Raw genomic sequence first — 573,827 nt, 5'->3', positions numbered from 1 at the left:
CAGTCAAAAATGGGGATTTTATTGATTTATTTATTCTAGTTAAGTGGTTTTGAGGATTTTGAAAATCTTCAGCCTATATCAATAGCGGAGATAGGAGGTCAAGTGAAATTACAAATTGGATGAAAAGCTCAGAGAGACAGTCACTTTGTATTGAAGCAGGACAGTCTGGTCCAGGCAGAGCACACAGGAGCAACAGTCTTTCTGTAGTTATTTATAAAACCTTCAGTGTTTCAGCTTGAAAATCCTACAGCCTGAAGCTGAAGAGATTTAAATGTATTTCCACCATTAGTGTTATTTTGTTAATCTGTACCATAATATCTAAGATTATTATATCGCACTCCTTTTGCTTCTTCCAGGTACAAACAAATATTTTAATAAAAAAAAAATAAAATCAAAGAATGGAGAAAAATATTTCAAAATTGCAGGTGAATAGATAGACTGTTCTACTTGTATTTAAAAGCAAAAATTAAGTTTCCTATCTCTACCTGTCCAGATGCCACTGTCTCCTTGAGGATAACAATATCCCAGTTCACCGATTAGGCCATCACCTTGTCCACAAGGTCATCCAAGACAGTAAGAAAAAAACCTGTTGCTTACTTGATCAGCCACACAACTCCAGTATTGGTATGTAAATAGTCATGGTGAACAATTCACTAGCAAGCCACAGTTTGCCAAAAACATGAATTAAACTGCTCACAGAAAAGTTACGATCAAGCTCCATTTGACCCCAGAGTAAATATTTTCCACTTATTGATTCATCTGCCTCTACCGGAAAAGATTACATCATATTTTAAAGGATTTAATGACACCATTTTTTCCCTAGTATAAATCTTATACTCATCTGTAAGCTGTCTGTATTTACTGTGGAACCTCAGGGATTCCACATCATCTAGGATAAGACAGGCGAGTTTCCCTCTATCCAGGTAAAACAGCCACTGTAATCATAGAAATTGCCCCAGTTCACATTTGGTGGTTTGGAAGGACAAGCCCTGCTGGACGCTTGGTACTCCTGACCTTGGCTTGCTTTCAACTCAGTGGACTTCTTAAACAGGCATGAACAGGAGTCCTCAAACACCTCATTAACCAATATTAAGGGATTCTCTTTGACCACGTTCTCAAAAATTCCTCAAAGGATGGACAGCTTTTCAGACGCTAAACAATCAGAAATCACTCTTTGATACTGAGACCTCAGTTCCCACTCTAGATGCATTCTGATGTCAAGATGTTCACATTCTTTCTGTAGATGTTTTCTTCATTCTTTATCTTTTCCCATTCTTTTCACTAGGCTCTTATGAAAGCCTCTTTTCACTTATCTCTTCAGCTGTTTTTTAATATGTTCCACAATCAACCTGTTGATGTTCTTACTTCCCTCATACTGCTTAACTAACTTTCAGAACAACTCCACCACCTCCTCTGTCCAACATCACTCTTCTTGCAGTACCCTCTTCAGGGTGGGAGGCAAAGATCCACCCAGTGTTCCAGATAGCTGGATGGGTCAGACATTTGTGTTGTCCCACAACCCCATATGCACTATGTTGACCATAAACATTTAAGACCAGCACTGCACTCTATCCAGTGGGTAACTTCACAGACGGTGTGTCTGTTCACCTGACAAATCACTGACTTCCATCAGAAAGAGCATTGCGGAAGAAAACTCACTGTTAATGCTTGTTGCATCTTAATATTTCTAATGTACTCATTTCCTAATTTCCTTCATAATACTTCGAATTGTGTGGATTTTCTATGTAAAGGCAGGACAAGGTTTTTCAGTAATGTAGACAAACTCAAGTTTTGCCTTGCCACAGACAAGGAAAAAGATGACTTAGACAGTCTTCATCCTCAGGAGTAGCAACCTCCAGCTTAGCAGGAGAGGTAGACTGCATGCCGAGAACGAGGATAGGTGGCTGTGGAGGCTCAATGGGAAGTTTCAGGAAGCCAGGAAACATTGTTGTGGGTTGGAAGGGACTCTCTCTCCCCTGACTAACACCTTTTCACATCTCATTGGAGGGACTGAAACCCAAGGTAGAGGTTGAGGGAAACAAAACCCCGGTTCACAGATCAGGCCACCACCTTGTCCACAAAGTCTAGGTCATCCAGCACAATAATTAAAACTGTCACTTACTTGATCAGACACACAATTCCAACACTGAGTGTTGGAGAGGGTGCATGGCAGGGTGCTCACGACCCCGTCAAGAGGCTGTGACTTGCCAGGAGTGTGAAATGAGTGCAACGCCTTTGCCCACTCCCCTCTGGAGAGGAAGAGAGAGGTTTCACTCTCTAGCTGTGAGAGAGGGGTGTTGTGAACTGTGGAGGACACTGGGAGGACAGTGGTAGGATAGTGGAGGGGCCAGGTATATAGCAGGGCTGGAGAGAGGCGTACAAAAATGAAGCACAATGACCCCATCTATAGCCATCCCGTTGTTCCAAGCAACTGTGTGCACAGTCAGCTCACGCTTTGAAAGCTATCTTGCCCCTCAAATTTTAACTTCTTGTGAGCCTTTCCATGAGAATAACATGGCAGTTATGACGTGTGTGTAACATCTGCTATTACATGTATGAAATATTAGTCACCTAGTCTGTAATATCATGGTAACATAGCAGGAAGATCTGAGTCCACAGCATTAAATTCTGTGCTAATCCTTGGCCTCCTACAGACAGCAAATTAGAAATAATCAAGCATTATGATGAAAAAGGCTGTAGGTCAGAGACTTCTTTCTGCAGGCAGCTTGGGCAGAGAGACAGAACAATTAGCACAAAATAAGCCCACAAGCTTTCAAACTTTTGGACAGCCACAGACTTCAAGAGAAAATGAGTATTTTTTCTTTTATTTCTTAATTTTTGGCAGTGAGACCACGACTTTTGCTCCACAGTACCAAGACTCTTCCAAGAAACGAGCAGCTTTAGTGGGCCTTTCCACAGGATGGAGGCACCTTGTCACATACAATAGTACCTTTTTTCTCTTCCTGGCCCAGCTGTTGGTGATCTTACAGTAGTAAAAACTAAGGTGCTTAATCCCATTTGAGAAGTGCTCAACACGTCTAATTGAGCAAAGCCAGATAGAGTAACAGTGATAATAAGCTAAAGTCTGTTTTATTACACTCATGTGCAGGCTTGATAAAAGACCAATCTACAACCTAACCAAAGGTTAAAAATTACTTGAGATCACTTTGCATGATAAGCTGAGGAATATTGCAACCTCAGTTGCATTGTATGACCTTGATCACTGTTATGTCTGTCAGTGGTTATACATCTCTATCTATGGAGAGGAATCAGGCTCTTTACTGCAGAATGGGAAAATTTTGGTTACTAAAGGTTTCATCTGCAAGAAGAGGTTGTTCTGTTCTGGGCATACAGTTAATCTCTTTCAGTGTAACACAGTATCTTAGTTCAATATAGCACATTCTTCCCTTTGAAATGATGTAGCTTCTACACTTAGAATTTTCTGGCTGAAAATTGAGAAGTGTACAAACTGTAAATAGTTCATACTGGTTTAATGAATGTATAATTACAGGCTCCCATAAAACAGGTTTATGAAATGTGAACCGTTCCTGACTAGTAATGTCAAAGTTGTTGCAATAGCTTATTTCCATTAGTTGCAACATCCTCTAATCTTAATAAGAACACAACGACTTAAATATTTAACAAAACCAGAGCATGAAAGCATGAAAGAAACTGATTTAAGAATATTGATACTTAATGGGCAACAGCAATTTTGCTTTAACTTTATTCTGTAGCAATCTAGATACACCATTCACAAAACCACACTGCATGCAAGTAAGGAAGATGTATTTACTACAGGGCAAGTGGATGATGTTATTAGTCAAGCAAAGACAAAGACGAGGTAAAAAACAAAAAATAAAAGTAAGGTTGGGGAAAGTAGATAGGACTGTAAGCTGAAGGAGAATGCAGAGCCTGTATTGCCCTTGGGGTTTTGTTTCTTTTTGTCTTAGATTGTAAATTTTTCAACATGGGGAGTGTTTTTCTGCCCTGTGTAAAGATCTAACTCCAGGACTTCTCAGGCATTAAAGCCAGTTTCATTCTCCTATCCCAGGGAGACAGGAGAGGTGTTAGCATAAAGAGCCTTGGGGCAGAGTCCTGGGAGCTCAAACATGCTACACCTTCTGGCAGGCACAGCACTGGGGGATGGTGTCAGAAACTCTTCTGCTTCGACCCTTTCTGGCTTGCAGCAGGAATTTAATATGACAGCAGTGCTCATTACGGTGTTACAGACGTGGTAGAGTGAAAACATGCCACAAAAGCATGTCTGTTTTGCATCCAGATCAACCTCTTGCCATAAGCAACTGCCAAGTTTTCCCATGCGTGTTCTCACAGTGCCTGTGTTTGTCCAGCTCAGTGGAGAGTCAGTCCTTGTTGCTACAAGCATGCAAACAATAATCAATAACAATGTGGACTCTGATTTTCAAATGCTTAGAATAGCACTGCTTTTGGGAAAAACCTCAGCCAACATGTAAAAATAAGATCCAGTGCTAAGGGTCAGCTTTGCTGACTTTAAGAGTGTTGTTGAATCTTGTAGTTGACCTTTCCAAACCTAATTAAAGATTTACTCTAGCACAGAGATACATTCTGCTGTGTCGCACTTCTCCAGATGGGCAGACTTTGACTTGTATAAGGTGAGCTATTTTGGGGGAGCACAGCGTGCCCTGCAGGACTCAGGCACTATGTGCATACAAACAGCAGGCACAGTTGCCCAGTCATACCAGTGGCAGATGCTAACTTGTGCCAGCTTTACATTTGCATAAGCAACTGAAAGAGATACCCTTGCAAATATACATCTCTATTCCACTTAAAACACTCTGAAAAGCCCAAATTCAAAGGCACATTATGATTATGAAGCAAAACCCCGCCAAAGTTCATGTGCAACTATAAATCTGCCTTTACATGATCATACATCTGAACTGCTGTTTCCACAAAGCCCCTGCCAAAATCTCAGCATAGGAATGCCCTACAACTTGCTGAAGCTAGTGGGAATTGAAGTGGTTTTGCACTATACTAAACTGAAGGAGGAAAGTGTGTGACATGTTCTTCAAAGCTGCATAAAAAGAAAGTTTAAGTTTAAATAAGAGACCATATCGTGGTACAAAGTTAGCATTTGGTCTAAACAAGCTGTAACTCAGCTTTTAAAAAATGCAATTTCCTCAGTTTCTCTGAGGAAAACCAGCAAAATGGGAAACATGCTGCCTTTGCTGTTTCCTAGTCAAAGTGCCTAGACAGCAGCAGAGATGGGGAAGTGAAATTGCTTGGGGTAGATAGATCATACATTACAAATATTATAGAGCATGGTTGAAATACGCGAGTTCACAGTCATTCACTTAGACTCCTGTTTATTGCATGGTGTACCTGAGTCTAATTTGAGGATTTAGGCAGGCTCTGTGTGGTAGCAGGCCTCATCCTAGTGCTTTTTATGGGGATGCATTTCATTCCAGTTGCATAACTGTCAACAGCTGCAGTCATAACAAATGTATGTGACAGTTGTTAAATGAATGTGTCTGTCATGCTGCAATGTAACCGGCATTGAAAAGGTGGAAAGCACAGTAAATGTGAAGCAGCAAGTAACCATGCAATGCTTCAGTCTGTGTATATATCTTTCCTATGTGAGGTGAAAATGTTTTTCACTTCAAGCCAGTATATATACGCTGACAGGAATTCAGTTTAAACAGGAGATGCCATTGTTAAGAGGCCACAGATGCGAACACAGGCTTGCACCATGTTGTGATCTAGCTTGTTGGAATTTGTGACCTTCAGCTCCAGAAACTTGGGCTTGGTAAGATAAGAAGAACAGCTCTCCTAGCTTACCCACAGATAGGGGACTGATAAACACCAAGTAGTGTGGCATGCCTTTCTGCAGAGCACAGGGCTATGCATACATATGATACAATCACAGTGCAGCTTCTTACGCTGGTAGTTTTCGTAAACCATCATCAACCGAGGCAGACCTCCCACACCAGGGAAGGTGTCACAGGAATCAGCAACATAGCTTTGGCAAGCAACACAAAACACCACCAACAGCTTTCTAAGAGAGCCAGAAAAGCAGACACCACTTTGATTTATAAGTCACCACAACTGTGTGGAACACCACCAAGGTGCATGTGTGAGTATATCCATAACTATATTCCAGTAATCTTCCAGACCATTACAGAACGAGCTTTGCCTTGCATAACCCCCTGGGCTTTGAAGCATTTTCAGTATCTGCACATATAATGACCTTAGAAGACTAAAATAATCAATACTCTTTATTTATGTTTTTCTCATACACTGAAGCAATTAATAAAGGTTTGCAAAGCTTTTGTGGGCATATTGTTACAGACGTCAAGACCTGCTACTGCTGATGCAGCAGTGCAACTTGTGGGAGGGGAGGTAAATACCCCTGTAATGGCGTTTCCTTGGCGGTGGTGAATATACATAGAGTAATCAAAATTGTAAGTGAGCACAATACCAAATGATACTGAAACAAGCACATGCTAGTACCATTGCAGCACACAGTACTAACAGTAGTAGCTTTATGCATTGTACTGCATTGCTTTTTAGCATTTATAGATCCTTCTGTACAGAAGTAAGGAAGTGGCAACTACTTAGCCTTTCTGCTCATGCAGGGTAAATAGAGGTCATGCTGCCTTCGCATATGAATTTCAGGACTCCTCCCTCTGCCCCATGGAACCCCTGCACCCTGGGGTCTACAGTGGCATATAGGACCCAGGAGGCAAGTTGATGACAGAAGCTGACCTGTGACACAGAGCTGTCTTATGCAGAGGCTGTGGATGCCTGGAAGTGCTCTAAGGCAGCTTGGCTTATATTAACTTTGAGTTGCATTGAATCTTCTTTTTCTTTCCCAGAAAGAACATCTTCCATCATAATGTGAAGTTTTCAGGCTGGATCCATCAAGCCCAACGAGAGCTTGACCATACAGTCCCTCACATGGCCTTTGAATCTCACTCATCCCATGTCATGCTAGCTCTACTCTGAGACTCAACAACACCATAGTAGCTTTTGATTTAGCATCATGGCAGAGTAACGTATCTGTCATCACTAATCTTCCCAAACAGTAATCAAAGTCTGAAGTACTCCTCAAGGTTATCTCATTAGCTATAATCTTGCTCTGAAGAGAGTAGTAAGCTGTATCACATGCCATATAATAAGTTGTTCGTGGTATGTTACAGAGTGCTTATGGACTGAAGCTCATAGCAACTTCTAGTTGCATCAACTCTTTTTCTTTCCAAGAAAGAACATCTTTGCTTTGGATGAAAGAAATACTTATTAGCAGAGTGAATGGTAACACTGTGTAGTTCTCTTCACATAAAAAATTAACACTGTATCAGACACTGATTCACAGCAGAAGGCATAAAAATAAATACCCTTATTACCACTGATTGCACACACTCTGGTGTACACACTGGCAATGCATTTACACACAAGGCAAACCCCTGCTGGCAAGTACTTCACAAGGGACAGTACAAATCCGGGGAAAATGCCAGAGGAGAAACATATTTTTGACGAATTGGACAGCAAAACTGCACGCTGAGCTCTGGAGTGAATAAAACATTCAGTTGCACCTTCCCTTAGCTCTAGGTAACTTCTCTACTTGCAGTGGAAAAGGAATAGGAACAACCACCTGACCCAACCTCCACTAAAGCAGCTGCCTCCACTCACAGGCAGAATTTTACCTCATGTTACACTGATGCAGTGGCAGTGAAGTCCACATGGACTGACTATCTAGATTTGCTATTTAGACCTCTGTGATTCACCATCATTTGAACTGCAGGTAGCCCAGTGATGCCTTAGTTAGAGATATGACAAGGCTTCTAGGCAAAGGAATAATGCAAACAGCAGTAACACCTGCTGGACCAAAGTAGCATTTGGTTCTGGCTGTGCAAATTACATATATTTAATATTTTAGCCCCACCTCATAACTGTATTGGCTTGCTAACGATGTGCAGGTTGCATGTGTGTACAGTGGTTTCCATCGTCCAGCTCCTACTGCGCAGCTTTACTGCATCCCAAATCTGTGTGAGGACAAGGCTGTGTTGACACTCGGGGCAGCAGAAGAGCTGTATCTTGCCCTGACTGGTCCCTGACTGAGAGACCAGATCAGTGAATGGGATGTACCTGTTAGTGCATCTGCCTTGAACAAACTGTATCCATAAGTGCTGTATCCATGAAATAGATGCATTGCTCTCTGATCAGATGGGTTGGCTCTTTTTCTTTCATTCAAGTCATTGGTTTTTTTACATGAAAGAAATCAGGATTTCTGGAATTGACTTAAAATAGCAGAAGTCCAACCCAATATGAATTTTCCAATGATAATCACATCATTAATGAATGAGCACTTCTATACCACTTTGGAAAACAGCCACCATTAGGAAGTCTGCTTTCTTCAGAAGGAAGACTATTCACTAGCAAAGTAAAGGTCAAAGGCAATTGTTTTGTCTAAATGACCATTACTATTTCTTTTGACAAGCACTGTAACAATTTCTGGCATGGTCCTTGAACTGAATGAAAACCTAGCTTAAATAGACTTATCATTGAATGTTTGGAGTGTAATTTTCTATCCTGACTTTTATTTTAGATCAGTATTGGAAATGAAAAAATAATGCTGTCTTGTTTCTTACTGAAACGTACCAGCCAGTATCTCAGAGCTTCACAGTTCCTTTCTTTTCCTGTTACTGTCTGGAGAGAGCTTTGGAAGAGCTGCAGAGTCTTTTTCAGCTCCCTCTAACAAAGAAATTCCTTTAGCTTAGTACAACAGTGCAAAGTAATCAGCAAGTGTTCCCAATGGAAGATAATTTGAAACTGTCTCAGACCATCTGTACTAGAGACCTTACTGGCAGCAACAGGAGTTCCATTAATTATATGTATTTAAAACACACAACTGAAGAAGTAGCAATCCCTTCTAAAGCCCTACCTGGCATTTCTCTGATACTAACATTACCTGCTTCTTAATTAAAAACCCCATAGTGGTAAGCTTTGTATGAGCTTTTTAGCTACGTTCTCCCCATGGAAATTTACTGAAATGCAATGGACCATCTCCCCATTCAACCTGGGGAACCGGAGCAGATCAGACTATCTCCTACATCCAAACTAACTTGAAGCCCAGCAGCATTTATGCAGAGCAGCTCCAGGCTTCCCCCATACATCACTGCAATAAGCAAAAAAGGATGTAGGAGATCATGGAGAAACAGACTGTTTTGAGCCTTTGACTCTTCTGTGCATGAGATCAAGTGATGGTGGTGATGAGCAGCTTTGTTGCAAAGAAAATCTGCAGAAAATTCTATAATAACAATAAAAATAACAACAACAATAGTATCTGTTATAGTCCAAACAACCTGACATTCTGCAGGTTGATCATAAAACTGTCAGCTGCAGTTTTCCCAGAGTTTTTCCATTTCTCCTTAGCTGTTTATATATGAATGCTTTGCTATAAAATCTATGGGAGGAATTTTCAGTGACTTGTACATTAGATGAAACCTGGAGCAGGCTCATCAACAATGTGTCTTGTGAGACCTGTCCTTTGGGATATGATAAGCTTTTTGACTCCTATTTCTTGATATGAGTTGGGAGGAGGCAGTAGGAAGGAAGTCCCTTTCTCTGCTGTAGGAAGAGCTGTAAAGCAACCAACTACTTTGCCATTTGCTTCCCACCCCCCTCTTCCTGCTCAGCATCCCCCATCCCTGCAAAGGTCTGCCTAACAACAATAAACAGAAACTCCTTCACAGAAAACCCTGTGAAATTCTATGAAGCAGGCCAAAGTCTTACAGGAGAGAAAAAAACAAGGACAGAATAAAAGGCAGATGGGAGTGCAGTTAACTGAGAAGAATATGGTTGCTATATGGGAAGGCAGCCTTGATAAATTTTTGATCTAATATACCTGCACTTTCAATAGAATACAAAGTTAGGGTGTGAACTCTAAGGCAATATGTTCATATGGGAACATATTTTACTTAGGCAGTTCCCAAAGGCTAAATATGCTGACCCCTGATAATCTTTTGCAGTTGCTTCTGCACTTCTGGTGTTATTGCCTGTAAAAAGAGTCTGTAATAATGTACTTGGTAGCTTTATTTTAAATTAAGAAAACAATAAATCATATCAGGGTTTCTGAATTCACATGCATTAAGGAAGGAATGACTTCTGGGAGAGGATTATTTTCTATTGCTTACCCTGCACATGCAAGTCTGGCCAGTTTCAATAATGAGCGTGGAGCTGAAAAACTGTTTGTTGCCTAATCTCATACTTCTGTGTTCTTACACAGCCCATGCTTCATGTTACCGTGGGGACATCTGAGACCCCTAGCTTCTACTCTTCTCTGAGATTTCCTGGTTGCGGACAAAACTTTGGAAAGATGAATCCTCAGTTCCATATGAGTCTACAATTTATCATTCAGTCTTATGATTTTGGAATACTACTTTCCCATCTATTTCTTTGCCTCGTTATTCATAATAGGGGGGGGGAAAGGAGGAACTGGAGGGAAGTACAGACTGAACTTCTACTTTATTTCTATGTGAGCCATGCAAGGGGAAATTCTGGTATCTTAGACTCCCTCCTCATTGCCCTCATGCACAGAAAGGCCAGGCTCTGTTTGGCTCCTAAGGCAGAACCAATCATGGTAACAATTTACTGAAAAAACATGATGAAATAGGATCCTGAAAGCTGACAGTCCCTGGTGTTCAGAATTCATTAAAATGTATTTTAGTTCCTGCAACATAGACTGTTCTCCCTTCCTCAAGAATACAAAACTAAGAGGAGGCTGCTTCCCGCCAGCCAGAGGAGAAGGTACTTTCTGCCTTTGGACCTTAGTTCCAGGCACCAGCATATTCCAGATTCTGGTTTTTGGCCCTTGTTACATGGACTCTTTATTGCTTGAGTTGATCTACTGGCTGGATTAAATTCTTGTTTTTAAATCTGAGAGCAAAACGGACAAAGAGAAATCCAAGCAGAAATTGAGCAAAACATGACACGGAGGTGAAATCTTGTTTTCCACATATAGGGCCAAATGTGAAGTCAGTGGAGTAGCTTTGAATGTACAGCGGTGGAGCTGAAGGCAGGATTTGGCCTTTGAAGCCGTGGATTGCTAGATTTGGAAGAGAATTCTGGTTGCTCCATTGCAGCTTGGCTCTGACAAAATATGACTTCTGGACATGGTCCCAACAAGACAGGAATTATTTCAAACAATAATTGTTTTGTTTGCATAGCATAAGATTTCACTCAGTTCTAAACACATCTTTTAAATTAAATTTCCCTTGAAAAACAATGATTTAAGGAACAGAGTGGTTAGTTAAACTGAGGGTATTCCTGGTGAAAACTAGATCTTGGGGTGGGGTCTATTGGAAGCCCAAACCACTGCTTTAGTTTTTGCCATGAACACAAGAATAGGATGTTCGGTCTCAAGCAGAGAGTAAGTCTGCCTCATGGTTTCCTCTGCCTTTCCTGTAACAAGACAAAAAATTCACAGAGGGCAATGGCACAGGGTTTGTGTTTTTTTCTCTCTCGCTCCCCGCTTAGTGAGGACAGGCAAACCGTGGCTTTCAAAACACTTCATCTGTGGACCACACGCAGCCTGAGGTTAACGCTATTACTGCTCCTTTGTCAGGCCTTTTTTGTCTGCTCTGCCAAATGAATTGCTTGTTTCTTTATTAAATAGATTTTTTTTTTCCAGTAGCTGTCTCCCTTAACCTCAAAATAACCCCCTTCCCTAGGAAAAAAATATCAGCTGTGTACTCTTGTCCCCTTGGTGAAATGACAGAGACAACGTTTTGCCAAAGGATGTTATGGAGTGTTCTCTGAACCTCTTAGAGAAAAAGAAGAGCAAACATAAACATATTTTTCCTCTCACTTTGGGGCTGAAGAGAAAGTATATGGTACTCAAGTCAAACTCTGGTTACTCCAGTTTCTTTAACTAATTTCAAAGACAACTGACCCTTCAGCAAGTACAAATGAACTTAAAAGAAGGCTTTTTAACCAATTATTAATTTCCTCTTAAATTAATATGTATCTATGAGAGACAAGAAACTCTATCTAGAAAGCCTTTCTGCTTTCTGGGATTTTTAAAGGAATGAGCAGGATGATTATCTAAAAGAAAGATTTCTGCCTATATGTTCGGAGTGGCTACCACTTAATGTACCTTCAGTCATTGCCAGCACTTCAAAAACTTCAGAAGTTTCCCTAAAATATCATCAGGACTATCATAATCGTCCCTCATTCAGTTTTCAGTTCACAGCTCTTATAGTAATACTGACTCTCCTCATTTTCCTAGGGCTATGAAAAGAAGTTCAGGATCCAGGAATCCAACTTTCTCCTTTTATTCTCTATACAGTATGCTTTCTTCCGGTGCAGTCTTTTTTACCCTTCCCTTTGTCTTCTTCTTTTCTCTCACCCGCTTTATTTCCAAATTGCATCTAACCCTATAACCCTTCACTTGTTCACCCACTTGTTCCCTATTTGATTTCATCTTCACTTTCTGCTATTTGCCCTCATGGTTAGCTAGTGCCTAATGTTCTGCCTCCACACAGAATCATAAAATCACAGAATGGTTAGGGTTGGAAAGGACCTTAAGATTACCCAGTCCCAACCCCCCTGCCATGGGCAGGGATGCCTCATCCTAGACCATGTTGCCCAAGGTTTTGTTCAACCTGGCCTTGAACATCAACTAGCGTCCCTGTCTGTGCTTTGCCATCTGCTTAGGGAATCCCATTTGCTGTTACACTGGGAAGAGAGTACCCTCCAGAATGGTGTGGTATGGCTCGGTGTGAACACCAGGGCTGCTGGACCCCAGGTATTGCCCATTCTCTGTCTCTATGCTTATTAGCTCTACCCAGAAGGACTGGACTAACAAATACACTGTCATGATCTAGTCAGATTAAGATCTGATGTCTTCTTTCATTGACTGGCAGGTGACAGCTAAATCTTTCCTTTCAGACTCACTCAAAGATGTGGGAAATACTTTCATTTCTTCCATCTGGGATTTATACTATATGAAAAAGATAAATTCCTATTTTTCAGAGGCTATGGAAGCATGATGGTTTCCCAAGAAAGGCTGTTTCTGCAGTGCTTTCTCCAGATTTCTTCTTGTTCCCTTTAGGCACTGGAAACTGCTCTAAGGTCTGCCTGGAGGTCTCTCCTCTCCAGGCTGAACAAGCCCAACTCTTTCAGCCTGTCTTCACAGGAGAGATGCTCCGGTTCTGTGATCATCTTCATGGCTTCCTCTGGACTTACTCTAACAGGTCCACATTCTTCCTATGCTGGGGCCCCAGAGCTGAATGCAACTCAGAATTCAAAGTATACATCAGTATGCATACTGACTCAAAGTATACATCATTCCAGATGAGATCTGTGTTTAAACAGTAAACCTCAATATAATGCATATACAATAAAGCTGTTAGAAAATGCCATTTATGTTTTGCATTGGTATGTGGCAGTGCACTATTTTAAAATCAATTTTCCAGAGAAAAAATGAACATGAAAATGTGGTTTCATACTGTTAGAGTTTCCCAAGAGAGTGGACAAATCAGCTGGCTATCACACTGGGAGGGTGACCCTACCTCAAGTAGCATCCAGCAGAAGAGTATCTAACAGAATTGTCCCTTCTCTCCATTGATGGAATACATATTGATGAAGGAAACGCACCTTACACAGTGGCATCCAGAAAGCGCCTTTTTCTTCCTCCCTCCCCGTCTCTCCCCCCCCACCCCCCGAACAAAGGGAAAAAACAATAAAGCAAACTGCCAAGAAGAAAATAATCCATGTATGTCACTGTAAGACAAACACGTGGCAAATCAGACTCTGGAAAGCAAAAAGAAAGGCTGCTGGCTATGTTAAGACAGTGCTAAACCAAACATGTGGGGAAGGAAAATCACAGGGAAGGAAAATGTAGTGACATCTGCACCAAAATATGGACTGATCTGAACGTGTGCAAATAATTAATGTAATAATATGCAATATTAAGTTTCTGTGTGAGGAAAGCTTATATTTATAGATGTTATATCTAGAGATATAAAACAGAAGAGTTGTACGGAATAGTTTCTTCTTTTTGATTAGGAGCTATGCAGAGGACCACCACAAGAACAAGAGAAAAAGGCAAAAAGGAGCTTTTTTTATCACACTAAACTGGAAATCACAGTATATTTCTGACAAGAACCCGGCTGGTGTAAACATCTTATTGGAGATACTGCAGAAATACCACTTTGATCACCTCAGCAGAGCTGTTCATAGTACAGGAAGTCAGAAAAGAAAGTATGGATCTGAGGGCCAGACACCCATTTCTTGAAGGAGGAAGGAAGCAGAGGAGTTGTGAGCCTGCCATTAGCACATCCTGCTGCAAGCTGCACACTGTGGATCACATGGATGGCTTGTAGCTGCTCAGTCCCCAGCAGGAGCACAGCTGAACTCGGTTGGACTCGTGAGCCACCAAACCGACAGGAAGAAGTGGCATCTTCTCTTCTGAAAAGGAGGCCTGGGAAAGCACCAGGCAGAGAGAATATACCAGAAAGCTTGTTGTGAAAAGCAACAGGGAAACAAAATATTGATCTGTCCTGGTCCTGTGTAGCTGTCTGTGTAACTGTCTGGAACTGGCTAACCGGTTGGATGAAAGGAACTGCTCTCCCTGAGGAGGTACAAGCAGAGGAGCTGTACTAACTGCCTGATTTCCTTGATACTGCATACAGATGATTTCTGTTCAGCAGAGTGAATTGAACCCAGTGAAGTGAACCACAGAACCCAAACTATCATCCCTACGTATGATCAAGTACCTGCTATGAAATCACAAATGTGTCACTGAAAAGGGCAGGGAGTGCTTCTGAGGGGAAGTTTCCTAACAGGTCTGAAGTATGTACTGTCCACAGAAGAAACTGGCAGGCACTATCTCCAAGTGTCTCACTAGGCTCATCACAAACATCCTCTTATCGGCAGCTAACGAGGGGGCAAGATATGAAATAAAAACAATATGCTATTCTTTTTGGCAGTCACTGACACAATGCAACAAATACTTGAGTCAATAAAATCAGATGGCAAGGAGTCATCACCAAATGTGGCAAAACCAAAATTCACATGAGTTATTCTACATAAAAGTAGAAGGCAAACAAAAAGTCATTATGAATAGCAGATTCAGATACCTTGGAAGCATGTATGACCAGCCAAGGAAATTGTTCCAAAGAAACAGGGGAAAAACTGGGAACAGCATGTTCAGCTATCTTCCCTTACAAAAACTAGAGTTAAAATAAGAACATGACATCTCGGAATGTCTAACACAAGGTTTACTTTTCCCACAGGGCCTCGTGAATGTGAATTACAAGAAGTTAATGTTGTTGAAAGGAAGAAAATTGGATAATCTGAAATGTGGTACTGGCAAATATCCTTTTGTGCCTTCTGGTTAGAAAAAACAAAGACTGGTAATGTTAGCAGAACTGCTAGAAAAAGGTAGACTCTGTTTCCAGACCTGAACAGCCATGGACATATTCTTCAATCGTATCAGATACAGCAATGGGAGTAACTACAAAAAGCTTATCATGGGAGGGTGGGAGGGGACAACCTGTAGAGAAGTGAAAGCACTTCATTTGAAAAAGGTTATTTCAGAAACCTTTGTGCAGCTGACAGAACATAAAGTCTGAGGCATACAAAAGGAAAAACAATCCCTTATGAAAATATATTTGAATGTGAGCATAGAGAATAAAATGAATTTCCAGTTATTAGAAAGGAAGGTATTGTATTATCACAATATTCTATCACCACACTCATCTCCAGTTGACACGTAAGCAAGGGTCACGCCACAGAGAGAGCTACATTGGAGTCAGGGCTGTTAAATTTACATTAGGTGTGTTAAATTAATTTTTATAACTTTAGAAAGATTTTTTTTCCCTTCAGTAGCAAACAAAGTTTGCTTAACAATATGTTACCTTCCATTTATATGGATGGTCTTGAGGGTCTAAGCGATGAGCTTAGTAGTATTTTGTGTAACAGTCATTCTGTAGTTTGGTAACTGCTGGCAATCTTGAAATGCATAAATCTGTGTAAGTGAACTGAATATATGTAAGTGTATATATTCTTACTGGGTGAAAGTTCTTGGCAACCATCAAGTAAAGGGAAATGTACTGAGTCTAAAAAGTGACGAGGCCAGCATTTTTCAACTTCTCACTTCTTAGAGATCTTTTCCAAAGGACTAGGGACATCTTTCCCAAGCAATGGAATGTAGCTTAAAATGCAGTGTTGCAATAAGCATCTATCTAGTCTGGGAAAACAGGTTATGTATTTAGACATCTCAGCAAAACCTGTATTAATTAACTCATGTAAAAATATTGTTTAGCCTCCTCCATGAATAATGAGAGGAACAAATGTAAAATGTTATAGCCTATGAATAGCTAACATATTTTCTAAAGCTCTGACTATAAGGGGAGCTGAATTTTACCTTAAAACATATTAAAACAGGTAGTGATGCATTAAAACATGTTTTTCTTTCTGTCTCCAAGTAGAGTCATATTAGCTGGCTTTGGTTCACCAGTGCTGAGTTCTAATTATTGTGACAATACTACAACACAGATACCCAAATACAGACACTTCTGTATTCCATGGAGTTTTTAATCGGAAAGACAAAACGGATAAACCAGGATACAACAAAGTCTGTGTTTCTCCATCCTCCCTTTCTTTGGCTGGATGGTGGTCTGCAATCATCTCAAACCTCCATCTCCTACTGATGCTAATACAGTGGTGACAGACTAACTGTACTGGCAGGATATAAACCTCAAAGGGCTTTCAGTTTGCACCTTGCAGAACTGGCTTTGTCACTAAGAAAAGATGAATTTACTGGAAGGCAAAATCCTGCATTAAATAAAAACCAATGCTTGTGATTAAGAAATCTTGATACAACTTTTGCAGTGCAGAAGTATAATCAGTCTATCAAACACATCTGGAAGGTGCTTCTGTTTATTCAGAAGGAGACACTGGAATGTGAATGCAGGCTAGGTTGGGCCATTCTAAACTTGAAGAATGTAGGTCAAGCACATTTCAGATCTGTTATGACATCTTTTTTCCAGAAACAAGATGAGAACATTTAAAAAACAAAAGCCAAACAAAACCCTTGGGACAACTATTGATGTTAAACTATGGTTGAATTCAACTCAAAGACCAAAGTCCATCATTTACAGTAAACGATCTTTTATTTATGTAGTTCAGTGTTGATCAGTATTCCACTTCTGATGTCTTTATCAGCAGTTTCTTATTTTCCTTAATCCTTTCCCTTCTGCACTGCTTATCACTAGAAGAAATTATCTTCTAAAAAAATTGTTTCCTGTGAATGTAACAAATTTTGGAAGCAGAGAAATGGTGGACGATCCTTATTGCTGGTGCTGTGATAATGTCTAGAAACAGAGGCTCTTTTGGTAGAAACTCGTAATGGCATTTCCATAGGTAACTGCTATTATTCATGAGTTTATCTCAGTGCTTCCTTGAGCAGGACTCTACTTTCTGACCCCTCCTGCAGTCAGGCACACTCTCAGCAGATGTGAAATTACAGTTTTTTTCTTTCCCAGAGCACAGATGGCAATTTGTTTTCCTCCGAGACCTCATTTCTGAAGTTACTAGGCAGATGGGAATGGACCATTTAGATATTTTTCGATAATTGTATTACAGTTATATCATTCTAGCCTGTTTTTTGCTCTTAGTGGATATGCCAAGGAATTAGGAAGCTAAAGTCCCCTACAGACCCGTGAGACAGAGAGAGATCTCACTGATCCTTCCATTCACAGTTCATGGCGCTGCTTCTCAGGTCTCTCATTCCAGACTCATCAAGCTTGGACGATCCCTTCAGTATTACCTCTCTCAGAGTAGAAGTCCTAAGAATGACAAGACTTGCTCTTGTCCAACACCTAAGAGTGGTGTGAGTGACAACAGCCACGGAGAGATGCTGGCTCCCCAGAACATTTATTTGCAGATTTGTGAGGCCCAAGTCACCAGGGCGTTGGGCAGATTCAAGGAACCAGTTTCTCCTAGCACACTAACCAATAACACTGAGTCTTCTGGACCACAGTTATGTACCCCCAGATTTCTGTAGGCTCCAGAATCAGAGGAACTATAAGTGTGCATGCCTGATTCCTCAGTTTTCCTGTTGAAAGCATGACTTCCTTGTTGTGCAGAAATGGATAATGAGGTGTAATTTTAGTTTACTGCAAATGTTGTATGCTGATTGCTTTTGTCCTGTATTTTCCTTTTCCCCAGATGGTAAACATTGCAGTAATAAGGATACCAATAGAGTGGATATTAGCGTTGTTTGCAAAGTGTTTAAGTTCTGAAAAGTATACCTGGGACATTCGGAAGTAAAAGAGGGTGCAGTTTATTTTAAAAGGCAGATATCCAGTTCCAGGTGGTTGGAGGGCAAGATCAGAGCGCTCATTAATAATGTGGGTGGTCTGGACTGAGAGCTGAACCCTGTGCAAGGGAGTGGACTGCACTGTGGGAGAAAGAACGGTTGAATTTATTACTTTTTCACTTAATTCTGTTAAGTTATTAATGGATTATCCATATAGGCGGAGTTGTTGGTAGAGCTGGCAATACTTAAGTTTTAATTTACTAAAGATATTTAAGAAGACCTTGGGAGGAAAAAAAAAGGAGGAAATTAATTTTCAAATGAAAAGTGGCTGTGGGGTGAGTGTTCAGCTCTAAAACAATTCTGAATTTTGGAACATTTGGATCCAAATCTCTTGGGCCATGGAAAGCTCTATCTCTTCTTGAAATCTTTATTTTATATCCCCAACGGTCTCCCTGTGTTTGTTTTATTTATAGACAATATGGGCTTTTTCAGGAGGGACAGGGTAGGTGCCTTCCTCTGGTTATGAAGTAACAGGACCCTCACCATAAAGCGGGTTTTGGAAGTGCTACAGTGCTGTAAATTAGCAAAACCAACTTTCTGGCCAGTAGGTATGGGTTCCAATTCATTACTCATAAGCAAAATACCCCATAATCATATTACTGGTTTTACAAGCAAAGCTTTTTCAACCACATATTTATCTGGTACACGTTTTTCTGTCAAAGAGAGGAAATGGGTTTTTTGTTTAAATAAATAAATAAATGCATTTCCGCACTGCATGTAACATTTACACCTGAATTTCTGATATACTGAAGATGGGAGCAGGTGCTCTGCGGCACTGCTGGGAAACACTGGACCAAAGCCTCTGTCAAGATCACTGAAAAAAAGACCTATTATTGGTGGCACCAGTGCCAGGTATGACAGCAGAGAGTTTGTCCCATTATACTTTCGAGGTCACTAAACCAAGGTCACTAAAGACAGCAAACAGGGAAAATGGAGAAAAAAATATTCCAAAGCAGCTCAACTGGAGCAAATGAGTAAGAGAGCAACTTTTTTTACTGTCCATTTTGCATGTAATATATCCTTTCAAAGTCAGCAATCATTGGTCTAACAGCTTTAGTCCACTTGAGACAAGTTTAAGGTTGCAACTTGGTTTCAAAAAGCAGAAATTAACACTTCTAAATTGCTAAAACCCAGTATGTTCAAGTGTGTTCTCTTTACCTCTGGTTATGAGCTATTCCTAAAAACTATAGAGGGACCAGAGAGGATGTGGAGTCTCCATCCCTGGAGTTACCAAACCCACAGGCATGGACCTGGGCAACCTGCTCTGTTTTCGCCTGCTTTGAGTAGGGGGTTGGAGAAGAACACCTCCAGATGTGACTGCCAGCCTGTGCAATTCTGTGTGCCTGGGGCTGTATCCCATCCTGTTTGAAACAATATTTGGAGAACATTGCTTCCTGGGACTCTTGAGTGGTTTAGAATTGCACCCAGACAAGAATTTAACTCTGCTATGCTTTTGTTGTGGGTTAACTCCAGCACGTAGCTGAGCCCTACACAGCCCCTCGCTCACCCCTACTCAGGCAGGACGGGGGAGAATGGCAAAGGAAAAAAGTGAGAAAACACAGGTTGAGATAAAGACAATTTAATAGAGAAAGAAAAAGCTGCATGTGCAAGCAAAGCAGAGTAAGGAATGAATTCAGCACTTTCCACTGGGAGGACAGCAAGGCTACCATACATGTTAACAGCTACTTGGGTATACAAACACCTTATCCCCAGAGTCCTCCCTTCTTCCTCCTTTCACTCAGGTTTTATTGCTGTTCACAATGTCACGTGTCCCAGCTGTGCCCCCTCCCAACTGGCACCCAAGTGTAGTGGGCAGCATGAGAAACAGAAAGCTTAAATACTATGCAGGCACTGCTCAGCAGTAGCTAAACCATGGGCCTGTTATCAACACTTCTGTGGCCACAAATCCAAAGCATAGCACCATACAAGCTACCACAAAAAAAAAAATTACATGTATCCCAGCCAAAACCAGTATACCAGTTCTTTTTATTACCACAATGCTTATCTTCTTCAGCTATCTCCTGTGGTCACTTTATGTTCAGTCAGCAAAGCCCGTATTTTATACTTATTCCAGCATTTTTACTTCATTTAAAGAACAATTCCAACGACCTAGTTCCATATTTTATTAAAAAAAAAAAAATTCTTTCTGTGCATCGGATGTATTTAGCAACTCTGCAGTTGTAAAAGTCTTTGCCAAAAGAAACCCCGTGGCCAACTGGCGTCACACTTAACAGCTCCAGCAAGAGGAGCTCTTAGCTACTGGCTCATTTCCATTCTCCTTTGCATCCCTATAAATCAGGAGGCAGTTATTTAACATGTAAAGGGTACAAGCAGGAACGGAAACTGGGTTTAGGCTTCCCTACTTTGCCTGGTATCAGACTGTGTGCTACGGATAGCCATGAGACACTGCAGGTCCCACATCCTCGTTGTCTGCAGCTTTCTAAAGCCATTATAGATCACAAATTCACAGGGGTCACGTGAAAGGAAAAGATCTTTGTTGCACATATTTTTCACTCACTATGCTAATGAGAACAATGATTAAATGATTAAAAAAAAAGAAAATAATGATTAATGCTTAAAAAAAAATATAAGTAGAAGGCGCTCAGTGGAGAACAGAGAAAAAGGTGATTGGGACCAACTTGGCAACAAACAGAAGGGGAAACTCAGACATTAATGCAAGAGACTATTAGTGACTGCATGGAGCAGTGGAATGCTGTTGGATGGCTGAAGGCAACCAAAACACCCTGAAGAGAGAAATCCAGTGATTTCCAGCCTCCTCCTGTGGTTTACTGCCTGAAGTATAATGTCCCAAATACATTAGATATTACAGACTCATTCATCACAAATACACTTTAATGGAACAAAGGGCAGGGGCAAAATTAATGCTGGGGAAAAGGAATGGCCTAAGTGTGTGTGGAAGGGGAGATGATTATTTCTGTTTTAGCTTAAATTGAAAGATTGCTCTGTATTTGTGTATGCAAAGCTTTTCACTAATAGCTACTGGAAAACCACAAAAGTAAGCAAAGAGTACAGAATTCCTGGATTTATGAGCATACAGATTATGGTTATCATAAAGCTCAACTGAAAAATCCCAGATATACTAGATAAACTTTAGGAGATGGTTTTAAACTAACAAAACAAACCAAACAAAAAAAGATGCTAAAAGACACAGTTCATCCCTGTTGTGAGAATGCTGCAATACTTAGCCACAAAAAGGGGACTTAAGCACACAGAAGGAGCTTTATTCCAACCTATTTCATTTTGCTTTGCCAATTTAATTCAGATTTTTAATGTACTTTTTGAAAATTTTGAGAAAATTAGATGTAGGAGAGCTAGCAAGAGACTCACTTGCAATTGGGACTTTATGAGATGTCAGAAAAATAAATGTGGTAAAGACTTTGGAGATCACTAGGATCTCCAGTTGACTCACTGAAGAAACTGTAAGCAAACACTATGGGAACCAGTAAGTCCCATTAGAGGCTATATGCACGCTTCTAACTTGCTCTGCACACAAAAGCAGCTCAGAAAAAAAAAAAAATCCATATTTATGAAATCTGAATTCATTTCAGAATATTTTAATAACAATAATAGCTTGATTAAGATCTAAGTGAAAATATGAAGCTCTAAAATGGGTTATTTTAATAGTACATAATTTTCCCTTTTGAAGCTTTGCCTAGAGAGGAGTTAATCCTCATGGACTAAAGAACACAATACACATAGGAAAGATCTTTTGAATGGTTATTCATTTCTGTAATGTTAATGACACACATGCAATTGTGCAGGCCCTACCCACACAATTAAGATGGCAAAATCAAGCTCTCTTAAATCCAGGTATTGCCAAAACTCAGACTGCCTCTACAATTGCTGTTCAGCCCCCTTCCATGCAAGTTCTGTGATAATACCATTGGTTTTATGGGTAAAAGCTACTCTTTTTTTACAAGGGAGTCTGCCTTTAAGTACAGAATTGACTGTTCAGAGAGGTCAATAGCTATAAGAAATACAGTCTTCACCATTCAGCTAGTGACCTACTTATTACCCACCATCCAAAGCCTACAGAGAATCGAGTTTCTGCATGTGAAGGGAAGCTGCGGGAAAGAAAATGATGAGATCATGCCATTGAAGAAGGAACAGTAATGCACACAAGAGGACTAAATTAGGGATGCTCACAACCACCTCAAGAGTTGCATTTTCAAGCACTTCAGCATTTCCTAAGTATATTTCATCTAATGATCTGATTTCTGAATGTTATTTCCTGGTTTTTCTTTATGTCTGAAGACCCAATAATAAGCCACCATCAAGAACAGGGCTGAATGCTGATATGCACTACTGCCATATAATTGAACAATTATAATTAATAACAGAAGATTTATAATAAGGGTTATTCTTTCTCCAACATATATCCTGTGTCAAAATGATGAAGTAGAAGAAACTGCCAAGGATATCTAGCCCGAATTTCTCTACTCATGCCCCCTGAGAAGATGTGTGTTCCCACAGACCCAAGCTGACTAAACACTGTTGTTTAGGTCTGGCCTGGAAGCATGACTTCCCAAAGGTTAAGCAGAACCAAAGTTTCACAGCCACTGAAAAGAAAGATTTGCTCTCCCCTCCATCCCCATTGTTCCTCCTCCATCCTCCTCATTACAGAAGACAGACTCCTCTGGCCCCAAGGTGCTCCCTCTGCTTGAATTTCAGCAGCTTCCCATACGCAGAGGAAGACCCACAGCTTTCCCAGATAGGTCAAAAGACATTTTTACAGTGGGAAGCGTTCAGCAACCCAAATGCAGGGTTGCTACATGATAGTTCTAGAATGTCTGGCCCAGATGGCAGTGTCACAAAAGCACTGTTCATTCATATCTGTGATGGGAGTTCATATTTCCATACATTTATGTCTTTGGATTTCAGGCAACGACTTGTGAGAGACATGATATTATCTCAGCACTGCTGTCACATAAGCTCATATTTATAGGGATTTATTTCTTGGCCATCTCAGAAGGAAATGATCTAATTACAGGCTAATATAGTAGGATCATTATTATGTTAGCTGCCCAAGCCTTCTCATTATAAGACCCCTTTTTGCATTGCCTGTAATTTTGCAGTTTTAACTCTTTGACCCAATTTCTTTCATCCCATGAGACTTCTTCAGTCTTTTTTTAAAGTAAAATTTTCTGCCAAATCCCATACTAATTCCCAAGAATGCAGCTGAAAAGAGAGATGCTGTTTTCCTAAAGCCAAATCTTCCACATGAAAACTCTAGCCTACATGTAGCTTTGAGCAGCTTTCTAGAAGACTAGAAATCTGGATTGCAGGGGGACTTACAGGATTCTCCTTTGAAAGATCAAATAAAACTTAGTGATGCAGCAAAAGTCTAGAAAAACCACAGCTTGCACACATTCAGTAGAGACTTGCCAGAACTTCATAATGCAGCTCTTCAGAGACGCTGTCTACAACGAGTACACTAGTCTTTATAAGGCTTTTCTGTGGCAAGAAGGGTTATAACCCAATACCACTAACAATGGCTCCTTCAGATTAAGTTGCAGGTCTGTGCAACAGATTTAAAGTTTCTAGCATGCTGATAAATCCTGTTATTGTCAGGACAATTACACAGTTGAATTTTCCTTGTTTGCATCTTTCATAAGCTTAAGAATTTTGGCATAAAATTCTCCTTCCAAAAAAAAAAAAAAAGACAAAACAACAGTATAAAACCCATGCAAAGTGAGTATTATTATCCCCATCATATAGATTTGCATCTGAGATATGTGAAGTTTACAGCCAAATGTATCCATTGGCTTTTGGGTATCCAGCCAAAAAAAATTTGATTTTTAAAAAATTTAATTTTTATGATGACATGGCTTGACACAGCTGCAGCTGTGTGTTCCCAGAATCCTGCAAAGCTGTTTCAGGCCTCAGGATCAGGCACTCAAAGAATAGGGAATGTGCAAGATGAAGACTACCTGCGAAGAACATGGAAACAAAAATGATCTCTCACAGTCCATATCTAAACTCGCATTACGTAGGGGAGTACAGCTAGCATGTGAAAGGGACTTCCTGACTTGAGAGCTGTCTTACAGTAATACCCTTTTAACACAGTTTACCCACCAAGATTAAACTTCATATGATATAAATAGGCATATTTATTTCCCCAAAAGTATTTGGCTATTTCAAAATCAGCTTAGTCTTTCTGTGGGTTTTCTCTCGTTTGTTTATATGACCAAAATTGTAGAAAATTATTAGCATATTTTATCTTGAAAAAGCTTCACCACTGTTTGCACAGTAATTATGGCAAGTATTTGTATAACAAAGACGTTATATAAATACAAAGATAATAATACTTTTATTCTAAGATTAAACCTTTCATCATGGTGTATTATACAACAATTAGTACTTTCTATTTCAAGAGAACTGATGTCTAGCTAACAGTAATAAAAGTATTACACTATGAACTCAAGTACTGGAAAAAGTTGATGACAACTGGATGTAATGGTAGTCACACATTATTAAAAAATAAGCAGGGAAAATAAAATGCATTATATTTTCTTTAGAACTGTTGAGCCATTCTAGCAAACAGAGAATCACTTGCAATTAAGATAAACACAGCATCCTTTTTGCACTGTTGTGTTTACAGCTCTTTCAAACAGCACATACGTTTTGTGCTTTTATCAAGTGTGCTTAGGCCCTTTTCTCCTAATGAACAATTGTATGCATGGTAGTTGAGAAACAAAACAAGACTAAGTTAAATACACTCTGGCTGCCTTAACTCAGAATTTCCTTGTATTTATGGATTTATATTAAATCCCTAAGGTTATTTTAAAATTGTTTTCAGTGTTATTTTATCATTAATCTTATTATCATCCAAAAAAACCTGGCTGCAAATGATAGCTTTGAGGATTGGCAAACACATTTGTACAGCTTGGAACAATTTATTGAAAACATAAGAGAACATGCTGTCTTGAAATGCTGTTGTTCAGAAATGTTCATTTCTTGAATTTCCATTCTATTTATGGACTCCGAAGACAGGAAAAATACAATTTAAAGTATACCTACAGGTTGCGTACCTTTTTTTGGACCACTTTATTTTAACCTCAAGAGAAGGGATCTTCATTGTCTAGCCATAACTTTGCAATGGAATCCTCAGGGGTGGCACACAGCTGCACACCAGCCAAGGTAACATGCCTTTTCAAAATACTTGATATTTTCTCCAGGGGAGGAACTTGCAGCCAGTCATGTTGTAAACTAGCAAACATTGGTTTAACAATGAGAAGAATTTTAGTTTCAGTTCAACAGAACAATCCTTTTTAGCCAAATGTATTCCTGTGGGCATTTCAGGTATAATGAAGATTTATGGCAATGCGTTTCTTTATCCCCCCCTTCCCTCCCATTATATTTGCCATCTCTATAATACTTCAGTCATTTGCACATTCACATAACTCCCCAAGATGAAATATAATTATTTTTGCTATTTTACAGCTGGTGAAAATGAGCTACAGCCAGAGTTACACAGAGCACACCTAGAAGAGCAGAAGATGAAACTCCCAAATGGTGAGTCCCAGTTCAAAGAAGATGAAATTTTCTCTTTCCCATCTGTAATTTAAGCTCCAGGGGCCAGATCAAGACACTAACAATTATTAGTCACTGACAGTTATTAACATGTGAGTCCACACATACTCCCCACAGCACACTGAATGTTCATTACACCTCTTCAGGGCATGCATTGGGTGTCCTGCTTGGGGGATGGTCTAGGACTTTCCCCAGTCACCAGCTAAAGCAGCAAACCAAACTGCTCTGCCTGTTCTAGATGTTTAAAAACTTATCTTTGCATTCCAGAAAATTGTTTATTTCAGATGCCATTTTTAACTGATACCTGATTTTCAGCACTTTGTATCGCCCTTTATGAAGTTTTTTAGAGACTTAAGTGGTTTTTCTTCTGTAGTTGTACATCTTCCTACTTCTGCTGACTATGCAAGTATCAAATAGAGTTTGTTCCCCTCTTTCTGCTTTCCTGGTCTGCCACTGATCAAGTACTTTGTCACCTGCTTTTCCTAAGAACACAAAAGCCCAGAGCTTTTTATCACAAATGGTTTCTTATGCTTTCATTAACTTGGGAAGAGGAAGAATGGAATGGAATATCCTTTCATATGAAAATATGAAATACTTTCAATATGAATATTTTCAATATGAAAAGCTTTTAACAGAATTTCATCCCTCAGAGCATCTTCCAGAGGGACAAAAGAAACCTGTTGATTACTTGGAGTATTGTGCATAGTTCTGGTGTCCTCAACATAAAAAGGACATGGATCTGTTGGAATAAGTCCAGAGGAGGGCCACGAGGATGGTCAGGGGACTGGAGCACCTCCCATATGAAGACAGGCTGAGAAAGTTGGGGCTGTTCAGCCTGGAGAAGAGAAGGCTGCGTGGAGACCTCATAGCAGCCTTCCAGTATCGGAAGGGGGCCTATAGGGATGCTGGGGAGGAGCTCTTAATTAGGGACTGTAGTGACAGGACAAGGGGTAACAGGTTAAAACTTAAAACAGGGGAAGTTTAGATTGGATATAAGGAAGAAGTTTTTTACTGTGAGGGTGGTGAGGCACTGGAACAGATTGCCCAAAGAAGTGGTAAATGTCCCATCCATGGCAGTGTTCAAGTTCAGGTTGGACAGAGCCCTGGGTGACATAGTTTAGTGTGAGGTGTCCCTGCCCATGGCAGGGGAGTTGGAACTAGACGCTCTTAAGATCCTTTCCAACCCGAACTATTCTGTGATTCTATGGCTTTGAACGGCAAAAATCTACTAGGTCAAGATTTTAAAAAAAATGTAATCTCAATTTCTGTAAATCCATCTACCTGGTTGGATACAAAGTTCTGCCTGCATTATCTGTCTGCACGTAGGTTTCACACAGACACAAATGCAGATCCTTCCTCCATACTGGAGAGAACAAGCTGGCTCCCTCACAGATCGGCTAGAATCCCATACTTCTAGCTTACTTCCCCATGTGGTCACCTGTTTCAAACTCACAAAGGCTGGACCCAGAAGCCCAGCAGTCCAACTTGACTCTCCTACATTATTATTATTTTTAATCCAATTTTGAACGAGAAGAGTGACATATGTGCTTAGGCACTCAGAATAGCTTCCTTTTAAAATTAAATATAGCTGTCTTTTAAAAAATTGAACTTTGGAAACGCACTAGATAGAAAGATTCCCCTGACCACAAGTATGCATAACTTAAAATCACAGCCAGACTTCAAAGATGCTGCTGCCTTTACACCCACACGAGGCTTACTTTTTTGCAATTCTTTTCTAAATAACTAATTGCCTGCTAAGCATTAAATAAGCAATTTACACCTTCCCCTTTATTCTTTATGGGGTAGTTGACCTAATGCTGAGAGCACAACTACCAGCTTAACTGACAGGAACACATTGGTCAGGTCACTCCATCCCAGTTTCCCATGGCTATGAGGCAGGTATAATGACTTCTCTCCTGTTTCACTGTGCTGTAAAGGTTACTTGAGTAACTTCTACCATGTTCTACTTTAGGTCTAATTCAGCATCTCCTGCCAAGTAACTAGTCCTTACTTAGATTGATGATGGAGAGCTTAGCAATGTTTTTGTCAGTGCACTGACTCCAGAAAGCTGAGACTTTTGTACAGAAACTGCATGACCACTAGCAAAAATTCAGCAGCTCGACTTGCACACTGGCTTATGCATCACTTGTTTCCCCAGCAAGACACCAGTGCCCGTATATTTGTTTCCGTGAGGGCCCTAAAATGAAAATCAGCTTTTGGGAGTTGTATCTGTACTCTGCTGAAGTCTCCTTTCTTCCCATCCTGAGCAGCACGCCTCTTTCCAGAGCTGCTGCCAAGGGAGGTAGCCATGCTGTCCCAGCCACCTCCAGTCACCACACTCTGAAACGATGCAGAGTTAAATGTTACAGGTGCCACAGCTTAGCACACAGGCTGAGCCAGACAGGTTTATCAAAGACAATACTGGGTTTGTATTTCCAGCACTTCTCCCCCAGTCTCTCCCACTGAACTTCACACCAAAAAAAAAAAAAGAAGAATCCAAAAACTTATTATGGAAACCTAAGGCCACCTTCCGCCATTTGTGAAGTTATTCATCTAAAGACAGCAAGATAACAAGATCATAAAAACCTGAATGTTTACTGACGCTCTCAGTAGATCACGCTTATCTTCAGGTAATCCAAGAGCATTTTCTTATACATCTACTAGTAACATTTAAAGCGCAGTGGTCAGGTTTTCACAAACTGTAAGATGTTACATCAGGATCAGTGGCCTATTTTTATTTAGACAGAATGTGCTTTGCAGCCTACTTTTGTTTGGCAATATATCGTGACACAAAACCAACTGATCCCAATTACTACCAGGTAAGTAGAGAGTTTACTTTCTAAACACCTCATTAGGTCAGCACTATTTACTGACATACAATTACATTGGTACTGACACTAAAAATAGTTCACCTAGATTCTTCTTTAAGGTCAAGCCTGAAACCTTATGGTAGCTGTTGCAGTTTTTATGAGCTTTAGACCGTCCTGGAAAGCCACTGGCTCAGCCCTCCTTCCCCCAGCTGTGGGGGAAGCTTGGGGAATCTGACCTCTTCTATCAGCAGTCTAAATAAGGCAAAGTGAGTAATTTCACTCTCTTCACATTCGCAATTACTGTTTTACTGCTACAGTATGTTAAAACTCCTGTACAAAGCCTACCTGTCAGTATAAATGTTCAAAATAAATGGAACCAATTATGTCCTGTTGACCAAATGTTGGTTTAATCTCCATGAAACCTACCTCAAGTTATTTTAAAACAGACATATTTTGTAAGTTATATAAATCTACTTTATTTTCTTAGGACATTATGGTTTTATTTTTAATTTTTCCTGAATTCTGTAAATACAGGAGTGTACAATTATCATGGGCAACTTTCCCAAAGTGTTATGCAAGGTGATTTGGGATTCCGCTCCAGGAGATTCATCCATCTATCAGATTATCTCTCTACCTACCTACCTACCTACCTACCTACCATTTCAACAGTTAATTCCCTCCTTCCCCTATCTGATCTGTGCCAGCTCCTCTTTCTTTTTTCCCTGGGAGCCTGTGCTAACTCAATCCCCACCCCAAATCTGCAATATAAGGATCCATTACTGTTAGCTTTACTCCTCTCATGGTTACAGTTGTCTTGCTTGGATTTTATACTTTGCATGTATTTTATGCATATAAACTTCATGCACAGACTGAGATGTTCAACATATTTGTCGGTGACACGGTCAGTGGGAGTGAGCGCGCCCTCAGCAAGTTTGCCGATGACGCCAAGCTGTGTGGTTCGGTTGATACGCTGGAGGGAAGGAATGCCATCCAGAGGGACCTTGACATGCTTGTGAGGTGGGCTGATGCCAACCTGATGAAGTTTAACCATAACAAGTGCAAGGTCCTACACCTGGGTGAGAGCAATCCCAGGCACAGCTACAGGCTGGGCAGAGAAGAGATTCAGAGCAGCCCTGCGGAGGAGGACTTGGGGGTGCTGGTCAATGAGAAAATGAACATGAGCTGGCTTCAGTGTGCACTCGCAGCCCAGAAAGCCAACCGTATCCTGGGTTGCATCAAAAGCAGCGTGACCAGCAGGTCAAAGGAGGTGATCCTGCCCCTCTCCTCTGCTCTTGTGAGACCTCACCTGGAGTATTGTGTGCACTTCTGGTGTCCTAAACATAACAAGGACATGGAACTGCTGAAACAAGTCCAGAGGAGGGCCATGAGGATGGTCAGAGGACTGGAGCACCTCCCGTACGAAGATAGGCTGAGAAAGTTGGGGCTGTTCAGCCTGGAGAAGAGAAGGCTGCATGGAGACCTCATAGCAGCCTTCCAGTATCTGAAAGGGGCCTATAGGGATGCTGGGAAGGGACTCTTCATTAGGAACTGCAGTGATAGGACAAGGGGTAACAGGTTAAAACTTAAACAGGGGAAGTTTAGACTTGATATAGGAAAGAAGTTCTTTACTGTGAGGGTGGTGAGGCACTGGAACAGGTTGCCCAAGGAAGTTCTGAATGCTCCATCCCTGGCAGTGTTCAAGGCCAGGTTGAGCAGAGCCTTGGGTGACATGGTTTAGTGTGAGGTGTCCATGCCCATGGCAGGGGGGTTGGAACTTGATGATCTTAAAGTTCTTTCCAACCCTAACTATTCTGATTCTATGTTTATTCTCACCTTTTCCCACAATAGTCCAACAAAGGAAATGACAAGTCCAGAAGGGTATTATACTCAGCACACAGTTTCTAAAAATGCTGTTAAAAGCTTGAATGGGGGCAAGGGAACACATGTAGAATAAAACCCCTCTATGCTGAAGGGCATACCAGTCTTCCTGGTATATCCTAGCAAAGGACTGAGCACCAAAACCAAAATGGCTAAGCTTTCCTGGTCTGAATGCTGTAAAACATGTCAATTCAACCACGGGCAAGCAATCCAAGCACTTCCACTACCTAGACAGCCAACAGTCAGGCAGACTAAAGTGTCCAAGGAATGGAAGCACCTTAAATAGACTAAAATGCTGAAGTATTTTTGCTGAATAACAAGTACCGCCTGGAGGACACTGTCCTTACTAGCAGTTCTGGCTTGGTTTTGGTTACCGTATAAAGAATCCCCCAGGGCTCAGTATGGTTTCAGGAACTCGCATGCTATTCAAACGTGCAGTCTCTTTCCCTGAAGCCACGTCACCAAGCACTAAGAGATGAGCAGCCCAAAAATAATATTTTGAAAAGAGCACTGCCAATCCACCCTTTATGTGAACAATTTTCTCACTGGCTCGCCTTGAGGAATTAAAAGTTGATACAAAAGCCCTCCAGGCAATCTGTCTCTGCTCGTAGTGTTAGCTTATATCTTCACTAATTTTAATCTGCTATGATGACCTCTATCCGGTACCAGGCAGAGTTTTGGTTTAAATTAGTGCATTTAGCTCTCTTACTCCTGGGCTATCGCTTTTTTCTAAATCTGTAGTTTTCTTCTTGGACCCATTCCTCTTTCATTTGTTGCTTCCGTAAGGCATAATACAGAGAAATGCTGCTTCTCGCTCACAGAAAAAAGCCCTAGCAAAACAAACCCCAAAGCCACAATTTGTCCTCCCTCTTCTCATGCCTGCTGGCCACCTGACCATGAGGCCATTTTCCATTCATCTGCTGACAACCATGAAAAGGGTAGCAGGCAGCACTTGTGCTCCTACTCCAGAGACAAACCTTGCACTAGGTGTGGGGACCCTTCTGCACCAGCTACTGCACACTTGTGGAGGAAAGCTGGGAGGCTGAAAGCACTAGCTGAGGCTGTCCATTTCGCAAAACGAGAAGCAAAACTGTCATCGCCTCTATGCTTTTAACAGAACCCTGAGAAACATGTTAAATGTTAGAGCTGGTTGGGTAGATGAATGTACCTCAGATCAAAGATCAAGGGTGCAGCTTCAGGCAGATGTACTGGCACAATTATGTGGAGGAAGGAGCATGTGTTAGCTACAAATAGATTAGCTAAAATAACCCTCAGCTCCAGTGGTGGTAAGTGGGAAGAGGACTGCTGAACTCGCAGCGCTGGCAGAGATACAACTGCTTTGACACCAAATACAAAGCAAGACAATCAGGTAATGTTAGAGAGACAAGTTCTCATCTTTAAACTGCAGAATTCTCTTACTCTAAAAACATTCAGAAAACCCCTAATCCTCCACCATTTGGAGGATTAAGACCTAAGCAACCCAAGTTGCCAAGCTTTCCCAGGGCACCTCAGACTGCCCTCACGCAGCTTTTTAATGCTATGTGAGCATCACAAACTCATGTCCTTTCAAAACAATATGATTGGCAGTGCAAGTCTGGTATATTCTTAATCTTAAAAAAAATCCCAAATAAACAAATTAGTGAAATACAGTAAGAGGAGGAAGGAGAAAGAGCTTTATTACATGTGAACACGGATCAAAACATTTTTCTATGCCTACAGGGGTTTCAGAAAGAAGTACAACAAAACGTAACTTTCAATGAGATGTAATTGATGAATGATTTATGGGCTATTTGTGTAGAAGCACTAAGCATGATAAAGTCTCATCTTGATAAATCAGCTCAAATTCCACTAGTGCCATTAATAAATCAAAAGCAGGTCAGCTCCATTCTTAATGTTATTACTGTGGTGCCTTCTGTCTGCTAATGCAAGTTTTAACATCTTCTTCACACATTAGTATGAGACAAAGATACATATACCTCTTTAGTGAATTAATTAGGAGGATTTTGCATCCTTCACTTCACAGGCAGGACATCTCCCCATTCTCTCCCTCACACTCTTTTAGCTATCTGAAGGGAGTATCTATAATACACTGAAGCAAAAGTACAGAACACTATCATAAATCTGAGCCAAATTAACATGCCAGCCCTTCTAGAAATGGAGAACTTCCCTTTCCCTTTCTGCAATCCCGTCTTCTCAACCTTTTCCATTCACTCCCTAGATGCACAGGTCACCGCCTCCCTTGTGCTGACACCAGCACTTATCCAATTGCACAGGAGGTTAATGCAATTTGCTGTCCCAGAAGAACTTAAAAACCCCTCAACAAAAAACAATAAAAAACCCCAAAGCCCACACCACACTGTTTTGTACGCAAGCCAGAATATCTGTGGGAACGTTCAGCAGAATACAAAGGCATTTAAGCAGTCATGAACACCAAAGCCAGCTCAAGGTAAGAGGAGAGGAGAGGACAGGATGGTATCTCCCTTCTGATAGCTGCCAGTTGCTTATTTGGCTCATCCACTTATGAAACTTTATCTTAAGATTCTATGACACATTTGTGGGCTTAAGAATCATTAAAAATACCAATTAGTCTGATTTCTAACTTCACTGAGGCTAATTAGTTCCTACACACAAATAATTCTCCACATGCCTTCACTGTGCAGGTCATTGCCCATCTGCAAAAAAGAACTGGACACCGTATTACATTTTATATATATTACACACCTTAAAGATGTTAAGGTTCTACTCATAATACCAAGCACCTTTAAGATGATACAAGAATTGTGGGTTTTTTAATATAATGATTTCATAAGCTTATGTCCTCTGAAACAGAACTGGGTTCTGGTCAGTGTATAAACTCCACTCCTTACAGCTTACTTCCAAAGATATTAGACAGAGAGAGAGAGACTACAGATAAAGACTGAGGAGAAATAGCTTCTACAGACTCTTTAGAGACTATTCAGAAGAGAAGGGGGACGGAAGAACATACCAAAAGATACACTGTGGAATTTAGGAATCTCAATACAAGCACTGGCATGTCAGTCTGAGTGGCTTTTTCCGTTTTAAACAAAAACCCAATAGTAGTTTAAAAAAAACAAAACCAATTTCTAGAAGGCTACTATTTAGTATTAATTTTGCCAAGAACATGATTTTATGCACAGAAACTGAAGATCTAAAAACTCTGCATAAAGTTGCATTGGGCAGACACTGGTACACACATGCTCCCCACGCTGCAGAGTTTACAAAAAGCTCATGAGGCACTCCCCTAAAAATGAAAGGACTTTCTATGTAAATTGCATATTTCAGTCCCAAATTTAAAAGTGCTTATTAAACTGAACATTCACTAACTTCCTATCTCTGCATTAATCAAATATTAACTAGACTCAGGAATGAGATGATGTAGTATGAAGCTTTATTCCCACATGTTTAATCTTCCCAGAGATTTCACAAATGGTTGAGGCATGACCAAGATTTGCAGGTGTTTATAGGCTTAGGTTTTTACTTGTCAGTCACTGTTGCAGCCTCCGAGCACCTTGCAAGAGCTAAAAACACCACCATCAATCACCCCTCCTTCCTTCCTTCCAGTAGGTAGGCGTAAATTACCTGACTTGGATGACTGGGCTGGAGGGGAGGAAAAGAGAAGCAGGGCAACAGAGGAAACTCACTGGAGGAGTTAACACTTCATGCCAAACACTCAGAGCCTGTGGTCGTTCTTGTATCTCTTTTGACACACAGCTCCAAAGCCAAGGTCTTTCTTGCACACAAATTTGGGCTCCTACATGCAAATCTTCTACATTTTCTGCACAGGCCTGTGGCCACAGTGAAGCACACCTGCTGCAGAAAGCCATACAAGCAAAAGGATAACCATTTTGGAATGCAAGAGCTAATCCCACAGAGGGCTTGGAAAAACAGGACAGCCAATATATGGGAAGAGGACCTCATTAGCATATGGGACATCAGTGTGATGATCTTACAATGACCTGCATTGCTCAGCAGGCAATCTACAACAGGTTTGGACCAGATGGGACTTTTCAGGGTGTGATCTTGGTTCTTGCTATTGGAAATATTCATGCCTGGCTGTCTTAAGTGCACGGATCACTGTGGAGAATAGGGTGAGATACAAACTCATAACCAGAAGCAGATGGAAACATTTATTATTGTGGCTCTTCTGCACTCACAGAGCTGTGGGGGGTCTGAAGGGTCTGAATGCCAGAGCCTGACAACATCCCTCTGTGATGGGGGATGCTACAGAGAGGCAAGCTATCTCAAGCACACTCCTCTTTCCCAGCAAGAAATTGAGCTTAGCTTTTGTCCACTGCTGTTACACCAGGAGTTCCCAGTTAAACACCAATATTTAAACAGTTTGTCATGTATTAAGTCTTACTTAAGAAAACACTGTTATTTCTCATCAAAATTTACTCCATATTTTGCCACACAAAACCCTGCACCACTTCATCTTGTGACTGTATGTATATGTGAGCTGGGCATTTTAGTAATTATCTCTTGCAGCCTTCCTCCCTCATTTACTGCTCCTCCCCAAGAGATTCAAAACAGGAAAGACCTTATTTTATATCTGAACATAGCATAAAATGCTCACCAACTGCTTTCAAAGAAATCACAAGATTATCATATAGGCTACTCATTCTACAGTGGCTGTGGAAATCACTTAACACTTCTTTACTCAATTATAAAGAGTGTTAATCTCTTTCACCCTTGCAAAGACTTCTGTTATTATTGAATGGAAGCTATCAGTAAAAACAATGCAATGGGAAAATACCAGGCTCAGTAGGAGTTGGCGACCAGCAGACATAACTGTGGAGTGACTCCCACAGTGGGTTCTGGCCAAGATATGCCAGTTATGTGTTCTTATTTTATCTTCACTGTAAACTGGGTTTTCGACGAACACCTACCCCCCCATACAAGGTTATTGAACTAATGAAGTGTGCAAGGTATTCTGCAACTGAAAAAAGTGGCAAGGGAGGTTTTTCTTACTGTTCTTTCAAGCTAATCAGCAAGGGCTAATCTTATTTTGTATCATTAGACCAGTGCTTATCCTGGGAAAAAGGAACTCAAGTGCTTTATACATAGAAAGGCACTCCTCCCATCACAGGTGCCTAGGCAGTGACCCCACTTCAGGGAGAGGTGATGACCTGAAGAAGGAAGTGCACCACATCAGCAGCTGAGCTGGAAGCCCAGCACCCACATGGCCCTCACTCTGAGCCTTGCCTCCACTCCCCCCCTCCTTAAGCCACTCACATAGCAGCAGTGTTGGCTTGGTCAGCTTGCTCACATCAGCAGAAGTAATAAATCCTTGTTTAGTTTATAGCTGCATTTTTTAAATCCAGCCTGATGTTTGACTCATCAGAAACTGTAATCGCTATAACCGTCCCAAGTGAACAGAATCACACCTGAGACCGATCTAGCCTCACTTTTTCAGTTGCTATATGAGAGATGGATTGAAATGAACTAGTTTAGCTCCCTAACATCTGCTCAGCAAATGCTCACATAAATCAGGATGCAGAATATAGTATATTTGCCACACCCTGAGTAGCAATAGTCATGCAAGATTAAGAGAAGAATGAAATCCTGGACTTGAAGTCCATGGCAAGACTCCCGTTACTTTTAGGAATGGCAATATTTTAATGTAGACTGTTACCAGATGGTAGATTTTAGGACCAACTGGAAAATGCAATTAAAAGTAAAAAAGAATTAAATAACATGCTAGCTGCATTCAGATTATCAAAATACACAAATTCTGCGTTATCTCCAACCAAAAAGCATGACTGCCCTTTTAAAAGTACCCATTTTTATTCAGAAGAAACCTGAAGTTCTTCTAACTAGTGAACATTTTCCCCCAAGCAAGGAGATTTTCCATACCAATTTGACTTTTAAATGTATAAAGATGCAATTTTTTTATAAGTCACATTGTGTATTTTAAATACAGCATCTTACCCATGCTTAGATCATTCTCCCCACATGTTAAATAGAATCTTTTCTAACTGGGGGTTGTTTCTGAGCTAATATTGCAGCCTCCTAAATCAAATTCAAACCAAACATCAGCTAATACAATAAGCATAAAGGTGCTTCTACAAGTTCATGTGTGGCTGTTGCTTCTCCCCCCACCCTTAAGTCCTTACAAATAATGTAATAAAGATATTGCCTCCAGACAGTTATTCTTAAATTCATCCAAGATTGAGATGAATTACTTTAACTCACGCTTCTCAGTGCAATTGTTTCAGATTACCTGTATGTTTAGGAAAATTAACTTACACTGATCACATTATTAAAATTTTTCTATAATCCTAAGGTAGAATAAAAGCACCTTTTCCTCCTTCATGCTCCAGAACTGCCGTTAACAGTTTGCTGAGCTGTTATGAACAAACACATTCGGACTCCTGGGCAGCACAGTGAGATGTTTTACCCAGGACACAAATCTGAGATACTCTTCCCAAAGTTATTCTAAAACATTTTTATGGGTCTGCTTATATTTTCTCATTGGCCCCATCTAATTTTCTCACAGAGTGAGTATAGGGATTGTTATTTTTAAACTGCTAGCCACAAACTCCATTTGACATATTAAAGACAAGTTAGTCTTTCTCATTCATGCTGCATCACCCCTGAGGACTCCAGAATTTCAGATTCTGTGAACTATCTCATGTCCAGCTTAACTGTCTCAGCTCTCAAAAGATTATTAATAAAAATGCTATTTTAGCCACTGCTGATACGAATTTTGCCTTTATACAGAGAAGCAGGAATCACCTTGATTATACTATTGACTTTCCTGAGACCTTTAAGATACTTGCAACACCAGCAGTCAGCCATTTAACCCAACAGTTTGGGCACCAACCACTGAAAGAGGAATGTTAATCAACTTTCACACCAAAAGCCATCACTTAGCTATTCAATGCAAAGGAGAGACTGGAGTCTTGCTGCAGCTCCAAACTGTGGAAAAATGTTAGCTTATCATTTCCTGCAAACTCATCCTTTACACTCTTTTCCCCCAAACTGTTTATATCAGAGGTTCAGCCATACACTGCTTTTGAGAAAAGCCAGGAGTCCCAATCCCAGCCCAGTATTCCACAGCACAGTATTCTAAGACAATACTGAAGAATTTGATGGGAATGTGAACTACAGTAGTAGTGTCATTAGTGCTCTCTACTGGATGAGCACATAATTACTCCAAAATTAATACAACACATTAGGGATGTCAGTAACAAAATTGTTTAAAACCACTTGTATTTAAATGATAATACTTTGATTATATTTATAAAAGCTTATGCTACCCAAAGCAAGTTGAAACCTTGTGTCAAGATGCAACAAAGAAGTCCTTGAAAACAAAACACAGCTGAAGCCACAACTGATACCTGAAGTAGGCCAATTAGAGAAAAAACAGGCAAGATTGTACAAGAATACTTGAGTCAAGGTAGTTTTAATATGAAATATTCCTTCCCATTCTTCACATACTATAATCCATATGCACAGATTAATTTATAGCCAACAACTGTGAAATTCAATTTCAAATACTCTTCTGCCCTCAAAAGTAGTAATGCATTCGGAAGTCGCAAAACAATTTTCTTCACAGCTTTTACTACCCTGCGATTAAAGGGCAAGCTTCTACTTGGCAGACGCACCAAGTCATTACTTAGTTCACTGCGACTACAAGGTGAAGAAGACTAAGTAAACATTTATGTTACCCTCCACCATCAACACCAGTGCCTATGGCTCCATCTGAATGAAAAGAGCCATAATTTGCCATTTCCTCAAGCTAGCAGTGAATCATTAAGCCTTACCACCAACAGAAAGGTTGTGCTGCCATGTACTTCAGCATTATTCAGAGCCAAAATTATCTAATCTGGCACTGAAGTGTTGACGGTTCAAGCACCTGCAACCACAAGCCTTTGCTTAAAAATGTGTAGTGATTGGCCTTTGTGGGAACATCTTAATAATGCAATTCCCTACAAGTACCTGAAGCACAGCTACCACTATGCTACTTCCTTCTACCACTGGGCATGCACACTTCTTTAGAAGTTCTTAAACTGTGTCTTAAACACAAAACTTTACTGTAACTGCTACTTGTCTGAATTTCTACATACAAAACAGAGGCTTTACCGAGTCACATCAGGCTATACAGATGCAATAGCTCATTTTGATTTTTTAACTGCATTTTAATTTTTTTTATATTTTTTTATTATGTTATCCCACGTTTGATGAGATTTAAGAATTAAGTTTATCACAGCAGCATTTAAAAGCTAACCAAGAAACACGCGGTATTACATACAGCCCAGGGCCAAAAAGCATGCAGCATACAAGGTGATCTGTGTCCTGTATGAGAGTCAACTGGCAGCTGCAAGAGACTTGAGGAGTGGGAAGGAGGGATGTAAACAGGGAAAACACCACAACAGTGATGAAGCCACAGCAAGCAACATTTCATAAGTACCATGAGAATTTATTCCACTGAATTTGTTTAGGGAAGAATAAGATAAAGAGTTGCCAGATAGACAGGGCAGAACAGGTAAAAACCACTACTAAACACAGAGCTGCTGAGAAATTTTCCCTGCTTTAGTGATCCTGCAGTTTTTCTTACCCAGCGAGTCACTAGCTTCATTCCTGTTTTTCAAGTAGGAAGGAAATAAAGAGAGTAATCTTGCTGGGTCCTAGTGATCTGAAGGAGAACATCTATCCTAATGAAAATCTGGAGGTTAAGGAGACTTCAGGGATGAGGCTATCTACAACCTAAGATACCTATTCACATCAGATGGGACAAATTCTTACAATACGTAAGAGTGTGCATCATCCTATAAGAAAGCAGGGAGAATACTCAGGCAGAAGAATTACTTGGAAAAAAATGAATCTCCTTTGAAAATAGCTATTAAGTTAAAAACACAAACCCCCAAATATTCACTTTTGCCCCAAAATATTTGCTTGAATACACTGTAGACAGATAGGAGGCTGGGCATAAGTGCAGCTGAAATACTAATGAAAACAACTAGGTCACAGTTACCTTGACCAAATGACTGCTGTATTTTTTCCCAAATGGGTTTTAATTATACATACATGACATGTGAAGTTGGTAAGGTTTTGCTTAACCATCTTCTCTTTGGTCTCAAAAATAAGAGTAGGAAATCCACAGCTTTTGCATACCCACATACTCTGAAGCTCTTGCTCGCATTTCTTTCCAGCTTTTCCCTTCCCTTTTTTAAAATCCTCTGGTTGTTTTCCTTTCATCAAATCCTCTTCAAAGCTGAGCATTCATGTCCATTCCCAGAAGTAAGATGGGGAATGTGAAAGAGCTGCTGTCGGTCATTCTGGTCTCATCTACTTGGCATTTCCTTAGTACCAAGATTAAGTTAGATGGAGATGAGCTGACTCCCTGATTAAAAGCAGCCCTGTCAAATAAGCAGTTAGAAGCTTGCTTATAGTTGAAGTTTCTCCCAGCTTGTGGCTTATGCTACATATTCACAACCGGAGAAGAAATACTGACCACAATACACAAACTCCGTATTAGATGTGCTTCCAGGAAAATGAGAAGTTTCAGGAAGATTCTCTACTCCTCCATACCTGTGATGAAAGGAAATGTTCTTCATCTGTGACTATACTTAAGCCTGTGGTCTATGAACAAAGGGTGCATTTCAGGTCTACTGCACTAATAACATTTTAGTCTTTCCATAGATGCCTTCCACCCTAACACACCCTGTGAAAGCATGGGAGCAGCAGCACTACTGTAGGCTGCCATGCAAGACCACACCAACACCACCTAGGATTCTGTTCCAGGAACTGATTGTTCTTCGGCAGAAGTGTTAGTAACTGCTTTTAAGAAAGTAACTACTTGAGGCCTGTTTGTTTTCTATTCCACATCCTCAGATTCATATTGCTCACTATCTTCACACAGCTTCATTCACATCAATCCCCAAATGCAAAATACAGCAGGCAAACCCAAATGATGAAATCATCCACCTAGTTGCGTGTTTATACTGCAGCCAATTCCCTTTCCCAGTAAATTCCACATAGCTGCTGCTTTCATGGTCTCATCATTAAGAAACACCTTTTGCAGCCCTGGGTTTTTAATGTCCAGCAGAGAACAAGCAGCTCCCACTGGAGCCATACAATTTATTTTTTTTCCCCTTTAAATTATTGTTAGGTCCTTTATTATGTTAAAGATTGATCTCTCCTTTACCTTGGCCGTTAGCAGGTTTATTACTTAAAGCAAAGCAAAACTGAAATGGCTCAGGTCAAGAATAATTCTTCAGTTAGCCTGAATAGCTCTTGGATGACGAGAAGGTTCCCACGATTTCATCCTCACAGGCAGTACCAAATTTAATCCCGAGACCACATAAAGGCAGCTGTTTCTAATGCCAGAGGGAGGTTGTGGGCAACCAACTAGAAGAGACTCAACTTCAAACTACACATTCTAAGGGCAACCCAAACCTTTCCCTTCCCTCTCACACAGTTCACCACCCAGGAGTAATTTATCCATTATTACCTGGCCTGTTCATTGTTTGAGTTTCCTAGGTATTCTTGAAGTCAAGAAAAAAAAATAATAAAAAAATCAACCAAACTAAAAAGCCTCCTTTCAAACTTGTAGTCTGTGGAACCTTGAGGAAAAATACACAAGAATTGAAAACAGCATTGAAGAACCTTGTCTTTATTTACAGGAGGCCTGAATGTTTCTCTGCTGTAACCTTCATTTCACTGGTAACGGCTGCATTTTTACCAATGATGATGTTCTTCATTAATTCAAGAAACTGGAGGTCAAAAATGATGAAGATTTAAGTAACACCAATTGAGAAGACAACTCAATTGAATCGTTGCCTTATCACTGCAACTGAAATACAGATGAAATCCAGCTGCTGCCCAATACTCCGTTCTCCAGATCTAGTTGGCCCATTAGGAGCTCTCTGCTCCAATTTATTTTGCATGTTTTTGTGCGAGATCCTTCAAGCTGAGATTTACAATTTACAATCCCCATAACAACCCCACTGCTGTTATATTTTAGTAGAACTTCTATCTTTCAACTGAAGCAAAACAAAAAAAAACAACTTAAAGTACTTTCAGACATCTTCTGAGGCATTAAAATATATATATTTTGACTTCTTTATGTAGCCCAACATGTGTATAGTAAACCACTCATTTATCCCATCCATTTTTAAAAGCTAAGATGAAAGACTATTAAACATTTAAGCCACTTTACAACAAGATTTAAGAACAAGCACACTGCAAAAAAATATTTGAATTGTAGCTCAGTAGTAACACTAAGAGATACAGCAAGAAAATGAAATGGCTTTCTTTTAAGGAGTCGGCAACTAAATATTGTAACTCTTTAGAGAACACTTGGAAAAGGGCAAGTCATTTGAAAAAATGGTACTAACCTCTAAAGCCAAGTACTAACACATTCCTGCATTTGGTAATGGACATGCCCTCCTCTCAGAACTGGAATGGCTTTGTGCCTCTGCAAACCAGTTAAGGCTGACACCTCTTTCTTGTCATTTACTGCGTGCTGCAGAAAAACAAATGGTGAAACAGTTCATAGCCCTTGCATCAAATTTTGTAAGAACTCAGAATAAACACAGATCTACAACATAGTCATGCAATATAAAGTAATGACAACATTCTATATTCACTGAGTAAAAGAAACCACTATTATAAACAGGTCAATTTTGACACCTGTTCCCATCAAGGTAAAACTCTTTTCAAAACCACAACCAAGAGAAATGGTCTCTAAAGCGAATTGCCTGCACTTCAGTGGATGTGCAAGTCAATCCATCTGGGTGCAAGAAAAAAGTATATCTTATACCATTAATAAATAAATTTGTAAGTAATTTAAAAATAGTGTTTATTTCATCTTTATCTCATACTTTTTCAATTTCTTGTGTATGTACATATTAGAACAGTAGTACAATGTATTATAAATGAATAAATATATTGTCTGCACACTTCAGGTTTTTTGACTGATGGGGTGTGCAATCAAAAAAAGTTTGGAGACCACTGGCCTTGAGAATGCTGTATGATACTACAGCTGCTAAACCAAACACAATTGCTAACACCATCCTGTTGCTGACTTATTTTTTTACTGTCAATCTGAAACAGCAGCACGTTTCATGTTTTCAATATACCTATTAAGATTTTTTCTACTCAAGTATGCTGATACAACAAATTTTAGAGAGAAGAGGCCTGGACAATAAAGCCTTGTTGACAGAGTATCCTTTGCTGGAGTTACACTGAAGTTACAACTCTATCAGATACATATGAAATTATCACTAAAACATACACAACTTCTAAATCAGATTACAGCTACCCTTTCGTTTTTGCAGTTCAGTAGTCTTGCTTCAGTCCTGCACCAGCACTTCTCCTTTACCACCCCCCACACCATCCCCATGTGAAATCATGCAGCCTCTCTTGCTGCTTGCCACCTGGTCTCTGTCAGTGCTGCAAGGGATCCTTGAGCTACACACTCTGGGCCTTAGGATGTTGCTGGGGGGTTGGGGACTATGCCTCACTTGAGCTAGCACCTCAACACTTCAGACTCCTCTCGTGGTCCTTGCTGCAGGCATAAATGCTGGGGAGACACCAGCAGGTGGCTGCCTCTGGCCACCCAGAGATGCAGATGAAGGTCTCAAATGGCCACCAGCAAGTATCCCAGCATTGCAGTGCATATGGTAGCATGCTGTTTACCAAGGCTGCAGTGAAGGTTGTGCATTTTTACATGTCTATTCCAGCACTTTTACAATAGATTCCTAAAAATATTGCCTGCACTGGAAAAAACAAGCAACAAAAAATGTGTACCCTGAATCTACATACCTTCCTCAAATCCAGCAGACTTAGAAAAAAATACTTCTGTTTTAAATAAAAAAGCAGCATATCATATTGAAAACCATCCATCTCTGCTTCAGTTTGGCTAGTTTTGTTTACACTTGACCTGACACCTGCGTGATTTAAGAGCATGTTACTCATAGCTATGTATTCAGATTAAGGTAGACCTATGATGACTGGCTGTAGGGAACATGAAAGTTTTTAAGATTATGTAATCTGATCTCTTGTTTAGATCATAGATCATTTGCTCACATGTTAAAAAAGTCCAATAGCTTACATCTGATTACAGCCTAAGGATACCAAATGCTACAACCCACTGTATATCCCATAGTAGGCTGGTAACCAGGTAATTGTCTGTGTTAGGAATGGGACACATTTCCTTGGATCGCAAGTCTTTCTAGCTTTCACTTTCTATCATTTCATAATTTTCATGCCTTGCTCCTGTAAATCAGAGACCAACACCACCCAAAACTGAGCAGTCAATCTTTGCTGTCATATTTAGCATTCCCTTCATTTACACTTTAATCTTGGAGCCTTAAAAAGAAAACCAGCAATGTGGCATGATGGGAGGCCCAAAAGAAAACTCTAGGAAAGGACCTCTGGTTTATCAAGTCTAGTTGCCTATTATTCAGACACTTTGCATTTAATTTCTTTCATAGATACACTTGGCTCTTCCTTCAAAGCAGGTCTCTGCCTGGAAGGCTGTTCCCGAATTAGTTCTAGTAATCAGGAATTTGGTTTCTAATCTAAATCTTATTTACAGAAACTTATACCCACTTGCTTTTGTTCTAACACTCCTTGAGCCCGGAGTACTTCTGCCCTTTCCCTTGACATTCATATAAGAAAAAAAAGTAAGATTCTGACTCCATGCTACAGATTTAAAAAAAAGGGAAGCTTACCCATTAAAACATCCAGAGCATACAGCAGATAAAATATTAAACTTTCCAGAGTAAAGAACAAGGGAGAGGAGGAAAGAATGGAAAAGGAGCTAGCCAGGTGATGTGAATTGTTCAGTTATCCAAAGAAGCCTTTTCTCTCCTCTTCACTGAGCTCGTAGATACTGTAATCACTTGTTATGGTGAAGAAATTCACAGCAGTCCACTGTAATGTTCCACGTGAAAAAAACTGTACAAAGTGAACTGTACCAAAGAAAGTTAATACCACTTCACTGACCATTAAAACAAAAGCCAAAACAAAATCTGTCATGTTAAAAGGAAATCAAATTTTAAAAAGACGTATCATCCTCAAGTTTGGTACACCAGCACATCCTTCGTGAAACAAGAAAAAGGCCTAAGCTTCAGAAACAATATTATATATTTTGTTATCTTTCTACCTAGTCAACTTAGATAGAAAACAAAGAATGGAGCTTAAAAAAGGTCAATAAACGAATTATCCAGCATTCATTCACAGGCAACAAAAATCAAAGTACCATATGTACACTGATCTCGTATTATGTCCAGAAGATAGAACCATGCAACATCATTACTGTAAACCATGAAAAAAGGTGTACATTTTAGAGCGGGAGACTTTTCCACCTGCATTAGTTTTATTGAAACCTCCCAAGTTAGGCCTGAATCAGCCTGCAATAGTTGTCAGGTTAGCAAGGAGATTTGTCAATAGGTATTCTGAATAGAATAGTCTATTCGTAAACCTCAAAGTAACGGCATCTACAGAAGTCAACAAGGAGAAAGGAAGAAGTTACTTTCAGTTTCAGACATACAATCACTTTATACCTAAGGAGATCCAACCCTATTGGCATTACTCTTATAAAACTTCCATATTTAACACTCAATTTAGAACAGGCAAAGAAGGGTGTAGAAAACCTATAATCTCATGAACTAAATATAGTACAATAGGTATACAAAACTCATACTGCACATTTTTAGATAGGCTACATAATTTGTATTTTTTACTGTGAGAACATAAAACCAAAGCTGAACTTCACCAAATTATGATTTCACAGAGTAAAAACATTTGCTCCTGCTTCTCCTCACTAGTGTTTCAAAATGAACAGTAAATTAACACAGAGAGACAAAATACTCCCATTATAATGCAAACAGTAGACAGCTTTTTAGTGTGCCCCATAATCTGGGAGAGAAAAGCCAAATTAACCTGTTATACAAAACATTCTGAAACCAGAGCTAACTGGCAGAGAAGCCTGAAAGGAAATAAAAACCCCTCTTAGACTGATAATTACAGAATTTCAAAGGAAAGTGAGTTTTCAAGAAAATCTCATCCAAGCACAACAAAATGAGAACGTTCCCCACACCAGTCTCATAACATACAACATTTCCACAGCTGCATCCCCAGATTCAGAGACCTACAACTGAGATAGCAATGAAAAGTGTAGGTCAAAGCCAAGGTACTGCAGTCAAAACAAAGCTTGGAAACCTGGAAAAATGAATTTGAGCTGCTCTAGCTTTCTTGAGCAGTGATATCTGACCCCATAGCAGAGCAAACAGCATAGTTTTAGTGATAATATAAAAATAGCTTGCAAGCTAAGTTATCTTTCAGACTAACCCCATATATTTAGTATGAGTAAGGTTTGAGTTTCTACTTATTTTATGCCTTTAAAAGCCGTTTTCTAAGAAATGTATTTTTTACAGTTAAGCTAACACCTGCCAGGTTTGCATGCTTTTTAAGGATGCCCTTTGTCACCTAGTAGAATATAAAAAAAAACACAATAAAATTGCAGGATTTTGTAAAAATACTTTAAAGAAATTTACACTTCACTATAAGATTATTCAAGTTAAGAATTAATCACCAGATTCAACAGTGTAACTCCTTCTGTTACCCTCACTGTACATCAAAACTTAAGTTGCTATTTCTGCCAAGACTTCCGAGAGTGGATCCTCAACCTCTGCTGGCTTAACAAGAAAGCCAACACTGCTCCATGGACATCATTTTTGTCTTCTGTAGACAGTTAAAACCTGAACCCACCAGAAATTTCTCACTACAAGCAAAATCAGAAGGGAAAACTCCAGAGAACTTATAGAGGCAGAGATCCTCAGCAAGGATCAATACAGGTAGCCTCTCTGTGATTTCACAAACATAGGTCAGAATTTATGACCACCTTTTTCATGGCAACACAGTCCACTAAAGTTGTGGATCACTAGGTATGTGTTTGGTTTTTTTTTTAATCAAAAAAATAAGAGACAGCATACTCCATTTCTGACTACCAGATTTGTACTGCTAGAAACATAAGAGCTACTATAAGCGTAATGATTTCTAATACTGACAAAAAATCCCAAAAAACCAACTAACTCATTTTTCCCCTTTTCTGCAGCCTCAGAAAGTTTTAGTTACAGTACTGCAAGGCACATACAGAATCTTTTCCTTTCCAATACACAGCAGATATATCCCCTGAAATAATTTTTAAATCCTCAAAACAATTAGAAATGCTACAAAGTTAACAATTTCTATTTAAAAACATTGTTCCTACAGAACATGCACTTTTTTGGAAAACAACTTAGCAAATATTTATAAATTATTGTTTCTTCTTGACATTTACACTGGAAATATATTGAATAATTTTTAACCTGAAAAGTACTGCATTATGTCACATGTAAGTTATTGCCTTCATTATAAATTGCATCATCTCTGGAAATCCATAAAGATACTGGATTTGAAAACAGGTGGAGGTGATAGACTATGTATGCAGTTTAGCCCATCTGAAAGGATTTCCATGTAAAGCAATCCCATCACAGTAAAAAGACAAACGTTCTTCATTCAGTGGATGAGGAAAACAGAAACTGATGGGAGCGCATGCATTCAGTTCAATGCAGTATCATTAGCAACTACTTAAAAATCTCCATTTTCTGTCTTTAGGTCAAGTGTATCTTTCTATAAAAGCAACTGAATTTTAAAGAGGTAGTTTTTTCTGTTATGCGCTTATTTATTTCAGATAGAACATAACCAAAAAGCCCCCAACATCTGCTTTTGAAACACAGATCAAGTCTCAGTACAATATCCAACAAAGTTCACTATTTCAGTTGTCCTCAGCAGTACAGAGCTGCTTTGGAACCAGTGTATTCCAGGGTGTCTTCATAGTCAAAAGACTAATCTACCAACAGTACTGAACCCACCCCCTCCTCCTCCACCTGTAGGTCCACAACTTCCTGGGGGGTCATTGTCATCAAATCCATTGGGTCGGAAAGAGCATGAGGCTGAGGCAGCTTGAAGTGCCTGTGTTCTAGCATTAAGCTCTTGCTCCTGAAATGAAAGAATAAAAGGAGAATTAAAAAAAACAAAAACAAAAACAAACAACCCAACAACCTCAAGTCCTTGAAGCAGCTTATTTCTAGTAAATTTTGAAAGAGTTTTTTGAAACATCACTAACTTCTGGACTCATAAGTCTGACTGGCTTTTTTGAACATCAGGTTGAACATCCGCAGCCAATCCAAGATGTACAAATTTGCTGAAAACTAAGTATACCTGCTTCATAATTAAATCCATTTAAGTTTATGCTACAATTGTATTTTTTAGCAACATGGGATGTTACTAAAGAATTAAGACTGATGACCAAAAGCTAACAAAACAGCTTTGATACATGTTTTACATGAATTTTCATCCTATCAATTTTAAGATGCCCTCGTTCTTGGTTGCCAAATAGAAAGGTAAGACAATTAAATGTTAATTATCTAAAAGATTTCATTACATTGTACCAACCGCACAGACTAGCAACATACTCAGAAAAAGGCAAGAAGATGGAAAGCTATTTAGTTTCCATTCAACGCAGTTTTTTAAACTTTCAAGTGTTATTGCTATGCTCTTATTTAACACTAGTAATTCTAAGGAACTCTCATAAAAAACAGGGTCAGCTGCTGGAAAAAGAACCTGCACAAACAAACAGCAGGACCAATAAATGAATAGCAAAGTACCTGCACAAACAGCAGGACCACGAAAAGGCTCTTGGCAGCTGTTTTTTCAGCTGAATGTGCCTGTGGCTTCTTAGACATCTAAGATAGAGATGAGCACAGGCTTTTCCCTCATTGGAGAGATCATATACTACTTTGTCTCTGGCCAACCAGCTTCATAAACCTTGCAGCAATTTCTTAAGCATCCCTTTCTCAAACTGGTCAAGAGCTTCAAATACTGAAGGGAGGTGTTGGGCTCTGGAATACTGACAAGAAAAAACACAGCAGACCTGCAAGAGCTTTATTTCTTTAGGAAACAAAATGGAAGCATTCATGTGCTAAGACTCAATACCAATAGCCTCCTTCACATGACACTTCATCACTACATAACTCCCTAAAGGCAAAGGGAGGAAATTTTAACAGGGTTTTAGTAATTACATGGGTCACCTTGAATTGTTCCTTTTCTTCTCCACCTCCTGGTGAAAGCAACGAACAGAGCCAAGAACCTGGAAGACTGTATTATACTACCATGAAAGCACTAAACTTAGTCTTGCCCATGTACTTTCACAGGTGCTAAAAATAGTACCTGTGGGTTTAAATTACTCTGTCCTCTTAGAAAAACAGCGTAAGTTTGAAACTATTTTAAACTACTAATGACTGAAAGGCATGCTGGTTTCCAAAATTACATAACAAGATATTTGGAGGACACTGTCTACACTGACATGCTGGCCATACTCCTGAAAGACTATCTTATGTTATCTCCAGCAATATGTGGATTCTTACATATCTGCTAACTGTAAGACACATAAAAAACTTTGAGTAAATTTACTAGGAATAAAAAGGGAAGAACTCACTTGTAATACCAGAAATCAACAGAAAGTGTCCATTAAAATCTCAGGCCTCGTATAAATAGCCTGTTTCATTAAAAACCTACAATGCAAAATTGCTTAATATAGAATAGAATTTCTTCTCAAAACCAAATAGTGGGAGACTAGCTACACTGTCCCTGGGCTGGTTTGGCTTTTTTGGTAAACTGTTTCTGAAAAGTGGTTAGATGAAGCACAGTACCAAACCAAAAATGGAGTTTTCCTTACTCTCTCCTCTTCCTTAATCCCTGCTCCACTTTCACCCCTCCAGATAATTGTTTTCGGGCAACTTTATACCTTAAATCCCAGTAGCTGAGTTTTACCTAAAAAACTGTACTAGATGTATATAAGCATCAACAACAGGTTTGTGATTATGCTATATTAAAAAAAGGTCTTAAATTTGTAAACAAAAAAGACCACTAGATTCCTACAGCTAAGGTTTGCTTGTTTGCGTTGGTGGTTTGTTTTTTTTTGCCAGATTTAGCTAGAAACATGACTGAATTTGCCTTACCACTGTTACTGAATAGCATGAGGTTCTGGTATAGCTATGCAGCCAAACTACTTTATGTATGTCTTTATTTCATACCTTTGAAAATACTGCTAACAGCCGTTCAACTGTTTCACTCTCACTAGGCTTCCTTGCAGAGGGGACAAGGCAAGAAGCACTACTACAAACAGCAAAGGCACAGTGCCTTGCACATGACTTACATGCAAGGGATGACTCATTTCTGGAGAAATGCACCACATTTGGTATAGAGTGTAACTGAGCTGCAAGCACAGCTTTTGTCAACCACCTAGAAATACTGCTCAGAAGCAGACATAATGCACTGAGAAAATAAACCTCAGTACTGATCTTAGCTTCATTCTACTGTGTATGCAACATTTTCTCTGCTGGATGGAGGGCACCTATATATGCACACGGACAAGAGAAATACGGAGCAGTAATCAAATTATCAATTATTAATATTAATACTCTGTCAGAAACTTTAAAACCCATACACTATTTGTATCTTCAATGCTAAAGGTAAAATTATTTAGCTGTTTAAGAGGTTTCATGCTTTATTCCCATTCAGGAGCTCATGAGCACATTTCTTTCTTCTCTCAAGGCAAATACTGAATTAGTAGTAACCTATATTAAAATTTTCTAATATAGCATCCAGCACTAGCATTTTTCCCAAGAAATATCCTTATTTCTTAAAAACAATTATGAATGTTTTCAGAATGACTGTATTTTTCCCAACATATACTAAATTAGGTAAGTAAAACTCAATAGTAAATACAGTTCTCTGGACTAAGAATATCATAGAGCATCAGAGCATCCCTCCCCACCTCCCCGCTTTTCCACCTGCCCCAGAATGGGGTTTTTAATTTGTTTTAACTGGAGCAGAAGCTACCCACATTGCAGGTTTTGTTACTTAAAATAACAATATTTACCACAAGGCAAACTGGTATACAATAGTAAAACAAAAGCAATAAGCTAGAGATTTTTTGAAGGTTTCTTTGAAAAAGGGTTTCTCAGGGCAGAAAAGTACATGCTTAACTGGTTTAGAACTCTTCAGAACAATGAAGTGCAACTTCTCAAAAATACAATCACACTACTAGTGTTAATTTGAGAAAAATAACGAAACACTTATCAGCCTCACTTAAAGTGAAAAAATAATAGGATTTCAACAACTTTGACATTAGTAGAGCAATACAAAGAAAGCCAATACTGAAGTATTCAAAACAGAAAGATGGGTAAAAGATCATAAACTGAAAAAATAAACAAAAATTCCCCCAGATACACCCCAAACAAGCAGTATATACTTGGGTTTGGGTGTTTTGTTTTGGGGTTTTTTTGAGTTGGCTTTTTTTTTTGGGGGGGGGGGTGTGTTCCATTTTGAGACTTTTATTTTTTAATTGCGAAGTAAAGGTTTTCAAGAGACTATTAACTTTCATGCTTTATAAAACTTCAGCTATGTGTTCAGTAGAGAAAGCTTTGGTCTGGAAGATTATCAAAAAGCAGTTTTTCTGTGTATGCACCAAATGATTTGAACTTCTATAAAATCACTGATTCTGATTTTTTTAAGATTTGATTAAGATTTTTCTGATTTATTTTTCCTTCATTAACTTCATATTCCAGAAATCCCGTCAAAATGGTCTTGAAAATGTTAATTCAGAGAACTCTATTTATTAATAACTTCAATATTTAACAAATTAATTTATTGATATCCTGATGGTGTTGCTTGTTCCTAAAGCATCACTCAAATCCAAAGAGATGGCTAAAGCATTTCTTTACATTTGAAAATAGCCTCCATTAGACATACTCAGGTAATCACCTATCCTGTTGATATCAGTGCAGTATGTCGTTACAGACACTGGATTCAACCAGTAAATACACAAAAAAGAACAGTTACTAGGATTTATATTCTATGTGGATGACACTGTTCTACCTTTAAATGCTCAGCTTTATATAAAAAAGGTCAAATATCACTGTAGCAGTTGTACTACTTTTCTTCAGGCTGTTCTTAAAATGTTTTTTTCTCCCCCCAATTACTCAATTACCTAGATACTGCCATAACTATACTCGAAAAAATAATCTGGCTTTGAGATTTAAATTTCAATTAAAGCATTTATGCATCAATGGAAGTCACAGCAATTCTGACTGAAAGCATGACATTACTTTGGAGGCAAGTGCATAGGCAAACCCCCTTCTTGCTTTCCCAGGTGCCTCTGTACAACAAGCATGAGGTCCTGGCTACGGAAGGTCAGTCAATGAATGAGTCCATCTACACCAGAGATGTTCAGAAAAGCTTAAGCCCCACACCACAACCACCTCCATGAGAAAGAAAAATTACTTTAAACATGTAGGCAACTGCCTTCTGAGGGGAACAGAGAGCCCACTATGCTAGACAGACCCTCCTCTTAGGGAAGCCTACTGCTGCCCTGGGTCCCGTGTTAAGGACATCACTAGGAAACTTCCTACCCTGGTATAGCCCTCAGATCATTAGCTGTTATTGCTCTTCCATGTGGGTAGCAATGAAGCTGTAACATGTGGTCCAAAGAGACTTCAGGGCCTTCGGACAATTGGTAAAGGAAACTGGAACACAGGTTATTTTTCACTCTCCCCTTCCATCTGTTGGCACCAACATTAAAAGAAAAGATGGACCCTGTCACAAAACGACACGGGTTAATGGTTTTGCACTTAAAGAGGTAAATCTAGACTAGACAGAAGAAATTTTTACAGCAAGGGAGGTGAAACACTGGAACAGGTTGCCCATATTGGTGACAGATGCCCCATCCCTGGGAGCATTCAAGAGGATGGGCTCTGAGCAACCTGATCTAGGAAAGGTATGCCTTCTCAGTACAGTGGAGTTAGACTAAATGATTTTTAAAGGTCCCTTCCAACCAAACTGCTCTATGATTCTATGATCTGCAAATGGTACTTAAAGAAGCCATGTTTATGCTACACTATAGTCAAGAAGAGGTGGCATATAAACAAAGATGGTTAGGATACAGACACTTTAACCACAGTCTGAGAACAGCAGCAGAGTTGCAATATAAACTCTTGGTTCTCTTGTTTATGTTTGTAAATACCTGCAGCTATTAACAGATTTTCCATAGTGAGATTTAGCTGTTTTCTATTTGAATTTACCTAGTAATTGGAGTAAGATTACAACTCTTACAGTAACAGCTTATCCCAGCAAAAAGCACACAGTAAACCACACATTTACTGTTACACCACCCAAACATACTAATGATGCTCAAAGTAAAGCAAGTACAATAAATTACAAGAGCAGCTAAAGTAAAGCCAATGAAAATTAGAACCATTTGAAGTCTCTCTTGAATAGAATGACAAGTAGTTGAACAACCCATGAGAGCACCTCCACTAAAAATTTAAACCAAAATGAGTTTAAGTCATGTTCCTTGATGCTTCCCATCTAATGGTGACCACTGTACTGTGAAAACTAGCTAGCTGTATCAAGATGGAAGCAAGGTTGGTGGTTTATGTTATTATACCAGAATATTTAAAAGCTGACCTTTTTTTTCAGGCTGTGTCTTGTGAGTTTTAAGGAAACTACTCTTCATACACAATTTCCACCTTACCTGCAAGTACAGTTTGTTATCTTTTGTAATTGCATCCATGAGGTCCTTCTGTAGTGGCGGGTCTCCATTTACCCAGAGTCCATTTGCTGAATAGGTGTTGAAGCCACAGGTGCTGCTCTGTTTCTTGTAAAACAGAACATAAGCAGTGTCCTTTGGAAATCTACTGGTAATTTTCTGGACTGACTGAAATGAGGTAAATGTCACTCTGCTATCATTAAACAGAAACCATTCTCTTGGCATCTCCATGTCCAGCTCGTTTTCTACAACAGTGCAAGGACTCTCCTCTGTCAATAACTTATCCTGAGGAGAAACTAAAGAAAGAGCTGTAGACTGGTGGCAGAGTGCTGAAGGCCCTGACCCAGTAACATTTCTAGCATATGAATAATAATGTCCACTTTCAGAGGATACACCAGAATGTACTACCACAGAGCTTAATGCATAGGGCTCCAATTGAGGGCAGGCCACTTCATCAGCACCTGAGGGCTTCAGTTTTTTCGCAAGATTTTCTCCAATATCAGAAATCTCAACACCAGCAGACCAGCTTCCCAGATCTACAGCTAGAGAGGACGTTGTTCTTTTGACTGGTAGTTCCAAAACAAGTGGCAGAGAAACACTGTCCAAGATTTTGCGCCTTATATGACACTTTGGATCATATGAAAATCTCAAAAGAGTGAGAATGAGGTATTCAGGTTCCTCAATGATTTGCATAGTTTTCTCAGCATTCTGCAGAGAGGCACACTTTTCACAATAATACTTATTGTCTCCACTGAGGATCTCAGGTGCCAGAAAATAATTCAGTAAGTCTGTAACTGACAGGGTGTTTTTACCTACTAGCCTCTGAGACATATCCCTATTATCTTGAACTTCGTCGAGTTTAGCATTTGTGGTATTCTCAGAGTTCGGCTCAGCAGAAAAATCTTTTATGGGTCCTTCATTCACTACCGCATTACATCCACTGTTCACTTCCAAATTACTGAGAGGTGTTTCTCCAGCAGGATTATTTACTGAAGTGTTAGTCTGCACCATGCAATCATCTTCAGCTTCAGAACTTTCCATACATTTTGGGCCAACACTCTCCAAGGAACTTGGAGGACAGAAAGCCAGAGAAAGATCTGTGAAAGCTTCTTCTTTTTGAGACATACTTTTGCAGTTCAAACAGCATATAGTAGTCCTCAACTTTCCTCCAAACATCTTCTCTATCAGGGTTCTTTCTTCACTTTCTGTACAAGGTGCAAATACTTGTGCTTTATGGTCAGCTTCTTGTGCCTGTGACTCTTCATTCATTATATTTTCAGAAGCCTTTAGCGAAGACAGTGCTTTCAAAGTTCTCTCTTCTTCGTGAAGCCTGAAGACAAAGAAAAATAAATCCAAGTAACTGTGCTGTTTTCCAAATAAATATTGCTGCACCATTTCAGACCTTTTTTCCAGTTATGATAAAAAATATAGACTGTGAAGTGGCTAGGAGTGGCTAGGAGCAACCTGAACCATACAGGTCAGTACTACCCAAAAGAGTATGACAGAAGCACAAATGCATTTAATTTGGGCTTCATTATATGTAACAGAACACAATGGGTATACTGAGAACTAGCAAGTATAAAAAAAACCCAAAAAACTTCACAAACAACATTTTTATTTACCATTACATTATCTTAATAAATCAGTTCTCCAGTTGACCGGTTCTGTATGTGGGATTTTATAAGAGAATAAGCAGCTATGTATCTAGTGCCAGACTATTTTCAAAGAAAAGGTCAGGATTTTCTAGCCAAGAAAGTTAACAACCTACAGCAAGAAAAAAAACAAACCAAAAAAGAAACCCAAGATAGGGGAGCAAGGGGGGAGAGAAGGAAATATTTTTTTTTTAGCCACATCTCAGCAAAAACAAAACAGGGCTACCAATAAAATTAGGTATTTTTATCCATGCCACAGTTAATTTGCTTGTTTATTAAACTGGTTATAAATGAATGTACATCTCTTCATTACTTATCTGACCTGTATGAAATACAGCTGTCTCTTCCAACATGAAACTCCAAATGCATGATTACACTGCTTTCAGCGGCCACATTAATTTTACAACAGGACTATGATATTAACGTAACACTCAAGTTTGTACTTCTAAGAATGGAACATTACTACCACTATAACCTGCTTTAAATTATGTGGGTACAAGATGTTATCCATACTTTACCACAGATTAAACCCATGAAAAACCATTTCAGACCACACAGAAAACCAGAGAGCCAAAATTCCCCATCCCCACTTAGGCAGGGGAACTGTTACATGACTGCTCCCCAGAATTCAACATTATGTGGTAGGAGTGTAGATTCTTTCCCATCAATGGCATGATAACTATACCTGTCTAGCAGGAATCTGAGATATTCTGAGCAATCTTGCTGGGATCGAGGGGTAAACCATGGTGGTCTGGAAGCCTCAAAGAAAATTCTAGGAGCATATGCCTCCCTCTGTTGGCGTAAGAGAGGAACAGACAAGGTTACGCAAGAACTATTTAAAATATTGATAGTACTACTTTGATACCAACCAGTGAACTTCAGAGTACATTGCTCTAGAGAAATCATATAAAACATAGTACATGAACATTTAAACCACTTAATCATAGGAAGAGACACCCTTTAATTTTGTAGTAATCACTTCTAGTGATTACAACATTTGTGAGGGTCTATAGTGTAATCACTATTACTACACTAGTGATTACTACAATCTAGTGATTATATTTGGAGGGACTCATTCCCCTACAAATATATCGTATTTGTCTTTCCAGTATAGTCAAGAGGACTCCCATGGAATCATGTTTGTTCTTAAATTTTGGTATACAGATCTGGTCTTAAACATACAAGCAATGGATCCTGCAGGCAAATATTAAATGTGTGGCGAGTGTAAACCAGATGTTAAGTGTAATAGCAGTTACTGTTCTTGCTCACAAGCTTTAAAAAAAAAATGTATTTTCTTTCTTCAAAACATCACCAGTATTTCAAAAGTACCAATTCAGGGTGATCCAGCCTCATCCGCTCCACAATAAGTTTATTGTAAACAAGTCAAAGAGCACAAAGTGTCTTATGTCTTCCTAGCACTAGCAAAATATTCTGAACTTTAGAATGAGCTTTAGTTCACTTTAGAATTTGAACTACACTAAAATTTGTTCTAAAAATCACTGCAGAAAGTCACAATTTATCCTAGAAAGTTGCATAAAGTCAGCTTGCACATCAAGTCAGTTCTTGGATTTTTTTCATTTGGCTTCTCAAAGAAAGCCTGTTACTGCCCACTTATAACAATGACAAAATACCAAGAAGTTCCACTTATGAAATAGAGATTTCCCCAAGATCAACCACATCACCTGAACATTTGAAGGAACTCATTCCCCTACAAATGTATTTGTATTTCCAATATAGTCAAGAGGACTCCCATAGCATTCATGTTTGTTCCTAGATTTTGGTATGCAGATCTGGGCTTAAAAAACAGCAGATGAAGTGAACTGACATACCTGGGTATGGGCCAAAAATGCAAAAAGATGCTGTAATTTTCTCATTAGTGAATTACACCCATTTAGATTCAGAGATAAAACATGTCTTCTGAAACTGAAAAAGAGAGACAGACATGAGTCTCCTTGGTAGATTTCTAGTAACAATGTGGCTACCATTGCAGCTCAGATTATTATTTCATTTTGGGAAAAAAGCAAACATGTAATACTTCAATACCTGGATGCAAAACTACTGTACAACAGGAACTAACACTGCAAAACCCCCATTTCTTTAAACATTTAAATGTGCAAGAGTAAGCTGTAGACAGACAGGTTTTTGGTTTTTTTTCCTCAACAGCTTCCAAATTATAAGAAAAAGCATCACCATAAACTTCAGCAACACCCAGTGAAGCAGGGAAAGTGAGGAAAAGGGACTTGACAGTGGACAGAACGATCAGGATTTTTAAGGGCTAAAACTGCAGTTTCACAGAGTTGGACTTTAGCAAAGCAATCAGTGAGTGCAAAGAAACCCACTCAGTTATACCAAGCTGAGACACCCCAGGGCATGGGTAAAGCAAGACTGCCACAACTGTGGTAGTTAATCTGCAATTAAATGAGTTGCTGAAAGGAACCGTTAAAAAAGACTTACTCTGTAGCCATAAAAAGTGCCTGAATAACACTGTTCATGTAGCAAGTATTTCCTAGATTAATTAGGCCTGTCTTCCCAGTTTCGGATTTTCCAGAAAGTCTAGATAAACAAGATGGCAAAGAACTGGATTGTGAAGTCCAGGCACTCTGATTGAGAATCAACTTAATCTTCTCTTCAGTGGGTTTGGGCATATCCTACAAGAGAAACATTTAACACACTTAACAGAAAAAACTGTATTTGTTTTTACAATAGGTCCTGTGATTCAGCAGTCTATCCTCACTTGCTTCCAATGCTTCACATGCTCACTCAGGGTCTTGCTATCCCGAACAGTGTAGTAGATACATCCCCTCTGTTCCCCACAACCTCCACAGGCACCTAAGTCAAAGCTGTCTGGATTTACTCAACTCTAAAATTGTAGGAATAAGCGGCTAGTTGTCACATTTGACCTGCATATTCACAGAACCCTTGAATTACACACTTTAATAGACCCCTAAAGTATTCTCTGTTCTGCTTGAAGTATGTTCCTGCTGTCGAATCAAAACATAAGAATGAAAGAATAAAGTCTAGAATACTTGGAATTGACTTGATAGATGCTTTTTAAGCATAAAAATATTTAACTGCAATCCTATTGCTATAAACATCAGGCAGCAACACCAGAGTTGGGGTGGTGGGTTTGGGTTTTTTTTTTCCTCAATTTTTTTTTTCACTTGTTTTGGAAATATTTTTCATTTTATTTTTTATCTTTAGAGCATTACGAGCTTAAATATTTATCTAAAAAAGCACCAAATTTTGCTTTGAAACATCACAGGCAATCTTCCTTTACCCAGAGACATGCAATACCAACTGCAGTATTAAGATGTAGTACTTAGCAATGCTGTTTTAGGCTAGCCAAAAATTAACACTATGCCAAGTACTTCTCAGAACCTACTTCTCTTCAGTGCTATCAGTGCTCTGAATTTATATTTGAAGAGTTAGAGTTTCTAGCTTGGGGTGAAACAATGACTAGAGTAAGCCTCACAAAAGCATATTAATAGCTACATGAGGCTTAAAAAATTAGACTGTACTTTTAATAAAGGATCTCATTTCAGGCTTTTTTAAAGGCTGCTATAATTGTATGATGGACAGTTGGAACAACTTTTCTAACATATTCCCAATACAGCTAAAATTGACCTTAGATTAGGTGGTTAGCTCTTCTCTCCTAATGGAAGTTCTAAAGAATTCAGATCTATGGAAGTAGAGCTTTCATGTTTGGGAAAGCAGAACAGAAACATTCCACCCTCTTAATATTCCTAATATACCTTAATAGCTTCCAGAATAGGTTCATAGAGCTCTGGAAATCCTGAATAATGATACATCATACAGTGTATCAACTCCGTCAACTGCATCAAAAAGGCTGTACTGGAAGGTAAGCCATCTCTTTTGAAGGAGTGAACCAAACTAACCACATGTGGGACAATCTGAATGGGAAAAACAAACAAGAAATGGTATCAATTACTTTTTTTTAACCCCTATAGACAGCTTTACTGTTTTACACATGCCAAATGACAGGGGATCTTTTGTTCTTAAAAAAATAGTGGTTGAGAAACAATGACTTAAAAACCATACATTATTCTTACGACAATTTTCAAATATCACCATTAATTATTCAATGCTCTCTCTAGTTCACATAAAGTTTTATAACCTTATAAATTTTGACAGTGCATGTTAAAATCTGAAATGGTCAAGTGTCCAAAGTACTCATCTTCAAAAGGATATTGACAGCAAATGTTTTGCTTTTGTGCCACCACTAACAGTCCAATATCCTGTTCTAATTTCACAGATAATGGTTTTTAAAAACAAACCCTTCAGTCTAACAGAATCTAATGCCTTGAATCTGAAACCAGTTAATACAGTCACACTACTTGAGCTTACAAAACAGAAGCTGGGTCACAGCTCCACCTAGTGAGGAAGCTAGGCTCAGTAAACCAAGACAGTCATTTACTTAGGAGCTAAAAAAATAAAATAATTAGCTTACTCTGAGGACTAATTCAGACTCATTAGTACTTTAAATTGTGTATAAATTAGAAATGTTTACTCCACCTCCTTTCCCTTCTTCAGTGCAGCTCTGTACTTTTAAATACACGAGACACATCTTTATATTATGCTTAAACATCATGTAGGAAGTTATTTCAATGCAGTCCCAAAGAATAGGGACTTCTTACCATGAACCAAAATATTTTAGACATCTGTGGCAGTTTTCAAGTGATCAAAATGGATTAATTTTTAAAGAAGTAGACAGAATAATTTCCCATCACAAATTAGCTTACAAGTTGTCTGGCAGTAAAGACACGAAACACAGAACATTAATTGTAAAAACATCATAATTTTAGGAAAGCATACCAACTACAAAACTCCAAAAGACCAAAGTAAAAGAGGCCACATGCAAAAGAGTCATCTGACACTTTTTCAAATATCAGTTGTTCTCTAAGTGTAAGGACTATTTCTACATCAGGGAGAAACAAATCCCACTCCTTTGGTAAACGAGATATCCACTGTTTAAAAAAAGCCACCAAAATTGTTTGCTGTATTACAGCATCAACAGTGAAAGCTGCAATTAAAAAATGTTGCTCTTTCACTTTATAAATGTGAGTACACAACAATGAGAAAGTAACTCTTGAGCTCCAAGAATGAGATTTGTGTAAAGCAGGTCCAAGATACAATAATTTGGCACAAAACAGGAAGAAGAATGGAAAAAGTACAGGTCCTCAACTCTCTCAAATTGAAAGCCAAAATCTTACCTACAGCATGCTACATAATACTGGACACTTCAAATACATATAGAAATATCACTTCTGGTTTGAGGTTGAATTAATGTTATATATATCAGATTTTAGAATTCCATAGTACACCTCGTAAGTTCTACATCATAAGTGCATGACAGAGTGTTTTTCCTCTATAAAAAAAAACAAGTAATTTATGCTAACAACACTCAAGCATAGGGAAGAGGAATGTTAACTGAGATGCAATGCAAAGTAAATTGATTCATATTTATTAAATGTGCATTTAACAATTTTTTTATAATAAATGGTCTGAATGTAAAAGTGAACAAGTAGTTTAAGAGCAGAAAAATATTATTGGATACTAAATGACAGGAGTAGCTCAAAAACTGACAGTAAAGAAAATGGTCACAAAGATCTGAAAACAGTTACGCAGTACTGCATGTAGCCTATGGTATAAATTTTTGTTGTTAAAGCCAACACCTATTTCTAGAATAAGTCTTTCTCACATTTTACATTTTTCTCACGAATGTTTTTTTCCCTGAGGAACACAGAAAAGCAAAACAGTAAATGTGTAAAATGTTTATGTTTTGAGCATATTCAAGGCTACTTGGCTCTTTCCTTTACAACTTAAATTCCTGTGCTAGGCCAAGGTTATGGCAATGGAGGAGAAACTTCAGATTTCTATAATTAAAAGCAGTGTAACAGGCATAATGCAATTACTCTGACACTAATCATAGGGCTGTGATCCCTTCAGGCCTTGATGACAGCTTGGAGAAACAGTGTGCTAGACTGTTACTAGGGTTAAGTCTGAAAGACTGACATTTCACTTAAACATTAAGTTAAACACCAAGTATGAGAATAGGGAATAAACAACACATCTTGCTGTACTGACAGTCATCGTCATACCCTATTATCACTTCAACTGGTGAACTGTGTTTTGATGAGTGGCCATTAAACAGTACCTGTCAGTTTGCCCATACATACACTGAAATAGAGATAGCATAGCTTTCTTGAAGTAAAGTACTTCTTGGTGTCAGGCACCTGTCCAGGGTGACCAGGTTATACACAGCAGATAACTGGTTATCTGTTTTACCCAAAGAGTTATGCTTGAAACTCTACTTGCTACCCAACTTTATCAGCAGACTTCACACAACATAAATGGATTTCCAGAAGTATACGGTCGAAGATAAGAAGGCTGCGCCCAGATACTACTGCCAGAAACATGCACATACCAAGAAGAACAATGCTCATTTCCAGTTACAGATCAAGTGGCTGAACCCGGAAATTAAAACTAGTAGTGGTCTGTGAGACACAGAAATACAGTTCTGCAACCTTGAAACAGAGGAAATCCAAGCACATCAATTCTGTTACTCTGGACACCTGCTTTAGAAATTGTATGTGAATAACATTTCAAATAACTGAAAACCATTTATTTACTAACTTACCAAATGAAAAGCTTCTGGAGAATGTTGAAAACTAAGTAACATATGGGAAAGGACAGCAAGAGCACCAGGCCTCACTAGAGGAAACCAAAGTCGATTAAACACCTAATAAAAAAAAACAAAACAAAAACCAAAACCAAAACACATACTTACTTCAGCAAGTCTAGAAAATTAATTTCAGTAAAAATGTAAACAGATCTCCAAATTCACAATAATTTGAAACGGTCAGAATCACTGCATGCAACTGGAAGCTATAGATAAATTTACATTCTCTTTGCAGAATAAGACAGTATCTATTGCAATACAAAAGATGCTACTCAATTACAAGGCTGTTAGGAATTCCTTTCTTTCTCCTTTATTTTTGAATGTTCTTTTCCAACATACCAACTCAATCTTAAGCAGAGTGACATCAATGAGAATTGTAAATTTCTGGACTGCAGCCAGTCCTTTTAGCAGTGCAATCACCCATGTTTCCACATGTTGAGCTAGAGGCCAGGACAACCAGTCAATCATTCTGAAAGATTAAAGAAAAATAAAAAGATAACACATAAAAGCCAATATGTAACTATTTTTAATCTCAACAAAGTTTTTATCTCTTACCCAGATAGTTATACACTTAGAGACTCAGAAACAATGGAAGAATGATTCTGATTAAAATTTGATTAATTTTGATTATATCTGAAGTAATCTAACTCTGTAACAAATACTGATCTATTTAATACATTAAAACTAAATACACACTCCCCCTAAAAATACAGAAGCATATAAAATTAAGTATAATGCCCATTATTGTTATTTGTTATTTAAGAATATGAACATTGATTTTACAGACATTAAGCTAACATTTTTACTTTGAGGCAAAAACTTAGTAGTGAAGGTGAGAAAGTGAACCTCCCCTCCTATACCTTTTACCCCAAACTAGACCCAAACTATTAAGTTTAAAATCTTAAAACTAAGTTTTTTTCAGCTTTGAACTACGTTTCTTGAAGCCAACTCAAATACTCTGTTAAAAAGATAAAATCTATTAATTTTAACTACATTGAAGCAGGTGTTATAAGGATTTTATAATAACCATCAGCAGCCTGTGGTCTGTATGTGCCCTGAAAGGAAGAATTTCACTACAGCAAAGGAAAAAGGACTTCCTTGCAGAAAGCTCTTATGTTAATTAGACAAGGCCCTGAGCAATGTCTGACTTGCAAACTGGCACCGCTATGAGCAGGACTGAGCCAGATGACTTCCAAAACCTTCACTCAACCTATAGAAACAGGAAGTTAGAAGTATATTTCTTAACATATTTTCTGAAAAAGCTCCTCAAAGATACATTATTTTAAGGGGCTAAATTCTAGCATGCAACCAGTTACAGTCTAGTAAACAGCCACTATCACTAATAGGCATAGCTGGTGATTATCACTCTGAAGCAAAACTATCAGCCCTTATGTTCTTCCCAGAAATTAAAAGAGCTCCAAACAAACTGAAATAAGGCTTTCAATCCTCAGATTCCAAATTCAACGACAGTCTTTAGCAACACCATACATGCATTCCGAGCATGCTGTATTACCATAAACAACCTAAATTCACAGAGTTTATAATTTGGATCTCAAAAATGTATAGCACACATTCTAAAATTTATGTATCTCAGAATTATGTACTATCTGCACATACAGCATTCAAAGCTCTTTCTAAAATAAGGAGTCTTTAGGACAGCCAAGCACAGATCTTACACAGTTTATCTCATATTACTAGGAAAACAAAACAAAACCTAGAACTTGGGAGAAAACATGGCAGGATCATAATCATTGTCCTGAATTTCCACAAGGCTCTCATTTCCTCAACACGTTACATTCAAACATGTTTATTCTGAGCACCCTTTCCATATACTTTCTAAAATGGGGACCAAAAACTAGGCAAAAATCGCTTTTGCCTGCAAAGAATTAACCTAAAACCAGGCCCCAACCCTTGTAGTCCTCTTGTCTTCACCTCCCAACAACTTGCAGGCTTGATATTTTTCAACAGTGGCACTAACATCTGCACATAAATTTGGTTTTCTTAATTAATTTTCTATACAAATGAAGAGTATTCTGTAGAGCCCTACATGAGAATCACTGTTATAAGCCATCTGATCACCACCTCTATACTCTAGCACCTTCAATCACGTTGTCTGACAAACACCAAATGAAAAAGCATGCTTTTTGGCGGAAGCTAGGGCTCCCCATGCTCCATTCCTTTGGTTTGGTTACATGATGGACAATCCTGTGTCATCTCTCATCAGTATAACTAACTACTACTAAACTATTCAACCTTGTTACTAATAGGACAAGAGCTATACTTTCAGTATGATTAACCCTGTGAAGAGACGCGTAACTTCTTGTGTAACTGATACAAACAGAATTCCCATCCTTAAAATCTGATTCTGCTCTTAAAAGCAAAATCAATGCTCTTTAGAGCAGAAACAAAAGGCAAAAGAAACAGAAGTGAATCTGCAAACATGCTTCACACTATCCTAAATAGCATCAAATCTAAGATCTAGTAGGTGAAGATTAGATGCTTTGCTTATTAAATCCTCTCTGCGTTGCATTTACTTGGCTCCTGCCCTGTTGCAATCAATGACTGCATTTTTAATGCAAAGGCAGATCTTAATATGGGATATGATGATCATAAACAAAACCACAAGGGATCTCTTTTGTGTTTACCAGATTAAGAGAACCTTAAAGGCCTCAAGGGGACCTTTTGCTGCCCTAAATTGAGCAGGTCTGCTATCCATCTATGTGCCTAACAAGGATATTTCCAATAACTCTTGATATTAAAAATAAGTATCTCTGCAATTTCAGACAGTAGCTTCTTTCACAACAGTATCATCTTAGCCACACCAAAGAATTTGGCAGCTCAGGTACAAATTCCTCACATTAGAAAGAGAACAAAACAATAGCAGAAGATCCCCAGACTACCTGGCACGCACCCACTCCCAACCTCTCCCCCCAGCATAGCATTTTTACAATATTTTACATTTTTACCAACAGAACAAAGGGCCTGGTCACGTCAGGAGTTTTTCTTAGGAACATTTTCAGTTTCTCAAAGACACTTGGTTTAAAGTGAAAACAACATATTAACTATAGGCAATCAACTTCCTCCAAGACCTCTGAAGCAGACTTTTGATACAGCCATATATCCCAGAAAAGATTTAACACTGATGCTTCAGATAAGGTTTCATGAGATAGCCGAGCCAATTAAGAGCAGCTCAGTGATGCCAAAAAGCAAGAACTTTTTCTTATACAAACCCATGCCTAATGCAACCTCAACTGAACAATTTATTAGTCTTCTAATTACAGATTATTTACTAGCTTATGTTTTACTTTAGAAAGACTCTGAAGTGCCATGGAAACAAGCAGTAAGAGCTCTAACTGACAGCCACCAAAGGTCTTTTGATTCTCATCAGGAGACCCTCTTGTGCCCAGAGTTCTGTATCTCCTGGGAATGATGCAAGCCTTATGACAACATAGTCATTTGGTGCTCCAGACTTTCCAACTGCATTATCCTTTTTACAATTACTCCTCTGAGACAGAGGAGAGTAATTGCTGCAAAGGGTTGCCAGAGGTACATGACATAAGAGTACCTACAAAAATAACAAGAGGTGCCAGAAAAGTTCCATGGAACAGAACTAGAGGCTCTTAAAATCAAGTATTACTTCAAAGAATGAATAAACCAAGTAAGATTTCACTGTCCTTTCGAAAACAAGAGGAAAAAAAGCACCACGGGACTAGTATTCAGAAAGATCAGTTATTTGATAATAACAGCTCCTATTATACCCAAAGCTCAGCACTGCATTACTTCCCTAAGCAGAGGCATACAGAGAAGCCATTCTAAAGCTACCATTATACAATCACATTATGTTGAAACGGGTAATACCACATAAACGTTAAAACTGCACTAACATGAAAATTAATCACAAGCACACTACTGGCAGATTATTAGCATGTACAAATCCTTCTGAACTTCACAGCTTTGCATTTCAGGCTGGGTACAAAGCTTTGTTAAAGTCTGTTCAGTTGAGCAGATTCTTTTCAAAGCCCTAAATGATATGTCCCCCATATTACAGTGTTAATGATGCTGCTTCTCATTAATGATGTTTTCAACTGTAAGCACATTTTCTGTGTGAAAACTCAGTATTTCACGAAGATAGGTGTTACATTATATAAATGTGTATTACACTCATTCAAATGGATGTAATTAACAAATAATTTTAGTTGAGACTTGTTATTTTTTAAACAATACAAATTTCTAACAGATTCCTGTTTAATTGCTTCACTCACTTTTCTACTCTTCAATGCTCAAGAACAGCTTCTTCCATAGGCTTTTAAATAAACAGTTCGAAGATCTTCAAGGTCTTCATCTTTCTCCCACTGTTATTCTTTTGCATCACTAGTGTTCATATATCTGAAGATACTAACCAAGACTGCAACCTGAATCACAGCCTGTTAATAGTGCTACTAATCTCAGTGTTCAGTCATGTTTAGTCATGTTTGGATTAGTAACAAGAAGCGTAATATGCAATTGTTTCTACATTATTCCTATTTTTTATTAACAGAACATCCACAAAAACTGTGGAGGCTGGAATGAAGATGGAAGTAAGACTTCTAAGTGAATCCCACTAAAAAGTAATGGAGATATGTAAAAAAATCCTCAAAAATAAGCAAATCCTCAAAAACAAGATATGAAAAAAATCCTCAAAAATAAGCAGTAAAACTCATTTCTGTCTCCTCTCTTCAGAAGAGAGAAGATGGGTAATAATCATGTAAGAGCATCACTGCTTCTAGAAAAAGCATAAAAGTTGATCTTCTGAAAAGAAGGCTTTATTTCTCAGATTGACTGTAAACCCTGTCAAGTTTCCTGTTTATCCATCTCCCATAAGGTAGGGGATCTAAACGTAAGGTGATATCTGAAAGGAACAGGCCTGGCTTCCTCTTTGTTTCTATACAGCCCTCTTCTTCATCCACCCTAGCATAGCACAAGAAAGAAGCCACATGAGCAATGCAGCAACAAACTTAACCAGAAACCATACCAGTAACATTCATAACATCATAAATATACATTACCTTAACATGCTAAACAGCATAACTTTGAATACCTTTTTTTTCTTAACCTAAATGACAAACAACTTCAACAAAGGCAAGAATAATGAAAAAAAAGACTTTTCTTCCCTTTACAATGAAATACAGTACCTGCACAGAGCTTGAGTCATACTTGCATCTTTCACATTTGGATCTGTAGTAAGGCTCCTGATGAGTACAGTAATCATCTGTAATGGTATGTGCTGCACAAGACTTGCCAGTGCAACAGAAGGTTCAAATGAAGTATCTGTAAGAGTTGAACATAATGTAAGAAACTAAAAAGAAAACCTCACAGAAAAAACATGCTTTATCTTCCACCCTACAACTTCACTATAGTTGCAAAGTTTTAAGTGGATTCTATTATCACAAACTAAAACAAAATTTGAGAGTTTCAATGGATTAACGACAATAAACAGAGCAAACAAATCCCTTTTGTTTTTATGCACGCAAGAAAGTGAGTCTGCTAACTTCCTCCTCCACCTCAACAGAGCTGAGAAGTAGGTTGTTTTCTTTTTTCTCTAAAAAGAAGTACCATACAATTATTTATCATTCTTCATGTTAAGCCTAGGGATCCAATACACCTGATATTTCCCATATCCTATCTCAGCAACTGCTTGCTAACCATACCAGTTACAGTGAAATACAGGATTAGGATGTGAAGTTTCCCAGATGCCTCAGCATCAAAGGTACTTTCCAGTGTGAGCTTATACAGTACTTCAGAGATTTCTGAGGTCAGAAAGGACCTACGTACAATCGCACCTACATTATGAAAGCAGTGAATCCTTTCCACAATACCGAAGTTCTATGTATTTTTTTTTATACACACCCCAGTTCCATAGACTACACAGTTCCAAGATGCAAAGTACCCCTTGGGAAGGAGCAAGAAGGAAGAGTAGCTTCTGACACTAAAAGTTTTAGTTTTTCCTAACAGGACACCCCAAACGTTGCTCCTGTTTATCATTTACAGGATTGTAACAAGATATGGGCTTGTCTTTCTGTTTATATAGTAACAAAACTATCCTACTCTGCAGCTAAATAAATCACCATCTCTCCTCTAGCTTTTCTTGGGGCTCTGCTTCTGTCACGGGCAAAAGTTGCACTTTACTACCTGGGCAAGGAACCAACGGGTCCTAGGCGATGCCTGCAAAGCTACCCGGTGCTAGCGGCTGGGCTCTTCCCTTTGGCAAACCTACTGCTCTCCTCAGGCGCCCACGTAACTCTGCGCCCCTCCCGCCCCCCTTATCCCCCAGGGCCCCATCAGGCGGCGCTCACCGGCGGCAGAGATGATGGCGAAGAGCTCCTGCAGGGAGGGCAGCAGCGTGTCGGGCTCGGCCTTCCAGACACTGCGCAGGAGCCCGCTGACCTGTGTCACATGCGAGACGTAGAGGCGCAGCTCGGCCTCCCGGGTGCCTTGGCTCTGGAAATGGGCGATGCTGCGCACCAGCTGCTGGCAGAAGGCGAGCGAGAGCTTCCTGCCGCGGGGTAGGCACTGCGGAAAGTCGCCCAACAGCTGGCAGAGGCGGGCGCAGAGCGGCGGTGCCGGCCGCTCGCATACCAGGCGCAGCGCCTCCACCTGCAGCAGCTCGAAGAGCTCCAGCACCGAGGGGCAACTCATGATGAGACGCAGACCCGCCTGGATGTAGTCGAGGATGGCGGGGTCGCGGTTGCTCAGCTCGCCGTAGCCGCGCTGCAGGAGGCTGAGGACGAGCCCACGGTTGAAGAAGGCCTCGAACTCGTCACGGTGGTAGCGGCCATAGGCCTCCAGCACCTGCCGCCCCACCTGCCGCTGGAAGGGGTCGGGGCCCTGCAGCACCAGCCGGGTGCTGAGGGCGAACATAGCGCGGCACTGCGCCTGGCTCAGCGGCGTCTCCGCCGACTCCACCACCCGCCGCACAATTACCCGCTTTAGCGGCAGCGGGTGAGACGAGCTCACCAGCCCCTCCAGGATCTTGTCCATGGCGGGTGCTCCGGGCACATCGGCCGACCGGCTGCGGGCCGGCCCAGGCCTCAGCGGAGGCCGCCGCCGCCTCCCCGCTGCCCTTCCTCCGCCCCGCCGCGCTATGTCGCCCAGACGGCGGCGGCCGCCGCTCCCGCACCCTCTTGCCCCGTCTCGCCGGCCCTTCACCCGGGCGGCGGTGACGGCAGCCCCAGCCCCGCTCCCCCGCCCCCAGCTGAGGCAGCACTGCGGCCTCAACGGCGACCGCTCAACACTTCCCCGCTGACCCGGAAGCTGAACAGCACAAACAGGAAGCCGGTCTGCCAGCCCGAGCCTGCATTGTGCACGCCTCAACCGGCCACTGCACGCCCGCCTCCTTGCTGGGGCGCCGGCCAATGGGGAGTGAGGACGGGGCGAGGCGGGCATAGCGGGTGGTCCGCAGAGGTGAGGGGGTGGTGAACCCAGCGGGAGTGGAAAGTGCTTTCGGACAGTCAAACACCAGTGTATGCTGCTCGGCTTTTAGTTTCTCCACAGCACATGTAATGTCCCGCCAGCCTCTTCGCCGTTTAGTCGCAGTCGTCGGATTACCCCGTGGGGCCATGTGCAGGCCTATACTGCCTTCAGTCGGCGTGCAGAGGCCCTTTTCTCTTGTGACTGGCGTTGGTTGGTTTATCTATCACGCATTCTGGCCTGTAAGTCTACTTGTAACCAGCAACGGTTACTTAGCCTTTGCTCTTTAACAGCTGTGAGAATGTACCCGTCTTTATTTAAGGAACATTGCCTGCTTATCCCTTGTTTTGCTCTAGATAGCTTTAGTTTCCAGTACTCAAATTGTATCAGTATACCATGGTTTTTCATACCAGAATTTATTTCTAGCGATAGGGAATTGTGCAATTTCCAAGGACCGAGAACTAGGTAACAAGAAAGGTCACAAAATTGGCAGTATGCAAACCAGAAACCAAACTCTACTTCCGCAGACAAAATTCTTAAGGCCAGGTCATCAGTCCCACAAGTGGGGTGTGCTGGCAAAGCCCTCCCTGTGATGCTCTTATTTCTCAATACAAACAACTTCATGGTATGTGGTTGACTAATACCTGTAATTGAGAATAATTCATCCCTGGTAATATCTGATGTCTAACGAGTGCAGAAGCAAATGTGAAAGAGCTGGAATAGTCACCTGAAAAGCTGGAGATGTACAGATGACTTGCAGGCACATGAAGAAGCAGGAAATGCAGATAGCATTCATAGCTCTAGACTAGCAACATCACGGGTCTTGTGACCTGGGAGATAAAGGTTTGAGCAGGTTTTCATTGCTCTGTCCTTCCTTTACCTAGCATTATGGATGGTAGGGGAGACAGTGCCAGCTGCTTGGGATGAGAGAACAGTCTTCCTAACCGTCGGGGGATATTCTGTCTAGCAGCTTGGACACAGCTATTCTGCATACATAAGGCAATTTCTCAAAAAAGGATCAAAAAGGTCTGAAAATCTACAGTCATGGGAAAAACTAAAATTAATATTTGAAGCTCTATAGTTGGGGGGAGGGTTAGCGACCTCTAGCATAAGAATTTGGAAATGATATTCTTATTTGCATCCACATGACCAAGTATGCAAATTCCTTATTTAATGAGCTTATGTCAAGTAATAGATCCAGCAATGAAAACTGACTGGTTAAGAGTTATGGTGATTGGCTGAGTCATTGTGTATGCTTATGACTTCAGAGCTAAGAATAACCTGAACTGTGGGGATGATCCTAATTACAACCTTACTATTAGATATGCAATTATTAATATATACTTACGTGCTAAATTCTGGAACACAGGCTATTCCTCTGTTTTCATTAAAATCTAATTCCTATATACAGATACATTACTAAGCTGTGACAAAACGAAAAATAAGTGAATTCTTCAGAGAATAAAATATAAAATATTTTCTTTGAAAAAGTAAGGGAAAAAAGCCCAGTTGTGTTTCATCAAAAACAAAGATTACTGGCAAATCTGAACAATAATTACTCTTCCTGTGAAACAGCATAAATAGCATCAGAAGGTTAACCACGGTGGCATCTCACTAATGACTCAGGAATCTTGAAGACAGTAAGGCAGAAAGGAGACTTTTTACTAAGATTGTTGGATTAAAGATATCCAGTCAGCGTACATGCATTTTATACTTCGTGACTAACTGCTTTCTAGCAGAACATTTTTTAGGTAAGGGGACCATCCTGCAGACCCATCCTAAGGGCTGGTGAGGCTTTAGATAAACATCTGCTCATTCCTTATGCCACTCACATGAGCAAGTCTAACATGCTGGACTTCCTGCTGATGTACAGAGATATCCACTTTGCATGTACAGTGAATTCAGCCTCCCTGAGAGGTAGCATCCCCATGTATCTGCAGTAGGTTCAGGGCATCTGACATTGAGTGTCCTGTGGCTTGGCTGTGTGGTTGGATGACTGCTAAATGTAATGCAAGCCAGGCAACAGGAGCCCAGGGAACATGTAAAGCAGGCCTCCCTTTTCAGTCACAGTTTGCTGTTAGATCGGTTTCGGCGTAACATGAAACTGCTCTGTGAGTCAGGAGCTTCTGAGCGCTAATCATGGCTCTGGTATCAACTCCGTCGGTGGCTGCAAGCAGCTTGCTTAACTACAGGATCAGTATCTGTCATGCATAAATAGTAGTAGCTAGGTACTTGAGAGCACTGCAAAGTTCAATTATTAAGTATATAATATATATATAATAATCAAGTATTAATTTAGTTTTCAAAGTGTTGTTTAAAAATGTCTTAATGTTGAGTCATCATATTCTAGTTGTACACTGCCACGTGACCCAAAGGTTTATTCATCCAATAAACAAGACATCAAAAAGCCGAATTAGCACAGCATGTGGTCCCAGTGAAACCTGGGATGCAATTATTTGTTTATATTCACAATGCAGTTATCACAATGCAACTATTTATTTTTGAAGAAAGAAGCCTTTATTTGAAAGAGCTGTTTTGTCTCCTGTGGATACAATCTTTAATGATTCGGTTTTGCATATGTAAGATATATATATTTGTGGTTTCAAGGAGCAACATCTGCCTGAATGTGACTTTATTTCTAATTCTGCATTGGTTTTCCTCTGTTGTAACAGGAAGATATTGCAGAGATTGCATTCAGTATTGAAAAGACCTGTGTAGTAATTGCTGTGAAAACAAGGGGCATCTGTAGCTTTAGCCAAACAGCTATTAACTGTGGTTAGGGGCAGTGGTGGTGGGAGATCTAGGTACTTGTCAGCGTTTGTGTGGCAATAATATGTCAGGGTATTAGGTTGAGACACTAAAAAGTTTAAGGAGATTCGGGCCTCTTTTGGGATTAAAAGACATACAGTGTGGACTGTGGGGCCAGAAAGTGCGTATTTTGAAAGGCAGACTTGTCCATGTGAGATAAATTGATAGACCCACATCTGCCACTGGAAATTTCCAAGAATAAGAAGTGTCTCTGTAGTTCAGCATGGCTCAGATTTCTTTTGGCTGAAATACTGTCTTTAGACTTAGGCTTCTTTACTAGGTACATCTGTCTTCTTTACTAAGTGCTCAGCACTCAGTACTTAGTACTAAGTCTCAGTAAGGGGCTCAGCTGGTCTGCTATGGTGAGTGTATTTTGTGTTTCATCCTTTTACTCAGAAGGATAACTGGCTAATTCTTGTGCATTGCCTTTTTCTCAGATCTCTATTACATGAGTAAACAAAATTGCTTGTTACCAAATATGCCATTTTCACTGCTGCCTATCTCATTGCACACCCTAATGAAAGTGAATGTACTAGGCATAGTGAAACAATGGTGGTTAGATTGGTATTTGGACAATTGGAAACTTAGCTGTGTATTACACTATCCTTGATTGTTTTTTGCTTACGTCTTCGTGAAATTCAAAATTACATCAGTGAAGTTCTTACAGAGATCAGGAAGGTTTAAGGTACCTTGACATTCACAGCAACTACCCAGAGGCTATGTATATGCCAACAACTTACGCTTTCATCAGCGCTGCCTCCGTACAATTCTAAACATCCATTGGACTGACTATGTGTCTAATGTCACTGTCCTCGAACAGGCAGGGGTCACCAGCATCGAGGCCACATTGCTGAAATTGCAGCTGCGCTGGGCAGAGCATGTCTCTAGAATGAAGGATCACCGCCTCCCCAAGATCGTGTTTTACGGTGAACTTGCCACCGGTAGCCGCAAGAGAGGTGCCCCAAAGAAGAGATATAAGGCCTCCCTGAAACAATACCTTAGCCTTGGCCATATTGACTACCATCAGTGGTCCACCTTGGCCTCCAATCGGGAGACTTGGAGGCACACCATACATAATGCTGCTGACTCCTTTGAGAGCTCACGAAGAACTAGTCTCGAGGAGAAAAGACAACACAGGAAGAATCGCGTCCCACCTGTTCCACCCAAGGAGACCTTCTGCTGTGCTTTTTGTAGCCGGATTTGCCTATCCCACATTGGCCTTCTTAGTCATCAGCGCGCTTGTAGTAAGCGTGGGTAAATGCCCTTCCCAAATCTTCGTTCGTGAAGTCAAGCCATGATGACATTTCACTGGCAAGATGTGCATAACTTTTCAAAGCCCTGACAATCTGAAAAGCAAAATTTTGGGAGCTCCATATCTTTTCCTTCTCTTGCATTGCACAAAATGTTCACCGTAAATGCCCCAGATTTCAAATCAACATAAACTGCATTATGTTTAGGATGCATAAGGCTAGATATTTAAATACGGAGAATCAAACTAAGTTATGCCAAACCCCTTTGAATTTGTGAAATTCTCTATCTGTTTTGCTTGTGCAAGTGCGTATTTTGCATGCATACATTTGCAATACAAATGCAGCTTGAGTGTGTTCGTATGAAAATGTGGCATTATGTAGGAATTCATATGCAATGATACATACTATTTTCAGGAAAAAAATTTTAATGGTGATTGTCTCTTTCAAATATAGACTGCTTTTAAAACAAGACAAACTGTACCTATATGAAGAGCTTCCTTTGATAAATGATACGTTTGATTAAATTTAGGTACCTGCTGAGGAAATAGTCTGTTTATAGAAATAGAGTTATATATCTGTCCAGCTATCTGACAGAAAATGCTAAAAGTAGATTGCCTGCAAGGTCATCTGTAACTCAGAATTAGAGTATGGACTGTGGAAGTCAGCTGTAAGGCTGTCACAGAGAACAATGCATACTTCATTGAATCTGCCCCAAAAGATGTGTCAAATATCACACCTTTTTCTAGAAAGAAAAGATTCAGTAGGTGAAGAAAATATTAAGCATTGTACTTCACTGCGTATTATGCACATCTGACTTAACAGGTTTTTCACTATGTGATGTTTCTGGAATTTTGGTGAAATGTTTGCAAGTTGAACAAGCATCCAAACAGATATATATTCTAATTTGTAAAATTATGACAGTACACTTCATTTGAAAAAGTAGCAGGGTTAGCTTAAGTTAGACTGCTTTCTTTTATAAGTTTTTAATGAGACACTAGGCAAAACCAGTACCGAAATCCTTACAGGCATTGGCTGACACTTACAATGCCTGCTGCTTAATGAAGGAGTAAATTGTATCATAAATCTCCTATTTTTATTGCCATTTCTTCATATGAGGAGTGCAAATCATCTTTCAGACTTACAGGTTCCTGCTGCCTCCTTCTTCATATATTATCCATGTGTATTGTAAAGGATACTGTAGAATGTAATTTGTCTAAGACAAAATATCAAAGAAGTTAATGCTATCAGATCTTCTGGGTATATACTTTATGGATGACATTTGAAGGAATAACTGAGGACCAAATGAGCCTTACCATTAAAAGAAGAATTAAAAAACACATGGAGAATATAGAGGGGGGGAAAAAAGTGGCATGTTAAATTTCACAACAAAAAGTTTGTCTCTCAAAGATATGACCATGGCTTGATTGGTGTGTGTACCTTAAAAGAGGTGCATGGGGGGGGATTTCCCAGTACTGAAAGATTTATACATCCTGTGAGGTATTAAACATGTCTGTATACGTTTTCTAGTTGTTCTCTTACATTTACAACATTTTTTTCACTAACCCAGCATTTTGGCTTGTATGAAATCCTTTGCTGTGAGCTAAGAAAATAAAATGTTCCAGTATGTGACTGATAATGTGGCACAAAAGAAGCCTTGGTTTTTTGAGTTAACTGCTGTAATGCTCAACTGGTCATCATTGCCTGAGACTGCGGCTCAACTGAAATGTTCATACTCCTCCTAAGGGAAGTAATCCACTGTGCCTTGCATCTTGTGTCTTGTTTTGCCTTGTGTTTGCTACAGCATGTAAGATCTATGAACCATTTTTAAATTCTGATGTCTTAGTGTTTTTCTTTTCTTAGGTTTTGGTTTTGTTTGTTGGTTTGGTTGTTTTTTGGTGGTTTTTTTTTGTTTGTTTTTTTTTGGGGGGGGTTGGGGGGGAGAGGTGCAGTGGTGTTTTATAGCATAGATAGAGTCTAAATTTTCTCTTACTTCTGTAGTGGTCTCATTACCTGCTCAGACTTCATATATTTTATGAATGATATAATTGGCTTTGTTCTGATTATTTTGACAAAATTTAACATTGGTTTCCTCAGGATCTGAGAATTTTGTCCTAGGTCATAACCGTAATTCTTCTTTCTCCACTTAAGCCATCAAAAATCCAAAGATGGATTTGTCTGTTGTAAATCAGTCACAAACTTCACTTAGCATCTCGTTTTTGGTCTCTCTATAAAAATGTACTGCTGGGACCCCAAGGCAAAGTTCAGATGTCTACACTTTCACCATTATCTCCTTCTTACTCTTGATTCTTTTCTGGCAGCTAGTTGCTTACAGTTGTGAAACAAGTCATTGCTTATTTATGTTTATTCTTGAAAGAGTGTCCAGGCTCCTAAGTCCTAACTCAGTATTTCCTTGGTTATGCTCCCAGTCCTCTGAATTATTCAGTAAACACTCTGTGTCAGAAATGTCTGACAGAGGGCCCTTTCATCCTTAGTCATAATTCTGACTGCGTGTAACCTACATTGCATTGTGGAGATACCCAGTTTAGGTTCAACTTGAGCAGGTGTGTCTGCACCCTGCCTCAAATAATAAGCAATGCAGCCTTTTAATTCATAGGGGCACAGCTGCTGCTTCTGGCACTGGAGGTGACTGCCACTTGTTTTAAGTATCTCTGTTATATGCTTTAATGCTTTGTGGGGTTGATTGGTTCTTCATTACCCAAAGAAAGTCAGCTTCATCATGTCAAATTGGCTTTCAAAGCATACCTGGAGTGTCAAAGCATTACATCTCTGAAATTTCTACCTCCTGTCAAAACCAAGTGAAATCAACCATTTTATTCTGATGCTTATGATGAGCAAGAGGGAGACAGACACATGAATGTGAGTCCATACACCTTTTTTCCTTGCAACATTAAGAAAAGGTTTCTGACTTGACTTCAAGGAGTCCTGAAACACCCAGTAGTGAAGTACTGTGGAACAAGGAGCAGAGTAGCTTTGGACAATATCAATAGACAGTAACTAAAATGTATTTTATGCGAGCATGTTTAATGAAACAGAAGTCAGATGCACACCCACCATCACAGATCCTCCAAAATGAGGGACAGCATAAAAAATAAGGGGAGACCTTATAGCGGCCTTCCATTACATAAAGGGGGCCTATAAGAAATCTGGAGAGGGACTTTTTGCAAGGGCATATAGTGATGGGACAACAAGGAATGGTTTTAAACTGACAAAGGAGAGATTTAGTTTAGATATTAGGAAGAAGTTCTTCCTTGTGAGGGTGGTGAGGCGCTGGCACAGGTTGCCCAGAGAAGCTGTGGCTGCCCCATCCCTGGCAGTGTTCAAAGCCAGGTTAGGTGGGGCTTTGGGCAACTTTGTCTAGAGGAAGCCGCCCCTGCCCATGGCAGGGGGTTGGAACTAGGTGATCTTTAAGGTCCCTTACAACCCAAACCATTCCATGATATGATTCTGTGAATGCATTGTTAGTCTTCTACAGATCCTCAGAGATTTCACACTTAAGTGAGCAAATCACAAGGAGTAATATAGCCCTAAGACACAGTGTAGTCACACTGGTAATCAGAATCTACAATTAGTTCCTATCTTCTACCAGAAATGTCAGTGCTGTTTAATGATTTTTGGAAGAGTTTGCTCAGCTACTGTTTCATTGACCTATTAGATTGTGGGGTTTGGGTCTTTTTTGAATTCAGCTCCAATATTTGAATCCCTGGAAGAATTCTTAGCAACGAAGTAATATATCTAATTCAGATTATTTTGGTATAGAATCTGTGATAATATTCCGAAATAAGCCTGTTTATCTATATTTTGACACTTTTTGTGGTGTTCCATATACTAATTCAAATGCATAACAACCAAAGGAATTGTAGCAGTTTGGTTTTTTTTATTTGAATAGCTGAATTCTCTAGTATAAATTTAGTTCACTCAGGAAATTTTCCGTAGCTCAGGCTTGCTTAAGATCCATGAAGAATTGTGTGGTATAGAAAAACAACGTAGGGTCAGATGTGTACTCTGAAATGTGAAATTGTGTAAACACATTTTTATTTGCATTCCATTTTAAATTTCAGCACAGATGGAGCCTGTGATAATTCAATAGTGGTGGTATTTTGTCTTAAACCAGGATCTGACATGTTCTTCACTTACAGTAGCTGCTGAGGAGAGCTTAGGTTAATGTGTAAAATAATTGGTTCTCTGAACAGTTGGGCACAGTCTCAATCAGTTCCTGTTTCTGTATCAGATTTCTTGTAATCAGAGGGAAGCGTAGTCTTTTTCTGATGCTCTGTATGCACTGAAATTAGTTGGAAAGAAAGTGTTTGGAACAGTGCAGCATAGAAGCAAATGTTCAATTTTATAAATAACGTATGATTAGACAAATACACTAAGCTTGTAGAGCTTATATATGTTGAATCATGTGTCAGGGTGTACTGTGGACTTTTCTGACGTTATTTCAGTGATCTCATTCTTCTGGGAAAGGACCTATTTAAAGTAAAACTTCATTTCACGCAAGGCATAAATACATGTAGAAAAATAGTTACTTTTCTTTACCAAAGGCAAAATTATCTACTACTTATTATCTACAATATGAAAAAAAAAAAAGAAAATGCATTACTTATGGCTGAAAACACTGAAAAAACATGAGGCCCCACCTTTTTGAAAATCATATGGTATTATACTGACAGCTTGATACAGAACTTACCCAAATAAGAAGGTGGATACTTTTTTCACTGTAGTTGTTGCATGTTTTTCAGTATCTTCATTTTTGTAGAATGATTTAAAGGCAACAAATCACAGAAGGTTTATAGTGCCACAAACTACTGTAGGAAATTTTGGATAACAGAGAGGAAAATTATTTCTTTATTAAGTGGCTATAAGTTGCTTTTGTCGTGTTAATGCTTTTTAGCTTAATGTAAATCAGACACCAAAGATATACATGGAGTGTTCTTTCTGACAAAAAGAATTGCCATTTCAGTTTTTCAACAAAGATATGGCTTAGGTCTGTCCCCTCAGGAGGGCTCGAAAGTACTTGATACTCTTGTCATCCCCTTAGGCCAGTCACCTTCCAGTCTGGCCACTCACCAGGCAGAACTTCAGTTTGACATCAGGATTTTTGTCTCCTGTTGTTTGTTGCACTGTATCTTATAATTGTAAGAGTAACAGCTTCCTAGCTCCTGCTCACTTTCTGAGTTTGCTTCAAGTATTCACCTGCTGTGCATCTGTATTTATGCTAATACTGGAGAAGTATCTTCCTCTCAGAGTAGGTCAAGGCTTGGAAAACCTCTGCCTCTGAGGGCAATGTTTGATTGCACAGAGCACTCAAATTCTTATTTCCTATCAATATTAGACAGCTCCCCTTCAAAACTGAACCATGACCAATGAACATCCTCATGCCCTGCAACCCATCGTGGTAAGAGGATGGTTTAGGCAGCTGACATACTTGCGTTCAAGCAGTGCTGTTAAACCATCCATTCTGGCCTGAATGTGCTCTCTTGGGTACTTGCGAGTCCTGCTTTCTACCAATACTCCACAAATACCAATGCTTTTGAAGCTAAAAGGTCTTTAATACTTGATCATTTAAAGTTTGTCATTCCTACTGTCTCTAGAGCTCTTGCAAAAGATTGTGGCTTACACTTGCTTGTGAAATAGACATGTCTGGTAGAAGGTCTAAATGTTTCACCAAAGTCCACAAAATGATTTTACGGTACCTGGAACTCTACTAAGAGTTCCAATGCCTGACATTCGCTGGTAAAGCAATTTGATTTTGTTTATATTATAATTTATCTGTATTTTAATAGTGGATCAGGAGGACAAGAAATGACACCCTGTGCTTTCAAAGTGCTTTATGAATATCAGCCTTACTAAAAGCCAATAGGATGCATGTTCTAAAATGACTTAGGTGCTTTTGAAATCCTCCTCTGAAAACACCTAACATTTTTCCTGGTGAAGCTCCATCTCACATATCCTCATAAACACCTGCAGAACCACCTCATTCTCTTTTCATGACTCTGCCAAACTCTGTCTTGATGTGATGCATGCAGAAGAGATCCAGTTTGCTTTCTGTGATCATTCTTTTTTTTACTGCCCTTGATTGTCTTGTTATTACCTCCATGCTCCATCTATTTGTTATCTCTTCCCTCTTGGCTCATATTTGCATTGGCAGTGTTCAAGAACTGGATGATTCTTTCCATTTTGTGCTTTTACAGCATGTGCTAGGGCATGGCTTGCTTCACAGTGAATGTTTCCAGCAGTGATAAAATAATAATGCATTAACTTTGCACAGCAGGGAAAAAGTAAGTGATATTGCATGAACATAGGTTCTTCTGGCAACGTGTAAATAGGGAACCCTACCCACAGAGGGACTTGCCACTGCCATGCTAAGAAGAGCCTCAGAATGGGCTGGAGATTACCAAAGTCTTGTTCATGGTTTTGCTTTAGTGTGCAGGCTCATCTCCTGACAGTAAGATTGCAGAGGACATGCCATGAAAAGATGTTTCATTACAGGAATTATGTAGCATTGGAAATAAGTATAAATAGGGGTGCCTAAATAAAAAGAGTTGGGATTCATCTGGAAAGAATGAAATGGAACTGATTTTTGCTTAATTTGGATAGTTAAAATAGGAAAAAGATAACCATTATAGTGACAGTGACACACTTGCTAGCACAATAGAAATAATCAGGATTCCAGTTTAATGAGATGTTATAGAACGTGAGAATATTTTGAAGTGCTAATGAGAAAGAAGTGTTATGAGTGGTAGAAAATGGTAATTGGTAGATAGTAGCGCATTTAAGGAATACTGACAGTTTCATATGAAAAAGCATTGTAAGAATGTTGATTAGCTTAACTGGGACAGGAAAGATTTACAGAAAGAAGGGATTCAAAAGAAGAGCAGCCTTACTCCTGTCCTTGCAAAGCATTGCTTAGTATTAATTAAACAGAAACAGGATTAAACTTAGGTTGTGCGTAGTAGTACAGCTCCTTTTATGTGCAGTATTAATTCATTTCATGTCCATGTGGTCAACAAAATACCTTCTGAATGGCATTGACTAACACAAGTGAGTGATAGATGAGTGCAATATCACAAAACATTTGGAATAATTACTAGTTGTAGACCACTTTACATTGTACCTAAGAGATTGCATGGATAAAGTGTTCATATCCCAGCTGTTGGTTTACATTGTCCTCTCTGCGTGCTAGGCGGTGTGGGGCAGGAGCTCAGGGAATGTACATTCAATTCTCATTTTGTGTAGCCACTAGCATAATATTTAAGCCTCTTTTTCACATGAAACTCAGAATTATGTAATATTATGTTTGTGGCATGGCTTTGTGCATCATATTTATCTCGATAATGAGACAGTCCTGCTGGCATGATCTTTCAGTAACACATGTGGATCTTATTCTGGGCTGATTGAGTGTGATCTGGGTCTCAAGCTGTCAGTTACAAGCCACCCTCTGCTCTTGAGTGGCTGCTGTGCCTTTCCCAGTTTCAGCAGGATTAAATTAATGTGTTTATTAAGTGAGCTCTACAATCCCAGTTCTGGATCTAGAGCAATAGCAATAACCTGCTTTCTCAATAGGACCCCTCAAAAGCATACCGATAACCATGAAATCATCTTTACCTTTTGGGGAAGACAGTAAGAATCCAGCCATCCTGGCTTTGAATGGGAAATGACAGGTGACATTTTGTTTTTCACTAGACCTTACTTATTATACTGAGGATACTTTTAAGGAATACATTTAACATAATATTAAATTTGATGTATTCAGAACCATCTAATGCCATTGTCCAAATACCTTATCTTGCTTGTCAGTAACATAATCTCGTAACACTGAAATAAATTACCAGATTCATCCTAATTATTATTCTCTGATTTGTCAGCTGAAGTTAGACCACATTTAATGGTAATACAATGTAAAATTGGACATGCTTGGAATATATAACATATTTCTGAAGGGTATGATGATAATCAGATTTGTCTAGACATGTAAAACACTTTTTTGGTGCTGTGAATTGTTCCATTTAATTTCATGAGTCTTTGAGATTCGTGGTAATTTAACTGAGATGTAGTGTGGAAATTAGAAATTGTAATATTCACAAAGTTTTTAGCAGAAAAGCCACTGCCATCTTGAAATAATAAGGCCACATCACCATGTGCTGTAAATAATATTAGTGTGTTATTTCCAGTATTTAATGTATTCACTAAGGTTTTACTTAATGCAGGCAGTTGTCTGTCTGAGGAGGAATAAATTTAGACATGAACCAATATAGTGTATCAACTTGTTACTAAATGGCATTCTTTTCTCTCCTGATAGCCATGCAGCTGTGAGCTTTTTCAGTTCATTACACTTCTCTTGTTCCGATGCAGCACATTCCGGCTGCAGCGGGAATTGGCACTTAACACACAATCCCTCTTCCAGTGTGGTTGAGGACTAGCGGAGCAGGTCAGGATATCCATGATTTTTCCATCATGGGTCTGCTCAGTAGGAAAACAATGTTGGCAAAAACAGCACTGATAAACTGGTCACATGTTTCAAAGTTGCAGAATGAGAAGTACCACAATGCTAGTTTTTAAGCTGGTCAGTGGTGATGCAGGTCCTGAGGTCAGATGTTTGCCTGTTTCCGCCACTTCAAAGATGTGGAAAACCTGCTGGTTTTCATAGCTGTCTCTTCAGTTCCCCTTGCTTTTCCCCAAACTCTGCTTTACAAGCAGCTGGCAGAAACAGGCCTCTGCAGATGAATGTGTTCATCTGAAGCACTGATGACATTTAATTTGTCAGTTTGAATTTGGAGTGAAGATTCTCCACACCTCATTTCTCCAAGTGGAAAGAGAAGTGTGCCTTTCTGTCTTTCTTCTCCCTACCCTTCCAGTCCCTTATGCCCCCCTGCAGACTGTTCATAGACAATATAACAAAACTTGGGCAAGCATAGGAGACCTGGGTGTGCTCTGAGCACAGCTGTGTGAAGCTGAGGGCAGCCTGTTTCCACTGTCCCGTCTCCATCATCAGTTTGTCTGTTTCCATTGTCAGCCTCCACAGGAGCAGTGGCCAACTGAGAAAGATGGGCTGTTTCATGGAAAGGACAGCCCCTGTCCCACCAATGCATCTGTGCTGGCCTCCCTCGCAGTTGCCCTGCTCTTGGCTGGGGTGGTGGGACAGGCCCTGGCTGCCAGACCTTGTCCTGATGGGCCCTGTGTGGGTAGCTGCAACTGCCCCCAGCTGCCATTCATAAAGGAGGAGCTAGCTCTTGCTGTACTCAAAAAGAGCGACCTGGAGAATAAAGGCTTGGGAATCATGGTGACATTAAAAAAAAAATATGAATTGTGGGATAAATGACTCTCTCAGACTCTGTGGACAGTCTCCAAGTACTGAAAGACAGTTTGTTCTCTGCAAGTATGGAGAAGAGAGGGGGTGTTCCCTCTGCATCTGGGGTTTCTGAGCATAGGGTCTAACTACCTCTGCTCGATGAAGATGGCAGAAGACCTGGCATAGCCAAAGCTAAGGCACACAACATGTCTTCCCCCTTCTGTCCCTGTGTGCATGCATAGGTTTCAAGATCATTGTGTTGGGTGAAAAATAGCCTGAATAGAAACTTGCACTTGTGAACTGTCTTCCTTTAGCAGTACCTTGGTTTGTTCACCTGCCTGACTGCTTGCTTGTGGGATGCTGCTAAAAATGGTAGTCCCGTCTCTTCTTATGAATATTTCAGCACAGAAGGTTTGAAGATCCAGGCGTTTTTATTGTGAAGTTAACAGCTGCCAGCTTGAATGTACAGTGCCAGAATAGCAGTTCTCCACATCAGACACCATATGTGAGCCTTATTCTGAGAGTGAGGTTAGAGGAGAGTGCAAATAGCTTTCCCTCAGTTGACAGGAAAACTTTGGAGCTTGAGGTAGCTCTCTAGGGAACTGACCATTATTTCATGGGGAATACTGGTAGGCATCATCATTATTGTCAAAATCACTTTCAAGTTGTTGCTACTCTCTTGAGATAAGTCTGAAATGTTAACTTAGCAGACCACTGAAAAAGTTTTCCTCGTTTCCGTAGGAGGTCCTGAGCTAAAGTATTCTTACTTGCTGGAAGCAGAATCACCTCTGCAGTATAAAAAGAAATTAGGCTCCTTTTCTTTCAGTTATATTGTTATAACACCTTATTCTGGTGTTCATATGGAAATATATTAGTAATGGAAAGTCCAATTATAAAATCTCTTGAGTTGGTGCATGAATAGAGCTGTCAAACAAGACAAAGTGCTAGTAAAATCTTAAACAACTTGGGGAATATTACCAGAACACCACCAAATGAAGAGTAAGTCATACATAACAAAAATACAATCATGCAATAAAAATAATATAACTAAAGTGTGACTTAATTAAAGCCCTTTCCCTTGATGTCATTTGATTATGCTGTGATTCCTCTAGGGGTAAAATTCATCCCTGGAGTGACTTCAAGAGAGCACTAACAGGTGGATTTTTGCCTTTGATAGGGCTACTCAGAAGTTTACATCACACTGCTTCTGAAGAAGTTCTAAACACCTTCATTTGTCAATTGTGTAAACCTGAGCTGGAATTTTTCAGTTTTCTTAACACCTGGCTCCTGCATGTCTGTGCTGCTTCTGCTCCTGTCCTTGAATGTCTTGTAATGATACCAGCACTCCTACAGAAACAGAGAAGTTTGCTTAAATCCTGGCAGTAGAGGCCTCCTAGTACTTGGGGTATACTCACATCAGCACTTGGGGCTGTACCACACAACAGGAGCTCATTTGGATACGCTGAGTACATCCACATCAGCACAAGCATTATGTTAGTACAGATAATTTGAAGAAAATCTCCTGCCAGTTGTCCTTGCACAGTGTGCTTGGGCCCATGGCACAGAAAGCAGTACTGTGGGACCTTTGCAGGGTCAGGACCATTCCATTGGCAGATCAGAGCATTACATTAATGAGCTACTAGCGCTTAAGAGTGCTTGGTGAGTACAGTTGAGATAAAACTGATGGGAGGTTGATCAGAAATCAATAAGCTATTTTTTATTTAACTATAACCTTTGTCTGCTACTAATCAGCTTGCCAACTATTTCATAACTATGAAAATGAGCATTTTCAGTGCTGCCCCAGGGTGTATTAGCTACAGTCAGGGGTCTGCCTGTGCAGATTACTTTTTTAGTAGGTGTGTTTTCTGCCTTCTCACCAAAATAAACCATCACTTGCACTCATTGAATTCATTTTATGTTTGTTTTAATTATTTGGTAATTTATTTTGTATGACTGCAGGTGTGTGAATGGAATAGCTGTCTGAGTTCATTAGTCAAACAATGAGTAGGCTACTTGGAGCTATCTCCTCTAGCTTGTAAATGGCTTTCTAGCACTAAAGCTTTATTTCTATTAGTTTTATTAGTCCCCTTCACAATTTCCAGTTCTGTTACGCCATGCTGAAGTCTTTTTTTTTGATAGAGTGTATCTTCAGCTCCATAGAAATTGCCTTGTGGCGTTAAGGCTTGGTTTTATCACATTAGTACCTCTGTAAATGCATGGTGCCCCATACAGCAAGCAGTGGGACCTACCTACACAGCACATCCTGTAATCTCTCTTGTTTTTATTCTGATCACACAGCACAACATGTAAAAACATACTATTTTATTTGTCTCCTTTATTGCATATGTGTACTGAACAGATGGATGTTTCAGTGACTCTTCCACTATAACTGCAAAGTCCATTCCCTGTTCACTTTGCTGGATGATTGCTCCATTTAGCACATTCTTGAACTCGATTCTTCACTTCCAGGCTAATTATTTTATAAGGTTCAATGGCTAATGTAAGCCATTATGTCAAACTGTCAATACCTAGAACCTATCTTTTTTTTTGCTCACAGAAACAGCAAACCAAACATTTCATGGGGCAAAATCAACAACAACAACAACAAACCAACACAAAACAACCCCCCCAAAACAAACAACAAAACCAACCAAACAAACAAAAACAAAAACCTAAACCTCAAGGCCCCCAGAAAGAATGTTGAAGCCATCTCTCATGTCATTCATATTAATATATTGACCAGGAGACACAGATCAGAGATCAGTGAAGTAGCACACTGTGTGTTCCATGTCTTTCTGAGTTTTCCTCCACTCTTTCACATAATTATCTAAGAGCTTCTTTGCCACGGCAACACCTGAGAAGGTCTATACTTACCCATTTTTAGCTATAATCTCAGTTAAATGAAATACTGCTTCAGCAATGTTTTCTTTTAAAAATAGCCATTCCCTTTTGCTGCCATTCCATATTCACCCTTAGGCTATATAAGCTTTATGCAGAAAATAATTTAGCATCTCTCAAGCTGTGATTTTTATCCTCATTTTCTGATAGAGGCATTAACTTCTTTCCAGGGACTAAAGACCGATAAAGATATCCTTATCTGCTCTTTGCTAAAACATTCAGACTGAATTATGTAGATCTCAGTATTAGCAATGAAAACATGTTTCCCTGCCAACCAGTTGTCTAAAGTAACAAAAGTGGGTTTGTGTTGTACCCATTTTTTGCCTCAGTCACTCTTAAAGGGAGCCGAAAGAGTATGTAGACTCAAGGAAGGCACAAATTGCCACAAGGGAAATTCCAGATAGACTAGGAAAAACAAAGGAGGTTTGACAGTCATTGAATCAGGCTGCCTGGGAATGTTATGGAATCTCCATTCTTAGACCAGTTCCATCACTGGACTGGTAACTTGGTCTTCTTTTGAAGCTGGATCTGACTTTGAAATTGGTGATGCTTAGTGCAGTGGACCGAATGACCTCCAGAGGTCCCTTCTAACATACATCATTCAAATCCTTTGGTTATAAAACATTTGATGAGATGAGAAAGGAAAAAATGGGAGCGTAAAGGGGAAAAGGCAGTGCTAGTTTTGCTGCCCTCTGTAATCATTTTGCTTATGTTTTTATTCTGTCTTGGAGTATTACAGAAAGTTTAAGAAAATGATGCTATGTCCAGGTGACTAAGATGATTACAGTAATACAACGGCAGCATGTTTAAAAAAACAAGTTTTTGTTTAAGTATTTGCTCTTCTTAGCATGCATTTGCTTGAATCTTGTTGAATTTAGCACCATTAAGAGCTAGATCTGTAGCAAAAAAAAAAAAATAATCTTGAGATATAGCAGGAATATACATAAAGATAGACCTTTAAGAGTCTACCTTCCACAGAAAGATATCTTTACATCAAATGTACTAATTACAAAATCTGCTTTTGGCATGGTTGAATCTTTTCTGTGGAAGCAAAACTAGATGGGATTTTCAGTATCATTGGTAGCCGGCTTAACCCTGATGACTTGTATCCATTCCTATTGATTTTTACATCTATCCATCTATCAGTTGTTTTGTAACTGAATCTGCAAATACTTTCTGGCTTGAAACTCAACATTTGGGGATGGAATAGTAGTTTCACTGGAAAGTTGCAGCCCAGAGCAGAAGAAAAAATCAGAAAGTACTGTGGTGATTATGTGAATTCCTCATGTTTGATTGTCTTGTTTGCTTGTCAGTCTTTGAAAACAGTGCTTAAAATCCTTGGGCAAGGATGGTAGGATGGTGGTCAGTGATCTAAAAATAGCAATGAGAACATGCGCAGATTTAGCAGGGACACTGGTGATTCATGACTTATCTGATTCTTCCACTTCAAAAATTATTTTCTTGCATTTCTGCATGGCATCATCTTACATCTTCTCTCCAAGATCTGCTGCATTAAAAATCAGTAGAGCATAAAGTTGTTCCATTTTCCACAAAATAGGAATACATTTTTTTCTGGATTTTGTATTTTTTGGGGGGTCTCTGAGATCTGTGGCTTAGATTGCACATTTGTTATATTTCATTTTCTATAATATGCTGAACTAATGGAGGCTATGTGAAAAGACCTGTAGTAGTAAAAATTGAAATTCTTTATGTTCCAATCAGTATTTTTCCTCAGAAATGCTGTGCAAATATAACAGCACATTAACAGCTTTTCGCATGCACACAAAGAGTATAATTGTCATTTGGTGATCAGTGTAGGAAAACTTGCTGAAGTGACATTTCAGTGTAAATTTATGATTTATTAAAACATTTGAAATGCTTTGCTAAATCACTTCCCTCTTTCCTTTCCCTTGTGCCTTCACTATCTTATTCATGTATAATTCCTTTCTTCCTAATATGAAAACTCTCTATGCCATACAGACTGTGAAAGCATTGCCGTTAATGCGGTTACTACTTCTCTGATCCTGAATGAGGGATGAAGGCATTGAAAGCAATGGGAGATGACTACTGGGAAATAATTTTAATGTACTTAATTGAACACAGCCAGAAAACAGTTACTAAACTGAAACTCCAGTGTATTATTTGCAGCAGATACTTATGTTTATGGCTCGGTGTCAATGTTTATGGTTCAGTGGTTAAACCAGGAAATACCATCATCTCTGCAGAGACAGTTACTCTGTCTTTTCATTCCCCATGGTGATGCCCTGTTTCCATTATCAGCAGAAGAGCTTCTGAGAGGAATGCGTAAGCTCATTGTGATCACTCTGCTGTTATCTTCCTGTGGGATGTGAAGAATGCTCCAGGGCAGTCCTTGCCAGCCAGTACTTCTGGCTGGACTGGGCTGGACTGGACACATGCTCAAGGAAGGACCCTGCATGTCATGCAGGAACATTTGTTTCCCTGATTTTATGCAGGAATTGAGGCTCCACTTTTGTTTGAGTAAGGGTATTGGTGGCCAACTCATGGCAACTCACAAAGAAGTCAAGAGCTGTTCTAATTATTGAGTGTGCTCTCAGCAAGTTTGCCGATGACACCAACCTGTATGGTTCGGTTGATACACTGGAGGGAAGGAATGCCATCCAGAGGGACCTTGACAGGCTTGTGAGGTGGGCTGATGCCGACGTTATAATGTTTAACCATGCCAAGTGGAAGGTCCTACACCTGGGTCAGAGCAATCCCAGGCACATCTACAGGCTGGGCAAAGAAGAGATTCAGAGCAGCCCTGCGGATAAAGACTTTGGGGTGCTGGTCGAGAAGAAAATGAACATGAGCTGGCTTCAGTGTGCGCTCTCAGCCCAGAAAGCCAAACATATCCTGGGCTGCATCAAAAGGAGCGTGACCAGCAGGTCGAAGGAGGTGATCCTGCACTTTTGTTCTGCTCTCGTGAGACCTCGCTTGGAGTATTGTGTACAGTTCTGGTGTCCTCAACATAAAAAGGACATGGAACTGGTGGAACAAGTCCAGAGGAGGGCCACGAGGATGATCAGGGGACTGGAGCACCTCCCATATGAAGACAGGCTGAGAAAGCTGGGGCTGTTCAGCCTGGAGAAGAAAAGGCTGCATCGAGACCTCATAGCAGCCTTCCAGTATCTGAAGGGGGCTTATAACGATGCTGAGGAGGGAATCTTCATTATTGAATGTAGTGATAGGACAAGGGATAACGGGTTAAAACATAAAAAGGGGAAGTTAATATTGCATATAGGGAGGAAGTTCTTTACTGTAAGGGTGGTGAGGCACTGGAACAGTTCGCCCAGGGAAGCTGTGAATGTTCCATCCATGGCAGTGTTCTAGGCCAGGTTGGACAGAGCCTTGGGTAAGATGGTTTAATGTGAGGTGTCCGTGCCCATGGCAGGGGGGTTGGAACTTGATGATCTTAAGGTCCTTCCCAACCCTAACTATTCTATGATTCTACGATTCTGTGTTTTCAAAGTTGCATGGTTGGCTTCTGGTCATCCTAAGACCAGATATTGAGATCTGTAGTCAACACTTAACCTTGAGTTTAAATGTAATGGCAAATATTTTCTCTCACCTGACTAGCCAACTGACAGGCGAATAAGACGATTAGAGCCTAGGGGTGGGAAGATTGACTGTAGCCCTGTAACTTCTTTCAGTTTTCTGCAGTATTTAGTTAAGAGAATTTTGGAGGCTAAGAAGCTGTTAAATGAGGAGCTGCTATGCTACTCTCCTTTCAGAGTTCCCTGTTGCTGAAGTGGCCTCCTTACTCCCTTGCTGCTGAGGATCAGTTTAGGAAGGCCCTGCAGTCCTCTACTGTAATTATTAGGTTATTCAGCGAAGTTCTTACACAGTTGTTTTACAAGCTACTAAAATGCAGACTCTTATAGCCCTGGAGCCCTAGTTCCCATCTTTGCATTTACAGGAGTGCCTGTGTTTAATTAACATCTATGGCTGATACACAAAAAAATAATACAGTAAATAAGCAAACTTTCATCCTGAGTCTGTGCGGAGAAGTAGCCTGTATACCTCATTAGCAAAGTCTCAGCTGCATATATCGCTGCTTGATAGCAAGTGACAGAGATGTAAAGTTTCTAAGAAGTGACACCCCTGTACTACTGAGCAGCCTATGCTGCCATGGACAGGAACCAGGAATGCAGGACTCCCAGCGCCTTAAAGGCACTGTTCTTTAGAAATTATTTAGTTTAACAATGTATATAAGATTTCTGTCCTTGGATTAGGGGGTATGTGCGCTTACCTGTTACAGCTCTAGAGTCTGACATTAAGAAAACTTGCTTTTTATCACTGAAGTTCAGCAGATGTCATTCTGGTAACACTTGAGGAGTGAATTTGCTCCTGAAGTAGGAACTATTTTTGTGATTTTTAAAGAACAAAGCTAGAAATTATGTACCATTGGCAAAGCAGACATATTTTTATGGTGGGAAAATCGCATGTTTCTATGCTTCTTGTTGGTAACAACCCAAAGATACTGGTTTTGTATATTTGATATAAAAAATGAATTTATGTTAGCATATCCTTGCAAGTCAGTGCTGAATAAAATCCAAAGGGAATGTGTACATTTTTATGAATACATGGATCAGTTGGTATTGTATCTCCCTTTAAAAGGAAATCAGATCAAACACTGCTGTCATCATCTGTTTCTAAGAATGCAAATGGCCTATTATTTGAATCTCCGTAGGAAAATATGCAGTGCACCTGTTTCTCCCCATTCAGTCAGCTTTCCATGAAATGTAGCTTGGCCTTCAAAGGCCAGATACCATGGTGCATAAGAAGAAGATAACCTAGCTAAAGTTACATAGTCCTGACCAAAGGGTTTGTAATTTGTGTGACAGGAGAGAAGGGGAGGTAGAGGAGGAGAAATAGTTTTAATTGATAAACTAACAAATCTAATACAAATCTTTTTGAGACAATAAGCTAGGTTCCTATTGAAATCAGCTGGAGATGGAGATGCACATGTTTCAGAGACTCTTGTGGATAACTTCCATGTTGAGCCTGTCTTGAGGGCCTCCTTTATGCTACAGAGGACCAGGGTGCTGATGTATTTAACTTTCAGTCTGGTTCATACTAACTTGGGCCCTGAGGTGGTGCCTTATGCCAGTGAGGTTCCTAAGGAACAGAACACAAGGTATGAATGGAAACTTGTACAGAAAGAAAATTCTTTTCTTTTTCTTAACATAGCCTTCTGGATTCTTTTTCTTAAAAAGTAGTAAGTGAAACCGTTACTTATCAAACCTAGATACAACGTGCCTAAGTAGAACTGGAAAATACCTTGGTCACAGTGACCTCTCCTCCAACAAGAAAATCCTGACTCTACATCAAAAGCCTCTAAAGCCATTACTACCTGGCCCATTGCAAGGTTGTGGACTGAGACAGGGAGTACTTTTAGTTTGTTTGTAGTAAACATCAGGCAGTTTGATAAGTAATAATCCTGGAGCTTGATAATGAATAATCCCTGATAATTGATAATCCTGTAGCAATTTGATATTACCACATGTTGTTGATAGAGGGCTGAGTGGCAAATCACATACAGATGGAACAAATAATCTGTGATGCATTTTTTTATCACCATATTCATTTTTGTGTGATGTGGTTAGGTTTTAGTATATGAAGGCTCATTTTTACAACCTTTTGGGTTTTTTTAATTTTGTGCCAAGTTATTTTTTCCTCCTCTATCATGATCAAACATTGTGTTAGTATCATATAAACACTACAACTGATAGTAATTTGGATGATTTTATTACAAATGTTACTGTGTAGTTTCCTTTGTTCCTTCTATTTGTATGTCTGATGAAAGTCTGTAGTGGAAGAGTGATTTACTAAATGAATCTAAGGATTATATGATGCTTATTAATCAATGTCCCATGTTTCTATTTTACCAGCAAAATGTGAAGTACAGAAATTCAGTATAAGAAATATAACGAAATTTCCTTTAATCATATGGAACATAGCTATACTAAACATAATAGGTGGTAGAATAAATGGATGAAATAAACTGAGTTTATCTGCCAGCAGGCACAAGTCAGTTAATCAAGAAAGTACATGTACCAGATTTCTGTTACTGCTATCCAGAAATGAAAACCCAGATGGAGAAAAAAACAAACAACAAACCCAACCAAGACATATCTAGTAAGAAAATGCTTCTTTTTATAGACATTTTATTTCCCCTTTCACAAATCTCTGTAATCCTTTTCAGTGGTGTGTGTAGGTGTTTACAAATACTCTGAAGGAGCACCTCCTGGAAGAGCTTCCGGCAGCTGGGAATTGGCTTCAGTGCACACAGCAATGTTATCAGTGCTGTAGGTTTAACCACAGCACTTCATGCTTTCAGAAAGCAATATTCAAACAACTTGTCAGGATAAACTTTGTATTATGCATTAGCTGTTAGGAAAGCTGGTACTGGAGCAAGAACGCAGTCTCCATACAAATACCACTTTCTCCCTTTCCTGGCTTTCTCAGAAGGGTGGAAACAGATATTTGCAGTTTTCCCCAAAGATTTCAAGTGACTGCAGCAAATACTCATTTTTCTTCTTGTCCTTCTTACATTTTTGAGTGTAGTGAAGACAAGGACTCTAAAAGTTAAAATTTTATGAGGTAGTGTAAACATTCAAGTATTACGGGATCAAATTTATTTTTGGACTCTACCAGTAGTTCTTTGTCCATGACCCATACAGACCAGCTTATCTGCAGTTGCCTATAGTCACATTTTCCTGCTTCCAGTTCACACAACTAAAACTCTGCTGAGTACTTCCCTGGCAACCCTCCTTCACATAACCAGCTGCTGCAGTGCTGACCACTTTTATGTGACAACTGTAGGATTACAGCACAGGAGATACAGTTGTGTGCCTACGGCCTACTACAATGAGGTAAAGTTGTCAGTGTTCACTTAGGAAATGTTGATGGATACATATAATCCTTGTGAATACAAAGAATATCTCTGAAGACACAACTCAAGTGTCACTCATGAATATAGTGACCTCCTGAGGAGGTGGGAAGGTAGCTTCAGATGGTACTAGCTGTCCCTTTCATTGTAACTGGCACCCTCTACTATGTTAAAGGAAAGGCTGGAATAGGTATGCATAATGGCCATAATGTGGGAGGATGCAGGAAGAAACACTGCAGATTCCATACAGGACCCAGAATGACATCATTTTTGTTCTGCAGACACTATAAGTACAGCATGGACATGTTGTGAAAGAGACTTTGCTTGCAGGCTGCTGAGGCAGAATTGCTGGATTGAGGGCTGGTAGTGGGAGAAATAGCTGGAATAATATGAAACCCTAAAGTGTAGTAACAGGATGTATTTCCTAATGTAAAAATTTTATGATGGCAGTTTCTCGGAGCAGGATGAAATCCCAGCTGAATTGCAATTGGCATTTTGTTATAGCAGCCCATCCTGAATTTCTCATAAACTAAGACAGGGTTGTTTTGGTTGAGGGTGAACAGTCCCCCGAAGGGAAGAATCGCACTAACGCACTTCTAGCTCTAAATCAGAGACAATTGCCTGTTGTCCTTCTTTAAGTGGAATTTTATTCTAATAGCAGTCAATCCTTCTGACTTCCAATTTTTTCCCTCCAGATAATTTTAAAGAAGCATGTGTACTCAAAGCTAATAAAAAATTTTACTGAAACAGTTTTTATAAAGAAGCACATTTCTATCTGGTATTTCTTCTCCCCTCCCCATTATATCTTTTACTTTGAAGAAACTTGCTTTTAAAGAGAGGAGAAATCTTTTGGAAAACATTTAAATGTCTTATCAAACAGCTGCAGAATGAAGTGTTTTGGGTTTTACTGGTATTTAAAATGTCTTTACATAAATTAATGTAATGGAAACATTTATAATTTATTTGCATGTTTTGATTGTGAGCTTGCATTACAAAAATTATGATTAATTGAAAAAATCACAATAAGCTGCCTTTTTCTTCCAGCTTGGAATTTAAATATTTTGTTTTCCAGTCACCACTATGTACCCTTCCTTTAGAAAGAGAAAATGTGGAAATGGGAGGGCATGACTGCTAAACTGTTTGGGATACCTCTTTAAATTTATTTCTTTTCCCATAGTTTCCATCACTTGTGATTACATTTGGGTTTGTTGCGATTTAGAGCAAAGGCCGTTCTTGATCATGGCAGCTCACTATATTACACCAACAGCAGCAAAATGTTGACTATCACAAAATCAGACCAAAGCCCACAGTACTTACCCGTGGTTTTGTCTGCCTGCTGCTCTGTGCACTCCCACCAGCCTGGCCCTTGGAGATTACTATAATTTTGCCAGTCCTTCCACATTCAGACTGAGTCATTTGCAGCCGCCCCAGTGGGTTTACCACCGGGAGTTTTCTGGGGGCTCTGCACTCTCTCATGCAAACAAGCACACAGCAAAAGTTTGTGCGTGACCTAGAAAAACTACCTCAAAGCTGCGCAGGCAAATACGTAAAGCAGAAGCTGGAGCTGAGACTAATTCATCTGGTGCGGTGACTCCAAACGTCAATTAGCTGGGAATAAATTTTAATCCCTGCTTGAACCAGGCAGGATTTAATTTGGTATCAAGAGGTGACAGGCTGTATCGTTCATTTGCCACACTTTCTGTTCTGGGAAGAGGCTTATTATATTAAGGCCTAATCTTTTTGGATTTTGCACAGACCCAGTCAACCTTGTTTCTGGGAATACAAGTGAAGCTGCCTAGGACAAAGGGTGCTCAATGTTATTTCTTCATTTTTGTTGGGTGCCACCCTTGTCAGTAGCATCTATCTGCACCCTAGCTTGTGTATTGTTTTGAGGTAGTCAGCCTTCCACCACTGGAGTGCATGCTGCAGTCTGAGAAGCACAGTCTCAGTAAAGGATGGAGGCTGCCACAGTTTATCCTTAAAGGGCTGGATGCTGCTAGTCAAAGCAACAAATATGCACCAATAAAAGGCATATTAAAGCAAATTTTAACTTAAGTCATATGTTAATTAAATATACATAGAGAAGCAAATTATTCTAGAAGCATCTGATAGGACTTCTCCTCAGTCTGAGCAAGAGGCCTTACTGGCCTGTCAGTCCTGGTTTCAATGCTGTCCAGATCACTTTTAGACTCTCTTTTTCTGCAGAATAGTAGTAGGGGAATAGTAGTTACTGTGCAATTGAATGTAATGTCTTGGGTTGTGAAGGGCAGAAAAATATTAACCACAGTTGGCAGAACAGCTGGGACTTGAACAATTAGCCTTTGGTCACATAGATAAAACTCTTTCCCTCCAAGCTGTAAGCCATTTTGAGGGGGATTAGTTCCTCATTCGCATTTTGCTTTGCAAAAATTGTGTGAAAGTTGCAAGATTATATATAGTGACAAAACAGCCTGTAGCAGTGATCAGAATTACGTTACCTGTGATTAATAAAAAATGACAACACTGCCTGAATGTGGCCTATTTCAGCATGAGGAATCCAGAAATTGCAAACACAAAGTCTAATCTCCATCCCTCTGATATTTATGGTGAAGGAGTCATCACTTTAGCTAATGTAAGAACAGGCTACTTGGAGAACTAGCGTACAAGCTACACGTTAATCTTCTGCTGTACTTTAGCCGCTAGATGTTTGAAATGCTGTAAAATCCAACAGTTCATGGCCTCACTGCATAGCTATGTAAGACAGCGGTGGGGAAAATCCCAAGCACTTCAGCTGCAGAGGCAACAGGCCCGCCACCTACAGTCCCCTCAGGGTACCTGTGCTAGGCTGCTCACACTTGACAAAATCTCTGTGAAATAACAAATAGTATTTGTTTCGAGACTTTGTGGGAGATGTTTTCTTTTCCTTTGAGTATTGTCGAATATAGCAGGGCCAGAGGAGGCAACTGTGAATACAATTTGTGGGGTATGGGCCCAAGCTAAGTGACCTGGAGGAGCTTTTGCATTATCCCCTGCACACAGAGAGAGTTATACGAGGTGTACTAGGGTAAAAGTAAAATCTTGCGTGCGTGGCTCTGGATGGTTTCTGGGAGTGTACAGTAGTCTGCAGATCATATGGGATGATCTGGATGGTCTTCTGGAAGTTGGAGTAATTGAAAATTTGCCCTCATTTTATTCGAGGCTTAATTTTTAAACTCCAAAATGGCCTATGCTCTGTAGGGCAAAAAAATAAAAGCAACTATTAGCCATACAAATTCCTGTATCATTTTGTTTTTCTGTTTTTATCCTCTCCAACAAGTACAGCATGGCATCATGTATCTTAGTTGGCTTCTTCTGAAATCAGGCACCTTCAGCGACTCGATGCCCCTTTCTCACAGCACTGAGGAAGTGATTCATTACCGACTGGGAGAGAGGACACTGTGCAATGGGTATCTGTTATAACTTGATTTCTTTGTGCTGGTTTATTTGCAATTTTTCTAAATAAGAAACATTCCTGTGGAGTGGGAGTGGTGTCAGTTTTGTGATCAGATGCAGCCTGCAGCAAAATAAGCATGGAAACGGTAAGGAAGACCTTATGTTTACTCTCTGAAGCTTTTAGTTCAGTGTAAGGTAAAGGTCATTCTGGAGAACCATGTCAAGATTTCTAGTGAGGGTGGCAGACATCTAACATAACCAGAGAACCAGGAGGTTTAAAAAGGAGTTAAAACTACAAGGGGGGGAAAAATTCTAGAAGTATTTTTAGAAATCTGAGTTTAATATTTGAACATAAGGACAATCTGAACTGGGCAGTACACACACTGCAGAAAGCTTAGAGTGTAAAATTATCTGTCCTGTTACTGTTTAGCAATGCAGCAGGACAAACCCAGCCTTCTCCCCTCCCTTGTGTTTTGCAACCTCCTTGGTAAAGTGAGATGATACTTAGCAGACACTTACATACTAGATTAAAAGAAAAATAGAATAACATATAGCTGAAAGAGCAAGCCTTAACAGATACAAGTGATAATACCAATTTCTGAATCATTTCCTGAAACCTCATTTTCCTTTGAGGTGTCTCATTCCTACTGAAATTGGAAGAACTCAAATGAAAGTTATTACGGAGGTCACTGTAATCGGGAAGTGTAAATTCAAAAAGAGCCCTTTAAACATTGAAAGGAGACTGTAAAAAGTGCTTTTCATCACATATCCTCCCAACGCTCCTCATTGCCCAATTCAGAATGATGTGCATTTTCTTCTTTGGTAGTCAAGGTTTTAGAGTTTGTGTACTGTCTGGTACACAAAGTATGAGGGCAAGCGAAGCTCTGATTCTGAAGCTGTTGGCTTCTTATCTGGTAGGCAGATATGCAGGATCAAAAATCTTCTGTGTTTGGAGCACTAAATGGATGAGAACTGGAGATACAGCATCATTTTCTTCTACTGGACAGAAGATTTGGTGGAAAGTTGCCCTTGATCTTCAGCCTACATCAAATCAGTAGTTCAAGAGTCTCTTGTTCTAATTATATCAAAAGAGCACCACCATGACATGCTAGTTGCTACTCTTTCTCACTATGCAAAGGTAAAAGGTAAAATGACAAAGCAGGGTGCCCTTTGGGGGGGCAGTGGCTTGTCTGGGAGCGTTGGCTGAACTGTGACTGATGTTTACTTCTTTTTTAAATGCAGAAGTAAGCATGATCTGCCTCACTAGCTGGTGTAAAGGCCTTCCACGAGAAAAGTGGATAAAGAACATGTAAGAATTCGGCTTGGCACTTCCAGAGGATGCCTCTGACGTTTGAAACTGGATAATGCAGTTCAGAAAGGGCGTTTACAAGCTGATCATGATACAGCTCTCATCAGCTTGGGTCAGGCCTGCATTTCCCACCTTGTAGATGTTTATTTATTTATAATCTGACAACTTTGAAAAGCCTATAATGGTATGGTAGTATTTCTGAATAAGCAGATAATGACAAATTTTACTATTGTTTTTACTTCATATTTAAGATGAGCTCCTAAAAATCAAACTTGCTTTTAGGGTCTGCTGGAAAAACCAGGCTTGTGTCAGGCAGTCATTTCCCAATGCAATGGGCACTTTGCACCCTGGCTGCTGGGGTTTACCCTTCTCTCCCCAGCAGGAAACTAAACTATTTCAAGTGTTAGTGAAAAATTTTTTCCAGAAGAGCCAAAGCAACTGAGCTTCCCCAGCAAGCTGCTAGGTCAACTTTGGGCGCTCTGTCCTCCATTGGTACCTCTTATTGCTCTCAGGTGCCAGGGCTTTTGCACCTATGCCTCTTCACAACTCACCGGTTCCAACTGATCCTGCCAGTGTTTTGAGGGTGGTGTTACTTAACTTTTAAATTAGGATGGGGGAGGGAGGTGAGAAGGGTGAAAAGGCAATCAATTTAAGATTGCTTTCTTGAAATGAAGCTGTAAAAGTATTAACATTTGCATGCCAGTTCCGACATCTGGGCACAAGTGGCTCCAGGAACTTTTTGCCTGTATAGGAGATGACTTCTCCATGGCTTAGGACAGGTAGTGTGGCTTCACTGCCACTTCTAGGACTCTAGGAGTGTGTCTGGGTGCAGGATGGAACAGCTAAGACTATCAGGGCATGCCTGTCCTTGTCCTGGTGATGCTCTTACTTGCAACTTGATGCTGGAACAGTCTTAAGATAGCTCTAAAAGATGACTGACAAATGTGTGACATTTCTGGCTTAAGAAGAAATAATAAAACATTAGAAAACTACATATGCAGGCACTGAAAATGTGGACCATAGTGCCTGAATGTGTCATTAGGCAAATGGTATCAGTGTGTATGATTTCCATGCTTTTGTTTCCGTTTCAGATTTATAAGCATTGTAGTCAGTTATTCACCAAAGTTAATAAAAGGTGCTGGTAGCAGGCTTCAAGACTCAATTCTTGTATTCAAAGAAGATATTCAGCAGAGGTAGTGACAATGTTCACTTTCCCTTCATAAGTGCCTTTATGCTTAGTCGCCATCTCTTAGATGTTAAAGGGCAGTTCAGTCATGATGTTTGTTGAATCCTTGCCCTTTCTACTTAAATTGCCTACAGGGAAGGTGACTAATTCTGGCTTCCTGGGATGTAAGCAGGAAGGACTGTTTTTTAAGCACCTTTTTTTTTTTCCTCCAAAAATCTTATGATTTATAAAAATGTTTCTCATTTTACTGAAAACTTTCTCTACTACAGTAATTTCCTTATGCTGAAGCATAGATTGTCATGACCAAATACTCTTTGCTGTTTTTACAGAGGTGTTTTTATTAGGAATAGCTCCTAAGTGGGCCATGAGACTGTCTGCCTGGCACAGAGACAAGAAATGCTTACTTCCAACCTTGCACCCAGCATCCTCAATCACATAATGATGAAGAGTAGAGCTCCATCCCTCCAACATGCTGACTCATGTACCTCTGCTCAGCACATAAGTCAGGGGCATTTACGTCCTCCGTGAAGCATAAAAATACCTTATTTTATAGCTCACAGGCAACAATATTTCTCCTCCTGCAACTGGTCATGCACCTAGAACATTATCACATTCTTAGCAGTTAATTTTAGGAAGGAGAATAAATAGTGGGCTGCCAAGATTATCTGTATATTTAGCATCTTGATATACTTAGGTGTGTTCTTAATTGTTCATTCTTTGGCAATGGTAGATAAATGGCTTTTTTTTTTTTTCTTTGTGAAGTAACAAGACGTTCATTTGAGCAGCTTATTGCTCCTAAGAAAGTGACTGTAGAGAAAAATCACTCAATTCACAGAATCATAGAATGGTTTAGGTTAGAAGGGACCTTAAAAATCATGCATTGCCAAACCCCCTGCCATGGGCAGGGACACCTTCCACTAGACCAGGTTTCTCAAAGCCCTGTCCAACCTGCCTTGAACACTACCAGGGATGGTGAATATACAGCTTCTCTGGGCAACCTGTGCCAGATCACAGAAGGCTAGTCTGTTTCTGGCTGGCTTCCACTTTCTGTGGTGGGTTTATATGTTTTGCACAGTTAATCTGGGGCCAAGCAACCATTAAGCAGAAGGGATCTTCTTTATAGTAATTAATTTCTGCAATAGTCTTGTGCAAAGCACATTGTAGCAGGAGATATATACCAAACAGCAGGTTCCTATCCTGCAAACTGTAGGATTTTAGAGAACACACAAAAAAAAAAAAAAGATAAGAACACAGAATGTTGAGGGCTTGTATTAGCTGAAATCTTATGTGGGATCTTAGGTAAATAGAGCCCATTTCATTCACTGTAGTCTGTTTGGAGAAAAACTCAGGAAAGATCCAGGTCACCATTGCTCAACGTTTTTTACTAATAGTGCAAAGAGGATATTAGAAGATACCATTTAGATATAATAGCTTTTTTTATTTGCCGTGCACTGATTTAGCATTAATAAAAACAGATGTACTTCTTGTTTTCTGAAAGTAGCAGGAGCTGTGGTGTTTTCTTGTGTTCCTCTTTGGTGTTGCTTTCCTTCTATTTTCACATCCATAGCTCAATACAGATTTCACTGCCTCTCAGTGTTGAACCTTGAGCCAGCCTAAACAAAAGGAAGCGCGTTACCACAGTGAATATGAGGCAGAAACCACCTTTCCACTGAGGGAAATTTCAGGAAAACCAGCAAATCAAAGAGGGCACTGAGGCAGCAGTTCTGGGAGTATGGTCACCTTCTCCACAAGGACCTCTATGTTGTCTCATAGACCATCTGTCTAGCCTGGACCTGCCATGTTAATGTGGATCTGTGGCTTCCAGGGTGGAGCTAGGCTGCACTCCATCAGCTGGAAATATGGGTAGGCGTGCTGGGATTGGCCTAAATACCTATAGAAAGACTTATCCCAGATCCTCCTTATTCTGTTAGAGAGCTCCACTAGGGCTGTCAATAAGGAAATGGTCTCTCACCCCAACCCAGACACCACAGAGAACACCTGAAACCATAGACTGTCCCATTTTATGACTACCTGCTGCTCACAGTCTGATCATCTGGCAGGATCCCACCCAGCTTCTCTCCCTGAAGCCCCTCTAGCATTGCTGCAAGAGTTGCCTGGAGGACCAGGCTTACTCCCTGCAGGAAGAGGGACCACTAGACCACTCTTCACCTAGAGCTATCTTTAAACAGCCAGTGCTCAGCCTCTTATGCCGGATGAACCTTTTCCTTCTTTTTATCTACATTGTAGTATAACATGGATTATTAAAAAAAAAAAAAAAAAAAGCAAAAAAGCTTTATTTTGCTGCTTTGTGGCAATTTAATCTCCTCTTAACATATTTCTCACACCAGTAGTTCGTGATCAAGGGGTTGAAACCTTGTGTTTTGTTTTCAATATTCTGTGAGCAAAGGAGTAAGTATGACTGGTATTGAAATAGAGAGGAATCTGCTTTCTAAGATCGAAATAGTTTATCATCCTCTGCCCTTCTCAGTATGTTCTCATCTTTTGTCAGTTCTTTTATTAAGGGCTGCTGTGCATAACTGGTTGTTTGTTTACGGGCAGAAATGTAACTGTCAGGATGGTTAAGGGGTTCTGGTCTTATATACATTTTTGACCTATATTTAATACTGCCTCGTATTTCTTTTCTTACGTATCTAATTGCCATTCCCAGTTTGCACTGTCATTAATTCCCCATGCCATTTAACTGATGCTGTTATGAACTCATCGCAGCAGTGATTTAGAAGCTCTCCTACCTACCAGAAGTTTTGTGAATGAAATCAGAGATTTGTCCCCATCTGCAAGGCTTGGGGATTGCCCTGTTCTCAGTTGCATGAGAGAATTAGATTTTGACAAGCATCCAGAATAAAAGTGCCCCAGAAACTGCTGGCAGAAACAACAGTTAGCCTTTCAAAACTAGGGGAATAATATTTTTGGTGCTAGTCAGAAGACCTTATAAGAGGAGAGCTGGATGAGTTTTGGCCTCTGACTTGTCAGGTTTTGTCCTTCAGTTAACACCTCCACAGAAGGGCATTTCTCCAGAGCAAACTTGCTGATAGGGAGGAAAAAAGAAATTGCAGTATAAAGGAAGAAGAAAGGCTTAAAATGGAGAAAAACATCATCTTTTCCCTCTGAAACTTCCACCAAATCCTTTGATCTGTTTTTGGAGTTTTGATCTCTGTTGAGGAAGATGAAGCAGTATCCCTTACAAATGTTTGCAGAGGTGTCTGTGGTTTGGTTTGTTAATACCAGACAGCCAGATTCATTATCTGGTTTTGCTCCATCAAAATACTAGACCTGGAGAAAAGGGGAAAGACTAGCAGTCATTATGCTAATGAAGTTGATTAATGTGTGAAACCAAAGCTTAAAATCAAATGCATCCTGTCATTTTGGCCAAGCTGCCATAAAAAATCCTTTTCCTACTCTATGGCATGATGCTAAAAAATACTGTCAATTGCTTAGATTTCAGCTCAGGATTATGTTTTCATTCCTATTTGTGTGGTAGCTGTTAAACAATGTTATGAGATTTTACAAGGACCAAATCCTCCACGTGAGTGGCCCCACTGAGATGGATTTCAGCTCAGTAACACACAGGTAAATGCAGATTAGCTCCTTCAAAGGCAATGGAATAAGTCCAGATTATGGTGGTGTAACGAGGTCACTAACATTATTATGACTATTTTCAGGGGGTGGGAGAAGAAAAGGGCACGGGTGGGAGACAAGTTTAAGACATTTGCTTAAACTCTTCTGAGAGAGTCTGAAAGAAACTGTGTTCAGGTTATCAGAATGTGACAGTTCAGGAGGAATTAAAAAGTGACTGTGAAGGTTTTGAACCAAGAGTCAATGAATCAAAATTTCCAGACACCCCAACAGGGTGTTTGGTGAAGAGTGAAGCATCTCAGTACTATACACAGGTCTGTCGTCAGAGCAGTAATAGCATAATTGCACAGGGAAACAGGGTGACTGCTGTGAGCAAATGCACAAGTTGTATAGGAGAAACGGTATCCTTCCTAGGTGGGAAATGGTGACTTTAAAGTACTGTTCTTTTACTTTGCATTTTAAGTTATCTTACAACCAGTCTAGCATTTAGATCACAATATACTTGCTTGAGAAACCACTGCCTGGGAAAATAGCCAAGAGCTAAGAAATTAGTGAAGGGAGAAAACAGGTTTTGTAAATATTGAGCTTCAGAGAACGTATGCTCTAGCCTGATATTTTTACAGTTTTCTTGGGACCGATATTCACATCCTTAAAGCGATACACTTTTATGCTAACACCAGTTACCTCTTTTTGATGGGAAGTGAAAGTGTTTGCATCCCTGGTTCCTTTCACTTTATTTCCTCCTGTGCTCACTTCTCTCCCCATCCCAGTAACAGTTTATACCAACTGTTTTACAGCAGCCAGACTACTGAATTCAAGTTAAAAGTGACACTATTTATATAAATGGTGTCACATAAATAGTCCTTCTATTTTGTCGCTGCCTGCACCTTGAAAAAGAAAATGTAGGTTGGGTGGTTTGCAGTATTGTTTATTACTAAGCTATTCTCTAATTGTGGGGAAAACTGTATGGTTTGCTTTGCAATGAACAGAACTGTAGTCCACTAAATACCATTGAATTAAAACATTCTTGAAGGTTTTAGTTCAGCACCTTATTAGACTGCCAAGATGAATAGTTGTACACATGTTTTAAATAACAACATGTGCCGTTACAAGAGTAGAGCTTGGGCAGAAAAAATCCCCTTCTACTATATTGCGTAAAAATGACTCAGAAGGGTGTAGTGTCTTGTGAAGATGCAGCGCTCTTATTTCATGGAGCTTACACGGATGGCTGCAGAAGAATTCCATTTTGGATAGCAAGCATGTTTTTAGGAAGGAAGTTATAGGATAAAGTTTAGGGCTGCTAAGTAAGAATGTTTGTGTTGTTTGGTATCCTTTAATAAAAGAGTGGAAATAAACTGGAATAACATGGCTGATCTAATTTGAACTTACTGCCCGGAGATATTCATAGACCTTTCCTGTAATGTAAATCAAATCATGCTATAAATCAGGGACAACAAAAGGTAAATAAAAGGAGCCTAGGTGTCACAGTAGTGATTTGTGAAGTGTGTGAGCTCAAAGTTGCTTCTTAGAGAGAAATATCTGAAATAGTACCTCAACTGAAATAACTGAAAGTCTTTCTAAATCTGCGTAGCATTAAATTTTTTGCTTTCCCAAATTGTGGGGTTTATGCACCAAATTTGAACACATCCCAAAAGCTGAGCCAATTAAATATTCCTGGGGTATTAGGAAATGGAGATCATTTACAGCTAAAGGAAGGCATATACAAAATGCCTGAGACTTCAGAATGTAAAGGGAAGGGGATAACTCTTGCAGACTTACCGGAACTGGCAAATTACTCTGCCACTGGACCTGAGAAATTGTGCTAGTGTGACCAGAGTAAAGGTTTTAGAAACTGAAAATAATAAAACCTACTTCTTCATTGGTCTCAAAAAGTTGAACTCGTTAGATGCTTAGACACGGCAGAAAGTTGTCTTTTCTTACAAGATAAATTGCTTTGCAGCAGAAAACCTCACACAATGTGATTTCATACTCCTGTTTCTATAAAACATGTGATTGGTTTTATGACCATTTTACTTTAGTGCTTTCATACAGATTCTTGTAATACATTTTCAGCATTATTTTTACCAGTAGGGTAATAAAAAATAGTAAGAGTTATATGGTTGCTGAAATGATTTATATGTCATTATATTGCATATTTTACCCCTCAAAATCATTATTTATTTATTACCTTAGATGGAAGGCAGATGAAACTATAAATAGAAACAAAAAATTGAATGGCTTTATCACTTTTCAAAAAGCCCTGTACATGAAAATGACCAATCAAGGACACTTACAGAAATGCAGTATAATTATTGTAAAGAAATAATTACAAGAATTATTATAATAATAATAATTACATTTTTATATAACTACCAACAACAATTACATAAGAAAATGAATACAGACAACTCAGAAGCAGGTTTTTTTTCTGTAACTGGCAATGTTCAAAGCCAGGTTGGATGGGAGTTTGAGCACCGTGTTCTAGTGCAAGGTGTCCCTGCCCGTGGCAGAGGGGTTGGAACTAGATGAGCTCTAAGATGCCTTCCAGCTCAAACCATTCTATGATTCTGTGGTCATTTTTAATGTCCACAGAATGCAGGACTCATTTCAAGTATAAAACTGAAGCAGTTCTGCTCATAGACAATGCCAGGGAAGTCCTCCTGATGTGCAGCACAGCCCTATCCCACTTTTCCCTGCTTTCAGTACAGCTATATTGCTGTAGGTAAGCTACAGTACCTTTATGCCTACTGTAGGCTACCTGTGGTGAGGTTCTTTTCTATACAAGTTGATGCATTTTTCAGTGTCTGCCCTTTGCAGGAGCCCAAGAGGGATGGAGCAGGCCGGAATCTGGATTGTAATTTCAGACACTTTAATAAGAAATGGATGCATAAAATTCCTGCTACAATATATAGCAGGGATCCCAGATTTGATTGGACAGATATTTTGACAGCTGTGGCAGATTACAATTAAAACCTGGTTCTTTTACATAGGAACAGTTTCAGGAGCCAGAGACAAGGAATGAGCTTTGCCTGTGTGTGAACCCTTGCTGTGTGGTTAGGCAGGCGCTTTCCCCAGGGCTCCTCTGCTGCTTGCAGTGGATTCTGACACCCTGCACTGACTACACACTTCCAAGGAACTGCCTGGTTTTGCAAGTACTGTTAGAAACAAACCCTCTACTGAACTCCCACTTAAGGTTTTCTTCTGATCATTTGTCATATGCACCAAACTGATGGTGAGAAAACCCCAACGCTGGGGTGTGTAGGCTGGCTAGGTATGTCCAGTGGTGTTATTTTAGTGAACACAGCTCTGGAGAAGGAGCCTCTGTACTCAGCCTCTCCCCTAACCTAAGCAATCTCTGTGGCCAGCAAAGTTAGATCTGCCCATGATACAAATATGTTTAGGTTGTAGCACAGTGTCTGTAACTAAGAAGTGTTGCTATGAAAGGTACATTCCATTGCATTATAAAAAATATCACTTTCCTTCTTCTTTCCTATACCCCACAGTAAAAGCCAACTACCATGAATTTGTAACAGAATTCAAAAACTTCTTGCTAACCAGAATCATGGCTTACTGTGTAGGAATGAGAGCAGAGAGGAGTTGCAAACCACTGTTTTCACTTTTTTGGCCAACTCACCATGCATATTCGACATGCTATCAGTCACATTTGACATGATAATCTTCTTCAAATAAATCTTTCTTTCCTACAAAGGAAGGGTTTGAGTATCATCAGACATTTGGTTTTTTCTGTCCTTCACAGAAGACATTTACAAGTTCACAGCTTCAGGTAATGGCATAAGAGTCTACAGGAAGAGCCTAGCAGATATTAAGATGTGTGCCCTTTTGCCTTCAACCACTTTTCTTACATTAAACTGAAAACCGGATTACTATTGTGTGGTATTTTAATTTAATATTTTGCAATATGCTGTGCATTTTCCAGTCTCTGTAATATGCCTTGTACCTTGCAGAGCCCAGAAAATTAGCTGTTTCATTCTCAGGTAATCACTTTTGTGGTAGAGGTGGATCTAAATAAAAACTTCTATCTGAATCACAGACAATTATGCTTTCTTCTTGCATACTGGTCAAATTTGATTGCATTTAAACTTAGTTGCTAATGATTGTTGTCAGAATGGGCAAAACAAACCCTATGGCTCCTGACTTGCTAGAAAACAGCATTCAGCCCAGCTGTGCTGCACTGGCTGGAGGAACTGTGCTCTATTACAGTAGTTGAACTCTAGTGAGGGGAAAGCCACTTGCCGTAGAGAAGCATAGAAACCCCCCTGCAAGGTGGTCATCATCACTTGTTGGTCCTTTGCACCTCAAAAGCTCATGCCTGAAAGTATAGTTTTTTCTTTTCTTATAATGTGAGCCCGGTGGAAAAAAAACATCCAATTTTTAGGCAAGTGTGCCAGCTGTGCAGGTGTCTGGCACTAACATGCATGTCAGAATGTGTTAAACAGTTTGCTTGCTCAAAACATAAAGAAAATCCCCTAAGGAAAGCACCTTAGTTTTTCCCTGTCATTTAAATTATCATTGAGCTCAGTCCTATCATCTTTTCTTCCTTGCTGAGGAGAAACTCATGTTTAGTTCCCACATAACCTGATGGGCATTTGATCTGTTTAATCAGTCTGAGTAACAAAGGTAGGATTTGGTCCAGTAACTTTAAAGGACTCCTATAATCCGTAACCAATTTTGGAAACCAATTCCATGTAGATCTCAGAATAGACCAACAAGTATGGTGTTTGTTTGGGGTTTTTTTCTCAGCTTTTGGATACCAGTGGGTTTTCTTTCTTCACAAAAGTAACAGAGCATCTGAAGTAAAATTCTGTGAAGAAGCAGAGCTGTTCTTCATAGCTCCAGTACAACTATTGCATTAGCAAACTTTCCAATTAACCTATGATCTACAGCTTTATGATGGAGTGATCACTCAAAGATGTTGCAACTGTCCCAGAGGAATCTAAAGTGTCTGGAGTGCTAGATACATTTATCACAGAGCCTACTTTCTGCCATGCCAGATACTGTCTTGAGTTCATTCTCCATCTGCATTAATGGCTGGTTTAACTAAAATGCATGCTCAGGCTGAGTGGTCTCTAGAAAATCTGACAATAAATGAAGACAGCCTCTAGGATGTGGGGTGCAAATGCACACTACATAGACTTTAGTTTAGAAGTAGCTCAGGCAGAAATCGATATACAAATGAGGCAGAAGGTTAGTGCCAGACAAGATGAATAATCCTGTTCACCTGCCTGGCCCCCAAACACAAAATCACTTGGCTGCCAATCTTGCATTTGTTTTTAAAAGATTTTTATGCATCATTAAGCAATCCTCATGTGTGAGCTACCAGCTTTAGACAGACTTTCTCTGAAGAAAAACAGATTGCTGATCTCCACTTAACCATTTTTATATTCCAGAAACTGCAGCAAACGTGGGTACCCCCCCCCCCCCATGTTTGTATCTGAAATCCTAGATTGCTTTTAAAGAAAGCACATAGTGAATAATGTACAGTACAAGAAAATGGGATGCTCCTGTTTGGCGCTGTTGGGCCAGGGAGGGAGCAGAGGTAGTGCGCTGTAGCTGTCTTCTATCTGGCACTGCTGTTGATGGCCAGCAGTGTGATGGCGAAGTACCCACCAGTGCCTCGGGTGGAGCTGAAGCAGCATTGTGTGCTCAGGAATAAGCACATGCATTGCTGCTGTGCATCTCAGCTCATTCTCCATCCACCAAATGATGGCAGGGACATGTTTATTTTCAAAAGCAAACAATCCAGCTTCTCAGTTTTAACTGAGAAGCAACCTAATGCCCTCGAGTGAAACAAATTAAACGCTTCTAGGTCGGGTACTCTCTGACACTGGATAGCAAAAAAGTAGTAATATACATCTTAAATAAAGAAACATGCTGGGGTTTATTTTTGTGGCATTTTGTTTGGTTGGTTGGTTGGTTGTTTTTTCTAAAATCCTTACCATTTTAACAGTATATCAGTCTGGGATGTTCTGATGTCAAAGTTTTGTTAAATATTTACCCCTGTCTAAAACATCTGAATAAAACCAGAAACATTAAAAAAATTCAGGATCAAATTACTATTTTTGGTTTTTTTGGTGGTCGTGAAGCAGGCACTGTCAGCCATCACTGTGTCAAAACCTTCTCTTTCTCTAGTATTTGGTAGTCAGTCCTTAAAACACCTCATCTGATCAGGAAAATTCTTCCAGTATTTAGAATCTAATACTGTAAAGGTATCATGAAGATCATGAAGATAAAAAACATCTTAACTGGAAATTGCCTTTTATATATTTTTTTTTAATTAGGGATCGGATTATATCAGCTTCTCAATAAGAAATTTAATACTATTCTCAGACCAGTAAGTTACATACTGAGTAACATTTATAAATAATTTTATTTGGTTCCCTTTTTGAAATTAAATTCTACTGTTCTCAAGTACAAGGCACGTACATTTTTGGTGAGTCTAGCCTTATGCAGTGTTTCTGGATTTAAGAACCAAGAAATTGCAGAATACTATGAGCCCAGTTATCCCTGATGCAATTCAACTGGAGTAATGAGAAATGCATTGGAGATTAACTTGAAGCTAGTTTTCATACTCCATATTTCTGCACCAAAAAATAACCTATCTGGATATTTTTAAATTATTGAAGTTACTACAGAACATCTGCTAAAGATTATATATATTGTTTTGTTATTATATAATTTTTACAAATATTGCAAATACTGTTGCTTTCTTATTAAAACATACAGCATGCAAGGAAGTCATATCATATCCTCTGTGAGTCTGCATTGGATGAATTTTGGACTTTGAAAAAACAATTTAGTTGAGGGAGTCCACAATGCTAAAGACATTAGCTTTGAAGACTTTAAGCTAAAATAGCAACATGGTGATGCACTCTTAATTCCCACCAAAAAGACTGTCAAAGTTAAATCACTTTTTGCCTTCTTGAAATTCAGCATCTTTTTGTCAAAGAAGTTACCAGGAGAAACTAAGCAAGTGCCTTGGAATAAACTGAATAAAGTCCATCAGGTTTTCTCAAGACAAAATCATTTTTCTATTTCAGTGTAGAGTTTAAAAGCAGCTGAGAGGTAAAATTTTTTGAGTTCAATGTCAAAGCTGATATTACAGAGAACAGAGGGACTCCTGTTAAAGAGTGAAATCAGTTTGCCTTTTCTGTTTTAAATTGGATGACATAGCAGAAACTACTATAAAGGAAAAGTGAAATGAACATGGACATCTTAGGAGTATGGGCAGGGTACTGAGACCACTGTAGTTCTGATTAGCATCTGTTCCATTAATTCTCATCTAAGAATTCATCATTTAGTTTTAAAGCAACACCTCTTCTGGCTAAATGCCTAGATCTACAAACAGGACAAAGCTCACAAGGAAGCTAATAGATTACGTAAATGCAGAGTATACTTGTTGAGTACAGCTGTCCTCTATTAATTAATTTCACTGTTCTTGACTGATAAATTCTGTGCTCCTCTCTGGATGTCCCTGTGGGGCATGGAGGGAGGAAAGAAGGTAGGATCCAAGGTGAGACAACAATGACTTCTCTAAGCACTGAAACTATTGAAGTCTGGTTTTCAATCATACTTGGTGGATTTTAGCATAGATTTTAGAAGGTGTAAATTTAATGAAATGTTTTCCTGCTTGTAGTATTACTCAAAAGTGTCTCTGCCTCTGTCCCCCAACATAGATTCTCCAGTGTCTAATGTGTGAGCACATGTTGGTGCCTTTCCTGCAGTCCAGGCTCTCTGTGGAGTTTCCTCCCTACATAACTGTCTGTATTAACAGAACTTATAGAAACCAAATTATTTTGGGGATTCCTCGATCGTATTAGATTAAGTGTGGCCAGGATATGAAAATACTATTGAGGAAATGGAAATACACCCACAAGTACACACACACAGCTTGAACTTGAAGGCCAGTTTCCACATAAGCCAATGTAACATGCAAAAAATGTAAATAAAAGATAAGTTTCAGCCTATGGGTTGGGTACAAGGGAGGGTACAAGGAGGCAAGAAAGAGTAATGTCCATAGTTCATGCACCATAGCATGTCTGCACAGACTAAAGCCAAAACCTGGTATGTGTTTGTGATACAAACTTCAACAGCAAGACTGCGACACATTATGCACATTGAGAAATCCTGATTGCACAGGTGAGTAAATTAGGGGCCTAGTTAATATAGAAAAGTTAGAACAGTTCTTCCCTTTGGTTCAGGTGCTTATTCCCCAAAACCCTACATGCAGCAGGGGATCTAGAGCTTAATGGAACCAGGGCCCAACAAAGAGGAATCAGGATGTGACTGGGGCATGGGCACCATGGGAGGCACATCCAGTCCTCGAGTTAAACACAGTTTAGCAGCATATTTTCCCTGTAAAAATGGGACAGTCACTAAACGAACAACATATATCACAGTAGGGTATGAAACCTGTTGCAGGGTTTTCTTTCATATAATGTAAAAAGAAAGTTGCCTGTCTATTGTAAGTTGAACTTTAGCTACTGTTAGCTTATTGAAAATTCTCTTTGTCCTGGTTTTAAAAGAGCCCTTCAACTTCTTTTTATATATTTTAAAGCAATACTTTTTTTGGAGCTGGTTATTTTATAGTCTGAGTTAATGATGATTCATTCAGTTTGCATTTCTAGAGCGTTTTGCGCTGAAATTATCACCAAGGTAATTAAATGCTTGTTATCAGGCAATAATAAAACATAATAACCTCTAGCAACTAGGTAGGCCTTAGAACATAAGGTTGGGATCAGCTACAAAAAGAAAAGGTTGAATTCAAAGAGTTACAGATTTTCTTGAAATACATTCCTGCCTCTGCTCTATTTTAATAATTACATTTTGGCTAGAACTTATTTTTCATTACAGCAATATTGTCCATATGTTTAGCTTGAGTTCCTTTACTATAAATCTAATATCTTATTTAATATTCCAGCTTTTCCTGTACTTTGGTTGTTTTAGTGTATATTGTATTGAATGCTTTAGAGAGGGTTCTGTGACTGTTACAATAGATCTGCTTTGAAAGATCAATGATTCTTTTATGATTCTGAAGAAAGCATAATGCTCCATGTTTATGCTTTGCTAAATAATACTATTGATTTAAATAGTGAATTTTGTTAACAAACAGTATATACAATATATACAAATAATTTCAAAGCATTGTACTTACATAAAATTTAATTCTAAATAATTGTGTTAACTATATACATGATATATATTTATACATGCTATGTATAATATATACTGTATACAACAAATAGTATTCTATAGCATAGTATAACATACTGAAGGATCTATGTTTTATATATAATATGCTCTTAAATGTATATGGCTTCTGCATATATATATACTATGTAACTAAATATACAGTTAAAGTTTAGTATATATTTTTGTATGTTTATTGATTTGAATTGGAATAGAATTTTTCTTGTTATAGGAAGCACAGGATCCAAGCATGTTTTGTTAGATGCTTCTAATTTTTAGTAAAAGTACGGTAAATTTAGTAAAAGGGAAAAATTGAAAGTATGTTGGAAAGCAATAATATATTTCCTTCAGAGCAACCAGGTGGCATGTAGTGATAGGACAAGGAGGGGATGGCTTTAAAATGAAAGAGCGTAAATTTAGATTAGATATTAGGAAAAAATTCTTTACTCTGAGGGTGGTGAGACGCTGGCACAGGTTACACAGATAAGTTGTGGCTGCCCCATCCCTGGAAGTGGTCAAGGCCAGGTTGAATAGGGCTTGGAGCAGCCTGGGAGAAGGGCAAGTCTGGAGGGTGGGAAGGTACTGAGTTCAGATGCCTTGCTTAGCTCCCTCAGGATGCCAGCAGCAAACGAAGGGGTACTTTAGACTAATCTAGACTACTGAGTTTTTTCCCCTTGAAACGTGTATTTTCTCCCAGTCAGCAGTGCTACCTGCACGAGGGCCCTAGCTGCAGGAGACTGCCTCTCACACTGCCCTGCCTGAAGCATATGCTGGCAGCAAGACTGCTTCTGCCTTTGCCTCTGCCCCTGCCTGTGCAGATGGACTGCTCCATTCTGGAAAGACCCTGTTCCTGGGGCCTGCAGCACTGCAGTGCAATTGCTGGTGGTTCCAGGAGAAACCCCCTTGACAGCCCATCTCAAGCATGAACTCCAACAACTATTACTCTTGAAAGTCAGCATGACTCCTATAATTTATTCAACCCAAAATGTATTCATCCATCCATTATTTATTTGCGTTTGTTTTACTACTATCATTACAATTTCATAAACAGCAGCATAGAGAGATGGGAAGTTAAAGGCAGAGGTAGCTGCTGGATGACGGCCCTGGGCTTGCTTCTCCTTTCTGCTGACTGTCTCCAAGTTTTGTGTAAAGGCATAGCACAGAACAAGCAAAAATCCTCTCTTCCTCTAATCCTTCACTAGGTTGGTAGAAATCTTTTGTTTCGCCTAAATTCCTCTCTGCAGTCATCTATACTCTGTTAATGTGATGAGGACACTGGAAAGTACTGAAGTGGTGGGGAATCCTGTTGTGGGCAGAAGCTGAGAGAAAAGTTAAGGGGTGTCAATGCCATAGGCTCACTGCCTCCCCTCCTTGGTGTCTGCTGGGGTACACGTTTCTGTGAGCAGGAGAAATGAACTGATTTAAGGTATACTTACACAATGAATAGATGTAGATTTAGCATTCCCAGAAGTAATCTGGTGTGGGGATTACAAGGGAAATGGGAGATTGTGTTGAAAGGAGTAGGAAGCAAATTATGTTCAGATCACCATCTCTCCAGTATCCTTCCTTAACAGGCTGAACTAACTGGGCTGTGGAGAGGCTTCAGTGATCCATTTCTCGTGATTTGGCTGTGGCAGCTGACTCTCCCTATGTGCTCCTCACTAATCAGCTGCACGGTAATAAGTGTTGACTTAATCTGCCTTCTTGATTACACTGTGGAAAGAGGAGTTCAAACATCAGGCATGTTAAGGCACAAGATTGAAGGCCACTGGGTTTCCCATTAGGGAACTTGAGCCATTCTGCAGCACAGGGCTTTTTGCAATGTGTTATTGGCTTTATAAAAGCCATAGCAGCTTTGTTCTGAGTACTGCCCTCTAGACTTCCTTCTTTCAAACAGTATACAGCTCTATTGTAAATCAATGTCCAAAACCATTACAGCAAAACTACTTTAATCTGGAGGGACCATTTTGTTGAAAAGGGACGTTTCTTTAAGAGGAAGAAAAAGGTATAAAGAATTTCCTAAGGAATCATTTTGAGCCTTTTCAATCAGCCAGATAATTCACTTCACAGTACAGAAACACAGATTTGTTATTCAGTTTTTCAAGAGAAAAAAGTAAGGAGAAGAAAAAGATTGCTACTTTATTCCTATATGGAAGGAAAAATGAATTGCCATGGAATTAGATCGTGGCATGTAAAGCTTTTATGTAAATCAGGAGGTTAAGAGGTTAAGAAGTAAAAAAGCCTGTAGCCCTGTGAAACATGAGAAGTGAACTGTTTCAGATTATGTATGTTCTGGATTTTTAAAAGGACAATTTATCTATAGCTTTGTTTTAAACAGTGGGGGATTTTGAAACACATGAATCCAGCAAAATGAACTCAAGGTCTTCAAGATTAAAATTTAATCAGGGAAAAGAAAGCCCTGAATAATTTATGGAAATGTCATGGATATTTGAACATTTTGTTACATGATATAAGGTACATAGGGTTGTTTCTTACAACACAAGAAGGTTAGGTTCTCTTTTGATTTTTTCCTGAGCATAAGCACAGGTGAGAAGAATAGCTGTGAGGTGGAGGAGCAGAAGTTAGCATCTCCTGTTCTCTCCAATGACTGTAGAAAGTGTGTTCTGCTAATTGTTTTTGCTAGGCATGAATGAACAGACAGGTTCTAGGTCCAGCAGACTTGGGGCATGGTCTGTGTATTTAAATGTGTAAGCCACCAAGAAAGGGAGTTTTAAGACCCTATTCTCTTACTTTGACATCCTTACTAATATATTTCCTTGAATATTTTAAGTCCCTGGCTGGCTCTGGCTGCAATAATCAGCTTATTTCCCTGATATTTGCAAACAAAAATACTAATAGTCTCTTAAGCTGAGGTTAAAGTTATGGCCATGGATGTACTATTAGATAACAAGACTAGTAAGTAGCAAGTTTCCTTATTTGTGTACTTGGAGGATGCAGAGGAAATGTACACATTTTCCATTTGGTTTAGAAATGCTATCCAAAAATAATGTTGTCTCTTTTGCTATTATACATTTATTGGAACTCTATGGTATTTCTTAAGCACCTGCATCACATAATTCTGCTTCAAAACAGGGTAAATTTGGGTCAGTTTCACTCCCATGTACATCATAACACTGAATGTAGAGTGACTTAAAATATTCATGGTATTGGGCTGTATGATATCTTAATGCAAGCCTTGCACTTACATTTGATTTAGCTGTTATCTTGCCCTTGGGGAAATCTCTTGTGCCCAAGAATGCACACCCTCAGTAACAAATAGGATCACAAAATCTCAAAAAAATTGAACAGTAGTAATATTTTTAGAAGGAGGAAATATCTGTCAGGTTGCTATTAGCAAGAATATTGACTTTTTTGCACCTAATTAAAATTGTTATTAAGCACATGGACTCAAAACTTTTAAGGGAAAAATGAACAGGATGTTTATTACATAGTGTGATCCACTGTTCAAACCTTCTATAAATTGCAAGTGTATGATGTGTCCTTAACAATATCTCAAGGCACCTGATCCCCTGTGGTTTAGATCCCTGTCCAAAGTTCTCTGATCGGATCCTGTGTGGAAAGACTCAAGCAGGTAAGGGAGCATGGGCCATTTCATAATTCTTCATTAATCTCAGAAGGTAAATAGCAGTTTCAGTGATCTAGGAAAAATAATCAAAAAATAAACTCTAGGGAAATAAGTGTTTCTAACAGATGTGCAGTTAAAAATGAGGGGAACTTTGTCCAAAATGCAGGTTCAATAAAAACTCCAAGCCACGTGACTTGAAAGCAATTCAAAGGTGGAAGAATAATCCTTTGATCAAGGCACTGACCTGAGAGTAAGCACAGGTTCACATCTTAGTTCCACTGCTGACTTCCTGCATGACGTGTGCTGTCTCTGTGCTGTGCTTTATTTTCTGTGTACTGAGACTGACAGCATTAAACTGCATGCCATTGGCTTAGGGCTATCTTTGTCTTCTGCAGAGAAGTGCCTAGTTCAGTGAAGCTCAACCCTGTAGCATTGTGGCCCCATGGCAATGCTGCACAGGTTGGTAGAAACACATCCCAAAAAAAACAGTTCTGAATTCAGAATGTCTTTGCAATTCTGAGCTATGGTTTTGCTGCACAAAGCTGCTTAGAAGTTTTTCAAAGACTTTTCCACCGAAAAGAGCTTACTAAAGTGAATTAAAACATTTCGGGAGACTGTATCAACCTCATCATGTGCTTTAAGGTGCATCATGAAAACATTTTGCTGTGCAAGGGTCAAAAGGATTTCTTTAAAATTTACCACTTCCTCTTTCACAAACTTAAAAAAAGTTTGATCCTTATCAGTTCAAAGTATTTTATAATACGTTGGCTCATGAAAAATAGGGAGATTTTTGTCATTTTGCCTGGATTTGTGATTAAAGCAAGTGTAAAAATCTTTGCATTTCCTCTCCGACACATGGCCTACTTTTCAACCCATGTTACTGCACAGTGTCCACTGAGATCATCATTTTAATAAAAATGCCTTCAAAGCATTAATTCCACTGTTACTAATTCAAAAAACCTCTCAGAAGTTCAGTATTCATAAAAGAAAAATCTTATTTGGCTCACCAATATATAAATGTAATCCTTCTAATACGGCAGCACGAATAATAAGGAGCCAAAAGCTACAGATCTAATTACTGAGCATCACTGGCTCAGGAGTCACAAAAACCTTGACTCTGAATAAACAACCCAGATTTCTATTATTAAAGTATAACAACTACTTCTTGTAGCAAACAAACCCTGTATCTTCTTATGATAAAGAAATGCATCCTTATGAAAAGATTAAACCATCTGATTATGTAACAGCATATTTGTGGCCTAAAAATGTCCAACCAGAACCAGTCCTGCTATCATTAATCTTTACACTAAATTCTAATCAGGATATGGTAATGCGAAAAGGAGAAGAGAGCTGTCCCTCAATGAGACAGGGCTTGCTGATGTTCCTCCAGGGAAAGGATATTTCAGATATCTTATGCCCAGCTCCACTGTCTGTCTGAGAAAAACATGTGTAGAGCTGTGTTATCAAAAATGCTCATCAGCTGGCTCATTTCAGTAGAGTCAGCAGACTCAGCTCTTTAGAGGGAATAGAGCTAGGCCCCTGACAAGAGCTCTCTGAAGTCCTTCCCTCCTCTGCTCTTTATGGACCAAATCACCCCATCTTATGGCAGAATGAAAAAAAGAAACTGTTACAGGAAGAAAATCTCTAGATCACGCCTTTGCACTGTTTTTTGTTGTTTTCCAAATTGTAGCATGCAGGAAAGGAGCTGGACTTGTTAACAAATGGCTGAAGTTCTGTTTTCACTCAAAACCAGTGGTGGAGACTGGGGAGCAGCATGACAGCACAGGCTAAAAGGGGAGCATGTTGAAGGCTTTGCATCACCTTGGGGATCCTTATTCATAACTAGTCTTGGAGCTCTGTAAGAAATGGGGTTTCTAGCCTCCAAGGAGCACCACAGGATAGGTGAATGGGGTTTGATCTTACTAGCTTTTCTGGCCCTCTCTGTTTCTAGGCAGCTTCCTTTTTCCAAAAGCATTACTGGACTTTTACAAAGCCTACCACTGATCAATGGGAAGACAGTAAGATACTTGTGGGAATAGCTTACCTTGAAGTGGTGCATAGAGTAATAGCTTTCCATGCCTGCACACTGTTAATTCACATTTGTTTGAGAGGCGAAAGCAGATTCTGTGTAAATCCTTACATTTCTGTCACGTGAATTCCAATGAATACCATTTAACTATTTTTCAGGGAGAAAGTTGATTTCCTAATTATGGAGATATCTGTCACTGAGAAATTAAAAAGAAAGGAAATGAACCTACTAAAAAGCAGAACAGTCATTTCCAGGCTCTATTTAGATTGGGAGTTTACAAGCATCAGGTCCATATAGGCACAGAAGAAATACTGGTCGTAAGAAAAACACAGTTGTGTTCCAGCACCCTGTAATAAGAAGACTGTAGACATCAGCTGATTTAAGTGGATAAGAGAATAGTGAAATAGCTATAGATGTGGCAGGGCTAGATTTCAAATGAGTGAGGCTATGCATCAGGACAACAGGAGATAAAACATCAGGAGTGAATAAGTTAATTTATCTTAAATTAAGGCTTGATTGAATGAATCCACTAATAGTTGCACAAAGCAATAAAAATATAATCTGGGGGGAAAAACGTATAAAGAGCACTCAGCCTTTGTGATAACATTGTCATCTTTTACGATAACAATATGAGGCAAGAATTGATTTGGTCTTTGTCACATCAAATCAAGGGGCTAAGATCACTTTTACTTCAATGGTGCTGAATTCAGCCCAATATGAACAACAGACAATTTCTATGATGGGATATTCAAAGCGCCCTAATCCTGAAGGCATGTCTGAATAACCTACCATTACAGCAGAGGAGACTTAAAAAAAGAAATAGGCAATAAGATACTAATAACTCAAATACAGACATTATATTGTATTCATAATGGGAAAAATTAAATCCTTCCAGATTAAATTTGAGGAACTAGTGACTAGTGAGGAACTTTAGGAGACATAGTGGAGAAATATAGTACCCTGGTGAGGAGCTGAGTGCTTGTAAGAAGAAGCCATGTCTCACAAGCTTCTTGGAATTATCTAAATATTAAGTTTAGGGTGATTGAATTGATGTAATCCACCTGGATTTCCAGTAGATGTTGAGTTAGGAATGAAGTCTCTTAATGAAACCTAGCAACAGTGGCATAAGGGGAAAGATTGCATGGATAAAAATGTTGTTAAATGGCCATTATCAGAGGATAGTAGTAAGTGAATAATTTGGCAGCGGAGACACCTCATCTGCAGCATCAATGCCAGCATCTAGGTTATGCAATATATTCGTAAATAATCTGGGAAAGATGATGAGCAGTGAGATGAAAAACTGTGCTGATAACAGTAACTGATGCAAGACAGTAACAAAGTCCAGTTAAGAAATATTGGCAAAAGATCCCATGATCTTAATAATAACACAGTGGAAACTGAAATTTAATGTAACTCAACTGTGAAAGGGATAAAAACCCTCAAGATTACATGAACTCTGCATTTCCTAGGGACAGTAGAGAATGAGATACTGGGTTTGTAAAAGACAGTTTTATGGAAATTTCTGGTCAATGCCCAACTGCAGTCAAAAAAAGTTAATCTAGCATTAGAAACTGTGAGGAAAAGAGCAGAGAACACAACAGAGAACTATTGCTCACCTTTGAATACCACATGCTGTTCAGGGCCCTGCATTCCAAAGGTTGTAGGAGAAATGGAAAGGTTCAGAAAATGGCAACAGGCACATCAAAGCTATTGGAACAATTCCAGTTGAAGGCAGGATTAAATAGATGTGAATCCTTCAGACTGGAAAAAGAGATGCCTGAGGGATGTAAACCAATGAGTGACATGACAGAGTGAATAGTGATTGACTGTTCAGTTGCTTCCACTACAAGAACAAAAAGACATCAAATACAACCAACAGAAGACAAATGAGATGGTTTCCATGCAATTGATAGTAGACCTCAGGAACTTTCTGCCACAGGATGTTGTGAATGATTTAGTGGCATTTGGGTGAAGATGGCATGAACTTCTGTAAGGGAAATCTGTGGAGGGATGCTCACTGCCCTGAAACCAAGTGTGGTTCAGGAATCACCTGAGCTGCAAAAGGTTGAAGTGTGGGAAAGACTCAGGAGAGGACCACTTATGTTCATCCTGTTCCTCATGTATCCGCATTTGACCCTTGGTGGAAACAAAATACTAGGTTAACTGGATCTTTTGTCCATGGCTTGCTTATGTTTTTCTATAACATTATATCAGCAACATGGCAAAGCAATTTCTAGTTGCAGGCCATGTTATGTTTGGAGGCTCAAAGCAAACCTACACTGAAAACAATATCATTCTCAAAGTCTTTGTGAAGCTCCTCTGGCTAAAATACATACCCAGAGCAGTTCACAGAGAAATCTTAGTCTAGCAAACAAAGCAAATAAACTCTGGCATCCCATCTTGTGCCCTGGAGAGTTGTCTGACAGATGGATGTTGAATTAAAATGCTTAGCTGCAATTTGCTAAACATACAAAGTTTCTGCATACTTTGACCCCACATGAGTGTAATAGGTAATACTTTAGAGACCCTGCTGGAATTTGTAAATCCTCCTATGTCTGTGGCAACAGGACGGTATATCCCAAGTTTAGGTTTGTAGCAATACCAGGCATGCAATAAAATTGTAACACTTAACATTTAGGTCTAGATTGTAGGTTACTTTGAAGCTGCTTTATACAGCACTGGCAATGTAATGGGGTAGTTAAAGTGAGTGCAAGCTACCCTTTTACATCCATTTAAGTCTCTTTTATGCTGCCAGAGCAATGAAAAACGGTCTTGGAATAGTGAGCAGCAGGCTGCTCCAGTTTAAATCTGCCATTTTTTGAGAGAGGTACTCCCTGCCTGTTTCATTTCAAGCAGGAAAAAAGTACAAGGGAAATGGCGAGAGAATAAACTTGTCGCTGATGTGGCCCATAAAAACATGCCGCACAGCTATTTCCTTGATTTTAGGTGACAAAGAAGAGCAAGCTGAAACAAATGACACAGAAAAATGTTCTTTAGATTTGAGCTGTTTCAACAATAATTTGTTGTCCATCAGACTCACAAGGCTTAACTAATGCTTTGTGAACTATCTCAACTACCATATCTTTTTTCTTCAAGTATCTTTTCCAGTTCATTAGTCTGTAACTAAAACGTCTCTTGGGTAACCCACCAATTCTAGAAGCCCTAATAAACTGACTAACCAGTAATCTCTTCCCCTTGCCACGCCACTTTCACTTCTGTAATTCAAGAGAATTATACTGTCAGTATATATATACATTCCTGACAGCATAATTTTTCTATAAAAAGAGTTAATCCCCACCAACTCTGTATTTGACCTCATCCTTCCTGATATAAATTTTAAAATTAATGTGTTACTATATGTATCAGATGAATTCTTCATTTAAAGTCAGGGCTCCCCTTTTAATGACTCCACCAAGCCAATGCCATAGAGGTAACCACTAGAGTTCCTTTTTACAGGTTTTTGGCTGGTTTTAATTTTTAGGTACATGTTGTCAAAAGATATCCATTAGCTGAGAAATATAAAACATCTTTTATACAATGACATAGGTGTGCAGTACCATTTCTGTGGGCTTGTGGGAAAGCAAATAACAAGTACTAACCTGTAACTGCAGTAGACTATCAACATAAAAATCAAGCCTTGCGTTAGCACCTCTTCATCCTAGCATGGTGTTCAACAATAGGCAAAGCTTTTAGCCTGCAGGGACTAAGGGGGAAGTAATTCTAATATATAAGACATGGGCACTTTCATTATCATTAGGAAGCATGCTGGATTATTCATGAAAGTCCCACTCACAGAGATAAGCAGGCATTTGCCATTTATTCCTTAGTGTAATTTCACTTAACATATCACTTTTTATGTTAACCTTGTGGAATGTATTTTGATCTTAATTGGGGTTTTTATTAACACATTACTAAAACTGTATCCATTTGTAACTTCCCATCTAACACCGGCTTGCAGAGCCATCCATCAGGGGCAATATATATACCTGTGTTATTGGAAACTCTGCAAGATTACCTAAACAAGGAGTCTGGATTTAGCTGGAAGTGTGTTGGAAGGACAGGCTCTGTGGGGCCACTCCACTTCAGCAGAGGGTAGGCAGACTGTGTCAACCCTGCTTGCAAACATTGCTCCAGACAAAAGTGTTTTATAGGAAATGAAGTGTTACTGTCAGATGCAGTTCAGTTCCTTTCCAGGCTCTTTTTTTTTCCACAGCACTTCTCTCCTTTCTTCTTTGGGAGTCCTTGGGAAATCAAAATGCAGAGCTGTGTGCTGCGTGTGGTCATTGCTTCTCTGTACTGTGCCACTGATATCCTGCACATGCAGGGGAGGATGAGCAAGGTGAGGCACTACATTAGCAAGGCAAAAGGTGGCAAAGCATAGCCTGCTTGTGCTACAATTTCATCTCCAAAGAAAAGGTTGAACAAACTGGTCTTCTATGTGATTTTGACTAGGCATGGTCAAGTTACAGAATCATAGAGCCATAGAATGGTTTGGGTTGGAAGGACCTTAAATCTTATTTAGTTCACACTCCGCTGCCATGAGCAGGGACACCTTTCACTAGACCAGGTTGCTCAAAGCCCCATCCAGCCTGGCCTTGAACAATTCCAGGGAAGGGACAGCCACAATTTCTCTGGGAAATCTGTTCCAGCATCTCACCACTCTCACAGTAAAGAACTTCCTTTTATCTAGCATAACATACTGGTATGTTTATAGCTGAAGAGCAAATAAATGGATTACTTCATAGCAAACTTACCTTGTTTATTTGGATGGAACAGAGATGTTAGAGGAAAATGATTTGCCTAATGTTTATGTCAAAGAGACAAAAATATATTTGCATATGGCTACCTCTTCAAATGATGGTCAGCAAGGTAGTGGTAAAATGAACTGTTGCCCATACTTGAAATCTGTTTTTCTGTGGTAAGGCCCGAAGAACTGGGTAATTTCTACTTGCCAAATTAGAGTAAGGTTCTCTCTGTTGACTTGCATTTTTACTGGACTATACAACTGCATGTAGTTATATGTCTGGTTTTTTTTCCATATTCGTAATATGTAACAATAGCTCAAATCAAACAAAATGCACCAAAGTTTACACTGTTTAAGTGATAATAATCGACCAAAAATGGTCTGTTTAGCACTGGTCTGCTTAGTGCCTTTAATTGGGTATATTCTTCAAGATTGTTTTATTTCTTAATTACAGTTTTGTTTCTTAATTACATAAAAGTAACTTCATTTCTAAAAAAATTAGATAGAATTCCCTTAGAAATTGCTCTAACAAAACATTTATTCCTACTAAAAAGTTATGTGTTTTTTACTTCTATTACACAATTCTTTGTTAAACTCTACAGCGTGTATAAAATGAATACCCCGGAGAAGTTTTTAATAGTTTATTATTCAGTGGACCTTTTCCATAAAATGCTTTGGTTTGTACACACTTCCTCTCACCTCTCCTCTTCTTGATTGTTCTGCCTACTCCAATATCTCTTCACCATTCTAATAAATGACAGTCATGTCAAAAAGCCAGATAAATCAATGAAATCATCGATTTAGAGAAGAATGAAAAATGGTGCTGTAGAAATACGCCTAAACAAGAGGCAGTGAAGGTTTGACTCAGTTATTGTGAAGAGAAGAGCAGCTTTTTGGAGGTAGGTCTTAATCTGTTAACCAGAATGATCTCTGTATAATGGCCTTATTTTCTTATGTTCCTATTCCTCCTTGTGCTGGCTCCTATGCTGAAACTGTTATTGTGGCAATAACAGACATTTATGCTGTTTACGTTATCATCCTAATGTGTGACATGATTAGCTTGCTTACAACATGACAATATTACAATATTGTTTATGGCAACTGCTGTCTGGGAAAGCGTAGAGAAGGGAGGGACACACCATACTGCATTACAGCTCACACTGGAGCTGAACAAGCTGCTGTGTTCCTCCTTCATGGGGAACAAAGATCAGTTCCTTTCTATCTCAGCTTGCATCTCTCTGAGCTTCTTTTTGGATTTTGTTTAAAGATCCAGTGAGAAGAAAATAAGAACAGGTCAAGTGGCCTATATAATCATTGCATTTCATCTTAACATGGTAAATTCTGCATGCTTGAATGTGAAGCAATAAGTATACTCAGGCTGAAGATTTTGATAGAATCACATTACACAGTGATGCAGCGAAACCAGGGCAGCTTCCATGTTATTTCAGGTTTCTGAAAGGAATTACAGACATTTCTTGCAGCCATCATGCTATCGTTTTATATGGGCCAAAATTGGGCCATAACCAAAGGTAGCATTTCTGCTCAGTTATGGGTATTTTAAATCCCTGCCAATATTTCTGAATATCCACAAATAAATACATATTTCAGTCCAGCCACCAGGTGCAGGAGATGACATTTGGGGTTTGGGTTTGTTTTTTTTTCTAAACACACCATCCTCGTTAAAAAAAAGGAAAAAGTAAAATAAGAATTGTCTTCCTTTACAAACCGATCTTGCTTTAACACTGCATATCAGAGGTTTCAGACTATTACTTTGTCTGCATATGGTTTGTTTTTCTTCCATTTTTAGGTGTTTTGCTTGATCAGTAAATAAAGGAACTTCAGAAATGTTCTTTTTTTGTTGAAATGTACTCATAAAGATTTGATTGCCTGCGTGTAGCGCACCACAGAATGCAATAGATATTTTTCATCTGCATACTACCTGATGTCACAGACTGGAAAATGGCATAAACAAAATGTCAGGTGAGAAAAATGCTGGATTCCATGTACCCAATCAGCCAATACAGGTTTATATTAAAGAAACATTTTGGCATATTTCCTGACATTTTAACCATTATATTATTACACTGTTCCCTTTGTTAAGAACGCTGTAGAGGCATGTGGATTTAGACTTGTTTACCACTCTTCTATACACCATTTCTCTGGAAATCCTAAAGTAAGGGGAATAAATGCTTCACTGCTGATCAGAGTAGATTACATCTGTGCTGAAAAGCATAAACTTGGTATCTAAATCAACACTAGTCCATTTGATAGTATTTCATGTTAGGATAGCTCTTTGTTTTTTCTAACAAACATATTTACAGAAATAGTAGTTGGAGATTTAAAGCATCCCATTACATTTTACATGAAGTACAGTAACTATCACAGCACAGTAACTATCAGCCTATAGTCTGAGGGAGAAATTCCTTGATAAAACCATGGTCATTGTTTTAATCTTCCATCTCCTTTATTTATAACAAGTTTTGTCACAAGTAAGACATCCTGCACCAGAATACATCTGGCAAGAAAGTGAAGATGCTGTTGCCAGTAGCTGTTGAGGTAGTAAATGTCATGCTAAATGAAGGACTGCAACACCTTGAAGAGCATCAGATTTTATTGTGCTTCTCAGTCCTTGCTCAAATTTTGGCTGGGTTATCTCTGCAGTCATATCACTTTCCCATATTTTGAGATGATTGTCTTAATGTCAGTTATACAAAGAAAAGTTTCAATGTACAAGAAAAATAAGCATCTGAACAGTGAATGGCAAGCAGCCCTGACATGCTTCTATCTTCTGTCACAAAATCTGTTGTCATACTTCAGCTCCCCTTGCTTTCCAAGATTTAATATGAAAATGAGTATGAAAAGAAATCAATTTCTGCAGGTGTAATCAAGAGAGATGACATTCAGCAGTTTCTTCAGAAAGTAAAGTGCTAGTGGAAGCACTCGATAGACTCAAGCTCTTGCAGACTCATTACTAATAGCAATTTCACAGACTGCCTATTCTACACTGCCATCCTATTCTCCCCTCTGTGAAATGCTTGTTCATTCTCGATGTTTCAACCCCTGCCCTCATTAAGGAGAGGAAAATGAATTGCTAACTTAGAAGTAGTGCTGTGATATTAACATTACCCAGTATATATGTTTCCCCTCTAGCCAGTTTCATGTGCAGGCTAATTTTGTTCTTCAAGCCACAAGGGACATATGTTCACCCTGTCTTTTGCAGGCAAGTTGGAGCTCATTCTGCGTGCCCTCTGAGCAGGGCACAGGTGAGCCAGCTCTGACCCGAGGACTCTGTTTAATCTATAGCCATTATTTCTTACATCCAATAAATGTTTGGGAAAAACTCCTCTGTGGGGATTATTTCCACCTGAAGGAGAATTTGTTTCCAAAAATGTTACATACAAACCCAGAATTCCATAGTTCACACATGATTTTATTTACCATTGTTTCTTCTCTTTTTTTATTTTTTCTTCATTTAAAGTAAATTGCAAACAACCTCCTCATGCAGACCACTATTTGCACATGAAAGACAGGAAAAGTAAAACATATGTATTTTCTGGAATGAGATTTTCAAGAAGTCTTAAAGAAAATAAGTATTTGCCGCACTATACATTGCAGTAGGAATGCAACATTTCTCACAAGAACTTGAATTTCTTCTCACAGAAGGCAAAGCTTGCTAGACAGTGACCCTGTGGAAGCCAGCATTTGCTTCCCTCTTCTCATCTCACTTTGTGTTGTCCACAAAATGTTATGATGTTGATTTGAAGGATTACTGTCTCTCCACAAAACAGCCCCTGGGCTTTTCTCCTCCCTTGTCCCCAACATCCTAGCAACATCAGACCCTCTAATGGTGGCTGCTCATACGAGCTCTGAGTGACACTAGGGAAAAGACAAGGTAGCCACAACACCTCACATTACACAGTCTGAGGTGGAGAAGCCATGCAGTGTGGCTGCAGCGTTTGCCTCTGACTTGCTGTACACCTCCATCCTTCCCTTTCAGCTCATTTCTCACTCCCTCCCCAACCCACATCAGAATTAAGCTACTTGGGTCACGTTTCCTGAGGTTCTGCTGTTTAATTTTAACAAGGAACATTAAAGGTGCAAGATAAATACTACCTGTGATTGGTTGGCAGGCAGTTACATGTTCATCTCTTACAGAGTAGCTGAATCCTGTTCTTAGATGCTGCAGCTTCAGAACAGTTCATCTGGATCCAAAAGAATTTATTTGCATGTGTCACAGGGGAAAAAAAGTGAACAGACTCTGATCCAATGTCTGAAATACAGATAACTTAATACTTCTGTAAGAAGCTGTATTTTCTATTTCTTTTCTTGCTTGACTTACAAGTTTATCTTACTTTGTTCCTAAAAATAACAGAGGGGAAGTGGTTACAGGGTTTACATATTAGCACCATCTACACTTCTTAAAATATTTTTCCAGGAGCATGTATGTTTATAACTCTAAAGTTAATTTCTACTTAGCAATTAATGTTAGTTAACTAATAAAAGAGACAAAAAAATTAAAGGATGAATGGAAACATTATATTATAATGGATTTATACTTTGTGAAAGTAAGATTCCTTTTAATAAGTAGTCTTTACAAAAATAGTGGTGGTCACATAGATTAATTAACCTTGAAATAGCTGAAATAGTATGTACTCTTTATACATTTATCTATAGGCAGTTAACCAAGCAAATGAACACTCTGGAGTTACTGTTACATACCTACCAAATACATATTTTTTTGAAGACGAACAAGAAAATGTGTTTCTCTCTTACAAGATGTGCTGTATCTCTATAGCTATCTGCTCTATGTGGTTCTGCTCCAGAACACAGAAACCTTTGCTTTTTGTGATAGCAGCAAGATATTAGAACATTTGCAGACAAACACATAAAGCATAGAGCTCAATATTCTTACTGTCGAGCTGCAGAAAGAGGTCCTAAAGCTTCATGATCTTAAGGTCCCTTCCAACCCTAACCATTCTACGATTCTGGGATTCATGAGAGTAAATTCAGGGGAATATTTGCATGAATGAAGATTACCCAAATCAAAGTCAGGAAGGAGCAGGGGACAGTTCTTGAAACTAATCTACTGCTAAGCACAGAAGCTGAGGGTTGTTAATTCTTGATAAAAATGGACTTGACTTCTCATATGACCTGACACATGACTTAAATTATTTTAAATATGTTTCTCTTAAAATGAATAATAATACTTTGCTCTCCTGTGGAGTCTGTTGGTGGAGGATTTTAAATTATGCTTAATGCCTCAATTAATTAAAGTTCTAGATATGGAGAGTGAAGCAGGCAATAGTCTGAGAAAGACTCAAAGAAAATACGGTTCCTTCCTAAGCTTTGTGAGCCTTTTTAGGCCAACAATTTCATATAATTTTACTTTCTCCCAAGCTCTTTGAGCAATCTACTGCCATATGACACACAAAGGAAAGGGTTTCCCATGATGTTTCCCCAAAATAATTCATTTTTCTTGGTCAAAACAAGGTTTTATACCCTGAATGGCACACAGGTGCTGAAAGGCCAGCTATAGCTAGGGCCCAAAGCTAACAGTACCTGGTGAAATCTCTGGGGGAGATTATAACTATTTTACAAGTGGGTCAGATCCACGCAAATTTAGCAAAACTCTCAAAACTATGTAAGAGGTCAGTGACAAAGCTGGAACTAAATCTGACCATCCTCACTATCAATCACCTCATATTAATTATTTCCATTTATTTGATTTAATTTATAATGCAAGGCAGATACTCTTTCTGAACACAACGGAAGAAACAGACCTTGGCCAGCAGAATGTACAGCCAACTTGAAGCAGTGAACATAATTAGCTCTTAGCTAGTCAATTCATGTTACATACAAGTTTCTACAGGACAGACAGGGTCAAAATCCAAAATATATCAAAGATCAGCAGATGAAAAGTGAGGGACATAATCAGCTAGGAATATATCAAGCTCTCCAAAATATTCTTTGTATTGCTGTTTTAAATTGCAGTACAGAGAAAAGAATACACCATTAAGTGGTGATGATTTTAGATTAAGCATTTACTTTAAGACAGGCTACAATATCATACACAGACAAGAGACTGCTATTTTTGAATGGCATCAAATTGAGAATTGAAGCACAGTGGGTAGGAAAATGCTGCAAAGGATTTTGAAAATGATTGCTCATCTGTGTAGTAAAATATATCCTTTTTAAAGTCCTGCTGTGACCAGTATAAAATGATCAGGGGTGAGAGCCTGCATGGGGTCTGCCGTTGTGTAGGAAACAGAAGGAAAATCATTGTCCAGCAAAAGCCTGGGTACATTACAGGTAAATGAATAAGCCCAGACAAAATACTGATAGGAAGTTATCCTACAAGTAAAACTTCTCTGAAATCAAGGCAGCTGTGTTTTAAAGCATTAGTTGATTAGAACAGGACTAGCAAATTTCCAAGCAAGGGGTGTCTTAAGCTGTATTTTTCTCTCTTAAATTAGAGAAAAAGTGTGACAGCAGGAGCTCAGCAAGAGCAAGAAGAGGCTTCCCCTTCAAGAGGTAAGATGTTGCTAATTAGCTGACTGGGAACATCTTACCTCTGTGGCAGGTAGACAGGAGCTCCCTGCCTCTGGTATTCATATGGGGCTGGCAGCCAGCCCCTCCTACAGATGTCTCCTCTGAGGTGCTATACCTGCAACGGCCCACTATGTGCTATTCAAACCTGCTCACTTCCTGCCTTGAGCACTGGCAGTATCTTGTGAGTCCTTGATATTGCCAGTTGGTATTTAATGTGGTTAATCTACTTTTGTCATTTATGATGTTCCCTTTGAAGCATGTATGGACTTGCAGAAAGAACGCCCTCAGTTATCAGATCCACCTGTCACACAGGCCTGGACTCCCGTTCAGTGAAGAGGGAATGGCAAGTAAATGGAGTAAAATGCACTTCTCAAGATTATGTTTCTGTTTGCATTCACACCTTATACCTGAAGATTCTTTCCAAGCTCTAGAAACCTACTTTTATATGGAAGAGAATACTTTTTTCTTTACTTTTGAAGTGTTTTCATACAAGTGTGGTATCTTGTTGAGCTACTCTTGCTATGAATTTGCAGACTATGCATTAGAGGATATATGTATGCAGCTGTTAAAGGAAATAGATTTTAAATGAGAATGGAATCACATAATCATTTTATGAAGAAACCAATGATAAGGTATCCTATCATCTTGCTACTTCAATCTGGCAAGCATTTGTGAATTTTCAGGTTTTTAGATGTTGGTCATCTTTAACCAGCTGCCATGAATGGAGCTAAAATCTATTTCAAAGGAGAGTGTGAACCTCTGGGTGAAATGCTCCACCAGAAGCACTGAAAAGCTGTAAGGGCTTGGTTTCCTGTTGCACCAAACCTTTTAATTTTCACCATGCAAAGTAAAAAACAAATAAATGCCATCATAATTTGAGAGAAAGTTATCTTCAATAAAATACTAAACAAGTAATTACACCAGTGGAGGGCAATGCAAATATGAACACAGCTGCTCTGTGCCATTTTTGTCCCTTTGGAAAATGAGAGAATTGGGAACAGCTGGCCATTGCTAGGGATATTCTTTTTGTAGGCATTGCTGGCCCAGAGGACAGCTTTCTCTCTGAATGGTGAGACAAAGGGAATATGGGATTAAATTTAGGACAAACACAGATTTTCCTGAGTTTTTGGCAGAGTTTTAAAGGAAGAAGGTAATTAAAATTCTTTTTGTAAGAAGGGAATGGTTATAGTTTTAATTCCTGAGAATAAAGCTAGAAGTCTGAACTCTAGTTTGTAGGGGTGGTTGTGGTGGAACAAAAAGTGCCATGATACTTCACTTAAAGCCATAGGAGTGGGTTTGAGGTTTGGCTTTGGGAGCTAAGGAGGAAGTTGAGAAATTTTCTTGATAGATTTTTTTTTTTTCCTCTGATGGACATCAGCTCAATGCTTTAAAATAGGTCTGTTCTGGCATTGTACAAACCTTCCTTGAAATTCAGCCTATGTTAGGAACGTGAGGAAAGCAATGGCAAAATCTTGTCAGCACGTAAAGAATCATGTATTGCTTCTATTTCAGCTTGTCTGATGACTTTATTGTTTCAGACAGTAAACTAACTGCTGGCTTGGCCTTTCACCTTCTGTCCCACACAAGTATTGCTGAAAGATATTGAAGTGTTTTTGCCTTCTGAGATAAAACAGAGCAGTGTGATTTTTTTTGCCAGAGGTTAAGCATTCAACATCCAGTAACAGGGCGCTTAGCCTGAAAAATGGCATACAATACTAGTAGACCTAATAAAAACTATGGTTTCTGTCCCATAAATAGGTAGTAAAAAGGTCCGTAAAGTCTACAGAGTTTGTACTAATGGAACTGGACTAATAATTTAATCTGTGATCTTGATTCTTTAAAGCCTTGCTTACTGCATAGTCATTTATGTTAGTGCAAAATGACCACAAAATGAAACTAAAACTCCCTTTTTTTTTCTTTTCCTTTTGGCTGCAGCCCCCACAGTCTTTAGTACAAGATCTGCATGTGTCTGTCTGGCCTGGCAAATATGAACCAGCATAGGCCTGGGCACATAACTGCATTATCGTCAAAGTGGCTGGAACACATGATGCAGTGCATAAGCTTTAAAAGAGACTACCTGACACAGAGGCAATAACGTCATTCCAGTACCATGCTTTGAACAGTAGAGTAGAATTACATTATTCAGCATTGTGTGTCATATAAATATGATATTTCCAAGGTCATATTAGTGATAAAATAATGTTTGAGGCCTTTGGAACTCTGTTGTTCTTTGGTTTGATACAAAATTTTGCACAGCAATAAATAACAAAAAAAGAGAGCAGTAAGGGTGTAATAGTGCTTTGTCTGGGATTTCTATGACTGACTTCTTCCTGACAGTGGGGCAAGAAGTGAAAATATTGTTCAGGTTGGCTTTGATGATAAATATTTGCATGATATATCCAATGTACAGAAAAACAATTGTGTTGGGTCAGTTTGTTACCATCATTCCCTACTGGTACAACAAACATAATAAATATTGCTAAAGTGTAAAGGAAGCAAATCTGTCTTTCAGCAGGAGGTGTGATATACTCAGCACACGACTTAATTTTGGTTTGGGTTTTTTTTATGATCTGCACTACCACTTCATCTCATTTAGTACACAGTATGACACTATCTCTGCAGTGATTTTCTCCAGTGGTTCTGTATTGTTTTCCTTCACTGTCTTTTGATGGAAGGTATGTGATCATTTCAGATAACTGAAGAAGTGTTTGACATTGCTTTCTTTGGTATTTGATAGTATGATTTTTATCTCAATTTTAGTTTCAACTCCACTATATTAGCTATACAACTCTTCTTCTGGTGAGTGTTGAAAGTTAAAGTTGTTTTCTGTTAGCAGTGGAGCTACACTTGATTATCCACACAGAACAACCTGTAAAGACCTTATTTTTTTTTCAGTAACGCATGATTTTCATTCCCTTGCATGAACCAAGTTCACCATCCTCTTGCTTCTTTAGCAGTAATTCTGTAGCTGCATTGTACTATGTATACTGGGTATAAATCATTATTAGATTAGCAGGGTAATTTTTTGCACACATGCATCATCTGTGTAAGTAAGTAACAAGGTCTGAGGTACCAAAAGCCAAACTGTAGTTCACGGTCAGTGATTCTGTTTGTTAAGAGCCTGCCATAGTTCACAGATTTCATCTTGTGTAGTTATCTACAGTGACACTTATGCAGGAAGCTGGATCAGTCAAGTTCAGTCTTCTTTACTTAGATGTATTTTTGTTGATTTTCATTTGGTGCTTTAGTTTTTGGTTCAGTGTCAGAAGCATCCTTTGGCTTCAGGCAGGGTTGCTGGTTCCACCATGAGGAGGACAGTACCTTTAAGAGGTGGAAGCCATCAGACACTGATATGGGAATGGTTTATTGCTTTCATTAGAATTTAGTTTTTGATTGTCTATTACTTTGCAGTTAAAAAGTATGCATAAAATTAGTATTCTTTGCTGTATTGTGGTTAACATGTAGAAGCAATGCAATTATACTATGCAGTCATTCATCCTAGCTGTCCAGAGAACAAGCAGCCTTGGATTTTTACTCTAGCTTTGCCTTCAAAGATGTTTCAATGCTCAGGAATATAGAATGCTTTGGATCCTCTTCAGTCCTCCTTGGATACTGAGACTAAATTTAACTGCTCTGGCTGATACAGCCCTGCTTCCTAACAAGGTTAGCATGACAGACACATTTTGCATTTGGTGTACATTAATTTCTCTCTCTTGGTAAACTGTTACACAGAACACTGATTGAAGATAACACAAAAAGATCTTGAAAACAAACCGTTTCTATCCATCAAACGATACTCTGAACAAAGGCCTATAGCAATAAAGATTTGCATTTCCTCTTGCTTAGACCTTTGCCTTTCCTTGAAAGTTTAGTAAATTCTTGTCAATCCTGTTATTTCCTCCTGTGCAATGGGAGACTTTGATAGCTTCCTAGAGCTTCTCCAGCAGAGACAGTTTACTCCGGCTGCTGACAGGCCATTAAATCCTACTATTTTTTCTCATCCTGAAGTTCTTTAATGATTTGGTGTTCTCTTTGATCCCAGGCCTTGGTCTGGAAACAGTAAACCTTGCTAGCCAGATCCAGTCTGGCGAGCAGAGCAAGGATATTCTCCAGTAGCTCCATGTGCTGTTCCCTTGGGAAGTCTTAAGTCTGTCTCAGATCAATTTCTTGTTTGCTCCTTCCCTCACTTACTTTCTTTGTGAGTAAGATTCTTGATTTGACTCAGTGAAACAGAATCATATCAGACCAGGAAACTTAGTTGTACCTAATATTTATAAGGTGAAATATAAGAGATCATACATGTAGGAGTTGCAGCGATAGCAGAAAGGAAGATTTTGAAGAATGAAGCACATTGATTTGGAAAATACTGAGAAATACCATTAAGTAAGTAACAGGAAAAAAAAAAAAACCTTCATTTAAATTTTTCTCCTACTGGTACAGTTATCTGCTAAAGACTGAGCTTCAAATGCTACTTTCTGTATACCAGGATGATATGAATAATCAGTCAAGCTCTTTGTCAGGTTGGTGTCTCTTCTTCTAATGGCTCAAGTCTGCATTGATTTTTTGAGAATGCTTTTATAGCTTGTCTTAAGCTTTCTGATACATTTATTATGAAGCACAGGTATATGTACACTAAAATTCTCAAGCTTGAGTGGATGTAGTTAGACACCCTAAATCCACATCTAGGCACTTATGGAAATGTGATTTTCAGAGATAGGGACCACTGAAACACATTTGAAATCATTTTGAGCTCAGTACTTTTGAACATCAGAAGACATTTTTTCTGCTTAAGTGTAATTTCAAGCTCTGAAAATTTTGACTGTATGATGAAAGAGAAATTTAGGCTATATATCCATTTCAAATCATTTCAGAGGGGATGAAAGTCTGATTATCTTCCTCCCCCCCATATTGACACATGGCAGGTTTCTGAACAGGCACTGTCCACTAACATCTTGTATCTTAACATCAGAGTAATCTAAAAATCAGCCTTTTTCCTTCTTGGGCTCTGCAGTATGACTAACTGTACAACAAGGCTTGCCCAAGAAATACCATACGTCAAGCCTATACTTTTGATAACTGTTCCTTGCATGTTCAGTGCTTTGTGTATTTAAGGTTTCATTACTGAAATAAATAAGCAGGCGTTCTTATTACAATTCCTTCCAAATCTAACAGGACAGCAATCTGACAGACTGTCCTCAGGTCTGAACACATCTAAGAGATTTAGATTGCTTTCATTTGAAAAGTAACCACAAACTCACTCAGTACTCAATTCTTAAGGGAGCACAGAGAAAGAAGCAGCCTATGCTACTCAATTAAGTAGTTAAGTTTTCAAGTTCCCTGCTCACGAGCCAGAATTCCATCAGTGGTGCTCTGAGCCTACTGGTACTGATTCCTATGCTGTCAGGATCTTTTCTGCTGTGGTATACTGTGGAACATTACAAACTGAACAAGAAGGAAGATGATGAAGAAATTCCTGTTGTGAGAAGCAAAATACTGTTTGTGGGAGATACTCAAAAGACTAATCTCTGAATTTAAAAGGCAGTTTCACTTTGTTACAACGGTTTGTTCAGTATATGCCTAAAACTGCAAACATGAATGCATGAGTAGCTTTACATATTTTATTTTTTTTTTTTTAACATCAAGCTAGGTTTTTGCATTTGGACATGGCCAAATTTCTCTCTGTGCGTCCTCAGAGTTTTCCTTTAAATTTTTATGTAGCTTATAATGCAAGTATTTGGTTAGCTCCCCTCTGCTCACAAGTTTTTCTCTCTGTATAACTTCAAGCTCTTGAAACTAAGTCAGTCTTGCTTTGCACATATCATTGTCGGCCTTTGTCCTGGTACCGTGTAGATGACTGCAGCTACTACAACGTAGAAAACCCTAAAATCCAACCCTATAACAAATGATACTTAGTAAATTAAGTTAGCTATCTAATCTGCATTAACTTCAGTTGGTTTGTGTATGATGGCATAGGAATTACTTATGCAGCTCAAATCCCAGACGGTGTCCTGCTATAATGTGCAAGTAGTCTCAATAGGATTAACTGAAGTTTGAAATACCAGAATTCATCCAACTACATTTAAAAAAGGAAAGTTTATATAGAGATTATTATCAAGTGAGTAAGATGCTTTAAAAATTACATTTCTTAACTCCTCTGCTGCTTGACACACCAAACCAGTTTTCAGATGACAGCCCATGTGACGTACTAGCTGAGCTTTGTGCAAGCCAACGAGGTCAGTTTGGCCATCAGGGTCACCTGAGGGGTTTTTCCTGAGGAATCACAGAACAGTTTGGGTTGGAAAGGACCTTCAGTGTCGGACTGACCACGTAAAGCCCAGCATCGTCTAGATGCAGTCATTTATTCTGGAGGAGCAACGCACAAAAAGTGAGCCCTCACCTTGCCTCAAGGGCGGCTATTGGTGCCCCTCCAAAGAGGGAACGAGGGAGCTGTGCGCCCTGCGGACCAAGGGCCGGGTTTACGGAGCCATTAGCGGTTTGTGGATCGGCGGCGCCGGTCGGAGGCTGGGTGAAGCCCTCCCACCTCCAACGCTGGCAGGAAGAGAGTTCCCTCACCGCTCACTCCCAAACTTTTGAAGCTCACAGGAAACCAGCCCAGCGGCTTCCAGAAGCCATTCGTTTGCCCCTAGGGAGCCCATAGCTGCAGCTCTAAGACGGGGAATAACCAACGTTTTCCCCTGGCTCCGTACTGTGTTCACCTGGGTGACCGTGACTTGGGGAGCACCTCCAGCCCTGGGAGGAGGTGCCCGTGAGAAGCTCGTTAGTTCAGTAGAGTGCTGGCGCCGGTTCCCCGGGAGGGAACCCCGCCTCGTACAGCCGTCACCTCGGGCTGGCGGGCTCCCGCCACAGCCTCTCGGCCCCTAGCGCTCGAACGGGCGGCCGCGGCGGCCGGGCTCCCTCTGGGCGGCAGGAGGTGAATGGCAAGCAGCGGCTTCTCCCTCCCACACGCCAGTGTCGGTCTCGCCTCCTCCAGCAGCAGCAGTAGCGGGTCACCTCTGCGCGGCTAAGCCGAGCCGAGCCGAGCCGAGCCGAGCTTGCCTGCCTGCTTGCCTGCCTGCCTGCCTGCCGGCCGCAGGGCTCAGAGAGAGGCCGGGGCGGCTGCTTGCTCCTTTCCCCGCCGCGGGCTCAGGGGCGCTACCTGCGGGACCGCCGCCGGGCTGCGGGCACACTGGGAGGAGACTCGCCCGAGGGCGGCGCCGGGAGCAGGCGCGCCCGTGTCCGCGGAGAGCAGCAGCCGCCGCTCGCCCTCCCTGAGGCGGCAGGGAGCGGGGCGGGCAGCCCTTCTCTCGCCGTTGCGCTGCTGGAGGCTCCAGACTATAAATAGCAGGCTCGGCAGGCACCTAGAGGCACACGCACGCACCGGAGGAAAGTGCGCGGCGGTCGCCCCGCCGGACGGGGCGCACAGTCGCCAGCAGGTAACTGTCGCTCAGAGTAGGCGGGATGCGGGGCTCGTTCCGCCGGCAAGGGGTTTATTTTCTTGTTTCCCCGCTGGCTCCGGCGCGTCGGGAGAGGTTAAAAGCCGGGGATCGGTTCCGGCGAAGTCCATCCGTTGTACTCTCAAATCAAGTTTCTTAGCGTTGTAGCCTGCGAGGTGTGCGCAGCCCTTGGCAGAAGGCGAAGGCGCTGTCGTCCAGGGCTGCAGCCCTGAGAGCGCCGACCCGGCCGGGGGCGCGCTGACAGCGGCTGCCGCTCTCCTGTCTCCTGGGTCGGGCCCCGCGCCCCCTCACGGCCGGGGTTGAGGGAAGGGAGGCGGCTCGGCCGCACCGGGGAGCCCCGCACGGCCCGCCGCCCCTCTGCGGTATCACCGCGGGTGTGGGGGGACCGGCGCTGACGGGGTAACTTCCAGCTCGGCCTCGAGGGGCACGTCTGCTACTTTCACTTGGCGACAGCGGCGTTGCCTGCCGGAGAGCCCCTGTGCTGCCGTGCCTCCTCTGAAGGGGCGTTGTGGGGGGCTTGAGAATCCTCTTTGCCACAGCTGTCACGTTTGAAAGTTGGAGGTACTTGGCTGATGATGAGGGTAGTAGGCTCTATAGCTGCCGCTGAGGGGTTAATTTGGTGGAGTAATAGGGCTATAGGATCCCCATATTGGAAATAATAGCGTCTGCTGAAATGGGATGATAACCACAAGGAAGGTATTACATATAAACAAGTTGAGTAGAGTTGAGTAGATACTTGGAATTGTCTCAGCCTGAGAAAGGGGTATAGGGGTGATATTTAATTTCTGAACTGTGATGAAGTGGAGCTCTATTTTCTTTTCCCCAAAACGACATACAGATTTTGGAAGCATGGATAGCAGAGCTGGTGCTATCTGCTTGCCTTGTCTCCAAAGCTAGCCCAGTGTCTTGTTTGAAATAGAAATAATAGGATGAAGTCTCTGCAGAACAATGTTTTCATCTGATGTGGAATTATGTTTCCATTTCTCTTCCTTACCAGAAATAAATTTACTTGTTTATTTGCCCATTAATAATGTGTTAAAATAGATACTAAAATCAGGCTACATATATGCCATTTAAATCTGGCTTTGAATCTCAACAACAAGACTAATTTTCAGTCTTCATTAGTTTACAGGCACTCTCTATTTATATTTAAAAGATATCTACATAGCAAGAATGATGGGGAAAAATGTTTCTCAGTCTGTATCAAAGCAGGAATTTATGTAAATAAGTAGCTACTAATGAAACGTCTTATATTCACAAAAATATTTATTTACAAGTGTGATAGCAGTGTTCCAGTAATTTGATATTTTTTAATGTTATTTTCATGTTGCTTGATTAAGTTTGAATTGGCTTTAAAGCCCTGTGGTATCTTAGTTTTCTTGTCCTGTGAACCTGTATATTGGATGAGGTTTGTGCATGTAAGTCCTCATTACTGTAACTATCCATGCAGGACTGAACGATGTTTACTTCACACATTCTGATAATTCCACTAAAACTAAGGTGCAAGTCACAAGATTAATATGAGCAGAAATTAGTCCTGTGAGATTTTTACATCCCTGATGACATTAGTGGGAACATGTGGCAGTGTTACTTACTTCAGAGCCCTATTTTTGCTTTTTTCCCCTCTGCTTTTTAACAGTTTTTATAGTGCTTAAAATAAAATTAAATCTTTCTTTAAAACAAAGTTTTTCTTTTACTGTCTCTCTTGGACTACTTAAAGTTTCAAGTTCCAGTTCTCCATGGGTTCCTCCAACCTTACAAGTGCTGCTGATCTCTCATTTGCTCTGGTTTCTCTGGAGGGAACTGTGAGACTGCCTTGGTTCTTTCTGATTAAAGAATTCTGTCTTCCTCAGGCTAGGGTATATCAGTTTGAGCAGGTATATCCACATGCCTCCTACAGATCTTCCTTTATGACTGTCTCCTTATCTGCTGATCTGACCTGAAGATTTCGCAACATTAGGTAAAGGTTTTGTGAATCAAAATGCATGGTTTATGCTGTGCTTAGTACCTGGATGCTTACTGTACTGCAAAAAGACAAAAAATCAAAACCAACCCCCCAAAAAAGCAGCTATAGAAGGTCTGCCTGGAGCACTGAAGTCAGCCGTGGAGCATACTGCTGCTAGTTGACAGTCAAAGAGTGGAGGCTGCAAGAGAGTCTGCAGATGAAGTAATTGTTCGAATAGGCCTAGGCCTAAATTCACTATGAATTTTGAGGAAAAGTAGTTAGATTGATATGTCTGCTGAATTGTTTAGCTTGTTGCAGATATTACTTCGGCAGTGAAATATGGAAACGATACATTTTTGATTTATGCAACAGATTATCAGGAGAAGGTAAGATAGTTTGCTAAGAGAGACAAACTAAAAGGTGGACAATTACTCTCAACACTGATGTTTCTTTAAAACTTCTGATAACTTGAACTAGCATTCTTAACTACTTCAGCAGTTGGCTGTGTTTCTCTCCCCAGTTTATATTTTCATAACCTTTCCTGTATATCAAATGCTCTGACTGACGGAAAGTTTTTAGAAAGGGCTAGTTTTGTTTGGCTTAGTAAGTCTTTTGTATTGCATTAATATTTTATTGTAACCATTGATGAAAGGTGAATGATAGTTATCACACTTTTGAATAAGAATTCCTTCTTCTAAAGTAATCTGGACTGATGTAAACCAAATTCTATGAAGTACTTTTCCTTGGCTTTTTAGAATAACTTACAAATCTAACTTCCTGTGTCAAAACTTGGTATGGATGGAAGGCTGAAATATCTTTTAGGGAGGGGTGGCTCTCCTGGCCTCACCAACCCTTTAGTCTCACCTACTCTTTACCCTGGGTTTAGGAGCCCTCCCCACGCTACCTGATTTCTCCTATGGATCAGTCAGTCTTGCTACAATTTTGTCCCAGGTTCTCCATCTCCTTCTTTAGGAGCAATAGTTGGTTTTGCTCCTGCAGTCCTTAAGGTTTACTTATTTATTTATTTATTTTTAGGAATGCCTAATTCTCCCTTAATTCTGCCAGATAAGGATCTGGTCAGGTATCCACATAGGAGAGCTGGGTGAGCTAGCTGAACTGTTACAGAAAACCTGAGGCAAACCTTGAAAGGCCATCTGAATTGCACAAGGTTTGAGTACCGTGCTGGACTCAGCTCATAGATGTCTTCACAATGATAAAGGATTTTAATTAAAAAGACAGAATCTTGATACAAAATCTACACTGGCAATTTTAAAATGGAGTTGAGGTTTGTGAATTTCAGTTTCCTGCTGTTTGGAAGACTATGTTAACTGCTTGCCAGCTGAATACTAAGAAGAGAGAAAACCTCTAAGCTAGTGATGGAGGGATTCTTTAGTTTATTTTCCCCATGAACTGAAAAGGTAGATTAAGTTAATTTGTCCAGGTCAGTAACAGATCATTTCAGAGAAGAGTTTTTTTTTCTCATTTTTTTGCATTTCTTCTGTCAGAATCTCAAACAGCAAATCCGATTTCTATAATGCTTTCTGCTATGAAAATTGCTGTTAGGAGACAGGATACTTTGTCTTCCAAGTCTTGTATCCCGTTTTGTCAAGGTATACTGAGAAAACATACTGAAAAGTAGTGGGTATCTTGCACCATACATGGTACATATATTAATTTGTCTTTTAAGAAGGAGTGAATAGAATAAATTGCATGTGCTTACTCTAGCTTTTACAAGTTTACAATGATACAGTTTGCTTATATATTTCAGAAATGGGTTTTAAATTGTTTGATGTACCTTTAGTGGGACTAAGAACATAGGATTACTTCTGCTTCTAAGGTGCTTTAGGTCCAACTTCTATAGAACTTAACACCCTTCTGAATCCAGAAGAGATTGGGCAAGACAGGTCTTCTGCTTATGGTAGTTTCAACTCTGTAGCTGCACAGGAGGTTTGATATTGCTTTCCATAGGTCAGGATGCTAATAGGCTTTTTTGCCTCAGACTGACAGACTCAGCTTCTTCTAGTTTGTCAGTGAATTTGCCCCATAGGTTCCTTGACATTGTTTTTAATGTTAAAGAAGGCTATATTTAATGAAAATACAGAAGACAACACAAGCTAAAGGTGCTTACTTGACATAATATAGTGTCAAAGTTGTTCAATGTGATGCTGTTGATCAAGTTAATTTCTTTGGCAGGCTGAGTTTGTGCTCTGTTACTCTGTGCCATGACATGAAAAAAATAAAATCCATCTGTGTGTTTTTGGTGGATGCTTTTTATTTTGTTGTATATTCTGTTTCTGTGAAATTTCACCCTGTGCTGTGACCTCAGTGGGAATTTACCCCAAGTATAGTAGTATAGTCAAGCTGGGCTAAGTCTGTCTGGGGATCATTTTCCTTTAATCTTACCAGGTATGTATAGCTAAACTGCTTTCATTTGTATCAGTTTCTTTAATTCTGTTAGCTGTACACTTGTCAGTAGGAGTTTCTTGCTTGCTGTGAAAACACTAATTTGGAAAATAGAGTGAAATTCCTTAATAGGCACTGAAAAGACTCGTTTTTCTTATTGTAGTTGTAAGAGGTAGATGTGTAATAGACAATTAAGAGGGAGAGTGTCTTGTGGGAAATAAGCTTTTATTGTATTTTGACAGTTTTTCATGTACTATCCGTTTTTTTTGTATTGTTTACTTAGAAGCTATGACCTTAGTATATTATAGCAATGCAGTCTTACTAAGATGTAGTGAACCTAGGGTGCATATTTCTGTTACAAAAATGACTCAAACCCATGAAAATGGGTGTGAAAGTCTAGGCACTAAATGTGACTTGGTATTTTGTGTATTTACTGCTGTGAGAATGGAGCATTAGGCAGAACACATCAATGCTTTGGTATCATACAGTTTCTGTTACAGCACTAACATCACTGCTGTGCTTGGATTTTGTTTCCTTTGTGCATGTGTAAGTGGCTAAAAAACTCAGGTGTCAGTAGAAAGGATTTTTATATATTACTTTCTCTGCTATAATGACATAATTCTGGAATAGTTCCCTTTCATGGGTTATTGCAGTTTATACTGTAAATGAGAACAGTATTTGACGTTCAGAATAACGTCAGTTCACTATTTTTATAGTTTTAAAATGTACTTTCAATTGATGAGATCTTTTTCAAATTAATCTAAAAGTTGGGAATGTGCATTAAAAGTGCCTTTTTGCTTTAACCAAGTAAGTGTGTGTGTTGGGTAGTTAATTTATTATTTTTTTCCCCTTCAAGAGGCAGCTATAGAGCTACACTCTATCTCAGATTTCTGTTACTGTCTGTTATGCCACACGATTCATGCGGCTTTTGTAGAACAGCCACATGACGTAAGCCTCTCTGTTAGCTGGAAGTGGTAAAGATGGCAATGTTGCCTCTGTGGGGCAAGCTGATCATAAAGCAAACTTTCCTGGTATCCTGCACAGCAGCTCTTTCCAGAGGAGCAGCATGATCAGGGGGTGATCCAGTGATTAAACCTAGGAATAAAGATTGAGGATATAAGCGATGAAGAAACACCTGATTTAAACAACACTGAAATAAGCATTCTCAGTTTAGACCTGCTGTTGAGAAATACTCTAATTTGATCTGTAGTTTCTATACAAACAGAGATGATTAAGATGCATTACCTAAGTTTTCACTTAGTGAATGTACATTTAAGTTTCCCAAATGAATCGCATTTGCTGATTGTTTAGCCACCGAGATAAAAATATAGATATTCTTAATTGTATCTCTATGATTTTTTTTTCAGCTTTTGGTTATCTGTCAGTGTCAAATAGCTTTAGGTTTTGGTATTTTGTTTCAACTGGCTAATGTAGCCTTTTCCTTCTAGGAACTGACAGTTTCCAAGTAAAATAAATGAAAGCAGTGGCTGCTGTTTTTGTGGAAGGTTTTGTGGTTTTGAATACCTGAGGTGCTGATAGTTGGAAGCTTAGGATGTATGAGTATAGCCTACACTAGATGGCACTGCAAAATATGGAGAAGCCTTGAGACATTTGGAATTCTTAACAAACCCGGTAGAAGCTGCCACACTTAGGACTTAGTTCATAGATGAGCATATATTTACGGCAGGTACTCCTGTTAAATATCAGGTCACTTATTTTTCATGTTGTAATTTCGTCTTGAATTTACCTTGTTTAGGCAGTTACTGCAAGATAGCTGGCATACTGTAAGTTTACAGTTTATTCTTGCTTAGCTGGCTTGTGTTTGTAGTTATTTATTGGTTAGGAAAACCACAGGTATTTTTGAAAATGTTATTTGAGATGGATGTTTCAAAACTGTAAGATAAAAGCTATCAACTGATAAAACAACGATGGGCGAGACTTCATTTTAATATTTTATAGTTGTATTATGGCCATTCATCATTTACTTAGGATGACTTTGTACATATATGTCAGTATTTTTAAAACAAATTAAACTGTACAAAATCTCCCGGGCAAATTACTGACATCAAATTGCATGTACTGTTACAGTTTACTGTCTTTCCTTTACAGAAAGTGCCTGTGTGTGTGAAGTGATATATATAAAAGCAGTTGCTGTGATGTTAGTCTGTTAAAGAATGGTGCCGTCTATAAGCCTCAAAAAGACCAAATGCATCTTAATGTTATTCAAGCATTGCAATGGGGCTTGCTTGTTTGTGAGCAAAGTACATCCCTTGTTAGTGAACCTTGGAGTGCTTTGCAAGTTTTCTTTCAGCAGTGTCTGATTATACAAAATTCTTGATCACGATGGCAAAAATAACATTTACAAGAAACCTCTAAATCAGTTTCTGTACCATGAATATGTGCTACCCTAGAGGTAGACTACCCTACTAAAGCAGAAAAAGCAAGAGGGATTAGAGGACCCAGCCTATGAAGGTTGTGTGCATAGTTGTTGTACTGCTTTGTTACATATTTGCAAGTGAAATTAGAAAGCAGTTTGATGTAACACCATGAAAGCTTTATGTTTTTATAAATTGGATTTTCTTTCTCTGACAAAATGAAAAACCTGGTCAGAATAGCTTCTTTGGAACTGAGTATTGGAAAAAGCAAAACTGTCCACATTCTGGAATTATTAAATATACTCAGGCAGTCAAAATATGCATGTGAGTATATGTAGTACTTTGCAGTAAAATTGATGAGTAATCAATCTGGTGGTAGATTAGGAAGATTGTGCATGCTTAAGATGTAAGTCATGACATGCTGGATATGTTTGAGGAGAGAATATTGTACAACATCAACTTCTGATGGTGACTCCTTTTAAGTAGAAAAGTACTATAAAATAGTAGGAGCATTCAGTGAGGAAATAACACATCTCCTTCCTTGCTTTTCTGCTACTACTATAATGTTTTTCACAGAAGCGTTAGGTACCATTAATACCTGTAATATCATTATTTTTAAGATAATGTAAAAGATATACCAGCAGAAAATGTAACTGTTCTAGTAAACCTGTGCTTGGAGAGGTACTATATGTGTACATACGGGTCTTTGAGGTACACAGCAAGTAGTGTCCCTCTACATTTATATTGTCTTCTGAAAATACAGTTTCAACTTGTATCATTTATAGATTGCAGCAAAGGAAACCTTGTGTAAATTCTCCTTAGCAGCTCAGAATCTTAGTTGTTGCTTGAACTCCAAGTGTAAATTGAGATAACCATGTACTCATTCAGATCTTTTTGGTTCAGCATTCACAGGTAATTTTCATAAGAAAATTATTGTATGTTTTGTTTTGATTAGTGTTCTTAATTGAATGGCAAACTGTGGTAACCTTGCACAAAAAAAAACAACAACAACCCTCCAAACATGTTAAACACCAGTTTATTAAAAATAAATTTGTCAATGCCTAAATTAATATGAATAGGAGTTGTCCTATAATTTGCAGCTGAAGACTGATCTAATGGTGTGTAGGAATCTAACAGAGCTGATCGCTGACAAAAGCAAACTGTGAGAAGTCACTGACTGACTCACAGGGTGAAAGGAATACAAGATTAACTGTCAGTCTATGTTAGACCTGTATAAAAAGTATTCCAGAAATAAACTGTCTGATCTGGTGTCCAATGCTCTCACCTCCAACCGTGATCATGGGGAAACTGAAATGCCTTTGTCCAGTTTGGGATTGTGTTTTATCAAGGGTGTGGAGGCTTGATCTGTGCAAGTGGGATGGTAAGTATCAAGTCCTTTATTTCCCCCCCCCCCCCCCCAAAGTTGATCACCCAGTTTCCTGATATTTTTGTTCTGGTATTTGGCTATCATTTGAGGTCTATCAGCTTGTTCTCTAAAACTACTCTCGAGAATGGGTCTTATGGTTGTCTAGGTGTTCGGGGTGCTACTGAGTATATCATGCCTATGGCACGGTGTGTGATCAAAAATACATCAGGCTACCAAAGTAACCCTCTAAATTTCCTGTTCTTGGTAGTATGAGATTGCAAGGAGGGTTAGAAACTTTTGTTCAGTTTACTTTTTTGGGCATGTAGGAGAAAATTCTTCTATTTCAGTTACCATGAACGGTCCAGTTGCAGGTACAGCTTTTTTGGCTGTTACGTGGGCATGGATGAATAAGGTGATGAGTCCCAGAAAAAGCAAAGCAAACAGAGTCTCTGGAGCTCCTGGGATCAAATCATTTCTGAGCAGAGCAGTGGGGACAATGGGAAACTAACCCATTTGGAGTAGTCCATTTATTTTTCTAGTACAGGAAAACCTTGCGGTCTTCTTTCAGGTGGTAGCATTTGTTGGCTCTCCTATTTCAATAAATCCATGTTCTACTTAAGAAAAACGCTACAACTGTTTCCATGTTGCTATGAGAATATACATTTATAATAATTATTTAAAATACCTAATTCGGCACTTGCTCAACTTGTTGAACAGCTTGCTAATGACATGTCCTAGAGTTATCTATGAATATTTATTAAGATTTATAGCAACACAAGAATAAAGTACTCTTTTTTGAAAGAAAAATGATGTTTTTTATTTTCAGCGCACTGAAACTACCTTAACAATCAATGTTGGCATGTTACAATGGAATGACATGCTTGGGCATTTTGCCTGAAGCAGTGATCTCAGGGTTGTGGCTACCTCTGTTAGTAGATACAAAAATAATGAAAAGCTTTGTCCTCATGAACTGTTCCAGCTGGGAAAAACTAAACCAAAACAGAGCAGGGAACCTCAGGGGAGTTGTATAAACGCCAGGGCTATTAGAAGTTTTCTACTAGATGGAAAATGAAGGGATGTGCCATGAACAGTCCCAGTGTTGCAGCTTTCCTGAATCTTTAACAATGAAGTTAAATCTTTGTGTGCTTGGCCACTTTCCATCTTACTGCAAAGGTTGTTTTGTCCTTGTTTATGTTTAGAGAACTGTGTATATGAGGAGGTGATGAGCTGGCTGCCTCCTTAAATGTTTACATGTGAGACTGACTCCCTTTATGAGGCAGGAGTGCATCAGGGTGCATTTGGGTCATGGAGACCACCAGAATTTTCAGTGTCTTTAATTTGGGTTTGTGAGCATCTTGAAACATTCTTGGATCTGTTTTACTGTTTGTATTGGCTGGAATAATGTGCCCTGTTCTTTGTCTTTTGTATTGTTCATACAATGCAAGGAACAGAAATCAGACTTTCCAATCTATTTCCTGTTTTCCTTCTTGTTTTGCCTGCCTGGCATGATGTTCTGGTTAGGCAAGGCCTCTAATCCTTTCTTTCTAGACACCTTTTGGTAAGCTTCACATCTGGACACCCTATGGTAAATTTTTAACATCCAAAGGGACCTTCTTATACTTGAGATAAGTGAGCAAATGTGAACCTCATGGACTTCAAAAACACCAAGTTCAAGGTCCTGCACCTGAGTCAAGGCAATCACCAATGTCAGTGCAGACTGTATGGTCAGCTGAGTGAGAGCAATCCTGCTGAGGAAACTTGGAGATACTGGTGGATGAAAAATTAGAAATGGGCTGGGAATGTGCACATGCAGCCCAGGAAGCAGATTGTATTCTGGTTCACATGAAAAGACGCATGGCCAGTGGGTCAAGGGAGGTGATTCTTTCCCTCTACTAAGCTTCTGTGAGACCCCACCTGGGGTACTGAATCCAGCTCTGGAGTCCTTAGTACAGGAAATACATGGATCTGTTAGAGTGGGTTCAGAAGAGTACCACAAATATTATCAAAGGGCTGGAGCCTCTCCTCTAAAGAAAGGGTGAGAGAGCTGGGGTTAAGCATGGAGAAAGCTCAAGGGAGACCTTATTGAGGCCTTTTAGTACTTATAAGAAGGGGGCTTATTACAAATGAGAGGGACTTTTTAGCAGGATACGTAGTAACAGGGCATAGTGGCTTTAATCAGAAAGACAGTAGATTCAGATTGGACATAAGGAAGTAATTACTTAAAATGAGGGTGGTGAGGCAGGTGAACAGGTTGCCCAAAGAAGTGATGTGACTGCCCCATTCCTGGTAGTGTTCAAGGCTAGGTTGGATGGGGCTTTGAGCAACCTGGTCTAGTGGAAGGTGTCCCTTTCCATGGCAGGGGAGTTGAACTAGATGAACTTTAAGGTCCCTCTAAACCCATTTAGTAGGTTGGTGAGTAGAATTTGACTTTTAAACTGTCCTGTAGTGTTAGTCTTGGTGGTTATTTAGGAGTTTAGGAGTTATTTAGCTTTGTTTTAATTTGTTCATAATAATGAGTTTATTTGTTCCAATTCTTGATGAAGATGTAATTTAAGTTCTATATGTAGAACTACTGTTGGTCAAGCAGACCTTGTACTGAAGTAAATCGTGTTCTTACGTACTGTTCAGCAGTCAGGTGTGGTTTTTTGTTTTTTTTTTTTTGAAAGGTGTATATAGATATTTTTTGAAATATAATGAGAAGTGTTTGGTACACTTGTGTTTGTTAGTGAAGAAAACTTGTAAAGTCTCTATGCAATTCCGGTTTTTGCTTTTTCTTCATACATGGTTATCTTTCAGCTTGTTCTATTTCTGCCAAATAGTGTTGTTTCCATTCTAGCCCAGTGAAGGATATTCACAGCTTTCAGACCTAGTTTTTATCATACCCAGACTCCTAACAGAAACAGACAGTGTAAGCCAGGACCTTGTTTTGAGGTGGGAGAAGCATGTAACTTGCCATGCTCTTCTTGGTAGAATTTCCTGCATCTGACAGATGATGCAACCAAGCAAGTAAATAAAATTCACATCTTGTAGTATATGTAGGTAGCAGGTGTTTGTGTAGGTAGGTCATGGACTACAGTGGCTCAGGTAACTGAAAATAACAAAAATAATTTATATGATGTTTAAAATAAACACTACCTTATTCCATAAACTTACAAGTCATCATATGTGAAGAAGGGAACACAAAGTGTAAGTAAATTAAAGGATTGAACAGAGAAAGACAGACAGATAATTGTTTTTGTTTGCTAAGCCACGCACACACACAAAAAGCAATGCCTTTAAAGAATTACCAGGCAAGAAGGAGATAATTAAACCATCAAACACAAGGAATTTCACGGCCATTGTGGGTAAACAACTCTGGCTGCTCCAGGCAAGGGACCAACTTAATTAAAACAGAAAAAAAAAATCAAATCTAATTTAGTTTACCCATTTATCAAAGACATATGTTGGAAAACCATTAGTCTTTCTACAGACATTAATACTTTGCCTGTAAGTGCAACACTTTAGAAAGGGAACTTTCTGAACTTTGGACTCTGCAAACAGCCTGGTGACCTGTTTGTTTTTATTTTTTTTTTATTTTATTTTTCAAATTCTAACTACCTGATATTTCATTCCTTTTTTGGGATTTTTTTTTTTTTTAATAAATGAAGACCTGAAAGAGGGTGGGTTTAGATTAGACATTAGAAAGAAGGTCATCACTATGAGGGTGGTGAGACACTCGAGCAGGTTGCCCAGAGGGACTGTGGCTGTCTCATCCCTGGCAGTGTTCAAGGCTGTGTTGGATGGGACTTTGAGGAACCTGGTCTAGTGGAAGGTGTCTCTGCGTATGGCAGGAGGTTTGTCGTGATGATTCATAGCTAATTAAAATTTTTTTGCTTCTACCAATGAGTCTGCCCAGGCTTTTTCATAGGGAAATGTGTTTTTTATCTCATTCATGTGTAATGGTAGTTTTAATGAGAGATTCACTGTCAGAAAATATGCTTAGGTATTTAAAAACTTAAGAAAAAAACACCAAACAGCAAAACTTTTTTATTGATTTCTTTAGTAACAGCAGCCAGTGGAGATATTTTAATTTATTAACTGGTCTAGGAAAGAATGAATAGTAAACAAGCCAACATACAGTCTGTAGGTAATTTAAAAATCAGAAGTGTTGGTCCATAGTAAAGATATAAACAACTTTACAATTGACAGATGAAAGGCAGTTAGGCACTTGGGAATCACAAAGTTAACTTATATTAGCATACCAGAGAACAACTTCCAAATCATATGGAAATGCATTGTTGTTCAAGAAGCATTATGTAAACTGCAGTGCTGTGTCGGAGTAGGGGATGGATTTAGGCAACTGTAAATTCACCAATTTTGAAGCTTGAAGAAGCTGTGTTTTGTTTTACATGTGATTTGGAATGAATGGCTTTTCAATATAGGACAATGTAAAAAGGAAAAGAGCAATTATTTTTTTGAAGGGAGGAAATGTAAAGAAGTTTTTTTAATCTGCAACAGAAAAATATGAGAATATCTTTCACCATATTTCCCCTTGGTTACTCTGTTGAGAGAGATTTCTGCTCCTAAAGGTGAAAGTGAAAGTGTTGCAAAATTAGCGTGAATCCATTTTTTTTCCCCACTAACTCCCTGTGGTATGTGGTCTCCTCAAAACTCCACCAGGAGTAGGAGCTTTAATTAGTGGACAAATTAACGTGGACAGCATCGATAGGATTTTTATTCCACAATTTATCCAGGGATTTAACCTGGGGATTTGGAATGGCCTGTTAAGTACCTGTCATTCGTGTTCTTACCAGTCTGTATGTCATAACCAGATAAAATAATACTATATATGGCTGGGGTAATAGTATCAAGCCAGACATCCTCCTCCTGTAATTTACTATGCAAAATAAGTAAGGTTGAGGGATAAGATGTGAGTGGATGAGAGCATCAATTGGGAAATTACTACTTGTGTTTTTTAAGGGCAGAGAAGAAGATCAGGGAGAAGAAGCAGGTGAGATCTTAAAACTCTGTATACAGAATATAGTATCACTAGGTATGATTCCAGGTTCAGGAGTTTACCATTTTCAAAATACTCAAATGAATATATAAATTATTGCAAATAATGTTTTGGTCTGGCCAATTTTCACTTGTCTCTGAGATTGAGCAGTGCATCATCTGTGCAATCAAGCAAGTGCTATTTGCACTAAGTTATACAGCAGATAGTGGTGTGGATGCTGTCTTGGCCTGCAAGCTGCATCTTATCTGTTGTAGCATCACTGTGGCTACAGCATTACAAGGTGAGCATACTCATTAGCACATGGAAAGTGTATGGAAATGGTAGTGACTGGATTGCCCAGGGAAGCACTCAATTGCTCAAGTAAAGATAAGTGTTTACCTGAAGCTTGACGCTGGGCTGTAACTAGAGCTGCCATATCTAAAACTTTTAAATCACTATTAACCTAAACATTCAGAACGAATCAATGTAATACTCTCAGCCTTCAGTTTAAAATATCATTTTTACTTGTACTTGGTTTTCTAAATCTTTACAGAATATGTAATGTGGTATTTGCAAATAGCAGCATTACTTTATCAATTTCTGGCATTCTCACTGGTCTATGTAGATGCATTAGTCACTCACTGTTTTACTGTAGCTGGGGAAAAAGCAGGAACCAAGTGCTTAAGTGTAAATTAACATATGTAGAGCTCAGTGCCAGAAGGGCAGCAAGAGAGAAAACACAGGCATGCCAGAGGTAGCTGTGAAACCAAGGAAATCAGCGTTCTCTGAAGAAGCTTCTGCTGCGGTGCTTACACTAGATGTATGTAACAGTATGTATCAGGTTTTCCTGTTGTGCCTAGTTGTGCTGCTACCTTGTTCTTCTCTGATAGAATTTGGAGATGTTTTGAGTTGGAGCATTCACATGTGTATCGCTTCATGCAGTGATTATTGATAACAGCAGCTAGATTCAACTTCATATTATTACAGGGCATAGTTATCTAACACATTTTGCAAGTAGTTTTCAAATCTTAATTGTGGATTTAATATTTAAAATGTGAGGATTCTTAATGTTAAGAGTAATATTAAGGAACGTTAATATTTAATTCGATGTCATAAGAAGTAGCTCAAAGTCCTTTTGGCAGACTAGATAGATAAGATACCTCATAGTTCTGTTGGAATTTTGGTGCTTATTAATCATTCTTTGCTTAAGGGATGAGGCATAAAATCTTCCTTTGTATGTGTCTGCCAGAAGTTGGATTACATTGGAACTAAATAAACATCAAGCTGTGAGGAATTCAGATTAAGATCCATATTTGTAGATTTTAAAATTATCATAATCCTGAAAAACAAAGCTGAAAGTTCTCATCTGTGTCCGCACTACAGTAAACTCTGGGTTGGCGCAGATGGCACGCACTTCTGTGCTGCTCTGTCTTTGGCACTTGATATTTTTCAGCTCTATTTTTCATTTGCGGAAGTGTGTAAGTAAAAGTAAGATGCGGTCGAAAAGTTGTCTCCTTAGGTGTATGCCGTCAAGGATTTCACTCAGCAGGGCCGTTTGCTGATCATAGTTGATGACTTAACTGGAACAGAAGATTCAGATCATACCAACAAATCAACCTTGATTAAGGTCTTCAGCTATCTCCTTAGATGCATCCTTGTAAGGATTTCACTCTGCAGGGCAGTTTGCTGGTCATAGTTGATGACTTCAGTGTAACAGAAGGTTCAGATCAGACCAAGAAATTAACCTCAGTTAAAGTCTTCAGTTTTAAAACTGCATCCTTATTAAAACCAGAAAGTATTAGTGGGTTTATTAAAAGTCTTGCTGTGAGTTTTGTTTTGAATATCTTTTCTGAATAATTTTTTTCCAAGTTTTTTTCCGGTTTCCTTGTGCCTCCACTGTTTCCCCTCCCCAAGGTACAGGGGCACTTTTGTTTGTGCTTTTGGCTGCTCACTAGCCCAGTTTCCTGTTCTTTGGCTTAGTTGTAATGCAGTATAAGTAAGAGTTATTAAATAACCTGGTTAGAACTATGTATTGCCATATACTGAAACTATTGTTCACCATTTCTTCTCATTTGTGTCTTAATTAATAGTTTTCTGCCTCAGTCTAAAATGTAATGTTATTCTTCACACTGAATGTAGGAGATATAATTATTTTCAACACAAAAGTATAGTTTCTGGCTGGAAAATATCTTTCCTTAGTGAAATACATAAGACTGTTTAAGGTACATCCTTGTAGAGAATTTCTGCCTGTATATGGAAAAAAATAACCACATTTATCTGAGAAAGATTTGGGAAAAGAGCATTTTTCTAGAGAAAGTTTATGCTGGAAGTGATGGAAATGTGGCTTTGTGGGAAGAAAGACTGGGTAGTTCATGTAATGAGAGCAAGGGATAATTGAAGTAAGAGATAGGTATGAAGGATCAGGATGAGAATATTTTAGTAAAAGTGAAAAGAAGGAGCACAGCCTGGAAAGCTGGAGGTGAAGTGATGGTCCTTTTGTTTGTTTTGCTGTCTTCATTGTTTTCTTCCTCAGTTTTTGAGCCTGTTTTCCTGACAAATTCTATTAATTCAGTGATGAGGAAAAGAAGCTAAAAGTTTGTGTGTGTGGCTTTAGACTAAGGAAATCAAATGGAAGAAAAACTAAATTGTCTCATTATATGTCTTGTCTCCTGGTTTTGGTGGTGATAGCAGTGCAGCTGCAAAGAAGTTGATTGCAAAAACCTTTGGGCAGTTAGCGAAACTCTTAGACCAGAAAAATGAGGAATGACAGAAATACTGGGAGAACAAGGGAAAAGATGACATTTTTGTATTTCTCCTAGTTCCTCCCTGTTTTTCTTTATAAAACATAGGTGCAGCTTACTTCAGGGCATGACAGAGAGCTGTTGCCTTTTTCTTTTTCTCTGGAAAAGCCCAAACAAAAACCCTCTCACTTCATGTTGAACATAGTCCTTTGTTTTCAAGCTACATTCCTATGCCTCTATAGGTATAACATTCAAATATAAAATTAAAGGTTTTAAAAATTTAATATAGTTTACCAATAAAATGCAATTTATTTTGGATGGCATACAAATAAATTGCCTTGTTCTATCAAAAACCTTGTGCAAGCCATAATCAAAATGCTAATTAAAAAAATATAAATCTAGTCACCCTTTTCAATTTGAAGAGAATGGGGAGTGATTGTAATTTTCTGATCTATCACAGGAATAAGTAGTCTTAATTAAGCAATCTTAATCTGTAAAAATGAGACTGATTTCGTATCCTACTGGAGCAGAATGACTAGTTGCAAGCTACTTGGATAGTAGTAAAATTTAGTTAGATGGAGAAAAAGCTTTATTCTATGGACAGATTAAAATTTGGTCACCAGAGAGTATCAGAAGACTTGGAAATGTATGTTATAGATAGACATTAAATGAGAGATAATCTCGTGGTAGTAACTAGTACTTTTTTTGCTGAAGTCAGTATCTTCTTAAATGAAGGTTGGTTGCTGTGTTTCCTCCCACTCCAGGTAGACTGTATGGGAAGGTGGATTGTACAGGATCTACCTAGTCTGGGTTTAGTAGCCCAGTGCTCTGAGAAGGTCATAACAAGTTCTTCTTTGTAAGTTTCTCTTTTTTTGTCACTTCTTGCCACTGATGGGAAAAGACAGACAAAAGAGCATACAAATCCTTGCCAGGTAGTATTGAGTTCTCCCTTATGAAATGAAAGAGTGATAGGAGTATTCTGTCATTGGTTGGTACAGGACAGCAGTGTATTTATTGTACCAGATGACCAGAATGCAGTAACTGAAATACCTAATATGGTAACAAAAACAACAATAAAAAATAAATTAATACCAAGTGCAGTGCTGAGTTGGAATCTGTATGTATCTGTCAGTAGCTGCTGGTGAACTAGTACTCTTCATTCCTTGCAGCATAATTTAGCAGATCCAGGAAAGGAAGGGGGAAGAACTAGTACCACACAGTTGAGTCCCCTGATGATGTAAAAAGAGGCAAATTATACTTTTTCTGGGCCAATACGCTAAGGCTCTAAACTTGCTGTTGTATTTTTTTAACCACTTCTTACTGTGGTTTTCTTCCTTTAGCTTTAATATGCAAATTACCAGCCAAATCTATCGATTGTTTCATCTGCATCCATGTAGATTAAATAAAATGGGAGAGAAAGCAGCTGTCAGTGAAAGCTGTGCTCATTTAATGACTGTAAAATTTGACCTCAAGCTAGGCCTCCTTTTATTTCCATTCTTATGGATAAGGGATTTGATGGAAGCATTTTGGTACAATAGCATTTCAAAATTTTGACATGCATTTAAATAGACATGGACTGCATACTAGAATCTGTATTTAGCCTTCCACTTAACCTGAAGACCTATAAATTCAAACAAAATAGATGAACAAAGCATTCAGTAAAATGTCTTGAGTGATGCCTGCCAAGTAAGAAAACCAGCAAACTGCCAGAGAATATCAGACCTAAAACAGACACCCTTGGCTCATGCTGGGTATGGCAAACAGTTGTAGTAAGATATGGTTACTGCAAAGTAGGTATTAGGAGCTAAACTACCCTTTCTCTGCTTTTGTGTTTTAAATGCTCTGATTTAGAGTAAATGTCATAAATGCTGCTGATATATCTTCAGACATATTAAATGTCCTTCACACGTGATACATGGCAGCTGGTGACACCGCTGTCTTCTGTGACAAGTCAGTGCAGTACTGCTGGAGGCAGAGCAGCGCTACTGAGAAACCTGAGGTATGCTTTGTCTTCGGGGCTCCTTTTCTCATAACTAGATAGATGCCCCCACACTGATGATCATCTCCAGAGTGCAAGATCTGAAGTACAGTGCTGGATGTTGGGACAGCAGAAGATTAATCTGTTCCTTTTCTCTCTTCAGGATCAGTTGGGATTGTTCTAATTTATGTCAGTTTTGAGCTGATGCCTTACAGTATCTGTGCTGTTCAGATTAGTCCAAGCATAAGGTGCTTTGGGTAAATTGCTTTTCTCATGCTCATATTGGCTTCCAGCACCTCTCTCCCTGGGGTGAAGGGAGATTTAAGACCATTTTGTGACTGAGGAGATGAGGGTTTAGTTTACTACCAGCCACATTATGGCTTCTTTTAAGGATTAGCCCAGAGTAGAGAAGTGAAATACTTAATTTAGATACTACTCACCTTCTTTCGTCTTCTTTTTGAAATGGTTTTAAACTCTGTGCAACCAGATACTTGAAATATATATACATTGGTAGGTGTCAGGCTTTCTTTTGCTGGATTTTTGTTTATTTATCTTTACTGTGTAGGGGTGAAATGCAGCAGGCATTTAACAGAATGAAATAGCCACTGTTAAGGACAAAGGGAAAACCAGTATCTCTTTGCAACTGCATAGGAAATTCTAGGTATGTTTCTTAGAGTTAGTCAGACTTTGACCAGGATGCCATAATTAATGGCTTTAATGAAAGGCAGGTCTTTGTCGCTTAGGTTCTTAATACCGGTTGTATGCGTATGTTCATCCCACTGTCAGAGAGTGCTGTGGCACTATGAAGGTATCACTTTTTTACCTTTTTATCAGAGCTGTAGGTACCCGGAAGTCCTTTATGCGGTGCAGTGATGGGTCCATGAACGATCTTGGACTACTTTCATTCTGTGTATGTATTTTGATCTCCTTACTTACTGGGGAGTCAGTACACTCCCCAGATGTTGCTGCAGTGGTGGAAGAATATTTAACTCACAATCTTAGTGAGTTATTTTTTCTAATGTAAGTGAAATCATAGCTCACCTCAGCATAATATTCTGTGAGAACGTGAACTTAACTAGAAAATCTTCTCAAAGCTAAATGTCCACTTTTTCTTTAGATGGATTCTTTTAATAATATTTTCTGATTCTCCACAGGTGTGGGGTTTTTTTGTGTGTTCTCTGTCAGTAAGACCTAGATATAAGCTCTTTTTTTTGTTTGTTTGTTTTTTTTCCTGAAGAAAATTTCAGCAAGTTGATCAGTTGTTGCTTTCTGCTTCATTACCCATTCAGCTGAGCTTGGCCTGTGTTGGTAGGAGTGGTAGAATGTAAGGAGCAGAAAAATAAATTGCTGGTTTTGCGTGTCTCCTGACCAGAAGCGTTACTTACTTAGCTATTCTATTCTTCTTATCCTTCCAGTCAGGGCAGTCTGTACAGAAATGAATTTCTTCATCAAAGTGAGAGAACATACCGCTTATAGTGCCACTTTCATCCTGGAAATAGAAAATTACTTTTCCTCTTGAAGGCATGAGCATTCAGACACATCTAATGTCTTTGCAACTCTTTAAGAAAATGAATAAATCAAACTGTCAGGCCTATAATCTCTGTCCAGGAACTCGGTGATTCTTCCAAGGCTCAATGTGCAGAACCAGAATCTTGTGCCTGTGAAATGACAGTCTTGTGAGTAAGCAGAGGTCACTGTTTCACAACTCGTGAAGTGTGTCATCAACCTTTTTAATACGTCTGAAACATTTGCTCCACAAATATACCATGTGTTGGCTGATTGAATGCCACGACTGAGTGAGGATTGAGGGTTTTTTCTTTCTTTTCCTAGTTAACCAAAATGTGTATGGTAGAGAACTATGGTACAAGAGAAACAGAAGTGGATTGAAGTTGTACAGTCATTGATCAAATGACCAGTCACTGAAAAGCTAAAGCATTTGCAGGATCACAGCACTTAACATGCATCTATCTGTGATTTTTCAGGGCCTGCTTTGTCTACCAAGGTTTTGAGTAGCATAGAGCCACCTTGTAAAGACATCTGCTGAGGAATGATTTTATTACAAACAGAATTATGACAGTCTATAGTTAGCCATGTCTAGTCTGACTCAGTGGGGCAGATGTGCTCTCAGAAAGGGAACATGAGTGGAGAAGATTGGCAGGAGAAAGCAACATAGATACTGTAGCAGGTGGCCTTAGATAATCAGTACTCCAGGTGGGCAGAGAGATACCTGAATTTTTGTTTGCTTGTTTCTGAATTATTTTCTTAAATTTTAGGCCAAGAAATAAAACTGTGCCATCCTCTAGATACAGAACTGAGTCCTTTCAGATCTTAGGAAATTGTTCACTTGCATTTATCTGCTTGATCGATTTCTTATTTACTTAATGGTGGTTATCGGATATGCTGTGATATCAGGAGTAGTCTTGCAAGTTTGGAAAACCATAAACTTCAGGGATTATGGTTAATCCATGTTTAAAGGAACATTCAGGCATTAAACGAAAAGTTTTTTTACTGAACATCCTGAGATCCCTGGATCCTAGCTTAGTACAGGGGAATGGGGTATAAGAGTAGAAAGCAGATGATGAGCTCTGCTGTATCTTGATGAAGGGGCTTGGGAAGTAGTGCTGGACAGCAGAAGCAAATGATATTTAGGCTCTTGACTGCCACTGGTCTCAGCCAGGTGAGTTAGTCTTTGTTGATAGCAATGCTCATTTGTTTTGAAGAGCAGATGCTGAGAATTGTCATATCTTTATTTTTGTCCCCTTTGCTGTGGGAGTGGTGCCTTCTGCAAGTAGGGAGGAGTGGCAACGAGGAGCACTACACTTTAATGGTGTTACAGCTAAAGTCAACAGAGAGGGAAAGAGTAAGCTTTGTAGAAGATAAAAAGTTGCAAGGAGGAGGGGAAAAAGCAAAAGCAATCAATGCTAGTTTCTTGAAGCCAGTGTCTTGACATGCTAAGTTCAGGTAAGGTAGTTGTGTGTAATAGTTTTTACTTTAAAAGTAATTCTTGATTATTATCTATTGAGTCACAACGGTGTTCTTTTTGTTTCTATGCTCAGCCTGGTCCTGGCTCATAAAGAGGGAGCTTTGAGGGTTACCTAAAAGCTGTTGGATTAATCAGCGTTGGAATACAGGCTTTGTATTATATAGCAGCCCAAAGAGAGCTGTGGCAAATACATGCTGTCTGCATCAGTGTAGTTTCCAATTGCATGAAAAATCTGCTGATTAAATTGAAGGTAGCTCTAAAAAGATTAATAGTGTTAATTCCTCATCAATACAAATCCATTGAAAATAACTGTGGGTGTCCGTTGCGGCATCATGTTAGATATCTTTCTGGTCACACAGTGTCTGCTGGCTTTGTGCTACCCCCTTGCTTCCCCATGCTTCTCCCATGCTTCCTCTGGTCCCTGTTACTCTATACAAAATAAAGCCTAGCAACAGTAAATCCCACAATATGCAGATTTTTGGCCTATCTGCACCTGCAGAGATCTGCTGTGAAGGAAATATGGAGCTATCTATGCCTTATTTATTGATGAGTCTTGTAAGTTAGAAAGTATGGATTTGTACTTCGTTTGTAAATAACCCCATGCTATGCTTGTTTTTATTTTTTCTAGGAGCTCTTTGTTTGTGTCCTTGTGAGAACACCAAATTAATACCTTTCCTTATCCTTTTATTTTGGGACTCGTGTTTTTCTTCTCTTCTTCAGTAGCAGAACTTGATGCCTTAGTATTTTCTATCCTCTGAGGACATACCATTCTGTTATTCTGTATAGGCTGTGGTAGAAGTCTAAAGGTTTTATCAGTAATCCTCACTAGTTTCCATTTAAGGGTACACATCTAGACTCCAGAATTTCTTCCTTGGACACAGGGGCCATTTACAGTTGAATAGGTTGTTCACTGTGTTTTAAAATTTATAGAATTCACAATAAGCGGTTGTACATCGGTACAAGTTGGTTTCTATTGTGTCTGGACACAAAAATACAGGTGCAATCAGTCATACTGAGAGTTACCTGCTGTCTAATCCCAGGGTAAATCCGGAATGATTTTTGAGTCATTCATTTTATACTACCCAGAAGTGCTATCAGTGGGTTGGTCTCTTAATCCCAGATGGATTAATTTAGGTATAACGTGTGCTAATATATCCTGCTAATCCTTTATATGATCAATTCTACTTTAGGTTTTTCAGTAAATAATTTTTTTTTCTTTAACCCTATCAGTTCATGCATGCAGTTTATTTACTGGCTATCATTTAACTGTCTTGTATCTGCACCAGTGAATTACATCTGAGTACATAACAGTTCTGGAAAAAGAACTGGTAGCCGTTTGAGCATAATGCTTGGGAGAAGCTTCCATCTTTTTTATGGGTTTTGTGAAATACAGGTTGATAAGTTTGCTGCCTTCAAAGGAATCCTAAAATTGTGACTAGATTAGGAATTGATAATAAAGAAGAGATAGTCAGTAGTCAAAGCAGACCATAAGTTTGCTCATCTGTGTATTACAAATATAGCCAGTTGCTGGAAAAATATTTTGGAAACCAAATGTAAATTAGTTACAGTAGAGTTATTATTTTAGTTTTAAAAGTCTAGTATGCATCAAAGCAGCTTTTCTTGTTTCACTAGACTTGTCTGATTATATACTCTAGGCAAGTTATTCAGACTTTGTCCAGGTGAAATACCTGTGACTTACATTGTTCCTGAAATTAAATACCTGCTAGTAAGGTGAGGCTGAGTAAACAAGAAATAAGGTTAGGTTAATGCTTGCAGTAGGGCCAGACTTGCTCGAAGGAGTGAATTGATGGCTGTGAATGCCCTGGGAGAATTTATGTGGTGCCCTTCCAGAAGATGTGGTAGAAGCTGTGTTCCCTCTTGTGTTTGCCCAAGTGTGTTTACACAGTTACTGCATATCTGTATTGCTGTGTGAAGTTGCATTTAAAATTTCTGAAAAGGACTGGCTTTTCTTTTCCCTTTCTGTAAAATGGGTGAGATTCTATTCTAGGAATAGATGAATAGCTCTTAGATGACATGAACTGGAGATAATGGTCATTGTCATCTTTAGTGCTTCAAAAGATGCAACTGTAGCTTTGGTTTTAGGGATTTAAGCTGCTGTGATATAGCCTGGAGCCCAAGAGCAGGCTCTGTATTTTAAATAACCTGGCTCAGAGCTTTTTGGTAAAATTATCTGCATATAATTAGCTTTCATACAGGAATATGGGGCTTAACTCAAATGTCCATAAACTTTGGATACAGTACCAAAATACTTTTGTTATTGAAACTATGTAATGTTTTGCTAGTGTTACTGTTTGTATCTCCTCTGTATAGGAAACCAATGGTTGGTAAAAACAAACTTGTACTGTTACGATTATCAATCTCTTGTTTACTTGCCCTCCTCCATAAATCACACAGTAGTAGAAGGAAGAAAATGATACCAGCTACTGCTCTGTTTGTTCTTTCATGGTGATTCTAAGTGCAGTTTTTCTTTAAAAGCCATATACTGGTATTAGGAACCTTGTTACTGAGATTGAGAGGGGCATGCAAAATGAGGAAAAATATTCATATTTACTGCAAGTATGTGTGAATAACATCTGTTCTTCCTAATAGAGACACAAGGACCAAGTATCTTCAGAAAATACATGCTAAAAAGGTTTACTGTGCTTTTCATAAGAGAAAGTACTATCATTTCATAAATAGGCCCAATAAAATTAGTGTTCCATCATAACTTTATGATCTTCAGCAAAGCATCTTGTAAATAATATAATCTCAAAGAATTTCAAGTGTTTAAATGGACTAGTTAGAAACCTGTCTTAAGGATCCAGAAAAGAATTGTTATATTAGCTTTTTCCTGTTCTATGCCATGAGAAACTGCAACTTCTTGTCTTTTCTGCTTATATTCTGCACATTTTTAAATTTTACATTCTCTTTTAGTAAGTGGAGATTGTTTTTCTATCAATATCTCCTAGTGTTTTCTATTGTTTCTCTATCTGAATTGCTTCTGACTTCATTTTACATGTGGGGAGTGTGGAGAGACAGGTTTATGACTGCTGCTTTCATGAACTGTCATGGTTTTCTTTATCGTTGCTTAAGAAAAGTGACAAGTCACTGTTTGAGATTTGGAGCTTTCTTATTATGTTAGTACCATTGCAGTTCTAAGTTTTACTGTGAATATAGAACTAAGGTGTTTCATACATTTTTTTTGAGTATGAAAAGATATTCGTAAGCCCATTTCACTTTGAATGTTTTCTAACTCCAGTTTCTAGTAGGGTACTGGGATTTTTAATACTAGAGGAGTGTGTTTAGTAGCTTTTAGAAAGAGAGAATATTTAGAAATAAACCTGCCCTGTATTATTCCTGTGAGATTGCCTTTCCCGCTGCCTCCTTATTAATGGTTAGATGAGTCACTAGAAGCTCCAGGTAACCCATGGCAGTGAAGGTAATAACCTATTTTACTTTAGGGCAGGGTGGAAGGAAGACCTGGTCCTACAGAAAGGATTTGGAAATTTTAGCCATTAAAAATGCGCCTACTGGAAGAAGAGTCTTAAAGGATGAACTGAAACTGTAATTTGCAGAGGAACAGCTTGCTGACATTGAGAATTTGTGCTGTTGCTGAAGAACTTCAAACTGAGAAATGTGGTAATCTGCATGATGCCTATTATTTTTCTTTTTCCTTTAAAATATACATGAAAAGAGGCAGGAAACTCAGGGTAGCACAACAGAAAAAGTGATGTAACTATAGAAAACAGTGGATAATTAAAGTTAAGTATAATAAATATTTCTGAGAATAGCTAGTGGTTATGGCTGTGCCAGCTTTGAATGAAGCTAAGATTTTCTTAGGTGAAGTACAAAGCCGAAACACTTCTGTGCAATTATCAGGAACTTGGGGTATAAAAAAATTGGAACTGCAGCATGTTAAGTTGGGTATCACAACTATAAGATAGGAGCATAGGAGTCATGACAGAACACGGATATTGAAGGATGCAATGTTTTCAAGAAAGCCAGAAACAGAGGTTATTGAAAAGCATTATAATACATGATATTTTGCTCTAATAATTTAGAGACAATATAAGTGAAAAAGAACCCTATGTCAGTTTAGTGAAAGATGGTAAGAGACTGCTATGGCATCGGTAGATTCCTGTATTAGATGCAGTGCTGGATATGGAAACAGGTAATTGTGATGGAGTAAAAATTAAAATCACTAGACACACTGTGAAGAGAGTAACTTCATGCATACCAACTGGAGAACAAGTGTCTCTGATAACGGTAGGTAGGGCCAAGATATTGCGGTTGAGACCTCAAACAATTTTTAAATTTGAAAATAAGTCACGGGACCAAGAACAGGTGGGGCTGGTTTAGAATACTATAGTTTTAACACAGACTTTGTGCATCTTGGGTATTTATGCTTTCAGTCCCATATATTTTCTTCAGAATTGGGTTCGGGGGGGGTTATGAGGACTGGAAAGCATTCGCTACAGGAGAATGATTAAAAAAACCAAACACAAAGCTTGGTTTGCTTTGACACTTCCAGTAAGGGAAAGAAGAGAATATAAATGTAACTTAAAGGTCAGTGTTGGCATAATAATGTGGATAATTTGGACATTAAGACATGTAGGCTGAAAATTACTGAAGGTTCTTGCTGTTAAACCAGTCAGGTGCTGGAACAACATTTCTTTGGGGATATTGAGACAATGCTATCTAGCTGCTTTTAGGTTTGAGCTCAATAATATATATTATGAAAATGATTTTAATCTGATGCTGTATGTAATAGTAGCTAGCTCAGAGGTCTCTTTTGGTTTGTTTTTTAGTGCGCTTGGTCTAACCCTGTGTCCAGTGTATGCTTTTCGGGTTCTGCTGCCTGACTGGTGTCTGTAAGTAGGTAACCAGTAGGTGACTGGTTGTAATCAGTTTGTCTCTTTGTATTATCTATACAAGCTTTACAAGGAGTAACTTTTTGTTACAGTTTCTTCTGAGGATTAAATCCAATTAAGTTGAAATGCCACTGTGACACTTAACAAAAAGAGTTGCCCTAAGCCTTTCATTTCCACGTCAAGAGAAATGTTTTATAGGACCTCAGGCCTTTAAAACAGATGATGTTATAACTGACAAGTTTCTGACCCTTGGTAATTTTTTGTGCTTGAAAAGTAATCATAGGAACAGTCTTTCATTCTTGCACATTTCAAAAGCAGCAGCACCAGAAAAACCCAGGCAATAATAACAATACCCCTCCTTCACCTGCTACCCCTCTAGCCTTCACACCTCTTCCATTCACCTGCAGAAATAGTCTGATGTGGCTGGTCTTGACACTTGTGCTAATGGCAAGGGTGTTGCTTGTGCATCTCCCTAAGCAGAAATTTTAGGTTAATGTTATACTATTTTCTTCGAGCAGAAGAGAAGTTGAATCTTTGTATTTTGGTAGAGCAGGAGAAGCTATTTGACATATCCATAGACTAATTAAATTTAGCAAAGTGTTTTTTTGGGGGAAGAAAATAAACAGTAAATGGCCTAATAAAGAAGTCTTGTGGGTCAGTGTTACTGCTTGGACTGGGGAGGAATAACATTTTAAAACCAAAGAGAAATGATGGGCAGAAGTTAAAACTTTGGTCATATTTACCTAGAAAGTACAAAGAAAATGCCAATTTAGTGGCATTCCAAACAAAATGCAAAATTTCAGTCTTCCTTTTTTCTTTTTTAAATTTATTTAAAAAATCTGTTTGCTGGGAAGGGAAGGAGACAGTTAAGTCTGAGAAGGAACCAGAGAATCTTGGCACTGTGCTTGTCCTCCAACTAACATACTCCTAATTGTCTGAATGCCTTGAGGAAATTAAGGAAGAAATCAGTTTTCAAGTCATTTATGGATATGGTGTGGTTTTTGTTTTTTTTTTTGCCTTCCTTGTAAGGTGAATTGGTGTGTATGTTGGGACCACAACACCCTATGCTGGGTAAATGGAGCGGAATGCTTTTGTAAAATACTGTTTGTGTGAGTGCACGTGTGTGTGTACTTGCAGTCTGCAGTTTTTAAGATGTTTTCAGGATAAGGCAAACAGCTATTTACCAGCAGAATTGAAGTTTCTTAAACCTCTTTGTCTAACTCCTGCACAAGTTGCTTTTCTGCCTTGAAGCAAGGTGAACAAAATAGTTTAGACTAATGTCTGAAAATTCAAGAACAAGAGGAAAAAAAATCCCAAAGCCATTGATATTCTACTTGAAATAACAGTTTTAAGGCTGTTGTTTGTCAATTGCAGAACATATTACTCCCCACCAGCTGCAGGAAGAGCTGTTGGTTCACAGAGCAGCCACCTTTCCTGGGTTTGTTCAAGAGCTGGAAGAAGCTGTGGTAGGATAATAAAACTGACTCCTTGCAGGCCTGGACCCTGAGATTTAAACATGTTCCCTTCTTTACCTCTTTGTTACCCTTCTAGATCAGCCAATAGCTTCTGCACAGGGTGCTCTTTTGCAGTCCTTCACATATCCTTCCTGCCAACTCTTCCCAGGCTAGACATGCTCATTATTTCAGCTCTAAAAATCAACCCTGATGCTTCTCTTATCACCTTTAAAATGCAATAGCACATATTTGCTCTTTTCTTTCTATGTCCCCAAATGTTCCTTCTTTTTGTGGTATTGTAGTTCAGTTGTTACTCTCTGTTGGCTCTTTCCGCAGAGTCTGCAGTCTTGAAGTAGGCACTGTGCAGCATGTCCTTGAAGTGCCTTTCTAAGAAAAATGCTTTTGCCTCACATTCTAGAGAAATGTGTCATAAGTTATCTAATATTCCTGATTATTTCATGCAAAAGGGAGCATTCATTCCAAAATACATAAATCTTAAGAGATTCATATCTCTTAATGTATGCAAATGAAGTTAAGATCAAGATAACTTCAGGTCTGCAGTGCTGAAATGGAACTGCAAAGGACTGTTGCAGTAAGGAGGAGGAGGAAGGTAGTTCATTAGGGTGGTATTAAGATTTATTTTTGCACTAAGTTAATTGTACCGTTATGTAGTCACTCTTGTTTGTATGGGTGTATTTTTCTCCAGTACCTGTGATGTTCTGGCCGTGTGTCACTAGTACACATCGGTAACTGTTCCAGTGCTGTCTGGGATTTTCACGTGGAAGGCATCTTCCTCCAACTGTGCTTATTGTGTGAAGACTTCTCCACAGGCTTTACTGTTGCATCACTGCCTGCTGCAAACGTGTCAAAAGACCACTAGTACCCAGATTGGTGAGAGGAACTTACTCGGAGCTCTGGCCAAGCTCTAGGTATTCTGCTTTGCCTCTGTGACAAGATGACAGGAAAGCAAATAATGCAAGTGTGACCAAGGAACAGCCTGTTCATAACCACCAAAGCAGAGCTTTGCAAGCTGAACCCCAGAGGGATGTTCTTTCTTTTTTTAGCCTTTTTAGTTTGTTTTTTTTTTTGTGTGCTTTGGGTTTGTTGGTCCCCTTCTAAGTTCTGTTTCTCTGCTTCAGGCTGTTTTCCCTGTTTATTCTTGCTCAGAGGATCTTTTAGAACCTAAGAATCCTTCAAAGTGTATAAATATGATTAAAATGTAGGTGCAAATCCTTCAGTTAGATGTTAGGCAGCTCTTCCAGGCAGGGCAATCAGGTGTGATTTTACTAGGGATGGAAAAGAGGCCGTTAACAACCATTCACTGAAGCAAGCTCAGTTTCTGTGCCAAGGAGTTTGCCTTGTACTACTGTGCACCTTCATTTTTTATCACAGGAACACTCAGACCTTGACTGCCTCTGGTAAAAATCATAGTTATGTCTCATGTTTAATACAAACCCATGCACTTAATTCAGGCTTACCTGTTTTGTAATAATTGTCTCTTAACACAGAAGTCGTAGGTTCTTTACCCAAATAATTCTCTACTGAAGGAGTGTGAGTATCTTATGAAACCAACTCCTGAATTTTGTCTTTTGTATGTAACTGTGACAGCCTTACTTTCTTTACTGCTGTCAACTTTTTATCGTTGCATGTGGTGTTTAATCTGAAAAAGAAGTAACTTTGGTGGATTTGATGTAGCTGGGCTATTTATCAGTTCCAGCTTCTTCAAACTAAGGTTGTTAAAAAGAATATTTGCCCATGATCCCTTGTAGCTGAAAAGAGTAGGGTGTCATTTATTATAGAGTAGATAATTGTACACAGAAATACAGTTAAATATATGCCTCTGTTGCCCAATTAATAACTTATGAAATAAGATTTATTTTCTAGGATTTTTTTTTTATTTATTCTGTCTTTCCAGCTAGTGAAAAGTTGTGTATTAGTGAAAATAAGTAGTGTAATGATGGATATTCAAGAATAGGAATTTTAACTTAAGTGTTAAACTTCCCAAATTGCCTGTCTGCATGGGAAGGCATTAGTAGATTTTGAATTTCCACACATGGTGTCTGTGTCACGGGTTGTAATAGCATGGAATTATGCAGCCAAAAAATCAGCAGTCACATGGTCACCATGGAATAAGCCAAGGAAGAAGCCATTTGCAATTTGTACTTGCAAACACAGGTTGAGTACTCCTAATCTAAACTGAAACAGGTGTGTGAGGAGAGCTTGGTTGTCTTCTGTGTCATCCTTTGGCCTTGGATTCAAGTTGCGGTTCTAAAGTATCACTTTGCTCTTTCTTCTAATCTTTTTTCACTTTGGGTGAATTTAGGGAGATATCATAATCTACTTGGTTTAAAAAAGAAAGTGAAGCTTGTAAGTCTTTTTGAGGTGTCTTATTCTTTATTTAAAAATATATAAACTTTATTCCTATCTGCTAATTGAGGATATGTCATTGATCTTGACTTGTTATTGCTGTAGCTTCCAGGTCAGTATAAAGCAGTTACGTCCTTTAGTGGTTTTCATGTTCCATGAGTTTTGTTGTATTTCTTCCCCTTGTAATTTTGTTTTGCATCTCTGAATATTTCCTTCCCCAGATAACATAATAGCTTCTGCTGAACTGAGACTTCCATTGCATATAGAAATTGACTCATTATTAATGGGACACAGTTAAAGCAATTTATTGCTCTTTCTTAATAGAATAGCACTAAGTCACAATTTCCTAGATTTATTTGTTCAGCAATTACATTCTTAACAGTGGTAGTGGCTTTTTAATTAAAATCGTAGGTAATCAGATATTTGTGAACATTCAGGAGCAGTATATTTAAGTAGGGAATGTACTTCATATAAAGATTCTCCCCTCCTCTCCCTGGTGTTTTGCTTGACTTCTAATTATCTGAATTAATTGACATCATAAAATATTAACTCCCTTGCTTTTCCACTCTTTCCTTTTGTCAGTTTGAGGGAAGCTCGGTAATCTCTTTCCCTTGAAAAGTGCAGGGGCAGGAGAGCTCATGGTCTCTCCTGAAACTGTGAGAGTGAAATTGAAGCCTCTGCTGGACCTTCACAGATCTGTTAGTTTCTGTAAGGAAAACCACTTCTGTTATTTTCTTGAACACTGTGTGGGGAAAAGACAAGCAAAGCAGAATGGATACTATTAAGAAAAGAGGGAGGGGTTCCTTCCTGTTAATTCCAAAATAAAAAGTGGTGAATTCCAGTGCTGTCTGAAATGTAGTGGAATAATTTTTTTCCGAGTACTTAAAATTAGAAATATGGGGTTGTATTTGACTATGTGGCTGACTTAACTCAGTTTTGTAGGAAAATCTTTTTAGAGCTCAAATGAGCCCCAAATCTCTCAAATATGCTGTTAAAAGATCTTTAACATTTATAGCTCAGATAAACCTCAGATATCATATGTTGGGGAATGGGGAGTAGTAGAGAGAAAATCTCTTCACTGTGTTTTCTGAGCAATGTGGTAACCTTTCTGTCAGCATAGATGGTAAGACTGTTGAAGTTGTTTGGTTCTAGGATAATGATGCAGAGCAAAAAAGGTGAAGGAATGTAGTCCCCAAACAGTTTTGTAAGCTTTTTAAGATCAAAAAAATGAAGAAAATCTTGTATCTTAGACTGCAAGCTGCTGTCTCAGTGCAGTAATTTGTCTGTTACAGTAAAAATGACCAGTAAAATTTGTGTCACAGTTATGTTGTACTTTGCCTCTGTCTTTTGCATCTTTTATAGGTATTGGAAGAGAGAGGAAATAAGTCTTCTGGAGGCAAAAGTTCCAGTTATTGCCAGTCAGATACTGTCTCTTGCAGAATGGAGCATGCTGCCATTTTTAATATTATGCAGTATTTTTTTGAAATGGGTTGCTGTGTCCTCGCCTCATCCCTTTATGTGATCTGTGGTTGCAGCACATTGCCTCCTCCAGACTAGTTTGCCTACTGTTGTGTGTATAGGAGCTCCAAGTGAATAGTTATACTAAGGTTTATTTTGGAGTTTTGTTTCGTTTAAAGGGCAGGTTACAAAAGGTTTGGGTGTTTACATTCTTGGAGCCTAGAGAAAGGAGTCTGCTGTGTAAATACATTTGTAGCTAGTCACTGAAATGCTATTATTTAGCTGGAGACCACCTGCTCTGAAACCACAGTATCATCATAGTGTCTGAACTCACCGACAGAGTAATTTGTGTGTAGCTGATGTCTTTGAAGCATTAATGATGCAGTTGCCTTTGAATACGCTTTTGGAAGACTGACTTAAACTTCTGGTGTTTGTTTTCTAGTGTTGGTTTTGAAGCGGATAAGCTTGATAAATCCGTGTTTCTTGCTGGCGCAAGGGAAAGTTGTAGCCAGTGTGGTTATGCTGTTCATCAGTGGAAGGCAGGCAGTGTGGCAGGGCAGCAGTCACCTGGGCACATGTGGGAAACAAGAATTTAAGACAGTATTGCTTAAAAGTGTAGTAGGAGATTTGCCTCTTGGATTAATTTGGATTTGCCAGGAAGTTTGATGAGCAAGGACTGTCTGAAGTCCTCTATACGTGAATTTTGTCCTAAGGCTGCAGCTATACCATCATACTAAGCTGACACATCTGTGGTCATCTGCAGGAAGATTACCTGTGGCTGCAGACTCTTGAACTCTGTTCTGGGCTGGCACCGGCATTTTTGCAGCCAGGTAGCCAGTTTGATCAGGGGACAGCTTGATGAGGTTGGCATTGATCAAAGTTCCTTAAGGTGATGTGCGTGGCTGCATCTCACTGGTGTTGCCATGAGGAAGAAGGGTGACCTTTCCCCAGGAGCCTGTGTCAGGCCAGAGGCTGCTCAAGCAAAACCTGAGGGAAGTTGCAGTTTGAACGGTTTAAGTCATGGTGAGGTGGCCATGCTGGTGAAAGCAACAGCCTGATTGTCGTTCAGTTCTCTGCCTTGAGTGGCTGTTTGGCCATGAACCACATGGGGCAACTCATGCAGCTGAAAAATTACTTTATTTTCACAGAGCTGGTTTTTGGTTGGATCAGTATCCATTGCTAGAATATCACTCAGTAGGTGTGTCAGGTTATACCTGTTTGCAGTAAGTGTTGTATTATCCTTCCTGGGGGAAGCAAAATGCAAGAATATGTATATATATATTTTTTTAAAATATATATTTTTTTTTCCTGAAAGGTCACATCTGACCTCTGGGGAACTGCATGAATCATTTAGAAATGTGCTTGACTGTGAAGGCTGTCAGAGGAAGGGAAGACAAAGCTGTTCTGTGTAGTTGCTTTCTCTTTTTTCAGCTGAAGGGAATACCTTCTGGCCAAACCAGCATTTATGTTTTCATCATTTGCTCCAAATCAATAGTTCACCTCTCACAGCTTTATTTTTTTTTCTGTTTTTCCTTTGAGTAGGTACTTTACTTTTAAAGTCTTGTTAGTTTTAAGACTTTAAAAGGGCCTTGCAGACAGTAGTGATACTGATAGAAGGGTGCTGGTTGGTTTGGTTTATGTAGTGCTGTGTGATGCCATTGCAAAGTCATACCTCCCTTGGGAGACAGGTGGCTCTGGTTAGGGAGAGTGTTGTTGGCTGGAGCTCCTATGTTGTTTTTTAGGGCACTGTGGGGTTAGGGTGGTGGGTCTGAGGATAAAGCCATAAAAGTTGTTAAAATATGGTATGTGTGTGTTTCAGCATAAAATAGGACTGATATGACCATTGGTACTACTGAGAAAAACAGATAACTATTTAAGGTTTCTACTGCCTTCCCTCTACACACATTCGAAATAGTTTTTCTTTGTTACTGTTCTTTTATGCAAACTAGGAAAGCTCAAAAAAGTGTGTTCTAGGAAGTGACATGTCTTACTAACTTGCTGAATATTGCAGGCCTGTCATTCTTTTAATTCTAATTTATCTTTTGGAAGGCTATAGTGGTTGATAAATAGTAGGACGCAACATTTGAACTAGGTTAAAATTATAATCTTTTCAAGTAGATTACAACAGTACTGTCAGCCTAACAAAGTATAAGGCAAAATGACAGTGTACTATCAGCCTAGCTTTAGTCTAGCTAGTAGGAAATAGATAGCCAGAAGATAGAAATGAAGAGACCAGAAAGATAGAAATAAACTGTGGGTTTTTTTGCCATCAGCTCAGTTGACTGCATGCCAGCTGATAGGCATCTGTAACTTCCTATAGAAAGAAACAACTTTGTATTGCAAATAGATATCTTATGTAGATAATTTAGCATTTAGTGATAGTTGGTATATAGATCTTGCCCATCTTCCCTCAGTGAGAGGAAAAAATTACTAAAAGGAAGGTTGTGGTTAAAGACAAATGTTTCCCTACTCTTTTATCCCTCTGTATGAAGGTTGATTTCTGCAGATCCCCTGAAATCTTTGGAATACAGTCTCCAAATTTATGTAAGCCAGGATAGTTTTCTTATCTAATCAGCTGATCACCTGTTAGTGATTTTAAAGGTAAAACTTAGATACGATCTAGATTTTCAAACTTTTCATTTGGATATATGGATATATATGCATATTTGAAACTCCTGTCATATATTCTTTCTGCTGACACTGCATTGTATTCTTCTGTCTTGGATTGAGGGAATAAAACCTAGTGTTTTGTTTGAATGTGCAGGGATCAATGGTAGAATGGAGAATTCTAGGTGTGTGGGGGGGGCATAATGTGTCCTATTTATATTTTATGGCCTAATAATTATGGGTGAAATAAAGAGACAATATGTGGAATTAGCCATATCTTTTTGCTTAAAAGAATACTGTTATTGAAGACAAAACTGTGGACTAATTTTGCAGCTTTTCTTTTGAAGGCTGTTTCCTGCACTCTGTGTGTTCCAAAGATTAAAGAAGCTCTTAATGCAAAATGATGTGAACTAAAAATATTGTACCTTTTCAAAGGAAGAGAAGAGGAATTCAGAATGTATTTGGCAGGGTCTCTGAGGACTTGCAGACATGAGTTCCAGTGTTTTTCTTGTTGAAATTGCTGAAGTCAGGCAGCTGATTTTATTGGCTTTGTTTAGGAGGTTTAGGAGATTGCATCATTAGAAAGCTTGTGTTTTAACACTTTACCAAAATACCTAGCCTCAAATGCAGCACTAATGAAAGCTGCAAGGTATTATGTGCTAAGTTCTTTAATTTTGAACTGCACTTAGAAAACTTGGAGCCTAAAATGTTGTGTTGAAGGTGTTTCAGGGTAGGGGACGCAGCCATGAATGTGTTTACTCTGTTTTGCATTTGCACTAGTGAAACTCCCACATTTAGTACTTTGCACAGCTGCTGTTCAGTAGTTATCAGAAACTAATAAAATATATCTTAGTAGCTGTCCTGGAGGGTGCAGGGGCTGCAAATTGCTTCAGTGTGTAGCTTTTTTCATGCTGGTCTCATGTGTTGAAGTCAATTTTGTGCAGGTTTTACTTGGTAAAACTTCCCTGTAATTTAATATTACTTGAACACGCTGACAGTTTCGATTGACTTCTAACACGTGTAGGGTAAGAGGTGGTCTGACATATCTTCAAGTGATCAAAAATATACATATTTCTCATTGCGATAATCAAAAATAGGCAACTATATGGCTGGTACTTAATAGTTACAATATGTCTCAGCTCTTCTGTGCCATGTGAATCAAATAGTTACAATTGTTCCACATCCAGAGAATGTGATCATCAAAAGTATAATGGCAAATACGAGGGGACAGGGGACATCTAACAGATTTAATGAATTTTGTCGTCCGTGAGCTGTCAGAGCTTCATCTGTTCTAAAGTTATTGCTTCCAATGACATAGGCTCCTCCACCTCTTTCTCTCCTGGCCGCTTGCAAAGTAATTGACTGGTCTGGTTTCCTCATGAATTATGGTTGTGGTGATTGTGTGGGGAGAAATATTGAGAAAGACTTTAGATGCAGCATGTCTCTCTCTAACCACAAGTATTAAATAATGCCAGTCTCTTCAACCACCAGTGTTAAATAACTGAAGATAATATCTTTCCTATCGGAGATCATGCTAGGAAAGAGATTAGCTAGCAGAAACATTCAAAGGCACTATGTAACTAAGTAGTTTCCCCAACTGACAGCTTTATTCCAAAATGGAAGTAGATTATTGAGCTAAACGGTCTTGCTGCTCCTTCAAGGAGACCCAGTGCTACAGCTGAACACAGACACGTTTATCAGTTTTTTACCTTTTAATTTTATTGTTGTGTCAGCTCTGGCTGTGATCACCTGTGGATAGTCATTAAGCTTCTAAGTTAAATGCAAGTTTGAATCCCACAATCTCTTAGGCCTTTTAGGTTTAGATAATATTCAGGCATTGTCAGATTAGTTTAGCTTCTCTGGCAAACTTCCAGGGAACAGGCACCTTGATTATTAGCACTGTGGATCTCTGCTGGCCAAGCTGCCTCACATTTAAAGTCTGAGACAGGCGTGTATGTACCAAACCATGCTGTCTCAGGGGTTTTAATTGCTATGTACCACTCTTGCTGTCCGACATGATTTGCATGTTATGGTTCGTCTGCAAAGCAAGTGTTGCCCAGGTGTGATTAAAGGAATTTCTAGACCATTACCACTTTACAGATAGATACGTGCAATCGATAGAACATCTTGGGGGGGAGGGAGGAAAATATCAAAATCAATATGCACATCACTTCCTGTTGTTTCTTTATTCCTTTTCATAAGTTCTGCAGAAAACCACAGTGTTCTGTTCACCTGGTTCTGTTTTCCCCTTTGCTGGAAAACAAAAGCTTCCTTAAATAGCAGTTTATAACTTGTCCTCTGGTGTTCTGTGTTTTGCAATTCTATGTAAATTACATAAGTCCATGCACTACAGTAATTACTGCATTTAAGAATAATTAGGGTTCAGCCAGTAACCTTAATTTCTTTGATAGCATAGGCTTTGTACGCTTGCTGATGTTTTTCAATGACTTTTCCACCTGGGACCAGGCTCATAGTGTCTGACTTCCTCCATGCTACTAAAAAAGATAGAACTAATCTAAAGTATCTGTACAGCTACACCTGAAAATGCTGTTTAGTGTAGATTTATAAGTGGCTTACACAATGGACAGGAACTGATTAGTTCGCAAATCAGTAACTAAGTAGGTTGCAGTTGGATTTCTAGAACTGCATTCTCTAAAACAAGAAGGCTACCAATAAGCTGTGTGAAAGGCGTGCAAGATACCTGCCTGAGAGGGGACCAGGGGATAGCAAAACAGTGCACAGCTGGACATCACTAGAACTATTTACCGTGCCAAATTTAGGCCTGCTGTTTTTAAAAACAAGTAGGTCTATTGCAAACAGTGTGCTTTCTTGTTAAAAATATAGTCTGTGGCTGTAAACCAAAACCAATGGTTAATTCCACTGAGCCTGCAAAGGCTAGCAGGAATGTACATGTTGCCAGTCCCCAAATCTCTGGATGTCCTTGTAAGCCTTTTGCAAGGGTCACGGTGGCTGGGTTTTGTGTATCATGTGGCCAAGCCAGCAGCTTCCCCTGCCCTGATGGATTTGATCTTCAGTGCTGGATGTTTGTAGTATTAGATTACAGTGTATGATAAATATACTTCTTGTAAGTGCTATGTGACTCATCTTGTCATAGTTGTAGTCCATCAATTCACCAAACATAGCCATCTGTACCTGCCTGGAACCTCTGTTGGAGTCAGTAGCTCATTTTTGGCACAGCAGCACCCCTGTATGTTGTAAATTGGTGGCCTGGTTCTGTGATGACCATAGTGTTATAAGGTTGCAATTTCAACAAGATTATGAAATGGAGCCAAAGGCATGAAGATGGGCTTAAAAAATGAAATGTTGCTGCTAATGCTAAAGGGAAAACAAAAAATAACGTGTACGTATGGGAATGAATGGAAAAGGAAGCTGCAACCTTCTACTGCTTAGATATGTGCTAGGAATGCTTGCACCTATTCTGTTTCTGGCTTGCAAAGGTAATGATAATGAAAGCGAAAAGAGCTTTAGCTTTATGGCAGTTCTCCATAGAATTGTAGAACCTTCACAGGAGGAAAAAAACAGAAAAAGACTTGGAGACTTATCTTCTGAATGTCATATTGTGGCTTGGCTGTATTAATAGTTGAGTTTGGTCTGCTTTTGCCATTGTAGTGCTGTTGGAATTGGCTGTGGTTTGGCCATTAGGAATTAAAGGAGACAGCAGCAGTCATTTACTGAGGGATAAACTTGAACAAAGGAAGTGAATATAAAGGGGAAAAGTAGGAATGAAAGGGCCAATGGAAAGATACAGTGCAAAAGATGTAACTTGTCCTTTAGTTCAACAATTGAGGAACTTGATCAGGAATTAAGAGTTGTAGTTCTCCATCAGATGGTGTCAGTGCTGTCCTCTAAAGAACAAAGGCTTCTGATTTAGAGACTGAAACTGGCTTCTGAAGCCCATGTGCTGTGCATTGCATGCCTTTTTAAAGCGTGTAAGAGTATTAAGAATCATCTGAAAAAAAACACCAAAACCCAAGAAGAAGAAGAGGATTGCATATTAAGAGCATAGAACATTTTGGGTCTTAAAAGGCAGATCTATTTAGAAATACTCTTCTGGCCTTATTTTGCCTTCCTTGCAGCACGGTGCTGTTAACGGTAATTTGGACATAAACATGTTTCCAGCCTTCCACTGGTCAAAATTACAGCTACAGAACCTAATATTAAATTAATTTCAGACAAACCAAGGAGGACCTGTGAGAGAAAAAAAGATCTTTCATGTATATGTCCAGTATAATTTTTTCACTAGGTTCAGTAGATGTAGTTTTAATAACCAAAACCTGTTGGTTTTGTGTTTTTTTTATTTTCTTGTTTTGTTTTTGACTGGGGGGTGAGGAACAAGAACTCATTTCCTGAAAGTACAGAAGAAAGTGTTCCAAAAGAATTGAAAACTGTTAGGATATACCATAAACCAATGGGAAGCACTTGGTGTCCTAATTAGTGTCAGTATAACAAACATGAATACTAGAGTATATGGTGAACTATTATAGTTAATACTTCATATTTTTTTACAGTTATTGTTCCTGTGAATGAGATGGAAGTACAAGGCAATCTTGCCTTCTACCCCTGCCCCTTGAATACCTGTTTGAGCTTTCTAGTTGTTTATATGCCTATAGCCAAAATATATATTTAGCAGTATTAATAAACTGTGGAAATGCAGGGTAAAATTATAGGTTTTGCATGAGGCTATAGAGACAGCGGAAAGCAAAACATACATTTTTGTTTCTTAGAATGTATGTAGGGAGATGTTGTCACCCGTATAACCTTGCGATTTTTCCCTATTACTTGCATTACTCCCATACTATGAAAGACAGTATGGTGTTTGGAGGACACAGGAGTGGAAAACACAACAAAAAACGCCATCTCTTGCTTTTTGTTTTGTTTTTGATGTTTCAGTTGACCCTCATATCTGCGGCTTAGGTTTTCCACAGCTTCAATAAACTAAGTAGCATCATCATTGTCTTCCTCCATTCTTACTCATCTTCATTCTCTTCCCTGGCAGCCCCATGAGATTCAATGCTAAAGACCTGGCTTTGCTGGCCAGGCAGCCATCAGTTTCTTTTGACAAGGAAGGAAAACTGAAGATTTGCAGGGTGGTCGGGGATGAGAAATTAATAGGTAAAAATGAATTGCACTGAAAACTACCTGTGGTTGATGTGCATGTTTTTTGCAGTTGTCAGCTTGCAGTTTCACTAATCACATGCACCTTGGAGTTTTCTTCATTACTGATGCTTGAGTGGTGCTGAATACCTTCTAAATAAAGAAGTTTAAAGCCAGCTCTTTAGTTTGCTCAAGTTTTCAAGCTTCCTTTGTCATGTCCCTGAGAAACAGTACTTGGTCCTTACATTATTATTATTATTATTTCAATTTTTTTTCCTGTAAGAAAGATTGATTTTTACTATTCGTGATTGCTTATCACTAGTCATTAGTCACCGTATTTTCAGATACCCAGTTCCTCAGGAGCTGCCCCTCCCATACTCAAAACCTGTGTTCTTTTATCTTTATAGATTTTCCATGGCTCACTTCCTACCTCTTTTGCAGATTTCTTCAGGCTTTTATGATCGTGTTTTAAATGTCTTTCAATTTCCAGTAAGCTTGAATAAATGTCTGTTCCCTCGGTAGCTGTAAAATCAGCTCTAATACAATAATTTCAGCAACAGCAAATGTTTTATTTTCATTTGTCCCAGTTGATCTTCATTGTATTATATTTATGCTTACTTTATGAGGGGAAAAAAACCCCCAAGCAAACCCAAATGAACACAGCCTCAGTTATGATGAGTGGATGAGAAAATTTTGTGCCACAGTTTCAGAATATTTTATTTATTTTCTAATGGCAAGTAGACAGTTTCCTGTGGAGGATACAGCAAACTTCTTGGAGATAATACTAGTGAGCTTTCCTTTTTGGCTGCTTTGAGGTTCCTCAAGAGGATTCTCTCCCCATGTTCCTGTTGTAGGCAGAATGTCCAGTGAATGTGTGATGTTTATGAGGATGTTTTTAAATTTTCTTCCCTTATGAATACTGATATTGCCACTAAAAACCTTAGGTTGACCAGAGACAGACCAAACATTCATCTAGCCCACTATCATGGGCTCTCTGCCATGGTCAGTGGTGATAGAATCTAGGAAAGTGTTTAAAAAACTATGCATGTGTAGGATGTTCCTTTTGCCCTGTAAATCCTTCTGGCTTTCGGCAATCAGATTATGACTCCTTGAGAAAAGGGTCACTTCTCTTGACGTGTTTTGGTCACTGTATATGCTATCCACTGATATACTATCCACTGATCATTGTTAGTCTGACTAATCTTTGTACTTGCTTATTTTTCACACTTATGAGGTAGTGACTTTCACAATCCTATATATAAATGACTTTTATTAGAAAAAGCAGCAGTGTGAATGTAACGGATTCCTTCCTTTTGGTCCCTACAGGGTTCTGGAGGATAGAATTTAGTCTTAGCAGGGTTCTGTACTTCTACTCTAAAGCAGCATCCTTGGCTCTGGTAACTGTGTTTAGATTTTTAGTTGGTGGATATGCATCTGTATTATTTTCTGTGTTGTTCTTGCACTCTGTCTGCAAATACCTAGGAAGTTCAATTCCTTTTCTAAAAACCCAACCCTGATAGTAACTGAAAGCAGTTTTTTTATGTCCTGTGCCTGGGAGTGTAAACCTTCCACTCTCCTGTGGGGGAAAACCTATTCTGATTTTTTTAAATGTTTCCTATTGAAATTATCAAGAGGAAGGAAAAAGAATCTTATTTATTGATTGTAACAAGGCATCCCCCTGGTCCATGTTATGTCTCTAGAGATGGCCAGCTTTGAGGGAAGTACAAGAGGTAGCTGTGTCCTTCGTGCTCCCTAGCAGTTCAAGATTGGCTGCTGTGTGGACACACGGGGTTTCACATGCCCTCTCAGAAAGAAAAAGGAATATATCTTATGTAAGACTGTTCCCAAGTATGTGACGGAGTGGCGTAGGGTTTGTCTGCAGTGCTCACATTTTGTGAGATCTGTATAGCAGGTATATATATCTGTCTGTACCTACAGATGTATATACAAGTGCTTTCTTAAGAAGAAAAATTATGCAATTTTAAAAGTGGAAAGTTCAGGAAGAGTAGCTTTTGAACCCTTTTGGACTCACTCACCAACCCTAAAGTTCTGAAGCATTCCCTGTTTTCAAAAGCTTAAGTGCCTGCATGTGTATAAACACAAATATGTTGTTGTTCCCACTGGTTAAGCACTTTTTAAAAGTGTAGTAAGAGCAATAACAAAATGGCTGTGAGTATTTAGGTTTCATTTGCTTAGTTCTTATTTTCTAACAATTATAAATTCAGAGTAATGTGTTGTAATCTAAGTGGGATAGTAAATGTTTTTGTGTCTTAACAAGGATTATATTTCATCTCTTGAAATGATTGAAGAAAAAGCTGTTCCATGCCCAAGTGGTTGTTTCTGCTCTGATGTGAGGAAAAGGGAGGAAAACAGAGAAAACATTGTTGAGTGTATGCCGCAGTCACCAATTCTCTTGGCTGCAGAGCAGAAGAAACCTTCTGGGAAGTTGCTTGGCATTTAACAGCATGTTGTACATAGGCAGCTGCTGAGTGAAGCTGGCTTTTTTTGGTTTTTAATGATTCTTTTTTTCCTGACCTTTATAACTAATGCATCTTCTTTAAGAAGCATTTAATGTGTGAAGACAAAAGGTTGTTTTTCTTAATCTCTTACTTCTTTGCATGCAGAACCAAGAGAGAGATGGTGCCGACTGAAAGGAAATCTGCTTTTTCTAATGAAAAATAAGGTAATTCGTTTTCCTATTGCTTTTCTTGATGTGTTAGTCTAATTAGTGAAAACTTGAGTGATCCTTTTTTCGTGATAGCTCTTGGCATTGTGTTTTTAGGGAGAAAAAAAATAACTATTATTAGAATAGTGGAGATGAAGAAAACCCCACCCCATTGTTTCCTTCAATACTCAGTATTTTTTATGATATCAACATGCCTTAGCTGAATCTATGACCGGGTTCTGCTTATAACACATCCAGGTCTAAATCTAAAATTACTCCACCAAATCCACTGGAGTAATGAAAGCAAAATTCCACAGCTGTATGAGGTAATGTGTTAATGTTCAAGATGCAATTTCTGACCCCTGCTACATTTTTTTAGTGTGGTTTTGTGACTATGTTTATCAAGAGTACTTTTATTTTTCCTTCCTTTACTGTAAAGAGTAATCATGTGCTTAAAATGAAGGGCCTATTAAAATAGGGTCTGACCATGGCACACAGTGGAGTTCTTGCAGGAACTGCTGAGTGCCCTCATTTGCCATTGGCTTTATTAGGAGTCTAGGCCACTCATCCTCTGGAAGGAGCAAGCACTGAGTGTGGAATTGCTCTTTTTCTTGCCCTTTCTGTCTGATATTATGAACACTGCTTCTGTAGTTGCCTGAAAACAGCACTGGATTGGAATGAATTAGGGAGTAGTATGAAGATTGAGATACTTACCTGTTAACCGTAAGTGTTTTATAATTGGCTTCTAGGGTATTTTTATACTCTGTGGTCTAGCAGTTGGATGGAAATGATAGTACTGCTTGACAGATTGCATATTCTGTTTGAAAGATTTTTGTCAATGGGATATAGTGGCTTATTTTAATATACTTATGAAAGTGCACATACAGTATACTTTTAAAGCAGTATTTGCTATCTGTTCAGGAGCATGGGGTAGATTTCTGTATGTATGCAGACAAATGAGACTGTGTAATGTAAATGTTTCTGTGGCCTGAGTTCCATATGGCTGCGTTCCCCTGGGTGGTAGAAGGACCAAGAAGCTTTACATAGGTGAAAGCAAGTTTATGGTCACCCCTTTGTCACACCCTCAGAAGTTATCATTCTGCTGTATGACTTGCAGACACTATTTTTAGTAAAAGGCTTTAAGTTTCAAACTGCTTTCTTCTACTCTGTATTCCTCCAAGCCTCCTATTTTCATGGGAGCCTCTGGCATTTTGTAAAACAGTTTCAGGGAATATTCTGAGCAACTTTGCAGCTGTGAAGAGTAGGAGAATTTTGCTGTAATCAAATATAGCTATCAGTTTGGCTCTGGAAATTCAGAGAATTAATGTTACCATACTAGAGGGTTTAGTGTGGATTGGGACTTGGGTTCATGTGGTGTGTGGTGTGTGTATATATGTATTTTAATGTCTAGATGAGGTGCAGATGGATGGAAGATGAGGCAATCTCAGTTGGACCATCAAGTCAACCAACCAACTAGTAAATAAATGGGAATTGCCCTTTAAAAGCTGTGTTTTGACTGAACCAGTTAAACGGGTGGGTGATTTTTATCTCTATGTGTAAGTCAGTTCTATAAAACTACATCTCATTCTGGTTTCCTTGTGTAAAGAAGTTTTCAAGATTTGCTGTAGTTACATATGGAGCCAGGATATGTGACAAATCTTAATTTATCAATCAGGCTAGTGACCTGATTAATGTCAAAGTGCTTTCAAAGGGGATTTGTATCAGGTACTTTCTTTAATTAGGGAGATCAGAATAAGAGAAAAACTTGGATATTCAAGTTGGACAAATTCAGATGATCACAAGATGATTAGTCACTGAAACCCAAGTGTGATGAGATATAGTGGGTTCTCAGTTTTAAAATGCCACAGTTTAGTAAGCTCAATACAGAGATCACTGAGTGATTAAAGGGCAGCATCTTACAATATATCAAACTAAATGATGTAGTACTTCCTAGTCAGCTTATAGCCTAGGAATTTGTAAAATGGTCATTTTCAGAGGCTTCATCTCTTTGGGTACTGTAAAGGATAGCTGCTTTGACAGAGACCTGTCTCCCCTGAATCTCAAATCCCTGTTTCAAAGGGTGCAATTTATAGGCATACTAAGTAAATAAAACCAAAGCAACTTGTGTGCTGTGATGACAGAAGGGAGTGTACCGTGTATTTTCCTTTTTTGCTCCCTTTTTCCACCCCCATATCTCACTCGGGAAATGGACAGGGATCCCATTTGAAGCAGATCCCATTTGAATCAGATAAGAAATCATAGTTTGAATTCTGGGAGTGTAGTTTGCAGGATAATAATAACCAAAAATGATCTTATCATAGAAGTTATTAAGCATCTTAAGCATAGTTGCCAATTTTCTGCTTTTAATATCCTACTGAAACCTTTGATAATTAATGTAATGTAGAGTGTGAAAGATATTCCCAGAACAGCACCGATGAATCCATGTTCCTATTTTTGTTGCTGGGACCTGACTTGGGTTATGGCTTGATGTGGAAGAAAAGTAACTCTGTTGTTTTAGAAGCTCATCCAAATGCTGAATAGTTAACTCCAGAAGTTACTGTTGTGAAATGAAGACTGATTTGCTGCTATTCCCTAATTGCTTTCGGAGGTACGTGCATGTCTGCGTATACAAATGTTTATAGTTTAATGACAGATTGTCATTCTAGTTCAAATGTACATAAATTGTACTACTTGTATAGAAGAAAATTCTTCCCTATGAAATTGCAGAGGATGCTTCCTGGCTTATTTGTGCTGTAAATCTTTACTGTGGCAATGCGTTTTCAGTGTGAGGAAAAAATGTGGTTTATTCCATCCACTTTGTCATATTGGATGCAGCAGAATAACCTATTAGGCATCTTAAGGACATTCACTTTCCTTGGTCTAGCAGTGGAATTGGTTATTTTGGACTTTGAGTGGGCTAGGTGGTAGACCTACTTGTAGGCCCAAGGCATAATCTGGCATCTGCTGGTGTTGGTGAAACTTTTTTCTTTGGAGACTTTGGTGTGGTGTGGGTAGGTGGGTTGGTGGTTTGTTTTTTTGTTTTTTTTTTCTTCTCCCCCCCAGTTGGCTCCCTACCACATGGTGGGTACTGGTTCTAGGTGGTAAAGTTGTGGTGAGTAAGGGATCTGCAGGAGTGGTCTTTGTGAGGAAAAATCAGGGGTCCATCAGCAAAGCAAGTGGTGCTTCTGCGAAAATGTATTGCTGCACAGCAGTGAGGAAGTGTGAGACACAGCCCTGCAAACACACACAAGGTCAGAGAAGGAGCAGAGGAAGGATCTGCTCCAAGTATGGGAAGAGATATTTTCCTGAAGTCGATGGAGGAGACTATGCCAAAGTACGTGGATATATACTGAGTGATCTAGAGCCCATAGCTAGCCCATGCTGGAGAAGGTCCTTCTGGAAGGAACTGCAGCTGCTATGCTGTAGCAGATATTCAGTGTCTGCAGCCCAGGAGAAGGACCCCATACTGGAGCAGGGAAGAAGTGTGAGGAGGAAGGAGTGGCAGAGAGGAACCATTATTGACTGATTGCAGCTCCATTCTTCATCCCCACTTGGGGAGTAGGGAGGAGGTAGAGAATGGAGTGAAGTTGAGCCTTGGGGAAAAGGAGGTGGGGGAAGAAGCTGCTTTAGTCCTTGTCTTTGTTTCTCACCATCCAGGTCTATTTTATTTGGCAATAAACTAGATCAGTTTTCCCTGAGTTAAGTCTGTTTGGTGTGTGATAGTAACTGGTAAGTTATCTTTCCATCTTCCTCTTAACAGATGAGCTTTTAAATTTCATTTTCTCCACCAGTCCTGTTAAGGGTGGTGGTGGGGGGGGGGAGATGTCAGACAGCAGCTGGGTGAGTGGCTGACAGCTTGCTGTCAACCAACCACAGATACTATCCTTTATGGCAAGTGTATGTTAATTCCTTCCTGTGTGAAGTCCCAAACCCTTGAGTTTGTGTGTAGGCTTTCTGTCCACTTCTGGAGAGGTGGCAGATGTGTGCACTTGTGTCTATTGAAACTATATGCTTTTGAAGGCAGTAGTTTTGCAGCTGTGCTTCCTAAAGCCATGCTTAGCAGTGCTGACTGGGCTGGGGAGCCTCATGTGTGACAGGGCTTCTAAAGAAAAGTTTGACATTGTGCTAATCTTGGAGCAATTTTTATGGATCCTAGTCCAAAATACTTCAAAATAGTATTATTAATGTTTTCAAAACAGTTGATATTTGGATCTAGGGAACTAGAAAGTGCTGTGTGCCTCACTGAAAGTATGTGGGTTATTTACTTACTTAGATTCTATCCAATTCGAGCCTGGAGGTACTTTCTTCCAGAACTCATGTGAGTGGGAAACTGGGAGGAAGATTGTCAGGCAACAGCTGCTTAGGCATGTAATAAGTATTATATATTTACGTGCCTTTTTTCATAGGCATGGAAGGGGACTTTTGATTAGAAGTGTCAGATCTCTTTGGGGATTGCTGTATTGTTTACTGGTTTTGGTTTTAATTACAGATGGGAATTTGCAGCAATGGTTTTCTCTCTCTGTTTTTTTACACCAAATGTCATGCTCTGTTGTTTCCTTCTTTTCTGGTTTAGGTCCCTCAGAATAATTTCCTGCCTTCAAAAAAAAAAAAAAAAAACACAACACCAAACCCTACTGTTTGCTATATATGTGTGAAAGTAGAGTGTTTGCACTGAAGTAAAGAAAGAAGCTACCTAACCGGCCTATGGTTCATTTTCCCATATACTAATATTCCCAAAGGGTAATGCTGATACTTAGCCAGTTTTCTAAATTACTTTGTAATCTACAGTAAAAAATACACTAAAAACTACAATTATGTTTTTGCATCTTGGTAATAGTTCCAGAGGGCCCATTATGTTTTATTGAATAAACATTTTGACATTCCTACTAATTTTTGAATATATATTTAGGAATTTATTTAAAAATAGATTTTTGATCAATAGTCTATAGTGGATTCTCTAGTGTCTGTTGTATGGATTCTCATTAGTGTCTGTTGTATAAATCTTTCTTGATTTGTGGCTTAATGATCCTTGGGGGGTAACCATTCCAATATGTTAGGGCAATTTGTCCATGCACTGGCTCAATAAACTCACACTGCTTTTGTGTGTGAAAAGCTGCCTTTTAAGACTTCCATGATGTATTGATTTTTTAAAAAAATCATGTAGAGGAAAAGAAGTTTAGTTAAATGATGGCCATATTTAAAATAAAAGCTGTTATGGGTGCTGAAAGTACTTTAAATTAGCAGTCATATTTCAGACATAAAAAGATAAAGCTCTCCTTTTTTCTTTAATCACAGAACCATAGAATGGTTTGGGCTGGAAGGGACCTTAAAATCATCTAATTCCAATCCCCCTGCCATGGGCAGGGGCACCTTCCACTAGACCAGGTTGCTCAAAGCTCCGTCCATCCTGGTCTTGAACACTGCCAGGGATGGGGCAGCCACAGTTTCTCTGGGCAACCTGTGCCAGCACTCATCACCCTCACAGGGAAGAGCTTCTTCTTAATATCTAATCTAAATCTCCCCTCTATCGGTTTAAAGCCATTCCTCGTTGTCCAAATCTCAATAGTGTTGTGGTAGCAAACTTGTATGACATGTTCATACTGTAGTGGATCTATATGCTTGCTTCCTAACCCACTGAAAACAAAGCATTTATACTGAAGAAATGATAGCTCTAGCTACACAGGTGTAAATTGAAATGCTACAATACACCTGCTGCCAGAGAGAATTAAGTGAAAGTTTGATAATAATTTGAGACTTCTCTAGTAATGATTTATTTTTCCTTAAACCAAATGCATTATTAGGCTTAAGATTTTGCAGATGAGATTATGAGCAAATCTAAATGTTTGTGCTGTCAATAACTGCACGCTTTCTTGCAATGTTTGTGGAAACTTAAATTATGTTCTTGTAGCATTTATCACGACTGTCATGTATTGGTAACGGGAAAAAAGCCTCAAAGTAAGATTTCAGATTGACTCATAAATCAATTACAAGAGAACCATATGCAAGGTAAAAATAATAGGAAAATGACTTCTGATGTATTTCTGAGGCTCTGATGTAAATTACACTGTAATGCAGCTGTGAAAATGTTACTTGGGTTTTCATGGTATAGTTGTATGTAAGTTATGCCATAAAAATGTGAGGCTGTCAATGAATCTGTTCTGCAGTCAGGCAGGTATGTACAATGTATTTTCAGCATTTCAGCATAGCTGTATAGCTCTGATATCTTTTAAATACTCTTACAGAGTGAGAATGCTTTCTATTGGAGCTGTGAGGCCTTTTCTGGTCTGTTGGACTATGGGGTTTCCTCTCTGTGTGTGGTTTAGCGTTCTGTAAGTCAGTGATCTCTCCAGGGCATCTTGAAATAAAAGTGTCTCTTCTGGCTAAGGATGTACTTTTTATAAACCATTTTTCAGCAGTGATTTCAATTTTCTAGAGCATGCTCTGTTTCAGTGTGTTTAAGGTCTGAGCAGTCAGTGTAAGTGGTGGTGTGCTGCATAGCATTGCTTTGGGATTGTATGTCACTGCTGATGTGTTTTTTTGTTAAATGCTACTTGTTTGATATTGGTTACAACCGTGTTTTGCAGTGTCTGTAAGCTGATAAGCAGGTAAGTGAATCTATGTCTGTAATACAATATCTTTTCAGAAAGTTTCAGTGAAATATGTTGTTGCTGTGTTGGTTAAGATTTTGATTTACACTAGGAAGTGTGCTAAATAGAGACAAGCAGAAAATGACAGAACTGTGGCATAGGCAGATCTGGAAGCCATATCAACCCTTACATGGCTCAGAAGTCTTAGCGTGTTTCTGAAGATTCTCAGTCCAAACCTTGAATGTACTTCTTCCTCCACTTAACTGAGATGTGTACTGTTGGAATGATGATTTTAACCTTCCTCAGTAAGGTATTGCATCCTGTTGCTGTAGTAATGTGTTTAAGTCAGTGAGATGTCTTCTATGTGTTTTAAGTCCGTTTCTCAGGCTGAGCCTAACTTTTAATAACAACCAGTTGTGTTGCCCCTTGTGTTATACTGTAAAGGTATTTTAGAATGCTTTTTCGTTGTTGTTGTTTTCTGTGTCTCAATTTAAATAATAGATTTTTTTTCCCCAGGATTTCTTGATCATTTTAGCCATATTGGATTGGAAAAATGCTGTGTAGAGAACTCTATGCTAATTGAATGCTGTAAACTCTAGCCTTAAAACCCCACTAAGCATGATACGTAATACCAGTGTAGCCTTAGGGGGGAGGAAGCAGCTGTCTTCATGCTGCCAGTGAAGAGATCATGTGGGGACCATGTAGCTGTCTGCAATATAGTTGGGGCAGAACAGTAAGCAGGCAGGCATAACCCTCAATTTTCTTAGTAGCTCTTCCTCCAAAGCAATTGTAATGCTGACCCAGACCCATATATCTTAGTTCTGCAGATCCACTGCAACTCAGAGCACCATGTTTCCTTGATAGCAAGGGTACAGTCAGCTTTGTTACTGAGAGTCTGTGTGGTACCAGTAAGGTGAATGTGCTGACTGTTGCTGCAGTCTGCCTTCCAACAGTACTTGAAAATGGAATTCATAGCCGTCAAGTAAGGAGAAACATTATTTGCTCCTATTTTTACTATGAATTCAATGACTTTATATCTCTCTTTTCTCCCATCTTAACAGGATCCTGGCAAGCCATACTGCCTTTTTGCCATCTTTGATTCTCTCACCTTGCAGCTGCTCCTTCCTGCCTCCAGATGTTACTGACTTATTCCAGAGAGTGAAGCGCTCCCTTTCCTTCTTCTGCTGTCAGAGGCAGACCTTTCTTAAAACCAATGCTTGCTTTGATAATTCCATTCTGTCTCCTGGTTTTCTTCTGCCTACTTTAATCTCTTGTTTAACTTGTTCCATAATGTCTTCCTTTCCTTTAGCTTTTTCATGGCATAAGCATGCTTTAATCCTTACTTTTTTTGTGCTACCTTTTATGTACCTGCTGTGCTCATTACTCTTAAATATCTGAAGTCTATGACTACTTTGTTTACAGTGTTACCCATGGCATTGCCATCCCACTCTCTTTCCCAGTCCTGTTGCTATCCCTTGCAGTCTTCAGAACAGACTCCCTTGAATAACCTCTTCCAAATGAGAGCTAAGAAGAATCTCTCTCATTCATGTGATTGTCTGCCACTTTGAATGATAGCTCACTGACTGCATTTTCTCCTGGTCATTTGCAGCTTATTCCTTTGACTTTATATTTTGGGGGGATTCATGATATGCTCTACCTAGAGTTGAAGCTCATATGAGAAAAAATGATTTAAAACTGCATATTCTTCAGTATTAAATTACACTTACATCTGCCTAAATACCTGCTTCTCCAAATTCCACTTTCATGTTGCTTTTCAGAGACCTCTTCCTGTGCATTTAGCTATGAATTCAATTTCAGCAGGAATCCAACAGCTGCTTTATCTTTCCTGTCAAGCTCTTCCCCCCCATTGCTTTTGATGGCTGAAGCAAACATCACTTCTCTTCCTGCTACTCATAGCATTTTTAGCATTGCTTTCAAAAGGAATGTGTTTCTGAGTATTCATGTTCTGGCTATGTCTGTGTTTTTTCAGATTCTTTTCTAGATGGACCACGCTTTCTATCTCTCTGTCACCTAAAACTCTAGACTGGGATAATCTTATTTTGTGTTTTCATTTACTGAAATACCTCTCTCCTGATCTTGGTGAAGATGAAGTTTGGTTATATCCATTAGAGCTGTTGAAAAATAAATTCACTGGGGTTTTTTGCTTGTTTTTATTATTTTTTTTTTCTGTCGCTCTTTCATTTGCATCTGACTCTTGTGTTTTTTTTTTGTAAACTCTTTATTTTCACTATGAAGTTTTTTTTCCCAGCCTCCAGTATCTTACCTGATCTACATTTAACGTCCTTCTGACTTTGACTGGTAACTAACACAGTGCCTGCTTTCATAGATCTGTGGAACCAACAAGGAAGTACTAAAACAAGATATTTAGTAAGAAATGTAATTTTTCTCTAAGTTTTGCCTTTATAAATCTTCTTTTCTATGATACTTACAGGCTCATAATGATAATGCCATTTATTTATCACTGTTTCTCATACAGGCTGACGTGGACTTGCATGTCTGGTATATAAACTCTCTGGCTTTTCTTGTGGTGTGGCATCTGTGTTCTCACTCTCTGTACAGTGGATAATATTATTAGGTCCTGTGGTCCTTGATCTGTATTTGTAAAGCCTCCAGTGATATATATAAACATTTAATCTGAGCAAATCCCTAAATTTGTAAGTGTTACCTAATAGAATTAGCTATTTTTTATAGTTGTTTGTGCTCTCTGCTATTCCTACAGCAATTAGTATGTTACAATTGCATAATATATGGAATTGTATATGTTAGAATTACTTATTGGCAGTAATCAAGTACCGATCTTATTTAGAATAGATAATGACACTGTACATAAAACATTTTCACCCGAAATGTTTAAAAGAAGCCAAATTCAAAATTTTATACAGTAAGCAGATGCACTTTGTTTGCACACAGTAATTTTCTGGTAGGTACTAATGATGATCTGAAAATAGATGGGGAAAAACTTAAACAGGGGAAGTTTGGATATAAGGAGGAAATTCTTTCCTGTTAGGGTGGTGAGGTACTGGAATAGGTTGCCCAGAGGTTGTGAATGCTCCATCCCTGGCAGTGTTCAAGGCCAGGTTGGACAAAGCCTTGGGTGAGATGGTTTAGTGTGAGGTGTCCCTGCCCATAGGAGGGGGGTTGGAACTAGATGATCTTAAGGTCCTTTCCAACCCTAACTATGCTATGATTCTATGATTCTGTAACTTAGTTTACTGGCTGTTGCTGTATTTGGTGCTTCAGTGAACCCTGTGGTGGTTCTTGGAAAGTGCAGTGTCTGGCAGATGTGTTTGTTGAGCAGCTTCATGCATGGCTGCGGAGAGAGTCCTGGGGCTGAGCAGACATTCACTATTTGAGATAAGTTTCCAACATCACAACTCCATTAGGTTCCATAGCTATTTTGGGAGACCTGGGTGACAATTTTTGCTATGTAAGCTATGGTTTTTAGAGATAACTCTTATATCCATCTGTTTTTAGTGAGAGAATACCCAATAGCTATGTTGGAAACAAGAAAGGCTTTGAAACTGTGTGCACATGCTGAACAATGTGTGGCAGTCCTAGCTGGGTAGACTGCACCTGAAATGCTTCACAGTTACCTCAGAATATTAGCTCCTAACACATGAAAGAAACCTAGGGATGGAGGAAGGCTAATAATACCAGTGGAATAACATGCTGTGGTAAGAGGCAACTCCTGCTGCAATCTGTGAATCTTTGCTAAAGGATTGTTTTGAAGTTGGTATCAGCTGTAGCTGAAGAGCTGCTTGGTCTATGAAACTGTTTGACAATGCATTCCAGTGAAGAGCCCCTTAGGAAGATAAAGCTCTATCAAACCAAGCACAGAACTGGCACTTTCAATTGTGTTAATCTGAACTGGAATATTACTTCTAAGAGAAAATGCTGTGAAAGTTAAAGATTTATCTTTGAAATAGTATTCCCATGTTTCTTTAGTGCTGAGTAACTAGTAGTCAAAGGAATATGCCCCCTTCTTTTATTTAAGAAACAAAACCTGATCCCCAAAACCAATGGTTTGCATCACTTTTTTCTGTATAAGACAGTAAACCAGTTTGTCAGGATACTGTTGCTAAACTCTTCCTTCACTGTAAGGGTTCTGAGCCCACGATGAAGTGTTATTCATGCTTCGTTACCGTCTTAGATAGTGTAGCCTGGCTGCCAGTTTGTGCATGCTGGGCTTTTTTGATGGAATCAGTTTGTCTCGGTTCAGAATATAACCTCTGTTTATGTTTTGTTTATAATGGAAGTTGTCAGTAGATGGCAGCAGCAATCTCTTCAGATAATAGTTGTAGGTTACCAGCCAAATGAACATCTTAGGCTGATGTTAAGTAATCGTAAGAAAGAAACATGCTACTGATGTAATTCACCAAGGGCAAAACTGGCTTTTATTTTTAGCTGAAAGCAGGGGTTTGAAGCCAGAGGCTGCTGATTAACCTTGGTTTAGACTTTTACGTGCTAGATGAAGAGAGAAGAAGGGAAGCAGGAGTATATGCACAGCTAGAGTCGTCTTGCAGCTGCAAAATGATTGATGCCAGCCAGCCCAAGGAGTCTGTTCGTAGAGCCCTTGTGCCATCAAAGATGATCTTCTGGCTAGTCTGTGCTTGCCCAACCATATAGTTGTTAGTAAAGGCTGTATTTAGCAGATGGGAGGAGAGGAGCTGTGCGTATATACACACATACATCAGGGTGCTGCTCTTTACATTGCATCCCAGGTGATCCTGACTAGCCTTTTTATTTTATTTTATTTTTCTCTTCTCCCCTTAGTGCTTGCTGTATCAGTGGCTCTCAAGTTTTGAGAGTAGCTTGATCTATGCTGCCCCTTTAGGAAGTGAAGCATAAAGTTTTGTTTTGTTCTGCTAATGGCTTTTCTGTCTTTTCGAGAGGGGTTCAAATAGCAAAGATGTCCTATGGCTCCTGAAAAGTGATTTAGGGAAGGGATGTTTTACCCCTCTTGAGGGCCTAACTGTAACCCAGCTGCCATGACTTGGTTGTGGTAGGGATGAGGGGTGACTGCTATGTGTCATCTTGGTATCAACGTGGAGATGAGTGTGGTGAGGACAAGGTACTGGTTGTACTGGGACCTGAAGATGTTTTAGGACAGTGGTGTGAAGGGGAGGGAATGAGGAGGTCAGCTAGGTAGTGTTGAAAGGTAGCCTTGCTTCCACAGGCTCCTGGGTGGGCCAAGAAGAATAATGGTGGTTTCCATACCTGTCTTCACTCTGAGATTTAATGAGACTTTCTTTCTCCCTGAATAAGATGAGTGCCCCCAATTTATAAGAGAGGCTCTGGCTTGGTTTGTCAACAGGTACTGACTGTTAAGGTCAAAAGACTACCTTCTCCTTCATTATCTTCACTAAGATTATTTACTGTTCCCTTTATTTTTCTGAGCAGCTCTCAGAACTGAGCTGAATTCTCCCCAGTGCGACGGGAACATATTTGCTGAGTGGTGATAGCTAATTTTAAGTTCAGTGTTATAAAAGTAAATGTGTTTTGGCAAATGTATACAGTTTGCATGTATCAGCACTGATTTTATTTTTTTTTTTGGTGGGGGGAGGGGTGTGTGGTTTGTTTTTTTTTTTAATATATTTTGATTTGCTTGGTGAGGATACTGAAAGCCTATAGCTTTGACCTCAGTTTTAGGTTTGAGTCTCTTTTGTTGGCATTAGAAAATGTTATCACCTCATTGTACACATCCTTGTTCCTGGGCACCTGTTAATGCCAGACATCTGCCCTTTATGACTTTGCAGTGTAACTTTTCCAAGAAATTGGTGAAAGACTTTGAAAAACTTTCTTTTTAAAAGTTCATGTGTGCTGCACCAATGCTTCTGATAACTCTAACAGGCTTATGACATATACCTTTTATACAATGCCTGTTAACTCTTTATCTTCCTCTTTCTCTGGTTTTATTCAGTCTTACAATTTTTATATGTTTGTTCAGTACAGCAGAGTTCTTCAATAGGAAAATTGGAAATATACGACTGTGTACCTGGCAATACTCATCACAGGCAAGGACTGGGCAGGATATTAATCTAACTTTTATGGGTAAATTTTTTTGGGGTAAATTAAACACTTTAATTAACTGCAGATGTTAAATTAATCAAGGACTTGCACTTGATGATATGTAAAACTTTATTGTAGCTACCTAATAGAAGTTCAGAAGTTGCAAATGGTGTGGAAAACAATCTGTAGTTGAAGTCAAACATTTCCTTTCATAGAAAGAAGGAAACAATGGCAGATACAATACATTAAGTAGTATTGTTGGGTTTGGGAGAGCTTGGTGGTGTGGTTTTGTGGGTGTGGGGTTTTTTTTAGTTTTTTTTTTTTTTTAGGTGGATTTTTTATTGCAGATTAACTCCTTGGTGTGTTTTAGGTTGTTTGTGTGGTTTTGGTTTTGTTTGTTTTGGGGTTCTTTTGATTTTTTTTGTGATATGTTTTTATTTTGTGTGGCTTTGGACTTGTTTCTTTTAATCACATGCATCTGGCCTTTAGTTTTTTCTAGGTTTACTCAAGTTCTTAGACTTCTGCTCCTCTTGACTATTTGAAAAGTCTGCCTGATATTGAATGTATCTGTAGACTTTTGCCATTGACCTTTCCTTTAGAGCAATATTTATAAAGAATAGAACAGATGTGGAAAGCCAAAGTTTGTGAAACCAAAATGGATATCTGTGTGCTGTTTCAGAACGGTATAAAAGCTTTCCTAATATAAGAACACTCTGAAGTATTCCCATGAGAAGATAAGCCTCAACATTACCAGTGATGTCTCCTTTTTATCACAGCCTAGCATGCTAATGCTAATGGATCAACTTTTTAAAGAATGACAATTAATCCTATTTCTGTTAAGTGCATTGCAGATACTACTGCAGCGTGGTACCCAAGTGACAAGCTCCTACCAGGTTCAGGTGGTTTGATTTCATTGGGGAAGGGATTTCATAATGCAGCACTACTTTCCTGAGTAGATTTATGAGTGATTTTGAAGAATCTACAGCTGTTCACTCAGTCTCTTTTTCTCAAGAGTTACTTTAATGGTGGCTTGCTGATCTGCTACAAAGTTGAGGCAGAAGGTAAAAATAAGTAGATCATCTGTTCCTTTAAAAAAAGCCTGTACAAAAATCCCCCTTCTCCAAAAATAGCCAGGACACCACCACCATCTCAAAATTAGTAAGTGGAACTGCTTTTAGCTGACACAATCTTTGATTTTACGGGTATCTCCTAGATGCATAGGAAGGTTAAATAAACAGACTTAAACTCTAATGGGACATTCTGAGGATTAATGTCAATGCAGTCCAAGCACATAATGGGATTCAGTGAGGCCAATGTGTTTGCATTTTGGAATGGATTTTAGAGAAATAAATACACTGTATGATCAGCTTTTACTGCTGAGATTTTCTGTGTTTGAGGAGCAAGGCTTCTTTTATCAATGCTCTGATAAGTAATCAGTGTTACTTGGTCTGGGTTTTATCAAGGCTTTGATATGTTACACTCTGCTTAACGTTATTTTAATAGCCATGGTATGGACATATGCAGAGACAAAGTCTTCTAAGTGATCCTGCAAATCTCACTGAATGCTTTAAAGACCCATCTTACATTTTAAAAAATGGTTTTAAGGTATTGGTGCTTGCTGTCTTTTGTCTTGGAACCTTTCCTTTTGTGGTCTCCAGTGATCACAGTGTGATTGTGTTAAAAGGAATGAGACTTTTTCTGGTGCTGGTCGGAACAAGCTGTGCTGCACTTCTTTCTCACAGTTTCAGTTAACTTGTGTGGGGAAAAGAAAATAAACCAACTCCAGTCTGTCCATTATAATATTAACATTTTGAAGTAATTTAAAATTGTGCTGAGAAACTAAGGTGCAAACAGAATTCCTGTGGCAAAAAAATAATTAACACTTGAATAGTTACTATTAAAACTTAGGTTTTTATCTAGCCAATTAAAAGAAGATCTGAATTGAAGGAAAAAGGGTATGGTTTTTATGTGTGTTAATGCTAGAAACTTTAAAGAGTTATTTGAAATGCTAATTAATCTAGAGTGGAGAGAATTGCAGGTGGGAAGTGATGGATTGAGAGTTGTGCCAGGGATGGTTTAGATGAGAATTAGAACGAATTTCTTCGTCAAAAGGGCTGCCCAGGGAAGCGACTCAGTCCCCATCCCTAGAAGTATTTAAAAGATGTGTGGCTGTGGTGCTTGGGGCATGTCTTAGTGTTGGACTTGGCAGTGCTGGGTTAACAGTTGAGCTTGAGAAACTTAAAGGTCTTTTCCAACCTAAGCAAATCTATCTTGACAAAAGCCTGAAAAACTGTTGCTCTGTCCATGCTACAGTTGAAAGGGACATGTTTAGCTTTTATGAGTGTAAGTGTAGCTAACTGGCTTGTCATGGTGGCAGCATAACTGTAGTAGCCTGGTCGTTTCTTACATGATGTTCACCCAGGATCCTGGGCAGGCTAGTGGGCTCTTGTGGAAAGCCAGCTGGGCTCTCCACCTGGAGACAGCTGCATAGATGTGTCCTGTGTGGCACTGTGAGTTAATGCTGTTATAATTGCATGAGTAAAGAAGGCTCTAAACCCAGCTCACATTCCCTATTAGTGGGTGAACAATCCAACGCTTGGTGAATTCTGCTTCGCAATAATAGGAAGAGCTGACATCGAAGGATCAAAAAGCGATGTCGCTATGAACGCTTGGCCGCCACAAGCCAGTTATCCCTGTGGTAACTTTTCTGACACCTCCCGCTTAAAACCAAAAAGGCCTGAAGGATTGTGACTGTTGTGAGACAGGTTAGTTTTACCCTACTGATGGTGTGTTGTTGCAATAGTAATCCTGCTCAGTATGAGAGGAACCGCAGGTTCAGACCCCTGGTGCGTGCGCTTGGCTGAGGAGTCACTGGCGTGAGGCTACCATCTGCGGGCTTATGACAACGCCTCTAAGAACCCACATAGACGCTTGTTGTGCTATTGTGCCATTGTTGCTTGTGATTGACCCAGGAGTCTTGTTCAGAATGCATGTCTAAAGGTCTTCCTGAATCTTTGTTAGCGAAGTCAGGCCTTCCTCACAGGAGAAGGAAAACTCCTGTCTTCAGACCTGGACTGATGGAGCTCATCTAGCCTTGTATGGTCTTCCATCAAAGAGAAGGACGCTCTTACAAAACCTATGACCTGTGGACTTTGCTGTCACCATCCTAGCTAACTAGGCCTTGACAGTTAAACCTAAGGTGTAAAGGGTGGGGCCAGTTCTGCGCAAGCTGCGCTTCACCTAAAAATCCACTGCGCAGGCTGGAAGGGCTCACTCTCACTTGTCTGTATGGACAGGCAAGGGTCAAAACGGTAGGTGACAAGGTGCATGGGAAGCTGCAAGTTCCAACGTTGCATGCGGGCGGACGAGCGCATGGGTAGCTTGAGTTAGCTCAGGAGTTGACGGTCGTGGTTGGACACTTCCTGATTGCCTCAGCACCCTTTTTCCCAGATTTGCATATCCCACATGCCCTTGGTCATCGTGCTTGTAGTAAACGTGGTTAAAGCCCTTCCCGAATCTTTGCTCGTGAAGCCAAGCCATCAAAGAAGGCTCAGGGGATCAGTTGTCACCAGCTCCAGTACTGGGTCGGGGGGGGGGTGGCTACAAAGAAGATGGAGGCTCTCTTTACAAGGAGTCACATAGAAAAGATGAGGGGTAATGGGCACAAGTTACTCCTGGAGTCATTCTGGTTGGACACCTAGAGGAGAATTTTTCACAGTGAGAACAAACAGCCACTGGAATAACTTCCCCAGGAAAGTGGCGGGTTCCCTAGTGTTGGACATTTTTAATACTCAGCTGGGCAGGGTTCTGGGCCATCTTGTCTAGACTGTGCTTTTGCCAAGAGAGGCTGGACCAGATGATCCTTGGTGTCCCTTCCAACCTGGTATTCTGTAATTACAGAAAAGGCACTGTGGGCTCAGTCGCAGGCTATTAATAATAATCAGAGGGCTTAAATACTGCTGAAGTTTGACCTTTGTAAGGAAGCTTGATAGCCTCTGCTAGAAAACTTAAGCCGTCTGTAGCCTGGAGAGAAGCAATTTTTAAAATTTATTTTGCTTTTATTTGACATGTTGCTTAGTTCTGAAATAAAAATGGTTTTCGTTAAAGTGTTCTCTGCAGAGAAAGAAGGATTATTGTTAGGAAACGCAATACAAATAAAAATGCTAAGTTTTATCTGGCAGATTTTAAACCAGGAAGAAAATACAGTTTATCCCCTTATCTTCCTAATAAAGCTTTGCTAACTTTCCCTTCTTCCTCCTCCAAAAAAGAAGTGGATATAGGATTTTGATATACAGAGTCCTAGTGATATTAAAATCGATGATCTTGACATGACAGGAAATAACCAAATAGTGTCCCAGGTGCAGAAATGCAAGTTGTGAAAGGAAATTCAGAATTTCTCTTCCTTCCATGTTATGGACCACATGAAGACCCAGTCCTCTACCCTTTCTACACTAACATGAGTTAGGCCAGTACAGCTTTCTACCACTTCAGGAACCGCTGAAGCTGACAGAGGTGAAAATAACATGTGGACAGGCTTCTGCCTCTGTGAATCTGCAGAGATGCAGGGGTTTGCTAGTGTGTGTATGGGGTGTAGTGTTGGGGTTTGCTTTTGTATTTGTTTATTTACTGTTTTATTTTTCATGGGTACAAGCGGTAGAGAAAAAGTCTTCATGCATAGTTGTGCTCTAATTTGTTAGCTGTCTGTCTTAGGTAGATTCCCTTAAAGGCCTAGACTTCCATGGCTGCAGCCAGACCTCATGGATTTATGTGGCAGTCTTTGATCCAGTCTGGCAAACGCAATTCATATTGCTGTTTCCTGATGTAACAGACTTTCCTTCTGAGTTTCAGCCTGATGCTTATTCACACTTTGCACACTCATAAGCTGCTTCACTGTAACTACTACTTACAATTAAAGTCGAGCTACTACTTCCCCTCTGTTTTTAGTGTTGTTTTTTTTTAATATTTATAGTCTTCCAAAGATTTTTTTTGGCAAAATATTCAGATAAATATACTACTGTTACCAGACCTAATAGTTTATTTTCTAGAATAAAAGAATAAAGATTTTTAGTCCTAACAGAGAAAAATTGGAGGGGGAGGAAATCATTGAGACTTTATTTGTGCATACTTACCCAGATCAGTCATGCATTTTTTGGTATTCCAAAATCTTTAAGAAAAACTGTTAACTAGCCAACAGTACAAGAAATGATCCAATAAAACATAAAAAGTTTTAATCCAAATTTGGATTAAAATATGTGTTTCTTGAAGACAGACACAAAAGCTTTGTATTTCACCTTAACAAATTTCCCTTGACCTGATGATACTTACAGCTGCCAACCTGTTTGCTTGCTCTGGACTCTTACACACATTGATACAATGTTAAGCTTCAGAAAGATTGTATATGCAATCTGAAAGATGCATAGAGCTAATTTTCCCACAACTGTTTTACACAGCCTGGATGCATTTGATCCATGGAGTTGAGTAAAGCTTTCTGGATGTAGCAGTGAGTACCCAAACTGTGTGTTTATCCTGTAGAGTTACACCTAAATTGTACCTGTTCCCATTTTGGTCTGCTGGTGTATTGTATTTCTTTCCTTATTGATAGCTTTAGTCTGAATATTTTTGCATTACATGGGGTTTCATGCTAGTCTTTTAAGTAAAAATACTGCCTGAAATGTTCTGAATTTCTCTAGGGAAACTGTTGGGAAGAACAGTTGTCTCTACCTTGTGGAAGAATAGATCACGTTCTCCTGTGCCTGCCCACCTCCTGCCCCTAATAAAATTGCTCACAAAAAATGCTAGGATGAATTTTTATACCTCACGAAATAAATGTGTTCTTGTTTATTCAGTGGTATTTTACCTTGGTGTTCAGCCAGGTTGAATCAACATAGAAGGACATCTTAAGCTTAAGGTGGCATGAGAGCAGGAACAGGAGTGTCATGGGCAGGAATGCGCTATTTGCCTTTTACTTTTTTTTTATTCATGAAGACTCTGGTTTTTCAGTGTCTGTGCACCCCACACCCTGATCCGTAACAGATGCAAGTATCTTTTGTCTGATTCTGTGAGCCATCTATGCCTTTAACCTCTACATCACTATTTTTGCATCTGAAAGTTTAGTTTGCAGAGAAATATTTTCAGTTTCTGTCTGCTTGGAGCTGAAAACAAGTTGTGTATTGTCTGAATTGTTAACACTAACAACTTTGTCACCTTCCAAAACTCAAAAAAATCTGGAAATGTTCTTCAGAGTGGTTTCCTTCCTTAGCTGTCCCTTAAATAATAGGAAATCCAAATCTTCTTTGCATACACCCAGTCTGAGTGTTTTTTCAGCCCCATTCTGTGGTATTCTGCACATGCTTTTCTGTTGAATGGAGGAATATTCTTCTAATTGTTTTTCAAAAGAGGTTTTAAGTACATGTTTTAAATGATGCAAAGATAAATTGAGTACAAGGTAAAACTATAATTAATTTGCTATTTAATTTCTTAATTGCTTGGTCTGTTTTTTGATTATATGCCTTATTCCTCACCTTCCTTTTAGGAGGTTTTTATTTTTGAGTGCGAAGCTCAAGTTGAGAGAATCTTTATAGTAGTCATTTCACTGCTTGCTTGTATTCCTAAACCAGATATTTGTAGATGTACATTTTAAAACATTCTTCTCTGCTGACTGTGTAGAAAAGCAACCTGAAAGGAAGGGCTTGCCTCCTATGAAGAAAGCAGTGTGATTTGTGTGTAAACATCACAGGGTAAGATAAGTTGTCAATGGAAATGAGCTTATGTTTCCCTAATCAGAATTTCTAGAATACATGAATTGTGCTTCCATGATGATTTCTGGTCTTCATCTCTTCCTGCTTATCATGAATCAGGATTGTGTTGGTGACCCTCCTGTAATGGAGACACATGAAACAATAAACCCATTGCTTCCCTGCCTCATGGGAAGGGTCACTCAAGATGTTGTGGTCTCGCACTGAATTTTGCATTTTATCCTTTTAAGGTTATTATTCCTACCTGTGCCCTTCCTGCTTCCTGTCAGCAAGGAGTTCCCATCCTTGAAAGAACCTTATAGGGTTTTTTGTCCCTGGTGCTAAATGCTACCTAAGTTGTGACTGCTGTCTTTTAGGCTGGTCCTGAAGATGCACACTGAAACTTGCCAGCCACATCAAAATACTCTCGGTGGAATGACGGAATCTTGCTGATGAGAGCATAAGATCTCTAAGTTTGACTTTCTACACCTCTTCCCATTTTTATGGGAAAGCTAAAGTATTGCCATCCACTTCTAAAACGTATTAAAACTTTGCCTACTTAAGGATAGAAGCCTGTTCTGCTTGAGTTGGTGGAGGTCTTGAGAGCTGTGTAGCTGAAAATAAAAAAACAAGGAAGCCTGGCATTGAGTCTTGTGTGTGATCTTTGTTTATTCCTTAAAGTTTCCCCCAAGGGGAATCTCTAAATGCTTTTTGTTTTTCAGAGAAGCAGGTTATATTTCTTTCTCCATAGAATAACTGGTGAAATATGGAACACTGAAAAGCCTCCTCAATGAAGCATTGTTCTGAAACATTGCTGGCTGCTTCTCCTTTCTTTCCAGTCGTGCAGGAGTTCCAAAACTGTAAATATTCAAGTGTTCTACTTGTACAAGAATATAAAATTTCCAATCCAAAGTGAATAGCAGACCATTGAAGGAGGCCAGCTCTTGCCTATTAATTAATATTGTTGTGGCTTGTAAAGTAGGGAAATGGATTTCTGAAACTGCAGCTTACTTTTTGATATATTGCTGGCTGTTATGGCTTTCAGAATTATGAAAGACACTTAAGTATGAACTGGAGGATAATGCCAAGGGAAAAAATATTACTTTTTTGGCTGTGTTTTAAAATAAATTAAACTTCAGAAATGTTCAAAGACAGGTGTTCCCATTTTGATTCATTCCCTTGCATTAACATATGCTCAGCATTGTGTCACGCTCATCTTTACCATTTCAAGTTTAAAAAAACCCCAACAACTGAAATTAGAGAGGCAGTTTTTTTTTTTCCTTCTCCCATGCTGAAGTAAGAACATTTTCAAGTCCAGTAAGTAACGAAACAGTTACAAATGGGGAAGGAGTAGAATTTTAGAGTGAAATGCTCTGTAAAACTGGACTAAACAGAATATTTAACTGGTAACAGAAAGAAACAATTGGATAGTTTTTTGCTTTATTTTTTTCTTTTTTAAGCCTCCTTGAAAGATTCAGGTGTGTGTATTTAGATGGTGTTTATGGGGGGAGGTGAGGTGGTGGTTGTTGTATGTATTTTGTTTTTTCCTGGGCAGCTCTTTCCACACTACTGCCTGTTTTTTGGATTGTGAGATCTGAAGGCCATAGGTATATTGCTGCTCTTAGGCCAGGCCACCTTTCATAGCCATGGAATCCAGGGACACTAGCTAGAACTTACCACACTGTTTCCATGAGGTATTTTGTTTTTCCCAGATCAGCAGGTTGTAGCGAAGCCTTAATTCTAGTTAGCTCTGCTGAAGTGTAGCTCAACATATGTGTAGTTCTAGAAAGAGATTAAGGTAAACTATTTTCTAACAATTTCCAACTGTAAAAAGTGAGCAGTGTGATGGCCATTTCACTGTGTATTTGTGTGCAAACATACACTAGGAAGTGGTAGGAAGGTTGAGACTGTTCTCTCGACCTCTATTGCAACGTTTCCCCTCATCTTACACTAGATATTATTCACACTACACCACTCTAAATGGGATATAGCTTGTCAAGTACTAGCTAGTCATGTGAATTAACTTCCTTATCTTGAACTAAACAATTATCTTGAGTCTCCTGTGGTAGGACCTCAGTTTATGCTCCAAAACAGACACTTCAGTAAAATTGCTTAAACTCCTTTGAGTTCTTAGCAAAGGAAGACAATGATGTTCCTCAAATTCAATAATCAATTTGAGATTTTATTGCTCTGTTGGGCAGGATGCCTCCAAAAGCAGACTGAGAACAGTATTTGGAAACTTCCCCATAGCTGGTAAGACCCTTAGATGCTGAGACTAGGTGGAGTCTGATTCAGAAGTCTGTAACTTTAAAGAAGAGATTTTTTTTGCAGTAACTGAGCATTCTTTCTAAAAGTAGCCTTTGATAAACTTCACAGGAAATTATTTTTTATTTTTTTTTGCTGAAACAATGAGCGTATTTTTGGAATGACACAATACTGGATGTTTTGGTAGGCTGTATTATGCAAAAGGGTGTATTATATTCTAATTAAAAGTTAATATAGGTTAAGCAAACTTGGAATTTTCCAAGTTTAGTTCTGTTCAACTTTCGTTAAGAAAATATTTGTGTTTAAGCAAAGCTCTCCAGAGGCATATTTTTTGCATCTTTATCTTTGTCAGTGTCAATATACTTTTTTACTCTGGAAATTTTAAAAGGAATAGTATGTGTTAGTGTCACTCTTTCAGATTACAGAGCTGAATGATAACCAGCTTCAGCAAATGTAGCCCCTGAACTTTATTATGTACTTTATTTGGAATAGTGCATGGTGCCAAAAATAGCATTCCTTCATGTCATTACAGGTGACTGTATCACATGCTTTAGACTATCTTGTCTTTTTTGTCCTTTTTGGTGACATTAAATTTTGTGGTTGAGATGTATATTAATATGCATTTGTTTGTTTGCAGTCTTACTTAAGATGAAAGTTTTGTAATACAGTTCACCTTAGTTGGTTAGTTAACATTCTATGCCAAAGAAAATCTATCTACTTTTATTTAATAACTTTATGTCAGTAATAGATCAGCTTACACCTTTAGTGTTATATTTGTGTACTAGTAACAGAGATTACAATAACTGAGAGGCAGACAAGGTATACAGCTTTCCAAACTATTCCCATGTGGTTTGAGCAGCCTGGTCGAGTGGAAGGTGTCCTTCCCCATGGCATGGGGTTGAAATCAGATGAGCTGTAAGGTTCATATCCAACTCAAACTATTCTGAGTCATTTTGAGTGTGATTACTGTGGGCTTAAAGTTTTTAGGGTTATGCCCTAAAGAGAAAGATAAAATTCAATATGCATTACATTGAGTGTATCCAGGATAAAAGAGAAAGATGGCTAATCAAGGTAGGAAGAAGGTGAATACTGAAATTATTAAAAATGCCTTTTTGTGTCTTTAGCTAGGAATTTGGTATCTCTAGATAGTTCAGGAACATCTCAGGGGACTATTTCTAAATTCTCAGGACAAGCTTTTAGGGGAAAACTTATAAGTAAGAATACTGGAAATCCTGCTTTACAATTTTACTAGCTTGAAAAAAATCTTCATTGCAATCTGCCAATGGCAGGGTAGAGTATCTGTCATGTTTGAGGAAAAGAAGCAAATGTAAAATAAAACAGAGCTACCTTAAGATTGCATAATTGTGTTGTTGACAATACTAATGTAAGTAGTATTTCACATGCTTGTTTCTGCACAGATTTTGGGTGTGGATTAACGAAGGATTACTGAAGGATTACCCCAATACAGGAATGTAGTACTGTTTTGTAGTAGGTCCTGTTTTGTGCCTTGCAGACCTCAGGAAGATATTCACTTGACTGAGCCTTTCCAAGTCTGAAATCCTCTCGTTCTCTTTGTTCTTCCTTGTTGCTAATAGACTCGGCTGTATTATTTGTATTTCTACTTTGCTGCTGCCACTTACTGAAAGCCAAACAACAGGGTAAGTTTGTTTTCCAGGAACTGAATGCTGATACATATCCCACTTCCATACTTTTCATAGGATCATATAGAGATGGTATCTGTCATAGTAGAAGCAGTTCATGAAAAAGAAATCCTTCAGTGGCTGAGATAACCAAATGGGAGAACAATACCCTGTCAAATCATGCTGCAGCAATCATGACTGTTGGATACCTCAGAAAATATGTTGTGTTATGAGTAAAAACCTGAGTGGAATAGTGCTGATTAATGTAAAATGTAGGGTAAGAGGATCAGTAAGGTTCAGTGAAGAAAGACATAGAGAAACAGCAACTTTTAAAGGTGATGAATACAGAAGAAAATGTATCCTTTTTACAGATTCTTTTCTTGCTGAGTTAGAATTTGAATATATATGGAAATATTCTTAAAGGGTGTTTTTTTTCAGGATGTACTTTGTGGTACTTTTCCCTCAGTGGTAGTTTGGGCAGCCTGCTGTTTTTTGTAATAGCATTGCCCTCTGCATACTGACTTCTTAGTGAAAGTGAGAGTAGGAGTAGAAGTCTTGCTCTTGAGGAACTGCAGAAATTGTAGTTCAGATGTGCTTGAATTGGTGAATAGGTTATACTCTCTGCACCAGGTAGATCCTGCTGTCCAGTGTTTGATGACCAGATCTTTAGAGCAATGACTGCTGTAATTAGTTCTTCATTGTAGTATTCATTTAGGTATCTCTTAAAATAAATAAACCACCAAAGCCACCAACCAACCAACCAAAATCCTCCCCCCCCCGAACTCCAACCAAATAAAAAACCCACATCACAACAAGCCCTTTCCCCAGAACCAAAAAAAAAACCCCAACAACCCAAACCCTATACTTTGGAATTGAATTTCTTCCTGATCTGTGTAAGAGCTGAAAATGCAGTTTGCTGTATGTAAGCTTGCTTTCATTAAATGGATTGAGAGGAAGAGATGCTTTTGCAGTGTCATGGTTCCAGACTTGTGTTGAAGACACTAAGCTTGAAGAGCTTGTAAGGGAATGTGGTAATTCCCTTAAAGTTCAATGTGGCCATATACTTGGTCTGAAAGGTTTTGTACCAAGGTGGGCATTGGTCTCTTTTCCTGAGTACCAGGCAACAGAACAAGAGGCAACGGCCTTAAGTTGCACTAGGGGAGGTTTAGGTTGGCTATTAGGAAAAAATTCTTCACTGAAAGAGTTATCAAACATTGGAAGAGGTTGCCCAGGGAAGTGGTGGGTCACTATCCCTAGAGTTGTTTAGAAGATGTGGTGCTTAGGGATATGGTTTCAGTGGTGGGCTTGGCAGTGCTAGTTTAATGGTTGGACTTGATCTTAAAGGTCTTCTCCAACCTAAACAGTTTTATAATTATATATATAAAATATTGGACTGGTGGTCCTTTTTTTCAGATGTCAGGTCGCTTGTTTCCTGAAAACTTCAAACTGAATTTCTCTGGTATATAGGATGCTTAGCACCTTCTTTGGGCTTCATTCTGGTCAAATTGTTTCAGGGATATTATCTGTTTCAGCTGTTCTCTTAATCTGGCTGTCTTATATGGGACTTGATGTGGTTTCTCTTAGTCTAGTCAGGTCTTTTTGTTTCTTCCATCTTCCTTCTCCCTGTTAGCTTTCTCTCCTGTTTCTTGAGGGAGAGGTGTTTTCTTTCTTCCAGTTTTGCTTGAAATCCCCAGTTTATTTCCCCCTATAGCTCTCTTTATTCTTCCATTTTGTCTATTTTCTCTATTTTCTCCATTTTCATCCCAAAATCCTTTTTATGCATTAGCTATCTTCTTTTATTATTTTGTACTGGCAATTTTTTTTCTTGTTTTCATGCAATCCATGTTTCAGAAACTACATAATTTCAATATTACTAAACATATCAATATTATGTTGCAATTTTTAAGAAGCCATTAAACTTGACAAATTTTGTGACTCTTATTATTTTATGTTACAATAATTAACCCTACCTATTAATCAAGACAGAAAGACTAGTAACTAATATAATGAAATAATTCTTTTCCACATTATTGAAGTAAATTAATATTTACTTTATGTAAGGAATATTTTAAGTATGTTAGAAAGGATACTGTAAGGATGGAAAACATTAAAATGGTTCAGCTAACAAACTGCGACTGCTTTTTACTTCTACTCAAGAGTCTAGTTATTCAAGAGGTTGAATGACTTCAACACCTACTCATCATTCACCATGCAATAAGAAATACTGTGACTCCTAAATCAAATTAACCAGTTAAATCTTAGCCTATCTTAGAAAGTCATCCAGTCGTCACCTGCAAGTACAGTATTTGTTAATATTTGTAATTGAAGACACATTGGGCTACAGCTGCAAGACTACTGCAGTTTTTCTTGCTGATGAAAGAATGCAAATTTGTTTCCCGTAATTCTGTGTGCATTGACAGTGATCTTACTGGTAGAACTTGCTGAGACATGGGTTAACTCAAGTACAGCAAGCTCTCAAGTTTCTGTTAGTTTAAATACTGGGTATGGAATTAAATATGTAATTCTTAATAACTGAAAAGCTGATGGGCCTCCAATTGAGTGGACTTCTAAATTTAATTTTCAGTAAAGGAAACTCGCTCAAAAATTTAAAGCTGTTGCTGTCGGAAAACAAATTACAGCATTGTGTTAAAATTCTGCTCACATTACCACAAAATCCAGGGTTTTCTGTAGTATAAATGTAAGTGCATTATGCTTGTCCTCTGTGCTGATTTGTTTTACTTCTATGAAGGCTGTGTGAAAGTCATGGAAGAGGGCTATAGTTGTGCTTTGTTTATAACCAGAAGGCAAAGACTGCAGAGAAATATTCTCTCTCCCCTGGCTCCCTGAACAAAAAACTTGAGGATATATGTAGTATCAGGCTTGCTTATCTTACTCAGTCCTATAATGTAAAGTTTGGGAGACGTATTCTCCAAAATAATAGTCTTGGTCTTTTTGGACCAAGACTAAGCCAAGCAAGCAGCACAGGAGGGATATTGTCTGGTTTTTGCTGTCTGGGAGAAAGGCAAGTATTTGCTTTGAGGTCATCCCTGGAGTTGGATGGTGCTCTGATTGCCTGAGGTTTCACTCAGGTGGTACCAGGTTGCATGTGTGCAGGGCAGATAGGAGGCCTCTGTTGCACCAGCCCTCCTTGAGCATCTTTGGAAGTCTATGGAATAGGAGTCTTTGGAATGCTCTGTGTTGACCTGCTTTCAAAGATTACACTGAGGGTAACTTGTGCTTCTCTCCAAGGCTTATGCCTCTGTTGAAACATGAGGGTTTTTAGTCTTGATCAGTTCTCTTCTGGCCCGGCTAGCTCAGTCGGTAGAGCATGAGACTCTTAATCTCAGGGTCGTGGGTTCGTGCCCCACGTTGGGCGCCAAAAAGAACTGTCATGGTTTAACCCACAGCCAGACAGCTTGTTACCCACTCCCCCCCTTCTTGCCCTCCCCCTACTCCTGGGGGAACGGAGAGGAGAATCAAAAAGAAATGCAACTCCCACGGGTTGAGATAAGAACAGTTTAGTAACTAAGGTATAACACAAATCACTACTGCTACCACCAATAATAGTAATGATAAAGGAAATAACAAGGGAAGAGAATACAACACCCCATCACCAGGTGACCGATAACTTGCCCCCCCCAGCCTGATCAAGCACCAACCCATACCTCCTCCAACCCTGCAGTCCACCCAGTCCTTCCGGCTAACTCCCAGTTACATCCTGGGCATGACGTGCTGTGGTATGGAATACCTCTTTGGTCAGTTTGGGTCAGGTGTCCTGTCTCTGCTTCCTCCCGGCTCCCCTCCTCCCTGGCAGAGCATGAGGCCCACAAAGTCCTTGGCCAAACCAAAACATCATTGTTTTTCAGCTCTGTTCCCAGCTGAAAGTCAAAACACAGCACTGCACCACCTACCAAGAAAGAGAAAAATGACTGCCACTGCTAAACCCAGGACAGTACCTTCTGAAAGAAATGCAGTAATCTTTTCCTTTTCAGCTAAATATTAGGAATATCATGATATAAATCAGCTGTCATGTAAATACCTGTCAAAATAATATATTGTGTCACCAAATCCCTCTAACTGGTCTCAAAACCATGAATCGGAATCAGAAATTGTTCTATTTTAGGAAGAGGCAGATAGTATGTAACCATGGATGGCTAGGAAGGTAACAGGCTGCAAGTTCCACCATGAGCTATCTGTTGCAGGAGAAACTCCAGTAAAAGCAATATCCCCCAGCAATTCTGATACTACAAATTATGTACAAACTTAATGAATGAAGAAATGCTGCTTTATGTCTGTTACCCAACTTTCCCTTCTGTTTGTGAGTGGAGTTTTGTTTTATTTTTATTTTGCAAAGGCCCCTTTGTGTGTTGTCTTTGATCCATCTAGGATCGAAGCATTACTTGTTTGCAGCATGGAAAATATGGCGACTGCTTTCAGTAATTACTTTGTAGCTTTAGGTCTCTTCAGCTGTACATATTTTTGGTTTTCTTGTCTAATTTGATGTACAAAGTAATGTGGGAATCCTCTGTGGGAAGCCAAATTCATCCCCTGATCTCACTATGAATAATTAGATGCTTGCAATATGTAACTTTTTTACTGATAGCTAAAACAATCTTTAGTCATTATTATGCAGTTTATAAATATCTAGATGTAAAAAAATAGAAAGATGGAAGGAAACCCCAATAAACAAAGCATACCGTTATTCGGGAACACAGGGAAAACTCCTTACTTGAAGAGTTGGAGTGAAAGCTCCATCTACTTAGTGTATTCAAAATAACAAAGTAATAGTGGAAGATTAAAGCAGAAGGTTGAATCCTGGATTGCCAGCAGTGTTTTGTACAGTTGGTGTATTGAACAGCAGGTTTGGCACAAGTACCTTGATATGACAGGTGGGGTTTTTCTTGAAGGTCAACTGCCATACCATGTGGAAAAGAGTGGCTCTGTCAGGGGTCACTTTTGCTAGTAATTGTAATGAATGGATTTATTGGTACTGCTATGAATTCTAAAAAAAAATAATTTCTAATATGTTGAGCTTTATTGAGTTTGGTTTTATTACTTTGAAAATCATGCCCTCTGCCTTGTTTTAAGCATCAGTATTCAAAAGGCTTAAATGCTCAAAGAGCACCAGGGGACAAAAGGCAGCTGAACCTTGACTGGTTTTAAATTAGTTCAGTTTGATTTCAGCCAGTTAGATTGGCATCTGTTGCCACATGAGGCTTTGGCATAATAGGCAAAGGCTACTGATGTTGTAACTGTAATATGTAAAGTCTTCACAGACTGACAGGAAAGTATATCAGCTTTCTCTCTCACTCACTTTAGTTCCTGTTTTGTTGGCAAGTTCCCCAGCTCTCCTGTTTGAAATTTGTCATTTATAGCTTTTTAATTTGGGCAGTTGTGCAAAACAGAAGGAAAAAAGAATTAAAGAATTAATCTGGTGGTGGTGGGGATAGGTGAGGTCATTAACATGTTTTCTTTGAGGACTTTTTGAGCTGATAGTCTCAAGCTTTGGTATACAAGTGTTTTGTGTAGGACAGAGGCGGAAAGGAAGATAGCTTTCATGTTATCATTTGTAATATTCCTAGTATTGTGAGCAATTCAGGGTTAACCTTACAATTTCGCACAGTCTCTGTTCTGTGGTGGTGTAACTTTTAATATATAGTCCCAAAGAGTTACTCTACATATACCTTGTCTTTAGACTTTAGTGTTGTTACCCTCTGCTCTATTTCACGGAGCTCTACGTCTGCAAGGTAGCTGAATGTAGAAATTGAAAATGTGGAAAATCTCTAGGTATCTAATTAAGCTATGTCTTACATCTTTATCTCATGCTTCTTAGTATAAATAAATGATTATAAGTTTAATCTTCATATTAACAGGGTTTTAGAAGTGAAAAAAAAGTGTTAAGTGTCCTAAAAACCTAAAAAAAAGAAAATAATTCGGAAATTCTCGCATCTCAGTCATTTTGTTTTGAGAAATCTTTGTTTTAAATTGAAACAGTTGATGATTTGGATACATACTACTCTGAATGAAGTTTGTCTGCTGCAAGTAAATTTGTGCTCTGAGCAGCATGCTGATTACATTAGAGACAGAATCATTCCCTTTGCTCTAAGTGATTTGAGATTATTTTCTCTAGATCAGCCAGTCCAGGATGTTCTGTAAGCATGCAGCAGCTTGCTTTGTCTTTATGTGCTAAATGGTTGCCTGAAAAAATAAATGAGGGATCTCAAGATGTGCATTTTCAGGTTAGATATTTGAATTTATGTGCACATACATGCATATGCACGTGTGTGTATACCAATAAGGCCATGAGACGATGGAAGCAGTGATAAACACTTGAGAAGGCATCACAAACCATGCTTTTGAACTTCTAAAGTTATTGTTACAGGAGAACAATATATGGTACACAATGTGTAGCACAAAGTTGTTTCTATTCTTCTCTTTAGGTATGTGAAAAATGCCGCAGGGTTCCCCACTGACTATTTTCTGCCTGAGTGACAGAACTGGGATCCAGCCATGTAAGCTTGAGGGGATGGTTGAAAAGCACGCTATCCCCACATGTATCTTATCCTACACCAGCCAGTATTTTACTGTTTTTCAGACCATGTTAAAAGAAGTAATTTACTGGATTTTCTTTACTCCAAGTTTATAAATGGCTTAAGATAATCAGGTAAAGGTCAAGAGTGTTGACTTGTGCTACAAGCTGTGAGTGTTTTTACACTCCAGTATGAATTTTTTAGTATTTATTTTGTTTACACATCCCTCAAGGTGCTGTGCAGTTCAATTAGAGTCACTAGGTTTCAGAGTGCTGTGAAATCAGGGATTCTACATTCTGATGAGGCTCTTGAACTGGTGATGGCAAGTGCTGCTTAGAGATAGGGTGGGGGTTTTTTCATATTATTTGTAATTGATTGAGGACAGAGTAGTGATAATATTTTTGTTGTTGTTTAAATACTTTGCCTTCATAATGCACTCTCATAATTCACTGACAAAGTTAATGGCTTTAACCTTATCACTCACCCTGTTTCTTTTTCCTTCTTAGTACTGGCAGTTAACCACATTATCAAGTTCATGCTGCTAAGTGTACATTTTAGCATCAGTATTTTCCCATGTAAGCTATCTGAAGCATTTAACTAACCAAAATATCCAAGTGCTGGGTTGCACTGAATGCCAAAAGTGTATGCTGTTAATTGTTCATTTCTTGAAATAATGTGCAGTTCTCTTTGTGCTTGGCCTTCTGATAGCAGACACCTGGGTTCTAGCTATGTCACAGCAGCAGTGTTGCCCTTGCACTAGAGAGCATTCTTCTGGATATAAAGAAGTTCACCTGTCCTAAAAAAGCCTTTCATCCCGCAGCTAGTTGAGGTGATACACTGGGGAGTGAGAATGATTTGTGTTAAGGTTAGGGCTTTGCTTGAGGTTCCCTTCCACCAACCCTCTGTCCCATTTTCTATTGCAGCATTTAATGTTGTGGAGCTGAGTAGCTCAAATATGATGCTACCAGCTCTCTGCTATACAGACCTGATCAGGCCTGTACAATCCTGATACACAGGAAAGTATGGTTTGCCTGGCATTCCTCTGCACCTTTCTGCCCAAATGCTTCTCATGCTATACTGGCATGATACCAAAGTACCTTCTGTGACTTCGGTGGAGCTGATGAGTTTCACTGTAAAATGCACATATGTGATGACGGGGTGCTATATTTTTCAGATATATGCCCTGTCTTACAGTGGAATAGGTGAACAGAAGACAATAATGTGTGTTGAGTGAAGAGTCAGCTTGTTGGGAGGGCTGTGGGCAGAATTGAGGAGAGGTGCTTAAGGATATATGTACGTTTCCTGTAATATTCACTGGATTGTAAAATGGAAAAGAATTAGCCAAGAATTTTGTAGTAGCTAGGTTATTTTGAAACCTGGTGAATTTTATCTTCAGGTATATTTTTTTTTTTCCTTTTTAAAAAAAAATTCTTTTTCTTCTGGAGACAATCTGTTTTAGAATTACAGGACGATTCTAAAAATGACCAGCTGGCAATGGGAAAAATGCCTGAGCAGCACTTTCCCAGGCACAGGTTAGGTATCCCAGTCTGTCACTGGGATAAATATTCTCTAAACTTTCAGGTAAGACTGTAGTATTGAAAGACAGTCTACTTTCAAGCTCTCGATATGCAAGCAGGCTTGTTACCTTCAGGATATTTTAAAAGGTATTGAATAATTACATCTGTGGTTTTGCATGTGAAGAATGGATGGATGCATTTAAAAAAGAAATTGAGAGCAGTTCCAGTAGTTACAGATTTGGCGAGGGTGCAATAAGATAGTTTTTATAATGATATAATAGAAATAATATAGCTAGTGTTAGCAATCAGTTTTCCATGTGATTTGGCTGTCTGAATTCATAAGGATATTGCTGTGCTAATAGACCTACACCATTGTAAAGAAAGATGGTTTCTAATGGCCTTGACAATAGCTGGGAAATCACCCCTGGAAATTTGCATATACAAATCAAAAAATACACTGGCACATGGAAGCAGATTGCTGATCTGAGAGCCATTTCTTTCAGATTTAATAATGAACTCACAAAAGCTGCTGCAGTGACCGAATGCATACCCCAATGTAATAGCAGTCTTTCCTTCCTTCCCCCTGTGCTCTCCCTGTGGCACATGGCTGAGCTGAGCCCCTTGTCTTCCTTTTGTGGATAAGTAAAACTGTAACGAAAATGTGCAGTAGCCCTAACTTTTGTGATAAGTTCCAACCAAGTCACCAGTATGTGCAGTAATTATGAATGCTTTTACTGTCTATTAGGTACTTGAAGTTTTTAATTAAGTCCGCTCCCTGCCCCCCAATATCCCTTTCTTCTATTCCTCTAATTAAGCCTCAGCTAAGGTAAGAGGATAAATAATTTGAGTAGAATGAAAGCTATATTCTAGTAGAAAAAGCTGCTGTGTTTCAGAAATGACTTGTCTGATGGTAGAATTAACTGCACTTTGTTCCCAGTTCAAGCCATAGAAGAGTATAGGGATTTCTCCTTTGCTTTAAGATAGCGAAAACTATTGTTTTATCTTAAATTGCATCAGAAGGTTTGCTTTCAAGGGCAGTCTGCTGATCTGCCTGGCATTTGACAATCCTGCATTCATTGACTGAGAACTTTCTAAAAGCAAAAACTAACCTGGATATCCCCCACTCCTCCACCCCCCCCACCCCCCCCCCCCTCAATTTTACATGTAAACATAGTATATAAGGCTGTGGGCTTTGACTAAGACTTTTTCCAAACTGAAAGAGTAGGGAAACAGCAGATCTGGAGCTAGATTGAAATACCAATTTCATTACCATGGTGGTTTTGTTCGTGCAACTGCAATTGTTGCTTGTTAGGTGAGGAACTTGGAGTTTCTTATAATTTGTGTGAATAATTCTCCCAAGACTGCAAACTCTGTAGGATATCTTTAAATAATACATATTCATGATGTTTTCCTGTAAAATCATTATCAAAATTTATATAGTACTTATTTTATGGATACTTACTGTTTAGGATAAGGTTGGTCTTGGAACTAGCAAATGGAAACCTTAATTTAATCAAAGCAATTAATTCAGAATTCAAGTTTATATCTAAGAGCAACATTTTGAGGAAAAAGGGTAATATTCTTATTTCAGCATATGCAGAGTTGTTACCTCATGAGCAAATGCTGTCTCCAGAAGAGGCAGGGGTGGCATGGCTGGAAGACAACCTGTTTCAGGCAAGTAGGTGGAAGCGAGTTTTGTATTTTAATTTTTTATTTTACTCCTGTGTATGGAAGGGAAATTTAATAGCTAGTTTTATTGCTTTCAGCAGCACTGGGCCTTTAAGGGGAGTCCAAGAGAAATAAATGAGTTTTAGTTCATTTTGTATAACTTTTGTGAATTTAGAAATACCTTTTTACTGCAGGGAGTCTCAAAATAGTGTTTTCCTTCTTGTCTTTGGTAGCCTTCCAAAATAGGAACCATTACAATAAGTCTGTTGTAATTTTTATGACCTAGGTCAGAGAGAGAAGTGTTCTCATCTGTCTTATGAATAATTGTGAATTGCATAGATTTTTCTTTCAGAAATGATGAATTTCTCACAGTTAGCTTACCTGTGTACTTCCATTTTAAAGAAAGGATTCCCTTGTGTATGAAATACTGTATTTCTTTCTACCTCTCTTAATGGAGAGTTCAAAAAAGTAACTCCAGAATAAAGGAGCTTTGATAGCTTCCTTATCTTTAAAGATTCTCATATATTTATCTATCATAGTGGTAAGTGGTGAGATTGTCCTGTTTTCTTTGATTAGATGTCACTTCATGTACATATCCGACTGATAGTCTTAGACTGAAAAGAACAGACTAGCTGCTGCTTTCATTATTGTTCTTCACAAAATCCTATTTAACATCAAGAAAAACAGAAGCAGAGGATTTCTAACTCATATTGTATATGAGCCCTGAAAAATAGTTTGATACACTGAAGTGTCTTACAAGGCTTGATTGGAAGAAACTGTATTTAATTTAGGTTTTAACTTTCTTATGTGCGTCTGAGTTAGAGACTTGAAAGAGTTTTGAGTCTTCAACAGTATTATATGTATGTGGCTTGCTACTGAGACCAGAAACCATTGAGAATCTTCTGATCATGCTCAGGGAGTCTCTAGTATGATTTGAAGACCGTAAGTGTATTAGATTGTTTTCATAGACTGTGAGGGGTTTATTATTTTAATTTATATTATTTGGTTTTAAATCAGTGTAGCACACCAGAATTTTAAAGTCTGTGTATGGAGTTGCTTACTGAAAGTTAGCCTGTTCTCAGCCTCTGCTGGCTAAATAATTATCAAGTAGCCTGATGTATAAGTGTTGCTTTTGGGACTCTAGATGTGACTGCCTGTCATCTAAACAGTATGTCCCTGATGACAGACGAGAGTTTTTTGCTATTTCAGCTTTTCTGTAATGCAGTTTTGTGGTGGACATGAAATAACAGGAATTAGAATTGCAATACAGAAGAGAGCAAAACAAAGTATTTGGATAATGTCAACTTTCTTGTTATTAAGAAACTATAAAAAAACCCCCACTAAAATCTCTTCCAAAACACATGCCAGATGACTAAGGCTGTTATTAAAGAATGTTTTTGTATTCTATAGAGCAGTATTATGGTTGTGTTATTCCCCAGATCTAAGTTATGAAATAGAGGACTAGAAAGAAAAGCTTCAGCTGTCTGAGAGCTTTAAAAGGCAGACAGGCAGTTACTGCTTTTGAGAAATTTATTTCTTTAAACAAAGAAGGAATATAATATTCCAAATGAGATTAGAAATTTAAATTATTTAATCATGGAATAATGCCAGACTGCTCAAAGCTTTTTTGTATGATGACTGGTTTTAAGGACTTTACTGGTTGAATGCATTTCAGATTAACTACAGCAAAACTGTGCTGTTTTGTTCCCCTGTGGCTCTAATTTTGAAGACCAACATCCTCAGTCAGGAGAGTCTTAAAAACCCTGAGAAAGGTTTCTGTTGGCAGAGGTAACTGTTGATTTAGTCCCTCTGTGTGTCTGTCTGCTCCGTTTTGAGTAAATCACCTGGATTCAGGCTGCTGGGATTCACAAATACGATGAAGTACAGATTTCGAGGAATCTGCAGAACAAAATGTGGTGAAGGAAAAAGGCTCAACTGCTGCCACATAAATATGCAAAGTTTGAATTATGGGACATACTAGAAATGTTCCTGAATCCGTGCCCTGCCAACAGTATAGGCATAACTAGTACAATAATTTTTTTTGACTTTTCAGAGATGGTAAGCTAATGAGAAGCAGAAGCTTGGGGAGAAGTTGTGGCCCTTGATTTAGATAAGATTGCCTTCCACTTTCCTTTGTCACCAGGCAATTCTTAAGGTCAGACTTCACAGGAGCTAATCGAGTGTGAGATTAAATCATCAGAAGCAGTGCATGGGGCTGTGAGAGAAATGAGTCTTTTCTGTTTCTGTGTAACCTCAAGTTCACTGTGAAATGGTACACAAAGACCTTGCTGATTCAAAGAGGCGATACTGGTCAATGACCTGTTCATTTGGCAGTAACTCTGGTGTTCTGCTTGTCTGCCCTCAACTTCCATGAAGGCAGAAGCTGAACGACGCGCAAGTATCATGATGGCCTTTGAAATGCAGTATGTGTAGTATCAATGCACGCCTTCGAAACTGTTTTTGTGAAGCTGTTGATTCTGTTTTGATTGCAGATTCTTCTGCACTGTTGGCAACATCCCACATTCAAGTAGTATTTCATTTGAACTCTATCTGTTTTAGAATCTTTAACTGAAAAAAAACACTTTTTGCTTAGGTATTAAAATTGAAATTCTTAACCTACAAGAGTTTTTAATTTTGCTAGCAATCTTTTGTTGATAGGTTGTGGTGTTTTTGTTTACCATGACATGAATAATTAGGGTAAAACAGCCATAGAATTTGCAGTTATGTGAATTAAGGGCTCCTGTAGTGAGGTAATTAAAGTTGTCCTTGTTGCTTGCCTGTGACAGGGTTCGCCAGCTGTTTGGCAGCTAAATTAAGCCATTGTTTAAAGTTTCTAAAATACTGTTGTATATGTGGATGAGAGAGATCCTTTAAAATAAAGGAGAAATTATCCAGAAAGACAAAAAGAGTAGATCAGAGCTGTGTTAGTTGAGTTTCTTATTAAAACAAACAAAAAAGATATTTGGATAGTGATGGTATGTAGGGTATTAACTAGCAAAACTAAGCAAGCAGATATCCCAACTTCAAATGAAAATACTGCCTATTAGAAAGCAGGATTATTTCCTCCCTCCCCACCTCCCTCTTTGGAAGGTGTGGCATGAATTTGTGTCAAAACCAGTGAAATCTTGTAAGCTTCAATTTTTTCAACATGTTTGCCTATACTTCTGTAATATGGAGAACTGGTTCTGTCTACTGTTATACCCTTTAGGTTAAGAGTATGGAAACCCCACAAATTTGCATGCAGCTTGGGGAACTGCATGTCATCATTGTTTTAAAAATGGCAAATTTGCACCAAGTTCATCCCTGGCAGTGTTCAAGGCCAGGTTGAATGAGGCTTTGACCAACCTGGTCCAGTGGAAGGTGTCCCTGCCCATGGCAGGGGATTGGAACTGGATGGTCCTAAGGTCCTTTCTGACTCAAAGCATTTTATGATAGATACTTATTGGTCACTCCTATTCTGGGGAAGGCTTTAAAACTAAAATGGATTCTTGGAATTTACAGATGTTTTGAATCGGCTTAGGTTAGCAATTACCCTCCATGCTTAATCTGAGGCACTACAATTTTCATCTGTAAAGTGTGTGACCTGCTGTGGCTGGTCATATTGATGAAATAATAGTGGTTTGCAAAGGTTTTGATGGTACTGCTTTTAGTGTTACAGAAGAAGGATGAAAGGCTGGAATTCTTTGTGTGGATGATTAAGTTCTTTACTACCTGCTGTTTGACTTCACTGAGGCCTACAAAGTACCTTGTCTTTATTGCCGTTTGCTTGGAGGACATGGAAGTATTGCAAGGAATGAGTATCTCTATTTTCTTCTTGCTTGCTGCTCTGTGTTACTCTATTTTTGTTGTTGGCTGTGGGAATTGAGAATAAACCCTTGTGTGCATCCAGAAGTGGACACAGTGACAGTGTGGAGACTGAAAACTGTGTGCTGAGGTAGGGTTGCTCAAATTCTGATTAGTATTTAAGCTTAGACTTTTGAACTGCAAACTTTGTTTTAAGGCAGGTCAATAAGATAGCCTTTTAGATTTGGCTACATTTTTTTTAATGAGGCTTGAGGATTTCAGATCCATTGTAAGACTTCCACTAAACCACCCCTACTGGAAAATCGTGTATTAGTGGAAATCTGGTCTTCAAACATGACGGTAGTGACTTAGTAACAGCCAACCAGCACCTCCTATCCCCCCCCCCAGATATCTACCCTGAAGCCTGGTGGTTGCTTTAGATTCTTCTGTTTAGCCAGTGGAAGCAGCTATCTTTGTTATCGTGCCAGCTTGTACTGTGCTGTATTGCCACGTTTCTGAAATGTTCTATTTAGGTTTGTAGTCATAGCCAAAGGGAGCCTAAATTATGTAAATCTTGTCAGAACCACTGTTCAAATCTCTAGAGGAATTACTGCTTGGCTCCTGTCCACAAATGGAATTTAAAATGCAAGGCTTTCTAAAGAACAGAGAGACTGACTGCATAAGAGCAGTTTCTTTTCTTTTTTTCTTTTCTTTTTTCAGTTTTTCTTCTAGATAGCTGACACAGAGACAGGAATCTTATTATGCCATGTCTTAATTCAGCTTTCAACTGTTTCATTTTCTTATTACCTGTTTTTGATGCTTCTGTGAAAACTCTTCTTGTTTTAATGTGAAAGACTTATTTGAGGAAAATGAAGGTGTTCTTTAATGTCTTTATGTGTAAATTGGATTGGATTATGATTTTGTTTTGATGGGTGAAGCTAGACATTGCAACCTGCTCCAGGAAAAGGCAGCAGAAGGTACTTGGGCCTGCTTTACACAGGCTGCTCATAACTATAGGTGAACAGAAATGGGATACTGTACTTGAAAATACGAAACAACAAGAGGGGCTTCATTTGATTCTGATGTTTTCAAGTTTTGTGGATTCAAATTGATTTCCTCAGCATTGCATAGCTGGAAAGGTGCAAGCTGATGTCTTGCTAGATGGGGTGACAGTCACCCTGTAGTAAGGGATATGCATTATAGGCAACTTATTGAGGCAGTTTATTTTCACAGGTAGTGTACCTAGCCTTCAAAAAGTTTGCTGGCTTATTTTCAGCACTAAGCGACTTTCACATCAGTCTAGTAGAAATCTTTGTTGGTGAAAAGGGGCTCTGTCAATAGCTGTGCTTTTATATCCACTGAAGTTATAAAAGGAAGAAAATTGTTTTATATGTTGTAAAGGGTAGAATAGCTAACAGTGTTATAAGATTATCTTGTCTTCCTGCCTCCATCCTAGAAGAACTTTTACAACAAAATAGCATCCTGTGTTGTGACAATGATTCTACTGAATGTACAGACTATGACTTGATCCAAAATTTGAACTCTGAAATTGAATTCTTAGTGTAATTTCTGAGTCACTGTGGAATTGAAAGGGATATATTAGACACACAGATGTTTGTATCACAGTATCACAGTCACTGTGGAATTGAAAGGGATATATTAGACACACAGATGTTTGTATACTATATATCAGTCTCTTGTGACAAAAGTGAATATGAATTCTCATCAGCTGAAAATCATGGCTAGATGGAGGAACAAACCGTAGTATTTCTCAGTATACCTTAAGGTTCTGTGCTGCTTAATCCACCCTCTTCATATTTTATTTTTTTAAAGGTTTTCAAAGCTTGATGTCAGTGTAAAATTAAGCCTGGTAGGCAGTGTTTACCATTTCATCATTGGGTTTATAAGCAGTATAACTGTATAAACACAGCTTTTAATGCACAAGAGAAATCATTTATATTCTCAAGCAAATGTAGTCTAAACCCATGTTTGGGAACAAGTCGTTACATAAGTGTTGAAACTGATTTTCCTCTTTTAATTTCTTTTTTTTCTTGTCTCTCTGAATGCAGTCTTCATGAAAGAGATGGAAAATGAAGGTTTGATTTCTTATTTTTGTTAGCAGCGGTAGAGTTGTATGGGAGTCCAGCCAATGCATTTAAGTAGAGAAGCAGGCACGCAGATTTTCCAGAGTTGGAGGCATCTGGGAAGAAGACTTGAAACAACCATTTTGAACTTTCTCTTTTTAGGCTTGTTTCTCAAAGTAGCTTTGAAGGTTCTTAATGAGTATCACTTCAACCTACTAAAATCAAAACGTGGGGCCAGGGGAGAGATGATGCCATCCTAAGTGAAGATATCAAGATGGCTCATTTATCTGCAGTCACACCTTTTTGCATTCATAGTTTTCAAAGGTTTTCTGCTCTAAGTGATTACTTTTCTTGCAAGGCTGGCTCCTGTATTATAATGTGACAGCAGTGGCATGGCACCAGGAATCTGAAGCTTTTTGAAAGCCATACAGTGAACTGTACCTGCTTCTGGAACAACTCACCAGTCAGTACTATGCTTGCAGAAATCTTTTTTTCCAGTGAAAGAGAATTACCAATCTTAGGTCTTCTGGTTAAAAATGTTCTTTTCCTTTTAGTTTCTTGTTCTTAATCTTTGGATTCTTATGTACGTGTGCCAGGCATGTTTTGGCACAAATGCTTTACCTTTCATTGGATTTTCTTCTTTTCACAGTGTCATGCTGTATATTTCAGTGGGTCTGATTATTTTCCACTTTTGAAGGGGAGAGGGGGGAGCCCACTCACCCAGAGGTTAGGGTTGATTCTCCAAATACATCTTTGGAAAGGAAAAGGAAGTTTGCTTAGTGTGGCAATGAATGCTGTAATCAAAGTGGAGGCTCAGGTAGTCCAATGTCCCTAAATTTTTAATACTTTTCTTACTTAATTTTTTTTTTTCAAGATAAAAAGAGTATCTTTAAAGAGTAATTTAAAATCTGTGACATAAGATGGTGAATATGTTCTTAATATAACTTAAAAGACTGAAAGAGGATGGAAAAAAATTAGGTAAAAAATATCTCAGGGACATTTTAGATGTAACTCTCAGGTAGTTTCTGTACAGTTTCTATTATCATACAATGTAGAATACTTGAATATAGCTTTATGTGTTCCTGAGGTAAATATCTGGTCATAAAGTTCAAACACTTCAGAAGGATTATAACTTCTCTTTCAAATTGATTGAATTTGGCTTTTCTGCCTGATTATTCTCTTATGAATCACTGGATAATCGGCTACAGTTCATTCATGGATGTTCTGTTTTCTTCTCCTTTATCGTCTTATTGAAGGTCGTGATGATTTTCAAAGTAATTCCCGTCTCAGTGCTGAAGGGCTGATGATCTTTTAAGAGAAAGCATGTATCTCTTGAAGGAAAGAATGTTATATTTTGGACCAGGAGTAGAGGGAAATAAAGTGGAAAGATCCTGTTTCATAGGAGGAGGAGAGCAGTAAAATGAATAAAACGGAACATTTTATGAATGGTTGAAAATGATTTCTCCAGGGCAGAGAACTATTTTAAGGGGAATGAAAAGAAACTTGTACTGTTGTTACAGCCCCAAAGAGTGCTAAATGTCCCATTTACCTATTACACAAATCATTCAACTTCCATAATAGCACAGTGCATTTAATACTTTCATTTGAATTTCTGTCATTAGTCATAATCTTTAAGCAATAGTTCTTACCAAGTATATTCTTATTTTGGGCTCTTTTCCCACAGGTGTGTTTCCCTACATGTGTTCAACCTGAATTTTAATTTTATTTCTGGCTTATGCACTTTTTGCTTTAATTTCCATTAAATTTTGGTTCTCAGTCTCTTTTTTTCCATTGGCAGTAGTGCTCCCACTAGTATTCTGTATTAGCTTTCCTATGGGTATGAATGAAATAAATATTTCTGTATGGTCTGTCAAAGTTTCTTTGCTTCAAAGCTAAAAACTTTGCAAGTCCCAAGGTAAGCTAATCTGCAAAGGTGAGATTTTTTTTTTTTTTTTTTAACCTGAAATGATAAAGAAATGCACAAGCCAGGTGTTGACAGTGGTGGAAAGTAAAGGAAGAATGAGGAAGGACACAGTAAAATTAATGAAATGTGATGTCACTGTTAATATTGTCAACACTTAAGTTACAGTGTGATTTTCTTAAGGGCATTATTTTGGGAAACGAGCATGGCAGAAGTGGCTATTTGTGTGTGAACACATGATGTATCATCTTTAGAGTATTTTGCATGTTATCTTTTCCAGCTTTTTCACTAAATGGTGCCAGCACAATATTAACAGCTTCTAGGCCTGAATTTTCATATATAAACAGTAGTCCTTTCCTTAGCAAATATTTGTGACCCAGCACTGCATGCATAATAGAGAATTTAGGCAATGCTTCACTAAGCAGCTTTAGCACTAACATAGAATTGGATTGCCTGGTTTCCTGCCCTCCATAGAAGGGAATAATCTTCCTGTCTCAGTGCAGTGGGAGCAATAGCACTGCAGGGTCCCACTGAGGAGCAAGACTCAGCAGAGCCTCTTCTGTAACCTCCGTTATCAGGTTGAAGTTGCTTCTCAGCAATAGGATTCATGATGGCAAATCCCCAAATAAAGATGGTAATGAAATTCCCAAATTTCTTTGGGTTGTGAAACTAGAGAAGGTGTCATTTCCCTGGAGTAGGCTCACCATAGCAGATAAACCTTAATTGCTTTTGTAGTGTGCAATGGTAACATTGTTAAACTATGTGGGAAGCTTGGTAGCCAGAGTTTCACGGCAGGCTAAGTTGCAGAATTAGGTCAAGTTTTCAGTGTTTGACTCTTCAGGGACTTCATATATGTGCTGTCCAAAAGTTATTTGGTATGTTTTCACAGCCAGTTTGTTTTGGGATTAACTTCTTAATTTTGAATTGCACAACTTGACCATATTCATTCTTTCTTCAGAATTTTATGTTCATCTGAAAACCTTATGCTTCCTGGAAGATAGAAGCCGGATTGGCTGGTTTTGCATGTTTTCTGCAGGATTATAGGATATACTTTAGAGAAGCCTCTCAGTTGATACTGTACTGAGCACAAAAGTATCTTACTGAGTTGTTAAGCTGGGACAGTGGGAAGCATTACGTATTTATTAACAAAAGTAGGTCATACTTCCTTATTTTTCAGGGTGGTTTGTTAGTAGCATTACCATCAGCTTCCATATGCCTCATGTTGGCTGACACCACACCGAAACTGGGAATTCTCTCTCTTTTTATTGAACTCGTGGGCAATTTTTTTTGCTGTCATTCACACAGGTACCACTACTGGTCATGTTAAAGGCTGAGATCCATTACAAGAAAGAAAAGCCACTTTTTTTGCTGTTATTTTCTCCTGTTTGCTTATCACACATAAGCTGAACCTTCATGCGCATGCTTCTCATTCAGAACTAAAGCATCCTTAGTTTTGCAATTTCCTGCCTGAGAATGAGAATATCCACAGTGGAGCTGAAGTAAATTTATAAACTAATGAGACACCTGCAGTTCATTCCGATTTGCTTCCCTGAGAGCTTGTTGTGGGCTACTATTGGCTAGTACTGTTCAAATATTCTGTATTTTGGAATACTCTCTTTACAGCTGGGCTCCACGATTTTTTTGAAGTGCACAATATTTGCAAAAATGAATCGAACTCTCAGCCTAGACCTCAATAGATTACATGGAACCCATAATGGCTGGTTGAAGACATAAGAGACTTCCTCCTTTCATGTGAAAAGGACAGGCCAGTTTGGGGGAAGATTAGGTCTGGTTGCTTTGGGCTGAAGAGCAGTTGTAGCAGGAAACTAAACCCAGTTTGTTCTTCCTGTGAAAGCACCAGCTGGATTTTAAAAATAAATCTTGTCTTTTAAATTCTAAGAAGAGATCCCTTTTTTGCTAACTGCGCCTTTTTGCTGTGAGGTTGAGTTGTACGTGGAAATTTCCCCCCATTTGTGAACTGTCAAAATAATAATTAAAAAGAAAAAAGAACCAGATCTATGTTTCCCTGGAGTTGTTGGGTTCTTTATTTCTGTGTACAGTGTAGGCCTTTCTGAAGTTTATAACCTAACCTCAGACTGAGTGACTTCTTTGTGAATTGCTGATTTTTACTTTTGTCAGCACATTTAAAAAGGAAGTTGGCACCTGTAGGGTTTGTGTCGGCCTTTGTCTCCAAGTCTGGAAATGTGTGATACGATTCAGTATCTTTGTGTTACACATCATCAAGTGAAGCAAGTATTATCTTTACTTCAAAAAGTTCACAATAGGTATGTAGCAACGTAACGGTACCACTTAAAATCGCAACCAAATGTATGGCCAAGTAGCAGTAGAAGAGGGGAAAGTAATTAGTCATCACTATACATCAGATGATAGGACATACAGAGAAATCGATGGGAGAGCAAACCACTCCAGTGACTGGGGGCTGATAGGAATGTAACAGCAGACAAAGCAGGCTTAACTGTTGTACCTGTTTTACTCGGAATAGTTATTTCATGTTATTTCTATGGCTTTTTATAATGACTAATCTGACAATTTAGTAAATAGGATTGAACATACAATTATAAGTTTATACATACAAAGTGTATCAACAGATTGATGCACTGTTAAACCTCAATTCATGAAGTAATAGGAAGCAGCTTGTCAGACTCTGTGGTGTTAGTTGTAGGATATTTTTGTTTGCTTGTATTTAGTTTATTGGGGGATTTTGTTTTTGTTTTTTTTTGAGGAAGTTAGTTTATTCAATTGAACTGTCTGCATAATGTTTGGTGGTTTGTACCTGGCTCCTTTTTTTGTCTGAGAAAATGTAAGGCAGTCTTCAAGAATAGAATGCAAAAAACACAAACAACCAAAACAAACAAACACAAAACTCCCCCCAAAACCTCAAAGAAAAAAAGACAAAATAAGTCAAAGCCACAAAAAAAAAAACACCCCACAAGCCAACCCTAAACAAAACAAACCACACTCCCCCACCCCAACCAAACACCCCAAGGGATCTGAACACAACTGGGGTTAAAATATGTGAATGACACCTCTAAAAGTCAGTATGAGTTGAGTGATCATAGAATGGAGATTTTGCTCATGGAGCCTGCTGGTTTCAGCAAGAATGAGGCTTAATAGTAGTCAATTATTCTTGAAGAGTTCTTCGCTGCCTGCTTGAATGGATTTGAATTTGTGAATTATGAACCTTGGTAAGGGAGGATGTTCCCAGATGGAGTGCCTGATCTCAGCTTCTCAAATAACAGATCCTGCCCCTGTGGTTTTCAAGTTCATAAGTGTTTCAAAGGCATCCTCTAGATTTTAATCTATCTTTTCTTGGTCTAAGTCTCTCCAGAAGGAGAGCTGCTCACTTTGTCTTCAGGCCTGTAGTGGAATATCACTTGGATCTCATCAGAGCAGTAGCAGCAATTCCGGTCTGTGATTTCGAACAAGCAAGAGGGACTTTCTTTTTTTTTTGACTCCTCTCATCCTTTGATAAAAGTGAAAGTATTGAATGCTGTAGAGAAAGCTTTCTTAGGTAGAGGAGGAGACAGGTATTAGTCTAGATGGAAAAATTGATGAGATTTTAGGGGTACTAAAATAATGTAAATCTATAATCTCTCTGAGCTAATTGGGAGAAAAACTAGTAATATAGCAAGTCTGTACAACTGAAGCCTTAGTAGTCTCCAAACTAATGACCTTATACAAGCTGATTTATGAAGGACACAAGGTGCTTGATGAGCTTGAAACTCATTGGTATTATTTAATTACAGCATTATAACAGTGAGCTCATTAGGTGGGAGATACCACACAAAAAAGAACTTTCCTGAAATTATTTGGAGAACTCTCTCTGTATTTTCAGATAGAGCTGGGTTCTGCTGTTTTCAGAGCTGAATATGTGGCTATCATTTTACATCCAGTGAAAAGTTGTTTGAACAGGGTCTGAAACATCATTGTCGCAGTTGCCATACTGAAACACTGCTGTTACTAGCTACTCTTCTAATTTAGGCTGTGATGATTATATTGCTTGTGTTGATTATTGCTGGTCCAAGCTGTCGAGTATTTAAGAAGAAAACCTTTAGGTATTGTGAACATTTGCCAGCATCTCTAACGATTATCTAGTTAAGTGGGGCCTTGTTGCTTTAGTTCACTCAAAGCATCTACTTAACACCTTCTCAGACTCTGAAAAAGGTGTTCATAGTCTCAGTAGCTGTTCTTATGAAGTATTAGGGTAATCTGAGTTATACTGATCTGGGCAAGGATTCTGGTTTCTGTCTGCTTCAATTCTGCTATGTTAACCTGTCTCTTCATTTTTGGACATCATAATTTGCGTGGGCACAGTTTCAGAAGGCAATCTCTAAACTGAAATGAGGTTATAGTTGTCATTGCACTTTGGGACTGAGTGTGGATTTGAATGCTCTCTATTGATTACACCATTCAAAGTGTTGTGGGTCTTATCATTTGAAGACACTGGTTTTATTCTGCCGTGTAAAGGGTAAATGAAATAAAATGTGTTATGTTGTTTTTTTCTATAAAAATTAAGGAACTTTGGTTCAAGTGTTTTACCACTGCAAGTGTCATTTATTTATATAAATCTCTGGGATTTAGTCTTACTACTAAGAATGGCCTGTGATCTTTATCTTTAATCATTGGTGTCTTTTTTCATGTCTCAAAGTCTTACCACTGCAACGAAGTGGAACCATATAATTGTCACGTTTAGCATTGGCATGTTTGTTCTCTTAAAGTTAATTGTTGTTTTATGCAAATGTTTTGGCAATTTGTGATGTTAGTATGGTGATTATTTCCTGAAGAAAAACAGGTGAAGCCAAAAGCAGATTGTAAGCTCACATTGCTATGCACCAAAATGAAACCGTATATCTGTTCAGCTAGCAGTGAGGCAGATGTTCTTTGTATTTACAATGACATCTTGCAGCTATCAGGATTAAGAAGTATTTTGTTCTGCAGGGCTTCAAATGTCACTGGAGCAGCTGTGACTGCATTGTGTATTCAGAAACTGATGGCAGCTGCGGTGGAATAGAGATAGTGAGTTTTCCATCCAGGAGTATGATCTGGTGGTCAAGGGTTTATGTCTCTTACTGGGCTTCTGCTTTGTTTATTGTCTCTCATTTAATTTGTTTTAAAAATTTTGTTTTCCCAGGAAAGTCTTCTCAAACTACTTCAAGAGTGTTAGTTAATGGATGATGGTCTTTTATTTTGATCTTTATTGAACTTGAAGTGCACAGCTGTAATGCCTATTGAAAAGACATTTTACTGGAAGGCCAAATTGAAATTTTAATGGGAAAGCAGCCAGGAAATTAAGAAGTAAAGTTCTGGTATGGATTAAATTGAGAATCCTGTATACTTTGTGCCTGTGTAGTGCTTTTCCTTAAGGAATTCACTTGTATATTCTTTGCTAAAAAACCTTCTTCCTGAACTTGTGTTTTCATGTTTAAATAGTTTCTAAAAGGTGTGAGAAAACCATTAACATTTGAAGAGAGAATATGAGTAATTTTAAAAATTTTTGGAACCTTATAGTAGGCTTGAAATAATACTGGTTTGAGTTATCATCATCACCTCGTTTTAGCTAGTGGTTTAAACCTGGGGCTGAAGCTCTGCAGTGTAGGTGAGCAGACCAATACCATGTTGCTGTTGAAGGCAAGTAATCACACCCCTTGGATTCTCCCTTGGTTCCAGTAGTACAGTTCTATGTTTTTCTGATAGTTCTTGTATTGATTCAGGTCACTTAGCTAGCAGAAGAATATTTGCATTTATATCTGGTTCGGTTAGTCCTGTTCAGGGTAAGACTGACGCTGCTTATGGAGAACCTCATGAAAGAAATTCCATAAAAATCACAAGGAGTGAGCGGCAGTGAATTTGGCTCAAATTTCTTGGATTTTGTGGCAGGCTGCTCCAAATCCCTCATTCCAGATAAACCTCTGGCTTCCCTAGTTCTATAGCCTCTAGGTTATGCCAGGGCCTTTTAGAGGTCTAACAGTGAGAGCTTTGAAGGAATGAACTGAAAATAGATCATGTAATAGCGAAAAAAAAGATTTCACAGTGAACAAACTTGTTTATGGTGGTGTTATCACAGTTTAACTGTGTGTTTTCTATATTTGAAGGGGAGGGAGGGGGGATTTGGGTGGTGTGGCATAGCATAGTAGGTAACAGCCTACTTCCTCTGTACCCAGTTTTTTTGTAGTTCAGATGGCTCTTGTGACAACCAAAACCATTTCTTCATTTAATGGTCTGTGTTCCATGTTGGAAGAAATTATGACCTTTAGTTAATAAAAAAATAAAAATAATTCCTTGTGAAATATTTTTCATGGAGAATAATGCAGTCGAAAATAGCAAAATGAGCTGCTTAGCTGCAGCAAAATCGTGGACAGGTCCCAGAAAAGCTCTCACCCTTACCATCTTATCTTCTGCATATGGAAGGACTGAGTGCAGGGGTTGGGAGGCCCATCTCTGTATGATGAGGCTACATTCCTCATTTGCACAGTTCAGGGATCTGGTGGTCAGATTGCTGCTGTACTTGTACTTGCTGCTAAGTCTGAAGTCAGGCTGATGGAGTGAACAGTCTAGTATGAGCTTTTATGGCAGGGCTGCCAAATTGGCAGTTGTTTATGCTGGGCTGGGCACTGCCCAAGTTGAACCTCCAAATCCTTGTGGACTGTTGCTCTTGGGTATGCATTCAACTGTTTCTGTACAGTGTCTCCTACAGGCTGAGTGTTATGTTAACGTTTACAGCCTTTCTTTCTATTGCAGCCCATTTGACCAACATAAAGGAGCAGGAGTAGGAACAAGAGACTTTTACCCTAGAAATGTTTGTCTGTCACCATGTAATGTAGCGTGGCTGATTTCTTACTCATATTTACTGAAGACAAGAGTGAGCTTATTTGCTGATCTTATATGTGAGAATACTTTTTTTTCCATGAAAAAGAATGTTTAGGGATTTGTGTTTAATGAGCCCAGATCTGGGTCAAAATTGACACCTAGAATGGAGGGAGCCTGAAGGCTTAACAGGAGTTTGTACCCAGTGATGCAGAAGCAGATTGTTCTCAATACGACAGAACTTTATTACAGTTGCCAAGTTATATCAGGTTGTTTAACCCGGACTGAAAATACCAAATGGGACCTTTTACTTATCTTTTCACATTTTTGGCATGGTAGGTCTTTGATAATTGCTTAACAGCAGCAAATCCATCATGCATCTTTGATTCAGATGCTTTTATTCCTGTTGGTATATAGAACTCACAGAAGGTGACAATACATAACTGACAGTCTGTTTTCTTGCCACCTCCTTGTGCTGTAGTGTTACCTATAATTAATAATTTTTCAGAATAACACTTTTTTATGGCGTTTGCAAACTAGCAAATCTGTTTTGGTTATTATAGCCATGACAGTGATAATTTAAGTAATTTAAGATTAAGTCTTGTGTTTTGGGCACAGCTTGTTTTAGTTTATGTACTGAAGAGAAGTGATTTCACAATGCAATTACGCTGTAAAACAGGCCATATTTTTCCTGGCAAAATGAAAACATTATAATATATCCATGTATCAAGTAGCTTACAGCCAATTACGTCAAAATGTGGGGCTTATGTAGGTCAGCATAGCCTTAGTTAAGGCTGAAGTCCTCGTATACTCAAGGACTTAGTGATGAATGACCTCTTGAAGTTTAAATAGCCTTGGCACCACTCTTGCGAGGGTTTATCAGCAGTGGCATTCATGCAGAGCTGAGAGAGCAGCTGGAAGGAGCCCAGCACAGCTGCCTGCGGTTGCTTGGGTGTGACAGTCTGTCTTCAGTTGTGGTGCAAAATTCTGACTCTGTCCTGGCAACCTGGGAAGCTTAAAATAGGTAGGCTATTTCAATCAGGGAGAATTGCAGGTGTTTAGTGATGGCTTGTAATTGTAATAGAAAAGAGAAAGACATAGACTGCCTGTTACATCCAGCTCTCTGCAATGCTACTGTGCTGCTCTGGAGCTTTATAAGGAAGACCCTAACTCAGGAAAGTACTAAAGCCCTCGTCTCCAACTAAGTGAGTAGCTCTATGTACATTTTCCTCAGAAGTGGTGCTGCTAGTACAAATTCCTGCCCTTTGCTAGTGTTCACTCCCTCAATAGTTGTGCTGATGGTGCTGGTTGTAGGGCTACCCTGTACTTACTGTAAATCTGATTAGCTGCAAATTTACTGTGAGGTGCTGGAGGAAGTTTGTTCCTTCTCACGTATCATAGAAACAGGATGGTTTGGGTTGGAAGGGACCTTAAAGATCATATGGTTGCAATCTCTGTGCCATAGGCAGGGACACCTTCCACTAGACCACGTTGCTCAAAGCCCCATCCAACCTGGCCTTGAGCACTGCCAGCGATGGGGCAGCCACAGTTTCTCTGGACAACCTGTGCCAGGGCCTGACCACCCTCACAGTAAAGAACTACTTAATATCTAATCAAGATCTCCCCTCTTTCAGTTTAAAGCCATTCCCCTTTGTTCTATACCTACATGACCTAGTAAAAAACAACCTAGTAAGAAACTTTATTACCAACTCACCTCTGCCTGTGCTTTAGCGCTGCTGCTCAGGCACTGCCGTTTGAGGTGGAGCTTTCTGCTGAGTGAAGGGTGTGCATCATGTGGCCACAGGTGTTTAGCAGGATGGCTCTGCTGTTAGTTCTGCTGTACTCACAGGAGTGGACACAGGGTTTTTCCCTGTGGTGTTGTTAAGTGGTTATGATACTTTTGCACTGTACTGTAAAGTTGCTGTGGCTTTGGCAGTTACTCTTGCAATTTATCTTGTGATCACCTGTCATGAGAGATTCTTAACTATGTCCAAAAAATCTGTTGGCTGCATTATTCATCAGTTTAAAGCAGAAGTCTTTTAAAGCAGCTCAGAGGTAAAACAGCTGGCTCCAGCCTTCACTCTATTATACTTGCATAAGAGAGATTTTCATTTTAAATGTGAAATGAGGGTGGGTGTGTGTTTTCATGATGAGCTTGTTATAGAAATGTCATTTCACAACATCTACTGTAATTTCAGTTATGAAGCTAACTCCAAGTAATTCTGATGCCTTCACAAATGGCAAGAGGCTAAGATTTACATTCTGTGTTAACCACTTTACATTGAGGCAAAATGGGGTAGGCAGTTACAGAACTGCTACCTAAGGTTAATAAACGGATCCCAAATGAAATATTGTGCAAATGGATGTGTGGGATTTGGGGGGTGTTTTTCCAGCTTGATGCACTGCAAGTTTCTCAGGCTGACATGAAGTAGCTAGACTGTTAGACTAGCAGCAGTTGCTGGGGAAGATGTGAAGCACTAGGCTTTCTGCTGCTTTCCTGTACTGCAAGTGAGCCTGCGTTTGGTAGTGGCCCAGAGAGAGGGGGATGCCACAATCTCTCTGCTTGTGGGAAGCGTTGTGAAAAACTGTCACACAGCAAACTCATTGTCTCTAGAAGACTTCATCCTGTGGCCTTTGTCATAAATCATAGAATGGTTTCAATTGGAAGGGACCTCAAAGACTATCTAATTCCAACCCCCTGTCATGGGCAGGGACACCTTCCACCAGGTTGCTCAAAGCTTCATCCCACCTGGCTGGATGATCATCTGCTTCAGCAGAGCATAGGAACTGAAATTGTGACAGGAGCTGTTAAAGTCCGGGAGATTTCTTGGTCTTTCCCCTGTGCTTTATGTACCCCTGTGTATCATTATGCCTTTGTGTTACCATGCGGTCCCTAGTGTAAAGTGGGAAAGAAGAGGGAAAAAAGCAAACCAAACAAACCACAAACACTTCCATATTTCTGTCTACTACAGTATGCTTGCTGGGAAAACTAATTTAGTTATAATTACGGTACGATTTCAGTATATTCCCTCACTAATACAGTAGGCTTCTCAGAAGATGAAATGCAATCAGGAAATTAAATAGAACAAGACAGCTGAACCTTGAATATAGCCTTTATGTCTTCATAACCTACTATGCTCTTGCATAAACATCACTTGATGTTAGTGATTTGTATTTGCAGAAATACCTACCTGTAAATTTTTTTAGGCCTTTCTGGCAATCTTGGCTTAGAGTGTGAGACAGATAATCGATCAGTGTGACTCTGTATGGATGGAGGATCCTGTCATGCAAAGAGGCTTGTTAACATCTTGCCATTCTGGATTCAAGTTGGCTTTTATACCATTGATTCTTGACACAGTTTAACTGTTTAAAGTTTAAAGACACAGAATCATAGAATAGTTAGGGTTGGAAAGGACTTTTAAGATCATCTAGTTCCAACCCCCCTGCCATGGGCAGGGACACCTCACACTAAACCATGTTGCCCAAGGCTCTGTCCAACCTGGCCTTGAACACCTCCAGGGATGGAGCATTCATAACTTCCTTGGGCAACCCATTCCAGTGCCTCACCACCCTTACAGTAAATAACTTCTTCCTTATATCCAATCTAAACTTCCCCTTTTTAAGTTTTAACCCATTACCCCTTGTCCTATCACTACAGTCAATAATGAAGAGCCCGTCTCCAGCATCCTTGTAGGCCCCCTTCAGATACTGGAAGGCTGCTATGAGGTCTCCATGCAGCCTGCTCTTCTCCAGGCTGAACAGCCCCAACTTTCTCACCCTATATGGGAGGTGCTCCAGTCCCCTGATCATTCTCGTGGCCCTCCTCTGGACTTGTTCCAACAGATCCATGTCCTTTTAATGTTGAGGACGTCAGAACTGCACACAATACTCCAAGTGAGGTCCCACGAGAGCAGAGAGGCAGGATCATCTCCTTTGACCTGCTGGTCATACTCCTTTTGATGCAGCCCAGGATACGGTTGGCTTTCTGGGCTGCGAGCACACACTGAAGCTGCCTCATGTTCATTTTCTCATCAACCATCACCCCCAAGTCCTTCTCCACAGGGCTGCTCTGAATCTCTTCTCTGCCCAGCCTGTAGCTGTGCCTGGGATTTCTCTGACCCAGGTGTAGGACCTTGCACTTGTCATGGTTAAACTTCATGAGGTTGGCATCGGCCCACCTCACGAGCATGTCAAGGTCCCTCTGGATGGCATTCCTTCCCTCCAGCGTATCAACTGAACCACACAGCTTGGTGTCATCGGCAAACTTGCTGAGGGCGCACTCAATCCCACTGTCCATGTCACCGACAAAGATGTTAAACAAGACCGGTCCCAACACCGATCCCTGAGGGACACCACTCATTACTGGTCTCCAGCCGGACACTGAGCCATTGACCACAACTCTTTGTGTGCGGCCATCCAGCCAGTTCTTTATCCACTGAGTGGTCCATCCATCAAATTGATGTCTCTCCAATTTAGAGACAAGGATGTCGTGTGGGACAGTGTCGAACGCTTTGCACAAGTCCAGGTAGATGATGTCAACTGCTCTACCGCTGTCCATCAGTTCTGTAGCCCCATCATAGAAGGCCACCAAATTGGTCAGGCAGGATTTCCCCTTAGTGAAGCCATGCTGGCTGTCACCAAGCACCTTGTTGTTTTTCATGTGCCTTAGCATGCCTTCCAGGAGCATCTGCTCCAAGATTTTGCCAGGCACAGAGGTGAGACTGACTGGTCTGTAATTCCCTGGGTCATCCATTTTCCCTTTCTTGAAAATGGGGGTTATATTTCCCTTTTTCCAGTCATTGGGAACTTCACCTGACTGCCATGATTTTTCAAATATGATGGACAACAGCTTAGCAGCTTCATTTGCCAGCTCCTTCAGAACACGTGGATGGATTTCATCAGGTCCCATGGACTTGTGTACGTTCAGGTTCTGAAGATGGTCTTGAACCAGATCCTCTCCTACACTGAGCCTAGGTTCTTCATTCACGCAGTCCCTGCATTTGCCTTCCAAGACCTGGGTGGTGTGGTCACAGCCTCTGCCAGAGAAGACTGAGGCAAAGAAGTCATTGAGAAGCTCAGCTTTCTTCAGATCCAGGGTAGCCAGTTCTCCTGATAGCTTTCAGAGGGGGCCTACATTGTCCCTAGCCTGTCTTTTACTCACTACATACCTAAATAATCCCTTCCTGTTATCTTTCACATCCCTAGCCAAGTTTAATTCTAACTGGGCCTTAGCTTTCCTAACCTGGTCCCTAGCTTCCTGGACAACATCCCTGTATACTTCCCAGGCCACCTGTCCTTGCCTACATGATTGCTGCTAGTGTGTGAAGATAAATAAGCCACGTGAAACACTTTTGCATGGTGCTACATTGTGATAGCAAACCCAAAATTTCAGAATATTGAGTATTCTGTTTTAGGCATTCCTTTTCAAAAACAAACAAGCCAAACCTAAAATACTTACTCAATAATGATGTAGACTCCAACTACAGTATGGCGTTTATATTCCAGATAATATATATTCAAAAATCGATGCAAGAAGCTTCCAATTGACACAAGAAACATAATAATTGGGGATTAATTTATTTGGGATAATAATTATTATGGCATAGCCAGGAAGCACTATCAAACCAGGTTTTTAATGTTGTGTGTTCAAGCAAATTACTGGTTTTGAAAGCTCAATAAAGAAAAGCCAGTTCATTATGTTAATATGACTATTGAAAAGTTTATATGCGTTTGTTAGTTGTGGACTATGAAAGATGTCTTAATGGGAAAATTCTTCTGTAACATTACTTTCACTCTTCTGTTATGTTTTTTGTTGGGTGGCTGTGCTCTGAGAGAATAGCTCAACCACTGTGATAAAGAGAATGCATTGACTTCGAGTATAAAAGCATTGCAATTTTTCCTAAAAGCAAATTTCCAGTTTTAGGCATTATGATTAGAAACACATGATTCTGGTGGTTTTCCTGGTTCTTTTTCAGTATTGGGATACCAGCACTGTTCTTATTCACAAAAGAGCATGAAAGAGATGGCCTTGAAAGTTTGGATTTATTTTTGTGTGTGTGTGTAAACTTACAGATATGGTACTGCTGCTTAATATTCTTAGCCAGTTGCTTGGATTAAACTAGCTGAGTTTTAAGAAAGGGCTCAGTGTGTGTCAATTTAGAATCAGTAAAAGAGGTTAAATGCTCACTGTAGTTCTCCTCTTTAATACACTGCATTGGATGAGGCGTTCTTGAAAGCTGACTCACCTTTACTTGCGGACTTCTTGCTTGTGTGAGAAACTTATCTCAGGAGATGCTCTGTGGTAAAGAATTAACGGAGACCAATTGTGCACATCCCTGGCAGTACTGAGGAAGATTAGGTGGAATGAGCCTAATTTATAGTGGATCCTTAGAACAGAGTAATTATAGCTACAAGCTTAAAAATACTTAAAGTCCTAAATTTGTTTTTTCTTCTTTGCTGTATTGATATGAAATAGAAAAGCCCTTTAGAAGTGCTTCATTGTCTCTGGAAATGGCACTTGGAGCCATAATTTTTAAGTAATCTTCTGTATAATTTATTTCTGCATACGGGATTCTTTAATTACTCTTAAGGTACATATTTAGTAGTGACTAGTTTGGATTGTAAAGAGGAGAACAGGTAAAACATTTTGCTCCTGTGTTGCTTCATGTTTTTCCATCTTCATTGTTTTTTCTAAAGTACACAGACTAATGCGGTTAATGGTGAGCAGGCATGTGGAGACACCCCTTCCCTGTCTCCACCCCTTACTACAAGTACTATCAGCCACAGCACCAGTGCTCATTTTTTAAATACTTTACTAAGCTTTGTCCTTACTGCTTTTATGTGCATTCCTTCATCTCCTCCTTGTCTCTTGATCAACATCTATACGCAGGATCATTGTCAATGGTTCTTCTACGCAGAGGTAGTTAAAACTTGGTTTGGTTGCATGGTCATATCAGCTCATCTTTCTGTACCACTGGTACATTGATTATACAGTGTTGCTCAGCTTTATCCACCCTTTTGCTCCAAACTCTGGAAGGATGCAAGGGCAGAGGGGCCAGATCCGTGGCCTGTGAGGACTTACGAAAACCAGGCTTCAGAGCTAATGTGCTCATTGGGGAAAGAGGGAGCTGGTGGCTGCAGGCTTCCCCCAAAAGGGGATTTTGAAAGAGATCTGTAGGGGTTCCAGTTAAGGGAGAAAATATGCTTATTTTTTCTTAAAAATTCCAAAAGATAAGGAAATAGTTTGTATTCCTACTCTTTGAAGAGTTCCAGGAAGGAATATTAGACCACAGTTGATCTATTCCTGTGGTCCCCTGACAATACAGACATGACAGCATTTCCTTCTTTATGGTATGATTCTATGGGTCCTGTTTGGTGGGGTTTTAGTGGTGTTTGACAAAGAGAACTGCAAGTGCATGTGAAGCAGTGTTGCTGTGTCTGCCATACTGTTTTACCAGGCTGTTTGCCAGCTCATAATGTCCTGAAGTATATCTGGGATGGAAACAAAATAGTTTTATTAATTGTGTATATTACCTCTGAGATGTTCAGCTGGTAAATTTTCCTCATTCTTTATCAAACGTGATTACAGCATTGTAGTATGATAAACATGTATCTTCTGTACTGCTTTGAAACTCACTGTTAGCTGCTTTGACATATAAATTAGTAGTAATATGATGAGCAATACTGGGTACTGAAGTCAATGTTGTAAGTAGTTTCACAGGGTTTCTGTGCAACTGAGTGTAAACATTGTACTAATTCTTTAATGTGCTGTTATTTAATTATAGCCTAGATTGTTGGTTGCCCTTTATGCTAAGTCATTTTGATCAGATTCCTGGGGAATATCTAATACTTAACGTTTAGGAGAAAGCAGTTACAGTGAGATGGTACAGGAAGCAATAAATGGATTCGAGGGTATTTCAATGATGAAGCAGTGATGAGGCTGCTAAATGAGAGAACTGTTTGTAAAAGTTCTTTTGGGTAAACATTTTTCTGTTTTCCTGTCTATGGAAAATAAAACTAGTAAGTGGAAATATGAGAAGTAGCATTAAACTTACTTCACACTGAGACCATTTAACTTTGCTGTTCACTGTTTCTGCTTTGCATGTGAACTGCTTATGAAAGTCTGTCTTGGAGGATTTGGCAGCATGGCAGTTAAATCATGTTAAAACTACAAAGGGTCAAATGTGTAATGCTATGTGTTAGTGTTGTACAGGCATCTATTTACAAGTGAATGGACATAGTTCCTTGTGTTTGCACACAAATGAAAGCTACACATAGATTGGAAACCGCTTTTTGAAATGGGATTATTACTTATTTCAGTGTCTGTAAGGAAAGGTGTTTTATGTGGCATTTTGGGAGGGTCTGTGACTTTTTTTGTGAGCACGTACTCTGGCTGAAATTACATTTATAATGTAGATTGGAAAGTTGTTTTTTTTTTATTTACTCTCTGAGATCAGTGCTAAAACTGTGACATTAGAGACTGTTTTTTCTCCCTTTGTGAGATCAGTAATTATGGCTTTAAGTCAGAATGTGAAGCCCAGATGAAGGTTAAACTTGCCTCTGAAAAGTGTTTCTAGGCTGTTATGTTGCAATAAACATTGACATTTCCAGAACGCTGTACAGCTTCATCATCTTTAATCCAGGGCTTTCAGCTGCACCTATCTTTTAATAACAGCTATGAATGTATTTTAATTTTGTTCTGAAAATACTTTGGGGAAGGTTAATTACTGTTATCTGTAATTGAGTATTTGAAATGATTGTTTCAGAAACTCAAAGCTGTCTTTTTATGACCAAAGGAGGATGAAAATGCAGAAGAATAAAATAAAGGCCATTATATCCTATGCTTGCTCAGAGAGCATGCAGTGAAATCGTTGTTGGTTGCCAGTGAGTTTTTAGAATATCTTATGTAAAGACCTATAAACATTAACTTAAAAGGTGAATGCTACGTCAAATTGTTTCTTTTTCCCACAAAACAAATGCGTTCGTGATTAGTCTTAAACTCACTTGTGGTGAGATAGGTTTAACCTAAGTCTGCATAGTGAGTCACAAAATTTACAATGGATGTTTGCTCATATATAGTTTTGTAAGCAACCCGTGGCTTCTTTCTTGGGTATTCAAATGCACAGACTCTTTTGAGGCAGTGTATCAGTGCATTGCATGTAAAACTAAGTTTTCCTTGAGGACGATCTGCTGTGAAGTCTGCCAGAATTGGTCTCTCCAAATGAGGTTGAACAGCATTACTTAGCAAATGTGTCCCAGGTTTAAAACTTACTACAAATTTGGATAAGATTCTTGCAGTAGTTTCATATGAGTTTTATAGGCAAGCCCAAATTTTCAGAGGTAGAAATTAAAGAAATTCCTCCAGTTTCTTTGTAGGAACTCTTAAGTCATCTATATTGTCCTTTTTTGGTGCATTAAATGTATCTGTGCTGTATGCTTTCTGCGTATTTGCATGTGTTTGCAAACACTGTTTTACTGGGGATTTTATTTTTGTTTGCTGTGGTTGTCTTGGTGGTTCAGCAGAGTAGAAGAATGGCTTTTGCAGAAGATTATTTAAAATAAAGTAATGCCAGAAAAAATTGCAGCAACTGGAACAAAATGCAGAAGTGGATGTAGTGGCAAATATGTTGCAGGAATCAATACAAATGCACTAAACACAGTTACCCATTGGTTCAGAAAAGTCCATGACCAAGACTAGTAGATGCCTGGAGGTGTTTTGGAGAAGCATGATGATATGTTAGCCCTGTTTTTAATGAATTCCTTATTTATTTGCGTCTGTTCACTATCATAGATGCGCACAATGCTGTGTGGGCTTTTGGGCAGATGCAACAATTATTGTGTCGTTTATTTGTTTAAGCACTTTTCATTTTCTGAGCTCTGTTATGAGGTAAATGGTTATTTTACTGTGAAAGTAATCAGGTTAGGAAATTAACAGTTTAAATTTTTGTAAGATACTGGCATAACAGGGTGATAAGCGGTATGGTTCCCCTGGAAGACAGCTAAGATAGACAAAAATAGAAATGTATTTCTGTTTTCTTTACTAGGCAGTACTTTTGGTGTGATGTTTACAAAGTTAGAAGCAAATTGAGACAATTATCTTGGTGATGGTGAAAAGTGATGCTAATTTTCTAATTAGTAGCCAAAGATAGCCTTGGGAAATAGCCTTGCTTTTTCGCACCTCCATATGGTAGAAGTTAAAGAAAACAGGTGTTTGGGTTTATTTAAATGTGACTTTTTAAAAACATCACTGTCTTTTGAGTCTATGTGTTAACTTTTGCCGCTGTGACTGCTTTCCATGTTTCTTCTCCTGTATACTGTTGCTGGGGAAGATTTTCCACCTCTATCAACTACTTTTAAGAATATTCAGTAAAAGTGGCCTTTAAATAGGCTTTGTTTTCACCTATGTGCACGACGGACTATTCTAAGTTGTCTTAACATTTGAAATAAAAATAACCAGGTCCGTTGTCCGACATCCACTGTGTGTTTACAAATATCAACATGTGTCTTTTGTGTTTTTCTTTTCTGTGAAGTGTTTTTAAGATTTTCATTAATAGCCTTTCAGGGAATCTTCTGAGCATATGAAATGATACTTTCATGTCAGAATACTAGCCTGGAAATAAATTGATATGCTTCCAGCTGAAGGCATGGACAATTCTTGAGTTGAACTAGTTGATCTATTGGATTTGCTGGACAATCTCTTCTTTTACTATAAATATATATTATATATTATACATACTATAATATATAATATAAATATATATATAATATCTGCTATAATATATATACTACAATATGTAATATATAGTATATATATAAATATATATGTGTATATATACACATATATATACTTTCACAAAGGTGTCCTGTGAGGTTTTTTGTTTGTTGTTTCGGGCTTTGGTGGGCATGGGATTTTATCCCCCCCCCCCCTTTTTTAAATCCTATGGGTTTTTTTGTAGGACCTAAGATGTTAGTTTAGGAAATGCAGTAATTCTTTGCAACTTGAAACATATAATTTGTTGTGTCACTATCAATGTACCACTAAATAACTATGTGGGAACTGCTTCACAGCTTTGTGATGAAGTCTTTTTTATTTTTCATAACACCACTATCTCAAGTGTGTCTGTGGAAGTAAAAGAACTAATTATTTTTAGCTGTCTTTTCCAGGTGAGTATAAACCCCTCAATTACTTAAATTAGTAAATAGTTTAGAACAAAGCCTCCCTGTTTAAAGTGGAATACTTTAAAGAAGATGGAAGTTGTAATCTAGTTTTTTAAGATTATGAATGCCTGTGTTTTGAATCAGTGGTTGAATATTTTTATTCTGATCCCACAGAGGATATTTGTTTTAAGGCATGCAAGGGCTTGTCACTTACCATTAATTTTAACAATCTGTGTTATGCTTGTTCTTTGTAGCCAGCACATGGTACCATAGAAACTAGTTTCTACACTATATTGAGGCACTTAAAGCATATTGAAATAATATTTATGTATAAATAAATATTTAGGGCCTGTTGGTGCTGTAATCAACAGGCAGTTTCTGGATAATGGCATTTGAGTAAACTAACCTTATAATGCCTTTATTTGGTTTTGTTTCTGATTTGGATATAGAACATGACACTTAAATATTGGAGGATCTGGAAGACTGGTAGCAGTTTCTGCAGGTGGACTTTTTTGTTCTTCATGCTCTTTTCTTCAAATAGTGATTGCATAGCTGGAGTTCACAGTCCTGGGCTGGGGCTGCATTTTGTGATTTTTCTTCTTAAATATACCTTGATTTTTGTAAAGGGCAGAAAGAAAAGAAATGGAATTTTTTGCGGAGAGAAAGTAGAAAGGTCAAAGTACAGGTAAAATTTTCCTGTAATGTATTTAATCATCATAATTTTAAAAAGGTTAAAAACCCAGTGGTCCTCTCTGATAAGTATCTTTGAAAAGTCTATTTGCACTGCACATCAAGTCACTAAATTTTGTTTGAATTTAAAGGTACTATTGCATGGCCACTCAAACAAGTAGGTACCCATTTTGCTCATACTTTTTGATCTTTCTTTCCTAACTGTTAAAAATACCTGTCCTAAAATTTCTTTCTGTGGGCTTATGACTCCCACTTCCTTTTTGTGCATGTTGCTCTGAACAGCAGTGGTGGTGGTGTATCTGTGCTGATGTGAGAACATAATCAAGATTGTTAGTTGGAGGCTATGGAATTTATTAGACCAAGTGACAGATGAGAAGTGGCAAGCTTTTGACCACGAATGCCTTTGATAAGGTTAAAAATCAAAATACCAACATTCAGAGCTAAATAGTGTTGCTCAGTGTTCAATTAAATATGGATCAATTTTTCCATCTCCGAACGGAAAGGGAGTTCCTAGGAGGGGAGGCAGGAGAAGAGCAGATAAGGTGTTCTTGGTGGAGGGAAGAGATGAGAAAGCGTTTGTCTCCGGAGTGGAAGAGACACTCACTTTATAGCTGTGGAATATGAGGAGTTGGCTCTGGAGGGAGAAATCTTATTGAGCCCATATTTTTATTTTATGACCAATTGGATACAATTGGTATCTAGCAGAGTTACCCATTTTGGCTCTTATGTCGGTCTAGTTGCCTGTAAAATTTCCTCCTCCGTGCCAAAGCTCATAGTTGAAAAGAGGTGTGTAGCTTTCCCTTGAGGATGGCCTGAGAGATTAAAGCAACTGTTTTATGAGAACTGCCCTACTGATGTCTGGCTGGTTTGGTCCTGTATCAGTTGTCTGCATGAACATATTTTTATTTTTTTTTAAAAACACTTGTTCATATTTACTTTTTGTTTTTATAAATATCCTAAAATAGGAATGCAAGTTGTTCTAGTAAACAAGAAGCATTGTTTTGAGAAGAGGCATTTGGTTTTTCAAAATCTATATTCAAAATTTGCTTATTACATATAAAGTGTGATGGATTTAATATTTGTGGCATGCCACCATTTCCTGTGGTATTTAACTGACTAAAAATTATTCTTGCTGCTTACAGTGTTTGTCTTCTAATTCCCAAGCATCTAGCTGCTACGATTTATCACATAAATACTTTACTAGGTCCTGCTTAGTGAGAGAGCTCCTGAGATTTAATGTTGAAGATCAGAAAGTCAGTACCGTGTCTGAAATAACGGTGTTAATCAGTAGGTAAGGGAGCTGTTTTTCTTTTTAAAACTAAAATTGACGAAGTTTAATAAGTCTTTCCCATTCACGGAGTATGATATAAGCTTTCTAAACTGTGAGCTTATAACCTAGATGGTTTTCCTTAGGCTGCCCACACATGAATTGCTCACTCTGCCTTTTATGTTCAGCGACTTACTGTTTGTAAGGGAATATAAGAAGAAAAGTTTCTCTGGGAGGTAAAAAAAGCCCTCTCATCTTTCCATGGCTGTAACAAAACTAGGTTTCTATATGTTCTTTTTTGTTGTTATTTTGTTTTTCCTCAAACATAAAATATGACAGATATGCATGCAAAATATCAAGGGCTTAATTCTGTTGCTCTTGCAAAGAACACAAGACATGTCTGGTCTTGGCATGTATGCCAGGACAGGTTAAAGGCAGAGCTGTGCTCTGGCATACGTTGTTACTCGCCTTTGAGCTTGGGAGTGACCTGGAGTGCTGGCATTCCTTTAGCTGCAAAAAAAGGGAGGAGAGGATAAACAAATGCTGGAGGAGTAGTGAAGTTAAAATGAGCATGTTTAAAAGAAGAACTAAAAGGCTTCTTTTGATTCAGTTCTCTGTTTAGAAGTTGAAACTTACTGACATTGGGAAAGGGCTACCTGGAGGCAATGTACAGGTCTGCTAGAAAATTTCTTGGTGCTCTTAGGGACTATAAGTAATCACACAACATCCATCTCTTAGCACACTGAGTGTCGAGCATCTTGAAAAATATTTTGTTTGCTTCTTTCAAAAGCATTGTGCAGGAGTTTAAAGCTTTGGGGTAGGGAGGAATTGAAGCTTGCTTTCAAATAAAAGTAAACAGCATTATTGGCAGTCCAAGGAATCAGAAGAGCAGGAGTTATATTTACAGTACGTATATTGGATATATTAGCCCTTAGGGTTTATGGTTGAAAATATTCAAAATACTTAAAAATTGGAATGAAAACACTGAAAAAAAATAAGTTTTGAGGAAAGTTGGTGGTGAGAAGGAGGTAAGCAGTGAGGTGAGGAAGTCTGATGCTAGCTTACTGAGTAGTTAAGATGGGGGTTCAAGTATCCTCTAACTTTTCAGCATGCAGTGTCAGAAACACAAAGACCTGATGCTGCCCTAATTTAGCTGGAACTGCTAGGGAGTCAAGAAAGTTGTGGCTGCGAGTGTACCAGCATGCACTTCTCTCCCTCCTCTCTTCCTGACTGATGACCTCTTTGATGATTCTTCCACGCCTGTCGTATTTTAAGAATGGCAAACAGCAACCGTTCCTGCTTGCTAGGAGTACTTTTTAATACTGAAAAAAACACAAAGTAGCTAAACTAATTTAGCATGGATTTACTAGCATGGGACTCAGTGCCACCCAGAAAATGTTTCGCACCATCTTTATTGCAGGGGCTGTGCAGCCCATGTTCAGACCCTGTGTCAGGGAACTATTGTGCCCAGTATTCTACTGAGCTCCTGGGTTTTGTGTTTTGCTTTTTTTTCCTTTTCACTTGCATAACTGAAATCTATTCATGATGCTGGTTCCACTGTTACAAGCAAAGACTTTGTACTGCCTATTGGTCCCATTCCAGTAGTTCACTGATGCCCTTATTCTAGGAATCCTCTGTGACATTTGTTCTTCTCATTGCCAAGGGGAATATTACAGCAGCACAGTGCAATAATTGTCATCATACCCTGATTCTTCAAATCTTTGGCAATCAGATCTAATATGATCTTGCTTGGCAAAGTCCTGCTTCATTAACCTGATCTTCTGTGACAAGGTGGCCCACTGAGTGGTTGCAGGAAAGGCTCTGGATGCTGTCTACTTAGCCTTTGCTAAAGCCTTTGACACCGTTTCCCACAGCATTCTGCTGGCGAAATTGGTTGTTTGGGGCTTAGATGGGCATACATTTTACTGGATAAAAACCTGGATTTTTGTATTCAAAAGCCATGTAGATGTGGCACTTGGGGATGTGGTTTAGTGGCGGACTTGGCAGTGCTGGGTTAACAGTTGGGCTTCATGATCTAAAAGGTCTTTTCCAATCTAAATTATTCTATAAGCTGTCATATCTAATTTTAACATGCAGGTAGCATTTAATTCTTATTTTCAGTTATTTTTGAAGTTAGAAGGCACTATAGTGGGAACTGTGCCAGATATTAACAACATGGTTTTTATATGATAGCCAAAAAGTGTAGAACACAGGGAGATCATTTTTTTTTAAAAAAGCCCCATATTATAGGAGGTATGTGGTGGAGTGATCCAGCACCAAAATATAACTTTAAAACACTTCACTAATTTGTATTTGAACTGAATGCAATAAACTTTTTAGGTAGACAGGGAAATTTGAGGTTGTTTCAAGCTGTGTGCAGAATGTAGAAAGTGTCTAATTTTCATTTTTCAATTACATTCATGTATAATAAGCTGAGTAAATATGGGGTGTGTATTAAGAGAGTGTGTATTTGTACATCATTATTATATATGCCTGATGCATTTTTAAACTGAAAAGAAAATTACTGTTGGTTAAATATTCACATTTGCTAAAAATAGTAGTCTATTAAAAGTCCTTTTCTGTACTGCAGGAGTTGTTCAGAGATGTAAGTCAACATTTTCCAGAGTGAACACAGGTTATTGGTATTATATTGTCAGCTTGAAGTTGGGATCTGGTAGCATTGCCTGATGGATTAATCACAGTGGGGAGAGCATTTTTGAAAAAGATGATTTGAGTATCTTTCAGAGAGCTGCCAGTTTGTAAAGATTGTTGCAATGCACTACCAGGTTACAGTGTATCTGGAGTAATCGAAGCGCCTCATCAGATGCCCAGGAAGCATATTTTTCCTTATCGTACAGTTTGAGTCTTAGGCTTTGCATTATTGAACAGATACAGGATTGGAATATTAATATGGCAGAAGAATATATAATATTAAAGGAGACTTCACTATGAAGGTGATGAGACACTGGCACAGGTTGCCCAGGGAAGTTGTGGCTGCCCATCGCTGGCAGTGTTCAAGGCTAGGTTGGATGTGTCTTTGAGCAACCTGGTCTAGTGGAAGATGTCCCTGCTCATGGCAGGGAGGTTGGAACACTGGCCTTGAACACTGCCAGGGATGGGGCAGCCACAACTTCCCTGAGCAACCCATGCCCGTGTCTCACCACCCTCGTACTGAAGAACTTCTTAATACCTAATCTAAATCTCTCCTCTGTCAGTTTAAAGCCATTCTCCTTGTCCTACTCCTACCTGCCCTTGTAAAAAGCCCCTTTCTAGATTTCTTGTAGGCCTTTTTGGTACTGGAAGCTGCTGTAAGTCTCCCCAGAGCCATCTCTTCTCCAGGCTGAACAAGCCCAGCTCTCTCAGCCTGTCTTCATAGCAGAGGTGCTCCAGCCCTCTGACCATCTTCATGGCCATCTCTGGAGTTGCTCCAACAGATTTACCTCCCTCTTACATTGGAGGCCCCACAGCTGAATACAGTTTTCTAGCTGTCCTCCAGAAAAGCCAGCCTTCAGCAAGAGTATAAGGACACCAAGATTTTCTGAGTCAGGTTTACACAGTCAGGATGTAGATACATGGTGGAAGTAGGTAAGAGTCCCTAATTAGGCGCAGGCACTTAACTTTGCTTTCTACTCTTGCAAGTAGACTCTTAGCATGTATGTCACTGAAAGCAGCCTTGTAGGTGCTCAAACACCTGGTCTTTCAGGTTTCCTCAGTCACCAACTTTTCCTCTAAGGCTTCAAGTGAAAGGCATTAGATACGTCTTTTATTTTAAGTGGTGGACAGTGATGACTTTGCAGTTTGAGGGAGAGATGATATGGGCTCAAAATAATTTGATAAAATTCATCTGCTGCTACCAGTCCCTTCAGGCAAACTCCTCTATTACAAGTACTTTAATAGCATGCAGGAAATGAATTCTCACCACTGACATCTTGAAAAATTTTTTTTTTTTTTTTGTTCCCTAGCATAGCCTTTTTTGTACTTCTACGTGACTATAATTTTGTCCATTTTAGTTATGTTTTGTTACCTTTCTGTAACATTTGTCTTTAAGTTGTTTTAATCATAAGAATATGTTTAGATGCAGCAGAAAATAATTGACTTGAAAGGAATGATAAATGGGTAGGTATATGTATCATCCCTACTCTATCACACTTTTGAATGTAATTGTTTCAAGTTTGCAAAAATAAGCTTTTAAAAAAACAAACTGTGAAATTCACACACACATCTACCCTGTTCAACTCTGGAGGCCTTTTGTAATGTCTTATTAGAAGAGTTTTTACTTTCTGTGGTGTTTGGTTTTTCTACAGTGCTATAGCTTCACTTTTCTACTTACTGTTTTAACACAGAGGAATTGCTTGGAATGTCACTTCCAATTTTAGCTGTCAGTTCAGTTCCTGACTTGATATAGATAACAGTAGATTATTTTTTTTTCCTCCCTCCTTACAACAGCCACCCTCCTATTGTAAAACCCTTTTATAATGACACACTTCCTCCCCTCCCAGTGATACATCAAGTCAGATCTACACGAATGCAAAAATAGTTCAGATATGACACTGACAGTTTTAAGAGTTTCTCAGTGCTTTAATTTTTTTCAAAAGCATTCTTTTTTTTTTTTTCTTTTCCCCTGCTCAATCCAAGGAAAAATGGCAGGCTTGAGTCTGCAATAACATAGTTGTTATTACATAGTCCGCTTACATCGTAGGTTGCAAATTTTGTGGAGTTAGAAACAGCTAAAAAGAAGTGCCAGTGTAATTTCAAATACTGTGTGCTTCCCTTTCTACTGTAGAATGTGTTCACAGTTTTTATGCTTTCTAAGTGCAAAAATGTTACACTTAGTCAGAAAATGCCTCCATACAATGTATATTTTGGCTGACTCAGGAATCTGGAGCTAGGTACTTGAATGATGGTTGCCAGTTTAATATCATTAAGCTTCCTTGATGTTAAAAGAAGCTGTGTACAGTTATGTAGGTATGAATATACAGTTAGCAGACATCTGCTCGTGTGATCTGGTGTAACTGTCTCTTATTTCGGTTTTATGCATGGATTCCCCAGAAACAGGGATGTCTTCACCAGTCTGATTTGAAACTCATGACAGTTGCATCAGACAGTGGTGACTTTAGTTGTAGAGCAGTACTTCGGATTTACAACAGCAAAACTTGGCCAATCATTTGGCAAAGTGAATTGGAAGGGTTTCTGTTGATTCTAGGTGTTGGGCACTCTTCTACTTTAGCCGTTTGCTATGATGTTTAAGTGTAATTTAGGAATCTTTTAATTTTCTCCTCAAATCACTGTTTCAACGCAATTTCATGATCTGGGCGTGGTGGTATGCCTGTAGACTTTGTCAGTGTTTTAAGAAAGATGTAATAGTTCAAGGCCTAGTTGCTGTTTGGCATTTGGATTGATCCAGTAAGTTTTTTATGACAATTATCCAAAATTACCAGTGGTAGGAAGCAAACCCCAATATATTAGATAATAACACATTACTACAGAGCTGATTTTGATCCTGTTTGCTGTGCATAAAGACCAGTTTGTTAGAAGTTACCCTTTTATTTAAAATTGGACCTGACGGGGAGGGAAGCTAGTCCAAAGGAGGTCATATCATGCACTTAGAGAGAAATTTTGGATCTCCTTAGATACTGAAAAACAAAACTGATCTCTCAGATACACATAATGGTTCCCTTGACTGCTTACAATTTTATCATTTAATTTGTAAATGCATTTTTTGTTAGTTGTTTGACATAGCACAGCTCATCTAAATGGTTAAAAGTCTGCAGTAATAGTATTCAGAAGGTATTTTTCTTCCATTTTGTGTCATGATGTGGGAGATGTTCTGCAGCAATATATACTTTCTTTTCTGGCAGCCTTATGCTCTTTCATCTTTTGTTTCCCTTCTTGTTTCCTCTTGCATACAGGAAGAGTAAATGCATCAGATGCTCTGATCACTGTACTTGATTAAGTACCTTGGAAAAGCAGTCAGATTAATTTGAAGATGTAGCATTGTTTCGTTCCCACTTCCACTGGTGTAGGGAGTTGAGTAATTTGTCTTTAAAGAGGTTCTTGGGCTGTAGCATCTGCTTTCTTAAAATGCAGAAAACTTCAAATAACCCTGAACTGTCTCTTTCGTGTTTGTAGTTACTCTTGTATGTCAACTGCGTCAACACAAACCTTACTTGTACAAATTCTTGTTAATGGTTTGATAGTTATCTTTTGCTAACCATTTGCCAATTTGTTTGTACTGTACATATGCCTTTCATATACAAAACCAAACATAAAGCCTTTAAATTTTGACAGCTGTAACAAGCTACATGGAAGCTGTGATTCTTCATTCCTGGCCTTTCTGAATACCTGACTCATCTGAAAGACATGAAATAGATAGCTGCTTAGACTCAAAGTGCGAGGGGGTTGTAGCTAGATTTGAACTAGTGAGGCATTGCTCTAGTATTAATGAAGACCAAAAGGCCTCCTGCCCCCCAGAGGTGCCACTAGCGTGCTCTGCTCGCTCCCTGAAATGCTTGTACACCAATGTACGCAGCATGGGGAATAAACAGGAGGAGTTAGAAGTCTGTGTGTGGTCTAACGGTTATGATCTGGTGGCAGTTACAGAGACATGGTGGGACAGCTCACATGACTGGAATATGGTCATGGATGGCTATGTCCTTTTTAGGAAAGATAGGTCAGCAAAGTGAGGTGGTGGAGTTGCTATTTATGTTAGAGCGACTTGAATGTATTGAGTTCTATCCAGGGGCAGATGAGGAGCAAGTGGAAAGTCTGTGGGTATGAATTAAGGGACTGATTGGTACAGGTGATACAGTTGTGGGGGTCTATTCTGGACCTCCTGATCAGGACGAAGGAGTTGATGAGGCTTTCTACAGGCAGCTGAAAGCAGCCTCACGACTACATGCCTTGGTCCTCATGGGGGATTTTAACTAACCCGGTATTTGCTGGAAGACTTACACAGCCAATCATTCACAGTCTAGGAGGTTCCTCCAGTGCATTGATGATAACTTCTTAATGCAAACGGTGGACAAACCAACTAGGAGAGGAGTGCTGCTGGATCTAGTACTCACCAACAAGGAGGTTCTGTTTGATGTGGTGATGGTCAATGGCAGCCTTGGCTGCAGTGACCATGGGATGGTGGAGTTTAGGATCCTGTGTGGGAGGAATAGAATACCTAGCAAGACCACTATTCTGGATTTCCGAAGGGCCAACTTTGGCCTCTTCAATCAATTGTTAAGGGAAGTTTCATGGGAAAGGGAATTAGGTGGTAAAGGGGCTCAAGATAGTTGGTCAGCATTCAAGGACCACTTCTTCCAAGCTCAGGATCAGTGTCCCAATGGGTAGGAAATCAAGTAAGGGAGCTAGGAGACCAGCATGGTTAAACAAGGAATTGCTGGGCAAACTCATGTGGAAAAAGACCATCTATGGATTATGGAAGCAGGGGCTGACCACTTGGGAGGAATATAGGACAGTTGTTAGAGGATGTAGGGAGGCAATTAGGACAGCTAAGGCCTCCTTGGTACTTAATCTTGCAAGTCGGGTTAAGGACAACAGAAAGGGCTTTTTCAAATACATAGCGGATAAAACTAACACAAGAGGCAATACAGGCCCACTGTTGAACGAGGTGGGTGCCCTGGAGACAGAGGATTTAAAGAAGGCAAAGGTGCTGAATGCCTTCTTTGCCTTTGTCTTTACTCCTGCAGACTCTCCCCGGGGCACCCAGATTCCTGTAGCCCCAGAAGGAGTCAGGATAAAGGAGGTGTTTGCTTTGGTAGATGAGGATTGGGTTAGGGATCAGCTATGCAATCTGGACATCTATAAATCAATGAGTCTGGATGGAATGCACCCACGGGTGCTGAGGGAGCTGGCGGAGGTCATTGCTAGGCCACTCTCCATCATCTTTGGTAAGTTGTGGGAAACAGGAGAGAAGTGCCTGAGGATTGGTGGATGGGAAGTGTCATGCCAGTCTACAAGAAGGGCAAGGAGGACCCGGGTAATTATAGACCGGTCAGCCTTACCTCCATCCCTGGAAAGGTGATGGAACAACTTATTCTTGACACCATCTCTAGACATATCAAGGATGAGGGGGGTCATTAAGAGCAGCCAACATGGTTTTACCAAGGGGAAGTCATGTTTGACCAACCTTATAGCCTTCTATGAGGAAGTAACTAGGTGGATGGATGATGGTAGAGTGGTAGATGTGGTTTTTCTTGATTTCAGTAAGGCATTTGATACTGTCTCCCACAGCATCCTCATAGATAAGCTAAGGAAGGCTGTCAGGTGGATCAAGAGCTGGTTGAAAAGAAGAAGGCAGAGAGTTGTGGTCAATGGAAGCAGAATCTAGCTTGAGGTCTGTGACTAGTGGAGTCCCTTGGGGGTCGGTGCTGGGACCAGTGCTGTTTAATATTTTCATCAATGACCTGGATGAGGGAACTGAGTGTACCCTCAGCAACTTTGCTGATGATACTAAACTGGGAGGAGTGGCTGACACACCAGAAGGCTGTGTTGCCATTCAGCGAGACTTGTACAGGCTGGAGAGTTGGGAGGGGAGAAACTTGATGAAATTCAGCAAGGGCAAGTGTAGAGTCTTGCATCTGGGGAAGAACAACCCCATGTACCAGTACAGGTTGGGGGTTGACCTGCTGCAAAGTAGTGAAGGGGAAAGGGACCTGGGGGTCCTGGTGGATAGGAGGATGACCATGAGCCAGCAATGTGCCTTTGTGGCCAAGAAGGCAAATGGCATCCTGGGGTGTATTAGAAAGGGTGTGGTTAGTAGGTCAAGAGAGGTTCTCCTCCCCTTCTACTCTGCCTTGGTGAGGCCGCATCTGGAATATTGCATCCAGTTCTGGGCCCCTCAGTTCAAGAAGGACAGGGAATTGCTTGAAAGAGTCCAGCGCAGAGCCACAAAGATGATTAAGGGAGTGGAACACCTCCCTTATGAGGAGAGGCTGAGGGAGCTGGGTCTCTTTAGCTTGGAGGGGACTGAGGGGTGACCTCGTCAATGTTTACAAATATGTAAAGGGTGAGTGTCAGGGTGATGGAGCTAGGCTTTTTTCAGTGATGTCCTTTGATAGGACAAGGGGCAGTAGGTGTAAACTGGAGCGTAGGAGGTTCCATGTGAACATCAGGAAAAACTTCTTTACTGTGAGAGTGACAGAGCACTGGAACAGGTTGCCCGGGGGGTTGTGGAGTCTCCTACGTTGGGGATATTCAAGGCCCGCCTGGACAAGTTCCTGTGTGATGTACTCTAGTTTACCCTGCTCTTGCAGGGGGGTTGGACTAGATGATCTTTTGAGGTCCCTTCCAACACTTGGGGTTCTGTGATTCTGTGATTCTCTTTACATACTGATAGGCTTCCGCTTATTTTAGATATATATTTTGAAGGAAATCTAAGTCTATGGAGTTGTTACATTTGCCAGTTTCATCTCTGGGGCATGAATATCAGCAGAGGAACCATTTTCTGTAGTGGTGAAAAAGCTGTTAGGTTTGATTGTCTAGTTTTTGGACAGAGTGTATAGGAGTCTCATGTACTCACAGCTGAGTGTTAAATTGTCTCAGACCTTTGTTAACTTCTGAAATAAACCCCTGGGTTTGGTCACATCTTTTCTGCAAGATTGCCAGCTTTTAAAGGAATCACGCTGCATTACCCACTGTTCAAGTCTGGGAGACTATTGATGTTGATACTTTCCTTTAAAATCTGAAAAATTCAATGTGTTTCAGCAGTATTGCAGTGAAAGAACTTTTTCAAATTAGTCTGATATTTGTTTTTGAACTATTATTGCCTGTTTTCCCAAGGTGACTCGATCTGTTGCCCTTAAAGACTTTTTGTATTTTACTTTACCATGTAGAACCTCAAAGAATGTCTCGCTCAACAGCACCTGAGAATTGCGTCTGGGTTACCACCTATGCTCGACTCACTGGATTCTACAAATTAAGAATTCCCAACATAGTGCTTGTATTTCTCCCTTAACTTACTGCACTGTTTCTTTGCTTTCTCCCTTTTAAAATTTTATTGACTAATCAATTAGCTGGGTTTCAGTCTACAGGACAATGATAGACCAACCCAGCCTGAATAATATTTCAAACAAGTCAGTGTACAAGTGGTTTCTAGATAAGTCTGATTGCTTTTTCTGAGTCTGTTTCTCTTTTGACCTCTGGCATATTTCAGTATAACATCATGTGCTTTTTGCTTGGACCTCTGTTTTACTTTAGCCTTTGTGACTTTTGGAGTCGATTTGTGCTTTGATAACTGGGTTTGGAGTGTTCATTTAGTAAGTGGTGAAAGATGGCAGGGAGGGATGGACTTTCTCAGGGAAATCATTACTCATCAGTCTTACTATGGTCTTATTGTTGTCTTACTGTATTAAATTTTCACTTTTTTTCTTATGAAAGATTACTAAGTAAGTAAAGGGTCTTTTTGTGAGAAAATGCAGAATCAAGCCATCCATTTCAAAACAAATATGAACCTCTTGGCAGAATCTGATTCTGGCAGAACACATAACACAGTATAAATGTGGAGAAAGAGGCAGACAAGAAAACCTGTGTATATTAAGCACGTGATATAAATATGACCTGTTTTATGAAGTCATTCTTTAAATGTCACGTGTGGAGCTAAAGTTCAGGTTTTTGGTAAAATTGGAATACAGTATGAAAAAGTTTTCATTTTTAAGATCACTTGAATAAAGAAGTACCTGAGGAAGGAATGTTAAAATAAGAGTTTACATTATTCTCTGCAGGTTCTCGCTGAAGTAGAGAATGAGCTCTGCAGCATCTGTGTTGTGAACCTGCAGTGAAGGAATGTATGGGTACATATTCTAAGGGTTATTTGTTACCAGATGTTAGGGATAAAAAATGGATAATAAAAGTTTTAAGGTAAAAGGATTAATTCTGAGGGAGTGATTGATAGCTTCACTCTTGTGAAAAATGAGTCATACTAAATAGAAGAGCCTGCATCTTCTCTGCAGAGCACTCAAAAAATGATAGTGGTGATTCGTATCATATTGCACTCTGCAGTAGGTCCCCATATCACTTAATGTCATTTGAATTGCATAGGTAGAGACAGCATTCAAAGTTTCAAGTGATGATAAAGAAATCCTTTTTAAATAAAAATTAAAGAGAAATGCCTGCTGTAAGACTTTTATTTGGTTTCCTTGAAAGTATCCTACTCTTCTAATGGAATCTGACATTTGATTCAGTAAATATGAAAGTTGGAATGAGCTAGACTTGTCTGATTTGTTTAGGAATGAGGTGGCAGCTAAACTTTTGAATACCTGCAATAGGAGAAAAAAAGCTAACTACTGAGTTCCTTTTTTCTTAGTTTCTGGCATGGTCTTTTCTAACAGTTTATTCTCATTATAGCTCATAGAGCTGAATTAGAATGGCACAGATCAGTAATTAAAGAACGCCTGTATCCATCTGCCTGGTGACTTTTATGCTGTTGTCCTTACATATCTACATGTTGCATTGGATGTAAACAGCTAAACAGAAGGACTTCCCAGTCAGGTTCCAAATCCTAACATTGTGTCATATTTTATGTCTCAGAGTTCTGAAGCCTCTGAAGTGGTAATCCTGGAGCGCTGCTGGATTGTGGAGTTCAGGAGTAAAACAGATGTTTCAATAGTTCTCAGTAAGTAAGACATAGCTCATTATGTTCAGTGTCAATTTTTACTGTCAATAAAAATAACAAACTCAACTACTAAAACTTGCTAAAAAATTAGCTAAAATACTTTCTCTTGTCTGTTTAATGCCCATGTCTAAACACTGCTTCTCTCTGAATTCATGCCTAAAAAGAAAATCTTAAAAGCTAAGCTTTTTCTAAAATCAAGTGAAAACCGTATATCATAATCTTCATCTGACAATAGTAGACATTTGAGCCTCGGTTTTGTTAGATATTATGTACAATATGGGTTTTATATTGATGCATAGCCAATTCATGTTATTCTTGAATGATTATTTGCCAACCTCACCATTAAATGAGGGGATTTCCTATTTTTGTCTCCTCCTATCAACTCTTCATTAATAAAAGTGTTAAAAACACTATGAAAAAATAGTTATTTCATAGAAATAGGAATAGTTATTTAAGTGCAAGGATTGACTTTATTTGTAGAAAAGGCTGACATAATTTTCTCTGCAGGAATAAATCTCCAGTAGCCATTGTGGTAGAAATTTTTTATGATGTGGATTGTTTCTGATACTACTGCAGAGTTTTGAAGTCCTTAGATCTGTATGATGTTTTCTATTGGCTGTAATGGCGTAAGAGCAGTTTTGGTAAAATTAGCAGGCTGGTAGAGCAGGCAGGTAAAAGTAGCTACAGGGGAAAAAAGGTTATGATGCATTTGTAGGATGATGGCCGGCTTTGCATTCAGTAGAAGTTCCTGTTTTCTTTATAATCAGCAAAACCTCCAGTCCACTTCAGTGGAAATGTTACATTAATTGTGCTAACTTTTGTCCTCACGTGCTGAAGTGATTCATATTCTCATATAATGGTTTGGGTTAGAAGGGACCTTAAAGATCGTCTGGTTCTGACCCTCCTGCCATGGGCAGGGACACCTTCTACCGATAACTCGCCTCCCCCCCCAAGCACTGACCGATACCTCCTCCAACCCCACAGTCCTAGACCTTCCAGGTAACCTTCCAGTTACATCCTGGGCATGATGAGCTGTGGTATGGAATACCTCTTTGGTCAGTTTAGGTCAGGTGTCCTGTCCCTGCTTCCTCCTGGCCCCCCCTCCTCCCTGGCAGAGCATGAGGCTCACAAAGTCCTTGGCCAGACCAAACATTTGAGCAGTAACTAAAAACATCAGTGTTATCAGCACTGCTCCCAGGCCAAAAGTCAAAACCACAGCACTGCACCAGCTACGCAGGAGAAAAATGACTGCTACTGTTGAATCCAGGACACAGACCAGTTTGTTCAAAGGTCCATCTAACCTGGCCTTAGGTTTTGGTGATGTTTGAGCAGGCAGCACTGTGGGGTTTATCCTTTTCTGGGGAGTAGCTCAAATCTTGCATATTTAATAGTGGAATTAAGTCTCTTGTCTCTTCCTCATGTTGAGGCACTGCATCAAAAAAGACTTCTGTCTGGATTTGGAAGCATTGCTTTGCCTTATTATAACAGCTGAATGATTACCATTGACTCTCAAATTGAGACATTTTAAATTGTGCCCTAATTAGTCCAACTCATTGATTGGAATAGTCAGCTTTATGAGGCAGTGATGTTACAGTTTGAGTATAAATACAGTCATGCCAGTTCTGTTCCGGCACTTCTTTTACAATGCTTGAACATAATGCTGCTAAACTGAACCAAGAATACAATTGTGGTTGCTGACAGGACTCTCAATTAGCTTTGAAGCCTGCAAACAGGGCAGTTTCTGTGGCAGTGAGACTGGCAGGTTTTAAGTCTAAAAGCTGGGAAAGTAGACGACAATGAATACTGAGTAAGCACTTCAAGCTGCCTGTGGAGAAAGACTGTGAATATGTGTGGAGGAAGAAATATGCTTGCATAGTTACGAAGAGAAATCGCTAGCTGAGAGTCAGACTTTTCAAAACAAAGTTTTTGAAGGTCAGTAGTGTGGTTAGAAGTAGGGCTGGCATTCTGACCAGCCTCTAAAAACATATTAAAGGAGAAATGAAGAAGCAGTGCAGAGAACTCCAGGTATGCAGAGCCAGCAAATGAGGATGAATGCCTGGGGTGCAACTGAAAGAATACAGCAGAAGATAGAGAAGAGACAGACAGGTATATGAGAAATGGATTTCAAACTTGGCAATTTTCCTGTGCCGGAGAGCAAGGACAACAGTCTGGCTGCTTCTGATTTGTTGGATGGGAAAAGAAAGAGAAAGCCAGACTATTATGAGGTATTAGAACAAAACTGAAGGCAAATGAAAATGATATATTGTGTACTGAGTGACGATAAACTACCAAAAGAAGTGTAATAATCCATGTACCAGAGGTGAGAACAAAATTCAGAAGACAGAATGGGGGAGAAAAGAGAAACTCAGGAACTAAGAAGAGATCTTTGTCAGTGGGATATTTGATAATGAAAAACGAGCATAAACTACCAAAAGAAGTGTAATAATCCATGTACCATAGGTGAGAACAAAATTCAGAAGACAAAATGGGGAAGAAAAGCGAAACTCAGGAGCTAAGAAGAGTTTTTTGTCAGCAGGGTCTTTGATAATGAAAAACTAGCTGTATTCTCACAAGAATATATCCCTTAGCCACTGGGAGCCAGAAAAACTTTAAAATATCTATCTGAGACTTTTAAAGGATTTGGGTGAAAGCAGGAATAGGACAGACCTGCTCATAATGTCAAATTCCTTGTGGAACAGATGGAAAAGATCTGTGCAGGAAAACAGAAGCAGCTCCATGGAAGGAAGTAGAGTTGATCTTCGAGGTTTAATTTGAAGTATGGCTGGGAAGGGACTTGCAGGCTTGGAGATGAAGATAATTCGCTGGTGGGTCAACTTGGAACCATGAGGGAGGGGATGGTTAGAGTGAGCTTTTGGCCAATTGTCTCCATATTTTTCTGACAGGAGACATGAGGAAGAGTGAGAAATTGAGAGTAATTTGGGTATCTAGGAAGAGAATAGGGCAGTGGAGTTAACATGAAAGGAAAAATAAGGAAACTTTTATGCAGCATCTAGTAATATTGTGGATCTGATCATTACCTCAATGGGAGCACAGAAGAGTTCAGGCAGTTGCAGCAGATAATCCTCCCAGTGCTTCAAGTGTAGTGCTCCCAAAGCAGTCTATCTCAAAAGGTTTATAATCAGAACATGAAAGAAAATAGGAAGACTTGTTAGGTGACTGTTGTTCTGTATGTGGCTGGTTTCTTGCATGCCTTTTCAGAAACTAGTTGCTATTAGCAGAACGGTGTGAGTAGGATCTGATTGAGTATGACAGTTCATACATATGTGATTCATTCCTGAAATCCTGGAAGGTGTGATAAGGAAAGCATTTCAACCCTTTTGTCCAAAAAGATCTTAAAACTGGAAACTGCTGCTGTGCCCTAAGTTGTTTGAGCAGTGCACACTGCATTCCCTTGGATTCTTCTCAGGGATAACCACCATTTTCATGCCATCAAAAGCCAATGGGTGAGAGTACAAGTTACTCTCTTCTGAGAGGTACAGAGTCACCCATTTACCAACATGACACCCTCTCTAGAGAAGTGTGCTGCTCACTAGGGGCATGTATCAGGGACGTCACTGAGAGACCACCAAGCCTCATACAGTCCACTTACTGTTATCTGCTGCTTTTTTTTTAATGTGGACACCAGTGATACAGCCAGGAGCAGTCTGAGGGATGCTGACAGGCTTTAGAGGTGGGCCATGAACCCCATGAAGTTCAAAAAGACCAAGTGCAAGGTCATGCACTTGGGTCAGGGCAATCCCAGGCACAAATACAGGCTGGGCAGAGACTGGATTGAGAGCAGCCCTAAGGAGAAGGACTTGGGGGTGTTGGTTTACAAGAAGCTCAACATCAGCCAGCAGTGTCTGTTTTCAGGCCAGAAAGCCAACCGTATGCTGGGTTGCATCAAAAGAAGTATGACCAGCAAGTTGAGCAGGGAGAATCACCTCCCCACTTCCACCTGGAGTGCTGCATCTGTTCTGAGTCTCCCAACATTAAGGACGTGGGCTTGTTGGAGTGAGACCAGAGGAGGGCCACAAAGATGATGAGAGGGCTGGAGCACCTCTCCTATGATGACAGGCTTAGGGAGCTGGGCTTGATCAGCCTGGAGAAGAGAAGGTTCCAGGGAGACCTTAGAGCAGCTTCCAGTGCCTAAAGAAATCTGGACAGGGGCTTCCTACATGTGCATGTAGGGATAGGACAAGGGGGAATGGCTTTAAACTGACAGAGGGGAGATTTAAATTAGATATTAGGAAGTTCTTCACTGTGAGGGTGGTGAGACACTGTCACAGGTTGCCCATGGAAGTTGTGGCTGTTCCATCCCTGGCAGTGTTCAAGGCCAGGTTGGACGGGGCTTGGAGCAACCTGGTCTAGTGGAAGGTGTCCCTGCCTGTGACAGGGGGTTGGAACTGCATGATCTTTATATCGTCCCTTCCAAACCACTCCATGGTTTTGTGATCTAAGCTTGCACAATGCAGGCAGGCATCATAGCCTCCCCAGGCACAGAAATACATAACTAGAGCACAGCTGTATCTCTGCTGGACCTTGGAAACCCTGTTATCGGCGGTGACACTTCTGAGTGTATGTGTCCAGGTGCTGGCAAGGAGGGGTTCTGCAAGGCAGTCTCCCTGAGGAGTGGCAGGGGCTACCCTGTGCAGGACTCAGCCGGTTCCATTTGGTACCAGGTGCCCCCCTCAGGGCTCTGCCCCTCAGCCTTTTGGGTGCCTCAGGGAAAGCATGTTTTGGAGATGGTGAGATACTGCCCAGCTGTGAGGAATGAGGGGAAGAGGTGTGGGAAGCAACCCTGTGAGGGCCAGAGTGAGAGCGCATGGAGAGGAGCACGCTTTCTAGGCCAAGCAGAGACTCCCCTGCAGCTCCCTGGGGGACTGAAGTGGAGGAGGTATTTCCCTGCAGCCATGGGTAAAGTGTGAGGGGGAAGGAAGAGCAGAGAAGCACTTATGGGCTGATCATAGAATCATGGAATAGTTAGGGTTAGAAAAGACCTTAAGGTCATCAAGTTCCAACCCCCCTGCCATGGGCAAGGACACTTCGCTCTAAACCATCTCACCCAAGGCTTCGTCTAACCTGGTCTTGAACACTGCCAGGGATGGAGCATTCACAGCCTCCCTGGGCAACCCATTCCAGTGCCTCACTACCCTAACAGGAAAGAATTTCCTCCTTATATCCAAAACTTCCCCTGTTTAAGTTTTAACCCATTACCCCTTGTCCTATCCCTACAGTCCCTATGAAAAGTCCCCCCCAGCATCCCTACAGGCCCCCATCATAACCACCCAAGCCCTCCGACTTTCATGTGGGAAGGCAGAGGAGTAAAAAGGACAGTGAAGTTGAGCCTGGGAAAATGGGGGAGAGTGCAGGAGGGGAAAGGTCTTTCTCCATAGTCAGCACTATTAATTTGCAGTATATTAAGTTATTTTTCCTATGAACCTGTTTTGCCTGTGGTGATAATTAGTAAGTGGTCTCTCTGTCTTTAACCTCACCCATGAGCTGCTGGGTTTTTTTTGTCCGCGGGTGCTGCTGAGGCGAGGGGGTGATTGAGGGGCAGGGCAGGTGGCTGGCAGCAGTCCCAGGTCACTTCTAGATGTGTCACTGTTGGAGCAGCAGATGCAAGCAGATAAGCAATCAGGAACAAAAAACTTGTGCTAATGTTTGTAGTTCTTGGTTACTGTTGTGATTCTCTGGAAAGGACAATTAGAGCTGTGTGGCTAGGTGTTTGAACTGGTCTGAAGAGCAACCTGAATTTGACCACTCTGTTGTCTATAGCCTTATGTTGGTGAGAGCAAAGAACTGTCTGCCTCCTTCCCTCTATGTCATGTACAACACAAAATTGGGAACGAATCCAAGAGACTCAGGCACAATGAAATTCAATCAGATGAGAGGCAGCATTCAAGGACTGCCTTGTCTTGATCTGTGTATCTCTTCTGCTTTTCAGGATAAGAGATTTCTTTAAAGTTATTTTAATTACGTTACTGTGTGTGATCCCTTAGTGAGAACTATGGAGAGATAAGAGCTCTAATAGCCAGGCAGGGCTGATGAGGTGCAAGGAGGAAGGGGGGGAACAGGATGAAGACAGAGCTTTTGATGAAAGGTCGTAGTCATCTAAAACACATTGCAGTGTGCATCAAGAAGGAGGGGGGGAAGACCTGCATATAGGAATACCGTTAAGATGGCAAGCATTCCCTTTTGCCATGTACGGTATGCAAGTCACTTAACCTTGGAGCTTTTTGTTTCCTTCAGTAGTAGTGGCTTGGAAAGGCAGGTCAGTATCACTCCATTTTAGCTATAGAGTAAGTGAGGCATATGCTAAGGTTACTCTTGCAGACCCAGACACAGAATCAAGGTCTGAATCCTGCTTTTTTTAAGGTAGACTTATGGTCCAGTCAGTGACATGATCTCCTTCCTCTCAGCAAAAGCAGTCTACTGTTTTGCAAAGGCCTCAGTAGGTAAAGTGAGTGCTGTGGTATTTCTGCTCAGTGATCTTGAGATACCATTGTGGTATGTAAATATTTGTGTGGTCTGCCTTGCTTCTAGCATAGGTGTGGTAGTTACTTAATGAAAGGGAAGAAGCAATGTGGCATGTGTGAAAGCCTGCAGGTATTAAAAGAAACAAAGTTTTGTACTGCAGTAGTCATCTTGGGATATCACACTATATTAATTTCAAATGCCTCAGGCTTCTGTGGGGACTTATATAAGTTACCATTGCAATCTCTATTTAACTTTATTCCAGCATTGCAAAATATAAAAAACAACACTGAAGATAACATTTTTAATTAAATTTTTTATCTTTGATTGAAGTTTAACTTCCAAAGCAAGATTAACTTGGCACCAAGAGTAACCACAGGATGATTTCGTCACTACTAATTTGAACATCAAATATATCAGCATATAGAATTCAGTCAGCTTTGTGAATTAAAAGCCTCTGATGTCTGTATTAGAAATATCCCGTGGACATAGTTTACCTATCAAAGCTTCCGTTCTACTTCTGTTACAGCATATGGCGCTTAGCTATGACGGTGCTTTATATTTTTGAGTGGCAGTGGCTCATTGATATTCTCAACCATTTTCCACTGCTGGGGTAACATCTGAGAATTACTTTTTGCTTGTGTGTGTCATAGAGTCACAGAACAGTTAGGGTTGGAAAGAACCTTAAGATCATCTAGTTCCAAACCCCATGCCATGGGCAGGGACACCTCACACTAAACCATGTTACCCAAGGCTCTGTCCAACCTGGCCTTGAACACCCCCAGGGATGGAGCATTCACAGCTTCCCTGGGCAAACTGTTCCAGTGCCTCACCACCCTTACAGTAAAGAACTTCTTCCTTATATCCAACCTTAACTTCCCCTGTTTAAGTTTTAACCCATTACCCCTTGTCCTATCACTACAGTCTCTAGTGAAGAGTCCGTCTCCAGCATCCCTATAGGCCCCCTTCAGATACTGGAAGGCTGCTATGAGGTCTCCATGCAGCCTTCTCTTTTCCATGCTGAGAAGTGTCAAGAGGGGCAACCTTTAACCTTTTTGAACTCTCTTACTTTGCATGTTTGCATAGGAGGAAAAATAGTGATCCTATAGAAAAAGGAGAAGCTGTCATTCTGGATATTGACCGTGTGCTTTGTACATGTTTTTATTTAAATCTTGCCAGTAATTTCTTTTAAAGCAAGATGCTGGAAGGGCCACTAAGCACCTGCAAATGAGGCATCTCCAGTTCAAGAAGGTTAGCTTTCTGCAACATCAATGTAAGTGATGTCTCTGTTTCTTCCCACTTTGTGTGTTGAGGGATGGGAAGTCATAGAATCACAGGATGGTTTGGATTAGAAGGAATCTTAAAGCTCATCCAGTTCCAACCCCCCTGCCACAGGCAGATACACCTTCCCACTACACCAGGTTGCTCAAAGCCCTGTCCAACCTGGTCTTGAACACTGCCAGGGATGCTGCAGCCACACCTTTAGGTATCGGAAGGAGGAAGGGTTTTGGTATTGGAAGTTGTGGGTTGGAACACCGTTTTACACTGTGGAAGTTGGACAGTTTCTAGACTATAAAACTTCACTTTAAAATGTGTGCATAGCAACACCAGTGGCCAAGTGCCTGTGATCTATGTAGAATCATAGAATAGTTAAGGTTGGAAAGGACGTTAAGATCATCTAGTTCCAACCCCTCTGCCATGGGAAGGGACACCTTGCACTATAAACCATGTCACCCAAGGCTCTGTCCAGCCTGGCCTTGAACACTGCCAGGGGTGGAGCATTCACAACTTCCTTGGGCAACCCATTCCAGTGCCTCACCACCCTTACAGTAAATAACTTCTTCCTTATATCCAATCTAAACTTCCCCTGTTTAAGTTTTAACCCATTACCCCTTGTCCTATCACTACAGTTCCTAATGAAGAGTCCCTCCCCAGCATCATTATAGGCCCCCTTCAGATACTGGAAGGCACCTGTTGTAGAGCAAACACAGAATGCTCTGCTACAGAATTTGTTCCCACAAATGTCACTAGTGATCCCTCAGTGTTAGCTTGCTTTTGCAGCTTTATCCAAGTGTCAGTTGTGTTATCCAAGTCTCAGTGCTAACTAACATTTAGAGGCTATTTCATGCATTAAAGTTAGTAATATTGGGCCTTTTCTCTCCCCTCCTCCTCTCCTGTGGCTAGTAGCAGTGACCATTAATTTATTTTCAACCAGACAGATGAAAACTGAACTAACAGTGTAGAGAAATGAAAAGAAATATTTTATAGCTGGCAATTTATTGTAATTGCAGAGTAGTGTTTAATGGCAAATATAAATACATCTGAGTTTACACATTTTTAGATTTGCTCTTACGTTAATGTAAATAGTATAGTAGCAGTACTCTTGCTTTTAAGCACTCTCCTAGCTTCCAGGAAACAAATGAGAGATCTTGGGAAAAGCTGAGGACAAAGCTTTATAAAATGTTGATTTAGATAGATAATGAATTCAGATATATACAAATCTGTTGTTGGGACAGACACTTTCAGGTAATTCTTGGTTACATCAGTGTCCCAGTGTCGCCTCAGAATCTTTCCCTTTATTTCTGTTTTTTGAGTTTATGCAAGCCATCAAAAGGTCTTATGTTGCTTCTTGTAGTTATGTAGACCACCTTCGGTTCAAGAAGAAAAAGAGGTGAAGATAGAATTACCTACCATTTTCCATTGAATTTAGGGTTAGTAAGTTGAATGTTTATTTTCCGATGAAAGCCATTGTGTTTAACAGTGTGAATGTCTTCCATGGGTTTATGCCATTGAACTCGAGCACCTACTAGCAATGTCCAGCAGTAAGATGAATATTACTGTTCTACTATTGCATATTCCCAAATAGATAGAAAATTTTCTTAGTGTTGTATATTCCTAGATCTTACATGTCCTCTTAATCAGAAATTATAACAATAAAACTAGGAATTTATACCAGATAAAGAACTGGCCTTGTTGAAACCAGTAGTAAATATTCTGAAAAGGTCAGGATTTTTTTCCAGAGCTAACTCATGGTAACTCATGTTGCAGTGACAGCATAACAAAGGATGCTCATGTACGGTAACTACTTAATTGTAAAGCATAAGGTGCTTTTGTGCATCCATGGAATACTCATGTGTTTAGGACGCAATACAAATATAATTCTGCTGATATGTCTACCACTCATTCAAGGCCGCCATTACATTTGTGGGTCTGTTCATTTCAGACTTATTTCAGCTAAGTTTTTTCTGAGCTTGTTAGGGTTTGTTGTATTTAGCTGATTTAAAATAACAGTCCCCATAGTCTGGGAGAGAAAAGAGCTGATGATCTTTATGATATAAATAAACCTGTTGCTCCTTTATTGCAACAGACATGTTTGCCAATGTGCATTTTGGACATTGCTTGTGTGCGTTCCAGTATGTGAACTTGTTGTCTGTAAACATTACATACATTGAAACACTGTGGGAAATATGTAACTTGCCAACTGCTGGATCTGCAGAATAAAACTTTCTACACTTGCAGTGATGAATATTTTCAGGTATTTTAATATGCTTTTCAGAATTTAACTTAGCTGTCAGAGTACTCCAAAGATCTAAATATAGCAGACTGTAGTGTTTTGAATTGACAGTTTAGAATGAATTTCCAGATAGCAAAACTGGCACCTGTTAGATCAGAATACAGTGAATTATGCCCACTTGTAATGCATTTCACTATCCATTTCTGGTTCCATGCGTATTAAGGGTGATTCAGTATGCTTTTTGTGCTTGGCAGTCTGATTTCCACAGCAAAGAAGTAAATATAAATAGTGTGATTTCAATTGCAAAACATTGATTTCCTCCCAAAGCAGATGTTTTTTATCTAGCTAATGCTGTTTCAAGACAAGATCACTGTTCCTATTTGCATTTAAAAATAAAGAGCAGAAAGAAAAGAACACCTTGGTATACTCATATTTTGGATGCTAAGTGTTGGCTTGTTTCTCTGCAGTTTTTCCTTAGCTAAGGTACCTTGGATTTTCAGACTGCTTTTAGTAAAGTTGTTCTTTTAAAGGCTGAATGGTGTAAGCAGGTGCTTTGCACGCCTAGAAGTTTTTGATTTTTTTTAAGTAGAATCACTGATGATTAATTTTGGTCTTGATGCTGGTTAACTGCCTGCCTCTTTTTTCCTGTCCTTTTTCCACTGGCAGCTCCCAAATATTGTGAAATAAAAACGAACTTCTGAATCACTGAGGTCAGTGACAGAAGAAAGTAGAATATTGTGCTGTTGCAGATCTTACCAGAGCATCAGAAAAGTTATGGCCTCTTCTAATTTCCAGTCTTTTTGAAAGTTACTGCCCTTATGGGTCAATGCGGTAGCAGAGCTTACAACTGAAACTTCCATGTCTCTGAATCCATTTTTGACAAACAGTAAAACACAGCTTCAGGTTTGATCATTCGAGTAGGTATTTTGTGTGTAAACAAAATGCATGATGATGAACATATGCAGCTCTCTCAGGTTTTGAATATTCTTGTCTCAAGAACTGAATACCTTGTTTTATGACCGAGGGATGAGGCAAGAGTTTGAATCATTATTAGCACTTCTTAAATTGCCTGTGAATCCAGAAAGATGTTCCCCTGCTTCCTGCTCTTTTTTCCAGTCCTTCCTCATGAATTCTGTAGTCTGACTGGTATGTGAAATCTTATCCAGCATTTTTGGCAGCAGCTGCAGTCACACAGATTTCCTTAGATACACCCCCAGACAAAAAAACTTGTCTTACCTCTACAGGCATTTTTGCTGGTACAGTTGAAGAGGCTTCCAGACTTGAGGTTTGCATCTTTGTTCCCCCCACAACAATAAAAGCAGAGTAAATTATAAGCAGCAGATGCTCAGTTTATGAAGTGCAGATGGGTTTAGAATAGCATGTGGGTAAGTGCCCAAGGTGAGATACTCAAGCTAGTAAAAGGGAATTTAGCTTACTTTGTGCTGAAAAAACTTTTCTATGTTGTTTGGATTTTCAGGCTAAGTATGAAAACATTTAAGTGTACTGTTTCATCCACTAATGTGATCTATGGCTAATTTGAGTCAAAATGATTGTGATGTCCAAACAAATACTTCAGTCCTGATTAATACAGTAGCACAGGTGTTTTGTAAAGTTTCATGTTTCTAAATCACTTCGTAACTTGTTTTGAAGAAACACTGGTTTTTATTTCTTTTTCCTCAATTTATTCTTCTCAGTGCTTGTTGCACTAAATGTCACACTGAATTTGTGCCTCTGTGAAGCCATCAACACGGCAGAATTTGAAATGCCTAAGAGGTGTTTTTTCTCTTCTTGTTCTAATCTTAATCAAATGACTGACCCTTGCTACTTACCTGGATTCCTTGGGAGCTTCTGCTTTTTTCCCCTCCTTCTTCATTTTCTTCTTAGAAAATTTAATCGTTAAACAATTAGACTTCAGGCAGAACAGCAAACAACATGTGGATATTAATGAGGTCAGAAGCTCCCACATACAACCTGTTGAGTCTTCACAGAGGAGCTGCTAGGCTGTGGAATCTGTGCTAAGAAAGCATTTCCTATTTCAGTTTGATTCTGCCACGTAGTTTAGCAATATATTAATTGCTTTTGGAACCACTCTGGGGATAGACTCGGTACAGCACTGAGTACAAAAGAACTGGGAGTTTGATACAAGGGGTGGCTGGGGTGCATGGTTCTGTGACCATGAAAAGAAATCTTTGTGTGATGCTTTTAATTGTGTGGCATCAGTATTTTCATGATCCTAAAAACTGTGTTTATGTTTTCTGAGCACAGAGTTTCAGAGCAGAGAACCAGGTCTTTACCTTGAAGCTGCATCAAAGCCAGATTGTGAATCCTGGGCTGTGGCACTGGGGGAGGCAAACTCAGAAGGTTTGCAAAGTAAAATTCAACAGCTCCGGAGGTTGATCATGGAAATCAAAGAGGAAAGATCATCAGATGAAGCACGACAGTTTGTCCCCTCATCCCAAGTAGACAGTCTAGGAGAGCCACAGTTTACAAGTAAGTGCATAATTCTCATTTTATTGAGTATTATTGAGTGGTACACTAAAAATGTCCTTCTGTCTGTATCAGTACAAGTTGATTCACAAAGAAGGTGCATAATGCTGTTTTAACTTGTTGCTTGAGAAAGTGCAGTTGTAGAGGCAGTAAACTGATGAAAATTATCTTTAAATGTCATTACCTGATGTAATTTTATTTATACAGATAAACTTTGGGGAAAAAATGTGTGATCACTGTGTTACTGACTTTCTCTCCCTCATCTGTTTTCTTCATAAGACTTAGATGTTTTTTAGTTAGAAGTATCTCTTCTTCTCTTGTGTCCTATATGAACATATGGACTACTGTTTAAAATGTAGCCTGATAACTTTGATAAATGTGTATAAAGCTTTAGTGGTGCTTGAATTAGTATTGCAGATTTGTTATTTGTGATATAAAAGCACGCTGGGGATTTGAAAGCACGTAGCTATATGTTGAGTCATCTTTGGTGCTCTGGATTTATGATATCAAATAGTGCTCTGGGCACTATATTTCAATTGCCCAGCTACTTAATCAAGTGCATATCCAGCATATTGATAAAGGTGTTCAAAACCAGTACGCTGATGCTGCTAGTAGCAGAATTCAACTCAGAAATTTGATATAATTTCATTGAAAAAAGAAAATGAAATAAAATGAAATCATGTTCACTCTTATTGACCAAGGCCTTTTTAAGCTCTGCAGCTGTAATTTTTCTTTCATAGACCTGAATGATTAGCTATAGTAATGAGAACAATGTGAGTTGGAGTTTTTTGTGGATTTTTTTTTTATTTTTAATTTTTTGGGGTTTTTTTTAAGAAAAATCTTGTGTTCCAGTTCATATACTTGGGCCTTCCCCTCTGACCAATTTCTTCAGTAATGGCAAATACTCAGTAATGCTCACTGGAGACAACATGTAAATGTCAACAAGAGACAGTTCAATTTCCTCAAGGTTCATTGATACCATAGTTGTGATGCAGTTACTTCCTGCAGTGGGTGAACAACTGTGTTTTTTAATTATCCTTCCTACATTTCTCTTGTTGCTGCTCTGTGGTTCACTCCTTTATTCCAGTGCAGTAAGAATGTATTGACCTTTGCACTAAAATATGCACTAGAATGTAATTTTGCAGTGAAGGGAATTGAAATGTTCTTATTGCCCTTGGTATATGAGAAGAGGAATTAATGTGCTATTTTCCAAAACCAAGAAGAAGTGGGTTTTGTTGCTTTACAACATATATGTAGCTGTTTTATTCTACTGTATTGACCTGATTTACATACTTCCACAGAATGTTTTTTGTCTGTTTTTAATGGGATCACATCACTACTTAAGAATGAGTAATTAGATATATTTTTTCATCAGATATATTGTTAGTTGTTATGATAGAAAATCTTACAAGTACCCAACTAGTTGAGTACAACTATGAAAGGATGAAAGGCTGGGTCTTTTTTTTTTTTCCTTGGTTTACTTTCCCAGCAACAGAACGTTTCTATTAAAAAGAAAAATGTCTTCTTCAAAAACAGGTGTTTTTTTTCAGCAAATATTTCATGCACAGGTCTCTTTCACTGTAAGTTGTTAACATGAAGCGTTATCCTCATGGCAATGGCAGAGTATGAATTAGGGTGTGAAAGTTTGTGTATTAAAAAGCTGGCATTGAAGTCTAATTATCTCTAAGATATATATATATAAAAATGTATTTTTTTTTCCTGAAAGGTATTCAGAGGATTGCAAATGAGCCAAAGCTGGAGTTCAGTCTTGGTAAGATACAATTTTATCTTCTTGGAATTGCAATGGCCTGTGTGTGTGAAGTTTATAGTTAGCTGATACCCTAAAGCTGCCCCCTTTGGGGCAGATGTAATTCTGTCTGATGCAGTGATTTTTAGATTATCCTAACTCTATCTTGGTAGCTTTACCTGTATGCCTTTTTAAAAGTGACAGTTATAGCATCACAAAGACTTCGTTGAGGAGGTTTTTTTCCTGTAGGGACTGTCTCTGCTGAAATGGTTAAATGTTGGCGTGGAGAAAGGCGTAGCTCTGTGTTGGGGAATTACTGCGCTGTAATAATTGTTAAAAGTTATTTTAACTTTCCTGTGCCTTTCTATACATGCTGTAGGTGATGTGACTGTAGTTATTTGGACATAGCTAGTAATCGCTATACTTGAGGGATAATAAACTCCCAGAATGATCATGGTGTGGCATAGGAGAGCGGAATAAGGTGCTACAAGCAGTGACTGTGAATTAGGTGAGCTGTACATCAGGAGAACTTGCTTTCAGTGATAAATGTACCCCAGCAGGCAGAAGTGTAAAACCAATGTAAAACCATTTTCAGACTTGTTTGGGCTCATGCTGAGCAGAGCTCTGTTAACTCTTGGTATCAGTATTTGTGTATTGCATTTGGTTGTTTCTGTTAGGAATTTATGTTCTGTGGTTTGTTCTGCAGCATTATTGATTGAGTCGTTGCAGCTCTGTGAGTGATCTTACACATTGACTTCTTCTGCTTGGGTAATAAATAAGAGTAACAGTGTAAATCTCTTGGTTTTGACTCATATTCCTGGTTAATGTCTTAAGTCAGGGATATTTGGCAGTGTAGGGAACTATGTAAAGCTGATTCTTAGTGTCTTGGTCATAAAGTAGTACTATATATTTAAGTGTAGCACATTTACATTGGAGGAATCCACTTCCAGTGGCTGCATGGTCCATGGAAGACTTCAATTTTATCGTAACTGTTATAACTCTTCCTGGAGTGTCAACATATCCATGCCAACTTTCCTAGCTCCAGCCACCCCATTCACCACTGCTGTGCTACTTATATGTTTAAATGCACAGGTATGCAGCAAACACCTCTTTCTGATGAGTGATAAAGGAACAATTTAGCTGTGAAGTATGCATGTGCTGTTTGGCCCAACCAGCTAGTTAAAATACCTCTTGCAAGGGCAGCCAATCAAGATGCCTTTTCTGCTGTTCACCTGGTTATTGACAGAGCTGGAAGGGACTCTCACTCTGACAGGCTGGTCTCTGCATCTGGGAAACATGACCTGCCTTGCTGTGCCAGCCAAGCTGGATAGCTGCCCCTTGGCAGGATCTTGCCTTTTGAAGGCTTGGTTTATGTCAAATTAAAGACTTGACATTAGCTTTAATCAAGGACTTTGAAGATCTCTCTGTGAAGAAAACCAAAGCATGGTAAGCTGGGGTGAGAAAGACATTTGCTTCAAGCAAGCACATTGCTGCAATGTTTGCTTAACTCGTGTGACTAAATCTTGGGGCTCTGTAGAGATGCTTCAACTTGATTAGACTGGTCTGGTCTTTGGCATTTAGAATTTGGAAAGCAAATCTAACAGTTGCTAACCTATAATACTGGTTTCTAGTCCTGAAAGAGTGGCTTATATCTATAATTTTGTTTATATGCTTTATATGAACAATACTAAGTAGCATACGATATATGTATGTAAATAGACATTTGCTTGTACCAGTTAATATATACATTTTTTAACTATATTAAAAAATTGACAATTATCACATAATTGTAGTTCGTAACTCTTTTGGAACACTCTGGAAAATATTCTCTTTATAAAATGCCCAAGATATTGTCCTCCTTTTATTTTAAAGGTTAGTAAAGTGTTTTGGGTGTTTTGGTGATTTTTTTTGTTTCCTATGGTGGTGGTTTGGTTTTGGTTTTAGTTTCTTGAGGTTAAAGCAAATGATAAAAATCTTATGAATTATAGCTTTCCAATGCAATATACTCAGCACTTCTGGGATTGTACCTGATATTGTAACATTCCTTATTTTGTAGTCAGATCTTGCTTTAGACTACGATTTTTGATTTTTATATTCCTGAGGACTCTGGAAATATGGCTGTTTTTTGAACCTTATAACTGTTGGGAAGTTTTACTTTTCAAGCTTCTTCTTGTTTGGCTTTTCAAGTCATTCTGTTCTGCATGCTGTTTTATGAAGCACTAAGAGGTAGCATGTGTCAGTCTGTGCAGAGTGCTGAGTAGAGAGAAGGAATAGAGCAAAAGGAATAAAGGCAGATCCTGGGCCTAAATAAAGACCTAATCTAACAAACAGTGAAGCTGGTAAGAATTTTTCCCATGACTTTGAAGTGCACAAGGTCACTTCTTTTATAGATGTTTATTTTGGAGTTACTGTTCTTAGTTGCTTCTTTAAAACATCCCAGCCTTTGAGTTCCAGATCTAACTAAATACAGTTGTAGGTTCCTGACTTTGCATTGATTTCAGTGTAGCTACTTTATCAGAACTTAGCTGAAGCATTATGTAATAAGTTATGGGAAATAAATTATATTCTGCATGTTGGTAAACACTATTGCGAAGTTTTTAAGAGCTTTCACCTCTAAAGGTAGTTAGTTGCATTTACTTGATGGGAAATGGACAAAGCAGCACAAGAAAATAATAAAAAAAAAGAAAAGAGGAAGCAGGGCAGAATGCACGGTTGATTGTCAAAGTGTTCAAACATGAAATCAGAAATGAACATGATGTTAATATGGAGAAATATATTTGAAAAATGGTCTAAAAGAAAAGTTTGTTACTCTACCAGTGACCAATCGAATTCATTATGACCCATTACAGTGTGTTTGAATTTGTCTAATTGACTAGAATTGTGAAGAGAAAGCAAAGGATACTGCAGTTGTGGCTGTAAGTATAATAATCTAGAGAACTGTAGAGAAAGGAATGTCTCTGCACATGTTACAAGCATATTCAGGTACTAACTTTAATGAAAGCACCTGTCCAGCATCTCCAAAAGCTTTCAGTTTCTTGGGAAGTATGTTAGGGCAGTGAAGTCTAATGGACTGCACCTAATGTTGCACAGCCTCTAGGTACTTTTCAAGGTACAGAATAATGTAACCCATGATTACATCATTTTGCAAAATCTCATGAAGCAATGCACAACTCACAGAAAACTTCAACAAGTAGCTGAATCAATTAAAAATTAAAATTTGGGGGATATTTATCTTTTCATTTTAGTGAATAGTGGATTTGACAAGAGCTTTCTAACTGTAAATGCAGAAGTATTTATTCTTTATGGTCTTATTTTCTCAGAATAATGTTGCGAGCATCTTTTGAAAAAGGTCTTGAAGCAGATTTGCCTCTGTACAGTGAACCTAAATGGTGTATGGATGTTGCTCAAATACCATGACTAAATGATTTTTCCAATTCTGAAACATAATCTGCAGCTTTTTCAGTAGCAGTTGTTCCTAGAAGAGTGATAAGCAGAAGTACTTTTTTTCTTTTATTTTTTTTTCTTTGTCCATACCATAAGCCCAGAGTCAGAGTCCTGATCCTAGCAGAATTTTCCTTTCTAACTTGGTTGTCATATTATCAGTTGGTGAACAATTGATACTTTGTTCTGTTAGCCAATTAAAAAAAATCATTATATTTTTTGCTAGATTTAAAAAGTGATTGCTTCTCCATGAATCGAACTGAAAGTGATGCTTTTTGCTGAGGGTGTATCCCGCAAAAAAAGGTCAAATGTTGACCATGTTGGGAACAGTATTAGGAAAAATACGAACGTGAAAGGTGGGTTTGTGCTTTACTAAAATGTTATTTTTCTGTTTACATTTTATTGGTTTTTGTTGACACAGTTTGCGGAATTTTACTTGAATTTGCTCTAGCCCTACACAAATTTCGTCTTCCACCAAAGCAGCTAGTCAGGTTTTCTTCCTAGTTTTACTAATGTTAAATTTTACTGATGGAACTACCCTTACTTGACTGTATTTGAACTATCAGGAGAAAGTGGATGACAGCCTTGTAAAGACGAATGTGTATAAATCAGGGCTGTTACTAAGGGAGATTTTAAATCTCATAGAATAATGTTTCTCACAGCAACACGTTCTGATATAAATGCTCATCTAGAGATAAATTTTGAATAGCTATTGCTAATCTCTTTAGCAAGAGGTTTGTAGATACCTGAATTTGAAAAGCTATTTAACAGTTGAAAGGATTTTATTGGAATTTAACCATTCTGAGAGACAGGGTTTTATCATCTTAGTTCTTGAGTGATGCAGCAGATAAAAGGATTAAATTCTGTCAGAAATGTGCAAATTCTGGAATCTTGTCAGAGTTAGCAAAATGCTATGTTTACAAGGCCAGGGAGGAAGGAACATAAAACTAGGAAGGACCTTTCTTTTTAACATCATAAATAAAACTGGTAGGCTTCTTAGTAAAATCAATTTCTTCTTGATATTGAAAATGGTACTTCTGTCTACTTCACATTTTTCTCATAGACTACGTAAGTATTGTCTGTTGTGCAAAATTCCTTCTATTCAGAACTTCAAAGGGATAAGGTTGTGTCTATGCTGAAAACACGTTTTCTGTGAGGTTGGCTGCTAGATCAGTGCCACATTGAGGCTGGGTACTGGGAGCAGATTAATTATAACAGCTCAGTTTCAGTGTGGTTCATCTACCTCATTCCTTACCAGTAAGGGTACCTGTGCTGCTTTGCCTGGACTAATTCTATGTTCTGAGGTAAAATGCTCAAAGCAATCAGAAACCTCTAATATAACTTACAAGGTTTATTGAAAGTTACTTATGAAAAGGGTTCCTGAATTAGTTAAGAATTTGTAGATATAGGTGGAGATTTAATGTGATTCTGTGAAAATTGAGCTATCTTAATAACTTTTCTCACATAGATTAAAACAAACAACTCAGTATGGACCATAATTTCTCCTTTAGTATTTTTCCAAGTGCAGTGCTTGGCTTCTGAAGTACTGGGTGTTCTGGTGGATGTGACAAGGACTTTTAAATTCTTCTGATGAAACTGAAAATTTGTGTTTCCAGGGTATTTTTAAGGTAGTTCATAGGAATATAAGCTTAAGGTCATTAAGTTAGAAGTTATATTTGGCACATGCTGCTGCTCTTTTTTCTTCATCAGTTTTCTCTTCCTACTTTTCCCCAAAATTATACCTTTTACCATGCATGCTTTCTCCTGTTTGTCTTGCCAACATATATACTCTTTCCATTTAAGTTTTTGAAGCTTATTCTCTCAAATGAGTCCCTTCAGATTCCCTGCATGCCTCCCACATAGGTCTTTTAGACCTCATACTATGAGACTTGTGTGTGTATGTATGTGCATGCATGGGTGTAGCCTATTACACATTCAGTCTTTAGGATGCTGGAGTGGGAGAACAGAGCAAGTGGCAGAGCTGTGTGAGATCCCAGTGGCTGAGTTGGGAAGGGAGAATAGTGCCTTACCTAGCAGTTCTCTGCTATGGAAGGAGCTTTTGTGGGCTTCCTAGGTGGAATGGCATTTAGCCCACTCCCTGTTGCACGACCAACACATCCATGCTTTTATGTGATCTGATGGCTTTGTGCTTACCTGATACATAATGAGTCCATGAGTGATTCCCCTGCAGTTCCAGGAAACTGGTCTGAATGAAAAGGACTAGTTACTTAGAGTCATTTATATTGCAGATGTTTATGCACAGAGAGTAACAAGCCAAATACGGATGAGTTATTCCTTTGCTCTTATAGAAAGCTCTGTAAGACTTCCTTACCTACAACCACTGCTGCCTTCTCACAACCTTTCTCTACCTCCTACCTCCCAGGAAGCTGACATTTTAACTATTCAGGATGTAATTGATTTTTTTTCCTTCTTTCTTTCTTTACTTATTTTTAAATTCCTTAACCATATTGTTGTCAGGGGGGCTTAGAAGGCATATAGTGGCTGCAGATGCTTTTCAGCAATAAATGTTAGTCTACTCCATAGCTTCAGTACTAGAAATAAACTACTTTTTCATAAATCTTTTAAAACTACAATGCTTCTCCTAGTGGAAGGGTTATTTTTTTTCCATCAAACTGCAATGTCTAGTAGCATTAAAATTTTAAGCTTTATTTCTACTTAAAAAAGAAATTGTGTATGCCACTGAGACATGTTTAGTATTCCTTATTTTATGCTTCAGTGGCTGAATTTGTAGTTTTTCTATGCTGCTGTCTGATGTCCCTTAGAGTCCTGGGATTTCTTCCAGGAAGGTATGAGAAATAGTTTGTATTGTGGAATTACTGGACAGTCAGTTGGGATGCCAAAAGTAACACTTATGATTCAGGGACTGGAGATGAGTAAGGAACTGGAGCATCCTTCATATGGGGAGAGGCTTGCACTGCTCAGCCTGGAGAAGAGAAGGCTCATGGAGGATCTTATCCTTGTGTCTAAATACCTGGTATGAGAGATTGAATGTGAGGGAGCCAGACTCTTCTCAGTCATGCCTGGTGAAAAAACAGGAGACTGGGCTGAAGGTAAACCCACATGAAATTCAATCAAAACACAGTTCCCCATACACAGACATTTTTATTTTGAGGGTGGTAAACACTGACACAGGTGACGTACGGAAGCTGGGAAGTCTCCATCCTTGAGGTTGGTCAAAACTGGACGCAGTCCTGGCAACCTGCTGTAGCTGATGCTGATTTGGGAAGAGGATTGGACTAGTTGAAGCTCATTCTCATTCTGAAGCTTATTGAGCTTCAAGGTAAGACTGATACTGCGATCTATGTGGCAGGTATTTGTCATGTAACTTGCCAATAGGATTTTCTTAGTGATGGGCTTGCAATGGACTCTCGTCTCAGTCTGTACCGTATGTTGATAATAAGATGTCTGTTGCCTCGATCTAGAAATTTTTTAGCAACTCTGAATCACTCATAACAGTCTAATTTAAACGTAATTTTAAATTGTTGCCATCCTTGTTGACTCAAGCAGTTTTAGGGAACTTCCATTCTTGAACTGTTACTAAATGCTTTAGGGTGTGTTTAGTGTGCCTCACGTAAGGGTATGACAGCAGCCTGAATTGCCTTGCTTTTGGGGCAGAAATGTGTTAGGACTGGAGGGAGTACAGTAAATGTGGAATTAAAATTTTGTGAATACTCTTGGCCTGGAATAATATCTTATTGGTGCTCATTTTTATGTTTTAGGGCCTTTTTTTGTACATCTGCATGCATAGTTTAGTTTATTTTTTTCTGTATCTTCTCACAGGGAAGACTTACTAGTGGAAATACTTGAAATAGAATGTTTACTGAATATGTATTTACAGCAGTAGAGTTGGCCAGAAATTAAATTGCAGTGGACGCTTGTATCCCGAGTTGAAACTCTTCTCCCTTTCTCTGTGAGTAAAAGAATTTTGGTCAAAGACAAAATAAGCTGAGGGTGACTGTTGAGTGATTAACCCTTTTTTCCAGTGAAGTGGACCTGAATTCTGGAGTGACCATGGGCAGTGACCTGAATTCAGTGACAAGTGAATGTAAAATAATATATGTAAAATATAGAAATTACCTTTCAAATTACCTTTTGTCCCCTCTACACCTTCTTCCAGTACAATTTCCTTTTTTAAATCAAGGTGGGAGAGACTCAAGAGGAAGACCTGAGCGTCTGCTCATACGCTGTCTTTTTTGTAATAAGTGGTAACTTTGTGGTGTGTAGCTGCTATGTTAGAGATGGGCTGAATGACAAACCTCTGTGGACCTGCCCGGTGTCTGACCTCTTTCTGGTCAGGTATTCTACTGAGTTAAAACAGGCCCCATTTCTTCTTCAGCCATCCCACTGGGTCTGTGTGAAGGAAATCAGCAGTGATGTTTTTGCAGAGCGTGGACTAGCAACTGTGCCCTGCCACTGCCTGCCAGCCTGATACTGTCAAGATAGGTGTGTGGTTTGCAGATCTCGACAGGGACAGAGATAGGCTCAGCATTGTTAAGGCAAAGGCAAGTGGGACATGCCCAGAAGCCAACCTGCAGGGATGTAGAGACCTCTTACAGTTGAAAGCTTAAATATCTGGAGACTTTAAATACCTTCAAAGCTACATAGCAGGTGTGCAGAGGCTTAGAGCAGTCTGTTTAAAACCCACTTGTGGACATCTCTGTCTTTTTGTGTCTTTACGCTTGACTTTTTGCTGTCACTTTTTGCAGTTGGTCTTTTCTAACCTTTAGCCCAGTCTGTAAAATGCTTCATGAAGAATTGTTGGGAGAACTCTTCGCATCTCTTTCTTTATGTGTCGTTCTCCTTGAACATAGTCACCTGGCAATTGCAAAAGAGTACAGATCACTTGGGTGACAAAAAGCAAATTGATTATTTACAGGTTACAGTGGTTATGTTGTTCATGCTTCCTGTTGTGCAGTATGATAATGACTAAACAGACATGAAGCAATTCTGTTAGGCTGATAATATTTTAACTGAAGCATTTTTAAGTAATTCAAAGCATGATAGCTCTTGACTTTTTTGACTCTAATGGTACAGCAGAGCATTAACTGAACATTTGTCTTTGAAATGGCAGTCGTTAAATACATCTCTAACTATGCCTGTAGAAATAATTGCAGTAAGACTTTCATGTTATAAAACATTTCCCAATGGACTTATTTTTTTTCACTCCTCATATGCAGAAACAGAAGTTCCTTAAAAAGCAAAACATCTAATTAACAGAAGTTTGAAGTCATCCCTCTCTTTTGAACACATTAGTAATAGATGCACTTATTTTGGGCAGTTTTCAAATGCATGTCCTGTGGGGAGATTTGACTTGAAACTGAGGCTCCTCTGCAGGTCCTGAAAAAAATGGAATTCTCTTAAATGCAGCACCAGAAAATGCCACATGATGTTGGGTGCAGCATGACAAGCAGACTGACCTGAGATGCTTCGAAGGGCTTTGCTGAAAACAAACAGAACACCTAAGAATGCTTTTCTTCATTGTTTTACCCCCATCTCATGTAGATAATAAAGTTTCTAGTACATTTATGGACACTTCAATTATTGTGATAAACTAGGTTTTTAGTTTTTTTTTTTTCCTGTTATGTGGAATATGAAACTGAAACAAAATAAATTCAACTAAATTAAAAAAATGCCTGACTGAAATATAGTTCAAATGTTCAGAACAAGTCAAAGCTGACACTTTAATCTGCAATCCTGTTGCATTTAAGATTGATTTCCAAGAGATTGAACGAGTACAGAATTTCATTGTGAGTTAAGAAGAATTTAGTATTGGCATTCTTTGAAGATCAGAAATCTTCACACCCAAAAGGCTGAGGATTGTTGGCTGTAGGATTATAAATGAACTGCTTTAGAAACTAAAATGGGCTAGCACTGTTCACAGTATCACAGTATGCTAAAGATTGGAAGGGACCTCAAAAGATCATCTAGTCCAATCCCCCTGCCGGAGCAGGAACACCTAGGTAAGTTTACACAGGAATGTGTCCAGGCGGGTTTTGAATGTCTCCAAAGAAGGAGATTCCACAACCTCCCTGGGCAGCCTGTTCCAGTGTTCTGTCACCCTCACTGAGAAGAAGTTTCTTCTCAAGTTTAAGTGGAACCTCTTGTGTTCCAGTTTGTACCCATTGCCCCTTGTCCTATCATTGTTTGCCACTGAGAAGAGCCTGGCTCCATCCTCGTGACACTCCCCCTTTATATATTTATATACACTAATAAGGTCACCCCTCAATCTCCTCTTCTCCAAACTATAGAGACCCAGCTCCCTCAGTCTTTCCTCATAAGGGAGATGCTCCACTCCCTTAATCATCTTAGCTGCCCTGCGCTGGACTCTCTCCAGCAGGTCCCTGTCCTTCTTAAACTGAGGGGCCCAGAACTGGACACAATATTCCAGATGAGGTCTCACCAGGGCAGAGTAGAGGGGAAGGAGGACCTCTCTCGACCTACTAACCACCCCCCTTCTAATACACCCCAGGATGCCATTGGCCTCCTTGGCCACAAGGGCACAGTGTCGGCTCATGGTCATCCTGTTGTCCACTAGGACCCCCAGGTCCCTCTCCCCTACACTGCTCTCTAACAGGTCGTTCCCCAACCTATACTGGAACCTGGGGTTGTTCCTGCCCAGATGCAGGACTCTACACTTTTCCTTGTTATATTTCATCAAGTTATTCCCCGCCCAGCTCTCCAGCCTGTCCAGGTCTCTCTGGATGGCAGCACAGCCTTCTGGCGTGTCGGCCACTCCTCCCAGCTTAGTGTCATCAGCAAACTTGCTGATAGTACACTCAATTCCCTCATCTAAATCATTGATGAATATATTAAATAATACTGGTCCCAGTACCGACCCTTGAGGCACTCCACTAGATACAGGCCTCCAACTAGACTCCGCCCCATAGACTACAACTCTCTGGCTTCTCTCCTTCAGCCAGTTCACAGTCCACCTCACTACCCGATCATCCAGACCACACTTCCTCAATTTAGCTGCAAGGATGCTGTGGGAGACTGTGTCAAACGCTTTGCTGAAGTCAAGGTAGACCACATCCACTGCTCTGCCATCATCCATCCACCGTGTTATTTCCTCATAAAAGGCTACGAGATTGGTCAAGCATGACTTCCCCTTGGTGAAGCCATGTTGACTGCCCCTCATAACCCTCTTATCCTTGATATGCCTTAAGATGGCACCAAGGATAAGGTGTTCCATCACTTTCCCAGGAATGGAGGTGAGGCTGACTGGTCTATAGTTACCCGGGTCCTCCTTCTTGCCCTTTTTGAAGACTGGAGTGACTTTCCTCCAGTCCTCGGGCACCTCTCCCATTTCCCAAGACTTGGTAAAGATGATGGAGAGTGGTCTAGCAATGACCTCCGCCAGTTCCCTCAGCACCCGCGGGTGCATCCCATCTGGACCCATGGATTTATGGATGTCCAGATTGCTCAACTGGTCTCTAACCCATTCCTCATCGACTAAGGCAAACCGCTCTGTTGACCTGTCTTCATCTGAGGTCTCAGCGGTACAGGGCTCTTCAGGACTGCCTCTGGCAGAGTAGACAGAGACAAAGAAGGCATTCAGTAACTCTGCCATCTCTGTATCTTCTGTCACCAGGGCACCCGTCCCGTTCATCAGTGGGCCTACATTGCCTCTGGTGTTAGTTTTATCTGTCATGTATTCGAAAAAGCTCTTTCTGCTGTCCTTGACCCCCCTCACCAGATTTAATTCCAACGAGGCCTTAGTCATCCTAGCTGCCTTCCTACATCCTCTAGCAGCAGCCTTATATTCCTTCCAAGTGGCCAGCCCCTCCTTCCATAACCTGTAAACTCTCCTTTTCCACTTGAGCATACCCAACAATTCCCTATTTAGCCACGCAGGTCTCCTGGCCCTCTTCCTTGACTTCCTACTGTTTTCAACTTTGAGATCTGAACATGCTCCCCTTGAGATGAAGAGCAGCAATGCCTAGGTCATTCTGGATTTAAATCTCAGATCTGCCAGGGGGTTTCTCTGCAGGGACACATGAAGGTCTTCCCCCATCTTTTAATCCTTAAATAATATTTCTTTGTACAAAGGAGTTTAAATAATTTACAATTATTTTTCTGTGAAGAGAAAGCTCTATCTTTACATGTGTCAACTCATCAAAACCAAGGCAGTTTCACCCTGCTATTGTAACGTGTAAATAGCAGGTTTTCACCTTTGAAGAAACTCCTGTTAGAAATGACAGTCTATTTATAGTATAAAGATCCAACTTCCTGGTTTAGCATGCAGCACGTTGGGTCCTACTGCTCTGTAGAAATAGTTAATATCTCCTTCTTTTAAATCTGTCTCAAAATACAAGCTTGCAGACCTTTTGTAAATCTGCGTGTTAACAATTTAGAGTAATAGTTATGAGCCAGTATCTTTGAGGAGATGAACTGGGTGTTGATTTTGAAGAAACTGGCGATGCAAATGGATGTAGTGCTTTAAAAATGTTACTTTAAGATGACATCTGAGTGTGTCACAACATCTACAGTCAGTATGGTTTTTGTCACCCTATACTTTTTTAAAGGCTGTTTGTGTCTATCAGTAGAGTTCTCATGGTTGAGATGTACATTTGGAAGAGTTTAGGAGTAAACGTTTTTTCTTCAGAATATGAGTAAAGAAATCTAAAACGCTCATGGGAGATGAATTCTTGCCTTTTGACACAACCACTGATCTGTGAGCTTTTATTATTTCTGGACTCTGTCATTAATATGAAAAGACACAAGTATACATTTTTGGTTTATTTTGGGTTTGGTTTTGCTTTTTAATTCCTTAAAAAGGGGTTATACTTTGTTATTTCATGCCGGTTCCATGCTATTAAAATCATCTTAATTTATTTGTCAAAATGGCTGTTTCAAAATCCCCTGAGGAGTAAAGCATTGTCTCTTACTTGGATCTCTAGTTTAGGTATTAATCCAGAATTGCCATCAGACAAGTCTTACTGATATTAGAATGTCTTATTCTTTTACCTACAGCTTGCATGCAGATTACTTAGCATTTATTGTGCATTTCCTGCCTAGGAAATTTAATCATTATAGGGCTTAAAGTGATTGTTCTGGGTTGCAGAAATCTATTTTCCCCTTTGATTAAAAGTGTCTCTTGCTTTTCTTTGCCTTGACTTTGAAGTACATTTTAGTCTGGTTTACTTTTACACATGTCCAAGAGCGTGGGTTTTGTTTTGCTGAAAAATGACCTGGTGTGACTAATGCTTTGCTTTCCATTTTCTGGGAGGACCCTCTTTTTAGACAGAGACTCACTGTTTCAACATTTGACAGGCACCTGTGCAACGAAAACCAAGTGTGAATCAAGCCATCATTTAGCATCCCAATGGGGGGTACAATAAAAAAACCCAGTAGAATCACACAGCTCTATAATAGCCTGACTACTTTTTTTAAAGGTTATGTTCTGGCTCATTTGAGCATTACAGATGGAGAGTATTGCAATGCTCAAACTTTTCTGTGCTCCCATGGGGGTTGGATTTTTAGGAATCTTTGTGAAGTTGATCCAAACTACACTGCTTCCTCTTGCTTCACAGAGGCATATGTAAAGGAAGGAACACAACTCTTCTTGGACAAATGTTCCGTTACACAGTGGAGCAATAGTTTGGCTTCCAAGTCTAACTATTGTCAGTCTTTTGTAAGTTGCAGTCCTTACTGCATCTTGTCCTGGCACCTTCATCATGATTGCCTTTACTATGTGACATTTTCACTCAAAGAAGAAATTAATAGTTCTGTTCACTAGCAGTGTGTCATGGGCAACAGGGCTATGGCCACATGGTTGATTAGCTTACAATTAATTAGAGCTGGCTTCAAAGAAGTTTACGGGAAAAGGACATCCTCATCACAGCCTCTAAAACCTCACTATTGTTTAGATTGCTCGGGTCAGTGTTAACAGCAGCTAGCTTAGGTTGTAATAGCTGTGGGGCTCTGAAGGCCTGTCCAGGCTGCATGACATGCTGAAGAAGCAGGGTGGAACACTCCCTGATGGGGTCTCGGTTCCTGTAGCTGGATTTCTACCCAGAAGCCAGAGTAGCTCACTCAAAGCAGCTGTACTGCAATGAAGGAGCACCCTGAAAGATTTAAGGTTGCTTAGAGTTTTTTCTGAAGCTTGTTGTCTGCTGTAGTTCCTGGACTCTGTGTTGCTTCCTTTACTTCTCAAGGGAAGCTTCTTTCCTTGCCAAGCTTGAAAGTATGTTGTAAGGGTTTATATGATGACATGGATTTGGAGCAAGACTAAGCAACAGCTGAATTTTCTTTACATATTAGATGAAAAGACTGTCTCAACAGTATTGTAAAGTAATACTGCACTCTGAGGATCAAAACCCTATAATGCTTCACTTGACAACTGGCATAGCACTATATAAATGCTTATGTCAAAGGAAGCAATGTATGCTGCTAGGAAAAAAACGTGGCAGATGGAAAACTTTGAGAGTGACTTGGCATTTTCATTTCTTTCCATCCTCTTCTTGGTTTGCTGATATATTTTTGCACTATTATATTTTTGAAGGTAAGGACAAAGTTAGGAATCAGCAGAATATATTTTATTTATAGAATATGGAGAAATTGATACAGGTTGTGGATGTTTGTTATGAGCTTACAATATAAAGAAACTTAAAGCTAAAAGAAAATAAGAAGTCTGTATACAATTTGCTGTTCTTGTAATTCCTTGGTTGGTACTTAAACTTGTAACGACTCAATTTTGGGGATCATGAGAAATCTCAGAAAAATTGCAGCAAGTTTTCTTCTTTATTTGATACTTGATATGATAATATTGGGAGAAGGGAAAGGGGGAAATAGTGTTTCACTCTGTTTCAGGAGGTTTAAATGCTTTTGTGATATTCTAAAGTATATACCAAATATATGTATATACCAAGTATATACCAGTACCAAAATAAATCATAGCCTTGGAATAGCAGTATCAAAAATAATTTTGATATGAATATATTTTGGAGTGTAGTAATATATAGCAAGTTTTTGTAAGACTAAGCAAATTTTTTCCTCTTTTTTCCTTCTTATTTCTCTCAGCAGATAACTGAAATCACCTTCACGTTCAAGCATAACTACCATTTCTGCTCATGGCTCTGCCTGTTACAGTTTTGGGCAGAAGGTAGAGATGGCAATTGAGAATCTAAAGCAACAGCAAGAGCCTCTGCTTTGAGGTTCATAGACTGCTGCAGCATGTCAGAGTTCTTTGTGCTGTTAGAGGCACAGTGTGCTCAGTAAGGAAATGCAGTCTTTTGCTGGAAGAATTACAAAGATACACAGAGACACGTTTTCAGATACAGTTTCAAAAATTAAAGGAGCTTAAAAATATTGATCAAGAGCAGTTTTTTCATAACTTAAGGAACCAGCTGTTATGAGTAAAGCTATGAATTCACTTCTGTGACCTTGTTGCTATTGTATAGCTTAAGTCTGGAGCACACGGGTGGCAGAAGTCAGTTATATGCAGTTGTAAATAAAGCTGGAGTAGCATGATTGTTAGCAGTGAATGTGCTCAAACAGTCTGTCATTAGCAATGGATTAAGGCACTACCAAAATGTATATAGCACTGAATGGATGGCTAACACATGTAGCCATGCATTCAATTCTGCATTGGAAATATGATGCCTATGAGCTGTACGATGATCCAGTCAGCCTCTTTCCTGAGTCTCTTCATCTATCATACTTAAACTGTATAAGCAACTGGGACTGTCCAGGCTGAATAGCAAAACTGCAGTATGAAATAGGCCTGTTCTAACATGTCAAAAGAATTGGCACCCACATGCAGGATATGGCTATTAGTATTGCTGGTAACGGCAATGAAAAGTCAGTCTAAGTCTTTACATTTATTTTGCCTTTGCATTTATTTTACCTTCTTGGAGAAAGCAGAAGGATGCAGTTAGGAAGTGCATCTTAATGCACTTAATGCATGCTTAATATTCCAGTATGGTATGAAGCTTTCAGTAAAACAGAAAAGACACAAACCCTAAAATTTCTTCAGTATTGCAAAAGCCAGGGTGGGCAGAACTTACTCTGAAATAGATCACTTCTGATTTTCACAGTGGTAATTCCAACCAGATCTATTGCTTTATATGCAAATAGGAAGATGAGTGCAGCTGCTGTCTCAGCTCCTGGCCATGGTCACTTATCCCACCCTCCATCAGCATATTGCATTTTCCTGCAGCAGCACTCGTGTGTCTTATTTCAGTGACTCCTAAATGATTGTGTTCCTTTAGGTGCAAATTAAGTAGGTGTCAATTGATGTTTTTCTGGACAGCATATTGAGGTATTACTTACAGTGAGTACTGCTAATATTGGTGGTGGTGGTGTTTTTTTTTCCACCCAGATCTATATTTTTAGAGATTTCTTAGAGATACCTTTCTTTATGCTTTACCTGACGAGACTTCCCTGTCATCTCTTTCTCCTTGGACTGTTGGTAGAAATCTTCTTCCTGCTGCTAGTTACAGGTATGCCCCAAGGGATACTAGTTGTATTATGTATGTGCATTTCCTTGAGCTACAACTAGGTTACTTTAGCAACCAGCTGTACATTCCAGAGAACAGATACGTATTTTGCCTTTATACAAGTCTCATCTCCAGAGACAAAAACAGTCTTCTTGAACATTTTCTTAGGTAAAAGTCAGTGGTTCTCTACTGATTTATATGTGATCCAAATGTTCTTCTGTTACATAGAGATCCTTTTCATTGCATAGTTTACCTGAGTCTGCCCATCTGTTTTAGACACTACTGTGTCTACTTAGTGTCCCTCCTAATACACAGCTTTTTCATGGCTATGTAACTGTGACCTCATTTTGCAATAACATGAATATTATAATTTCTGTGGCTGCATCCTTTGATATTTAGTGTAGTACAGTAAATTTTACTGGGAGTCCACATTGCAAATTGTTGTTGGAGTAGCTTCTCTGTTCTTTTGGTCCCTAGGTAGAAGTGCTCTTGAGCAACCAGCATACTGAAGCATTCCTCTGAAATGTGAATGGGACAGCCAATTAAGAATATTTATGATAAACTAATTAATAATATTTATTGTGGAGCACTATCTGGAAGGGTGTTCATTAACATCTTTCTGTTTTCATACCAGTCCCCAGATGTTTCTCTCATTTGCTTTCAGGCATGTTTTGCCATGCAAAGAACACATCTTTGTCCTGTTCTCATCCCTCTTGCAGCTGTATTTACATTCCTACTTCAAAAGTATGGACAAAGCCTTTCCTCTATGTTCTGAAGTTGGATTATTCCTAAGCCTTTATATATGCCTTACTGAAGGTATTCTTTTCAGCAAGCTGGTTAGTGCTGTGTGTTCGCAGCAGAGGCAGAAGCAGTGGTGATGCGCCCTTCCTTCTCATACACCTCCGCATCCTTCTCAGCAACCCCCAGGGTGGAGGAAAGAAATCTGTGTACTGTTTAGTGTTCTGCATGTAGCACAGGTCTGAATGTAGTGTTCTCTTATTTAATGTGTCCTTTTGCTCACTAAGGAATAGCTGCACCTCAGTTAATTAGTCTACCAAGACAGATTGTACATTATTATTTATAAACTAAGTTGCTTTGGGATAATAACACTGCTGCAATGCCAATGAAATAAAAAAAAACCCAAACAGCTTTTGAACATTATGTTCATGTATACATGTGTGTGAGACACACAGGCTTCTCCCATGACTCTTGTCCTCAGATACTACTAATTTTCTGTTCTGACAGCATGCAAAATAGTGTGCCCTGGGGACAGCAGGACTGTGGTGCTTAATTTGTGTCCCTTGCTAGCCCCTTGGAATAAGTTTTGGTTTGGAAAATGGAGACAGATGAAGCTGTGGGAAATTGTGTTGCTGTCCCCAGTTAGAGGAAAAGCTACCTTTCATATTGTCATGTAAGCTAATATACGCATTGTGTGAATCTGTAGTCTGGGAAGACATTCTCCAGTGTGCTGTAGTTTCCCCCACCAACAAAAATAAACATAGCAATTTCAATGCCATTTACCATTTTTTTGGGGCTAGTCCTTGGCTTCCTTCCCAAACAGCTCTGTGAACTCTGAGCTCAGGGTGTCTTTCAGTCCCTCTGTCCATGTCTGTTTGCTCCAGCTACTGGACCTTTTTAAGTTCTGGGAGATGCTGCATCTCCCCATTTCTCTACTAGATTCATTTATTTTGGCTCCAGTGGGCTTAGCGCTTGGAGTAGTGCTGAATGCCTGGTCAGAATTGTTATAGTTCCACGGAAGGTAGATGATGAATTTTCACACTATATCTATTTTGTTTTGGTTTACCCCTTTTCATTTTCATGTACTCACAAGGATTTTTCAGTCTTTCTCTCTGTGCTCTGTTCCTCTATGGAGGTAGTGTTTTCAGAAAATCCTCCCAGATCCAATGAATGAGTCACTGAAACTGTGAAGCAAGATTCTGCTCTGTTTATATTATAGCCCAGTATTGGGGAAACGGTAACTAGTCTTTCTCCTCTGTTGTCTTTACGTGAGCACACACTCCCACAGAAGGATGAAGAGCACAGCCAGCATGTCAGTACAGCACAGAAGCTAGTGAAATACTGAATGTGGCAGGACTCGAGAGTCAAACGGCTGCTTGTGCAGTTTGCATTTACAGCACACATCAGTTTGGGTGCGTTGTAATGGTACTGGAATGTACAGGTCAGTGTATAGGCATGACTTACAGAGAATGAGCACTTGTTTACTGGGATTCATGTAAGAATAGTATTATAGCTTTAATAGTAGAACAACAACAGTAATGGACATAACAATATTCTCTTTGCTTTTCTTTAGAAAAATAAGTGTTGAAGGATGATTGATTAAATGTTATCTGTTTTAAGGCATTTAAAATGGTTAGACAGTTTTATATGTAGACCACAGAATTTTGCAAAATACATAAGTATTTGTAAATATATTCTAGAGCAATTCTTTTTTCCTGCAGCCTTTCATTTTGCTCTACATGTAGTGATTACTTTGCTGTCTTTTCTTCTTGTTCTTTGCTTAATATTTAGAGTTGACTTCCTGTCATCTTAGCTTCTTTGTTGATGTAAAAGCATAAATTATTCTTAATACCGTTCTTCCTTAAACATTCGTTGTACGCTGATAGGCTTAGAAGAGATGGGATCACCAGGAGAATGGATGACTCAACCTTCTACACTGAGTCAGCAGTCACAATGAGTAGATTCATATACTTTTGGCATGTAGGTACAAGCTGTCACTTCATTTCACTGAGTTTTGTTGAGGCATTTTTTTCAGAATAAATTCAAGCATAGTAAAGTATTAGTGTGACCTATTATATGGTCTGCTTGGCTGTAGGTTATGATGGAAAATGCATTGACACTGTTACCTGCTTTTGCTGTACTATATTTGCAGTTAAGAAAACAGCTTTAGCAAGCCTTTAATGTTTGTATTTTCAACGGTTTCTTTTTGAAGAGTATGTCAGTAATGCCCTGTGGATGTGTTTAAATATATAACATGTAGCTGGTATTCCACTTCCACAGCCACATAATGTTTTGCTTTTTCCGAAGTGTGTTGGCTGTTTTTTGAGAAGACCTAAGATTTTCAGAGATACTGGCAGCAAAATAGTTCAAAGGGCATTAATGCCATGTGGGGCTGTGGAACTTGCCAAGCTATAAGCAGGATATAAAAAAACCTTATTTCTTTGCCATGAGCTTAAAAGTAGTCCTTATGTTGTGTTAAATAGTTCAGTTGGGCTGTTTTTTAAGGGAAGTGATGCACTGTGCTCAAACTGACAGATTCTGTGTCACAAGAAGTCATTTCTCAGCCAGCATCAACCTTACGAATATCCTCTCTAACTGAAGAAATTGTTGTGAACAGCAGGAGCACAGTGTCACAATAGAGACCAAGTAGGCAGAGGTTTTATTTAATTTCATTTATCCTTCTGCCCTGGGATTTTCTGAAGAGTTCTGGTACTTTGTGCTGATACTCCCCATTGGAGAGATACAAGTGAATTATCTTCATGTCAGCTCTACCCAATGAAATTCTAGATTGTCTTACTAAGCTGCCTTCTTGCAGGAAAGTGATCTAATGATTGGATTGTCCTGCTATCATAGAAATTGGTTATCTCCTATGCTCAAATATCACCAAGGTGGTAACCACTTAGTACAGATCTTCTTCCTGTTGTTGAAGGTTTGTCAATAGGATAAAAGCCTGTGCTATTGGAATTAGTCACACCTACTTTATGTATTTGAGACATCCCACAAGTAAATCAAATTATTATTTATGGGGGACTTATCTCCAACATGCTCCAGTACCTTTTACAAGAGTTCAGCTGCAGGGTTCCTGCCAGTCACTGGTGGAGTTTTGGGGATATTTATTTTAATTTTTCCTAAGTTTCCTGTCTCTGTTTTTCCCTGCTTTTTCCCTTTTTGTCTTATCCCACTTGTACCACCAAATTATGATAGGGTCAGTTTGAGACTATCTATCAAGAGATTACATTAGAAGTTTGGGCTAAAGCAAAAACTTCAAAACGCTCAGTGAAGATTAGATTTAGTTGCTTCCTTGTTCCCTTTTAACTGTTATGGAAGGAGTGTTAAAATCTTCAGCCAGTTTTCCTTTTATTTCCTCAAGCAGCAGGTCCTAGCTCCCCCCACTCAAAAAAAAAAGTAAAATAAAATATAAACCAAGCTGAGTTGGCCTTTTTTATGTATCGGAGCTTTCCTTGCCTTGGCTTCTCATCAGGCCAGGTTTGCTTGCTGTGAAGATAATCACTCATCTTTCAAAACGTTAAAGGTCAGGTGCACTTGAGGAAGCCTGTGGTTGGCAGTGACTCCTAGAAAATTTCACAGCATTTTCTTGATAATTAGCCCTCCAAATCCGTGGGCTTTTCTTTTCTTCCCTCTGGATTCTAAGTTCCCAGTGTAGTGTGATGCTCTGCAGAAAGCACTGGGTAGGTGCTATAACAGTATTCACTGTTGTGTCTTCTCTGCTGAAGAATGTAAGGTGAATGGGTTTTGCTTCTGAGCCAATGCATGCCTCATTAGTCTACATCCCTTCTGCAGAACAGCTAGTGGGGCACTTGTTTCTTTTCTCCTTTTTTATTTCTTTGGTGCTTTCATCCTTTTGTTCAGAAGGGATGAGGTGTATTAGTCTAAAGAGTGAACTCAGTCACCTGCATGAGTGAGCCCAGGGTAACAGCAAATAATTTGTCTATACTTGTTAGCTGGAATAAGTTTTAATAATGATGTGACATATCCAGAATACAATTATTCTTCTAATTTATATGCCAGACAAAAGAATTGGTTGTTTTGCTGTCTGCTTTTAGTTATTATAGATTTTTACTCAGTGATTAATTCTACTAAAAAGTTCCTAATGTAGTATCAGACTGTATAACCTAATCACTGAAAGCATTTAACTAGTTTAGAATGTGTTTAAAATAGTCGTGTACTGTGAAAATTGTCAGACAAGAGATGATCAAATTAGGCTGCTAAGGGAGATTTTGTGGCAAATGGAATAAGTGCTTATGTAAAATTACCTACTGTTGCAGTGTGTGTAAGTGTGTGTGTATGCGCACGCACATTCATATACTGGAGCTGTTGAGCCTCTGGCACGGAGCTTTGCAGAAGCTGCAAGTATTTTTAGTGGAAACGAAATCTCAGTTCAGTGCTGTAGCATGTGACTTCCTATTTCTGTAAGTTACTTCCAAGGGACTTCCTCTGTTAAATCGGCTTGTCTCTAGAGATCTGATCTGGAGCTGGCGCTTAGTCTGCTTTGTCCTGTGCCTGTGACAGCTTTTTCACAGAGTTTTCTTTTGAGAATTTCATTTTTATTTTGTACTGTCTCCAGCATGCAAGGATCTAGTGGCTGCTACCCGTGATCGGAAGCTGAATACGTTCGTACAAGTCTCAGTGCTACATCCAGCAGAGCACATTTTGACGAGGTATTCAAGCACTGAAATCGTGGAGGTGAGAGTCTTTCTTAATTCAGTTAACATGTTGATTAATAAATAGCTTAGAAAGGGAATGAGAAATAAAACAAGTTAGTGCATAGTCTTAGGTAAGACAAGCACACTCTGGCAGTTAGTAAAGCATACCTAAGAGTGTTCTGTAGTTCTTGGCATTTAACCAGGATAAACAGTTAGCAATGAACTTGGCTTTTCATTAAAGCTGTGTTGTTCCAAGTAGAGATGTAGAGAATACTCCGGTTCTCCAGACGTAAGTCTAGAATGAAACAGGGAATAGTTGCTCTCATGAAAGAACAAGGCAGTGCAAAGTAAAACCAAATTAAGAGTGCAGTGAGTTGGTAAAGTATTTTTAAATTATAGCACATAGGTGTATTGTATGGTCTGTTATTCTGTTTCTTGTTCTATTTTTTTCCTTTGGAAAGTTGATGTTTTGCAGTTTCTAGAAGTAGCCTAATATTTTAAAATTAGGGAAAGAGTGCATGTATGTAATGTCTGTGACTTTATATAAAATAATTAGTGTCTTGCATCATGTATTATATCTTTGCTTTGCCGTATAAGTGCAAGTGTCAAAACCAGCAAAAATGGTTAACAGAGAAAATGAACTGTGAACAGGCAATGTAGGTGTAATTTGTTTAACTTACTGGAGAGACTCATTAAGAAGAGGGAAGTCTTATTATAAACACACACAGGATTTTGCCAAAGGCTTCTTTTAACTGTTAAATACAGTAGAAATATTTCATGAGCTCTTTGTGTGATCAGTTTCAACCAACTACTAATGAAATTGTTACAGTTTCAGCCATCAACCATCCTGAAACTGCTTAATTCAGGCATCTTGTGTCTGATCAGGATGTTTCATTGCAGACTGTCTGCAACGATGTGCAGAAGATGGAATAGATGTATATTTTCTTAATAGAAGCTGATGCATTTCCTAACACAATGTCCTAGATCTGAATAAATCCCTGAATTTGTCGTGTCAAGGTTCTTAGCTTCACAGTCAGGCTTTGGGGGAGGGGGAAGAAAGAGGCAGAGAAAAGTTATTTTCTACAAAAATTCAAGGATACAAGCCTGGTAATCTTTGGAAATTAACTATAATTAAACATTAGGAAATGATAAGCACCATTTTATATGTTTTATTTAATTGTCTGTATGTTTGAAGCTGTGATATAGTTACCTCTTTGTAGAACTTTTAGATATAACCATGTTAAAAAATACAGGAATGTTTTCTTGCTCCACTACTGCCTAAGAGGGGTAGTGTAATCCCCTCCCCACAAAGCAGTATGCTTAATGTAATACAGGGAGTCTCTATAGCATTTCTGTAGACATTGTGATTTAATGAAAATCTCTTTGTTTGTGTGTAGGTTTTATTTTTTAGGTTATTTAAATTAATATGAAACTGTGGTACTTTCAGAGAGTATTGTGAGAGAAAGAAAGGGATGGTTTATTGCATGTTGTATTCCGGATACTGATACCTGCTGACTGAGTTGTTTAAAGGCATGTTGTTAGTCTCTGTTTCAGAAACAATGTCTCTTCCAGAGATATTAAGTGTTTCTGAAAGTTATTTGAAACTTTCCTGAAAAAGTTTTAAAGTTCTCCAGTTTTCTTACTGATTGGATAATGCTTAGCTGATCAGATCTCTCTACTGTAGAAGCAAAGCTCTTGAAAGAGCCCACAGTTTGTGTACATCTGCACTGGTACACTATACATTGCACAGCTGTTACCTTACTGAATGTTTACTCATGTTACACAGGGTACAAAAGATCCACTGTTTTTAACTGGTGTGACATTCCCACCGGAATACCCTATCTATGAGGAGACTAAAATAAAACTAACAGTCTACGATGTCAAAGATAAATCTCAAGACACGGTAAGTGCTTTGCTTCATTTCTTGCATAAATCATACTGTTGATTCCACATTGTTCTTTGGCTCTCTTTAGCAAATTTGCAAATTGGGGGAATAGTTTATGTGAATTGGTTTTGCTCTTCTTTTCTACTTAAAATGTACCTTATTTTTTGTTGTTAAGTTAGATAGTAGAAAAAGAGAGCCAGGCTTATGATGGGCCCTTTGCTGCTGTTTAATTAGTTGCACGAGTCGGCACAGGAATTCCTGGCAGATGAAAGATTACTCTTCTGTGCTTTTTGATGGCAGAGAACATATGCAATAGAGTGAGATAACACCACTGTGAATAATTTTTCAGAAAATGTTTCTGATAATGTATATACCCACACCAGAATGATGGTATAGCTTTTAACCTGGTGTTTGAGAGAGATAATCATACTTCATTTTAATCTCTTGCATGATGATACCTGCAGGTCTGCAGTGGCTGCTGCTATTACTGGTTTGTAAGAGTCCAAGGTCTTGTGTGTCACTGCTAAAGGCGAATCATTCTGAATTCCAGTATTGCATATTTTGTGTTTCACCATCAGCTTTTTATGCTGAGAAACAGTTACTCTCTTGATATGATATGTGGAGGTCAACATGACTGTTTGAGTGATGTAACTGCTAAATATAGGCCTTGAGTGCCATCTCATGTGCTCCAGGTGATCTAAAACAGCCTTATAGAGCTAGAAGATATTATAGGACCTATGGGAAATGTGTGTTTTTCTTCTGTGGCAGCTGGAGTCCAGCTGATAGTTTTCTCTTGGGCATAAAAAATGGCCCTTGATACCTGTATTTAATTAGCTGAGCTGCCCTTTACATATCTGTAATTGGCCCCCAATATGTTTAAAGACTGTGGAAACCCATGTCATGACTGTGTATGTGTTCATTATCCATAAGAGGGAAATTAAAGGCATAGCTCACGACTTGAGAATGTCTTTGAACTGCTTGCAAAAGTAAAGTTATATGTTTAGAGGATTCCTAATGTTTTTCAGGTAGAAAATAGTTGATATATTTGTTTAAATTTTGGACCCTTGTGAGCAACCAGGTTGTCTCCTTACTGTGTTGTTTTTTGGTTTGTTTTTGTTTTTTGGTTTTTTTTTAAATGGGAATATGTGGAATATTTTAGATGTAGAATCTGTATTTCTTTTGGTTTAGGGACTGTGATATTCTCTATTTAAGAATAACCAGCGAAAAGGCATGTATGCGCATTTTCACAGTGTGTATATTTTAATTTTTGGTTATGGTTAAAGACTACAGGGGCTTAAAATAGGATCTGCTGTTTATTCAATAGAATTGTCACCCATGGACAGATAGGGGAATTGAGTGAAGGGAGTTTAACTTTGTCCCTTCTCTTGCAGTTTCTCTTGTGACTGACTGATGAAGGAAAATAATATCCCATCTGGAAGCAAAAAAAATGTACTCGATTCAGTTATCCTTGTACTACTACTCTTCTAGTGGCAGACCACTCTATATTGCTTTTTACACATGACAAGATCTAGCCTAGAGAATTAATATAATTTGATAAGTTTTTGAAAACTTTTAAGAACTATTTATAGCTGGTCCTTAAAATTGTAATACCAGAGTGAAGTCTCTCCCAGAGAATGCTATTAACGTAGCTTGTAAGTCACAGGAGAGAATCCCTTTTTCTTTTTTTCATGCCAGTTATGTAGTTACTATGTAAAACATTCCAGATCTGCAGTTTATAATACCTTTTCATAAGGAAAGATGTTACTACTTAGCCATCTTACAACTAGATGTAGGTAAGAAAAATTAAATAAGCTATAAGATTTAAATCAAGGTAGACTGCAGCCTAGTCATAGTGTGAATGATCCTGGGCCACCCAGGCTGTGATTTCATTTGTGCCACTATCTGGATTTCTATTTTCATCCTAGAATATCAGTAGCGATCTAACTAATAACTTGACTTTCCTACAATTGGAAGCCATTGCATTTTTATATTAATTCAGGTGACTTTTTTTAGTCTGGAGATGTATATAGATTTGGAAAAGTCAGCTTTAAGTCTGCTACAGCTTGATACCATTACCAGCGTAGCTGCAGCTGCGCAGACCTTAATGGTTGCTTCATGACCCAAGAAATGGGATGTGTCCCTTTGGCTGTAAGCCTGTTCCAAGTGTTGTGGTTTCAGAATTCTGATGATCCATGCTACGATAAAGCTGGCTTTCTTGTTTCTCAAAAATTGCTGCCACAGCTTATGGCCACAACGTGTACCCCCACCATTTCATAGCCAGGTAAACCGCTTGGGGGTGGAGGGGAATTCAAGACTGTTAGGTCACTTTGGTCTTCTGGGCCATGCTTCCATACTGGTTATGAGCGCATACAAGTGAGCATGTATGGCAGAATAAACCTGGAATCTGACACTGCAAAATATTTTGCAAAAATTGGGCAACAAGCTACAGTAAAAGGAATTTCCACAAAGTCAGGGCTGTACTAAACCTGGTTAGTTCAGTTAACCAGTTTAAAGTAGTTAATATCCTTCATCACGAGTATATTCTTATTCTTTTTTCCTGTGTAATTAAAATGAAACTAAAGGAAGTGAATTGTGTGCATTAAACTCAGCAGGATTTTACTACCACTAATAGAAGACTGTAGAGAAGGCAGGGAAAGGGCAGTGGGTGCATCACAGGGTAAAGTAATTTCTTGGGTTTTAGCTAAAATGCCTCTGTCCATATGAAAGAATTGGGTCTTATTTTAACCTGTTGGATGTTTACTGTAATACAGAAAGAATTAAGTACTGCTCAGTTTGTGCACACATAATGCTAAAGGGAAAGTGGATACTCCCTGGTGAGAGACAACCATATTTTTGTTTTGGCATTGCTGCCATGCAGTGTAAATAGAAACTTTTAATAAAGACTATGCTATTCCTACTTTACTTTTATATATTTGGAATAAAGAAGCTAATAGAGTGTGTTAAGAAGTGTAATTTAAATACATCCAGTGGAGCCATGCCTACAGAGCAATGGGTAATGCCATATTCTGAAAAATGTACAGTGACATCTGTTTCTACATCACAACGATTTTCTTTCTGTATTGCCTTGGGCAAATTTATATTACACCAGCTTGAGCTGCACTGTCTTGAAGATTTTGATAGCTGAGTTTTGTTGTAATGATGGGGCTACACCTGTTAAGTGTTTTTTTCAAGAAAAGTGTGGAAGAAAATTGGAATTAGAGGCTCATACGCTCTTAAAATATTACCTCTGTACCATTTTTGCACAGACATGCTATTCTTATCTTTCCTGTAAGCATGCAAGTTTGGTCTAGTGAGTTTTAAAACTGAAGCCAGATTCATTCTCTTTGAAAATACTGCTTAGCACAAATCAAGTAGCACTGCCACGTGACAGACTCACAGGAAATACAAAATAGATGAATTTGTGTTATATTAAGACGAGGGAGTGCTTAGTGACTAATTTGTGAGAGGGCAGTCTTTCTGTTTTGTGTTTAGACTATATATACTTGTGTCCTGCAGCAAGCATTCTGAACTTCATTGTGTTGAGCAGTGTGGTTATGTTTACTGTACTGTAACATTTAGCTCTGGTGAGACTTCTGTTTGCTTGTTTTCCAAGATTGGTTCTTCTGTTGTCTCATCTATATCTGAAAATCTCATTACACTGACTTTTCTGCCTGTAAAGTGGGTTTGAAAAATGTTTGTGTCTTGTGTGATGGGATTATGTGTGTTTTAATGCAACAAGATCCTGTAAAAGCTGTCCTTGTTGACAGCTTTCTGTGCCTGGTCTCTGACCACCCCTTCACAGTTTCCCCTTATTTTCAGGAGGAGAGGGAGACTTCATATCCTAACTAGGGTTACTGATTTAATGGATGTCTTTGCTGTTTACCTTAAAGAAAAACAGGTAGATATAATCTCCTTTGGATGGATATAAGTACTGGAATTCACATTTAGATATATACAGCCACTCCAGTGCCATCTCCTGAGAACAAGGAGAAATGGGATGTATAAAAGTCAGTCAAAATATTTACGCATTCTACAGTCTGGTCATGCATTTGTTATTTCCCAAATTTTCTCTTAATTGCTGAGAATAAAGTTAGATGAATTTGGTAATTTTAAGAGGAGGAGGGATAAAAGTGAAGTTTTGGATGTGGAAAGACATGTTATAGAGTGAAAATTTAGATTATTTAGGCTTCAAATTGCATGTCTTTTAACTGGTGAGATCTACTAATCTTCTATTAAACTTGCTTACTATGAATGAAACTTTGCAAAAGGTTTTTCTTTGCGTGCTTCTTTGTATTGCAAGTATCCCTCTTAAAATGGAATCACACTGGAATGAGTAGAAAGTGAAGACTGCCTGTCATTAAAAGATGCGTTGTGAGTCTGGTTGTGAAGCCAAATCTAAAGTGACAGCATTCCGCGTTCCCTTGGGGGCATTGATCTATATCGCAAAACCACCACACACTTTAGTGTGGTTTGTCATCTCTGCTGATAAGGCTTCATGGCTTGAATATTAGTAACTGCAGAGCAGGATGTGAAATGCATTAGCAGAGATAAATGTGAAAGTTTGTCCATCATCTACCTGCACTCTGCCTGTACTGGAGTGCTCTTAGTCCGTTCCTCTTATGAATGCTAAAACTACTCCAGCTGCTTTTCTTTAAAACTTAAAGTGGCGTTGGAAGTGCTTGACTTTGTTTAAAGAAAAAACAATTATTCTTTTTCTTAGTTCTGGTCACTGTCAACTCTGCAGGGTTTTTAGGAAGATACTGCCTTCAATTAGAAACTCTTAATATCTCATTCTTCTTAATAGCGCAGTACTGTATACTGCCATGGTCCTACCCACAGAAATATATGCAGTAAAGCTTCAGATGTTGATGTGTCTGTTCAACATCATGTAAATTTTTTATTTTTTATTTTTCCACAAATACATACTTGCTGATAGATGTAGTTTTCTTTTGCATCAAACTATAGATTCTTACTAAATGCTATTGTTAGAGATACTGGGAGGGAAAGATCTTATTCTTCTGTGCACATGCATGTCCACCTGAAGTAGTATTTGTTAGTCTTTCTCAGAATTTTTAAAAAGTCTGGATACATAAAGGGAAATTCAAACTGCTAACTTTCATTTGGATTTATATTGAAATAAAATCTTTGAAGTAGCTGAGAGTACAGATAAGGTTTCATATATCTTAGTGTATCTGTAAGAGAACTGGGGATAAACATCAGGACCAGGAAAGTTACAGGTATAAAGTCCGTCTGTAGCCTTACTGCTTTGTGCTTAGCCCTTGAAAATTCAATGGGAGGATTTGACTTTCCAAAATTCCTTCTCTCTTTGAATGCATTCTACTTTTCATCCTACTCTTTCTCATACCCTCTTACTATTGTTTTCCTATTTAAGGCAAACTCCTCCCTATTGGTGTATCTTCAGGGAAAGTTGTAATGGACTATTTGTTAATTTTCCATTTTCTTTTCCTTTTCTACCTGCTCTGTCAACCAAGTGTTACTGCTGCCTCACATGAGGTGAAGGTTTGCTCTGAGAACTGACATTTTGGAAAACTGCTGTAAAACTACATAGTGATGAGACTAATTGTATTCTGTAAAAATGTGAAGGGCTGCCTTAGAAATTGCTTAGAAATAAAAGAGCCAAATAGTAAAAGATAACATTTTCCTGTAGATTTTTATTTTAACCAGCTAAGGATTTCAGTAACGTAGGTGTGATTGTTCTAATCTCTGTAGTACTGTCCAAAAAGCTTGCAAATGTGTCATTTTTCCATGAGTACTTGTGTATGCATATTCATAGATGTCCTTCATTGCTCCATCCCTTACTTGGCTGGCATGGAGGACATAGGAATAGTCAAACAAATCCAAGGTGGTTATTGCACTGCCCTCTCATTTCTAATGATGACTTTTAGGGCTTAAGGGTCATGTGCCTGCTATAGAAGGCTGGGATATTTTCCTCTGAAATATGCACAAAGCAGTGAATAGAGGAAGAAGAGCATGGTGTTCCTTTAGAAAGTGTGGAGCAAGATGGCTGTGAAAACATGACCTCAGGTTGAAGAACATGCTTCTTTCCTTTCAAATGGTTGATACGCTTTCCTTCGTAGTGCCTTTGATCTGGCGTTCCTTGGAGGACACACTGGAGGAGCAGTTCCTCAGGAGGGGTGGCTAGTGCTCTTGTCAAGCAGGGTACTGCAGCCCTCATGGGCAGCCCTGGCACTGCAAGCATGAAGGATTTCCTTGTACTAAAGGCATGGGAATGTTTGAATGACTCAAAGGATAAGATCCGTTCTCACTGGTGATTTCCCTTTCTTATCAGGTGAATGATCTGCTCTTCCAGCTCAGGGGACTGGGTACCTAGAGAATGACTGTGCTTACTATGAAAGACTAAGGCAGAGAAGGCATTAAACAGGCTCAGCCTTTCCCTTGTCCTTTGTAACTGTGTTTGCAGTAAAGGATGGCGATTCTTCTTGTCCCTCCTTTTTTTGCTACTGTATTTATAGAAGCATTTGTATTTGTAGAGGTAGCCAGATTAATTTATAATTGGGTTTTGGCCCTTCTAATTTTCTCCCTTCACAACCTCACAACATCCTTGTAGTCCTCCTGAGTTGCCCACCCCTTTTGCTGAAGTTCATATGGTCTTCTGTTTATTCTGGAGTTCCAGCTGAAGCTGTCTGTTTGTCCATGCCAGTCCTCTTTATGCTGGCTAATCTTTTGTCACATGGGGACGGCCTGCTCCTGCACATTTAAGATTTCCTTCTCTAAGAATTTCCTGCTTTCCTAGAATCTTCTTCCAATGAATTCTGTCAATCATTCTCCTAAAAAGGCTGAAGTCTGCCCTCTTGAAGTCCAAGGTAGCAGTTCTGCTGACCCCCCTATCCTTACTTCTCCAAGAATCAAAAACTCTATCATTTCATGATCATTATGCTCAAGATGGCCTCCAACTATCACATCACCCACAAGTCCTTCTCTGTTCACAAACAGGTCCAGTGGGTGCCTTCCCTAGTTGGCTCACTCACCAGCTGAGTCAGGAAGGTCTCCAGGAACCTTTGAGACTGTTGACTCTCTTCTATGTTGTGTTTCCAGCAGTCATCTGGTAAGTTGGAGTCCCCCACAACAATGCAGGCTAGCAATTGTGAGACTTCTCTCAGCTGCTTACAGAACATTTCATCTGCCTCTTCCTCCTGGTCGAGTGGTCTGTAACAGACTCCTATCACTATACCTGTCTTGCTGGCCTTTCCCCTGATTCTGACGCATAGACACTCAAGCCTGTTGCCATCATTAAGCTCTAGATAATCAAAACATTCCCTAACATTTAGGGCTACCCCACCACCTCTCTTCATTGCCTCTCCCTTCTGAAGAGTCTAGAGCCATCCATTTCAGCACTCCAGTCGTCAGTCATCTCACTGTGTTTCTGTGATGGCAACTATGTCGTAGTTTTCCCACCGCACAATGCCTTCCAGCTCTTCCTGTTTGTTGCCCATGCTGCATGCATTGGTGTCAATGCACTTCAACTGGGCTACTGATCCCCACCTTTTTGGGGGGAGAAGCCCTAATTCCTATGTGACCATTCTCTGGTGCTTCAGTGGTTTCTAACACATCAATAGCCATCATGTCTTTGCTGCCACATAGATCTCCATCCCCTACCTCCACTGAGATGGCAGACCTAAGGACATTGTTAGCATACCATCCCTCTAACACTGGGCCCCCAGGCTTATGTCAGGTAAGCCTGGCTTTACCCCCTTTCCTCTTCAAATCTAATTTAAAGCTTTTTCACTGAGCCCCACTAACTCTGTGCAAAAGCTAATTTTGATAGCTATCTCTTCCATCTCTCTTCAGAGAAAGGCACTTACCAATAATGATGTAAAAAGTAAAAGGCTCAGCATAGTTAAAATCTAGTCCTTCAGTGGGAAAAATATTTCAAAAATATAATACTTAATATATTTAGATACAATAAGGATTGAAAGGATGAAAAGAAATGTGTATGGAGCAGAGGTAAATCTGCTTTTGCTGTTGTGTTATGAAAGCAGGCACTTAAAATCAGTTTGGAAGCAGATTTTTCTTTTAAAGTTTTTGTGTGTATGTTCTGGAAAACGGAGCAAATTCAGTTTATTAAAACAGATTTTTCTCCATGGGCATGTGTCTCACAAGAGTGTTCTATACAGTTATGGATCTATTTGCACCAGGAAATGTTTGCATTTGAAATTTTGTACTTTCAAAATAAAGCTGAGGAAATAATTCTATTTAAAAAAGAATTGCATGCATTGGGCTTAACTTGAGACTATCTTCTTGAGCAAGTTTTTGTTAGAAGAGCGTAATTAATTGTTCTGAGTAAACTAGTTAAATGGTTTGAATTATGCTCTACTTTAAATATTTGGTGAATAAACATGCAAGGTTTATGTAATCATTTAGGAATGCCAGTGTTGTTAGAAATGCATGTATCATTGAATTTTACAGTAATCAAAGCTTCTTTATTCACTCATCATGCAGTATACTACAGAAGCAAATTCCCATGTGGCTGAAATTCTCCACGCTTGCTTTTTTCATGCCAGAAATGGGGATTTTGTTTTGATTTGTTGTTTGTTTTGTCTTCTTCACCATGGATTGCATGATCATAAAAAGATGGGAAAAAAATCTGGCTTTCTAACATGCAGTTTTTTAATAAACCATTTGCAGTTTGTGCAATGTTGGCTGGAAAACTCTCCAGCATAAATGTGAATGAACATTACAAACATCAACAGTTAAACTGAGAGTTTCAGTGCACACAGTATCAACTCCTTTGTAGTGTTACAGCACTTTGTGGTGTATGAGATTTCCTTTCACTGAGGAGTAAGCTGCCTTCCCTCACCTTAAGTTTATTACTCATTGGTGAGGTCATGGATCTTTGTCAAGCAGTCACTGGCACAGTGACATTAGGTAGGATTATGTTTAGTATGTTTGGTGTGTTTTCCCAGCATTCTGGGGTGTTGCGAATTTGGTGGATTTTTTCTTTCTTTTTCTTTTTCCCCCTCTGGAGTTCTTTTCATCACAGCTATGATATTTTTAAAGCAAGAATAGTTGAAGATTTTTATAGTACCATGCAGCTGTTGATGCTTATTCTTGCAGTCTTATTATCCTTATATCCTTTGTTGTATATGCAGTCTCACTAATGTGAAATGAAAAAGCTACACAATTATCCAAACAATTTTAGTAAGATTTCATTTTTCCCTTTATTTTTTATTTTATTTGAATTTGGAGTAGGGAACACTGTGTCTATTTTTCTTATACCTCCTTTCCCTATCTTTGTTGTTCTTCCCCAGCTTTCTTTGCCAGCTTCAGCATGTATCAGTAAGACACAGTATTTAAAACAAACATTGTATTGGTTTGTATGTAATGGTTCATAGAGCTTTTGAGGTAACTTTGTTTAGAACAAAACCAGAGATACCAATTTGCAAAGACTGTTCTATAAGTTTTGACTGTAAATATTACACCTGAGCCATATTCAAGTGAAATTGAGGCTTCACTAGAAAGAAATTTAAAAAAATCTGTTTTGTCTACAAGTTGATAAGCAAGTTTGTTGTCATGCACACCAAGGAGTAGTACATTTGTACCCATACTTGAGTATGTATTCTTGTGGGATTAGAAGAAAACTTTTTAACTGTGTGTGTAGTACATTGATGTGACTTGATATGTACAATTATATCTGGTAGAGGCTGAAGTCTTCTTGCTTTGTGTGTCTCATGGTTGCATATTGTTGCCTATATTGCTTAGGGTTTTGGTTCTATAGAAGACTGTGAGCATTTGTCACTGTGTTATTGTTAGGCAAAACAAATCACTGGATCTCTATGGCGCAGAAGGAAGAGTAGAGGATACTACCTTCTCTGTTTTGCATCTGTTAGCACAAAATCAGTCAGGTGTATTACTGTCTAGCAAGTTTATGTCTGTACTACTTCCACCCAAATCTGGGAGCAGGACCAGAGGCACTATTGGATCACAGTTTTATGTTCCCTTCTTTACCCTTTAGAAGTTTTACTGGGAGTGTCAGAAGCAATCAAAACCTCTAAATTTTTTTTTCTAGGTGCATTAAGTGATAAAAGCTGATTCCTTTGATTGCAACAGCATGTGCACCATGAGCTGCTGCATGGATCTCTTTTGTCATAAAATGCAGATTTGTAAGTTTGGTTTTGGAGAAAACTATTTCTCTGGTGAGATTACTTCAGACAGGATAGTGTTCTTCCTGATAAAATCTGTGTTGTGTGGGACAAATGTGATTTATTTCCTGTAGAAGGCAGCAGTCAGTATGTCTTTGAGATGCTTGCAAGGCTTGGATTTTGACACACAGCTGCCTTAGTGAAATCAAGCATAGAGGTCCTTGATTTGTTCTAGCTATAGATCCTCACTGCTTCTGTTCCTGGGGAATAACTTGGCAGCTCTTCAAAAAGAAGTAATTGCAAGGCTCCTGCTCAAGAAATTCTCTCTCAATGTGGAAGCTCTGGACAGTTACTGCCCAGTTGTTGCTACCCTCTTCTGAAATAACATCACCCCTGTGACAAGAAAGTTTCTGAATAATTAACTATGCCCAAATGGCTTTCAGGCTTCGGTATAACAGAAAAAAGACTGTCCTTTCAGTGTAAATTAAAATGTAGATACATATACCCTGTTCCGTTGAGAGGCTTCCTGAAAGACTGTTTCCATATATGTGCAATACTCTGTGAGACTTGTGTCCAGAAATTCATTGTCTGTTAAGACATCCTTGGCCTTATCAGTTACTAGTCCTCTCCTAGAAACCAGGAGGAGAGATGTGGTGAGTATCTGGCTAACATTCCAATACAAAATGCATACTGGGAGGCTAGGAAGAATCTCAAGAGTGTCAGTTCTAGGTGTGTTCTAGAGGACCAATCTAGTAGTGCATAATGGGGTAGTCCCATCATTGCTATCATAGATGACACACCACACTGAAGTAGTTTGTTTGGCTGTTTTCTGCTTCATGACTGCTGAAATTTGATTTGGGCATGAGAGTGGGAGATGGAGAGTAACTGGCCAAGCAAAAAGATTGCTAGGGATGTGACAGGCAGAAAGTATCAGAGGGAAAGGAGACTCGTGCAGAGGCAGAGAGATTGAAGTATAAAGTGTGGTCAAGCTTTGTTATGCTAAGAACTTAAATAGCCCATCCCTTTCTGTTTCAGGCTTCCATACTGCTAGAGCTGGATATGTGTGTTTGCGTACAAGTAAAGCTGTGATAGAAATAGAAAGCTTGGGTAAAAAGAAGACCATGCTTCTCTACAATTGCTTTGCTAATCCAGAGTCCATATAATTACACTATACCTGCACATTATTGTTTTCTGTACCTAAGGCTTTTAGGTTAGGTGGTGGTATTAGCGTCAGTTGCTTCTGCAGTCACTAATATGCTAATATAGAGTATAGTAAGTTGTAATTTTTTTGTGTGTGTGATATTGAGTATGAAAATTAGGGAAGTGGGAACAAATTCAGTTTCAGCCTCTATAAACATGGAACTTCGAGCATTAGTAGCTAAAACAACTGTAAGTAAAATGCATGTTTTATTTTCCATGAAAGATGCAGCCAGTATGTGCTGGTATTACTAGCAAGTGAAATACAATGAGTTATGGAAGTCTATTTCACAGTATCACAGTATGTTAGAGATTGGAAGGGACCTCAAAAGATCATCTAGTCCAATCCCCCTCCCGGAGCAGGAACACCTAGATAAGTTTACACAGGAATGTGTCCAGGCGGGTTTTGAATGTCTCCAGAGAAGGAGACTCCACAACCCCCCCGGGCAGCCTGTTCCAGTGTTCCGTCACCCTCACTGAGAAGAAGTTTCTTCTCAAGTTTAAGTGGAACCTCTTGTGTTCCAGTTTGTACCCATTGCCCCTTGTCCTATCATTGTTTGCCACTGAGAAGAGCCTGGCTCCATCCTCGTGACACTCCCCCTTTATATATTTATATACACTAATAAGGTCACCCCTCAATCTCCTCTTCTCCAAACTATAGAGACCCAGCTCCCTCAGTCTTTCCTCATAAGGGAGATGCTCCACTCCCTTAATCATCTTAGTTGCCCTGCGCTGGATTTCTTACTATCTTAAAAAAAAAGTCCTATTCAGGGAATACGGAATTGTGTGTAGTTTGCTTACCTACGCCAAAATAGTAATTTCAAGTAACTTCATTTTATTTGTGGTTTCTCATTCATGTGATACATTCATTCATTCAGATTTAGTGCTACAAACTGTGAGAAAAAGCTTATCATACCATAGTAAAGTCACTTCATTTTTCAATGAAATATTTAAGTTGCCTTTTTCGAAGAGGGAAATGTTTTAATTGTGATTGAATTAGTGTAATAATCACACATTATTATTAGCACTTATTTTAAGCAGATAAATACTTTCTCCCAAATTAGCCAATGCTGATGCTGTAAGAACATCTGTAACAACACCTCACCTTACCAAAAAATACAGTGGGTTTGGGGGACATTTGGTTTTGCCTCAGATTTCTGAAGCTAGTTTGTTTTCTTGTCTTCCATTAAATGAATCCTGCTTTAAGTGGTGGTGTTGGTCAAAGGAGCCTTGAAACATTGGGGGAAAGAGGGCCAAGAATGTTCCACATTGTATGATTTATTTCTCTTGAAGTGGTTTTGGTTTGGTTAGGGGATGCTTTTTGGGGGAAAGAGTTTGTTTCTAGCAAGATCCTTGGCCTGATGGTACTTTAAACTTGTCAGCTCTAGCTGACTGGGTGAGTCAAAATTTCCACATGGCATAATTTCTGGAGCCTGGGCCGGCAGGAAGTCTGAGGGCGGGGTGCTGCTTGCAGCCCAGAATATAGGTTAGTATCTGAGCAATAATAACATTTCCAAGAGAGAAGGGTGAAATTCTGAAGGGTGCATTTATTTACGTGAATTTTTTTAAATTTGTTTTTAGAGGAGGGTTTCAGTTGTTCCTTTCTAACCTCTTCCTGCTTTCCCAGTTTTCAGATCACTGAGAAGATCACATTTAAGTAGTTTATTTTATCAGCCTGGTGAAAAGATTGGAGTTTGTCCTACATGGTCTAAAAGAGCAGTGTGTGCTGTTTAGTGCTCTGACTTTTCTTCCATATGTTGTTTCTAGAGTCAATAATAACAAAATCCTAAGGAAGATGAAAATGGTCTGTATCGAAATGCTGAATAGGATTGAAGGTCAGCATCCTATGTAAACAGAACAGTTCCTATGTATACTGGAGGAACATGTGTGCGTGTATTTACATTTACACAGTGTGTTAGAAAAGGTTCTACTTTTTGAGGTATGGTTTCTTCAGGATGTTAGAAGAAGAGAACTGAAATGTAGGCTACCATAGCAGATATCTTTATTTACTTATTTATTTCTTAGTGCTTTTTCCTAGTTCTAAATCTATATGGCACTTGTAACCACTAATGAAGTTAACCGTGTATCTCCTTGACCTTTCCTTTTCAAAGAGGAAAATTGAAGAAGCAGGGCTTTTATTGTTACATTGGTAGCTTCATATCCAGAATTGGATTTTTCCCAGTTCTGTTAATCACTCCTTTAATATCTGTATCTGAAAGTGGAGGTAATGTATGACCAAAGTATTTCTCTGGTAGCATTAGTTCAAATACAGACTTGTTTGCAGCACATACTGCATCTCCTCTGGGGTTTTATGAAAATGTTACTGTATTCGGAATATTTTGGTACTGAATATTAACTTACAGCAATTTATTCACTGGAAAATATTTGTGCAGGGAAGGACAGTGGTGGCCCTGTTAGTCTGAAGAAAGCTGTATGTGTATCAGCCCATTTTACAATAAAAGCCTCATGGCAGCAGATAATTCTTTTAATGTTGGCTATCTAATTGAATATAGCACCATTGCAAAGTTTTGCAAAGTGTGCAGTCTCTATGCATGCCTTTTGAGGGCAAGTTTTCTGTCCTGACGTTTGCATAAATCCTTATATACAACGTGTAGGCTGAAGAGTGTGAAATGTCTTTGGAGTAAGCTGGAGGATGCTGAACCTGTGAGCTGCATGGCCCTTCAGCTCCTGCCCACATTGCTTCTAACAACCTAACAGCTCTACCCCAGGCTCAAAGTGTCTGTGCCACACAGAAATCACTCAGTGTGGGGGGTATCTGAATAAAAGACCACGGTGCTTTTCCCTTTGTGCCTGATCTGTTTGGAAGCTTCAGAGTTCAGGCAAGCCTGTCTATAGTATGGGTTAGTGTGCTTATCCTGTGGAAAGCAGTTGAGTATGTCAGTTTCTGTCGATGAGACCTAGCTGCATGTTATTTGTAGGAGAATTCTCAGGAGTATTTTGCAAACTATGCTGCCAGACCTCCAGCAGAAAGTGTGTCTGCATGGCAGTATTGCAACAAGGAATTGGACCCTCTTGTCACATGCAAATGTAGTTTCTATAGAGGAAGAGAAAGAGATACTCTTACTTTGAAGTTAAATGTACTCACCTCTGGAGTTAACAACTGTTCGACTAAGATGGCAATGCTACACACTGCTTGAAGATAAAAGGTGAAGTCATACCTTACTGAAGGTATTAGGAGGTGTTTGTCAGGCAGCTGTAGCTATTTGAATCTAGAACATGGACGAACATAGGGAACCAGACTTCTGTTTCAGGAGTAAATCCTCATCATGAGGAAGGACATGTTAAAGATATTTCCTGAATGAGCAAAGACATTCTGTTTAACTGAATTCTCTGGGCAGTCTTAAAGATAATATTAATTACAGCAGCTTTTATGATGGAAAATTACGTTTGCAGTATGTCAGTGCAAGCTGAGTTTTCTCCCCCCAGAGCTGTTAGTATTTTTAAAGCACTTGAATTGAGGTCTGGATGTAATTTAACTCTGAAAATTTCTTCTTAATGAAAACTTTCTATACTGTAAATGTACAGAAATGTCTCCAGAAATCATATATGAATCTAGGACCTTCAGAACAGTCTTACTTGGAATGGAAAAGGAATTCATTGAAGAAAAGTAAAGAGAAAAAGCAAGGATGGATGCCTCACTGATCTTCATGGAACTTGTTGAATTCCCTGTGAACTTTTGATATGCTCATGTCACAACTTACTGTAGAAGTTCCTATTGTTCAGTTCAGAAACTTAAAGATGTGTTTCAGTAGTGAGTCAAATGTGATTTGCCGTGGACTCCCCAGCACTTTTTATTAGTGTAGGGGCCCCATTTGACTGGAGCAGCTTGCACTGGGGCAACCAGCATAGCAATAACCTGGCGGTGCAGAGCTAGCAGCTCTACCTAGCTTAGGCTTGACAGAGGCACTAAAACCTTCACAAAATGACTTTAGTCAGCTTTATTTGGTCTGCTGGCAAACGTCTAGACTTCTGAAAATTGACAGGGAGGCTTGTGACAGCCTCAGTTTCATGGTCCTTCCTCATTAGGCTGTCTTTTAAAGCACAAGACACATCACTCTTGAGCAAAAGAGAACTTGTTGGCATGGATTTCATTGAATATTTTTTGTTCAGTTGACAGCTGCAAAGACTGAGTTGATTCTTATATAATTTTTGTTCACCTTGGGGTTCATGTAATTTGTGGCAGGCTCTCTTTCTTGTCACTTTATCAGTTAATTTTTGTATTTTAGCATAGATGCTCCACTCCAGTGCAAACAAAAAGCAAGAAAAAAGCCAGTTTTCCAGATATTCTCTTAACAGATAAAGGACAACTAACTTACATGCCACAGTAGTCATTGAGGAAACCATAGCTTATACACTGGACTGGAAAAAAAACGTGAAAGCTCTGGAATGGTACTGGATTGTTTAAGGTGCTTTTTAGGAATCAAATGTGAGGTCTTGACTCTTTTCTCTTCCCCCCTGCCTTCCCCCACATCAATTTTCACTGTAGCTGAAGATTATGCTATGACTTATGGGTTGGATTTAGATAGATATTCAGACTGGAGATATTTACACACCTAAAGATGCCAGTGGGCTGCTGTATGGACTCTAATGAAGTTAAGCATCCAATTTTCCATTTTTTAGCTACTTGAGGTACTTTTCGTCAACCTATACCTACTTAGATGCCTTTAGTGCTGCCTAAAGAAGTTTGCCAACACCATTTTCAGTCTCTACATACTTTTAGAAAATGTGACTCTAACTTTGCCAGATTGGTGTCCACTATAGCATCTTTTTTACAGATGTCCATGTGCCAACACAAAAGCGATATGCTCCATAAACTTTCAAGATGGAGGTCAAGTACCCTTTCAGGAGTTGATCAACCAGTAGTCTGGATGGAATACATTCCTGGCCATCAGATTGTACCTCAGACTGGCTTCTAACAGTCTGTAATGGGAAAATTGATTACAGCTCTCCTGTAATCGGATGGTGGGGTGGGAGTTATATTGGCCTACACAGTGATACGTAGAGACTTTGAGCAGTCTGGGGGAGAACAGTGTCTCAGCTTCTAGTCCTTGCCTTGGTGATTATTTTACAAAATCAAGATGAAGAAATTCACTTACATATGGCTGATAGGACCTGAAAGAAGCGTGAGGAACTCAGGCTTTAATGCAGTTTTACTAGGTACAATACAGTGACATGACAACTCTGGGGATTGAAAATTGAGTAGGAGTACCTTTGGAATAAAGAATCTGGAAACCCATGCCTGGGAGTTTTATAGACAATCAACATGCCATCAAGTTAAAGTATTTTCAGGAAAGAGTTGCCATAACCATAACGAAGTAGTCATTCAGCAGAACAGACTGTTTCCATTGAAACATTTTGGACTGAATTCCAAAATATTACTACTGTGATGTGCAGCTTCCCTCACATTTCTGTTAGGAAACTGTGTGGGTATTACTCTGTTTAGTCTGTCATTCTGTTTTACTGTTCTTTGAACTTGAAATGCAGGTTGTTACTATAACATAATTTTGTCTTATATGCCTGGAGAGAAGTATATTGTGGAATTTGGTTAGAATTTCACAATTAGGAATTATGTAATGTCTTTTGTATTTTGTAAATGGACTGTTCAGTTCAAAAGCATGGTGGGTTTTTTAATGTGTAAAATTTGTATTTTGTTTTGTTTTCTAGAGGGGATGAAGATTGATGTTGGTTAGTTCAGTGAGTTAAAGCCATCTAAAAATTGAATTGACCATTCAGAACAGTGAGAACAGGTGCACTGAGTGAGTGACTTGAGTCTCAGAAAAAGAATGAAAACTTTTGTTCTGAAAGAGGTAAAGCAATAGTAAATATGTGACAAAGGGGTCTTTTAATAAATAAAAGGGTTAAAAAAACCAATTAGTAAATTTGGATTCAGCCCGTGCCCTTGTTTTTTTATTAACAGCTGTGTTTTTGAACGGAGATATAAATAATATTTTCATTACTCTTCTTCTTAGAGTCACAGGGAAGTCTGTGAAGGCTGTGATCCTTTGCTTCTAGATGTTTGTTATATAGGACTACTGGAAAGGAAATTAAGTGTTTAATATAGCAGTGAGAATACTCTGAATCAAAGTTCAGCTCTGTCAGCATGTCCTTTATAAATTCATGGTCTCTGAGTTTTTGTGGGCATGAAAACTGGCTTCAGGCTAAATTTATGAAGATTTAAGGCTAAACTCTTTAAAGTATAAGGGGATTTTGGTGCAGGAATACCTCTTATTGTGGCAGTGTGAATATATGTCATAAGGAATATTTCTTAAAATGAATTTTAATATAGGTAGTAATTTTTTGATTCTTGGGGTTCTTGGTTTGGGTATTTTGGGTGGGTTTTTTTTTTTGTTGTTTTTTTTTCCATTGTATGGGTTTTTTTGCGGCGTGTGTTTTTTCAGCTTTTTTGTTTGTTTTTCTTTCCATTTAAAGTAATTTGAAATGGAGAATAGGCTGGTAAGAAATGTGTGGAATAAAATAGTGATCTGTGCTCATACTGATGTATGTAATTAGCAGAACATATTATAATCAGGACAATGCTCATACTTACTCAAGCACCACAGAACCAGACAGGAATTCAGATTTGTCTGAATTTGTCATGCTGCATATTGGATGTACGTATGCTAAGTGGTTAAAAATGATTCAGACTTCATAGCAGGGTATCTCTGCTCTAGTCTAGAATAGCAGTCATAGCCCACAGGGCAATACAGGCATGACAGCAGCCAAGCAGTGCCCAAAAGAATTCAAGGGGAGTAAAGCTCAAAGGCAATTTACAGTGTTTCAGGTACATTCAAAAAAATATGGTCTTTTGGAGGAGGGGTATAACTTTATTTGTTTTATCAGCATATGCTAATGTCTCTTGCATCAAATGTCAGTGAGAACATGAAGTTGGAAGGTCCATTGCCCTTCTCTAATTTCCAGCAGCCCCAGTTTTACAGTCTGGGGAGTACCGCCTTAGTTTAAATAGATCTCCTTCCTTTGATGTTAATGAGCAGTTGCATTCATTTAAAATAATCACATCTCCTTGCAGCTGTTGTTTTGTGATGCTAAAAAAAATAATAAATTGAACTATTTTGGTCTTATTACCTAAAAGTTGTTCACCATTCTTACCAGCATTCTTAATCCTGTTTCTTGAATATGAATGTCAAGTATATACAGTATTGCTCATAAAGTGGAAATACCTTTCCTGATGTATCTGAAAAGGAATGTGCTTTTTTCAAAGTTGTTGATGCCTCGTACTCAGCCTGCCAATGAATGGTAGGCTTAAGTCTTTCTGCTGCTGTTTCCTGAACTGGCATGCTTCTAGCTTGTAGAGGAAGTGCTAGTTGTTACTAATTGAATGCATGGCCTTGTACTTAATACAGTTACGTGTGTGTTACTCAGGTCTCCCATGTGTAATTCTTTCTGTATCCCTTTGTGGCTTTACTTGTTACAGATTCTGCCTTTTAAATTTTATTACAAAGCTTCTGCAATTTTTGCTGTAGTGTTCAGTGAAAACATGAAATAAAATTAGCCCTGCCACTGAGTCTCAAGGAACTGTTATTACTGTTTCAACCCTGCCATTTCCTGATTAGTCAGTCTGTTATTCTATTTGCTTTCTAACTGACTAATAAATTTTTGAAAAGCCACTATATCAACTGCTTTATTGAAGTCCAGAAGATAAAAGCTACTGACTGCATTTCCGTTGTCTAGACAAACAGTTATCTTACTGAAGGAAAATAAGAAATCAGTCTGCTTCATCTCTCTTTAATGAACATGTGTATTTTCCTAATAAGAATTTACATAGGTATGTATAAATATTGTGGCAATCATCAGTAATACAGTCACCAGTCAGGGGGGATACAAAATCATGACTAAATCTTAAATTACTGGGAAGATCCAGAATAACTTGCAGTTTTTAGTAACATGCCAACTGGACTATCCACTATCCTTGTCAGCCTACTGATGATGTTAAAGTCTAACTATGAAGAGCATGAAACACTGTGAGCTAATGGGACCTGAGGAAACTGCATTAACGATGGTTTGAATCATAACTGATGGAGTTCTGGGGTGGTGGGTGGTTTGGGTTTTTGCTTCTTTTCTCCTATAACACATTTGAGAGGCTTGACATCCGCGAGATTTTTCTGAGCTCTGTAAGTTATGTCTAACATGGAGGGTCAGGGTCTGGTTTCATTATATTAATTGGTGGTTTACATTTCCAAATACTTTCCAGGTTAAACACATCATTCATTCTTTTCACACTGGGCCACATAGTTATATTTTGCTTTACTGCCTACCACAGTTTATTTGCAGCATTTCTGGCAGCAACTTCAAATCTGTTTGTATCTCAGCCTGTTGGTGTGTTCCAAATGGCAACAGGAGGTTTTAGGTTGCTTGCAGGTGATCAAAACCGTGAGATGGTTTTACATGCTTCACATGTCAGTGTTGTTCACTCTTTAGATTTTTCCTCTTCTCAGTTTTATGATTCCTTAGGAAGCTTTAGTTTTAACACTGAGCTAGAGTAGCATATCAGAAAGCAATGCAGATATCTTTAAAGCACACAATTGCATTTGTTTTGATGGAAGTCTAGTCAGGTAGATAGAGAATCTCCTTTGGACAGTCCTAACTTTAAGTTGTTTTCATGAAATAATGAATAATTATAATGCATAATGAAACTATTGTGATAGAACAGTGTTTCAAATGTACAAAACAAAATACACTCATGAGCATTTTAAACTTAGTCAACAACAAACTTTTCAACAAGTTTTTAAATAAACTTAGGAAATACTTAAATTTCTGCAGAAGAAATCTGATTTTATGGAATCTTGGTCCATTGATTAATTTTCTCTTGTTTATCAAGTAATTGCTTTTCTATGTAGAAAATAAGGGTTCAAGCTTAAGATATGTTCCTGGTGTAATGTGTCTCTCCTTGACAGTTTTGAGTTCTTAAAGATTCTTCTCTTGTATTTGAAGGAAATAATAGGTCCATCTTGCTCAGAGGTAAATCCATCTGTTAAGAAAGCGGAGTCCTAAACTCTTGTCCTGGGTCCTCAGAGTATGTTCTCCCCTTTGCCTGCTTAGTGAAAGAACCTTTTTCGTGTAAGAAACAGCACTGAAGTATCAACACTCTTAAAATGAGGTTGAAAATGCAATACTACAAAAATTACTATTTGGTTTCCTTTTCATACCAGGTTCTCTTTTACAGGCCCAAAGCTTCTGCTTTTATAGTGGTGTTACTTCAGTGACCTGGATTTGCCTCTAATTCACATTGGCAAAGCTAGGAGTGGCCCTTAATTGGTTTAACTAGTATCTATTTTACAAAAAGTGTGACTGGAAAAGCAATTTGTATTTGGAAAATACCTGTGAAACAGCACACTTTTCATTACACTTATTGACTCTTCTCCTGTGAAGACCAATTTTAGTTCAGGCTGTACTTTCCTTACTAAATTGCTGCCATTTAGCATTCATCTGAATCCAATTTCCTATGAGATATCATTAAGAAAGGGCTGTTCTGATTAAGTATATCATATTTAATTAAAATGATGCTATAATTTCATTCTTTTTGTTGTGGTCTAAAAATTCTGAAGTTTCAACAGTAATTTCTTGTCTCCTTTTATATTTTTTTCCTTGTTTTACTGGCTTTGATGAAAATAGCCATTAGTGGCTTAGATGTTGTTAGCGCAGAAATTATGCTGGTATATTAGTGTTCCTAGAATGGAAACCATTGCAGAAACCACATGTGCTACCTTAGCAGCGAAGTAACTGCAGCTGTACTGTTTGTTTCAATGGCAGTGCATTGTTTGGTGGTTGGTATTGAGTTTAGGGAAGTGGGAGGTAGCAGTGAAATAAAGAGTTAAAATGCTCAATTTAGTGTGGATATGCCTAAAAAGAGGCATTTTCAAAAAAAAAGCCTTATTAAGTACAAGGAATTAAGACATTTTATTTTACTTATGAGTGTTGACATTGTATTTCGTGCTTGTTTTACTGGAGAACAGAAATGACATATGCAGCTAGTGTAGAAACTTTCATTGCACCTCTAGGCATGGGACACAGCTTTCAAATCCCCAGATTTTGAACTGTGAGTGAAAAATAGTAGTTCTGTCTTCCTTGATAACATTTCCATTGTACAGCCTGAATGAAAAGGGTATTAAAAAGTGATGTACAAATATAACAATTTCTTCTACTTAGTCTAACTTCAATGTTTTTTGTTTTCCAAAATAATTTTATATTTGTCATTAAAATGACTAGATTACTGGTATAGTAGGAAAACCAGTCAAGTGTATTTGCACACTACCTTTAGTGTATTAACAAGATCTGAGTTTATAAAAGAAAGGTGGCTAAGCAACCATGGCCCTTCAAATAGTTTCATATGTAGTGTTTTCTGTCCTGAGGCAGCACCCAAATTCTTCTTCAGAACCTGAAGGTGCTCATAGCTGAGAGGTCCATTGTGTTTTGCTGGCTGTGTTTCTGAGGAGATAAATCTCTTGGATAGCATGCTGGATGAGAGAAAGTATGGGAGTTACACATCACATGTGTCTGAATAGCCTGTCTTTTAATGTAGCTCTGCCCAGCTGAGTTCTGCAGCTGAGACTTGTGTTTTTTTGGGATGGTTTCAATTAAGTCTTGGGCTTTGAAGAGGTTTTAAAGCAGGACAGTGGTTGGAATGCAGAAATATATTTGTTAGGGGGATACCCCCAGCTGTGAACAGAGGAAGGAAGCTGAGTAATCCAGTGGTATGTGGAACAGGAGACAAGAAGCTATGTTCCTAATTTTATTCCAGGCTTACTATATTATCACAGGCAAGTCACAAATATTATATTTCTGTGCTGTATAGGATTTGGTTTTTATGGAATTACTCCCAGTGCATGAGATCATATATGTGTACATTGGTAGAATCAAAGTATTAGGTAACCAGTCTTAGTGTCTGAAGATGCTAAGCACGAAAATAGTGGCTAGGTAAATAGGTGCTTCTGCCTCAGTAAAATGGAGGAAATGCATGTGTTATACAGAGAAATGCATGGGATGTTCTAGAGCTAACTTTCCATTTTAACAGGATGCACTGTAAAAAATCATAGAGTAATAAATCGGTTTAGGTTGGAAGGGACAGTAAAGCTCATCTAGTTCTAACCCCCTCCCACTGGTAGGGACACCTTCCATTAGGCCAGGTAGCTCAAATCCCCATTCAACCTGGCCTTGAATGCCGCCACATATGGGGCAGCCACAACTGCTCTGGGCAACCTGTGCAGTGTCTCATCACCCTCACAGTAAAGAAGAGCCTTCTCTTCTCCAGGCTGAACCACCCGAGCTCTCAGCCTGTGTTCTTAGGATAGGTACTCCAGCTCTCTGATCATCTTGGTGGCCTCCTCTGGACATACTCCAACAGGTCCATGTCCTTTCATCCATTTGTGTGCCCTTTTTCTAACAATACTTGGTTGCAAGGAAGCTCTCTTGCTAACAAAATTGTGTCACTTTTGTTGTCATTAATCATTCTAAACAAAAGAATGCTGAGAAGCTTCAAGCAGTTCGGAGCCTTTCATACGCTACTCCTTGCCTTGTTTAGATGTTGCTACATACAGTTTTTGCATGAAGTCTGGGATGTTTCAAAAGCTTCATCTTGACTCCTTTGTTCTTGGTTAAAGGATTTCGCTGCTTTTAGGTGATGCTGGGAGCTACTTTGACATTAAGATCTACATTTTATCTGAGGGTGGAATACTAAGCGTTTTTTTCTTTCTTCCCCAGGATGCAGTGAGCTACATGTGGCTTTAGAATTGAGTTTTCATCCTGGTGCAGGCTTTCTCACCTCTTCCTAGATGCAGTATGTGTACTGCTACTGAAAAGCCATTTTCTGACTGCATTGACCAGCAAGGAATTTTGAAATGGAACTGCTAGTGTTCCTTGTGAAAGTATCAATCACAGAGACAAGTAGTTTTAGTTTCCTGTAGCTAAATTCCCTGTAAGCAATTTGTTGTATTTCTGGCAGTCTTGGGGTGTGTGAAAAACAGGGAGTTACTGCTTTTCCCCTATATGCACAGTGCTGACCAGAATGGAGCAAGAGTGCTATAATTTAAAACAGTTTCTCAGCAGCTAAACCAAATAGCAGGACTGAAACCTGCTTGCTTTTCTTCCTCAAAGGTAATAAAAGCAGTAGAAGCTGAATTTTTCTTTTAATGGTTTTGTAGCTACAGCTGTCTACCGGAAATGAACGGGGGTCTGTTGCAAAGAATTAGTACCTGAGGTGTTGCTGTAGCTGCTGGATTTATTAACCCTTTGTTGCAGGAGGGGACATATTGGGGTGGGAGTTCCACAAAGTATTATTGTGGCTGATGAGAAGGTATGTGATTTGAAGTGGTATTTCATTTAGTTACCTAATTGAACCATCTTTTATTTAAATGTTATTCTGTATAACCTTCACTGACATGCTTTGTGTAGTCCTACTTTGTTTCCGGTTAGCCCCTGGAGGTTTCACTTTAATTATTTACTGCAGCTTGTTTTCACTCTTTTTTGACTGTGAAAAAAAGGGTGAAAAATGTTGCTTATTTTAATATGCAAGCATGTGGAGATTATTCCTCCCCCTCCTTTTTTAAGAAGTGTCAGACTCTCCTGATCCATTGTACAGGAATTCCTGTAATTTGCAGGAGCACAAAGCCATTTATGAGAAACTTTTTTTTCACACATGGAGAGAACAGATTTTTATTCTGTGTAAGTAAAAAGCAGGGAAGTCAGGGCTAGAACAATCACAACTCAGACTGGTGTGTGTGTTTTCATGGAAAATGACATAGTGTAAGTACAGTAATCAAGTAATTGTACAACAAAGGATTTCTATGGAACCCTATTATAAATGCTTGGCATATAACATCCAGGACTATGTTTGGCCAGAGGCTGTGGTGAGTATTAAAAGAAAGCTGAAAGTCATATTTGTGAACTTCCATCATTTTGAATTTGAAAGTCTGCAGATCCAGTTTGCAAAGGTTTTGATAGAAAAAGGCTGTGAACGTGGACATTTAGGAAAGTGGAGAGGACTTTCCTTTGTGGCATGAACTTCATGAGCACAAATTGGTTGCTGCAAGTCAAGCACAGAGCCTATTTCAATTTCTGCTTACTGAAAAAAAAATGCAGAAAATGACTAGAGCTCTTTTCTGAGAAAGGGGTTCAATGTAACCATGCTGACTCCTAGTGTCTTAAGAGCAAGTATATGTATTATATTGGCCCTGTGCCATAAGGCAACCTTTAGCTGTGCCCTGCATGCAAGAGCAATTATGTTGTCAGATGATTCATGGGTTGCCAGCGAAGCGGGATTTATAAAGAATGTGTTAGGACTGTTTGTTATCAGTGGAGGATGTGGGAAATTTAGGGGAGATAAAAGTGAGAGGAAAAAATATTGCTGGTACAACTGAACTGCGTAACTGGAAGAGGCTTTTGTTGTTGCTCTTTGGGAAACAAACTGAGCCTTTGCTCAGGAAGCATGGTTTTGTTAAAAGATACTCATTAGGTACTGGCACTTATCTTTACAGAGAAATGTTTTCAAGGCAAAATGATGGTCAGTCTGCAGCATTTCTTTCTTGGAAAGAATAGTTTACCGAGATGACCCTATATTTAGGTGAAATGAAACAAAAATAGTGGCTCTGCTCTCAAGAGGTCTTTAGCACATCTGTAACACAAATTTAACACATCTGTAACACAGAAGATTAACTAGAGGTTAAAAACATGAATTAGTCTTTGTCATTGTAAAGATCACGTTTTAGCAGGAAGAAAATAATCTGCCAGACTTGACTTTTTGAACTGTTTTCTCTGAAATTTATGGTATTTGGTTGTTGATGATAGCTCTAGTAGTGGCAGGAGAGCTCTTAAATGTAGGCACTTGTTAAGTGAAGTGCACAATTATAAAAATATCTTCAATCTACACAGGAGCAGAGAAGCATTAGTAGGGGACCTTTGGCTACAGAACTAATGATGCTAATGGTGATGTTGATGCTTCCAGCTCCTGCTTCTTAACATTTTCCCTGGAAGAACTAAGGTTTTGAATATAAATTCTGGAGTATTAGTATTTTTAAGTAGGAACTGAAGTCAGAAGTGAAATAGGTAAACTGGTACACTGAAAAGTATTGCTGATACATGTCCTCCAGCAGCAGTGGATCTTTTCCAAAGGCTTCTACTTTTATGTTCATAAGTAAAATTATGAAATGGTAAAAGGTTTTTTTTTTTAATGAAAGGGTTTCTTTACATAGGTTTCCGTTTTATGCCTATAATATAAAATAGGGTAACGTGCTTTATGTTTGCTCTATGCATCAGTTGTAAAACTTAATTGTATATTATATGAAAACTTCTGTAGCAAACTTCCTTCAGTGTTAAATTCTTGGTGGTGAATAATGGAAAAGAGTGGAAGTCTGGCATTCGAACTCAAAAACCTTTCTGTTTGGGGGAGTTCATAAATCCTGGAAAGTTACCTTCTGGTATGTGATCCTTACTAGTACTGTCAAGACTGAGATGTAAATGTTAACTTCCCTCTGCAGGGGCTTGCATCTTTCTGTGTTTTATCTCATTGTTGAGGGAAGGAGAATCATTCATTCCCTCTTATAAGAGAAAAAGACCCCAGGAAGCAGATACACTGCAGTTGGTGTATGAATCTTGAAGAAAAGCAGGGTGTGGGTTTTTTTCTGGGTATCATGGAATCTGAATCGATACTCTCTGACAGAGGCTGAAAATACCATTGTTCTCCCTTCTCATGAGCAATGGTGCGATACTAAGTGAGGTGCCATTTCAGGAGCTGCATGTTTCACTGTGGCAACCCTTCCTGCACACAGTTGTCATGGGAAGAATTTGGTATGTACTAGGACCAAAGATGCTTTGTAGGAGAAGAAATTAACAGCTATGTTAAATTGTGATGGTCAAACAAAAATTAGCATGACAGAAATGAAAGGACATTGAGAGCATCTGGGACTTTCTGTATGGACTCCAATAGCCTCAGCCCTCAGTTCTGGAGGGCAAAGGAATTTAATTTTAAATAGGTGTTAAATGGCTTTCTAGAGATGAATGTAGATCAGAAAAGAATTTCCATGAGGTCACAGATAAGAGGCTTCTAGATTTTAAGTACTTGTTATTTTGCATGGTGAGTGGGCTTCCCCTCTCCCTGCAGAGGTCTGGAATTCTGTCACTTTTGTGTTTGCAAAACACCTTGTGAATTTCATTCAGGGGTCTTGCTTTCTTCTCTTGTATACAAGGAAGAGGGCAAGTACCATTAACTCAGAGCAATTTTGAGGGGTTTTTTTATTTTATTTTTGGGGACCATCATATGCCCTTAAACCGTTCCTCTCAAGGTATATGCAGTTGCAAATTGCTCACAGGTTTGTGGAGCAATGATGATGTAGGGAGTGAAGCATAATTCACTGCCTTTCTGTACCATGATCTTTGTGTAGGAGAATGAGAATTTTAAGCTGCAGTGTTTAAATCCGACCTGTCATATACATTTAGTTAATGCAAATATCTTGAGCTGAAGCCTCATATGCAATTTGAATCAATGCTAGGCTTTCCTTGTAAAAGAATACTCAGCTATTATTTTTAAATGTGGCCTTTCAAATAAGTCCAAGTATGTTTTAGTTTTCATGGGGAATGAACTAAAGTTCATTAATATTGAGTTTATTTCACTCTCATCTTTTTAAAAACAAGAGATGCGGAATTTAATAAAGTGATCACTGCTCCGTGATGATGCTTATGTTGACTATTTTGGAGCTAAGGTTCTTGCAACAGTATTAGATTAGGTATTATTTCAAGATCTCTTAGTGCTTAAAACTGAGCAGAGTGACTTCATGAAGTTACAGAAAGCAATAGGAAAAAATCAGCTTCTTTGAGATTTGTCTTGAATGCATATAAGTAACCAGTTTGTACACTTTTGTAGTTCTATGTAAAACATATATTTTATGTATTTTTATTTTGCTGAGAGGTTGTTTAAATTCTTAACTCATTAGATTTTTTAAATATTTTTCCATGTAACAAAGTTTTGTTAGTCAAATACTGAAAAGCATTTTGACCCCTTTTATTCTTCTTTTGAGATATTAAGTATGTATAAACGAGGGAATAAATCAAGGCATGCTTTATGGGACATTTCAAGATCAGGGAAAAGTTTCAGTCTTCATTTCAAGCAGTCTGATGATGCTAGCACTGTGAAAAATAATCACCAAGTTGGGTAATATATGTGAGAAAGTTTAATAGCTTATTGTATCGATAGTTTCCAATCAGGTTTATAAAATGTCTCGTCCCCCCTTAAGTAATACACTCTTTCCACTATATCATGTATATTCTCATAAAGTATCATCTATCATTAAGCAAGTTTTTTCTTTAAAATTAATCAATTGACTGTAAAACTGAAAATTTCCTTTTTAATTACTTTTAAGTTCTCCTTTGCTTTCATTTGGGATATGAATGGTATTTAGATGGCTGCTGAAATGCCTCAAAATAGAATGCTTTCCTGGATCAGGACCTTTATCTCCTCTTCTCCATTTCTCATGTTCCTCCATGTGAATTTGGAATTCAAATAGCTTTTTGTAGCATGTTTCTCTATTAATTTTACCTATCTTATATCCAGACTTCTTTGTGGTCTTCAGATTAAAAATTATTTTGGGGACTGTTGGGAAAAAGACACCGACTAATACAATATTTAATGCAGCCCGTAATACAATGCAATTGACTGTTTGCTCTTGCATCTAATTAGGAATTTAAAATGATCTGACATGAAAACAATAAATAAATTTGAGTGTTATTCAAAAATACCATATCACTTGATGAGACTGATTAAGTTTGTAATGTCCGAATAAGCTTGTCCCATGCATACATATACATTTCAAGTAGTTGATGCTAGAAAAGCAGGTATGACACACAAGTCTTATAACTACTCTAACATGACTGATACTGAATTTAATTTTCTATGTATCCACTTGCTTGTAAGCTATGTTATCCTCTTTGTTCCATTAATAGGTGGGATAAATTACAGATGTTAAGCAAGAGTTCATCCCAATACCTTCAGTATTCACTACCCTCATTACATTCTCATGTTCTTTTTTTGTTATTTGTAACTGTGGCTGTTATTGCACTGGATAAGCATCCTGGTTGTTCATTTGCAGAAAAGTGAAGAAATAAAAGTCATAAATGGGAAGAGGAGGGTGTTGGTTTTGGCATCTGGGGTTTTATTTTTGGGGTTTGCTTCTAAATAAAATTCTACAGTTCAGTTGCTGGATGTGTTGTTTTTTTTAACACTGGAAATTGCATGGGTTTTATTAGAAGACTAGGCAAGGGAGCCTTGATATTCATGCTAGATTAGTTCATGTCTTGAGATGTGTAGTGGGTTGACTATGGCTGAACACTAGGTGCCTACCAAGCCACTCTGTCACCCCCCTCCTCAGGAGGATGGGAGGCAGGGGGTGGGAAATAAGATTTTAAAAAAAGCCTCTTGGGTCAAGGTAAAGGCAGTTTAATAAAGGAAAAGCAAATGTCATTTGCAGAAGCAAAGGAAACAGATATTTTGCTCTCTATTTCCCATCAGCAGGCAATGTCCAGCCACTTCCTGGGAAGCAAGGCTTTAGTGCACATAGTGGTTGCTCCAGAAGAGAAACATCATAAGTAATGAATGCACTTTCTTCCTCCTCCTTTCTTTTAGCTTTTATTGCTGAGCAGATGTCATGTGGTCTGAATATCCCTTTGGTCAGTTTAGGTCAGCTGTCCTGGCTGTGTCCTTTCCCATGATCTGGGCTACCTCTAGTCTGTGGGTGAGCGGGGATGCTGGAGAAGCAGCCATAATGCCAGGACACTAGTGTATTATCAACACGTTTCTAGTTAGCAGTACAAAGTACAGCACTATGAGTGCTTCTATCAGGAAAATTAACTCAGACAGACCCAATACAAAATGTATGCTAGAATTAGTTAGATAAAGATGTATGCATTTTATCCAGTGGTGTCTTGACTTTCTTCTGATTTCTGTTTAAAGGGTCCATTTGCAATGTGCTGAGTTCAAGCAGCTGCTATAATAATCACGTTGGATGTAGAAGGTCTGCAACAATTTACAGGGAATTTATTGTATGACTTGGAAGATTCTCTATGAGTACAGCATTATTTCACATATAAGCTGTTCTTTGTTGCATATATCTTTTTCACTTTTAGATATGATATGTGGAAGGGGGAAGCCTCTAAACATTAATTTTCTAGAACTACCACCATCCTGTCAGCATATAGGATGCTGTGCAATTATCAGAGCACTGTATCATAACCTATCCTCAAGCTGAGGAGATTACCATATTTTTACATGTATAACTACCGTTCATATAATACATCTGGTATTAAAATGCTTTTCTTTTACAAATAATTATTCCCTCTGTCAGGGGGAAGGAGTGAGGAGAAATTGTAAGCTGTACAATTGTACTTGCTTAAAGTAAAAGCTACCACTTCACTTTGCTAAAGCCCGTATTCGCTAAGCTTCTCTGTATTATTTGTTGTATTACTTGTGCTTGAGTGAAACTGGTGCTGTGCCTGTGAAGCTGATGAATTAAAATAATTTTAATGCGTAAGGCTCCTAACAAAGTTTTGGAAGCATGGCCTATGTGTTGCTTATTAAGTAGATAGAATCTCCTACTTGTTTTCAAAAGTCCTTCTCAAGACATTGTAGTGTCTATAGTCAGCCATTGAAAATTATACAAAGTTACGTTATCTATGGCAAGATCTGTTCTTTTGATTTATTTAGACAGAAATCAAATCTTTGTCATCTAATCTACATGACATAAAATCATTCCTGCTAAAATGTGCATGTGCTTCTTTTATCCCAACTTTTGTAGGGCAGACTTTTTAATGAATTTCTAATACTAATTTTGATCTCTCTGAGAACTGTTAATGAGTTAAAATACAGGTATCTTCCATAAGCTACTTTCCCTAGACCTGGACCAAAGTTAAATAGAATCTCATACACCTCCTCTAACAAACTTAACTTTTAATAGCTTTTGGAAGACAACTAGCTCAAGGTGTTTACTGACAGAGTGATTTTTAAAATGAGTTGCTGCTTGGTGGCATTGAAATGCATGCCAGTGTAAAATTTCCAGTTACCATTCCTGATGCCAATTTGAGTATATCCTGAGATATGATACTGACTGTAAATCTCTGCACCCTATGGTATTTCATGTCATTTGGTGAGGAGGTAAAGGGTGAGGCAGCAAGTGCTGTCATGTTAGTAGAGCTCTCTTGGAAGCAACAAAGGATGCAATATTGAGAAATTATACTGCACATCAGAAGTGAAGGAACAGCATGTAAAATATGAAAGGGAGGAGAGCTGTCATCAGCATTTGTGCTATAGCTTTCCTGTCTCCTGGTTGAGGCAGCTTCATTTAATAAGCTGTAGTGTTGTGGTTGACATCTGGATATCTCACAGAAAACGGTGGGTGAGAATGGAGTTGGTGGCATTTTGTTAGACAAGCAGGTATGTTGGAGGAAACAAGTTTTGAGGAGCACAAGCTTTTTTGAGTTCCTGAAAGAGATTTCATATGCAAAAGCCAAAGTTGGCCATTTCTTTCCATCTCATATCAGCTTGCCTAATAACAGCTGTCTTCTTTTGCAGAAAACATTATTTTGCTGAATTTCTGAATAAGAATTTGCAAGTTCAATGCAAGAAAGAACATATAAATGATTTCTAGAAATAGAAGCATGATCAAATTTCAGACTTAAACAACTTTGCTAAGAATATTGTTCCTAATATCTTCTGTTTATTTGCTGATAAAGCATGTTTGAAACAATTCTGGAAAATTACCACTCTTCAGTTTCAGAAAAAAGTGAATCCTATTTGGTGTTTACTCTGTGCGTTAGGATCTTTTTGCGTCATCAGTATATAAATTATGAAAGAAACAAACAATTAATTTAAAATATTTACCTTTGTGTTTCATAGAAGTCAGAATTTACTTACTTACCATGGGCAGCCGTGACTATCAGCTTTCCTGACCCTACTTAGCAGTCTGAAAGTAGGCTGCTCATAGCTTACTCGCTTCTAACTCTGCAAGACCTCAATTGTGCTTATAGATAAGGATTATGTCTTGGAGATTGCAGTTATGCTTAAAGAAAAAAGATGATAATGTAGTGTGGGAAAAAAAGGATTTATCTGAATATGGCAGTCAAGCACTGTGACATTTACTTGAGGAAAACAAGTCTTTCTGTAAAATGGTTTGAGAGCAAAATCATGTGCATTTTATGCAGAAGTGACTAATTTCACTGATAAAACAATGAAATGCTTTTAACATTGTTGTCTCTCTAACAGCTTTGCACTGAGAAGTAAAGGAACTGTGTGAAGTCTGCTTTTTGCCTTGTCTTGTAGGTACAAAACTATATTTAGGTTGCTGCAGAGTAAATAGGCCCACAGTGGTAACTGCATCCAGTGACACCTACTTCTTGCCTTTAAAGCAGAAGCTAATTTAGATCATGAGAGAGGTGAGATATCTATCTTGAAATCACTTCTGAAGCCAGAAGTTAATTTCTTTAATAAATAAATATACAACCCCCCTTTCAGTTCCAATCTCAGAAGAGAGAGAGGGGTTGTGCAAAGGTCAGAATGCTATCAAAGACTGATTGTTTAAAGATGGCTGAGCAGTAGGTTATTTGTTGGATTCCGGTTATGCAGGTTTGATTGGTGTAGTTCAATAATGAAATGCTTTCTCAAATTGAAAAAAAAAAAAAAAACCAAACAAAAGACAAAAAATATTTTTTTTGTTGTAGATAGTTTTGGAAATGTTTATATTTGGATAGTTGGGAATGTTTGGATTGTTGGGAATGTTTATTTTCCCAGGGACTTTCAGAGGTTCCTGTGAGAAAATTCCTTGCACCTCTCAAGCCTGGATTGCTAACAATGAGGATGAAGTATGTGGGAACTCTGGGCACAATAGTAATTCTCATGACAGTACTGCAGTTCTGCAGGTTGAGAGGGCCATTGTCTATGGAAGTACAGCTATAAGTTTGCTAAACTGGGCTTTTGTTAATAGATAGATCCTGTCTACTAAGGCAAAGAAAACAGAGCTTGTAACAAGTCCCCCAGAATTGTAGGTACTCCCTCTCCTTGTCTAACCTATATTTATGCCTTCTACCATAGTATATCTGATGAGCAGTTTTACCCAGATATCCCCAAAGCAGAAACGAATTACCATCTGTTAGGTAATATTGCCACCAGCCCTTAGCCTCCACTATTTTTTAAATATTATCACAAACTGTCATAATAACAAAGGAAAAATCCTTATTGATAACTCTTATTTTCCTTGCTTTTCTGGAAATATATGTGACACTCCTTCAAGCTTCCACTGAAAGAAAAAATTGGTTTGTGAAGAAAGCTTCTGATGTCCTAAGGGAAAAGGGGTTGCCAGCTGAGAGAATTCTTTACCCACGGAGCTGCCTCAAGGCACTCAGTCTGGAATAATGAAATGGGATGAAAAAACAGTAGTCTCCAAGTACATATATAGAGATATATATACACACACAAGACAAGGCAAAAACATGTATTTTCTACTAACGTGAACTTTTTGGATGAACTAAGGCTTCATGTATTGGAAACAAATTACATGAAAGACAGCACAGGTAAGTGAGTTGATCAAAGTGAGATGTAATGCAGCAGAGAGAGGCAAGCATGATGCCTGGATGAATGCAGGGAATTATGTTCAATACACCCGAGTTAGGCCTTTTCTAGAAAGCTGTCAGTAATGTGATCATTCACATTTGAGAAAGATGAATTAGGACTGGAACAGATCAGCTAGTCTGAGGAATGGAGAGCCTGTTGTATGACAGTGTATTGGAAAAGCTTGGCTAATTATCCTAACAAAATGAAGTATGAGAGAGCATATGATTCCTTTCTTATGAATACATCAGGAGACCAGTATGAGGAACAGAAAATAATTACTTAGCTAAAAGACCATGTTGGCAGAAGAGCAAATGAGTATAAACTCTCCATGAATAATGCTGGGCTGCAAATTAGAAAATTACTCTGAACTATTACAGCAATCATTTTTTGGAATGGCCTTCCAGTCACAAGGGTGGGAGAAAAAAATAGAATCATTTCAAGGTGTAGTTCAAAAATGTGTGAAGGGGGTTTTATTATGCGGTGTCTGTGACTGTAAAGTATTGGAGCAAATGATGTAGAGGTTCTTAGAGCCCTGTGTTGCTAATATTTCTTTTTATTAAAATATCAGGCTGTTGATCACTTTTCCAACTTTTATGACTGCTTCTGAAGAGAGTAGGGGTAGTCAGAAAATATGCACACTACACGTATTCTTTTATATAGTACAGCTGAAGCAGCTTTCTCTGCTTCTCTCAACAACTCTTATGGATGTCTGGAGTACTGGTGGATGGGTGCTGCATGTAAACATGGCACAGACTTTTGGGAAATGATGTTACTCATTTTAAGTCTTCGCATGGATGGGTGGATCATCCCTGGCAGTATTTAAGGCAAAGTTGGACTGGGCTTGGAGCAACCTGGTCTAGTGGAAGGTGTCCCTGTCCATGGCAGGGGGGATGGAACCGGATGATACTTAAGGTTCCTTCCAAACCAAACCATTCTAAGGTTCTGTGACAAAAGTTCTTTCTGGTGGTGCTACTGCTGCAGCTGCATGTAGCAGTAACTTCAGGAAAAATCCAATGCTGAAATTCCCAAGAGAGACACCCATTAGAAAACGAAAAAGGTTGAGACTGGCTGAGCAGAATCGCTCTAAAAGATTCACTTTAACATTTAAAATCTCATGCTAAAAAGTTACCTTACAGTGGAAGAGGATAAAATCTTTAACTTTCTTCCTGGATAATCTCATGACAATTTGGTGCTTCTGTGGGGGCTGATAGTTTGTCAGTTCTGTACCCTTAAGGTCATTTGGGACCTTAAGGGCCCCAATAGGCAATACGTTCAGGTATAGGCAGAGGGGTGATATCAGCTTCTATGGCAAACTCAGGTGAAGGCATGTACTGGAGACATTACTGCCCCAGCTGCAGAGCATTTTAAATTCTGAGTTCTCATTTTCAGCTGCTCCCATGAGTCAGTAGACTGATAGAGATTTTGTATAGTGTTGAAAAGCCTGGATTTGGTTAAGGCAGCAAGATTCTTTTCTGTATTTAATATGTGAATAAGCTTCTTCCATTTGAGTAAAAGTTGCAATCTGTTGAGGAACTGGGAGTGTTGGAAATACCTATACTAAATGCAAATATAAACTTTGCTTCATTTAAGTAACTGGCTCATCAGTGTAAATGGTGTCATGTTTAATTTATAGTAAGAGTTCTGAAGAATTTACTAAGATTTTAATGGCAATAGATACACATTATGAAATGCAAATTTTAGTGTACTCAAAAATAGACTGTTTATTCAGTAAATTAAAAACTGGGATTTCCAATTGGTTTTGTCAATGTAGTCATACTCATAGAGTGATTTTTATTCAAGTTTTAGTGCGGAAGATTGTGTTCTGGTAATTTTGTAATGCCATTGAGCTTATAATCTGATCAGTCCAGCAATATTTGCCTTGATTTAAGTTATGTGTCATATACTGAAGTGAGATTGTGTTGACTGGCTGCTTATGAGACAACTGGATGTGCTTTTCACCACTCTTGGCTTGTAGCCTCTGAAATCTCCCCTGCAATATGTGGTTAGAGTACAAGTTCTTTCCTTGGCTTCTCTAGCATGGGGTTTTGGCACAGGTTCTGTGATACTCAGATGGAAATGAGATGGGTTTTTTAAATTTTTCCTCCCCCTATCCAGCTGCTCAGGCCCTGTGACCAGTGCTGAATACTTCCAGTCTCAGAAGGCATTTTTCCTTGAAATTCCAGCTTAAACACTTGGGTTATAGTCTGCTGCTTCAGGGAAGCAAGATGCTCATATGGACAGACAGAGAAATTGCCAGATCAGTCATGTTTTGCGCAAGCAATATGCATAGCTAGATGGGGTGGGGGAATGGGGTGGTGGTGGGGAGAAAAAGTGTGAGAGAAAAGCCTCTCTATGTATTTCTGCATCTTATTTTCTTGATCATTCTGGAGTGAGTATTCTTTGGGATGCAGGTTGCCAGAACATCTGGGATTCCCTGGCTGCTGTTAACAGCTGCTTTTTTTGAATTGTGGAGTCTGTCTCAGTGATCTTTGGATAGTGGAATTGTAGTAACTGGCCTGAGGTATTCAGATTTCAGCAAATAACAACTCCCCATTGGCTGGCCCATATAAATGAATAGCCAAAATAGCTTAGGAGTGCTCCATCGTTAGCTTGCTGACAGAAGCTAGAATTTGTCTTCTTTGACTTTTATTTCACAGTGAAAGTGAGAAGGGAAGAGCAGGCGTCGCAGGCGCTTTGGAGGGGATTTTTACTCTTTGTGGATTGTTCCCAGTATGCAACAGATTTTGAAGGGGTGATTCCCAGAAATTATGGTGGGGGCAAGGGGAAGAGCAACCAGCCTACTGGCTGTCTTTAGTGACTACATATTTCAAACATGATGTAGTATTATATAAAAATGATATCCAAAGAAATGTCTAGAATATTCAGTACGTATAATAAGACTACAGAAAGCTTCTTCACATGGTTGGGCTTTGTTTGGAAAAACTGAGAGATTGAGGAAAAATCCTGTATTTCATTATTTTACTACCAGTGGTCATTATAATGATTGCAAATGATGAGTGCTGTGTGCTGTGTCCTATTCTCAGTTGCATCTGAGAATGGATGGTGTTTTGGACCCCTGAAGTGCTTGAACCATCACTTGTAGGTGTTTCTTCCTGCATGCAAACTGCATGCACTGAAATCAATGCAGAGGTCATCTTTTGCTAGCAGCAGTTCACGGGGGTGTGACAGTGACCTCATGGTGCAGAACAAGAATGCTGCTTTGCAGGAGAGGTCTACATTAGGTCTTAGAGTTAACTGGGTGCAGCAATACACAGCAATTTCTTCTCCCTGTAAAGCGGTGTACTGCAGCAACTGATACTGGCAGAGTATCTATACCCCAAGTTTCAATAAAGAGCAAATTACTAGCAGCAGAAGAGCATCTATTTTTAATGATGCTAAGACTCAAATGTTAATTATGTCCAATTTATAAAGACCATTTTTCTTTGCCACTTTTAATCTCTCACATAACCTTATGGTTGACAGATCTTTCTCAGTGAAAAAAAGAAAAGCTCTTTCTAATAGGTTATAAACACTGAATCTAGTACTCATGCTGTGTACTACATTAACAAGGTAAATAAACAGTTTCTTCCTTCTCTTTTTTCATAATATACACTGAAAATGTAATAAAGATTTATATGGGTAGATTTGACAGCTTTTTTATGTTTACATTGACTCTAAGAGATTTTTATGTTTACATTGACTCTAAATTAAACTTGGGATTTTACCTTCAAGGATTAGTTATTTCTCATATGAATAGCTGTGGAAGAGAATAGACCTAGATTCAGAGAGGTTGTTATAACTGTGTTTCAAATGTGTGATTTTCAGTTTTGTGTGTTTCAGTTTTGGAGCACACTGGGGAAAGAAGCAGTGTATGTGATCCTAACTGCTTTGCAGGGGAAGAATGTTAACAGGAGCTGCCTTTTTTCCTTCTAGCACATCTTCAGTACAGTCAGCTCCTATTTGTGTTTGGTAATTTGCAGACCAAGTGTCAGCAGTGTAAGTGGTCAGCCAGGCTGACTCAGGCCCTGTACCCGAACCATAACCTCCTCCTGGAATCTGAGATGCAGTGGGCCCTTGTACGGATACTGTCAGTATCGTTCTGCGTAAAAGCCATGGTGCAAGGTAGTACCGCTCTGCTGTGGGTGGCAACTATGCTGAGTTAATAAGCCTTGCTGCATCTGATCTGACTCTCTGAGCATATGCAAAGTACTGATAATGTACGGATTTTTCTGTCCCTTGATCTTTTTCAGCATCCATTTGGATGTTTCAAAGTGGCATGTTCTTTGTGATGCACTCAATACAGAGAGTTCCTGGGGTTTTGGAGGCAACTCTGATCATATGCACAAGCTGTAAAAATAAACAAAATTGTATTTGTAATCAAATACTCAAGGCTTTTGTGTTTTTCTGCTTCTTATTCAAACACCTAGTTATGCACCTACGTAAGCTGTTAAATTCTGTTCACCTCAGCCTTTGCCCAGAGGGATCTTGTAATGCTTATCTTGTACCATGTGTTGGTACTCTTCTCTAGAAAGCATGCAAAGGTGCACCCTACACAGAGAAGATAAAGATATTCAGTTGCAGAGAATTTGGAAAGAAAAGCGATTTATGATGATTCTTAGAGACTGAGAAGTTCATATTTTCTATTATGCTCATATTATGCCTACATTATTTCTTGAGAAGTGTGCCTGGAGGTAGTAAATAGTCTCAGTGCTGCACAAATGAATTGTTCTGACTCCAATTATTCTGACTCCACACACTGCATGAGAGTCAAGATCTAACATTGTTTATAAAATGTATCCAACCGTATGCAGATATGCCTGCCCTTCTATTTTACCCTTTCAGATAAACAGCTGAAAATGTCACTTGGTATACAGCAGATAATAGGGGCACGCATATAGTAGAGAAAGTCCCAGTTTCCTTACTGTAGATAGTAGGGAAAATATATACAATATTTCACCACTTTTTATTCTATATTTTATTAATATAAATATATGTTTATGATATAATATACTGTATAATAAAACATATGTATTATACTACTGCAAAAGCATAGCAGTGAAGTTTATATAGCTTATATTCCTTTTACTTGTTTTCATCTTTAGTGTCTCTGCATAGCAACTTTCCACTGGAACTGTAAACCCTTCAATACCAGATGCATGTCTATTGTGAAAAAAAATTCTTTTTTGTTCTGTATGGACTCTGAGACATAACTGTGCACTAAAGGTTGGAAAATTACTGTACAGTCTTTGTCCTCCAGCCAATAAGCAGGTATCCAGCAAAGTATGGATTGAAGTGTTTTACTTTGCTGACTACACTACACTGATCGAACTATTTAGCAAATTGTTAATCTATATAATGAAAATAAATAGCTGGTAAATGTGTACAGTGTCTCATCACTATCTTCTTTTAAAAAATAATTTGCTGCATGTACAGGAATGGGATCTATCCTATAAAAGCTGATCAATATTGTTGCAGAACCTAGTAACAATTTCAGCATTTTCAGCTCATCCAGCACATATACATGGAGCTACAACTTCAGTGATGAAAAAGTTACAGGACAAGTGGTTACTCCCTGACTCTGATGGTTGGTGCTGCGTGGTTGGTAGGCAGTGGTGGTGGAGCTGGGGACTGACTGTCCATGGCAACTGTCTTTGGAGTTGTGGTGGCTGTGTTAGCAGAGTTCAGTGTTCACTTTCTGTGCAAAAGGGCTTTTGGGGAAAGAAAGGTGCAGATGGTCACTGTCCCAGATCACCTCTGGGTAACATAAAAGTAAAACCGTCTGCATGTGTTCTTATACCACTGCCAGCTGTATACAGATGAGGTGATATTGTGAATGCCTTCATGGAAGGTGCTATATTGAAACAGTATAAGTCAATTTTTCAGTGACTGCGTTCAGTGGTCTCTCATCCTACACTTTGTCTGAAATGGTGTGTACATAGTTATAGTGAGATGCTGATATATAACAGCAGTGATAGAATAGTGCATTTGAGCAGCCAACAGCAATATGTACTGGGAAGTCACTGGAAACTGCTGGTGATTTGATGAGGTAAATCTAGAGTAACTGAGGAAAGGATCTAGCATTTGTTTGAAAACTTAAGTGCCCTGTGAACATGGCCTTTGATCACAAACTGAAATGCAAAGGCTTTAATTAAGGGCAGGCACAACAGTTTCGAAAATGGTAATGATTCAGTTTTCTGAACTTTGACAGTGTGTGGATGTGACTCAAACTGCCATGAGTGACTGAAAGAAATGTTCTTTTTAATCATATGAAGCTGCTTTATACTAAAGGACAGTTAATTAAAGCTGAATTTAACATTTATGCCTAGAGAAATTTGACACTTGGATATGTCTGTGATAAATGCACTATAAAGTATAAGAATAGCTACTCCGTGCATATTGTTCTATATGAGTTTAAAGAAAATGAAAGGTATCATGAGTACCCACTCTAGGGTTCTTACTGGTTTGTAAGCTGTGGTGCATACAAGATAGCTGTATTATTTTACAAACTAAATCATTGGAATGAATACTTGTCACAAACATTTTGCATTTGACCTAGTTTACAAGAAGTTTTTCTTGCTTACTTCTTTTGTCTCTTCATACATCTCTTGTCTGGGAAGGTAAGGCTGCAATATGTGTTATTCCAGGGATGTTCAGCCTCAGACCAAATTAAAACTCACCCTTCGGAGGTCTGCTTTTTGCACAGGAAAACCATTAGGCAAAAGTTGGTTTATGACAATGTTTTAAAAAGTACAGTAGTTTGTTTAATCAGTCAATGTGCTGGGAGAATATTTGCTTTTATAAATCCTTTGTACTTCCTTTCTTAAAAAAAAGAAAATAATTGTGCATTGGCGTTAGAGTTCAGTTCTTTCTTAGATTTTATATTTTGTTGCAAACTGTCTGACTGTATTTGTAATGTTGCTGACCTGGGTCTATGTGGACATCTCATAATAGGATTCTGATAATTGCGGTATTCTGAGAGTATGTTTGGGAACTCAGCCAATAGGTAACATGAAAGGGACTAGACAATAGCTCCTACGTATATATTTGCACACACATATATGACTTTTTAATTAAAATTTTAAAGTGTTTCTAAAGAGTAATAAATATTTGTGTACACTTGGATCAAAAAATCCAGTTTCCTTTCAAAAGAAATATATTTCAGAGAGGAGGGAAAAACAGCCTAATGCCAGCCCCACCAAAAATGGTGCTTACATACATTTGGCTGTATGATTACTGGTTATAAAGTGGTTTAAACCAACTGGAAACAAACAGAAGAACCATGGAGCTGCACTGAAAAGTATATTAGAACTCAAACCTGAAGTTTATGGATACTTTTTCTGTTCCTTTCATTGTGACACTAATGAAATTGAGTTTGGAACTGCAAACAAGCAATATTTTTTTTTTTCTTTATTTAACTCCATTTGGAATAATGAAATTTTTGTTATATGGAAGGTTTATGCTGTAGGTTGGTCAGGTGTTGACATCCTTTTCCACTTCTCTGCTGGGCCAGAAAAGCAGAAATAAGTTCTCCTGAACTTCATCCAGCAAAAGAAAGGAATATTCTGTGATTCTAAGTGTATGTTTGGAGTACATTAGTTTCTATAAGCATAAAAGACACTTAGTCTTCCTTGTGCTTTAAAGTACACCTTAGTTTCATTCAAAACCAATTGCACATGTTTGAAAATACTTGCTGGGCTGCTTCTTCTTATAAATCAGTGGGGAAGAGAAAGTTTCATTCTTAAATTATTTGTTGTGTTTCTTGAATAAATATCCATAGCAATTAGAAAATGGAAATACCTCACTTCCATGTTGGGCCAGATGTTGTTTGTTTGAGGCTCAGCTTTTTACTGGTGTAGAATCTTATGGCCTGTCATTGACACCCTTCCTTCTTTTAAGAAACAGATCTGTAAGTTATCTTTCCAACCTCTGAAAGGGTGAAACAAGTACCGCCAACAAGGAAATATCAGTAATTTTATTTTAATCTGTGACATGAAGTATTTACAGGTAAATTTTTGATACAAATTTGGTGTTGAAAATTTTGTACTAGTGTGCTATAGAAAGCCAAATGCCTGTGTGATACTAATGCTGGAACTAGATGATCTTAAGGTCCTTTCCAACCCTAACTATTCTATTAGTGGAAAAAATCTAAAGGTAAAATTACATCAAAATGAGGAATCCCACAGATTTCTAAAATATGCTGGCCGTTATTACATTAATTATAGCATTTCTTTACTATCTTTATGCTTTTGTGGAAAAATAGTTGTTCTCACTGTACAGAATCAAGGCATAAGAGCTAACTCAGAAAAGCTATGGTTCTACTTTGTTGTGTCTCTGTGGTAGATTTTTGTTGGCCTTTTCTAACAACACACTGTATTTAGGATAGCAAACAGGCAGGCAAAATTACCTTTGTTTTAAAGGAAGGTTTTCTCTTTGTATGGTAAGTTGCTGCTAGAATAAAAGAACTAAGAGATGCATTTGAGGGCATGGGACAAAAATTAGTCTTCTGCTTACAGTTTTGCAAAATGAGCTTGAGTTTTACTTTGAAATCAGGCCAAAAATTGTTCCTTGGGGGCCCTGCTGTAAACTGATATCTGTTATTTAGGCTAGGTAATCGAACAGATGTGAATCCTCAGTACATGCCTCCCTTGTGAGTTGCTGAAGCTGGCATCCTGTCACCAGTAAGCTAATTCAATGGGCTGTTTTGGCTCAGGCACACCATATTAGGGGGGTGTTACAGAGGTTCTCTTACACTTACTCTATCCCTGCTTTACTGTTTAATTGGTTCTCTGTTTTTAACCAACGTTCAACAATAAAATTATACAGGCAGTAAATCTGCTCCCCTATATTACTGTATGTTGTCCCATACGTTTTCTTGTGGAATGAAAGTAGTGCTGTACAAAAGCAGCTCCACCCTGCAGCAAATGCAGAGACAGATGGAGATCCCTGTTGTCTCTGCATTCCTTCTATGAATATCTACAAACATCTGTCACCTCAAAGATGCTAAGAAATTGGTAGGAGGAGACAGGGCCATACATTATGTGAGACTGGGAATCGGGATGTCTTTGGCAGATCAGCCTGCAAAGGAAAGTGCTTATTTGGAGAGAATACTTTTTAATGTACTGTGTTCTTTCATTTGTGATTGAAAATTTTGGTTCCAGATAACAACTCTAGATGAAGAATTGTGGCATTCAGGTTAGAAGCAATGAGTGTAATTTTATGAAAGGAACAACTGAGCAGTCTTTCTCCTTTAGAGAATCAGGAAAGTTCAGACTGATAAATGTTTAGTGGTAAGAGACTTTCCTCATAGGAACCAGAAGATATTGAGGTTTTAAATTATAGATTATTTTTTATTAAATTATATATACATGTATTCCTCCCTTTAAATTTATCTCCATAATATAGAAAGTATGAGGCAAAAAATGCATATTTTTTCTTCTTCTTCCTTTCTCAGGTCCGCACTAGTGTCCTACCGGATCACAAGGAGCCGAGAGCAGATACTGGAGTAAGCAAGTTTTATTATTTTTTTTTTCAGTAATTGATTTTATTTCTCAGCTTATCAACAGACACGGACACCCAGTGAAGAGAAATGGTGTTCTGCCTAACTGCTAAACAGGAGCTGACAAGCTTTTTTTGCTGTCAGAAGTTGGGTTAAATGAATAAAAAAAGCACCATTGATGGTCTCAGTGTCTGCTGAAATCCCATTCACATTGTTCTTGAAAATCCTTTTCAACTGAACTCTTGAGGCAAGTACAAGTATCTAGACTTCCCGGTACTGCCATACAAGCAACCTGGATGATATCAAGAGCATTGGAACCATGTTGCTCGAATGAGCCTGACCTGTTGACTTTCTGGTTTTCATGTGCAGAGTATAAAAAGTTCTGCTGTAGGAGTTGCCTTTGAGTCCATCTTAAGAAATTACACTAGTGACATATGGAGGACTTATTTTGCTGTGTAGATCTGTGAAAATTTTGGCAAAGGTATTAGGATGTAATTTCTGGGTCTGAGAAACCTCCCAGATAATAAAGATATCTCATGGGGCTGGGAAATATTGGTCCTGCAAGAGCTGAATAGAAGACCAAACGTCTGGTGCAGGTATCAGACTTAGATCTGCAAACCGTTAAACCAACTGGATTTTGAAACTTTTAGTTTAAGGTGACTTTCCTGCATTACCAGGGCCTCCTTGGCACGGTTTCCAGGACTTCAGCTAGTGTTTGAAAACCCTGTAGCTTGGCAGCAAGTTCAATCTGAGTGAAATAATCAATGTGTTTCAACTTTTCATATAGCTATTATGGAGACTTTTCTCTTTGGCTAGCTGAGATTGTTCATCAAACTACACAAGGCACATATCTTAACATTTATAATCATAAGTACTCCACTAGCAAAATTACAGACGAACATTACTCTGTAATTAACATTACAGCAGCAGTTCTGTTTAAAGCCTGCCTTTGAAGCCTCTCCAAGTCACATGTGCAAAGTTAGACTGGTTTGTATGCTGCCAGTTCAGACCCCGGGGTAGAATACTGGTATCTAAATCAGTGTAAAAAAGTATTCTCCAGCATTGTTTGAAATTAGACCCCTTGAACCTTAGCATAACTCTCTTCATGGGATCATTCACAGTTTTATTTAATTTTGAAAATAACTCCTAATTGTCAGGCAAAGAAAACCTAATTCTAAATAAGCATAAAAATAAAAACCAGACAAGTGAGTAGAATTTTTTTAAGCCCATAAAATTATTCACCTTTAATTTCATGACCCTGGAGAACTAGATAATGATGCTGAGAGCTCATTACTGGGTACAGTGACCAAAGCTCCTAGATTGTGTAAGAGAGTAATATAATTGTTTCTTAGCCCTGGTCATATGTGAACTCTGACTTAGGGTTCTTAAATGGGTTTATAGTTCTATTGTGCTGCAGAAAGAACACCTAAGTGACCCAACTTCTATCAGTTTCATTCCAAATATTCTCCACCCTCTTTTCAAACAGTAAGGTTGAAAATATATGCACTTGTATGCCATAAAATACCAGACTAGAGGCTGCTATATAGATGTTGTGCTGCAGAACGTGTTCTTATTATACTAAGGATATGTATCTTCCTACTCTTTTAAAGCGGTAACTAATTTGTGTTTACCATGCTACCATAGAGTTTTAGTGAAGAAATACTGTCATTGACTGATCTAGAAGAAGACAGAATTATCTGTGTATTCACTCTAGGCATGTCACACCTGGACATATATCTTGTAACAGTGCATGTTTCATTTTGGGAGGGAAAACTAACCATCAGCTTTGCTTGTCTGGCTCTGTTATTTTTTCTTCCTTACTTCCTATTCAGCACTTCCCAAATCTGCTGTTTTCCCAGCCTTCCATAGACTCTCAGCATCTTTTTTCCTTTGCTACTTAACTGCCAACCAAAGCGTGGGAAATCTAAGCCTGTGTCATGGATAGGAATGGGCCATAAGTGATGACTTTAGTTACCCACTTGGAGACCGGTGTCAGTGCTTAACTCAAGTTGAGAATTTTGAACTGTATGTTTTACATGCAAGAAAACCTATCTCAAGGAAGGGCTTTATTGTTAGCATTCAAACACTCAATATCCAGCTGGTGTTCCTGCAAGAAATCAGGCTGCAGGGTTTTTTTACCAGGGGAAGTTACACTTCTGTGTAGGAACAAATTCTCTATTTCCCTAAAGGGGAAAGTTACTATCTACATGCAGCGTATGTCAACTCAGAGCAACTCGATTTTCTTTAATTTTTATATCCAAGAACATGTATAATTTAGCTTGGAAATTTACTTTGCATTCCAACAGTAAACTAAAATTAGTGTAACGTAATGAAAAGAAACTGTATTTCTTATTATTTTCTTGCAAAAATTCACCGCAGTCTTAAGATTTCATTATAATTTATTCAGAGCAAGTGATGTTGAGTCATATATTTGAAAGATAAATGGATAGAAGATGGCTGTAGACCATTATTTTCTTTCCCGTTGTTTCTGGGGCAAAGTTGGCCAGATGAGATTTTTGCAATTCATAGATGGTAGTGCCTAAGGTTTGAAGAAAAAGTATAGCAAACCCAGCTTTGATAAAATACTGAAAACTTAAAATTTCTTGTAAACTAAAAATTACAATTATGGAAAGAAGATGATGCAAAATGCAAGTGTGCTTGTGCTGAACAGAAGTTCTCCTATGGTTGTACATTTTGCAACCTGTTGTTTTGCCAGGTTGTCAGACTGTGCTTAATAAAAGAGAGGTTCCTGCCTGTAAAATCAAAGTTTAACACTTTACTGATAATCATCTTACAGGTGCATGAAAGAATTTCTACTGTATAGTGTCTCAAATTGACTATATTGGAACATAATATTTTCTAGGGAGCAAAGAAAGATTTTGAAGTGTAACACCAAAAAAAAAAAAAAAAAAGAAAAGAAAAAAGTAGTAATTAAAACTGTAAAAGTTAATGGAGACTTTACTTTTTCTTTCTGCTTTGTTTTCTAGCGAAGCTTCCTGGGCTGTACAACTTTTAGAGTAGCAGACTTGGTAAAGTCAAAGGAGCAACAGTTGACCCTTACCCTCAGGTAAGTGTTTGTTATAAACTATGTTGAATTAATAACCTATGGGATTTCACATCCAGAGAAGAGCAATGAATCTAGTGAAGGGTCTAGAGGGCAAGTTCTGTGAGGAGCAGCTGAAGGAACTGGGGTTGTTAAGCCTGGAGGAAGGGAAGCTGATGAGAGAGCTTACCACTCTCTACAACTACCTGAAAGAAGTTTGTAGTGAGGTGAGAGTTGGTCTCTTTTTCCAAGTAACAAGTGAGAGGATGAGATGGCCTCAAGTTGTGCCAGGGGAGGTTTAGGTTGGCTATTAGGAAAAAATTCTTCACCAAAATGGTGTTAAGTATTGAAATGGTCTGCCTAGGGAAGTGGTGGTGTCATAGTTTCAGGAGGTATTTAAAAGACATCTAGATGTGGCAGTTAGGGACATGGTTTAGTAGTGGATTTAGCAGTGTTAGGTTTATGATTGGATTCCATGATTTCAAAAGTCTTTTCCAACCTAAATAATTCTATAATTGCTGCTTGACTATGAAACTCTATTACTTCAGGTATATTAGATGTCAACTTAAAATGCTTCTGTTTCTACCATGCACAAAGTCAAAATGACATATTGATTCTTTAAGCTGGGGCTTGCTTTGTGTCATATTAGAAAAGGTTAGCAATTTTTTAGTATGATAGTCTATGGAAGAACTGCAGGGAATTTGAAGTAGGGTATGTTCTTTCAAAGTTTCCTTTAGAAAGGAACAGAAAATTCTAAGTAGCATTTGATGTGTGTGGTTTAAAGATTTAACACTGTACAGTTTTCTGGTTTCGTTACTAGACATATTTAAAGATGGTGGACCCAACGACTCAAGGCTTCTCTTATGTGAAATTGGTTGTCATCTTCTAAACTATTGTTACATCCAGCCAAACTCAAATGCCAGTATGGGGGTGATGTACAACTCTAATGAGTGGCACAGTGTACAGTGCTGCAGGAGAGTCAGGGCCCATAATTAAAATCTAGGGCTGAGCTGAACAGATAGTTCTGGTTGTAATCTCCTAAACCATTGTTACATGCAGCCAAACTCAGATGGCAGTATGAGTGGCACAGCATACAATGCTGCAGGAGAGTCAGAGCCCGTATTCAAAACTAGGCTGAACAGGTAGTTCTGAAAGCTGTGCACTGAGGAAAAAACATTAAGTTTTCACCCCTGATACTGACTTGCATGCAAATCTTTTTGAAGGTTAGGGGACACATTTTAGGCACTGATTTTCTGAGTTTATTCTTTGGACTTTATATGGTGCTGGGATTTTGTTGAGTTGATTTTTGCAAGAGCAATGGAGACTTATTTGCGATTCCTGGGTATGTACAGGTACACATCGCAGAGCAAGTACCTAAACTCATGGTGCTTCTACATAGCCACATTTTTGGAAGGAAAGAAGCTGTGACTAGGAAAACTGAGATACTGGTATATGTTCTGCCTAGGATACTGTACATAAGTGCTGTAGAAAAGTTGTGTTGTATTCTTTATTCCTTCACATGAAGCCAGGCTTCATTTGGATGGAGGCCCAAATTGCAAACCATTTCAGTGATGTTGTGGCATTGTCACTGTGTTGAGGACACTATATTTTTTAAACAGAAACTTCCCTAAGTATTTTGGGTTTATTACCACACCTGCTTTTCTATTATAACAATAGTAGTTAACATACATGCGTAGTTTAAAGGGCAAAGTTAATAAAATGCCTTGATTTTAATTTCTCCCAAATGCAGATAATGTCATGCCTAATTGGCAGGTAACTTTTTCTTACAGAAGAAACAAATCTGATCAAATGTGAACTGACTACTCCCTATGGAATTGTATGGCTAGATAAACAAATACCAGTTTATTGTTTGTAAGTCTTTTGTTACAGAATTTCGAGTTGTCTCAAGTTCTTTGGGACAAACTTTGCCTCTCTGACATATTGAAAACTTGATCTGAAAGAATGCCTCTGACAGGTGCCATAATATTTGACAGAATGTAGTGTCAGGAAGGTTTCAGAGTATTTTGCATCTAGCCCATCTAATTTGTAAATAAAAAGTTCAGATGGATAACTAGTAATCTACAGGTGACAGATTGCCAGGTTAGTTTTAACTGGAGCTCTAAGCCTTTTCAGGTTTGCTTTTATTTATTATTTTTAGTCTTGTATGTCCTCTTTATGCAGCTAATGTTAAAAGACAAATATTATCATAGAATCCTGGAATGGGTTAGGTTGGAACTTGCTTTCCTTTAATTTCCCTATTATATTAGCTCCCCTTAGGAGGATAAGGGAGCCTTATCAGAGCATTCAGTTCTATTTATTTATTGTTGATACTCTGGATGGGAGTTTACCGGATACTGCCTGGGACTGAGATACTGCTTTGCTAGATCTGAAGTAAAGATTTAAGTATCTGAAAATAGCTCTTTGGTGTGCCCTGTAAATATTGGTACAATTATAGTATCTGGTTACTTTTCCCAGGGTGTTGTGGGTTTTTTCCCCCCATTTATTATGTCATGCCGTTGTCTTTTATGAGGTACACAATAATATAAAAGTGTTTTTAAAGAAATATTCTTGTATTTTTCTCAGTAATTTTGTGGAGGGCTGGCATACAGCTACAATTCCTTGCTTTTCCTCACCAATGTACATTCATAGTGATTAAGGAATCAGCTTGGAGAAGAGGAGCCTGAGGGGTGACCTCATCAATGTTTACAAATATGTAACGGGTGGGTGTCAGGATGATGGAGCTAGGCTTTTTTCAGTGATATCCAGTGATAGGACAAGGGGCAATGGGTGTAAACTGGAGCATAGAAGGTTCCACGTTAACATCAGGAAGAACTTCTTTACTGTGAGAGTGACAGAGCACTGGAACAGGTTGCCCAGGGGGGTTGTGGAGTCTCCCACATTGGAAATATTCAAGGCCCGCCTGGACAAGTTCCTGTGTGATGTACTCCAGGTTACCCTCCTCTTGCAGGGGGGTTGGACTAGGTGATCTCTTGAGGTCCCTTCCAACCCTTGGGATTCTGTGAAGTTACAAAACCACTGCAAAAGAATTTATTGTGATTGTCTTTTCTTCCTTATGAAGGTGCTCTAAGCGAATGTCTAAGTGTTTATTGTAGATGTGTACACCTATTTCTGTCTATACATCAGAACCAGAACAGGTCAATTTATAAAATTGCTTTGATGCAGATGATGTACACAACTGATGTTGGAAGAGGAAATTTAGTTAGTAGAGACTTGGGATTGTGGTTTTCAATATGAAATTTATAAAAACAGATATGCTTTCTATAGAACAAAAATTTTTATTTTGTAATGGTAATGCAATGTCACTTGCTTCCAGCTTTCTCACAGGGCTGTGATGATGAACAGGAAAAAATGGGCCCTTAAATAAAACAGAAGCCAGAGCCACAGCCAGTAACAGAATATTTCTTAATAGTGACTGTATGTTGCAGTGTATTCAATTAAAATAAATAAATAAAAAAACAAAAAACACACATCCTTTTTTTACTTTGTAAATGGGTTAGATAATGATTGCTATTTTAGTAATTAATAATAGTTTATTAAATAAATTTTAATAATTCTTTTCATGTTCAGTTTAGAGGCTCTTTTTGCCATGCCTTTCTTTTAAGAACAGCACAATGTGGTGTTTTGCTTGGTTGAGGCTTTCTCTAAAGGCCTAGCAAGTAGTATTTCCATTAGCTGCTTCCCCTGTGGTAGTAATCTGTCTGTTTCCAAGAAGCTCATCTTTAACTGGGTGATTTTGGAATGATTTCCAGTAAGTTACATGTAAGAAGCAGCAGAAGAAAAAAGTATTCTTTTACTCTCTCTGTAAAAATTAGGTCCATCTGTCTGAGATGCTCCTCTCAGTAGACCGTACAAAATCGTAAGTAGGGTATTTGAAGATGAAACTAGGGTAATATCAATGCCACTTGCACCCTTTGACCCCTGTAAACAACTCTGTAGTGATGGAACTAACCATACAAAAAACAAGAACTAGGATGCAGTGCATGAATTATACAGATCACCTGAGAAAACATGCCTGTGGATGTCTGTCAGGCATGCAGTGTACAGACTTTCAAGAAACATGTGACTGTACTTGACCTCTTGGACCATATCTTTTTGTCTATCAGTCTGATTTTTTTAGCTGCCTTATTTTCATTTATCTTGGGCAGGACTGAACCTCTTTCCTTTAAATAAAAGAGATAAAAATTAACTGTAGTTATTTTTGTAAAGTTCAAAAAAAAGAACTGCAAGACTCCGTTAAAGAAATCCTTTCAACTTCCGTCCCTCCTAGCACTGTCCTGCAAGGATCTTGTAGTTCAGTAGGCCGGAAGACATGTAACTGCACTTTAGTAGTAGTTACATTCATAATGTTTAACTAACTAAAGACAATTTGAAAGCAGCACACTGATTCTTGCAGTCGTTTATGTACCTATAACTTCATTAGCAAATGACTACTGTAAAATACTATGTATTTAGCTGCTTTTCCCCATTAAAATTCAGTCCAACTCTTCCTACAACTATTTTTACTTGATCTTCATCCTGTAAATTTTCTTGGCTGTTTCATGTAATGTCATCGACCACAGGAAGCAGGTGGACAATGGCTTGGCATTATAAGCCAGGCAAATCGTCCATTCAGTTGAGGTGAAACTTGTTTTGACATAAAGCTTAATCAACAGTACATTGGATCATGAAAACCGAGAAGGAATTGAACAGTGAAAAACTTTATTTACCTTACAATGCGATGTTAGTCTATACTAATGGCATTTATTGTGTATTATGCTTTGAAGAAAGGGGCTGCCTGCTAGATGGCAAGTTATGCAGTTTGTATTTCAGGAGGCAGTCACTCACTTTGTCATGTATAATTGACATAGCTGGGCAAATACAGTCTGCTTCTCTTGTATTCTTGAGGGTTTGTTTTGTTTTTGTTTTTTGTTTTATTTTTTTGAAGAAAAGTATGGCCATGGGAACCAATTAGCAGGCCTAAATTTGCATATTCACTGTGCAACAATGAGACTTGATGTGCGCAGCCTTGGAGGCAAATGGCTGCTATTCTCAGTCCTTCCGGCTCATTTGCTTTTCTACCCTTATCTTGTTACCATCTTTCTGGATGCTTGGGTCAACCTTTTGTTGCTAGGAGTATTCAGGTGATCATGTATTCCTGCTGCTTGTGATGGTGCTGACTAGCTCCTTACCTTGCCTTTGAGGGAACTGATACTGACCTGGTGATTCTTGAGGACTTAGTGTGGTAGGGAAATCCATGTGTATAATAAACTACAAGTTCATGTTAGAAACATTAGTAAGTAATTGTAGTTTTAAGCCTGAGCTGATTTCATCATGGCTTCAAAAGTCTGGGGTTTGGCTCAGTGAGCAGAACATAGAACAGCAGTGTTGCTTTTAACACTGACAGAAGTTTGTGGGATTTTTTTTGGTTTTTGTTTTTGGGTTTGTTTTTTTTAAGTTCAAAACAAACTGTTTCACTTGGAATTCCCTCCACAAGGTTCAGCAGAAGATGGGTCCTTAGTGACTTCAGCTTAGTGAGTGCGAAATATCACAGGCTTATGGCTGTGGTAGGTGCAGTGAGCACTGCAGTGTGCAGTCAGGTTACGCTGCATGGTTAGGGATAGACTGAAATATTGATAGCTTTGCTGCCAAAGCCTGCATCCTGTGACACTGGATTCTAAGATCTGGTTTAGAAATCATGCTTCTAACACTTGATCTCCTTTTCACTGGTCATATTCCAAAAGCAGATGCTCTGCAGGCCATTGGTACTCCTTCTCCCAAGCTCCTAAAAATAATCAGCAATTTTTCAACTGCATAAATGAGATTTTGAGCCATATATGGGCCTCTTTTTTTTTTTTTTCTTTTCCCAATTCTTATGGCTATATTCCTCATCTCCACTGTCCCTCTGCAGTTTTATGAAGATATAATCCTTTGTCTTTTAGGTCTACCATATCTCTTGTTATATGACCATGAGGCATTTGATGCAGGGGCAGTCTTCACTGCACTGCCAGAGTACAGAGTGCATTTTTTGCTTTTATTAAACTGCAGTAAATAAGCTGATTGTATCCTAATGCATTATGAAGTAGTCTAAAACTAATTAATTATTCTCCTAATGCTCTGTTGAGCATCAGTGTGTATGTGTGAGATTGTCTTTTCCTGTCTGTCCAGGCAGATGACATGAAGTGTATACACATATGTGTATGTATGTGTGCTATACTGTTTCTGTTAGTGCAAAGTAATAAAGACTTTTATCCAAGTATAATCACTAGACTTTACTTATTTTTCCCAGTTCATCTCTTCTGTTTTTCGCTTTTAATTTTCTTTCAAGCTAAATTTTAATCTTCTGATGTTGCTTGAAAGTTTTAAATGTGCCTGTTGTTTGCAGACTCATGCGCCAGTGGTATTTTACATTCACAGTGTTTGACACAGCTAATGACACTTTCTCCTTGGGCATTTGTAGAGCTCTTTGTTGATTTGCATGCCTGTAGCATAGGGTGGTTGGGGTTTTTTGTTGTTGTTGTTGTTTCTTGTTTTTGTTTTGTTTTAACTGTGTTTTCATATTTCCATGTGGAAAGAGAAGAGAAATGGAGGAAGTAGTATAACTGCAATGCAGTGTCCCACCGTTGTTTTATTCTGTTGCATCACCTCTTGCAGATACTGCATGTTTCAAATTGTAATATTATATATATATATTAGACCAGAACAGGAGTGATTTTGAGAAGAAATCAAACATGTATAGAGTAAGCTTCCAAATCTATACTGCTAGTTGTGCAGGCAAGCAATGCACTGCCCACTGCCGTACTGAGGCCAAACCTCTAATAACAGCAATGAGGGGGAATATTTAGTGTTCTAAAGGAAGGGAGACAAGGACTGTGAAAACACAATTGGCTTTTTTTTTTATTTTTTAATTTTATTTTACTTGAGCAACATGCCTTTTAGCTTGTAGCAGTTCATTTGCAAATTAAGCTCCATTTTGCTCAACATCTCTTTATACCCTTAATTTTCTCTGATTTTTTTAAATCAGAACGGTTTTATGTAGGTCAGTCTCAGACTTGCAGGTCTCTTTAGCCTTAGAAAAATGTGTTTCCTAAAAAAAGGATGGGCATGATTTTACTTCTGAAAGTCAAATGAATGCAACATTTTCCTTTCAGACTAGAATAACAGCAACAGCAAAGTGCTTTTGCATATTTATGTCAGCCTGGCAATGAGGTCGTCCACTTGTATGCTTTAGTTGGGACACATTAAGCTGTTGAAAAATTTTCAGTCTTACAGCCACATATTTTACTCTGATTTTTAAAGGCATAGGTGATTTGATAACATCTGTTGTATTCCCTTTCTCCTTGGAAATGCTGTAGTTGATTTGTTGAGTTAGCCTAGTTTGCATGCTGGTTTGACACGGGAAGGAGAAAACAAATGAAATCAAACCACTAAGCTGTAGCAACTCAGGGGATTGTTCTTCATTCAGAAGACAGGTAAGTTCTTCTCATGCATTTCAAAATTATTGTACATTTTTGCTCATAAAAACCCTTTGGACATTGAACCCTTCTTATTTCTTTCATGTGTTTTGTTAATTAACATAGGCTTCTTTGGTTGCGCGGCTATCTGGAATTGGTTCATTTTTTATTGTTCCTTTATTTTATTCTCAGTAATGAATTTGGCTTAGAAGAAATGAAGTAGTGACGCATGTAAAATATGAAGAATTATGTCTATTTTGCAAGTTTTTATATAAAAACAAATTTAATTTGTGTAGTTACAAGATGAATGTATTTTAATGAGTCACATATTAAATAATGGTTTGCAACCAAAATAATTATTTAAATTTGAAGCTTGAGGGTAGCTATATTTTGAGACTTCACTGTAAAAAATGAAAGTTTTGATTTAGCATGATAAATAAGTATTCATACCTGAAAAGACTGAAGTATGTGCTTAACTTGAGCCAGTGTGAAGATTTGACATGCTCTGACTTAATTAAGGCCTTATGCTGCATGCAGTAATACAGATGATGTCAAATAGTGTGAGGAAAATGCGGACACAGGGTGCTCCTACCTGGGACATGAGCAGTCACTCTGGGAGAGTCTGTGCATGGCGAAGTCCAAGGCCTGCCCTGCCTGAGAGCAGGAGACAATGTGTGTCAGTGTAGTGCTGCTCAGGTGTTCTCAGCGCTTCCAAGGAAGTGAGAATTATCTCGTGGAGCTGTACAGCCATGGTGCCTCCACATGGTATTGTTCCATGCAGCAGGCCAGGCCTTGGATTGCAGTCTTTCTCCTGCTTGGTGAAATGAGGAGAAGGCTGTTGTTTTGTTTTTTTTTTTTCTTTCCTATACTAATACAGTGTGATGACCGTTTCTCAAACTTCTCAAAGGGTGTCTGTGTTGAGGGGCTTTTGATGTTTTCCTGCAGCAAGGGTTGCCCTAGAAATGTGGCAGTTTTTAATGGAAGCACTTTTTTTCTAATATTACTGTTTCTGAAAGTATTTTTTTCTCTTTTATTGGCACCCATCTAGTCACTTTCCTATGTATTCCTTTGTCCTGCTCCATCACTTCTTACCTTTGCTTCTGAGATTACACAATTACCCCAAACCCGTTTGTTTTCATTCTTTTCATTCCCCTCTGTGATTTTGCAGTTCTGCTGAACTTAATCTCATCATTTCCTTTTGCCGATTTTTACTTGGTGGCTGTTGTTCTACCTTCTTCATTATTATTAAATGATCTGTTAACTTTCTTCCTTTCTTTCAAAAAATCCAGTTGTTCGGAATAAGCCAGGGGAGATAGACTGCACCATTAACCTTGGCGTTTTGCTACTACTGAAAGCTGAAAAGCATTCAGTATCTCTTTGGAGTATAAACCTTGATTTCTCCTAAAAGGTAGTGAGCAGTACTCTTGGGAGATGTAAATCTGAATTGCTATCCATTTTCGCTTAATTGGAAGTAAACTGCAGAGATGATAATAAAGGTGTTCATCTGGAACTATATTATCTTCGCCCATATAGTTGAAGAAACCCGACTGATTCTGAATAATTACAGAAGGACTTGGAAAGGAAAAGTGATACTCAGATTAGTTTCATTAGTTTTGGTTTAGCAGGAGGTTTATTAATATACTGAGCATGCCCTTTCTTCACAGATTATATTAGGAAACAAAGCAGTGTGTTGTGCAATGAGATTGAAGCTCATAAGCAAGGTGTTGGTGCAGTGTTACAGCCCTTTCTCCCATGGTTCACACACAGGATAATGTCTAGAATAAAAGCTTGGCATATTCATGGATTCTTCCACCATTTATAGCACTTACCTATCCTCAGTTTTGTGGTGAAAACTTTGATTGCTATTTTAAAGAATTTGGAGAAAATACAATATGCCTTATTGTTAGCATTTGGTTTATGATTAGAATCATAGAATCATAAAATGGTTAGGACTGGAAAGGACTTTAAGATCATCTAGCTCCAACCCCCCCCTCCATGGGCAGGGCCATAGCTGGCAGAATGGAGAGGGAGCTAAATGTTTATCAACAGTGTTTTTACTGAATGCGTGCAGTTCTGCAGATGACCCAATGTGTGGGGTTTTTTTTCCCTAGGACTTCTGATGGTGGGAAGACAGTTGGTACCATTGAAGTCAATCTTGTGAAGATGGGAGAGCTAGAGGATGGTGAAACAGACCACATCACAACAGATGCCCAGGATCAAAAGGTAGAAACTCAGTTCATTGTCGGCCTTAATTAGAATGATCAGCTTTGCCAAATACCTAAATTGCTAATTCAAAATTGGGTTACAGACTTAATAAAAAATTTCCAGAATAAAGTACTATGTACACTTAATATCCCTAAACTAAAAATAGTTTTTAATGAAAAGCTACAGAGTAATATTCTATCCTTAGTTTCATAGTCCTTCTCCTTCTTTAGGAAAAAAAGAGCTAATTTTGATCTTAACTGACCATATTTGATCACTCCTAATCAAAAAATGTCCATAGAGACACCATAAATCTTATTTTTCCCTTGGACAATTCCATGGATTTTTATTTGCAACCTGTGCCCACAGTATTGAAAGCCTCGAAAGAATGACAGACAAGCAAGCCAAAGAAGAGGTGAATCCCCTTGCAAAGGGGAAAGTTCAGCTGCATTTCATGGGAGCACACAGCTGTGGAGAAAATCAATGGGAGAGATGGCATAGCAATAATGCCTTAAAGTGGTAGCATAGGGCGGTGTTGATCTGAAAGTTGTATGTAGGGATTTTAAGTTGGATGCTTATGGTGTGGGGCAAGAGGAAAGATAGAAGGGCTTGCAAAGAGCAAAAATGCTCTTAAGTAGGTAGGTTGTTGCAGGCAAAAGTGGTGGAGACTGCAGTTGAAGTTGATACGGGGAGAGTAGATTTGAGAGTAATAAAAAAGCAAAGGAAGGAGCATGGAAAGGATGGGCTTTCTGTATGACAAGAGATTTAGATTGGAGGAAATTCAGAAATGGCTGCTTAGAACAAGGAAATCGGAGTTTGAATGATTTGCAGTTAATAAAAAGGTCTCTTTAACTGGCTCCCTAACTGATGGTAAATGACATACCTGTACAGGATTGCCTCCTCCTCCTGTCTCTGTGTCCGCAGCCTCATTCTTGCTAGCAGAACTGTTGCAGCCCTAATACTATGGTGTATTGCTATACACTATGTGTATTCTGTTATTAGTGGGGAAAAGGAAAAAAAATTACATTAGATAATGCTTCATGGAATATAAGCTTAAGGACTGCATTTTTTTAGTCTGAAAGTAACATGTAAGAAGGTAGCTTTGGGGGAATTGTTCTGAATAACTTTCCTGCTCCGCCAAAGCAGTCTGGTTTTGAGCCAAATTCTGAGGATAGATTTTACACTCCCTTTTTCACCATTTTTCTTAAAAAACTTCAATGCCCTTTTAAAACAATGGACCAGTGGGACCAGTTCAAAGAAACCAATAAACACTGTGAAATCTTTGTGGTTTTGTACTGCAAAACTTCCACAAGGTATACAAAATGAACCGTTTTTTCAGCCTTCTCTTTCATTTTGCTTTTCTTCTATTTCAAAATGCTGAATGAAGCTTCCCACAATTATTTGGGATATAACAAATGAGCTCTATCTAGCCTGTGGGAGCCAGAAGTAGCACAGCCAGCAGGGCCAGGGAAGTGATCATCACCCTGTACTTGACATTGGTGAGGCTGCACCTGGAATCCTGTGTTCAGTTCTGGGCCTCTCACTGCAAGAAAGACGTTGAGGTGCTGGAGTGGGTCCAGAGAAGGGCAACAAAGCTGGTGAAGGGTCTGGAGGATAAGTTTAATGAGGAATGGCTGAGGGAACTGAGGTTGTTTAGTCTGGAGAAGAGAAGGCTCAAAGGGGACCTTATCACTCTCTAAAACTACCTAAAAGGAGGTTGTAGTGAGGTGGGGGTTGGTGTCTTCTCCCAAGCGACAAGTGATAGGACAAGAGGTAATATACTCAAGCTGTGCCAGGGGAGGTTTACACAGGATATTAGGAAAAATTTCTTTACAGAGAGGGTAATCGAGTGTTTGAACAGCCTGCCCAGGGTAGTGGTGGGAATCACCATCCCTGGAAGTGTTCAAAAACTGTGTAGATGAGGCCCCCAGTGACATGATTTAGTGGTGGTCTTGGCATTCCTGAAGTAGTAGTTGGACTTGATGATCTTAAAGGTCTTTTCCAATCTGGTTGATTCTATGATTCTAGGGGGTTCTAATACTTGTCAAGAAAGACAAGCCTCATGACAGCTCAATTTTCTGTGGTCTTTAAAGGATTCCTTAGTTTTTATGTATCAGCTTGCACCATGAAGTTTTGGTTTCTATGTGCATAGTGAGGATGCAGTTGTGAGACTGTAAAGTTATTGAATTATTTCAAAGAAATAAGTTCTGAATCAGGTTTGACAATTCATTAGATTAACTATGTACAGGGAATTCTTCATGGAAGTGTAAGGTGATAGTTAAATTCAGTCTGAGATACCAACTGGTAGGACAGTACATCGTTTTGCTTTTTGATTTAAGCTCTGCAACAGAGTACCTCGGAACTGGGGAAGCCCTAGGAGCTCCCTATCACCTTTAGAGGCTGTCTGTTGTTTTTTTCTGACTGGGGGTAGGAGAAGCATTAAAAATGTGCATTTAACATAGGTTTACACTGTTGATTTTGCCATGAACTTTTAATACCTTTATACCCTGATCAAAGAAATCTTCCAATTCACTTGTATAACAGATTACTTCAATCACACACTATGAGTACATTTTAAAGACTTTCTGTGGTTTCTACTTTTCTGTTGTTTAAAAATCAATGGCGTGCTTTCTGACACTGCATGTGAAAACTACATCGTCACCAGAAAGCTCTCAGAAAGCACAGAACTTGTCAAAAATTATTTTAACCTCTGCTGTAAGAAACCTTTCTGTTTTATTATGAAATAGCTGATCATATTTTGCCATTTTTTCTGCTATAGCTCTGATTGTGTTACAGTATAATAGAATGAGACTATAAAGAGGAAAATGTAAATTATAATTAAGTGTTGAGAGGTTACATTATCAGTGATATTTTTCAGTCTGCCTTTTATAAACTACTATGAATTTCCTTGTAACACCTGAATGTGTTACATTTGTTGTTGCATTTCTTTTGTAGTGTGCATTGGTTCGTGAATGTACAGCCACTGAAGGTGTAAGTGGTAAAGACAATTTGCCTTCATTAAGTGCAGGTAAGTATTCTAACATCTGTAAAAAATGTGTTGCAATGCTATGTCAGATCCTGAAGAAAACACAGAGACCTGGGGCAGAGCTCTTAAAAGGCTCTTCAAATGATGCACAAATTTTTAATATTTTAATGTTTTGTACCTATTTGACAGTATCATTTTACTGAGAAATGTGAAGGAAACTTCCAGAAATATATATCCTAGAATCACAGAATCATGGAATAGTTAGGGTTGGAAAGGACCTTAAATTCATCTAGTTCTAACCCCCCTGCCATGGGCAGGGACACCTCACACTAAACCATCTCACCCAAGGCTTCGTCTAACCTGGCCTTGAACACTGCCAGGGATGGAGCATTCACAGCCTCCCTGGGCAACCCATTCCAGTGCCTCATCACCCTCACAGTAAAGAACTTCTTCCTTATATCTAACCTGAACTTCCCCTGGTTTAGTTTGAGCCCATTACCCCTTGTCCTGTCACTACAGACCCTAATGAAGAGTCCGTCTCCAGCATCGTTGTAGGCCCCCTTCAGATACTGAAAGGCTGCTATGTCAGTTACGCTTTCTGAAACAAGCACTTCCATGTCTTTACCATTCAATGATTTTTCAAGACTGTTAGTGACTTCAGTGGACATGGAATTAACCTGATAGTTTTGTCTTTTAGCATTCTGTTAATTATGCGTTATTTGTAACTGCATACCCTGGAGAATTAATCTCTCTCATAGTTGATGAAGTGGCAATTTCAGTTTGATCTGGAAGCTATATGTCCTAAAATGAAGGAAGCTGTTGGCAGGGTGTTCTCAGTTCTGGGTGAACTATGGGCTAAAGTGTCCAGTGTTCAACTAGATCTATTTCTCTTTCATTATACTGAGAAATATTACATGCTGATATACTGCACCATAAAAGTTTTATTAGCCCAAGTTTATGAATCTCCATTACTCTGCAGTAACAATGTCACAAATAAGTTATATGGGTCATCTGAAACCGTAGTGCTGTCAAGAATTCTGTGTGTTTGCTGCATACATTTGAGGACAAATGTTACTGAAGTTTTAAAATCTTTAATGAAACTTGTTCATACGACTTCACTGATAGGACAGACTTATTAGACTAGCTCTGCAGTCTGAAGGAAGCACTAGAAGCCTTCAAAAATAGGTTTTTTTCCATGTATGTATGAATGCTGTGATTTTTTTCTGTGACTTATTGAGACTAGATCAAAAGCAAGGAAAAATTTCTTCTTCAGAGCTGCCATTTCTTTTCAACAGTTCAACACGAGACTAGATATGTTTGTGGATATGATGCTCACTGAGAATTACTAAATACACAGGAACTACATCTGGCTCCAGAAATTCCTGAACTGAAAATCGCTGGAGGCAGGAAGAGTATCTCGAATATTTCGGTGTCTATTTATGGCTTTTGGAGACAAGATAGAGAGTCAGTTGAACAATTTGGCCTAACTCAGTGCAGCCATTCCTTGATTCTGATTTTGTATGTCATCCACATTAGTGAGTCTTAAAGAAATGACATTTCTGTACAGAGAAAATGTTACTGATTCCCAGCTGATTTCTTTCAATTTGCTGTCTCTGTTGAGTGAGTTTCATTGGGTTGTTTGTGGGTTTTTTTGTGTTTTTTGGGGGGGTTTGGTTGTTGGGGTTTGTTGTTTTTTTTTTGGGGGGGTGGTTTGTTTGTCTGGGGTTTTTTTACTTTTCTGGGGAAATGCCGTAGTTTGGGGTTTGTATTTTGTTGGAACTTCCAAGGTAGATGCCAATTTTATGATTATTAAAGTCTAGATCACTTTGTCAAGAGTATTTGCACATGACTTTTTTATCTAGACAGTGCTTAACATTTCTACATTTATTGTTCTCGTATACAAATGCACAATATAAAACCAAAACCCCCACCCAGCATTACTAGGGTAGGTTTTTTTTAGTTTGTCATTTTTTGTTATTTCAAAGAGTTGAGGGGAAAAATCAGAACTGCAGATGCATCTGCAAGAAATGACAGCACACAGGATATTGGAAAGAGTTTTCAGTCACAGGAAGTTTGTTCTAGTAAATACATACTCTTCAGTCTGTTTCCTGTGGTTGTGACTTCCTCTTCTCACTCCAGCATTGCCTCCACTTCCCTACTGACACCTGGCACTAGTTCCAGGTTTTGTCAGTCCCAGTCTCTTTACTGAATTCCCAATTTCTTTTCTTATAAAATTTTAGCTCTCCTTTTATATTTTCAGCCTTTTTGCCCACCCAGTCAGACTTCTTCTCCAGCATGGGAGAATTCAGTGTTGCCCTTAAGCATATCGTACCACACAGTAGCTCTGCCCAAAAACATATTCATCCACTCTGTATGAGTGTCATGTGCACAGTTTTGGTGGTGTTATAAACTGGGAAGGATAGAAGAATTTTCAGTAAAGGTAGACCCTTGGTGCATGTAGGAGGTGTAAAGTTCAAGTTTTGAGTTTCTACATACTGAAATTTCTCTCCCGATGTTTATGTTATTGTTATATATGGTGAAATTTCACATCTCTGTAAAAGAGCTACTGTCAGAATTCAAGTTTATAAAGCACAGAATTTTCTGTTGCAGATTTCTGGCCTCATTCTGTGTAGCTGGTAATTTCAGAAAATAATCAGTTTAAGCGAGACAAATTTGTGTTGCAGAATTAGAGGCAATCAAAAACAGGGACTGAAGGGAAAGGAACAATATCAGTAATATAGTATGAGTACATTACAGGCAACCTGATAGCATCAACGTTGCCTGCACTCTTTTCCCTGCTGTGTACACACAGAACTATTACAGTGCAATATATATTCCATATAGATAGGTATTTAGTACACGTGTATACTGTTGTAACAAATTCTTTTTCTGTCTCCTGTGGTTTATCAGGCCTTCAAAACTATGAAACTGAAAAAATACCCTTTTGTGAATCTTGAAGTCGGTAGGAATAGATGCACATTGGCATTCCTCTGAAATTTAAATCTTAATATAAGGAACTCACAGCCCTTAAATGAGTTATGAGGCACTTATCGAGTGAGCAGGAATGAGTAGCATATTTCAGAGGCTTATCACTATTCCATTTATACCCCAAGAGATTAACTTTGTGTGTCTTGAAATTCAGTTATTTGTTTATAACACTGGAGAGTTTGCTGATTTTTTGCATGTAAACAAATTGCACTTTGCAATAAAAAAGACAATAAAAGTAATTGAAATTAAGCAAAAACTAAGAAAATTTTAATTATTCTTCCTGAGATTATATGCGTAATACACCTATGTAACAAAAGAAGATGTAGTTAGAAACACTGCTAGTAAACTCATATATGGCAGCAGTATGTTTTGATCTATGTTTGATAGGGAACAAAAATAAAAAAAGGATTCGGTCTTTTATTATGTTTTTATTTTACTTGCAGGGGAAGAAGTGTAAAGGATATTGCATGGAATAAAACCACAGAGGTCTTTAAATTTAAAAATGATGATTTCCAGAAATATGGCTAGTTAAAGATATGGGATTGGCTTTTAGGCTTCAGTACTGTAGAGAAAGGCTTTTAGAATAGGTTTTTCTCTTTTTAAACAGAGCAGTTCAACTCTTGGGTAGAGCTTTTTTCATTGCTTTTCATGATCACTGTCTAAATATAGGAAGGATTACCTTTATGAAGCTTTGAATCATTTTAATAACTACTTTTTATAAAAAACAAATCCAGTCTTGCCATTCTTACTAGTTGGGTGGTTTTACATGCCTTCTGGAATTTGTTTTTAGATGACTTGTTGTAACTAGAAAGCAATTATTGTTGTAATTGGAAAGGAAAACACATGAGATTTTTATGGAAACACATGATGTCAAGTATTTTGCAGCTCCTGTTGATGATCTCAAGCTTTAGTGAGGTTTTTTTCTCATTTTTTTCTCAGTTTTTAAATGAAATTTTCTTCATAACCCATGGAGAGATGTTTTGGCTATATATTTCTTTTTTTTTTTTTTTTTTTTTTTTTTAAACTTGCAACACATTTGAGATTATCCCCATCTGAAAATTCAGGCTTGGAGGTAGTACTTGAATTGTAGTTTAATGGTTCTAACAATGATAAAAAGTCACAAGGTTTTGATCCACATTTTCAAAGTTATTCCTGGTCTCCCTTGCTGTCATGCTGCAGTTCTGCTGCGTTGTTGTTTTTTTTTTGGCTTTGTTTTTTCCCCATGGTGGTTGTGGTAATGGTGGGAGATAGGCAAAAAGAGATTGTGGAGCTACATATGTATGTTAGGTTCTCACAGACAAATGTTAATTTTTTAATGTAATAGATTGAGTACAAATATAAGGGCTGTTCTTGGAAAAACATCCTTTGATAATCTCCTATGAACTAGACATAATAAGGTAAAATAGAGAAAAGAGCCTTTTGTGCCTGTGGCATCATCATTTGAAATATCCTAATAAAACGTCTTAATAAAAATATCCTAATATTAGAAATATTGTAATAAAAAATTACCAACCAACTCCTAGAAAACAGGTGGAATTAAAACCAAAAAAAAACCCACAACAACCCCCCCCCCCACATACACAAAAAATGCCACCCACACAACAATGACAAAATCACCATTAAATCATCATCTGTGTTTGGCAAGTGTCTCTTTAAGGGCAGACCTGAATTAGCCCTTAGTTTCTTGAGCCACCCCTGACATTTGAAGATTGTCATTCCCTGTCTTAATACTGGAAGATGATAGGTGCCACATATGTACTTTGTGGATTTACAAAGGCTGTCGATAATATTGACAAAACTGGTTTTGTTAATTAGATGTATCTCAGCAAAAAAGGAGGAAAATAGGAAAGCATTACACCATATTTTAATAAATATAATCAATATAATAAAGCCCAGACACTAAGGTTTAAGTTGATCACAGGCAAAGGACTTGGATGTGATTTTTTTTTTGGGTAGTAGACACTAGTTAAGCCTGCGTGATGAGGTTTCTGGAGCTGTGTAATGTGTGTTAAGATGCTTGCACATTGAAGTATTTGGGGGTATTAATAGTAAAGAAAAATCACTGTTATTCGGCATATGTTATGCCATAGCTATCAAGCATCTATTAGGCCTATTTCATAACAGTAAGTCAGAATTTAGTTTTTGTAAGTAAAATCACTGCTAAGTAAAGGCAAAATGACTCTAAAAAGACTTCCAGTTTATCTTCAAGTTTAGTCTTGTTTTAGGTCTTTCCAAAGGGACTTCTGTTAAAAACAGTTTGGTTAAATAGACAAGACAGTTTGTGTATATTCCAAAACTTGGTCTGTGTTTTTCATTCCCCATAAATAAGCCTACATAAGCAATAATGGTGGAAGTGAGTTCTGCAGCTGTCATTTCTGTTAGTAGATTTCATTTTGACAGCAACAGTTTCCTTGCAACACACATGGGAAATGCATTCCTAGGAGTTATAGAGCATTCAGTGGCAGATCAATTGGAGCCTGCTCTGAGGCAGCTTTTTCCAGAAGGCTGATAGAAACGTACTGTTGGAGGATTTGGGTGGCTGTCCAAAGTCATTCTGAGTTGTATGATGTGTGTGGTAAATGACAGTCATTTGTCTCCAAGTAAGCTTGTCAGATTAAACTTCTCTTTCTCAGCTTTTTCCTCATTTGCTCTTTCTGAAAAAAGAAAAAAAAAAGAAGGAAGGAAAGGAGAGAATAGAAATTTCTCACCTTTATTATAGACCATCATTGTACGATCTGAAAGTAAACATACCTAACACATGAGACCTTTAAGATAAAAAATATGGTAGCTTTTTAAGTAAGACCTTCCAAGACATCAAGTAACACGATTTTCCTATGTCAAGATAGATGCTGAGAACAGTGTGTGTAACATATTTATAGGTTTGTTATACTTATTTTTATGTAGTGGCAGTCTACTGATGATGTCAGTGATTAGGTTGACTATAAAATGACATCCTTTTGACCACATCAATGGTCAAGTTTCCTTTAATGCAGATGCACACCATCTGTATTAGTGACTTCTGTGTGTGCATATCATGGAGAATATGTATTAGGTATAGCTAAACTGAGGCATGCTTCACTTGTCCCATGCAATTTATTAGCAATGTGAGTGATTCTAGCAGATGGAGAGTGATGGTATTGACTGTATATGAGTTCATTGTCTCTTTCTGCATTTAGTTTTTTCCAACTGCTGCCAAAGTGTAAGAATAGAGACATAATTTACATCCTCACTACACTGAAATGCTAAATTCACAGGGTACCTACTGTGCAGGGAAAACATGATTTATCTACTCTACTAGTAATACTTTGTCCTCCACATGCTGCTATAATAAATTAAATAACAATCTAATGTTTTTAATAGAATTGTAATGGTTCTAAAATTAACTCTGGAAGCAAGGCAGGAAATAGTGTATTATTTTTGAATATAATTTTTGTCATAAATTTTCAGAGAGTCATATAACCACAGTAAAGTAATGATATAATTTTTCCTCTCTGCAGTGTTAAAAAATCCAATCTGTAAGTTATATAGATTCCCTACTTCTGACAACAAGTGGATGCGGATCCGGGAACAGATGGCTGAGACCACCCTCTCTTTCCATGTTCCAAAAGAGCTGATCAATCTGCACATAAAGGAGGATATGAGAAGGTAAGGAAGAAGAAGTAGCAACAGCAAATACTAGGTTTTATTTTTCTGAGTTGCAATAATGTAAGTGATGAGCTAAAAATATTAATTTTTAGTATGAAATAGGCAAAATATAGCAATCATTTTGGCTGCTAAGAATTTACAGCAGTAACTGAACAATAGCATAGATTGCTTAGAATTTTTAGGACTACAGTGACTTCATAAGTTCTGAGCAATGAAATGTGCTAAAGAGCAGTTATGATATTAAATGTGTAAGCATCAACATTGGTTAGCAGTGTAAATGTTCCGAAAAGTTAACAATTTATACAGAAACTACACATCACAAGGGAGTGAACTACATTGTAGTGTGTTTAGCTTTGTGTCTGGGCAGTGTTAATGTCACAGGCAAACATTATGCAAGCAAGGGAAAATAGCATGTTTGTATTTAACAAAGGAGCACTGAAAATATAACTCATATTCCTCTGACTAATCTAAATTAGTTGGCATAAGAAAAGGATACCGAAGTAACTGAAGTTTGAACTCTGTTTACATTTGGTCTTGTAACCAGGAGGGACATCTGAGGATCATTACAGTATATATGGCCTGGGGATAAAAGAGGACGGGGAGCACAAGTGTCCCAAAATCCTTTGTATGTCCAATTTCCGACTGCAGCAACTAGAATGGTAGCCTGTCCTTGAATACGTGTAAGTTGTGCTGATACAACTATGGAAAAAAAGCAGTGTTTTAAGCAGTCCAGGGCTTTCCTGAAAGCATACTTTCTTTTTCCAGTAAGAATGGGTGGTGTAGAGAAATGTGTTGCTTCTTTCCCCATTAAAGTTGCTTCACAAATAGGTAGGCATTTGGTCTCTTGTGAGATTAACACTGTGAGCCAGTACTGCTTCCCAAAGCCACCCTGTGCACTTTCGTGCAACTCCCTTCATCAGAGGGGGTTGCTCAAGGTTGTTTATAGTGGCTGTTTGTCCTGCAACAGGAGGTTCTTTTATTTTATTCACTCCATCTGCTGCTTCTGTATGATCTTTTTATGCCAGTATAATATAATAGCATGTGGGAGACCACAGTCTTGCTTTTAATAAAGTCAGTGAACAGATACATACTTATGCATGGTGATGATGGCTTATAAAAATCATATGAATGGTTATAATGCTTCTTTTTATTCATTTATTACTGTGTTTATTCATTTATGGCCTGATCTTGTTTGAGAATACTAACATGTAAGGCTTTTTTAGTAAGCAATAAAAATAGATTATGCTGACTTGCACAGTTCATCCACTTCCTAGATTTTCATTTGCCCTATGGGTAAATGCCTTTTAAATGTTAGAGGATTACTTTAACCACTTTTACTACTACTGCGTTATTCTCTCCAAAGGCATAATGCAAGTAATAGCACTGGCTGTTATTTCATATTATAGCATTCACCTCCTTGAATAAAGTCATAGTAAAGAATCACCATAGTTTGGGGCTTTTTAAGTGATTATTCAGTACTTGGCAATATCAAGAAAGGCTTTGAGGAAGAAACTGAAAGTAAAAGTTGCTCAAAGATTGAGTTGTTCTGATTTTCCTGACTGCCAAAATGTGGTTAGCTGTTTGAGCATAGTAGAAAGTGTGGGTGTGAGAAAAATAGAGGCATAGTGATTGTATCGATCTGAGAGGAGGTAAGACCAACCAAGAGGAGCAACAGCTTGCGGTAGAATACCAGCAGATGGTGGGAATAGGGGCATGTGTGTTACCTATCATCATATAAGTGTGTAGGTTGGAGCTTCAGTTTTGTACAGACTTTGCTTATTGAAATAAATGCAAAGATGTGCAATTACTGCAAAATTTTGTGGACTCCTTATGTTGTTAAACTGGTAGAACGATGTTAGAAGGATTTTGTTAGTTCTTGAACTTGTGCAAAACCTACATTGCAGCATCTTGAGGCTATTCTCTTCTAAAGTATTCTTCTCTGCATCTTTTTTCCCCAGTTGATATAAATGAGTAAGTATTTTTTTGTCTCAGAGGTAATTTCTTATCATCCTCAGTCTATTTCATTCTATTCCTATTCTGGCTTCAATGAAGCAATTGTCTATAAAAAAATATCCAAGCAAAGTGTTAATCCCATTCAGTGTTGTATTTTAAATTATAATTTGAATTCCCTTTTTGCATAGCTCCTAAGATTGTTTATCCCTCTTATTTGCTGTTAACCAAACTTTGTCATTTACTGATGTGCTAGTCTGAGGTATGTAACTTCTAAGGATGTTTAGCTTTGCTTTTCAGTATCAGATACTATTTTTAAAGATATGCATACATTACAGATTTTATCCTTCAAACCTCCCTGGAAGAAGTTTTAGTAGGAGTTATATGGTCATTTTTATTGTTCTAACAATGGTCATACAGTTTGCTTTGCTGGTTTTACTAAGGAATTATTTCTATTTCCTCCGTAAGGTTTTTCAGTGAGTCCTTTCCCTAGCCTTTAATATTTCTTTACACAAACCTTGTCCAGATACTTTGCACCTGTCATGCATGATTAGCCAAGTAGTTCTTTGAACCTAATTGTTAGAAGAAAGACTTACTAGTTCACAGTCATTGTTCAGAAGATTGGATGACCCATATAATCTAAGCTTGCAGGTGTAGATGTAACTGGTGTTGCACTAGACAGCACAGCAGCAGAATTAGCCTACAGTGGAGGCTGCAGTACAGGCTCTCAGATTTGCCACCACTCTTTTGAGTCTCTTGGAACCAAACTCAGCTTTGACTGAAAGGAAATTCCACCTACTTACAGCCGAATTTGGCCCATGGCATTTGTGGTCACAACCAATAAACAGATTTCAAGGATAAATTGCTGAACTTTGCTTGAACCCTCTCTTCAGAGTACAAAGCACACTGAAGCTTTCCTTCTGCATCAGGAATGGCTGTCCTGTCCCAACTCCAATAGCCTTTTCTTGTACAAATCTGTGCTGTTTGTCTGTTTTCTGATTTCTTTCTTGTAACATTACAGGAGGAGGACAAAGTTCAGACTGTCTGAAAGATGTATGTTTTTCTACTATCTTTTAATACACAGCTTCCATGGAGCAATGGGGCCCCAGGCAAAAATGCCGTGTATTGGGAGTAGGCATTGCTTTTTCTGGACCTTTGCATGTTATTTTTTTACATGACTGATTTTTGAGCAATTGCACTGCAAAAACATTGTATTAATAAGAGGTAATAGCATTAAGAAAAACCCCAAAACAGTTATTCTATGTAAACTTACCATGAATTTTGAAGCTGTTTGAACCATGCATTTAGACAGGCACTGTTAATATGCTCTCTACTTACGGACACTGAAAACCCAAGTAAGGTTTTCAAGTAACTATCTAGCACAAATGTTCACCTAGTAACTAAGTAACTACCTAGCACAAATGTTCAAAGAAGTAATTTTTCCAAATTTTTCCCAAAAAATGTAACTCAACTACATGCACGTGCATGATGGTGCATGCATTTTAGTTTGTTATTGGGTGTTTAAAGTTGTAGTGCAGTCTCAGTGGCTGCTAAAATTTCCAGGTCTTATATCTGTGCACAGCATGCCCTGGTCCATACTGAGTAAATTATATAACTTGTAGGCCTTATTAGAGCCTCTCACATCATTGTGAAGCACAAAAAGCCGAAGCAAAAAAATAATCCCTTTCTCAAGATTATAATTATTTTAACACACTCAAATTCTGTCATAAGAAGCATTTAAATTTTTACATTGTTAACTAGAGATTTTGCACTTAGCAGTACTTATCTGTGGTCCTAATAGCACCAAGTTGATGCTATTCATGTCAGTGGGGGTGCAGAGAGTATAAATTAGAGGCATTAAGGCAATTAGAAAAGCTTTGTGCAGTTTTAATATGTTGCTCATGTCATAAAGATTCTCACTGTTTATTTTGGAGGAGGCACTCTGATTAATATATTGGAGAAAAAAGAAAACAGAAACCCACAAAAGTGTTTAAATGCTTGAGTAATAATGCAATTAATAATGTGATTAATCTTGTCACATGTGATTCCAAGCTGAAAGAAATGAAGTTACAAATATAAGCTATGAGAATAAAATGTTTTTGCTTATATCATACAGATAAAGCAACATTGTCTTGAGCCGATTCTAGTGTTTCTTGATGAATTGGTAGAATTTAAAAAACAACTGAAGAACCCTAAAACAATTCTGTACAGCATAGCTAAAATACACTATACGATTAAAGTGTAAATTCCACAGGTGTCATTTAGAGTATTACTGAATTTGAGACTCTTTGCAAAGTGTGATGCAGATTATCCTCTGCTATTAAATGTGAATCACAGAATTAACCTCAAATGACCGTGCTGTTTGAAGATCTTGAGTCTTTCAAAGATAAACCCAGGCAATAAAATATCCAAGGAAGGGCAAACTTTAAGGCAGGAAGGAAGAGATGAGTTTAATTTAGCTTGTATATTGTCTACACTTTTGAATAATAAAAAGGGGATAGTGATAGATAGAAATGAAAAAGGAATGTAAAACCTTCATCTTTCAGGAACAGTATAAAATATTCTCAAGCCTTTAAAAATCCCAGTCAATTTTCCATACATATATATATGTATATATATAAGAAACAGGTTTTAAAATACTTTTAATGTGTGTGGTGGCTTGTGGTTTTGGGGTGGTTTGGATTTGGTGTTTGCTTCTTTTGTTTCTTAAACAAATGTTGAATGCAGGAGATAGGCAGAACCGACCTTTTAGGTTTTACTTATCTGTCAGGTCAGGTTTGCCAGAACCTGAAAGTTTTGGGAAAATCTGTAAGGAAAAAAACAAAAAAAAAACCCTCAATTATTTTCTAGAGGTTCTATGTAAAAATTATTAGGAAGGAAAGTATCCTTTTAGTCAATTTTTTTGTGGTAGCTTCTTCATAAGAGAGTAAATCCTCCTTAGTAATTACTTGTCTGAGAAACATTACAGCAAAAAGCTACAATTCTTTTATTTCTTGGGAGAATGTTATATTTCTTGGGAGAACATTTTGATGGGTGACTGCCTGTACATCACAGGACAATAACTTGTGGTAAAGTAAAATGAGAGTAATTTTGTCAGTTTCTGTTCTAGAAAAAAAAACCAACCAACCAAACAAAACCCCAAAAAACAACAAAACACCCAAACAAAATACATTAAAAGGAGGTTTATCCATAAACATGTACACTTTAAAGAAATTTTTTTTAGAGAAAAATAGTTCCTGTGTTCCTTTCCTTAAAAGAAAGCTTCTAAGCTTCCTTTACTTAACAAGTTATTGAGTCATGCCCTAAAGTTTATGGTATATATTTACTCCAAAGCTCCTATTTTCTAAGTATGCAGAACTTTGTTGTATTTATAACTTTATAAAACTTTTGCAGATATGATATGCAGATGTGTCTCATCTTGGTTTGAATCCTGCTAAGTGCTTTGCTTCTCATGTTTTCTGAAATAGGATTTCAGAAGCTAATTTTTCTTAGTGGAGGCAAAAATCACCTTTTTTATATTTGAACTTGTCATATTTCCTTCACTGGAACATGCAAGACTAGAGAATTTGAAGCTGAATGAATCAAAAACTACTACTTTGTCTTCATACAGCATTTGTGGTTTATGTGCTTTTATCATACATCCTCTTAATTATCTCTTCTTTGTGTAATTACACTGATCTTTTCAACTTCATCTTTCGATTTGGGAAGATTTGTGCTATGTCTTTAATGATGCAAATGGCTATTCCTGCTGTTCCCTTTTCTGCAACAGAATAATTGAATCCAAAACAGTTCATTGATTGTATGTCCCCTTCTGAATCATCTTGCTCATCTTAATATCTTGCTGCTGGGTTTTTTTGCTTTGTTTTGATTTTACTGTCACTGACCACAGGTTTTCACTATGCTTTCCACAGTGGTGTCTCGGCTGTTGAACCTAGCTGTTATTTTGCAGAACAAGTTCATTTGGAACATAATTTCAGTATGAGGACTTTTTTCTAATAGTTGTGAACATGATGCATATCACTTGTTCAAAATACTCCTTACAGAATTCAGTATTTTAAATTTTCAGCATTGAATATTTTTCCTTTAGGCTTCTAAGCTGTTTCTATGTCCTCATACCGAAAATGATGAGAAAGAGTCATTTGCTGTTACTATGGTCAGTAGAGAGCATGGCACAAAGCACAAACTGATTAAGTAGAAATTATTTGTTCCTCTTTCAGGTACTTTTAGTAGTTTGCTATAATCATGCACCCATGTTCCCCAAAAAAAAAAAAAAAACCAAAGAAAAAAGCGTGAGTTGATAAATCAAAAGGCAGAATATTAGTCTGAGCCTTGGGTGCTCAACCATCATTTCATAATGGGCTTCATCGAACATTTTCTTGGAACAAGAAAATTGCATGTAGTTTTACTTTGAGTCTAATGGCAACAGTATTTAGCTGCTACTATTGTCGGAAATGTATCCAGTCATGCTGTGTTGGATGCCCTGGTGCAGTTGTTCATAAAGAAAAGTATAGCTGTTTCAGTCCATGCACAGATCCTCTTAAACCACCCTGCATATCCCTGTAACAGCTTGTGCAGTGACTGTAATTCCATCAGCAGGGAGAGGCAGGGTAAAGCTCGAGCTTCCTAAAGGTCAAAGTGCCCATGAATTGCAGCCGAATAAATCGGTAAGACATTCAGAGTAAAAGAAGTTGTTGATTTTAAGTAAGAGTCTAGAATGAAGGTTTATGACAGTTCTAATAGTGCTGTGGGATCCTGAGGAGTCTCATAACTTATTCTTAGACTTTTTCATCTCTTCAAAATTGTGTTGTGATAGCATCAATGATCATTAATCTTTATACTGACAATCACTGTGGTATATAGTGCTTTCAGCAGACCAGGATCCACTACAGAATATTTCTGCCGTAATGTCATGAAAGAGTTTTGAAGAAAGGGTAACAGGTAGAGTTTAGACCTTTTTTTAATGGAGAACAGTTTCTAACCATAATGGGAAATGCTCAGTAAAAGCTGGCATAATTTGTCCACTAAAGGAAAGAGTGGATGTGAAAAACAGAAAATACCTGAGAAAAGCTTAAAAATAAGCTGATTAGGTGATGTTTGAAGTGGACTAGGACAGATGGGACAGACTGTTTACATCCCCATTCTGGTTAGGTACAAATGAGGCAAGATTATGTCAAGGCCACCAAGGAAGATGCTGAAGTAATCAAGGGAACAGACAAAGTTGAGGCACGCACCTGGGTGGGAGTTTTGTTGTGCATTGACAGAAAAGACTATTCAGGAGACAGCTTGAGGAACTGGACAGCAAGATGTAGGCAAAACTTGTAATTTCATTCTGGAAAAAGAGTTGAAGGTGATGCTAAGCACCAGATCTGTCATGATGATGTGTACAGTTACCTGGAAAATACTTTGAGAGGGGATTTGCAGTGGGAGAAGATAAATCACTCTATTTTAACAATATTGAGTTTGCGCTGAGCTTACTGCTTTGTTGACAAGCTATTCAAAATTCCATGGCTGCACTGAAAAGGTGAATCAGTAACTGATTTCCACTCTGTAGAGCCAACATATATTATAAATATTAATTTTCTTTTATAGTACAGTTTTTGTCTGACACAATTATTGGTTGAAGTGTGTTTTTTAAAGTTATTCAATGAAATAAGTTCTGGTATAAATAGTATTAAAACAAAGTTTTTTAAGATTGTTGTTGTGGGTATTAGTGTAAACTAGAAACTTCCACATTTGAAAAATGTTATGCTTCTTCAATCTGTTTGTTTACTTTTGGGAAGGGAGCTTCAAAACAATGGTGATAAAGCTTGGTACTATGAAGTGTTGTTGATGGAGCTTAGATATAGGAAAAATAATTCTTTTTTCAGCCATAACTCAGAGTTTTACTGAGCAGCAAATGCAGTGACAAATAGTAAGAAATCATAAGACACAAATACTGTCTAAATCCTCTGTCTTACATGTTAGTATTTGGAAAAAAAAAAGACATAATTTGCAAAAAAGGCTAATTTTGGAGGAATAGCATTTATGGCATGTAATCCTGTTATCTCGTGTTGGCTTTACTGTATTTTTTCATGAAAATAAATTTAGAAAAGGTACTATTTAGAGTTTTCATGCTATATATGGTCTAGATTTACTATAAAACTGCACATTCATTTTATTAAAACATTGTGGCTAAGATGTGTCTTTTTATGACATACTAGTGGCTGCGTTTTGACCTCAGTGATGCATTTGTGTTTCTGAGATGAAGCAAATAGAAGCCTTGTAGACAACGATAAGAGCAGGATTTGACATTTCTTGAAAACATGTTAATGTGGTGTGATATGAACTTTTCCTTCCTGTTGCTGTTGGTGTCAATGCAGTTAACCTGTAATCAGCCAGTTAAACCAGTTTTGGTTTTAGGCTGAATAATTTGAGATAAGGGATTTCTATTTCTGCTGTTGCTTGACTTGAGCTTGGGACCAAAAGCTCCAGGAGTGGGCTTAGATACAGGCAGGGAGCAAAGCCTCAGCAATGAGTTTTCCATGGCATAGAGGGCTGTGCATGTAGCATATTGATGTGCTGACCCCTCACTCTGTAGTAAAATTCCTCACAATGAGGGCAGTGAGAGTGGTTGCCCAGGGAAGCTGTGGCTGCCCTGTCCCTGGCAGTGTTCAGGGCCAGGCTGGAGGATGCTTTGAACAGCCTGGTCTAGTGGAAGGTGTCCCTGCCTATGGCAGGAGGGGTAAAACTGAATGAGCTTTAATGTCCATTCCAACCCAAACCATTCTCTGATTCTATGAATACAATACTCCTGTATGGGAGGAGCAATAAAGTTCTGGAACTCAAACAGGTCCAAACACTGTTGCTAAAACTGTTAAATAAGACAAAAATAAATATTAAGCACCAAAATATTGCCACTGTGAATAAATAACATTGTACACCCTGACAAATCTTAGGTTTTTTAGGAGGAAGCCCTGAGATTTTCACTTAATGGGATGCCTCATTTTAAGCTGATAAAAACTTGCAAGGAGAACAGTGGTTGAAAATGGTGGGTTTGTCCTCTTACTGCTGCTGATTCTTCTGCTACAGCATTACCAGCTTGTATTGATGAGGGAGGAAGGTTGAAGTTTCACCTACTTCTGTTCTTCAGGTTGAATGAAATGGAAAAAAAGTAACTGTAAGTCATTAGTAAACTCCCAATGAGCTCATGTATTGTAATCTGTGTTTCCATTTTGTTACATTCAAGAACATATATAAACAGTCTTAATACTGCTTCTGATGCAATCTGCTTGATTTTGGTTGTCCTATTCACCAGGAACAGAATTATACCTATATAGCTTATTCTGATAGTGTTGACTCTCATTCAAAGCTAATGAAGATGCAGGCAACATCAGTGTATCAGTGTGGGGCTGCTCTGTTTAAGAAATCATTTTAAGAAATCATTTATGGCTAGGGGTCAGAGCTGTTGCAGTAAGTATAGCTCCATGTTTCTCTGCCACATTCTCACTGGGTTTCTTTTTCACCTTTCTGCCCCTTTTCCCCTTGTTTTTTTCTTTTACTTCATTAATTTTCCTACAGGTGAGAGGAAATCTGGAAATCTTTTTTTGAGACTTCCAATAATTGCAGTGCAACAGTCTGCTCAGTACTTTGTGGAAAAGTAGTTGGCTGTTGTTGCACAAGTTTTTTCCTGAACGATTCCAAGTGTTTGAAGAGTCAAGATCTTTCATTTTCAGTTTCTTTAACAAAAAATCCCCCAAAGTGGCGCTGGGTTATGTACAGGATGAGCTTCCTTTGCAAGTGGGGAAAACAAACAGAAAGCCCAGTGTACTGTGACTATGCTTGTTTGTGTAGGAAATTAAAGTGATCTCTATTTCACTCAGGTCAGCTCTCAAGAGTGTACAGGAAAACTGATAATTTGCTAAAGGATTTCCTTTCGGATTTTCAGTGACATGTTTGGTTACCATAACAGACCTGATGAACACAGCTGTAAGGCTGAAGATTAAGTTTAAGGGGACTGGTGGGTTTTTTTCAGTTTGTATGTTTTAAGCACTAAAGAAATGTGGGCAGGGCTGGTGTGTTGGTTAAACTGACTTCTGAAGAAACACTGCTAAAACTGTGTTTATGATATATATGAAAGTATCTAACGAGTAGAGTGTATCAAAATACCTATGCTGCAAGCATTGCCAAAGAAGCAAACTTTGAATTCTTTACAATGGTGTTTAGTATTCCTTCACAAAGAATTGCTGTGAGCGCAGCTCTCTGGAGCCTGGAAGCCTTCTTACCTCCAAGGAAGAAATAATATTTCACTTTGCAGGCTATTGCATTGGTACCAGTTGAGTTTTGAACAGAAATTACTGTAGTGTTGACTGAATCAACTTTCTTTATTGTGTAGCTGAAAAAATGAGCTGAAATCAGCAGATTTTACAAGTGTCATGAAAACAGGTTTTATCTCGGTTAGAAAGTCCTTTTTTTTTATTAATAAACTGGTTTTAGATTAATTTGGATATTTGTTAATGCATTCATGAGTTAATTAACCTTATCTTTTTGCCTTTTGATACAGGAATCAAGAACTTAAAGATCTGGGAGAGCTTGCTCCTCACTGGGACAATATGCGAAAAAGTGTTATTGCTCATTGTGATCAGATGCTGAGCATGTACCAAGATACTCTTGCAGAGCTTGGGAAGCACACAGGTATGAGTCTATGGGTCCAAAATTCCATGAAAGTAGCCTGTGCTCTTCTGGAGCAGTTAAGCCAGGCTGGGTGGGGCTTTCAGCAGCCAGGTCTAGGGAAGGTGGTTGGAACTAGGTGATCTCCAAGGACCCTTCCAACCCAAACCATTCTGTGATTGGTGTATTCAGCAGAAATAAAACACATAAAAATGAAATATTTGTAATTCTGAGGTCTCACAGGTGCCCTATTTCTTCATCTATTCTTGGTTACACAACAGCCAAAAGAAAAAAAAGGAAAAGGAGTGAGTGTGTGTGTGCATTTTTTAATTGCATGTTCTCTTGGACAGACTGCTCTGATAGTATTGAATACCATTTGCTAATTGAAACCACCTTTAGAGATGGTTTGTCAGTTTTTCTTGAAACCTAATAGGGTTTCATTAAGGAAGTTGCGTTTAACACTCTACAGGAGAACAGTAATGTCTAGCTATGCATTGCATCTCCTTAGTGTAGTTCTTGTCATTTCCCACATTGTGCCAGAAAAACACAGAATTAACATGGGATGGTCAGTCTGCTCTCAGTCCAGAAACAGCAGCATGTGCTGCCTCACCTTTCTTCATGTGGAAGCAGTGGTCTTATATTCTGATGTGCTCTGGGTGCTTGTTCAGTTCATATCTGCTGGAGTCCTGTGGTCAGAACGTTTGCATGGCAGCGGAAGAAGCATCAGTGACAAATGTGCAGAAAAGGCGGCTGGGCTTTTGCTCCTGTAGCAATTCTTATTCATAACAAGACAAGACTGCAGGACAAATTATTTCTGATTATGAATTTCTGTTGATTGTTCACCAAATCATTCAAGGAACTTAGGATAATTCTTTTCTATTTTGTGAGACTACTGTAATTATTTCCTGTATAACACTGTATTTAGAGCAAACAAAAATTTCTGTCAGTATATAGGGTAACTTTTTGCCTCTTCCTGCTGGTTTGCCTCCTACACACACACTCACACCACTATTTTTGATACATTCTGGAAGGAAATGGACACATTTGTTCTAACTTACTACAAAGGCCTTCTTGTTGTTGCTGCTTTTTTGCTGGTGTCAGATTTCTAGCACCAATCCTCACAATCACCATCTCAAATACGTCTTTTTGATGACATTATTGCTTGCATATTCTGTTTTGCTCTATAGTCTCACTGCTAGATGTTCCCACTGTGGCCCTATTCCCACACTTAACATGTGTGTAGGCATAGCAGTGTGTGTCAGAGGTCAACACTGCACTTTGTGTTACATATTACAGAAGTTTGCAACCTAGAATATTCCTGAAAGAGGGATACGTTATGGTTATGAAGCTTTGTAAAAATAGAGATACAAATTATATAATGTTTTGAAATATCTGGTATATAGTTACGAAGAATTTGCAGTATCTTCTTAATTATTTATAGCTTTCTACATACTCCAAACAAAACTTTTTCTGTGTCTACCGAGAAATGGATTAACCAGGATTTAGCTCAATATACAACTAAAGTGCATAGCAGAATAATGATTTCTTTTAAAAAATTTGGTGCTTAGAATGAATTTGCTGCACTGAGTAGGTGAGACACAAATCTTTCTCTTCCAAAATATTCATTCAAACTGCACTTTTATCCTTTAGCAATTATCTTCTAATACAGGACTGAGTATGGTATTTCTCATTGCAGATTACTCTCTGGAGTTCAGTGACTTTCTTGGTCACAGAAAAAGAGAAACCCTGTTTCAGTGTATGAGCAAAACACAGTCCCTAAATGAAACTAAACATTTTGGGAGCAGTTGATCACCTGCTTTAATGAGTGTGCATGTTGGGGAAAAAAGCTCATCTGTTACACTAAATGTATAATATTTTGCAATTTGGTTGCAGAAGTGTAATTTCTTGTATTTATGATTGTTTTCCATCATCAGATCTGATTTTGGCAGACTGCTGTCTGATCCAGCATGACACTTCCTATGTTTCTGTGTTTTAACTGATAAAAATGTGTTTTTTAATGCTGAGCTAATAACATTTTGAAAACAATCCATAAAACATCATATGCAAGGCAATAAATACAGATCATGAAAGAATCTATGTAATAATTATAACTTGCAGGAAAAGATTGAAACAAACTTTTGAGAATAAAATGAAAATAGACACTGTAGTCTATTAAGCATAACTCCTGGAAGTCCAAGTGAAACTAAAAAGATCGGTGATGTCAAATGACCTGTCTTGACTGTGGTTTGAGATAACTGCAACAGACCAGGGAACCTTGTCTGAGGAGAACAGAACCAGCCCATATGAAAAAGTGTAGGAGCATCTCTCTGAAAACAAAACAAAGCAGCCTAATAATTGTAGTGAAGATGAGAAATAAGGGGAAGATGTTAATTTGCTGGCCAACACACAGGTATACCTCCTTACTAGTACCAGTACTAGTAAATACTTGTTTATACTTGGAATACCCCTGATACTGCATCTTGTGTGAAAAAAAGTTACTTTAACATTCAAAGACTTATTTTATTGTGATCAGTGGGCTAACTGCACATTTTAAAGCCAAATAATAGCCCAATCCTTCTAACGAAGACATTTACTCTTAATCCTGCAATATCTTATTAGATGTCACAAATGAATTAGATGATAAATCCACTTCTGAAGGACCAGTTCCATGTGAGTCACCTAGATGCACAGATCTCCAATTTCCTTTTGTATCAGCACTAGGGAAGACTGCTAACTCATAAGCAATGTAGAGAGGGGACGTAGCATCTGCAAATAATTCTTTTTTTCCAAAATATTCCCTCATTTCTCCTGTACAATCACATGCTGGGTTTTCTGAGAGATAGTTACTTCAGATTCAATTGAGCTATTTGTGGAATTTAACGGAGAAGGCTATTCCTTGAGATTGCACTGAAAGTATCAGGAGACTGCATTAGTGTTAGACAGCAGTTTTGATTTAACAGCATATTTACTGAAAATGGAGGTTTAAGGAAGTTAAGACTATTTCAAATTTGAGTTGTTTTGACAAACAACTCCCCTCAAAAATGGGGGAGAATTTTAGAGAATGACAAGTATTTTTGTTTCAAGGAAACATAACGGAAATCTAAAAGGGTTAGGGAACATCAGAACAAATAGTTTTAGGTTAATTACAACACAGATTTGGTGGTTTGAGGAGGGAGTAGAACTTTGAAACTTATTTTTTTGTGCGTTTTAGTTTGACCTGAGATGATTTTCGAACACACATTTTTTTCTTTTTTTCTTTTTTTTTTTTTTTCCATTTCAGTCATCAAACTGAAAATTCTGTCCATTTAGTTTAAGGCAATCCCTGCCTCTACCACAAAGGTCCTTATGTGACACTAGGCAAGACAGCCTTCAGAAGTGGTTATTGTGTGGTGTGCTTTTTTGGAAGCCTGGCAGGTAGGCACCAGCTGTTTCGCAGACGTACTCAGTACTCATGGATGTAATTCAGCTCAGTGGGAGCTGTGCTTCCAAAATGGAATGTGATGTTGCATTATAATGTGTGCTCTGCAGAATGACATCCTCCATATCTCATATTGATGCATTGTTTTCTTAAATGATTTGACCTCTTATTGTCTGCCATTAGAATGGATAAAATTATAACCCTTTTTCTCAGCCAGTTAAAATTATTCTATAAATATTTGTAAAACCCTTAGAAACTGTTGGCATGCAGTAAACAGGTTTGAGGGAATTAATAATCCTGTCTTTGTGGGAGGCTTGAGCCGTATATTTGAATCCAGGTACCTAAGTAAAAGTTGGAAACAAAATATTGAATCACTGTTTCTAAAGTGAGCAGCAGAGGTACTAAACATTCAATGAGCTGGAAAAAAAAAAGCTAAATGTGATAAGTCATTGAAGTCAATTTCGAAGTTCCTCTTCAGATGGATGTCAGATGAAGGTTTCATCCATATTTCTGTATTTCCTAACTTTGAAGAGTTTAATCTTGCAACAATAACAACAACGGTTTTAATAGAGGGGTTGTAGTTTTCGCGGTCATTAAATACAACTTACTGAGTTATTTAAAAACTAGCAAACTACATTAAAAATTAGTTTAATCACATGAACGATGCTGGCAAACACAGACCGAGGTATTAATGCCACTGCATTAATATTGCATACCTGAGTAAACAGAATAACTGATAGCAGTGGGTGGTTATTATCCCATGTGTTTCTGAGACTGGACAGGAAGGGATTCTGCTTCACAGCTCTTCGCTGAAAAGAGGAGTAACAAGACTCAGCAATGCTGCATGTATGCAACTCCAGCCCAGAACAGAAGTGTACACTAGGGAAAGCAGGCTCTTCTGGTCCCTCCTACTCTTCTTTTGCCTGCTTTTGCCCTTCTAATCTGCTGACATCTTAATCTTATCTTAGTCTGCCAGTGTTTCCTTGTCTCAGATGCAGTTATCATTCCTTAAGCTTTGATCTTGGTTTCAGCTGAATTATGATAAATAATCTGCACTCTTTTGGATTTCCTTCCTAGTGATTTGCAGTCTCCTCACCTGCACTATTCCTCATACAGTTGAAGTTCCCTTTACTGTTCCTATAATTTTGTCTTTCTATTCTCTCCAGGTGCAGCTTTCCTGCTGGTATTCTTCATCATCCATGGTTCCTTGTTTCAGTCTGCATCTGCAAATTTTCTGTCAAAGCTGAATCTTTGACTTCTGTCAATTGCTTTTCTTTCTACTTTTGCTCTTAATCTTTGTTATATTATTTAGTTACTAAGCTTAGGTAGCAGCCTAAGCAAGCCTGGCTGGTCTGGAGCATTATTGGGGCCCTCTGGCAATGTGATTTGCATTGGGAAGCTCAATGCTTAGTTTTATTGGAATCTATCACAGTTTCAACAAATAACCCCTAGCAGATCTTGATTGATGAAGTCAAAAAGAAGAATTTAAAATATTTCATATTTTCCCCTTAAGAAAGTGTTGAACAGATTGAACCTTTTCAAAGACCTTTGAAAATGATAATATGCTGAAAAAATTGTCTAGATAAATGTTGGGTACCTGAGTGAGAAGACAGGACTCATTCCTAATTTACACCCTTTAATTTTATATATGCATATGCTGTTATCAAATATCTCCAGGTAAATTACATTTTCATACTGTCAGGCTTTAATTATATTCCTTTATGCCACCATAGAGTTAATCATAATCTCATATTTTGGAATTATGCAATCAGATTATATATTTTTTTCCCACACATTGCGCTGCTTCTGGTTCTGGCTTTTTAGAAAGAAAACCTATTTATAGCTTTTCTTAAGCTAGTTTATATTTCTTTATTTGAAATTTTTAAGAAGAATGCATAGCCTTGTCAATGTAATCCTTTTGCTTGAAGAAAAAAAATGTTACTTGGTGAAAATGTAGTACCTCCACAGCTCTGTATCCTTGTGTTTTTAGCACAGAATAAACATAATGCACATTAACTGTGACATTGTTTCCAGCAGACTGCAGAGCAATTTCAAACAGCGGGAAAAGATGTCTATCACCTAGACTGAAAAATTAGATTGTTCTCTGAATTAAAAGCTGTTTTGTTGCTTCCAATATGGATACATGCTGAGACTCAGTTAGTGAACCATTCTTCTCCTAATATACAGTTATACATTAAAAGCAGATTAAAGAAGACTCCTAACATACAAGTATTGTCCTTGCATTAGAAAGAAGACAAAACATCTGCTGGGTGCTTAAGATAATGATTCTTTAAACTTTTGTTTTTCAGGTTCTTCCTTCAAATCAAGCTGTAGCAAAGGAGAAAAAACATTAGAATTCATCCCAATAAATCTTCATCTGCAAAGAATGCATGTGCATAGTCCTCGATTGAAAGGTAAAGTATATTCTGCTGAGAAATTTTCCAAGTATGACAAAGTATGTTTTGAAATACAATTAAACTTTCAACTAAGAGGTATGGTTTTCATTGTAGCCCATTTTAAGATGTAGATATTTGAATTTGTATATCCTGTTTTAAGGATGAACATTGAGCGGACATGCTTTCAGATTTAAAACTGCAATGGAACTGAAAGGTATGCTGTTTAGAGAGTTGAATCTTGATAAGTTTGAATTTTTTACTTAATCTCTCTTGTTAAATTTTGTAGGTGGGACAAAAAGATGCTACAGATAAAAAGCATGAAAAATAATAGTATTACATTGATTCATTTTTTAGTAAATTTGTGTGCAATTTGGACTTTTATCAGTTTGGAGAATGCTGAGGAGAAAAGCATATCACAAGAAATACAGTAACTTATAAAGAAAATTCTGAGATTCGTTTCATGTTGCATGCGTTTTTCCAGTTAGTGAAGTTTGTGCAGTATTAGCTCATTTGTAAAATTTGTGCAGTATTGTAGGATTTGATACAGGAGGTTTCTTGCATGACCAGATTTTTGCTTGGTTTGGTTTGGCTTGTTTGGTGGTTTTGTTTTTCTAATAAAATCAAGATCAATCTTCCAAGTTTATTATTTAAAAATCTGTGCTTTACAGGCTTAAAGTGTTTATTTTTTTCACTTTAATGGGCTCTAGAAACTTTGTGTGTTTATTTCTTGCCTTTGTTTTGTATACATATCTGGAACCTGTCTTCCCAAAGGTTTTGATTTCATTCTCTTATGCCTGTGCATCTGCTTCTAAAATCCAAGCTTTCAAGTTTGGGTGTTGTTTGGAATAAGAGCAACTGAGTATGTACTGTCCATAGAAGACCACACTTAAATCATGAGATCAAAGAAGTCAACAGCTTGCCCACCCTCCAGATTTCAAATTCTTAAACTAGCATGCAGACACCGCCACTGGGATTGACTAGAAGACTTGGATCTGTGCTGGAAAGTAGGAATCAGGCCCAAATTTAAAGCTGTGCAAGGGATTTCTCTGCCTCATCTTCTGAAAGCACAAGTTTTGGATACCTGTAGCAGATGGAAAACTAAGAAGTGGTTAACAACATTTCTTTTAAGTTGTGGGGTTTTTTTGATAAATTCCAGGTTTGTTGTGCTCATGTTGTTTCTATAAAACTTTGAACAAATAAGTAAATGTAGAATATATGTTCACTGAAATGTATTGGTAGCTTATGCATAATTCAAAATAATGTGTTGTTGAAGTGCAGAACTAATACTGTCATGACTGATACTGACACCTTGAACAGTGTTCAGTAAGAGTCACATCCTTCTAGAGCACTGGCTTAATTTCCCATTGTGGTGTATAATGTCAGTGCAGTGTAAAAAAAGCAAGTCTTACCTGTTTCTGAGGTGTTTCTGGTTGGTTGGTTTGTTGGGGTTTTTTTTCTCCTCACTGTGCCACCAGAGATAGTGATGAGAGCACAAAATATTTCCTCCTAGAGACTGCTGGGATAAACTTACCAGCCCAGGTGATGCTAGTTGCACGGCTCAGTTAGGGATGGGTTACTTCTAAACTTATTATAGAATGGTTGGAAAGGACCTTAAGATCATCTAGTTCAAACCCCACCATCATGGGCAGGGATGCCTCACACTAAACCATCTCACCCAAGGCTCTGTCCAGCCTTGCCTTGAACACTGCCAGGGATGGAGCATTTATCACTTCTTTGAGCAGCCCATACCAGTGCCTCACCACCCTCACAGTAAAGAACTTCTTTATATCTAACCTGAACTTCCCCTGGTTTACTTTGAACCCATTACCCCTTGTCCTGTCACTACAGACCCTAATGAAGAGCCCCTCTCCAGCATTCTTCTAGGCCCCCTTCAGATACTGAAGGGTCTCCATGCAGCCTTTTCTTCTCCAGGCTGAACAGCCCCAACTTTCTTAGCCTGTCTTCATACAAGAGGTGCTCCAGCCACTGATCATCCTCGTGGCCCTCCTCTGGACTTCTTCCAACAGTTCCATGTCCTACTTATGCTGAGGACACCAGAACTGTACACAGTACGCCAAGTGGGGTCTCAGAGGAGCAGAGTAGAGGGGCAGGATCACCTACAAGCTGCTGGTCACGCTGCTTTTGATGCAGCCCAGGATACGGTTGGCTTTCTGGGCTGCAAGTGCACACTGAAGCCGGCTCATGTTAAGTTTCTCATTAAAAAACACCCCCAAGTCCTTCTCAGCAGGGCTGCTCTGAGTTGCTTCTCTGACCACTGTAGCCGTGTTGGGATTGCCCTGACCCAAGTGCAGGACCTTGCACTTGCCCTTGTTGAACTTCATAATGTTGGCATAGGCCCACCTCTCAAGCATGCCTGGGTACCTCTGGATGGCATTCCTTCCCTCCAGCGTATCAACTGAACCACACAGCTTGGTGTCATTGACAAACTTGTTGAGGGCGCTCTCAGTCCCACTGTCCATAAACAGGATTGGTCCCAACACTGACCCCTGAGGGACGTCACTCATTACTGGTCTCCCATTGGACACTTAACCATTGACTACAACTCTCTGTGCGGCCATCCAGCCAATTCTTTATCCACTGGGTGGTTTATCAAATTGATGCCTTTACAGTTTAGAGACCAGGATGTCGCATGGGACAGTGTCAAACACTTTGCACAAGTCTGGATGGACGATGTCAACTGCTTTGCCCCTATTCATCAGTTCTGTAGTCCCATTGTAGAAGGCCACCAAATTCGTCAGGCATAATTTCCCCTTAGTGAAGCCATGCTGGCTGTCACAAACTACCTTGTTGTTTTGATGTGCTCTAGCCTGATTTCCAGGAGAATGTGCTCCATGATCCTGTCAGGCACAGAGATGAGACTGACTGATCTGTATTTACCCGGGTCTTCCATTTTCTTGTTGAATAACCCCCTGAAAATGGGGGTTATATTACCCTTCTTCCAGTGGTCAGGGATTTCACCTGACTGCCTTGATCTTTCAAATATGATGGGCAGTGGCTTAACAACTTAATCTGCCAGCTTCTTTGGGACTTGTGGATGGATTTCATCAGGTCCCTTGGACTTGTGCACATTCAGGTTCCTACGATTATCTCAGATCTGATCCTCTCCTACAATGGGCCTAAGGTCTCCATTCTCACAGTCCCTGCATCTGTCTTCCAAGGCTTGGGCAGTGTGGCTAGAGTACTTGCCGGTGAAGACTGAGGCAAAGTCGTCATGGAAAACCTCAGCCTTCTCCAAATATATCCTATTTCTCAGGAAGCCTTAATGAGCCCAGTGCTGCCTGTGCCTAAATCAGCTTATTCAGTGCTAACCTGTGCCATGTAAGCATTTGCTTAGCATTAAGCGAAAATATATCTCTGATTATGCTGAAAATACCGTGAACATCTGATACCTCATGGAAAGGGTGATAATTTTCTGTAATGTCATCTGTGATTCTGTTTAATACAAAATTCTGTTACTGCTGCTTGCATATAATTTTAGCAGCATCCTTTACAGATAAAAGATTGTATATAAGCAAATCATAGTACAGTGAATAATTTATTGATAAATTGAGATTATTAAATTTGCTGTCACTGTAGAAACATGTAAATTACACTGTAAAGTTTTGCCTTGTAAATACACTCTGCATCTAAGCAGATCATAAAATGGTCAGTAGAAACAATGATTGTGGGAGTACTAGATTGTGTACTGCTGATGTTCATTCACTTCCAATTTAGAACATGGGAACTTCTGAGTATCTGTTAGGTACTGTATTGTTTCAATATTTTGTTATTTCTTCTACTAAACAATGGTTCCTCCAAATATTTTAACAAGATGATGATCTTAAGGTCCTTTCCAACCCTAACTATTTTATGATTCTATTCTATGATTCTATTCTATTGTGACAGAGTATGACAGCATGAATTTTAATGTAACTACTGTTTTGAAGTTAATTCACTCAAAAGCATTTTTAGATTTGTAATGACTGCACATGGCCAGAACTGTAATTTTACATCTTTTCAAGAAAACCTCTGGCTACAGGATATTGTATGTTTATTTGCTAAATAAAAAAGTGGAATGATATATGCTACTTAATCACCCCCAACTTTTGCACTGCTGGAGAGCCGTTTTCTTTTGTTTTCAATGAATTTTCTCCTTTCTCCTCCAAAATCATTTTGCTTGTGGCATATGGTTAATCCATAATTGAAAAGGATACAGAAAGAATTAAATGTTAGAATCATTTTCTAAATTTAGAACTTGAAGTTATAAAACACTCCCTTTTTTCTTTAGCTAATGTTTGGTTTGCTGACATAAGAATTAGATAAAACTGTTCTTGTTACACTCAAGTTTAGAGATCATAAAACATTAATAGAGAAGAGAACTTGTGTTAAAATCGGTATTTCTGCTTGCCCGTATTTCTGGGACTGACACCTTAGTTACAAGGAGCGCTTTTTATTTCTCTGTTTACAAAATGGGTTCCTCAATATGTTTAGGATATTTTGCTAGCACTATAGTATGGGTACAACAAAAAGTAGTTGATTTTTATTATATATGCCTTTGGTTGGATAAATTATTTCTCTATCTATTACATAGCTACCATCCCATCTCTTTAGTTCTGTAACCATTAACAGAGGTGGTGATTAAACAAGCTGATGAACCAAAAAGCTGTCATTAACCCTTACCTTGTCAGATGTCTTAATTTTGAGAATGAAAAATAGTTTTTAATCCCAATGACCATGTGCATGCCCACTGATACATGCTTTTTTGTTCAATTACAGGCTTACTTTTACCGAAGTTTGATTTGGGTTATTATTGGTGACTGACATGGAATAGAAAATACCTGTGTGTTTAAACTTACAGTAGAAACAGCTTTGAGAAAAATACTGTTTCATTATGGGATAACTGAATCCCTATCTATTTGATAAACACCACGTTTTGCTCTGTTCATCGTACTACAAAGTTCCAATTTATATATTGCCATAGCTTTGCTTTTGTCCCTGTTCATACATTGTGTTTGTTTAAAACAAATCTGGTGGACTGAAGAAATTTTTATTTTGCTTCTGGCCAGTGGGAGATACTGTCTCTATGAAAGCAAACACGTTACTTCAGTTCAATATTGAGCTGTGCTTGACATAAAAATCCCTCAGCTCTTTAAATTGGTCTGATAAAGCCTAGGTTTATGGAACTTCTATCCTGTCACTTTGGATGTCACCATGTTGCAAAAGCTGTGTTTTATTTGTGAAGGAGCGATGGGCAGGCAGTTTATATTTCTGCATGGTGAAGGGATTGTTGGTTTTGGGCAAATGTGTAATTGGTGTTAGTGTTTCACTTGTACCAGTAGGAGGTGAGTGATATTTTTGAGTTAGAATAATTGGTGTGAAATGATGATTAACTCAAAGCTCTGTTTCCTTGCACTCCAATCTTCTGCATTTTCTTCCTTCAGTTTCTGAAGTAGGTATTTGAAGAACGGTTGAGGGGGTCTTTCTAACAACTATTAATTAATATTCTGGGAGAAGCATGCTGACAGTATGGTTCAGCTCCTACAACTCTCTGCTGGATTTTAAGGTCTGTCCCCACTGTATTATCAACAGTCATCTGTTCTTGAACTGGACAATGGTTGTGAGTTAATGGAGCATTCCTGTACCAGTGCACTCATGCTGACACTGCATGTGCTTTACAAGAAGCTTCATTGATGTGAAAGTGGACCACATCAAAAGGCATTCCTTGCAGCACTTTCCAGCATACTGTCCTCTGGAAAGTGGGAATGAGATTGCTCTGTGACTGTTACTAGAGTCATAGACATTTTCTTCTTCTTAGCCACTCTCACTCTCCCATGTTTGCTTGCATGGGGTAGATGCTAAGCTGTTCTGGGTGTGTTTGTGTCTCAAACATCCTTGACCATGATAAGAAGATGCCATAGGCTGAATTAAAGCTTCCTTGTGGGCAAATCCTCCATAAAGTTAGCTATAAGCAGGGTCACTATTTCTTTTTAAAACAGAGGCAGCAAAAGCACCAGGGTTTACTCTTTTAAGTATTTTCTTGAGTTAATCTGTAAACGTATTCAGAATCTATTAGTCAGTTACCCTGATGGGTTCATATCTTATTTTAGTTTCAATCCACCTTTCTTTTTTTTTTTTAAGGAATAGAACTACTTATTGTTAAGTACTGATAGAGCTCTAATAGCCCAAGATTATGTAGTATGGACTAATGTCTATTAAGACCTGAAACAATGGGCTATTGAAGAATCTTGATGCTCACCTTAGGCTAATGAAATTATGTCACTTCTCCTTTTAAGTGGAAATTGAAGTGTCACCAATTAGAGTGCAAATCAATTTGAGTGAATATGCTTTGACATTCAGTTCTGGAAATAAAACATAGTTCATTAACTGTGAATCATTTGTACAGTGTTCTTGCTTCTAGGGATATTTATCATCAAAATGCAAGAAAAGTTCTATTTTAGGAAAGGATTAGATTTTAATTTAAATGCAAAGCTTCCTTAATGAATAAAATAGTTCACAGAAAAAACTCCTCTAATGCTTCCTTTAGAAATGCGTTGTAAGAATGAGGCATTCTCACCAGTATTTTTATGCCTCCAGTAAGCTTGGGCACAAAACAGGTACTGCTTACTACAAACATGAATTCTGCAAATGTAAATTTAAACCTTGAAGGAATAATTATTGTGGTTTGGGGTGTAATTAAATCTTCATCTCTGCATTGACAATCAATCACAGGCACAAAATGAAAGGCTGTTTTTAAGATGATGTTCCACCTCCAGTTCTGTAATCATACAGAAAAAGTTCATCCTGTATGTCACAAGATATCAGGTACATTCAGAGAATAATAGCAGTTTGTTGTCTCATCAAGAATTTCAATAGTATGGTATATTTTCCATTCTGCTGGCTTTTCAGCTGAAAACGATTGACATTCTCTGTGTTTATAAGCATATATAAAAAGGAAGTACATGTCATAGAACAGGGTTCTTCAATTTAGCATTAAACAGGTAATTATATCTGCAAGTGGAAGCTAAACAAATTCAAAGCAGAAAATAAGTGGAGGTTTGACTGATTGATTAATCTTTGGAGCAACTTCTCTCAGAATATAGCAAATTCATTGTCACTTGAAGTCTTTAAATCAGAATCGGATTGTGTTGGTTTGTTTGTTTTTAAAGATGCCTTTACTCAGCCAGAAAATATAAACCTGATGCCGGAATCATTAGCTGTAATTCAAGCAGTCAGACTCTTCAGTTCCATCATAATGGTCTCTTTTGACTAAAATGCATGAATCTGTGCATCTCAACATGATTGCAAGTTAAATAATGAAAGGGGTAATAAAGTGAAATACACAAAGGGCCAATTTACTTGGCAGCTTTGTAAACTGCAGAGCTAGAATATTCTGTGCTGTGGCATATAATTTAGATGTAGCAATAAATCAGATAAACTTTCAAAGGTGTGCAGGTGGCTATATGGATTGATTAGCCTTTGGGCCTCCCTGAGGCGCTGATTATTCGTCGGAACTAATATAGACCTGTTGTTCTCACATCTTGTGAGTAGATGTCATAGTGTTGCCATACCATGGGGATAGGTCCATGCAAATCTCTGTGCTTGTCTGTTGCTGTTCCAGATGCTCTGTATGATGTCATCACGGTGGGAGCGCCGGCAGCGCATTTCCAAGGATTTAAGAATGGTGGTCTCCGAAAACTGCTGAGTAAATTTGAGGCGGAAAGACGAAAGTAAGTAATTTTGTAAGTAGCTAGGAAAATATCATTAAAGTTGCATTTAAATGTTATGAGCTCACTTGAGTAACAAAATGGTTTACCCTGCTGAACGCATGGAAGATTAAAATCTAGTAGGATGGAGGAAGGATGCATTTATAACTTATTTCCTTTATCTTCTCTGCTTTACTGGGCTGCAAAATTGAAGCAGAGTTTACTTTTAGTGTGAAGACCCATTTTTAAATACAAACTCAAAATTGTGACATTTTTTTCCTATATTTTGGGAACTTGAGAAATATCAGTGCTTGAAAATATGCTGTGCAGAATGAAATAGCGTTTTGGTAATTCTTGTGCTAAGTGGAAAGCGGCTAGAGACAATTTTTCAATAAACAGTAACTTCATTTCTGACAGCTCTGGGTATATGGGAACAAAAGTATTTTTAGTACGTCTGTGAAGTAAAGAGGGAACTCCTCTTGTTTTTCAGAAAGATGAAACAAGAATAAGCAAAGATAAGACCCTAACTGAGGTTTCAGTTTATTGCAGTACTCAAGTGCTTTGTTAACTACTCAATATGTACAATACTGTTAGTTGCATATTTTGCTGACCAAGAATTGGACGTATTTGTGTTTGTTGCTATGGCTGTTAAGAAATTTCAAGCAGCCACAGCTGTCACTGGCAGCACCCAGAGTTGTGACTGCTCAATGCTTCAACTGTGCCAACCCCATGCAGTCAGTGGCACAACATTCAAAAGAGAATGCAGGAAAGTACGGCATATATGCTAGTCTAAGCATTGGGATGCTCCGTAGAAAATGAATTCTATTGTTTTCAATGCTAAGAAAATTTGCATAGCTACAATATCATAAAGAATGAGCAGAAATTATAAAAATCTATTGTTGACTTCTAGGTTGACTAGAAATTGGCATCAATACTAAAACCAAACTGAAACCAGCAGATGTATTTGCTTTGAAAGCTGCATTATTATTTTTCTCTTTGCATTGCATGACATAAAAATCTTCCAAAGTCTTTCATTTCTCTTGCCACCTCTGATGAGAAAGCTTGTTAGTGAAACATGAACATCACTGTTCACACAAGACCCATGAGTGGACTTTGTGTTAACAGTAGGTACATATTCTGCTATCAGCGATGGGATAGGCAGCCTTATCCCCATGATATGGAGGCATATGAAGTACATGATAAAGAAAATGTCTAAAGGCATTTCTTAAAATAGCTGCTTTTTAACTATCTGATTAATATAGTTGCAGTTGTATTTAGTGGGGTTTTATTACATCTCATAAGAAGAAAATGTCATAAGTGCTTTCAGAAAATGAACTGTTTCTCACTTGTGCAGTCCTGCAGCATATCCCTATTGACAGAATGTGATCTCCCAAAATGGAAGATAGCTGTGAGGCAGACTTGAAATCATTAACTGATATTTCTGTTCCTTGAAGAAAAGGAAAATGCTTTATAGGGAAGAGGCCTAGTCTTCCTGGAGTTCTTCCTGGGAGAACATATTGCAGTATCTCATAGGAATGGGTAGACAATGCTCTTGTTTCTTAGATGCCTGTAACAGGAGAATAGAATATGATGAGCTAGACTCATTTCTTTGGATCCTATTCAATGTTCTATGTCAAAAGGATAGGATGGCAAAGGATACTCAGTGCTGTACAGCCTCTTCTCATTTTCATTCACTCTTATTGACTCAATCATATAGACCTCTAAGTTGATAGATTGTGATCAAGAGCACAGGATAAAGCTTTGTGCAGATTTTATCAAAGCATTTTATACCTATTTCAAAGTGCCTACACATCACCTTATATTTGCCTTGCTGCTTAGACTTCTTTGCATCCCTCAGAAGCACTTGTACTTTGGTGACTTTCAAGGACAGATTACTGGACTTTTACTCTGACAGTGCAGTTCTCATGTTTCCTTGTTCCCACGGAAGAGCAAAAATCTGTATTTAGGATGATATAACTAGGGTAACTGTTAGTATCCTCTCAGACTCTTCCTAAAAAAAAAGAAAGAGCCTCCGTCAGGCTACCCAACTTAATTTTGAGCATTGAAAACAGGGGACTGCAATTTTAGCAAATCACTTACCAGACCTGAAGAAATGGACATTTAGCATACGAATTCCCATGAAGTAGAAAGGAGGAAACCTCCAAAATTCATCTGTCTTTGAGAGCAGCACAAACTCAACTAGAAGATCTTGTGTGACTCAAAAGACTGGAGAAAGTAATCTCTGAATATGATCTCATTTGAAGAATTGGTCTACTCTAAATATATACAAGAAGTGACCATTCTCATTCTTGCCACAGAGAATTTCTTTCACTGTGGCAATGACAACTTTATTTTGTAGGCACCTGTTTGTTTAACTGCATGAGGATAGTTTGAGGACAAAGAGCATTTCCAGGGGCAGCTTTTACAATTTAAATTTTCTGGTTTACAATTGGAGCAGCTTTTCTGAGGATCTGGTTGAAGGAAGAAGTGACACCTTGAGATATCAGTCAGAATATAAAATGAACAGAAAAATGCAGATTTAGCAGCTGTTTCTTCTAGGCGAACTGAGCTGAATACGTAGAGGAAGATGTGGGAAGAGATTATTTCTCAAGCCAATCCTGGTAGCTTTCAAGATACTGTTAGCACATGACAGAATGCCTTGCATGCCTTTGACCTTCAGGCTGATTATTAGAATAGGTTATTGAAATATTCAACAGTATCATCATATCACAAAATATTCCTTGCTCAAATCTATGCTTGGGGAATTAACAAACAAGAGGAACTGTCAGCTGGTAGCAAGGTTATATCCCACTTTGCAAGATCATAATTGCATTTGCAATTGCCAAACCAGAACAAGATTGAACCATATGTTTCATGAAAGTTTATCAAACAGAGAAATGCAGAAAATGTGTATCTGAAGATAGGGCTGGCATATTTTCTATTACATATAGAAATTTTCTATTACATATGTATTTTTTGCAGACAAAAAAAGAGGGGAAGGTATTATATAATATTTATTTAAAAATGCAGTATTTTTGCAGTTCTCTCATTTGTTACCACTAAGAAAGACATATTAAAAAAAAATAAGAGATTTCTAAAAACCTGATCTCAAATAATAGGGAGAAGTTGAAAAACAAGACTTAATGGTATGCGGTCTGAAAGCAGGTCCATTATTTTATTACCCATTCACAATCTGTACTGGTTTTGGTTTGCAACAAAAACACAGATAAAAGGCTTTGCAACTGCAAATGTCAGGCCTGTCTATAAGACATGGCTCTAATATGTCTGTCCCTTTAGTAGCTAGCGGTGAGGTTCACAACACCAGTAAGAGCAAAGGGGTTTTTTTTAATCTTGTTTAGGCATAATCACATTTAAATCCAAATCACTGAAGTTTGATCACAGTATGTGAAATCATTGCACAATATGCACTGTATGTGTATAAAACAATACAGATTTGGTTTAGATTTTTTTTCATGATGTTGTATTGGTTTATTCTTTTTTTTTCCTTCCTTATTTCTAGCTGAAAGAGAAAGTCAATCAGTTGTTCAGATTCAGTCTTCTGTTGGCCTGCTGGTATAGGTTACTTCTCCTACCTGCAAATGGAAGGCCTTGTAGTCTTCATCATCACCAGTCTAGATGGTACAGCAAATTATTTTTAGAGCTCATTTGTGCAGGGACATAAGGCAGTATACATTATGCTGTATACAGTAACTTATACACATATAATGTCTTGATGCTCAAAATGTGCATAAATCACTTTCTAGATACTTTTGAGGACATTTTTCTAATTTAAAATTTAATTTTATAATCCATGGTGTAGCCAAAACACATAGCCTGATGATTACAAGATTTTTAATGCCCTGGTACTCATCATCAAGAAAAATGGGTGTCCCACAAGCTGCATTAGGTGCTGTAATTCACTACAATTTTGTAGACTGTTTCTAGCAAGTTCTTCAGAAATTACCCTGCTTTAAATTAGTACAGGCGTAAAGCTGGAATAACACTGAAATGGATTTTCTGTTGATTTTTTTTTTTTTTTCCTAAAGCCATAATAATGTAATTCGGGTTTAAACTGCCCAAAAGGATCCTCTTTTCTTTGACTACTCCTAGCTTTTGGTCAAGGTGTGAGGTATGTTTCTTTACAAACATACATGTTACCAGAAATTTCATCAATTCTGAGGTCTTCCTTTAACCCATTTCCATTCTCTGAGGAACCTGAAATGGTACTGTTCCACAGAAAATCCCAGAGCTGTTGAAATAATAATGAATTGCATTTCATCTAGTTGTAGCCTTTATTCTCAAAGGGAAACCACAGCCTGTCATGCATTGCACTGTTCACAGAGGTGTTATTCTTTGCTCACTTTCCACCGTTTTTTGTTTTGGGTTTCTTTGTGTGTGTGTATTCCAACATGTGTGTGAGAAAGAGAAATTAGACTTCATGGAGATGAACATTTTTTTTTTCATTGGCCATTAATTAGTGCTGTTGGAAGTTTTGCTGGGAAACTGCCACAGATTATACTATTTGTTGAGATATAAAAGTCTCATCAGTATTTTCCAGGCTCTAGACACTCAGGACAGAATTGCCTGAAGAGTTTCCTTAAGCAGGTATAAAAGAAAAGGGACTGGGGCTGGGAAAAGAAGAGAAGAAGGAGTTGAGGAGCTTTGTATGTGAAGGTTGGAAAGGATCATATGTTTTGGAGAGCAAGAAACTTCCTCCTCCATGGACCCCCACCAATGTAAAGATACCCTTAAATTAATTCGAAGAACTGTGGAAGGCTTTCCCTGGGCATTCAATCTGCCTGAACTTAGTCTTCCTAGGAAGATTCACTAACTGTAAGATTCACCTATGCCCCTGTGGCATCAGTCCCACTTAGGTCTCCAGAGGGTTGATGAAGAGCATCTTGACCTTTCTTTTGACTGAAACTTGTGTCCAACATTACCAGCTGAAGGCACTGATGTAGTTATTCCAAGGGTCAGTTAGGAATGAAGAGGAAATAGAAGATCAGCAAAAGAAGCTGTGCATATAGCCTTAGCCATTGCTTCAAGATAAGAATTTGTGGAGATTTGGACTTAGTAAGTTAAGGATAGATTAGAACTAATAATTTTATTTTCTTCAGTATTCAAAGTCAGAATTTCCAAGTTTGCAAGGGAAATCTTCAGCACTGATAACATCAAAATCTCGGCACTGATAACATTGTTTAGTTTTGTTTCCTGAAGCAGTGAATTGTTCTGAGGTTGAGGGGTTTTAATGTTTCAAATTTATTTTTGAGCCTCACTTCCCTCTTCAGACAGAATATACGTGATGCATAAATAAGCCACTGAATTGGTATCTTCTGTAATGTACGTAACCTGGAGGTTATCTGGGTGTACAGGCTCTTGCTGCGTATACTTTAACTGGATTCTTGCTGTTGTTGTCTGTGGTTTTGACTGTTGAAAAAAGCAAGGTCAAATGTTCATTGTTGAAAGATTTTAACCCAGTCCCAGATGGTGATAATTTAACTCAGTCACACAAATTACTCAGTTAACAGCAGGAGTGGAGTTACTTGGAGTGTCATTAAAAATTAGACATTTAGCATATTGCAGTATTTATTCTCAGGCAAAAAACTTTGTTAATTTAAATTGCAGATCTAGTCAATGTAATCTTTATTCAAATTACATGACCGTGTCATTAAACCAGTTTTCAAAATGAAATGACCAGTGACAGTCATATGTACATAGTTAATGATGGTGCCAATATGTGGAAATGATTAAATATGCTTAGTGAGAGCTTTGAAACTTAACCCAGAAGACATTATTATAGAGTTTTTCAAACCTGACTAATAATACATTTTGCATATCAAAGGTAGGTTTTCATAGTGCTGCTGGCATCCCACACTGGACCTACTCATGCGGCCTTTGGCCCAGTGCAAAAGTTTCTTACTTGTAATTCCCTTCATCTAGTTTCTGCGTTACAACACCTGGGAAAAGTTTCTCTACATGTTCTTTTGGTAGCTGCTTCTTTTAGGTAATGCTGCTTATATACCACAGCTGTATGTGGCATCAAGCTCTAAAACTAATTATTTATAAAGAAACCAATTTCAGTGACTTGGAAGTAGTAATGTCTTTTCATGAGTGACAAGGCCATGGAAAATCTTAGGCTAGTCTTAGATGGAACACTGTTGAGACACAACAATTAGAAATTCCAGATACTCCCAAACATGTTGTTTCTGAATAATAATTATGCAGTTTCTTGGAGGAGAGAAGTTGCCCTCAAATTCTGAAAGAAACTGAATATTTAGAATCATATCATGCTTTCTGGGGGTCAGGAAATGTTAAAATTAGCCAAATAATGAGGCCTGATTGAACACTTCATTTTGAAGAAAAAGTCATTCTCTGTTTATTATTTATGATTTAGAAGCTACGATTTCCTTTATTAGAATGAGAACTACCTATAGGTTTAGTATCTCGCTTTCCTCTTTCTTTTCTTATAGCATTGACTGTAGCTTTTCTGCTGCAATATTTGGTGAAGCTTAGAGCTGTGGGAGATGAGTGAAAATGATCTGGGAATTAAAGGCTGAGGGGAATCCCAGAAAGAAGTGTGTGCATGGTGTGCTTGATAACAGTGTTAGCCAGATTCAAACCGCAAAAAGGCCGTTTCATAATGGGAGGGGGAAGCCTGAAGGGGAATTAGAAAAGATTATTCAGTGCTGTGAAGCATCAAGACTTACAATTAACATAGACTAGATTACTATTTGCCTCTGCCCTGTCTACTGACTCTGACAGCTTGGAGCTGTGGTAAATTTAGAGAGAGCTCTAACTTTGGAAGTTCATTTCGCTAAGTGTTTACACCTTGAAGGCAATCCTGTGGCCAATTCCTCATTTCCCCGAGGGACAGGAAATTTTTTTTTCCTCCCAAAATTAGTAGGAGAGATAGTTTGTACTATTCATTTTGTTGAAGTATTCGGAATTCTGGCCTCTGCACTCAGCAGTACAGCAATTCATGTAGTGGACTGCAAATTGGAAGCGCATAGTGATTTTGATGTGGCTGGTAGCATGACTGATCATTGCAAAGCTTCGCTGACTCAGATGCCCTTCATCCAGGCTACCTCCACAAAGAATTATATCTAAAAATAGAGACATCATTGAAAGATGGAGAAGTAGGTTGGGGTATTTTGGAATTTGTGACTGCAACTTAGCAAAGTATCTAAGCAAGAGGCTTAATTTTAAGACTGCTTGCATCTATCCTTATTTGGCACAAGACTTCAGCCATTTAAGTTGTAAGGAAGTGGCTTCATTTAGACTTCTGAATGTGCATTGTATATGTCCTTTATCAAATTAAATTTAATTTAGAATTAATTTCTGATGGGGGAGTGAAGAGATCTGGGGAAAGACTGAAATGAAAACCAGCGTATATTGTTCAAAGGATTGCACAAATTTCATGTCTTAATACGTGAAATTAAGAAGGAAATTAAAATGGTTGGGAGAGGGCAGAAGCGTCTGAAGGATGTATGATAAAAGGACCCAGGAGAAAAGAAGGGGTAGGCTTATAGAACCAACTGGGGACTAGCATGTATGTTGCTCTGCCATTAGTAATGTTCTAGGTGTTGCTTGATTACAGTTTTTCCTTGTTAACATTATAGGTTAACCTGAAACTGCAGAAGGTTTTGGTTAGTTTCTCCAAAAGGCTGAAGCAGGGCTTTATAAATAGACAGATTAGATACAAGAGTTTTAGGTGGGGAGATGTATACTACATCGAAGAATACAGCTGTGTGCAAGCTGTCTAAAATGGTATTTTGGAATAATGTTATGAAAAGGATATTGCATAATTAGGAAGTGTTGGAGAAAAAAAACAACCAAGGGGTGGGAATGCAAAAGAATTTCAGTAGTTTGCAAACAGTTAAAAGTAGAAAGTTTGCAGTGTTCATTTGTGTGGTTTTGCAGTAATTAACTCCCATACCCTATTTCTATGTCTTTTCTTGCAAATGAGACACATGCTTTTTATTTGAGATAGCTCCGGTTATTACCAATTCCTAGACATCACTGATGCTAATCAAAACATAGTGTGGGCCACTGATCAATTAAACAGGAATGGCTCATTTTGAAATACTTAATGTGATAGGTAATAACGTGATGGGGAGTCAAGTTGGAAAACTAAGAAGCCTTATGACCTTTGTGATTATTAAGTGACTTGGTCAAACATTTCATTTCTCCAGAATTACATTTTTTTTTAATAAATAAATAAAAACCTGTTTTTCTTGTGTTAAGATCCATCACTCACAGGGATGATTAAGTTGAACAGTGCTGCTTGGAGCATTTGGTAGTGGGCAGTCTGTTGTCCTCTACTGTTCTAGCAAGGAGTTGTTTTTAGCCTTAAATAAGGAGCATTTCAATGATATCAGTGAAATTTAGGTAGCTATCATTATTTGCAAAACCAGGTAAAATTTTTAGCACATTAAGCATTGCTATTAATAGCAGAACGACTTTGATGTTTTGTGACCCTTTCTCTGTCATTACAGTACTGGATACCAGTGTATTTACTATTCACCTGAAAACACAGCCAAGGCAAAAGAAGTTCTCAGCAACATCAATCATCTACAACCTCTCATATCAAACCATGCAGACCTGCTACTTAATTCTGCAAGCCAGCATTCTCCAGACAGCTTGAAGAATTCTTTAAAGATGCTTTCAGAAAAAGTAAGATTCAAATCTTCACTGCAATGGAAAATGGAATAACCAACTCTCTAACTACTGGTTTTTTTTTTTTCCTGCATAAATTGACTTTCACAGCATCAGCAAATGTTAAATAAGCTCTGCTAAAATAAGCTTCAGAATGTTGCTATTAGAAAAAGAATATTATTTAGCATTTTCTGTGTAGAAAATTTATGAAAACTATAAAGGTTGTCTTTATTTGAAAGTATAATTAATTTCATGTGTGTCTTATCCTCTAGTGGCCACATACTGGGGTTTATAAAAAAATAGATTATTGTAAATAATTTTGCAGCATGATAAATGGTTAGTTTATTTCTCTTTCTTTCATACTTCAAATTTGAGCTTGTGGGAGGTAGCTGAAGCCAGGTTTGAGCTAATGTTTAGAATTATACCATGATCAGAAATGGTGATACAATCTGGAAGGAGAAGTTGGCACCAGGAGGTCTCAAAGTTTAATTCTCTTTCTTGTATTATACTCCGCTGTAGCTGTAGGCTTTTCCTCATGTTAGCTTCTTTAGCTCTAAATTAAGGATGATAATATTTTCCACCTGTCTCACAGAGTGATACTGTAGATTAGCTGAAGTCTGAAGTACTTTTAAGCATATGTTATCTTACAAAAATATTAAGCACTATAGCTCTGACCAGAGGGGTTGGAAAAAAGTTTCCCATTGCTTCATGGGCCGTACCTTCTGTAATGTGATCTCAATATGGCTTAATAACACTATCAATAATCATTTCAATATATCTTCAGCTATTGGGAAGTAGCAAACCCTGTGGTCTGTTGAGCACTATTATCCCAGCAGTACATCTTTCAATGGGAGAGTTTCAAATCTGGATATTGAACTCAGTCACATACTGTGAAGGCATTGCATTGGAGCCACAGGGGACATAAATGTTGCTGTTGGTTACAGATGTGTAAAACCACAGTAACTCTGAGAATATTGGAGTCACTGAGTGTCAAGGACTATGTAGGAAAGTAGAATTCGGACTGTAGATTAAGGAAGGGGGGGGTGTGGGGGTGTGGTAGTTACAGCATACCTTTCCATGTCATACCAAAGGAGGCCATTCTTAGTTGCATGTAGAAAAAGTGGAGCCACTCTGTTAGTGCTTAGTTCAAAGAAATATGCAAACAAAAGTAAAGCAAATCAAACAAAGTGTTTGTTGTGAAGATCCAAGACCCAGTTGCTAAGGAATTTGTTTGTGGCTATAGCCACTGGCTTTGCCCTTCCCACCTTTGCCTGCCTGGGCTGGAGGACTGAATGATTTCAGAGTGGCTGCAGGCAGCTGTGATACTGACTGATTGTTTGAGCCATGGCCTATTGGAGAGTCTGGGCACAGAAAAGGGCTGATAAGGACAATCCCTTGAGTTTGGAGAAGTCACAGACATTTTAAGTTTATTGTTTGTCATTTAGTTATATATGTCCATATCAACTATTCAGGACCAGGATTAAATTGCTGGTTAGTACTGGAGCACAGATTCCCAGATGTGGAAGCAGGAGTCTAACCTGACATAGTCCACCTACAACCCATAGTTTCTGTCTATCCTCCACTTTTTGCTTGGAAGAGATGAATCCAGTTGTCTGAACGACTACTGCATGAATGACTGAATACCTGCTTCCCTGGCTAGTCCCAAATTTACTCTGAGGAGAAGACAGATAATTGAGAAAAAGGGTGGGACCCTTGCTGAAGAAACTAGTGTAGAGGCACGGCTGCCTGTAAAAAAGAAAGGAGGTCTTTCATTTGGAAAAGAAAGACCAAGAAACAGCTTCAGAGAAAGCCAATGTCAAGTTTCAGAAACCCAGACTGAGTGAAACCAAACAGTGCTGCAGCTGAGTCCCTCATAGGTAATACAAAGCATCATCTCAATATTCTAAAATAGCCTGTCTCTGTAATCTGGTCCAGTATGGGAGAATTAAGACTAACAAAGTGTCCCTGCTTATATTTAAGGTAGGTTGGTATGTTCTTCTGAATAGAATTATGTGAAGCCTACCTATATTGTTATGCTTATGAGGTGCTTCTGCTCTACCACCTTTTGTATACTATTTTATATGTAAAATAGAAATGTTCTCATACATTTTAACTAGAAATTTAGGAATGAAACTGCTATTTGAGGAAATGGTAAAAATGAGTTTTCTGGTGATTAAATTCCTCAAATATATTAAAAAGGATAACACTTTAAGATAACATTAAGCTTGATATAAAGAATAATTCTTTCTAAAAACATTAGGTAGCAGGGAGTATATCTGAGCTATCAGTAAGACGAATTACAGGTAAGTATTTATGTTAGAAATAGAAAGACTGGATGCATGGCTTGAAAGTAGAAAATCAAATAATTCCACTGCTGCTTCTTAAATTGAGCTTATTTTCTCATAGTAAGCATGGTTTTACTTCTCTGTGTATGATTTGCAGTTTGCTATAGTGTTTTCCTGAGACTAACCTTTTATCAAGGTTTTCTGTTAATTGATTAAGAAAGCCTCTAGCTGTCGACAAATATATCAGCATTTGCAGCTTGCAGAAGGCTTGATAAGTTCATTTTCCAGCTATGCCTATCTTTGTTTGCAGAAATATTCTTTGGTTGAGTATCTAAAAGAAATTGCAAAGTTTTCATTTCTTTGTATAGACTTGTTTTGTGATTGCAATACAATTTTATAAATAGTGATGTTCTGCAAATGTAGCAGTACTGAGCTGTAAGAAAATGCAGCTGAAATGTAGATTGTTGTTAAACCAATGGAATTTAATTATAGAAGCGTTTTAGTCTCTATACAGAAAAATGGAGGTTTGCTTCCATGCCTCTTTGCTTCTTAAACTGAACTTTCCCTATAAAATATTTACATTAATTTAAACTGCTTAGACTTTTCAGGTAGTTACCTAATATATATTGCAGTCATAGTGGGCATTCCTTACTTCAAATTGTCCAATACATAAAATTTCTGAAATGTAAAGCTACCATGCCTGATGCAGAGATGTGAAACGATCTCAAGCAGACTTCGAGTGGAAAGGGAGGCGTAAGATCTCAGTAAAGCCATGATGTCATTTCTAAGGAATGACAAACAAAGTAGTTTAGATTCTCCCAATACGATACTGTAGAAGATTCTTGAAGATAAGCTCTACCATGCAACTCCACCAAGTCTCACTTTGCTTCTTTATAGAGGGTTGGTAGGGTTTGCTAGCAGTATTCCCCAGAGACTATGAATTCTCTGAGCATGCAGAGTGATTGAATAACATCTTCAGAGAGCCTAGAAAAACTACTTCAAGGTTTCCTGTCTTTAAAAATAATTAAACTAAAGCTAGGAATCAGGTCTTTTCACCTGCCCCGATATGTGAGTTGATACCAACAGGTACCAAAATTTCTCTCTGGAAACACTGCTTTTGCTGCAGTCTCAGCAGTGTAGAGGAGCGTGGTTTTATTCAATTTGTTAATTAAATGTATGTGACATTTATTCAGAAATTATTGAGCTGTGGCTGGTTACTCTTGGAACTGATCCTTGTAGAGGTTCATCCTTGCAGGCAAATTCTTGAAGTCGAATAGGATTGTGTGCAAAGATAATCATCTCTATGACAGATACTGTGCTTTTATCTTAATCCTTAGAACAGTGGGATTGTGGAATGTGATGATATCCCTACACCCCTGGAATCATTCCTCATTGTATCTCTACTTTGTTTTCTACCTCTTAGGCCTGCCTGAAACCAATATCCACTCTGCCTAAGGGTAATTCAGTCCTATAATAGTTATGTTGCAGTATTTCCTTCCTTGGTCTAACCTCTTCCTTCATACATGGTGTTTTTTTTTTCCAGACAGAGTTATTTGTGCATGCATTTAAGGATCAGCTGGTCAGAAGTGCTCTTTTGGCACTATATACAGCCCGGCCTGGCTGTGTCCTCAAGAAACCAGCAAAAAACAGTACAGAAGAGGGGGATGATTTACAGCATCAGGATCATCCTTCTCAGATTAAAAGACAGGACTCTATACCCCATCATTCTGAATATGATGAAGAGGAGTGGGTAAGTAGTCATAAACTCTTAGCTGCTATTCAATCCTAAAACCCTCCAAATCAACACGAACAGATACAAGCTCTAAATGTCCTTGTCACATACTATTGGGAGGGGGAGGGGAAAGGGCTGCAAAACTGTAAAAAACTATTTTTCAGATACAGTACAGATTTAAAAATAACTCGAAAGAATGTTCTCAACTAGAGTGTGCTTCTGTGTTGCTCCTTGGTTGTACATGTAACAGCCAAAATATCTCTGCACAGACAGGGAAATAGTCTTTGGTCCTTCTAAAGTTCTTTTTGCTAGTTAGGCACACTTAAGGAGACTAAAGTAGCATACATTATTATGAAGGAAAATTATTTTCTTTTTTTTCCAAAGGCTGAATATAAATAGTTTAAATACACATTAATTAATTCTCAGCAAAAAAAGAGCTGTTTTCCCTTAGACCCCGTTTTTAGAGAATGTCTGAGATTGCATTGAAAATTACACAGGGCTTCTAGATTTTAACAGTCTTAGCATATCTTCCAAAGATTTTTATTATTTATATGGCTGAGGTTTTGTAAATTAATTATTTTGGTGGATGTGTTCATAATGGATCTGCTGCTTTGTTACATGTGCCCTGAACTCAAGCTATTTTTATTCAGCTCAGGCTCATGCTCAGTTCATTACTGTATTCTCATGAATGTAAAGGATGCCAGCATATTAATTGCTATTGTAAATTATTAATAACTTGCATGAGCTACAGAACTTGCACCTGAACTGTGATTTTTATCCATACCACAAATAAGGGAAGAAGAATAAATTTCTTCTAGAGAAAGACAGTTATCTCTAACCCCATGCATTAAGTAGTCATGAGAGTTAAACAATAAATAACTTACTCTTTTATTTTTCTGCTGGTTTTAGAGCCTTAAATTAACTTTTGCATGTTTCCTCAACAGCCCAATGGGCCAGAATGGTGGTTCTTTCCTTGAAATGAAACCCAAAATGTTTGTTTTCAGCTGTTGAAACATTCAGATAAATATCACAATAAATTTGATAAAAGGGAGAAATTTTACATTGGAAAAGTAGCATTTTTGTGCAATTTTAGTTTAGTGCTGTCATTTAGCTTCTCTGCAGAGACACTAGCTTTACTCTATTTCATTATTGATTTTTGATTTTTTTCTGTCAGTTGCTTGATTCTCATCTCTTAAAACCTATAAGCACATTAGTTCACAGTTTATCTATTTTTTTCTGCTGAATTAGTGGGATTACCCGCTTGATTAAAGCATATCCTGAAGTATTTTCTGAGTTAAACTGAGTCAGTTATTGTCAAACTTAAGACAGTAAAAATATTAGAGAGATTTGTTTTTTTCTAAATTTGATAGGTTAGACTTCTATTACTTTTCAGTTCTTTCTGTCAATCTAAGTAATGAATAATGGTAGTTGTAATGATCAAATTGTTATTAGCATGATGAAAAGAGAAAGAATAAATGCATATGAAGTATGAAAAATGCTTAATCTACTCTGAAAACCAACTATAAAGGGAAAAACTTTGAGATACATTGCCTCGTATGCATGGTACTGTATCCTTCTTTTTTGTTTTGTTTTTTCCCACTCTATTAATAAGCTCTAGACCTGCATTTTACAGTTGGATTTTCAGCCTTAGTTTTGCCTGAAATCTAAACCAGTGGCGTCAAGCTAAAAAGCTTGATGTAAAGTTAACCCTGTTCCATCCACTTCCAATGACTTCCTTACCATCACGAAAGTGAATTCAAGGCAGTAGCTGAGGTCTACCCCCTTCCCTCGCATCCAAATTTATCTGTAAGGAATAACTCTCAATTTCTTAACTGTGGAGAATGCTGTTTCACTGAGTGACTAGTGTTTTCCAAAAAGCCTCCTTCTGGATAGCAAGACTGTGTTGTACCTCTCTTCTTTGATGCAAAGTGCAAATATTCATGCTGTAGTAACTGACGGTGATATGGATTGTGCATTACACATAAGCAATAGTAAAGCATTACTGTTGAAGGAAAAATATTTAACGAGAGTTTCGGATTGCCTCTGGGTAGATAGTCTCTTCTCCTCTTGCCAGCTGCTTCTGCTGTCCTAGAACTTCCCTGCAGGAAAGAACAAACCAGGGGAATTACAGACCAGTCAGTCTCACCTCTGTGCCTGGCAAAATCTTGGAGCAGATTCTCCTGGAAGGCATGCTAAGGCACATGAAAAACAACAAGGTGCTTGGTGACAGCCAGCATGGCTTCACTAAGGGGAAATCCTGCCTGACCAATTTGGTGGCCTTCTATGATGGGGCTACAGAACTGATGGACAGCGGTAAAACAGTTGATGTCATCTACCTGGATTTGTGTAAAACGTTCGACACTGTCCCACACGACATTCTTGTCTCTAAATTGGAGAGACATCAATTTGATGAATGGACCACTCAGTGGATAAAGAACTGGCTGGATGGCCGCACACAAAGAGTTGTGGTCAATGGCTCAATGTCCAGCTGGAGACCAGTAACGAGTAGTGTCCCTCAGGGATCGATGTTGGGACTGGTCTTGTTTAGCATCTTCATCACTGACATGGACAGTGGGATTGAGTGCACCTTCAGCAAGTTTGCCGATGACACCAAGCTGTGTGGTTTGGTTGATACGCTGGAGGGAAGGAATGCCATCCAGAGGTACCTGGACATGCTTGTGAGGTGGGCTGATGCCAACCTCATGAAGTTTAACCATGCCAAGTACAAGGTCCTACACCTGGGTCGGAACAATCCCAGGCACAGCTACAGGCTGGGCAGAGAAGAGATTCAGAGCAGCCCTGCGGAGAAGGACTTGGGGGTGTTGGGCAATGAGAAAATGAACATGAGCCGGCTTCAGTGTGCACTACCAGCCGAGAAAGCCAACCGTATCCTGGGCTGCATCAAGAAGAGAATGACCAGCAGGTCGAAGGAGGTGATCCTGCCCCTTTATTCTGCTCTCGTGAGACCTCACTTGGAGTATTGTGTACAGTTCTGGTGTCCTCAACATAAAAAGTACATGGATCTGTTGGAACAAGTCCAGAGGAGGGCCACGAGAATGATCAGGGGACTGGAGCACCTCCCATATGAATATCGGCTGAGAAGGTTGGGGCTGTTCAGCCTGGAGAAGAGAAGGCTGAGTGGAGACCTCATAGCAGCCTTCCAGTATCTGAAGGGGGCCTATAGGGATGCTGGGGAGGGACTCTTCATTAGGGACTGTAGTGATAGGACAAGGGGTAATGGGTTGAAACTTAAACAGGGGAAGTTTAGATTGGATATAAGGAGGAAATTCTTTCCTGTTAGGGTGGGGAGGCACTGGAATGGGTTGCCCAAGGAGGTTGTGAATGCTCCATCCCTGGCAGTGTTCAGCGGCAGGTTGGACGAGGCCTTGGGTGATATAGTTTAGAGCGAGGTGTCCGTGCCCATGGCAGGACGGTTGGAACTTGATGATCTTAAGGTCCTTTCCAACCCTAACTATTCTATGATTCTATGTTTCTATAATACAAGAAAAGGTGGGCACATTGCGTTTGGAGCTTTTTCTGCTTTACATTTATGACTGACTACTTAACATAGTTGAAGCTACAAAGAACAGATAAAATGGTGTTTCCAATAAGTTACGTTCAACTACTGACATGGTACTCAGACGCAGGTCTGACATACTGACCTGTGTGCAATATATTCCATTCCAAAGTACTGCCGCATCACAGGTGGGGGTTAATCATGCACATTAGTTAAGATATCTGCTTTATACAGGTTCATTTTTAAATGTCTTAAGAAAAGCGATCAGCTTTCTGTGATGACAAGACCTGGCTTTTCATGGACATCATTCTGAGTATGCAAGCGTGCCTGGCTGTGCCACTGCAGAGGCAACAAGAGAAGTGCATCTGTGGCCATTTCTAACTAGCAACACTCCCCCACACGTGCTGGGACTCAATAATGGCTTCTAAAATTTGAAAGAAGTAAAAGATATCAGTGTGTCATTGCCTTGTCCCAGCAGGGTCAAGCCCTTTCCACCTTCCCTGTCATTGGCTTGACTTCTGATCTTGAAGCGGTAAGGAGAAGGAGCAAGTAACCTTGTTTCTCTTGTTCTTTCACACCACAGTAGTAAACTTACCATCCAATTAGATCCACAACAACTGGTGGGAAAACTGGTATCAGGGAAGAAGCATCCTTACTTGGGAATCTAGGGTCATAGTAGTTCAGTGTGTTGAGAAATAAGACTTATTTTCTTCTGATCACTCACATCACACAGAGGGCTTACAAGAATGTTTATTTGAGAGGCTGTGTGTGTCATTTTGTGCTTTAACCTGGCACATGCTGCAGAATGGTCACCTGTAAGGTAATTCTTGGGCGGATTGAAAATACACCACTTACAAAGGTGAAAAATGGGTGTTAAATGTGCTTGGCTACTGGAAAACATTATGGGAGTAGTAGAGGATGACAAAGAACGTTAAATGGATGGATTTCTGATCACAGAGACTAATAGGGTGTCACTTGATTTTCACTGATTGGAAATTGCATTTTTAATTGAGAATTGTTCTTACCAAACTACAAAATTTCAGCAGTATTCTTGGCAAAGTGTGGCCATCTTTGGTGCAAACAGAATAATGTCACAATGAACGGTAGACACATCTACTTTTTCTGTCTGCCTATAGTGATATCTTCTAATCCTAGGAACCTCCAATGTGGAGAAAAAGGAGTGTGGGACAGGCTCTTGTTCCATCTCACATGCCCATATGTAAAACAGCCAGATATTTAAGGTCCTTTCCAACCCTAACTATTCTATGATTCTATTTGATAATAAGGGCGAGCTTTCTGTCAACAGGTGTTTATGAATTTTGCTTCTAAACCCTCAGGGGATGTTTATGTGAATATTGTATAGACATCCTCTCAATGTTGGCTTAATAGGTGGCTTGAAAAGATAAAAGTGTCCTTTCCAAAATGAAACAAGGGCTCATATTCGTGTTACTTATGCAATAACTCCAGATGCTCATTAAACATCACTCTTTGTGTTGGGATTAAACTCCCCTAGCAGACGGAAGAAAGGGAAATTACGTTGCTGCAGCGACACGGAGCAACTGTGTTTCTGTACAGATTCAGCAAATACAGTTCAACAGCCTGCAGGTCCATGTCATGTCCCTCAGGATAGGATGTCTGCTTGTTTTGGGGTGTGGCCTCAGTTGGAGGGAACAGGGAAAGATCAGGATAATGGCCTAAGAAGTGTGGCATGTAGTTAAAAAGAAATCTTAGTTTGAATTTTTGCCTTAGTTCTAACTTTGCCTTCACCAAACTTCCAGGTGTTACCATTTCTGTGGAACTACGGTATTTCTCAGGTTTAAGTTTTCTTTAACCTTCTCTCTTACTGTGTTTTCAACTCCCAGGTTTTTTGCCTCAAGGGCTACATGTGCATAATGTTTGTGGCTATTATAAAGTTGAAAGAAAAGCAGTGATATTATCTTCCCATTTTTCAACCTTCAAGCAAACTCTGGTTGCTCTGCATTATTTTCAGAATGACTCGGTGTTAAAACATGTATATGGGGTTTTTTTTCTGTGGGTTTATGTTCTGGGTTTAGTCTGACTGCTAGCGTTGTGTACAGCCTCAAGTCTGTACAACTTGGTTGTTTCCTTTTTCTTATTCAGCTCCATATAAGTAGGTACAAGAGCTTCAATTTCTGCATCATCCAGCACCTGAAGGACCCTTCCTGTGTTCCATAACAGCTTTGTCTTTCACTCCATATTATGTCTCTTGTTCTCTGTTGTGCAGAATTCATTCTATCATTCTGTTGCATCTGTAATTCTCATATTTATTATAAACTCAATTAAGCATGATGGTTGCAGTTTGTGTGACAGGTGAAGAACAAAATTGAAATTGTGTTACCTAACAAACATGTCATGAAAACAAGTTTCTAATTCTAGGCTTTTAATTTTATTTACATTTGCTTTAACAGAGTAACTGGTGTGATAAAATAGAGGGTATGTTAAATTATCAAAAAGAGGTTGTCATGTACTATGGCACAAAACCGGGAGTTGCACAGGAGGTTTGATTTGGCAAGGCTTTGTATGTCTGCTCTCTTTATTTTTTCAGACAAACTGCTCAGTTTGTTGTAATTGGGCACGAAACCTAGCATGCACTTATCATAGACTTTGAAGTATGTGTGTTTTACAGTGTCTAAAAACCCCAAACAGTGTCAGTTCAGTCATTTATACTGCAAGAAAAAAAATACATGAAAAAGGATTAAGTTGTCAGTAGGCTGAAGAATGAGAAAAATAGTAATATGCTGACACCTAATACTCCTAATAATACTTACAGTAATTTGCGCATCTCCACTTCAAGGTGTTAGTAAGAAGTTAGTATTGTCTCTTCTTTTAATTCTTCAGTAATGTGCAGTGATAATTATGCTTTTTCAGGACAGGGTATGGGCCAATGTGGGAAAGAGTTTAAACTGTGTTATTGCCATGGTGGACAGATTACTTGAAAAAGACAACGTCAGCAACACTAAAGAGGGTGAAAATGATCCTTCAGCAGCAGATTGCAAGGTGTTTCATACAGGTGGTAAGCAAGCTTTTGTTTTTTTAATCACTGACTAGAGTAAATGAACGTGGAAAAAGTCACAGAAAAGCAATATAGAGAAGGGTCAGTAGCATCTTTCATGAGAGTGCCGATAGCAAGGTTTGCACAGTTCTATCCTTGAAGGATGGAAGGCTATTTGTCAAATTATAGTTCCCTTGTGTGCTCAAACTTCTTGCTATGCTCTTTTTTTCTATTTTTCTTTCTTTCTTTTTTTTATTTTTTGCTACGATGAAAACCTGTTGAAGCAATAATGTTTTCCTTTGAAGGCTAGGGTAGTTTAATTTATTTCAGATTTTACTTGCATATACCGTTTTAAGAAAAAAAATTGGAGTGTGTCTTACTTACAAGAAAGGTGAATGTTCTCTCTGTGTCATTCTCCTGTAAGCCGTTCTACTTTTCTGAAGTGTTATACTGATCTTTGTTTTCTGATTTGCTAAAATTCATTTTTCCCTGAATATGGGTGTCAGTGTGTGTCAATACTGAGGGCTAAGTGAAGTGATTCCGTGAGATGTGAAGAAAACTTTATCCACAACAGGCTGTTGTTACCAAATCTTCTGATATCCTATGGCTACATTCCATATTGCTTTCTCTAAGCATAGATTAAATCTAATTCTGAAATCCAACAAGATTTTGTGATGTGCAAGTGTGTTGGAACAAATGAAACAGCTCCTCAGTGATACTGGTGGGAGTCCAACTCTTCAGTTAAAAAAAACAACCAACCAACCAACCAAAGAAACTCCATAGAACAACAAAAATGCCACAACTATTTTATGGAGCTTCAGATTTCCCTCTGCCTCCCCATTACGAAAAAAGTAATGACAGTATAATTCTTTCTGGATGCTTTTTGACACGCTTAGCAAAGTGAATGTTTACAGATCTTCCTTCAGTCTCTTCAACCCTGAGCATGTCCTCTGTTGTTCTGTATAATCCATAAAATGTACGTAAGCAGTTCATTGGAGTTACAAAAAACATACTCTTAGCTTTGATTCAGGCTCACACCTTACACAGGCAAATGAAATATTGGTTACTGCTTTTAGCTCACAAAGCCAAAACCCCTTAAAAGTTACTTCCTTTTAGGTACTATAATAAGCAGTCATCAAATAGAATGAAAAGTACCTTTGCTAAGGAATAATGGTTTGAAAATTATAGATGTGTTTCATTCAGCTGGGTTGTCTTGTGGAGCTGACAGGCCAAGGACACAACAAATATCAAGATGTTACTGCACTGGAATAAATTACTCTTTTTTTTTTATTTGTTTCCCCCTTCATTTCAGGGCCTTCCCTTTTCTCTTGAATCAGTACAAGTTTTCTTCTGTGAGAGCACAATCAGTGCTTCTGATGAGTTGTGCTGAGTGTTCTGCAACATGGAAACTGCAGATTTGTGGGGCAGATCACTTTGTTTTCATGTACTCTTTTATGAGGAAGACATAATTTCCCAATGATATTTTCATGAGAGCATCTTGCAGTGCCTTTGACAATTTATAGGACTTTCAAGGTCATGGAGAAATTTTTAAATCGCTTTCTTTTATAGGACTAACTTAAAAGATGGAACTTTCTGAAAAGCCAGCCAGGTTTTTGGCACACACCATCCAAAATTGCTTGCCTGATGTTTTTCAAAACCATTGCATTTGGTGCCAGAATTTTTCATGCTTGACTTCTCTATGATAGTGGGGGTTTATATGGGCTTTTTAAATCTGCATCCTCTCTCTGAAGTTTGATGTGAAGCCTTAAAGACTCACCATGAAACACCTCCATAGAGGTTGACATTCTAAGTTTAGGGTTAGAAATTCTGCCTTAATTCTTCTCCATTTTATATCTGAAGCCTGGTTTGTATGGGCTCATAACTTTCTCCTAGATATGAAGTCATACCGTGTTTATACCCAGAGATATATTTCTAAAATTACAATTTTATGCTACGTACAATTCACAAACATTACATATACGAAAAGCTTGTTGTATCTTGCAATTATATTATACCATAATTTGAGCATAACGTTTCATCAACAGTGCAGATATATGGGCACAGATAGATCTTTGATTCTGAAACTGCTTCAGTGCTGGAGTTGAGCTGAAGAAACATTGTACTGATGTTTATAAGAAATATGGGGAATACCCAGGGTTTGAGCAAAACAATGAAAAGTACAATATAAATACAGGATGAAATATTTGCTTATATTAGTGAACCTGACTGTTTCAATACTTTATTTTTGTAGTTTATAACAATGATAAAGATGAAAAAGACTGCATGCATGTTCATTTTAGATGACAGAAAACATTATGACAATAACCTTGATGCAATAGCATATTCCTATAACAGTAGGTGTTTTCATAACATATATTCAGAGCTTCCTAAGATAGGTTTATATTTGCAGTCTCAGTGTTGACATCATGTGATCTTATTCTCTTCCCCCCACCCCCCCACCCCCCACCCCACATTTATTGTGTGGGGTTTTTTGCCATCAGAAATACCAGTGGCACTTTTTTCTCCTGCTTACCTTTCAGTATGAATTATACCTTCCTTAGCCTAACTTTTCATGCAGTCTGACCTTTGAGTGTATTCTTAAGACTGAATTTGAGTTATCAGTTACCAAGGTAACATGCTGTGGTTTCATCAGTTGCAGGATTATGATTTCTCTGCAGGATAAATCAAGAAGAGTAGATGGATTTTAAAGGAGAGGGAGGATTTTTATTGTTTTAGCTCCAGAGCGGTTTGCCTTGGAGAACTACTTGACAACATTAAATCCTTTTTATTTTTGCCTTGTCTTTTTTCCATGACAGTCAGAATGTGAAAGCATATCCTGCAGCATTAGAGGTGCCAGTGAAACGTGGTAGTTTGCTCTTACGCTTACACTGTCCCTAATAGGTCTCCATGTGTAGCTGTGCTGCTAAAAGTCTGTTGGTTCCGTCTGCTCCTTCTACTACACCATCAGAATTACCACCAAGCCATTCCTCCACTGGCTCTGTGCAAGTACTCCCTGGTTTTTCTACATGCAAAATTCACCACGTGATCTTGGGCAATTTAAACTGGCAGTGTGATTGCACCTGGTTTTTGCCTTAAGTGAATTACAGAATCATAAACTATGTTGCTGAGCAGATGAATGGACCAATGGTAACTTTCAGCAGAGGTAGCAAAGAGCACCTGGGGAATGGTGCCATATTTCCTAGCTAGAATGGAGGGAAACATCTGTTCATAGCCACATTGCTGCAGGCATGTGTGGGTTAATTTTTGTTGAATAATCTGATACCTGATGGGGACTCTAAGTCTAGATTCAACCTTTCTGTCTTTCAGTTCATCCCTCCTAATGCAGTGCTGGTAGAAAAGTGAAATAAAGCTGTGTTCTGGTTTTGTTTGCATCCTCAGAAGAAGAGCTTTTAGTGTAAGTTACCATTTAGTCAGGAAAATGAAGAATTCCCCCTTGGTTTGTGTTCGCTTGAGTAGCAGATATTTATTTTGTGGAAACAAAAGACTTGTGAAAAACTTTCTCTTCCCTTTGCTTTCCTCACATTTTTCTTTCCTGTTCTCTTAGGCTTGCCTTTACTTCAGCTTTATTTCTGCACATTCTTTTCCTTTCCCTCACACTTTTATATCATCCTGCTCTTTTTGGTGGAGTACTTACCTGGGCTGTATGTAGCCCAGCATATAATTCCTGTACTTTCTCTAAGTAATTTGGCTAATAAAGGAAGCTTAAAAATGTGTAAGGGAAAGGAATACTATTTAATTGAATCAACAAACTAATTTTTAAATAGGACATCAGGATACTTAGTTGCACAACACTTCTAGAGTGAGTTTTATCCATTACTCCTATGTTTTAAGTACTTCCGATTTCCTTAGCTTAATGTCTGTTATTGTCATTGCTGCTTTTTTCTGTTTTCCTTGTGACTAAAGCTGCTGACACACTTATATATGTAACATTAGATGGTTTCCATTTTCACTATTAATCCACGTGACTGTATAGAAAATCTCAGATGATTGCAATGGAATAATAAATACCCAAGATTTTAAGATTGTTCTTCTGGATACCCAACCTGTGCAAGCAACTGCCATTACATTAACTGCAGAAATACCAGGAAGACTTATGCAGGCTTTTGCAAGTTCTTGGTATTCCTGTGAGAAATATCACAGAATTATGAGCATAAAACCTCATTCTTTCTTCAAAGAGCTTAGCTCTCATACTAAAGTTAAACTGAGCTCCAAGAGCAGAGTGGCAATATGGGGTAGGAAGCTGACCTTTCTATGCCGCCAAGTTTAATACTTGAGCTCTACTAAGTCAGTTTTTAAGCCTCTCAAGAAAGAAAATAAAAAAAGTCAGAAGGATGTTCTTGTCCTAGGTGAGTAAATTCAGACTGTGGATAAATAGTACCATGATGTTTACATTACCTACTTTGAGGGGTTTACTGCTGTTTTGTGTTGGTTGTTTTGTTTGCCTTTTTCCATAGGGCAGATTTTGCCTAATGTTCAATCTGTGATGTTAAGACAACTCAGTTACATCCTTTGAGCTCTATTATTTCAATTCTGTCATGGATTATTTGTGTGTCCAGGTAGTAAGAGGGTAAATGGTTAGCTACAGTGAAAAGTTAAGTTGTGGGTAGCTGTGTTTCATTCATTACGATATGTCTGTACGGCCCTCTGTTATGCTTTCTTTTGCTTTTAATTCTGTATTCAGTTTTTAACTTTATACCATTTATATTTTGAGGTGACTTGAATCCATTGAGGATTTCCACTGATTTTTAAGTGGTGCAGACAGCAGTGGCAGAATTGGCTTTTTCCTCTGTTGCCAGGGCAAAAGGAGATAGAAGTCCAATTCCAAAGCCTCAGAGCTTTTCCTGTTTTATTACCAGCACATTTTAATGAGCACTTCAATGGGTCTGACTTTGAACAGAGCAGAAGCTTGTTTTTCTGCCAAACTCTATCAAATTTAACATGCAGTTTGACATATTGCAACTTGAATATTAGCACATGGAAATGACTAGCTGGGTGCTAAACAGATCATTTGCCTGTACAGGCATGCTGATTAAGAGAACATGGGACTGATGGGCGTTTTCTGGCAACCAAAGGGCAAATCCTGTCATAAACTGACCTTCCACAGCTCTCTGTTAGCAATGGAAGTGAAGTATTACTGGTGCTTTGCTGCACATATTCATATGTTTTAATCATACACTAACTGCATAGTGGTGATACCACTTCTTTTAATTTCATCCTTCCATTTTCCATTTTAATGTGTTTGGCTTTTATGCCCTTAGTTTCCTTTCCAGTGGCTGACTAGAACAATTTTTGAATTGAGTTTCCTTGCTTCATCAATAGGCTTTGACTCATCTTTGGATATTCCAAACAGTACATAGAATCAGCAAGCTTGGGAAAGACCTTGAAGTTCATCAAGTCCAACTGTTACCTCAGGACTACCAAGTCCACCACTAACATGCTGCCTGTCATTTTAGCAACCTGACAGTTATCCTGTATCTCCTTATTGCTTCTGTTCTTGTTTCTAATGTCTTTTTTGAGATGCTTACTCTTCAGTCTTTTTCAAAAGATTTTCCATGGTATCGAGGATGCAAACCTTGTGATTTGTCACCTGAAGTGTCAATATGTGAGTTCTTGAATGTGTTGAACACAAAAGTGATTCTAGAAAGCGATCATTAGTCTGTGCAGTAGCAGAGGTCTTGAGCCACGGCTGGCCCTCTGTACCTTCTTTAAAGCAACAGTTGATTCTGAGCTGACTGACAGTTTTCTCATGAAGCAGGAGTAGTAGGGCATCTTGCAGCTCTCCACAAATTCAGATGTGTAAGCAGTAGCTTTTACCCAAACAGTATCCTCACATGTCAGCGATGTTGTGGCAAGTTAGGTCTAAGCCTGATTTTAGACCAGGGATTTAAAGCTCCCTTTACAAATAATAGCTTTTTATTATTTTTATTCATTTTCCATATTTGTGTCTTGCATACAAGACAGTTTTATTTTCTGAATTCTACTGAATTTTCTTGTAAGCTTTAAAATACAGGGGTTTTTTTATGTTTCATTAACTTCAGTTTCACAGTGCTTCTCAGTTTCAAGGAGCAACTTAAAAGCTGTTGTACTTGCTATTAAACAAGTGCTTCTGATGAATATTTGGAGCTCTATGCATTATTAATGAATGACCCTGATTTATATTCTTGCTGAAGTATTTGCAACAGGATATTCTGCATAACAAGTGACATATGGTGATTTTTAACAGACCGAAGATTGAGCAGCTATATAGATTTCTCTTTAGAGTTGTCCTTTCTAAGATCCTGGTCTCAGCATATCTCATATTTTGAACTTAACACACAAACCTTGCTTTAAAATTAATGGATAGGCATGGGAATACACTAGTCCATGCATATATTTTCTGTTTTCAAGAAACAATGCAATCCCTCTCTTAGATTTACTAGCTAGCTCCACCTTCTGGGGATTGGACATCCTTACTAATTTCGAGCAAGGATTTTCAATGTGAGGAAGGAGTAGGATGATTGCTATGGATAACTTAAATCACAAGAGGCTTTAGTTTTATCTTCTTTCCTTTTGGCAAGTACAATTCTATTTATATTCTATAATAAAATAATTTCTCTTTCTTCAGTCATTAGGGTAATGCTTCCAACAAATTTTCAGTTTTTATTGTTTTCTACAAAACAAAATATGTATAAGTAAAGCTCTGCATTCTTTGGGACTTTAAGTACTCAATAGGATTTTTTATATATATAGCATGAATGCCCTTCAATGAAAAAATGGCCTTGAGAATTACAAATCTTTGGATTCCTTGTTAATGCAACTGTTGCAAAAATTACTTAGTAAGTTAGTATTCCAAACACATAATTTCCCCCAAAACAGCCTTGTGAGAAAGTGATCTTGAAGGTACTAAAAGGTATGTGCAAAATAATTTGGAAAATAATAATAGAAGGTGATTATCAGTTGTTTACTGCCAACCTGAAGGGCTACATGAGGTAGAATCCACTTACATTTGTTCTGGGTCCGGTATTATTCAATATTTTCATTACTGACTTAGCTTATGAAATATGAATGATGCTTATAAAATTTGCAGATGCTTAAGGCTGGGAGAGGCTTTAAGCACCATGGGAGCAGGATTAGAATGGATCTTGATGAAATGGAGCACTGAAGTATTAGGATACAGCTCGGTAAGGGCAAGAGCAAAGTTATGTTCATAAAGAAGCAGAAATACAGTGCGGATTGACTGGTTAAGTTTGGCAGCTCAGTAGAGTCAGATCTAAGTATTATGTGACCAGTATGTGACCCCCTCTTTTATGAAAAAGAGTGTCAGTAAAGCTTTTTAGCCCTACCCACATGATCTGAAATTGTAATAGCAGGTGCACAAAGTGTGGCTAGCTCAAGAAATTCAGCTTTTTCTCTCTTGCCCTGGCTGTCAGTGTACTTGCAAGATCCTTGGCTATGTCTGTATCCAGCTCTGCTTTCCCATGAAAATAGAACAGATGTCTACCTTGAGATCTGCTTTAAAGTGGCCACGTATGATCTTTTTCATTATTTGCTCAAGTTGGAAGCAGAAAAGAAATTCTATTTTAATCACATACAGCCCTGTTGACAGATTCAGTAGGCATTGCATCTTTTGATCTTGTTCTGCTACATTTGCTTTCCTTGGAATTTCTTTATTGATTAATTTAATAAATTGCTATAATTTAAGACCCAAAAGGAGAGTTTAAATTGTCTGGTCTGTCTAGTCTGACTTCAGTATGTCACACCTTCTTGTTTACCTTATTTCTAAAATTGACTGTGTCTCACTGGCCTCTGGCCTTTGGTTGTTCTTTCACTTTTTTTTCCCAAGAATAAACATCCTTGTTAGTACTTGTTATTTTCTCCTTATGAAGAGGTGACATCAAGTTGCTGCTCAGCCTTTTTGATAGTCTTAAAGAGCTTATACTACTCTAAGTCTTGCAAGCTCTCAGGTTTTTTTCAGCAGTTTCCTTAAAATGTGTACACCAGATCTTGGCACATAGCGTATAAGTGCTGTCTTAGTCAATGGCATGTATAAGATCACCTCTTTTAGCTGGAGCATGAAATAGGGGATGGCTTATGTTCTGTTTTGTTCACAATGGCTCTAACTTCATAACTGCTGTTTTCCAGGGAATGGTTCTTCAGTCTGTATTACTCACATTTAAATATGTATGACTGTGTTAGAATGCATGTTGCCTGATCACAAAGATATTATTTGCAAAGGAACTCAGGTTGTTCTCTGTGACTGCACTGGCCTTGTTCCTATTTCCTCATTCCTGCAATTCTTTTTTCTTCTTTTTTTTTTCTCAGTTTTTCCTGGCTTTCAAAGTTCTATCCAGTCTTCTTGCCTACAGTTGTATTAATTTAGCTACTTTTCTGGAGCACAGCCAAATTGACTTTGCAACAGGCAGCTATGTCTTCCTGCCTAAAGAACTTCTCCAGAACTAATGAGTATTTCATTGGCCTGACTCAGAATGTTACCTGAAACAATGTACTGTTATCTTCAATGTAATTACAATTTAAATGGAACAGATTTTAATTATCATTGATTCTTAATTACACTAATCTACAGAAAATATGAGTAAGCGATGGACTGTGTTAAGCCAGTTACTCTACCTATTTTTATATAGATTCTTCTGCAGTGTTGTTTTCTCTTTTATTTTAAACTGTGACAGTGAAACTGAGATGCAGATTCTGAAGGAGGGTGGTTTTTTATTATCGTTTGATCAGCTTGGAGAGGTGGGCAAACCTATGTGCAACTACCATGCAGGTATGGTTTTATTAAGTCCTGGAAAATTCAGGAACAGCTTGGGAATTAGGCAAGTTAGAGTAAGCTGTTTCGATTTTCCTCCGTTCCTAGATATCACTTCATTTCATTTGTAATGTATTAAGGAGTCCTTTTTCTCAAGCATTTTCACTGGCTTGTGTTTTCTGATATTCCTACCGTGTGTTAGTAGAGCAAAATGTATGGCAAAAATCCTAAATCTCTCCTCTTGAAGTACCTAAAAAAAAAAGAGTCCAGTATATCTAAATATTTAAAGAGAACAACCTAAAGAGAGGCTAAAAAGAAAAAGAATGTGACCTGAAAGTTAATATTTTTTTCCAGCCTATATATCAAACAGATAATACCCTTCCAAATATCTATTTATTCTTGTTTTGCTTTCTGGCACTCACTTTTTCTTAATTATAGTCTCTTCCATCTGTTTTTTGGTGGTACTTTGTTTGTTTAGATAACAAGTTGTTAGTGCTGGAAACAATAGGAAATCTTCATCTCCACTGTATTCATCTTGTGCTAAATGTGTTTTCATGTGTATCCCTGTATGCTCTGTTTATGACAGTTTAATGCAAGTTTTACAGAGAGGTTAGGTCTGTTAAAAAGTCATTGTTTCAGGATATAGTTGGATTCAGGCAAAGGATTTAGCCTTAGTCTTGGTGGTATGCTGGATTTCTACCTCTGAGCATATTCTCTGGTGTCCTTTGCTGTACTGCAGCAGTTAGGATAGAATTGCAGAGTTGTTTTAAAATGTAGGACAATCTATGCAGCCACTGCAGCCCTCTTTTAATTCTGAAATCATTGTAATTGCAAGTTTTCTGTTTTGGAATAAATGTTTTATCTTGTTCTAGGTGACTGGTATGAGCAGCTATATCCCCTGGTGACTACACTGAAGGACTGCATGGGAGAAGTGGTGACCAGGGCAAAGCAATCGATGGCATTTGTTCTGCTCCAGGAACTTGCCTGTGGTTTACCACAGTGTTTGATGCTGACCCTAAGAAGAGACATTGTCTTTAGTCAGGCAGTAGGTTGTCTTGTGTCACTTATCTCCTACTGTTGCTATAATTAAGCACTTTATTCATGCCAGTGTTTGTGATTTTCTTTCTTTTTGTTGGGTTTTCTTTTCCCTCTTCTCAGTTTAACACAATTTTTTTTCCTATATTTGCCATTACATCCACTTAAATATGTTATAATGTGATAGGGAAAATAACAGTAGATGGAAATCCATAGTAACTGTATCACTGACTTAGAGAAGAAGGTCTGCAACGGACCGGAAAAGGTTACCTAGTCCTCTTTTTTTTTCACAAAGAAGGATCCATAAAGTTATTTTTAGTTTTCCTAGATTATATGCCAGTATCCTCACCTGTAGGTTAAGTTCTCATTCTAGCCTGGAATATTATATAGCCTGGAATTTAATACCTAGCTTGCTGCTGTTCAAGTTAGGTATTTTTTTCCTTCGGTCACCTTGGAAATGAAGAACAGATTATCTGTTATCAGATTGTAGCAGTATTTTATGTGTTTGAAGACTATCAGTATGTTTCTTCTCAGACTTGTCTTCTTTTAATAACTGAAGTGCTTTTGATCTTCTGTAGATCTTATTTTCCAGACAGATTTTTCTCTGAATGATTCATCTAATTTCTCCCTTAAGTTATATGTTTTTCCCAACATAATTAAAGAGTTAGAGTGCAACTGCCGAGGAGATTCAGTTGCATTAGGTGTGTAACTGCTTTCAAATCCATCATAATTCACAACCTTATGTGTTTACAGCCTGCCAGCGGACATTCTGGTCTTGCTTCTGTCAATGTAAATAGCACATAACCCCACAAATAAATGAAGCTTATCTAATGTAAAATAAGGGAGTATTTCACAGCTTTTTACACCAAAAAAATGCCTCAATAATAATATGAAAATGTGTATGTAGTCACTGAACAGAAATATCCATGCTGTTTTCCTCAAATATCTAAATATTATTTCTGTTGCTCATAATGATAGCAAGCCTCTTTTCAACTATGTTATAACAGTACATCTGCTGATTTCATATGGTTTCACTGTCTTTATAGCTCGCTGGATTGGTCTGTGGGTTTATAATCAAACTGCACACAGGGTTGCATGATCAAGGATTTTTACAGCAGCTTCATACTGTTGGATTGCTTGTGCAATATGAGGGACTCCTTAGTACATATAGTAAGTATTGTTCTTGGAAAAAGTTTCTTATGTATTCAGACTGGTTTACCCAGGAGGTTCTCATTTTAACCTCTGTTCTGCTTCCAGTAATTTGGCTTATGAATCAACAAGTACTATCCTTAGGAGACAATAGGCTTCCATATAATAGCACAGTTGGAGTCATTGATACTGTGCTGTCAATTCTGCATCAAAAATTGCTCATTCATTTTATTCTCAATTCCTCTGAAAACACTAGCTGCTAATTATTCCATGCAGAGTGCAGAACGATATCATCTTAAATACAGGAGATTCCTTCCTCTGTACAGCTAGTGGAACTTTTGGCTTAAATAAAACCTGTCTCCATTTGTATAGGCATTTGACCTAAGCAGGTTTATAAAGCTAATCCAAACAGCAGACTTAAACAGTTACTGACTCTTATCAGCCTCTGCCCTGAACACACCAGTATTGCTGATGTGAAGGTAGCTTGAAAAGTCTTTAATTCCTAGCTTGTTATAGATGTCATCATTGATACTTACTGAAAAGAACATTTGGAGGGAGATACTATCTTATGTTTCAAAATGCTTTGATCTGGATGTATTGGATCCTTCCCCAAACTAGAGATTTTGACCAAAGTAGGGATTTAGCATTTGAGCAGCTCTTTAATGCACAGTCAATTGCAGACCCTCACTTGGAGATTGCCATCAGGCTCCCTTTTGCATGATGCTTGTTGTTATTCTCAAACCCTTTGTTCTCCATCAGTAGGATGGTCTTTAAAAACACTTTCAGAATAGACAAAAAAGGCTTTTCTGAGGTTATTGTATGCACATACAGAGCAGCCTGATTTTCAGTGGTACTTAATACTCAAAGTTACGATTTAGGCCACAGAGAATTGTCAGCAGTTCTAAAAATCAGTCTGCTTTTATGTAGGTTACTTTAATGTAGATTTAGGACTGTGATTTTTTAGAAGCACAGACTGGAAAATAAAATCCCTGTATTGCTTTACTATAACCTATTCAGTGACTGATCTATCTACTCTGTTAATAGCCTCTGTAATCTTTCTATATAGGTGAAGAAGCAGGGATGCTGGAAGACATGGCTGTGGGAATTTCAGATTTGCAGAAAGTAATGTTTAAAATCATCGAAGCTAAATCAGAAGATTTTTTGCCTATCATAACTGGAAGGCGGTAAGACCTTTGTTTCCTGGAGCCCATGGCATGTATTTTAATCTGTAGCACATGCAAAGCCAGATAGTGGTTTTCTTGTTGCTGAATTCCATTACATGGAAAGTGCAGTAGTTTTACTTTTCATGAGGTGAGTGGGGATATAATGAGGTAGCAGTGATTTGTAAAGATAGCAGTAAAATGGGTTCTGGGTTACTTTCCTGATGAAAAGCTAAAAGTTCCAATTATTAAAACAAATTAATCAAAACATGTCTGGGTTATGCAGAGTTTCTGTCGTGTTTTTCATACTGATTCAAGAGAGGTGACAAGGTCAGTATTTACAAAAGTGGCCTCTAACTGAAGAAACATTGGGTATGAGGTTTCCAGAGCTTGTATTTCATTGTGACAAATGAAATCACATTTCTAAGAGTTAGGCCTTCATTATCTTAAGACAAAAACTGAAAAACTCAGGCACCAAAACCTAGTGGTCACTTCTGAAAAATGAAGCCTGTCTTAGTTGCTGAAGACCACACAGGACATACGCAACCTCAAAAATCCTTATGCAAAGCCACTGATACATTATGCATCTCGTATAAGCACTGCTGAATATCAGGACATAAACTTCATTAATTATGGCTATGAGAGGGTTAATAGATTGTTACAGAGGAGGAATGGGGGTTTTATCTTTGGTACTGTTCTAGTCTGAAGCTCCAAATGTTTTTACTTTTGCAGAAATCACTTCCTTAGTAGTATCATTATTCTTAAGATGACCGTAAATTAAATTCAGCTAAAAGCAGCAACTTTTAGAAAAGATGTGTTTCCTCTGAAGGGGTTTTCACCACTGATTTACTTAATTATCTGGGATAATTCACTCTTATTCTATGGGCCTTCTGAGAATGGATCGAAATAAATAGCAGGAAGGCCGGAGTATGATAGGCAATGCATTGAGAATAATTAAGAATAATTATGGTGTGTAGATAAAACATAAGACATACATCCTTTGCAAATTACGGCAGTCAAAAAGCTTGAAAAATCCAGCAGCTACATTTACTGGCTTGCTGCCATTACTGCAGTACACTGAACTGTCACGCTAGGAGGTCCTGGCTTGAAAAGAGACTTGAGCTTTGAGCTGCCTCGGGCATTCTGGATTGATGGAGTAGTCAGCCTTTAGGAAGAAGAGTTACTGCCTGTGATTGCTGTACTGTACTTACTGGCAGGTGTTCACTGGATGGAATCGGTATGAAGGAAAAGAAAATTAAAATCTTAAAAGCTGATGCGTAGGAGCCCCATTCTTGTTAGAGCTGTGATGAGACAGCTCCTATCACACAGCACTGGAAGTCAAGCATAAAAAGAGAAGACAGTGGAAAACCTAGTTATTTCTAATTAATGTGTAAGATCATTTGACTTGTTTACATGGCGTGGCTCAATAAAATGAGGCCGAAAGACTCTAGAAATGCAAGACAGAAGATTAAGCTACACATTCTTATCTTGCAGAGTCAGAGTATTCACTTGCAATTGTTTTTCTGGGGAAGTGCTTAAGGCTGAGGTTCTATGTACACAAACAAATCAATCCAAAGAACGGCGGCATTGACTCGCAGCCTGCTAACCTCTGATGTGGGTGGCTGACTTTGGCCATTCAGGAAAAGTGAAGTTTAGTTCAGGTGCTCAGGTTCTTTTATTATTATAAGCATTATATTGTAGTATTTTATTATACTTCTATTTAAGAATTTCATAAAAGTATTCGTGCGTATGAACTTCGAGGCACTGCAGGGTTTGATACCATGTTTTCAATGAAGCCCACTGTCAGACTAGCACTTTTACAGCCACATTGGAATGCTCTAAAAAGCCACCACTCAGCTAAAAGAAGAGGTAGGTAAACACTTCCCAGCTGAGATGCAGTGACTGACCATGTGTGCATTGTTTTCTTTGTTGCAAAGCAAAGGTGCGTATAAATGCCTTGATATGGAATGATAGCAAATATTAGAGAATAAGGCAAATAAAATCAAAGAAAGGGATATTCTTAAACAGTCCTGTTAGTGAAATTATATACATTTAAGTGTATAATGCCAAAATTTATATAATGTGTTCGGAAAGATATGATTTATTATTTACTCTCTTAAACATGCTGGATTTCTCCACCCTGTTGCCCTGAGAGATCGTTGAATGTTAAAAATTATGTACTGATATTTCCTTCTTATTGGAAAACGTGGTAGCTACCTTACTCATCTCATGCCAAAAAAAAAGGGTATCTCTGCACTGATCCTAGCCACAAAAAGACAGACATGACATGGCAATAAAATTTACTGCTGTATTAGTGTTTAATGTGTAAATAGAAGCACAGGACCTGTAAGATCTTTGCTAAATTAACATCAAGCAAGTCTTCCAGATTTCAGTACTTTGAATTATTCTTTTCTTTTTTTCCCACCTGACTTCAGTACCATTTCTAGGTAGCTCTGTGAAAGCTTGGGAGCCTTTTACTTACATGACCAGAAATGAGTTGTTTTCATTGTGCAATTAGAGTTTGTTGGGTTGTTTTTCAGAGTTACCATGGATTATCTGTGAGACTTCTAAAAATGTTTCCAAAAAAAGGAAGAAAAAAATAAGGGAGGGACCGAGGGGAGGCTCTCAAATGATACCAGTGTTAATTTATCATGCCTAAAGGTCAGCATTTCCCAATGTTCTTTCACACACCAAAAGATTTGTAGTGATTTGGGGGTGTGAAATGTAGCAGTGCAGGGATTTGGTGGCATTTTGGTTCAGCAGTGTATGCTCTTCGAATTAGACTAAACCAACATTTCTTCTCAACCTCATGAAAGCACTCCATCACAGAAAAATGTCCTGGCAGTACCTGACAGCAACTAGGAGAGCTCTCATGCAGCCTGTGAATGAATGCTTTTATACAAAAGTCATTTGAGTTCTTTACTGTTATCCTTGCTAACTCGCTATTTCCTTCACACGGGTGAATTAATTAAACAAAACACAAACCAAATAGACTTATCTGGGGAACAAAACTATTTCTTCACACATGCACTTATTTTTTCCCCCCTTCTAAGGCATGTATCCTCCATTGAAAACTGATAACTCCCCTCAGTAGGGAGCATTTGGCGTTTGCTCAGAGATTACACATTAGTTCTAGCCTGTACCAAGGCAACTGTTGCCCTAGTTGCATGTAATTACAATTCAGTCACAAGTCTGTACTGGATCTATTATATTTTGCTCTCAGACACATGGACAGGATAGAGGTTCAAATGCAACCATGAACTCTTCTAAGCTAAAATACGTACCCGAACACCTCCTCTGAGATAGTGCCACTCATCCCTCCAGTTTGCCAAGCCTGTCAGAGCTAGTGCAGAAACTGCCTCTTTTCTTCAAGGTTTTCTGAGTCTTCTTTCCCAAATTCTACACATGGGAGATCTAGATTGTATTTTAATTCCTTAGCAAACCTGTGATTGATTAAAATAAGGGTTGGAGTGACTTCATGATAGATTTCTTTTAATAGCTGCAAAAAATTTTCTAGCTGAAGTTTACATGCAGAATTTGTGTGACTTCCTAGGCCTGGTTTCTGTAGGTAGGTTATAGATCTTCCTTCCCTTCTGTTGCTGTAATACTCTTCCTTCTTGGTGGAACACCAGATGTGCTCTGCAGGAGAGAAAACCTCAGTCTACATTATTGGTTGGCCATGTTTGAATGATTAAAATGCCAGATCATGGAGACAAATGGATTTGCTTCTGGTCTGTTCCTCTTTTATTAGACTGATTGCTCTAATAATTGAAAGAAACCTAATAAACCTCAAGTTAACAGCATGCTGTTGTTTCTGTTGTGGGGTCAGGTATCAGTCCTCAAATTCATCTTGGAGGGTTCCACATAATAAGAGTTTAGACTGGCAGCCAAAGTAGCATGTTTTTCATAAAATCAGACCAAACACAAACATATAACCACAGCTGTTCTATATTACATCTTTTTTCCTAAAATAGTATTCATGTTTGTGTAATGAGCATTCAGTTATTATCTTCACAGAGTCAGTTTTGTTATTGGTGGTGCTTTCTATCCCCAGGGAGAAAATCTAGCCGCTGAGGAAAACGGGAATTTTGCTTTGAGCTTTTCTGAAAGGTTTTTGCTCATATTGCATTTAGAGTGCATACAGGATCAAGTCATGACTTCCAAAAGGGAGTTGTTGTAACTTAGCAGGATGCATTTTAAGATTTGAGTTCTCACTTTTGTTTTGGTAGCTGAAGACTTTTTACTGCTTTCATCCTTAGTCCTGTTTTCACTTCAGTAAAGAAGTCATTATCAAGAGTGTGTGATTATATTTACCTGCCTTTTTTCCATATAGCTCGGTTATCCTCTTAAAGCCAGCAAACTGAATCATCACATTTTATGGTTTGAAACAATTAAGGGGAAAAGGGAAGGACTGATTTATAAGTCTCCATGTTCTCTATAATTTAGGAAGGTTATAATTTCAAGCAAACGAATTGATATGCCCATCCTTATTCATCTTCATATTTTCGTAGTGAACATTATGTTATAGAGGTCCAGCTTCCAGCAAAGATGTTTGAGTTGCTGCCACAAGAGATTAAAGAAGGAAAGCTACTTCGCATGTATCCAGTACTCTTTAATGTTGGAATCAATGAACAGCAAACACTTGCAGAGAGGTAAGAGAAAACTGTGTTTCATTTTCTGTCCAGGTATGCTGTGCTAGTATAGAGTATCTCCCAGGACTAAAAATAAATCCGTTTTGCTATTTGTTGTTGAACCATCTCACATTTGCTTGGTGTGTATTTTAAAATGTATTGAAGGAAATAAGCACAAGCTATGAAGCCATGCAAAATAATGAAAAGTCCAAGTGAAGGTATGACCATATGCAGGGGTGCTTTTCACACAGCCAATGCCAAGTTTCCTCTGAATACAGATATTAAATTAATTTCTATTTCACAGATGTAGAAGTTTGTTTCAAAGATGAGTTTGAAAATTGAAAATTCTCATTATCTTAGAAGCGGGGTTGAAGATGCTGGGCAAGTCATAAGCTAGAAAGAGATCATTTTTCACAACTTTTTAGGGCTTTTTTCCAGGGTTGAGGAGTGTTAGTTAGTAATAGGGAATGCTTAGTATTATGTTTGTAGAAACATTAAGGCTAATGTTATAGCTCTGATGTGCTAATATTAATCCTCTGAAAAGATTGCTGGAAACTAATTAATTAGCACAATAAAAGTCAAAGTTTCAGCAGCCTGTTAGTTTTCCAAGAGAAGGTTATCTGTCCATGATGTTTAATTATCAAGTTTGTGCAGTGCTAAAACTGCAAGGTAGACATCAGTAATGAACAGCTACTTTTTCTTTTCTTCCTTAACTGGTTTTATTAACAGGGTATCAGAGACATGTATCATTAGATTGCATTCGCTACAAACTCAAAAGCAAGTGTAGCTGGGGAAATAAAGTGAAATGGTGAAAAAAGAAGTTAACCTGGGCAATAGGCAAGAAGTTAAGCACAGCAGCAGTTTCATGTCCTGTTCTGTGTAGACAGCAGAGTAAAAGTAGTCTTTTGTCTTTTAAGGAAGTCTTCTAAGGAATACCATCGGGTATCTTTGTGGATGTCTGTGAGGGACTTCTCCAAATTGTGAGTGATGATGTATGAGAAAATTTAGATAGAAAATTGAGAGACATAGGCTGAATCATAAAGTGGTAAAACCTAGCATTTTTCTGTTGAGAAAGTTAAGGAGTGGCTTAGAGAACTTGAAACGTTCTTGAAAATTAAAATAGTTTATACTTGATGCCATTAAGAAGGGAAAGGTGATGCTATGAGAGGAGTGACATGGCCAAGGTGATAGGGTACAACATCAAAAAAATCAGCCATGACAATTGTGACTGGGACACAGCAGGTTTCTCCAAAATCAGAGTATGCAGGAACAAAAAAACAAGTTTGTGACAGAATACATGGGTGGGATAGGCAGGAAGTACTATTGCGTTACAAATGCCCTGAAGAAAGATTTGACAAGATTTAGAAACAGCCTGGATATATGGGGGCTTATAGAGAGGTGTTGGTGTGAAAAGATGTCTGGCTTGCAGGTGGAGTGACAGGAAAACTGGTAGTCTCATTCACAGTGGGGATTTTGCATTATGGACAAAGAAAGCCATGAATGAAAAAATTATGTAGATCTATAAATAAATATATGTATACTAATACATCTATATATATAAAAAAAAGTCAAGTTGGATTATTCCATGCAGAAACAATTTTTTCTGCACTCACTTACAGGTGTAAACGTTAGACTTAATTCAAAATACTGCTTAACTCCTAAAGCTGCATCTTTGTCTTTGAGATTGGAAACACTGAACATGCTTTTAGGTAAAAAAAAAAATTTGTGGGGGAAATTAACATGAGAATAGAAAGAAAATTTTGTGATAAATTTATAGAAAATGTTGCTTTATTTAGATGAAAACATCTCTTCAGTATAGCACAGTTGAGAGTGTATCTGATTTAAAATAAATATTCTTATGTGACAGTGCAGCAATGGCTATTGAGGAAGTAGTCTTTTTCCTCTTTAGCGTGTTTGAATGTTTCATTTCCTTCTGCATGATGTAACAGTACTTTTGGTATCTTCTGATTTGTGTTCCCTTTTCTCTGCCTGGTAGAGAAAACTTACCTGTCCTGAAGAGGTTTACCTGTCCACGTCTCTCTTTCTGTACTCCACCATTTCCTTGTCTTCCTTTTCTTTATTTCAAGGCTATTCTAGAGATGAGTCCTAACTGCCCAAGGGACGTTCCTGTCTTTATCTTCATATCTCTTACAGCAGAGCTACCAGGAGATTTATATTATATATTTCTCTTTTTTAGCCTGTATTTTCTACAACTTGGCTGTTGCAGGAATTTTGATCTTGTAGATAAAGATACTTGCCTATGTAGCTATGGTCAGTTCATGGGTAAGCGTAATGGCAACCCGATGTCTGGATTTTCTGTGAAGTGCAGAATAACAAGGATTAGGGGTTGTTATCCCAGCAGACTCTGCTGCTGCAAGAAAACCTAGAACATGTTCCTGAGCCAGCTGCAGCACTGTCAAGCAACTGCTGAGGTCTGTGTGCCATAGTAAGCTTAAATGAAGACGACTGAAGCCAGCTAGCCTGCAGGTCATAACTCTGTGAAGCTTAACGGTGAAATCACTGCTCAACAACAAGGAAATGGTTCTGTCATTGTCTTCAGATACAAGAAACCAATATAGCCAACAGTTCAGGAGGAGTGTAGGTCAGAAAGGGCTGTAGTAGAAATCAATACACTTAAGCAAGAGCAGCAGTAAGAGATGTAAGAGATGTTGTTCTCAGCCTGTGGTGCCATCTGAAATTCCCACAAAGAGCCCTTGCATTTATGCAGGATTTGTGAAGGTGAAAAGAATATGTGCTTTATTGAATGTTTGTCTGTAAATGGATTACTTTGTCCATATGATTTTGGAAAAATTATCCATGTGTAATGACCTCATTCTGAAGTATTAAAATATTAGTTACAAAGCATATGAGAGATTAGCAACTACATGTTTGACAAAATATACTACATCCAACGCTGGAAGGGGGGGAATTAAAAAAAAATAAAGTCCTGTGGACAGTGTCCTTGCCTGTATCAGGGGGTTGGAACTGGATGAGTTTTAAGATCTTTTCCAGCCCAAACCATTATATGGTTCTATGATTCCTGCATGCAGAGAAATCATTCTGAATGATAATTTAGCTTTGGTTTAGTTTTGGTCGTTTGTTTGGGATTTTCTTTTCCATCATTTCATTGTGCTTTTTTATAGGTTTGGAGATACCACTTTGCAGGAAAACATTAACCAGGAAAACTTAGAACTTCTAAAAGAATATTACAAGCTGTTTACAGAAAAAATGCCTCCTGATTGTAAGTACAAAATAATGCAATGTGCAAATGGCTTTCAAAAGGTTTGATAGATAGAAGATTCTAAGAAAGTAATGTTACCACAGTATTAGTGTGCAGCTTTTAGATTTAGGTCTCAGTCCCATAACTTGTTCCATAAAGTTTAACACTCTGAACATGGCCTGTACAGAGCCCTGCTGATGTCAGTAGTGATTTCAGACCCAACGCCACAACAGAAACTACAGGCAGAGTGAAACAGCATAATGATGACCCAAACAGCTCTTTTAAATTTTAGTATAATATGCCTTTTGATATTTCAAGTAGAGGACAGTCTGTACCTAACATATTTGTACAGAAATACTTGATGGAAATTTTCATCAGTTTCAGTCATTCCCTCCATTCTTATTTTGCAAATGTATTAAGGTATGGCAAACAATTGAGAAACTGGCATATGCAAATGCAAGCAGTGAGCCACGTCATAATGTCACATGTGAATAACAGGGCTCCATTAGAATGGGCCCTATATTTCAATTTTACAGAAATTTGGTATCATAAATATTACGAGCATGTTACTCTGATTCTTGAAAGCAAACACTGAAAACACCATTTGTATCAATCTAATCCTATTAAAGTGGTCTAAATGCCTAAACTGTATTCCCAAATTATGCAAATTTTATGGCCTTATTTTAAATATCTTGGATTTAAGTCTCTGTTCCTTCTTTTTTATAAAGGGGGTGATTAATCTTTTAAATCTAAAGGTCTGTCATCCTACAGGATTTGCATGTGCCTTTTCATGGTGAATACTGCCTGTTAAAATCCCTTGCAAAGCTTCTGTTCTCATACAGCATACCTTGTGTTGGTTAGTCTTGCAAATTATCTACTACAAGTATGTACTGGGAGTTATATCTAGTGTGTCTCTGTATATGTGTACATACTTACCTTTTATCTCAGGATAATTTTCAGATGTTAATAACTGTGACAGAAATGAAAGTTCTGCTGTTAAACAGTGGGCAGTATGCCCATCATCCACCCCTGGCTCTAGGATTTCTACAGAGAAACTCATACAAGAAGTTAGTAATTAATTTAAGGGAATCCTGCCAAGAGAGCATCCTGAAAAACTAACCTCATCCGGGGTTAGGTCTAAGGTAGATTTGCTACCTCATAAATGGTTCAGATTATATAAAAGCAAAAATTTGCATGCAGATAGGATTGGCCACTTTTCAGTAACGGAAACTAACCTTGTTCTGACTTCTTGCAGAAGGATTATTAGTGAGCCACACAATCTTCCTGGACTCCTTCCAGACTGTGCAGGCTTTTAAGAGCTACGCTTATCTAATTCATCATGTCTTTTCTGGTTATTATTACCTTCTTGCTTTTTCTCTACCTCTAAGATCTGAGTCTGTTTTTCATCCAAATTTTTACAAAAGACAAAGCACCTTCTGGTTCCATTGCCCTACCCAATAGCTCCCTGCCATTGCATGGAATCACCCTTTTGGCTTGGAGAAACACGCCTTTTAAACCAGCTCCCTGGAAAAACAAAGTGAAGCTCTCCAAATCATTCAGCTGGGGGAGGACTTCAATTCCTCTCCTGTCTCCTTACCTCTGTGCTCATGTTCTTAAGAAGCTAACCCTCCATGCAAGCTGGCAGCATCCCTGGTGTTGTGTCAAGTGAGAGTCATTCAGCATTGATGGCTCCTTGATGGTTTTGTCACACCTTTCCAGATAGTTTCCTGTAATGCCAAATTTTTTCTGCAAAATAAGTGCAGGACCCAGCTCACAAAGCTCTTAGTTACAAAAACAGTTCTCATAAAGCCAGGCAGAATTTAGGGACTCACAGCCTGTTGGCCAGGCTGTTGCATCCACCACCCTTAGGCAGCCTCACTTGCCTGCTCTTCATTCATATGTTCCATTTCAGTGAATTTAATTTTCCACTCCCATAAAGGTATTACCACCTTTACTGTTAGTTTTTCCTCTCATCTCTGTAATTCTGATTTCAAATAATATTCTAGCTTTCTCTGTCTTCCCAATTACTACAAGTCTTCAGCTGCATGTAACTATATGCTGAACACTGACTTTCTGTATTCTTTTAGATGAATATGCAGTGTCACTCACCTGTTTCTTATTCTCTTTAATTATCTAATAGGAAACTCTGAAAACTGTAAATAACAATGTGCTTCCAGAAAGATTCCTACTATAAATGCGAACCAAATGTAGCACTGATTTAGGCATCAAAATAGTACTGGTTTTATGGAGTAGCTAATGATAGTAAGGGTAGAAAAAATGTGTGATTGTTTGTTAGTAGTGTACCTGATTAGTTGAAAAGAACAGTTTAGAACTCAAACAGCTGAAAACATGAAGAAACCCATGTCATGAGTGATATTCAGTGTTGCTGGTTTGATACCCAACACCCACAGCAACATCAGTTCATCACCCCATGTGAGAGGAGGGGTACATGCAAGGTTTAGAAATCCAGCAAACAAACAAAGATTTTACTCCATAGCATAATAATGCATGCAGCAGTACGTGCATTTTCAACACAAAGTCTGTGAGTCTGTTATGTGCTTCCAGGCTTTTCCCCCTTATAATCTATAAGAATGATTTGATGGTTTAATGATGCTTTATGACACAAAGGATTTAAGTAATCAATCACATCCAGTCATGATGCAGCTCATTTGCTAATACTATAAATTAGGAGAATCTTGCTTTACCTGTGGTGAAGTCATCTCTCTGAGATGACTCATTTTACGCTGTGAACCAAGAGAAAACTGCTATGAAATGATAAAATACTTAGCTAGTTATACATTCCCATAATCTGGAAGCATCTTTTTAGAGAACTTGTTGTATGCTATGTGTTTGAAAGAAGCAGATGCAGGATAAAAATGATAGTCTAGCAGGTTGTAATGTATTTTTATATGCTCTGCATTATCTAATTGATCAGGAATTGTAGTACAAAGATAAAACAATACTCATTAAAATTATTGCAAAACTAGTTTGAATGTGCTTTTTCTACATTTTTTTCTTTTTGGCAGCACAGTATGAGTAAGGCAGCTGAGATGTTTTTAGAATAGTTCTTGAGTATATTTAAATGACTTCTTACTAGGAATCATGGATAGGGGAAACTACAGAATTCATTACAGATAAAAGGTAAAAGCCTGTTGATAAGAGGGATCATTCCAGCTGTGATCACATTAGGAGAATGGATTTTGACCTGCATTAGTACTTGCCTCATTTTTACTCTTTGAATTTAGTGCAAATTTTAGGCTTGGGGCTTGAAGAAGTGAATTTGAAAACAGGTTTTGATTGTTTCTGCTGATTTTCAAAACTAGTGAAGATAAAGGGAGCAAACCCCTCCCATATATACCCACAAAACAGAAGAGCAAATTAAATTGCTTATTCTTGAGTTGCCACTAGACATCTATGATAATAAAATGTCAGCTCAGCTGCCGTACCTAGGGCAATTAGGTATAATTTGGGATTTTAAGTAAACCTGAAATTATTTTGTATTTCAAAATCAAAGTTCCTCAGACTGAGAAATATCCTTTCTTAAATCCGGGGGGATGTGTGTGGTGTGGTGGTGGTGTTTAATGTTGTTTAACCCTCCTCTTATATTAGGAAGTAAAGCATCATTTTCTAAGAAAAATGAGATGTAACAAAAGCAAAATAGTTTGACCTAAAAAATGCATCCCGTCAAAGCAGATTTTTATACACTTGATTATTTCTATACTAATCAACCATTTTTTCCAGGTCTACCACATTTTCAAGAGCAAAACAATTTAAAGGGATTGCTAGAAAATCTCCATCAAAATATCCAGGCCAAAAAGAGAAAGAATGTAGAAATCATGTGGCTGGCTGCGACGGTAAGTCCTCGTGTTTCATACGTGTTCACATGATTTTCGTATGCCTGCTGATACTGTAAGCGCACTGCATTTTAAGGATGTAATTGGGAAACTCATTGATTAAAGTAGATAGGCTGAAATGGCTCTCTAACATTTCCATTCTGATGGGCTCTCATCCCACTCATGCATATATCTCTTCTTCCTACAGTTAAATTACAGATATTATATTTTTCCTGCTTTCTTAACCTGTAGAACCTGCTAGAATTCAAAGAGACAGATGGTCTTGGTCACTTTGTTGTTCCCTACTTCCTCCAGCCCCTTTACTGCAAAGCTTCTCCTAGCCAGGCAGTCCATGGCCTGTGCTGTCGCTCAGGATTGTTTTGCTCCAGATGCAGAATTTTTCATTTATATCAGTGAGTTGTATAACAGGATAAAAGAGGTTTATGTATTGTTTGGGGAATGTTTTTTTTTGCTTAACTGAGTCCCGTTTTAGGCAGAGGAATCCCTTCATCCCCAATATGGACAGAATTAATTGTTTGGATGATCATGCATAACTATCGATGTATCATGTCATATTATTCAGCTACAGTATCTAACTTTTTCTGCTTGTTTGTTTGAAATCATATCCATTCTTTGATCATATAAAATTTGGTTATTCAAAATACCTTCCTTTTATTGTTTAGTGTCTATAACCCTTGAGGACATAATTACTTGCTCTATCTTTTGTTAAATATTGCTGTACTCAACTTTTTAGTACTTACATTTTGTAAACAAGTGTTTATTTGTATCAGCACAACTTCTTGTCAATCACATTTCATGGGTTTTTTTAGCTAGTGTCACTGTGACAGACACTCCAAGGGCACTGATAAGCTTTATATGCAAAGGGCAGATGTTCAGACACAGAACACAAAAATGCTTATCAAACAATGAATGATGCTTACTTTGCTTTATTTACATAATTCCTTTTTGTTTCCCAATTCTGTGTTAAAAATAAACAAACAAAACCCCCAACCAAATCAATGACCTTAGATACTTATAAAGAGCTCAAGATTTTCAGGAATGTGGAATTCAACCAGGTAATAAGAATAGACACCCCTGGTGTCTCTAAGTAGACGCTCAATCTTTATCTACTAGAATTGAAGCAAGACCATGCATTTGGGGGAACTTTCAAAAGCATATACCCTTCAAGGGAAATAAGTATTTGATAAAAAATATTAATTAAATTTTCCATGTCTCTTCATTACCATGAGGAACAAGACAATATTAGCATGTCTCTGTATTAATAACACTGCTGTAATTTTTTATATTGCTAATAACATTTTGCCTTGTGGTTCATAAGTATTATCACATGCTATTACAGTATAAATCTGTTGTGAGTAAAACCAGAAGCCTTTCTAATAGTACAAGTTCTGCAATTACTATGAAACATTGCTTTTTGAAGACATATAAGATAAATCAGTACAGGGTAATGTAAAATGAGCTATATGAAAATTTCCTTAATCTTTGGCTATAGAACATTGTCTTCTACCATCTATTCAGGATTCTCTGGAAACAATTTCATGGGTAAAAAGCATTATTTGAATTTTCAAACTGATTCAGATTTTTCCTTCACTGTATTCTGCTTCTCCTCACGTTACCTTACTGTAAGTTTCTGAAATGAGTATTTCTTGACTCATTGGTTTACACATTGTTGCACTACATTACATTTATTTATTGGAAATTATGTATGAATATATTATATATATATGGAGATATATCTTTGTTATTGCAGTAGATTCTACATGGACATGCATATATACCCACATCTGCATGTAATCCCTTGTGTAATGGGACCCTGAGAATACAGCTGTGTTTTAAAAGTCAGCTTTTGCAAATTGGTATCACAAACATTTCTTACTCTAAATACAGTGGGATAAAGATGTAAATGCTATATTCTGATCTCCAAAACTGCCCCTTCATCTTCTGTCTTAGGTCAAGAGAAATAAATAGAGTATATTCTAGAGCAATCAGATCACTGTTTGCCCGTTTTAATTATTTACTTTAACTGCTGCTGCTTAGTGAACTGAGTCATTGTGAGGATTTTTGTGGGCCAGCCTATCAGGTTAACCTATGCTGCTTCTTAAATCGGAATCTAAGGATTTTATAATTTGTTTAAGTGAATAGATTGTTTTCTATTTAATCCACTTTAAAATGATTGAGACTTTTGTACTGTGCTTCAATGCAAAACAAGTTTGTGCTTACAGTAATTTATGTATTGTGCCTAGAATGCTTCTCAGTTCAAAACTTACTCTCTCTAGCCAGCAGTTTATGTGCTGCCAGCCCAGATTTGGGATTTAGTCTCCCTTCTCTGCATGAGAGGCTCATCTGGAAAAATTACCTGTTTTTTTCTTATGATTCATTCACTCCAAATAGTCACAATTAATCATGGACTTCAAAAGAAACAGTGTAAGGGGAATTAATCTCCTCAATTAAACAGTTAATTTCTTTCACAGCATCATCTAAAAAAATGCAACTTTAGAGACTAATACAATTAACAGATAAAGAAGTGCTTATTGGCTGAAGCGAGATTATGAAGTTTCAACCTGCAAGATCTGAAGTAAACCCTTGATAGCCAAGCTGGGAAGTTCCTTAGGATGAAGCCTAATTGCTGTAATTCAATGCATGCCCTATTCTCGTAACTATTTCCTTTTTAGATACTGTTACAGCTATGATTTTCCAGGGATAGGAGCAAGCAAATAAAAGTATTACCTTTTCTTAGGACAAATTATACCAAGGGAAAGGCAAACCCACACTTGGGCACACCAGCTTTCCTTCAAAATTTTCTTTTTCTAGTTAAATATTGTTTGAACCCAAAGCATAAACTAATGGGCTGGCACAACCACAGATTGATTCTTAAGGTGAGAAATTATCCTCAAAAATATGTTTCCCTTATTCCTTATAATTGTGCCAAAATGTACACTGAAAGTAGAGAACCCATGGCAGTCATTTGTGTTAACCTTTAGTTGTTCTGGGTCATGTGTGGAACAGTTTACCTCTTAAAAACAAGGGCCATATTTAAATACAGGTGTGTCTGAATCCGTACCCTTGTAAGTTGTTAGTCCTCTATGTCCATGAGCTTGAGTTAAGACTTGCTGAAGTTCTTTGCTTTTCAGCATTAATTGGGTGTTCAGACAATTCAGCTTGAATTGAATAGGGTGGTTCTCACAGAAAATGAGGAAAAAATTGAAGAAACTTTTCCTTTTATAGTCTAGGCTAACACAAATACTTTGTATTTCAAGTTTAGAATTTTGGATGCTATGGCCCATGCACATATTTTAGTGACTTGCTTAAAATGCTTAGGACCAAGAGCAGTAGATTTTAATTTTGTTGGATCCACCGCTAGTTTCTTGCTTCACTGAGGGGGTGGTGTTGGGGTGGGCAGGAGAGAGACTTGAATGCAATTGCAGTGCAAGACTGTGTGCAGCGTGCTTTTAAAATAAATAAGGGCTTTCTTTCTTCAGTGAGCAGGTTATTTGTACGTTTGTCCTCCTAGTGAAAGCCTTGAAGATCTGCTTTTAAAATGTGTCATATGGACAAATTGGAAATGGGCTATAGAGCAGTAGCTATAATCTTTTGGTTCTATTTTAGTGGAGTGATAATGCTGCAAATTTATAAATGTTGTTGTGGCTGGTCCATCCCTGGCAGTGTTCAAGGTCAGGTTGGACGGGGCTTTGAGCAACCTGATCTAGTGGAAGGTGTCCCTGCTCATGGCAGGAAGTTGAAACTAGATGAGCTTTTAAAGTCCCTTCTAACCCAAACCGTTCTATGGTTCTATGAAAAGATAAGTGTGCAGTTTTTTTCAGCACATTTTCACCTTTTGTGGCATTGCGTCAGCCCAGCATAATCCTTAGAATATTAAAATCCCCACAGTAGATTTAACTGCAAAGTCACACATCAGTAGCCATTGGAACTGCTATCTTTTGTAGCTTTTTTCTTCTTGAGAAATACTTCCATTCTCTGTATTCCTTGTCTGTGATTGCAAAACTGGGAGTTTCAGAGTCTGTGTAGTGCATAGAGAACACAAGGTGTGAAAAGGGCAATCTTTTGACGTCTGCATGTGTTTCAGATTTGCCGTAAGCTGAATGGAGTCCGTTTCACCTGTTGCAAAAGTGCCAAAGACCGGACATCCATGTCAGTGACGCTGGAGCAGTGCTCCATCTTGAGGGATGAACATCAGCTTCACAAAGACTTCTTTATTCGGGCGCTGGACTGTATGAGAAGGTATGTGGAGATTTTTGCATATTCCTTGCATTTTGGGCTGAGCCAGGAACTAAGTGTGGTACAAAAGGGTCTAAAGCCAGTTGCAAATGTGTGATAGGCCCCAGTCCTGATTTAGCACAGCTTGACCAGCAGCATGCTGGCTGGTAAGTCACTTCTGCATGCAAGGGCTTCACAACTGTGTGTTTTAGCAATAATTAATAGTTTCTAAGACAGATAAGTGAAACCTTGGAAGTGCCACCACTGACTGTAGCATTTGACCAAGTAAATAGCAATTATTTTAGCAATTTCTTAGGCTTTCACAAGACTTAACAACCTTTTATGACAATATAAATTTAAAAATGAAAGTTGATTTCTGTTTTAAAATATGTTTTTTAAATGTTTATGCACTCATTAAAAATTTGTGTAAAACTTGCACAAATATTGTGAAAGCAGTATAAATATTTTTTACAGATGGCAATTCTTTATACCTCATGTTATTAAAAATAAAGTTAGTTTGGACTGATGGTGTTGCCATTAATATCGGATAAAATCTTTACTGTGCTTTAAAAAAAAAAATTTTTTAATTCTAAATTACAGCTATGCAGAAATTGAGGCTGATGCTATCAGCAGTGTGTCATTAAAAGATGTAAAGATTTCTGATTAGATGACCCTGATGAATAAAAAAAAAAGAAATTGAGCAAACAAGTTTTGATCATGAAATTAATCCAGATGCTGTGTTCTCTAAAGAAGCTTTCATCATTGGCTTTAATCAGAACTGCAGTGTGTTTTCTATAAGCGTTTTAAAAAATGTATCTATAACATTCAAATTAGGTCTCTAGCAAATAAAAAAGGTCACTGCAAAACTAACAGAAAATACTCTGGTCAGCCAGCAAGGAGTCGTATCTTGCACTTCTGTGAAACACAGCTTGTTTCTATGCTGGATTTGGATCATACTATGTAAATAATCCTGTTTAAAGTCTGTAACTGGTAATTCCTGACCTTAATATTTAGTATAGTCAGATTAGGTGCTTAATATCTACATTAGCACTGTAGGTTTGCACAGGTAGAGTCCTTTTGTCTTTTGGCAAAGATAGATATTCTAAAGAAACAAAGTAATGTTTACAAAGAGTAATTGAGCAGAGGACTGCAGTGGCTTCAATGCAGGTTTGTTTTGCAAGGTGCTAATGCAGTGTCCTGTATTAAAATGAGGTGTATAATTTTGTACGTACCTTGCAAAAATCCCTTTCTCTCTGCAGTATTTCAGTGAGTGAATGACCTGTGTGCAGTCTTTCATAACCTCATATTTTATCATTAATGAGCAATTTCTGAGTTTTCTGTGTTAAATTTCATTTATGTTGGCATTTCAAATGTTGTTTTTTTTTTCCTTTTATGTCTCCAATAAATACAAAAGTGTGTAAGCTACAGTAAATTGCCAGATACAGGCAAACTAATTACATAAAACCATTATTACGTTAGAATAGCATTGAGCAGTAGATTGGAAAAGAGTCACAGATACAAATATGATTTTAAAAAGAAAAAAACCAGAGCCGGTATTCATACAAACTTGTTAGTATGAAAGTGTAGTAGTTTTCTGTAGACTAAAATATAAGTGGCTTTGAGTGCTTTTGTATCGCATAACTGATCTGAAGGCTGAGAAGGTTAACACGTCAATTCTGTTTGAAGGTAACAGTAAATTGGAGTTGCAGAGGAACAGTGAAAAGCCTGGAAAATCTGGAGAAAACTTAAGAAATAAATGTGTGGATGGGTATATGAGGTTGAAGCACCATCACGAAAGTTACTTCTATGATTTTGCTGTAGTTTTGAACAAAGAAAAGTTTTATCCTGCTAATAGCCGATAAATTAACTTGAAACAGCCTTGAACTGATGTTAGATGCTGTGTTCGGATGGAAGGTAATAATTTCGACTTGGGAAATTGTAGGGTGGTAGGATTGTCTGGTAGGATTGTCTGGGTGGTAAGATGTCTGGGATTTAAAGCAAGAGCCTTGCAATTAGTGTAGCAGTGGCATACAAAATAACCTGCACCATGAGGATAAGAAATAAATAGATCTTTTACCTGGGCTAGTTTTGATCTGTGTAACATTGTTCACATAAGTGGAGGTTGGGAAAAAAAAAAAAAGAAAGGCAAACTATTTTCTTCTCATGAGCTGGCAAATGAAAGCCCAGAAATTCAGAGAAACAATGCAATGTCAAATGGGGACACACTGCTTGACTCCATGGTGCTCTCACCAAGAGCTACCTTTGGGTGCTTTTTTTGGTATCTTTGGTGCTACATACATTCAGCAGGGATGGTTTCTCCCTCCCCACTGCTCATCTGTTGGTGGAGGTGCTTCTGGAACAGTGCTGAATGACACAGGCTTCCCTAGTGCCACCACTGACTACGTAGTGTGGCATGAACCCTCCAGCTGGGCTCTCTACTTGTAGGCAGATGGAGAAAGGTCAGTTGCAAAGAAGGGCAATTTGAGAAAGCAAACTGGGAAGGAAAGAGCAGTCAGGCAAAAGAGATGAGGGGGAAAAAGCCATAATTTCCACAGGAAGACAGACGGTGCTTCAGCGACATCTCATGATTTTTACTTGAGGGAAGTTTGGCAGCTGTGGTTTTGAGGTTTGTGTGAATGAGGTCAACAGACTTGTTTGATAATCATTGTGATGCTTGATCCTTTCTTTTTGTTTGATTACTACTGCAGAGTGTTATTTGAAAGATTATGCTGTGCATTTCTATGCTTTTCATTGACTACCTGTAGAAGCTTTTAGAATGATTTTCACATTTAAAAGAACCTATTTTGTTTTAAGAGCAGACAGACAAAAGCTCTGTTTGCCATTTAGTTTATGATTTTAGCAATTTTCCTCGATGAATCTTCTCTAGGTCACTTAGTTAAACTCTGCCAGTCAAATCCCTTTATGCTGATTGCCACAAATCACTTCTAAGCCTTTCAAAAGAAGTAGTAGAACAGAAAAATTCAGTTTTAACATCCAGAATCCTAATGGCCTGAATTGATCTTTGAAAGGTTTCTTTCAAGAGTTAACAGTAAGGGAGACAGAGTACTGTGAAACAGAGTAGTAGAAGCAAATGGTGAATCAAAAGCAGCCTCTATTGGAAATGCCATGATTTTGAGATACGAAAATTATAGAGGTGCCTTTGTAGCTGTAAAGCTTTTTCTTTTCCTGCCATTTGTGACACAGCTTTGCTGGCTGTTGTAAAATGGAAGCATGTGCTTATGGGTCTGGCCACTGGAAGTTTGGAGTTACTGACTTCTGCAGGCTGCTGTTTTTCAGCTTCTCTAATGTCCCTAGAATTTTGAGCAAACCAGTAGCAGTTTCAGATGTTTTGGTGTGTTTGCTTTAATATACATTGCACAGTGCTGTTTCGGAAAATAACTGCCAGTAGCTGTTATTTAATGACTTAGTTTTTAAGTGGAATCAATGGATTGCAGTGATAAACTGTATGTTTTTTTGCTTCCTAAAATGAGAAAAAGGAAGAAAGAAGAAAAACTGTACAAAAAATGCTTCCATTAGTTGTCCCTTTAGCATATGAAAAATGTGGTGAAACGATGACAGGAATTCCAGCTTCTCATCACTTAGCATATGTAATATGTGGTTTTGTCTTCTGGTTGCAACTGTAGCCATTATGGTGGTGTAATTGATGTGTATGTGAAGCAGCTATTCCATAAATAATTCTCCATATTGTAGTTTCCTTGGTATGTGTATGTGATGTCCATTGATTTTAGTGACAAGCATAGTGTAGAATGAGGAAAATCAATACATTTTCCCCCTCTGTATCAAATGCTTGCAATTCACATCATATTAAAATCATATTTATAATATTGCCGATGCTTTCAGATCAAAATTTGTCACAGTCATCAATATTCTGTTCCTGTTTTTTCCTTCCCCAATATGGGAATATTTCCTATCATTCAATGTTAACTATATTCCAAGAGGCAGGGGAGAGACAAAAAACTGATTTACCCGAGTTCCTTTCAGTATCTGTCAAAGGATTATACTTTTTGTCTTTAGAGCTGGCCACTTACCAGGGAGGTTGGACTCTGGTAGGCAGCACACTAGAAGCAGTTCTGTAAAACTCATTGGATTGTCCTTTTCCCTTTTTTTCTTTTCTGAACCTGTTTAATTTTAAAGTTTCGGTGATGACAGGGCTCCTTTTGGGGCCTTGGGTAGTGAGTAACCTCAGAATCTCCTGGGTTTTGAGCATGTTTCCAATAAAGCCTCAGAAGTAAAACCTAGCAAATGAAATGACAAGTTCACTGTATATGGTGAAGCCTCCAGGCTTTCAGCTTTATCATTATTCTTAGCAGGGCACAATACCTGTCAGGTATTTCAGACATTGAATACAAAATTTGTCTCAAAGTAGGACACCCTGTTTTCACTTGAAACAGCAGTCAAGGATATTTCAGATTATTTTAGATAAATTGCCTATCAAAAATTTGATTGATGCATAAATACAGAGAATGAAAGGTCTGGGCAACAAGGTATGGGATCTTGATGGCCCAATTATGCAGCAAAGAGCTACTTTTTAAAGAGCTGTTTGAGGGCATCTTTTCTTAGAGATCATCTCAAAGATTTGTGGGTTGAGAAGAAGGGATGGCTGTAACAGCTCTTTATCAGATGTTCTGGGCAGAATCTATTAAGTCCAGGCTGAGATGACCTTGGCCATGGAAGGCCCTATACCAAACACCACAGTGCTGCAATTGCTGCACAGGCTTGGAAGAAGAAGCAAAGAGACAGGACCAGAGACTGGGATCCATGTGCAGATAACCGTTGCTGACGAAGTATCAAACAGTAGCTTGAAAATGTTGTGTTAAATCTAAGGTTTTCTAATATGAGCACTCTGTTTCACAGAACTGATATTTATAATGTGTCTTTAAAGCAATGCTCTTGTTCTTACGATTTCCAAAAAATAAGGAAACAAGGAAACCCAAACACACTTTATTTGCACCTTGTCAGGCTTAGGAAGTTCATTGGTGAGGTTCAGGCTTCTACATGGGCAAATTAGGTAAGTAAAATTGGCCGTTGTTTTGTAATATATTCTCACACATTTTGTCTGCTCCGCTGGGGTAAGATGTTCAAGTCCATGTTTTGCAGGGGCATGTTTTCTAGCTGATTGCCAAAGTTTCATTTCTCTTGTACCTTATTTCTCCAACACTTTCCCAGATATTGACTTCAGACTCCTTTCTGATCAACACCCCAGTCAGAGTCCTGAGAACTCTCTCATGAGAATGTTCTCATCTTCCACCAGACTAGTGCTTGAATAGTTCCCTCTGGTTGCTCCATCGTCTTTTGTGATGCATGTGGCTGCCTTTGTCTTCTCCAGAGCTCATCTGTAGCTTCAGTAACAATGTAGAGAGAATAGCAGAGAGCATCAGTGCCCCTGCCTCATTGCCTTTGCTTCGTGTTGCAGTGGTCATCACCTGTCATGGAGAAGAACAGCAAGGAAAAGTCTTGTCTAACCCCTTGACCTGGCAGACGTTCAGCATAAATTAAATCCTCAAAGACTGTACCTGCTGAATTTTAACAAGTCCTTGTTAGGAAGAGGTGATTTGAGATTCTAGCAGGAGCAGGCTCTTACAATAGTTATACCTCTCATACCTTTATTACCTTGGTGCAGAATATCTACTACTGCTCGTCAGGGTAGAGGCCCTAGTAACCATCACACACACACAAAAAAAAAAAAAAAAGCTGTATTCTTTTTACTACTTTACATGACATTTGAAATTTGAATTTAATCCATTCAAAATGAATGAACAATTGAAAGTAGAATCTCAATGGAAAACATTGTGTAACCTTAATTATACCTGCTGTTACCCCAGAACCTATAATAATATTATTGGACTACTCACTGGGGAAGAAGGGAGTGTTCAAGGGCAACAGGAAAAAACTTTGCCACTCTTTGCAAGGAATATTTACAGCTGTGACCCAGGCTATGTCACCAAACCCCTTAGCTTTTGAGCAGGCAGTAAACCAGAATTTCTGAAGTAAATGCTTAGTATTCCTGTCAGTCCAGGGGAGGAAGTACCTGTAAGCAGTCTGTATCACCTCCACAATTTGACACCAGCCTTAGGTGGGTGAGTCCTTGAAATGCACCTTCTTCTCCTTTATTGATTATGTGGGAAAGGTGGGTACCTTCCCACCTGAGGACTCAGAACCTGACAGTAAATTTTAACTGATGAACAGTAGAAACTGGCCATGTTTGTGTTTTAGCTTTGTTACAAGAGACAAACCTTGATTCCCTGTGACCTTTTTTGCTGAAGGGAGTCCTTGCCGTCTGACTTACACCTGTATATGACACAGTTCTCCAGAGGAGAACCAGATTTAAGGGAATTCTGATCATAATCTCGCCCTACTCTGACTTCTTCTGAGATATCAGCAGGGTAAATGATCTGTTATCTAGCCCATATTGGTATTTGCCTTATCTTGACCCAAATGAGAGTCTAGAGACTTGAACTATGCCTTCTCTCTCAGTGCATGTTTTAATTATTCAGTAGAGGCAATGAGAAAGGTGTGTTATTAATTACCAGGTGCACGCTAGGATCACTTAGTTTTCAAAATCAGCCAAATGAAAAAACCTTATTCAATAAATCTGCTTTCCCATTTTAGTACCACAGTCTGTGTTTGGATCCTTAATAGTGCAGCAGTGATTTTAGACTCTGCATCTTGATTAATTAAAAAGGGAAAGTGCTTACAGTATTTGCACCCCTAATGTAAAGTGTTTGCCACTTTTGTTGTACACAGATAATAGGACCATAGTTTTCCTGGACTTCACCTGCTATGGGTGGGCAAACCTAGCATGCAAGCAGTCAGGTTATCTGAAAATACGGTTTGGTGTTTACTTTTGAGATTCTTCTAGTCATCCATGGAAGACTTTATTAATTGCTTCATTCATTGGGTGCTTTAATGCTTATGCCATTGCTTATTCAGATCTTCCTGTGAAAGACTAGGTCTTACCTGAAATCAGAAACTAAATGCATTTTATTCACCAGAGTGAGGAATACCAGATTTCTTCTTATTATATTTCACTTCTATTAAGATTTTCTGGGAGAGTGTGTGAGGAAAGTCCATGCATATTTATCACCTGTTAAATCTCCATGTGCCACAGCTGAATTACTATGGCTTTGACCACGTACAGCTAAATCTCTTGGGAAAAGCAACACTGCCAAGTCTAAAATTTAGATAAGAAGGGAGCAGGAAATAAGCGGGTAGTAACAGCATACAATAGCTGGCTAAATTTATCATGGAACCAATCTCTTCAAGAATTTATCTGCCTGTAAAACAATATTCCTCTCAGAATAATATAACATGGGCAGGGAGAGTATGTAACTTCCTTCCTGCAGTCCCAGCCATGTACAGACTGTGGAGAAGTTGGAGGGGACACGGGAAAGAGTGGCACCCAGCTGCTATTCCAGAAAGGTGGTTTTATAATAGAAGTTTGTGCATTTCTTCAGGAGAAAGATGATGCAATGTCAGGCTATTAGTTGGCTAATGTAGAAAGCAGGGAATAGACACTTTCAGGTCAATTTTTGCTCTCAGTTTAGGCTCCCTTAATTCCTTCATCAAACTTTGCTTCTTTTGGAGTACTCCCTGTTCACATAGTCATCATCTGTTGTCATCCAGCATCCCTGTTCCAGTTTTCTTTCATAGGATCCCTACCTTTTTTTATGTGTGTGATTGTTGCTGTTGTTTTCCCCTTCTGTCTGCTGCTCTATTTCCCTTTTCCAGTGATCATTTCCATGTTTCTTTCTGTCCTGCAGTGTATGATAATGTGTTCAACTTGGTGTGTGATAATTTGAAGAACTCCTCTGAGAGTAGCCTTGCTTAGCTCAGTTCAGGAGTGAGTTTTAGTAGTGGTTTCTAGTTGTTATTCTCTGAGGCAGCTCTGATTTGGTGAATGCTATTTCATGAATGTGTCCTCATCATTACAGCATCCTCTTTCACTGGCACAGCTAGCAGCAGCACATTGTTTCTCAGTGTTTCCTTGCCAGTAGAAGTCATTGTAACTGTCAGGAGTGGAGTGACCAAAGGAGTTTCCATTTGGACTGTTTATTATGGATTTCCTATTTCCATGATGTTATCTGTAGTTGTCTGGAGCTACACTTAATAACAGAGCCAGCAGCATTATATTGGTATCCTGTTCTCTCAATCATTCAGAGATAAATTCGGGAGATAATTTTGTGAACCTGTGTTCTTAATAGCCTAAGCCTCTACTATAATCTGTATGAATAGGAAGTATGTGTTTATAAGGAAGGTAATGCAAAGGAAAGGTTGGAGCCCTCCCAAAGTGCACAGCCAAATCACTCCACAGTTGACTCCTACTGTTCTAACAGTTAAAGTGGTTTCTGCAGCCCTGGGGCTTAGTGGTGCTGTGGTTGTATTGTGACTCCAAACATAGTGCCAAAATCACTGGGCACTTGGCTCTTCAGTGGCTGTTTTTGTGCCCTGCTGTGCACTTACATCCCTGCCAGCTTATCTTCTCTCCCCAACCTGGTGTTGTTGCCATGTGCAGATTGTCTTCCAGAAGTGGCTTTTCTCCTCTGTTAGAGATGCTCCTACTGCCCCAGGTAGGTGCCAGAGTAGAGTTTCTGTCTGTGCAGGGCCCTGGGATCCCAAGCAAGGCTTAGCCAAGTTAAAGTCCCATTGACACGGGAGGTTGGAGGGTGAGAAGTAAAGCACTGTTCCCTGTAACTTCTATCATGGGATGAAATATTTGGGGTATATGACTTAGCTTCCTACTTAGATCAGCTGTTAATGAGGCAAGAGATGCCTCTGCCTGTGGTACTTTGAACCTTCAGTTAGCCTTATGTGAAAGATTTTGTAGTATTGTTGTATTAGGGGTATCATTCTTTATTTGAATCAGTTATTTTTTTATTCCTTAAAGAAGTAAATAGTGTTTTTGGGAGTAATTTGATAACTCTTGAATTATTCTGAACATCTGTAATTTTAATATAAACACTGTTACTAGCAGGACTAAAGCCTACCATACCAGCCTACCATACTCCATGAAGCACTATTACTAGCAGGACTAAAGCCTACCAGACTCCATGAAGGAATATGAGGTCAGGTTTGTGTCTCTTTTTAGGGTGAATAGAAGTTTTCTGTACCCTTTCATGGCTTATAGACTTTCTTGGGGAATGATTGTCTGAGGCCCAACTGAAGTTTTTCCCAGTTCGGCATTTATAAGAAACCTCTTTCTACTCCTCTCATTAACCATATATGTTTCCTAGTGTATAAGCAGCTTTGGTCTCATGCTACAGCCTCCCCCTTGGACCGTGTCTCTGCAACTTGACTGTATTTCCTTACATTGGTGAGAACATAATAATCTTTGAGGTTTCTTATTCCTCACCTGAATTCAACTGAAATCAGTTAGCGTGCCCAGAGGCTGCAAGAATACGCAGATGCATCTGCCTTCCCCTCACAACAAGCACTACCATGTAACGTTTACTTCTGTAGGAAGACAGACTGTAAATGCAGCAAATTATTATCAGCAGTAGATCAATGAGCTGCACCTTGCTTTAAAAAGATAAGTATTTTCTCCTCAGCCACAGACCCACTCCACTCAACAGCATTGATATGAGGAACTTGTTTAGAATACTTAAGAAAGGATTAAGGAGCAGATTAGCCATGTATTTATAAGAAAGGCCTTGCTCTAAGATCATCTCACTAATAGTTTGTGTCTTGGGTAAACTGATAAGTCTGATGAAAATACTGTTCTTGCCAAAATAAAGTTCTTTATAAGCATTGTACAAAAAAAAAAAAATCACTCCTTACTGCTCCAAAGTTGTTGATTTTTTAAAAAGATTTAAATCCATTTCTAGCTTATTAATAACTGTTGACAGTGGAACATCTACAGATTACAAAGTAATCAGCAACAGAAAGGTTCGCTGAGCATCATCCAGCAGGCTGCCTTGAGGTGGTGTGGTAAACAGAAAAGGGGAGTGTCCACAGTAGATTGTTTTGGAATGTTTCTCATAATACGTTTCAGCCAGAAAACAAAAATCAGCACCTTTAATCTGGTTTGTTTTGGGGTTTTGTTTGTTTTGGGGTTTAGCTTACTTAGTTTAACCAAGACTGGCATGATCTGTTTCACCTTTTGTTGTCATCAGTGTGCAATTAGAATATGCTCTGTCCTACTTATATGTTGTTAGTTTAAATTGCTAGGTATTTCTAAGATGTTCTCTCTCATTTAAGATCTTATCATAGAAAAGTTGCAACATGAGTTTGTTTCCCAAAGAAAGTGTGAAACTTTCTAATTGCTTATAATTTCTTATTTGTATTGTATTCTTCACTTTGTCACCCATATAGCAACTGCTAATGTGGTACGCTGCATATGTACTAAATGCCTTTCTTTTAATAACCACTAGGTAAATGTTTCAGAAGTAGGTCAAAAGCTGGGATTTGGGCAGATGTGCAAACAGTTCTTAATGTCACATGTTCTTGACTCAACAAGCTTATAATTGACAAGCAAAGGATGAGATAAAGAAAGGCACATGTATCTTTTTCACATCCTGTTCAGGATAAAGATGAAAAGTCACGTCACTTGCTCATGACCACACAGTCCTTTCCTTTGTTGGAAATTGAATTTGGATCTACTTTTCGTAGACACTTTTCTCATTGTCTGGATTGTGTTAAACAGAAGTTGTGATGCTGTACTTGCATGTGCAATAGCAACACTTACAGGTTCGTTGCCTTACTGACACTCACTATTCTGCACATTAATAATTTTCGCACTCCCTCTTGTTACTTGGGTTCATGCTTACACGGCTGGGTTCATATTCACTGTCTGCACAGTTAAAGCCTCTTTTCCACCTGGACTGTGCTAAACAGGTGCATGTACTGCCTGAGCACTGGTGGACAGTCCTTCTCAACATCACACTGAATAAAGTCCTCTCTTGCTTTCTTGCTGTGTTGCTGCTTAGGGGAGAAGGTTGCTGCCTGTTTCCTCTTTCTCTGTAAAAACTTGCTGCTATAATGGTATTATCAGCAAATCTGTAGACAATTACTTTAAATATAGGTTGACATTTCTGTTACACAGATTAACATCATTATCATGCTGCTTGAATTCATTCTTAAAGTGAGCTCGTGCATGTCCAACCGCTAATATGCTCTTTATTTTCACTTTTGTGAAGTGCAAGTGGCCCAAGAGGTGCTGCCAGGCAGAGGAGTATTCATTTTACTGCTGTAGGACTGTTTTTCCCCTGCTAGCCTTCCTTGCTGAGCTCTGTAAGATACTGTCTAGTGTTCCTCTTGCAATTCACTTCCTCCTGCACTTTCTTGAAGGGAAAATCACATTGTTTCATGAAGCCCTTAGAGTGGATATGACCTTATGCTTCATGCTTACAGTGCTCTACAGAAGTGTTAGGAGGGTTGGTTTTGGTTTTTTTGTGACCAAAGTTATTGTCTGCCTGGCTGTAATTTGTGTAATTTTAAGCAAGTAGATTAAAAGTCAGTAAAATAATTTTTGGCTAAAGAGGACTGAAATCACCTTTCATTTGTGCCTTGACAAGGCACCATTGCATACAGCAGAGTTTTGCCTGCTCAGTATGTTGGTCTGTGCGATATAGCCCATAACATGCACACTCAGACAGAGTCAAATAAAATGTAGAAACGTAGGAGTTGGTGCATTTAATTTTGTCACATGTTGCTGTTTTATTCTGTGACTTCATAAAAAGAATTCCAAAAAATGGCGTACAAACTTCACAAATATTCTTTTCAAGACAAGAAACAGTTTTTAGAGTACTTTTATTTCTGTATCACTGTGGCTTCTGGTTGTTTCACATGCCTTGACTGGCAATTAAAATTAAGCTAAAAGACTTGAGACCTTTGTGTCCTGAGTTGCCCTACAGGTTTACTGTCTTCAGATGAAGATACTTGTTTGTAGATGAAGATTTTACTGAGCTAGAAGAGCTGGGAATATTTAGTCACTTGATATAAGGTGGTAGAGCTATTGTTCCTGGTGTTTCAGGGAGGATAATGAAACTTGAGTGTGCCAGAATTTTTCAAATCAGACACTTTTTCTCACCTTCAGACAATGGGTGTTTGCTGGTAGGAGCGTGCTGAGCAAACACATAGCACACTAGTCTAGAAACATGTTTGTAGTCTTAGCTGATTTTTAAGTTATTCTGTGAAAGAGGTATCTCAAATTTGATGTTTTCAGTTCCAAAGGCAATCATTCTTCCTGCTGTCATGAAGAATCTTCCTCTATGCAGCACAATAGGGACAACAAAACTCACTTTAGTCTCAATTTAATTCAAAGCTAAAACTTGAAATGAGGTGGTAATGAACTTGCACTCATGGCTTTATTATCTCCTGTGTGCTTATACAAGCACTCAGACATAGTACAGGTATTTTCCAGACATGGTTCTGTTCTGAGAGTGTTTGTCTCTTGAGGAGATTAAAAACTGAAATTTTCTGCTTTGCGTGTCCTTGGAGTTAAGTGTAGTAAGAACATCTGTAATTCAGCTCTTATGTTTGAATGAGACCCACCAAAATACATACCCAAAGAAGAAAAGATAATCATGATATGATAACTGTAGGAAATAATGAGTTAGTAAGACAAAGAGACTAATCCTATGAAACAGAGAATGATCAAACCAATTAAAACCATTTGAAAAGGAGAATTCATAAACATGTTTCAGTTCCAGCTGTGCAGGTCAGTGGGTGCTGTGTTGATAACAGCCAGTGTCTCCCTCTAATTCTTTGAATTTAGAAATTTATGTCTTTCCTGAAATATTGGTTTGTGCCCTGTATCTTTAATAGGCTCAGCTGACAAACAGCCTTTATCTGAAATAAAACTGCAATAGCTATAGGAAAGTCCAAGGATCTAAACCGACAGACACTGGTTAGAAATATACACACCTCACAGATGAGGTCACAAACATTCCAGCACATGGCTTTCTGTAGCATGAACTTTAGTAATCTCTATGATCAGTGGTTATATATTACCATATAGCCACACTGGGCTAGCAGAAGTCAAAAGACCTTTTCCCAGAGAGGACCGACACCTGCTATTGTGGTGGGCTGCTTTATTCAAATACTAAAACTTTGATATTACTGCATTACAAAATGCATTAAGCATCCAGTTTCCATTGTAAATGAAGCAATGTATTACCTCAACAGCTACTTTTGAAGCTATCTGCAACTTCAAACACAGATGTTAAAACTAATGGAACTAAACCCCCTCTGAACTGTAATCCTTGAATAAAAAAATGCCTTTTAGTAAGGTTTTCTTAATTATAAGGTTTATTAAATGAAATACATATTACAGTGGAGAGGAACAAGTCAAATGATCTTTTATGGCAAAAATAAAAACTTTAAACTTGCTACCCATACTCCATTGGGCATGGAATGCCAAAAGAGAAATTAAAAGACATCTAATCTTCTTGCAGAGGTTAATGTTCTGTAACACATTGTAACATAGCCCAAGCCAGACAATTGCTTCCTCATAAGTCTTCTTTCTTTTTTTTTTCTTTTATTCATATTACAGAGAAAAAAAAATTGAGACTGCCCATTCAAAATAGTCTGTAGTCAAACAAGCTTGAAACATTACATTGTTAGCCATCCTGTTTGACCATATTTATGGTGCTGGAAAGAAAATCTGAGTCTTGTGTGGTTCATTTTTGTAAGTGATGCAGTGGCAGAGCAAATATGGGCTGGAGATTGTAAAGCACTATAACGTGGGGGGAAAAACATTGGTATCTCCTCTTTAGGGAAACAAATGTTCATAGATAACTCTTTCCTTGCCCCCAGGTTGCCTGTTATTTCTTCAGTGGTTAATTATTCTAAACTCAAGAAAACATCATTGAGCCAACGTAAAATTGTCATTTTTTTTCCGCTGAAAAAATCCAGTTTAGGATGCAATATCATGTTTTCAATTTTCTACAGTATTTTTACATGTATTTCATTACTGTGTACCATACCTGGGAAAATGCCATGTGTTATTTCATGCCCCAAAATATTGTGCATTGAAGTACATAAACTGATAAATGGAATTGCTGGCCTCTCACATGCTTTTAGCTTTGTTTGAATCTCTTATCTGCCATCATTAGGTGTTCATGCAAAGAGCAAAACTGAATAAAAATAGGGCTAGTAAGAGCACTAGTGAGAGTTAAATAAAAGAAATACTGCTTGCCTGTTTTAACTGCGTTGTACGAGAGGGGGAAGGATGTTGTTAGCTTAGTGGTACGTAACCAGTGCACAGCAAACTCTGCCCCATGTATATATCAATGAGATAACAAGAGACGCCTGTAGCTTGACAGTGGTAATTTTTAAAACTTACTTCTGCTGTTAATTGCAGCTTTTGTGTTGTATTGATTTTATTGCAGCTGTCACTAGCAGCACATTAATAGCACATTACAGAACTTATTTTTAACTAACGCAAAATTAAATACTAATAAAATGAACAAGCTTGCTTCTGGCATCCTTTCTATGTGTAGCCTGGGCTCTGATGAGATGATGTGAAGCTGATTTAGTTTTTAGTAAAGGTTAACTGAGAGTTAAACTATGAAAATGGTTGAGATCTTTTAAAAAAGAACATCGCATATTTATAGAATCCTAGAATAGTTAGGGTTGGAAAGGAATTTAAAATCATCAAGTTCCAACCCCCCTGCCATAGGCAGGGACACCTCGCTCTAAACCATATCACCCAAGGCCTCCTCCAACCTGGCCTTGAACACTGCCAGGGATGGAGCATTCACAACCTCCCTGGGCAACCCATTCCAATGCCTCACCACCCTAACAGGAAAGAATTTCCTCCTTATATCCAGTCTAAACTTCCCCTGTTTGTTTCAACCCATTATCCCTTGTCCTATCACTACAGTCCCTAATGAAGAGTCCATCCCAAGCATCCCTACAGGCCTCCTTCAGATACTTGTCCACATATAATTGTGTTTATGGCAGAGGATAATTTAAGCAGTTTAAAAGTCTTGGTCTCTGCTGTGTTCTTACCAGTGCAGTAAATCTATGCCAAAAGGGAAATTGTTAATTACTAGAAGCCTGTAAGTGCTGTCCAACATCCCCAGAAATGTGGTATTAACCAAAAGACAAGGAGAAAGAGGTACTTTTTCATAGTTCATTGGCTGTATGCAAGTGCTGGGGAGGGCTGTGAGTGCTGACACATCTCACTGGGCCTGGAGAAGCATTGTCATTCCCAGGGCAGTTAGTGTGGGATATGTTAACAAGATAATTGAAGGGCATTAGCATTTATTAGAAATTAAAAGGGAAGCAGAATTCCTTAAGGCCTGCCATTGTAATAGGCATCTGGGGGGAGATGAAGTGTTTCTAATTAACAACCTATGTGGTTTTTTCGCTGCACTCTAGATTTTTCTAGCTGACCACCTGGCCTCTGGCTCACAGTTAACTCAAGCCATAAGCTTTAAGCATGTGAATAAGTGTTACTGTTTTTCTTAATGACAAAAGAAGCATAAGCAATACCAGGATTAAAATGGCTCAGAATTGACTGGGTTGAGAACTGCATTCCGTTATAGAGTGTGAAACAGGAGGTGCTGAAATTGCCCTCAGCTCAATCTCATTCAGTGTTGTGTTCTAGGGGCGCTGAAGTTATTTCAAAATACAGGGATTTTCTGGAAAATTGGTACAGCATTTATCTCAAGTGGGAGCACCATCAGATAGTGTCTTGCTGAAATGTTTCTTAAACTGTTTACCTTCTGGCATGCAAAATTACCAGCATACATAATAGATTGTACTGTAGGCAGTATAATCCATCATCTCAGTGAGGGAAGATTTATACCCTCCTGCTATCTTCCATGTCTTATCCTGGGGAAGGAAGGAAATGCTCAAACACTGATATTGGCTTGCTGCTACTTCAGAAGGAAATAGAGGTAGATTATAAGTGAATAAGTTATCCACAAACTCTTTGGTGTTTCTAATTTTATGTGACATGCTTTGGAATTTTCATAAGAAAACACTGGTTTTTCCACAGTTAAAACCACTTTTAAGACAGTATCCATCTGCTTAGTAGTAAGTGATGGCAATTAGCGAAAAGCCCCACTTCTGAACTGCTTTACACTTACACATGCAGCTTGCTGTGGATGTGTTTGGGGGGATATTAATTCTTAAATTGTCTCTATCCCTAAGAATTCAAAGTTGCAGGAATTGGCAGATTTCTGTAGCTTTTTGCAAGCTGCAGTTCCCAAAGCATTGTAGTGATGATTCTGGTGAGAATGCTTCCTCTGTACTGATCACGAGTTTGAGATAATGCAGTCTGCCATACAGAAATATATATATATATATATATATATATAGTTTAAAGGTATAGTGTCTGATGGTTCAATCCAGGTCAAGAAGTAAATCTGGGCTTTTCCGTCTGTCAGTGACTTATCATTAAGTGACACTGCAGTGTAGTGAACTCTTCTTTTTTCCATTCAGGGAGTCCTGAAGGTAGTTCATAGAGCGTATCCTGAGAGCTGTAACTTTCATCTTTGGCAAACTCTGACTTACTGTGACTGCACTGATCCAAACCATGTTCTTAATTTCTTTGTAACAGTAAGGAAGATGTAGCAGTATGATAGAGAGGAAAGTATTTGCCCCTGTGTTACAATTTGCAACCCACAAACACAAAAAACACCAAACCCACAAACCACAAAACCTTTTTTTTTTTTTTTCTGGAAATTGTAGGAGGAAAACCATATGGGTTTGTTGTGGTCAGACTAAAGCAAAAACCCAGCACTTTAGCACCAGTTACTAAAAAGAAAATTAACTCTATCCCAGCTTGAAACCAGGACAGGGTTTTCATCTCTTCACTCTCCCCATCACTGCAGTTCTATCTTTGCTTAAAATGTGATGGTCTATGCTAATATTCACTTTCTGAGATACGATGAAGGTAGCTGGGAGAGTCTATCTGAAACTTACTGAGGAACCTGCAGCATCATTTGGCATAAAAATTGCCTTACAAACCTGAGAGTGGGAACAAAGAGAAAAAGCTTGTAAAATATTTCAGCTTCAGTCCTCCTCCTTGGTGTCTGAGGAAGAAAAGCCTGAGAACAGGCTCCAAAACAATTTTGTCTGTCTTCTAAATGCTTAAACAAAACAAGTAAATAGAAAACAGTCATATCCACTCTCAATTTCCTATAGAAAGGATTTATTCTTCAAAGTCTCTACATATAACCTGTTACCAGAAGGGATGACAGCCACCCTCAAGTCACTTCATGAGAATTTCAGCCCAGCTCTGTCATTTGCTCTGAAGGAAGTGGATGGAAAATGCAGCGCATTTGGGATTCCAATAGGATGTTGTTTGCATTTTATGAAACTCTCTTAGTTATGACTAAAATCAACCTCCTAAATAAAAGATAAGGTGTTTTATTGGTAGGACTGTTGAGTGCAATCTCCAGATTGCTACAGTCTGCATCCCAGCCTATGTGGGTTTGGGTGAGTTTGGTTTAGCTGTCGACCTAGTGTGAGTACGAGTACTGCATTAGTGCTGCTCCTTGTACCAACACCACCAGCTAAAATCAGGTTTTGGTGTATTTTGTGATTGGGAAATCTACATGTGTGCTAAATTCCTTTGCATACGTGCACCCATGTACTGTGAGGGACATTAGCACTTGAAGAATGCCTGGGAGCAGAACAGACCAGGTATCAAACTGCTAATGTGTTCTAAAAAAACCTGTATCAGTATGTTGGATGAAAGCAATTAATGAACTGGCATTGTTTATTTGAAATGGAAGAGTGGTTTTCAGATCTTTCCTGTGATTTTTTTTTTTATGACTCATACATTGGTTAATCTCATGAAGAGATGAAGTGAATTGGTGTCATTAATCAGCAGCAGTCACATTCCTCCTGTTGTATATCTCAAACTGCGCGTGCAGGTATAAAACAGTAAATTACAATATTCAAATTTATACTTCCTGCTGTTCAACACCCTCCTCACTTACAATGACCCGAATTACAAATGCAATACAGATTGTGATCCTCTGTTTACACCAACAGTTCTCTCTGATCTTAATTCTGTCATTCTACCCATAGATTTGAACATGTAGAAATTAACATCAGATTTTAAGCATCATTCTTCATGCATGACTGTTCTGGTTGTACAAGAAGCCTTTTTTGCCTCTTAAATCGGCTTTGCCACTTGTCCTCACCATGGGGAAAAAAAGGCTAGAAAAAAACTTTGCCAAAAGAAGAGGGATGATTCATGAAGATTTTTCATGGTCAACAGGAAGCATTTAAAATCTGATTAGACATATAAAAGAGACAATTTATCATGGGTTTATGTTTCACTGTGTTATGTGAGCTGAATATATGATCATATTCTTCATAAAGCTCCCTTGCTATGACAGAAACAGACCGGAAATAAGTGTGACTCACCGGCCAATTATAGTAGCACCATAACCTTATGGCAGGGAAGTGTCTTGTGTATTAAGAACTTACTCAAACATTGTAGTCATCATCATTTCACACCTGCTTAGATCTCTAAGAAACCCCAGATTCATCTTATGACTTGGTTGTGGTTTTTTTGCTTGGTTCTTTTCCAGACGTAGATTGCATTTGCTTTAATATTGGTTGCACATTGGATTGAATTCCAAACCTTGCAAGAGAAATTTGTCAGGAAAGATTTTGCAATTTTGTCCTGAACATTTCCCATATATGTAATCCTAATACTTTATAGAAGAGAGTCTGGGAAGATTATTAGAACCATATTTTTTGATAGAAAGAGAGACCTTTGTAAAATTTATGTGTAGCACTGCACAGCAGTATTGGTAAATAGTAGAATGAAACAGCAAATCCTCTGCTTGGAGAATAATAGAGGTGAAAATCATGTTTCAAAAACCACTCAGCTGGCTTGACAGGTAAAGAAGAATCTCTGCTGCGAACCCATCACTTTTCAGTTCTGAAGCTAATCTCTGGTGAGAAGCCCAGAATGACTTTGCAGGACTTGAAGCCTCTGCCCATACTTGTAAATTAAAACCCCCTGGGGGATGTTTCTAGGACATGATCTCAGTCATGAAATTATTAAATGTTTCCACGTATGATTATGGTGGACTTTAGCACTCTCTTAGGTGAACTCAGGGCAGTTTGGGAGTTGGCATGACCAAGGGACTGTTCCCATGTGGCGGCTTCTAGTTGGCAATCTCTTTTGGCCGAAAAAGAGACAGAGATACAGAATGTGAACTTGATCTTGCTGTTCAGCTGCGCAGGAGGGAGCTGCTCGGGGTGGATTTAAACTGTTAATTTAGATGTCTTAAAAGCAGCAGTGAGGAAAATGGGTTGTGATTCTAACTGAAATGTTTCATTTATTTTTATTATATTTTCACTGTATGAATTTTGTCAATGTTACTATTTTACTATGTAGTTACTCTTTAATGTTGAAGGAAGAAACATTCTTGCAGGAATCTTGTATCGGTCACAAAGGAAGACACTAATTCTCCTGCAATCAGATGAGATTTCTGAAGTGCTGGACTAACACTAGGGGAGATGTATATTATGAAATAGCACATCTTTTGTGTGTATTAGATATAAACCTTGCAGTTGCCCTTTCATCTATTTTTCAGTGTTAATGGTATGTTAAAAGTTAACATGGGCAAACAGTAGGGGGTTTACTTTTTGGTGAGCCAACAATTTTGGGACAGAATGAACCAAACTGGGAATTTTTCTGTTTTCCAGATCCGTTTGAAATGTTGTCTAAAAATGTTTAACTTAGTATTTAATGTTTCAGCATTTTCTCTTTGAGTTTTCTCTAATATAGGCAATATTGAAACAAAAATGGCTTTCACAAACAGGAAGCCGAAATATATCTCTTAGCCTTTTTCCCATCTTGGGCTGATACTGTCAGGTGTGGTCTATTATGAATAGATCTGGGTTAACATGTACTGTATTTTCAGGAAGTCTAATATATGCCATACAACAATCAAGCTCTAACTATATTGTCTAGTTTTGGTAACTAACAAAATATCTAATTTGGGAACTATTTTTGTTGTTATTAAACTGTAGTCATGTGAAAAAACAAATGGTGTTCTGATGTTTTATCATCACATATTTAGCAAACAGTAGATGAGCACATGCTTTTGTGCCTTTTATCCAAAGTATGAATATTTTCCTAAATTTTATCTCAGAATTAGTTTAATGTCTTCCTCTTAATCTAGACAGTACATACAATCAGCTAATAGATTGTGAATACCTAGTTCAACCTGTAAGAGTCCACATCTTTTAGGAAGGATGCTGCAGAGCAGGCTTGCAGCGAGACATTTCTGTAGGCCAAATCAAGGGTGAGTTGTGCTGTTCTATTGCTTACATATGTGGGGTATGCCTCTCTCTCACTTGCTCCTGGATATACAAAAACAGCTCAGCTGACAAAATTGGGGGGAAATTCAGACATTAATAATTAGTTTTAATTAGTTTGACTTCAATGAGAACACATACACTGGAGATTGAAAGGGAGCAGCTGTGTAATTTGACTTTTTACTTAACCATTCCTTCCAAAGTCCCCATGTCTATCTGTGTGATCACATAAGACAGTTCGGTTTTCCTGGACGTGTTTGTGTGGGTGCAAGACCAAATGTCTTCTAGCCTCTTAGTAAGTACTACTGCAAGAGTGTGTATTTATGAATCTAGTGTTCTGCCCTAACCATTGTGGCCTGTTCATAGTAGTATTGAAAATCTGTAATGTGACAAGAGCTGAGCCTCCAGTACCCTGCTGGTTCTGGCCAGCTCCTCCAAATGGAATCTTTTTCTCTGGGCAGACTGAGGACCCTCAATAACAGTGGTATAGTTTGAGCACAAAAAACTGAATTACTGTATATTGACTGTTTATCAAGATCTAGGTGTCATGTCATCATGACTACATTGTGAACTTGCTGCGTGGACAAACTCAGTGGACAGGCCTCATGTTATACCTTGTGCTCTCCTTTTTATGTTCTAAATAATGGTGTTAGAAAAAGAACATTTTGGTGTTAAAACAAAAGGAGTAGGGAAATAAAGGATACTGATAAAAACAAAAAGAATAGGGAAAAAAGTTGCTGTACAAAAGGTAAAACAAAAAGAGGGTGGTTAAGGTGAAAAATTGATAAACACATTGGGTTGTTTGTATTGTTGATATATGTTTAAATACCAGCTGTCTCCAAATCCCTGACTGGATTCTGTTCAGGATTCATATTCGAAGAATACTGGAACAGTATTCTTCGATCTGAATATTCTTCAATCTGAACTGCTCATCAGTTTCAGGAAAGCCAGTTGTTTGTTTTGAACCAGAGTGGAAATTATAGAATCACATAGCCAGCAAAAATTGATTTTTAGCATCTAATTTTTAGTATCTAATAGCATTTAGATTTGAGGAAAAAAATGTATGTTATTGACAACAATATGCATCAGAAAAAGAAATATTGTAAAGATTGTTGATACAGAAGATGTCTCTTATGGTTCCCTTCCATTTTGAAATAATGCAGAAACATTTTCTATTTTTAACAAATTATTGGAGGTTTTATTGTATTGACTTTGTATCTTAACATAAAAAGGTTGCTGCTCGGTATTCTGTTATATATTTTATCTGAATTCTGCTCTGATTCAGCAGTCCTACAGGACTAGGCTGAGATCTGTTTATTTCCTTCTGAAACATGTTTTACTCTTCTAGATATTATAGTGCAGCATCTACATGATGGCCAAGAGATGTTCACAAGGATCCCATCTTTCTCTTTTGAAAACTTTAGGGCTGCCTTCTGGAACTGTAGTGCAGCATGTTGAAACACTTGATTCTTCTCTGAAGTATTTAGAGTGAATCACAGTAACACGTGTAATGTAGAAATTACGCTGCTTTCATTCAAACAAAAAAAAATTGTGGGGTTTTGTTTTGTTTTTTTTAAAGCAAGCAAGCAGACAGTATTCTGTTTAGAGTCTCTGAGGGCTGAAGACACACTTTACAGGTTTTTTTTTCTTCAAAGTTCTTGATTGTGATAGTCTTAAAAGGAATAAGTAAGTAAGCAAAATTGTGTAAGATTGAGAACTGTTAGCAATCCCTCCTAGTTGAAGAAATATTTGTGCTTCTGTTGTTGGATGGGATTAAAGAGAAGCATCTCACTTTTGCCATTTGTCTGTGTCAGCACTGGAGTTTGACAAGAAAAACCCAACAGGCCCAGAAACTGCTTGCTTGAGTCTGTCTGCAATAAAGGAAAATTTCCCCGAAGTATGTGTCCTTGTGTTGGTAAAGAGCCACCTATCTATTCTACCTGAAGCACTGCTTTAAGACACTTTAGAATTTCTAGACTCATTAGTAGCTGGAGCTGGAAAAGTTCTAACAAGAGAAGCATATATCCCAAAGTGATAAATTGCAACTCCAAAAACCTTGCACAGGGATGTCAGTGTGACTGATAATCAAAAGCCAGACTGTGCCCTTATATGTATGCTTGGCTTTATAAGGACTCTTGAGAGGCTTTTTTTCCTCACATCATTTTCATTGTCTCTGCTCCACTGTTTAGAGGTTCAAACAATTTATCATCTGAATTTAAAAACAACAGAGAATACCTGCTGTTTTGCCTTTGCCTCATTTGATAGGTATGCAGCATTATCCCAATAGGAGTTTAAGATGATAAAATACCAAGTGATATAGAAGGCAGACTGAAATGGTTATATCATCATTAAACTTACAGCACCCTTGGCTGTTATGATGTTGTATTGGTGCTATGTTGTAAGCCTCAAATGAACAATTTGAAAGTAAATAAATAGAAATAGTACTGTAGGTTGGAGAGTTGTTCATGTCCCTAGATTTAGAAGATTTCAGTGTTCCTCTTTAAATTGAGTACGTGTGTACGAAATAAAAACTTGTTGGGTATTTTGGGAGTCTTCTTCCTTCCCTTTGGTGTGAGTTGAGAATATGGTTTGTGATGGAAGGAACATCCAAAACAATGGTTATACCATCCAAAAAGATAGCTACATCATAACAGGGTCAGGTGTCACTGTTCTGGCTGTGCTGAGTGTCAGTCAGAAGGCAAATAAATCCAGCTGACATGGTACCAGCTAAATTCATGCTGTTTGCAGGAAAACTTCTACAGGTGTGGATGAACCAGGGGAAGCAGTGTTGTCATGCTGCTGACAGCTGGGTGTAGGGCCTCTCTTTAACTAGATACATTAGTCACTACAGAGAATGCTTTAAGATGTGTTAGAAGACATTGTCACTGCAGTGCATTGAAAAGTATTAGCAGAGCTTAGCAAGGCATCTGTCTGTGATCAAATATTCCTCTTAAATTAAATGCATGTTTAGGTATTCCACTCAGCCTGTTCTTAGGAAGTTGACAATAGAGTTGGATCCTCTTGCTCTATTTTGAAGATGTGTTATTGAATCTTGCATAGAATGATATGACTTATTTGTGGTACAGAAGTCCCTGTGCATCAGCTGTTCACTGTGATTTCACTGGGGGGAATATAGGACTTTTTATGTTGAAAGACACCGATCATTCTTTTCAGCATATCAAAGAACAAATGTACTGTAGGTTTTTCTGTTGGAAATAAAATAATAGAAGAAATGGCTTTTATCTGCATTTCCATCATTACATCTGCGTGAATGTCACCAGTGCTAATGGGACTTGTAGAAACATAGATAAAAGACAGTCATACTGTCAATGAGACATGGAGCAAAACAGAACAAGGCAAATGGCAGAAGTAGGAGGGTTCCTTCCTGAAGAGGCAACCTGTAAATATGTGTAACTCAGCCAGCTCAGAGTAAAGTGTTAGCATGCAAAGCTAAGGCTGTACCTCACAGTGGCTAATGCCATGGCTGTGCAAACTTACTGAATGTTGAACTTTGTTGCTGCCTAGGTGAATCATTTCAGAGGAAAGAGTTTGGTCTGTGTATCTGATGTGCCATTGGTGCACATATGAAGTCTGTGGTGGAAGACACCCAGAAGGACAGTTCAAAAGCACCTGGGCTCTATGGCTAGGAAGGAATAGCCAGGACTATGAGGGTTGAGCTAGAGCTCTCCATTGTGGGCGTGATGGGGGAGAAGTGAAACCAGCAGGCTCATCTCCAAGAGTAGAAAATGGGTGAAGGGACAGTACAAAACAGTCAAAGAGGCAGACTTCTGGGACCCTGGAGAGATTAAGGAAGGAAAAGGAAAAACAGCAGATAAAAATGTTTTTAAGAGTATATAAAGATACATAGTAAAGGAGAAAATTAACAAACAGCAATGCAATTAGTCCTCAGCTAATCCCAAATGTTAACGTTATCATTGTGAGCAGAAGAGGAAGGAAGTTCTGGGGGTGGACCATTAGGAAAAAGGTGTTAACTGGGTTGGTCTGATAGAGAACACGGAGTTATTTCTTTTGGTATAAGCCACAGTGTTGACAAAGTCAGCATATCATACAGTTCCTTGTTCCTTGACAGTTTCTGAAAGAATTTTGTCTAAAATACTGTAAATGCAGTTCTTGCACCTCTCTTGCTATCCAAGCTCAAGAAACTCAACATTGCCTTTTAACATGCAGGTCAGAAGGAAAGGCTTTCTGTAACATGAAGTGATTGCTGCTGTCTTTGATGCACCCTTCTCATTTTACCTGGCATTGTGTGGTATTACCTTTACTGTTCTGCAGCCTCTTTATAGTCTGCCAGCATTTTTTTTCTTGAAAATTAGCATAACTGGGACATGTGCTGCTGAAAAAGCACTGTGCCATAATTTGTATATTTGGTTATTCTTAGGTCCACAGGGAAAAATGGTGAGTTATCTTTTCATCCCAGAATATTCATAGTATATAGAAAAGTGAAAATTTTCTAAGTCCTTACTGGACAAAGGACTAATAAGGACTCCTGAGTATATACCAATGAAGTTAAGTTTGGAGGGATTGAAGGGTATAGTTGAAGTATACATAATTCTACTTGCAGAGAAACTACCAAGACTGCAGTAGAAGAGGTTGACAGTGATTTGAAAGTATCCCTGCTGCTCTGACAGGACAGTGACCGTGCAACTTCAAGTGATTTAGTAGGACTTTGCTGTAGCCAGATTAGTTCCTGGCTGAGTTGACTTGACAAAGGTATAAGGTAATTACAGGAATGTAGGTGTGAGCCTTTAAATAGGAAGAACTGCTGTTGACTTCCACCGGCACTGGTGAATATTTTAAGGAGTCAATATACCATCATTTAAAACTGTTGAAGCATAGCTGTTAATTCTTTCAAAAAAGAGCACATGCCCATTCTATTTCTGACTATATATTTCCTAATAGATAATGAAGCAGGACTGAAAAGCCTGCAAACACCATGGAGACAGTCTTTTGTCAGTGTTGCATCATGACATATGCATGATCTTTTTTTCTTTGCTTCCTTACCTTTTTTTTAACTTCTTTTATTTCATTTCTGTTCTATATGTGTGTTCATTTTAGTGGCAGTATAGTTCATCTCATAAGTTATTTAATGTTAACTTGTGAATACTACTCCAAGGCAACTAGCAGGCTTAATAACCTCTTAGACACCTGGTCATCGCACTGCTCATATCAGCTGTAGACACAGTAAATATATTGGAAGTACTTATCATAAATTTCTTTCATTGAAATGGTTATATGGTTTCACTTTGTCAAACTACTTACATGTTGGCTTTCTTTGCTGTTTAAATACTGTTCTGTTTGTTCCTAACTTCCCCTGTTTAACAGCAGACAAACCCAGGGAGCACTGAATGAATCGGATGATCCCGAAACAGGCTGTCTAACTGATAACAAGCCAACTTCTCGACACTTCTATCCTATCGCCTTGCTGCTTGTCAGCTCACACTTGCTGGTTGTGTGGCTTATCTTAAGTCTTGCTTTGCTATTAGCCAAATATCAATAAACTTCACTCGTGTTCCTTTCTTTTCTACAAACAGCAACAAACTAACTTTAGGAAAAGGAATTATGCTGTAATATTTCTACAATCTCAGACCCCAAGGATTCATCTTTAAGATAGAAATGACTGAAATGTATTATGGTTTTGTTTTTTCTTTTTTTCTAAACTTTAAGGAATATACTATGCATTGAGTGAATTGATTTGCTCTTTCTGTTTATGGTAAAGCTTTCCCACTTTAATTAGCTCAAAGAAAGCCTGCTTACAATGCTGTCACTGTATACAAGAAGATGTGGAATCCTGAATGCTTGAACTCCTCTTTCCAGAGTAATCAGTCTGACAAAAAAAAAAAAAAAAAAGATTAAAAAAATATTTGCACAACACAAACTAACCCCTAGAGGAATATTTCAGGGTGGTGGTTTGTGAGACTTAACTTTCTCTGTGTTATTTTCATTGCTACTAGCTGATGGGATCTTTTTTGTTTAACAAACGATTATTACTTTACTACAACTAACCACTTTCTGTCAAGTAACTAAATGGAATGGAGTAGGTTCTGTTTTGTAATGAAATTCACCTGTTTGTAATTGTTGCTTTAGTTGCTTTTGCTTTCAAGACACTTTTATATTCTTTTTAACAAAGTCCTGTTTATGTCTTGATGCACCACTTTGGAACTTGTTGACTTTTGTACTCTATGTGAAGAAACATCATTCCCTTCTAAAGCAGAGTGTTGCATTGGGCTGTTTGAAAAGATTTTTTTTTTTTTTTCTTTTTCTTCATTGCAAAGCTGAACATACGAGAAATGAAGCAGAGATGAAACTTTCCTTTGCAAATCTCTAGGGCCAGACTTAAGAAAATGCCTTATTCCTAGAATACGCATTTTTAGGGCAATGTGTACTCTAACATATATAGCAAACAATTTGGAAAAAAAAAACTATGAGAAGGTTTAAGAGGCAAATATATTTATGGAATTAGAACAAATTAATAATTAAAGTATTTAAATTATTTTTAATAAACTTTAAAACCTCAAGGGCAAATATATTGGAGGGGGGAAATCTTATCACCTATTTCTGAGGGCAATAACTGTACTGGGCCTGGCCTTGGATTTAATTTTGTAAGATGTATCATCACTTGTGGAAAACAAAAATGTAAAGTTGAATCTTTGTTATTTTTACTTCAACTGTTGCTGAAACTCTGCAATGAACAAATAAAGTGTATTTATTTATTCTGTGTTTCATGAAGTTGTACTTTTTCCCCCTTTTACTAGAGAAGGATGCCGCATAGAGAATGTGCTGAAGAATGTCAAATGCAGAAAGTATGCATTCAACATGATACAGCTGATGGCTTTCCCAAAGTACTACAGACCTCCAGAAGGGACATATGGAAAAGCTGACACCTAAGTTTAACAAAAGTGTGATCAGGAACATACATCACGCTAATTAGTGAATATAAAAATCGCTGTTTATAGCTTACTAATTGGGAATGTGTAACCAGTTGAGGTGTTATTTTTATCAGGTTTTATCATTATACATTAAAATAACTTCAGTTAGTCATTATGAAATAAAATACCAGGAAAAGCAATGGACTAAATATTCTCAAAGCCAAATATATTCAAATCTTCTTTGTGAAGTTGAAGGTTAGTATGACTCATACACCAGCTAGAATTAGTTATTTGGGTCATTTGATTGAAGATTACAAAGGCAAATGTCATTTGCTATAGGAACTGAGGTTAGCAATCTGCAAGGTGACATACTGACTCCGAACCAAAACCTGAGATTTGATTTAAGGGGTCTCTTACTGCTGAAAAGAGTGTTTTCTGGAACCAGCATGGCACCAAGGTCTTGATCACTAATGATGAAATCCTTCATGGAAGCGTTTACGAAAGATTCTAATGTTAATGCCTGGGTTAAATATAATTTTAGTAATTACGTTTATCTTCTTTACATAAGCATGGTGTCTTCTTAATATGTTTTTAGTAATTACAGCCTGTAATTTCAGTAATTGCATTCTGATTCCTTGCAGTTTATTTGGATGTATCATTCTTGGCTTGCTGTACCACAGCCAAATAACACTCATTCACTTTCTTATAAATCACATTGAAATCAGGGGGATTAATTCTTCAGTAAGGTGACCTGAATTTGACCTGCCCTGTTCACATTTACTATAAACCCTTAAAACTATATGTTCTTTAGAGGTAAGGAAAATTAGTTATATATACAGGAGACAATGTATCTTCAGCCTATAAAGACATGTATGTTATTACAGAGCCTAAGAGATATGTTGTAATTATGAGTAACCTGCTGTATTAGGACTAGTTAGTCACTGCAGCTGATTTATATCAACTTTGTAATGCTGCATGAAGAACTATCAGCTTTCAAAATGAATGTTAGTGCTTTTGCCAGCTTGTGTTAGTCCTAAAATTTGTCTTGCAAAGAACATTTGTGTTTTCTGATTGTGTCTATTTATTGCTGCCTTCTGCCTCCCAGAGAGAAATACAATTAATCCCCCCACTATTCACTGGTTACTGACCTTTATGTAATGACTTCATTTTGAGAAAAAAAAAATATCTGGAGCAGAAGTGTGAGAATTTTATTTGAATGAAACCACACTGGGAATATGCACATCTGGAGGAAATTGTAATTACCATGGATAAAGAAGTTAATATTTTCTTACTGCTATGGAAGTCAAAGAAATCTTGATGCGCTGTGAGTTATAATTTGTTATTTTTAATCCATTAATGCCCATTACCTGGGTATAAATCTGTAACTATACCAGTAAAAATTATATTTAAGAGCCTGATTCTGCAAATTCTAATTGGGTTATTACATGCAGATGATCTAAAATTAAAGCCATCTTGTATATTTGCATGATCAGGCTTTGGGGCTCGTAGAACATCAGGAAGAGACCCTTGTTCCAATATTCATTGACTTCAGTGAAGCTAGGAATTCACCTATACAATATGTTTACCTAACTAATTTTGAACTTTTTTTCAAAGAAAAGTAGGTCATTTAAATGGTGTGTTGGTGCATATGTGATTATTTTATAATGCGCTGTCATGAATTAGTTCTTTGTTCTTCTGGAATGTGTTACTTCAACAGATGTTAAGAGTTGGTGTTGCAACATCTGCCTGCTAAGCTCAGGCAGATGAGAATATAATGCCTTGATTTTTCCTGTTGTGTAGCAGTAGAAGTGGGCAGTACTCATTGGGTGGGTGGACATGTTCATAAATTTGTGTTTGGGTCTTTAACTATGGCATAGCTGATCTGTACAAAACTTTTTTGTGAATGTACGGAACATAAGTCTTCCCAGGGCAGTAATGTTTTGTTCTGTTGCTGCGCTAGCCCTCACTGTCTGCTGTGTTTGTTGCTAGCTTAAAAATACCTACATGTGCAGTTTAGAACTAGCAGTAAATTCCTTGTGCATCTCTGAAATAATCCTAGAGATGTACAGGAGAGAATGCTGTCTTCCTACTGTAATTCTGAAACAAGCTGTAAAAGTCTCTGTGGGGATGGTATTCACTGGTGAGTACTATGGTTTCCTATAATTCTTCGTTTCATGTCCCATGGGTATCCTGTCAAGTTCAAAATATGAAATTCTATAGATTTTCTTCTTATCAGGAAAATAGCCTTTCAAGATCTTGTCTCAGCACTTTAATCCCATTTGGGTTCTAAATTGCCGTTAACAACTACCATGTTACTTTTATATTGAAATTTTTTTCACCATATATTTTCTGAGGGGTGATGGGATGGGGAAAAGAAAAAAAGGCATTGCATTCCTGCCCTTTTTTGTTTTAACAGCCTTTCCCGTCATGTCTTCCGAAACTAAGTAACACAGAAAAGAAACCAAACCTCACATCAGTGTACTACAGTGAAACTTCATTGAGCCTGGGCCATTACAGAAGAGTAGGCTGGGTTTTGAGCTGAATAGGCTGTACTTTTTCAAGCCAGTTCTTTTACTGGAACATCTTTTTGTAGGTCATGAGACCCTTGTATAACCAACTCATGTGGCTGCTTCAGTACAGGCTCAAATGTTCCCTGGTTTACTCATTGCCTGCTGTGGGCTACTGGAGGCCATACAAGCAAAGGTTGGGTCATTAAAGCAGAACTGTCAGCTTAGCATGGATTCCAAACAAGTGGGTTTTCTGATTTGCTTTTTATGAAGAAACAAAGAGGTTTTGCTGCAGTTTGATAGTTACATTACTTGGAGTACTCTTTGTGGAAGCTGCTTCAACCCCTGTGCATTGTTTGAATGCCTAACAGATGAGTTTAATCATCTTTGAAGTGTTGCAAGTATCCTTGTAGCTCTCTGTGAGTAAAATTAAGCAGATGAATTTTTATGAGCAAACTACACCATTTGTTTTGCAAAGGGTTAAGGGAAGTATTCTGATTTTGGTGGCAGATTCACAGAAGATGTTCCATATCTCCTCTATTAAAACTTTTCTAAGTTATGAAATAATATACTTTGAGGGGAGAGCAATTCTCAAGGGCTAGGAGATGAACCTCCAAAGATATATCTGGTATCTAAAGCTAAATCCTGCTTACTTACTGAGGACTTTATTTGTAGAAATAAAGTCATCAGGATCTGCCTTGAGCAATCCTGAAATAAGGGCCTCTAGCTTTGAATATCTGTATAATGCATTACAGGTTTATATGGGGGGTTTGTACCACAGACTAGTGTCTAAATAGAGGTTAAAGTAGGTGGGGGTTTTTCCTCAGAGTTGACTGTAATACTGTTACAATGCATAACACGCCTTGACCTGATGTTATTAAGTGCCCTTCTTTTAGGAAGTATAAAATATGTTCTTGTTAATGTTTATACTTTGGCTTCCATAGAGCAACTAGGAGACAGAAGTTTTTCATTGTTATCTGATTTTTGTCTATGTGAAGCTGTGTATGTTCATGGAATACTAGCAATGTGTGTGTTATAAAGAAAAAACAATTTAGGACAGCTGAAACAAAATGTTAACTGAGGGAGAGCCTTATTGAAGCCGTTTGCAATGTTAATTTTTTTGCCGTCTGAATTTTGGCATTAGGTAAACAAAATAAGGGAATTAACAAACACTTTATGTGTCTAAATCAATCAGTCCTGATAAAAAATCACTTATTTATAGTGAAATAAGTTGTAATGGTATTCTAAATCATTGCTAGTAATGTAAGTGGAAAAAAGTGCAACATATCATTTCGAAGCCCACTGTATAATATGCCTAATAAGAGCTTCAGAAAATAAGCTTATTTTTATTTCTAGTTTAAACACAAGTTCTAGGAAATCCTGTGGGCCACTTATAAAAAGCAGAAAATGCACTGAACATCAACCAGTGTAGTAAAGAAAGAAATGACATTAAAACTATGTAGCAAAATTTCTTGTGGAATTAATGTATGTTATCAGCTAACAGCCTTAAATGTGTATCATGTCAGTTGGCTATGTCGTAAACTTGAAACCATTTATATCTATATTTATGCTTTTTCTAATTGTTAAAGAAATTGAGCTGTACAGGCAATGCCATGAAACATGAATTTGCATCTTTTCACTTATTTGTAGCTTAAAAGCAGATGTCTACAATCAAAGTGCTTTAAATTTAATGTTCTAAACAAACAAAACTTACCTTGTCAATTGCATGTTAAAAAAAAAAAAAATAAATACACAAATACCTTTTTAAAGCAGAAAAGAAAAAATCCCAGACGTCAGTCTCTGGAACATTGCTTTTGTTTTTCTTTAGTCACGCAGCACATTGACTGTTGTATTGCCAGAGCGTTCAGCTTGCACTCTGCAGCACTCAAGCATTTATTTAATCTCTCTCTTATAGCATCTGCTGAGTAAGTAATATAGCAACAATAAATTTCATCATGATACTTATGATGCAAGATTAAAAACTTGCATTTGCTCAAACATGAAACTTAATACTTCAGAATACATAAACCAGAGGACTGTTTTGAGCCAATACTTTTATATTCCAAAGAGCTGAAACATAAAGGATGAGGTTTGCGTGCTGACAGGGAGGAAGAGTTACAGTAGAAATCTGGCTGTGATAACAGAGCGCCCTGGATCTGTGTACTTTGGAATGCTGAGATTTGGACCATACTGCTCTTACTTAGATCTCTAACTGTTGGCAGTGGTGTTTTGTACGCTTTCCATGCACGCAAAGTACTTAAAAAGTTCTCAGCACTTCTCTTTTGTTTATGAATGGTCTGACTTTAGAATTTATAAAATCCCCAATTATTTTGGTACTTGTTTTCATTTTGTACAGCTATTCCTTGTAATGTTCCTATCTCACACTCTGGAGCACATGAGGCTGTGTATAAGTAACATCAATAGCACTTCAGTCTATAGTGTGTGTTTGTTCAGAGAAATGAAGCACAACTATAGCAATTCAACTCTATATTTCAGGATTTAGCATTTTTGTTTCATTGATGTCTGTAAGCCATGTCCATTGTACACTGTGTGTATATTTTTATTTAAATAAATGTGATGTTTATTTTTTATGTTTCTGACTTATTTTGTTTGTGACTCATTTTTCATTTTCATTACGGTGGTGTTGCTCAGATCACGCATGATGCTGGGAGTGGTTCCCTCTTAAAGGAGTCAGTGGAAGCCCTCCCACAGGTCTCATCACTGATAGGAGCAAATATTTGAGAATGCACCAGTGAAAAGTCTGCAATGGCCATAAATTAATTGTACCTATTGTTCCTAGTCTTACTACAACTTTCATCTCAGAGCCAGGTGCGTCCTGCATTTTCTAATTGAAAACAATGCTCATGTAAAGATAAGGAAACCTATTTCACGTAACTATTGATCTGTGGGGAGTTATTCAATGTAACAAAGGTGGAAGTAACATCTTCCATTATTAACACTTTTAAAACGTGATGTGGCATGCTTTGGCTGGTATTTTGTCTTCACTGTCTTAATGCTGGATGCTAGACCTTGGTCAATGAGGGTTGCTCCTGTGCTTTTTTTTTTTTTTTTGAGCTGCTGTTGGTAACTAGACGTATTGTATGATCTGTCATTGCAGCGAAAGGTAAGTTCTCCATGGTTGGCTGAAATGTAATACATAGGCCTTCTTTTAGGTTGCATGATAAAACGTGGCTCACCTTCTGTATTATTAGTGCTATAATTAGAAGTTGTTGCATACTTTACTTTCTCTGTTTATATGTTAGCATGTTTAGTTGTTTTATTGTGATGTATAGCGTGAAATTTTAATTCCCTGCAAGGTTCTTGGTAACTCCCATTAGAAAGCACCAGGAACTAATGTTGAAAAGCTGTTAGCATTCAGCCTAGGAATTTTTTCTCGTAGTAATAAAAGTGGCAGTCTTTAAAAACTACTTTGTCTCACTTTGCATGCTTATGGATTTTATCTTCCATGTCAGCTGGGAACCACTTTTCTCATGGCAATGCAAGAGTGAAAAGGAGAAAGAGCCTACAGCTGTAATGAGATAATAGACTGGTATCATAGTAAAAACACATTTTCACCAATTCCCTTTCCAAAGGTACTTTGCATCATGTTTGAGTAGAAGTATGACCTGACGTTTCTGAACCACGGTCTGCAGTGGCCTGCATTAGGCTGTGTGTTGTGGGCACTGAGAGTATACGTACACAAATGCTGCTTCTGGTAGGCAAGTCCTTGAGAGCTCTCCTGTGCACTTAGTGTTGAATCTTGTATGGATAACAACCTTTCATACTTGTGACAGCTGTTGTTAATGGAATTAAGGGCAGTAAGAGTACAGATGCAAACTGGTCTGCATGCTGCTTGCTTTGCCCAAATAAACAGACCCTATGCATTTCTGTGTAGGCTGTCCAAGCACAGCCCTAACCCCATACATAGATGAGTACACTTGCTCTGCTGCAGAAAAGACTTTTGGCATTGTTAGTGGAGATTATGTAAATGCTTCCAAATTAACTGGGGTAAGAAGTTGAATTCAAAGAATAGATGAGATTATTTTTTTTCTTGTGTGTATATATAGGTATGCACATGCATATTATATATACACCTGCATATTCTTGATATACTGTGGGATGGGGAAAGGCAGTTAAATAAGATCAAGTAAAAAGCTGAAATTTGTACTTCTAGCACTTGAATACAGTTTTGCTATTGAAAGCATTGTACAAAAGGGCCTGTAGTGTGGCAGATGTTAACTCTAATGGTAAGTTACTCCTGGGGAAAAACAGAAGGAGGGGGAAAAGGGCAAGAGAACGTATTTCCCAGTGACTCACTAGGGGGTGTTTCCCAGACTGATTCTGCCATTCCTGTCAGGAGCCTTAAGAGCTCAAGCCTTGGGGTGATCATTCCTGCTTGTAATGCTGTCAGCACTGACCAAAGTGGGCCTCAATCAGGGCAATTCTGTCTGCTGACCGGTTGTGAGGCTTTGTGCATGTGTGTCTTTGAGTCTCTAATGGAAACCAAAAGCTACAACTGAGAGGCAAAAAGAGGGGGGGAAGGAAGGGGAGAAGTCTGCCAGTGGCAATCAGCTCCTTTAAGTGCCTGACTTAACAGTATGGAGCTGCAGGTGCAAGCCTGTGAGAAAAACTGCATAAGAACAAGGGAAAACCACTGCGTTGTTCATTTTCTTTCCTCACCAAATTCTATGTGGATATCCATTTTCTGTGCAAGAATAATTTGTGTTTGCTGTAATATACAGGACAAAGCAGTTTAAACTGCTGACTTGAACAGAATTAGAACAACTGTCATACATAAGCACTGATTGCCACAGCAGAATTTGCCCCTTGGGTGATACCACTCCTTAGAGGTTTTCTTTCAGTGTGAAACATATTTTGAAACACAGAGAAGTTTGAGGTCTGATCCTGAAGTCATTAATCACAAGCGAAGGATCAAAAATTGGGCACTTCAGGTGAGAAACTCCAAGGACCAAGATTTTGATAGCAGATTCAGAAGCATTCAGATTCCTGGACTTCGGTTCAGAACTGTGAATGTCAAAAACTTTTTGTTTGTACAAGGCCACACACAAGAAGAATTTGCTCATGGTCGTGGTCTGTGACTACTCTTTTAGTATGCATAACAGCTGATGGCAGTTTCCTGTAAATGATTATAATGAATAGCGAACTCTAGTGAACTTACACAGGGAAGTAAATATATGTCTTTAACACGGTCTGTTTAGAAAGGATATGTGCAGTAAAATGTTCAAAAGCATGTGAATGGGGGCTGGTTTTGTTAGCAAGATGTAGGTTTCCAACTTGTTTTGGAACTTACCAAAGGAAAATGTACATCTCATAGATACAACTTTAATTCTATTTTCCCTAGTGCTACTTCAGTCAAGGTAAGTTTTCTATGTGAATAGAATTCTATTTCTATTTTAATTCAGTTTCCCTCTGGTATGGCAGATAGTAAGGGAAAGGCTAGAGAAGCCCAGGTTAATGAAATATCATAATCTGTCTCTTAGTATTTTTCCAACAAGACCAGAATATCCGAAATAGTAATAAAGATGGGTCAGAAGGATGTTCATAAATTGGGTCATCTGACTTGGTTCTGTTTCCAGATGGAGACTTAAAAAAGTCTTTGTGGGAAAGAAGAGACTGATATTAATGTGTGACATACAGACACACAGGACTGGTTTCCAGCAGCCAAATTTTCCTGCCTGCTCCATAATATGGCAGCTCTCAATTAGGCTAAACTGGGGCACAGTAATCCCAAAAGAAACTTCACAATAAATTCCAGCCTTCTTACCACTTGGTTCCATGCACAAAGTTTCAGTCTTAGGGAGCAGTGGGCAAGAAAAGCAACCCCAGCCACTCCACCCCCTGATAGTGCACCGTGGCGCCTGTATTCTCATCAAATATAGCAGCTGTATGACTATAATTAACATACTCATGTTATGTGATGGAACTCCCAGTTAAGTTTATGGGATGTATATAAAAAACCCAGCAGATAAACAGCTGTAGTAAGAAAGCAAAGACATCTCTGACTAGTCAGGGACAGATAAGGAAGGTCACAACCTAATCTGTACACCTTAAGCTGCATTCAACTTTTGTCATCTTCTCAGATATTCTTGGAATTGGAATGTTTTGCTGCTTCGTGACTGTGGTAGCAGCTACAATGGAAATAGACTACCAGTTTACCGACATAAATATGAAAAATGTCCTTGAACAAACAACAGGATTCTTTAAGAGCTGCGGCTGCTCAGCCAAGCAGGTGTCATGCATGTACATCCTCATACAGGCAAAATAATTTTGCAGAAAAATGGTTATACCACTTTGTTTGTTCTCACAAAAGGAAGGGACCATGGCAGTGCTTACTGAGAAGGTAAGAATTGAGTGTGAGAATGCATCAAGGCAGTCTTTTTATGACTGATAAGCATTGTGTCTCTTGATTTCACATCCAAAGACTAAAAGACCTTTTAGAGGCTGATTACATGACCTAATATGAACAGAAATTACTTGCGTGTCCAGATAGGTTCAATATTTCTGCCATTCCACAGGAGCTTTAGATCCAAACCAAGCTAACTTTCAGCCTGAAAAACAATCAAAATCCCAAAACTCGCAAAATACCGTTACGTAATATAAACAGTGCTTTTAACAGCTACCTCTAACTTCCAGTGACACAGCACCTCCACGTTTGTTGAAACAGAGGGTTATTAAAAAAACAATAAACAAATCAAGACTTTTTAAATGTCAACATGGGGAACAGAATTATTTCATATGAGTGGAAAGTGGCAGCTGTTAGCAGGGTTTTTTTCTGTGAATTAGTTAAAAAAAAAAAGAAAGGTGAAGCACCCAGTTTATGTATTCATGGGCTTAATCAATGGACATCAGCAGAGATGTGCTCCCACACTTTTTAAAAATCAACAGGAAAGCATTGCACGCAATGCAATTCCCTTTTGCATTAAACTTATTAAGTCAAATCAATTTTTACGAGCACATAGGACAGAGCTCTGGCACTTAATTCCTTTTGATCTTCTGCCTTCTAAATTCCATTTCACACTGTGCTACAACACAGATTATTTTTAACAGATAATTTGTTTGGACATTATGAAAGAGCAAATACACTTCTAGCAGTACTAAGGCACTAAAATGCCTGTCAAATTATTAACTCGCTGCATGCACACACACAAAAATAACCATTTCCACAAAGGGGAATTTTAGAGTTAAGAAAAATGCCTAATTGTTATGTTCAAGAGCATGAAGCAGACTACTTACCTATACCGACTTATGCAAAGCCAGCATCAGAGATAACTCTTGCTAATTTCTGTGCTCAAAGAGCAACTTTCAGTTACCATAGCTGTTAAGTGTCTGGAGAAAGAGACTGCTATGAAGTGACAGGTTTTGAAGGGAAGCTCTTGTACCCAAATCAATACATTTGTCTTTTAATTACAATTATGCAAACTCAAAACTCCACTATGATTAGTGCCTTGAAATTTCCTAATTATGGAATTTCTTAATTATGGATCCTTTTTCCAGATGTCTGCTACTTAAGAGTTGGTGTATTGTCTTCTGTACAAATAATGTACATCTTTGGGATTAGGATTTTCATGCTGCTTACATTTTTCTGTGATGAGAATCATAAAATGTTTTAGATATTTCAGTTACTGATCGTGCAGTGATTATACTTTAGTAGATGTTTTTATTTTAGTTAGAAAACTAGTAGTTCAGTGCTATTTAGTGATGGGCCTACAAACAGATCATTGTTCTCATAGGCATGCTCCACTTACAGATCCACATGTGGATCCTTGAACCAGTTTGAGCATCGAGGGTTTAAATACCCACAAAAACTGGAATTGCATAAGACCATGGAGCAACTGATGTCAGGGACCCTCAGCAATGGCAGTGAACAAGATCGTGTGCTCAATGACAGATTAGCTAATTGCTTCACTTGCTTCATTTAGGGAGGTAGGTCTGGGAGAAGGGGATGGCATATTATCTGGGCCTGGGTCTGTGTGGATCTAGTAATCTTTGGATATTTTCACTGTTCATGATTACACCTCTATGGATGAGAAAAGCTGCCACAGTCCTGTGGTCTGGTAAATATCTTGGCCTTTTTGTCTTACTCTACCCCCTCTTGGCTTCTTTTTCATTAATGATTAATCATCTAATCAACTAGATATGAGTTCATGTTCTCAGAAAGGATGGTTTTACAGAAGATAACCAGATACATGAGAGATGCCTTCTTTGAATAGATGTTCTGGTGAATCTAAATCGTCCATCTTTGAACAAAACCCAAGCACAATCAGCAATATAGAGATGTGACTCCATCTGAATTTTCTTGTAATTTTCCTCTGCCAGAATTTTCTGCAGTCTGGCTTCCTGCTTTTGTTGCTTGTTTGTGTAATAACTTGGGAACCTGGATGGAGAACTGGGTTAGGAGAACTGCTGTATGAGCTTTGCCCTTTGAGCAGTTGCAGAACTTCTCAATAGAGTACTCTTTACTAAGTAAATGCAGGCTCAGTGAATAATATGTACAAGTCGTGCTACGAGATGATACCTCCAAAGCAGGGATCAGATTCACCAAAAGAAAAATCTGCGTCTCCACTTTGCTTTTGATATGCCTAGACAATTGCAAATATAAGGGACTTCAGTAAAATGTAGGCTCTGTGAATCACTTCAGATTTTATTACACAGTAGGGATAATACGCACATTAGCCTTTTCAGATGAAGGCAGTGATAAGTAGAACACCTGCTTCTCCTAGGTCTGAAAAATTTATATTTTAAAATGAGTCTTCATGAAACTTTGTTAAGAAGGCAAAGTTATGATGTGGATTCAAGCAAGAACACCAAAGCCCAGAATCCGTAGCAAAATTATTCTAAACATGAGCCAAAGAGATCAGAAACTACCCACCTAATCTTCTGCAGGATAATCAAATGCAGTTCAGGGAATGTCAGGTATAATTGCCACTTACCTTCTTCAAAATGTGCATTTGTTTTCTCTCTCTGCTATAGAGCATATTTTGATCTGACTTTTGTTTCATTTCTTTAACTTGGGCTTACATCTTGCATCCACCCTAGGATGAATGTAGATAAACTTCAAATTTGCAGGTGCACACTTCATTTACCCTTTAGTAGAAAGTTGTCTGGTCATCCAGTAAAGTTTTGAAGTAGCACGTGCTGTAAGAATGAAGTGTGCACCCACAAATATGAAGATACCCTAGCTTGTGGAACACAGATAGAACAATAAATATGACAACAGGAAAAAAAAATGTGCTTTGTAAATAATATTTGTACAATGTTATTTGTAATACAACCCAATCCAGGATTTTCGTAAAGTCTTCATACATATTTTTAAATCAGTTAATCAAGCAAATCATTGCTAAATTGGAACACAAAGTGTGTCAGTCTTCAGGATTCTATTTTTGTTCTAAATTTCATTTTGGAAGGTATGGTTTATTTTGGGTGGCTTACAGGTGGGGGATGACTCCTAAGGTTTTTCTGATAGGTTATTTTCAATTTGTAATAGGGCCATAGCCCAGTGAGAATTTATTCGTAATGTGCATTATTGGGGGGGAGAACAAACAAACAAACAAACAAAACAAACCCATTTCTCATTCCATCTGAAATCAGATATTAAACAAATGAAAAACGTTAGGAAAATTAGCCAAATCTGTCAGGAAAACTTCAAGTATCCTGGGTGTTGGCGTTTTTGATCAGCATGTTTAAAACTTAAAAACTAGAATAGCAAGCTCAGCCCTCTTGCATGGTAGTAAAGACTATTCTTCCACTTCAACAGTTTCCTCAATCATTTTCTCCTAGTGCACTGCTCAGTACATGACTGTATTTGACAAGGAAATGTGTCATAATATCTGCTATTAATGTAATGTATTACTGAAACACCAAAATGAAGATGAATAGCAATTAATGTAACTCAAATTCTAGTTCAGCACACAAGGTAGATAGAAGTGTGTTACATCTATTCCTGTTTTAAGCAGCTACGTGTTTGTACTTACACACCTCTGCTTTCCTAAAGCAATCCGTGTCACAGCAGCTTGACCTTGGAATGGCGGCAGTATGTTAAACTCCTCTATTACTTTGTCTGGCATTTGCTACAGTTTTTTATTGCCTGATAGTTTTCATCCTCTTCCACTGTCTAGAAAAGGACATAAAGCAAAAGGGCAAAAAGTATAAGGGGATCAGTGTAGTGCACAGTAATATATATTTTTCTCCATAACTATGTATATATATATTGTGCACCAGTGGGAATACAGAGACACCACACATTTTTTTCTCTGCCTTATTCTACAGCAAATTACGCTCATTGTGATGATATATTCTAGAGGCTGAGATGTAGACTTCAGCAGTGAAAACAGTACTGATCACACATTTCCAAGCTGCTAACTGTATTGAGATTTTTTGCAGATGACTCAGGATATAATACATTACCATTGCAGTGCTAAGACTGCAATCTAAATCCAGTGAGACTTTATTTCTTTTGATCATCTGAAGTTAATTATGATGAATTCCACACATTAATGTCTTAAAAAAAAAAAAAAAAATGTTTCTTTCAGTGATAAATTAGGTATCATTAAGACTATCAAATTTTAAAATTACATGTTTTGTTTAAGATGGATCTTTTCTTTATTATACTTCCATATTTTATTAGTAGGTAGTCAATAATTCATTCACTGTTTCTTTTCCCTGCAGAGAGTTTTGTAAGATGTTATTTATACCTGAACATACCACAACAAAGACAACAAGACAAGCAATAGCCCAAATAGATGTATATGGGGAAAAAAAATGTGCGCTTGTTTTATGTCATGTCGGATCTTATCATAACTGATAGAAGAACATAAATTAAAAGCAAAGGATTTAATTTCACATGTGTATCCAGGTATCTGAGACAAAACCAGCAGTTTCCTATTACGTCCATAAGCGGGGAAGGTCAATGAAAATACCTATAATCCAACCGTACCTGTCTGGAAGGAGATGGTTGTTATAAAGCAATGATACAATTAAGAAAGCATCTTTTTGAAGGTATTCTACTGTTATAAACAGAACTAAACTGTATTGTACTGTTACTAAACAGAAAACAGTGCCATGATCAAACCACTTTCACAATAACTTGTTGCTGGACTGAAGTTAAATCATAAAATCAATTGAATCATTAAATTAATCATGATGTCCCTAAATGTTGAAGAATTTGGTTGCCCAAGTACAAAATCCCACTGAAGAAAATCAGCTTTATTCTATAGAGTTTCCTAGGGCTTGCGAACAGAAGAGATGATCTGTTCCATGCTTTATATTATAAGAGGTCCTTATACTTTAAACCCAAATACTTTAGTTACACTAAAGGACTTTACTCTTCAGAAATATTAAATTAATTGGTCACAAAACCCGGTGGTTATCATAAGCACCTTTGGCCTTTATTTTAGTTTGCCATGAATCAGATAAAATATGCCCAGATAATCACGTGTAGCTGAGAGCAAGAAAAATCCCAAGGCCATTGCCAGTTTGTCTTCGGAAAATTTCCATTTGATCATGAATGATACCCCATCCATGCATAAAGACTCATTAGTAGGGTATGTAAGAAGCACCTGTGAGCCTTCTCAGATCATGGGTCTCATACTGTTCTTCACCAGTCATGGTTACTGAATTCAAACCATCTAGTATGAGAAATTGAAACTGAAGCTTGGCCATGTTTGGATAAAGGAAAGAGCACTGTGCATCTTAGCTCAGATTAGGTTCAGGTGAGGTAATCCTTAGTTTTAGGATAGGCAATTCAAAACCAGCAAGTTGAAATACATAGTCAGGGGTTTTATGATAAACTGGAGACTGAGGTACGGGGTTATGTCACCTAACTTTTGTTGCCTGATTTTAGTCTAGTTGTCATTTATATTCCAAGGGGAGAAACAGTCACAGCCAGAAACATCTTATATCCAGCTCTTTGAGGAATGTGTGAACTGTCCTCTAAAGGTGCTGATCTCTTTCTAGTTAGGAAGGGACTTGATGAGGAGTTTTGAAAAATAGTTCAGATTAGTGTCTGAATCCTGGCCACAGCACCTGCCAGCTGCCACTGCTGTTCAGCTGGGGGGGGGGGGGGAGAAGCTGTTCAGAAAGAAGAAGGAGCCTAAGATGTATTAGAATAGGTATTTTCAAGAACCCTAAAGGTGTGAAAAGCAAGATAAAAGCTGTTTTAAGGAAGCCAACATAGGCTTGTCATGATAAGTTTGTATTAAGTTGACAGTCTGCAAAATTCAGTACCAAAAATCCTTTTTAATAATCAGGAAGCACTTCTTGCATTTAACCAGCTACAGCCTTCACTCTGGAGTGACATTAAGAATAAGCATGTTATTTATGGCTATAGCCCTTAATCCATTTGCAGACGAGACAGTAATATTAAAAGTTGGCTAATGGTCAAGCTACTTATCTACTTTCAATTTATTTCTAGGTGAAAGAAAGTTTCAAAATTAGTGGTAAATAAAATGCACACTTTCCCATTTCAGGTAGGGACTCTATTGGCTCCTTCTCCATGTGCTAATTCAATAGCAAAGCATGTGCTGATCTGTAATGCCAAGTTTTTTAACCTGTAAAGGTGATAAATCTTTGTTATTATAAGTTGTGTAGACAGCACAGCAGGTAAAGCCATCAGCTGGACACCCACCAGCCCTGTGCCTCGGAGCGGCAGTGGAGGGAATGCATGACCACCATTTTACGGGAAAGAACGAACAGCCACACTGCGTTAAGCATCCCGATTGTGAGATTAAACTGTCAAATAAAGCAGCAACTTGAATACCATGTACTGGATTCCTCTCCTCAGGGATCTGCTTCTCTGAATCTCCAGGAAGTGTAAGACATTGCCCAGATTTGCACTGAAATTACACATTATTTACAGCGGCGCTGACAAGAAATTTGTTGGCATTTTTCAAATCTGCACTATCATAAAAAGCAATGACATCACAGGTTGGCTGCCTCAGGTGTCCTCTGGCCTGTGCCCTGCCAAAATGGCTTCCTTGCATGCTAAAAGAGATGAATGAAGAGATTCACTCTTTGGAGGTTGCAGCCTGTCAGTGAAATAACAAATACTCAGCACTTCTGAGAAATCTCTTTTAATGTCCTCTACTTCTCAGTCATTTAAATGCTAAGAACTGGAATGGTAGTGGAATAGGTATTTAAACAGAGGAGTTTGAGCAACCATCCCAACCACAATCAATTTTTTTTAATATATTCCCCCACACACACTTCTCAGCCCTTCCAGATATATTTAAAATGTAGTCACTAATGAAAGTAGCCTTGAGTTTAATCCCTCTGGTGGCAAACAGAGCAGAGCATGTTGGGTCCAGTGCCAGAGGAAATGGCACAGTGAAGAAAAACCATTGATCCATGTGCTTCCCCAGTGCCTTGCAGAGAACCACTTCATCCCAGTGTATGCATGCAGCCACGAGCATTGTTAACATCTAGAGAACTGGGGTCTTTTGGATATACCTTGGTGAAATACTTTGTAATTTGAGAGGTAGTCAGGTACATGAAAAGACAAAGCTCCTAGTGAGAGCCAACATCTCCTGTTGATCTGCCCCACCTCGCTGCCATCACGTAGAGAGCTCTCTGACCTGCCTTCCTCAAAGGCAGACTCTCCAAGTGTCAACGACTGACTGAGAGGGTTTTCCAAAGCCGGGGGGGCACCCTCGGTGACCCTCTTGCAGAAACTCCTCTGGGCTCTTCTGCTTCAGGGGTAGGAGAACTTTCTGAAAGGTGTGGGGAGGTGATGAAAGCTGCAGTCTGCGTATGTGTGAGGTAGCTCATCCGGGTGAGGCCGGAAGCCCGGGAGCACACAGCCAGACCCCTGAGGCCATGATAGTAACAAGACTTCCCCCCAGAGGCCGCGGGAGGGCTCTGGGGTACTCCCGCCCAAGGAAGCGCCACCTATCGGTGGCTCAGAACAGCCCTGAGGTAAAGGCTTCACCTTGACAGAACGGCCTAGGCGGATAGATACATTTTCAACGTTGTTTCCTTCTTTTTTGCCTTAAAAAAATCAGAGCTCTAAGTAAACTTTGTTTTCAAGACAAAAAACAAACACCACCACCACCGCCACCCACCCACCCCAGCTTTTTCTACTGAAACGCCTGTCACAAGGTCTTTCTGCTGCTGCCGTGGTGTGTTTGAGGGGAGGCGCAAGCGGGTCCCCTTCAGAGCTGTGGCAAAGTCAGGGGGGTGGTTGTGGTGTGGGTTGTGCAGTGGCTGCTGCTGTCCCCTGGCAGGGACCAAGCATGGCCTCAGGGGATGGGCCATGCTAACAGCGAGTTGTTAACATTTCCAAGGGGGGGCTGAGTCAAAGGTGTGTTTGTGCAGCGTGGCCATGGATGGAAAGACTGCAAGAAAAACTTGCAAGCTTCACAGCTTCAGAGTCCATCTTGTTAGCTAACGGCATGTAAAAGTGAGTACCTTTAATTCTCTTTCCTTTTAAAAAATCCTCTTATAGAATATAAAAGAACAATCCAGACCAACCTGCCCATGGCAGATTCAAGGATATATATAGGTGGATAGTTGTTCTGGCTACAAACACAGCATTATTCAAGTTCCTTGAACTGCTAGAATACCACCCTTGCAGGGTGGCAGGCTTTGCTGATTCTTGCAGTGGAGTCTGTCAGCATGTTCTTCCAGGTCCATGTTCTTTTCCTACAAATATGTTACATCAGGAGGTAAAAACTGAAAATGCTGTGTCCTTGGCATTGTCTGCACCCTGATTTTTTTTTTTATTTTCTTTACCCAGCAAATGTTAGATATTAAAGTAGCAAAGAAAACTATTGTTAAGAATTCATGAGGGCTTAAAAATCTGTAGATTTATAACTTTTTTCTACCCTGATTTCATGCTTTTGGAGTTTCTGGAGTTCATGGGAGTGCTTACTGCAGTTGTCACTTGGATGAATCAGTTTACCTTTGGGTGGGGGGTGGGGGTTCACTTAGCATTGGGCAAGGACTTTTCTGGGTCAGGCTGTTGCTGACATTTTCTTTATGTCTGTAACCACTTGTTGATGTAGACAGCATGTTTTACTAAGTGCTGTAGAAGACAATGTTACCTTATTGCTACCTTCCTGATATGATGTAATCAGGAATCAAGTCAGGGCCCTTTGGCATATGAGATTTCAATGTGGGATTTTAATAGCCTTGTTGGTCTCTTGAGACAACGGTGGTCCTGAGATTTCAGTTCCTTGTAAGCCTGCTTACAGAATTAATGATGCCTGACAAGGTTTGTGGATTGTGAACACTATTGTGGTTTTTTTTTCACATTTCCTGGACACATGCCTCAGGTGAATGCACATGTGACATACCAAATGTCAAACTTACAGGAAATGTTTGTTCAAGCACTGCAATTTAGTAAATGCTTAACTCTGTGTAGCAGTGCCTTTTGTTTCGTGTATGCAGTCTATTAAATTCACTGTATGACATACAAGCTGTTACAACCTGACATAGATGGGACCTAAAAGAAATACTTAAGGCTTAATTTTTTGTTTTCTTGAAATGAAATGAACTTTTGCCAGGACTGCAGGCTAGAGATTGTACTCTAGTGCAAAATATAGCAATGCATTTACTATTGATTCTTGTTATTCATAGGCTATGAGTCACACCTGCATAAAAGCAAATAGTTCACTGTGGTTAGACAGCAGTTAACATACAAGCTAAACACCATCAGAAGTTAAGATTCTTATCTTTCAAATCATTGTGATACAAATGAATTTGCAGTGTGATGGCATATTCAACAGAACAGTGTTATCTCTTCTTTTTTTTCTCCGTTGAAATGGCTGTAAACCCTGCCTTATCTGGAAGCAATCTTGTCCTAATTTTGTTCTGGAAACTTTGATGTAAGGAAGATTTTGGGTGCTCATTTGTGGTAGCAGCTGAGGAATTTGAGACTGCAAGAAAAGAACTGAGGTGCTTGAAAGTCTCCTGCAGTTAGGTAGGATCAATCAATGTGTGACACTACTTTTGGCCTTGGATTCTGAAACAGCTTTTAGTCATATGGGCTATCAGGGCTCTGGCAATGTTACCAGGGTTCACCAGAGAACAAGAGGATTCTTCAGGTGCCCTGTGTCTGAGGACTTTGTAGAACACCATGACTTTTCATGGGAAAGAAATATCCCATAATGCCACTAGGCTTACAATGTCAAAGTTAGGACATTTTGGAGCTAGCATTTGCCTACAATTTTCTCTTTCTGACCCCACGGTGACATGTTAACCCAACCTATCAGATAAAGCAATTTTATTGCGTATGTGCAATGAACACAGTATGTTCCGGAAGTTTGTGCCTCACTCTGCATGCCTGTACTTAGATAGTAAATGTGAGCTGTAGACAGGCAGGTCTTTCAAGCACGTAAAACTCTTGATGCTGTGTCCAACATTTAATAGACATATGCACAATTACTGTCAGCACTGGCACTGTAGTGTCAGGGTTTTTGATTGAGGATACAGCAGTCTCAGTTCTGAGATGCAAGCTGAACACAGAAATTTAAAATGGACAATAGCTTCAAGTGTAAATACAGACATGCTGGGAAAAGGGCAAGCACATATTAACATTGTCTGTGCTCAACGTTCCAGAAGTGGCCTCTGTAACATTGTTTCCACAAAATATTTTGTACATGTTGGTGCAGCCTTGTTTTTTGCGCACTGTCCGTGCTGCCTGCACAGAATAGCTTGAGAATACACAGCTAGAAATTCATGGAGTCTATGCAGAGATCTCCTAAAACTTCCTGTTGTGTGTGCAGTGCAAGAGTATTTTCTGAAGCAGTGATGTGTCCTGAGGGGCCACTTTGACTGTTTGTCTAGTAGTCTGTAAAAATTTACTCTGCTTTTCTCAGAAGAGTTCTTGGTTTTACTTGTCTGCACAAAGGAAAATTGACGCTCCTGAATTAAATAATTAAATTATGGATCAGTCTGTGATGCTGTACTTAACAGACAGCAGTGTGGAGATGCTTGTTTCAGTTATGAAGTATAAGCAATGAAGAATTTCTTCTTAGCCATGGAAGAGAGAGAAATTAAGCAGCAGTCACTTGAATTATGAAATGAAACTATTACATGTTATAAAAAGGCAGTGAAAACCAGGGGAAAACATATTATTAGCATAGACAGGCCTGTCTGCTGAGGAAAATAACTGGCAAAAATTTGCTTGCAAGACTTTAAAAGGTGTGTGTGGTGTCACATAAGGGGCAATTAAGCAGATAGTTGACACACAGTGTGGTTTGGTTTTGACTGTTCCTCCTTACAGTGAGCTATTGTTACAACAATGATTTCCTTGTCTTCAGTTTCACACAGGGAGGTGGACATGTCATTAGCAGTTATGAGCATTTTATTTTTTGCTCCCACTACCTTGACGTTTTCTGTCACTTGGTGCTATGAAGCTTATATCCTTGATCAGTGTATATGAGGGACGATTAATTTTATCTAGAACTTATACTTTCTCATTTGTTCCATCGCTGCAGTGTAGCAGCTAAATTCACACTAAGGACCTAATTACTTTTCTGCCATTTCTCCTCTGCTTAAAGCATTCAAAAAGGCTGTATAACTGTTCCTGAAGTCCTCATTGGAGTTGAGAAAAACTTATCTGGCAAGAAAATACTTTAAGAAATAAATTTGAATGCATGTGTATTTTAAATGCTGTTGTGTTATTATGGCCTAATGAAACAGTATAATGCTATTTTAAAATGTAAAAACTGATGCCAGTGCTCTGTCACACACTTCTGTAGTGCTGAAGCAGAAGCAGACATAATTAATAGTGACAGACCATTAGTGAGCTCCACAGAGCTGTCTCTCTCTTAGCTGAGATTTCTTAACACTGGAAGAAAAAAAAAAAAAATTAGATGGATATGTAATTTTTTAAAGATATTATTGTCTTTTGTATATTCCAGTATCTTTCTGTTTCAACCAAAAATAAAGTCCGGAGTTCCCTGAAGTCTGAATTTACTGAATTAACTCCAGTAAAGTCAGGGGTTTTATGTCAATTTCTTGTTTCACATATCTCTCTCCCCCATGTTGGTAAAGGTTCCAGTGTAGTATAAATTAAGCAAATTTCTTGTCTGAAACCAGTGAAATGTGGCAGCATTAATATTCTGCTGCTAAATAGAGTACTGCAGCTCTAAATTTCTAAGCAACACACAATGGCATTGCAGCCAGTGTTACTAGGATAACCATTTCTTGTCCCTGCTTTTCACTACCTCCTCTTTGACCACTTCTTGGAGCAGGGTAATGCCACTTGCATGTCTTCTCCACTTCAACTTCAGAGGGGGCTTCTTGTGCTACATCTTTGCTCTTCTGCCATATGAAATCACACTGCACTCTTTCCTCCAGGTGCTGGAGCAGAACAGAAGTGTACAGTGAGTCTGTGTGTTGCAGAGAGGGAAGGAATGGGAGAAAGATTTGTCCTATGGCTGATTCCCATATGACCTTATACTGATGTCTCCAGCAGAACATACTCTAGGGGTCAACTCCAGCCTTCTGGTAAGATCAAGTCATCTGGGAAATAGACAGTAATGGAAAGTTATAAAGATAACCTCCCTCTTGCTTTTCGTGACCAGTTGGCTGAACTGAATAACGGTAAAATACTTGATGACACTTGATACTTTAGGAGATAAAATAATCGTGAAAGATTCAACTAGAATTGCTCAGCACAAAACTTCAAATGAGCATTCAAGTATAATTCAAACACAGTAAAGTTTAATTTAAATGTTAAAATATGTGTTAAAACCTCCAAAAGATGGTAAAGGAGAACATATTCCCACATAATCCCCCTTGCCCCCTTTCTTCTACTCTCATAATCAGATCTCAGCTAGTGTGGCATACCCAAACTGAGTCAAGCTCTTCCATTTTTCATTTCCAGATGATTACATATCAGAAGCTATATAAGAATCTGTTTTAAGTAAACCCATAATCTAAAGCATGTTAAAATAGCTCACTTCTTCACATATTTGTAATTCTGCCACCTGAAAAAATTGCAACACTTACTTCTTTATTGATTTTGCAGTAGAGTGATTAGACTATGTAGGTTCCTGAAGGTTCTCTGTCTTTTAGAAGTGCACATAATGTGAACAAAAATAAGGCTTTTCAGTCAGATTTTAGGTGCATTCTCTCCCTTCAAAACAAAGTTGCAGTTACCAGTCTGTCAGTGGCGTATTTTATCTGACATAAAAGCAAGACAGGAGTGACAAGGGAAATCAGAACGTCTTCAGCAAGAGATGTCTATTAATGCCAAAATACACCAACAGTGAATTTTCATAACAGTTTCAGCCTCACTCGCTGTTACTAGGAACCCAGCTGGGTGATTTGTTTTGGCATTAAAGTGATGAGTTTTTTACAACTGAAAATTCAGCACTGAATGCTGAGTTGATGTAATCTGAGACAAAGTTGATTTGGAATGCCAGGTGGTTTCTGATGAGGAAAGATCACATCTAAAACTATGATCTGATCTGTCTCCCACAGATGATAAAGTTCAAATCCAGATAATCTGACTCTCCCTCAAAGCAGGTGCTGCAAAACCACATATGTAATTTATTTATCTTTAGGTTACTAAGATATGGTTACCAACTTTAGGTTGCTAATGATGAATGCCTTGATAAAGTACTTGCAGTTAGACTATACTGCCTTATATGTGTCTTTTTAACTGTTTATTTAAAGAAGATTTGTATCCACCTTGTGTATATGCAGCGTATTCTAGAGCTATGGTTTTGTTTAAGTCTGTTCTTTCCCTTGTGGTCAAATAGGTTTTACATTCCCTCACCCTAACATTAGCATTGACATATTTAGAACCTGCTGTCATGCTAACTGATTGATAAACAATCTTTATTAGAAACTATAATGAGACAATTTAAGTTTATCCTTGTCTTGTACTTAGTGATAGCGCTTAGAATTAGTTTTATACTCCTCAACAGTTTTCCTTTAAGTAAAGTGTGCAACTTTAAAGAAGTATATTTTGCAGTGGTTTTCTGAATTCTGGGGTATGTCAAATTGATCAGCTGGTTTTACAGGCAAAGTAGTGACTGAAATACAAGAGGAATTATTGCTCAATTATCTCAGCTTTATGAATAAACCAGCATAGATGTTGAGCCTTGTCAGAGCATTAGACCTCATCATCTTTGACAGAATTTCATGGTCTACTGGAATAACTAAGATGGGGATTGATCTTACAGATGCCAACTTCTTTCCCTCACACTGGGTTCACCTCATGCAGGTTTCCAGTTCTCATGTACTTTGAGCATACTTTCAAATTGTAATGGCAGAAATCCAGCAAGAATTGACCTTTTCCGATTCTAGATGTGAATTTTGCCATTTTGGCTGTTGAATAAGTTTGTTGGACTGAAGGTAGTTGATGGCCCAGAGGTAGTGGCACAGTTTATTCACCCATCTGCAGTCTCTTTGTTCAGATGTTCTGCTTTGTCTTGGAGCTCACCAGAGAGAGTGCACAGCATCGTATTTGTCAAAACTGTTATGGAGGAATCATTCTTGAAAAACATTTCATAATACGGTTTAGTGTGAGGTGTCCCTGCCCATGGCAGGGGGGTTGGAACTTTATGATCTTGAGGCCCTTTCCAACCCTAACTATTCTATGATTCTATACAGATTGTGTTTTCTTCCATCTAAACTACTATTTTGTGCACTTAGGGGGGAAGGAAGCAGAAGCATTATAATAAAATAGCTGCATTTGTTGGATCAGGTTTCACTTGAAGGGCTCTTGTGAAGCCAGTTGAGACACTGCTGTACTTGAATTTTTGCTGAACAAGGTGATCTATGGGCTTCTCCACACAGAGGCGGTCTGCCTAATGTTTTCTGACACACAATTCCATATGAAGAAGTTATGGAGCACATTAGGGAATGCATCAATTACAGTTTCTTAAAAGAATATTCCTGAAAAAGTGAGAGAGAATGCTGTACTTCTGAAAATGTATTTAAAGCGTCTGGCAACAAGATCATCTTAAATATTATACACAGATTTACTTAGTTTGCATCCAGTGCTGCTGACTTTCCTGAGCGAGAAGCTGATAATAAACTAATTCAGGAATGGGTTTGTGCCTGCAGGCTAGTGCTTGCCATGCAGAAATAAGAACAAAGTGTAACAAATCTGCTTCAGCTGCATGCTGGTGTCTCTGCAAAACCAGGTTGCAGCATCCTGGCAAGAAAACTGCTTACAGCTAAGAGACTGAGTGTTGGACATAGATTTTCCTCAAGTGGGCTATAGTGACATGTCTTAGGAAGAACCTGTACATGCCAAGGGGCTGATAAGGGCAGTGTATCAAGGTGTCTGCTCTGTATGTGGCCTGAGCTCCTTATGACCAGGCTGTCTGAATTGTGTGTATGCAGTTCAACCTCTGCAGTTTGTAGATCAGTGTATTAAAATTGCAGTCTTATTAGGCTACTTCAACATACTTAATTAAACTTGTTCATGCCACAGACAGTGTAGTCTCCACAAATAAAAAAAAAGACAGTGCAGAAGACCGGGTGTAGCAGATGCTTTAACACTCATTGTGTTAAACATTGTGTTTAACATTCATGGCTTTTGAGTCAACATTTCTCATGTCAGCAGTGTTTTAGATTTTGTGGTGTAAAGAACCTTTTAACTGCAACAGAGATCAGATGCTTATTTTCTTCTTCATCTTTTTCTTAATCCCAAATTGCCAACAACCCTTTCAGAAATAAAATACTCTGTCTGGTTCTGCAGATGCATGCCTGACTTTTAATTAACCCAGTGAATGCATATAGATCAAATTTGCTATATCTATTCATCTGTACTTGAATTAAAAGGTGTGTTCAGTGCTGTAGTGTGGTAAAGTTTATTTTTAATTAACCTGATTTGCACTTGTAAGTTTAAAGCTAATTAGTACATCTTATTCATCATTTATATCTAGGGCCACTGGGAATGGTTTGATTTTCTACCTATTTGGTTCTAGGCCATACAAATATGTCCATTACCTCAACTTTCAAGTTTTTCATTGAGTTGATAGTAGTATTTGTAGGACTTAATATTACGTTACAACAACATTTCCTCAGGGCTGGGTCCTTGAATCCAGATTTCTGAATCTTTGTCAACTTTAGCTCTTGCAGTATGTAAATTATGAATCTGAATTCTGCAGATTGATCCTATTTCTATTCCTCCTAAGCAGCTGTGAATCGTCCTTGAGTAACTCATTTTGATGGGAAAGCATATTGAATCATAGAAAACTGGCGTTTACGAAGCCCATCTCCCTCCATGTTTCATTCCTGAGTGATGTTTAACTTGCTGGCATATCACTGAGTTTCCAGAGGAAAATAAAAACAATGAACTGTGCCTTCTCACTCTCCCGCAAAACAATCCAGACACATTTACCCCTGTGACTTCCTATCTTTGATCTTGGAAAGATATTCCTAATATCTACCTGAATCTCTCTGGAATGTTGCAGTGAATCTTTCAGAAAACAAATGAGCTACAGCAGAAATGCCTGGGAAGGATGTTTGGAGGGAAGCAGCAGCACAGGAAGTTCTATTCCCTGTTGCTTCTCAGCTGCCACAAGCTAAAACCAGTATGTTGCAAGAAAGTTCGCTTAGTTTCAAGGTTGTTAAAAAGATAGAAGACTGGGACAGGACACATTCTGAGCTTACTTTTATTCCCATCAAGGAATAAAAAAATGCAACAAAATTATCCCTGGTATTCTGTAGCTGCTGTCACCTGGAGTTGCTTGAAAGATGTTTGTTAATGGTGTTTATAGTCAGGTATTTTCTTTCCTGATAGCTTTTCTTGAATAAAAAAGTTGGATCTCTTTGCACTAATTGAACTGGTCTAAATGTAGTCCAACATTATTCTCTATGTACTTTTTACTATTCATCAGCACATAAGCCGTAATAAATAGCCGATGGTAATGTTACTTTGTAAAATACAAATACAACTTTTTGTATGGGAGAACGTGATTCTGCTAGCCAATGCACAGGGAGATTGATGCACAAAATTCCTATCATGGCACAAAGCAAACAAGTAATTTCTCGGACCTAAGCAGGTCAGAGATAAAAATCAGATTCCAGAATAAGACAAAATAGGAGACCTCCAGACAGAAAATGGCCAGTTGGTGGTGGAGATAAACCTCCTTCCTGAGTTACATTGTTGTCAGTGTGGGTTTAAACAAGTTCACAGATGGAACCAGGCAGGTTCCTGATGCTGTTAAACTTGTGTAGCCAATTATGTTCTTTTCCTCAGATGCTACATTCATTTTCTAGGTCTTTCCAACAGGCTACAGACCCTGCTGACTCTTTATACCTGCAGAGATTATATTGCCCAGCATCAGCTGTGCTTTAACCAATACAGATAAGCCTTTGTAAAAGGCTGTGTGGATCCTCATTTTCAGCCATGCTTATTTTGGTTTCGGATGAGTAAGAAAACACAGGTAGGGCAGTTTTCAATGAAGTAAGCGTTTCTGCACATACTAGCCTCTATTTTATTTGTTTCAGATTTTTTTCTTCTGCACGTGTGTATAGATGTCTTTCTTGAAAAAGTCTGAATAAAAATTTACTAAGGACATCAAGATTTCATCTTTTAGTTTTAAAGCTTAAATTTAAATTTATCATGGCTTTTAATGACTTATCTTGTGAGTGAGGATGTAAAGATTGTACCAGCAGAAATAGACCCACACAATAAGCTAAGCTGTTAAACACTATTTTTAGTTAAGAACAAAGACCATCTTTGAAGTTTTTCTGTGCTTTGACAATCAAGGGTTTTAATGGTCTATATGAGATGGATAGAATTAGCAAGGACTTTGTGGAGAGCTATAAGCAGACAGCCTTTTAGAATGGGAATACATTACACTGTTTGACAAAGTAGAACCACTGTGTACTTTTTGCTGCAGTGATGCCATTATTGGAACAAAGAGAAAATTTCTTTTATATAAGTATTCTCCAAGGGCAATAAAGTAAGGTAAGAACACCTTCAACTAGTATATTCTCTTGACTGTTTATTCCCACCTTCCCACTCCCCTGATAAATTAGCAGAGTTCTAGTAAAGGGGAGGGGGTAGACAGAAGCAAAGAAAGGAGATTGGAAAATAAAGCTGTCCTGAGATGCTAACGTGTTCTTCAGGAAGTCACCTGTCAACACAGAAAGTTATTTGCTTTAGCATCTACTGTCTTTGTGCCTTGAAGCTGATGAGTTTCAACAGTTTGTAATGTACTGTCTTTGGATCCTTTCACTCTACTTTGTTTCCCAAAGTCTCTAGTATTCTGTATCAACTGCTGTTTCCCTTCAGGGAGTGCTTCTCCTCTGACAATGTATTCTTAATTGTAAAACCTGTCTCTTCATTTCCCGAATAGCATTTTCTCTTAAATTTATTTTTCTGGGATGTATTTTTATTTACAGTATGGTGCAGTTTCTTAGCAGCCAAGTATGTATATTTAGAATTCTCAGAATCCGTGGGCACAGAGGTTCTGTTAACATAAGCCATATAAACCTCTATATGGATGCTAAACTGACTACATGATGGCCACTAAGTCTGATACAAGTATCTGTCAAATCCACGTAAGGGGACTATAAAAAAAGTCTTATATTTGTAGCCATATCCAAGCAGTATTCAGCTGAAAATTCTTTGGTTCTGAGCTCAAAATGGCCAGCATTAAATAAAACAAAGCTAAATCATCAAGTGAACTCCAGAGGAATATGCCACCATTCTTCCCCCAAGGAAATTCAGCTGGTTTTATTTGTATTGTGATAACTTACTGACCCTGCTCAAAAATTAAGATCACATTTTGCCTACTGCTTGAAATTTACGTATAATGAAGAGAGACCCCTTGTGCCAAAAAGCCTGCAGAAATGGTGGTAAACAGACTGGATTGTGAGGCTGGCTTCTAAGTGACTCGACTGATCATAGTGCCCAACACTGGGATGTTTTCCTCTTGTTCAGTCTGTGTTGGTGTTCTATGACAGAAGGAAATATTGCAATTCCTTCATAAATTAAACTGACACATAACAATTTTAACTTCTAAAAACTATTTCCCTAGCCCAAAGTTGTTGAAGGCATGTTTTTTTTTTTATAACCATACACTTGATAATAAATAAAGACCCATCACCCTGCCTGTGTATGACTTTCTGTTTAGCCACAAACCGAACTAAGTGGCAGTGGTTTAATAGGAGCTTTTTCTGATATTAAAGTCCCCTCCACTTCTTTTTTGAAGCATTTGTAGGATGGATTTTCATGGTGAAGAGGCTGACAATGTAATGTAATATTCCCAGAAGGAGTGTAACAACCAAATAAATAAGATTGCTGAATTTGCCCCACCCAAAAAAAAAAAAAAAAAAAAAAAAAAAAAAAAGGCAGAGAAAGCTACGAGTATCATACATGTAGGTGTGATACAGATTCAGGACTCAAATGAAGTCCTATGATGACTTTTCTGTTCCTCACAAGGAAGCACGCTTGGAGGATGATTTGAGACTGTCCATCAAAGGCCATGAAGCTACCTAGAGTAGGTATGGTCTGTGGCCAATTGAGCATGATTCTGCTAATCTGCTAATCTATTTTCTTTCTATATTTAAGGTGGCTTTAAAAAAAAAAAAAACAACTAAGCATGATGAGTTCTTGCAATTTAGCATAATTTAGTTGCATTGTAATCAGTGATTTTCTATCAAGCTCTGGTTTGCTAATATCTCAACACTCATGAAAGTAGGTTTGCATTCACTTCCACTCAGATTATATTATAACAGTAGAAAGGAATCACTGTATGGCATAAAATAGAGTGAATATGAGAGCATTTGAAGATTACATAGAAGAATTAACATGGAAAATATGTTGTGCTAAAAATTATATACTCATTTAAAAGTTAGGGGAATAAAGGGTGAGAAGTTCATATAGCAGTAGGCTTTTACTTGTCTTGTAGCATTGGCCAGAAGATTTTATAAGAATTTACAGTTTCCATATGGGTTATTGATTAATAAATATGCATGGTGCTGAATTTGCAAATCTTGGAGTACCTTTTCAGTACATGAATGTAAGAGGGGATGAGGTGGTATTTAAATGTTATGGATAAGGAGGGTTTGCTTTTTTCTTCACAAGTTCTGAATTTTAGCAGGAAGAGAGTAAACTGTAAATCTCACTAAATGTATCAGTCAATGTCTTATGAATTTTGGTTTCATAAGGCCATTTTCTCATCTCAAACTACTTGGTCACCTTTCATAACCAGGTTTGTACTGTGCCCAGTGGTGGAAGGCAGGAAATGGGACTGAGAAAATTGTACTTATAAATTAACCCTGTATTTTATAGTTGCTCTGGTGCTACTGTGTGTTGGAAAGTCTAGAAAACAGTCCCAGAGTTTAACTGTTAGTATCATGCTGGTTTATGTTCTGACATAAAGCAAATTTGTACTCCCAATAGTATATGAATTTGTTCTTACTGTGTTATTTGTTTATTGTGGTATTCTCTGGACCTTTGAGATGGAGACTTGATAAAAATAACTAAATAACGTTGTCCATAGCAGCAACACTAGTAATAAAGAATCTGATCAATCTGCAAACAGAAACATAGCATAGTGAAAAGGAAGATTATTGAAGGAGTAATCACAACTAATCCCAAATTAATCCTCTTGAAATAATAAATTTACTCAAATCCCAGCCCAGGTCATGGAAACTCAGTGCTTGAATGCAACTTGAGACCTTTTTTAAGATCTGAGGAGCACATGCAGGGGTAGCAGGCTTGGAGAGTGTTAGAGAGCAAATTTCACAGGGCTGGATATCGCCCCATGTTTAGCTGACAGTACGCAGTGTCAGAGCTGGCCTGCAATTGAGCAGCACTGCCCTTCCCTGGAGGTTATGAAATAATTATTGCTTTTCCTTTGCATGAATGATGCCAGAGGAAAGGACTTGCTGGTTTATCAAAATGTCATGCTTAACTTCCAGCTCAAGATATTTCTGCATTTGAAATAAGTACAAAGGTGAATGTGCATTTAGGAATCTTAAAGAGCTGAATGCTTGTATAGGACTTCTTAATTAAGCCCTTTCAATTGCTCTGTGGAGCCAATTGTACTTTAAAATGCAAGAGGATTAAAAGACCTTTCCAAAGAATCACTTGCAAGCCATAATGCATGAGGGACAGAGCAGTGAATGAATCTTTGGGCCATTTATTGTTAACTGGTGTAAACTGGCAAGTGGTTCCACTTTGTCTGGTATTTGGAAATTCTGAGCATCTTGAGTCTAGTTGTACCTTCAGAGACTGAACATTTTCTGAGAACAAAAATGTCACACCTTTGATGCTGGACAAGAAAATCTTGTGTTTTAAGAATGATCATGCTGGGACTGGATCTGTCCCAAATTTGCATTTGGATTTTTTCTCTTAGTTTGTATGCTTTGTTCCCCAGCTGGAAGCTGTTCCATAATGCGTACCTCTACTATTTCACCTCTTGCTGGTGTGAAATTTAAAAAATATATTCCAAATAGCTGCTCAAGTAAAGGAAGGTTCCTGGGATGATGTGTTCCATTCTCTTGCACAAAATGACACTGGCAGTAGCTTAATTGCTGTAAGCAGTGGCATTTTTTATCCAATCATGGACTTGTAAAAGCAGCAGTCTTGCCTTCTTTGCAGCACTGGAAAAAGCAACAGTCTGTCATCTTTCCACAGTAGGAATTATTTTCCTAATGAGTTAAATAGGCAGAAGGCTTTCAAGGACTTGCTCTGCACCTCAGGAACTCTTCAGCACCATAAGGCTCTGTTTGATACACAAACATTCCGCCTCTTAACAAGAGCCAGCTGAGAAGCCATCTCTTTATGCATCTGCCTAACTCTCTTGAAAGGCCATCTGTGAAACTCCTCATGTAGCTCCTGCAAAAGACTCTTTCCTAGCCTACCTAAACTGAAAGGGAAGCAGAGCTTCAAGGAATAAGGCTAGGAAAGGTGGGAGTTTTTTTTTAACTCTTTAGACTTGCCTGGCACCTCTGCATAAAATAATAAGCCAAGGCTAATATTGTGAGCAAGTTTTTCTCTAAATTAAATACCTGGAGAGATTCAGTGTTGCTCAGGCTGCATTTAAGCCTAGATGTTTTATATTCCTTTTGACTTTCTGACACTGTCATTCCCTCAGGCAAACAGATTTTGTTGGCAATGTCGACTCAGCACCTTATCCGTTTTACAGCTGGTAGGTGGTTAATAGGAAAGCTCTTGTTCCTTGTTAGACCCTTATGATGAGAAATGACATAATAATAGATACAATTATTTCAGTTTTCCTTTACTTGGTTTGACAAAAAATCTGTGGAGAGAGTCATGGGGAAGGAGGCTGGAACCTCTGATTAACAGATGTCCATTGCAGGTAATTAATGCATGGAACTGGCACACCCATGTGTTTTATAAGGGATCTGACACGTGTCAGGAAACAGCTGACCCCTTTCCCTGAATCTCTTTTTCTGTCAGGCATACTTAGCTTTTAACATATCTGTAACTACCACTGGGTACAGAGGTCTCAAACTGGGAGTTAGATAACTTTTTTCTTGATTTATGGTGAGAGGAATGAGAAAGGATTTAATGCTGTTCAGGTGAGCAGTTTGCTTCTTCCTCCCATTTATGCTTGAACATGGTTTGATCCAAATGATATCCCCAGAATGAGCAGGAATTCTGTAACTGTTGAATATCTTAAAGAATTCACAACAGATTAATCAGGACATCTGTTTGCAAGTGTCCCTGGAAATGTTGCTGAAGAAAGCGGCAATGTTTTGTGCTTGTAGTAGACTTTCTGCGTGGCAGGTCTTGAGCAAATTCTTATGCTATTTACTGCTTGGAATAACTCTTCTGTGGCTTAAATGTAAAACAGGAAATCCCTTACCAATTCTGAAAAATGAAGTTTCTTCAAAGCAGCTAACAAGTAAGTGCATTTTTTCAATGCTCTGAGGTTCAAGATTAGTATTTCTCTGAGATTTTTGGGATGCCAATCCTTCCCTTCCACAGTGTATATTCTAGAACTTTTCAGGAGCTGCCTATATCACTGACATGCTTATCTTAATTGCTTAATGTTTGAAACTGTATTTTGAATTAAGGACTTCACAGATCTACAGAGCATTTTCAGGGCTCATCTACCAATCAGCTGAACACTGAAGGAGAAAACAGCCTTTCGCAATGCAGGATGGAGAACTTGGGCATGTACCATCTTTTCTGATCCTACTGCTTTGTTCCCCAGTTTTTCAAGCCACCTGCTATCAAATAATTTAAGATAATTGGGAAGGGGGGCATCATTCCATCCTAACACACCCAGTCAGTTGCCAGCACCTATAATAAATGCTTGGAACAATGTAGAGATATGAGGTGTCCCTGCCCATGGAACTAGATGATCTCAAGGTCCTTTCCAACCCTAACTATTCTATGATTCTATGATTCTATTCTATGTGATATTAGGATCTGGATTTTCACTCTGCTCTTCAAGTGCATAGAGAGGATCATGGTGCTGGATGAGCTGACAGAGCTTAATTTGGATTGCATAAATATCCTTTTCACTGGCAACAGAAGCATCTGTTATTTCTTCTAGCTATCAGATATATATGTATGCCCTTTATTTTCTAAATCAAAAGCTATGGAGTGGTATAGGCACGTTCTCATGCACACACACACACCCCCGCATGAAATCCCTCCACTAGCTAGGAATTCAGTTTATACTCTCCTCTCTTTCTAGCCTTTCTATTCCAGTTGTCATATCTGGACAATCCTGAGTATAAGTAGAAGACACATTTAATCGATCGTGATAATTCTTAGAAAACTGGATTCAACTTGGACAGTAAATCCATGTAGCTGGGTTACTATATTTAAGTAGTATATATATATAAGTGTCAAGAAGATCAGGTGGTTGCAACTAGAAAAAGATATAGAATATTGAAATGACTCAGCAATAAAAAACAGAATGAGAAATACCCTTTGACGTGCTCAGGGGGCTTGATAAGCTTTGACATTTCAGCCAACACTGAGATTAAAAAAAGATACCTCTCAGCTGCTAAGTGCTGCAGAGAAATTGACAAAATTACAGTATAATAAAATGTTGTATTTGATATCAAAGTGAAGCTTTATTCAGACAGTGCACTAATATTATCACTGTCTGGAGTGGAAGCTAATGCATAAAATACAACAGACATGAGAAGGTCGTTGGACAGTGTAGGTGAGAATTCTTCAAAAGATGACAGGTGCCAAATGGTACATTTTAGAATCAAATGTGGGTGTTAGAAAAAATTAAGATCTGAAATCATGGGACAGGAATAGCTACAGATAGATTAAGAACAGGCCTGATAAAAACAAAGGGGAGGCCAGCCCCGGAATAATTGCTGACAAGAGGGCAGTACGCTGTATTGGAAACATGCCCACGACTCTCTGAACAGTGCAGTAAGACCTGACCAAGCATGAATGGATACACTGTACTGACATACTGAGACAGAAAGTTTAGAGATCATGCCTGTACTTTTCTCTCATAGCAGCAGTCAGATGAGTGCAAGAAGGCATTCCTGTGCCCTTGTGTCCATTAACCTCCGCTTGACAAGTTGTGGCAGTGACTGACAATTTGCCTAGCTCTGTTTGCTAGGAGGAAGGTGAAAGAAGATGACTTTCACATCCTTTAAAATGGAAGGCATCTGATATGATAAGTTTATACAAAAGGTACAAATACTTATTACAACTATTCCTTTTACACCACAGCACTTGTAATTTAATAGTATGCTGTCAAACTGAGATGTCACAAAAGATATAAAATAAATACTTTGGTATGAAACTGAATTTGCATTAATTACATCTGACAAAGAATGGAATGAGCAATGTATTTTTGGCAGGCAAGTAATTAGTGAGAAGTGGTTTAGACAAAAGGATTGTTTTACAGCTCATACAATTGAACTATTCAATGTTGCTCGAACTGAACTGAAAGAAATGAGCTTTTCCCATGTCTTGCCTCCAAAGGTGTAAGAAATTGGCAGCAGAATGGTATTACCCTCTGTACACAGCTCCTCAGCTCACACAACTGCAGTACTGCCATGCAGACTGCCATCATTTCCTTGTTTTCTTGCTTCTGTTGCTATGTTCTGCCACTGCGTCTCCACCTTGTGCGTTAGGTTCAAATATTTCTTTCTTATTTGCAATCTTACGACAGGTAAGTTTTTCTGTGCCAGCATTCTTGTTGGCATGATTCTTCTGTTATTCTCATAGGGGTTTTAAGATTAAAGGTTTTGGGGTGGGGCACCTATGATATTATAATGAATGGTATAGAAGTAGTTGGGATAGATTCCAAACCAGAGGAATTCAAGTTAAGAAAATATTACAAACTTTTTGGGTATAAAAATTAAATATGTAACACATTTTCCCCTTTCATTACTAAATGCCATAACAAAGTACTTAACATCTTTTCCATTCATTTCATTTCAATATATTCATGAAAGCACACAGCCTAGAAACAGACTGATTTCAGTATAACACATAGGAGGGTAAAGTTCAGATTCTCCAAGGCAGTGGGACTTTGATAAGTGCTGTAGAGATGAAGGTATTCCATAACTGAAAATCAGGTATGTTGGCTTGGAGAGGTATCTGGTGATAATGAATGGATTGATACTGGCAGGCATACTTTGCGCAGGTTTGAATCTTGCTTCAGTTTGTTATTTGCTCATAGTGACTTGTATTCTAAAGTTATGGGCTTGAGAAGGGCTTGTCTGAACAAGAATGTGCTACACAAATTCCTTGAATCAGCTTATAAACCTGCAGTGCGAAACTGTGCACTGTGTAGGGTGTAGGGAAACACTTGGTTTGGTTTAGGTTTTGCTTTGGGTTTCTTTTGCTTATCTTAATACATTGTAGGTAATCACCTCAACATTTGCTTTCAGTGCAAGGCTCAGAGAAAACCTGCCCTTCTGGAATGAACACATTTTTAGGTAGCAACAATAGAAGTGATTGCCTGTATGCACAGCGCATGCTTGCCACTGAACTACAGTGTCTGTGAAAATTAATAGAGAGCTCAAATAGGCTACATAGATAAGGCAGAAGACAAACTATGCAAATTTTAGAGAATTCAATGTGCTTTATTTCTTAATAGGTGTATCAATAAGGCTGGATAGGGTTTTATTATATATTAAAGTTTGAATATGAAGATACAATATGTAGTCAAGGACGGAGGATCGGCTTTTTGATCTTTGCTTTTGGGTCTGTGGAGTGACATAATGATCTTGTCTATTGTAGTCTCTTAGACGTCACATATTGGAATCTGTTGGAAGTTAGAGTAACATCCATCTTGTGATCCTGAAGTATAATACGCATAAAACCCTATTTTCACAATTAAAAAGGAGGTCTGGGTTTATCAGCATTAATTTTTTCAAACTGCAGATTCTCTATTGTGTTTTAAAGGTTGCAGCACTTAAAAGAAGAATGTGATATATTCTATAAAGGTTTGTATCTATCAAGGCAAATTCCCCAATGGTAGCTAAAAGCATCACTGAGTACTACCATGTCTACAACTGAGGAGACAAAGTAGCTGTGAAAGTCATACAAGGTGCTGCTTTTGATCATAAAATAAAAATTAATCAGCTGAGGAGCTATGATCTTTATGTAGAAAGCCAAAGTTAAAAGAAGTGGCTTCATATAAAAACTTTGTCCTATTCACTGACTGTGTTTCACTAACATTCAATCCAATTTTTCAAATTTACTCCTTGGCCCTATTTTATTTAAAATACATTCATTTTACTCATTCATCTTTTTTTTCTGCAGCAAGATCTATGATGACAATTTTGGCTATTTGAATGACTATTTTAAAAATATGTATTATGTTAATTGCTCTGTGAATGCTACCATTTATCTTTCTGGGTGAAATTAAACCATTTGGTTATTATAGCTTACTAGACTGATAACTTTTGAATCTTATTGCAAGAATGCCAGTTTTCAAAAACATGTTAAGCTAGTACAGAACATCTAGTTTTCACAGGCTAGAAAATGAATACAGGTGAGTCAATGTCAGTAAATGTTCCAGAAGATCATCACCTAATGCATCACATCAGATCTTCCCTGGATCCTAGTAAGTCGTTCAACCTTGGTTCACTGACAAATCAAATCATTGCCCGTTCATTTACACAATTTCTTTCAAACCAGTGCAATGAAATGTCGTACCAAACCTACCATATATATTCTCAGGAGAAAATCAATATAACATAGGGGCTACAAAAACTACTAACGTAAAAGAAAAAAAAGGGCATCTGATCTTATCACTACAGAAAATTTGGTAAGAATTTTTAATGACAAATGCTGTATTTTGCCTTCCGAATTAATAAGGACTCAAAGTTGAGTAACATTCAGATAAAAGGTGTTTTCATCTTTTTTCTGCTTGCTACCTCTGGGACTCCATTTTGATTTTAAATCTGTGAACCTGAATCTGTGTGTTGATCTGACACCCACGGAGTTTAGAAAGGATTCCATGTAGACTGTGTGAAAATCCATCTTCATTTACTGATGGTAATACATGAAAGATTTTTATGTTATATGTAGTCTCTTCTCCTTGTATGATTCCACCAAAGATTTCCAAGAGCAGGTATGACTGACCAGTGGAAAAAAAGTAAAATGAGAGCTCTATAAACTGAATTAATAGATAAGATTGACAATCATTAAGAAAATAACAAGAAAAAAAAATTCTTTCAATTGTTCATATGCATTCAGGGCTTAGTGTATGTTTTTTGGGGTTGGGGGTTTTTGGGTTTGTGTAACGATTCCATATAGAGAACAGGAATATTTCAGTACAAACACCTTGTTGAAGGCACTGACAAATAGTTTTGGATTTTTCCCAAGTCTGATGAATATTCTAAAAAGAAATACATGTTCTTGAAAAGCATTAAAGCAAAGAGGGTTGCCCATATCCCCCAGAAATGTACAGCCTGTGATTCCTTTATAAATGGTACTGCCTCTGACATAGGAGAAGCTGACAACTGGAAAAAGAGTGTCACACAAATAACTTCATCAGGAAAAAATAGCCTGCACTAGCGCCTGTCAAAAGTTAAAATAAAAGGTTCACTGAAGATTGATTTTAGTTTTTTGTAACTGTCAGCAGAGGTCATCTCTTCCCTATGATGTTAAGTATACCAGATTCTAAAAAGGGATGGCTGAATGAGGTCTTAGCCTATATTCTTTTTATGTGTAGGTGCCATGAGGTCATCAAGCAAGGATTTCCCATTAAGGTAAGCAAAGGCGAATAATAATTCACCGCAGAAATTGTTCCCAGTTCTGCATGATGTGTGCACCTTTGCTTCAGCAAAACACTAACTCTGTGTGAAGTAGTAGCACCTATATCTTCTTACAAGAACTGACATAGGCATCTCAAAGCTGTGCCCTTGTGCTGGCTCCGCAGGTTTTCTATGTAGGTCACCATGTTATGTTTTGCTGGCTCCACAGACCACATCATGTCAGAAAGTGACAATGACTGCTCCACTTAAAATTTTAAATGGCAAGGTAGGAAGTCAGAAGTTGAGACCACTAAAGAGAAGAGACTTGCCACAAATGATAAAAAAATGGTAACAGTAATAGGCTTTTAGCCATGTGTTGGAAGTAAAGTTTTCTTAGAATTGGCCAACAGCATAGGACAGGATCCAACAAGGTTGCATGTTGCAACTTCATTAGTGTCTGCTTAATTTGTAAACAGAGACAGTGGAAAAAAACCTCCAAAGCTTGGTCTTCTCTGGAAGCGTAACACTGACAGCTGTAATATAAATTAATTAGCAGATGATTCTCACTGAGGTGTTTTTTGTAATGAAAGTCACAGTGCCAATATCCCTTTTATATGATTGGGGCTTCTGATATATGACAGAGTAATAACTTTATTATGCTTAGTTCCCTCCACCTAGTTAGCCACCTAGGTAGGAAAGAGATCCCATAGTGCTTCCAGAAGGGTCTTCAGGAGACTTGAATTATAGCACTATAATTAAGAATTCCAGTTGGGAGTTTGCCTTTTGCTTGATTCTGCCTGTAGCTGGCAGATTATGATGCTAAATTTCTTTCCTAGGCTTTGGAGCTCAGAAGAATTTTCTTGAGGTGCAATGAAGAGATCTCTGGTGCAAGTTTAGACTTCTCCAGCTTTCCACTGTTGGCCAAACAACTCCTGAAACAGTAAGAAATTTTGGGAAAAAAATGCCATTTGGGACAATAGAGGAACAGATACCAAGGACTTTTTAAAAATGCTGCTCCTTGTCTTATGAAATTTCAAGAACTACATGGAAATACTTTTGAGGAGAACTGGCAGAGGTATTCCCAGGTCATCCTCTTGCGTCATATATGGGCAGCCATCTTTGCTCCAGTGGTCTTCGGGAAAGTGTGTCCCTTTTTAAAATCTTCACCAAAGCTGGGCACTACCCCATAAAAGCAGCAGAATGCAGATTGTTTTAATATATTGTTGTGGGGTACCAACTCTATTTTATGTTAGCTCAATCAGGTTGGGGAACAGACAGGTAAGAGTTAAACAATCCCAACTGGGGGAGTGAAGCAGGGAGTAAGTACTTTTGCCATATTTCCCCTTTACATTCCCAGCTTAGTGTTTTGGAGATAGGGTGACTGGTACTGTCTGGCTGTGTGTGTCACAGTACTGAGACAGCATCTAGCAGCTAAACATGCAAGGAAAAAACACACCTAGCCTAAGTCCTCCTTGTTTCCTTCATAGAATAGTCACAGCTCAGGATAAATAAGAAGAATACCTTAAAACAAACAAACAAACAAAAAACCCCAATAAAACAAAAAAGAACAACAACAGGATTCTTGTTAAGAGATGTAACATCTGTTCCTTTTAGTGTGAGTGAAAAAAATCTCTCTCTAGACATCAAAAAAAATTGATCAACATAGTAATTATTCTGTCATGGCTTCACACTGGAGATCTGTGAATTTTGTGCTAGACTCTAAAGGAAAAACAACCCCGGATCACATTTATAATACCTATATGGTCTGTATATTAGGAATCTATATTTAATCTACCAGTGTAGATTTAATCTACCAGGTATATTTAATTTACCAGTGTAGATTAAAACTGAAGTCCTTTAAAGAATGCCATGAAGCAGGGCTTATGCCATTCTGCTTGAGGACTTTTGGGAGTTTCACCCCCAGAGTTTGCATGTCATCAGGGTATCATGGTTTTTACTTTTCTGAAAAGCAAATATAATCTGGAAAGCATTAGATAGGTTTCTGAAGGGCAGTTCTAGTACAGTATCTGTCTTGCTGAGATCTGTATATCTGTTATCTCAATTCTATTAATTAAGTTCTGAAAATGTTCTTATCTATTTGAAGCAATTCCAGTGACACAGAATTTTGTCACAAATCAGGCATATTGTAGATGATAAAACACAGCAGGACTCTGGAGCTCACAGGAACGAGTAATTCTAAGAAGAGAGAATGGAGAGGGAAGGGTAAGAATCTCAAGAGCTGCACTAAGATGGTAAAAATCAAGATTATTCCAGAGCATAATAGAATGCCTTTTTAACCTTCCTTTTTTTAAAGACCCTCTTCACTTTCATGACAATGGTCCTTTTTCCACAAGGCAACTTAAACTTTCATCATAAATGACTTTTCTATAATGTATTACAGAAATACAGTTCAAAGCTAATAGTGTCAGAAAACATTATATCTATGCGTAAAACAGAAATTAAAAAACTACTGTTATTCAAGAAATATTCCCTATTTCCCTCAGCTATCATATTTGATATGTATTAACTTTTAGAAGACAGCTCCAGGAGAACTGTTTTCTTAAAAATAAAATTGATGGACAAACTTGTGACCCTAGTTTTTACTACTGTTTAAAATCCTCTGAGGTTCTCAGCATTTCGCTATTAGCAAGAACTCTGTAGAACAAAGGAAGAAAAAATCTATGCCCAAAACTCCACCTCTTCATAGGAAAATGTATTAAGCAGCAAAATAAAAAAGAAAAAAAAATTATAGCCAATTTAGAATAACAGTGTTTTCCAACTAGACAAAGTGAAGTCAAGTTTTTAGACAAGATGTTAGGTTGGGTTCTTAGAGGATGTAAATGCACATAACCATTTTCTTCTTTGTTGAGATAAAGTCAATAATTTTATTTTTGAAGAGAGTTAAAAGGGGACTTCAGATTCTCAGAAGCACAAAAGATCAATGTAAGCAGGATAGAGGGAGGCCTAATAAATCTCATCTTTGCTATCTTTACTATGTTTAGTTTAACCATGGCAAGTGCAAGGTCCTACACCCGGGTTGGAGCAGTCCCAGACACAGCTACAGGCTGGGCAGAGAAGAGATTCAGAGCAGCCCTGCGGAGAAGGACTTGGGGGTGTCAGTCAATGAGAAAATGAGCACGAGCTGGCTTCAGTGTGCGCTCACAGCCCAGAAAGCCAACCGTATCCAGGGCTACATCAAAAGGAGCATGACCAGCAGGTCGAAGGAGGTGATCCTGCCCCTCTCCTCTGCCCTCATGAGACCTCACTTGGAGTATTGTGTGCACTTCTGGTGTCCTTAACATAAAAAGGACATGGATCTGTTGGAACAAGTCCAGGAGGGCCACGAGGATGATGAGGGGACTGGAGCATCTCCCGTATGAAGATAGGCTGAGAAAGTTGGGGCTGTTCAGCCTGGAGAAGAGAAGGCTGTGTGGAGACCTCATAGCAGCCTTCCAGCATCTGAAAGGGGCCTATAAGGATGCTGGGGAGGGACTCTTCATTAGGGACTGTAGTGATAGGACAAGGGGTAATGGGTTAAAACTTAAACAGGGGAAGTTTAGGCTGGATGTAAGGAAGAAGTTCTTTACTGTAAGGGTGTTGAGGCACTGGAATGGGCTGCCCAGGGAAGCTGTGAATGCTTCATACCTGGTGGTGTTCAAGGCCATGTTGGATAGAGCCTTGGGTGACATGGTTTAGTGTGAGGTGTCCCTGCCCATGGCAGGGTGATTGGAACTGAATGATCTTAAGGTCCTTTCCAACCCTAACTATTCTATGTTTCTATCTTGGACAGTTGCAAAGATAAAAATTGGCCTGCAAATAGTTCAGATCACCTTGATTGTTAGAAGGCCTCTTGTTTCTATGATGGTTCTTGTCATTCATTCAGACACCATGAAAGCACATTATTTCTGTAATGTCATCACTCTTCTACTGGAAAGGTAACACAGAATCAGCACAGTCATCAGTAGAAGCAGGAATATATTTAGAGTTATCTTATGACCAATAACATTCTGCCTTACAACATCAAATTTGTCTGTAATGTGATACTCTTTCCAACTTCTGGACAAGGAGGTGTGAAAAGCTTCACTGAGTTTATGATCCTTAAACTAGAACCCATTGTGATCTTCAAGACAAATCATAAAAACCAAGTTTCAGGGAACAAAATGGAGAGTCCTTTCAACCCTGTTTTCTGCTTTCTCCTTACTCACCAAGAACAAGCATTTCCATGAATACTGTAGGAGTAAGATGAATGTAAGAGTAGGGATGAATATTAGCGATCTGCCTGAAGACAGATTACCTGCTTGAGATGTAAGAAAGAAGGAGAGTGATTTGCTGGAGACCTTGATCCTCTCTGATACAGAGTTTATATGGCTGGCGCAAGGCTTCAAAAGATTGCCTTTCTTCAAGTGATTTAATGCAGCTCGTGTTAACTGCTTTCTCTGAATACAGACTTGACTGAACTGACTATACTTATTGAACAGAGTATATTAATGAAAACATGTCACCATTAAAAACATAGCTGAGGCAACACACATTTACAGAGAGCAAGAACATGGAGCACTAATACTGTTCAGAGTATCATTTGCCAAGATGTCTGAGCTTGTATCAGTACAGTATCGGGTGTGAACTTACATCTCTAGCATCAGTTTGTCAGTGCTTAGGTGCAAGATAATGTGCTTTTGATTTTGCCCTAAAGGAAGCTGTGACATCATTGTCTGTTATAGCAGAAGGGAGAGTTACTACTCCTCTTGGATTTGATACCTGACTAAAAATAGGGCTGGACTTACCATTCACTAACCTCTCAGATGTGGGTGCCAAACTTGGATTTTTAGCAGGTATCCAGTGAATGAACTTGATCAGGACCTCAGTCAGAGAGACATATAGACCCAAAGTCTGTGGAAACTGCAGAGGTCAGATAGCCGATCTATTTCCAGCAGTATTTGGCAATAGCTCAGAGAAGCAATTACTGTGTCATAAAAGAATGCAAGATAAATAAATAAATATCATTTTACTAATGTATAATATGCTATTTGTCATTTCCTTAGGGATGGAAAGCTGCTTCTCACTACTTGTTTTATTTCAATAAAAAGAATAAGAAATATGGGATTGATGTAGTTTACAGCTCACTTTTCCAGACTACACGTATCTTGATATGCAGTTGCAGCCAAGTAAGTACCATTATCACAAGAGAAGCTACCACTTCAGGGACAATGGGGGCTAATTCAGTGTCCCCAGGCTCATGTATTGATGTGATGGCTTTGGTAGGGGATTTATTTTTTTTTAAACAGTGGCACTCAAATTTATTCCAGAAGCGAGTGAAACTGAGTAATTCTAAACTGTTAGGGAAAAATAAATAGATCAAATTTTTGTTATCAAAAATTCTGAGTTGTCTCCGTAATGTTTAAATGCAGTGCAAAAACTTCTGCTACGATTTTATAAATATCAAATGCATGACTCAGTGTGTAATTGTGCCTACAAGGGCTCTGTGTGTAAAATGTACCATCTGTAAAGAATTCAGTCAAGGAACAACTGAAATTGGGCTATGCTTTGGGTTGTCCATGGCAGAAAATTGATATAAATTAATTAAATTTAAATTCCAGTTAAGAAAAAAAAAAATAATAAAAGATATCCCCCCCCCCCCATGTTTCTTATGTTTGAATGACTAAACATCTTTTAATTCTACAGTACATGAGATCTGGTGGAAGCCTTGTTGAAATAGATTGGAATAGATCCATCACATTCAGTGAGTCCTGAAGCAGTCTGTAACATTAAAGATTTGAACAACCAAAAAATTGTTTTGAATAGAGCTAGTTTGCAAAATACTAAATACTAATCTTCATTTCATTTAATAAATTCTAGTGATGTGTGATCCTGTCATATGTGTGTTTTCAGGTTTTAGCTTAAAACATTTGAAGTTCAGTTGCATAATGTAATTTCATGTATTGAAACACTGTAAACAAGTTGGAAAACTCAACCCATGAAAACTTTTTTTTTCCAAATTTTTTTGGTTGGTTTCTTTTGTTTGTTTTTTTCTGTTTGTTTTTTGTTTTCTTTTTTTTTTGGTGGACAATATCAGTGTTAAACGTATTTTTGACAAAATAAGTTTTGTTTGACAATTTGAACCAGATCTAAAGTTTGAAATGTCAGCTTAAAATATTCTCAGACTGAGACTAGTCTGTGAACCTTCAGTTTGTTCTTGGTCAGTTTATGAAAAAAAATGCTAAAAGAAACCAAGGGATACCAATGTGCCTTTAAGTGCACTTCTTTGTCTGTGGTCATGTTCTTATTAGAATCGTAGAATAGTTAGGGTTGGAAAGGTCCTTAAGATCACTTAGTTCCAGACATCAGTTTTATCTGATGTATCTGCTATTTCTGTTACAATACTTGCGGTAGCTTTTGCTCCGAATCATGTTCTGGGCACTGAAGAAAGGAAACACCAGCTGTGCCAGAAGCAGAGCTTGGTCTACTTTCATTGTCCTATTATTGCTTTTTTTCATTGTCCATCAGCTTGAGATCCTAAGCATTTGGAGAAGAGGCCAAAGCCAGCTTTTGAACATATGCCTTTGGCTGTACCTGAGTTCTTTAGTTTCTCTCCTTAGGGAAGTTACAACACTTCCTGTTCACTTCATCTCTGCATTCGCGTTTGCTTACTTGATTGACCACTGACCCAATTTTTAGTTATAAATTTTATCACAGCAAAAAAAGATTAATGGTCAAATTCCTTAGAAGGTACTCTGCTGGTTCTTTGCCTTTATTCAAACGACTGCTTTTCCCCTTAAAATACTTTGCCTCTTTCCCCAACTGACAAAGAATGGGATAAAAATACCTTTATATGTATTGCTGAGTAAAAAATATCCATTTATCTCCAATATGAGCTTTCTCTTAGTGGAGGTATCTTTTTAGGGCCATCCCATATGGTTGTGGGTTTTTTTTCCTTCTGTTTTCTACCTCCCCTTTAGGGGTAGGATTCCAAGAAAAACAAAGGTAAATTTATGGTCCAGGGGAAGCTGCCAGGCTAAATTCGGAGCTGACCTGACACACACTGTCTAATTAGGTGTGGATCCCAAAGGGGATTTTGATAAGGTTAAGGATGCTTTTAGGATAGAGATTAGTGTTGATGCCAGTAGCTACTGGTAAATGTCAGCTGAACACAGAGAGAGGCTGCAAGATTCAACAGGTTCTGCCTAAACCTGATAGTGTTATGATCTATCCAAGTCTGATAACACCCCTGGACAGACAGGGTTTTGATTAAAGGCTCTTCAAGGGTCAGTGAGCTAAATTTATGGTATTAGTGGGTTAAGGGTTACCTTTTCCACATTGGTTCAGTGACTTAAGCTTTCTAAAAATAATAGTGGACTGCTATGGTTTCTTTGAGCACATCATTAATTTTTGTCTTTCCATTTATTACCATTTTAGTATTATGTCCTTAGGACATCATGAGTTTTTTTTTCAAAACATTTAAAGAAATATAAGTCATAATGGAATAAATATTTTGGGTTTTATGTGTTCTTGCTATGGGATCCATATGCAGGTGTTTTTACATATTTTGCATATTTGCGTATTTTAGAGTTTTGTCTGTGATTTTGTGGTTTTAGCAGAAACATTCAGGCTTAATGCCTTATAGTTTAAAATATCTATATTTAAATATGTCATAAATATCGTATATCTAAATATGATTAATATGTCTTGCTGTCTGCTTACCCATGCTATTATGTATATATTAGAGACACACACTAGTATGTATTACATTATGCATGTTTTTATGCACTTTATAATAGGTATGTAACATCTTAGACACACAATTAATATACTTCATAGAATACTTTTTAAAACTACATTCTTTACATGCTACTAAGAAAAATCCGAACTGTGACACAACATAGGAATTAATTTCTCTGAAAACATATGTTTGATTATTCCTGGATTACAGAAGAGGGCTTATTAAATATAGCCTTTCAAACATGCAAGAAAATGCAGTTTCATTAATTGACTTAATGTTGTTATTGATAGAAGTAACACCTGTGCTAAAACAACCAACACACACACACACACACACACACACACAAATGCTATACAACATTTCATAGGACTTCCAGATAATAAATATTTTTTTGCAAGTTTGTTCTAGAATTTGTTCTACAAGCTTTAATTAACACATCTGACGGGGGGAAGAGAGAAGTTCTGGAGTTTCCCTTATACTCTAATTAAAAACATTTTGTTTTATTTTCCTTCAAAATGTGACTGATGGAAAATCATGGTAGTCTTTTGCTCTGGATAAGAACATTCCGTATCAGATGAACATAAAATATTTAGTTTTGGTAATTTGATTTTTTGCTTTAACTAGACAACTTTTTTCCACTTTTTCTTGCTCAGTAATTTTTAGTTAAACTTAAGTTAAACCATCCCCTAATTTTCTCACACATTGCTTTTTCAAAAGGGATAAAATAAAGATTTTATCTTGGATTTGACCCAGCTGTATTTGATGACATAAATGAGGGCAGAGGGAAAGCCTAACTGTGAAATTGGACCTTCTAAAGAATTCAGCTGTGGGCACATGAAAAGCAAAGCAATACAGCTCATTCATCACATCATCACACACACAATTTGATGTCTTTGATAGGATGAAGATTTTGTATCAGTAAAGTAGTCAAACATACTTTAAAATAAAGAAAGCAATTGAGGTTCAGAGAGAAAACAGTACACATTGGTAAGTTTTCATTTTCCACTTGTTTCACAAGATACACAGTGCCACAGAATGAGATAGGGGTGTTTGTAACTGTTACACTTAAAAGGTGACTATCTGTGTGTAGGTTAACAGAAGCAAGTAAGTCAGAGGAAGAGAACCTTATTCCTCGGTAAAGACTTCAGCCATATGAGATAAAATACAAACTGCACAAAATTAAATTTTATGTAATAGAGAATGATGAAATTGGGAAGAAAAGAAATTAAAGATCTGAAGGTTTCTACTTTCTTCAGGTGTCCATTATAACTACTGAATGGATGTGGTCTGTAGTCAGTTCAAGAAGCACGAAGGGGAAGAACAGAGTGGGAGGATATCACCAACTGAATCTCCTCCAAAAGTAAGTTTGCAGTTAAGTCATTATGAATGGTGACTTAGGAACTGAGGGAAATCAGTGTTTCATGTCTTTACAGCATTTAAGGATATACCAGCAGATCCAGTGGTGAGGTGTGAAAAGCATCAGAAATCATGTGAGCCCTGGATTTATTACTGCTGGGCTGACTCATGTCAGTAGTAAAGTTCTCAATGACAATAAAGCCACATGCTCAGGCCCAAGTGCTTACATTGTTGTTTGCATTTTGCTCATGAAGAAAACACTGAGACATGAAATGAGCAAAAGAAAGTTTCATTGGAGTAACTGTGACCTTCAAGAAGTCTAGCAACATCATAATCTAACTGCAGGTGCAGTCTTGGCCATTTTCACTTACATGAGACATTGATTAAAATCTCTGAACAAAATATATCTGACCGACCTTTATTTGTACTTTAAACAAAACATGGCCTTTATTGTACATACTAGCAGTACTGTTTATAATATTGGGGTAGCTGTAAAGGGATAGAAAACTTCTTTTAAGAGATCTAAGTGGCTTGATGAGACTAGCAATGTTCCTTTGAGCTTGAATTTTGTCTCCCTTTAGGAAAGGGACGCATGAAATAGGCTATTAACTTTTTCATGTTGAACCTTTTCTAGTCTGCTAAACATGGAAAGCATGAAGCGTAACTGATGGTGTTATGTTTAAAACTTAGTAATTTTAAGAACAGCTCCCAGATATTCATCACTGAATAGAAGCTGGAATATACAGCAACTGCTCTGTATGAGAAACAGCATTTTTCCTAATAAGTGTTGACTGAGGCTTGAGGTTTAGGATTTCTTGGGTTATAAGAAATTCCTTCCTTTGTATTAGATATTTGAAGTATTTCATCGTCAGTTAAAATAGGAGAGATATATTGTCATCATGTATCAATAGATCCAGAAGGAGAATCATAGTATTCAATATCTATTACTCTGTAATCTGTGTAAATTACTGAGACTGTAATCTCTTCAGGGCAGTCACTATCTACTGTGCTGTGTTTGCCTTTACTTTTGTTTGCCTTCCCAGGGCTATATCAATACAAAATAAGTACCATCATTGTGATTCCATCATGTTTACTCCTTTTAATCAGTTTTGTCTTGGTTCACAAAATAACATCACCAAGACTCAAATTATCTGTGCCTTAGCACTTAGCACTTAGAACTGATGGCAACAAGAAGCATTCTTCTTTCTTAAAGTGAGTCCCCAATAAAAGTAAAATTTAAGATCTCTGCAATGCTATTTGCTATTTATAGTTGATGTGGCTCTGTGGCATATAGTGCAGTCTTTAAATGTTTAACATCTATACCACTTAGGTGAGTAAAATGAGTTGTGGGCATTAGCAGACCAGGTAATGAGCCATAAGATCTACTGATAGTGAAGTTTGGAAGGTTGCTGTGGAAGCCTGGACACAAATAATTTTTAAATAATCCTACTAACTTAAGATAGATATACAGTACTATAAATTGTGGGTTCTAAATTCACAAACATGCTTGCATAATTATAGCAGTAATAATAACAATAAATAATATGTATTTATTATTAAACAGGAGTACATTTCCCTTTTCAGATAGTCCTAGTACTACTGTGGTAGGGAAGTTCATAGGAGACTGAGATGAAATCAAAACTCAGATCATGATTTGTAGATATCCAGAATCCGACTCCTGAGTTTAAAGATTAGCCTGCAAACCACATTCCCATTACTTATTCTTGTGCTCGTAATTTTTTTAATCAATCTCATAAATGCATAAAGCACGTAGCATTTTAAATATTCAAAGTACCGTAGAGCCATTGCTGTTAATTATGCCTCTCTTATTCCCTCACAAAAAGAATAATTTCTTACTCCTCACTGTCTTTCCTCTTCAGTGAAGTGTTATATGCAGTGCTGGATTTTGAGAATTTGCAGGGCCTCCCACGTTAAGTGCCTGATTAACTCCTGCTTCAGGTTTGAAGAGATCTTTCTCTGCCTGTCCTGAAACTGTGCTTGGGCAGATTGCAGAATGGCACATGGTGAAGCAGAGTTTTGGACACAGGAAGGCAAGACTCACATCTGAACAGACGGGAAACAAGGTTTGAGAGAATTAGAAGTATTAAACCTACACAGCCTCTTGAAATCAGCTTCTCCAACTTCTCTGTTAATTGGTTTGTTATGTTGCAGTAATTTTTATCCTAATTAAATAGCAAATCTTTATCCTAATTAGATAGAGAATTCAAAAGAAATCTGAAATTGCCCTAACGGTAATCATGCTTTCTTCATATCTCAGGAGGTGTTTTAGTGGCCACTAGAGAGTATTTTCAAAATACGAAGAAGTTTGATATTCTTAAGTGTTTGGGAGTGAGAGGATAGCATACAAACTTAGCTTTGTAAAGTCTAGTTGTGCAATACAGAAACATTCTTGCTGAACTGAATGATGTAGTTTAAAGCACTAGAAGAAAGTGTAGTGATACACTGTGCAGGAAAGGAACTTGGTACTCGTATTGAGGCAATACTTCTGTTGTCATATATACTCATGTCTCAGGTCACAGCCTCTTTGCCATTTCTGCCATGTTAGGCCCCATCTCTCTCTCATTTGGGGTGAATCAGCTGATTCCTCTGGTAGGAAGACTTAGGAACATAGCAAAAACTGACTCAGAGGTTGATTCACCTGGAACTCTTTCCAACTTCAGGCTCAGACAAATATCCCCAGCTATCAAAAGGAATAGCCAGGAAAATACAGGGCAGACATCCTTAGTGGCTGTCAAAGCAAAGTAACACAGATTGGACTTCAAGCTTTAAGAATCTGTGCTTGCCAAGGACATTGACCATGGGCAAATGTTATTGTGCTTATTAATGAGGTTTGATGTCCCTTACTTATTTCTGATGAAGCACGTATGTCATGGTTTAGCCCTACCCAGCAACTAAGCACCACACAGCCACTTGCTCACTCTCAGTGGAATGAGGAAGAGAATAAGAAAAGTAAAATACTCATGGGTTGAGGTAGACAGTTTAATAGGCAAAGCAAAAGCAGTGCACACAAGCAAAGCAAAACAAGGAATTCATTCACTACTCATTGCTAGGCTGGTGTTCAGCCATCTCCAAGAAAGCAGGGTTCCATCACATGTAACAGTTAGGAAGACAAACTCCATCACTCTGAATGTCCCCTCCTTCTTCCCCCAGCTTTATATCATCATATATATGATATAAGTCTCCCCAGGTTATGACATCAATATGGTATGAAAAGTCCCTTGGGTTAGTTGGGATCAGCTGTCCTGGCTGTGTTCCCTCCTAACCTCTTATGCACCCCCAGCCTACTCACTGGTGGGGTGGGGTGGGAAGCAGCAAAGGCTTTGAATCTGTGTAAGCACATAACGAAAACATCCCTATGTTACCAATACTACTTCCTGCACAAATCCAAAACATGGCAGTATACTAGCGTGTATGAAGAAAATTCTGTCCCAGAAAATACCAGCACAAAGTTTGACATCTATCTGTATCTGTCATAGGTGAACTCTCCATAATAACACACCCCTCTAATAATAACAGCACTTGTATGCACACTTGCCTTTAAGGCCTGAAATGTGATACAGCTGCTATCAAATTTCCACGCATTACTGCTTTTCAACAGTCAACCTCTTCCTAGATAAAACCTCTTTTCTCCAGTTCCTCATGACACCTCTTCCACTGATGAAAAATACAATCCATTTTCTGCCTCAGGACAGCAGCATTCAAACTTTATTTCATAGCTATGTAGCTTTGAGTACCCGTGCTCTAAGATAATCCAACAGTTTAAATGGGGAATTATCATGTTAATCTGTAGGATACTTAGAACACCCTCTCAACTTCATTTCTACTACAGGAAATATTCTTATATGAGAAAACAAGTTACAGACTGACTTCAGGCTAGAAAATAGCTATAATCATAACAAAAATAACTGACTTTTGTTTAATGCTGAAATTATCTTCTTTAATGCTGTACAGAGCTGCCCATTCCATTGACAATCTTTAAATGAGACTTTGGGGAAATAAGAGTGCTAGCAAAGGGCAAGGACTTTTCTTGTTTGCTTAGTGCATGTTTGCTGAACAAGAAATATTTTTTTATTAGGGTGTGACTGAAAAGTAATCTTATGTTGAGATGTGCTCAGGTATTTTCAAGTACAGTTTGTTCAAACAAAAGTACTTGAAAAAAGGAAGTGGTCTTAAGAGAGATCTCAGAGGAAATTTTTTCTAGTGCCTAGCTAGAGGAATATATGCCAAGGTGAAATATGCCATTATCAGATATAAACTATCAACTGTTGGTTGGTTAAATTCTAGTAATGAACCATCTTTAAATTATAGATCAGTCTGTCTTTGATTCCTCTGCTGTGTTTTAATGCACAGTGAGCTATTTTATCTGTGCTTTCCCATTTTGCTTAATTGTCCATATTGTTGTTAAGTACCTAAGAGAGTCAAGGGGTTTTGGTTGAATTTGGAAAGAGTACACTAAGCTATTAAATGGTGAATTTCTAATCTACCCTTACATTTAAAATGTTGCAGTCTTTTACAAAATTATTAATCCAGGTGTGACTAATAAACTCTGAAATTCTTTATACCAGCTTTTATTGACCATCAAGCAGATGTGCAATCTAGTTAAAATGCGTAGAATATGATATGAAAAAGCACTACTTCTCTTTAAAACAATTCCTTAAGATTGAGAACACATATCACATATAAATATATGTGCTTATATATACACATATGCATACACACGTGCTATCATGTCTGCAGTCATAGCAATGCTGGCATATTGTTCTCAGGCTGAGTTCAAAGTCCACAATTGGTCAGAATGTTGTTTCCAGGATGCTGTAGGAACTGGGACAAGCTTTACATAAAGTAGAACTATTTTTTTTCTTCATGAAGACAGTAATTTCTTGGTGATCACCAGAGAACAAAACAAGACCACCATCCACTAACAGCTCTGATTATTTCTTAGCTACAGTTAAAGAAAGCTGATACTCAAAAGCCAAATGGGCATGCTTATGGGCAGCCTCCTCTAGATGACTCTGCTTGAGCAGTGGGGTTGGAGCAGATGATCTCTAGAGGTCCCTTCAGTCTCAAACATTACGGGATTCTTGAAATTGAGTTTATGAAGATTAAGCCTTTAAATGAATGGAATTAAAAAACAAATGTTTGTTATGCTTGAAGGCTACCAGGCAAACATTTAATTGCATTTTCAAACTGAAGATTTAAATCTTCCCTATCCAATCCCATGATAATTATCTGCTTCTTTTGCATACTTCATTAGATAGATTAAAAAACAAAAAACAAAAACCAAAAAAAGTCTCAACTCTGGGGCTTACAGCTGCAGATCTATAAGGCTTGTCAGTTGCTAAAGAACTATTCTAAATAAACGGTCTGCCCAGTACAACTGGAAAGAAAAAAAAAATAAAACAAAACAAACAAAAAAACAAACAAACCCAAACCCCTGCATTTTTATAAAATTTAATCAATATTTGCCAGAAAAATGTAGGATTACAGTTCTTTTGTTACCTTCTTTTCACTAGACCTTGATCCAGAAGAAATCCAGTCTAATAATGAAACTTTTAAAGTATATTTCTTCTCCTAACTACAGCACTACATACACCTCTGGGAATTCATCACCCATCACAGGGTATCTGAAGCATATGCTAAAAATGGGATAGTAGGAAAGGATGAAGTGTGTGAGCACTGAAACATAAGAATTATTTTCAGTCTTTGATATACAGCTGTAAATTAAAGGAGAAATTTGATGCCTTTGTGGAAATCCCAAACAAGTGCTAAGACAGTTTTCTCATTAGGCACAGATTCTGTGGGAAGATCAAGACAGAGTTCTACTTCAGGAAGTGACAATTCCTATTTGTGATCTTTATCCTACGTCTACATGTTGATAGAAAAAGTTTAGTCCGTTAAAGTTTAAGGGACAGAGCAGATGGTTTTGAGATACTCATATTAAAGAAAATGCATCTTTGTGCTGGAAAAACTCTGATTTTCATTTGTGAGCTATTTGAATTATTAGTGTATACATGTAAAATGATCTTTCAAGTGTATTTAGTATGGAACTGCCAATGCCACCTATAGGATAGGAGAGACCTGTTGGTGATGAATGTGCCTTGAGTTTTCCCACTTTTCAGAAATTTCTTCAGATATACATATCTTAAATGTGGTGCTGTCATTTGCAGAACGTCTGCATCATTAGAAAGTGAAACTGTGCTCTGAAAAATACATGTTGAGGATCATTTCATTATCAAAATCACTTTCTCTGGAATTATTCACAAACTGCTGTACTAAAGCTGTAGCCAAGTGCAAGAGAGAAGATAACACTGTAGTGTATTTCTGAATAGACAACTGGGCAATAAACAGGAGTATGATTATAAATCATATAAAGGTCATGAGGCAGCAAAACAGAGAATTTAAAAGGAAAAAGGCTGTTACTGCTGATTGATAATTTCTCTTTTAATCTAATTTTCTGTGCTCAAAGGTATAGCAACACTTCTGAAAAATGGCTTGCCACACTATTTGGTGCTTACCAGTCTGTCACAAATTGTAAATTTTACTTCAGCACTTAATTTCAGTTATAATATTGTAACACCTCTGCTTAATAATATGTTTTCTTCTGCAGTATGCCCTGTAGATTTCCTATCTCAGGGAAGCCATAACCCATAAAGTTCCCACTACCATATCTTTTCCCAGAAAAACAGTACTGCTGAAGTTTTTCTTCCAAAACTTCAATGAAAGTTTTCCAAGCAACAGTGCTACTGTTGCTTCAGTGAGCAACCCACAAAGTACAAAATCAGCCTGTGACAAAAGCACAAACACTCCTAAGTCCAAAACACAGTGTTTAGTTTAGTTTTAATAAATCAGAGACTATTTAACCTGATGTGAATCATAGGTTTGAAGAGATGAAATGAAAAAGGAAGAAAAGCTCTTTTAGTAAGATAAAGTAGCAAATGCAAGCCATTTTCATAGGACATCTGTCACAGCCTTGTTGACACATGGAGCATGGAAAAGCATGAAACTGGTTATATGCCCCAAAATTTCTTTTAAAAGGTAAGCAGGTGGTAGCTGCCTCTCTTTTACACACCTATTTTGTATATTTACAGCAACTGATGATTCCAGATTGAAAGACTTGGGGGTGGGGGTGGTGGTTTTCCTTTTATGACTGCTGATTTCTCTGCTTGGTCTCCTTCCTGGAAGAGAATCCTGACAAATTCTTCTGTTTAGCTTGGGCTTAGAGTATAAAATTATCCTAAACATTTACCTTCCAACTGTTTTTCAGTAATGCTTTCTTTCTGCTTCTATTTTTGTTAGGGCTAGTTATCATTATTTTTTAAAAATATAGATACTCTAATGATTGTATTATGGATGCCTCAGGTTTAAAGAGAGATACTGTTGTGATTTAGGCTAATAGTTATAATTTATCATGTGCTGCCTGTTCCATAAAAGGCATTGCACAACTGCATGTGTTGCAAGAGGGTTTTGTTAATAAGATTGGTGTAACTTAAGCATTTACAAGAAGAGATTAATTAGTCCACTGAGCTAAACTGCAGCTCTGTTCACTGCTACTGTTAATTTGGCCTGTCCTCTTTGATATCCTACAAGCTATCTTGGAAAACCTCCAGCATATGAAGGGCCAGAACGTGGCACAGTGTTTCACTGCTGAGTTGTGTTTTTTTTTTATCTGCTCTAGTAAGATATTAAACTCTAATGTGTAACTTCTTAAGCCTCAAATACTGTTGAGGACTAGAACAGACTAATCTTTCAGAGGAGGTTTTCTTTCGATAGAGGACATTTACAATCATAAATTCTTTGTGTTTTCTTTTGTGGTAGTGCTATGGCTTTATAGGGAGGAAAGGTCTAGGCACATTTATTTATTAACCCTGGTTCTCTAGCTATGGTAAGGAAACCTCTTTGGGACTGCATGCACATAGAAATGGGAGCACAGGGAAATCCATATGCAGTTTGTTAATTTACTTGTACAGCTTACAAATTACTTCTGGCCATGTAGTTTGAATAGCTGTTTTGAACACATGCTTTGCCTGTGTGGAACTGCAACATTGCTTAATTGGTATTTTCCCCTTGGTTACTTGGTTGAAAAGTTCTGTTTGTCACAGCTAATCTTTAATCCACAGCAACTCCCAAATATATTTAGTGCACTGAATAGATTGAGTAGACCATGTTGAGGATGGCATAATAAATTCCAAGGTCATTTGTGTGCAGTGAAGTATGATTAGGGATCCCTGTAATTGACATGCCTCTGATCTCAGATACCTTCTGGCAGCAGTTCTATACTGAAAGTGCATGACATGGGTATGGTGGGTTTACCTCAGCTAAGGGACAAACTTTCCCCATCTTCACACTCACTCATTCCCCTTCCTCAGCAGGGCAGAGACAGAAAATAGGATGGGAAAGCTTGTAGGTCAAGATAAAGATAGGCAGATTGCTTATCAGTTACTGTAGAGGGCAAAACAGACTCCAGCTGGGGAAAGTTTATCTAATTTATTGCCAGTTAAAATAGACTAGGGTGTTAGAACTAAATACAACCTTTTAAACACCTTTCGTCCCACTTTACCATGCTCAGCTTCATTCCATCACTCTGGACATCTCTACACTCACCCCTGAGTAGCAGGCAGGAAGGTATGAGGGGGTAGGATTGCCAGTACATACCAGATTCTTTGCCATTCCTTGCCTTTCACGCTGTTCCCCTGCTGTGGTACAGACTCTCTCCATGGGCTGTAGTCCTTCAGGAAAAATCTGTTCCTTCATGGGCTCTTCACCGTTCCTTTGGGAAATATCCAAATGCTTCAATGTGGCAACTGGAGGGAATATCTGTTCCAGTGGCATAGAGCACCTCCTTCTCCTCTGTTCTTGATATTCCCTCTGCTGTTTCCCATTCTTTTCATTCCTACCTCCCCTCTCCCTTTCTGTCTAATTCTTGTTCAAATTGGGGTATGATATACTTTGCTTATCAAAATGGGGATTTGTATTTTAGAATCATAAAATAGTTAGGGTTGAAAGGACCTTAAGATCATCAAGTTCCAACTGCCCTGCCATGGGCAGGGACACCTCACACTGAACCATATCACCCAAGGCCTCGTCCAACCTGGCCTTGAACACTGCCAGGGATGGAGCATTCACAACCTCCCTGGGCAACCCATTCCAGTGCCTCAACACCCTAACAGGAAAGGATTTCCTCCTTATACCCAATCTAAACTTCCCCTGTTTAAGTTTTAACCCATTACCCCTTGTCCTATCACTACAGTCCCTAATGAAGAGTCCCTCCCCAGCATCCCTGTAGACCCCCTTTCAGATACTGGAAGGCTGCTATGAGGTCTCCACGCAGCCTTCTCTTCTCCAGGCTGAACAGCCCCAACTTTCTCAGCCTATATTTATATGGGAGATGCTCCAGTCCCCTCATCATCCTCGTGGCCCTCCTCTGGACTTGTTCCAACAGATCCATGTCCTTTTTATGTTGAGAACACCAGAAGTGCACACAATGCTCCAAGTGAGGTCTCACAAGAGCAGAGGAGAGGGGCAGGATCACCTCCTTCGACCTGCTGGTCATGCTCCTTTTGATGCAGCCCAGGCTATGGTTGGCTTTCTGGGCTGCAAGCGCACACTGAAGCTGGCTCATATTCATTTTCTCATCAACCAGCACCCCCAAGTCCTTCTCCACAGGGCTGCTCTGAATCTCTTCTCTGCCCATCCTGTAGCTGTGCCTGGGATTGCTCCAACCCAGGTGTAGGACTTGCAGTTGTCATGGTTAAACTTCATGAAGTTGGCATCAGCCCACCTCACAAGTGTGTAGAGGTCCCTCTGGATGGCATTCCTTCCCTCCAGTGTATCAACCGAACCACACAGCTTGGTGTCATTGGCAAACTTGCTGAGGGTGCACTCAATCCCACTGTCCATGGCAGTGATGAAAATGTTAAACAAGACCAGTCCCAACATCGATCCCTGAGGGACACTACTCGTTACTGGTCTCCAGCTGGACATTGGGCCATTGACCATAACTCTGTGTGCGGCCATCCAGCCAGTTCTTTATCCACCGAGTGGTCCATTCATCAAATTGATGTCTCTCCAATATAGAGACAAGGATGTCGTGTGGGACAGTGTAAATTTTCTTTTTATTCTTTATGCAACCCTCTACCTTCACTAGGAATGTTGTAGGGTTTCTTTCCAGAAAGGTATTTAATTGCTAACAGTTGGAATGCTTACAGTGAAGTTATAGAAATTCTGACCTAAGATTTATAGTAATGTTCCCTGTTAGAATGTATTCTGGGAAAGTTCTGAGTATTTTTAAGGGAGGTAAAAATGGAGTTAGAACTCCCTCAATTTTAAAATAACTCGTGTATATTTGAGAGAACTCAGCTCTGTGACTTTAACACATAGAAGACACTTTCAGGTCTACTCATCAAGAAAAATACAACCACCTCAAACAGAAGGTGGGTTTTACAATTATATTTGCAAAACAAGAATGAGTTTGTACAACTCGTGGCATTGCCAGAGGTACATAACAAACAGTATTTGAGCAATCTCACACAGAAGCACTGCTGGATATTTAAAAGAGATTACAGTTTTACACAAAGAATGTCTTTCAGAAAATTTATAGTCACTTTAGATATAGCCAAAATTTTTAATGTTGAGCTGGTTTTGTTGGAGTGACTCTGAGCCATTTCAGACTAAGTTTAAGTTAGCATATTTTTTTGATACTAAAAGTTGAAAATTCCAGTAATTCTGTTTGGAATAGAGTTTTAAAGCCACTGTAAATTTCCCTCAAGTCCTGAGAAATTTTGAGAATGTAATCTATAGACTCTTCATATGTGCTAGTAATCCATGCAGTGTTATCCTGGGGCATAAGAAAAATGCCAACCACTGCAGCACACATTTTTTGACATACGTTTGTAATCCTCTTTTCACAAGGACATCACTAGTCTTACAATAAAGCTGAAAGTTAGGAAGTTGCTTAAAAGACTGTTTCTGAAGATGTAATAAGTGTCTCTCATAGAAAATATTTTCAAGTAAAAATATTTGCAACTCTGATTACAGGCAGAAAACAGCCAGTAATACTCTTCAGCATTAATAGATTTATGAGCTCTCTTGATATGCTTTTGTTGAAGCAACAGCTGTGAGTGAATATTGTTTCAAGTAAACAGCTTTTCCTTGCAGAAATGTTGTCCAGCTGCTCTGTTTAAGTTACAACATATGTCCCAGTGTCCTAGCTATTGTGCAAAAACTCATCTGAAATACTTTCTGGCAGCATCTGAGGAGTTAACTTTTGGAGTGAGAATTGGTTTGCCTTTTTGGACCATAAAAAACTTTTATACTTGTTTTGTTCTACTAAGTAATTCTAAGATCTATTTTCTGTAACCATAGTTATAACTGATCTATTTGGTACACTGTAGCTGATGAACAGAAAACTTTAATACAGAGTTAGGGTTGACTGGAGATATAATCATACCCTTCTGGAATGCCTTGTTCAACAAAATTCACTCTGATGACCAAAAATGCACAGACAACCTTAAGCAGTACAGATCTCATAGCTAAAGGAGATTTGTCTGCATTGAAGTGGTCTTCACCCTTAAGCATTGCTACTGCGATATAATTAAAGCATTTTGACAGTGAGAGGATGATGCAGTCTGGAAGGAATTTACTGTGATGGAATTGAGCAGAAGTTTTTTCTTGCAGGGGGAAGAAAAGGAGTGGATGTGCATCTCAAGAGTCCTAATTGTCACCACTGCTTCAGCTGCAGAACCTAGAGTGATCTTGCTATTGACAGCAATTAGGTTGGAGATGAGTGTAGCCTGGATGTTTAGAGGAAAAGTCTAACCTTAAGGAGCAAAGGGGTGTAAAATGAAGCACATGCATTATTTTTACCATGAAGAAAGGAAGTGTTTTATTGCAGAAAGGCTAAAGGCAGATTTTGATTTATGTTGTTCATAAACAAAAGTATTCATGGCATGGGTTGCTGTTGAAAACACTGACTGATGCATGTGTGACTGAGTTTTTACTCCCTGCTTCTCAGAACCTTGAGATTTGCTAGTCTCAGCATTCATGGACATGATATTCAGCCAAGGAAATAACTGTGTGTCATTCTTTTATCTCTCAGTTTCCCAGGGTTTTGTTGTTTGTGGTAGTTACAGAGAACCTATAGGTGTTAGAGATCACCATTAGGTGTTAGAGATCATCATCACCAAGATGGTTTGCACTCCAGATGCTACTTGTAGGCAGAAAGGAGGTTCTGGTTTAAACATACAGTACATCTTGAGTTGGTCATGGTTTGTGGCTTGGAAGACACAGCTAACTGCTTAGTAAGAGAAGTCACAGTGTGCCTAAATTCCAAATCTTGGCAGCTTTAGTATTTAGTTGTTATAATAAATTAAAGGACCAGAGAATAAAAACAAATTACTTTCTATGGCTTCACCCTTTCCATGTGACTTCTCATAGCATATTGACAGTGGTGCTATCATTTTTGCCCTGTTCCTCTATGTCACTCCAGTGCATTCTAGTGCTTTCTGGCACTAGATGCAGATTCATTCCTTCATGTGGTTATCCCCAGATAAGCTGTGCTTTGCCAGTTGGTATTGGGGCCAAGAAATAACTCCTCACCCTTTCTTCTTATTTGTGTAGGCGTAGAAGCCTTTGAGAAAGCCATGAGAACAGGAATTGTTTTGGAATTGGTTTTTAAGGCAGCTTGCCTAAGAAAATTATTGGCATAAACCCCATGTTCTATGATAGCCTGATAGCTATCTTTACTATCCTACTCAGCTGCTAATGGGACTTCTAGAAGCTCCTCTGCACAATGGAGATCATGTACAAGCACATACCTGGAAAAGCCTATGTCCCACCTGCTGACACAATTGATGCCTGATTTGTGGAAGTTTATGTGCTTGAGATTCCTTCACCAATGCTGAAACAAAACAGTCTATCCAGAGTTATCAGTGCTTTGAAAAGATCTCAGAAGATCATGAGGTCAAAAAAGGGGACATTAAGCTGACAAAAATCCCTTTGGGTCTTTAAGCCAATAGTTAAACTCTCTGCCTTATATGTCATAGCTGGAGAACTTAAAAACAATTTAAGAAATTCATTTACTTATGTCTAAGTTGTCCCAGGTAGATCTCCATAATTTATTAGTCATACAAAATAATAGAGGATGAGGTCCTAAAATGGAATTATGTCAAGTGATAAAAATGCAGTACAGCCAAGGGGTTTTGGATGAGTTACCTTATCCAAATGCCTGATACTAGCTGTAGGAAGATTGTCTGGGGTAAACTGAAACCCAGTCACTGCAGTAGGCAGTGTGAGGCAGAGAAGTGTTATCTGAAGACACCAGTAAAAAATTTAAAATGTCGAATGATTCATGAAAGCAAGAAACTTGTTATAGAAAAAAAGTTGCAGGAATTATTTATAATGTTCTCATTTTCTTTGAACTAGTTTTAGCAAGCTTGCCAAATGAGCAACTAAAGCAAATACAGATTAACCTCTCATTGGTTATCTTCTGAATAAAAGAAGAAAAAAAATATTCTTATAAAATGTTCTCTAAAAGGTCACAATTAAGGTTAATGAGGAGAAGAAATTCTCAGCTGTCACAATTGGTGATGATGAGCACCTGCTATTCAGTATTGTTACCTTGCGCTGGTTTTGGCTGGGATAGAGCTAATTTTCTTCATAGTACCTAGTATGAGGTTATGTTTTAGATTTGTGCTGGAAACAGTTTTGGTAACAGAAGGATGTTTTAGCTGCCTGCCAATGGGATGAATATGTGATGAACTGTCCACAATCCCCATTCCCTGTCCCCCTCTGGTGCTTAGGGGGAGATTTGGAGAATCTATGGCTAATGTTAAGCCTGGGAAGAAGAGAGGGTCGAGGGGAAGGTATTTTTAAGAATTGGCTTGATTTCTCATTATCCTATTCTAATTTGATTGGTAATAAATTAAACTACTTTTCCTCGAGTAAGGGCTCTTATGCCTGTAATGATAATTGGTGAGTGATCTCTCCCTGTGCTTGTCTCAGCCCACAGGCCTTTTCTTATATTTTTTTTTACCTGTACAGCTGAGGACAGGAGTGATAAAGTCGTTTTAGTGGACACCTGACGTCCAGCCAGGTCAACCCACCACAGTCCTCTATTACTGCAAGACTATAGATTTCAAGCTATCTGCAGGAAACATGTGAGCCTTTGAGAGATGGAAAAGTCAGCTTGCAAATAGAATTGTTTCTCAGTTTTACCTATGGCACAGGTTGCACATTGCTATAATATAATGTTATCATTTTTTGCCATCTTAGAAACATTCTAATGACATATTTTAAATTTCTCTTAAATTCTCTTTTGTCACTTTAACAAGATCTGTCATTTGTGGTAGAACAGCCACTAAGGTTGAGTAATAATATATGCAGTATTTAATTTTGAAAAGTCCAGTACAGTTGCTTCCTGGAAGACACTGAATAAGAAAAAAGCTGCAAGTTGAAGGCTTCTGTTCCTCTCACAACAGAAATACTGTATTTGGGTCTAATGCAGGCTCTGTCAGCAATGCTGTCACTGCATTTTAAAATTTTATTTCAAGAAAGCAACTTGACATGTAAAAAGTTAGTTGCAGTTCTTTGTTTTCCTCAAAGTGTGCTAGAAACCATTTTGTATATATTGAAGTGGAAAGCATGGAGTAGTACTGAGTCTCACTAGGAAAATTTAAAAGAAGGCAAAGTTTGTGGGGTTCAGGACTTCATGGAATTACAGTCTGGGAGTGAAATGATGCTGCTGACTTTTTCTTGCCTAAGGAATTTGAATATGATAAAAGACTAGCTGTATTACAAGATAAATCTGAAGTAAAAACTTGGCTTTTAGAAATATGAAAGGACTGTGGAGACATCCCTGGAATATAAACCCATTTGTGTTCTCCAGGGAAATTAGATTTCTAAGGAATAGGATGAAAGATTCAATTCTTTTCTTGTGTGACAGCATTAGAGTCACAGTTGGTAGGAGTTCTCTCTGATCCGGTTCTATTGGGCATATGTTTTTTAAAAATGGACTCTAATAAATTATTTGAAGATGAAGGTATTTACGTCAATTCATTTGTTTTGTCCACAAGGGCATGTTCTAAAGACTGACTCACACCTTAGATGCTTAGATGACTTCTGATATTTCTTCAACTGCTTCCCTCCCCATTCACCATCCGGCTTAGACTTTAAAGATTTTACCCAATAGTCATCATTCATCTCTGAAAAATCTAATTCAGACTCAAAAGGAAGAGAATCAGGGTAAGATACCAGTTTCTATGCTAAAGTTAAAATAAGCTCCTTTAGTCTTAGGCATTTATCAAGAAATTTCCCAGAAATCCACCTGATTTCTGTTCTAACATTATTCCTTTTTCCCCCATATGTTTTTTCATTTTAAGAGTTAGTGATCTGCCTATGCCATGGCATGAATAAGTCATTAAAACAGTTGTTTCATTCTTCATTGTGTTTGCCCATCTTCTCTCTCATTTTTACAAATCCAAATGATTCCTGATCAGCTTGACTTGACCAAGAAAATACCATAGCTAATAAGCATTCAGAAAGGGCTGAGGTTTTGGAAGATTTTTATTTCTTTATACCTGTATTTAAGGTGTTAATTACTGGCCTAATTAAGCCTTTTGATGCAGAGGATTTTCCAACATTGCCAGGTTGGGAAACAGTTTAGAGATGATGATTTGATTTTATTATTGCAAAATAAATAACATTTATGGCATGCTTTCTGTCCTTAAGTGCATGCAAGTAACATTCCACAGCATACTGGCAAAGTTTAAATATTTCTTCTCTTCTTCTAGCGAAGGTGTAGCTCTTAGCACACTACTGAATAGTCCTGTTTTAAGTATGGCTCAGGGTCCTGCCAGTCTCCTGACTGTACTGAGTTCTGGTATGCAACACTGTTTCTGTTGCTAGTAAAATACACCTTCACATGGAAGAGCTGCAAGTGAAGGCCACTTTGCTTAAAGTTTAATGCTTTTTCTAGTCTTAAGAACAGCAATACTAACTTAAGGATACAATGACATTTGTGTCTCTTGCTTTGGCTTCATCCATTTGTTCTAAGCAGCTAGTTCATTATCACAGTACTAGTCCTCCTGCTAAGACATCCCACCATGACCTTGGCTGAGGGATTCAGGATAGGAATTTCCAAAGTCTTCTAAAAGGTCCCTCTGGTGCTTGTTAGAGGGAAGACATGAATGACTTTACTGTAGTTGTGAGAAGGACTCTGAAATCTACTGTTTAACTTTGAAATTGCAGGCATATCCTTCTTTTCATTCAGCTCCTTGCCAAATTATGCTACTCAGAAAGAACTGATGCAGTAGATTCACAGTGAGTTGGGATAAATTTATTTTCACCATTATCATTTAAGGTGTGGCTCTCACTTTTCCTTCCTGCTGTTTGCTTTCAGTCCTGTAGTGAATGTTCCATTTTTCCTTTCTTTCTGATACTACAAGGAAGCAATTATCAGCTCAGTCACATTTGAGTATAACTGTGAGAAAAGCAAATCATATGCCACTGGAGTTATTGATATTTACAGCAAGGTTAATTTTAAATTACATTATTTTAATACTTATATATTTGTTCCATATTTTGCCTATAAGAAATGCAACAGAATATTAATAGCTCCATCCTTTTGAGGTGTTGCCCACATTAAAGTAGGAAAGGATGGCAGGCAAAGAGGTTTGCAAGGAAGACAGGGCACTTAGTTTGGGTTTAGTGGACAGTACAACCACAGCTTCTGTGATGCAGCTGTCTACATATCAGATAGCCAATAATTGTACATGTTATTTATGTACTTGGTATGGGTAGTAATGTGATTATCCAGTGCTATGTGTCGTAGGAGAGGTAATTTGCAAAACACCTTTGTTCCAATCAGTTTTCCTGGAGGCCATAAACTACTGAGCAGTAGCTCTTTGTGTAAATGCAAATGTCCTTTAACTCGATTTGTGAAATAGGTGATACTTGTGGAAACATTCACTGGTCCTCTGGTGTGAGAAGAGGTTAATATTGTTGCTCCAGTGTAGCCACTTGAATCCCTATTATCTGCTGCACCTGTATGTCAGAAGCATAAGTACTGAAAAATTGAACAGTTCTATGGTACTCAAAAATATAACTGTCAAAACATTCTGGCAATGGTAATTCAGTGACATTCTCTGTTAAGGCAGGTAACAATATCACTATTTCTGATGTGCTGAACTAGATCTATAAAAACACCCCAAAAAAAACCCCTTTTTTTTAAAAAATGAATCTCTATTAAAATCTCTGTTGAGCCTGTTTAGAAAGCTGCAGCAGTAAAAACAATGAAGAAAGAGCAGGCTGTTGCTTTCAGGAGATTAAATCAACATACACTGTACCGGCTTCTAGAGCAGCTGCCATCCTGGACTTCTATTAAATTTTGGATCTGGACTTTTGGTTGAAGGGTTGAAGCAGCTGAAACACTGCCTTAGCTACTGATATATTTATATATGTTGATATATATAACAAACACAATATTTGCTCCCCTTTGTAAGTATTACCATGGTACATGGGTACAGACTCAAACGTCTGTGTCTCTGAGCTTTTGCCAAAATAGATCTTAGCGTATGTTTCTGTTATTTTCCTTACATAGCCGTATGAACAAGACAGATAATCTGACATTTCTCCTGAGCCCACAGCTGCTTCTCTGCAGGCAAAGAATCCTCTTTTTTATTAATATATATTTTTCCCAAAACAATGAAGCTCCCAACAACAGTTTGCTGCTGTTCAGAATTTACTTTTTTGCACTACCATTAATGATTCTGGCTTTCACAAAGTTCTCATTTCCAAATGACCTAGCATCAGTGAACACTAATATCAGTCCCTTAAAAAGGGATTTGAATGGAGAAAAGATGAAGGCACTCATACCATCACTCAAGTCAAATGAGGAGTTACCTGTTTCCTCCTGGGTAAAACAGACCACCAGCTATAGACCTGCAGGTCTGTATTAGCCTGCCATTTCCTTGCTCTTAAGGTTCCCATGGCTGCTGGCTTCCCACTGGGGGCATCTCGCCCATTAAAATCTTGTTGGTTAAAGAAGGGACAAATGGAGCACTAAATGAGGCAGTGATTTTCCACAGGCTTGTGCATCCACATAGGTAAATCATTGTATAACCTTGGTCAGAAATATAGCTGACTTTAAAAAATTGAGGGTAAACTGGAAAACGCTACCTTTAAGGTCCAAATGTCTACTACGGAAAAGAAATTGATAATCCATACTGCATCCTATAATTGCAAAGGACAGTCAGATATTGTCGAAACTGATATCTATTGGTCATGAAGCACACATGGACTGCTTAAAAGAAAATCTGGACTGCAGAATTTATTGGTTAAATTCTCTTATGTGTTTTACAAGTGAGGTATTATAGCTAATAGTTCTAGTATGATGCTGATCCAGAACTGACTTTAAACTGTGAGGACTTTCAAACATCTCCTGTGAAATTACCTGCATGGTACCTGATCAACAGGTGCTCAAAGATCTGAAGACACCAGAGACATTCCATTGATGAGCTACCAGTATTGATCTTCAGGGTATGACAAAATAACAGAAAGGTAGTGGATGTCATATATCATCTGCACTAGTACTATTACATTATCCTGTTTAAATATAGACAGAAATATGGATACTGAATACCAGGAAAGGAAAGGACAAATAGATTTTAAATTATTGCAAAGTCAGGAACACAGAATTATGTAGTTCAAAACTTGTGTGGAAGAGCATTATTCTTCTCTTCTAGTGTTAAAAGATAAAGCTATTTTTCTTTCTGAATATAGAGACACTGCTATGAGTCACATTAGTCCCAAACTGAGTATTAATCTTTTCTTAACATTTACTAACAGCAATTGGAAAAGAATAGATAGTAAATGCCACAAAAAAAAAATAGTATAAATGACTAGACCTTGTGTCAAAGAAACACCTTCCTTTAACCTAGGGATGTTTACCTTTAAAGTAGGCATCCTGAATTAGTTTTTATCGTTCTACCTGAAGTACTAACAACTCAGATCAGACTCATGCATGTCTCAGTCATATAGAATCTTTTCCTCTGGGATATGTTTTAATTCCCTCTCTGAAAAAAAAATATCAAACTGGCCTGAATTTAGTCTGTGACTTATACTGATCAGATCATTTCTTATAGCTGTAGGAGTCAGGATGTAGAAAAACTTTCAATTGTCAGCTTAACTGTCAGGAAAAGGAAAGAGTCAGGAGAAATACTGGAAAACTGGATAACCAAATGGCCTTTTTTGGTTCTAGAATATGGAACAGGTAGAGATGAAATCAAATAAAAGAGATATAGCTGATGTCCACAAAAAAAGTGGCTAACAGGTTGGCAACCTGAGTGGTCACAGACTTAGCAATATTGTTTTGGAAAGACGAATTCATAGTATATAACATACTTGCACTGGTAAATGATTTAATGAAAAACGGAATAAAATTAATCAGGTAAATGATTTTCACAATGGCCAAGACAAAGAAAACTACATTAGCAAAGGAAATGCTTATGTCTCCCATCATGAATGCTGCTGGACTGTGTGTCAAGCTCCCTCACAGATAGGAATACCAAAAATCCCTGCTTATGCATGTGGCATCAGGAAATTATATTCACTGCATACCGTTGTTTTAAGGAAAACATTAAAATGTAGAACCAGCTTACTTCATCCAAACTATGTAACAAGCACTTCTTTCACTGATGTTTTGCAGTGGCAAATAATTTGTTTATTTCTTCTGTGATACCTCTGCCAATGTTTAATCCCAGTATCAATGTGCTTGTCTATAAGTCACCTGGAAGGTGACATCAATTATAGCCACATTTACGTTCTTTCTCTTGTAATTTACTGGAGATTCCACTCCTCAGAGTGCTGAAGACTGACTGTTGGGACTTAGCCAACCATAAGAGAGTAACAGACAGTGTATTGTTTGCCATAATGAGATTCAGACTTCCTTCCTGGTAAGTGGACAGCTGAATGACTCAGCCATTTATCAAATGAAGATGGAGAACTTGTGGTGCCTGGTGGAAAGAATTACTTGTTATGGATAGCAGTTGATATGACATGATTATGAATCATGAAGAAAGTAAGTTACTTTAGGAAGAGTTGAAAGAAGACTGTGCAACATTTCAGACCTACCAGAGTCTTAGGTACATGGTTATCACGATTTCCAGTAACTGGTCAAAAGTGATTCCTGACTGCTTACAACAAAAGGAGGCCAAATTTACAAACTATTACATAGGAAGGAGTTTTACTATATGAAATTTATTAGTTTTTTGTTAAGTAAGAGTCTTGATCATCTCCTTTATTCATAGAAAAATCAAAAATAGCAAAGAAAGAAAACTGTCAGATATGACTAACAACATAAGTCAGAAATGAGCTAGGATCTTCTAGAAGCACAGATGGTAAAGGATAAGGTTCAGGTAACAAAAATAGCTATAGACAAATCCTTCAACAGGGTATGATAATTGGATGATGATCATGATGATAATAATAATAATAATAATAATAGAAGAGCTTTTATTCAAAACCTCATTCAGTTAGCCCTGAATTGATGTTCATAAGGAGGCTCCTACTGCAGATACCCTGAGATCTTAGAGAACTTTATTCAAAAGTGGATAAGTTAGACAGGATTTCTTTTCCAGTGGACTTACCAAAAATTAAGGAACATTTAAGTCAAGAAGAAGCTTTAAACGCTGTGAAATCCCTTTCGTTTATAATACATAAGTAATATAATTTGCATGTATTCAATATACAATGATTTTATTATTCCTTTTTTACATGTTATGCTATGTAAGTAAGATTGTGGGTGATGTTCATTCCAGTTTATTGCTGGTGATAATCTAATTTCTCTGAGGATCTTTGTGGAGGAATCCTCTTCCCAGCTTGTGTCTTTTGGTCAGTGCTTGCATTCCCTCTGTATGACCTTTACAAAACTCTGTATAAATTCTGTAAAACCTTTTTCTTCATACTCTTCACATTCTTTGCATTTTGATGATGTTGTGGAATTCAACTGAAAAACAAAATGTAATAGTAAAGCAGGGGACTGACCTATTTGTTCTGCTAGAGAACTAGCTCTTTGTCTTGTTCTTGTGAATAACTCCAATGTAGTCAATGGCTACAGAAAGTGTTGCTGGAGGCTTCCATGGTACTTGTGTGTGCAGCTTCCTGCTTGCTTTCTGAGTAGAATCAACTTTTAAAAACACAGCATTTCAGTGAGAGGTGCAAGTGGCTGTCCCTTTGAAAACTAAGATATTTCTTTGTATGTGTCTGAGCATACCTGACTTTAGATGCTGAAGTTACAAATTGTGATGTATGCATACAGGTTCAAACACTCTGACATATGTATGCAAGCACAGTCAAAAGAATTTGCTTTGATGGGTGTCTTTCTGAAACACACTAAATTCTGTATTTCCATCGTGGTATGTGTAGATTTTTCACTGTTACATGTACAGGTTACTAGATTTTATTTGCTTTACTCTGTACAATCCCACTTTTTATATAACAAAAGCAGTATTTCTGCTACTGAAGAAACATTTTTTATTTGCTTAGATTTTTTCTTTTCCATAGACTGCTGGTGTTTCTTACCTTGTTAGTTTCTAAGCTAGCGTTTCCATTTTTCCATATGTTCAATACATCCTGTGTCTTACTACAGTTTTTGATAAGACATTCTTGAAGAATCACTTTTGTCTCTAAGAAAAAGCATCTTATTACAGGTTCTTGGCATTCTGTCTGAAAAAAAAAAGTAAGTTCTACTATTAAAAATAAATAAGTAAATGTAAGATATAACTTATCACAAAGTAGATCGTATTTCTCTACTGGATCTTTTCCTACTGTTCAAATACTTATAAGTATCTCCAAAGATTGGCTGTGAGAGTGTTAGTGTTAGTTAAGAACATTGTATTTGTTAAACATAAAGACCATCCAATATGCTGAGGTGAGTTGTAGTGCCTTGGTGAAGAACATACGAAAATATTTAATTAGGCTAGGAATTTGGGATATAAATAAGCATAGTGAATTTAAATTAATATTATTCTTTGCAGTTCTTACATTTTCAGTCAGAGATCTGAATTCAGAATAGGTAGGTGAGAAGTGAAATTAAGAACCAGCAGGGCTACTAATTTCTCCACCAAGTCAACAATAAAGCCAAGAATAACTCACAGGTTTTCTGACCATAAGAAAAACTTTGTGACATTATCAGCTATTAAGTCAGCTGTTACAATGGATGAATCTCTGGCTCAGTTCACTTAAGAGAATGCGTGTGTGAAAACAAATGTGCATGTTTTGTGACGTTTTTTCTGTCATGTACAGGGCTAACCATACAGACACGTCAGACTATGCTTCCTCAGGCTTGCCAGATCCACTGAATACATCAGTGTTACTGCGTTCTGCATGCACACTGAGGCTGTTCTGCACTGAGGTAGTCAGTCCATCATTTCCAGGAAATCCTTGATTAACTCTTTATGTGCAGTATTCATGTATTTTCTGTTTGGCACTGTTCTTGTGTGAAAAGTTTGTGGTCAGGAAAGCAGTGTCTCAGAAGCAGGCTACTACCACAGTAATCAATCCAGCCAGTTCCACCAGGGCTCTACCTAAAGTGAACTCTAGGAGTGGGATATTGGCTGTATTCATTTTCTTGGTGGGATGCATGTGTTCTATGGAGTGCAGACTGACTTCCACAGCTACAGGTTCTATGATTATATGAAGAACTACATTGGCAAATTAACATAATTCATCCCTTGCAGGATAATTTATAACCTACAACTACTAGAAGTCTAAATCCTTGACAGTACCTAAGTATTTGCTGTTGAGCTAAAGAATGACAAAAGATGAGAAATGCACAGGTAGATATATTCCATATTCCATTTCTCCAGAATTTTATTCCATAAAATAGTGCATGGTGTTAAATAATCATCTTTGGAAGTATTTCCTTTGTCACTTTTTTCCTCCCTCAAATTACAAATGAACACCAACATTATTTTAACAGGGTTTGTTTAGGATAATTTTGGATCATCCCTTTTAATAGACTAATTTTAATAGCTGGTGATTCAATAAAAATAATACCTGCTTACATAATTTATCATAAGTACTTAACAAAACTGTTTCTTCCAAGGCAAATTATTTGATTGCTGAAACTTTTATCAATATAACCAAGGCTGCCTTAGGAGTAAGTTGTAGTGAAGAAACAAAGCTAATATATTAGACCAGTTGTGGAAAAATTTTGACTTGACTTACATCCTCATCTGTGTCTGCAGTATATAAACTGACATCAATGTCCTAAAAGAAAACAAGAGTTAGAATTTTGAACATTAACGAAGTTTTACAGATAATAAAGTTAACTGCAAGACATGGATTAGCTCCAAATAAAAAGACACAATCCATCCAGGTACTGGGAGCCAGCAAGTCAGGGTATCTTAAAGTTACCTAGTAACCTGTGTGGAGGACTCATCAGAATAGAGTCCCACAGTACTTTCTCCTAACTAGCAAACTCCCAAGCCCACTGCCCCTTTTCTTAGGAAAAGTGAGAAAGAAAATAATATTTAATTCTATGCAGTATTTGGTCAACCCCAGTTCCCTTTAGCCTTCCAGTCCTTTGCTTCTACCCATGAAACAGCATTAGACAAACACCATCCCTTTCCCTGCTTCCTGTCACTGACACTTCTCAGTCAAGTACAGTGATGAATATTTAATTATGTCTGTTCTTATGATTATATGAAATGCTGACTACTTTATGCACTTACTTTGGATGCCTTGATCTGCTCCAAATCTTTCAGAACTTCTGCCCACTTGCAATGACCTGCTGCTGTCTTTGGTACATAAGCACTAGAACAAGAGCACCAGTGACCATTAGCCTAAACAGTAGGTATACAAGTTTATGCTGAAAACAAGACTCAGAGCTTAAGATACTATAGATACATAGTTTACATGTATGCATAAGTAAATGTGTAGGGCAAGTATATTTGACAAATCATATAGATTCAGAAAAACTATCTCAGTTACACACTGTATAAGTAATCAATGAGTTTTTTGGAAAGAACAGTTTTATAGAACGTAATGCAAGAGAAGGGTTCAACTACTTAACATAAAATTCTTACAGTTCTTTTTAAGCATACAAAAAACTCACAAATTTCAAAGTCTCTTATACTCAAAATTTTCCACACCCTGCTACTATGGAATTTCTACCTTACACCCTGTGGGAATTTTATAAATTTCATTTGCATTTTAGAAGTACTTTTTTTGTGTACAGGAAAATTTCCTCGTGCTATGGATAACACTGTATTTACTGTATAATTAACATTGACTTTGTAGTTACCAGAGGAAGAAGATGATTAGTCCCTTCTCATTCTTTAAAAGGCAAAAGAAATGGCTGTTCAGAAGAAGATACAGCTGATATTGCAGACAAATACTTTTCAGGTGTGTTTTCTGAAAGACACAACCAAAATTATAGCTCGTCACAATCTGATTTCACAGAATTTTGCTGTAGTACTGACTTAATTAGCCAATTTGACAAGACACCCAATCAAGACAAGACTACCTGTGCGTAAATTGAAACTGATCTGTAGCTTGCAGAAATATGTAATCAGTTCACAAAACAGTTGGCGGAAAATCAGATGCTGGAGATGCATTGCAAAATTTCAACTCATCCTGGGCTCCCGATTTATTTACCTGTTCATACTGCAGACTGCAATTTAATGCAGGGACAACATTAAAGAACTTTTGCTTTGTTTTTCTCCCTAGAGAGCTTTCCCCTGGCTACCTTCTGCCAGCTAAATGCTCTGAATTACCTACAATTACAACATCACTTACAATATTGTCATTCATATATGAGAAACTGCACTGAATACATCAAATACTATAGTTATGTGTCTAGATCTTAAATGTAATATTTAGATACAGTATATATTCATACTTCTTTATGTAGTGTATGCATATCTAATACTGGGAAGTGACGCATTGAAGAATTCTGTTAGTGGAGTCTGACAACTGAAAATAAGGAGGAGCTGTGAGATGTGCATTGACCATCAGCAAACATTTCACTGTGCGCAGCCTGTGAACCTTTGCTCCAGAGTCGCAAGCCCTTTGATTTCAGCTACTGCAGCTCCTTCACAGAGCTAGGTTAATTATCAGCAACTGTACTTTTGATCTAAAGTTTGACATCTTATCATATGTACAACACATTTTTATTAACTAACTTAATTTCTTGAGCAGTCATGTATTTACATACTAACTTGCAAGTGAATATTTAAAAATGGACCAAAGAACATAATAAAGCAAGATCTAGCATTGTGCAGTCATAAATATATTGAGATGAGAGCTCATTCCATATTTTGCCTATATATCGCATAGGGCAGTTGGAACTAGATGACCTTTTTTAAGGTCCCTTCCAACTCAAACCATTCTATGATTTTGTGATTGTCAGTTTTGCAGCTAAGTTACTGCAAGCTGCTTGATCTACTGGCAAATTTGTAAATATTTTTCGTTCTCTTAAATAGAAAATGTTTTAAATACATTACAAATATTTTGTTTTCAAAACCCATAGATATAGCTGAAATAGCATAATAACCTAATCAGTACATAAATTTCCACACTCTATCAGGTAAAGCGGTGCCAGACCCTTTTATCATTTGTCCAAAACCTGTTAAGCAAGTTTATACATGAATGATAAACAGATAATCTAAATTACAATAAGACCACAGCAAGTAATTATCTATTTTTTGAACCATTTCAGTAGCGATAATGTTGTGCTGTTACCCAAAGTATGAGCTAAATCATTTTATTACAGTATGACAGAAAGGCTGTAAACTTCCACAATTAATATTGTTTGATCTAAATTCTTCATGGTTCATTTTGTTTGTTTGTTTGCTTGTGTATAAATCTGCACACTGACTGACTTGATTTGATTTGCCAGTCATTAAACATTTGTTTATGGCTTTAAAAATTTTATTTACTTGAAGTTTAAAAGTAGCCTTATGTGGAAACCTCAGGTACATTTAAAGAAATAGAAAATCTGATTTGTTGGATACAGCTGAAGAAAATAGTTTTTAATCCCATATTTAAATTTCTTGAAATATTTTAACAAAATTATTTAAAATGTATTAGAAACATTTAAAAAATAGTAAACATTTTGATAACTTTACAAGCTAATTTTTGTCAAATGAGGTGGCTACAAATGAAAATGTGAAAGGCTTATGTTGGGCCCAAAAGCACTTACCAGCTTTGTGTTTCATAGTTAATATTATGGGGCCTTAAAAAGCTTATTTGAGAGGGAGTTCCAGTCCAAATGCATTGTCAAATTTATGCTGTAGAAGGTGAGGCAAATGATACATTAAGGTACCTATTGAATTCTTTTTTTAATACTTGTTCACCGTGATGACAGTGGAACACTGAATGATTTATGTAGTTGTCTTGATCTTTGGTTTTCTTAAATGCAGTAGGCAACAATTTTATTGTAAGGAAATAATCACTGCTAATTTAAAATACAGGTTTTAGAAGTAGCAGAGAACTTGTACTGGTTGTAAAATATATACTTCAAAGACTATTCCATTTGTTTACAGAGAAAGAGGTTCTTGACATCAAATAGATCAGCTGATGCATTCCTTTCAACAAATTAGGGCCATTCTTTAAATAAAGGTCCTAATTAGTTCATCCAAACTGCTACCCAGCAACATAAGAATTGTTAGCTCACTTACATGTTTGCACAAATTATTCTCCTGCCTTGAACACATATTGTTGTAATGTAAATAGTTCCTTTGGCTAGTGTCAGTTTTTGTTTTCTAACTCTGTTTAATCCTTAACCAGTTCCTACCAGTTTTCATTATATCTCTGATACCCTTGTTTTATAGAAGCTTGAACTTTGGACAAGGGAGCAAGCAGCTCATAGTCAAACACATACACGTTTTCATCTGTAGCTTTTGTTCTGATAACATACAGCTCTAAGTTAAGGATTAAAACCTTTGTCAATGAACACATGCTATTCTGAAATACAGATAAGAGATATGATATACATTATAATCTGTTTGGGAAAGGAATACCCTTGTTTTATGTAATGAAGTTAAAAGTAAGCACTTTGAAATCAGACACCACTGAGTAAAATCTAAACCACAGCAGTAGTATTTTTTTAATATTTACTTATTATAAGTAATTTTGATTTTTTTTTTAACAACAAATTGGGGCACATGCTGGATTGCTTACCTTGTGCACAGCCTAGAGCAGTTGCATGTCTCATAGAATAGTTCTACACACGATCAAACATGGGGTAAAGGCTGGACTTGGTGATCCTAAGTGTCTTTTCCAACCTGGTTGATTCTATGATTCTATGAATCCTCAGCTGCTCCACCGTTCTTGGGAATAAGTGCCCTGAAGTGTACAATGTACTGAGATCTCATGAAGAGTTTATAAACTGGTGCTAATGTTTTCACCTTTCATGGGAAATAAGGAACTAGATAGTGGCACTGTTTTCTTCATGACTGTATCATGCTGGTGAGTCATACTTCACTGTGCTTCCCTGCCAGAACTTTATATCCAGCCCTTTCAGAGTCCTGGATTGTTTGAAGAATCTCTCACTATTTAAAACACCACCACCACTTCCTCTCCCACCCCTCCCACCCAAAAAAACCCAAAACAAACAACCACCACCACCAACAACAAAATCTGTAAGTTCTAACCTGCTTAATTTTTGGTTACTTTCAATTTTGACGTGACTTCTTGACGTCTAGCACACAGCTTTTTCCTTGATCAGTCCTTTCTCCCTTTGCTGTAGGTTTTCTGACTAGTCTCAGTGGTGCTGACAGGTGTCACCAGTCCTTTCATTTCACACCCTTGTAAGCAAATCTTTCTCAGACTGCTCTCTCTGTAACAAACCATATTCCATTTTTGTTCATACTTGGCTTTTTGGTTTCCTTTTTCTGTATGTATGATGCGTTGCTATTCTTTAACTTGTTGCCACACAATGTTTTGTTTCTGCTGGGTACTCGCCTTCATTCTCCAGTGCTCTAAATCTTCTCTTTGTTGCTGCTGCAAATTTCTCTCTAAAATCATACCACCTCTAGTCCTTGGTCTAGGTCCAAGTCAACATCTTGGATCTAAAGTATTTTTTTCAGATTAATTTTTAAGTACTGTCTACATTATGTACAGATAAGCTCTGCACCCATTCATTTGCATTGCTTCTGCAATTCTTCTCATTTAGTTTCTCCTTTGCCAGAATAATTACAGCCTCCTTTAGAGAACTCTGCCTCCTCCCCCAACACAATATCATCCTGTGGCTCCTCTGATGTTCTCTTGTTTGTTGCCTCTTTGTTCTCTTGTTTTTTGTCCTCTTGTGCTAGCACTATCCCTTTAAAGGGGACAAGGCACCAAATAGCTGCACAACTAGTGTGCTGCATCTAAGTTTTTACATTGCACGTATTGGAGCTCTTTCTCTATGCACAGAAGCAAAGAAAGCTTTTTAATACTGTAATCTTTAAGACTGGGAAGAAAAGATGGTTTTCCTATTTGTATCCTAGTTTTGTAGGAAAAAGAAACAAACAACAAAACCTTTTTTGTAAGATTTTTTTTTCAGAGACAAGCTGTGGAGAGTAAAGATTTCATAAACTAATGGAAGTGACTAAAAAAAGGAATAGAGCTCATAAAGCAGTACTTCTGAACTAGATAGCTGCTTCAGTATTGAGCCCTTAAATAAGTAATTTTGAAATAAATTTTTCATGGATCATGAGTGAGTTTTAGAGGAAAGACATGTTCTTAGTGCCTTGTGATGGAGTAAATGCTAGAAAACACTGCAAGTCAAGGGAGCAGATTCACTGAAGGACGTCTGTACTCTTTCATTCCTAAGTTCGTCTAGGTAGTGTAAAAGTAACAACCAAAGGGAAATAAAGACCCCTGTATACTAATTAGTGTCAGAATGTATTTATCCTGATGGGATATAATTCAGAGATAAAAACAGAGAACCATAATAATGTACTCTGAAACAATCAGAAACTCTGTAGCAGATGTGACCTATAGGTGCAGCCCTCTAAACAGACTTTGAGATTAATTTCATTTGTGTATCAGAGATGTTGCACATTCACAGAAAGTAATATTTTCCTATGAAGAAATCTAGTACCAGGGACTTAACTGGGAATTACCTTTCCCAATTTTTACACACTAGTCCCATCTATCAAAAAAATGTTTTATAGCTCTGATAATTTCTGCAGCAATCATTAAAAAGTTGCTTCTTTGCTATCATGGTGCCTGAATATGTATGGTTCCACAGCCCTTCTAGTTTCTCTTCTCCCTTCCTACCCATGTTTGCATATAAGTTTATGAAATCAGCCCTCAAACTCCACCAGGTGTTGCCAGCAGCTCTCCTCCTCAAGGTTTGAAGGCAAAAAGCAAGTCTTCCAAGTTTCTGTCTAGCTTATGCTGATCCAAAAAGGAAGTCAATGGAATTACTGAGTGTTAAACTGAATCATATGCTTGAATGCTTGTCTGGATGAGAGCCAAAGCATGCCTTAGATCATTACGCCTTCAAGCCTTTATTTCACAATGCTAAAGTGTTCTCTTAGAAGTTCTGTATTTAGCTAGAGTTAGGCAGGATAAAGCATTTTTGCAGCTGTCATTTTAAAATTGGGCATTCTTTAAAATTCCTATTTTATTACTTCCCTTTCGCTCCCCTCCCCCAAGAACTATAATTTTCCTTCTTTTTACTGCATCGTGGTGACTCTCCTGTGGAGTACTATCTTACCTAGCTTATTCTGCTTGTATGTGCATAGTGCTGAGCTTCAAAAGAGTATTCTCAGTTATCAGCATAGCAGGAAACTTTCAGTTTAATCACTAATGCATTTATGTGTTCTGGTTTGCTTAAATACTTGTCGATTTGCTTTTGACAGTCATCAAGTAGGACTTCCTTCTCCTATATGCTTTTGCTACTTGGCATTTATGCCAGAAAGTAAAGTTTGCAATACCTGTTTGAAAATTGTGCCCAAAGGTCACAGAGTAGTTGCTATTCCACTCAATACCTTAAACTTCAGAATCTGAAATATAAGAAGTTAAATATTTCCTTTGACCTTTTTTTGCAAAACATGTTTGAGACCTGGGGCTTATACCATTGCCTTATTAAGGTGTGTCCTATGCCTGCTTGGCTATAGGCCTGAAAGGAAGTTTGTCCTTCATGCAAAGAATGATCCTATACCTTTCCAAAGGGCCTCACAGTCACAGTGGCAGTGAAACCCAACAGAAGCACTGCAGTATTTAGGGCTGCAGTATTAGTAGTGGAATATAAGTATAAACATTGTGAATTAAAAGCTTTCCTTTTAGTCTGTCTGCTTTTGCTAGTTTGTCATTCACAGCCTCAGAATCACACATACTCTGTGACCACAGGCGTCTTCCACTAATAGCTCTGCTTGAAATGGGAATGCCAGGTTCCTATTTACATGCTTGAAAGACCGGGATGTCAAACATGTTGCATACTCCATAGGTTAGACTTACCCTTTGCATGTCAATTCAGGATCTGTCTTAAACATTTTTTTGCCAGCTGGCAAAATCCAGCCAGAAGAGAAAGCTAATATATGTTGCCTTCTTTTTACATCCTTCCATGTAATGTCAGTCTTCTCAAGGTACTGATCACTTCTTAAATTATGAAAGATCAACTTAATGTGGTTCTGATGCAAATATATATGATATTAATGATAGGTTTGCTTGATAAACACTGTGATTGAAAAATAGAGAAGCCCCAAGCCTTAGTAATGGCAGAATTTATGAGATAAAGGCATAGTCAGTAAAGACAAAATATACAACAAAAAAATCTCATTTGTAGGGTACAGATGGTTGGCTTTGACCATTTATCCCCAAACGACCATCCTCAGGATGCAATAATTAATGAAAAGACCTTTCAGAGTATACTCTCCCAGATTAGTAAGCAGCTCAATCACAGGATATTTGAAATGTAAAAGGCATTAGTAAAACACATAAAAAAAGAGGGAGAACTAGTCAGCACTGAAGTCTGCTTAGCAGAAGGTGTCCTGATCTACATATATATAGTGTTAGACACTCCCTGTAAACATTATTTGTGATATTTTTACATCACAGAACGAAATATCCAACTGGGACGAAAAATACAATTACGGATAAAATTTTTGTGCACTTAGGGGTAGAATGTTGACATAGAAACCAGTCCCAAACACGGAAAATTAAACAGTAAAAAGTATAAAGGGTGTCATACTGATGCATGAGAGTTAGAAAATAGTTTTCACGGGAGCAGCTGCTGGACAAATAATATCTCAGTCCTAGCAAAATACTCATCTCAGAGACTAAATAGTATATGCTAATGCAAGCAAACTTAGAAAGGAAATTATTTCTGCTTTATATTACTCTAAATCACTTAAAAATAACAATGCAGTAAAACTTACAACTGAACAGTCATCCTTAGTCTCTTGCCCCAGGATACAGGAAGATGATTGTTGGAAAAGCTCTAATGTGTGCTACAGAAGCCACCCACTTTCATGTAAATTTTGAATGTATTTTTGTGAAATGAAACAAATTCTGAGATTGCACGATGAGCTACTTTTTCTGTATATATAGTGGTGGATGCGATACAGTCATCATCGTTATTTCAGGTTTCTTCCATTTGTATGGGTGATTGTTTTCCTTCGCTTCTTGGCAGTCAAGCCCAGAATATATAGAAGACTGGAAGAGGTTATGTGTGTGCAAACTAATGAGAGCTCAAGCAATAGTAAATTATAACAAAGTGGTTTCTGTATTGTAGCTCTTAAAAAAAAGAAGAAAAAATGGTAGTCATAGTTCTTAACAGTGCAGCATAGCACTCATTTGGAAAACTTCAAATTTTCTTTCAGACAGGGCAAGTTGAGTCTGTGCTAGTGAGTACATTTATTTAGACAAAAGTACTTTTAAAAGACTGAAAAAAGAACTTCACATAGATGTTAAAAGCAGCTGTATGTAAAATAATTGGCAATACTGCAAAGCACAAATAAATCCCTGGTTGCCTTTATACTATAAAGCTGTGTGGAGCGATATTGAAAAGCAGTAAACTCTTGGATAAAATTACAGGTCTGCATTCTAGGATTTCTTACTTCATCGATTTAACATACAAGATGTTAAGCCAAAAGCAACTCAATTTGAGTGATAATAAATGTTTCTGATATGCTGCTACAAGACACAAGACAAACTGTAAGAGATGAAATGTACATTGTGAGTTGAACTCATGATCACATGGCAAAAAGTCAATCAATTCTATTAATATATATCTATATATGAATTATTTACAAAGCTGTGATTAGCCTTGTTAAATAAAAGGAACGCTTTGGTAGAAAATGTAGCCTGCCAGAAAAATTAGTACTACTTATAAATTGGAAAGTGCACATCTTCAGATCAACACCAGTCAATCAGTCTCATTTTCAAAACAGGCTGCTTTCAGCAGCTCTGACTGAAATAAATTCCCGAATCAGCTGCAGGTAACTGGTTTAGTAAATGTGCCACATCTACCTTGTGGGAAGGCATTACAGGAGGATAAGCTAAAGATAATACTTCCCCATAGCCTCTTTTCAAGCAAGATTTTGATCACGTTTGAATGGTAAAGCTAGGGATTAGTTCAATGTCATTCTAAGCAAAGGCTGAGATAGTGTTTGATCTGACTCACAATCATAGTCTTTTTTTTTGTGGAAAAAAAATAAATTAACAAAGATATTGAGAACTGTGTGTTATACTGTTTGCCTGAGTAATACTGAGTTTGCTGAAAGCAGTATTAGGCCTGCTGTCTTATATAGACTTCTCTTTGCTCTTCCACCATCTTACTGCTTACTTGACACCAAAGGAAGGCAACACTGTGAAATAATTTGCTTTGTTTTGTTTCTAAGACAAGATAATAAATTTTGGTTTGGCACATATTCACTCGAATGCCATGTAAGTTCCACATGGTCTTCTTTCAAATTGGTTAGGCCAGACTTAATACTATTATTTGTTTTACACTTGCATATTGAGCCTGAACGTTGCTGTGTCTGCACATGGGGTTTTCTACATTTTGGTTTCAGAGCCTGACTGACATGACTGATCTTTGTCTTAGACCCCTATAGGCAGCCAATAAGAGTTTTGCATCAGAGTGGCCATGCAGGCATCATCTTGTTGAATACCTGTTTTATATTAAATCTACTTTGCACATGTCCTGTACACTCAAAGGACTGCAGAAATTCATGTCAGAAATAACGACTCTTCATTAGCCCCTGATGGTCTTCAGGTAGTATGTACCTCGAGGGTAACTTGTAATAGGCAGATAAGGAAGAGTTGTAGTCCTTACAGGTTAAAAATTCGGTACATATCCCTGATATGAATTAAAGGAGCACACTGAACTTAGGAATAGCAGAGCTGACTGTAAGTAAAAGTCCTCTAGGTCTGGTGTCTCCAATCACAGCCAGTTGTAAATGTCAAGAGAAGAGTATACCGAAACATCCTCCAAAGCTTGTCAGATTCGGGGCTAGTGTTTTCAATTTTATAACTTCCCTAGACTTTTTTCCTGCTGTTTATTGGCATAGATAAATGTTTGCTTTTTAATGGATTTTTTAGACTTTTATGTAGCAGTTTCTTCCAAGCTTACATTTCAAATTTTGACAGGCAATGTTAAGCTCTAACCTTAAAATCTAATGGTAAATAATGTAAAAATACAAAATGTTGCATTAATGAGGCCTCTTCACAATATAATTTTCTAAAGAGTACTGTTTTTACAAGCATGCATAACCTACGGGAACATATCTTCAATTTTTTAGGTTAACTTGAGTTTTGTAAAAGTCACAATATCACTGCCTTGAGTAAATGCACATATTATTTTCAGACATTAAAATGGAACAAATTCTGGTATTTACCCTTTTCCTGAAAACAAGTATTTCATTTATTTGTGTTTTCAATCTATTTATTTTTGTTTCAGTCCAGCAGGCACTATGAGAACATTTTCATCATTTACAATAGCTATTTCAAAACTGAGCAACCTAGCTGAAAAAGAGTAAACAAACTTTCTTCTCTAGTAGTTGGAAACTATAAATTAAAAAAATGCATGGAAGTGCTACCATTTACTAATTCTGATTACCTGGAACAATGTATCACACTTTTAAGATTACTTTTGGCATCAAGGTACATATAAAGTTCTTCAGGGTATATAGTAAAGTTGCATCCCATGACCCAAGCTTGTGATAAGCTGAAGGGATGATAAATATAATCTTATTCTTTCAGCTTCAGTAAGAATGAGGCTTTTGTACTAGTTAAATGCTTAGCATTTTTTTCCCCAAAGATGTTTCCTTGTCCTTCAGAAAACCTGAGCAAAAAGAATGACCTATTACTTTGAGAATGCATCCTTTTTCTTCTTTATCAGAAATAGTTTAGCTAATCATATTAAATTCACACAAGACAAGTTTCAAATATTCCTTGAACATGTTACTTCAATTCCCATTTATTTGGAATTAAAGACTGACCAAACGTGTAAGTAAATTACAAAACAAACAAGCAAGTAAAGACATCACTCAATATCTGATAGGATAAAACATTGCAATAGTTAAGAATCTGAATGTGTATGTTACAAAAATGCTTAAGAAATGTGGCTCATTGTTGTGGGTTTTATTTTCTGTTAGAAATACTATTTTTAAAGAAAAGGCTTCTTTCCTTTGCAAAAAAAATGTAGTGGTTATGTGAACTAGAGAAAATGACCTTTTCTTTAGAACAGAACTGAAATATAAATATAAATCAAAATTAAGATCCATGATTTAAATGAAGGGGATTTTTTTTTGCTGATATTTCAGACAGGACAGGTCTTAAATTGCTTTGAGATAAATGAGTCCATGTTCTTGGATGATACTGTACTTAAACTATGGTATGAGCACTCAGCTGTTAGGAAACGTACTTGCAAAAGCCTTCAGAACCTAGAAAGCACAGGGGATCATTACTAGCCCTCCATCTTGTGGATAAACTTATTGCTGAACAATCACTTCTACTAAGTGTAATACAAAGCTTGAGTTGGCACTCTCAACTTTCATGCTTCACTTTCAACACTTATCTAAGTCAGAGTGGTAGTCAAATTATCCATTGGTTTATTGTTAAAAGTTGTCACATATGCACAGCACATAAATCTGTGTTATTGTCAAGATATTCATCTTTAGCTGGTTGAAAACTACCAGAGAACTACTTTGTCCTCACTATGACCTATGTGTCTTGAAATTGCACACAATTTTAAATGAGACCTTAAATATTCATGTGCCATTTAAATTATACAAAATAATCTACAGACATCCATAGAATCTTATGAATCTGAGAGAGATTTTCAGTTACATAATGGCTAGAGATGACTGGAAATTTTGTCCTTCAAAAACAGGAAAAGATTAAAAAAAAGGAAGACAGGTAAAAAAATTATTTTAAAAGTAGAACATGAGAAAAGCTTCACAAAGATTCCCTCAGGAAAAATTCTCATAGATACTTGAAGAGTGAATATATCAATAATGTATCATCATACATTTATAATATGTTCAGGTTCTATTAGATAACAAATGTTAGTGGTGTAGGGGGGTTTGTGTACAATATACAAGTTAAGTGGTTTTCAATATGGAATAATATGAAAGACAGAGTAGGAAAGCCAGTAAAGCTGCCTGGGTTATAGGTATCCAACTGCTGAAGATTGTTTTCTCAAAGATCCAGACAAATTTGAATACTAGAAAGGAGAGCTCTACTTTGTGTGCTGATCAGCTAGAGAGAATGTAATTGCAACAGTAGATACCCATAACAGATTTTTTTATGCCTGTGTGGAATTCAGAGCTCTTCACTAGGGTTTCCCTATATTCTCTCTAGCTTCCAGCAACTGGCTTCTAGCTGGTAAGCAAATGAAAGCAAATGGCTGGATTTTAAACTACTGACTCCTATGGGGAGAAATGATGGCATTAGCCAAGGAATGCATATAAAACCAATGTCTGTAGTGATAACTCTACTGTTTTATATTCCCAAAATATTTTTGATTAATCAAGGTAGGCATCCATTCAGTTACAGAATAGATGTGGTAGAAATCACATTCATACCAAAACATGAGGTAGGTTCAGCCTATGAAGATCACCTTCTAGCTCCTGGTGTTATTTTCACATTTCCCAGCACCACTGAAGTTATGGTGCGGAACAAAACCTCTAGAAGGTCTCCTTCATCCTTAAGCAGATAACCAGAAGTATTCTAAGCTAAATTGCCTCATAATAACTTACAAAGACAACATAGATATTTCAAGAGTTCTCCACTTGAAAATGGAACACAAAAAGAATCACGTAAGTACAGCAGCTTGACACATTTTCCTTCAAAAATCTTAAGCTCCTCTCCTGTTCCAAGGTGCCTTCTGAAGCACTTCCTTATACAGAGCTTTCTATTGAGAACAGTCTTCAGTTCTACTCTTTCTCCCTCTGGTCTTTGCCAGCTCCAGCTTGCACATCACTCTTCCTCCAACACATATGCATACACTGTGTTTCTGGCTAGAGGAATAAGTCAATCCCCCTCATAAATCAGGACTGCAAGGGCAGATGTATTTCACATCATTCAGTACTACACCCCAAATGCTTCATCACATCCTGAAAACCTTTACGTTGAAAAAGTCCAGCCTTTATGAAAGAGTGGGAGTGTTCCTGAGATGAAGTTGTCAATGAAAATGTCTCCTTAAAATCAGGCCAAATTTAATATCTCCACTGTATTTCCTTCAAGTTTTACCATACAAATTAAATAACTGTGTGTTCTGTAATAAGCATTTGTTTCAACATTTACAGAAAATGAACTAATGGACTGACTTACTAAAGTCTTTATATTTTAATCTCAAAATTAACCTACACAGAGTCTTCGTAAAGGTACGTGTCTCTTACTCTAAATAGACTCTTTCTGCATGATATTGTTAGCTCTCATGTATTTGAATTCTATTTTTAGAAAGAGTGAATGCAATAACATTTTAACTATGTAATATAGCAGAAACAGAACCAAGCACGTTGATTCATGCACCAATTACATTAGAATAGCTTAATGCATCCCTTTAATATTCTAAAGCCTTGTGGGTTTTATAGAGCTGTAAGATCTTTTAAGATATTTTCTAGGAATAGGGTCTGGTATAAATTTTCTTCAGTAGTTGTATTCAGACCTGATAGCAACACACTGTATATCAGAATCTCAGTAGTATATGAATGATTTTGAAGGTTTCTGGAAAAAAATTTGCTCATTACTCCTAACCATCTCGGATGTGATGGGGCAGATTTACATTTTTCTAAATTTCCTACCTGCTTTTAATTGTCCTCCATGGGTCTCCAGGAGCTAAGCAGAAGTGAGCAAAACCAAGCACAGGAGATCAAAATCAGTGGAGCAAAATACCATAAAGCTCTAGCTGTGTTTGTTTACTTTAATTGTAATGATTGCCTGAAGGCATGAATTTCTCAATCCATAGCATATTCATATTCCTTTTGGTTTACAATTGCAGAAGATATGGATTAACATTCAGTCAGAGGATAAGCTCAGTTCAGGGAGACTTACTGAGTCATTTCCAAAGTGGGTAAAATTTTGCCAGCAAATTTTCACTAATACACAGTCAAACTCTATATCTGATTTTTGTCTTTTATAAGGTACAGTGAATAATAGGTATTAATTTCAATAATTTATATGCTACTTAGTTGCTTGAATATCAGCATGATGAATATCAGAAAAAGATAATAGCTTTGCTGAAACAAACTCATTGTATCTGCCTCTGGATTTTTTAATTTTTTTTTTTTTTAAACTGTCACTATCATCTGCATATTGAAAAACTGAAAATTTTGAGAACTTATGCACTGTGTTAATGCTATACTGCTTTTTTTCTAATGGAAGCAAACTGCGAACATCCATTAAAATGGAACCAAGTGTGCTACTGGCGATAGGCTACTAAGCCAAGCACTTTGCAATGACACCTAGGCCAGGTTTCAATAGTCTTGAGACACTGCTTTTTCTGCCTGCCTGCATATTAGGAAGACTGGCTTTGCACAGGGACCAATCTGTCCACAGTGCAGTATGCTGGCAGGGAGGGATGGGGCTGTGAAGACATTATGGAAGAGCCATGGTGGCAGGGACGTATGCTTGACTTGAAACCCTGCTTCAGCTCTTGCACAGATGAGGGCCCACAGCTGAGGCACTCAGTTTTTATCTCCATGGGAAGGTACCATGCAGGCAGATCTCTGTTCTGCTTGTTGCCATTGGACAATCAAACGGGAGAATCCCACCTCAGGTTGCCACACCCCTCAGTTGCAGAAGGGAACTCCCTCACTGCTCAGGAAAGGAGCCTACCTGGAAGAAGGGAAGGCCAGTGCAGAGCTGCACGTGAGCCTAGGGGGTACTGAGTGCCGTATGATAATACCTTCTGGGTTATAACAAGGTCACCTGGCCATGCTGCGCAGTGGAAATGCAACTGATACCTAATCACCTAGAAAGTATGTTGGGAGGTATGAATAGTACTACGGAGGCTGGAAAATTGATGAACAGAGGCTAAAAACTCACGTATCAAACACTTGGGGTTCAGGGTTTATAGTCTTGCATGTTACAAAAGGTCAGCTAGACAGAGACATAAGTCCAAGCAAAAGAAAAACTCTCCTAGAACTTGCTGTGCCACAAATAAACTGAAAAATGTGAAAAAATCCAGACATATTTACTATGAAATTCTGGTACAAATGGACAAGGAGTGAGAAAAACAGCAGAAAATTACAGGGTGCTAGTGATCTCATTTTTGCAAGCCTTAGATTTGTTATATTACCTAGCTTTCTTGTTGGGCTGTAAAATAACATTTAAAGCTGTCCTGAAATTTCCTAAAATGTCATGTTTAAGTGACACTTACCTGACTCTCCAGCCTGCTCAGTGCCCTGGCAGAGTTTTGTGTTGGTTGCACCATCCCCAGCATCCTGCCTGCTGAATCATTACTCAGAACAGAAGCACAGAATCTGTATCAGGAAAGTACACTGTGGGATCTAAATGAGGAAAAAGCATATGTAATGTGGCAATAGAGTTCTGAGTGTCTCTCAGCCCATTATTAAGATCATCCAAAGCAGGAAGTTGCTGAAATTTCACAAGTAATTATTGCAAATCCCTTTAACTTTTCTAAATTAAAGAAAAACACAAGACAGACTTTCTGAAAGTGTTATTTTTGTCTAGATAATAGAGACTCATCTTTGAATTTTGCAACGTAAGGGGTGTTCCCTCTTAAGAATCTATATTGTCATCAAAAGATAATTTTTGTGACTTCTGATGATAATCAGAAGAGGGATTGTAGCCCAGGTAGCTATTATTAAAGTCATTGATATCAATATAATTCTACTTTTTATAAAGGGCTGGTAGAGATCTCCTGTTACAGCACAGCATGACAATTGCTTTTAATAGTTGCCTTTTACATAGGCACAGTACAGTCCAGCTGTGTGGTTTTACTTTTGGTCTCCCTTATAAAATAAATTAGAAGAGAATAAATGAGATGAACCAAGGCTGGGTCAGCAGCAACCCACTATACCATTTAAGCAGTGTTTTCCTAGTAAGGATCACGGCAACTGTTTAACGCAGCTCATTCCCCATTTCATTTACCTTTTTACAGATGACACAATAAAAGGAGTCCCAATGCAATCAACAAGAAATAATTTTTTGAAGGAGCCTACTTATGGAAGCTGTGGAAGCTCCATCCTCAGAGGTATTACAAATCAACCAAGACTGGAGCAAACTGCTCTAAATTTGAAGTTAGCCCTGCTTTAGATGGGAGGCTGGAAGGGGTGACCTGTAGATGCTTTTTCCAACATAAATTATTCAATGAATTAGGCCTTGAATTAAAAAATCTGATGGAGGAGGGAGGAAGAAATATACAAAAATGCACAGATGTGTGATTGTGTGAGCATTATTTTTTTAGAAAATTAAACTAAACACTGATAATTTCAAAGATATAGGCTAGGAATACAGTCCTATTTCTATATAGGTAAAGGGACTATTGCCTACAGTTTTCTTAGGGCCTTCTGCAGCTGGGTCTCAAATAGTAAGACTCTTTCAGTTGCTTTTGGTTTGGTCAAGCTGAAATTGTTAGAGCTGAAATTTCCAACACTGAATTACTTTCTCAGGCTAGTTATTTTAAGTTCCATCAAGAGTAGTTCAGTCATTTCAAAAAACAAATTAGCAGAAATATGCATTTCTTTTATCTAAAGAAAATGATTATAACCATCTAATTAAAGCTGTGCTTTTTAGTAATGTGTTCAAGTTTGGCAGCCTAGAAAACCTGCATGAACTTGGCTAACTCGTGAGTGCCTTAGTTTACATAATTGTGGAAGTGATTTGTTGGCACTGTGTAGTTGGTCTCCAGCAGTCTCTTCACAATGAACATAATCCATCTTGGAAGCTCAGAGGCAAGCAGAACTCTTTGTATTTCCTACAGGAAAAACATGGTGAATGCTGAAGAACAGAAATCCATGATGCTGCTGGTACACAGCAGTGGAATTTGAGTACTATGAATGGAAAGCACTGCAAAGAATTAAGAAAGGGTAGAGGTGAAAGGAAGAAGGGAAGGTTGAGTGGAGCATAAGGATTTATGAACACTAAGCATATTCTTGAGAACTTGAAACTCAATCCCATGCTCACTGCTTTCCCATGAGTTCATAATTTTTAAAAGGTATTAAATCTTTAATCACAGAAGCTGTGGCTGCCCCCTCCCTGGCAGTGTTCAAGGCCAGGTTGGATGGGGCTTTGAGCAACCTGGTCTAGTGGAAGGTGTTCCTGCCCATGGCAGGGGGGGTTGGAACTGGAATACCTTGCTGGTCCCTTCCAACCTAAACCATTCTATGATTCTATGATGTAACAACTTCCTTTTTCTCTCACAAGATTGATGAACAAAATGGATTCTGTTCACTAAATGGACCAAGCTTTTGGAAAAAAAAACAGTATATAAATGTCCTTATTTAAACGTGAAAGATGTATAGAAAATGAGACAGAAGATCACAGAAAGAAAAACATGAATTCAATGAAAAAGGCAGCTGAAAGCAGCCCTGAAGAGGAGTCCCATCTCTGCCTTCATCACCATCTTTGTATGATTCAGGCAAGTTCCTTAACCCATATTTTTCACAAGCGGTGATCATTTTCTAAGTTCCCTCCTACAACAAATCTAGACTTTCAGTTGCTTTGTGTATCTGCCTTTAGGATGAGGTGTTTCATGGTCCCCAAGTATATATTTCTAGTCATAGTCAGTTAGCTCAGATGCATGTTTCTCCGATGTAGATGCTGCAGTTTGAAGAAATGAGTGCCCTCTACAGAGTTTAGTGCAAAAAAGCATTGAGTTCTCACAGCAGCAACAGAATACACTGGGTGAACACAAGACAATCCTTGAAAGTACTAAACAATCTCCTAAAAAATATATATATATATCTATTTCCATGTATCATATACTGGGCCCAAAATCAGTAGGTTTTTCTAATATTCCATTTTTTTTTCAAAGTAAAAATCCCATTTTCTTACCCTTCAGGACTTCAGAGAAAAATGAACTAATTCAAGTCCAAGAAGCAGTTGCATACTATAATGATAGATGCCAAACAGGGAGGGCAAATAAAATTAATTATTCTGGATTTACAATGTGGTGCAAGTAATGTGTAGCAAATCAGACATGGGGCCATAAAAAATACATGAAATACAGAACATCTGCTTTTCCTGGTTTTCCTTGGTTTTATATTTCTATCTATATATTTATATATTCTAGCCAGTGTAAAATCACATTTCTTGGGCCCGTATAACAAATTACTGTGAGATATAGTGCAACTGAAGACAATTTTTATATATTAAAAAAATAGAATTAAATAAAACGAATGAAAGAAAACTGTAAGCAGCAAGGCATCATGTAAACCCCAGTCTAATGATTTCTGCCATCACCAGCATCCACTGCTGGTCATCCCAGGGCAGGATTACACTTGGAATACCCAGGTTGATAACAGAGACCTGTGCAATCTCAGGTGGGCTGCCAGTGTCATCTTCCTTCTCGTCCTCTCTGCTGCCCAGCAGTGATCTACGCTCCATGTGGCAGCCCTGAGTAAAACTAATCATGTTAACTCAGAACTGATCTAAACTCAGGAATATGAAACACTATTTGATTTATTTACCCTGCCAAGAAACAGCAAAATGAAAAACTCCACCTAGCAACAACTACACCATTACCAAAGTACAGTAGCAGGGAAACAAACCATACTTTTTTTTCTTCCACAGGCTACAGTAGATGAGCCTGCAAGAATTACTATGACTCCCATTCCTGTGTTCTTAAAAACACACTACATGCAGTTGTTTTTAACAGATATGCAGAAATCTAGTATTTTAATTACATTCAAACTGAGGCTTCATAGCCCAGGAGAAAGCCAGTATGGCTTATACAAACAGGTATAAGTAGTTATTTTTTAACAGGTGTGCTTACATTGATACTTCTTACTCTCACAAGCAGGTTGATGGCAGTAACCAGCTGCAGCTTTCAGATGTTTCCATGTTCCTTGAACACCTCTCCTTAGTCCTGGAAGGGCAGGTAAGGTTCTTACTTCCTTTTGTAGGGAGACAGACAGTTACACTTTGTCACTTGCCAGAGATAAATGCATACACCACTGGTACAAGTGCCATAATTCTCAGCCAATGCAGCACAAAAAAATGGCCAGAGTTCATATCTGATTTTCCATCATGCTGGTTACAGAATTGATATTATGTTAATTATTAGCAACATGTTAACTATTCATAACAAGTTCAAACACTTATGATATGTGAAATTAAAACTTGTCAGTGTTGTTATTCCTTTACATAAAATGGGTTTTCTACTGCAAGTGTTGTTCATAAGATCATAAGCTCAACAACTGCATCATCATATTTTGTATCTACAACAAACAGGATACGTGGCAGACGGTGACCTGACATCCCTGATGAGTTCAAGTCCTTTCTTCAGCTGAGACAATAAATTTCTCTACACTGTCCTTATTTATAGCTTAAATAGGGAAGAAAATTACTGAGCACTTGACATTCATAGCCTTCTGGCAGAGACTAAAGCCACAGAAACGCCGAGTGTGAACCAATTTTGGCCAGTGGTTTAGAATATGGTGATTCCTCTACTCAGAAATAAATTACAGCCAGTAAATTACATTTACAAAAAGGCACCCTAAAAATCTGGTAAATTCTAGTCATGGGTGCACTGGCTTTGCAACTTTGCTAGAAGATTTTTTTAACAGTCACAGGGTGCAACCCTTCCAGTCTACAGGTATTTTTATAAAGCAGGCTCTTAGAAACAATTTTTCCTTGGGTAAAAATATCAGCGGTTTTTTTGGTAAAGAATTTTTAAGCATTGGCACTGGAGTTAATTGATAAACTATTAAACTGTTAAGTTGCAATTTATAGCAGCTATAATGGCAAGAATATCTGAGTTATCACCCTGTTCTGCCACTAAAGACATACCTCATCTGTTATAGCACAAAATACTGTAAGATGGTTTGTGATGATGCATATATCTTGTTACCTGCTGATAATAACCTATCAGCAGTGACAACAGTTTAATTATATTGCATATCTCCTGCTGGCTTCCAAATATTTCTGCTGCTCTTCACTAATTTCTTGGCTAAAACAAGTATCAGTCTCCTTATTTTACACTAGTACATTTATTTATGAATGGAAGACAGAAAGCTTTTATTATCTGCTGAGGTGACTGAATTCTTTGTATTGTCATCATGATATAAAAAGCCCCAGCTGCCCATAAATCCTGAAGGATGGTGGAGAAAAGGACCCACATCAACTAAGATGTGGAGAAAATCCCAGACTAGACCTCTCACAGGGATGTACAGAATATTATCTCAAAGGTGGCACTCAGCCCTGGCCAAGTGGGGTCTTTGCTTGTATTGATACAGTACAGACAGTTTGAATGAAATGTCTTTCTCTTATCTCTTACTTCTTTTTTCTTTTCCTTCAGGTTCATTCTGGACATGGGATCATAGCACCCATCATGGGAACAGCTCTGGCCCAGCAAGAGCAGAGGACCGTTCAGTAGGCAGGAACCTCTGAGGTGGACACCAACAGCTAAGGCTCAGTGTTTGGCAAAGAAGCAGTGAGAAAGTAAATTGATCTGTGATTAATGATATGAAATCAGAAGTTCTTTTTTCTGTGAAAGAATAATCTGTGTGTCCAGGTATTGGGGATCTCCAACATGGTCCTATCTCTTTCAACTCCAGCTCAAAAAGGAGTTCTAAGCATATATTCGCACGAGGACCTATTAATAATGCTTTCTAGCAGAGTTTGGTCTTTGCAAAGACAGCTGTATCAGCATGTTCATTAATATGTCAGCATTTATTCCTGGAGTGAAATCCTGTCCTATCAAATCCTATGAAATGGGAATCAGAAAACTGGGTTGAGTAAGAAGAATGTCTTTAAATTTTGGAACTCCTGATAAAAATGAAGGTTTTGCTTTATACATATTTCTCTGAATAATGAACAGCTGATAATAAATAATTGATAGCAGGGATTTCTCCCCTCCATTTCTGAGCAATTGCTTTTGTAATACTTTTGAAAACTAGAAATATTTTAGCATGTATGAGCAGCAAATGAGCATATTTGAGGTGTTTTTGCTTTGCCTAACATGCTATAATTTGATGTAGAATATTGAAAATGTATTACAGCAATGAGAATTGGCAGTGCATTACATTCCTGTAGTTAACATAAACTTTGAAGTCACTATTTTCCAGTCTGAGTTTGTAAGTCCATGGAAAACCTCATGAAAAGCATGAATCCAATTCACTCTCCAGGATTTTAGCTTCTACTGATGGTGCAGTCATCATGAAATAGAGGATATAGCAAAAAGACCATGTCATACTAAAAAAAAAAAAAAAGAAATAAAAATGAAGGAATAAAATATGTACTTCTGTGCAGACTAACAAGTTTGTTCCAGCAGGTAAGGTTGGGCTGCTGTTCATTACTAATCTCTACAAGCAATAACACTCTACTGGCCTGCAGAACAGTGATCTGCTTTACACCACAAAACATGTTATTTTGATAAAACAACATGTCTCACAGAGGGGCTGTTCTGGATTGTTCTTTTCCTTGATCTACTGGCTGCAGCAAGCTGAACTACCTCATCACAGAAGAAGGAAACATTTGACAGAACCCTGAACCCGACATTGGAGGTTTGTGTCAAATCTATTACTGGCCATAGCTTGGAAGAGATTGCAAGCAGAAGAATGAACTTTTCGATCTTCAGAAAAATTCTAGCAGTGTGTTATCCACACAACCCAATCCTACCTTGTCATGGAGATCAGGTTAATAAATCAGGACCTGCCATTCATAAACCAACACTGACTGGGCCTGATCATCTGGTTGTTCTGCACATGCCACGTGCATACTCAAGATGATCTGCTCCATAACCTTCCCTGGCATTAACATCAGGCTGACAGTCCTGATCAGTTCCCTGATCTTCCTTCAGCCCTTCTTGTAGGTGGGTGTCACATTTGCCAAATTCCAGTCTACTGAGATGCCTCATTTTGCCCCTTTCCCCCTTCATATCTAGTTTAAAGCTCTTTCAATGAGCCCTGCTAACTCCTGCATGATCATTTTTCTCCTTTGAGACAGGTATGCCTCATCTGTTGCCAGAAGGCCTGGTGTCATGTAGACTGATCTATGGCCAAGCCCCCAAAATTCAGTTGGTGACACCAGGCTCAGAGCCGGTCTGCTGTCTCTTTCTGTTTCTTCTCTTATCATTCCCTGCAACCGGAAGGATAAAGGGGAATACCAGTTGTGCTCCTGATCCCCTAACCAGTTGCTCCAATGGCCAGAAGTCTCTCTTGCTTGCCCTCAGGCTTCTTGCTGCAACTTCATTGCTGCCTGCCTGAAAAATCAGTAATGGGTAATAATCTAAGGGCCATACCTGGATAGGAAGCTTTCTCTTCACATCTTTAACCTGGGCTCAGAGGGGCAGCAGACTTCACTAAGCAGTGGATCTGGTCTACATATTGGGCCCTTTGTTGCTGTCAGAAAGGAGTCCCCTATGACAATGACCTGATTTTTTACTCTACGGAAACTGTTTTGATGCAGGGCAAAAGATAACCTCAGCGACACCTCCATGCTAGATGAACTACTGCTTGGTTCCACTTGCACAGTCTCATACCTATTATGTGAAGGCACCTGGGAAGGTGGAATAATCACAAAGGAGACATGCCTGCTGTGCCAGGCAGGAACTTGCTGCCATTGACCTCTGTCCTTTAAGTTGTTGTGTTCAACCAGGCAGAGAGAGGATAGGGGATCCTCCATATTACATGCTGCAGTCTCGCACTGGGCTGGCAGCTGTGTCAGTTATGGTGGCTGCAGAGCTTGGAGAGGCCATGACTTCCATCAGGTAGATACCGTTGCTCCTTGGTCGAGCTGACAGGGCCCTTCCTGCAAGCCCTTCTGCCTGTGCTGCTGCGCAATCGGCCGCACCACACCCTGCTTGCCTGCTCTGGTGGCTCACGCTCCCTAAAGACTTCTTTTACACACGGAGCAGGAGGCTTGCTCACCATTGCTCCAGGTCCCGTCAGCCACTCACCTAAGCTGCAGGCTTCTGGTGGCTCTCTCAGCTCCTATCAGGTTCCCCAGTTCAAGAACCTCCCTGTGCACCACACTAAAGCTCTTCATGGCCGATCATGCAGGGACTGGAGCTGCTTGCCTCCTTACAATGTTGCACTCTAAAAAGCTTGCAAAGCTGACCTTCACTGTTTGAGTTCATAGAGCTGAATTGATTGTGACAGGCTATAAAGCCATGCTACTTGTTCTTAAAGAGTTTAGAACAGTCTAGTAGGCTTCCAAAGAACGAATTGAATGCCTCTATTGATCTATAAAACTCATTTGTTTATACTAAGTTGATCTCTAATGAAGTATCTCCTTCCAAGATAAAATAATGAAGTGATACCTTCCCATTTATCTAATGCATCATATAAATTGATAACTGTAAAAAGAAACAAACACAGTCATAACAGGCAAAGCAAGTGCTGTGCTAATGACCATTTGGAAAGTATATAAAAACCTACTGTGCTAATTATAATCACAGATTTGTTCTGAAAGATCAGACTCTTAAAAGAAAGCAGCACAAATATACCTGCTATGTACAAAAAGAATCAATCACAAGGTAGTGGTTGTGCAGAGCAAGAAGAATTTCCTAATACTGCCTTTTACAGATGAAATTTTACAGGTTCTAACAATAGAATCCTTCACAAGTTTCTGCCCCACTTCTTTTTCCTCCTGCCTTTATTAGGTGGAAAGGAGTATTTTTAACAACAGACTTATAAGTACATTTGCTTACTCAAATTTACAGGAGACTAATACCTCCCTATTATACTGCTATCAGCTACGTTGTCTCCATATCACTGCTTTCAGTAGGTGTTCACTTGACTGAAGATTTTCAGTTCCTTGCCTGCATTTAATGTTCATTCAAGTGTATACCCTAAGATAGTAAATAACTTTTCTCCCAGCTTTTTATTTCTGTCTTGCTATATAAACCACGGTCACAGCAATATCTGTTTTTTTCTCCTGTTTGCTGTGTAAGTTTGTTAGGAAACAACAATGAATTTTCACCAATTCTCTGTACTTGCTGATGTCTTTCACACAGCAGAAACAGAGAAACAGGTGCCAGGTATAAGGTTAAATACAGCACTTGAGCTCTTTTACATTTATACCAAATCTTACGAGACAATTTTAAAAAACATTAACCAAAACCAGTTGCAAGATAAACGGTGTATTTTTTCAATACAAGAAAGAAAGAAAACCAACATGATGTTAAAAGCTGTAAAATATTCACAAGTCTCAGAAAAGCCATGCAGTAAGCCAGCACAGAAGTTAGAATAAAGTTTGCACTAGTGACAGCAGCAATGCTCCACCCCCTCCTCCTCCGTTCTCTTTTACTTTCAGTTGTTATATAATAATACAGGACTATGTTTGTACTAAATATAACACAGTATTCTCACCACAAAGAGCAGATACTAAGGATTTCCTACTGCTGTTTCTAAGAAAAGTTGAAACGTGGGAAAAAACACAACAAAACAGAACCAAATCGTGATGAAAGACATATACCTGTGATTCAGAAGGCAAGCAAGTGACTGACAAACAAGAGAGGCAGCTTATTGCTGGTCCAAACAGCAACTTTTATGCATGCTACCTCTTATCCTTCCATAAAGGGAATAAAGCGTACAGCTGTCTCTGCACGGTCACTTCCCCGTTGTAGTTTAAATGTATCCTTTCCAGACTGAGCTCTGAAGAGTTGCTTAACTTAGAAGCAAACACTGTAGCTTTATGCTGTAACTCCTCCTCCTCAGCCTTTTCAGTGTTTTACTGTGCAGCTACCACAAGGGGGGAAACAGGAGTTGCCTCTCAGGGCAAGGCCGAGAAAGAAGAGCACAACCATGGAAGAGGGTTTCAAGGATACAAAAGAGCTTCTCCAAAAGGTGCAGCATCTGACATGCTGTGGGACGACAGGGCAGAGAGGTGTCATAAGTCCAGGTGACATCAGAAGAGGATCTCTGTAAAGAAACTGAAACAATGCTCTGCAAATTGCACTGAACTCAAAAGTTGCGGATTCTAGATGTTAAGACAGTTAGTGCCTATGATAATCACAGGATATGGCAGCTGCAATTCTAAATCCTGCTTAGACACCTCACAATGAAAAACCTTTCTAACTTGAGTTAAACTTCATAAACGTTGTCCTGCAGACGAACCTTGGCAGCTGCCCGGGAGTGCTCTCAGGTTTCCAAGACCCACCTCTGAAGGGTCATACACTCCAGAGGCAACAGTGAAAATGGTACTTCCTTTCTGTGTAGTCTGCTTTTGTCCAGAAGAGTTATCCTCTTCTGTGGGTGCTGGTTGCTATTCTGTGCATGTCACACTCCGTGAGGTGGTAAAAATAGTCTGCGGCTAAATGAGAATGGTTTAGAAATTACTGTCTCCTTACTGAAGGAGAAGTATGTTTCTAGAGTTGGACATTTCCTTCCTGTTTCTCAGTGAAATAACTCTTTTTTTTTTTCCCCAGGAATACTATTATAAAACTGGTGAACAACAGCAGTCAGTTTCCTGTGATGTGATATTCTATTACCATCAGATTCAGAAAATCTACTTAAGGACATTAGTAAGACTGCTATATCTTGAACAACTGTTATACAAAAGAAATAAGGACTGGAACTGAGAGTTCCCTAACAGTGCCCCATATTAGATTCACTACATGAGGCAGTTTACTGTCATTTCTCAGCATCGGTACGCTGTGGTCCGATGCTTGGGTCTAGTATCTGTTCTGGATGCAGAGGAGGCACCAAAGGGAAATGTCACCACATTGATTAGCTCCTGTACAGGATCTGGTTTGCAGTCACTACCACTGCAAAGAACCTTCCAGCAGTTGAACACAGGACAAAAAAGCAGAACTCACAATTGCATGCTCTTCAGGGACTCTTGTCTCTCTCAGATGACATTGCATCTGTGTCTTCAGAAAAGCAGCTACCTTGCACTCTTTCTCAGTGTAGAGTGTTAATGTCGCTTTTTAAGTGGTTGCGGAGATCTCAAAGGTGGAATCTAACTCAGCTGGAGGCTGCTAGAAACCTGGGCAGGATCTGAAAGAGAAAATGAAAGTACAGACTTGGCTGGAATTGTACAAAAATAAAGTGAAAAGGAGGTACCAGCATTGCAGGAAAAAACTCCAGCCTGAATAAATATTTAAACCAGAGGAACATGCTCATTTACTAACTGTCTTGTGATAAGGGTAATTCTAAGAGAAAGTGGTCATAAACACCTCTGTTTACATAAACACCTTCAGTTTACTCCAGCTCAAAGAATGTGAGTGAATGATTTCAAATATACATGTGAATGTATTTGGACTTGGGATCCCAAAGTCTCTCATATTTGCTTCTGTTTAAAACTGAAGGAAAATAGATTGTTTTCTGCTTGTCTTCACTTTTTGATATGATGCCTTCTCTGTACTATAATTTCTCAGGATTTTCTCAACTAGGAAAAATTTATAAGCAAACAGCCAAAACCAGGCACACAAAGCTTTAGGTATTCATGAATTATTCTGTGGGAAAAGAGGAAGAATCACTCAAGGTTTATTTTTAATCACTTTCCAGACAATTTCCTTTGAACACTGGGAAACAGAAATACTGCACATAGGGTGGATTTTTATTTTGTTTTTAACTATCTCTCTGGGGTTTTTCCTTTTTTTTAAGAATTAGATTTTGATGGCAAGTTAAAAAGTTTTAATTTCTAGCTGAATATAAAAACTGCCCCTAACATTGAAGTAATTGTAGGCCAAAATAATGTAAGTATCAGACTTATTATGTTACAAGAGAGTGGCAATACCACCTGCACTCCCTCAGAATTTAAGTCTCATTACTTTTCTTAATTACACAAAAATATCCTTCCTAATTACACAAGGGACATTTTATGGTCACCTAAACACTACTAACCGTATCAAGGTGTTTATTTGTAGCATAAATTATTCTCTTACGAGCATAATACCCCTTTCTAGTTTACGCAAGATTCATTTATAGTGGACACAGGCTATTTGGCAAGATATTGGCAATTGCTCTCACTAATGAGCTACTAAATTCTTATTTAGTAGTAAGTGAAGTGAGAAAGAATGTGAGTAACTTACATCATGTGAACAGTAAAGTGAAAACAGATGCATGAATATCATCTTGAAAATACAACAGGATAACTGAAAAATCAAACATGACCATCCTGATTTGAAGGAACAGTACCCAAGTATTTTGTGCGGCTGCAGAATAGCCAAAAAAAAGTTTGGGTTTGCTATACTCTTAAAAGTTTGCCTGTACGCTCATGAAATTCATTCCTTTGGATGGAACTAATTACTTCTGCTGCTGAACACCAGGAGAGGAAGTATTGCTATGGGGCAAGAGTTAAAAAGGAGGGAAGAAGGCTTTTTTCAGAGCAATGTGATATAGAATCATAGAATCATAGAATACTTAGGGTTGGAAAGGACCTTAAGATCATCTAGTTCCAGCCCCCCTGCCATAGGCAGGGACACCTCACACTAAACCATGTACCCCAAGGCTCTGTCCAACCTGGCCTTGAACACCACCAGGGATGGAGCATTCACAACTTCCCTGGGGAACCCATTCCAGTGCCTCACCACCCTTACAGTAAAGAATCTCCTCCTTATATCCAATATAAACTTCCACTGTTTAAGTTTTAACCTGTTACCCCTTGTCCTGTCACTACAGTCCCTAATGAAGAGTCCATCCCCAGCATCCCTATAGCCCCCTTCAGATACTGGAAGGCTGCTGAGGTCTCCACGCAGCCTTCTCTTCATGGTAATAGATTACCATGAGAAGCTATGGCCAGTGATACTAGTGTTTTATGGGATGTAACACGCATACCGTGTTTGAAACTAATTTTGAAAGAGTTTTTCAAACCACTGAAAGGCTTTGAAAACAAATTGTGCTGAAAGTCACTGGAATTTCTGCTCTTAGATACTAGAAGGACTTTAGAGTGAAGGGGGTTTAACTGTATTCCTGAAGTTCCAGAGATCCATTATGCTGACTGTATTGACATATAAAGTTAACAGTTAAAAATTAAAGTTAACAGTAGTAATTACATCAGCTTCAATGAAAGTCCGACCTAATACTTATATAGTTTTATTCCCCCAGCCTACGCACACGGAAGAAAGCAATTACAGCCTCTCCTATCTATATCCCTAACCGATTGTTTCACAAACAGCCTTTGTTGTAATTTTCTGATTTTTTTTCATGTTTCATTTGCAGCAAAACATGTTGAATTCTGAAGAACATTTAAATGGAATTGATCTTTTTTTTGAAGTAATAACATGTTCATAAATGTGAATCAAAATATGATTCTGCATATGATCTAATGCTACGGTAGTTCCTTTTTAGAAAATGAGCCTTCACTTTTAGAATTCAAACCATTCAGCAGTGGGTCCTTGGTTGGTGGATTTGTCTATCGAGGCTGCCAGTCTGAAAGACTCTATGGAAGCTATGTATTTGGAGATCGCAATGGGTAGGTTTCTTATAACTCACTTTTAAACAAAAATACGTACAAAGTATATTTAGTTATTGAGCTTCCTGTATAAAGGAACGCCAGCAGTCTTGTACACTGTGTCACTTTGCCAGTTTAGTGATATGACAGTGCAGATTAAAGTCTAGATTTGGAAATAAAATAGTACAGCATCCTAATGAATGTTGACATAAGTAACGTATCTGATCCTTGGAAAAAAGCACAAAGACACACCACAGCACTCTTAAGATTTTAGTTCTAGAAACACTTAGATGCATCATTTACATTGTGATGGGAATAAATGTTAATTGTGGAACAGTTTCCCAAACAGGTCTAACTGTTAAGACATTGAAAACTTTTGGGTGTTATGGAAACATCACTGATGGAGCAAAGTGAATGGACGTAGTCTTCCCATGTCAAATAGCTCAGTACTCACAAATGGCTATATAGGGTTGCTTGAACCCAATTTTGTAATGTTTGAATGACAGGAAGGGAAATGCTGTGCTTTTTAAGCATCTGAAAAACTACAGGCAGGGAATCATAAGGTGATGAACCACACAGATGTATCTATGGAGCTACTTGCAGCAAGTGTTTACTTTTTTATCTGGACCTTGAAAACTCTCTATTTAAAATGTAATATAACAGTATGCTTTATGTGTTTTTGAATATAGAAATTTTTTAACACTGCAACAGAGTCCGGCAACCAAACAGTGGCAAGAGAAACCCCTCTGTCTTGGCAACACTGGTTCATGTAGAGGTTTTTTTTCAGGCCCTGTCTTGGGATTTGGTGAAGATGAATCAGGTAAATAAAATAAATAATAAAAAAAAATGTTGTTAAATCATAAGTTTTATTGGGAATGCCTGCTGAACTATTCAAAAACTTTCTCAAAAGCATAGTCAATGTCTGAAACGAAGGAATCTAAAGGCTATCTTTCCCTTGCCAAAGATGTCTATGCTGCTTTCAGCTACCCCTTAGCAGCCCTGTAAGAAGAACCAAGAAGAGAATGGGTTGTTGGAAGGGGCAAAGGTCCTTACTGTCTCTCACATTCTGTGAAATGTGTTCCTCACTATGACACAATGTGTCACATACTGGCTTTTATTCTCAACATTACAGATTTAAGAGGCAAAGATACTGCATGAGCAGACCAATCCCCCTCTTGTCCCTTCCTAATTTTATTTTTTTAACCAATTCTATAAATATGAAACAAAACACATTCATGATAAAATGCTTCTCACATTTTAGTATCAACTTGGGAAAGTGCTATTTTGAATTTCCAAATAGCGAGATTCTGTTGTATGTTTCAGTGATGAGTGTTTCTTCTGAAATCGTTTTTAATCTCATCTTGCAAATACAGCTAGATCACAAAAGTCTTGTATTTGACATCTTAGGAAAGAACTAATTTATTGCACTGGTTTCTTTAACAGGTGAGATTTACATATTATCGAGCAGTAAAAGTATGACACAGCCTCACAGCGGGAAACTCTACAAGATCATCGACCCAAAAAGGTGAGCATCACTAAAATTAGTCTTTCCTTCAACAGGTTAGAAAACAAAACGTAAATGTAGTTCTTTACATGTAGCTGAATTATGCAATACTATGCAATTCAGTAAGAAAGGAAATTCTCAATGCAGGAGGCTTCCTAAAAGCAAATGCACCATCATCAACAAGTGGAACAGATTCAATAGAAGTAATCACTGTCTCACAGAAAGTGAATGTCAGAAGAACAGAGGTGTAAGCAACACTAACTTCTGGAAATTTTTACTCTTCATCAATATCCTAAATGCTGCCCACTTTTCCACCTAGATTCACACTTTTTGCATGCTTTCATAGAAAAGTAGACATATTTAATGTGGAACCATGTGGACCAGCACAGGTAAAACATGCTCCTGGTAGTTTGAAGCAATTGACTTGTAGGTAACACAGAGGCTAAGCAGCATCAATGGAAGGCAGATGCTAGAATTCTCCGCAGCACTACTACTTCCTTACCTGCCACTGTGGTAGGACAGCGCACAATGAGAGCTGGCTCAAAAGGTCAGTACTGGCTGACAATACCTACTCTGTGTACTGAAAAGCTACTACAGAAAATAATTTCACAGTACTAGACAGCAGACAAGCCATCCCCGGGGAGTGCTAGTCTCACTTCCTCAGTTTCAGTTTTGCCACAGGGACATTGCTAAGGGACAAGTCCAGTCTTTCCCAAACATCTCCTCAGTTGTATAGGAGATACCACCAGTGGAGAATAATACAGAGAACTGAATCCTCAGTTGGTGTGAACTGTCACCGCTTACAAGTTTTCAGCATCTTTCCATATCCCTGCATTTACCTGTCTCCCTGGGAAGGTTTGGAGCGCCAAGGAATGAAACCTTCTTCTCCTGGACTATGTGCCAAAAATATATTAAATTCTTTAACAGTTCTTAAAGCACCATTTCCAAAAGGCTTATAAATCCCACTCAAGTGGCTTATGAGACATGGAGTTAATATGATTAGCTTCACTATTTAGACTAATTTACTAGTTGTAAAATGAGGATAAATGAAAACTATCAAACCAGACTTTCTTGAGATACGATCTTTGCAGAGCAGCTAGAGCTACTAAAATATTAGGGGATCTGGAAAGACTGCAAAAACCCAGTTTCCAACATGACCCAGGGGCCCCAGCAACAGTAAGAGTGATTGTAGAAAAATGCCATATTTTCTGAAGGTAGTCTGGGGAAAAATGGCAGTTCTTGCAGAGCAGGACACCTTCAGGATGGCCCCCAACCGACCCAGCTCAGAGCCAACTTTCTTTGCTAAATTTCTGAGTGCTTAAAGATGGGACTGCACTGTGCTCTTCTCACCTGCTGTCTTGGTGTCAGTTCTTTTTTAAAAAAGTCTTGAAATGGAGGCCTGCTCTGATAGGACATCAGCTTTGATAAGCCATTATGCTCTCATAAACATAATCAGTTTCTTTTTATTTACTTACACTGAACACCAAGATTTTTAGAGAACCTGAACCCAAATATATAGGCAGATGCAGAGGATGCTAACTGCAATTTGAATAATGTATCTTCCTGAGTATTTTTTTATTATACTGTTTCTGCTGTGTTTAAAGCTTTGCCGCAGGGCTGAACTACTACACCCTCAATTATTAACCTCATGAATTTCTGCATAAGAAAACTAAAGAGCTGTTGTTTTCTTGCTCTAGGTGACAGAGTTGATCTAAAGAGCAGATAAGCATGTACAACTTTAGCTCCTCCCAATCCCAGCATGGCAGCTGGAGGACTTCATTCAAGGGGAAACAGCTTTCTGACTCTAGGGAGTCACATCCCAGTCATCCCACCAGCATTCCTCATTGCTGCATATTGATTCAGATAAGGTGATGTCGTGGTTTAAACCCAGCCAGACAGCTTGTGCACTCACTCCCAGTGAGTGGTGCCGGGCTGGAAGCAGTCGAGGCCCACATCCTCCCTCTCCAGGGGATCCCCCCCTTCCCTGCTCCCGGAGGGATGGTGAGGAGTATTGAAAGGATGCAACTCCCACGGGTTGAGATAACAACAGTCCAGCAACCAATGTACAACACAAATCACCACCGCTACCACCAACGACAACAATGATAAGAGAAAATAGCAAGGGAAGAGAATACGATACCACCTGCCGAAAAAACAGTCAGACCCAGAAGACCCCCTGTCCTCCCGGGTAACTCCCAGTTACATCCAAGGCATCACGTGATGTGGTATGGAATGCCTCTTTGGTCAGTTTGGGTGAGGTGTCCTGTCTCTGCTTCCTCCCGGCTTCCCCTCCTCCCTGGCAGAGCATGAGGCTCACAAAGTCCTTGGCCAAACCAAAACATCATTGTTATCAGCTCTGTTCCCTGCCCGAAAGTCAAAACACAGCACTGCACCAGCTACCAAGAAAGAGAAAAATGACTGCTACTGCTAAACCCAGGACAGGTGAGCCTTGATTCTAGTGGTAATGGCTAGCAGTCAAGTGCCTTATTCCTCAGCAGAAGATAGAGGGGAACTTGTATGATGAGGGACTTACATCTTTGATTTATGCTAGGAAGGTGTATTTCTGGAAATCATAAAATTTCAGCAAACCATACAGATAACTGACTTTGGGAATTGTCCTGCATCAGTGCTGTAACAGCACATAAACCTGTATTCAAGACTGAAATTATTGTATGGTGGAGTAATTGCTGTGGTAGGATATGAAGTATACGAAACATATTACTAAGTAGGAATGAGTGAAAATCTGTGCAACTTCATGGCTGGTATAGGGCTATGGATAATCTGTCTCTTTTTTCTTACTCAATTATGTGTCCTAAATTACAAACTCTTCAGATTGGTTCTTAAAAATTTCTGGCATCTAAAAAATGTTATTTAATTTCTACACACAGCTGACATATTAATATTCTGCCTTTCAGAAGTATTCACAGTATTTCTGGCATGTTATAATTTATAAACTGTTGCCACTAAGCATGAGACATTCCTATTTAAAGATATAGTCTTTCCAAAATAAACCACATCAATTGCTAAATTAACAAAAAAAAAAACAAAAACAGCCTAAAACACAACAACAAAAACCAAAGGTGAGAACATTAGTGCTTAAAATTAATAGGAATATGTTTTTGTATCTGAAAAAAGACAACACAGAGAAATGAGCAGCTCTTAGTTGGAGTCATGTGAAGAACCTATAATCTTAAGTGTTCTGTTTAGTGCCTTGTGAACAAACACTATCCTATTGAGACAAGATATTTGCAGTATTGCAGCCTAAAAGTTTTCCTTAAAGATCCATTCCTAATTTGCATGACAGATACAGAAAAATCATGCATAAAATAGAATAAACTTGTGAATAAAAAAAGCTGGCCAATATCCCAAAAGGCATGTCTTCATTATAGCAGTTCTCTCAAGCTATACTGTGTTATTTCTCCCTTTGTCAGTCAACCTGGAGCACAGTGGCCAGACCGTAAAAGTCTTGCAGTTCACTCTGTCTCAGTGGTCTCTGATGGAGAGAGCTACATGCCAAATCCACGAAACTGTTGGAGAATCTAATCCTTATTTAAGTTCCCAGCTAGTTCCCAGAGGAATCATTTTCTGCTCAAATGCTTTCTTGAATTTAGGTGCTATGCATATTCTTTAGACAACTTGGCACTTTCTGAACTGGGTAGCTGAAGCCTAGCGCAGTGTGCCTTAGGAGTCAGGCAGATGTAACTGTTAGGTTTCACACACTGAACAGGACACAGACTGAATTAGCCAATTAGCAGGGCTAGGAGAAGCCTTTTGAAGGTTTTTCAGGATCCTCCCCTGAAAGCAGTACCTTTCTTCACTTTAAACCACAATATCCAAAACATATCTGTCAAATTTAATCTTTTATTTTATTAGATATGCATCTTGTAAGTGTTACTCAACAGAAATTCAAGAACAGTGAATTGAAGAGTTAAAATGAAACATTATAATAATGAAACAGTGTCACATGGGAGGAGGATACTTTTCCTCAAAGTTAACTGTCAAAACAATTTGTTGAGATTTCTCGGTCTTAGTTGTGTGGACACCCTGTCTGAGGTTAACAGCCTGCTTTGTGGCTCACTTTACTATTAGCAGTTGGAGCTTTCAGGAATATAGGAGAATTAGATCCTAACTCATATGATACAGATAACTAAGTCTTACCAAAAAGAAGTAACATACAAAAGAGAGCTGAAAGATGCAAGAATGCAACTGAGTAATAATGCGTATTCTATCAAGATTATCTCCCCTTTTTTCCTTTTTAATACTAAATATAATAACCATGACATATGTATCATATTTCTCATTTGATAATACTGTTCCATAGTTTCTTTATACTGTATTACTACTGGTTTCTTTAACACTCAGCTTTTGTGACAAAGGTATAGATCACTCAGTGGAAAGTAATTTCTGTATAGAGAAAACAAGAACTTGGGCTACCAAGTGGACATAATGTATTGTAAACACTGGAAATTTAAGAGATTCTGCACAACATACTGTATTCAGCCAAAAGGAAGGAAAGGGATTTCTCCAAGTATTTTAACTTTAAATTAGGAATCATACCAAATTCAAGGTTGTATTTGGTTTTGCTGTATCACTTTCAGGTTACTAGGGTATATAAAGAGCCTTTTTATGTATTATGACACACTCGTGCAATATTAAATTCCCACATCACCCCACAATATATTGCTTGCTCCTTTACAAGAAAAAAATCAATGTGCTTTCTGTGGGAAGTCTTAATATGTAGGATACTATGTACAGAAAGAATGAATGCACTGGGAGTTACCAAAAGTTTTGACTAGATGATGAAAAAATAGTGTTTTGAAATTTACTACCAATAACTGGTCATTTTTCATTTCAGTCCCGGGATTTTTTTGCTAGTTTACTGTCCTCAGATCAGCAATTTGTCCCATCTGTTATTTCTTACCTTTCCCCAGAGCATCTGTTATTCAGAAGCAGCAGCTTCCTCTGAATGGTGCCTCTGCTTTCACTGGCCCTGCATGGGACACAGAAATGTTCAATACGCATAACAATAGAGATTCACAATTTTTAACCTCCACTGCTTGCCCTGAATTCTTCTATCCTCTGTCTTGTGACTGATTAGATTATGTCACTAAAATTCGTTATAGGAAATCATATGATGGCACTGTCCTGGGTTCAGCAGTAGCAGTCATTTTTCTCCTGAGTAGCTGGTGCAGTGCAGTGGTTTTGACTTTCGGCTGGGAGCAGTGCTGATAACACTGATGTTTATAGTTACTGCTCAAATGTTTAGTCTAACCAAGGACTTTGTGAGCCTCATGCTCTGCCAGGGAGGAGGGCAAGCCGGGAGGAAGCAGAGACAGAACACATGACCCAAACTGACCAAAGAGGTATTCCATACCACAGCACATCATGCCCAGGATGTAAACTGAGAGTTCCCTGGAAGGGCTAGCTCACTGCTTGGTCGGGCTGGGTATCGGTGGGTGGTATTGTATTCTCTTCCCTTGTTATTTCCCTTATCATTATTATTATTGGTGATAGCAGCAGTGGTTTGTGCTGTACCTTAGTTACTGGGCTGTTCCTATCTCAGCCTGTGGGAGTTGCATTCTTTTGATTCTCCTACCCACCGCTCTGGGAGTGGGGGGAGGGAAGAGGGAGGGAGTGAGAGAGCGACTGTGTGATTTATTACTGAGCTTAAACCAGAACAGGCACATAGCAGCAGAAATGTACAGGGAGTTTCCAAAATTGTCCATTCCCCTGATTATTTATCCATGTGTACTTTGACATACCCTGAAACCAGCCAAAGATAAGATGTTCATGGACAGGATTTCCTGTAGCAGGCCTCCGATCTAGTGAGCAGTTCTCATGAATTGTCTATATCAACGTCCAAAATGGAGCTGACTTGTGATTCGGAGAAAACTCCAGGAACAAACTAGCCAACAAAGTTTTCAAGCTGACAAGCAGGTATTCTTTATTGCAGCGCCGGGAGACACGGGGGATAACTCCTCCTAACGTGTCCCCGTATTGCTATACAAGCCACCCTTATATAGTCCCTGGGCATACATACATATTCATGAGGCTACGTATGGATTACATCATTTTCCAGAGAGTTCTCCACATGCATACAGAATTGTGGTGGTGGTCTCTGAGGGTCATTTACTTCTTCCAGCAATCTTAATCACTCCTGGCAGCCTTTGAAGCATGCGCAGTAGATGCTCATACCAGTTTAATTGGTTTGTTAGCACCAGAGACATAATAATCCTCCAATCCTCCTACTTATCTGTTAGTTTAACTGTAGCCCATCCTGGACACCTGCAGTTCCCAGATACCCCTTATCCCTGTGTCCTGTTTTTCTAGGCTGTTTTTTTCTTGAAGCTATGTCAACTATAACGATTTATCTTGTTAGAATTCTCAGTATGTTCTCTAGCTGCACTCTCTCTATATATTTTTCTCTATGTATCCTGCACCTCAGTAATTTTCCATTGCTACTGTTACAAAGCCATCAAACTCAACATTACTTAAAGCTACTTCTAAAGATCCCTATATCCCATCTTGTAATTTTGTGCCCCCCCCTCTCCCCCCTCGTCTCACTTGCAAGTACAAACAGTGGACAAGAACAGAAGCAGAGACTGTTGATGGTGGCTTTGCAACTGCTAAGACCCATGGCCAGACCAGGCCCACCCACAGTGAAGAAAAAAAAGATCCCTGCTTTCCAGAGATACGAGGCCTATAATGTGACATTTAGCTGTGTGAGAATTTTAGTGTTTCCTAATACCAGCATGTCTAGCTGCCCCTCATCTATGACTTGCAGTTCTTGCTATTCCAGGAAATCTGCAATCTGCTCAAGATTGTGCAAAATAGGGGAAGACCAAAGACCGACTTCTGGGCTGTGTCCAAACATGGAGTGTAAAGTAGCAGCAGCCCTTTAAATTGCCACTGCAATGATGTCCAATCTGAGGAAAATGATAGTAAACTAAAATCTTTTGTCATTACAGTTAGATCAAAGTTTCTGTGCATTCAAATAAAAGATGAAAGGTGCTCAGCAGATTATGGTACTCTGAAGAGTTGAAAATGTGGGAGGAAAAAGCCCAGCTTTTTGTAATAAAACAATGATGAAGAGATGAGATTCAAATCACCCACTGTTGATAACTTTGATTTCTTTTCTATGTCTCCAGAAGCTACTTATACAGTACTTTGTCAAATATAACCAAAAAGTAGCATCCAGCTATAGCTGGAATATAAATAAAAGTCATGTATACTGAATTTTAATCAATATAGGCAAAGACATTTTTTCACTGGAACAAGCTACGAAATGGAGTTAAAAAGACTGTAGAGGACATCTCAATTAAGAATGCAAGTGATATATGTGGCTATTAGGCTTCATATATGTATTTAATAAACAAATCAAGCTCAAACTCAGGAACACACATCGCCTCAAAAAGATTTCTGTTTGTGAGAGTGCAACTACATATAGTCCGTAAATCCTATGTGATGAAGATACTAAGTAGTGAACTTGCAAGATATGGAAAGGTAGTGTAGGCACACCCTGGAACAGTCGACCTGATGTCACCTGAGAAAGGCTGATAAAACCTCCCCAAAATCTTAGATGCAGAAAATTGTAGCATTTCTTCTCACTTCCCAGATACCTAAATCACTGGCAAGATCTTGTCATTTCAGGCTTTTTTACCACAGGATTCCTTCTGGAGTGACTCCCACTGAATTTAGCAAAGCACATCTATTTTTGTGTGGGTCCCAATGTAGATAGTTTCTTGTCTTTAAAATGAATGTTGTGTGGCTTAGGGGAGGGATACAATGGAGTTCCTGCTGGTATTACACTTTCTTGCAAACCTTTCCATGTATTTATACCAGTGGAGACTCTATAATTTCCTAGATTTGCATTACATTCCGCTGGTACATAAAATTGAATGCTTTACTTGTTTCATTCCTGGGTGACTGTATGAAATCAATTTTAATCTATCCTCATACACATATCAATAGAAACTGAGACCTAAAAATCTGATAAACACAGTTGTCTTCTGGAACCCCAGAGGAGCAAGAGATCCACTTTGACTGGGAGAAAGGGCTAAGTCTTTACACTGAATGTAGGAAAAAGTGATTTGAAATTCTGGTGGTGGTGTAAGTTCCTAATATCCTGAACCACAAAGTCTTGGATGTTTTTTTCATTGCCAGTTGCTCCCATTAGCAAAAGCTATATTTAGCAATTTTTAATAAAATGGTCTATGCTTTACTTTGGCTGAAATAGGAAGTTTAGCTTAAAATGGTGGGTTTTGCTATTTTGTACATTTCTCAGAAGCAGGGTGAATATATGAAGCTGGTGACTTTCTCATGTCTGCCTGGGGAATGTAAATGGCCATTGTGTGATTGGTGAAGGACAATTGCTGTGTAACTTGAGGGTTTTAAAGTATTAGAAATATTAATATATTCCATCTGATCATTTAAAAATAAATTCCTCATCTGAGAAGAGCAGAGATGGTTTCCTGTGGTCATTCACATCCTGATTTCTGTGGGGTTTCTCTTTCCTCCTCCTTGCTCCAGTTGTTGCTGAAGACCTGCTCACAAGTTCTGCTCTTATAGCACTAGTCTCCACTGATCCTTTTTCCTTTCCAAAGCAAAATTTATATTTCATGGTCATGTTGACCCATACTACTCTGCTGTGAAGATGAGCACCACTACCATAAGGAAGCAACTTCACACTCCATAAACATTGGTCAACAACAGAAAGCTTCCCGTGCCATGCTAAAAGTTATTCAAGAGGTAATGGTGGATATATATGTAATATCTCTGTCTGAAAGGGTCTGTTAGGATCTGAGATTTTATCAAGGATTCCATTATTTACTTTCTCTCCTTTCCATTTCTTTCCCAAATAAGGAAGTTGACCATTCAGATTTAGATGAGTCTTTCATTTGTGATTACACTTTCTTTTAATACTTTGCTTAAATATTTTGCCTAAAGAGTTGTGAAAAGAGCTTTTCATAAATTCATTTGATGTAACTGATGGGATATTTCCCAGGAGGTGTTTTTAAACAATAAGGAGAAGAGTTGTGTGAACTACATTTTTTTTTATCACTGATAAAAAGCTAGTCAACAGTATGAAGAAAATGCATTAACTACTGTACCGGTGGCTCCAGCAGCCAGAAACAGCTATTGTGTCTATCTGTTGACACATACTAGGGAAAAGTTTCTACCTAGGGAACACAAACCCAATCCCTTCTCCATCTTCCCTTGGCCCTTTCTACCATGCTTAAAACCTAGGACTACACACAGCAGAAGCTGCAAAAGGCAGTGACCCTTTGGAAGTGCTCAATTTCTTGATATATTGTTATATTCATTACCAAGGAAAGCATTGCAAACAGGACTGGTATATATTGTGATGTGAAAAGCAGGGCCACTCTGTGAATATATGATGTAATGCTTATAACTCCATGTAGGCACTTGCTGAAAAGTATCTTGTCTGCAGGAAAGTTGCATGGTCTGAATGGCAGCAACTGCTTTAGATAAAACTGGTGTGTGCATGGGTTTCCTGGACTGTATAGAAGTCAAATTCTTACAGACAACTAAAGCAGCCTACAGCAGAACAGAAACAGGACTGCTTACTTCAAATAAAACCATATCTTGTTTCTATCAATAGCATGATTAAGCTGGTACTTTACTCTGGGGTAAATAAATATTTTTTTCTAGTATGTTGAAGCAAGTAAGTGTTTTTTCACCCTGCTGTTTTAAGGAGCATCAAAACTCAATCCCAAAACATAGTTGTTTGAATTACAAGTTCTGCTTTTGCTGACAATTTTAGGAAGATTCTTTTATGCCATACTTCACACTAGCATGAATGTCAATTTTTTGTTAATATTTCCATTAACAACCAAAAAAAGTGCTACAAAAGTCTGAACATATTGTAACAACTTTGATGTTAATCCATGTAAGAGCTTCTCTACAGAGAGATTTAGAAAACTAAGGCAAAGCAATTAGAGTGATATGCATAAATGAAGAGAATTACGACCTGTGTTCTGTTGCCTCTATTTGGCAATAAAGTGACTCTAGCTCAGATCACCAATAGCAACCTCAAAATAAAGGTATCCCTTTCATTTCCAAAGGATTACAGGTAAGAAATGTATATGCCAACCAAAGACTTTCAACTTTTGATAGGATATCATTTTGGGAACTGATAAATAACCTAATTCTTATCTTGCAAGATGCAGTCTCTTTCAGGGTCCAGTATGAACCTTTTTGCTGATATTTTAAGAGTTTCATTCATATTTTCTCATAACTGAGTATGTCTCTGAGCTTACTGGCTCCACCAAATACTGTGATTACATAAATAGATTTTTATTTAAACAGTGTAAGTGTTTTGAATCTTGGCAGAAAAGTAATTGCTGAGAAATTTTCTTTGGGTCAAAATGATTACTGTGAGGAAAAGAATCTTGAATATGAAGCAATTACAATTTTTGAGTGAAGGGTTATTAGGAGATAAATCTTGGGTTTATTTAAACTATCATTTCCTACATATTGCCATTGTCTTTGTTTCTCTTCCTGTCTCCTCCAGATGTCTTTGGTTTTCTTTTTTTCTACTAAAAAGATTTGGGTTGAAGATATGTTTTGCTAATTTGTTCAATACACTTCAGTTTGTTTGGATAGACCAACTAGGGATGAAGTATATGTTTACCTAGAAAAGTTTATTTGTAGAGGAAGAGGAAATTGTGTAATTTTTCATGTATATTTTCAATAGTTTGCCTGTTGTTTATGATGCTTAGAAGTCTGAATCTTCAGATCTGACCACTCATCAAGAAAAATTCTTTTTGTTGGTGAAAATGTAACCATTTTGACGTGTAAAAAAATGTTTATAAACTGGAGTTACTTGCAAGGTCTTCTAAGAAAATCAGTCTGGTATAATTGCAAGAAAGTGGTTGCTACTAATATTTTCTTCCTTCCTCTTTTAATCACACTTTTACTCTTGTAACATATTTTCTTACCTAGGATTTGCTAGATAAGTAAAGTCTTTCTTTGAAATTCTGGTGTTAAATTTTTAATCAGCACTCCACTATTCCCCATTCCACTATTCTCAATAATCAAATTCCAGCAATTTTGGTTGTTCTGTGGCATACTTTATATTCCTTTCATCCCTGTATGTTTGTCCATTTGCAGCCTCTGGGAAACCAACGTTAACTTACTTGACTATGGTAAGCTATTTGAGATTGTATTTGTCTTTTTGGACAGATGGGTCTTTTTACTTGGCCCTTCGTGTTAACAAGTTTAGCAGAAGATAAATCCATCTTGCTAAGAGTGTGTTGTAAAATGCATGTAAAAATAACAATGTTGCAGAAACCAACCAGAAGCAAAGATCTGTTGCAAGTTTTCTTATTTACTGTCTTACTAACCAATTGCCTTTGCATTACGGAGAAGCCTTTAAAATCCAAAATAACAAAACAAATTGTTATTAACAATTAGACGCAAGACAAGTGGGACTTCTTGTTACATGCCTAAGCCCAAACTTGTAAAAGTGATTTTCATGCTCAAAAATGCTGAAGCATTCTACAGCACCAGAATGAAACATAAGCTATACCCAGTGAGAAGGGCACGCTATAGCTAATACTTGTTCAACTGCAAGATCTACTGAAACTATCTCAAGGCAGCAAGAATACTAGATTCCTGAAGTCACTGTGAACACATCCAAGCTCTTCTGGAGCAAGAAATGTGAAACCACCATCAGGCTCTTCTGTAATTCTTTAATTTTATCACTTTTTATGTTGTTCATTATGGTCTCTTCCTCATTGTGAACAGTCATCCTTCCTGTCCTGTCTCTGAAGTTTCCCTTCAAGCACTGAAATGGTGACAAACTGCCATGAAAAGGACAGTCTTCTAGATCTGAGCCAGCACTCTTCCAAGTGCTATTTAGCAGGGGTTCATGGAAAAGTAGCCAGCCCAAATACTCCTATTAAAAGTAGAAATAATTTTATTTATGCATAAAACTACATTAACCCTATGTACCAGAACCCTTATTGTTCATCTGTGTGGAGTAGTGTAGATTACTTGGTGCTGAATGCCAAAGGTGGCTTCCTTTTAGCTGCAGGGCATAGGCTGCCTTCAGTCATTGGCCTTCCCCCAACTTTAATCATTGCCTTATCAAACAGTGTTACTTTGGTGAGTTCTACACAGAATTTTAAAATGGCAAAATTTCTCGAAGCACATATTTTATAGTTAATCTGTGATAATTATCACTTAACTTGATAAAAGAGAAGGGTGATAGGGCAAGAGGCTTAACTACTGCTACATGGCTTGAGCATTTATCATCATCAGATAAATTGGTGCATAATTTGTTTGTAGAGTCTTGCCTTGTAATATCTCAAATGGTGCAATATCCCTAACTAGTTTTCCATGTATGTTTGCAAATTTCATTGTTAATAACAACCCTAATATGGTATTCATTAGCCTGTTAATTACATTGTCATTTAGTAACCCTTGCTTCCAATCACCTTTAATGACACCAGAGTCATTTTTCTGTGCTGCCATTTTTGTGCAACACTTTCCCATTTAATTTGCATGCTGTTCTACCTTAATTAAACTTAGTAACAGTGGTGGTAGTTTGTAGGGGACTTTTTAACCTCATTTAATATCAGACCATTTATACTTGTTTGAATTAGGCACAGAAAACGTTTGCATTAATCCAATTTTGAAAAGGAGCAAACTTCCCTTGTTTCAGATGATTTTAATTAAAGCAAAATCCCTATGAAAGGTCAAACATCCCTACCTGGTCAAATATGTAGAAACATTAGGGTTTTCAGTAAATACACTGAAGACACAGTGAAAAGTCAACAACACAGAGAATGAGGCCATAAAAATTCTTTTTCTTTTCAAATTTATTTTCTTTTTAACAGCAAGAGAAATGGTGAGAGAGCTGTCAGTGTCAGTAGTGACTCAATACTGCTGGTTAGACAGAACTTCAAGGAATGCTTGCAGTATTTTTTAACTTAGGAAAACTCTAAAGGACCCGAATAATATGCTTAGCACTATGCAGCACCCTGGAAGTTGCACAGTGAGATTAGAATCATAATTATCTTTTTAGCCCACACATATTTAAAGCCATTTGGAGAATCTCTGCAGGAGCTGATAAAAAAGTCAGATTCAAAGAGATGCTAGAGGTCACCTAGTCCATCCTCCTCCTCATGCAGTCTGGCTAAACCGATTTCTGAAGTTTGTTAGACCTTACAGTCCTACTTTTATAAGGATTTCACAGCTTCTTTGGTGGGCTCCAAATGACAAGGTCAAATTGATGCAACTGAATATTGCTCCAATACTGTCTCTCTGTGAATTTGGAGATGATTGCAGACACTTTTATCTTAGACTATTTATCTGACTCTAGAGAAGCTGTGCTCTGAAAAAAATCCTATGGCTTCTTTGAGTGTTGTCTAAAGCTAAGACATAGCTTTGTATGCAGAGGCTGATGAAGGAAAAATTGGAGGTATTTCAGGGATCTGACAAAGAAGATAGCTGCCAGGAAGCATGCTGAATTTAGGAGATGCAGCAAGTAAAGGAGAGGGAAGGGGGAATGCATCTCCACAGCTGGAGGTGAGAGGGAACAGCCAGCTGTAAGCACAAGACAAACTGCAGGCAGCAGTGGTGGGCTGTGCTGGGAAGAATCTGTGATTGTGAAGCAGAAGTGGAAGCTGAAGGAGCAAAATCCTTGACAGTCTCATAGGATCATTTTCCCATGACTGACAAGTAAAGTAAGGTAACTACAAAGTGGTAAAGAGACTGAAGCAGAAAATTGTCTCTAGGGGCTGCTCTCTCTGTAGCAGATGCCCGTCAGAGTTTTCAGGGGAGGAAAAAGGAAGACAAGTCTTTCCTTCCAGAGCACTGCTTAGATGTTGCTTGCCTCTCTTTATTACACAGCACAAAGGTCTAATAATGTTCTCAGCTTGCTGAATTCTATAAATCTTGCTGTTAGGCTCCTAAGTCACCCTTGGACCTGGTCAGCAGTTTCATAGAATCATAAAGTTACTTAGGTTTTTAAGATCATCAAGTCTGACTATAAACCTAGTGCTGCCAAGTCCACCACTAAACCATGTCCCTGACAGACCCATCTACACATCTTTTAAATACCTCCAGGGACGGTGACTTAACCACTTCCCTGGGCAGCTGTTCTAATGCTTGATAACGCTTTGGTAAAGATTTTTTTCCTAATAGCCAATCTAAACCGCCCTGGTGCAAATTGAGGCCATTTCTTCTTGTTCTATTGCTTGTTACCTGGGACAAGATAGACATGCATCTCACTACAACCTCCTTTCAGGTAGCTGGAGAGAGAGATAAGGTCTCCCCTGAGCCTCCTTTTCTCCAGACTAAACAATCCCAGTTCCCTTAGCATCTCCTCAGAGAATCTGATCCCAGGACTTGTTCTTTAGACCCTTCATCAGCTTCGTGGCTCTTCTTTGGACACACTCTAGCACCTCACTATATTTCTTGTAGCGAGGCCCAAAACTGAGCCCAGTATTTGAGTACAGGGGGATGATCACTTCGCTAGTCCTGCTGGCCACAGTAGTTCTGATACAAGCCAGGATGCTACTTTCAAGGATATTGAAATCCTGACTGGGTCTCCTTGGTACCAAGACAAATAACACATGTGTAGTATACATTTTAATGTTTCTAAATTATAATTTAAAGTAACTTCAGTGAGTTACATACAAAAATAAGTACTTATTACGCTCTGTCTTGCAAGCATTGCCACATGTCTGGCTTCTTCTCAACTTCACACATTTTATTAATTTCCTGCTTGGTTGAAAATCAGGAGCTTACCCTTGTGTTTGCAGCTTGTGTATCTTAGCTGTGACAGGTTAAGTACCTTGCACCTGCGCTTCATTATTTACAGCTGCTTCTGTTACAGAAAGGACTTCGCTGTTTTTTCTCAATGAATTAGAAAGAGTGCTATGTCCTATTCTGGTTTCAGCTAACACTATGTAACTCTTCAACAACATGAAGCACTCCCACTAATAGTAGAAGCAATTTAGTGAGAGTAACAAGAATTTTTCACCATGCAGGTCTGAATGCAGGATGTATCCTTTCTCTTCAGATGACATTCTCCTATCTGATTTTTTGTAACTTGCTAAAAACTACAGGAAAATGGATTACTGTGTTTTGTTTTCTATAAAATTGGAACTACAGGAATACTCTGTGCAAATATACTGGTTTGCAATTTGCAGGGCCAGCTGGTGTGTAGGAGATCTCCAGAGTCTTCCTTACCCTGAAGTAACAAAGGCTTCTTAGGGCCATCATTCCTTCTGGCCCAAGCTACAGCATCATGCAGAGAAGGGGCAGGACACAGGATAGATGTTACAGTACCAGGTTATACAGAAGGGACCATATGCAAAAAGGCCATCCTGCACCAACTGACAGAACATTTTGTGCACATGCTCCACCACTAGCTTCAATAGATATCTTGGTAGACACTGTTCCATCTGTTTGGTTACCAGGTCTTCATCTAATGCTGAAAGACACCATTCCCATTATTAGATCACAACATTTTTTAAGTAGGAGCCACATCTCTGCTCCTTATGGAGTATATATAACAACTGAGATTGTTTGGACAACCACCACCAAAACAGAAACAAAACCAAAAAAACTCCAGCGATTAATGTTTTATCTGTTGAGGTAATATTTGGCAAGGTGAAACCACCACTTTCCTGGGCAGCCTGTTCCAATGCTTGACAACCCTTTTGGTAAAGAATTTCTTCCTGTTAGCCAATCTAAACCTCCCCTGGTGCAAATTGAGACTATTTCCTCTTTTCTTATTGCTTGTTACCTAGGAGAAGAGATGGACACGCACCTCACTACAACTTCCTTTCAGGTAGTTGCAGAGAGAGATAAGGTCTCCCCTGAGCATCCTTTTCTCCAGACTAAACAGTCTAGCAAATTAATGGCCCAGCAAAGAAGCCCCACATCATCTCAGAGGGGAACGTGGAAAAAGTATCCTAAATGACTCTGTGCCTTGCCCCTGTTTACCACACCAACTGGGATGTGTACATTGCCAAAGAAAGGTGGCAATTTTAAGACCTCAGAAAGAGTTAACTTCCAGGTTAACATAGCAAAGGCTCATGAGGAACAGATTTGTGTCTGCAGCAGTTTCTCAGTGTACTTGTCGGTGCTGGTGTTATCTTGGAAAGTTGAGGGCCTTCAAGAGGCAAATGGGATTGCAGAAACCTCCTGGGATGAGGAGACAAGAATGTGTTATCAAGCACATCGAAATGAAGAACAGCTATGAAATTTAAAGGCAGATAGGAGCTAAAATGAGATTTAAATTATAAAAACAATAACAAAAATCCTCAGTGAAGCTTGGAAGCAAATAAAAAGGACATTTCAGGATCACAAATGACAGGAAGGAAGAAAGGTGGATTGGGGATTGGTAAACAAGTGGTCAGGGAAGAAAATCCTGCAATAAGATGTCAGTTTGATACATACATGTCTGTTAAGTTTACCTGAATTCAATAGCAAGAAATAGAATAGTTTGAAGCACGCTGTTTTTATAAACAAGTTTTATGGCTCAAAACTTCAAAACCAAACTGTGAAGATGGATCACCTGTGTGCCTGGTGACACTAACTCTGCCTTATGTATATTGTAAGGTTTTATTTTTTGTCCAGCTTTAGGAATCATCTGGCATTTGTTACCCAGCTTTCAGAATAACCTCTCAGAATTTTTTCTTCTTTTAGTACCAGAAAGGAATGAGAATGTGAATGAAGCACAGCTTGACGGTGAACAGAGTTAAAGAAGCTGTCACAGTTTGAAGCAAAAACTGGAACAGTATCTGGCTGGGGTTCAGCCCGCAGAACACTGCAGTGTAAAAGAGCCACAGTCAGGAGAGGCAAGCAGCCAGAGGACTAGATGATAACATTTTTTCATGTGAGAAATCATTCCTGGACAACATGTCTGTGTGAAATTTATTGTACTGCCCCTTCTCTTCCTGTTCCTAAGTGTAGAGTATGCCCAGAAGAAGCATTACTTAATAGATCATTTAACTGGGTATTTAGGGTTTAATTTGGAGATGCCATAGATTACATGCTTTCTTTCAGACTGACTCATTAAGGGAATTGACATTTTGAAAAACAGGTATTTCAAGATGTTGAGTTTCCTAAATTCCAATTAATGATGTGATAGCCAAGGACAGTGAGGTCCATGCAACACAGCATCTCTTTTCCTCCTGTAATGAAGCAGTGCACTGTAGCGACATTCTAACTAACCAGGCATCTGAAAGTAGGATTCTTTGTATCTCTGCCTCTCTCATGAAGAACTTCCTTGGTTATCAAGCAAAATACTGAGGACATGAAAATAGCTTAAATCTAGGGTTTAATAATGAGCATAGCTAAATACACGCCCGCATCAGCCCTTCCCATAAGCGTAGCTTGTATGTGGCCCTCACCTATTCTCCTTCCTGATTGAATATTGACATCTAGAAATGCCACTGACCATGAACATGTTTTGTGTTGGAAGTTGTCACTATTGTAACTGCAAAGGCAGCTCTTCCAACACAAGCTAGAGGAGAAGATTTTTCTGCTCCTTGTGAATTCTTCTAAGTATAAATAGCAGAATAAATGGTCAGGAAAGTTCCAGTCCAGAATCTTTCTTGATAGGGATTTTATTAGGTGCTGTAAGACCTTTCTAACTTGCAGCATAGTGGATCAAACAAATTAAGAAATTGCATGAAATCATTTAGTCGCCTTGTGACTAACACATCATTTCTTTTAAACTCTTCTTATGTTGGGAGCATATAGCAAGGTTGTGTTCAAAGTTCCAGTGCTGGTTGTAGACAATGACTGTACTTAAATTCCTATTGGCATTCTTTGTGATATCCAATATTGTTTAACTTCCAACTAATAATACCTTTGATTCTTTAAATATATGAAGTCTGTATTTGTTTGTATAATCTCTGAAACTGAGAGAGGGGTCTTTTTGTATGTGTGTCATTTCTCTTTTTCTGTCTCTTGGGCATGAGTATATGTTTAGTTATGAACTTGGAATTTTAAGCTTCTGGACTTTTTGGCCATTTGGTTTCCTCTTCTTAGCTCCTCTCTGTTCGAATCCACAGCCCTGAGCCCTCCAGAGTTTGGTAGTTACATCTTCCCTTTCAATAGAAAACCCAGTGCCATTCTTTCCTTTTACAAGTTAGTTGTTTGGCATCCCTTTTAATAGTGTAGCTCCAGATGTAGCCCTCAGATGAATTTCTAGGCCTTTAATTTATTGTGCCTAATGCCTTGGCTTTGGATTGCTTTGAGATCAAGGTGGCACTTTTCATTGCAAGGTGGCTCCTACCTAACTGTATCCTTCCTAGAAGGTGATGTGTATAACCAGAGACAGGCATAATAACCCTAATGAAATGTTTTAACTGGTAAACTGGATCCAATGTTGTTTATGACTCTTGCCTGAAGAGGGAAATAAATTCTACTTGAAATACCACAGACCGTTCCCAATTCCATGTCTGTGCTGCCTGTAGCTCTTGGCACAGACTGCAGAAAGAGAGCATGCTTAAATAACTTGTCTGCTATTGGCCAGACAAAGAACAAAGAAAAGATGAGCTTCTTGGAGTCTTGGGTTTGAGCTCAAATATCCAATGATTTTAACATAGTGTCTTGCAAAGAATTGGGTTTTGTGGTATGGGAATGTGCTGTGAGAACATCTAGATGGAGGATTTCAGTCTTGTTTGTGAAATCAAGCTGGGTTTGAGCAGATAGTGAATTAGGAACGGCAATTTGGTGAATGTCCAGAAACCTAATTGCAAATACCTGGAGAAATATAGTCTAGTCAAGAAAAGAGGGATGTATGATGTTTAGCATTTAAAATACTGGTTAACAGCAGCATGCCTGAAGAGGGAAAAAATGGGGGCATTTATTAATTACAGGTTTGCGCATGAACTCTTAAATTGCTGCATCATTTTTGTTCATATTAGCTTTTTCTTGGATCTAATTTCGTAAACACAAGAGCAGTATGGAGAAAATCGTCAGGTTGCTTAGAACAGTTTTGAGCTGACGACAAAGCTCAAGGAGAGGTACTGACAATTCAGAATTCAGAGTTGAAACTTAGAAGCAAGAGTAGAAATACCATAAAAATGCTAAGGTATGTAGGTTATTCTAAAATTTCAGTTGTACTTTTCTGTGTGTTAATGGGAGCTTTTCTCAGAACGCCCCTGGAAGTGAAATTTCATAGAATCATAGAATACTTAGGGTTGGAAAGGACCTTAAGATCATCTAGTTCCAACCCCCCTGCCATGGGCAGGTACACCTCACACTAAACCATTAAACTTATTTCTTGATATGTGCAAACCACTGAATTAACCCTGGTGTTTGCTTCTATAGTGGCTGAAGAAAGCTAAACCTGGTGCCTGTAACCTTAAAAACCATAAGTTAATTTCATAATGAATAAAATTGTAGATACCATTGCTTGTCCATCTTTAGCAGTCTGCTTCCATTGACTTGCTGAGTTGTTGTTTTGTTTAGTTTTGTTGGTTAATTTTAATTTAATTTTATTTTATTTCATTTAATTTCATTTTATTTGCTGCGGTTTATTTCTCCTGTCTTTAAATTTCTTTCAGTTACGAAACCATTTGCTGGAGATTCAGATTGGCCCATTTAGGCTCTAAAGGGGAAAAAAACAAAAGTTCAAGTCAATTAATTCTGGAACTTTCCAGTGCAGAAATAATAGCCTGAGTTTTTTGATTTTGCAGGGAGGAATGTTCAGTGACGTTAACTGCCGGACTTTTATCACTGCACTTACTGCTGTTGTTCTTTGATGTGTTGTGAGAATTTTTGTAAATGAGCTTGCCTTCCTGTTCCTTTAATTATCTGAGGTTCACAACACCTATTTCTGCTACCTTTGAAAGTGTTGTAAAGCCATATGCTACAAAGCCAAAGTGATAAGACATATGGAGACAACTTTGGGCAATGTGCAGCCAGCTGGCTGGAAAGATTTTAGGAAATATATCTTCTTGCTTGAAAAAGAAAAAAAAGACAGGGGAAAAAGAAAAAGCTTAATGGCAAGTGTTTGGAAGCATTTAAAACATATCTGTATAGTAAAACCAAAATTATTGCTTAGAGCACTATCTGTGATTCACAGTTCAGAACTTGATTCTGAATATCCAGTTTTAATACTAACTAAATATAGGTGTCTTGTGAATGATGTTGGCTTTAACAGGTCTTTTTTGTTTTGTTTTTTCTTCCCCACTGTCTTTAATGATCTTAATATGAAGTACTATTTTCCACTTGCTTTATATTGCTTATTTTCTTGGACATCTAAGAGTTGTACAATATTTCTTCTTGTACAATAATCCTCTTAATCTTCTTCTACAGTATTTAGTGAATGCGGCCACAAAAGGCATTTTTTTGGTTTGGGGTTTCTTGTAAGATATATATATATATATATTTTAGTGCTTCTAAATCTTTTTTTTAGCTTTATAGCAACATCTTCATGTACTTTTTGATAACATAAGATTAGAAGAACTCTTGCTAAATGCAGACACAGAACTGTCACCGGTAAGCTGCTTGTCATTTAGCTATAACAAATGCTGTCTTGATTTATTTTCCATAGCCTTTCCAGCTGACTGGTTCTAAATTTCTCTGCCATGACACTCCATGATCACCTGCCAGACTGCTGGTTTGAGACAGGATAATGGTAACACAGATTTCTCAGCAAGTTTTGACTTCCTTTCCTGCTGTCACCTGTATCTAACTTCTGTGCTTTCTGGTATTTATATTCTTTAGCAAGCATAGAACTGCTACTGTTGTAGATTAGTGCCCCAAGCAGTTCTTTGCAATGTGGCCTTCATCTGGGTGTCTCTGGATGAGGTTTTAACAATGCAAATGAAATATATTTCTTCTGCATAAGCTTCCTACAGGAAATTTTCCTTGGGCTTTCTTAAAGTGGACTCTAATCTAATGGTTTTGAACGATAGTTGTCAAGCACTCACCATAATCTTGGCAATCAATATTTTTCTCTCTCATGATTTCTGTACAATTTTATCCTGCCTTATGCTGTCCCTTTATGTAGGGTAATTGTCCTACAGGTTTTTCAGAAAAGTATGAGTATTGACTCACTTTGCTCTTCTCTAAAATACTCTTTTGAAAACTTTCTTCTATCTGTGCTGTTTCACAGGAAATATTTAATAATTTGTAAACTTTTTTCCTGTATTTTCATCACTTAAAAAAAAAAAAGGCAAAAAAAAAAAAAAAACAAAAAGAAGCATCCTATGGGTGTAAAATGAAAACATTAAAATTCTATTCTTAAAATATTTGTCCAGACTTCAATACTACTTTCCTGGTATTTAGAAGGGGGACAGGGTGTATTTATTTACTCTTATTAGATCAAAACTAGTTGCCTTTCTGTTTTGCCGTCATGGTCTGTTTAAATAGATTGTAATTAGAAGCTATAATCTGGGATTGCTTGCTTAATTGCCTAATAGCAGTCTGGTTTTATTGCATAACTGATACAAAACTCTGTATTTTGAAAGTCTCTATTAAGGTTTGCACATATAAATCAATAATGTTAAATAGTCTATAATAACTTGCTGGGGATACTGTAGAACATGCCTTATTTTAGGTTTTTTCCTCTCTGAAACTCTTCATGGAATAAAAGAGACAAGATTTTCATGGAGAAGCTGGATCTCCTCCTAGATTAGGCAAAAGGATGTGCGAAGCTTCCTGGCACTCTTTTCTGAAGCAGAGTTGGCAAAATGCAATCTAGCAGAGATGAGGAACAACCGTCAGGAGTTGAACAGCTGTCCTGGGTTGCCAGAAGAAGCCACGTATGAGAACACTGTACCTTGCACTCACAGAGACAAGTGGGATAATAAAAAGGAGAAAAGGAACAGAGTGTTAGGCTACCTTGGCTGAAACAGTTCTGCTGTTGCCACCTTTCTTGAGCCTTGGCCCTAAAGCACTTCCATTACTTCTCAGAAACAATGAGAACCAGCACTGGAACAGAGGAATTGCTACGCAAGAAATAGCATCAAAACACTGCTCTTACCATCAGATTTCCTTTGTGCACCAAAGGCATTCTTTGTCTCATCTTTGTTATTTGTTGCCTTTAACATATTTCCACAAATCCCATGCTGGCCAGAAGCAACTTTCCAGAAAACTGTGTCACCAAAGTACAAAGTACAGTAATGAAGCACAGCTGTGTGCTGTGGCAGATCTGTGATGGTACATTAGAGTATTTGTCCTGCATTTGCTTTGTCCTGCTAATGGATTTTTATGATTGTATTAATTTGACTAAGATCTGACAAAGCTGAACAGTCTGTTGCAATCAAGTGACAGTGTTTTGGGGAAAAGGCTAATGACTAACATGATACTGTATAGTTCTGGCCGTTTCCAGACAGTCTCAACAAAGGAACTGGAATCCTTCCTGGAAGTTATTTCACTCACTGGTTTACTGTTCATTCATATCTTAAAGAAAACTAAGAGATATTTAGCTTTAGATGGCATTCCCTTGTCAAGATTTGAGAGGGTATGTGTTATAAATACTGAGCTGGTGCAGTCTGTTTAGTGCCACTGATCACTGAGTCTCAGAATTTAAGCTTTAGCAATAATCCAAGTGTCAGAGCACAGATGGAAGTGTTTACTTAACTGTTTTTCATTCAATGTTGAGCAGTTTTGTGCTGCATGTGTATTATTGCTTTCTTCAGCCCATCTTAAGTGTCTGGAGTGACAGTGATTGTGCAGTGTCCTTGGCGAGTGTTTTATGACATAGGTGGCCTTGCCATTCTGTAACTGCTTATCCTGGAGAACTGAAAAAATAAACTGCTTGACAGTATTAACTGCAGATCTAAGTGGGTCATGCCATGGAAAGGTCTCTGGTTAAAAGCACAAGAGATTATGCTGTATTTGAAAAAAAAAAAAAAAAGATGCACTTTATAACACATACTAGAAATGTGTTAGAATATAATAAGCACTTTGGTACCCAAGTGCAAGTGTTGAGCAAATGCCCATGAGGAAAGGGTTAGCAGAGTAAATCAGCAGAGATTAAATGTCTGTGCTTTCGATGTAGGACTGAAATATTATATGTTGGCAGGGTTTTAAATGGAAAAGTTGATCCTCATTTTCAGGTACCAAGGATGTTATGATAGCAGATATTACATCTTCAGCTGCCCTGAATTTACATATTTTACCAATTCTCAAAGCAGATACTAAGAACCTTTTGTTCTTTTTACTTTTCCACTGTTGTGCCCTGACTCCAGAGTTCTCTGTTTCTGCTCTTTCTAACAATCAGTACTAGCGAGTGCTGCTCTTGTTCTGGCAGCATTTATGAGAACAATGCAGTAGTCTGTAGCTACCTCTATAAAGTTTGACAGAGTTACAAAAAATGGCACCAATAGTTTGGAAGCTTCAACAGCTTTCTGGTGGAAATTTATAAATTAAGGTCAGAAATTTGACTGATCTGATCACCAGCAGCAAAGTTCCTTTAGGTCATTTGCTGCTGGTGATCAAGTCCACCAAGATAATGAGTTTAATTTAAAGGGTAGGAGAGAGGTTTATGGGCAAAGTTCTTTCACAATATTAGGCTTTTCTAGAATACATTTTAGTTCTTTAAGATTTTTTTTAGTTAAAGTTTCTGCTTAGGGTAGAATATAACAATCAGAGATTCATATTTAGTGCCATTTTATCCTTTAGCCTCATGGTAAGTTTCTGTGTAATATGCAACTACTTGTTCAAAGGCTCAGCTGTCCAGAGCAGAGTTCTCGTTGAGCTCTCTTTTGGTAGATGAGGTGAGCTTTATTGAGTGTTCTTCTCAATGTGTATGACACAAACGGTGGCATGAAGTGCCTGGTCTCACTTCAGAGATATTTTTGTTTGCTTTTGATGTAAAATGGTGCTATGGACCTAGGTGGATTGTTCTGTAGATTTCCTCTTCAGGGGTGGCATCTTTAATCTTCCTTTAGATTTCCAGTTATCCTTATGCTCTGTGTTGTCACAGCCATTGCAGGATGACAATGGCATAGTTACCGTGTTGTTTCGTTTGCTTCAATTGCCAGCACATTCTCCTGCATGCATTGGAATTCAGTTAGCATGTGTTTTCACTTCACTAAAGTCACTATTAATAGCAGCTATTTTCCTGGCAGTGTGCGTACATCGCATGCTGGTCAGTCAGATTATAAGGATGTCTCAAGAGAGCAGGTAATGGACAAATCTAATGGATTAAATTAATGCCTGTTGTAGTCTGAACAGCTTCAGCTAGAATTACCTCAGAAATTAACTTGACCCAATATGTGAACAAAACTGTTATCATCAAGAGTGTTAGTGATATCTTCTTTTTTTACGGTATTATTTGAACTCTAATACAAACTTTAGTCCTTGTGAGGTTGATCAAGGAGAGACCTTCCCTCACTGAAGTCAGTCAGACGTATTCTTCACACATACAACCAGATCCTTGGCTAGTGTTACCAGCCCAGCTGATTTCAACGCATTTGCAGAATCAAAGACAATTCCCTGATGTCCTGCAAGAATCCAGTGTTACAATAGGCTTGCACAATGCTCTTATCACATAATTACACAATTTAACGTATAATCTGTTGGTTTACAGTGTACAGGTCACAATGGAACAGTGTCCAGGCTGCCTTGCAGATTAGATGAGGATGCCAGGAAAATATGCTTCTGAAATCAGTAAAAGTAGCAAAGTTTCTTGACAAACGGTTACTAGTTAGATGTATGTCATTCTGCCGATTGAATAAATGCCTGCCCTCCTCCCTTCCCTCCTTTCTTTTTTTCTTTCTTTTGATTTTAATGGATTTGGGGCAAATTCATTATAGTAATAAAGAACTTCCTATCGCAATATGAGAGCTTTGTGTCTCAAATTAAATGTATCATGTAGTTTACTGTCATCAGCCTCTTAAAAAGAATGAAGAAAGAAGATAAAAAATGGGCTTTCTGGTGCTGTTAAGCAAATAAACTTATCATTCAGATTTTTCCTGAACTATGAGTTGCTATCTTGCAAATGTTACTGTTGAATAATGTTTTGCTGATAAACTCTGCCACAATACGAAGTTTGAGGAGTTACTAAGTAACAACATACTCTTTAGGTTTGCATGTTTTTTTCAGGGTTCAAATATGGCATATTTGGATTTCTTCTTTGCCTGTTAGTGCAATGTA

The 573,827-nt window shown here is 38.4% G+C and overlaps 3 protein-coding genes, 2 long non-coding RNA genes and 1 other non-coding gene across 14 annotated transcripts; 3 read left to right on the top strand and 3 right to left on the bottom strand.

The window, feature by feature from the left end:
- Positions 1 to 47,278: 47,278 nt before the first annotated feature.
- On the bottom strand, positions 47,279 to 68,891 carry USP38 (ubiquitin specific peptidase 38). Its single transcript, XM_061354126.1, has 10 exons — positions 67,915 to 68,891; positions 66,754 to 66,889; positions 61,922 to 62,051; positions 61,541 to 61,642; positions 58,635 to 58,793; positions 57,337 to 57,530; positions 56,712 to 56,805; positions 55,568 to 55,674; positions 53,216 to 54,560; positions 47,279 to 47,619 (listed from the first exon to the last, which is right to left on the bottom strand). Exons 1-10 carry the CDS (start codon positions 68,597 to 68,599, stop codon positions 47,458 to 47,460), a joined length of 3,114 nt encoding a protein of 1,037 aa, XP_061210110.1. The 5' UTR covers positions 68,600 to 68,891; the 3' UTR covers positions 47,279 to 47,457.
- Positions 68,892 to 96,730: 27,839 nt separating this feature from the next.
- On the top strand, positions 96,731 to 98,677 carry LOC133212540 (uncharacterized). Its single transcript, XR_009725512.1, has 3 exons — positions 96,731 to 96,927; positions 98,019 to 98,120; positions 98,445 to 98,677. It is a non-coding gene; the product is annotated as an uncharacterized LOC133212540 (long non-coding RNA).
- A 36,447-nt stretch (positions 98,678 to 135,124) lies between these two features.
- Positions 135,125 to 450,524, top strand: INPP4B (inositol polyphosphate-4-phosphatase type II B). Of its 7 annotated transcripts, none has more exons than XM_061354114.1 (26): positions 155,913 to 155,942; positions 176,546 to 176,597; positions 248,813 to 248,897; positions 261,154 to 261,378; positions 263,102 to 263,146; positions 284,348 to 284,466; positions 286,213 to 286,329; positions 328,700 to 328,750; positions 331,732 to 331,811; positions 341,350 to 341,461; positions 344,396 to 344,468; positions 350,912 to 351,059; positions 361,549 to 361,679; positions 367,383 to 367,487; positions 375,088 to 375,196; positions 383,668 to 383,845; positions 387,656 to 387,862; positions 394,251 to 394,395; positions 404,011 to 404,183; positions 405,220 to 405,343; positions 406,389 to 406,506; positions 410,994 to 411,134; positions 414,257 to 414,354; positions 418,075 to 418,187; positions 422,272 to 422,426; positions 449,440 to 450,524. In XM_061354114.1, the coding sequence occupies exons 2-26, from the start codon at positions 176,586 to 176,588 to the stop codon at positions 449,558 to 449,560; spliced, it is 2,985 nt and encodes a 994-aa protein (XP_061210098.1). In that variant the 5' UTR covers positions 155,913 to 155,942; positions 176,546 to 176,585; the 3' UTR covers positions 449,561 to 450,524. The 7 variants fall into 7 exon arrangements, with proteins under 7 accessions (XP_061210099.1, XP_061210098.1, XP_061210096.1 ...); XM_061354112.1 differs by having other exon boundaries at positions 449,435 to 450,524; XM_061354111.1 differs by lacking the exon at positions 449,440 to 450,524 and adding an exon at positions 448,008 to 449,392.
- Positions 203,139 to 203,211, top strand: TRNAK-CUU (transfer RNA lysine (anticodon CUU)). The gene has a single exon. It is a non-coding gene; the product is annotated as a tRNA-Lys (tRNA).
- LOC133212557 (uncharacterized) lies at positions 445,649 to 448,057 on the bottom strand. Its single transcript, XR_009725524.1, has 3 exons — positions 447,942 to 448,057; positions 446,160 to 446,304; positions 445,649 to 445,782 (listed from the first exon to the last, which is right to left on the bottom strand). It is a non-coding gene; the product is annotated as an uncharacterized LOC133212557 (long non-coding RNA).
- Positions 450,525 to 515,925: 65,401 nt separating the features above from the next.
- IL15 (interleukin 15) lies at positions 515,926 to 543,533 on the bottom strand. 3 transcript variants are annotated; one of them, XM_061354124.1, is made up of 7 exons: positions 543,384 to 543,533; positions 534,075 to 534,204; positions 519,555 to 519,664; positions 518,983 to 519,064; positions 518,477 to 518,518; positions 516,830 to 516,973; positions 515,926 to 516,254 (listed from the first exon to the last, which is right to left on the bottom strand). In XM_061354124.1, the coding sequence occupies exons 2-7, from the start codon at positions 534,135 to 534,137 to the stop codon at positions 516,141 to 516,143; spliced, it is 555 nt and encodes a 184-aa protein (XP_061210108.1). In that variant the 5' UTR covers positions 534,138 to 534,204; positions 543,384 to 543,533; the 3' UTR covers positions 515,926 to 516,140. The 3 variants fall into 3 exon arrangements, with proteins under 3 accessions (XP_061210108.1, XP_061210107.1, XP_061210109.1); XM_061354123.1 differs by lacking the exon at positions 543,384 to 543,533 and adding an exon at positions 543,027 to 543,212; XM_061354125.1 differs by lacking the exon at positions 543,384 to 543,533 and adding an exon at positions 537,662 to 537,696.
- Positions 543,534 to 573,827: the final 30,294 nt, after the last annotated feature.

This window comes from Neopsephotus bourkii, unplaced genomic scaffold (genome assembly GCF_033783945.1).
Source record: "Neopsephotus bourkii isolate Nb327-2 ecotype Australia unplaced genomic scaffold, CSIRO-AGI_Nbou_v1 NB_718, whole genome shotgun sequence".
Taxonomy (NCBI): domain Eukaryota; kingdom Metazoa; phylum Chordata; class Aves; order Psittaciformes; family Psittacidae; genus Neopsephotus; species Neopsephotus bourkii.
This window is presented reverse-complemented; position numbering and strand designations above follow the sequence as displayed.

What these genes read in the sequence shown, in the direction of transcription:
- USP38 (XM_061354126.1), bottom strand. Translation starts at nt 68,599, where the DNA reads ATGGACAAGATCCTGGAGGGGCTGGTGAGCTCGTCTCACCCGCTGCCG. An exon ending in CTATTCTGGAAGCTATTAAG is followed by an intron (nt 57,531 to 58,634) that starts GTATATTAGGAA and finishes TTTCTCTTGTAG; the next exon opens with GATATGCCCAAACCCACTGA. An exon ending in ATAACAAACTGTACTTGCAG is followed by an intron (nt 47,620 to 53,215) that starts GTAAGGTGGAAA and finishes CTTTCATTTCAG; the next exon opens with GAGCAAGAGCTTAATGCTAG.
- INPP4B (XM_061354110.1), top strand. An exon ending in AGCCGAGAGCAGATACTGGA is followed by an intron (nt 328,751 to 331,731) that starts GTAAGCAAGTTT and finishes TTTGTTTTCTAG; the next exon opens with CGAAGCTTCCTGGGCTGTAC. An exon ending in ACATTGTCTTTAGTCAGGCA is followed by an intron (nt 404,184 to 405,219) that starts GTAGGTTGTCTT and finishes CTGTCTTTATAG; the next exon opens with CTCGCTGGATTGGTCTGTGG.
- IL15 (XM_061354124.1), bottom strand. Translation starts at nt 534,137, where the DNA reads ATGCTGGGGATGGTGCAACCAACACAAAACTCTGCCAGGGCACTGAGC. An exon ending in AGCAGATCAAGGCATCCAAA is followed by an intron (nt 518,519 to 518,982) that starts GTAAGTGCATAA and finishes GTTTTCTTTTAG; the next exon opens with GACATTGATGTCAGTTTATA. An exon ending in CTAGCTTAGAAACTAACAAG is followed by an intron (nt 516,255 to 516,829) that starts GTAAGAAACACC and finishes TTTGTTTTTCAG; the next exon opens with TTGAATTCCACAACATCATC.